General features: G+C 41.7%; 3 protein-coding genes and 2 pseudogenes across 8 annotated transcripts; 3 read left to right on the top strand and 2 right to left on the bottom strand.

Moving 5' to 3' along the window:
• The first annotated feature begins 234,756 nt into the window (after nt 1-234,756).
• On the top strand, nt 234,757-242,248 carry LOC148013159 (protein MEI2-like 2). 3 transcript variants are annotated; one of them, XM_087667561.1, is made up of 13 exons: nt 234,757-235,478; nt 237,188-237,396; nt 237,483-237,892; nt 237,985-238,143; nt 238,485-238,601; nt 238,687-238,838; nt 238,922-239,013; nt 239,599-240,000; nt 240,077-240,743; nt 240,836-240,920; nt 241,017-241,085; nt 241,229-241,399; nt 241,508-242,248. In XM_087667561.1, the coding sequence occupies exons 2-13, from the start codon at nt 237,234-237,236 to the stop codon at nt 241,667-241,669; spliced, it is 2,649 nt and encodes an 882-aa protein (XP_087523687.1). In that variant the 5' UTR covers nt 234,757-235,478; nt 237,188-237,233; the 3' UTR covers nt 241,670-242,248. The 3 variants fall into 3 exon arrangements, with proteins under 3 accessions (XP_087523687.1, XP_087523688.1, XP_087523689.1); XM_087667562.1 differs by having other exon boundaries at nt 234,796-234,914; XM_087667563.1 differs by lacking the exon at nt 234,757-235,478 and adding an exon at nt 235,593-236,530.
• Nucleotides 242,249-279,750: 37,502 nt separating this feature from the next.
• Nucleotides 279,751-529,191, top strand: FAAH (fatty acid amide hydrolase). Of its 4 annotated transcripts, XM_087667691.1 has the most exons (22): nt 279,959-280,146; nt 280,293-280,368; nt 313,582-313,659; nt 314,091-314,197; nt 348,832-348,892; nt 349,228-349,403; nt 349,490-349,619; nt 349,695-349,772; nt 351,549-351,696; nt 351,879-351,991; nt 352,103-352,178; nt 352,255-352,326; nt 355,154-355,205; nt 355,375-355,467; nt 449,159-449,242; nt 449,437-449,540; nt 492,677-492,769; nt 492,849-492,917; nt 493,010-493,074; nt 493,545-493,606; nt 528,438-528,533; nt 528,641-529,191. In XM_087667691.1, the coding sequence occupies exons 2-22, from the start codon at nt 280,359-280,361 to the stop codon at nt 528,716-528,718; spliced, it is 1,845 nt and encodes a 614-aa protein (XP_087523817.1). In that variant the 5' UTR covers nt 279,959-280,146; nt 280,293-280,358; the 3' UTR covers nt 528,719-529,191. The 4 variants fall into 4 exon arrangements, with proteins under 4 accessions (XP_087523818.1, XP_087523817.1, XP_087523819.1 ...); XM_087667692.1 differs by lacking the exons at nt 279,959-280,146; nt 280,293-280,368 and adding an exon at nt 279,751-279,947; XM_087667693.1 differs by lacking the exon at nt 280,293-280,368.
• LOC148013158 (uncharacterized) lies at nt 322,429-323,666 on the bottom strand (annotated as a pseudogene).
• LOC148013157 (uncharacterized) lies at nt 456,873-458,239 on the bottom strand (annotated as a pseudogene).
• On the top strand, nt 501,371-503,127 carry LOC148013156 (uncharacterized). The gene has a single exon (XM_087668434.1). It carries the CDS (start codon nt 501,850-501,852, stop codon nt 502,570-502,572), a length of 723 nt encoding a protein of 240 aa, XP_087524560.1. The 5' UTR covers nt 501,371-501,849; the 3' UTR covers nt 502,573-503,127.
• Nucleotides 529,192-576,716: the final 47,525 nt, after the last annotated feature.

Genomic DNA, 576,716 nt, shown 5'->3' with positions numbered 1-576,716 from the left:
AGTTAGTCTCTATGCCTCAAGTTATATGGCTGCTACAGAAGCAATATGCTCATGACATGTTACAGAAGTATGGTATGGCTGAATGCAAGCCTATGGAAATACCTCTTGATCAGAATGTCAAGCTGTAGATTGATGTTGGAAATGACATAGAGAATGTGACCATGTATCAACAGATGGTGGGCAGCCTGATATACTTGTTACCCATCCTGACTTATGTTATGCAGTGGGGCTGTTTAGTCAGTTCATGCAAAAGCCTCGCAAACCACATTTAGATGCAGTTAGGAGGATCATAAGATATGTAAAGGGTACTACAAATTATGGGTTGTTTTATGCATATGGAAAATCTATTGACTTGATAGGGTTTACTAATACTGATTGGGCTGGTTGTGCCTATGACAGGAGGTCAACCAGTGGGTTATGCATTTGGATTGGGCAATAGTATGATCAGTTGTTTGGCAGAGTAAGAAACAACCTACTGTTGCATTGTCTAGTACAAAAACTGAGTACAGAGGAGCTGCCTTAGCGGCTTGCGAAGTAGTTTGGTTAATGAAACTACTGAAAGACTTGGGAATACATCTGGAAAGCAGAGTGAGATTGCATTGTGATAACCTCAGCAGTGTTATGTTGACTAGCAATCCTATCTACCATGCTAGGTCCAAACATATTGAGGTTCACTACCATTTCATCAGAGAAATGGTTCTTATAGGGAAGATTCACTTGATTCATGTGAAGACTAAAGACCAGGTAGCAGACATATTTACCAAGTCTCTTGGTAAAGAAAAGTTAATATACTTCAAACAACAAACAGCTACTTGGAGTTTATTAGATGGTTTGAGCATGAGGGGGAGTGTTAGGATATCAAGCTCCCATTACTCTTCAGTCAGTCTATCTTTATGTGTATGACCGACATTAGTTGGATACATCTGTACACGTGTGTGACATTCAATAAGTCGGTGTAGTCAATGACTTAACCACAGTTAGTCTTGGTTAGTCATACCTATGTGTGTAAGTCTCTTTCAGTCAGTATGATGGAAGAATAATGGAAGAAGAACAACAATGAGTTAAGGCTCATCTTCCGCTCCACTCTGTCTCTCTCCCTCTCTTCCAACAAAATAGTTGGTTCAATTAAATATGCAAACCAAGGAATTCATGAGCATACGACTCAATCTACCAAGGATTCTTTGGAGAAATTTTCCTCTACTACTAAGGATTCTTTGGACAAGCTTAGCTCTTAGACTTCAATGCTTGTAGCAGTACAAATGGCAGACAAAGAGAGTAGAGATAAACAACCCTTTCTGATGCCAAGAGGCATATTTCACGGTGGATTCCGTGAGGTTTTGCGGTGGATTCCATAAAATTTTATTATTATCGAGGCTCATACACAAAGTGGATTCTTTGTGCGAAAAGTCGATGGGGACGCCTATTCTTTTCGGGCGCTTTTTTAATTTAATGTGTAAGTGGGTGATTCCATAGTGGGTGATTCCGTAAAATACATATTTAAATTAATAAATGTTTATGAGTTTAGAGTGCGCACTCGTAATAAATTAAGGTTAGGATTGATTTCTAACCAATTTATTGTTGTAGCTAAAGACTGCTAGGTATTCACTTTTGTTGGTTTAATTGTATTATTTTTCTAACAATTGTGAATGTTTCAGTTGATGTGTAGAGCGAGCAGCGGTGGCATTGGGAAGCATTGGAGGATAGCGTGTATTCAAATTATCATCAATTTTTTATACGTGCATATCTTAGGCATGGCGCCTATATTTTGTCGCGCTTATTTATCAAAGTGCTTGATATTTATTTATTATTTTTATATGTGCATGGACACAGGATTTAAATATTTGTATTGGACATTGTATTTGGGTACCGCTTGACTTCTTGGGCACCCAATAGCTTTACTTCTTTAGTGGCACAAAAGCAAACATAAAAGCTAAAGCATGCTATTTTGTAAATTGGGCTATTTCTTGAGCTTGAAGATGAATAATATATAAAATACATGCTTTGTGGAGCGCTCACACAAGGCATGGGGGGAGATTGCACCCAATTGGTCTCTTGTTCATGTCGTGCAAGCTTTCTTCATTGGTTTTTGTGTAAAAAATAGAGTTCTTTTGTTCTTGGGGACCTTCTGATGCTCATTACGCGCGCATACGGCAACCGATCTGTGCACCAGTTGTATCAGAGCGAAGCTGAGATCAAGAGCTTCCAATCGCTTACCATCTCGCGCAAAGGCGGAGCTCCTAGAACGATCGAGCTCTACAGTCAGTCTCGTGGCGAATGGTCGATACGAGCGTGTTCCTGGCAGTCAACAACCCCCTGCTGCACACTCAGATCGCGAGGGACCAGCCTTTGTAGGCGGAGGACCACGCAAATAGTTCCTTCATCAAGTTGTGGAAGAACAGATAAAAAATCCTCCATAGCTTCAAAGCTTTCAAAGCTTTAAGGAATTAGTTATTAAGCTTTATAAGAAGCTTATTAAAAAGCTTTATTAAACAAATTTCTGCGCCTGCGACGGCAATATGAACTAGCCGCCGTCGATGCTAGCGAAAAGGTTTTGAGGTCCATGAAAATCATGCTTAGTCAACAAAGCTTTAAGCTCTAAGTTCTCTAAGTTCCTCAAGTCTCCAAGGACATCAAAGTTATCTTCACCAACTACTAGAGAGGCAATTCATACTCAGCAATACACGATTCACTGTATTACTCTCAAGAAGTCCATGTTCACACTTGCAGTCTTGCTGAACCAGTTTCAGCAAAAGCAGAAGTTCACACACATACTATATGCAGTCTATACGCACAATTCTTTTCTTGGAAGACGGTTGTGACATCGAATTTCGCAATCGAGAAATACTACAAAAGCCAAACAAAATATATACAAGCCTTGTAAACCTGCCTTTGAGCTACGCTCATCCCGCTAACAAGATTTCGAGTGTGTGAGGTCTTTTGGAATTTTGCAGGATGACCGATCAAAACATGGACGATCTTATGGCTAAAGGTAATCTACCCGAACCAACAATGGAGCAAAAGTTGGATTTGATTATGATGCAACTACAAGAGAAACGAAGAGCATGACAAGCTTTGCAAGTTCAATTGGCCAATCTGCAACGATCTACCACCGACCAAGATGGATCGCAACCTGAAGATCTTATACGACATACCATCGATGCAACACTTGAAGCCCAATCCATTCGCAAAGAAACAAAGATAAGTAAAAGAAACTTCAAAATTTGTACTTTCAATGGATCACACGATGGAAAGACTGTTCTTGCTTTTATCAGTCAATTTGATGATTACTTCCATGAAGAAACATATGCTGAGGAAGACAAAATTAAATGTGTTAATAAAATCTTATCACAGAGTTCTCTCTCAATAAAGCTTTGTTTTCCATTAGTTACTTGAGACTAGAGGCGCATGTAACTACCATTAGGATTTGAAAGATTAGGGATACTCTCATGATAATTGGTTTGAAACCTACTTGGAGGAATAATTGACTAGTTTTTAGTGATATGAGGAGGATTGGACCCATGAATACTCAAGAGATAGGCTCGTCAACCCTAAAAGAAGTCTCCCCAATCTCACAAGTGCTATGTGGTATCCTTTTCTTTCCAATAATATCTGATTGAGGATTATTTTTTGATGACTGAAAGTGGTGCACAGATCGGTCACTGTATGCGTGGGTAGTGAGCGTCAGAAGGTCCCCAAGAACAAAAGAACTCTACTTTTTACACAAAAACCAATGAAGAAAGCTTGCACGACATGAACAAGAGACCAATTGGGCGCAATCTCCCCCCATGCCTTGTGTAAGCACTCCACAAAGCATGTATTTTATATATTATTCATCTTCAAGCTCAAGAAATAGCCCAATTTACAAAATAACACGCTTTAGCTTTTGTGTTTGCTATTGTGCCACTAAAGAAGTAAAGCTATTGGGCACCCAAGAAGTCAGGCGGTATCCAAATACAATGTCCAATACAAATATTTAAATCGTGTGCCCATGCGCATACAAAAATAATAAATAAATATCAAGCGATTTAATAAATAAGTGTGACAAAATATAGGTGCCATGCCTAAGATACGCGCCCATAAAAAATTGATGATAATTTGAATACACGCTATCCTCCAATGCTTCCCAATGCCACTGCTGCTCGCTCTACACATCAATTGAAGCATTCACAATTGTTAGAAAAATAATACAATTAAACCAACAAAAGTGAATACCTAGCAGTCTTCAGCTACAAAAATAAATTGGTTAGAAATCAATCCTAACCTTAATTTATTACGAGTGCGCACTCTAAACTCATAAACGTTTATTAATTTAAATATGTATTTTACGGAATCACCCACTATGGAATCACCACCTTACACATTAAATTAAAAAAACGCACGAAAAGGATAGGTGTCCCCATCGACTTTTCGCATAAAGAATCCACTTTGTGTATGAGCCCTGGTAATAATAAAATTTTACAGAATCCACTACAAAACCTCATGGAATCCACTGTGGAATATGCCTCAGCTCAATAGACCTCGAAATAATTTAGCAACTAATGCCAAGTTTACACCCATGGATCTTTTCAAGGAAAGAAAAGAAAAGGGTCTATGCTTCAAATCTAGATAAAAGTATACAACTAATCATGGATCAAAGTGCACTTTTAAGAATGACAAGGCTAAGAATTATAGCATGGTAGCCTTTAGGATTGATCGTGGGCTATACAATTTCCTAGTGATGCCATTTAGGCTTACTAAGGCTCCATCTACCTTCCAGACTCTAATGAATAAGATTTTTTAGCCTTTCCTCTTTCAGTTTATCCTAGTCTTCTTTGATGACATATTGATTTACAGCAAGACTCTGCAGGACCATTTATCACATATGAGAAAGGTTTTTGATGTGTTGACGCATCACAAACTCTTTGTTAAGGAGAAGCGCTCTTTCATGCAAACTTAAGTGGAGTACTTGGGCCATATTGCCAATGAACTAGGGATGTAGGCTGACCCTAAGAAGGTGTAATGTGTTAGAGATTGTCCAACACCTACCACCACTACTTTTCTTTAAGGATTTTTTGGTCTATCATCTATTTACTGCAAACTCATTAAGCATTGCATAGCTATTGCAGCTCCTTTGACTAACAGGTTGAAGAAGAAAGCTTTCTTTTGGGATGCACTTGCAGATAGTAGCTTCAAGAAATTAAAGGAATTACTTAATTTTTCTCTTATTCTAGTATGCCTAGATTTCTCTAGAGAGTTTACTATACAACGTGATGCCAGTGATTGTGGTATAGGGGTTGTTTTGCTATAGGATCATGGAGTTGTTTCCTTTGAAAGTCATAAGGTTACAAATAAAGAGATGGCTATGAATATCTATGACCAAGAGATATTAGCTATTCTATGTGCAATAAAGAAAAAACACCATTATTTGTATGGCAACCACTTTAGAGTTCAAAGTGATCACATGGTCCTAAAGTACTTCCTTACTCAATCAAACCTTACCCCGAAGTAGCATACATGGGTAGCTACCTTGCAAAACTATGATTTTGACATCACTCATACAAGAGAGGCAAAGAGAATGTGATAGTTGATTCTCTCTCTAGAATGTGGGCATGTCGTGTTTCAACTATGTTTGAGTTACATGGTGATTGAATTGATGAATTATAGGAAGCCTATCTTTTGGATGATGAGCTCATCCATGTACTTTAGAAATTACAACAAGATCTTATGGAGGAAAACTCCCATTACCAACTTACAAATGGCCTCGTTTGGCTTAATTACAAGATTCTTATTCCCTCCACTTCTACTTTCAGGCTACAAATCATTGAGGAGTTACATTCTTCACCCAAAGATGGACACTTTGGAGTATTTAAGACCTATGATAGAATCACCAAGAGCTTTCACTAGAAAGGATTGTGAAAATATGTTAAGAATTATGTTGTGAAATGTATGCCTTGTTAGTTTAATAAGGATAGTATTTATAAGCCAGGTGGTTTGTTGCAGCCGTTGCATATTCTAGAGGGCAAGTAGATACATATTACCATGGACTTCATTACTAGTCTACCTATTACCAAAAAGGGTTAGAATAACATTTATGTGGTAGTGGATAGACTCACTAAGATAGCCTATTTTATTCCTACTAAGACTCAGCTCACTGCTTCACAAGTGGCTGGTCAATTTATGGAGCTAATATTTGTTGGGGGTAAAGGTGCCTCCGCCTAGCCGCCCGTGTATTACTACACTGACAATACCCACCACTACACACTACAGGTGGTGGGCGCTCATCACCATCACATTCTTCTTTATTCTTTTAGTGATAGTTTGAATAAAGGAAGGCCCGGTCACACATTGCGACTGTTCCCATTTTGTGTCTCTCTCTTTCTTGCTCTTGCTCTCCCATCATAGGTCTTCCAAGCAAGCTTCGATCCTTCTCACCTTTCAACTGGTATTAGAGTGGGTCCTTTGTCAGCACTTCCTGGCATTGACACAAGGTATGGGAATTCTTCTCTCACTTAGCTTTCAACTCACAAGTTCACAACAAGGTTTGAGATTGTGGCAATCATTGGAGAGCTTGGTTGCTTACCTAGCTTGATTTGTGGCCTTCCTTGGCCCTTTGGGGACCCCGCCACCACTTGCAACCTTCATAGCAGCCCCCCAGCCCCATATCTATAGCTGGTGCAATCACACCATGTTGACAGATGTCTTTTCCAGCATGACAGATATCTATAGCAGCTCCTCGCCCACTTGGCACTTGTTTATGGTCTATTGAGACCCCCCAAAAGTTGGTATTGAGCTTGGTGGAGCCCCAAGAGGAACACCAAGGAAAAGGGAATTCGCTTGCAAGAAAATCTATCTTGTAACATCAACAAACTTATTTATTATGTTTCATATGATCACAACGAAGAAAAGAACACCAGGCACAATAAATCTTCATACAGCATCATGTAGATCTCCCACGGATTTGATAGAATCAACCATATTCTTCAATATCTTCATAAAATCCATCAAAATAACAAAGAAAGCAAAGGAATACACCATCTTTTAATGGAAATACATCACATAGTATTCATCTTCAATATCTTCATAGTCTTCTCTCTCAATCTCTCATATACAATCACTCTGTTTCAGTAGAATTGACTATCTCCGACTCTCTTTCTCTCTCTCTCTATCAATAATACATCATATCGTCACTAAAATCTCTCAAAAATAACTCTCAATAATCCCTCTTAGGTCGTGGATACCCCTCCCAAGAGGTATGTCTGATATGAAGAGTCACCAGAGCCACTTCAGTGTCTTTTCATAGCTCACTACTGTCACTTCACTTCAGTCTTCACTTGAGTTTTCAGCAGCTACTTCTTTCACTTCTTTCAGCTCTTTTGCACTTGTATTCACCTCTTTCCAAGGCTAGAAAACTTTCCCAAGCTACACTCTCATCCATCAGAACACATACAAAAGCATATAGAACAGTCACAGAACAGTACCAGAACATCTACAGTACAGAACAGAACAGAAACAAAAGCTCTACAGAAGACCTACAGAAGGTTATAGAAGGCCATCAAAACCTCATAACTCATACTCAAACCATTCCAAACTCTCACAAACCATTCAATAAACTTTCACAAGATCTCAATCTTCATCAATCAATACTCCATCCCTCCTTACAGAAGACAATCAGAACAAAACAGAACAAAATAGAAGGTATACAGAACCAATCAGAACCTATCAGAATATCACAGAACCACTAATAAACATCACAAACTTCCAAAACACAATCAATATCATCCAAAACACTCTCAAACCACTTCCAAACCAATCAATCATCTCATAAAATCAACCATTCAACTCTCAAAAACAACAAAAATCAGCCAAAAAACAAGTCATTTCAACACTCAACACTTGGGCACTTACACATGACTTGGGGCTTTGATCTTGAGCTCCACTTGGTTATATAAATAGCAATATGCCTGGTTTTAGCCTGTCCCAGACATTTACAGCAACCCCCAGCTCATTTACTTTATCTAGCACTTGGTTATGGCTTGTTGAAGCCTCCCGACACTTGGCTTTGGGTTTGGGCACTGATATTTATGGTTGGCATTGAGCTTGGAGCTGATTTAGCTCATCCATGGATTGTTTGAATAGTCATAAATAGTGCAGCACCCTATCATTGAAATTTATAGGTACATGTGATGGTCATTTGATGCTCTATTATCCCCAAATGATGCCTATACGTCAGGGAATATATGCCTATGGTTTGCTTATCGATTTGAGCTTGGTTTGAGCACTAATTTTCTCAGTTTATAGAGTTGATTTTCTATTGGAATATTCAAGACTGAAGCTCATTTTCTTATGTTTGGATATACCTATTGGATTCGGGCTATGTCTTGGATGTATACATTGATGTAGTGATTCTCGGGGATCGACATATAGCTTGGATTTTCTCTCAAATAATTGGTTGAGGTTGAGCTCACTTCACATAGCATTTGGATCTCCATCTTTGATGTACTTATGGCATGTACTTTGCTTATGTCTGATCGTTCTTGACATGATTGGCCTATGCCACTACTACATGCATGTTACATTGTCTTGAGTTGGATGCAACTGAGCCTTTCTTTGGCTTGTGTCTGGAGCTTAATTTTCCTATTTCTTAGTATGCCATAGTTACACTTTGGATGTACTTGATGTCTATGTATGCTATGTATGGATGCTACACAGCCTACATGCTCGAGATGTCTCATTGACACTTGAACTTGGACACATGTCACTAGTGCACTCTTACACGCTTTGTTCAGGATGTCTATGCGCCCATGCCCTGTCAGCCTATGGGTGGTGCAAAGTATTTTGTGATGTTTATTGATTATTTTTTGTGTAAAGTCTAGGCTTAAATTCTGGGTTTATCCCATTAAGCTCAAATGCTATGTCTTGGATGTGTTTCAGAGATGGCTTGCATTGGTTGAGAACCAAGCTGGGCATAGGATGAAATGCCTTAGAACTCACAATGGGAGAGAACATGTGTCACGTGCCTTTAAGAAGCTTTGTGACCAGAGGGGTATTAAGTGTCAGTTACCGCCCCTATACCCCACCCCAGAATGGTTTGGCTGAGCAGATGAATAGAACCAACTAGGAGCATGTACGCATTATGCTTAGCCATGCATGCCTATGAGAGCGGAATTTTGGTGCCGGAAAGTGCTTAAAAATAGCTAAAAATTATGAATATCAAGGGAAAAATATTCAACGTCAAAGGCGGCGGCTCGATCTAGGACGATTTTAAGCACCAAAGTGCTTTAAAGGTGCTTGAGCGACAATTGCTAATTTTTCATAATTTTTCAGACAGTCGTGCGGGTTGACACGAGCTACTGGCCAATGCGTGATGCCAAGCCGGATGCCCAGGATTTTTCAGAGTTCAATTCCGAGTCCGGACAGGAAAATGGCCAAGGAAACGGTCAAGATGCGAAGAGGTGGACATTAGAGTGGCCAAAGTGGGCATGACCCTTGGGAGCCCAAATTTAAAATGTAGCATGAAACTTTTGAGGAGAGAGATGAGATGAAATCGTGGAGAAGAAGGTGCCATCAGGCGGCCGAAAATTGCGCTTGATGCTTGATGATCATCATGGCTGCCTGTGAACAACCATACCAATCGACATTGGCCCTTGCTTCCCTCCTGAATGCTGACTCTATCGCCACCCTTCGCCCGTCAATTGATGGCCTGAATGCTGAGATAGAAATCTAGTCTTTCTCTCTCCTCTCCCTCTCTCTTCTAAATGCAAGTTCATGTGGGAAGAAGAAGGAAGAAGAAAGAATGGTGGAGGCTTGTCCGGCATGGATCGGATTGCTGAGCATGAAGTGCTACTGATTTTCAGATTTGCAGCCATGGACATGAAACCCGAAACACACAAATAAGCGGTAATTCAATTTTTTCAAAGGAAATTTGAGATTTCATGGCTTTTGATTGATAAAATGTTGTTCATGTGGGCTAAAAATTGTTTATGGTGTTGTTTTCCTTGAGTACTTGTTGATCATAATCAGAAAATCAAAAAAATATACATCTTGTGACTCAAAATAATACACTAAAACACGTAAAATATGGAAAATCAAGGGAAAATGATGGTTTTTGGGCATAAAAATGGAAGAATGAATAGGAACACCAACTAAATTTTCATTTTTGCTTCAAGAAGGAACTAAGGGCCACAGCCCATGCCAAGAAACCCTGAACATCCTAAAAGATGACTATAAATACGAAGGTGTGTAAAAAGGGGTTCTAACCCCTATCAAAGAACCGAAAAGAAATGACAATATATAAGTAGTTGATCATTGCCTTGCGAGGGCCTGGTAGGTTCCTGGGACGAGTCAGACCCGGGATCGATGCCTTGTCTTCCTAGGGGTGGCTTCTTGCTTTAAAAAAAAAAAAGATAAAACAAGGAAGGTTGGAGCGAAAATAAAAGTGAGCGTACATGTCTCATAAATGGAAGCCTTACTTGCTTTCCAAACTGACATGCATCACATACATGTCCAAAGTCATGATACTTGAACTTAGGCATTCCAAGCACAATCTCCTTCTGCTGCATAGATTTCAGTTTTTGTACATTCACATGGCCAATCTGCTTATGCCATATATCAACATCCCGTATAGCACCATCATCATGTGCAAACATGGCTACTTTCAATTTTGGAATTGACACATCAAGAGTAAACATTCTGCCATCTCTTCTGTCTCTAGCAATCAATTTGCAGCCATTTTAATATTCTTCAACAAAGCATCCATCTCTATTAAATCTCACCTGCAGATTTTATTCTACCATTCCTCCAACTGATAAAAGATTCTTGGTTATTGTAGGTACATGTAGTACATCATGCAGGCTCTTTTTCTTGCCATCAGGAATCAACAACGAAACAATTCTTGTGTGTTGAATGTCATGTTGGGTGTCATCCCCAGTACACACATAACCATGTGAACCTGCAACCATCTCATCAAACCATTCCCCATGGGGTGTCATATGATTTGAAGCCCCCTGAATCAATGTACCATCTCTCATCTTTATTCTGCCTAGATGCATTCTTAGACACATGCTGCATGGCAAATAATATGTCAACTTGCTTATCATGAGCACTGCTAAAAGATGCATAGTGCCCATGTTGTTTGCCCTTTGCCTTTATATCTCCCTGCTTCTTGTAACAATCCTTTGCAATGTGTCCATATCTACCGTAGTAATGATAGTCCTTATTTCTATTTGACTGATCATTTGACTGCCATGAACCAAATCCACCACCTCTACCATGGGGTAATCTCCCCCTGCCTCTAAAGCCACCAAATCCATGCTGGCCCTATGTATTTGTGCCATTCCAGGCATTCTGTTGATGTTGTCCATAAGTGTTTTGAGTGTCTCCTCGACCTCGAAAAGAGCTATGGCCTCTGCCACCTCTACCACACTGGCTAGAGTAAAGAACAGTGTCTCTGCTTTGAGACGTACTAGAACTTGTATTCAGCCCAAGCTTAACTTCCTCATGCATTAGCAAAGCAATTAGCTCATCCCAATCAGGGGATTTAGCTCTCACAAAAATAGACGCATCAAATGCTTTATACTCTTTGCCAAGTCCATTCAATGTCACTGCAATCATATCATCCTTAGACATTGAAGATCCAATGGTGGCAAGTTGATCTGCTATGTTCTTGATCTCTATAGTGTAGGCCTAAATGCTTCTGCCATTCCTAGACATGTTATTGAACTGTTGCTTTAGCTAAATCTTTCTTGCATGTGTTGCATTTCCATAATTCTTCATGAGTATGTCCCATGCATCCTTTGGAGAACTGCATCCAATAATCTGTATAACCATAGCATTTGATATACATAAGGAAAACTAATGTAACACCTTGCATGCTCTCTCAGTCCATAGCTTATGAGCCCTTTTCTAATCATTTGTCAAATTCCTTTCATGTATTTCAGGTTTAGCCTCATCACCTATACATAAGTCCCAATAACCTTTGCCAACCAAACAATTCTTCATACGAAGTTCCATAAAGCAAAATTTTTGTTGTCCAGCTTTTCTCCCACAATGTGAGTGATATTGTCAGTGCCTTGAGCATTTGCCATAGTTGCAGCTTAGGTATTTAGTGATGTATACAACTTGTAAGTATCTGGCTCCTTTTCCTACAATTCAGGACCAGTTTTCTGCTATTCAGGACAATTTTCATGACAACCTGCTTGCTATAAACTGTATTCCAACAATGAAAAAACAAAATCAACTAAGTATAAACCAAGCTCAAATTAGTTCAAAATATTCTATGGTAGTGACAAAACATCCCAGCAACAAACTATGTCCATACAAGTATCAATGTTTGTACTGTATGCAAGTAGCAATACCAAATACAGCCAAACCACTGCTACAACCAACAATATTTTCTTTGTTAAAACAAGAGTATTCAGACCTCAAAACATCCCCAAAACATCTCATTCAGTTGCCGCTCTATGTAAGAGTTGATACATGTTCAACCGGCCAGAATATATTGCATGTATGTCAAGTGAAGATGATAGGTATCATTCTTGGAGCCAATAACCAGTCAATACCTTGGTATAACCAGCAACAAACCACTCCAAAATTTGGACTTTCAGCACTCACAATATCCCAAAAAGTATCTACCACTCAAGTGGTATGATCCAAGCATTTTTTAGTAGCAAATAAGCATCACAGATACTTAAACCTTGTAGGTATATTTTTTCCAAATTTAGGACAGCAACCAGTTCACTATTTCCAACCTGCAAATAAGCTCCAAAACTGAGCATTTAACACTCCAATATCATGCTTAAATGCATGATAATAAGGGGATATACATTGTTAGGATGAAAGCCACCTGTGCCCTGGAATCACCTACTGTTTACTGCAGTAAACGAGTCTGCACATGTCTGTGTTGAATATCTCAAAATCTGTGAGGAATTTGAAAAAATTTTGTCTGTGCTGAATATCTCAAAATCTGTGAGGAATTTGAAAATATTTTCTTCTACAAAGTTGTAGACCACATTGAAAACGGTCAAGATGTAAAAGCCGTTTCTACAAAAACCATTTTTGTAGCAAGATATAGCTTCTACAAAAAAACGGGTTGCAGGCACAGTCTCCTTTGATGACATTTTCTTCAGATCTGATGTCTTGATATCAAATGGCCATTGCCAAGCCTTCAGGATTTAGGTGTTCAAGCTCTGATGCCATGTTGGAAGAGAGGGGGAGAGACAGAATGGAGCGGAAGATGAGCCTCAGATCATTGTTGTTCTTCTTCCATTATTCTTCCATCATACTAATTGAAAGAGACTTACACACATAGGTATGACTAACCAAGACTAACTGTGCTTAAGTCACTGACTACACCAACTTATTGAATGTCACACATGTGTACAATTGTATCTAGCTAATGTCGGTCACACACATAAAGATAGATTGACTGAAGAGTAACGGGAGCCTGATGTTCTAATATGTTCAACCAACTGATCCAATTTACAAACCAATTCCATGTGGCTGATGGAATACCTAGTCTCATGGTTACAAAGAAGTGGCATCAAGAGTATTATAAGCATCATATTCTTGTCAATCCTCCTCATCTTGATATGCGTCAGGTATTTCCTTGTATGCTTCTCTAATTTGTTGTTGAACATCATAATTAGGCTTGCTTTTTCCCTTGTTTCTAGCCATTTCTGTTCACTAGTACAATATAGTCCTAGACCCCCTCTTACAAAAATGGCTATAACTTTTGACCTTGATATCAAAATCAAGAAATTTTTTATGGAAATTGAAGCCCACAAATAGCTATTTAGGATGAGCTATAATAATCACTTTCAAAAGAGAAATAGAATATTTTAAAAATATTCTTTTACTACTATCTTGAACAGTCTTGCACCCTGTGAAAACACTATATTAGTATATGCACCTCTCCCAAGTCAAAGATAAGGTCTTCCAACCCTATGGTACCTTGTGTATAACCTACAGGAAGGTCTTGGAAATTCTTTGAATTGCTCTATAATACATGTAAACAAGTAAAAAGTCTTCCAAGAATGGTCCCAATTCACTGTTTGAGTGTAATATCTTATGTAAGACTTATAACCAATCTAGAATGCCTTGTAACACCTTAAATAATTGAAAATTTAGCTAAATGAAGGCCCAATTGTCCTATTTCCAGTGAATACACCTAACCATTAGTCAAGGGAGTATAATGACTGAGATTCATCTCGATAAGTCTATCTTGAGCATTCATGGGTCAAATCCTCCTTAAACCACTCGAAAACAGCCAATTATTCCTTCATGTAGATTTCAAACTAACTATTATAGGAGTATCTCTAATCTTTCAAACCCCAATGGTAGTTATATGGACATGTAGGCCCAAATAACTAATAGATAGCAAGGCTTTGTTGAGAGGAAGCCTTGTGTTAACCAAATGTAGTGGTCATTCATCATCACCGGTGGGCTGATTTGGAGGAGTGGAATTTGAAGTTGGAGTCCTACTTTGATATTTACCCTAGGTCAGATGACCAAAAGATTCATTTTTCTACTCTTTACCTTGAGGGATTTACTTATACATGGTGGTGGATGTATATAAAAAAGAAAAATCAACAAGTTGATAATTAGGAGGAATTAAAAGCTAAGATGGATTATGTGTATATCTCTCATTGAGAAAGAAAAGTTGGCAAGAAGATGGTATTAGTTAGACCAAATAAGCATATTAGTTAGAGAGTATACAAATCAAATTCTGAATCTTACCATGCATGTAGAGAATGTGAGTGATCATGCAAATTTGTATAAATATATCTATGGTTTGGAACCTAATTTATTAGTTGATATTATGGCCCAGAAACCCACCACACTATTCCATGCTATTGAGCTAGCTGAGAGGTATGCTTGTAAGTATGGGAGGGATATTCCTATGTAGGCTTCTTTTGGACTACAAAGGGTTGTTGCTAAATAGGGCAACATTGGTAGTAGTTATGGAGGTTCCAATACTACATTTACCAGTCCCAAAGTCCTTACATACCCTACTTCAATGCCTCAAGATAACAAAGTTCTTCAAAGTTAGCAATCAGCCATAAAGTGGATTCTAGGCAAGGTGAGAATAGACCCCAAAATAATTTAGCAACTAATGCCAAGTTTATACCCATGGATCTTTTCAACGCAAGAAAAGAAAAGGATCCATGCAAATGTGGTGAAAAGTATATGATTGATGATGCATCAAAGTGCACTTTCAAGAATGCCAAGGCTAAGAATTATAACATGATATCACTTGAGGATGGGGATGATGAGGGTGTTGATGAACTAACAGAGTGCATAAGCTGAAATTGAAGAGCATGATGGGGATCTTAATCCCGATCAGTCTTATGAGGTTGTGAATGGATTTCCATTTGACCCTGGTGAGTATATTCATTTTGACCCTAACGGATTTACCTCTTGCTACTACTACCCTTTGTTCTACTTCTATGTATGCTTGGAGAGGTTCAAAGAGCCCTAATACACTTCATATGAAGGGTACAATACACTTCATATGAAGGGTACCATTCAGAAAAGGATGTGTTTATCTTGACATACAATGGCAGTACACACAATTTTGTGAATAAGTGAGTTGTGGATAGGTTACAATGCTTTCCCGCAACCCATAATAATACAAGTAGAAGAGGAAATCAACACTCAAATGTGCCCACAAGTTCCCATACCTCTAGTTGAAAATTATGAAGTACATATGAACCTAATTGCTTTGGAAATGGGACCCATTGATATTGTACTTGGTTGTGATTGAGTCATGACTTTTGAGAGCTGGATTTTAGGAGCCAATTTTGAGTTGTGCTTAAGAAGTGCCCATGAAGCACTAAAGATCAAATTTTCATGAAAAATCAAATGGTGGCAAATAGCCAAGCTTGAGTTTTCTTAGATGCATTTCAATGTCAGGAATCCAATGCAAGTCTTGATTCGTCAATCGGAGTTTGTTTGACCTCCCATTCAATCCATGTAAGGTTTGGCATTGTTACCGAGCGGTGATTGAGAGCAAGCCTCACTCACAACCCGATAACGAGACGTTAAGGAGTGCCGGTTGGGGTAATTGAATTTGTCGGATACACAACACAATACAAAAATTTAAATGTTTTGACAGACACCACACGAACTGCACACGAAAAACAAAACAATAAACAATGACTCTTATAGCTCAAGACAATTCAAACCCAAATTCGGGTAGAGCATCACATAACCACAACACAACAAAAAAACCAACAATTTTAAAATAAACAAAGTGAAATATATTCTCATACCTTGAGCCGACACTTGGCGCCTTGACATCCAACAACTCTGACTTTCAGATTTGCATGACAAGAGCTCACTTTAGCATGCGACCCTCCTCTCTCCTCTCTCACAAAATACAATTGAACAAGAGGGGGAAGGCCCTTAACTCTCCAATCTCCTCTCCTTATATAGTTTTCTATCCACACTCACATACATTAGGCTTTTTGCTTTCAGCTTTTGGCTTTTGCTTTTCTACTACTTTTCACTATTTTCGTTTTTTCTGCCATATGTTTGTTTGCAACTTGTTTGGATTATAACTTCATCATTTGAACTTCGAATATAGTTGTTTGGTACTCAAAACGATCGGAACACATCTGGTCGACAAGCCATCGTAGGCAGAATTACAAAAATCCATAAAAAATGGGCAAAAATACTAATTTTTGTAAATCGCATCATTTTTCTCCATCTTTTATCTTGGACGACTTATTCCCTTCCTTGGTCTATTGTTCTTGTAATTGCACACACTTTCACCACACATGTCCTCTTTTCCTTCAAGAAATACTCGCTGACAATGTAAAACTTACGACCTTTTCCTTTGATCCTTGAGTCTTTAAAATAAATATTCTTTGTATATGAACCTGCTTTTTTATGCAGTGTGCCTAGCAGGAATATGATTTTTTAAATGAACTCCGTGCCCAATCATTCATGATTTGGAAAAATGTGCAATGTTGGATCCATGATATGCAACCAATCAATCGATGCTACACACAAAAATAATGTATGCATTGAAGAAATTGTGCCTACTCTATCTACATATGATCGTACATCATGCAAAATGCAAACACAATTCCTTCTTAATTTAAATCCTTATTCTTACCTCTCAACTCTCATCAATAAAATATCAATCTCCGCTCCACCCATCCAAATTCTCACAATCACTCAAGAAATGATGGTCCTCAAGATGTTGACCAGATATGATCCATCTCACAATTAGTGGCATCCTTCACGACCCTCTAAACTCACCCAAGCTCCTTACACACTCAACCAGAGGTTCCTAACTTTGTGATGAGCATCCCAAATATCGTGCGTGCAAGAAATGTGCGTGCTCAATGACAGGTGCTCTCTCATGTGCACGTGCATCTAAAAGTTACTGCATATAGCTGCAGTGGACCTCATGCCGTGCTAGTACTCAACGATGGTGCAAAACATGCATAATTCCAACCCATGGCATGGAAGTATTTGATAAGAACAAGAGACGACCCCCGAGTGTAGTGCATCAACAAGTGCAATGTGAAGTGCTCGTGAACCCATTATCCCCGTGATGTGCAAGAGTCTCGACAAGAAAACATACCTTGCTTCTCAATGTTCGGTAGCTAATAGCAAACTCCAACTTCAACCTGTGCAAAAAAATACCAAGCTCGACCAAGGTTATCAAGTTTCACACTCAACAAATCAAACAAAATGACAGAAGCAAATCCTAAGCGACAAACACAAGAAATCCAATTACGAAACAACAAAACAAACTGTCATGCAAACAACTAAGCTAGCAGAAATCAATCCTAACTACAATTTGACTAGGGGTTTTTAGTTTTCACAAAAATGATTGATAGCGTTATGAAATAGCTATGTGATTCGGGATTAAAAAAGTACACGACGTAGTCAAGATTTATAGATTTTAATGTCACGAAGCTAGTTGTCTAGTCAGATTGGAATTTCGAGTCCGTTTGCCCCTCTAAACAAGCTAAAAACCCTCACCAAGCAATGTGAAAGTGGTTTTTTTTCAAAGTGGACAATTAAAAAATTCTATGAAATGAAATGTAAATGAAAAAAACATGTAAATTCATGCTCAACAAGAGGAGGGGGTGTTTTTTGGTTTATGCCTCATTTTTGCATGGATTTGTGCCTCTTCAATATACCTTGATCAAGAGAGAGAGAGAGATGGAAGTCTGATCTACATACCAAGAGCAAGATCTTGACTATAAGCATGCTAATTTTCATGAAGGGAATCAAAATTCTGATTTTTAGTCTATCTCTCTCCTCTCTCCTCTCTCCTCTTGCTACTCATTCACATGTGTAACTCTACAGGAGAAGGGGGGGGGGTTTGATGGACATTTTTGATGGAATGATGGTGTTGCAGTGAAGAGGATCGTAGATTGGGTTGTGAGAGAGCGTCATCAGCCAAGAACGAGCATTAGCGGCCTCCCAACCATGGAATATATGTCTCCAAAACCAGGTTTCTATGCGTAAGTGAGCAATTCTTCTATTTTATGGAAAATGATTGGAGAAAGTGTTTGATTTTGATTGTTCTTGATTTCCCATATTGCATTCTCTTTGAAATATGAAAGAAAACTAGAAAATATGATGATGTAATAATTTCCCACAAAACACGCAAAACCCCTAAGTTGCAGTTTTGATAAAAAATAATGGAATATGAGGATTTTGTTGAGTGTTTTGGGATCATATGGGATGAAAATTGATATGAAAATAATGTTGCGTGTCCTTGATAAGTGAGAACTGATAATTCTGAAATATCACATTTTTATGAAGAAATAAATGAAGATAAATAACAGAAAAATGGGAAAAGAATTAGATTTTTACACTAGAAAATTAGAAAGAAATAAGGTTTATGGTAATGAATGCATGGCATGGCTGTAGCATGAGGGATAAGCCTCAGTTTAGATGTGTCTTTATGTTAAAGCCCATTTTTATTGTTTTTAATAAGAAAAACACACAAAAAACCACTCTTTACACCTATCAACGAGGCAAAACCTAAATGGTAGGGGGAAGAGGGGTTTTGATGCTGATTAGTTGCTAAAAATATAGGAAATTCTAGCCTATTTGTTTGTGTCTACCATATAGGACGTGTACTTGGGCCGCCGTGTTGTCAGTGAACTAGGGATACAAGCTAACCCTAAGAAGGTGTAGTGTGCTAGAGATTGGCCAATACCTACCACCAATGCTTCCCTTCGAGGATTTCTTGGTCTATCGTCATTCTACCACATATTTATTAACCATTACGTGGGTATCACACCTTCTTTGAGACTGACACGCTGAAGAAGGAAGCTTTCTTTTGGGATGCGCTTGTAGATAGTAGATTCAACTAGTTAAAAGAATTACTTACTTATGCTCCTATTCTAGTATGCCCAAATTTCTCTAGAGAGTTTACTATATGGTGTGATGCTAGTGGCCATGGCATATGGACTATTTTGCTATAGGAGCATGGAGTTATTGCCTATGAAAGCCATAAGCTTATAGATAAAGAGATGGCTATGAATGTTTATGACCAAGAGATGTTGGCTATTCTACATGCAATAAAGAAATGGCACCATTATTTGTATGGCAACTGGTTTAGGGTTCAAAGTAATCACAGGTTCCTAGAGTACTTCCTTACTCAATCAAAAATTACCCCTAGGCAGTGTAGGTGGGTAGCTACCTTAAAAAACTATGATTTTGATATCTTTCAAACAAGGGTAAAAGACAATGTGGTAGCTGATTCTTTCTCCGGAATGTGGGTATGTCATGTTTCAGCAATGACTAAGTTACATGGTGATTGGATTGATAAATTATAGGAAGATGATCTTTTGGATAATAAGCTCAGCCATGTACTTTAGAAATTACAACATGTCTTATGGAGGGAAAATCCCATTATCATCTTAAAATGGACTCATTTGGCTTAATGGTAAGATTCTTATTCCCTCTACTTCTTTTTTAAGGCTAAAATTTATTGAGAAGTTACATTTTTCACCCAACCATATCTAGACACTTTGGAGCGTTTAGACCTATGATATAATTAGCAAGAGCTTTCACTAGAAAGAATTGTGGAAAGGTGTTAAGGATTACATTATGAAATGTATGCCTTGTTCATAGAATAAGGATAGTACTTATAAGCCAAGTGGTTTATTCCAGTCATTGCCTATTCCAAAGGGCAAGTGGACATATATTACCATGGACTTCATTACTAGTCTACCTATTACCAAAAAGCATTAGAATAGCATTTACGTGGTAGTGGATAGACTTGCTAAGATAGCACATTTCATTTCTACCAAGACTCGGTTCATTGCTTCACAAGTGGCTAGTCAAATCATGTAACAGATCTTTAGATTACATGGATTATTGCATGTAATTGTGCATAATAGAGATACTAAGTTCATGAGTAATTTTTGACAGGAAGTATTCATCTCCACAGGGACTAAATTGGCTCCTTCTATAGTCTATTATTTTTAGAATGATAGTCAAATAGAAAGGGTTAATAGGTGGTTGGAGACTTACCTTTTCCATTTCTATCATGATGTATAACATGTGTGGGATTCATGGTTATATTTGGCTAAGTTTGCCTATAATAACTCCACTCATGCTAGTATTGAAGTTTCACCCTTTGAGGCAATGTACGGCTACAAGGTACCCTTACCTACAGTTATTTGTAGTAAAAAAATTAACCCTTATGGACAGGGGGATTTGGAAAGAATGTATGCCCTTCTTCAACAATGCCTTTCTTCAACAATCTAAGATAGAAAAGCTCAAGATCAGATGAAAGTGCATGATGTTGACAAGAAGAGGTGACCTTTGGAGTTCCAAGAAGGGGAGTTAGTTTTGTTGAAAGTACCCAACTCTTGATATTCTAGTCTAAAGGATGGCTTTAGTAACAAACTTACTCACAAGTTCTATGGGCCCTACAGGATCTTGAAGCATATTGGAAACTTGGCATATTGATTGGAACTTTTCTCTTCCACTAAGATTCATAATTTATTCCATGTTAGTCAACTCAAACCCTTTTATGGTACTTAGGTGGAAATAGTTGATGAGCTGCCTCCTATGGATGAAGAACTTATTCAGTATATTCATGAGGAGGTCATAGGTCAACATGAAAAGAAGCTTCACTCTTGATCCATCATCGAGTATTTGATTAAGTGAAGTGTTTATCACTTGATGAAGCTTGTTGGAGATCAAATTTCATATTGGATGAGTTTTCCTATCTACAGAATGTATTGGTGGTTGAGACATAGTCATATGGGAGCCAATTGCACTCTAAATAGGGTTTGGACTGCAAGCTATTTTAGAATAGATTTTACTCTACCTAATTTTTAGAATTCAGCCACCTATAGAGTGTCAAAGTACTATTTAATAGCTATGTTTTGATATATGGCACTACCTGTTTGGATACTTCCATAAGAAGTTATGGTAGTTTTCTTTTGCATATCTTGTTTTATACAACAAGTTATCTACTCTTTACAGAGGTTATTTCTTGAAGATTTGAAGGCTCCAATTATTTTTAAAGACATCTAGATTATGCATATGGTAGAGACTTTCCTTAATGTCTTAATTTCAATAATAACTCTTCACTATTTGATTCCCATCACATTTCTATATAGCTAAAATTAGAGTAGTACTCTATTTCATCCATCTTACTTATATGGAAGGAAATGTGTCCAACAAGAAAATCTTCATCTATTTTCTTGATCTTCACTCCTCACTATCAAAGCTTGCAATAGAGACCTTCTTGACCTTCGAAGCAACAAGTGAAGCACCATTGTCGATGGCTTTGATCGGGCCTTAAGGAGCAAATTTTTACTTCTTTTTCTTTAAGTCTTCTTTCCAACATCCATGGTGTTATCAACAGCCCTTCCTCACAAATTTCAGAAACAAATAGTCGATGTTTCTTCTTCTAGGTGCTAATCATCAACTAAGGCATCTGTTGTTTCAAAGAGAGCTCATATTTTGTTCTTCTTGAAACCCTAAAGGCAAGTAGGAAGAATAGTCTTAATGAGGTGCAGGCCAAAGGATCAGATAGGGCACTCAATAACCTAAACAAGAATAGGGTAGGAGTAGGCCAAATTGATCTGAGATTCATCTTCAATGCTTGATCAAAGAAGCACCTCATACTTGTTTTAGCTCTCCATTGTTTTCTTGCTTCCGGATAGTTTTGATATACTTGTACATGCAACCTAGCTTGAATGGAAACTTCACTCTCAAATCATTGGAAATAGAAGCCTTATTAGTCAAGCATGTTAGAGATGATGCAACGAGGGGGAGCTGAGGAGATTTGAAGTAATGTCCATCAATTTCTCAATGTATCCATGCACAAGAGGTATAATCATGACTTTGTTGCTGAAAAGATGGATACTCACAAGCATAACCATGTTGCCAATAATAACCATTCTATTGCCAAGTCTAATGGAATGATACTCTGCATTATGACATGGTACATAATATCTATAAGCATTACCATGTTGTTCAAATGTACTTGCATACTAGTCATGTTCATTTGCATATTGTTGTTGCCCATATTCATAAGATGCATGCATATCATAGTGTGTATGAGAGCTAGATTTTAGGAGCTAATTTTGAGCCGTGCTTGAAGCCTTTGAGGTCATTTTTGGAGCAAGAAGTGCCCGAGAAGTGTCAAAGACCAAATTTTCATGAAAAATCAAATGGTGGCGGATGGCCAAGCTAGAGTTTTCCTAGATGTATTTCGACATCAGGAATCCAATGCAAGTCTCGGTTCATTGATCGGAGGTCGTTTGACCCCCCATTTAATCCCCACAAAGTTTGGCATTATAAATCAACTACTAGATTCAAGAACCGAAAAGTGCATGATGGAGGCCAAGATGATGCATTATGATGCTGCGAAGCCATCTGTCTAGACAGATCTCGAATTCGATTATGTTTGCCCCCTCAAGACCAAAATATCCACTTGTCGAGAAGTGTGAACTCAAAGGATATGAACCAATTATTTTAATGATTCAAATTAAGGCTTTAATTGAAAGGGCTTAAAACCAAAAAATTGACGAGACAGGGGGAACTTTTTTTTTTGCGCCCTCTCCAAATTCGATTGATGTTGCTTCAATTCACGTCCTTCTATATATATATATATATATATATATATATATATATATATATAGAGAGAGAGAGAGAGAGAGAGAGAGAGAGAGAGAGAGAGATTACTGATCCACGCAGAGAGAGGAAGAAGCTGACTATAAGCTTGCCTAATTTCATGGAGGAATGAGAAATCTGATTTTTTAGTCTTTCTCTCTTCTCTCTCCTCTCTCCTCTCTGCTCTTTGATGTTCGTATATGCATCAATTCAAGAGAGAAGGGAAAGGGGTGTGATGAAGGATCTTGAGCAAATGATGATGCTGAAGCAGTAGAGATCATAGATCAGGCCAAGAGAGTGTGTCAACGGCAAAGAAGAAGTGTCATCGACCTCCCAACCACGACATACGAGCCTCAAACCCACGGGTTTCTATGCGTAAGTGAGCGATTCTTTCGTTTTATGGAAAATGGTTGAAGGAAGTGCTTGATAATTATTACTCTTGGTTTTCCATGTTACATTCTCTTTGAAATGTAAAGGAAAACCAAAAAATATAATGTTACAATAATTTCTCTCAAAACACAAAAAACCCACAAGTTGCGGTTTTGATAAAAATAATAAAATTTGGGGTTTTTGTTGAGTGTTTGGGGTCATATGGAATAGAAATGGATATGAAAATGATGCTGAGAATCCTTGATTATTAAGAACTCATAATTTTGAAATATCATATTTTTATGAACACATAAATGGAGAAAAATAGGAAAAATAAGAGAAAATTTAGTTTTTGCGCCAAAAAAGAAGGAAAAAATACACTTTATGTTCGTGAACATATAACAAGGCTGGAGCATGAGGATCAAAAAGCCTTAGTCAAGTGTCGTTCCTATGTTATAGTATGTTTTATTGATTTTTACATGAAAATTCACATAAAAATGAACGTTACACCTACCCACCAACAAATATAAATCTAAATGGTAGGGGGAAAGAGGGTTTGTGAAAGTGGTTAGTTGCTAGAAATGATTCAAATTCTGATCTATTTGTCTATACATAACATATAGGACAAACTATTATTTAAGTTAAGGAGACCAGTAGCACGAAGAAATTCGGTGCTAGTCTCTATCAATGCCGCATGTACAATTAGTTGGAAAATCATTGAAGGGTTGTATTTGCACTTCACCTAGCTTGTTTCTATTGATAAAATGATTGTGCACAATGGTCATCCACCCTCGCACTGAGCATAACGTGGTATTAAACTTGGATGTATTGCAATTGTTTTCCAAACATTGACCTACATGGAGTGTGTAAGGGAATCCAAGATGTAGGGTAGATGAATGGTTTCTTGGGGAAATCTTGGTAATATCAAATCTCTTGGATCGTTCAAAATATATAAGAGTGGAGATTGTTCATGTGTTCTTTATGTTAGATCAACACATTGAGGAGCCAATCCCTGAGGTGTAGGAGAGTTGGAGTGGAGCCATGACATTCAACCCCGCCGAAGGGGTGCCTCCTTTATGTTTGTATTACGTTGGTGTACTACACCAAGATGTGTGGGATCTCCCTCTAAGGAGTAAGGAAGGGGAATCGTTGGACTACACTCTACAAACGTGTTATCTATAGTAGTGATTAGGGCAGTGTGTCCCTTGAATGCTCCTGGCCGTGAGGCCATGTGGGGTTGTCTTATGAGTGTTATATAAGCCCAGCTAGTGTCTATAGCTAGTGCCGGGCCCGTTTTAGGTCCCAACAATGTACCATCAACATATACATGTTGGCCATACGCATAAGCATCAGGTGCATAATGCCAATGAGAATGCTCATCTCATGATCATAATACTCATCATGTTGCTGTTAATATTAAGGGTGATGAAAATCCTTACTTGATTCAAGACTTGCTCTATTTTCTCTATCTGCATTCAGAAGAGCGATATAGCAATCAATTAAAGCTCCAAGTTGATCAATATTAGCATGTATTTGAAGCCATCATTGTTCAATAGAGCTACAGATATTGATCTCAGTTGCCATTGTAAGTGCAAGCCTTGTTGATTTGTTGAATACAATGGCATTGATGAAAAAGTTGTATTATAACCTAGATCAACCAAATCAAACAAGTCCCTAGTTAGACAAAGCCACATGAGCAAATTTGCCTTTGAGACTATTTCAATGTCACATAAATTTGCCTGTGAATTGATCACCATAAGATCAACCTATTTAATTTTGCTGCATGAATAAGAGGCTTGAAGTTTTCCTCTTCCTCTATGATGGAAAGTGTTAAAGCTCTCTTTCAAGGTATCATGTAGAGTTAGATGTTGTTGAGGTTACTACCAAAGAGCCTTCTTTTCAAGAATCTAATGCTTGGGAGCAACATGAGAAGGACTCTATTTGATTTTCTCAGTGAGTGCCTAAAATATGCGGTAGCTAATTATGAGGTTTCTAGTATCAAAGATGCACTGGAAAGCAAATATGTGAAACCTAGACCTGGTGTTGAGCGAGCTATCTAGATAGCATTCGAAGCAAGAAGAAATTTCCTATAAAAGAAGGGGTTAAAGACTTCATCGTGGTTAATGAGGATGCTGTGGTGATTTTACTAGCATTTGGTGCAGCTATGCAAATGATTATCGATACCACCTGCCCATGGGTCACAAAGGTCTAGAATTTAGTAGAGAAAATCTTGTCTGCCCTGTTTCTCATCCCGTTCTTCCTATTTTTCTCTTGCTTTTTGCTCCACCACTAGCACATCAGATCCCCAAAAATAGAAGAGCCTCACAGAGCTATGGCTTTTGCACTTCAATGCTAATCCCTTGCCTTAATGCTTTCAGGTTCTTCTTGTGAGCCATCCAATAAGGTTATTAATGGATCTAGCCTCGATTTGCATGTCAAAGTCCATCTTCTTCCTTGGCTAAGCATAGAGGCAACAATCCACCAGCCTATAGGTTCCCTAGTCTAGAAGATGAACCCCCAACAACCCCAAGAGGCATGTCAAGAAAGACTAGGCTACATCCTCTAATAAGTTCACGGTTGAAAAGGCTATAGAAGAAAGTGAGAATTCGTGGCTTGGAGAATTAGGAACGGGATTGGCAAAGCTAAGCTCATGAGCAAGAACTAGGGAATAATAGTAATCTAATGATTTGCATCGAAGTTAAATGAACTAGAAACCACTAACCATCCTTTGTCAGATACCTCAGCTCTACAACTTGATGAGATACTAGAGGAAAGTTCAACAAATCAGTCTGTTAAGTGGCAGAAAAGCAATGTACTAGATTTCAATCAATTGTTGTTAGCTCTTCAATTTAGGGATCTCAAGTGCCAAATCCATCAATGACTAATCATGCACCTCCAATATCACATCCAAATGCTGGTCCTTATGTAAGCCAAAGAGTTCCTAATTTTGGCCCTTTGTCTCTTGTCACACATCTCTCGTTGTTTCATCAAGGACAGTAGCTTCAGAAGCCTTATTCACCTTCCCACCACTATAGAAAATGTCACCACTATAGCTAACCTCAGCATCATCATCAACAACATCTAACTCTACATGTTATCTTGAAAGAGAGCTTTCACACTTGCCATAGAGGAAGAGGAAGAGGAAACTGAAATTCATGCAACAGAATTAAATAAGTTGATCTTATGGTGATCAATTCATAGGGGGATTTCTATGATATTGAAATAGGTTTCAGATGCAGATTTGCTCTTGTGATTTTGTCCAACTAGGGACTTGTTTGATTTGGTTGCTCTGGGTTATGATATAGCTTTTGCATTAGTGCCATTGTATTCAACAAATCAATAAGGGCTACACTTAAACTTACATTCAATAGGGCCATTTGGAAAGAAGGACTAGCAACCTGATTACAATGGCAACTGAGATCAATAGCTTCAGCTCTATCAAACAATGTTGGCTTCAGCTAACAAAATAGGAAAAATAACAAAAGTCAATAGAATGTTATGCTCCCTTATGTGAAATATTCCTCTTTTTTTTTTGCAATGTCTCACTTTTTATGAAGCACAAAGAGGGAATTATAATATTGTTAGGATATGCAAACATTTTCTCCATGTTTAAGCTAAACATGGAGATGCACTTGCGCTAAATAATCACCTCTTGTATTGCTCAAGTACCATATATAAATGTTCATTGAGCTTACAAACCTACATAGCTTCCTCAAAATAGCCCTATATTTCATTTTCTCTCATTTTCCCCTCAGATAGAATGGATGAATGCATTTGACCAACTGGCTATCCACTATATCTTCCAAAAAACTTATGAAATGAGAAGGCATGAGTAGTGTATGAAGGTATAGTCATATCGTGGCCACTCTATCAATCCCAACATTCACATCAAAGAAGAGGGGTGGGAGTCCATCCTCATAGGGTGTGTGTGGCTATTACAATAGTGCAACTAGTAGCCAAAGGTAATTACAAGTAGTGATGAATGATGCATCGGAACAATGATTCAATCTCCTATAATAAATTCAATGAATGAGAAAATCAGGTCTGTGGGTTGGAAAATATATGTCTTATACTTACAATCCCCAATGTTAGGAACCCTAGGGAATTTGTATCTACCATGCTCTTTCTCATATACTTGTTGTGTAAGGGTATGAGTAGTATGTAGGATCGGCTCATTGTGCTTCATATGCATCGCAATAAGCAGCTACCTACTCTTTGTATACTTTTCGGTAACACTACTCAAATAAGTGCCCATGTGTTGTAGCATGTCCAAGCAAGCCTGTTTGGCTTCCTCTACCATTTTTTTGTTATCTTTGTGAGGATGGTTTCTAGGATGATTTGAAAGCTTGTAAAGGTGATTTGTAGTTGGGCATGGGCTTGGTGAACATTTGCAAGTTATTTGCTCACTCCTACCACCTTGTTCCTTTCTTAGTCATTCTGCACTCTAGTTTTTGCCAATTGTATTCTAACCTACTCGGCCTACTTCTTCACCTCTTCCATCTCTTGGACTTGTATCTCCTTCTTCAACTCATCACACAGTTCTTCTAGCATCAGTTGGTTTCCTCTTGTTATATACCAATTGTTTGCCTTGCTCATGAGAGCCCATTGTGGAGTCATCTGGTTGTTGCCAATTCTTTTTACGGGTAGCCTCCTCTATAAACACCCTTTCTTTAGTTCCAAGAATTCTATTTGAATTATTTAAAGGATACTTAGTATTACCTATATCTCTCATTTCCCCTCATTGATTTTCTCCTTTTCCCTACTAGTAGTTTCACCTCCCTCTACTAATTGCACAACATCAATCTTTCTTGTCAGTTCCTCCTCCCTCTTACATAGATATTTGTCCTTGCTATGTAGCTCTTCATCCCTCTTATATAAACCTTCTTGATAAGATAAATGTGTGCCTCTAAGGAAATCTTCATGTTCCCCTAGGCATGTTGCTTGCCACTATTGTAAATTTCTTAGAGCCTCTATTATAGTTGGAGTGAAATTGGATTTTCCTTTCCTTGACCATTATGCTTTTGTCCTTTTCTTATTCCTTATCTCTTTTGTTGTATCTTATTTCATCGTATTAGTCTCCTCCTTCACTTCCATTCTACTTTTACACCATTTTAATGTGTCTATCTCTATTGTGCCTTGTCCTCCTGCATCTTGTTCTCTATCATATGTGGTAGTGGTTGTCGTGGTTGTGATGGTTGTTCTTCCTTTAGAGGGGATTAAATTCTATGATAACTACCAAGCTTGCTATGAAGATCCTTGTAATAGGACCTCCCAAGTTGGTGCAAACTCGCAAGTGAGTGCATACCTGAGGTCATCATCTAGAGCTTATTCTCTAGTCTTTGCACTTGTCAGTGTTCTTGGGGTCTTTTGCAGTGCTATCCTAGCCCTTGTAAGTGATTCCACAATATTATCAATCCAAAAGTGATTCAGATTATTCTTGATGATACTCCTAGACAATATGTCTTCCATGAGTCCCTTTGGAATCTTATTGGTGGTGGGTAACACATCACGTTTGATGAAATTGAATACTTGGGTTGTGACTCTTAAGTATTTAGCTATCATGACTTGGTTGGTTGGGACAATTCCAGTAGTAGCAAAATAATATTTCATGGATTCGACCAAATTTCTACAACGACTTCCACATTCTTGCCTTTCTCGTCAAATTTTGGAGGTTTGACTTGCTTCAAAAGATTCCTTTTCTCTTGAGCTTCGTTGGGAATTATTGTGGGTGTGAAACTATGGGACATTTTCAAAAATTTCCAAGTTAAATTTTATGAAATTTATATAGGGTTAATTAGAGTTTGATACTCAAATTATTTCTTAAGCTTACGTCATATTTTATACTAACGTGCACTTTGATACCAACTGTGAGGTGTCCACCAGTCTCAATCCATGACACACCATTTAGTAGTCCATTAGTAGGTTTTCCAAAAATGATGCCGCCCCCGACACTCCCTTGGAACGCCATGGGGTTTGTCACTTAAGCCCTACTAAGTCTACTTCGCAATGGGAGAGTTCCAACCTATAATATTTCCATGTAATAAAAGTTAGTTGGTTAGTTCAAAAGTTAGTTAGTCAATTAATAAGCTAGTAAGGTTACTAACTAAAGTAAAAAAATTACTAATGTTATAAATAAATAAATAAATAAAACCAAGAGTCGTAATCCAATATTTTTTTCGGATTGACAAGGACTGTAGCCACCCTTCACGGAAGTTACAATGTGAACGAGAGTTATGAGCTATATTAATCACTAGTGTTAATGTGTATAGTATGGATGGTCTAAAAATATTAGATTTTTGGACAAGACTAGTATATTTTAGATATTTTAGAAATTATTTATTGTAAATATCCTAAAGAAATATAAAAATTTCTAGAACTGGATGTCATGGAAAAAAAGGTAAGTAATTTTTTAGCCAGTTTTGGGAATTTAATGAAAAAGAAAGAATTGGCGAAATCGCACGTGTCGTGGTCACAATCTACAGACAAAAAATAGCACTTCGAACATGAGGAAGAAGAAGGAGTGAATTGAAATATTTCTAATCAAGTGTCTTGGGGTTTTACCCCCCTTTCAAAGCCAACGAAACCATCAGATTTATGATTTCAGCATCATATCACTGATTTTTCCAAGGTCCCCTCCACAAAGAGCTCTTCTTCTTAGCCACAACCCTTCTTCTCTAATTCACTATAAATAAGAGGCATGGGGAACAGTTAGAGGGAGACAAGGAACCCCCCCCCCCCTCCCCCCGAGATGCTGCAAGAGAGAGAGGTAGAGAGAGGGAGGTAGAAGAATACCCCTCCAAGAGGCTGCAAGAAGGAGCTTGAGAGAGAGAGAGAGAGAGAGAGAGAGAGAGAGAGAGAGAGAGAGAGAGAGAGAGAGAGAGAGAGAGAGAGAGAGAGAGAGAGAGAGAGAGAGAGAGAGAGAGAGAGAGAGAGAGAGAGAGGTCACCTCGAGAGGCTGCAAAGGAGAGAGCAAGCTCAATTCCCCCTATCTCGGTCTTCGACTAAACCATATTCTCTTATGCTTTCTCATCTCGAATCTATTCGGCATTTCCTATCTCTCGAACCACTCGTGGATGATGGCTCCAAAGCGACGAAGTGGAAAGACCATGGGAACCACCACAACCAGTCAAGCAACGGGTATTGTCAGAGATACGGGAGTGCCCAAGGTTGCCGGAGTTGCTACTATCAATAGAACATCGGGTGTGGCTAATGCAAGTGCGAGTAAAGACGAAATTCCTAATGTCCTCATGCTGCAAAACCAAGTTATTCATTACTAGATTATTATTTTGCTACATAAAATAATTACATAAAATATTAGCTTCCATATTTTTCACTTACACGAATTGATAACTTCATCTAGAAAGCATACTAGTACAAGCATAAATGATTATTCGCTATGAATTGCAGCTAGATTAATTGAGATTCTAAATCGTAGAATCATGTTAGAAATAATTGCTAGAGGTTATTGTACATATGTCTTTATGTACATTTGATATAGTTATGATCGAACGTAACAAGGTTAAGTGTTGACTAACGCTTGTTATGAAAAGTGAATGTCTATTTAAGAGTCCTATAAGTCATCTCGTTAAGTCATTGGCACAATATATTTCTTTAAGGAATTTATCTTAGGTTGGGTAAGATAGCCCAAACGGAAAATTCATGCCTCGCCTAACATGTTGTAAGAGATGTACTCAACACTTCTTTATGGGGAGGAGAATCCTCACTAGAATGTAAGGTTACCTAGGAGAATAAGGTCTACCTTGGCTATGTAAAACTATGAGCTGCACGATGGTGTGATTGTCATTGAATCATTTGATATACATTTGAAAGGACTATTTGTGTTTGCTAGAATCTAGATTTCTGATTGAAATTATTGACAAATAGAATAAAAGAAAGGATCGCACTAGGCTACCCCAAGCTAGCAGTGAGACCCTACTCCAAGGAGGTCATGGATATCGCCTTGAGAGGCATAGACCGGATCTGTTAGCGAAAGGTCTATCAGTAGGGATAGTCTCGAGCAGTAGGAAATGTGTGTGCTAGGGGGGGATCTACATGTAAATCCTACATTGTTCCTAGAATCTGACAAGCCCCTTCGTGACCCAAGATGGGATCCTGGAACCCTAAATACTAGTTACAAGGGTGGAATCTTGGTGGGCAGAATACCCTAATGGAATTCTGTGTATCTTCCATAGGGCCGAAAAGACGGAAATTGTAATGAGCTTCCACTATAATAAAGAAGTTTGCTTTATTGGAATTGTATACGTGTCTTGAGATAAATTACGTGAAGGAACACGTGATTTAATGGACTAATTAAGGAAGCTGGTTGTATATGTTCCAATAAATGTGTTGTAGGTAATTAAAAAACTAAAGATGATCCCGTCATCAAAGGAAAGCAGGTGGGCGTAACCCCCGATAGGTCCACCCAATGGTAGGGTGGTTTCGGTTAGCTATAAGATTTTCTAGATCGGCAATAGAAATAGGAAGATGATAAATTGACTAACTAGTCGTTAGGTAGAATTGACTTGGGTTGTTTTAGGGGGACCGGAATGGGATTTTGCCTTATGGGAAGGAGGGTTGATGTACCTCCCTCCCCTCTATCTCCCATTCTCTTTGAACTAAATGCAATGGCAAGTCTGCTTCAGATCGAGTAATCTGGTAAAAGTGGGAACTCAAAATTACTAATGCTAGCTAGCTGCTAGGAGATCCATCTGATTTTTGGAACCCAATAAATTCAGGTCGATCCTAGTGGGTTCAGTAGAAAAACTCTCTCGTTGCGAAGTAGACGCAATAGGGCCTATGTGACAAACCCCATGATGTTCCAAGGGAGCACCAAGTGGCATCATTTTGGGAAAACCTACTGATGGACTCCTAAAAGGTGTGCCATGGATTGAGACTAGCAGTCACCTCACAGTTGGTATTAGAGCCAATGTTAATATAGAATACAATGTAAGCTTAAGAAAAATACATTTTTAAAAACATAGCCTAGGATATGTTTTCTTATCTTTATTAATGTATGTTTTTGAATTATGGCAGAGTAACGAATCCTGGAAACGATTCTTGATCTTCTGAGTAATGTTTATGTTAGCTATGCATTCATCCAATTTTGCCTAGAGAATTCAAATGATACACGTACTAGATCAGTTGTACAACCCCTTGCCTCTATATATTGAAAGACGGTGGATGATTAGCAGAGGATATTGCTATATTGATGCAAGCCGTCTAGCTTATCTTAAGAATAATCTGAAAAGGGTTTATCAATTAGAGAAATAATGCAACCTTATTTTTCCTTGAAACCTTTGAAATTGCAATGGGAAGAGAGTTTTATTTGAAAATTGTTTCAATAAACTAAGCCAAAAATAATTTGAGTATTGAACTCTAGTATTGACACCATATAAGTTTTGTAAAATTTAGCTTACAAATTATTGGAAATTTCCCAGAATCTCGTACCCACAATAATTCCCAACAAAGCTCAAGAGAAAAGGAATCTTTTGAAGCAAGTCAAACCTCCGAAATTTGATGGGAAAGGTGAGAATGTGGAAGCCAATGCACAAATTTGGATCAAATCCATGGAAGATTATTTTACTAATGTTGAAACTATCGCAGCCAACCAAGCCATGACAGCTAAGCTAAAATTAATTGGCAAAGCTTGACTTTAATGGAAGCAGTGGTGCCGAGATCAAGGTGTCCCTGAAAATACCATTACTTGGGATTTGCTTTGAAAGAAGCTGTAAAAAAGGAAGATGTTTACCTCCAGCTTATGGCACCCAGAATATGAATGAGTTCTTTAATTTGAAGCAAATGGGACTGACCTTGGAAGCATAACAATCCAAGTTTTTTTCTCTTCTTAAATATGCACTCCCCATGGATACTGTTCAACACGTGTCCAAGTTCTGCAATGGGCTAAATTATCCTTTGAACACTCATTTGAAATCAATGCGCCCAATAGACCTCTAGGATGCTTTGATTTGAGCTGCTCCTATTGTGCTGGAAGTACAAACAAAGTCTAACAATAATAAGTTTTGGATCTACAATAACCAGGACAAAGGAGGATTCAAAGGTCAAGCAAAAAGAGCCCAAGGCTAATTTTACCAAGGTCAAAAGAAAAATGAAAAATCCAAAGCAATTGGAGATTTTGTTCCTACCCAGGGAAATAGGGATGGTCTTAGGTGCTTTCACTGTAATGAGACAAAACATTTTAGGAGAGATTGTCAAAAGCTTGGTGGAAACCATTGCCAAGGCCAATTTCAAGGTCAAGGTAGAACTGCCCAAGCCCATAGTCAAGTAGGTATGGCAAGAGGAAGAACGTCAAATATTACCCTAAAAGAGACTAATAGGGAGGAAGACCCTACTATGGAAGAAGATGTTGAAAGAACAACTGTTCATGCTGCATTCCACAGGAAAGGTCCAAATTGTCAATATTCGATAATACAAACACAAGCTAGTCACAAAGTTAAATAATTTAAAGTTTTGATTGGCTATGGAAGTACACACTCATTTATTTCACCCAAGTGTGCTAAGAAGTTAGGAATAGATATAGTAAATGCATCAAAACTGCTTGTGGAATTAGAAAATGAAAATGAAGTACTTTCTATGCAGCAAACTACCAAGGTAGAGTTTAACCTAGGAGAAAATATTTCAAGTATGAGGTTCAGAGTAATGTACTTAGGAGCCTATGAATGTTTACTGGGAATGGATTGGCTAATTCTCAATGATGCTCATATCCATTGTGAAAAAGGTCAAGTCACATTTCAGAATTTGAATGGTGAAATAGCAACTACACAAGGTGAAACAGGGAAACCTAAAGGTCAATTAGCAAAAGCTTCTCGAATTGTGAAAGGCTTGAAGAAGGGATTACCTGTTACTTGATCAAGCTTAACAAGATAAATCAAGATGGTCCAAACAGAAGAATAACCATCCTGGTTAAAAGAGTAAAACGATATATTTCGTGAAGAGCTAACTGAGTTAACTCTAGAACGAGAAGTTGATCATGAAATCAAACTTGTCCCAGGAGCTGCTCCAGTAGCAAAGAGACCTTACAAAATGTCTGTTCTTGAAGCCATCGAGTAAAAGAGAAACTCAAGCAACTACTAGAACAAGGGTATATTCGGCCAAGTATTCTAAAACAAGAAAGATGGAACTCTCCGTCTTTGTATTGACTACCGAGGGCTAAATCAGGTAACAGTAAAGAATAAGTACCTAATCCTGAGGATAGATGAGCTTCTTGATCTTCTACAAGGAGCAAAGATCTTTTCTAACATTGATATTCGGTCAAGATATTATCAGATTAGAGTCAAGAATGAAGATATTCCAAAGACTGCCTTCAACACAAGATACGGTCATTTCGAATTCATTGTGATGTCATTTGGGTTGACAAATGCTCAAGCTATCTTCAACAGGTTAATGCATGACATTTTTAGACCTCATCTTGATGATTTTGTTCTTGTATTCTTTGATGATGTCCTAACTTATTCTAAGGAGGAAGAAAATCATGAATCACATCTTCACATTGTCCTAGAGACAATGAGAGCACACAAGTTGTATGCTAAGAAGAAGTGTGCCTTCTTCAAAAGGAAGATTGAGTACTTGGGATTCATAGTGTCTGGTGAGGGTATATCAGTAGATCTTGCCAAGGTCAAAGATGTTCAAGATTGGCCACCCCCAACCACTATCAAGGAAGTGAGAAGTTTTCTAGGTCTAACAGGATGGTATAGGGTATTCATGAGAAACTATGCCCAAATTGTAGCACTTCTTATAGACCTACTTAAAAAGCAAGTGGCCATTAACTAGATGCCAATTGAATAGTCTAGCTTTGAGCAACTAAAGCATAGTTTGGTAATCGCTCCTATTTTAAGGCTACTAGCAAGGAATTTGAAGTTGTCACAGATGCTAGCTCTCTTGCATTGGGATGCATACTAATGCAAGAAGGTCATCTTGTAGCTTACTCTTCAAGAAAATTGAAAACCCATGAAAATAGATATGCTACTCACGACCTGGAGTTGTTAGTTGTGATTCATGCTCTCAAATTATGGAGACATTACTTCTTTGGAAATAAGTTTTCCTTAGTCATAGATCATAAAAGTCTTAAGTGGATTTTTACTCAGCCTGATCTTAATATGAGGCAATGATGTTGGATTGAAATTCTACAAGAGTATGACTTTGAAATTAAGTTTAGACTTGGTAAAGAAAATGTAGTAGCAGATGCCTTAGTCATGAAGCCTTCCTTAATGCTCTTATCGCTGAAGAATCATCTAGGGCAAAAACTCTAGCTACAATGGTATCAATGCCAACTAATCCTATCATTGATTTGACCAAGGATGAAGCAAATAAGGACCCAAACTATCAATAATTGTTTTGAAAAGTTCAGAATAAGGAACAAGATCCCAAACTCAAGACTAAGTATCAAGACTTCTCTACAGATGAAGGCGAAGGACTGGTTTATTTCAGAATGAGACTATGCATTCCTTGAAGTCAAACTCTCAAGAGAAGGATATTTTCGGAAGCACATGATTCTTCTTTTTCAGGACACCTGGGGTATGCAAAAACCCTTAATGCTGTCAAGAATAGCTATTATTGGCAAAAAATCAAGGGTGATGTACTTAAGTATGTCACTGAATGTCTAAATTTCCAAAGGATAAAATCTAAATGTGTCAAGTTACCAAGAAAACACTCAGTCACTTGACATTCCCCAGATGAAATGGGAATTTATTAGCAAGGACTTTGCAGTTGGGTTACCTTCTATACAAGGAGGATATAACTCAATAATGGTAATAGTAGACATGCTAACAAAGGTCACTCATCTTATTCCAACAAAAACCAATTATAAAGCTTCAAATATTGCTAGATTTTTTGTAAAAGAGATTTTTAGGTTATATGGGTAACCTAAAAGGATCATCAGTGATCGTGATTCTCTTTTCACATCACACTTCTAGAAGAGTATATTTGAAGCCATTGGAACCCAACTTTGTTTCAGTACTACGTATCATCCACAAATTGATGGGTTTATAGAACGAGTTAATCAAGTAATTGAGGATATTCTGTGCGCATATTGTAGCATGGAACCTAAAAGGTGGATTCAATATCTATCCTTAGTGAAATTTACTTATAATACCTCCTATCTCATCAAAGTATTCAGATGAATCCATTTCAGGCACTATATGGTCAAGATTGCCATATGCCACTTAATTTTTTCAATCTACTCTAAGGTAGAACATTTGAGAAAAACTTTAGAAGAAATGGATGATCAAATCAAGATTATTAGACAAGATATTCAAGCTACCAAGGACCAACAAAAGGCGTACGCTGATCTAAAAAGGTAAGAAAAAATCTTCAAAGAGGGAGACATGGTCTTCATTCGTGTCCATCCAAAGAAGAGTTCTTTAACTTTAAGAGAATTTAAGAAGCTAAGTCCAAGATATTGTGGACCCTATAAGGTCCTCAAGTGATTAGGACCAAGCACTTACAAGATACAACTCCTTGAGAATATAAAAATCCACAATGTATTTCATTTTAGCTTATTGAAAGCATATGTAGCTAATCCTAACCATATCTTTGATGATCAACAAGATGTAATACCTAGCAAAGGAGTCCTTGAGCTAACACCTGACATAATAATTGATGTAAGGGAGAGAAAATTGAGGAGTAGAACCCTTAGAGAATACCTTGTCCAGTGGAAGGATTATCATGAAGAAGATGCTACATGGATAGATGAGAGTGCTCTTTACCAACAATACCCACAATTTCTGTCAACATGAGGGCATCTCAATTTCTCTAAGGGGAGGAGAATGTAATATTTCCATGCAATAAAAGTTAGTTGGTTAGTTCATTAGTTAGTTAGTCAATTAATAAGTTAGTAAGGTTACTAACTAAAGTAAAAAAATTAACTAACATTAAAAATAAATAAATAAATAAAATTGAGAGTTGTAATCCCACATTTTTTTTCGATTCGTAGCCACCCTTTACAGAAGTTACAACATGAACGAGAGTTATGAGCTATATTAATCACTAGTGTTAATAGGGAGAAGAAGAAGGAGTGAACTAAAAGTTTTCTAATCAAGCATCTTGGGGTTTTACCCCCCTTTTGGAGCCAACAGAACCATCAGATTTATGATTTGAGCATCAGATCAATGATTTTTCCAATATCCCCTTCACAAAGTGCTCTTCTTCTCAACCACAACCCTTCTTCTCTAATTCACTATAAATAAGAGGCATGGGGAACAGTTAGAGCGAAACAAGGAGACCCTGAGAGACTGAGAGAGAGAGAGAGGTAGAGAGAGGGAGGTAGAAGAATACCCCTCCAAGAGGCTGCAAGAAGGAGCTTGAGAGAGAGAGAGAGAGAGAAAGAGAGAGAGAGAGAGAGAGGAGTTACCCCAAGAGGCTGCGAAGGAGAGAGTAAGCTCAATTCCCCACTAAGCCATCTTCTCTTATGCTTTCTCATATCGAATCTATTTGGCATTTCCTATCTCTTAAACCACTCGTGGACGATGGTTCCAAAGCGACAAAGTGGAAAGACCATGGGAACCACCGCAATCGGTCAAGCAATGGGTATTGTCAGAGATATGGGAGTGCCTGAGGTTGCCAGAGTTGCCACTACCAAATGGAACATCGGATGTGGCTAATGCAAGTGTGGGTAAATATGAAATTCCTAATGTTGTCATGCTGCAAAACTAGGTTATTCATTACTAGATTATTATTTTTCTACATAAAATAATTGCATAAAATATTAACTTCCATATTTTTCACTTACACGAATTGATAACAACATCTAGAAAGCATACTAGTAGAAGCATAAATGATTATTCGCTATGAATTGTAGCTAGATTAATTGAGATTCTAAATCATAGAATCATGTTGGAAATAATTGCCAGAGGTTATTATATATATATCTTTATGTACATTCAATATGGTTATGATTGAATGGGACAAGGTCAAGTGTGGACCAACACTTGTCATGAAAAGTAAATGTCTATTTAAGAGTCGTATAAGTCATCTTGTTAAGTTATTGAAAAAATATATTTCGTTAAGGAATTTAGCTTAGGTTGGGTAAGATAGCCCAAACGGGAAATTAATGCCTCACCTAACATGTTGTAAGAGATATACTCAACACTTCTTTATGGGGAGGAGAATCCTCACTAGAATGTAAGGCTACCTTAGGAGGATAAGGTCTACCTTGGCTATGTGAAACTGTGAGCTGCACGATGGTGTGATTGTCATTGCATCATTTGATATACATTTGAAAGGACTATTTGTGTTTGCTAGAATCTAGATTTTTTATTGAAATTATTGAAAAATAGAATAAAAGGAAGGATTGCACTAGGGTACCTCCAAGCTAGCAGCGAGACCCTACTCCAAGGGGGTCATGGATATCGCTTTAAGAGGCTTAGACCGGGCTCCGTTAGCGAAAGGTCTGTCAATAGGGATAGTCTCGAGCAGTAGGAAATGTGGGTGCTAGGGGGGGCTCTGCCTGTAAATCCTATATTGTTTCTAGAATCTGATGAGCCCCTTCATAACCCAAGATGGGATCTTGGAACCCTAAATACTAGTTAAAGGGTGGAATCTTGGTGGGCAGAATACCCTCATGGAATTCTGTGTATCTTCCATATGTCAGAAAGATGAAAATTGTAATAAGCTTCCATTATAATAAAGAAGTTTGCTTTATTCAAGGATTGTTTGAATTGTATGGGTGTCTATGAGCTAAATTATGTAAAGGTGATTTAATGGACTAATTAAGGAAGCTCATTGTATATATTCCAATAAATGTGTTGTAGGTATTTAAAAAACTACAGATGATCCCATCATCAAAGTGGGTGGGTGTAACCCACAACGGGTCCTTCTAATGGTAGGGTGGTCATGGTTAGCTAGAAGCTTTTCTAAATCGAAAATAGAAATAGGAAGACCAACTAGTCGGTAGATAGAACTGACTTGCATTGTTTTAGGGGGACTGGAATGGGATTTTGCCTTATGGACAGGAGGGTTGACGTATTGCACTCCCCTTCATCTCCTATTCTCTTTGAACCATGTGCAATGGCAAGTTCGATGTTCAGATTGAGTAATCCAGTAAAAGTGGAAAATCAAAATTATTGTCGCTAGCTAGCTACTAGGAAACCCATCTGATTTTTGGAATGCAAAAATTTAGGTCGATCCTAGTGGGTTCGGTCGGAACTCTCTCGTTGTGAAGTAGACTCAATAGGGCCTAAGTGACAAACCCTGTGATGTTCCAAGGGAGTGCCCGGCGGCATCATTTTTGGAAAACCTACTGATGGACTACTAAAAGGTGTTCCATGGATTGAGACTGGCGAACACCTCAGACAATCGAACCCACTAGGATCAACCTGAATTTCTGGGTTCCTAAAATTAGATGAGTCTCCTAATAGCCAATTAGCATCAATAATTTGTCTTCCCACTTCTACAGGATTAGTCAATTTAAAGCGGACTTGCCATTGCACTTGGTTCAAAGAGAATGGGAGACAGAGGGGAGTGCGGTACATAAACCCTCCTACCCATAAGGTAAAATCCCATTCCGGCCTCCCAAAACAATGCAAGTCAGTTCTATCTATTGGATCATCTTCCTATGTCTATTATTGATTTAGAAACGCTCCCAGCTAACCGGGACCACCCTAATATTGGACGAGCCCGTGGAGGGTCACGTCCACTCACTTTCCTTTGATGACGGGATCATTTTCATCTTTTTAATTACCTATAGCACATTTATTGGAACATATACAACCAGCTTCCTTAATTAGTTCGTTAAATCACATGTTCCTTCGCGTAATTTATCTCATAGACACACATACAATTCAAACAATCCTTGAATAAAACAAACTTCTTTATTATATTGGAAGCTTATTACAATTTCCATCTTTTGCAACCCTATGGAAGATACACAGAATTCCACAAGGGTATTCTACTCACCAAGATTCTGTTGTAAACCAGAGTTGCAACATTGGAATGTGTGCACAAGAGGGAGAAGAGAGCTCAAAGTACAAGAACAAAATCTTGCTTACTAAGTTGGTTAGAGTATAACTTGGGTGCACTCTCCCACACTTGATAGTGACCCATAAGCTTTTTATATAGCCTTTGCCAAGCTAGGGTTAGGGTTTTTCCTGCCCCTATGGCTATTCACAATCATCTGCCCTTATACTCCCTTGCTTATAGTGGGTTCCTATGCATGCCTTCTAACACCCCCCCTCAATGCCAGGGTGGCATTTGATTACAAGGCATGTAAGATGTTCCCCCCCTTCTCGGGATGCCTTTGTAAATCAGGCTTACAAGAGTGTTTTAGGTAGATGATTTAAAGAGTCAAAACAATCGATCTTCAGATGGATTAGAGGCATAGTTGGCCACCAATTCTTTGGGTATATTAGGAGTGTTGGGGCATTTACTAGTGATATGCCATGTCTTCTTGCATTTGTTACATTTCATCTTCTCGGGATACTTCTTCCAACAGTTGTTTACAAGATGTTCTTTTTTCTTACAGAAAGAACATCTAGTGAGAGCTGTATGTACCAATACTTGATCACGGGAAGTTGAAGATGCCTGACTATTGCTGCTTTCTTTGTGGTTCCTCTTTTCTTCATCCAAACAAGATTGAATGGTACTTGCCAATGTAGAATCTGGAATGTTGGTGAGAGTGGTTACAAGAGTAGGAAACACCTGTTTTACAGCTTTTAGGAGTATAGCAATAGCATCTTCTTCATGTATTGGAGATTGTACAGAGGCAAGCTGTGCCATAAGTCCCTTCATATGAGAGATGAATTTTTCCAAATCTTCTCCTGATCGATATTCCAAGCTAAAGAATTCAATTTTAAGGAAAATTTTAGTATTTTTACCAGTGACTCCATAGAGCTTTTCAAGCTCATCCCATTTTTCTTTAGCAATGTTTAGTTGATCAACATGATGAATCAAGGATTCATCTAATTGTAACATTATGATTGCTTGAGCATGTTGGTCATCCTCTATATCAACCAGATTTGCAGAGTTTATAGCTCTACTACCTTGAATGAGAGGCCAATTCCCTCTCTCCATCATTTTGTATTTTATAAGTACCTGCCATGGGTGGAAATCTTTGCCATCAAACTTTCGAATTTGAGGACGGACATCAGCATATGTTGTGGTCATTGGGAAGGTCTTACCACTTGTTAGGACAAGGGAAATGTCTAGTCCCTTACAAATTTTCCACTGAATGCGGAAGCAAAACAGACAATTTGAAATTAAAGTTGCAATGAAGAGAAAGGCTGAAAATCATATAAATGTAATATTTCAAAAAATGACTGTGGTGGTCCTTTCTTATGTGCAAACTTCTTCCAATGTTTAATAGTCTTTTTAGGTTTTAATGAAGTAAACCTAGACTGGACTTCAGGCTCCTCCTTGTGGTATGGCTTAGTGGATGAAGCTTGTGTTGGACAAGTTTGGTCTATGATCTTAATGCTTGTTGCTGGTGCGCAGATCGGTCGCTGTATGCTCACATGGTGAATCCCGGAAGGTCCCCAAGAACAATGAACTCTACCTTTTTGCACAAAAAACAATGTAAAAGCATGAACGACAAGAAACAAGAGACCAATTGGGTTCAATCTCCCCCCATGCCTTGTGTGAGCGCTTCACAAAGCATGTATTTTATGTATATTTCCATCTTTATGCTCAATAATAGCCCAATTTACAAAAATATGACAACCTTTTAGCTTTTGAGTTTGCTTTCTACAAAAATAGGAAATAAAGCTAATGGACGGTGCCCATAGAGTCTGGCACGCCCAATCTCAATGTCCAAATAGAAATAACATATCCGTGCGCATAGGCGCGTACAAAATAATAATCAATAATCGATGCCTCAATAGACATAACAAAATATAGGCGTGGCGCCTATCAAAATATAATCCAAAGGTCGAATACTCGCTAGACTCCAATGCTTTCCTCTGCCACTGCTGCTATCTCCACATATCAACTAAAGCATTCACAATCGTTAGTAAAATAATACAATTAAACCGACAAAAGTGAATACCTAGCAGTCTTCAGCTACATAAATAAATCAACTGGTTAGAAATAAATCCTAACCTTAATTTATTACGAGTGCGCACTCTAAACTCATAAACGTTTATTAATTTAATATTCATTTTGCGGAATCACCCGCTATGGAATCACCCATGTACACACTAAATTAATGAAACGCCCGAAAAGGACAGGCGTCCCCATCAACTTCTCGCACAAAGAATCCTCTTTGTGTATGAGCCCCGGTCATCTAAGTTTACGGAATCCACCGTAAAACCTCATGGAATCCACCGTGGAATATGCCTCCTAGCATCATACCCCCGGGGTGGGATAGCAATTGACCTCAATTGCTATTAGCTCAATGTGGAGCTAACAGAGTGGGGAAAGCATTTAAGTCTCTAGCGTGCATCCATTGTGCTTCCTCTACAGGATGGTTTTTAAAATTTACTAGATATCTAGAATATCTTCGGCCAGTTCTAGTGGTCATAAAGTCAGTGTCTATGATAGCTTCTGGTTCAAGTATTTCAGTCTCTTCCTCTAATAGAGGTGGGTTTTCATAAACAGGGTGGATAGGTAATTGGCCTCTAAATGGTCTCAATAAACTAATGTGAAATGTATTGTGAATTTTCCAATGAGATGGTAATTCTAAATGGTCCATAAAATCTAGGAGCTAATTTGACAACCGGATGTCTATCTACACTTTGCAGTCTAAGTTTTTCTATTCTCAGCCAAACATAATCATCAACTTTGAAATTCATGGCTTGTCTTTTCTTGTTGGTTTGTTTGGTATATGATTGTTGGGCTTGCTGAGAAGAAGATCTCTTTGTGGAGGGGATCTTGGAAAAATTAGCAATTTGAAACTTCTTAGATGCAATTTGATGCTCAAATCACAATTCTGATAGTCTCGTTGACTCCAAAAGGGGGGTAAAACCCCAAGACACTTGCTTAGAAATCTTCCAGATCACTCCTTTCTCTTCTCCCTGTTCGAAGTGTTGTTTTGAGCTTGTAAACTGTGATCATCACAACGTGCGCGATTTCTCCAATCATTCTTTTTCTCATTAAATTTCCAAAACAAGCTGAAAAAACTACTTGCTTCTTTTACATGATATCCTGTTCTAGAAATTTCCATATCATTTTATGATATTTACAAAAAATAATATCCACAATATCAAAAATATGCTAATCTTGTCCAAAATCTAATATTTTTGGACCATCCATACTATACACATTAACATTAACAACTAATATGGCTCATAACTCTCGTTCACATTGTAACTTTCGTGATGGGTGACTAATGTCCTTGTCAATTTGGAAAAATTGTCGAGTTACAACTCTTATTTTTTTAATTATCAAAATAATCAAATAAAAATTGTTAGTTATTAACTTTAATTAGTTTTTACTTTAGTTAGTAACCTTACTAACTTATTAATCAACTAACTAACTTTCAAACTAACCAAGTGACTTTTAATTGCATGGAAGTATTAGATTAGAGATGGAGCTTAGTGGTCAAGCCACTGGGTGTCTCTTAAGGACCCCTAGGTCTAGTAGTGTGAGTGTGTCTATATTATAGTTGGAGCATTTGCTCTCTCTAGGTTTTTATTTTTCCAAATTTCCTTATTTCTTTTTGAAACTAACTCTCAAGTAAGGGATTCAATGTTTCAAACAAGAAACTTGCTCAATATCTACTCCTTGAGTGACTCCCTTAAGGGTATGGAAGTTTGGGATCTTCATGAAGGAATACTTTCTCTACTCTTTGGGTTTATATTTGAAACCATGCTATCTTGGATAAGGGAAAATTTTGACATTTCCATTGCTCTATAGAGGTGTAGGAAAATCCAAACTACACTTCCTCATCTACTTTTGGGAAAACATATTAGCACTTTGATTACATCTTCCATGCATCATACTGAGAGTAGACTTTTGGTCCTTGTAGTCCTTACACCTTCCTTCTCTTTTTGATCAACAAACTTCCTTTTGATGTGGGTAGCTCTTCTGATGAGGGAGTTGATGGAATTGATGGGTTTTGCCTTTTTGAGGTCTTGCAACTTGTTCACGAAAGGATCAAATCTAATATTGAGAAGAGTGCCATGGAATGATCTCTAATATCTCAAAGAAGAATCAAGAAGGGGCTTGTAGAAGTCATTTTTCATTTAATAATACTCTTCAAACGATGTTGCAAGAAGCATATGTATGGCCTAATTTATGAAGGGATGTTAACCACTATTCTAAATCATGCTTGCATTGTTAGAGTATGGATAAGAGGGTTTTGAAATATGAAATTTGAAGCTATATTTTAGATCATGATGTGTTATGAGAGCGGAATTTTGGTGCCGGGAAAGTGCTTAAAAATAGCTAAAAATTATTAATATCAAGGGAAAAATATTCAACGTCAAAGGCGGTGGCTCGACCTAGGACGATTTTAAGCACCAAAGTGCTTTAAAGGTGCCCGAGCGACACTTGTTGATTTTTCATAAATTTTCAGACAGTCGTGCGGGTTGACACAAGCTACTGGCCAATACGGGATGCTAAGCCGGACGCCTAGGATTTTTCAGAGCTCAATTCCGAGTCCGGACGGGAAAATGGCCAAGAAACGGTCAAGATGCGAAGAGGTGGACATTAGAGTGGCCAAAGTGGGCATGACTTTTGGGAGCCCCCAACATTTTATGCAACATGCAATCGTGGAGAGAGAAGATGGGGAAAAAACCGTGAGCATGAAGGCGCCAGGAACGTCCGAAAATTGCGCTTGATTCTTGGGAGATCAACCATGCTGCTTGTGAACAACCATGCCAACTGATCATTGGCCCTCATTCCCCTCTGTCTGCTGGTCATTTCGCCGCCCTTCACCCGTCAAATGAAAGTCTCTTTAAAGATCTCTGATTTCAGTCTTTCTCTCTCCTCCCTCTCTCTCCTCTAAGAGGGAGTTCATGTGAGAAGAGAAAGGAAGAAGAAAGAATGGTGGAGGCTTGTCCGGCATTGATCCGATTGTTCCACGGGTTGGAAATGGTGATTTGTGATGGTCATGAGCATGAAGTGCTGCTGATTTTCAGATTTGCAGCCATGGACATGAAACCCGAAACACGCAAATAAGCGGTAATTCAATTTTTTCAAAGGAAATTTGAGATTTCATGGCTTTTGATTGATAAAATGTTGTTCATGTGGGCTAAAAATTATTTATGTTGCTGTTTTCCATGAGTATTTGTTGATCATAATCAGAAAATCAGAAAAACATGCATCTTGTGGGTTAAAATAATACACTAAAACACGTAAAATATGGAAAATCAAGGAAAAATGATGTTTTTGGGCATAAAAATGGAGGAATAAATAGGAACACCAACTAAATTTTCATTTTTGTTGCAAGAAGGAACTAAGGGCCATAGCCCATAACCTATTTTGAATTTTTAGTAATAAAATAATGCAAAAAATAAGGAAAAATACAAGGAAAATAAAGAAAAACCATAAAAAATAGGAAAAAAATGCATTTTGGGTGCGGAAAATTAATGAAAATTAAGAACAATGTTCGTGAATGTTTGTGGGGACTGAAGCATGAGGATTTGTCTCAGTTCAACCTCACCTTCTTGTTCTAGTGTGTTTTTCCCGCTCTTTACACGTAAAATGATGGCAAAATGCCTTATAAGTCTATACAACAATGCAACATTTGATCAATGGGAGGGTAGAGTGGTTAAAATGTGTCTAAATTTGGAGTAAAATGATGAAAATATTGTTGGTTTTTGTTTGCATGCCATATAGGTCGGTGAATAATTATAGAATGAGAGCCTAGTAGCACGAGGGTTTCCTTGGTGCTAGGTTCGTGCAATGCCGCATAAGAACGGTAGTTGGAAATCATTGAAAGGATGTTTTCCGCATGTGCACAATATTGATTTTATAATTGTTTGAGCACTTGGCATCCACAATATGCATAAATCATGGAAATATTTAAAGGTATCTGAAATCCTGGATGCACAGCAATTACTTTCATTAGGATCTTGACCCACGTTGAGTGAGAGACAGGACACCCTAAGCCATAGGCTAGTCGTGGGGTCTAAGGGAAAGAGAAGTAAGGACAATGGTACATTTCTGTATACGATTAAATGGTACCTTGAGTGGATTTTGTGCGAAATGTTTATATGTTGAGCGACACATCGAGGGGCCAATCCCCAAGGTGTAGGAGAGTCGCAGAGGGGTGGCGACATTCAGCCGTTGGAGGACCCCCTATGTCTGTGCTTCATGCCATTAAGCAATGCGTAAGGGACTCCCTCTGAGGAGTAGTGCGTGAGAGAAGAGTGGACTACAAACGACGTAATACAAACGTAAGATGTCTAGGAAGGCAATGTATGTGTCATCAACGCTCCTAGCCGTGAGGCCGTGGGGTTGTTGAGCACGTGTGATAGAGGTCCGGCTAGTGCACGAGCCAGAGCTGGACCGTTCTAGGTTCCATCAGTGTGCATCTGCCGGGAGCCGCTTAAAAGTGGCGGTCCTCGAATCCTAGTTGTCTAGGGACCAACTAGCAGTTTATGCCAAAGGATACTGTGATTGATCCGTTATTTATTGATAAGCATCATCTAGCAGAAATCCAAAAGCAAGAAAGAGATGAAAGAGCTAGGCGACGTGCTAAAATTTTTAGGAGATATTCCCCTAAGCGTAGCGGTGCTGAACCCTTACGAGGGAGTGGATCTAGTGGTCTTGGGGCCACAAGCAGTAAGTTAGGAGAAGGTGGAAGCTTTAATGCTCGCCTTTCTTCCATAAGCCAGTCTACATCAAGTGCGGGAGGTGTAACCCCACCGTCCCTTATTCCTAGTGCAAATCCAATCCTCGTCATGGCGCAGCCTATTACAATTCCAGCAGGAATGATGGATTTTCCGGCGCTAGGTTATCCACTACCCATTTTTAATGGGTTAGTGGAGGAAGATGCGGAACTCCACATTAGGGAGTTTCAAAAGCTAATGTTCAACTGTCGCATTCAAGAAGAAGGACATTTAATGATGTTCTTCAATATGACTCTCAAAGGAAGAGCTGCCATATGGTATCATGGTTTAGAAGCCGAAACCATATTGAATATTGATTCATTTTATGGAGCTTTTCGAAGGGAGTTTGCCCCTAAAAGGGGTGGGCAATATTGGTTGCGTCTACTCAACGTGACCCGCCAAGAACCACACGAGGATATTCGTGCTTATGCGAAGAAGATAAAAGAGGTTTTTCGTAAGTTGGACACCTCTATTCCTATTCCCGCAGCTGCCCAATTGCAATATTTCCTACATGGTTTGGACTTTAACATCCAATTGCAGTTGAGTAGTGTCCCCTTGGGGGATATAGATACTGCCATTACACGAGCACAAGAGGTGGAATCCCGACTACAAGCAGCCTATGCTTCTCGAGGCAATTCGAATATGGGTTTAGTATTGGGAAACAATGTGGCGATGGCCAATGGCAGTAGTGGCCAAGGGATAGCGATGGCTAACCCTAATGGGAGAGGGAACATGATGCAGAATGTCCCTTTGTTACCAGCTCCCCCTAGCATGTCGATGCCTACGGGCAGTCAAATGGCTCAAAATGGTGGAGGCCAGGCGGTCAATTCTAATACCATGCCTGTGGCTCAACAATCAGTGCCTAATCGAATTGTTAGGACGATGGAACGACATGGTAATGACCAAGGCTATGAGTCGAGCGCTTCCAATGTTCTTGGCGAGGTTAAGGACATGATGAAGCATTATACCGACATGATTACGGAGCAGTATCGGAAAATAGCTGTTGATGTCAACTTCCTTAAAAAACAACAAAATTTGATAGGAAGTAGATACCCAGATGAGGGTGCACCTTCGAGGTTTAGTTGCAAATGGTGTGGTGGGTAGCACTATCCAAGGAATTGCCCAAATGTTAAGTGCGACATCTGTGGAAAATCCAGCCATTTAGCAGCTACTTGCTGGAGTAAGATCGGTTCCCTCCAGCGAGGTAGTCGGCAACCAGGGCCTGTTAATCATCATGCCCAAGGAAATGATTCCCAGCAAGAAGATGGGCCTAAACAAATACTTCAACGACCAAAGACTACAGTGGAGGAGCTACCCAGTGGTAGTGAGGTGAGTTTGATTGAGGCTGTACGCGTTAATGATGCTGAAACCTCTAATCTGCGAGCTGTTCTTACAAGAGGTCAAAAGGGTAGAGAAGCCGACAAGGATAAGCCTGTCGACGGAAACCCTAAACAAGGCGACAAAGGAACGCAAGTTTTGGATCCTGCCATGGAAGGGGGACCTTTGAAGCCCGTGGAGAGTAAAGCCAATAAGGAACCACCAAAGAAGAAGGTGAAAGTTAAGAAAGAGGCAATAAAGCCGGTTCAGCGACCTAAAGAGCGGATGGTTTGGCGTGAAAAGCGAGCTCTATTGAACTATCATGAATTCGATTTGGCGAGCTCTCTTTGTGAAGTCAAGCCGGATGTGAATCTTCTGCAGCTTATTAAGCTTTCCCCAGGAGTACACAAGGAATTTAGAAAGATCCTACGTACCGGGTATATCGTAGAACCTTTGGGTATTGCGCGAGTTGATGATGACTGGTTCGAGCATGCTAAGAAGCATTGCCCAAGGGTTGCAGCCTATGTCGATGGGATATTAGTAGATTATGCCATTGTCGACACGGGATCATCTGTTAACATTATGAGTTCTGAACTGATGGAAAGGTTGGGTCTTGCGATCCAGAAAGATACCTCCACAATTCTCAGAATGGTAGATGATAGTTTGAGACAGCCGGAAGGCTGCATTACTAAGGTCCATGTCACTGTTGCAAATGTAGAATGCCTGTTGGACTTTAGGGTGATTCGTTTTGCAGGCCGTCCAAGTTACCAAGTATTACTCGGATGACCTTGGATCTTGCAAGCGGACTGCCAAGTAGATATACCCGCCGGTCGACTAATATTCGGTAGAGGTGCCCAGCGTGTGGTGGTTGATGCTTATCCTAAGCCTCTGCAGAGTGAGAGAGCTCCTCTATCCTCTACAGAATTGGAGACATTAGAAGATTTATCTGCCAGTGAGACATCATCGAGTGATGAGTCCAAAGAGGGATCCATCATGGAAGACATCTATCAGATCACTTTGAACGAGCCGATAGAGGGCCAAGATCGTATAAGAGATGCAGATGTTATTGAGCTAGACCTTGGTACGCCTGATGATTCATGGCCAATCAAATTAGGTTCTATGCTCAGCACAGCAGAAAGGGAGGACTATGTGGCCTTGATTCAGGAATTCCGTGATATCTTTGCCTGGAGTTATGATGAGCTGAGAGGCATTCCTCCTAGTCTTGCTGTTCATACAATTCCGTTGAAAGAGGGCAGTCGTCTTGTACGACAGAAAGTAAGGCGTATGCCTTTCGAACTGAGGGATGGGCTGTTTGAAGAGTTACAGAAGCTTCGAAAAGCGGGTTTGATTTTTCCTGTGCAACACACGGAATGGTGTTCGTCAGTTGTGATAAGAAAGAAGAAGAATAATCAAATCCGATTATGTGTAGACTTTAGGAAGTTGAATAAGTAGACAGTTAAGGAGTACTACCCGTTGCCATTTATTGACCAGATTTTGGATCAATTAGCGGATAGGGAGATATATTCGTTTATGGATTGCTTTGCAGGATATAACCAGATGGCAATTGCAGAAGAGGTCAAGTTGAAGACAACTTTTATTACTGTATTTGGTACTTTTGCGTACCATGTGATGGCCTTTGGTTTATGCAATGTGCCTGGTTCGTGGCAACGAACAGCAGATAAGACATTCGGTGACATAGCCCCTGAAGAGTTGAAGGTGTTTATTGATGACTTAGGGGCCGCCACCGTGAGAGGAAGGTAGTTGATCATTTTAAGAAAATGCTTTGAACGTTGTAGACAATTTTGCATCGCCCTAAACCCACAGAAGTGTGTTTTTGGAGTACCTTATGGGCTATTGCTGGTTCACGTGGTCAGTTCGGTAGGAATTGCGACAGACCCCGAGAAGGTCAAAGTTATAGTTGCCATGGGTCCACCACGCACTCCGAAGGAAGTTCATAGCTTTCTGTCTTTGGTGGGTTATTATCGTAGATTTATAAACGCCTTGGCAGAAAGAACGTTGCCGCTTACGAATTTATTGTCTTTTAGCTGTTCGTTTGTATGGGGTGACCCTTGTAAGGTAGCATTCGAGGATGTGAAACAAGAGTTAGCAAGAGTGCCCGTTTTAAAATCACCTAAAAGAGGTGAGATGTTCTATATATTTTCAGCAGCCACCATGTATAGTATTAGCTGCTGCTGTTTAGCCCAAATTTGGGAAGAGAAGTGGTACCACCCGATTGCTTTTGCTAGCCGAAAGCTAGGGGTATCCGAAATCAATTATAAGTTGTCTAACAATGGTCTTTGGGACCAAGAAATTCAGGCATTATATTCTCTATGAGAAAGTTGTGCTTTATACGAAGGCGGAGGGACTTCGATTATTGATGAATAAGCTACAGCCGCCTGATCGTTTAGTGAAGTGGTTAATCACTTTGCAGGAATTTGATTATGAAATCAAGAGTAAGCCACCAAGGTTGCAAGGCATCATGGAATGTCTTGTGGACTTTGGGGAGCCGAAAGAATCTGTGGCTGAAGGTAGTGACATGGACTTGTTATTTAAAATAGATACGGCATCTATTCCCTCCTGGTACGCTGCAATAACGCATTATTTATCGACGGGAGAGGCGGGATCCGAATTATCTAAAGCTGAGAGAAGGAAAATTAAGCAGCAAGTGTTAAAGTTTGCCTTGATCGCAGGTACATTATATCGGCAAGGGGTTGATGACATCTATCGCCGATGTGTGATGCCTGACGAGGTGCCATTCATTTTGGAAGAGTGCCATGATTCCGCTTGCGGCGACCATTTTGCTGGACGGCTTACAGCACAAAATGCTTTAAGAGCAGGTTATTGGTGGCCTGCCATCTTCCAGGATGCGTTTGCATATGTTAAGAGATGTGATATTTGTCAACGACATGATAGTCGAGAGAATAGGAAACGACCACTCACCCCTATTATGGCGATACTACCATTCGAGAAGTGGGGAATAGACTTTGTGGGTCCTATTACTCCGTCGTCGACTTCGCAAAAGAGGTACATCATTGTAGCAACTGACTACTTCACAAAGTGGTCAGAAGCATGTGCAACAAGGAAAGGCGATGCTAAAGAAACTACTAGTTTCCTTTTAGAGCAGATAATATGCCGGGTCGGACCACGAAACCCATTTCCTGAATAAGGTGATCAAAAGCTTGACAGAGACTTGGCAAATCAAGCATAACAAGACAACCTCATATAACCCGCAAGCCAATGGGCAAGTTGAAAGCACCAACAAGCATCTTGTGGGCATTCTGTCCAAAATTGTGTCGAAAAAGAAACGGGATTGGGATAAAAAGTTATACGTGGCAGTGTGGGCCTATAATACGACTTTCAAACGAGCCACTGGCCATACCCCGTTCAAGTTAGTATATGGGGAGGAGTGTGTCTTGCCTTTAGAGATTGAGCTATCGACTATTCGGTTTGCCATCAATCATTCTTTGAGTGATGAAGACGCACTTTTTGAGCGCTTGACGACACTGGCACATTTAGATGAGCTTAAGCTGCAGAGCTTATTGCACCAAGAAGTGGCGAAGCACCGAATGAAGCAGTTACATGACCTCAAAGTCAAGAAATACACCTTCAAGAAAGGACAGCTTGTTCTGTATTATGACGCACGACATGAATTATTTCCAAGCAAGCTAGAGCCCAAATGGGATGGGCCCTATAGGATCGTGAGAATAGGAAAGAATAAATCCATAGTCTTGTTAGCTGACCTTGAGGGGGTAGAATTTAAAAATAAGGTTAATCTTAATAAGATTAAACCTTATTATTTCTGATTGCACTAATACTATGACTGCCTTGCAGGTCTAGGAGAGATCGATCAAACATCTGCAAGGAAATCGTGATAGAGGTTGATGGGTGGTCTGATCCCTTATTTAGAACACCCATATTTAGAACAGAGGTATCATCAGGGAAAGCTCATTTGGTGGAGCAAAGGATATAAGGTGATTGAGCAAGAAGGCGGGACATTTATTTGGGAGATCAAGGTCTTCTGCCATCGCTGCCTACAAATTTTGACGAGCATCCCTGTTGAATTCAATGAGGATGGAGGGATGGAGCCTACAGTCCACCCGTTGAATATGCTGAATTTCGATTACCATAATTACGAGTAGAGTTCAGGATGGTGGGATATGTAAACCCTTTAAATGGACGTACACCTTGTGCTTTGATGGGGCGTCCAGGGGTGCATGCAAAAAAGGAAGTGTAGGAGTTGTCATCCGAGACCCCCGACGACGCATTGTCATGAAGTTAGCTGCTTACCTTGGGGAGAATTTTACCAATAACATGGCAGAATACAAAGCCCTAATTATGGGTTTGAATATTGCAAAGAAGGGTGGTATCCGCCAGTTATTGGTAAAAGGGGACTCTCAGTTGGTTTTAAATCAACTTAATGGGACGTACATGGTACGAAACCCCATCCTTTGCATGTACCATCATACTGCCATAGCCCTGCTAGACGAATTTGATTGAGTGTCTTTTCAGCTGATTCCACGAAACTGGAATCAGTTTGCCGATTCATTGGCTAATCTTGCGTATGAAGAAGACCTCTTCTTTAATTGTGGCCCTTGTCCCGATATATTTATTGATGGTGAGACTGGACCTGGTCGTTTGTGGGGTATGCTTTCTGAACATGCCCTCTTTGGCAGACGATGGTTGATCTGGGTGATGCACAGGGTAGGTGAGACTCATCTGCCTTTATTATCTTGGACCCACAGATTGATTAAACGACATGTGATGCGAACACCTCTTGCGATATACGCAGGAGGGATGGGTCATAATTTAATGCATCTAGTTTAGGGCTACGAGCCTCCGTTCCCCTGGGAATGGTATGCTTTGATGTTTATCATAGTTGTTTCTAGGAGGATGCTATGCGTAGTTATGTTTGATTTCATTAGGCCAAGAGGGCCGATTCAGTTTTGTAGTGAAGTGTTTTATTTCATTAGGCCAAGAGGGCCATTTCCATGTCTAGTGCGGGTGCGTTTAATCAGGTTTTTGTTTTAAGTGTTGTGCTGGACAGGTTTTGTGATCCGTGGAATGTGGTGGAGCCTGGAGGAGCCTTTGCTGCGATGGAAGCTTCTTGTGGCCAATCCAGGTGATACCTCTCCTTTACGAGTACCTTTCTTTCCTGTTATATGTGTATTTGTACTTGTCGAGGGGATATATTTTGTTGGGGACCGGCAACCAAGACATGAAGTCCCAGGTTTCGGGCAAGTATGTTTGAGGGAGGTCGGAGTAGTCATTGCCTCTTGTAAAGACATTGCTAAGTGTCAAAAGACTTGTTTTAGAAGGAAGTCTTAGTGGCCCTGTTCTGCTAGCCTGCTAGGCAGCCGTTCTAGGAGTTCTTGTTAGCAGTGAGGCAGTTAGAGAAGCCTGCCAGACGATGATAATGATGATGCCAAGAAACCACTGTACATCCTACAAGATACATATAAATACGAAGGTGTGTAAAAAGGGGTTCTAACCCCTATCAAAAAAAAGAAAAGGAATGAAAATATATAAGCAGTTGATCATTGCCTTGCGAAAGCCTGGTAGGTTCCTGGGGACGAGTCAGACTCGGGGCCGATACCTTGTCTTCCTAGGGGTGGCTTCTTGCTGGAAAAAAAAAAATGATGACAAAACAAGGAAGGTTGGAGCGAAAATAAAAGTGAGCGTTAGAAAAGGATTAAGTGTCGCCTTGCGAGGGCTTGGTAGGTTCTTGGGTGCCAAGACAGGTCCTGAGACCGATGCCCTGTTCTCCTTGGGTCACTACTCTCATCTCCCTCCTTTTTACATGCCCAAGTATGTTAATACAATAAAAACCCTAAAAGAAGAAATGTACTGAAAGACAATACTCCTTGATCAGGCTATAGGAGTCCTCGCCTTGTAGGAGCTCCTAGTTGTGTTGTCTTTAGTTGGTAAGTAGTTCAGACTCCCACTTAGGGCAACCTCTTTGATAGGGTTTTTAGGTTGGCTGTGTTGGAGCAGTTGGTTAGCGACTCACTTCGGATCTTCTATTAGATGATGCTAGGCCTACTCCTTGTGGATGTCATGCCTTGGTTCTGTCCAGGGGTAGGGGGAGCATTGTGCCAAGTTTTATTATATATTTGTTTTGTATCAGTTTGATGCTTCTTTGGTTGTTTATGTGCAGATATGTTCGTGGATTCGACGGGCTGAGTCGCCCTATCCCGTGGTCGCCAATGAGAGCGGAATTTTGGTGCCGGGAAAGTGCTTAAAAATAGCTAAAAATTATGAATATCAAGGGAAAAATATTCAACGTCAAAGGTGGCGGCTCGACCTAGGACGATTTTAAGCGCCAAAGTGCTTTAAAGGTGTCCGAGCGACACTTGTTGATTTTTCATAAATTTTCAGACAGCCGTGTGGGTTGACACGAGCTACTGGCCAATGCGGGATGCTAAGCACGCCTAGGATTTTTCAGAGCTCAATTCTGAGTCCGGACGGAAAAATGGCCAAGAAACGGTCAAGATGCGAAGAGGTGGACATTAGAGTGGCCAAAGTGGGCATGATTTTTGGGAGCCCCCAACATTTTATGCAACATGCAATCGTGGAGAGAGAAGATGGGGAAAAAACCGTGAGCATGAAGGCGCCAGGAACGTCCGAAAATTGCGCTTGATTCTTGGGAGATCAACTATGCTGCTTGTGAACAACCATGCCAACTAATCATTGGCCCTCATTCCCCTCTCTCTGCTGGTCATTTCGCCGCCCTTCACCCGTCAAATGATGGTCTCTTTGAAGATCTCTGATTTCATTCTTTCTCTCTCCTCTCTCTCTCTCCTCTAAGAGGGAGTTCATGTGAGAAGAGAAAGGAAGAAGAAAGAATGGTGGAGGCTTGTCCGGCATTGATCGGATTGTTCCACGGGCTGGAAATGGTGATTTGTGATCATCATGAGCATGCAGTGCTGCTGATTTTCAGATTTGCAGCCATGGACATGAAACCCGAAACACGCAAATAAGCGGTAATTCAATTTTTTCAAAGGAAATTTGAGATTTCATGGCTTTTGATTGATAAAATGTTGTTCATGTGGGCTAAAAATTGTTTATGTTGTTGTTTTCCATGAGTATTTGTTGATCATAATCAGAAAATCAGAAAAACATGCATCTTGTGGGTTAAAATAATACACTAAAACACGTAAAATATGAAAAATCAAGGGAAAATGATGTTTTTGGGCATAAAAATGGAGGAATAAATAGGAAAACCAACTAAATTTTCATTTTTGTTGCAAGAAGGAACTAAGGGCCACAGCCCATAACCTATTTTGAATTTTTAGTAATAAAATAATGCAAAAAATAAGGAAAAATACAAGGAAAATAGAGAAAAACCATAAAAAATAGGGGAAAAATGCATTTTGGGTGCGGAGAATTAATGAAAATTAAGAACAATGTTCGTGAATGTTTGTGGGGACTGAAGCATGAGGATTTGCCTCAGTTCAACCTCCCCTTCTTGTTCTAGTGTGTTTTTTCCCGCTCTTTACACGTAAAATGATGGCAAAATGCCTTATAAATCTATACAACAATGCAACATTTGATCAATGGGAGGGTAGAGTGGTTAAAATGTGTCTAAATGCGGAGTAAAATGATGAAAAGATTGCTGGTTTTTGTTTGCATACCATATAGGTCGGTGAATAATTATAGAATGAGAGCCTAGTAGCATGAGGGTTTCCTTGGTGCTAGGTTCGTGCAACGCCGCATAAGAACGGTAGTTGGAAATCATTGAAAGGATGTTTTCCGCATGTGCACAATATTGATTTTATAATTGTTTGAGCACTTGGCATCCACAATATGCATGAATCATGGAAATATTTAAAGGTATCAGAAATCCTGGATGCACAGCAATTGCTTTCATTAGGATCTTGACCCACGTTGAGTGAGAGACAGGATACCCTAAGCCATAGGCTAGTCGTGGGGTCTAGGGGAAAGAGAAGTAAGGACAATGGTACATTTCTGTATACAATTAAATGGTACCTTGAGTGGATTTTGTGCGAAATGTTTATATGTTGAGCGATGCATCGAGGGGCCAATCCCCAAGGTGTAGGAGAGTCGCAGAGGGGTGGCGGCATTCAGTCATTGGAGGACCCCCTATGTCTGTGCTTCGTGCCATTAAGCAATGTGTAAGGGACTCCCTCTGAGGAGTAGCGGGTGAGAGAAGAGTGGACTAAAAACGACGTAATACAAACGCAAGATGTCTAGGAAGGCAATGTATGTGTCATCATCGCTCCTGGCCGCGAGGCCGTGGGGTTGTTGAGCGCGTGTGATAGAGGTCCGGCTAGTGCACGAGCCAGAGCCGGCCCGTTCTAGGTTCCATCCTGTTAACAGAGTAGGGAGTTGGTGCTATTGGACACTACCTTTTATGGCCACCAAGAAAAAGGTGTACATACTTCTTGTTAGAGTAGATTAACTTTCTAGAGGCCAAAGAAGAATGTAAACATACTTTTTGTAGCATATTAACTTTCTTGAGGCCAAAGAAGAAGGTATACATACTTATTGTAGAGGATTAACTTTTAGATACCAAATATTAAGGTATACATAATTCTCATAGTAGATTAACTTTCTAGATAGGTGGAGACTAAGGCCAAAGAAGGGTGTGGGAATTTAATCTATGAGGAAATATTTTGCAAGTTTGGAGTACCTCTAGAGATCATATCTAATATAGCGCATAGGTTTTGAGGAGACTTTGGTGGATCTTTTGTATAAAAACATGAAGATTATTCACAAGTACAATACTCCTTATTATTCTTTATGCAATGATATGAAGGAGAGATTCAATGGAGAGCTTATGTCCATCCTAGAAAAGATGACTATGGAGAATGGGGAGTCTTAGGATCTAGAGCTACCAAGTGCATTGTTGGCTTATAGGATAGTGGTTAATAGTGGTACAAAGCTCTCTCTTTTCCAATCAGTGTTTTAAGGAGTAGGTTGTTCATCCAACTAAAGTTCAAGTTTCTTCTTTGAGACTGTTGATGAATATGTATAGGAACTAGGGATGCATATCAAAAGAGACTTTGGTAGCTATAGGAGATGCAATTAGATAGGAATTTTGCCGTAGGACATTATGAGAGTGTAAGAAAGATGGAATTAAAGGATGGATTAGGGATACAGGGACAAGGGTATAAAGGAAGAAAATTTGGTGAAGAGATACAATAATAAGCTATATCATTCCTTCCAAAATAATTTTTAGGTAAGATGATAAGGACCATTCAAAGTTGTAAGGTAGCATGATAATGGCACTTATCGATTGGAAAATGTGAATGGGAAGTTGCATAAAGAAATGATAAATATATATAGATTGAAGAAGTATGAGCATCATTCCAATTGTCATAGCGATAGATTCTTACAGAGGTTGCATAGAATTGTATAAACTCTTCTTGTTAGTCATGTGATGAGAGGCGACACTATAGTTCTTGCATTGAGAAACACACTTCCTCAATGGTTGTTATGAATAACTTCTCCTTCCCTTTAGTCTTCAAGGTACCATTCTTGTCATCTGTCTTCTTTACACAACAATTTGTACTTGTATGTCCTTTCTTCTTGTAGTAGAAGCACTCTCCTTGGAGCTTTTTCTTATCACCCTTCTTTTCATCACCATTAGTAGAGGAACCACCTTTGCCTTTTGCATTGGTGGAGAATTCAACATCTCCATTGCTACTACCTTCTCATGCTTTAAGCTACAACTCCTCCATTTCTAATGCACAAAGTTTCTCAAATATTAAAGCTTGGAGTCTCACATGAGTGTTAGGCAATTATTAGTCCATCAAACTTTGGTGGACAAATCCGAAGACACCTCCAAGCTAGCTTCATCACTAGTCTTTTGTATCCCAATGCTAGCTATCTAGCCATGTAAGTTCTTGATCTGAATGATAAATGATTCAATGGTCTCTCCTTCAGGAAAACTTCTCTGTTGACTAGTTGATTCTCTAGGTTTTGAATCCTTGTTTGATTTCACATTTTATACTGACCCCTTAGTACATTCCAAGCCTCTAATACCTTGGTTGTATGCTGAATGAAGGTCAAAAAACTATTAGAATAGCTTATAACCAAGGTACAAAACACATCAATACTCCTTCATTTCCAAGCCCATAGAAAATCCCCATTTTGAGAAATCATAGCACTCAAATTTGATGGGTCAGGGATGGGTTATGGTTCTAGATTAGTCCCCAACACCGTCCCTAGAAGCTCATAAGAATCAAGGACTTGTAAATTTGAACTTCCACAAAGTATAGTTTGTACCATCCAACTTACCTTCACTAAAGGTTGGTGGATGAATCCTCACTCTTTGAATTGTTGGTACAACAGTGGCACTACCTAATGCGCTAGCACCGCTATTTGATGTACTAGATGACATTGCTCCTCTTCACTATTGAAGCCCTCGCGTCTCATGTACTCTTCACTCCTTAGAGCCCATTGGGAACTAATATAATGTAAAAATTACACAAGAAGCAAACAAAATCTAAAGGAGGAAAGAATACACAGTAGATTTGAGAAAAGCATAAACTTCTTTGTGAACTAATACAAAGATGGCTCTATCCACCCATGTGCTTCCGCTATGAAGCTTAAATGACAACCTAGATAGGTAATAAGTGAAGAGATTAAGGCTATTTGGAAGAACTCCAACTACATGAAAGATAGATTGACAATGGATTTAGAGGGGTCTTTCTTTTACAACTCAAGAAGGTAGTCTAGTTGGCTTATCTGACCATTTTATGAGCCTTCGCTAGGGCGGCCATTGCTCCCACAAAGACCCCCAAAACTAAGGGATACTTTTGTGGCCCCCGAATGCCAAAATAGGAGCTTCTAATAAATCCCACATCCCACAACTCGATGTATTGCCTGCCTTGAGCTGCTACCAATATAACTACTCTATCTAACCCAAAGGCTAGATCCATAAAGGTCTCATTTTTTTCATCCAGTCACATAGACCTCATTTGACATACAAGTTAGGACCCAATCAATATCCAAGATCTCACATGGATTCACCTCATAATGGGGGCCTTACAACTTAGAGTACCATGGATAATTGGTGATAACATAAACGAGGGTGGGACATTGAGCATATCTAATACTCAATGGGGCGATTTGGTCTAGAAATCATCATGGGCCTATAGTTCTTGCTAGGCACAATTGTTGTAAAGGTCTTGTGCATAATTTTGGTGGGATGTTTTCTAGGACTTGGGTGGCAAGGCTAGCTTGGCTTGGTTTTCCTATGGTTTTTTGCAAAATAAGACACTGTCATTTCATATTCCAATCAAGACCTAGATAAAGTAGTATCACGAGGATGTCGCTACTCTATTTCCCATTTTTTAATATTCTTGTTGGCCAATGTAGGACAAAGCCATGTCTTTGGGTGGCATAATTGCATGGTGGTGTGGTTCCCTTTGAGAGCCAAATATATATGTAGCCTTGATAGTACCCTTATACATGTACTAGGGCCTTGGGTATCCATCATACACAGCTTGTGCCAATTGTGTCTATGTCTAGAGGCTTGTAGTTGAGAATATGTAATGGTACAAGTAGATCTTGATCCATGTTTGGATTGGGATTTTGGCCTCCACTACATTTGAAGAGGTGCACAACTGACACTCACATGCTATTGTTAATGAGCCTAAAAAGTTAGAAGTTACTTAAGAAAAGAAATTTTGGTTTTGTAGTTGGATTTTTGAGGTGGTGGGTTGGGGATAATGATTTGGATGTGCCTAAGAGTTAGATCCTCGATGGTAAGGTTCAATACTTCCTACTGCTTGGTATAATGCCAAGATGGTAGAATCTACCTCATGCCACATAGATACATGAATAAAACATGAATTTGAAGCCTATGTGAATGATTAGACTTTATGTACATCAAATATTAGATCTATGCATGGATATTTTTTGAGTTGTTGACTTAGAGGGTTTGGGCAATTGTCCCATCATAAGGGTTTGTAATGTTATTTGCACTACATGCATCGATCTTGACCCATTGTGCAAGATACCAATCAAAACACTCCAATTTGGCTTCAATTGGTATATTTGGGCTTTGGTAATTCATAAATTTATATTTCTTTCTTGTAATACTTCCACGCAATTAAAAGTCAATTGGTTAGTTTGAAAGTTGGTTAGTCAGTAATAAGTTAGTAAGGTTACTAGCTAAAGTAAAAACTAACTAACGTTAATAACTAACAATTTTTATTTAATTAAAAATACTAAAAAATCGAGAGTTGTAACTTGATATTTTTCTAGATTGACAAGGACCGTAGCCACCCAACACAGAAGTTATCACGTGAACGAGAGTTATGAGCCATATTGGTCATTAGTGTTAATGCATATAGTATGGATGGTCCAAAAATATAAGATTTTGAACAAGATTAGCATATTTTTTATATTTTGGATATTATTTATTCTAAATATCCTGAAAAGATATGGAAATTTCTATAACAGAATGTCATGTAAGAAAAGCAAGTGGTTTTTTTAGTCAGTTTGGAAAATTTAATGAAAAAAAAGAATAATTGGCGAAATCACACGCGTCGCGATCGTAGTTTATAGGTAGCAAACAACACTTCGAATAGGGAGAAGAAGAAGTAATCTGAAAGATTTCTAAGCAAGTATCTTGGATTTTTACTCCCCTTTTAGAGCCAAACAAAATTATAAGATTTGTGATTTGAGATCAGACTGCATCTTAGAAGTTTCACATTGCCGATTTTTCCAAGATCCCCTCCACAAAGAGCTCTTCTTCTTGGTCACAACACTTATTTTCTTGTTTACTATAAATATGAGGCACGGGGAGCAATTAGAGAAGCACAAGGAGACCCCGAGAGGCTATGAGAGAGAGGTAGAGAGAGGGAGACAGAAGAATACCCCTCCAAGAGGCTACAAGAAGGAGCTTGAGAGAGAGAGAGAGGGAGAGAGAGAGAGAGAGAGAGAGAGAGAGGAGTTACCTTGAGAGATTGCAAGGGAAAGAGTTAGCTCAATTCCCCTTATCTCAGTGTTTGACTAAGCCATCTTCTCTTATACTCTCTTATCTCGAATTCATTTCTCCTTCTTTATCTCTCAAATCCACTTGCAAAGGATGGCTCCAAAGTGAGAGGTGGAATGACCACGGGAACCACCACAATCGGTCAAGGAACGAGTATTTCCAAAGATACGGGAGTGACCAAGGTTGCTGAAGTTTCCTCTACCAAAACGGAACATCAGGTATGGCGAATGCAAGCATGAGCAAAGATGAAATTCCTAATGTCGTTGTACCAAACTAGGTTATTCATTATTACGAGGTTATTATTTTGCCACATAAAATAATTACATAAAATATTAGCTTCTATATTTTACAGTTATACAAATTGACAGTTTCATCTAGAAAGCATACTAGTATATGCATAAACAATTAATCGCTATGATTTGTAATTAGATTTAGTGAGATTTCAAATCATGGAATCATGATGGAAAGAGTTACAAGATGTTATTGCACATATGACTTTATGCGCACTCAAGTTTAGTAAAATAACTCGATATGATTATTGTCAAATGCGACACGGTTAAGTGTTTCTTAAAAGGTGAAACTCTATTTAAAGAACCTGTAAGTCATCTCGTTAAGTTATTGGCACAATATATTTCTTTAAGGGAATTTACTTATGTTGGGTAAGATAGTCAAAACGGGAAATTCATGCTTGCTTAACATGTGGAAAGAGATGTACTCAACACTTCTTTATGGGAAGGAGAATCCTCATTAGAATGTAAGGTTACCTTAGGATAAGGTCTACCTTGGCTATGGAAGCTGTGAATTGCACGATGGTGTGATTGTCATTGCATCATTTGATATACATTTGAAAGGAATGTTTGTGTTTGCTAGAATCTAGATCTTTGATTGAAAATATTAACAAACAGGATAAAAGGAAGGATCGTACTAGGCTACCCACAAGCTAGTCGCGAGATCCTACTCCAAGGGGTCATGGTTATCGCCTCGTGAGGCTTAGAATGGCTCCATTAGTGAAAGGTTTATTAGTAGGGATAGTCTCGAGCAGTAGGAAATGTGGGTGCTAGGGAGGGCTCTAGCTGTAAATCCTACATTGTTCCTAGAATCTAACGAGCCCCTTCATGACCCAGGATGGGATCCTAGAACCCTAAATACTAGTTACACGGGTGGAATCTTGGTGGGCAAAATACCCTCATGGAATTCTATGTATCTTTCGCAGAGTCAGAAAGATAGAATTTGTAATAAGATTCCAAAATAATAAAGAAATTTGTTTTATTCAAGGATTGTTTTAATTGTATGTGTGTCTGTGAGATAAATTACATGAAGGAATATGTGATTTAATGGCTTAATTAAGGAAGATGGTTGTATATGTTCCAATAAATATGATATAGGTAATTAAAAAACTAAAGATGATTCCGTCATCAAAGGAAAGTGGGTGGGCATGACCCCCGATGTGTTTGTCAATGGTAGGGTGGTCATGGTTAGCTGGGAGCTTTTCTAAATCGGCAATAGAAATAGGAAGATGATAAATTGACCAACTAGTTCTTAGGTAGAATTGACTTGTATTGTTTTAGGGGGGCGGAATGGGATTTTGCCTTATGGGCAGGAGGGTTGACATACCACACTCTCCTCCATCTCCCATTCTCCTTGAACCAAGTGCAATGGCAAGTCCGCTTCAGATGTAGTAATCTTGTAGAAGTGGGAACTCGAATTTGGTGATGCTAGTTGGCTGTTAGGAGACTCTTTGTATGATTTTAGGAACCCAGAAATTTAGGTCGATCCTAGTGGGTTCGGCACCGGAAAACTCTCTTGTTGCAAAGTAGACTCAGTAGGGCTTAAGTGACAGACCCCATGACATTCCAAGCGAGCACCGGGTGGCATCATTTTTGGAAAAACCAACCTCAAATTTTTATTCTTTCTCTCCCTATTCTTTGCATCCCTTCTGTCCAAAACCCCTATGGTTACTCCTTCAACCCTACATGCTCTCGACACTATGCAAGTAGAATGTCTTGTATTGCTCTTTTATCATTTCTACTCTTCACTCATCTTTAAATAGATAATAACCTCATTATAACTTAATTTTCTACTATCCACAGAGATTAATCTATGCTTGTATCTAGTCGGGACTCAAATCATTCAAATCCATAAAGGCAAATTTTAAAAAAACCAACTTGATGCATAAATAAGTAGAGAGTATGATATATGAGAACCTCTTTTCTCCATTTTTTGATTTAAATACATGTAAAAAATGATTTAAAAACTCACCTACAACATTGTGTCCAGCTAAGTATGCTAAATGCAACCGATGTCTTGCTTGCTTACATGGCTTCATGACATACTTTTCTTGTAGAGTGTAAGAAAAAGCATTAAAAATTTGGGAGTTTTTTTTTGCTTATATTTATGCTTCTTTTCAACCTCCCATGTGGTAGAAATGTGGCTTCAAATCATTGGTGCATATAGAAGGGTTGAGATGGTCCATGCTTCGAATAACTTGGATTGCATCTTGGTATCACCTTAATGTTTATTATGAAGCCATAAACTTGAGCATATTCCAGCTTATGGGGTATAAACACATTTCATGATGCCTAGAGGATAGTTCTAACTAGAGTGCATCAATTGGGGTGTCAAACATTATTCTTATCTATTTTTGTAAAGAAGGAACCTAGCCTAGCCTAAATCTAACCAGAGAATTGGAAGTGAATTACTCTAACTACAAGAAAATGCCTAGGAGATGTAGCCTAAACTACATTAACCTAAGAAAAATGACAAAGAAACCCAAAAAATGGAACTAACTCACCAAGTTTGATTCATCAAAATGGCACAAGACCCCTACAATAGCACCTTATGCACTATTTATAGTCAAATTTTGGCATGTAATCCCATTTTAACATTTGTAAATCCTTAGCAAGGCACTTGGGAGTATTGTAAGCACCTATGGAAAAGAGGTAACTGCTTACAGATACCAATAATAGGACTAAAATTCCTTGCAATAGTACAACACACTTGTAAGGAATGAACCACTTGTAATACCCTATAGGTAATGTATGTACTAATGTCTGAAGGAAAAGAAAACAGCTGCTATGTTGTAGGATGCCATATACTAAGTCTAGTACTAAATCATCGAACTTAGAGACATCAAATCCAAATGCATTTGCAAGTCATTAACTGAACTATCAATAATCATGCTGATTATCCCACTGAATTTGTTCCTACTATCAAAGCTGAGTTTCTAATTGAACAATCATGAAGCAATAGTGAAGTGTATGTTTGGAGAGAATAGCAACATGATAGTTGTAGAGATGATTACTAAAAATGGGAACTAGAGTGCTAAAATTTCAGCCTGCACTGGTGTGTTCAAATTTGCATATACTTATGCTTTGACAACTAGAGGGGTACCTACAATGTTTCTTTATGGGAAGTCATTTCATCAACAACATCTGCAAGCATCATGTGGACTTCAAAGCTTTTTCCTGCATACATGAATCTGAAATACATTGGGTTACTCCCAAATGTCTATGTGTAGACATAGGTTGATGCAAATCAATAGCAAAATGTCAAACTATAGGTTATTCAACAAAGTACTTTATCATAAGGATAGTATCTTGTCTCCTATGCCAGATCCATCTAACCATGCCTTTGTTACTTTGCAAATGCTTTTGCAAGACATCAAATTAAGATTGCACTTCACAACTATCCCTTGAGTGCAGTGTATTCATTAACTATGGAAGTCTTCAACCTATTTACAATGGATGTCTTGATCAACATCCACTTGGAAGCATAGCACAAAAGGTCTCTATATAGCATCAAATTGTCCTTAGCCACAAACTGTCCTCTTTGATCCTCCTCTATAGTTTGATTGAACCAAATCATGAGAGAGGAAAGAGCATATGAAATGGGAGTGTTAATTTATGTTGGATGACCATCCAAACAATGTGAGTAAGTTTTCTACTAAAACATCATCATGGATATTCAAGCATAGGGCACCACAAAGGGTGCTAGGCAACTATGCTACTCATGTTGGAATTCAAATAGAGATTAGAGATTCCACAAGCTCTTATATCCACACTACCATTTGGATAAAGATTAGAGCTTCCACTACCCTCGAATTCACATAGAGATTACAGATTCCACAAACTCTTTGCATAAAACTTCTCATTAGTAGCCAATAGATGATCAAGGCATAACAACACATGTTGAAGAGGATCTCGCTTCCATTCTATTGTTGATTTTTGTAATGTCCCCACTACTTAGTTTATTCTAATGTGTGTATACATTCCAAAGAAAAATTGATTCATGTTGCACATTTATTTTTAAAAGAAAAAGAAAAATACTAGCTCTAATTATGAAATTGACTCTCATCATGAAGATAATTAATGAGGCATTATATGCCAGTTCATGGAAGAAAGACTTGGGAGACCCTCCCAAGACTAGCTTATTAAAACTATGTTTGTAGTATATGACAACAAAAAAAGAATTAGCCTAGTGGATAGTCACTTGGCAGTTAAGTACACTTGGGTGACGACACTACCGGGATGGGTGACCTCCCAGGAAGATTTTCCTACAAGCTAGTGGGAGCTTCTCGCCCGCAGCCAACAACACCAAGGAAGCCTTCGTAGCTCGTTGCGAAGTATGCCAAGGTCTATGCCTTGGTCATACACCTGGAGTGACACCCGGCCACACAATGCGCAGTGCGTCCTCGTCCATATATTTGCCAATTTTTATGTTCATTCTGCAAAAAAAATGGAGTCCCTCCCTGGCGTCATCAATGACATTGTCAAAAAAAGAAAGCGTTCTCTCTTTGTCATCAATGATGTCATCAAAAATGCAAAAAAAGGCAAGCATTCTCTCTTCTATTCCCCCCCCACGAAAATATATGACCAGAAGGACAACAACAAGCAATCTTGACAAGGACGAGACGCTAATTGAGAAGGAGGAGACTCTATTCCATGAGACGAAGAGACATCATTCCTCTTCTACTCTGATCCTCTTCTACTCTCATCCTCTTCTGCTCTGATCCGAGAAGAGAAGGCACTAAAGAGCTCTATCCTATTCTATCATAACTCTATTATCATCTCTATTCCGTCTACTAGAGAGAGTGAAGTATTACTCTCCACGAGGCAAGAAGAATCCCACAAGGCCTACATCATTAAATCCCGCAATATCCATCATTATCATTGAGAGTCTTACACCCTTGCTAACTGGTATTACTACCGTGTTCTTCTTCTTCTTCTTCTTCTTCTTCTTCTACGAATCATATTTTCGATATGGCCCCGAAGAAAAAGAATTCAAAAGTATAAATTGCAAATGACCCTACTAACATGGAAGGAACAATTGGAGTTGCAAGCATGGGAGTTACTAAACAGAGTCACGGACACAGATAACAACCCTTTACAAATCGCGATACCACAAGTTTTTGTTAAAAAAATCTATCCAAATAAGATAAGTCTCTTGAGAAATATTGACTTAAGGCCAAGAAACTTGGTTACAAGAACTGGGAAGTTAGAGACCCCAAAATCTAGATACCCCTAGTTAATTCCAAGGGGAAGATTTCATTATGAGAAACTTAAGTGTCGATTGCTACTAGAATTAAGCATCACTTGAAAGTTGCATGATTGATTGAAGTCATAACTGCTTGTAGACATCAATCTTATTTGTGATTTTCTAGACTAGATCTTGATTGATTTAAGAATTGGAACATATAAGAATTGAAGAGCCCTATACCTCCCCCAAGGATAGGTGCTGAGTCCTCATACCAAGAGGGGATGTTTTTACCGCCGCGAAAGCATGGACCAGCTTCGATGGTGAGAGGTCTCCCAACAGGGATCGTATTAAGTAGGAGGTGGAAAGGTGCCAAGGGGGCTCTAGCTAGTAAATCCTTTACACACTTGGGAGCTACTTGATCCCCTATATGACCTGAGTTCTACTTGGGACACCTATAAATGCTAGCTATAGGTGGATTTGATCTTGGTGACGTGCAGATGTTCCGGATGAGGCAGCACGTGAAATTGTAGTTTTTCTTGTGTATGGGCAGGAGAACACACATTATGGAATATAATCAATGAATTTTTTTTAAATTGTATGTCCATGAGTAAATTACGTAAAAGAACAACTGTGCATAAAAGGATTTTAATTAAAGAAGTTATTTTTATATGTTTCACGTAATGTGGTAGGTAATTAGATAACTAAGAACTTCCATAAAGGGAAGCTGGTGGATGGATTCCTGATGACAAATCTAGTCCTATGGCAGGGTGATCTTGGTTAGCCGAGAGGTTTTCCCAAAAACAAACGCTAGGAAGGAACTCTAGGAAGGGTCGATTCGCTGACTTACCTAGGGTTTGGTCTCAGAACCCAAACTGTAAATTATCTTGGGGGAAAGGTACGATGCCTGCACTAGAGCACTGGGAGGGATTTCATAAATCCTTAGTCTACTATTGGAAAAAGGCATTGTACTCCATGAACCAAGGGTAATGGCAGCCGCTCCTTCTGGACAAGAAGCCTCTCAAAGGACACTGTTAACACTCAAAAAAATAAGGTGAAAAAGCCAAAAAATCTAAAGTAGAAGACAAGGCCAAGGCAAAAGTGAAACAGAAGATGAAGGAATGCCAAGAAGAATCTGTAAACACAAGAAGTGCAGAAAAGTCCTAAATTTAAAAAAAAGGCACACGAGAAAAAGTGTGAGTCTGTACTTTTGTAAAAAAATGCAAGGTGCACCATGATTTATTTTAAGAGTGTCGGGCTCTCACCCGTGCAATTTGTAAAGGTAGATGGGCGGTAGGAAGGAAGCTAAGAAGATAGGAGGACAATGGAAAAAAGGGCCTAGGCCATGTATGGCTATATAAAAAAGGGGATAAGGGGATGATTGCCCAAAAGGGATTTAGGGTTTTGTATATAAAGTTGAAAAGTGAATGAGAAGCTCATTCTTTTGTGTGGCCAAAAGTGGCTCTCCTCATGTATTTCCCTTATGATTTTTTTTCTTGCATTGAGGAAGGATAGGAGCAAAATATTAGAGCATGCAGTAGGGTTTTCTGTTGCTGTATAACAAGCTAAAACAGGGAAAAAAAGGGCAAAAAATAAAATTTTGGGGTAAATATTGGTGAGGGGAGCAAGACTAAGGTGAGTACATGACTGGGCAAGGTGATAAGGGGTCAGGAGTGGCAAGGAAGGCCACATTTTGCATTGCAGGGTTCTAGGAGAGTTGAAGAGAGGGAGAGAGAGCTTCATTGCATGGACCTGCTTTGATCTTGCCATCGAGGAGTTCTTTGCCCACCAAAGGTAATTCCACACCTTCCCCTACATGAGTAGCTTGGATCTGGAGATGCTCAACTAGTAGGAAGGCCTTGATCACTTGGCGCGATGAATTCTTTGAAGTCCAAGGAAAAGACGTGTCGTGCTCGGCCCGTCCGAGTGACGAGGATTTTGGGCCGAGTCCCAGAATTGGTGGCATCCTATATTCGGCCCTCATGCCACTCAATCCACTCGGCCCTCGACCCACTCGGACACTAAGCTCTTGACCAACTCCACTTGGACAAGTTACCAATCGGCCTTCAGCCGAATCAACCATTCGGCCCATCATATTCAAATGCCCTTCACTCAACCCGTCTGAATCAAGCATTTAGACCAACTTGATATTCGGCCCTCAGCTCGCTGGTTGACTCGGCCCAACACCAACCGACTCGGACGCCTACTACTCGGTCTGTCCAAATTGGTCACTCAACTCCTGCAATTCAGACCTCCTTGGCCGAATTTGGATTTTTTCAGATATTTGATCCATAAACCCCGAAATCGACACAGAGACTATATAGACCCAAAAGCACATCATAGACCTATTGCTAGACTAAAATCTGGAGCAAGTAGTTTAAAACTTGGCTACGAACGGTCCTTCAAATCGTGCATGGTGTTTATTGTAAAGGTCCTGCAGGCCGAGGGGACTGCCCCCGCCCAGACCCCCACAGAGGGGAACTCTGCCCCCTTCATACCTCCCCCAAGTAGGTTGGAGAGAATACGCATGCCATGGCAGGTCCTCCAAATTAGATCCTAGTGTAGTCATGGCTCTACACAAGCATGGATTCTCACCTGCAAAAGAGCAACCAAAAGCCCATACCCGAACAAAGACAAACAGAGACCCTAGAACCTCAATGGGCCAATCTAGCCAACAAGGGCAAAAAGGCCACACCACAAAAACATGTATCAGATGCATTTAGACAGCATCTAGTCAAAGTGGAAGGCAATAACATCAAGCTACAACTACAAGGATGACTAGACATGAAGTCCTGACGATAGATGCTCCTTGAACAGCGCTGCACAGGTGATCCAAGACATCAGTGGAGAATCCACATTTGGTTGTGCAATTAGGGACTCAAGGGCATGCATTAGAAGGCTTAAATTTATAAGCAAAGACCTGGAAGATGAAGAAATAGTGCCACCTGCTTATCTTAGGGTCAAACTCACCACAAAAAGGGAGCACTATGTCGACGCTCTCATCGATGAAGGAGCTAATTTTAATATCTTGACCTATGAAGCATGGACTCTACTAGGCCAACTAGAGCTCACACCGACTAATGCAACTCTTAGTCCTTACGGGGGACACTCCCAAGCACTTATGGAAAAGTGCAAAATCCTTGTAACCATTGAAACAGAAAGCTTGCCTATCCTATTCCATGTTCCTCCAAATAATGCTAATTGTGGGAAGGAAACCCTCCTTGGACGACCTTTCAAAAGAGCTACCAAGTGTGAGGTCAATTATGTAGCATAGAAGATACACTTGACACTACCAGGTGTGAGGATAATTGCAACCTTTAGTAAGGGTGACTTCATCGAGCCTCAAGAGAAAGGCAAGGAATGTGCTAACATAATAATCAAGCCTACTAGTGAGAGCAAGGACTTGTTGAAAGAGTTGATATAAGCATAGGTTGAACAACAAGAACCAGTAAGTGAGGCCATGCTTCAAACAAGAAGGTCAAGAGACAATGCCAATGACGGACTTTGGACTTACAAATATCGTAGAAAACCCCAAAAGAATCCCAAGCCTTATAGACAAAGGTATTGATGGAGAGCCAACACAACGCCAAGATGGATATCCAAAGCACTGCTGCATGCTCAAGGGTATTACATAGGTAACCAATAGATTTGGATACCAAAACCCCCTGCTAAACCTCATCTATCAGCTGAAGGCCAGACCATATCAAGAGCAAAGAAGTGCAAGAGGAAATCTAAACGAAAAACCAAGTCTTGAGTCAAAAACATTTGAGTGACCGGGCCCCTCACGATCGAAATCAAGAAACCAAATGAGACTATTCAAAGGATAGATCCTCATCCTAGCGTGCTTGACGAGCAGATATTAGATGTAATCATTGAGGGTAAGAAAAAGCCACTAGTGCCTAAGGAGCCTTTGATTCCCCAAGAGGATAACAGGAAACATAAGCACAACATTGCTCATGGCAAGGTTAAATGCTCAACAAAGCAAATGGCAAAACAACCATGAGCAAATCTTCCAGCCAGTGTCAAAGCCACTTAGGAGTCCCAAGTCTCCTACACCCTCTTTTTTGAAATGAACACAGGAAGCACAACAACAGTCGTCGAGTGCAGTTGCTCAATCCCAATCCCTATCTCTATCTAAGCTTCCAAATGTCCAAGAAGTGGGACATGACACCACCCATATCTCTCGGCCCAAGGATATGCCTATGCAATCTAAAGTGACTAGATCAACTAAGGCTCGATCTGCACAAGTGAATGCTCAAAGGGCAACAAAAGACACACCCACTTCTGATCTACCTAAGGACCTGACACCGCAATCTACTGACATTAGTTAGTCCACTGAACTAGCTGTTACTACTTCCAATCAGGAATCACAGCAGTCATAGCCTTTGGTTGTGATGATGCCCTTTGCGGAACATGTCATTAGCCATTCACCGATGGAAGAGGTGTTGCAACCAACATCCTTGATATCTCTAGCACTGCCAAAGCACCTAAATCCTAGGCTTGAGGAGAAACCTCTTGAAGGTGTGGCCAAGGGGATGGCGCATGTGACCAATCAACCTAGCAAGGTTATTCAACACATTGCAACTAAGTCCCATGAGAGCACACCGGAGAAAGAGAGTGCTAAGGCCCAACCAAGCACATCAACTGGCTGACCTAGTTTGGGGTCCTGAGTCTTTGAGAAAGACACCTTCATTTTCCATGAACAAGAGGAGAACACAACGAACACAACGGCAGATACAAGTGGTTGTGGATGCCAAGAACATTGAGACCAAGTGCATGGAAGAACTTGGGAATAAGGCATCGAGTCCACCCACTAAGGAACCCATTGCCATCTCCCCTAACAACGGTGAAACCTCGAAAACATCCGTGTGTTCTACTAAGTCCAAAGCGACCATCACCATCAGTGGTTGCTCGCACCACTCAATCCACCGATAACAAAACTTGCATTGACCAATCAAGAGTGGATACAACACTGTCACAACAAGGTGACAAATCTATACCATTCACATCCAAGGAGAACCATGATGCAATAACAAAGCCTTAGGAGAAACATGGAAACCCCGAGGACGTAAGCAATCCTAGAATTGACCAATCTTGCTCATCTAGGCCTGAGCCCCTAGCCATGCTAAAGCCTAGGGAAACTCCTAGAACCTTGCATGAGATAGAAATTGAGCAAGCCCTCATTAAACATAGAAGTGTCGCAGAATGCTTAACTGAGTTGGATGCTAAGCTCAAAGTGTTCGCATGTGTCTATGTCCTAGCAAACATGGGCGCATTCCCTAGGGGGCAGCTGAAAGAATACCTACTATTTCCCCTATCTTGGGAAGAGCAAGAATATCTTGATGAGCAATATGACTGGCTCTTGCATGAACTCATGCGACTCATCTCTGATGAGGAAGCCGACGAACTACGCTTAATTGTGACATTCAATGAGGTGCTCTGCCAACCAAATCTCTTAGAGATAGAGCAACTAAAGTAACACTCAGAGAATCGAAGTCAATTTGAAGAATGTTGGTTTGAAAACCGCATTACAATGGCCAAATTAGGAGCCTAGATTATGACGATATCATAGGAGTGATTGGCTAAATGGCGGTCTCAAAGAGACCCAACCTATGTGGCGCCAACTTCCCTTCGAGTGTGCTGACTGCCATTCGGGGTACGGACTTAGCTAGAACTAGCCAAGAGAACACTCTGACTAATAAGGTTCTCACTAAGGAGGAGTTACATATTGCTAGTAGACTCGGACAAGGTACAATGCTACTCGATGTTGCAAAATAACTATTGTTATTAAGTAAGCTACCACGAGTATTGGATGCGTGTGCCACACTCTAGTACAATCCTGAGTTCTACAATTAGTTTTTATCCTCACAAAGTGACATGGATTCGTAAATATGTACATAAATAAACAATGAGTTTTGTGACCCTATATAGATAATATCAACACACACAAGCAATGATAGTCAAGCACAGGGAGAAGAGTTGGGTTTGACAGGCTGAGCTCCTCAGGTCCTCCTCTCACCACGCGTCTAGAAGTCGTGTGACCATTCCCGCCTCTAGGTGGAGGGCATGCAACCCTCATTACCGCCATAGGAAACCCTAACCAACATCTTTGACGGCGTAGACTGGGCGTCATCCCCTTCTATACACCTTTCCCCTTTTTGGTCTATCCTTCTGGGGACGAGCCCTTCTCCACTCCATGACAACCAATCCACGCAACTTAGCATAAGCCAAGATCTACTAATGGCTGGAATACGCCCTGCAGTCGAAGCAAGACGAATATCATCACAGGGGACGTCCCTCTACAACAAACATGGCATGCCTTACCTCACCCCTCCTCCTCATATACACTTGATAATCCACTATTTAATCCCTTTTATGCAAATAATTCTATCCTACCTCAAAGCCTAACCTTCGTTCACATTTTGCAGATTTCCCCACAGTAGCCATCATGCAGCACACAATGCAGCTGGCATGCAGGGAAGCTCTCCTCCGTAGAAGGGAGCATGAGGCACAAGCGCGTCCACCAGAGCGATATGTGCCTACCCTTAAGAGGTACACACCAAAAAGAGGCCCTAAGCAACATCGCCCCGAATGCATGCCAAAAACTTCCCAGGCCAGGAAAACAAAGGTTCAAGGGAATGCTCGGGGGGTGGCAATCCCGGCTGTGTAGGCCCTCACTAGATGCTCGGGCACTAGGTGCTCGAAAGAGGAGAAGGCAGCTAGAAAAAAGAGGGAATTTGATGAATTATTTAAAAGCATTCTTGAAACAGTTGTGGCTAGGGACTACACCATACGGGTCTTGGTTGATATCTTCCCTGCCCGGCCTGATGGGAGTCCTGCACCGGCACAGCCCCAGTCACCCGACCACCCAAATTCACCCCGTCTCATACAAATAGAATAGGCCCTATGATGTATAAGCTGCTTGCCAAATGCCATTTTGTCATAACTTTTTGTTCTTAAGTGGTTAAAGGGGCAGGCTCCCCAACTGTACAAACCTCCCTTACCGACTATTAATACATGTCACGTCTTTAACAAGCACCTATGATATGCATCGCAGTCAATACCATAGGATTTAGATAAAGTAATATCTTCTTGCGTTGCATTTGTTCATTATAATTGCACATGTGGCTTGCATATACTCTCACGAAGTGTCAAGTGGATGCAGGGCGACACAGGTCTTTGTACGAAAGTGTTCAATGCCCAAGTAACTGCAAGACCACCAACCTCACAAAGAGCCATGACGGAAGCCTCACTACCGAAAGCAAAAATCGCCCCTATTGATTGCCCACATCGCATGGCCCAAAGCATGATCAGTGGGCCCACTCTCTCTTTTTGGATACCTGGCACTCACGGCAGCTATTACCTCAATTGTGTTGAGATATCGAGCTCCACTCGTGATATGCCAGGGTGACTGTTGTGTATTTATGTCACCGACTTGTTAGCTATAGATGCGGTTGGTACACCGCCCATGAATAATAGCTAGATGACAGCTATCCTTATCTACTCTAGTTCATGGCTCAGTTAGTATGCCACCTTAGTTAGTTGAGTTTGGTTTGAGACCCATATATAGGGTTCTTCTATTTCTATGTACTAGAGTTCTTTTTGGCTTACACAACTAAGAAGAGGAAAACTGTTTTCAGCCTCCACCAGTGTGTGTATTCCCCCATTGTGCAAGCAAGAAAGCTACAAGTGAGACTCATTCCTTCTCTCCCACAATCTTGACATGGTATCAGAGCCTAGTTCGTGGTAAGGAGCTCAAGAAAGCAAACCAAGTTCGCGGTGTTCTGGTAAGAGGACCAGTGTTGCTTTCATTTTTCGAGTTTGGGAGCAAGTCTCTGCAGGTAGCACAGCCGAAAAGTGCAAGAGTGCATTGTCTCACATTGAGAGACCCTTCGCGGTGTAGCAAGAGGGTAGTATATGCTACGGGAGAAGGCTTTAGCCCTCAGTTGCCTTGTTTTTTTTATTCGAGGCCATTTCGGGGCCTGTTTTGGAGGCAGAAGTTTTGCGCATGCACTCAGGAAAAGGCCCTGTTTTTTGCTGTGCGACCACTGTTCTACAAGTTGGTGAAAAGTTACTGTAGAAATTGCATCGTATGCATGTGCACAAAGACATTGGGAGTTACAGAATCATCCCTATTGCTTGTTGATGCAAAATCGTCACTAGGAAGTGACTGTGTGGTAAAATACCACTTTCGTCAGTTTTGCACATTTGCCCTTGTGAGGCTGAAGCTGTGTTTTTTGCAGTGAAAGAATTCTTTGTAGTGTTTTGTAATGGCATCTGATTCTCTTTCACAGATTGTCACTGAAAAGCTTGACAAGAACAACTTCCAAGCATGGAAGTTTAGAATGACAAATTTCCTTATGGAAAAAGGATATTGGGAATTCGTTGCAGGAAATGAAGAAGAACCAGTTTTTCCTGATGTTCCCAATCAACAGCAAATGCAGGCATTTAAAGGATGGCATGAGAGAGCCAGAAAAGTTATGTACTGGCTATCTATCAGCATTTCAGACTCTATGATTGTGCATATTCAGGATGCAAGTACACCAAAGGAGGCATGGGATACTCTGTCAAAAATGTATAGCACAAATACGCAAGCCAAGAAAATGCAGCTCAAGCAAGAGTTGCACAATGTGCAAAGATAAAGTATGAGCATCAATGACTACCACATGAAGGTGAAGAAGATTGCAGATGCACTTGCTTCCATTGGGTCGCCAGTGGAAGATGATGATTTAGTTTCTGTGACCTTGAATGGTCTAGGAAAGGATTATGCACAGTTTCGAACATCCATTTCCGTCCGTGAAAGATTTTCTGATTTTGAGGAGTTGATTGCTCTTCTAATTTCTGAAGAGCAGAGAAATGGTGGTGCATCTTCTTCAGGAGGAACTTCAAAAGAAGCTGTCTTCTACTCAAATGCTGGAAGAGGTAGAGGCAGAGGTAGAGGAGGCCGATCTGGAGGCCGTGGTAGAAATCAGAATATGCAACAAACTCAAGAAAACCAGTCCTATGGAGGAGGACGTGGTAACTCTAGAGGCAGGGGGAGCCAAAGAGGTCGTGGTGGATGGCAAAGAGACCAAAATGCAAACAACAATGTTGAATGCTACTATTGTGGTAAAATGGGTCATATGGCTAAAGACTGCTATAAAAAGCAGAATGACATCATGAATGGAAAATTGCAACAAGGGAATTATGCATCTTCTAGTAGACAGGGTGATGACAGAAATGAGCATTTGTTTATGGTGCAGCACATGACCAATTCTGTGACAAGTGCAGAAGAAAGCAACGATGTGTGGTATGTTGACTCAGGTGCATCAAACCACATGACAGGTCATGCAGAATGGAAGCAGGATGCAAGGAAAATGGAAAAACCAGGATTTGTGGAGACTGGTGATGATATTACACATCCTATTGTGCAAATTGGAAAAATTCCTTTGTCTATCCAGGATGGGAAAAAGAAATACCTGTCAGATGTATTTCATGTCCCGAATATCACCAAAAACCTGGTTTCAGTTGGTCAAATGGTTGAGCAGGGCTTGCAGGTCAGATTTAATTCTCATAGATGCTTTGTTGAGGATATGAAAAATAAAGGTCACTTGATAGCAAAAGGAAAGAAGAAAGGCAGAATGTTTACGTTGAAAGCAGACATGCCTGAATTGAGTGCAGCATTGTTTGCATATGGGACCGGTGTAGTTGTAGATATTGATATCTGGCATAAACGCATTGGTCATGTTAATGTACAACGACTTAAATCAATGCAAGCCCAAAATATTGTTGCAGGATTGCCTAAATTCAAGGTTGCAGAAATGCATAAGGTATTGAAGCCTGTCAGTTTGGAAAATAGGCAAGGAACCATTTCCTAGACATGTTCAAGAGAGTAAGAAGCCACTGGAATTAATCCACTCTGATGTGTGGACTACTAAAGCTGCATCTCTTGGAGGCTATTATTATTTTGTCACTTTTATTGATGACTAGCAGAAAAGTTTGGGTGTATTTTATGAAAAAGAAAAGTGAAGTTTTTGGGCATTTCAAAACTCTTAAAGCTATGGTTGAAAAAGAAACATGCCTGCAAATAAAATGCCTAAGGTCAGATGGAGGGAGAGAGTACCTCTCAAATGAGTTTGCAAGGTTCCTGCAGGAGCATGGCATAAAGCAGCAATATTCATGCAGTCATACCCCACAACAAAATGGAATTGCAAAAAGAAAAAACATGCATATTGGAGAGGTATCTCGTACCATGCTCGACAAAAAGGACTTGCCAAATTTTTACTAGGCTGAAGCAATTGCTACAGCAATCTACATAATGAACAGGACTCCCATTGCAGCAATACATGGGATGACTCCAGAGGAGAGGTATAATGGTAAGAAACCATATATTTCTCATTTGAAGATTTTTGGTTGCATTGCCTATGTTCATGTGCCAGATGAGTTGAGATCCAAGTTGGATCCAAAAGCTGAGAAGTGCATCTTTATTGGTTACTCTCTGCAGAAAGGGTATAGATGCTATAACCCTTCTACTCATAGGTTTACAGTGAGCAGAGATGTTGTTTTTTATGAGATGAGTAGCTGGTATAAACTAGTAAATGTGATTGATGATGTAGATGCACAAAAAGGTAATGCTGCACAGAATTCACAGCAGCAGTCACAAAATATTAGTGGACCTGGAGTATCCTCTAGCAGTGGTTCACATTCTTCGCCATGGACAGGCAAATTGAGATCAGGAGAATCTCCTCAAAACAATGCAGATAGTGGTATGCAGGTTTCGCGAAAAGGAAAAGACAAGGTAGATCAGCCGATGTTTGATGTGAATGCAAGTCACTCTTATGTGGATGGTGAATCTAGTGGCTCAGAACAAAGCATTGATGATGAGTTGGGTATTCCTTCTATTGTCACACCTAGAGTAAGGAAGACCAGGGATGTTTTGAGAGCATCTGGGAGTGAACCTACTTTGCGCAGGTCTACCAGAGCTAGGTATCATGTGGATAGGCTGAAATATGATGGATTTACAGCCATTCACTATGCCTATATGGTCAAAGTGATACAAGAACCAGAACCCACTTCTTTTGAGCAAGCCATGGGAAAAGAAAAATGGGAGAAAGCCATGGATGAAGAAATGGATGCCTTGGAAGCAAATGCTACATGAGAATTGGTACCTTTGCCTAAAGATAAGAATGCAATTGGTTGTAAGTGGGTTTATAAGGTGAAGCACAATGCAGATGGTTCTGTGAACAGATACAAGGCAAGATTAGTAGTCAAGGGGTATGCACAAACATATGGCATTGATTATGAAGAAACATTCAGTCCAATTGCAAGGATGGCAACCGTAAGAGTAGTCATTGCTATGGCTGCATCAAAGGAATGGTCTTTACATCAGATGGATGTAAAGAATGCCTTCTTGCATGGTGATTTGCAAGAAGAGGTATATATGGAGCAGCCACCAGGTTATGTGCATGCTGTTTATCCTGAGTTTGGTTGCAGGTTGAAGAAAGCCTTGTATGGCTTGAAGCAAGCACCTAGAGCATGGTCTGACAAGATAGGATAGTATCTTGTCACTATTGGCTTTCAAATTTCCAAGGCATATTTCTCACTTTATGTGAGAAAAACAGAGAAAGGTATTATGATGCTTGTCATTTATGTTGATGATTTGATTATCACACGTGATAGTGATGAAGATATCCTTCATGTGAAAATGCTATTGAAGCAGAAGTTTGAGATGAAGGATTTGGGAGAGCTGCGTTATTTCTTGGGCATTGAGGTGATTAGATCACCAAGTGGGATATGGCTCCTGTAGAGGCAGTATGGATTGGACATGCTTTCCAAATATGGGATGATAGACTGTAAGCCTATTTCAATTCCTTTGGAGTAGAATGTGAAGCTGAGCGCAGATGCAGGTGAGCTTCTCGAAGACCCTACTATGTACAGACGCATTGTAGGAAGTTTGATTTATATGACTATTACCAGGCAAGATTTGAGCTATGCTATTGGATTGATAACTCAGTTTATGTAGGCTCCAAGGAAACCACATTTGGATGCGGCTAGACGCATACTCAGGTATGTGAAGTCCACATTGCAGTATGGACTATTTTATGAGACTGGGGTTCATATATAGTTGCATGGATACACTGATGCTGATTGGGCTGGTAGTATTTCTGATAGACGATCTACCAGTGGATATGTGTTCTCTTTTGGGAGTGCTGCAATCACTTGGAGCAGCAAGAAACAACCTACAGTTTCCTTGTCGAGCACAGAGGTTGAGTACAGGGGTGCAGCAATGGCTGCATGTGAGGTAGCTTGGTTGCATAAGCTACTTTATGATATGCATCAGCCTACAGATGGGCCAGTCATTTATTGTGACAACATGAGCAATATACACTTGGCAAATAACCTAGTCTATCATGCTAGAACAAAGCACATTGAGGTGCATTATCACTATGTGCGGGAGAGGATTTTACTAGGTCTTATTGATCTAGTTTATGTCAGCACAGAGGATCAGGTAGCTGACATATTCACGAAGGCATTGGGCGCAGAGAAGCTGTGCAAGTTCAAAGACCTGCTTGGTTTGCAGGAATTGGGATTGAGCTCGAGGGGGAGTGTTGAGATATCGAGCTCCACTCGTGATATGCCAGGGTGACCGTTGTGCATTTATGTCACCGACTTGTTAGCTGTAGATGCGGTTGGTACACCGTCCATGAATAATAGCTAGATGACAGCTATCCTTATCTACTCTAGTTCGTGGCTCAGTTAGTATGCCACCTTAGTTAATTGAGTTTGGTTTTAGACCCATATATAGGGTTCTTCTATTTCTATGTACTAGAGTTCTTTTTGGCTTACACAACTAAGAAGAGGAAAACTGTTTTCAACCTCCACCTGTGTGTGTATTCCCCCATTGTGCAAGCAAAAAAGCTACAAGTGAGACTCCTTCTTACCAACATCGCACGGTACAAAGAGGTTTTGCAAAATCTCCAGTGTATCTCCCCATCTCAACAACTGTTTCTTTAGCAACAAGGCTCGGACACAATCATCGATGTAATATCCATTTCCAGAGCCTTAGAATCTCGACATTTTCCAATCCATTGAAAGGCTGATAGCCTCAACATATTGCAATGGTTGTACTCAGGTTATTTTATTTTTATTTTTATTTTTAAAGAGAAAGAAAGAAAAGAAAGATAATATAATATAATAAATAAAGAAAAAAAGAAAAAAAACACTCACAATCACAGCACGAGGGGTCCTCAAATTCGGTACGCAAGTGACCTTGGTCAACTGGCTCCATCCCTAGTCCCCTAGCCCTCTACACATCCCCGACAACTATTCAGGGCACATCAAGGGCGAGACTTACCTAAGGAGCTTGTCTCACCTATGGTTAGGACCTATTACCCTGACCCAATTGCACGATTTCTTTTTGCATCCGGCTTAGTACCATTGCAATCAATCGTGGTAAGTACCGCACGAATGGCCATGAAGAGTACACTATACTCGTCGAGCAAGCCCAATAGCTACCAGCTACCAAAAGTTTGGTGTCCTTGTGTTCAATTATGCTACATCGTGATGTCACAATGCAAAGGATGTCTCATACACCTTCCTATTTACTTCTCCTCAACATGGACAACTTTGCTTCATCTACATGTTATGAGGAACCAGACCCACGATCTTCTAACTACGTAATATCTAGGTATGCACGAGCACTCACATAATATCTATACCAAAATATATACATAGTTTGGGTCCTCAAGTGCCGAACAATACTCTCAGCTTGCTTAGATTTCAACCTGTCTCCCAAACTAATCAAACTACATCTTGTGCATGATAAGAAGACTAGCACTACCCCCAAGGAAAGACCACATATGAGAGGTTTTCAATTGTAGGTATTGAAGACTCCAATGAAAGTACCGCCCACTCTTCATCAATACTCAACTCTGAATTCTTTCCCTTTATCATCCTGTAATCCCACCGAAGAGCTATCATGTCCAGAATCCCCAAAAACCAACACATGTGCCAGCCATCAGTACAATCCCCAACAAAGAACATCCCTACCACCAACTCCAACAACCCTACCACCAGCCAACCAAGCCAACAACATGCCCCCAATGACCTTCCTCCGCACCACCACCAACACTCCTCCACGGCAACCACCCACAGATGTCCTTTCCACCCACGTATTCAGTGCATGCCAAAGCCTGCTACCTATGACGGTGAGTGCCATGGGACTGGCACTCGTCTAGGAGGGGGGGTAATGTTAACCCTCAAACAAATAAGGTGGAAAAACCAGAAAATATAAAGCAAAAGACAAGGCCAAGGCAAAAGTGAAACACAAGAAGTGCAAAAAAGTCCTAAATTAAGGAAAAAGGCTCACGAGAAAAAGTGTGAGTCTATACTTTTGTAAAAAAGCTCAAGGCAAACCATTATTTATTTTAAGAGTACCGGGCTCTCACTTGTGCAATTTGTAAAGGTAGATGGGTGGTAGGAAGGAAGCTAGGAAGATAGCAGGACAATGGAAAAAAGGGCTTGGCCATGTAAAAAGGGGATAAGGGGATGATCACCCAAAAGGGATTTAGGGTTTTGTATATGAAGTTGAAAAGTGAATAAGAAGCTCATTCTTTTGTGTGGCCAAAAGTGGCTCTCCTCTTCTTCTTCTTCTTGCTAGCTTGAGCTTGTGCTTGAGAGAGGGAGTGTGAGAGTGTGAGGGAGTGAGTGTGTGAGGGTGAGGGACTAGGGAGGAGAAGCTCTCCATCTCCTCCTCTCTTCTTCTCTTCTCTTCTCTTCTCTTCTCTTCTCTTCTCTTCTCTTCTCTTGCTCGCGGCAATGGAGCTTGGAGCTTGGAGCGTGGAGATTGAGGATTGAGCTTGCTTGAAGATTGCACTTGGATCGTGGAGCTCTCGGAGTGCACAGGAGAGGAGGTAACTCGATTTGCATGGAGGTAAGCTCACTACACCCGTAGATATGGATGGTGCTTTGGCTATGTGAGAGGTAGCCATTAGTGCTCGGCTTGAAATGCTTGAAACAATAAGCGATCCGTGGGTCTTGGTGGTTGAGAGAGAACTCCCATAGACACCTCCGGATGTGAGCTAGTTATTAATAGGTGACTATGAGATCAATTAGGAACCTTTAGGTTGGTCCTCTGTAGGTAACGGCAGGACGCTTCCCTTGTAGGGTATACCAAGGGTTAACCATCTGGCCTATCATTCTGGTTAGAGTATGGATGGCAACGGATGGAAGGTAAACTCTGGATGACTATTAAAACGTTACTTGTCACGTAATCAAAGGTGGGTGTTACAATTTTCAAGCCTAAAGCCAATGAAATATGCATTGAGTTGCTATAGTGCATGCTTTCCTTTTTACACACAATATTGGTTGTTGCTAGACTCCATAGGAAGCAAGGGAGCCATATCAATGTATCAAAATCCAATTTTTCTTTATTCATAGCTACCCTGCTTTAGCTTGAGACATCTTGTAAAAGAAAATATGGTGTGCTTTATAGTTGATGGAGTTGCCTTACTTAAAATAGTGACAATATGTAAAAGAAAATATGGTGTGCTTTGCAATTGATAAATCCTAATAATACATGCGTACATACTTTTTCCCTTGGTGTGCTTCTAGCTTTCTTGATCTTTGAATAGCTACCTTGTGGAGTTGTGTTTGACCTTTCTTACAGCTTCATTAAGCTCTCTAGAGTAAGTCTATTCACATGATTTGCTGCAAGGAATGGATATGCACAGTTAGCACCAAGAGTAGATTTGAAATGAAGCTTAGAATGTCTACGAGTTGATTAGCAACTAATAATGATCATCATTTAACTTCTTATTCTTTGGCAATAATTAGATCAAATAGGGAAAAAGTCAACTCCACTGTTGACATGAATCAGATCTAGAAGACAAACACAACACAAATTTCACAAATTGTTGCTACCCAATTTAATTCATGAATCAAAGCTACTTTAGGTAGATTTTCAAAGGATAAAGACAGGCATCTGAAGATAGATATATCATAGCTCTAAAGATAGAGATCAAATGTTGATCTCCTAACTTCCAGGTCTATCCAAAATAGGTGCCATCAAAGCTAAATGGCTATTACTATATGTAGCTTCAAACCTCATTAATGTGGTGCTTAATGAACTCCATATGATGCATAGAATCAAGATTTGATGCCTCCAAGGCAAAAGAAATGATGGTGAGAATATTGCTGCAAAGTTATTCCATGGGAGTTGAAGAAAAGTTTGAGAAGAAATGAGAAAGAAGAAGATGAAACACTTCTTCCAAAAAGTAGTGAGGCTTTTAGTCAATCGCCAACCTTTGCATCACTCCTTTTATCAAATGTCCTCCAAAATAAGCTCAAATTTGATTATGATCTACCAAAATGGCAAGTAAACATTCATTTTTACCAAGATTTGCTTGACTAGATCACCTCCACTAAATTGGAAGGTGATCATTACATCTATTCCATCACCACATTGACCAAAAGGTGATTATCACCTCTACTCCATCACCTCCACTAGATAATTTCCATTCACTTAAAAGGTGATCATCACTTCCATTTCATCACCTCCATGACATCACCTCCACTCAAAGAAGTAATCATCACCTCTAGTGGATTGAAAGGTGATCCATCTCATCACCTCTACTAACTCCTATACCTCACAACTCAATTGATACTAGAATATAATCATCCATGGCATTGATACCATCGCCTATAATGCATAGAACTCAAAAAGGAAAGTGACTCAACAAAAATCAACTTCACCTCCACTAACTTAGAAGGTGATCCATCACTTCCACTCATCTAGAAGGTGGCCATTGCTTTGATTGTGACCACTTCCACTGCATCACCATGATTGGGATCACCTTGACTAGAAAAAAGTAGAAAAAGGTATCACCTCAATTAGAAAAATCATCAAGGCCTGTAACATGTAAATGTCAATTCAAGTGAAAATCTCCACAAAAATATAAAAAACCTCTAACAAATCCCAAATCATTTTTACACAAACTTGCAATCCAACACACCACAACTTCATTTGCATTAAAAGGGGTTTAAGGAAATCAAACATCAAGGCTTACAATCATTTTCTCATAGAATTACCAATTTAGAAAACACCATGAATTCATTTGGATTCAGAGGCTTTAAAGAAATCACCATCAAGGCTTGGCAAATAAGCTCACTTGTATCAAGACTAGAGAAGGGGCATAATCTTGCAATCCAAAAGCTATGGGAAACTTTTTATATACTAAGTATGCCTTTAATATTTCTTTTGAATTTGAGAAACTAAAAATAGAAAGAGAAATGGGTTGAAATTAGATTATATTGCCTTCTTGGAGTGAGTGCATGCATTGAATCAATGGCACCCTACCTCACTTGCATGTCCACTATCACCACCACTATCTCCAAATTTGTCAAACTCTTACTTAGATGACAGAGTACTCTAAAACCACTACAAATTTCTAATTCACACCAACTACTCTACATCTCTCACCTTGATCTTACCATCCGACACAATCCAACTTCACCCTTAATGGAATCCATCACCACGTTTGATTGCAAACACAATTGTAGACTATTCATGATATGCTATTTCATTAGGAAGGTTTATGCATGCTATAATGTTTCATTTGGGATGTTGATTTGTAGTAATTGAACATGTAGAGTGCATTTTGTGTGTTTTTATTGATTTAGGGACTCTTAGTATGATCCACAATATATAGACTACCCTTCACACTTTGATTCCACACTAGTCGGATCACCTTTATTGAATTATGGGCAACCATCATTTACCTCAATTGACTTACTAAGGCTTGTTTGATAGTCCAATGTCCCAATTATAGTGCATGACTAAACTCTAAAGACCCTTTTCCAATTGAATATAACAAGCTTTGGACTCTAGACAAGGACTCTAGACAAATGATATACCTACTCAATTAAATCATCGTTATTGACTCAGGAGATGGAAAAATCACCTCAATTGACCTAAAACCTAATCCAAATTACCTTTATTGACCATTACGTTAGCTCTATTTCTTGACAACACCATTGCATTGTGTGAGAATAAATAGAATGTGTTTACATACCAAATAGATTTTGCTTAACCTAAGATCCATCCTGTGTGTTAGATTTGTTGAGATAGCAAGCTCAGCACATGTGAACATTGATGATGGACCACCTGGTTAGATTGGTCTACACATCTACACTTAGCACACCAGTGGTCATCATGGTCCTCACATGGCCACTAACTTTCACTTATTATATTTGGTTTGTTGCACCTACCTACAACTAGCATACTTGTAGCACCAATCGATTAGTATAGTCAATTATGCATTGTTTGACTTAGTAGGCCTTTCCTTTATATTGTATCTTTACTTTGTGTACATTGTATTGTGTGAGAAAGAAAAAAGACAAACTAGTAAGACAATGTTTTAGCCTCCATCTCTCTTTTGTGTTCTTGTGAGTGAGGTTCCTCTTGTGTATATTATGTGTATTCGAGTAGCTCAAGCAAGTCCCTCCACCACACGATTCATGACATGATATCAAAGCAGTGCCATTGAGAGAGGTTGGTTTTGAAGGCTAAAGTGAAGGAGAAGGAGCAAGGATTCAAGTAAGCAAACAATCAGTAATAAGCTCTCCCATTCTCGCTCTCTCTTCCTTAGATAGTGCTTGTGGAGGCACTAGAAACAAGGTAGAGAAAAAATCTCAAATTATTGTGAGATTTGGTGTGTAAGCAAAACAATGTGTATTCTATAAATATCTTTCTAAGGGGTTTTCCATTGTGTTTTTGCCCATCTAAGCTCATTTTAGGCTCCATAAGATTGTAAATAGTAATTTTAGGACATATTGTAATTTTGATTGTGTCAGACATTTTTTAGAAGTACATAGGTTATATATTTCAAATATGTAAGTTCTAAGGTATTTATCAAAGAGCAAACACAACGTTTATCTATAAACAAGTTATAAATTGTATGTATTATTGAGCAATAAGTGAAAAAGATTGCCCATCATGGAAATTCTATGTAACGAAGCTAGACGAGAACAACTACCCATCATGGAAGTTTTATGTAACAAACTTCCCGATTGGAAAATGCATCTTTGAGTTTGTCTGTAAGGTCTCGACTCCTTCAAACCCTCCCTGTGCATGAAGGGGACTTAAGGGGGGGGATTAACAAAGGCTATAAAAGCCTTATTTTTTTTTTCAAATGAGAAAATGAAAGGAAATAAACTTTCAAGAAGTGAACTGGAGAGAGAGAAAGAGGCAGAAGAGAGAAGAAGTGCAGAAGAGAGATAAAGAGAGTGATGAGGAGAGAGAAATAATAGAATAGATTAGGGAAAGACAGAAAAGAGAAAGAAGCATTGAAGCTGAGAGCAAGGTGTAGAGGAGAAGGATAGTAATATATTAATGTGTCAAAAGATGAGAAAAATTACACGTCCCCTCCTTTTATACCAATGTCAGTGTGACAAGGCATCAATACTATTTACATAATAAATCCTTATTCTTCCCAACTTCTTACAATCCATCCCATCCCAAAAATGAACAAAGTAGGCCTCAGCTATATACATGATCACGAATACTTCAAAGGTACTTGGAGCCTTTAAAAAGTCTTCAACTAATGAGCTCAAAATGAAGTAGATAGCTTGATGTATAAACAGACCAAATCTGCCATAACTTTTGATAGAAGTGCCCAAATGAGGCATGCCACATGTCAAAACGTAGCTCTTGAAGAGTACTTTGACGCTATGTAGATGGCATAATTCTAAAAATTAGGCAAAATGAAAATTTTTCTAAAACAATCTATTGTTAGGTCCCTATCTGCACCATAACTGGCTCCATAACTGGGTCCATAGTCACCAATGTGTCCCTTAGGAAAGGAAACTCATCTAATATGGAATCATGCCTCCAAGAAGCTTCCTCACGTGTTAAACCTCTCCATTTGATCAAATATTCAACAATGGAATGAGATCGAAGCTTCTTCTCACACTGACTTTTGATAGCCTTGAGGATGTATTAAATAAGACATTCTTCATCACAATAGGTGACAGATCATCAACTGTATCAATAGGATCACCATAGAAAGGCTTGAGCTGAATAATATAAAATACATTATGAATCTTAGTAGAAGAGGGTAGCTTCAATCGATATGCTAAGTCTCCAATGTGCTTCAGGATCTGGTAGGGGCCATAAAATTTGTGAGCAAGCTTGTTACTGAATCCATCTTTCAAAGTAGAGTACCGAGACTTGGGCACCTTCAACAAAACCAATTCTCCTTCTTGGAACTCTAAAGGTTGCCTCTTCTCATTTTCACAAATCTTCATTTGATCTTGAGCTTTTTTAAGATTCATCTTGCATTGTTGAAGAAGGGTCTGCATTCTTTCCAATTCTTCTGAGGATTGATTCTTTAATTAAAGATGACTGTGGGTAAGGGCACCTTATAGCCATACATAGCCTCAAAGGGTGAAACTCCAATGCTAGCATGAGTGGAGTTATTATACGCAGACTCAACCAAGTGTAACCAAGAATCCCGTGAATTCTAGACATCATAACAGAAATGGCAAAGATAATTCTCCAACCACTTATTTACCCTTTCTGTCAGTCCACCATTAGTCTGTGGATGATAGGCCATAGAGGGATCCAATTTAGTGCCCATGGATGTGAATATCACCCACCAAAAGTTACTCATGAACTTTGAATCTATATCATGAACAATCACATGCGGTAATCTATGTAGTCTAAAAATCTGCTCCATGAATTGATTGGCCACTTGAGAAGCAGTAAACTGGGTCTGGTTGGAATGAAATGGGCTACCTTGGTGAGTCTATCCACCACTATATATATACTATTCCATCCCTTTTTGGTAATAGGCAAGCCAATAATGAAGTCCATGGTAATGTGCATCCATTTGCCTATAGGAATGGATAATGGTTGCAATAAACTACCTGGCTTATGGGTGTTGTCCTTATTCTGCTGACAAGGCATACACCTCATTAAGTCTTTGACAACTTTCCATAGCCCTTTCCAATAGAAGCTTTTGCTAATCCTATCATAGGCTTTGAAAACTCCAAGGTGTCCAGCTAAAGGCAAATAATGCAACTCCTCCATAAATTTCTGTGTAAAAGAAGTAGTAAAGGGAATGGCAATCTTGCCATTTAACCAGATGAGGCCATTTTGAAGGTGGTAATGTGAGCTATCTTCCATGAGACCTTGCTGTAGTTTCTAAAAAATATGGCTGAGCTCTTTATCCAAACGATAAGCCTCATGTAGTTCTTCAATCCAATCATTATGTAGCTCAGCCACCATTGGTGAAACTTTGCAAGCCCATATAGAGAAAGAGAATCAGTCATCACTACATTGTCTTTGCCCCTTAGGATCACTTTAAACTCTAAAGTGGCTGCCATACAAATAATGGTACCATTTCTTTCTTGCATGTAAGATAGCCAATATCTCTTGGTTATAAACATTCATAGCCATTTCATTATCTATAAGCTTACAGCTTTCAACATCACACTATATGGTAAACTCCTTTGAAAATCTAGGCATACTAGAATTAGAGTAGAAGTAAGGAGTTCCCTTAATTGGTTGAAGCTACCATCTGCAAGAATATCCCAAAAGAAAGTTTCCTTCTTCAACCTAGCAATCAAAGGAGCTACAATAGCCACATAATGCTTGATGAATTGGTGATAAAATGAAGATAGACCAAGAAATCCTCTAAGTGAAGTAGTGGTAGTAGGTGTTGACCAATCTTTAATGCACTGTACCTTCTTAGGGTCAGCTTGTATCTCTTTTTCATTGACAATATGTCCCAAGCATTCCACTTCAGTCTGCATGAAAGAGCATTTATTCTCCTTAGCAAAGAGTCTGTGATGTCTCAATACATAAAAAACATTTCTCATGTGTGATAGATGGTCCTAAAGAGTCTTACTATAAATCAGAATGTCATCAAAGAAGACCAAGATAAATTGAAAGAGGAAAGTTTGTAAAATTTTGTTCATCAGACTCTAAATGTAGCTGGAGCATTTGTAATCCCAAATAGTATCACTAGGAAATGATGGAGCCCTCAATCAGTCTTAAAAGTGGTCTTGATCTCATCACCCTCTCGCATGCGAATCTGAGGATACCCTGATCTCAAGTCAATCTTCATAAAGAATCTAGCCCCCTTGAGCTCATCAAGTAAATCATCAATCCTAGGTATTAGATACATGTTCTTCACTGTGATCTTCTTAAGATCTCTGTAGTCAATACACATCTTGAAAGATCCATCTTTCTTTTTGACTTACAAGACCGGAGATGCATAGGATGAAGAACTAGGCTCAATGAATCCCATCTCAAGAAGCTCCTTGATTTTCTTGACTACTTCCTGCTCACACTTGGACAATTGGTAGGGTGGCTTATTGATTGGCTTTGAGTTGGGCTCCAAATTAATAGGGTGATCTACTACTCTCTTGGAAGGCAATGAAGTAGGCACCTCAAACAAGTCCATGTACTTCTCAAGAAGAGATTTCAAGGATGGGTTACTTGCTGAATTTATGGATGATCTTCAATCTCTTTATTCAAGTGCAAAACAAATATCTGTGAGCACCTCTTGTACTCCTTTTTGAGTTGTTGAATAGTGATAAGCTGAAATTTCGATTTACTGGGAATACCCTGTAAATGGATGAGCCATCCATCAAATATAAACTCCATATATTGCTGTGAGAAATCCATAGTAAATTTTCCTAATGTCATCAACCAATCACAACCAAGTACAATATCTATGGGGCCCATTTCCAAGGTAATCTACTTTATAATTTTTAGCTAGCTGTAAAGAAACCTATGGTTATATTTGGGTGCTGATTTCTTCTTCACCATTGGCCATGTGAACTCTTATGGGCTGCTGTAAGTCAGTGGGAAGACAATTCAGCTTGTCCATAATGGACTAATTCACAAAAATGTGTGTATTGCCACTATCTATCAAGATGAACACGGTCTTCCCATGAATGTTACCCTTTATACAGAGTGTATTAGGGCTCTTAGAACCTGTCCCAACATCCATGGAAGTAGAACACTCCCACCTCGGTCAAAAGGAACACTCCCACCTCGGTCAAAAGGAACACTCCCACCTGGATCAAAAGGAAAAGAGTCACCCGGATCATAAAAGTACTCTTGCCCAACTTTCTCCTCAAGATCATCATTTTTAGCAGTAGGTACAATTGCATTAGCCTTATCAATATCTTCTTCAGAATCCTCAAATACTAACATATTATGAACCTTGGCTTTTACATTTTTGTATACACACTTTGTGGCATGATCAAGTGTATACTTTTCTCCATATTTGAAGCATATTCCTTTTTTCTTTCTTTCTTTGTAGAGATCCATAGGAATAGACTTAGGATTCATATTAGCTAAAATAGATTTAGGCCTTAGTATCAAGGATTCTTCATGCATGAGGGTTCCTTGTTGAGGCATTCCAAATTTGCTATCATCACACATGCTCAAGATGAGGGACTTGTGCTTTGAGAAGACTAACATGGAACACATCATGAACTTTGAGATATCGTGGGAGTTGGAGCTTGTACACATTCCTTCTTAGACATTTAATGGTCTTGTAAGGATTCCCAGGGAGTCCGCCTTATAGAACATCATGTAAGATACCATGTGAGTTCAAAAGAAAGGGTATATTTATTATGTTGACTTATAGCTTTCAAAAAATAGAAGGGGTTTGAAAATGTGCTCAATGTAAATTCTCATTATGGGTCTTTTTATTCAAAAATTTTCAAACACACAATTGGGTGGGGGAGGGGGGATGTGTCATGAGGGGAGGTCTCGAGTGGGGGAGGGGATGGGTGGGAGGGAAAAGGGGGGAGGGGAATCAATACTTAGACTTGGTTCTCTATGTGTGTGTGTGCATGTGCACATTGGATTGGTTAGAAAGAAATTGACATAGCCTTCTAGATTCCATATGAGAGGATAAAAGAGCTGGGCCCAAATATTCATGAGCTAATCATTCTCCCTATCTATTGTGTTGGCTATTGTGCCCATCTAGGAACAAGGAAAGTGATAGTAGCCACTAACATTGCTGAAGCCTCTTTGACAATTGATGGAATTTATAATGTAGTTGAACCAAGACTTGTAGAACAAAATGTCTATAATCCCAAGCTTGATTTGGACTCCTTGGTCATTACATCCATTTCTAAAGTATTTGCAAAACAATGTGCTAGAAGAGTTGGCCATTTTAGACTAGGCAAGTGCTACCAGTTCTACATATGCTACCAACATCTATCCTAGAGATTTAGAGAGTCAACCTTAGTATGACAACTTTACAGATGAAGACTATGGGCATTTATGATTTATTGCTTTATGGACCACTAGCTCCCTCTTGCAACTTCTACTCATGGACTGCCATCATCTCTCATTATATCAATGGTGGGAATCTGCAATGTGCATTCCACCTCTACCACCAAATGCAAGAGGACCAATTTCCAACCTAAGAACCATAGATTCATTGCCCTCCTCAACACCTATGCTAAGGCAAAGTTGCTTGTTGCCCTACCAAAGGGAAATTCACCATTTTTTGCTTCCTCCATTTCTTCCCTCTTGTTCTTTCCTCCTATATCCTTGCAATAGTCCCTCTTTGTTCTTATTCACACCACCCATTTCTATCTTCTGATTTATCCCTAGCTAACCACATGAAGATGTGCTTCTTGTGCTTGCCAAGAAGGCATTGCTATCTTATGCACCATTGCACAAGTTTATGTGGCTCTTGACTATTGAGATCATCTTAGGTATTGACTCACAGCTTTGGAGCTACTGGACCATTCTCATCGCAAGCATGGAAGTGAAATATATGAAAGCTTATAGTCTTCAAGATGATCACAACAAGTACAAAATGAAAACTCCTCTGAATGAAGCTTGAAACTCTTGCAAGGGTCTTTGCAAGTAGGGCTTGCATTTACAATGTTAAGAATGTGCTATTCAAGCATCGCCCTCTCTTTTTGTTTCCATTTTTCTTTAAGTACAAGAGAAGTACCCTTCAAAAGCCATCAAAGCACAGCTCCCTCAATAGGCAGGGCTTTCTAACATGCAGTTGAAGATGTGATTTTTAATCTCGTGACTAGCCTTTGATGTATATACACATATTGTATTTTGAGACTAGACTTAAAATTATAAAATATATATGATGCATTTAGAAATTCTTACTAATCAAAGACAATACTTATATCACTTGAAATCTTAACCTAAAGTAACAACTATGTTTTGAAATTTAAAATATAACATACTAATATGTGAAAATATAGCTAAAGGGGAACTAAAGGTGGCCAGAGTCTCATTGTTGAGAGAGAGAGAGAGAGAGAGAGAGAGAGAGAGAGAGAGAGAGAGAGAGAGAGAGAGAGAGAGAGAGAGAGAGAGAGAGAGAGAGAGAGAGAGAGAGAGGCAAAAAAAAGACATTGTTGCAATCTTATAATGATAATAAGTGGATAATTTCATGGAAATTTGGTAGAAAGGGACATAAACCATGTTTATGGGATAAGGATAACTCAAAGTTATGACATAATTTGGGTCTAATGATCATGTTATTTGTTTTGTTAAGATAAGAGCATATGAAAGCCCATAACTATACAAACCAAGGGTGTTTCTTTCTTCACTTGCCTCCTTATTAGGGGTTCACCACTACAATCATTTTCATAAAGATATTTTTTTTCATCAACCTAAATTTCTCTAGACTATTTCATGTCAAAGTTTTACTTTCACCTTGGTGCTTTGGGTATATCTTGGTTGAGCCAAAATAAGTCTACCATGGCAACTCTAGTTGTGAAGTTGAGTACAAGATAGCCTTCATAGCTATAGTTGTGTCTACCTCACATGTCTTGTTTTGTAATGCTATACTTCACTTAATGTTCTCCTCATTGCAATATCACTCATGGTTCCTTTTGGAAACGTGGTTATCCCATCATCTTGAACATTTGGCGAGTACAGTTGCATGATGTTGGTCTCAACAATATTGTTCCATGCACTAAGAGAGTTTCTAGTTCAACACAATGCTCCCATAGGAGACTCCGAAGGGCCCTAATAAATCCACAATAATTGGAATGGTACACTAATATTCTAATCCTTGAATATATGGAAAGGTACAACAAATATCACAATGGACAAAGATCTTGAGCGATCCTTTGTCGACCACCCTGCTGTGAACGGGGCCTTATTTCCAAATGCCTCCTCTCTCTCTCTCTCTCTCTCTCTCTCTCTCTCTCTCTCTCTCTCTCTCTCTCTCTCTCTCTCTCTCTCTCTCTCTCTCTCTCTCTCTCTCTCTCTCTCTCTCTCTCTCTCTCTCTCTCTCTCTCTCTCGCTCTCTCTGTCTCTCTCCCCCCTTGTAAGGGTATGGGCTTTGTAGCTATACCATGCATTGGAGCCAAAAACACCTATATAGGGAGTAGTAGTGGTTGCGAGTTCAACTTAGTTTCCTCTTTATGTGTGATTCCCTATACTTAGTTGGTGAATCCTCATATGTGCGGCGTCACGAGGGTGTAGTCTTGAGATGTGCCTCAATGTTGTATCTTTCGATATCATGAATTCAAAGATTCCTTATTGATATATCTTGTGTGCCATTCCGATGTGCCTTTTTGTGCCTTATGATAGTTTATGACTTGAAGACCTGTGAAGGTCCATAACACTTGGTAACAGAGCAACTCTAGCATGGAGCATACTAGCTCGAGAGGGGAGCACACTCATGGATGCATAGGAGATCCTACCATAACGCACTGTGTGAAGTGATGCAATGATCCCAACACAACGCGACATGGCACAGCATGATGCTCCACATCACGACGCCCCCTTGGGCGTGTTACCTATTGCTGAAAATTGGAAGAGAACCTAATGTGCCAAGAAAGTTGAGAGGAAGTCGTGGCATGATAGGGACACATGGCATACCATTCAAAAATTTCTTAGAGAGAGCTGAGGCTATGGGAGGACACTTTCTTTGAATAGGAAGACAAGCTATGTCACTAGCCCAAAATCACATACAAGAAGAAAGAGTTGCAGCTCAAACTGATTGAGAAGATAAAGATGAAGACCGGGGGGGGAGGACGAGCTCAACCTAGATCTTGGAACACCTCATGGCCCAACAGGGAGCCAACAACTACTACTACCTCGAATACTACCCTGAAGACTACTACCAACAATGAACACCTTCTTGAGGAAGATGGATACTACTACCGTGAAGATGGAGAATACCTCAACACCAGCTAGCCCTATCTTAGAGAGTGCCAACCCAAAGAAGTTCTAGAAAAGGAAGAAATAATGGAATATTATGTGAAGGGAGAAGGATGGAGAATGGATGTGCAATCAAAGGTAGAAAATATTATAATGGAGTTAGGATATAGAAAAGAAGATGAAGCTAGGTGGACATGTCAAAAGGATGAACCATTGCACCCACAAGTTGCAGTCTAGATGAAAGAAGAACCAATTCTAAAAGAAGAGAAGGGGGAGGATGAACTCGATCCTAATCTTAGAACAGCTCCACCCATTGAGATTGAGGATGAGGCCAAGTTGGCACCCTCTTGTGAGGCATCGAATGCCTTTGATGAAGAGGAAGATGACGAAGTGGATGAGGAGATAGAATTAGAGGATGGGAATGGAAGGGTGAAAGAACATGGGGTAGGGCATCTAATACATGGAACCAACACTTCTACCTTGGATAATAATATAGGTGAAGGAAAATAAACCAACCCAAAGAAGAAGCAAAGGGTGAGGAGGTGCTCAACTAGATCTTGAAATACCTCGACCTCGACAACCCCAACCCCAACCCCAACAACCAACCAAACCTTCAAAGTTCCATGATGATAGACTAGGAAAGGAGTTAAAAGAGACAATCATGCAAATATGGGATGAGATAGAAGATGGTAGGAAAGCAGAAGAAAAAGACTTACTAGATGGATCCATGGAGAAGATGAAGAGACAAGAAAAGAGATAGAAGAGAAAGTAGTGTTAGCTAGGAATAAGTTAGAAGAAGAAGAAGAAAAGATAGAGCAAGATGTGCCAAAACAAGTAGAAGAGAACAAGAAAAATAAAGTTAGGAAATGGAGTAAGCAAGTGGAAGGAGGTAGAGGAAGCCAATTAGAAGAATGAGTATGGAGAGCTAGGAAGCCAAAGGAAGAAGATAGGCTAGAACAAGGAGAGCAAGATATGATAGATCAAGGTTGGAAGGCCAAAGACGAAAAGGAAGAAGAAGAGCAAAAGATAGAGAAGGAAGAGAATGAGAATGAGATAAAGCAGAAGGCAAAACCAAATGCCAAGAAACAGAGGCAAGCTGCTAGAGCCAATGTGAGAGATGAGAATGAATATGCCTCCAAAAACCCCCAAGCTAAACTTGTGGCTAAGGACAAAGCAAACCAATTTTTTGATCCAGGGCCACATCCCATCCCAGCCAACTCGAATCAAAGTAGAAACCCACCGCACTTCAACAATGGAGTCATTGGCTACACCTTTTGGCGTGCGAAGAGGCAAACCCTTCTGAGCTTGGACAAAATGAGTTAGAGGACAAGGCCTCAAAGAAGGGAGAGCATGAGGGAGTGCTCGCAATATGGTCCAATCAAGGTAACTTAGTGCCATGGAAGGGAACCTTGCTAGTTGAGTCTTGGAGAACTCTCCAAGACCAACTCACTCTTAAGGTGAATGTCTTTGGACTATGGAACCCATTTGGACCATACTTAATATTGGTAAAGATTGAGATCTCAACATTTAGGGCACAAGTATTGCAAGGAGTTTTCATCTCGATCCTATGGATCCATGACACACCAAGCACCACACATATGGGTGTCACCCCAAGAACTTAAAAGATACATCTACTTTTGCAAACCGAAATCCAATCTAACTATGACCACTTAGTCCATTCCCCTCCAAGAACTTCCACTCCAAACGAGGCTAAGAAGAGCCAAAGAGGTGCCATTACCATACCTTCTATGTGAGAAGGCAAGCTGAACCAACTAGTTTTAAGGCAAATAAGCAAGATCTGATACGAAGGCCAAGGAAAATAGCCCAAGTTCTTGACTTGGCAACAATGAGGACAAAGCATCTTGGCTAACAAACCAAGAGACCCAAGTCCCCAAGGCCCAAGGCAATGGCACAAAGACAAGGAGGAATGACACAAGGAGCAACACAATGGACTACCTCCTTCAAGGCGGTGTGCCACAACATGGCTACAACTGCACCACCACACCTTGATCCCAACAGCACGACAACTTGGGATCACACCTACAAATCTTGGCATGCAAAGCCATAAGCACCAAGACACCTCAAGTTAGGACTATGAATCTTCCACTCCTCAAATGTAATTGAGTCAAAGGTGGATTAGAATGCAAAAGAATAAAGGAACTAAGTCTAGATGGATAGACCCTGGCCAACTTGATAGAATAAGTTGTGTCAAGACCCCCAAGTTGTAGTGTGGCAGACACTAACCAACTTGATAGAAAAGGCTACGTTAAGACCTGCTAAGGAGTCAAGTCCTAGACCGGTAGACACTGACCAGTTTGATAGCATAAGCTATGTTAAGACCCCAAAATGAGTCAAGAAACCACCCTTAGATTGTTGAGGACAACAATCCATTAAGTGGGGGTGAGTGTAAGGGTATGTGCTTTGTATCTATACTATGGCATTAGAGCTAGAAACACCTATATGGAGAGTAGTAGTGACTCTAAGCTTAGTCTGGTTTCCACTCTATGTGTGATTCCCTATACTCAGTGGTGGTGAACCCTCACATGTGCGGTGTCACGAGGGTGTAGTCCTGATATGTGCCTTAATGTTGTATCTTTTGATATCATAAATACAAAGATTCCTTATTGATGTATCTTGTTGACCATTCTGCTATGCCTTTTTATGCCTCATAACAGGTTATCACTTGAAATACTGTGAAGGTTTGTAACACCCTCCCCCCATCTTGTTTGTGCCTGTGAAAAAGCTTAGACTAAGAAAAGGGTGCAAGGCACCTTTGTGCACACCTTTCATTTCCTCTTCTGCATGCAAGAAGCCACCCTAGCGCACATCTCAACCAAAGGTAGCATTTCTAAGAGTCGTGCCCTTGCACCTTCTGATAAATATTATAACAAATAGGATCCTCTTGCTACCCCTGCACAAGCGCCTTAGCTTAAACCACATAGCACCGCTCAATCGAAACCTCAACCATAGTTTTGATTGTCCATCCAATAGATGATACTGCAGTATTAGTGTGTTGATTAGCAGAATGCTCAAGTTGACAAGGAAGACACAGATGCTGGCATGCTTGAGTTCCATCAAAGCATGGAGCTCACAAGCACAATGACTTTGGCTGGTGATCCATTCTGTGAAGATTCACTTGATAAATCATTGCTTGAACAAAAAAGTGGCATGGGGCCATTGACAGCAATGGGGCAATCATATATATTAAGTTCAGTTTAGTCTATTGTATATGAATTTAGGGGCGCATGTGAAGATGAGACCATGGCGATGGATGAAGAAATACCTTCAAAAAACCAAAGACCTGGCAACAATCCACAATTAAAGACCTTTCATGTGGGAAGTTCGGGAGAAAAGAAGACCCGATTAAGGCAGATGATGAAATAAAATTCAAAAAAGAATGCTAAGGATAAGACTATTGATAAACTAAGGGATAATGTTGGCTTTGAGAAAACTATTGGAAGTTCCAAAAAGGGGGTTCTTTTTGCACATATGTAACATGTCCGCTTGACCACTTGTGGGACACGTCTTAGCAGCCCATTGGGAGGGGAGTCTAGAAAGCCCCACCTGGCACTCGCGAGGAATGTCATAGGGTTTGCGATCTAGGTCTTCCCGAGTTTGCCCCAAAGGGGAAGTATCCGGCCGTTCCCACTTAGGACCAACTTGAAGTCACGGTTTCTTTCCTATCATCCAAGCCTCTAGGAAGTAGCTAGCGTCGAGCTCCAGATGACCCACTTTGAGTAGGAACAACAAAGTCGAAGCAAATTTATGCTGCACTTGGTTCATAGAGAATGGGAAACGAGAAGGATGCATCGCTCAACCTCTCTGCCCGTAGGGCATAGTCCCATTCCGGTCTCCTAAAATGGCATGAATTAGGTTCTAACTTAGCAATACCTAAAGTCATCCAACAGTAAATACTTGTGAGAAGACTCCCAATTCTCTGGGACCACCCAGCCGTAGGACAGACCCATCGGGGGATTCCGTCCACCCGCTTCCCTTGATAGCTTTAGTTGTCTAATTAGGTCCTACCACATTTATGTGTGACATTTAAAATCAACTTCATTACTTAAGCAGAGTTCATTCACAAAATTTACAACACATACACAAAAACAAAACAACAAGTCCTTTTATCAAACAAGTTCCTTAAATTTTTTTTAAGTTAATATTTGTCTCGTACCCATACAGGAGAATTATGTATCCCTTCTATCCAACAGAAATACCCGGTCCAAATCTCATGGCACCAAAATTTCCATCCTTTACCTAGAATAGGATCTTCCAACGTCCCAGACATTGGGCTCAAGGGAATCTCCAACTCCATTCTAGACAGGCAAGGGGTGTTCAGAGCTCCACCTGACCCACAAGCGGTCTAGAAGTGAGATGCCATTTCCGTGGTTGGCCTTTTCACCACTCGACCATCGGCCTGTGAATCGAGCTGTGCCCTCTTGGGATAATCCGCGATGTGATCTTGGAAATGATCCACACGTGAAAAATATCCTTCCTTAATTAATCCATTTAAAATTCAAGCACAATCAAAGCAATCAGTCCTAATATCATATTCTAGAAAAACATTCCTTTATTCCCATGGCAACTTGTCATTATAGACCCCTGCCATGCATTTGCCATCAACACAAGCCTTGGAATATTTATCCAAATCACAATGCAACAATCCCTTGATTGAAAGAAAAACATTTAGGGTGTTGTTCAATCAATCAACAAAACTAATTGCATTTTTTCCAAACAATACAATGATAGATGCGACAATAATTCCATCGCATATTCACTCTCCCCCTTGGGGCCAAAGAGTAGAATTTACTTAATATTCCCTCCTTTAGCCTAAGGCATATGCTAAAGGTTCCAATACTATACATGACATAAGTCCTATCATTCCAATGCAAATTAATCAATCTAGCAAGAGCATTTATGCCTCTTCTCTAAGTGACAATTATCTTTTAGCACTTTCCTACTATGCAACATTTTTTCTTGGCTTTATCTTCCTTTCTCCTAAGGCAAGGAGTCACATGTCATCGATGTAAAGTTTACATAATCTCTCCCATGTATGTACCATGTATATGCATTTGCAAACTTTAAAAAATATTATCCTCGGTAAAGATTAATCAAAGACTCATCGATGCTCAATACTTTAGTGTCTCATATGTTGCTTATGCTACACATGGATTCATCACATAGCAACTAGGTGCAATTTAACTCCCTTTGATACAAGCACTTCACAAACTTCATCTTTGAATATTTAAGATGCGATTTATCCTTTTCAATGACCTATTCTAGCATCACAAGGTACAGAGCCTAATGTTTCTCTTGTGAGCATTAAAACAAGCATCTATTAATTTGAAAATACATTACTTACGACCTGTACCGTAATTGGATTGATAGTGATGCCTTCACCCAAAGCTCTGTTGTTGGTTGTAGGATTGTCATCCACACGCGACATTCTTTGCTTGGAGGCCATTGTCTGCAAGTAGACTCAAGAGATTAAGAAGGTGGAATAGATTTGAGATGGGAGAGCAAAAGAGAAGATGGTTAAATCGAGGATCGAGATAGAGGGAAATTGTGCAGCCTCTCGAGGTAACTCTTCTCTCTCTCTCTCTCTCTCTCTCTCTCTCTCTCTCTCTCTCTCTCTCTCTCTCTCTCTCTCTCTCTCTCTCTCTCTCTCTCTCTCTCTCTCTCTCTCTCTCTCTCTCAAGCTCTCTCTCACAATCTCTTGGAGGGGTATACTCTCTCTCTCCCTCTCTCTTGCAGCCTTTCGGGGTCTCCTTATGCTCTCTTGTGCCTCCCCATGCCTCATATTTATAATGAATTAGAGAGGAGGGGATAAATTTGGGAACAAGAGTGGAGGGGCTCTTAGAAGACTCAGTGATCTGATGCTCAAATCATAAATATGATGGTTGCATTGGCTCCAAAAGGGGGGTAAAATCCCAAGACACTTGTGACACTTGGTTAGAAAGCTCTTAGTTCGCTCCTTCTTCTTTTCTCTGTTCGAAGTGTTGTCTATTGCCTGTAGACTACGATTGCGGTGCGCGCGATTTTGCTAGTCACTTTTCTTTATTTTTCTTTTTATGAAATCTCCAAAACTAACTAAAACATCACTTGTCTTTTCTTTTAAATGACTTTTAGTTCTATTTTTTAGGATAATATCTAAAATATAATAGTTTTTTTCCCCCCCAAGAATCTAATATTTTTAGACCATTCAAACTATGCACATTAATACTAGTGATTAATATGGCTCATAAGTCTCGTTCACATTGTACTTTTCGTGAAGCGTAGCTACGGTCCTTATCAATCCGAGAAAAATGTCAAATTTATGACTCTCGATTTTTTTAATATATTTTTAGTTGAGTGAAAATTATTAGTTATTAATGCTAGTCAGTTTTTACCTTAGTTAGTCTTTAGTTAGTAATCTTACTAACTTATTAATTGACTAACTAACTTTTGAACTAACCAACTAACTTTTATTGTGTGGAAATATTACATCTCCCCCCCTTAGAGAAATCGAGATGTCCTCATCTCGAGAGAAACTGGGAAGATAAGCACTAATGGAGCTTATGACCTGTGGGTTAAGGCCCACCATGCATTCGCTGCGCTACTCTTAATGTTTCAAGTAGTGCACTCATATTATTCGAATTAACCATAGGTACAAGAGTAGGATTTATTCTCAATTGTGTTAGATGTCGATTAAGCTTCTAGGAATTTTAGTCCTCTTAATAAGGTTTAGTGGACTCTAGATCTTCGTCTTCATCTGATTCGTCTATATATCCATAGACTGCACCTGTGTAGCTTCATTTTCTTGGAGGCTCAATCTCTTCTGAACTTAGATCAAGGCAGTCTGCTTGGATGTGTCCTAGCTTATTACAATGGAAGCATTGACTATAGGGACATCTCCTACACGAATGCGCCCTATCTCTCCACACATATGGTATCTCTTATCCTGATCTCCATAGTCATCTTTGCTACAATTGCCCAATTTAAGTTCTTGGACGATTGGATTTGCTCGGAGTAATGCATCTTGCAAGTCCATTGGACGCATTGCTTCAAGATAGTTTTTCAGAGGAGTGTTCAAGCCATGGCAAAACTTGGATATTTTCTATGCAATATCCATAGGTGGCGCATATTTTAGTAGGATTACAAACTTTGAGTAGTAAGCTTCCAGGGTTAATTCCAGCTGCTTGAGCTTGAAGAATTCATTCATCTTCAAGGTCTAGTAGGTTGGCGGAAGGTATTGTCCGTGTACAACATCTTTCAATTGGGTCCACGTAATAGCAGCTTCAGAAATACCTTGATCTTTGCACCATTACTTCCACCATAACTGAGCCTGGCCAACTAACTTCATTTTCCAATCATTGCTTGATTCATGGAGGCAGTTCCTGAAGCAGAGAAATAGTCATCCATCGTCTCAATCCATATCTCTGCTTTTGCTGTGATGTCTAACCCTTATCCATCAAAATCGGGTGCCTTAATTTGCTTAAGAAGAAATTTCTTCTCTTGCATGTTAGCATTCGTGGGTGTAGAAGGTGCCTGACAATCAAGCCATACCACTCAGGTTATTTCTGTTTAGGATATGTCTATGAACCGAACATTAATCAATCATGTATCATCATGAAGTTTTGCTCTGATACCAACTGTAATGTCTCCGCTTGACCACTTGTGGGACACATCTTAGCAGCCCATCGGGAGGGGAGTCTAGAAAGTGCCACCTGGCACTCGCAAGGAATGTCACAGGGTTTGCGATCTACCTCTTCCCGAGTCTACCCCGAAGCAGAAGTATCTGGCCGTTCCCACTTAGGACAGACCTGAAGTCAAGGTTTCTTTCCTTTCAGCCAAGTCTCTAGGAAGTAGCTAGCGTCGAGCTCCAGATGACCCACTTTGAGTAGGAACAATAGAGTCGAAGCAGATTTATGCTACACTTGGTTCATAGAGAATGGGAAATGAGAGGGATGCACCGCTCAACCTCTCTGCCCGTAGGGCATAGTCCCATTCCGGTCCCCTAAAATGTCATGAATTAGGTTCTAACTTAGCAATAACTAAAGTCATCCGACAGTAAATCCTTGTGAGAAGACTCCCAATTCTCTGGGACCACCCAGCCGTAGGACGGACCCATCAAGGGATTCCGTCCACCTGCTTCCCTTGACAGCTTTAGTTGTCTAATTAGGTCCTACCACATTTATGTATGACATTTAAAATCAGCTTTATTAATTAAGCCTTTTAGGGCACAGAGTTCATTCACATTATTTACAACACATACATAAAAACAAAACAAGCAGTCCTTTTATCAAACAAATTCCTTAATTTATCTTTAAGTTAATCTGTCTCATGCCCATACAGGAGAATTATGTATCCCTTCTGTCCAAGAGAAGTACCCAGTCTAAATCTCATGGCACCGAAATTTCCATCCTTTATCTAGAATAGGATCTTCCAACGTCCCAGACATTGGGCTCACGGGGATCTCCAACTCCATTCTAGATAGGCAAGGGGTGTCCAAAGCTCCACCTGACCCACAAGTGGTCTAGGAGTGAGATGCCATTTCCATGGTTGGCCTTTTCACCACTCGGCCATCGGCCTATGAATCAAGTAGTGCCCTCTCGGGATAATCCGCGATGTGATCTTGGAGATGATCCACGAGTGCAAAATATCCTTCCTTAATTAATTCATTTAAAATTCAAGCACAATCAAAGCAATCAGCCCTAATATCATATTCTAGAAAAACATCCATTTATTCCCATGGCGACTTGTCATTACAGACCCCTGCCATGCATTTGCCATCAACACAAGCCTTGGAATATTTATCCAAATCACAATGCAACAATCCCTTGATTGAAAGAAAAACATTTATGGTGTTGTTCAATCAACCAACAAAACTAATTGCATTTTTTCCAAACAATACAATGATAGATGCGACAATAATTCCATCGCATATTCACTCTCCCCCTTGGGGCCAAAGAGTAGAATTTACTTAATATTCTCTCCTTTAGCCTAAGGCATATGCTAAAGGTTCCAATACTATACATGGCGTAAGTCCTATCATTCCAATGCAAATTAATCAATCTAGCAAGAGCATTTATGCCTCTTCTCTAAGTGACAATTATCTTTTAGCATTTTTCTACTATGCAACATTTTTTCTTGGCTTTCTCTTCCTTTCTCCTAAGGCAAGGAGTCGCATGTCATCGATGTAAGGTTTACATAATCTCTCCCATGTATGTACCATGTATATGCATTTGCAAACTTTAAACAATATTATCCTCATTAAAGATTAATCAAAGACTCATCGATGCTCAATACTTTAGTGTATCATACGTTGCTTATGCTACACATGGATTCATCACATAGCAACTAGGTGCAATTTAACTCCCTTTGATACAAGCACTTCACAAAATTCATCTTTGAATATTTGAGATGCGATTTATCCTTTTCAATGACCGATTCTAGCACCACAAGATACGGAGCTTAATGTATCTCTTGTGAGCATTAAAATAAGCATCTATCAATTTGAAAATACATTACTTACAACCCATACCGCAATTGGATTGATAGTGATGCCTTCGCCCGAAGCTCTGTTGCTGGTTGTAGGATTGTTATCCGCACGCAACATTCTTTGCTTGGAGGCCATCGTCTGCAAGTAGACTAAAGAGATTAAGAAGGCGGAATAGATTCGAGATGGGAGAGCGAAAGAGAAGATGGTTAAATCGAGGATCGAGATAGAGGGAAATTGTGAAGCCTCTCAGGGTAACTCTTCTCTCTCTCTCTCTCTCTCTCTCTCTCTCTCTCTCTCTCTCTCTCTCTCTCTCTCTCTCTCTCTCTCTCTCTCTCTCTCAATCTCTTGGAGGGGTATACTCTCTCTCTTCCTCTCTCTTGCAGTCTTTCGGGGTCTCCTTATGCTCTCTTGTGCCTCCCCATGCCTCATATTTATAATGAATTAGAGAGGAGGGGATAAGTCTGAGAATAAGAGTGGAGGTGCTCATAGAAGACTCAGTGATCTGATGCTCAAATCATAAATCTGATGGTTGCATTGGCTCCAAAAGGGGGGTAAAACCCCAAGACACTTGATTAGAAAGCTCTTAGTTCACTTCTTCTTCTTTTCTCTGTTCGAAGTGCTATCTAGTTCCTGTAGACTGCGATCGCAGCGTGCGCGATTTTCCTAGTCACTTTTCTTTATTTCTTTTTTTATAAAATCTCCAAAACTAACTAAAACATCACTTGTCTTTTCTTTTAAATGACTTTTAGTTCTATCTTTTTAGGATAATATCTAAAATATAATAGTTTTTTCCCCAAGAATCTAATTTTTTTTACCATTCAAACTATACACATTAATACTAGTGATTAATATGGCTCATAAGTCCCATTCACATTGTACTTTTCGTGAAGGGTGGCTACGGTCCTTATTAATCAGAGAAAAATGTAAGATTTATGACTCTCAATTTTTTTAAATATATTTTTAATTGAGTGAAAATTATTAGCTATTAATGCTAGTCAATTTTTACCTTAGTTAGTCTTTAGTTAGTAACCTTACTAACTTATTAATTGACTAACTAACTTTCAAACTAACCAACTAACTTTTATTGCATGGAAATATTACAACATATATAACTTCTGAACAATTTTCAAATGGCAAAAAGACGTGATTCCAAAGAGCAAATGGAAAAGCTAAGGGAAGTATCAAAGAAGGCTATGCCTTTTGCAAGCAAGCTGCAAGAAACGACTTCATCTTATGATGTAGAAGTTGTGGAGGTCTCAGTTTGTATGACTAATGCAAAAGAAGGAAAAGAGTATTCACACAAGAAGAGAGAGATAGATGCCATGGAAATAAGAAGAAACTGAGGGTAGCCATGGGTATGATGTTGGTAAGGATGAAGAGGGAAAAAACAACAAAGATGATAGTGAGAGTGAGAATTATGATGTAGGTAATGATGTTGATGCTATCCATGCTATCGATGACATTGACAAAAGCAACAAAGGTAACAAAAATGATGGTGATGATTTTGATGTTGATAAGGATGGTGATGATTGTGATGCTAAAGAAGAGATGGTCAAGGCTTTCATCAAATGCATGGAGGTGCAATTACAATAGAGTTTTAAGAAAAAGTATATCAATTTGCTAGTTAGAGTCAATTACTTTGATAAAATTTATTGCATTTTAATGGGGGCTATTTTGACCAGCTCAATAGGGTAATTGTCAATTTCTTCTTCTTGAAATGCCATATTTCAAATGTAAAACATCAATTCTAGTCAACTGAACAATGGTTATAGAAGAATTTACCCATTATGTATTCTTTGTGGTGAACATAGTTACTTTTCTCCCCAATGTAGCCATAAGACAATCATTCACATATGGGGCTATGATCTATGCTTACTTTGCTGAGTTTGTAAATTTGGATATTGAACCACAAGAGATTGTTGTAAGGTGTCTGCCCACCGGCTGTCCAGGCACACTTTTAGTGGTCTATCGAGAAACGAATCTAAGTGTCATTGCCTAGCACTCCCATGAAATGTTCTGAGTTTTGTTGCCTAGGGTTTCCTGAATCCGCCTCACAACGAAACGCTCACGGCCGAACCCACTAAGATCGACTTGAAATTTGGGCTCCTAGTGGCCAAGGTCTCCTAACAGCATTCTAGCGTCAAATCCTGGACATCCTACTTTACGCAGAGATATCCAAGCCAAAGCAGACCCATGCCGCACTTGGTTCAAAGATAATGAGAAATGAGAGGAATGCGCCGCTCAACCTCTCTGCCCGTAGGGCATCTTCCCATTTCGGTCCCCTAAAATGGCATGAATCGGGTTCTAACCTAACAATACCTAAAGGTCGAACGACGGTAAAATCTTGTGAGAAGCCTCCCATTTCTCTGACCACCCTGTCGTAGGTGTGTGACACTTAAAGTCAGCTTCATTAATTAATCCTTTAAGGGAAAAGGGTTCGTTTGCATAACTTACAGCACAGACATGAAAATAGAGCAAATAAATCTACTGACAAACAATTTCAAACATGTTCCTTTACTTATCTTCAAGTTAATGTTTGTCTCCCACCCATACAGGAGAAATTATGTATCCCTTCTATCCAACAAAAGTATCACTGTTGCCTTGCAGAAGTAACTCGTCCAAATCACATGGCACTACAAATTCAATCATTTATCTAGAATAGGATCTCCCAACATGCCTAGACGTTGGGGGCCATGGAGGTCTTCAACTCCATTCTAGACCTAGCAAGGGGTGTCCAAAGCTCCACCTGACCTACAAGCTGTCTAGGAGCGAAACATCATTCCAATGGTTGGCCTTATCACCACACTCGATCTTCAGCCCATGAATCAAGCAGTGCCCTCTTGTGTTAATCCAGGGTGCAATCATGGAGGCGATCCACCCGGGCAATATATCCTTCCTTAATTAAATCCTTTAAGAATCTAGCACAACAAGGCATTCAACCCTAATATCAGTTGCTAGGAAAACATTCCTTTATTCCCATGGCAACTTGTCATCACAGACCCTTGCCATGCATTTAGCATAAATCACAAGCACTTGGAACAATCAGCCAAACAACAAACTAATAACCAGTTGAACGTAAAAGCATTTAGGATGTTGTTCGATCAACCAACAAAAAAACTAATTGTATTCTTCCCAAACAATGCAAGAATAGTAGCAATAATATTTCCATCGCATAAAGGCTTTTCCCCTTGGGATCAAAGAGCGATTCTACGTAAATTTTACTTAACTCTTGTATGCACAATTTTTAATGTCATGATTATGCCATTCATAACCCCTAACCAATTCTTCCCTCTAATTGCTCTATCAACGAATAAGCCATATGCAACTAGGTGCAATTAAATTTCCTTAATACATGCACTTTGCAAGCTCAATCTTTTGAATACGTGAGATAAAATTAATCCCTTCCGATAACCTATACTCGTGCATCATAGTATGGGGCCTAACATATCTCATACAAGAATCAAAACAAGCATCTATCAATTTGGAAATACATTACTTACGACTAGAACCATAGTTGGATTAACAGTGATGCCTTTTCCCGAAGCTTCGTTGCTGGTTGTGGGATTGTCATCCACACATGACATTCTTCACTTGTAAGCCATCGTTTGCAAGTAGACTCAAGAGATTAAAAAGGCGGAATAGATTCAAGATGGGAGAGCGTAAGAGAAGATGGGTAAGTCGAGGATCGACATAGAGGGAATTGAGCTAACTCTCTTCCTTGCAACCTCTCGAGGTCTCTCTCTCTCTCTCTCTCTCTCTCTCTCTCTCTCTCTCTCTCTCTCTCTCTCTCTCTCTCTCTCTCTCTCTCTCTCTCTCTCTCTCTCTCTCTCTCTCTCTCTCTCTCTCTCTCTCTCTATCTATCTTGGAGGGGTATTCTTCTCTCTACCTCTCTCTTTCGCAGCCTTTCAGGGTCTTCTTATGCCTCTTGTGCCTCCCCATGCCTCATATTTATAGTGAATTAGAGAAGAGGCTTGTGGCTGAGAAGAGGAGCTCTTTGTGGAGGGAGATCTTGGAAAGATCAGTGATCTGATGCTCAGATCATAAATTTGATGGTTCCATTGGCTCCGAAAGGGGGGTAAAACCCCAAGACACTTGCTTAGAAAGCTCTCAGTTTACTCCTTCTTTTCTCCATCCAAAGTGTTGTTTTCTATTTGTAGACTACAATTGCGGCGTGCATGATTTTGCAAATCCCTCTCTTTGTTTTTTATTTTGATAAAATCTCCAAAACTAACTAAAACATCACTTGTCTTTTCTTTTAAATGACATCCAGTTCTAGAAACCTCCATTTCTTTTTAGGATAATATCTAAAATATTCTAGTCTTGTCCAAAAATCTAATATTTTTAGACCATCCTTACTATACACATTAACATTAGTGATTAATATAGCTCATCTATCTTGTTCACGTTGTAACTTCCGTGAAGGGTGGCTACGATCCTTGTCAATCTGAGAAAAATCTCAGATTTATGTCTCTTGATTTTTTTAAAACATATATTTTAATTAAATAAAAATCCTTAACTTTATTAACGTTAGTTAGTTTTTTTACTTTAGTTAGTAATCTTACTAACTTATTAATTGACTAAGTAACTTTTGAACTAGCCAACTAACTTTTATTGTGTGGAAATATTACAATTGTGAATAGTACAAGGTTAATACTCTATAGATTTGAATGCTTGTCAACAATGGTATACTTGCAAGAATGTTAAACTAATTTTTGAATTTTTGAAGCTCACATAGAAACAATGACTTTGATTATGAGGGTAAATGACCTTTTTGGGTACCTTGCTTGCTATTTTCACAAAAATTTTAAAGCCCATGAGTATGAGAGGCTAATACTTGAGGATTTTCCATGAAAACACAAAATTACATAGTCAAAATAAGTTGTTAAGGTATTATATCTATATCTTTTGACACTTTGTTTGGAGTATCATAAATCTTTCTAGTATCAAGGGAATTGTGATACTGGGAATATATGAAGATGGTTTGTAGGACATATTTATTCTATCATATATCAACAAAATATTTTTAGGGCCTAAATTTGCTTTCATATATTGTTTTATTGTTGGTTGCATGCACTGAAAGAGATACCATGATTAGTGCAGTCATGTGTGTGACTTAATTCGTTTTTATAGCTTATAATTTTCATTTTGTATCAGTGTTCTAGGCTTGCTTGGCACACAAAGACAAGACTTTTCTTATGCATACATTAAGCATGGTCTCTAGGTCCCATGTCCTTGAGGTGTGGCATTGAAGGGACACCATGGATTAGTGTAGTCGTGTCTAACTTAAGTGATTTGTATCTTGTACTTTTCACTTTGTGTTGGTGTCCCAAGCTTTTTTGGCACATAAAGATACAAGGCTTTTGTTATGCCTACACTAAGCATGGTGTCTAGGTCCCATGTTCTCGTGGCTTGGCACTAAAGGGACACCATGATTAGCATCGTCATACGTTTGACTTAAGTGGTTTATAGCTTATATTTTTCACTTTGTGTCAATGTCCTAGGCTTACTTGGCACACAAAGATACAAGGCTTTCCTTATGCTTGCACTAAGCATGGTATGTAGGTCCCATGTTTTTGTGGCTTGACATTGAAGGAATACCATTAGTATAGTCATGTGTTTGATGTATGTGGTTTATAGCTTCTGCTATCTACTTTGTGCCAGTGTTCTAGGCTTGCTTGGCATATAAAGGCACAAGGTTTTCTTATTTGAACTAAGCATGGTGTCTGGATTCCATGTCCTCGTGGATTGTGGCACTGAAGGGACACCATGATCAATATAGTCATGTGTTTGCCTTTAGCAATTTGTAGCTTGTGCTTTCCACTTTATGTTAGTGTCCCAGGCTTGCTTGTCACACAAAGATACAAGTCTTTTCTTATGTCTATACTAAGATGGTGTCTTGGTTCAATATCCTTGTGGCTTAGCACTAAAGGGATACCATGATTAGTGTAGTCATGCATCTGATATAAGTTGTTTGCAGCTTGTACTTATTACTTTGTGAAAATAAAAATAATGCTAGACAGGTTGGGTTAATTATTTATATACATATATGCTAAATGGAATAAAAATTATTATGTCTAAAAAAATACAAAATTGTATATCTAAAAAAATGGATATGAAATAAAAGTTTTTTATATATCATATAAGTGTAAAAAGGGGAGTCATACAACTCTTGCACGAGCCATAGATAAGTGGTTTTCCAAGATTCTTTGCTTGAAGGTGATGTGTCTCCTATACAAAGAGTGAACTCCCCAGAATTTTCAATAGAGTAGGGAACTGCATCAAGGCTCTTCTCTCTAGGGTTGTTGAGTCTATTTTGCTACTGGCAATGAGCTATGACAACCAAGATGGGTTCTTAATGAGCAAGTTTTTGGTGAACAAGCTGATATTGTTGATGGTAGGTATGTTCAAGTTCTAAACTAGGGAGTACACTATGATTTGGTAGCACGGCATAGATAAGTTGGTGATCTGACTTGCATTGGTTAGTTAGAGACATGTGACTTGCATCTAATTGTTACAATCAACAATGCTAGATGCTAAAAAAATTCAGGTTATATGTTCAAATTTTGTAGCAATGTTTGTTGCCAAGAGAGTAGCTGAAGGGTTTGGTTGCAGATTAGGGGAGGAGGTAGGATATGCCATCAGGTTTGAGGATTCTACAGGACATGAGATAGTAATAAAGTACATGATAGATGGTATGCTCCTGGGAAAGGTACTTATTGATAAAAATCTTTCAGCTTATTTGGTGATCATACTTGATAAGGCACATGAAAGGACAATACATACCGATGTGTTGTTTGAGTTGTTAAAAGGGTTGGTTTTGGTTGGTGACCTATGACTTGCATCTAATTGTTACATCAGCAATACTAGATGTTGAAAAGTTGGATTGTACAAGTTCTGAGACAGCAATAATAAAGTACATGATAGATTATATGCTTTTGAAAGAGGTACTTATTGATGAAAATATCTTAGCTTATTCTATGGTCATGCTTAATGAGGCACATGAAAGGACAATACCTACTAATTTGCTGTTTCATTTGTTAAAAGGGTTGGTTTTTCAGTGACCTGCTAACTTGTGTCTAATTGTTACATTAGCAACACTAGATGTTAAAAAGTTTTTGGTAGTTCTAATCATGCTTGCATGCATTATCATAATAGAACTCATTTGTGATCAAATTTGTATGAACACCAAAATTTAATGTTTGTTATTTTCAAGAAACCTTGCTTTAGATATTGTGGTACTTAGTGTCTTTTTATTTCTACATATGAGCTCTTAGAATTTATTCTGATAAGAGCTCACATAAAATTGGTATGTTATAATGCTTAGATTTGATTTTGAGATGGACCATAAATTAGAATTGAGTATGCTATATGCAAGTCCAAGTATGCTATATTTGGTCTCTTTTATAGGCTCACTTATTAGTGCATTCCATTCCTAACTCCATCATTTGAGCCAAATATCACCAACCCTCTCCATGCCCATTGTTTTTTATACCTCTCTCTTGGTAGATACCAAAATTCATGGTGCTTCTTGGAGTACTAACTCTATTGTCCATGCAGTCCCCTAGGTAGGTGACATGATTTTGGGAGCTTCCTTCTCCTGTTTATCATCAAACGCTCTTTGCCCTGCAACCTACTATCTTTCCCCAATCAAGCATCCCGTTTCCATACCCTTCATACTACATTTCTTCATCACGCAAATCACCCATCATTCGTACACATGGAGTAGTCTATCACCCAACTTGAGAGGCGTTGGATGTTGTTCGAGACTGCCCAATTGACATTGAAACTAATTAGCTATTTCCTATTACTCCAGCCCTTGCATTTGTTGCTGATGAAGGTCACTTTTAGTCTGTTACTACCGGAGTGAATTTAAATAGATTCCAAATGCAATAGCAACAGTTTCAATATGTTTGATGATGTTTGAAAAAGACCAACAATATATGCAGCAAAAACACACATTTGGCTAAGTTTAGGATGACAGCAGTAGTTCCAATCAGTTTTGTTAAAGGGAATTTGTAGAGGGTTGCAATTTGTAGGACTACTTGCTAGGGCAATAAATGCAAGTATAGTAGTTGGGCGATAACCTCTAGAAGCAAAACCCAATTTCTGATTTGCTTTATTTTCATACTCTCTTTGGATAAGAACACAAGTACTTGTTTTGCATGCTTTTTTTTCAAGTTTCCTAAATGTGTGAAAACGTAATGTTTAAGGTTGGCCAATCTGTCATTTTAGGCCCTCACCACACTTAAAGTCAATTTTCTCTTGCCACATTGGCAAGCGAACCTTGTAGTGGTTGTCTTTTTCTTCATCATTTACATTTAGTCTGAACCTTCCTTAGAGCACCCATTGAAATAACCTTTGTTTTTAGCAATGATGACTTGGGTTGGGGGTAGGGACTAAAGAGTTTGAATAATCATGATTTGGGTTCCAAGTATGAAGTAAATGACATCCATGAATTAATCTTTTGATATTGCCTACACTCTCTCTCTACCTATGTATATTGTCATTGATGCTCATGCTATTCTGTGTGTGTGTGTGTGTGTGTATGTGTGTGTCTCAAGTTGGACAGGTCCAACAAGTCACTCTAGTATATTATGAGCTTTGGTTTCTGTGGTTCTTTGTCCCCTTCTATGTGGGTAGGTACATATAAAGGTCTAGTTGTTCATCTCTCTTAACTCTTAACAACATTCAAAATATTGATATGATGTCTGGATATTCAACTTGGAATATAGTGAAAACTCTAGGTATAAAGTATTGGAGCATTGTGTTTTAATTTGAATTGTATACAAGGAGTTATGAAAATTCACCTTCTCTCAAAATTTAGATTTATAAAAGGGATATAAATATTTTATTCAAAATTCACAAAAGAGGTATATAACATGGTGTAAAGTTTTGAAAAATGGGGTTTTGAAATGCCATTTGAACACACATTATACATCTTCTAAATATTCTTGCTCTTATAAGTTCACGCTGTCAAGCGTTTTTGTGAAAACTAGAAACCCCTAGTCGAATTGTAGTTAGGTTTGATTTTTGCTAGCTTAGTTGTTTGCATGACTGTTTGTTTTGTTATTTCGTAGTTGGATTTCTTGTGTATGTCTAGCTTAGGATTTGCTTCTGTCAATTTGTTGAGTGTGAAACTTGATAACCTTGGTCGAGTTTGGTATTTTTTTGAACAGGATGAAGCTTGTGTTTGTCAATAGCTACTAAACATTAAGGAGCTAGGTATGTTTTCTTGTCGAGACTTTTGCACATGACGAGGATAATGGGTTCACGAGCACTTCACATTACACTTGTTGATGCACTACACTCGGGGTTTGTCTCCTATTCTTATCAAATACTTCCATGCCATGGATTGGGATTATGCACATTTTGCACCATCATTGAGCACTAGCACGGCATGAGGTCCGCTGCAGCTATATGTAGTAAGTTTTAGATGCACGCACACATGAGAGAGCACCTGTCATTGAGCACGCACATTTCTTGCACGCACGATATTTGGGATGCTCATCACAAAGTTAGGAACCTCTGGTTGAGTGTGTAAGGAGGTTGGGTGAGTTTAGAGGGTCATGAAGGACGCCATCAATTGTGAGATGGGTTATTCATATCTGGTCAATATCTTGAGGACCATAATTTTCTAGAGTGATTATGAGATTTTGGATGGGTGGAGCGGAGATTGATATTTTATTGATGAGAGTTAAGAGGTGAGGATAAGGATTTAAATTAACAATATTTTTTTTTAACATTTTGCATGACGTACTAGCACATCTAGATAGGCTAGACACAATTCTTCCAATGCATCCATATTTTTTGTGTGAGCATTGTTTGAATGGTAGCATGTCATGGATTCGATCAATTGCATATTATTCTAAATCATGTATGGTTGTGCACGGAGTTCTCTTTCATAGCATATTCCTGTTAGGGCACACTGCATAAAAAAACAGGTTCATATCCAGAGAATATTTATTTTGAAGACTCAAGGATCAAAGGAAAAGATCGTATGTTTTACATCGTCAGCGAGTATTTCTTGAAGAAAAAGAGGATATGTGTGTTGAAAGTGTATGCAATTACAATAACAATAAGCCAAGGAAGGGAATAGGTCGTGCAAGATAAAAGATGGAGAAAAATGATACGATTTACGAATATCGATATTTTTACCCATTTTTTATGATTTTTTGTAATTCTTCCTGCGGTGGCTTGTCGACCAAATATGTTTCGATCGTTTTGAGTACCCAAATGACTATATTCAGAGTTCAAATGACGAAGTTATGATCCAAACAAGTTACAAACAAGCATAGGGCAGAAAAAACGAAAATAGTGAAAAACAGTAGAAAAGGAAAAGCCAAAAGCTGAAAGCAAAAACCCTAATGTGTGTGAGTGTGGATAGAAAACTATATAAGGAGATGAGAATGGAGAGTTAAGGGCCTTCCCCCTTGATTACAATTGTATTTTGTGAGAGAGAAGAGTGGAGGGTCGCATGCTAGAGTGAGCTCTTGTCATGCCAATTTGGAAGTTGAAGCTTTTGGGTGTCAAAGCACCAAGCATCAGCTCAAGGTTGTTAAGGTACGAAAATATATCTCACTTGGTTTGTTTTCGAATTGTTGGTATTTTCGTTGTGTTGTGGTTGTGTGATGCTCTACCCACATTCAGGTTTTTAGTTGTTTTGAGCTTCAAGAGGCATTATGTGTTGTCTTATTTTCGTGTGTAGTTCATAGTGTTTTGTCAAATATTTGAATTTTTCAAGTTATGTTGTGCATTAGACAAACTCAATTACCCCAACCGGCACTCCTTAACGTCTCGTTATCGGGTTGTGAGCAAGGCTTGCTCTCGATCACCGCTCACATAACAACGTCCTATCTTCCAAAACAAATGATACCCACCCTCAATAAGCCTATATATCCTTCAATATGTGCCACATATTTTAATCTTCAACATGATCAAATTCCTCATCTTTGTTGTCTTCTTCATACTCCAAGCTATTATGAATATTGTAACATGCTCGCCTATCGGCTGTCCAAGCACGTTTTAGCAATCCATCAAGAAATGAATCTAAGAATCGTCGCCTGGCACTCCTAAGGAATGTTCTGGGGTTTGTCGCCTAGGGTTTTCCGAGTCCGCCTTGCAATGGAACGCTCACGCTCGGACCCACTAGGATTGACCTGAAATTTGGGTTCCTAGGACCAAGGTCTCCTAACATCATTCTAGCGTCAGATTTTGGACATCTTACTTTACGCAAAGATACCTAATCCGAAGTAGATCCATACCACACTTAGTACAAAGAGAATGGGAAATGAGAGGGATGCACTGCTCAGCCTCTCTGCCCATAGGGCATAGTCCCATTCTAGTCCCCTAAAACGGCATGAATTAGGTTCTAACTTGACCTTATCTAAGGGTCAAATGATGGTAAAACCTTGTGAGAAGCCTCCTAGTTCTCTGAGACCACCCGGCCGTAGGATGGACCCGTCGAGGATTCCGCCCATTAGCTTCCCTTGATAGCTTTAGTTTTCTAATTAGGTCCTACCACAATTATGTATGACATTTAAAATTAGCTTCATTAATTAAGCCTTTTAGGGAATAGGATTTGTTTGTGTAACTTATAGCACAGATACAAAAATAGTGCAAGCGGTCCTTTTGGCTAACAAGTTCCTTAACTTATTTTCTAGTTAATCTTTGTCTCCTGCCCATACAGGAGAATTATGTATCCCTTCTGACCAAACAGAATTACTCAGTCCAAATCACATGGCACCATAATTTCTATCCAGCATCTAGAATAGGATCTTCCAATGCCTCCAGAAGTTGGGTTCACGGCAGTCTACAGCTCCGTTTCGGACTCGGTAAGGGATGTCCAGAGCTCCACTGACCCCAAGCAACCTAGGAGTGAGACACACTTTTCGTGGTTGGCCTTTTCACATGGCCCCCCTCCTTAGTCCTAGCTACGGCTGTTTCTATCGATGGCCCTGTGAGCGGTGATAGGGTTACGAGGTCCTTGCTGAAAGTCGTGACAATAGGCACGTTCCCGATCGTTAAGTGGATGCGTTGCGACTCATAATCACCATTGCAGCGGGTCTGCTTTTTAAAATTTCGCCCGAGCAATGACTCTGTGCTTGCATCCATGGTACTTGGCAATACGTAAAACAGCATGGGAATAGTTGCAGACTCGATAGAAACGGCGGCTCGACATGTGCCAAGGATCGGTTAGGATTGAGCCTCGTATGGACTTAATTTGGCCGTTGTGGGATGAAGTATTGGTGCGCCAAGCTGGGTCCAATGCTCGTGCATTAAAACGTTAAAATCTGCCCCCTCATCAATCAGGGCGTTGAAGGAGCACGTCTGCTTGGCCGTGACCGTGACACGGAGGTAGACAGGTTCTACAGGCTCCTCTTCATTCTCGCAGATTTTCGTAATTGTGGCTACTCGTATTTTGATGAGTGGTTTTACCATTGGTGGCTCATGCAAGGGATGAGTGGGCGAGTAGTACTTCTTGACCCGACTGCCATTGAAGAAGCCCATTCCCTCACCATCCAGTGTTTTCCAGCTCGACATTACCAGTTCGGCTGATTGCCCTGACCTTAAAGGGTCCGAGACCTCTGAATTTCATCTTTTTCTTATGTCCTTTAACTGAGTAGAGGAGCACTAGGTCACCTTGCTCAAACTCCCGTTGCTTGACATGTTTGTCAAACCAGCTTTTGCGTCGGGCTTTCTCGCAGATAAGTGTGTGGGTGGCTAGGAGACGAACTTCTAACAGGCGTTCCAGCTCAACCAAGCGTTGCATCCATGCCTCCTTCCCTTCCCATCGTTCTTGGAGTGCTATCCTCAGGCTAGGACAAAGAATTCTAATGGGATAATGGCTTCGGTCCCATAGGTTAGCCTAAAAGGTGTTTGACCGACGGTCGTTTTATAAGCTGTTCGGTAGGCCCACAGGGATGCCATCAACTTGTTATCCCAGTCACTTCGTGAGGCTGAGACTACTTTAGTCAGGACATTGATGAGAATTTTGTTGGTTGATTCAGCCTGGCTATTAGCCTGAGGGTAGTATGGTGAGGATTTGAGATGGATGATGAGAAAGGTGGATTACTTGCTCCCATAAGAACTTGGCAGTCGTCCTAGAGTCGTTTCTCCGCGTGGCTCTCGCCTCCGCCCATTTGGTGAGGTAATCCGTGGCCAACACGATGTACCTGGCTTGTGAGTATTATGCTGCGGGGCTGATGGATCCTATGAAGTCAAATCCTCCATTTTTCGAAGGGTTGGCGAGAAATAAACGGGGTTAACTCCATCTGATCTTTACGAACCGGGACTTTTGTCCATTGGCACTCGTCACAATGCTTGACGAATTGTGTGGCATCGCGGAAGAGTGTGGGCCACCATAGCTGGGACTGCAGCACCTTCCGTGTTGTAGTGTCCCCGCTAAAGTGTCCTCCTGCAATACCGTTGTGTGCCTCTGAGAGCACATCGTGCATCTCATGCTCACATACGCATCTACGTAACAATGCATCTTGCCCCAGCCTATAGAGCTGGCCTACAATCAGCTGGTAGGGCTGGATTTTCAGGATTAAGCGCCTAAGCCGTGCCCGTTCATTGGTCGTTCGGGCAGCCCATGCTCGAGCACTTGGATTATGTCGTCTGCCCAGTATGGTGTCAGATCGGCCCTGAATAGGTCTCCCTCTTTGGACATATGGAATAAGTGGCTGTCCGGTAACTCGTCCATGATGCCTTGTCCAGCGGCTTCTCCTGTGGGTATACGGGACAGATGATCAGCCATGTAATGTTGTTTTCCCTTCCGCACCACCACTGAGAAGTCGAACTCTAGGAGCAGGAGAAGCCATCGAGCTATACGTCCTGTAGCACAAGGTTTGTTCACTAAATAGAGCAGGGCTTGATGGTCCACGAAGAAGGTGAAGGGGGTGGCCAGTAGGTAATGCCGGAACTTCTTCACGGCGAACACCATGGCTAATCCCTCCCTTTCCATTGTCGAATAATTCATCTCCGTCTCAGTGAGTTGCCTGCTAGCAAAACTCACTGGGTAATCTAGGTTATGCTCACCCGGTTGGCACAACATTGCCCCCACGGCGAATTTAGAGGCGTCAATGTGTACGTGGAAAGTAATGGTCTAGTCTGGGGCTCATAGAATAGGTGCCGTTGTTAGGGCTTTTTTCAATTCTTCGTACGCCCGTTGGCATGCTTCAGTCCACTCGAAGACAATTAGCAGTTTTTACAATGGCCTAGCGATCAGCGGGTAGTTCAGTACAAACCGCCGATAGTATCCTGTGTGACCTAAGAAGCATTGAACTCCCCTGTAATTACCTGGGGGTGGAAGGTCCACGATAACTTTGACCTTCGAGAAGTCCGTGGCAATGCCATTCTTGGACACCATGTGTCCCAAGATGCATCCATGCTTCACCCAAAACTGACATTTCAGGGGGTTCAGGGAGAGACGGTACAAGCGACATCGTTCAAAGACCGCGCGGAGTTTGTCTAGATGTTCGATCCAGGTTGAATGGACACACAGGTCATCGACAAAGACCTCTAACTCCTTGCGAAGCATGTCCTTGAATATGGTGCACATGAGACGTTGAAAGGTGGCGGGGGCATTGGTTAGCCCGAAGGGCATGACTACCTATGCAAAGATGCCCCACTCAGTGGCGAAGGCGGTCTGCAGGATGCACTTGCACCTGATTGTACCCCGAGAAGCCATCCAGGAAACTGTAGGCTTCCTTACCTGCCACTCTCTCAAGCATGTGCTCGGTGTACGGTAAGGGGTAGTTGTCTCTCTTTGTAGCGGCATTCACCTTCTTGTAATTGACGCACACTCGAATCTTGTCGTTTTTCTTCATCACAATGAATATGGGTGACACCCAGTCTGTGTGCTTAATTTTGTAAATGAATCCAGCTCTCATCAGCTTGTCGATTTCCTCCTTGACAGCATGAGCGTGCTTTGGATTCATGGGGTATGGTCGTTGCTTGACCGGCATTGCATCCGTCGTCATGGGTATGTTGTGAGTCACAACACTCGGATCTACCCCTCGTAGCTCTTCTAAGGACCAAGCAAATACGTCCCGGTACTCCCGCAAAAGAGTGACAAGACTGGACTCTTCTTCCATGGTCAAGTCCCCGGAAATGAACACTGGTCGGGGTACTTCCCCTTCTAGGGCTAGGTTTACCTCCTTGACCTTGGCTGGCCCTTCGATTGGTTCGCTGGTTTGCCCTTGGCGCTTGGCACTTAGCAAAACCACTACCCTGTCCCCTCGTTTGAATTTAGAGAAACGTTTAGGGAGGTCTAGCGGCTTCCTTTGTTCCTCTGATCATGCATCCTTCGGACGCTCTGCCTCATCCTGCCGCAACCGTCTACGCCTCAGGTGGACAGGTAAGTCCCCCTTGGTGCATCTGGTCATGGGTGGTCTAGGGATTTTTGGGTCACTTTCCGAAGTAACTTCCGATTTAGAGTTAAACCCCCCATTTTCACTAGAGGAGGTGGTCTCCCCTGGTGGCCGCAGTTCAGATGGCGATTCGGTCTAAGTAGTGCTGCTGTTCCTGGTTGGGCTAGGCCGGCTTGCTCAAGGTCCACTGCTCCCATCCGTTCCAACCAAGCACGATCACATTTCGTACATATAACTCATTGGTCCACTCTAAGGGCATGTCTCTTCTGCGGCTTAGCATCTGCCCGGATTTGCTCAATTTCTCGCCCTTCAGTGTTGTATTCTATGGTATCTCCCTCACCCTCACTTTCATCATCGAAGGATTGGCAATCTTCGTATTCATCACAGGAATCTTTATCGCTCGACTGCTCATCATCTCCCAAGGCTTGTTCTGCCTCATCTTGTTCATCAGGAACCAAAGCCCAGTTATACCTGAGGTTTAGTTCATGTACCCTGGTCCACTTCCACTCAGACTCTTCCAAGAGGTCCTGGAGAGGCTTGAGATTAGCGGCTGGGTTGCCTACCAGTCGGTCCGTTAAGTGCTCCAGTATTCCCTAGAGTTCCCTCTTGTTGGTAGGCACTTGGAAGATGACAGGCTTAGGCCCTTCATGCAGGCTTGTTGCCATCATGTAGACAGGTGTAGGGAGTGTTTCTTTTGGCTTGCCAATTGTTTTGACGGCCTGCTCATACACCTCATGGTCTGAGAACGGCAGGTCAAGTGTAGCGAGAACGTGCATCCAATCCCGCTCGTCCTCTGGGCATGGGATATACTTAGTTAAGGACCCATAGGGTTCCTTGTCCTGAGTGTTTCCCTTGAGCAGAGTAGAGATGGCGTCTAGGTCGACTGGCGAGGTCTTCCAAGTGTCCATCTCTATTCTCAAGCGTTAGTTCGATTGCCAAGGAAGATCAGGTTGTTACCCCAGTCTTCGATAACTCTAGCATTGCGCATCCAGGGTCGACCCAATAAGATATCATAGTCCACTCCCTTCATGACTATAAAGTCGACAGAGAACTAGACTCCTGCAATCTTCACTGGCCAATTCTTCAAGACCCCGAATGGCTTCACTCGCATACCGTTTGCTAGCGTGACATTAAACCGAGCAGCTTCGACAGGCGGGTTTCCCCACGTCTGTAGCACTGTGTGGCTAAGCACACTAACCCCAGCTCCTGTGTCTACAATCCCCTTCCTCGTTGCGTCTCCCAGGGCCTGGACCGACAGGACTGCATGCATCTCCGAGCCCTCCCAGAAAGCGTTGACGTGCAAGGATTTAGGCCCGGAGTGTAGCGTCAAACTTGGCAAGTGTGTTTCCGCATCCTGGTCTTGAGGATTTGCCGGGGCCTGCTCTTGCGGTCTCTCGACCCACTGCTTGAAGTCCTGCCATAAGGCAGGGTGCTGCTTAAGCAGACCTCCCAGGCCAAACGTTACAGGGGTGGTTACTAGTGTGGTCAGGAGATTGCTAAACACTCGTCCTTCCCTTAGCCCAGACTGTCTGGGCCAATGGCCACGGCTAATCTACGGGTCTGTTGCGTCTAGGCTTGGCCCCGATGGCACTGCTTGTGGCATAGTAGCCTCGGCAGACTTAGGTTGGAGCGGTGATATTGGCGTGCTTATGCTGGAGAGATCATCAATCTCGTCCTCCGTAATGGGTTCAGCATCCTTGAGGTGCTGTTGAGCCTCCTTCACCCATTCCTTCACCTTTTCTATGGCTTCTAATTGCCGCTTGGGGTGTGGATATTCCCCTACCTTAGCGCTTCCCTTTTGGGCTGTTTTAGGGGCTGAAGTCTCTGCCTCTGCCTCCGCGTCTGAGACTTTCTTCCCTTGGGGTAAGGTCGTAACACTGTCGGTTTTTAGTGCGACCTTAGCCTCTGATCTCTTCTTTTTCCGCCTATGGCTTTTCTTTCCTATTGAGGTCGCGTCAAGATTGCTAGGTCCTGGCAGAGAGATGCCGGCCTGCTTCATTTGTGCTCGGGTCATAACTCGCAAGGGAATAGGTGTGGCCTCCCCATCGGGGTTTTCAACACCAAACAGCCCCAGCGGGACGGACGGCAAATTAGCTGAACCGAAAGGCGACTTCCGTTTTGGGCAGTCTATGAAAAGATGGGTGATTCCGCACTCTGCGCACCTTTGGTCAGCTTTGTCCCTGTTTTGCTGCTCTCTTTCGGGGCAGCGAGATGAGACGTGACCGGAATGTCCACAAGTCCAACAAGTGACCGGATCCTGTGGGCTGCCCTCCTAGGTCTCTACCCCGTCCTCGTCCTAATGGCATCACCGGCATGGGTCGATAATCCATGAGGACCGCATTGCCCTCGTCGTCATGCGAGACGTAAAAGTATATGTAGGTCTCTTCGTCACTGGGCTCCTCTACATAGTGTACAGGAGCATCGCTCGGTGGGTGGGTCACATAGGGACCAGGCGGTCTAGGAATGCCGGTAGGATTTATGTCCAGCCTAGGGACCACTGGTTTCATATCGTTAGGCGCCGGTAGGGCTAGCGGGGCTCCCCTTCCGAAGAATGGATGTGGCCTGTTAGCCGGATAAAGCTGGCCGTAGGGTTGCGCATATGGTAGTCTTTGTGGTAGTCTACAGTGTGCGGCATCGTGGCCGAACCTACCGCAGTTAGCGCAGGGTCTTGACCTAGGGTCCTGACACTCTGCTGGCAGGTGATTTCCTCCACAGTACACACACTGGACATGCAGACGCGTCGGTCGCCTCAACATGTCTTGTATTTTGGCCAATTCCGTATTGACCTCGGCCAAGCCGTGGTCCGTCTCGGTGGCCTTTCCCTTATCTTGGGATGATGGGTTTCATCACTTGCTAGAGGTTGACGTTCGCTCTAAACTCCGTGGGTTGGTTTCTTCTAGGTTTGAGCTCCTGGAGCTCCGCTCTTTCAGCTGGTCATCGACCCTAATGGCTTCCTCAAAAACCCTAGCCACCACGTCTCGTTGCAAGCTTGAGTTGCCTGCCAGTGCCTTGTACAATTCCTCATCTCGAATCCCACTGATGAATACGGTCGACACTGCCCTGTCAATCGGTCTCTCGCCTAAGGGGATTCTTTTAAGGAGGCTTCTCACGTGGGTCACATAGTCGCGGATGCCCTCCTTCTCCTTCTTCTTGACGTTCATCAGGCGTACTAGCAGGTTGTCAGAGTATCCGGGTTCGGCAAACCTCTTGACAAAAAGATCCTTGAGGTTATTGAAGTTGGCTCATTCTATGGCGTCTAGGCTTGTATACCACGTCCTACCCTTATCGCTTAAGCAAAGTCTGAATGCTTGCGAATGTTGAGCCTGGTCTTTGAGGCCATTGGCTTCGCAGACTTGCTCAAACTGCTCGACAAAGCTGTACGGGTCGTCCGATGGCTGGTACTTGTCGAGTTGCTTGGCGACAATAGGTATTTTGGCTTGGCTCTTTGAGCCTTGGTTTGCCCCCAGCCCTGCAAGTAGCGAGGTTGCTAGCGCAGTGGCATTCTGTTCTACCACGGTGTTATCGAGCAGCCGTTTCATGAGGAGCTTGCCCAGCGTCAGGTCTTCCTCTAGTGCTCTTTCCTGGTCTGTCCGGTTCCGGCCAGCCAAGTTCAACACTCGCTGCACCTCATGCAGCTCCATGCTTTGCCTTAGGCTCCTGGCTTGTTGGTCCCTATTATACTCGGCTATGCCCTGCAATGCCTTGCGGGCTAGCCTTCTCTCCTCCTCTAGGTCCGCAATGATTGCATCTGCCATCCTGCCACGATGCTCGTACCGGGCATGCACATTGTAACTGCTCACCATCTGTTGTATGGCATCTGGGAATGCGCTAACATCGAGCTCCCCTGTAAACCGATGGTCTGAGCCTCCCTCTATCATGGTTGAATTCTTGCGCCTGGTTCTGAGTCAGATCCTTGTCGTTGACGCTCCTTGCTTGATCCTACCCTGCGCTTCGCGTGTTTGCCTATACCTTGGGTCTTCTCCTATTGGTGGGTTTTTTTGGGCGATTTATCTGAGTGAGTTCCTTTAATTTTTGAGTGCAGTGCTCAACTTATGGTCACTCGTGAGTGTGTTGTTCCTCGTGCACTTGTGCTCAATCAGGCTTTCAGCTTTCCTAAGTGTACTTCAAGTGCGGAAATTCAACCTGAGTGCTGTGAGCAATTCCCCGACGTCTCACTCACTCTCGCTTGTTTCGGGCCTGATAGGCTTTGCTACTCTAGTTCTAGCTGTTCTACGAGTTCTAGGGTCATGTGTTGCTTCCTGTTGTTCATGCGGGGGTGGGTCGCTAGGGGATTGCCCCAGTGTGTCCCTGGATGGGTCAGGTTTTGTTTTGGTTTGACTCTAGGAATCGGACGTCCGATTTACCAGTGGTCCGATTTTGGGAATCGGACCAGGTGTATCAGGGCTGAGTGGCAGTCTTAAGGTCCGCTGTCCGATTCTCAAAAATCGGATGGGCGAGTGTTCGAAGAATCGGCCAAGGGGGTACGATTCTGGGCTAGTCCGATTTTGGGTGGTCCGATTCGTCCGAATGGTCCGATCGGACAGGGTAGTCCGATTTCTAGAATCGGGCAGACTGGTCCAAGTGTCCGATCCTAGTGGTCCGATTATGGGCGGGTCCGATTCTGGGAATCGGACCGGGCAAGTGGTCCGATTGGTGACGTGTATTAATTCGTCTGATCGGACAAGGTGGGTCCGAGTCGGACGGGTTGTTCCGAGTCCGAGTGTTCGAGTGGTCCGAGCGTCCGATTCTCAGAATCGGACGGGTTGGTCTGATCCTGGTAGTCGGACAGGTTGTTCCGATCGGACGGTTGTCCGAGTGTTTGATTCTGGGAATCGGACACTGGGTCGGACGTCCGAGTCCGCCGGTCCGATGAGCTTGCGCACGCGGATTTGCGCAACTATCTCCAGATGTTTATTCCTATTGACCACGAGATTCACCAGCGATGGAGTTGGAGTGGTGAGGGGGAGATCGGTTACCTGGGAATCATCAAATGCGATGTCCTCCGTGCCCTGGTCGATCGGACGGTTGCCAAGCTCGCTCTCTCTCTCATTCTCTCTCTCTCTCTCTCTCCGTTGGTTGGAAATGGGGGTTCTCTTGCCCTCCCAGAGTTTATACCCTACTGGTTCTTCCCTGAACACTACAGATCCCTTTCCTAGCGTTTCCTACGTAGTTACCTTCGCATTTACTCCATTTTTCCCCTTGTTTCCTGCGATTTTCCCCTTGTTTCACAGCAGCAGCCCTCTGCCTCTTCGTGTGTGACTTCCTACTGTTAATCTGCCCTAAACACAACATAAATCGAAAGCAAAACACTGAACTAGTTTCTCCATGTTTTCCAATCATCAACAACCAGAATATCCCAAAATACTTACATGTTCTAAAGATCGAAAACACCCAACTTCCTACCTATCTCAAGCTCCGGTTTGGGGATGAATACCCTACTTCGATGCTCGATATGAGGCATGCAAGTGCTCAAGCTTGAATCCGTTGGTCCCGGCAACGGAACCAAAATGTTGGGAGCTTTCGCTCAACCGCCAAGACCCACGGACCGCTTATTGATTCAAGCGTTCCAAGCGAGCTCTAATGGCTATCTCTCACCTAGCCGACGCGCCGTCGATCCTATGAATGCAGTGAGCTTACCTTGATGCTCGATCGAGTACCCTCCTCTCTCTTGCACTCCGGTAGCTCCACGATCCTAGATGCTAGCTCAAGCATCCTCAAGCCTCCTCCATCTCCAAGCTCCATCCTCCATAGCCGCGCGCGCAAGAGAAGAGAAGAGAAGAGGAAGAGAAGAAGAGGAGAGGAGAGGAGATGGTGAAGAGCTTCACCCTCTTGATCCCTCACTCTCACACACACTCACTCCCTCACACTCTCACACTCCCTCTCTCAAGAGCACACACAAGCAAGAAGGGGAGAAGAAGAGAGGAAAAAAAAGACTAGTTTTGCCACACACCAAAGAATGAGCTCCTCATTCACTTTTCAACTTTATATACAAAACCCTAAATCCCTTTTGGGCGGTCATCCCCTTTTCCCCTTTTTACATGGCCGGTCATAGCCTAGGCCCTGTTTTCCATTGTCCTTTTATCTTCCTAGCTTCCTTTTCACCGCCCCTCTACATTTACAAATTGCACGGGTGAGAGCCCGGCGCTCTTTTACAAGATTTTAGGGTGCGCCTTTTTATCTAAAAATGCGCCTTTCCCCTTTTGTATTTGCCTTGGACTTTTAAGGTTGCCCTTGCGCTTTTGGCCTTTTCTCCTTTTCTTTCTTCAGTCGGGCTACCTTTTTTCCGCCTTTGCCCTGCGTCTTTTCCACTTTCTTTTGCTTTCTTCGTGTTGGGGTTAACAAAAGCATTGGCCTTTCCTTTGTCTCGGGTTTCCCTTGAGCTCTCTACTTGCCTTTGAGGCCCAGAGTTGTCTGTATCTAACCCAATCCCGATATTTGGACTAATAAACATAGTGTTTATCGGGCAAATCCCAAGGCAATTCAGCCTCTAATCCTTATGATCATTGTTTGTACGAGTTAAGTGCAGCATCAAGATTCCCAATCTAACGGCATGAGCTACTAGTGAGAGTTTGGCCAAGGTCTAGAGCTTTGTAAATGAATCTCTTCTAGAATAAGTTGCTTGTTATGACATATACCTTTGTTGAAATGACAAAAATTGCACCTACTATTACGAGGACAAAAAAACTGGCAATGCTTGAGTCTTTTATGAATTCATCATGCAACATTTAAATACAATGGTCTTCTCCTAATATGCGCATTTGGGGAATTCAATTCATCGAATACTTGCAATGCAATTTATCCTTCTTAACGCCCTATCCTCGTAATGGATCTAATGCATCTCATGTGGGACTCAAAGCAAGCATTTATCAAACTAGAAATACGTTACTTACAACTGGTACCGCGGTTGGATGGGCAGTGATGTCCTCGCTCCAGGCTTTCGTTGTGGGATTGCTATCTGGGTGCGACAGCTTTCGCTTGGGTGTCATCCCTGATCTCTTCTCTTTTAGACATGCTTTACACAAGACTTTCGCATCTTGTATTCAATTAGTGAGGGCTAGTTGGGGAGCGAGATGAGCTATCGGTCGAAGGATAATCACACAAAAATGGGGTATGATTCCGTGACCAATGAGAGGGAAGGAATGTGTGTGTACACCCTCTTTGTCTTTCTCTCTTTCTCCCTCTTTCTCACCTTCTGTATCCTTCTCTCTCTCTCTCCTCCTTCTTCTTCTCTTCTTCTTCTCCTCTCTCTCTTTCCCTTCTCTTCTTCTTCTTCTTCTTCTTCTCCTCTCTCCTTCTTCTTCTTCTTCTTCTTCTTCTCCTCTCTCCTTCTTCTTCTTCTTCTTCTTCTTCTTCTTCTCCTCTCTCCTTCTTCTTCTTCTTCTTCTTCTTCTTCTTCTTCTTCTTCTCCTCCCTCCTTCTTCTTCTCCTCCTCCTCCTCCTCCTCCTCCTCCTCCTCCTCCTCCTCCTCCTCCTTCTCCTCCTCCTCCTCCTCCTCCTCCTCCTCCTCCTCCTCCTCCTCCTCCTCCTCCTCCTCCTCCTCCTCCTCCTCCTCCTCCTCCTCCTCCTCCTCCTCCTCCTCCTCCTCCTCTTCTTCTTCTTCTTCTTTTTCTCCCCTCTCCTTCTTCTTCTTCTCCTCTTCTTCTCCCCTCTCCTTCTCCTTCTTCTTCTTCTTCTTCTTCTTCTTCTTCTTCTTCTTCTTCTTCTTCTTCTCCAGCATGTCGTGACCTCCTCTAAGACTTGCTATCTCCCTCATTAGGATTGGGGGGGGGGGGGGAGAGGATGTGAAGTGGTGGTGTCTTTTCCCCCACCTCACCTGCCACTTGTCAGGTTGCATGGTGGTGGGAGTAAGCCCGTGGCCTCGCCCTCCTTGTATTCATCACCACTCTCCTTCCCTCACTGTCATCATCTCTCCTTGCCACGTTGTCACTTTCCTCAACCTCGTCGGCATCGTCAGTGGCTTCTTCTCCCATTGCCGTCAACTGATGTCCTCTTCCTCTTTCCCCCCTGCCGTCATCCTCTCATCCCTTTCCCTTCCCCCCCCTCACCGCTTGTCGTCTTGGCGATGACAGGAGGGGAAATTTTTTTAATTAATTTTTTAAAGGGGGGAGGGAAATCTCCTATGGAACGTTACATCCTCTCCCCCTTAGAGAACTCGGGATGTCCTCATCTCGAAAAAACTGTGGAAGACAAGCATCAATGGGGCTTAAAGCCTGTGGGTTAGGGCCCACTATGCGTCTGCTATGCTACTCTTAGTGATTCAAGTAGTGCAACTCATTTTATCCCAATTAACAGCAAGTACAAGAGTAAAGTTTATTCAATACAAGTTGTATTTCATGTTGACAAAATTTCTAGGGTTTCTAATCATCCTGAAGAGGTGTTGTAGGTTCTAGGTCTTCGTCTTCATCTGATTCCTCTATATATCTATAGAGTGCACCTGTGTAGCTTCCTTTTGTTGGAGGCTCAATGTCTTCCGGAGAACAATTAGCTTGGATGTGTCCTAGCTCATTGCAGTGGAAGCATTGACGGAAGGGACATCTCCTATAGATGTGCCCTACCTCTCCACATGTGTGGCATCTCTTGCCTTGATCTCGGGAAACATCTTTGTCACAATTTCCCGATCCAAGTTCTTGTACAATTGGCTTTACTCAAAGTAATGCATCTTGCAAGTCCATTGGATGCATTGCTTCCAAATGATGGTTCAGAGGAGTGTTTAGGCCATCGCAAAACTTGGATACTTGCTGTGCAATATCCATAGGCGGTGCATATTTTAGTAGTTACAAACTTTGAATAGTAGGCTTCCAAAGTTAATTCCAATTGCTTGAGCTTGAAAATTTCATTCATCTTCAAAGCCTTGTAGGTCGGCAGAAGGTATCGTCCACGTACCACATCTTTCAGCTGAGTCCAAGTAACAACGGCTTCAGAAATACCTTGATCTTTGCACCATTGCTTCCACCATAGCCAAGCCTAGCCAACTAACTTAAGCTTGGCTATCATTGCTTGATTTGTAGGAGCAGTTTATGAAGCAGACCATCGACTCAATCCATATCTCTACCTTTGCTACGACGTCCATTTCTTTTCCATCAAACTCGGGTGCCTTAATTTGCTTGAGAATGAATTTCTTCTCTTGCATATCAGCATTCATGGATGTAGAAGGTGCCTGATAATCAAGCCATACCACTTAGATTATTCTATCTACGATATGCCTACAAACCATACATTAATCAATCATGTATCATTACAAAGTTTCACTCTAATACCAACTGTAACGTTCCCGCCTATCATGTGTTCAAACACCTTTTAGCGGTCCATCGAGAAATGAATCTAAGCATCACTGCTTGGAACTCCTAGGGAATGTTCCCAGGTTTGTCGCCTAGGGTTTCCCAAGTCCGCCTTGCAATGGAATGCTCATGGCTAAACCCACTAGGATCGACCTGAAATCTGGGTTCCTATAGGGCCAAGGTCTCCTAATAGCATTCTAGCATCCGGTTTTGGACATCCTACTTTACACAAAGATACCCAATCCAAAGCAGATCCATACCGCACTTGGTTCAAAGAGAATGGGAAACGAGAGGGATGCCCCGCTCAACCTCTCTTCCCGTAGGGCATAGTCCCATTCCGGTCCCCTAAAACGGCATGAATCGGGTTCTAACTTGACCTTATCTAAGGGTCAAACGATTGTAAAACCTTGTGAGAAGCCTCCTAGTTCTTTGAGACCACCCGGCTCTAGGATGGACCCGTCGGGGATTCCGCCCACCTGCTTCCCTTTATAGCTTTAGTTTTCTAAGTAGGTCCTACCACAATTATGTGTGACATTTAAAATTAGCTTCATTAATTGAGCCTTTTAGGGAATAAGATTCGTTCATGTAACTTATATCACAGACACAAAAATAGTGCAAGCTGTCCTTTTAACAAACAAGTTTCTTAACTTATTTTCCAGTTAATATTTGTCTCCTGCCCATACATGAGAATTATGTATTCCTTCTATCCAATAGAAACACCCGGTCCAAATCACATGGCACCATAATTTCTATCCAATATCTAGAATAGGATCTTCCAACACCTCCAGATATTGGGCTCACGGTAGTCTACAACTCTATTCTGGACTCGGCAAGGGATGTCTAAAGCTCCACGACCCCAAGCAACCTAGGAGTGAGACACACTTTCCGTGGTTGGCCTTTTCACCACTCGACCTTCGGCCCATGAATTGAGCAATGCCCTCTCGGGTTGAAACACGGCATGAACTTGGAGATGATCCACCCACGCAAAATATCCTTCCTTAATTAATCCAATTAAGAACCAAGCACAATCAAGAAAGTCAGCCCAAGAAGGACATTCCTTTATTCCTATGGCAACTTGTCATTACAGGCCCCTGCCATGCATTTACCATCAAACACAAGCACTTGGAATAATCATCCAATTCACATTCCACAATCAGTTTAATGCAAAAGTATTTTTTAAGACGATGTTAGATCAATTCAACAAAAATAGTAATAACCTTTTCCAACGTTGCAGGAACAGTCGTGATGCAATAACCTTCCATCGCATACTCACTCTCCCCCTTGGGGTCTAAGCAATTTCATGCAAAATCTACTTAACACTTTGGCTAAGACACATGCCAAGGTCTTATACAACTATGTGAGAATGTAAATTCTATTCATCACCTATATTGATCAATAAGCTAACCCTCTTATTGGCGAGTTTGAAAGCATTGGCCTTTCCTTTGTCTCGGGTTTCCCTTGAGCTCTCTACTTGCCTTTGAGGCCCGAAGTTTTCTGTATCTAACCCAATCCCCATATTTGGACTGATAAACATAGTGTTTATCAGGAAAATCCCAAGGCAACTTAGCCTCTAGTCCTTAAGATCATTGTTTGTACGAGTTAAGTACAACATCGAGATTCCCAATCTAACGGCATGAGCTACTAGTGAGAGTTTGGCCAAGGTCTAGAGCTTTGTAAATGAATCTCTTCTAGAATAATTTGCTTGCCATGCAATCTATCAGACATGCGAGTCGCGACATATACCTTTGAAATGACAAAAATTGCACCTACTATTGTGAGGACGAAAAAATTGACAATGCTTGAGTCTTTTATGAATTCATCATACAACATTTAAATACAATGGTCTTCTCCTTATACGCATGTTTGGGGAATTCAGTCTGTCAAATACTTGCGATGCAATTTATCCTTCTTAACGCCCTATCCTTGTACAGATCTAATGCATCTCATGCGAGACTCAAAGAAAGCATTTATCAAACTGGAAATATATTACTTACAACTATACTACTGCGGTTGGATAGGTGGTGATGTCCTCGCTTGAGGCTTTTGTTGTGGGATTGCCATTTGGGTTGGACAGCTTTCGCTTGGGTGCCATCCCTGATCTCTTCTCTTTCAGACATGCATTACACAGGACTTCCACATCTTGTATTCAATTAGCGAGGGCCAGTTGGGGAGAGAGATGAGCTAGTGGTCGAAGGATAATCATGCAAAAATGGGGTATGATTTCGTGGCCAACGGGAGGGAAGGAATGCGTGTGTACACCCTCTTTCTCTTTCTCTCTTTCTCCCTCTTTCTCACCTTCTGTATCCTTCTCTCTTCTCCTTCTTCTCTTCTTCTTCTCCTCTCTCTCTTTTCCTTCTCTTCTTCTTCTTCTCCTCTTCTTCTCCCCTCTCCCTCTCCCTCTTCTTCTTCTTCTTCTTTCCTTCTTCTCGTCCTCCTTTTCTTCTCCTCTCTCTCTCTCCCTCTTCTTCTTCTTCTTCTTCTCTCTCTCTCTCCCTCTTCTTCCTCTTCTTCTTCTTCTTCTTCTTCTCCCCTCTCTCTCTTTCCCTCTCTATCACCCTCTCCCTTTCTTTCTCCAGCATGTCATGACCTCCTCTAAGGCTTCCTATCTCCCTCATTAGGATTTGGCCGGAGGGGGGGGGGGGGGGGGGTTTGGAGAAGACGTGAAGTGGTGGTGTCTTTTCCCCCACCCCGCCCGCCACTTGTCAGACTGCATGGTAGCAAGAGTAAGCCCGTGGCCTCCCCCTCCTCGTATTTGTCGCCACTCTCCTTCCCTTGCCATCATTGTCTCTCCCTAGCACATTGTCACCTTCCTCAGCCTTGTCGGAATCGTCAGCGGCTTCTTCTCCCACCACCGTCAACTGCTATCCTCTTCCCCCCCCCCCCCCCCCCCCCCCCCCCCCCCCCCCCCCCCCGGCATCATCCTCTCATCCTTTTCCCTTCATCCTTGTCGGCAATGACAGGAGGGGAATTTTTTTCTCAAAAGGGGGGAGGGAAATTCCTTGTGGAACGTTACAAATATGCTCAATGTCTTGCTCTTGTTCTTCATAGGATTTATTGAATTCCTTATTTTGAACAACTTAATTATCTTCCTAGCAACAATAGAAACCTTTAGCTTTGTACCATTTAGGTCACATAGAGAGTGTGTAGCACTATCATGTATATGCTTCATAGTATATGGGCCAAACCACCTTTTTGAAACCTTCTTGATTATGCTATAATGATTGTTAAGGCCTTCTATCATCAAGTAGCATCCAATCTCCTTCTTCCATTAGTCTAGGACAAAGCTTGTGCTTCGATCAAACCTACCCTCCTTTTTAGCCTAGCTTCTCTCAATCGCATCATGAAAAGTTTAATATCTTTAGGCCTTCTTCTAATTGCCAAATACATCATGCAAGAAGGTCTTCCTTGCTATCTTCCTCCCAAGGTAACACATTCCAAGAGGTAGCAATATACTCAATAAGCACGATAGGTTTCTAACCATTCATTAATTCAGCACGCATATATCTAGTAGTTGCACTATGTGTAGTATGATCATCCCATAAAGCATAAGGAAGTAGCATGGTTGCTTGTGAATCTTTCCCCTACATTCCTTAGCCAAATCTTTGACAATAGGTGGATATCCCCTCTCACTTTTCCTATTCCCTTCAAGGTTATAAGCTATCGTGAGAGCAAGATTTATTTTCAATCTTGAGAAGAAATCCCTAGCTTCTTTTGCATCCAATTCACCTCTATCTACAACCACTTTTCCAACACAACCATGTTGGCATATCATATGATCTAAAAGAAATTTGCATAATGCAATAGTAGGCTTCACTCCCAGTCATTCTACTTGATTTGTAATATCTTCTCATGTAAGTGCAATGTGTCAAATTTTCCAAGGATCCATAAGCATAGTCACCAAGTAAAACACCCACTTATAATGCATAGCCAATGGATATATATGATGTAGGCCATCATGATATCGCACCAATGAATACATTTGGCAAGTAGCACAACTTTCCACAAGCTACAATACATCTTTATACATATCTCTCCACCATTATCTTTCTTTTATTTTTGCAAATATAGCCCAAATACCCTAATGACTAGCGTTGTGCAGACTTTAATAAAATTATTTTTTATCTATTGTGCTGAATTTCATTGTTGCATGCTACCCTACTCATCTCTTTGGATGCTTCTATAAATCCCATTGTTCAAGAAATATCCACATGCATTCCTTCAAATACTTTTGAATTATTGATCAATCCACCCTTTTTCCCTAGACAATGTGCTTAAGTAAGGACCAATTAGCAGAGCCATTCACTATCATACACGTCTTTAGAAAAACACTCAATTAAAGATACAATGAACCTTTTACCTTTTCTTAGAAATTGGTAGAGTGCATCCACAATATGAGAAAAATATAGAATCCAAATAAGATAGAAGATACAAGCACCCAAGAATCTTCATACCTCAAAAATAGTAGTACAAACCTATTTCATCTTTCTAATTGCATCCATCTTTGTTGGACATGGCAACCTTCCATATGGCCCACACTTAAGACTTCCTTGACTCCAAAATTTTATTTTTCTCATGAAAGGATTAGATTTACTTCTTCCAACTTGTTTAAGATCTTTTCACAAAATTAGCTACATGACTTACAATAAACCTTCATCACCCTTTAGAATACATTGATTTAGCCCTAGCATCTTCTTTGCAACCTTTCATTGTTGGTGCATGTGATAGCATCAAGAAAATTCATAGTGACTTGTGGTATAAAATCATGTAAGACTATGTTCATGGCATTCATAATATGCACAATTGAATAGTTGCTCTATGTGGTGAGTTACACATGCTCACCAATCCTAAAACTATTTTCATGGTTATTTATTCCTAGAGTAAAGATCACCCAAGGATTATATTGCCCTTCCTATGCAGAGGCTTCTGCAAACTCATCCACAATCAGACTAGCTCCAACATTCCTAATAGCTACATTATCCACTAGTAGCTACATATCTTACATAAACCATATAGACCTACTCTTGTATGGTACAATGAACTATCTAAGTTGAATATAAAGTAGAAGATCACTCCAAAATACCCATCCTTATCTTTCCATTTAGCAACTGAACCAATTTTTGCAAATGAGCTTTTAGTTCTAAAATAGGTTGCAAATTCCAAAGCACATGTGGTAGAGAGTATAGATGAACATTGGAGCAACAACACTAGGATCCACACATTCAATCTCATGTGGTTGAAAAGATGATGCATTAGCATGCTTTGATAGCATCTCCATGAAACATTTCTTCTCCTCATGAGTTCAAAAATACCCGCAACAAATTCTCAATTCTTTTAAAGTTTCTGTGGTGAACTTATGCTAGTTTTCTTTGAGTCCCTAAGATTTTTCTAATGAGATATTTGCTCTATTTTTCCCTTTTTTCCAAAGCTAATGGTGAAGCAATAGGTTTAACCTTCTTAGCCACAATTTTATCCTTAGTTTTTTTGGATCCATGCTTCCAATCTTTCATCTATACATGTGCATTCCTACCTTTCAAAACCTTCAATCACGCTATACATGTCCATGGAGCATAATTTGACAATATCATTTCCCATTTTCATCCTAGAACAAATCATAGTTGTAAGTTCTTCCATAGTGTCAATATAAGATGCCTTACAAAAAAATTATGGAATGCATTCATTAGACTCAAGCAAACCATCATTCTTCAAATCTTCTTAAGCCTTGTAAGCGTACTACCTTTCATTTCTACGCATACCTTCAAGATTTTTTAAACAAATTGAACCATTTGCTAATAATGTTGTAAATCTTGCTGAAAATTTGTTTATACCTACTAGATGAGGTGAGAGCCTTTTCTTTTAAGTACCATCATAGTCCCACTTTATAATGGAACTTTCTAAAAACCCATCTTATCTTAAGAGTCTTTGAATTCTTTGATATTGAAAAGTAAAGGATATTCACAAAGACTATCATGGTTTCGTTCATGATTCGCACATATATAATGGGGAACTAAATAGCACACTTATCATCACATCTTCTCATCCTAGCATAAGGATATTCACGAAGACTATCATGGTTTCTTTTGTGATTCACATATATAATGAGGAACTAAATAGCACACTTACCATCATATCTTCTAATCGTGCATAAGGATAACCATCATCCAATACCTTAATTTTCATATGAAATGTGATAATATATGATTGTTTAAGAATCATAGACTAAGTAGGTACATCTTGTAGAAAGAAATTATGTTTATCCTGAACATTTCCTCTGGTGATTTTAACATAAAGTAGAATGGATAGGGAGCATAGAGGAGAGAGAAAAGTGGATTTAGATATGTAAAGGGCCAGAAGCACATCATATTCTAGCAACCACAATGTGTTTTTGACTATTTTGAGTCCCCCCTCAAGCATTGCTTTTTCTCGTGCTTTTTCATATATTCACTATTTTTTGACTATCTTCTTTCATAAAATTAATTTATCTTATCCTTTTTTTCTTTACCAAGGTTTAAAATAAAATTTTAATGTTTTCTTGTGTTCTAAATTAATATCTAATATTGAAAATGGCCATAATATTAATATTTCATGCCAAAAATTTATGGGTTTTTGAGCCAATCACTTATCAACACAATTAAGATCAATTGTTCTAATGAACTTATACATGTATTGTAATGATATTTTTAGGTCATTTTAAAATTTTGGGTTGGTTCAAAATAAATATCAAAATATTTTATTAAGCGAGTTTGGATAGTATGTGTACTCAACAAATTCATGTTAAATTGTTCAAGTATACTTTGGAGGACTGCAATAAAGTAGTGTGAAACTAATGTAACTTATGAAATCATTTTAGGTTGTCAAGTTAGGTCACTAGTAATTTGGGTTCATTAAGTAAAATAGACTTGGAAAAAATGGGTACATTATATATTTTCCATCTTAAAGCAATCAAGATATCCTAATCTTGAAAGAAACTAGGTGTGATCCTTATAGAGAGTGGTTTCATCTACCCAAGTGGCATCTTCTTCACGAAACTCTTTCCATTGTATAAGATGCTCATAGATAGTTCTATTTTTAAGGATTCTCTCCTTAGTATCAAGGATTCTCCCTGCACGAGGATCCCTTGTTTAGGCATTCCAAATTGGATCTCATCACACATGATGAAGATTAGGGACTTGTGATTTGAGGAGACTAACATGGAACACATCATGAACCTTGAGATATTGTGGGAGTTGGAGCTTTTACAAATGTCTTCTTAGGCATTTAATGATCTTGTAAGGATTGTGGACTCAACTTCATGCATTTTCTCAATTATAGGAAACTCTTTTGAGGTTGAACCCTTAAGAAGATGAAGAAATGCATTTACCTATTCCTGCATATCATCCAACATTCCCTTAGACATTTTCATTTTGATTTTGGGAATCAAGAAATTCAAAAGAGAGATAATCTTGTCCATAGGGAACTTCAAATGGAATCATTCCAGTGCTATGATGATAGAAGGCATTATAGGAGAACTCTGCCAAGGGTAGATACTCAATCCATCTCTTAGGTTGTCTACTACAATAGAACCTCGTTATGCCCTCAATCACCTGGTTCACCCCCTTAGTTTACCCATTGATTTGTGAATGATAAGCTATTATAAAACACAACTATGTTCTAATGGTTGGAATAAACTCATCCAAAATTTAGAAGTAAAGAGTGTGTTCTTGTCACTCGCTATCCTCTTAGGTGGTCTATGAAGTTGAAGGTATCCTTCACAAAGATTTTGGTGATGTCTAAATCCATAAAAGTGATCTTTATTGGGAATATATGGGCCATCTTAGTAAGCATATCCACTTTGACTAGAATAGAGTCATAGTCCCCCTTGAACTATTGAAAATTCTAGCACAAAGTCCATGTTGACAAACTCCCATTTCATATATGTGGAATGTCAAGAGGTTATAGCATTCCTGATAATTTAACCCTCTTACCTTTGACCCTTTGACAACTTAAGCATTGAGTGACATACTTAAGTATATCATCTTTTTCTTAGCCAATATAAACTTTTCCTTATTTCATTGAGAGTCTTGGTATAGCTAGGATGACTTGCTATGGGTGCATCATGGGAGTTCCACTTAAGGGATGGCCGATCACACATTATGACTATTGGAGTTTCCACATACAGTGTTTCTCTCTCTTGCTCTCTTGCTCCATCTGCCATATCTCTTGCTTTGCTCTTGCTTCCCCTTGTGTGCTTTCACTCATGCTCTACCTTTCAACTGGTATGAGAGCCAACCATATGAGGAGCTTCCTTATCCTTTGCTTCAGTCCAATTCAAAGCTTCAACTCAAGGTTTCATGGTAGCCATTGTTTCTTCCTCTTGAGGTTGCATTGAGTCTTTCCTGTTTTTGACTTGTTCTAGCTTGCTCCATGCTTATTGAGGATCTTCCCAAGGCTTAGCTGAGCCTTGTTGAGTACTTATTGAGCTGAGAAGCATCCATTTTATCCATTTTGAGTGGATACAAAGCATATTATAGAAGTTATGGTAGCTTGATAACACTATCATATTTTGGCAATAACTTTTGCATATGACATCAGATTTAGGTGTTCTATAGCTAGAAACAAAGAGCACGACAAGAGATACAGATCTTGCTACTCACAAAGTTGATTTTTGTGTAGTTTTCTATTCTTTGTTTCACACAAACTAGAAAATTCTAGTTTGGATAGCAAATAATAAATTCCATAATTCATGTTTCATGCTTTGGGGATGCTATTTTGGTACCTAGATAGTATGATTATGCTTTTGAGAGTGATTTGTGCTTGAAATAGCTTAGATTTTGCTATCATTTTAGTGTTGTAATAACAAGGTAGCAAGCATTTATTAGTGAAAATTTTATGCCTAATGCTCGTTTAGGCTTTATGAGATACTTAGTGGGGATATACCACTACTTCAATTGTTATGTATATTTTTTTATATGCTATGGTATGCTTTTGAGCTGAGATTTGGGCTCCAATTACATTGATCTTGGGTGTGGTTACATGCCTTGATTACTTCAATGTCTTATGCAGTTTTACAAGCTTGAAGAATCTATTGGATTTTACGCTCTTGGCTTATGCTTCATATATGTTGGATACTTGAAAGTCATGTGCTTGATGTGTTGAGCTTTGTATTTATGCTACTTGTGCTTCACATATGTTGGATACTCCAATGGAAGTTACTTTTTCTACTTTGGATGTTACATAGAGCTTTGTATTTATTCAATTGCTTGAGCTTACTTTCACTAAGACAGTGGGACACTTACTTCATGTACATACTCTCTTGATATATATTAGATGCAGTTACCCTACAATGGACTAATTTGATCACTTACCTTGGATTTGACACTTATGTCTATCAATGTGTTTTCAATTAAATTTATATACTTCTAGGTTATGTTGATAACCCCCAAATTTGTGCAAATTTAGGCACACAAGTATGATCTTCATCAACAAATCTTATGTAGTTTGATAATTTAACCTTGTAACTTCATTGCAAAATCTCAAGATATGCATTGTAAAAGGCATGACTGGCAATTATAAAGTCATGGCCTTGAGATGTGCATGTCACTTTTCCAATTTGAAAGGTTGAGAGGTTGTTTTATTTTAAATAGTCAAACCTTCTGGTTCTAAGGTTTCAAGAAAAAACCATGTAATACAAATATTCTAAAGAAATACAAAAAGGAAGTGGGGATGAGGAGTTGTGTGATTTTGGGGGAAAAGTGGTTGAGAGTGGTGGTTGCAACCTCCTTCTCTCTCTCCTTTATCTTCCTCTTACACGTATCTTCTCTTTTCTCTCTTGCATTGGCACAACTCTTACTCTCTCTTTCCTTTCTTGTGCTTTCTTGCTTTATCTCTTCCATGGAAGAAGGAGAGAGTGAGGATGAAGATGATGGTGATATTTCTTGTGTGCCAAATTCTTGTGTGTATTAGCATGGCTTCTTGGTGAGAGCAAGGGTGTTTCTTGTAGGTTTTTGAGGGCACGGGCATTGTAGATGCCACCATGAGGCATGCTCTCTTGGTAGATTTGGTGCTATCCATTGGGATGTTCATATGTATTAAGCTTTGCTCATTGGGTTATGTATTTGCTAGTTCTCCTCTCTTTAGCTAGAGATGTCCTATGTGTATGATGTCTGTGCCTACTGCATATATGGTTACTAATACACTGTAGGTTGTGACAACCTTTAGTGCTCATTGTTTTTGGTCTTTCTTTCCTGGTTGCTCACACCTTTTTGTTGGCATATTACTGCAATTTATTACAAAAGCATGTCATTTCAGTTTTATGCATTTTATTTGAGGGCAGTCACTCATATTTGATAGTAACTTGATTATAGTTAGTGGATAGCTCATCCTTCTAACAATTTCTCTTGGTTAGTATGATTTTGGGATTGTTTTGCTATCATTTATAGGAGCCTATGTATCTTGGATTGTGCTTTCATCTCTTGCATTATGGCTCGTGGGTCGAATGACAATGCTATCTTTAACATTGAGAAGTTAGATAACACAAATCACAGCTATTGGAATACTCAAATCTAGTAGGTTCTAGTGCAAAAATTGTAGATTAATCCATTAAGACATGAGCATCTAAAGCTCAAAGGCTTTGATGCAAAGGATTGGGTTGAATTGGATGAGTTATATAAAACTACTATCATTTTGTCACTCTTTCAGCAAATCTACTATAATGTTGTCTCTAAGGGACAAACCGCATGGAACTTACGAGATAAGATTTGCAATGTGTATGATAAGAAGAGTCATGTCTCTCAGATGTATTGACTGAAGCAACTTATGGACCTTCATATGAAAGAGGGAACCTCCATGTCCACCCACTTGAATGATTTTTGTTCTATTTTTAGCCACTTTTCTTCACAAGGAATTAAATTTAAGGAAAATCTTCCTCCCTTGTTCTTGTTGGTTACATTGTCTGAGTCATGTGACACATTCCATATTGCTATGTGTGAAATTATATCTATTAATGGATTAAAATTGCAAAATGTAGAGGGTGCGCTCTTGAATGAAGAGGCTAATAGAAAGAATATCAATGCTTCCCATATCTCTCATGCTTTGATAGTCAAAGGTAATAATGGTAGGAGCAGTAATGAATGCCATGGAAGAGACTCTCAAAAGTATCATTTTCAAACCCACATCGACAGTCTCACAATAAGTCCAGTCACTGTAGTAGTGTCAAGATTGAATAGATTAATATTGTGCAAACTAATTTTGATGATGAATACATACTTGCAGCTTCTTCTCTTTATGTTTTGCAATTGACTAATGCCTCGTCTACTTATGTTGAGTATTAGTCATTTCATGTCACTCTTCATCGAGAATAGTTCCACTCCTATCACAACATGACAGGATCTATCAGATTGGATAATGGTCTACCTTTGGATATCATTGGTATTGGAGATGTCCAGCTATAGTTTTCTTCAACTAGTATATTTACATCCATGTTTTGGCTTTGACCAAAAGCCTAATTTTGGCTAAGACTATTAGATTATGCAAGTTGTGTTATATCTTTTGGGTGATTCCCTATGGAAGCTTACTTGTGGGAATCTTGTCTTGGCATGAGGTACCAAGCCTGGCACTCTTTATCCCTTACTTGAATCTAGATCAATTGACCATGTTTTGGCAACAGATGTAGTACCACATGTATTGTTATGGCATTGTTGCCTTAAAACATGTCATTAAAGGTAATGAAAATGCTTAATCATTTGCAGTATATTTCATTTCTTGACTATAAGTGTTTTGATTCTTGTGATCATTGACTTTAACTCGCAGGTAGACTCATAATTCGCATGAGAAGTCTAGCATTACATGTATGGATGAGCCTCTGGATCTTGTTCATTCTGATGTTTGTGGACCTATGCCGTGCAAGACTTTAGATAGCTTGAAGTATTTCTTTACTTTCATTAATGATTATTTGCATAAGGTCCGGGCATATCCCATAAAGAAAAATTAAAAGTCTTAGCTACATTTTAGCATTGGCTTGCTTTTGTTGAGAACCAGTTTGGGTATGAGCTTAAAAACCTATGTTTTGACAATGGTGGAGAGTATATCTCTAAACCCTTTGAGCAATTTTGTGATGAGAGGGGCATTAAGCATTAGTTGATTGCCTCATATGCCCCACCCCAAAAATGGTATGACTAAGCACTTGAATAGGACAATTCATGAGCGAATTTGTAGTATGCTTAGCCAGTTAGGCTTACCGTAGCACTTTTGGATCGAGGTAGTTACTATGATCATATATTTGATTAATTGATCCCAATGCATTGTTTTGACCATCGAGCTGTAGAGGAGGTATGGTCTAGAAGACCTCCTTCATATGCTCATTTATGTATCTTTGATTGTGATGCTTTTTGCAATGTTTCCAAGGACAAGCACAATAAGATGGATCCTAAGTCTGTGAAATGCATCTTTCTTAGTTATAGGGATGCAAGTAAGATGAGCTATCATCTTTGAGATCTACAAGCTTGGAAGGCCATCCACAACCATGATGTTATTTTCCATGAGGAGAAAATGCATAAACAGCCTAAGCAGGTCATTGAGGTACATAGGAGATATTCCAAGAGGAGCCTCCTATTACTGTACAGTTAGCTAGACAGTAGCCGATGCTCCAGCAGTAGGCCAAGACCCTAATGTTAGATAGGATGTACAAGCCCCAAAGCCTATTTTGCAGTAATCTACTAGAGATAGATGTCAGCCTAATTGGTTTTCACAGCCTCTATGGATTATGTTATAATCGAGATGTTGGTGAGCCTCTTACCTATGATGAGGCCATGTGTAGAGGTGATAGTCACTTTTGGGAGAGAGCCATGTAGTCAGAGTATGACTCACTGCTAAAAAATCATGCTTGGGATTTGGTTTCTTTGCCTAGTGGAAAGTGTGCTTTGCCATGCAAGTGGGTGTCCAAGTTGAAAAGTATCCCTAGACGCCCCAAGCTAGCCTATAAGGCCAGATTGGGATTTTTAGCATGAGCATGGTGTTGACTTCAATGAAGTCTTCTCTCTTGTTATCAAAATGACAACCCTATGCTTGGTATTAGCTTTGGTTGTGCAACCAGATCTAGATCTCTATCATATGGATATCAAGATAACTTTCTTACACGGGGACTTACATGATAAGATTTATATGCACCAACCTAAGGACTTTGAGGAAAAAGGTAGGGAACACCTCATATGCAAGTTGAGAAAGAGTCTTTATGGCTTAAGCAGGCACCTAGGAAATGGTACCGCAAGTTCGATGCTTTCATGCACTCACAGGGATATACCCATGATGATATGGATCTATGTTTATATAAAAGATGGACTGTGATGGCTACCTTATGATTTTAATCCAGAAGCTTTGATAGAAAATTTTAAGACCAGAAATATCTCTAAGTTTAAGAAACTGACTTAAGGCCAAGAAACTTGGTTACAAGAATAAACCTTGAACTGGAAAGTTAGAGACCCCAAAATCTAGATACCCTTAGTTAAATTCCAAGGGGAAGAGTTCATTATGTGAAATTCAAGTATCGATTGCTACTAGATTAATCATCACTTGAAAGTTGCATGATTGATTGAAGTCATAACTACTTGAAGACATCAATCTTGTTTGTGATTTTCTAGATTAGATCCTGATTGAATTAAGTATTGGAATAGATATAAATTGAGGAGCCCTATACCTCCCCCAAGGATAGATGTTGAATCCCCATACCAAGAGGGGATGTTTTTACTACCACAGAAGCATGGACCGACTCTAATGGCGAGAGGTCTCCCAACAGGGATTGTATTAAGTAGGAGGTGGTTAAGGTTGCAAGGGGGATATGGCTAGTAAATCCTTTATGCACCTAGGAACTACTTGGTCCCTTGTATAGCTCAAGTTCTACTTGGGATACCTAAAACACTAGCTATAGGTGGATTTAATCTTGGTGATGTGCAAATGCGCCGAATGAGGCAGTATGTGAAATTGTAAATTTTCTCGTGTATGGACAAAAGACCACACATTATGGAACATAATCAATGAATTTGTTTTATTCTGATTGTATGTTCGTGAGTAAATTATGCAAATGAAAATTTGTGCATAAAAGGATTCTTTTTAATTGATGAAGATGTTTTTATATGTTTCACGTAATGTGGTAGGTAATTGGATAACTAAGAACTTCCATGGAGGGAAGCGGGTGGATGGATTTCTGGCGATTTTTGGCAAATCTAGTCCTATGGTAGGGTGGTCTCGGTTAGTCGAGAGGTTTCCCCAAAAACAAATGCTAGGAAGAAACTCTAGGAAGTTACCTATGGTTTTGTCCCAGATTCTAAACTGTAAATTATCTTAGGGGAAAGGTATAGCAGCTGTGCCAGAGTATTGCGAGGGATTTCATAAATCCTTAATATGCTACTGGAAAAAAGTGTTGAACTCCATGAACCAAGGGTAATGGCAATCACTCCTTCTGGACAAGAAGCCCTTTTGAAGGACACCTCCAGATGTGAGCTAGTTGTTGATAGGTGACTATTAGGTCAATTAGGAACCTTCAAGTTGGTCCTCTGTGGGTAACAATGGGATGCTTCCCCTGTAGAGTAGACCTAGGGTTATAGAGCCATGGACAAAATCCAATCATTCTGGTTAGAGTACGGATAGTGATGGCTGGAAGGTAAACTCTGGGCGACTACTAAAATATTACTCGTCACGTAATAAAGGCGGATACGTTACACCAAGGTTGATAGTATACTAGTCATTGAAGATTCCAAGGATGATAGTGATGAGGCAAACTCATTTATGATTACCATTGAAAATGAGGATGTTGAGAAGGAAGTTGGGCAAGAACGGTTTTATGATTCTACTGATACTTTTCCTTTTAATCTAGGTGGTAATATTCCTTATGATCTGGGAGGGATTCTTGATGAGATACATTCTACCACTATTTGTTCCATCTCTATGGATGCTTGGACAATTTCTAAGAGCCCTAATATACTCCATGTGAATGGTACCATTCATGGGAAGGATGTGTTTATCTTGATAAATAGTGGCAGTATGCATAGTTTTGTAAATAAGTTAGTTGTAGATAGGTTGAATTGTCTTCTCATTGATTTACAGCAACCCATAAGTAGCAAATGGTGAAGAAGAAATCAACACTCAAATATTCCCACAAGTTTTCTTACAGTTGACTAAAAATTATGAAGCAAAGGTAAGCCTGATTACCTTGGAAATGGACCCATAGATTACTATGGATTTTTCATAGTTGCATATGGAGTTTGTCTTAGGTATACTATGGATTGGGTGTGATTTGGGTGTAATGACCTTAGGGAATATTGCTATTGATTTCTCACAGTTTCATATGGAGTTTGCCATTGATGGATAGCCAATCCATTTATAAGGAATTTTTTATTTTTAGCTTATCACCATTAAACAATTTAAGAAGGAGTACATGGTGCTTACATATTTTTTTAAAAATACCTCAATAAAGAGGTTGAAGATCAGTCCAAGAATTCAAATCATCCAGCTTTGAAAGCTCTTCTTGAGGAGTACAGGGATTTTGTTTGAAGTGCCTACTTCATTACCTCCTAAGACAGCATTGGATCACCCTATAGATTTGCAACCAAATTCAAAGATAATCAATAAGCCACCCTACAAATTGTCTAAATGTGAGTGTGAAGTAGCCAAGAAAAGTAAGAAGCTTCTAGAGATGGGATTCATTATGCCTAGTTCTTCACCATATGCTTTTCCAATGTTTTTAGTGAAGAAGAAAGATGGATCCTTTAGGATGTGTATTGATTAGAGAGATCTAAACAATATCATAGTGAAGAACATGTATCCAATCCCTAGAGTAGATGATTAAGTTAAAATTGCTTTTAGGATCGATAATGGGTTATACCATTTCTTGGTGATGCCATTTGGGCTTACTAATGCCCTACCTACCTTCTAGAGTCTAATGAATAAGATTTTACAACCTTTCCTCTTTAAGTTTGTGCTTGTTTTCTTTAATGACATACTAATTTACAATGAGACACTACAAGATCATCTGCCACATATGAGGAAGGTATTCGATGTAGTGAAGCATCGTAGACTCCTTACTAAGGAGAAGAAGTGTTCTTTTATGCAAATTGAGGTGGGATACTTGGGCCATATTATTAGTGAGAAAGGGATATATGTTGATTCTAAGAAGGTACAATGTGTTAGAGATTAACTAACACCTACCACCACTACTTCACTTAGAGATTTTATTGGTCTATCATCATTTTATCATAGATTCACTAAGCATTATGTGGCTATAGCAGCTCCTTTAACTAACCTGTCAAAGAAGAAAGCTTTCTTTTGGGATGAACTTGTTGCAAATAATAGCTTTAACCAGTTTAAGGAACTTCTTACTTCTACTCCTATTCTAGCATGCTCAGATTTCTTAAAGGATTTTATCATACAATGTGATGCTAGTGGCTATGACACAGGGGCTATTTTGTTATAGAAGCATGGGGTTATTGCCTTTGAAATTCACAAGTTTATAGATAAGTAAATGGCTATAAAATGTCTATGACCAAGAGATGTTAGCTCTTTTACATGTGATAAGGAAGTGGCACAATTTTACTTGTATGGCAACCAGTTTAGAGTTCAAAGTGATCACAGGGTTCCAAAGTATTTCCTCACTCGGTCAAATCTCTCTCCTAAGTAGTAAAAGTGGGTAGCTACTTTGCAAAATTATGCTTTTGATATCATTCATACAATATGGTAGCTGATTCTCTTTCCAGAATGTGGGCGTGTAAAGTTTCAGCTATGATTGAGCTGCTACATAGTGATTAGATTGAAGAATTACAGGAGGCTTATCTTTTGGATTATGAGCTCATCCGTATTTTTCAAAAATTATAGCAAGGTCTCATGGAGGAAAACTCACAGTATCAGCTTAAAAATGGCCTAATCTGGTTTAATGGAAAGATTTTTATTCCCTCTACTTGTTTCAAGTAGAAAATTGTAGAGTAGTTACATTATTTGCCTTTAGCTAGACATTTGGAGTCTTTGAAATCTATGATAAGATCATCAAAATATTTTATTGGAAGAGACTATGGAAGGATGTTAAGGATTTTGTTATAAAGTGTATACCTTGTCGGCAGAATAATGATAACACCCATAAGCCAAGTGGTTTAGTGCAACCACTACCCATTCTTGAGGGCAAGTGTATGCATATTACCATGGACTTCATTACTAGCTTACCTACTATCAAAAGGGGATGGAATAGTATCTATGTGGTAGTGGATAGACTCACCAAGACAACCCATTTCATTCCTACCAAGACATAGTTCACTACTTCCAATGTTGCTAATCAGTTTATGGAGCAAATCTTTAGATTACATGGATTACCATGGGTGATTGTACATGACAATGATTCAAAGCTTATGAGAAATTTTTGGCAAGAAATATTCAACTCCATGGGCACTAAATTGGCTCCTTCTACAGCCTATCATCCACATACTGATGGGGCCAAACAGAAAGGGTCAATAAGTGGTTAGAAACTTAACTTTGCTATTTCTATCATGATGTGTAGCATGCATGGGATTATTGGTTACATTTAACTGATTTTTCTTATGATAACCCCACTCATGCTTGTATTGGAGTTTCATCCTTTTAGGCTATGTATGGTTATAAGGTGCCCCTCCGCAGCCATTTTCAATGAGAAAATCTTCCTCATGGGAAAGAACAATTGGAAAGAATGCAAACCCTTCTTCAGCAGTGTAAGATGAATCTTAGGAGGACTCATGATCAAATGAAGATGTATGCTAATGAGAAGAGGTTCCCTTTAAAGTTCTAAGAAGGATAATTAGTTTTATTGAAAGTACCCAAGTCTCGTTACTCTACTTTGAAGGATGGATCTAGTAACAAGCTTGCTCACAAGTTTTAAGGACCCTACAAGATCCTTAGGCGTATTGGAAACTTGGAAAATAGATTGAAACTACCCTCTTCTACTAAGATTCATAATGTGTTTCATGTTAATCAGCTCAAGTCCTTCTATGGTACTCATGTGGATACAATTGGTAAGCTACCACCTATAGATGAAGAAGGTCTTATTTAGTACACCCTTGAGGGGATCATAGGTTAGTGTGAGAAGAAGCTTTGCTCTCATTTTATCATTGAGTATTTGATTAGGTGGAGATATTTTCCACCCAAAGAAGCCTCTTAGAGGCCTAAAACTATAGTAGATAAGTTTTCTTACCTACGAGATGCATCAGTGGTGGTGGCTGATGCATAACTACATTGGAGCTAGTTATATAGACAAGGTTGAGACAATAGTCTATTTTAGAACAATTTTTATGATCTTGCTGAGGCTTACATTCATATCTTCATTCCAATAAATATATATTCAATATTTCATTCATTTTTCATACTTTGTATAGCTGAAATCAAAGTAGTACTATGTTTCATCTATCCTTATCAGCCATTATAAGTTTGTTTTTGTGGGCAAAAACCTTTGGACGATAGAGGGATGGATTGTAAGAAGACGAGAAGAAGATATATTTTAGTGTGGAATTACTAATAATACCTTGTCACACTAACATAGGTATAAAAGGTATAAGATATATAAATTTTGACATCTTTTGATAATAATACAATTACTATCTCTCATCTCACCTCCTTGTTCATAGTTTCTCTCTCTTCTTTCCTAACTTTCTAGTATTTCTCTCTCCTTGTCACTCTTTTCTCTCTCCTCTGCTCTTACTTCTCTCACCTCTCAACTCTCTGCTTGACAAACTAGCAATGCAAGAAAAGGCATAAACCACCAAGGTACCAAATGCTATCAAAGATCTAAAGATGTCAAATATATAGATGCAATCCCAAGCAAAAGAATAGCACATACATAAGCCAAATTTGTATAAGAGATCCCCCAAAAGCAATGGAGATCCACCTGTCTATAGCTAACTCATTGTATATGAATAGTGAAGCTCAAGCACATAACCAAAAATGCATCAAAGTTGACAAACTTGTTTGATAGGAGGAAATATCGCATGTACAAACCAAAGCTAAATTAGACCATAATTATCAATGTCTACGAGGATAGTGTATACTAAAATCAACTAAACATATATACATAGGCAAGAGACTTCCACTATCTCGAAGAAACCAAGCCCTGTAATGAAAAATACCAAAGTTCTCCCACTAGAACAAAATCTAGAATAACAAATAATAATGCAAGCTTAAGATATGAATGTCATAATATGCGAGACCCCAAGAGATATCAAATGTATATTTGGGAGCATATGCATAACATAAGTGACCAAGCCTATAAGCAATAAAGATCCAAAGTAAGTAGCAACTACAAGTACGTATCCAATGGAGCTCAAATCCAAAGCTTAGAGCTCAACATAATCATATTCAGGCATAATAATCAATGTTAAGCATCAAGACATCAATGTAGCATCCCCAAAGCACTTGTCGGCTTTTACAGAGTATGTTTACTATCCACAAGGCATAACAACAAAGAACTCTTCAATGACATAGCTATTTGAGCTCTAATGGGTCCAAATGCATGTCCCAAGCATCAAAGCATCATTTGGGAATTATAAACTTATCCCATAAGCATCAGTAGAGTAGTAAACAATCAAATGCTTGCTGTCTAAATAATGAATAAATTTTCTGGAACAGTGAAGCAATGGTTGACTTCAATCTTTCCAAAAGGTGCACAAAATCAAGCCATAATGTAATGTGCCTAGATCACGACATGTTTTAGTAGTCTATCGGGAGTTTGATCTAAAAGATGTCACCTGGCACTCCCACGAAATGTCACAGGGTTTGTCAGTTACCGACTCTCGAGTCTACTCCGCAACGAAATGTATCGGCCAAAACCCTATTAGGATCGACCTGAATCTTCCTGGGTTTCTAATGGTCAAGTCATTCTACAACCTTCTAGTGTCAGTCTTCAGACTATCTACTTTGTGCAGAGCATCTAAACCGAGGCAGACTCTTATCACACTTGGTTCAAAGAGAATGGGAAACGAGAGGGATGCATCGCTCCACCTCTCTACCCCTAGGATAAAGTCCCATTCTGGTCCCCTAAAACGATATGAGCCAGGGTTCTACCCTACATTATCTAAGGTCAATATGTCATCATGATTTCAATGTTGAGAAGTCTCCCATTTCTCTGGGACCACCCTACCATAGGATGGACCCATCGAGGATTCCTCTAACCCACTTCCCTTGATAGCTTTAGTTTTCTACTTACCTAAGGACACATTAGTGGTAACACATACAAGCAACTTCCTTAATTAACCCATTAGTCACATGTTCCTTTAGATAATTTTATACACTGACACGAAAACAAATTCCTTGAAAGTAAACTTTATATTAAAATTTCAAGTGAGATACAAATCCTATCCATGGGATGATTCATGCAATCCGTAAGGACGCCCCTTATTTTCCTCCAAATTTTCGCCCTTGCACTAGTAACAAGTCCTCGAGATTCCTTACTGAGTCATGTAAACCATATGACTAGGACCTGGAGGCAAGGGATTTATGGACAGAGTCCCCCTCGCACCCAAGCATCCTCCTACGAACAGACGGAGAGACCTCTCATGATGGGTTCGGTCCACATTCCCAACGTGGCTATCAAAAACCCCCTTGGATAGGGTTGGCCGCTAGTTGGGGATGCTCAACACATCGCTAGTTGGGGATACTCAACACACCTTTCCTAGGTGTTTCAAACTGAATCCAATTTGAAATATTTTCTTCTTATCAATTCCTTTGTTAGATGTCTCCTTTTCCAAATAGGTGCTCCTATGTACAAACACAAACAGAAGTGCACAATATGTACTAGTAAATTCTTTGTTCCCTCTACCGAAGGAAATTTCAATTTGATGCGATAGCATCTAGTCTCAGCTTTATCCTCGTTATCATTTGAGATTTCCAAAGATAACCTAATTTAATTTCCTAATTATTTTGAATGAAAGAGTATCCTTGCAATAATGATTGCAATTTGGGATATTGGTGTCCCTATAATGAAACCCTAAATATTCATTTGAACTAAGGTTTGTCACGCAACTTCCTAGGAACCCTACGTATTCTATCACAAGTTCAATCTATGTTTTGTGAGATGTAATAAGATTTCCTATTATTTCAATAAAACAAACGCATGCAGATGCATAAAATATATCTAGCTTAATTGCAGTTTAATGCATATTCTTGAAAATTTTCATATATATAAATATTAGGGTGAAATTTCCATGCAATTTATGTGTAATTTAACGGCTTCTAAGTGCAATTTTAATCGATCACCCAAGATGAATGCAATGAACAAAATTTTTCTAGTACGCTCATTATCTCGAAACATGCTCTATTAAGTTCCAATAATTAATGTAAAGGCTCTTTTCTCCCTATTTCTTTTCCCAAATACAACGGGGTGCACCTGATTCATAAGAGATGTGTTTCCCATAGTTGTGGTCCCTTGGTTTGCGATCCCATTGGTTGTGGTGGGACTAACATGAAATACATTGTGAACTTTTACATTTTCAGGGAGTTGAAGTTTGTAAGCATTAGGTCCTAGGCTTTTGAGGATCCTTTAAGGCCTGCAATACCTTGGGCTAAGCTTTATAAACTCTCCCAAGGATAAGGAACTCTTCTTGGGTCGTACACAAATGAAAACCATATCCCCCTCTTTGAAGAGCCACTCTTGCATGTTCCACATAAGCCTTCTACCTATCCTTGGCGACTTTGATGTCTTGCCTAATGGCCTTAACCTGTTCATCCATTTCTTCTAGCATCTTCTTGCAAGCCTCTACCCTTAAAGTAGGGTTCGAGAAATTTAATGGAGAATGGAAATCATGCCCATACAATGCTTGGAAAGGTGTCATTTGAATGCTTTGTTGGAAGGAAGCATTGTAGACAAACTCCACCAAGGGTAGATATTGGATCCACTTCTTGGGTTTGTGGTAGCAATATGCTCTAAGCATATCTTCAATCACTTGATTGACCCTTTCTATTTGTCCATCAGTTTGAGAATGATAGGCCGTACTAAAACAAAGCTGAGTCCCAATAGCTTCAAATAGCCCTCTCCATAAATGAGATGTGAAAAGGGAGTCTTGATCATTGATGATCCTTTTGGGTAGACCATGGAGTTTGAATATCTCCTTAATGAAAAATGGCAATATCTAAAGCCTTATAATTTGTATTTACTGGGATGAGATGTGCAACCTTGGTGAGCATATCTACTACAACAATAATTGAGTTGTACCCACCTCGAATTGGAGGTATCCCAACAACAAAGTCCATGCTGATAAATTCCCAATTCATCTGAGGGATGTCAAGGGGTTGTAGCTTTCTAGGCATCTTGGCATGCTATACCTTGATGCATTGGCAAGACAAACATTCCCATGACATATTTGAGTACATCTCCCTTAAGTCTTTCCTAATGATAGCTCTTCTTAACCATGTTGAGGGTCTTGGCATATCTTGGATGACCAAAGAAAGGGGAATCATGTGCTTCCCAGAGTATTCGTTGTTTAAGTCTTTGGCTCAAAGGAATACATAGTTGTCCTGAAGTAGACTAGGCCTTCATAGACAGAGTACTCTTGGTATTTAACTTTGAGTTTGGGACTTTAGTCCTTTTCTAGGATCTCCTTTATCATGTTCTAATATTTTGGATCATGTTTAGAGTCCTCCTCCCTAGCCAATTCAAGGATAGGGTTACCTAGCATTGACACCATGGTGGCTAGTGATTTGACCGTCGAAGGTTCCTCCATAATGAGAGAGTTGAGTAACAACATACGACTTAAGGCATCAATGACCACATTTTCCTTGCCAAGTCTATATCTGATTTCAAAGTCATACTCTTATAGCGCCTCGATCTAGCGGCATTGCCACATGTTGAGGTCAGCTTGGGAGAAGATCCATTTGAGGCTCTTGTAGTCCATGACCAAGGAGAATTTGTTGCCAAGCAAGTACTGCCGCTAGATTTTGAGGGCATGAATGATAGCCAATAGTTCCAAGTCATGGGTATCATAAATTTTCTCATGGTTTTTTAACTTCATTGAGAAATATGCCATGTGATGACCTTCTTGCATTAGTACACAGCCTAGTGCAAGTGAGCTAGCATATGTAACAACTTCAAACTCCTTGCTATGTTTGAGTTGGTCGAAGCTTGCTTGTTTGAGTCTGGGAGCTTCAAAATTAGCGCTGTCTCACTAAGCTATGTTTGAGTTGGTCAAAGCTTGCTTGTTTAGTGGTTGTCCACACTATGGCAACCTACTTCTTTAGTAGATCTATGAGGGGTGTCGCAACTAAGGCGTAATCTTTGATGAAAATTCTATATCATCCTGTTAGACCAAGAAATCTACGCACTTCCTTAATAGTGGTTGGTGGGGGCCATTCTTGTACATCTTTAACCTTCGTAGGATCCATTGAGATTCCCTTTTTAGATACAATGAAGCCTAGATACTCAATCTATCGTTTGAGGAAGACACACTTCTTCTTTTTGGCATAAAGCTTGTGCATCCTCATGATTTCAAGGACAATGCGAAGTTGAGGCTCAAGGTCTTCTTCTTCCTTGGAGTAGACCAGGGTGTCATCAAAGAAAACAAGTACAAACTCGTCAAGCTATGGTCTAAAGATGTTCTTCATTAGCCTATTGAATGTAGCAGGAGCATTGGTTAATCCAAAGGACATTACTATGAACTCAAAATGACCATATCTGGTGTTGAAAGCTGTCTTTGGAATATCCTCATCCTTGATGCGGATTTGGTAATACCTTGGCCTTAAGTCAATTTTTGAGAAGATTTTTTCCCCTTGTAGGTGATCAAGTAACTCATCTATCCTTGGGATAGGATATTTATTCTTGATGGTTACTTGATTCATCCCTCTGTAGTATATGCATAGCCGAAGCGTTCCATTCTTTTTCTTCTGAAAGCAACACAGGAGCTCCCCATGGTGAAGTACTAGACCGAATGAACCCCTAATCTAAAAGTTGTTTGAGCTACTCCTTTAATTCGATAGCTTTGGGAATACACATTTTGTAAGGTCTTTTTGCAACTAGAGCGGCACCTAGTCTGAGTTTGATCTCATGATCAATCTCCCTTGGGAGTAGTAGCTATGTCAAATCTTCAGGGAACACATCTGTGTACTCCTTCAACCACAAAGGTTCTTGTTCAAAATCCTTGCTTTGCTCTAGCTTATTCAGCTTAATCAAGTAGATGGGTAAACCCTTTTGGATTCCCTTAACTATATGTGATGCCTTTACTAATTTGATTTTGGGTTTACTAGCCTCCCCTTGAGTTGTGACTAGTTTCCCTTTACAACTTCGGAAGGAAATTTGGCTGCTTCCATAGTGAATGTAGGCATCATTGGGTATTAACCAATCCATGCCGAGTAAGCCTTCATGAGCCCCTAAGTTCATTACTCTGAATTTTACAATTGTTGGCTTTCCATTGAGTAGGAATCTCACTTAGCAGTTTGTCTAGTACAACTGATTTCACTCCCATTTGCTAATTCCACAAGTAAAGTGGGTGCAACTATTGTGGTTATTCCTAGCTTTCTTGCACAAGCAAGAGAAATAAAAGAATGTGTACTTCCATAGCCAATCAAGGTTTTGAAATTCTTACCTTGGTAGTGTGAAGGGGTTTAGATCACTGAGAATAGGCGATTCGATCTCTTTTTATGGAGAGCGGCATGGACTATCGCCTTTTCAATCTCTGCTTCCATAGTTGGTTCTTCCTCTTCACTTACTTTCTTGATGGTGATATTGGAAGTCCTTTCCCTCCCCATTGCTGCTTGATCCCGACCATGCGCAGCTCTGATTTGCCCACGGAATCATCCTTGGTGGTGGTCCTCACCAAGTTTGGGACACTCTCTTTTGAAGTGCCCGAGTTCCTTGTAGTAGAAGCATCACAGGTTTTGGTCATTTCTCTATGTAGGAACAAAGTCACTGACTATATTCACCATTGGTTTCTTCCACTGTCCTTGACCTTGTCCTTGTACTCTTTTCAATTGGGCTTTTGTCGTTCCCAAGTTCTGGTCTTTGTAAAACCAAGATCTATTATTCTTGGATTTGGGCTGAACTTCTTGGGCAATGGGGCCTGCTCTTATCAATGCATCTTGTAAATCTATAGGACGCATAGATTCCAATTGGATATTCATTGGTGGATCTAACCCATCGCAAAATTTGGAAACCTATTGGGATATGCTCAAAGTCGGGGCGTACTTTAGCAAGGAGACAAATTTTGAGTGGTATGCCTCTAGAGATAGACTAAACTACTTTATCTTAAAGAACTCATTCATCTTCTGAGTCCTGTATGCCAGTGGCATATATCTCCCTTGCACTACCTCTTTGAGTTTATCACAAGTTACTATTCTTTCAGCTACTGCTTGGTCCTTGCACCATTGCTTCCACTAGAGCCTAGCTTTGCCGGTCAGCTTGACCTTGGCAATCATAGCTTGGTTTGCAAGTGATGTTCCTGCTGCACTGAAGTAATCCTCTGTGGATTCAATCCATATTTCAGCATCGGCTTCAACAGTCTTCCCTTTCCCATCAAATTCTGGTGGTTTGATTTGTTTGAGAAGAAACTTATTCTCTTGTGCCTCTGTCGGGCTTAGTGCTGGAGCATGATCTTGATTCTGCATTTGGGATTATGTCTAATTTGATTAAAATTTCTACGTTAAGATTGCATTTATACATCTCTTCACAACTTGTCTCAATGCACCGATTTTGATTAAATCACACATACTTCAACACTGTGCAACGAGTTAGGTAATCATAAAATTCTCATTTATTCAAAATAAGTATAAGCCTCAAGTACAATCATTCTAGGGAGAGAGATAGGCTGGATATCTATTCAAAAGATACATCAATGCTAGGAGAATAATATGGTTTTGGAGAATAGGTTCTTAGGAAGCGATAAGTCATGGGAAGTTTAGGAAATCTTGGTTAGTCATGATGTTTGCATCACCCCATTATTTTTAAATCTATCTGCCGGCAAGACTTTGACCACCTCTTTATAGATGTAGCAAGTCTATTCTACCTACTAGCATCCAATGTGAAGGATCGAGTTCACACGTGCCTCATGGAAGATGAATCTTGATAACCTTTAAGTCCTCCAACTATTTTAGCCTCTTCAAATAATAACAGTGAAGGGTTGTAGAGGCGATACAAGATCCCCATCATGTTGGTTCTTTGACGATAGCTTGAGGAGCTCATAGTTGTCCTGAACATGATATGAAATATGAGGAATCTGCTCCACACCTTTTAGGTCTGGACGCAACAACAATCCTCACATGAGTAATAAAAAAATGTTTTCTAGTGAAAACATTACTTAACTCTACTTGATTTACTCTTATCTTGGTTATGCTATTTGTTGGTTTACTCTAATACCAACTGTAATGTGCCTAGGTTGCAACACGTTTTAGTAGTCTTGATCTAAAAGAAGCCACCTCGCACTCCCACAAAATGTCACAGGGTTTGTCGGTTAGCGACTTCCAAGTCTACTCTACAACAAGACATATCAGCCAACCCTGTTAGGATCGACCCAAATCTTCTTGGGTTTCTAATGGTCAAGTCATTCTACAACCTTCTAGCGTCCGCCGATCTTCTTTGTGTAGAGCATCTAAACCGAGGTGGACTCATATCGCACTTGGTTCAAAGAGAATGAGAAATCAGAGGGATGCATTGCTCGACCTCTCTACCCATAGGGTAAAGTCCCATTCCGATCCCCTAAAATGATATGAGCCAAGGTTCTACCCTACATTATCTAAGGTAAATACGTCATTGCAATTTGAATGTTGAGAAGCGTTCCAAATCTCTAGGACCACCCTGCCGTACGACAGGGGTTCTACCCACCCGCTTCCCTTGATAGCTTTAGTTTCCTACTTACCTAAGGGCACATTAGTGGTAACACATACAAGTAGCTTCCTTAATTAACGTGTTAGTCGCATGTTCCTTTACATAATGTTATGCACTGACACAAAAACAAATAAGGAAAATTCCTTGAAAGTAAACTTTATATTAAATTTTCAAGTGAGATACAAATCCTATCCATGGCATGATTCCCACAATCCGTAAGGATGCGTCTTATTTTCCTCCAAGTTTCTGCTCTTGCACCAGTAACATGGCCTTGAGATTCCTTCCTGAGTCACGTAGACCATCTAAATAGGACTTGGAGACAAAGGATTTATAGCTAGAGCCCCCTGGCACCCGAGAATCCTCCTACGAATAACCGTTTCTATGGAGAGACATTTCACGATGGGTTTGGTCCACATTCCCGATGTGGCTATTAAAAACCCCCTTGGATAGGGTTGGCAGCTAGCTAGGGGTGCTCAACACGCCTTTCTTAGGTGTTTCAACCTGAATCCAATTTGAAAGATTTTCTTCTCATCAATTCCTTTGTTAGATGACTCCTTTTCGAAACAAGTATTCCTAAGTACAAACACAAACAGAAATGCACAATATGTACTAGACAATTCTTTGTTCCCTCTACCGAAGGAAATTTCAATTTGATGCGATAGCATCTAGTCTCAACTTTATCCCCATTATCATTTGAGATTTCCAAAGATAACCTAATTTAATTTCCTCATTCTTTTGAATGAAGGAGTATCTTTACAATGTTGATTGCAATTTGGGACATTGGTGGCCCTATAATGAAACCCTACATATTCATTTGAACTAGGGTTTGTCGAGTAATTCATATAGTTACTTAAGAACTTTGAATTCCTTTCAGCGTCAAGCAAGATGGGCCTTGAGAAGAATCCTTCAACTCTTTAGGGTTTGAAATTCTTTCAACTTCCTAGGATTTTCATGTATATATTAGCATGAAATTTCCATGCAATTTATGTGTAATTTAACGACTTCTAAGTGCAATTTAATCGATCACCTAAGATGAATGCGATGAATAAAATTTTTCTAGTACTCTCATTATCTCGAAACATGCTCAATTAAGTTGTGATAATTAATGTAAACATTCTTTTCTCCCAATTTATTTTCCCTAATACAATGGGGTGCACTTGATTCATAAGAGATGTGTTTCCTGTAGTTGCGGTCCCTTGGTTCGTGATCCCATTGGTTGGGGTGGGAGTTTCAACGTTTGGAGAGATCTTTTGCTTGGGGACCATCGCCCGCAAGTGGTTTCAAGAGATAAAGAAGGAGGAATGGATTTGAGATGAGAGAGCATAAGAGAAGATGGCTTAGTTGAAGACTGAGATAGGGGGAATTGAGCTAACTCTCTCCCTAGCAGCCTCTTGGGGTAACTCCTCTCTCTCTCTCTCTCTCTCTCTCTCTCTCTCTCTCTCTCTCTCTCTCTCTCTCTCTCTCTCTCTCTCTCTCTCTCTCTCTCTCTCTCTCTCTCTCTCTCTCTCTCTCAATCTCTTGGAGGGGTATCCTTCTACCTCCCTCTCTCTACCTGTCTCCCGCAACCTCTTGGGGTCTCCTTGTGCTTTTGTAAGTGCTCCCCATGCCTCATATTTATAGCTAAACAAGAGAAGAAGGTTTGTGGCTAAGAAGATGAGCTCTTTATGCAAGGGATCTTGGAAAAATCAGCAACATGATGCTCAAATCACAATTCTGATAGTTCCATTGGCTTCGAAAGGGGGAGTAAAACCCCTAGACAATGACACTTGGTTAGAAATCTTCCATATCACTCCTTGTTCGAAGTGCTATTTACTGCCTATAAACTACAATCGCAACGCACGGAATTTCACCCATCGTTCTTTTTTTATTATTAAATCTCCAAAACAAGCTGAAAAAACCACTTACTTTTTTTTTCATGACATCTTGTTCTAGAAATCTGCCTAGCTTTTTAGGATATTTACAATAAGTAATATCTAAAATATGCTAAATTTGCCCAAAAATCTAATATTTTTGGACCATCCATACTTTACACATTAACACTGGTGATTAATATGCCTCATAATTCTCGTTCACATTGTAACTTCTGTGGAGAGTGGTTACAATCCTTGTCAATCCGAAAAAAATGTCGGATTACAACAATATATATTTTTAATTAAATAAAAATTGTTAGTTATTAATGTTAGTTAATTTTTACTTTAGTTAGTCTTTAGTTAGTAACCTTACTAACTTATTAATTGACTAACTAACTTTCAAACTAACTAACTAATTTTTAATTGCATGGAAGTATTACACATAAGTACTTGGAAGGAGGTGCTTAGGATTGCCAAAGCTTGAACAATTCCTAAAGAAATAGGTAGGGGCTGACCCCCTGCACCCTCCTACATGATTATGAGGACACCATTGCTATCGTACCCATGAACCAAAAGAATAAACAAAAGTATAAATAAATCCCCCCTCACCCCTAGACTAAGACATATGGTGCACAAGAGAGAGAGAGAGAGAGAGAGAGAGAGAGAGAGAGAGAGAGAGAGAGAGAGAGAGAGAGAGAGAGAGAATGTTGCTTACATTATTCAAAATTCGTTTTGCATGCGAATAAGGCTGACTTTCATGTTGAGCCTAGAAATACAGTTGTATCATTTGGTGACATGCCACTTTTGAGGAAATGCTTGAATACTACTTACATTTCGATCGAAAGATTTTCAATTGAAGAGTTCTTTTAATATACTAAAGAAGTCTCATATTTTTTCATTCTTATAAGCACATGCATTTGAGCTTTTAGCTTGAGTCAGCAAGGAATTATAAAATTAAAAAATTGAATTTTATTATTTGTGTTTCTTAGATTTTTTTAAATATTAACTAATTTAACATTTTGAAGTAATTAATATTATCTTTTAGAGTTTTTAATCAAATAGATAATTTAGATTTTTTATTACTTAAATGATTTAGAGTTTTTAATTTTAGTTAGATAGTGATTCGTTGATTGGTTAGATAATTTAGAGCTAGCTAGTTACTTAAAAGCAATTAGTTAAATTATTAAGTATTAATTATTTTAATAAATAAATAATTTACAATTAATAATTAATAATTAATAAAATTAAAATTAAATGCTCAAAATAATTACTTATTTAGTTAATGAAAATGATTTAATATTTAATAGTTAAATCATTAATAATATAATTTAAATAATCAAAATTATATAGAATTTTATATTTATATTTATATTTATATTTATATTTAATAAAATTAAAAGTAGATTTGATCATTCTATTCTGTTAGAAATACCTCCCAATTTGAAATAATCATAATATTTAAAGAAGTTATTTTGTTATGTTGGAGATTTTCTCACACTTCAAAATGAATTTGTAGAAAGTTTAGGGTTTTTGGTTGTTATATTACATTGGAGAGTATCTTGCACTTTAGAATAGTAAAGAAGAACAAAGAGGTGACTAAGGCAAAAAGTGTAGAGAGGACAGAGAAAGTAAAAAGAGAAATGAGAGGATAACCAGAACAAATAGTAAAGAGAGGAGAGAGAAAGTAGAGAGAGAGAGAGAGAGAGAGAGAGAGAAGAGAAGAGAGGGAGTGGGAGAGTAGAGGGAGAGAGTATGATTTAGTCCAGACCATAACAAAACATTGTGTCTAAATATTCTCATCAATTCGTCCATTCTCAATCATTGGAGAATGCATAATGTAATCTTAGTGAAATTTTGATTGTGTTTGATTAACATAAACAAGGAATTTAGAGAGGTCCATAAGCTTGGTGAATCATGCTTTCATACTCATATGCATCTTTGTAATGGGCACGAACTTCTACTTGATACCCCATACAAACTATCAATGAAGATCATCGTACAAGTTATAATTGATTCACGTAAAACATTGTATATGTAACATATTGCATATGTTGAACATAATAAAAAAGGCATAATCAAATAACTTAGAATACAAATTTATAGTAATTATGTTTACTCATCAATCGATAAAGTGCTTTTCAATTATTACATTGCATTGTTATGTACATGGCAGCATTGTATTATTATATAGTAATGTATTTACAAGTTTATGATATCTAATAGATTGAATGTGTCAAACAAGCCACTCAAGATTGGCTTTGATGGATAGTGCGCATTCTTATATCATTCATGAGATGTCGAAGTTGGGCATTTTCTTGCTCTAACACTTAGTTATGCACCAATATCTCTTTGAATGTGTGTCCTTATGATGCCAATGTGGCAATTTGTATTGTCATCTTCAAAAAATTTTCATGCTCTTCAAGAAGTAGGTGGTTGTGGAGCATGCCCTTTTTGTGATTGCACATTATTGGTGATGTGTCCTTGGCCCATTCCTGCATTTGATGGCCTATCAATCTAATCTACTCGCCTTCTCAAAATATAATGCATGTAGCATTGTTGGTCAAAGTAGATGGCTATCTAATTGTTGTTCAGGAATCCTTTTTCTTATTGAATGAACCTGGCTAGAAGGACTCTAGCTAGTTCCATCTATTGGAGATCCAAAACTTTTGGAGGGGCAATCTCTTTGCTTTATTTGATGTCTGAAATAATATGTTGTGCGCAAACTTGTTTGTGAAACTTTCGAACCTCCTTTAGGGGAAGTTCATCTCCTTCTATGTCATCTTCCTCCTCAACGTGCACTATGTTTCATAAATATTGATTTCCCCAAGCTTGGATAATACTATCAATAGTAAGTCTGCGTAAGTTTATTGTTTGTATTGTAAGTGTGAGTACAAGCCACTAACACCACACAAATACAAGTATCATAATCTAAATTCATTATTAAAGTGTGAAGCAAGCCTCTAACACACACAAAAACAAATGTTTTATTGCTTCAATGTACTATTTAATGCCAGTGTGTAGGCCTCAAATACTAGCAATAGCAAATCTAAGTCTTTTGCTTATATAGTGAGTGTGAGCATAAGCCTCTAACACAATACAATACAAATGATTATCCTAATACCTCAATTTTAGGGTGTGAAATAGGCGTAGCACACATAGGAAGAGAGACTAAATTAAAAATTAATTTTAAAGTATGAGATAATCCTTAAACATAACAAAAGTATGAGGTAATCCTCAAACATAATAAAAATATGAGGTAATCCTCAAACATAACAAAAGTATCAAAAATTAAGAAATAACTCAAAAATAAAAAATAGCTTTTGAAGTGTAAGGTAAACCTCTAGCATAATACAAGTATTATAAAATAATAAATAACATTAGTTCTATTAAAGTGTGAGATAAATATCTAACATATCCAAAGTATTATCAAATAGTAAATAAGATTAGACAATTAAAATCAATAATCAAATATTATCTATGGAAGCTACAACTACAAAAAAGAGCAAATTGGACAACTTTTATTTTAGTCCATGAACCAAAAATTTTGATAGAAAGGCTTTCAAATGTAGGAAAAAGATGGTAAAAAGTATTTGTATATGCAGGCTTTCAATTGAAAGACTTTGTGATCAAAAGGGCATTGATCAAAAGATTTGCTAATTCAACCATTATTTAGGAAGATGCTATGAATAATGAGGTAAAGTACATATAATAACCATTATTTGGACCAAATACTGCTACCTAGGAAGTGAGAAGTTTCAAAAGAGAATAAGACAACGAGAACTTCTATAACATGCCTGCCTAACGGCTATCCAAGCACGTCTTTAGCGATCCATCAAGAAACGAATCTAAGCATTGCTGCACGGCACTCCCATGGAATGTTTCGGGGTTTGTCGCCTAGGGTTTCTCGAGTTCACCTCACAACGGAACGTTCATGGCCAAACCCACTAGGATCGACCTAAAATCTAGGTTGCTAGTGGCCAAGGTCTCCTAACAGCATTCTAGCATTGGATACTGGACATCCTTCTTTACGCCAAGATACCCAAGCCAAAGTAGACCCATGCCGCACTTGGTTTAAAGAGAATGGGAAACGAGAGGGATGCACCGCTCAACCTCTTTGCCCATAGGGCATAGTCCCATTCTGGTCCCCTAAAACGACATGAATTGGGTTCTAACCTAACAATACCTAAAGGTCGTACAAATGTATAATCTTGTGAGAACCCTCCCGGTTCTTTGGGACCACCCTGCCATAGGACGGACCCGTTGGGGTTCTGCCTGCCCACCCGCTTCCCTCAATAGGCATTCTTTAATTATCTAGTTAGGTCCTATCACATTTATGTGTGACATTTAAAATCAGGTTCCTTAACCAAGCCTTTTAGGGAACAGGGTTCATTCCCGTAACTTATGGCACTGACACGAAAAACAATTCAGATAGGTTCCTTGAAAGTATACTTTGTATTAACATTTTAACTGAGATACAAGTTTTGTCTAAAAAGGACGATTCCCACAATCCATGAGGATGTGTCTTATTTCCTCCAAGTTTCCGCCCTTGCACTAGTAACAGGGCCTCGAGAAATCCATCTCGAGTCATGTAGATCATTTGAATAGGACCTCGAGGCAGAGAATTTACAGCTAGAGCCTCCTATGGCATCCAAGCATCCTCCTACGTACAAACTAGTCCATGGAGAGACCTCTCGTGGTGGGTTCAGTCCACGTTCCCATCACGGTTATTTGAAACCCCCTTGGCTAGGGATTGGCAGCCAGCTGGCGGTAGCTTGGCGCGCCCTCCATGAATTCAACCTGATTCATTAAATTTCTTTTGTGAGCTTGGGTCATACATTCCTTTCACAGAGAGTGATTCTAGATTTACAAGCATAAACAACAATGAAGGCGAGTGCTCAAGACATCTGCTAAGGTGGAGTTTTTGTCTTTGAACTCTTGGCATTGCCCTTCTTGGGTTTTCTTGCCTAGGCATCAATTTCCATTATCTTATGAGGGATAGAGAATACCCTCTTTCCAACCTCACTCCTCTGTAATAGTGGTGAGCAATTACGTTATAGTTTCGGATGGCAGCTTCCCTAAGTTACTAACCTTTGGTTCTTATCTTAAGATCCCAGTCTACGATTTTAATTGGTTAGTTGGTAACCATTTTTTCACCTTAGAATTTCTCGGGGTTCTAAGTTTACCCTAGGGTTTCCTTCCCTCAACATAGCGAGAGCTTGTGTTCATTCCTCTCTTCACAAGTCAAGAGTAAACTAATTCTATTTACCATCCTAAAATAGTTGCGAGCATCGAATGTAACGTGGCGAAGGTACAACATTCGAGTTTTCTTGTGCTAGCTTCGAGATGTATCATATCTTGAAAATGATATACCCAAGAGTGTTTTGGACCCATTGCAACTGATTATTGGAATAGATACCAAAGAGCATGTTGAGTCTAGATCAAAATATGGTCATAAGGACAACTTGACCTATTTGCTATTAGAATCCTAGTTGAGTAGAATTAAATCTTAGCCTCACTTATCATGTAGGATTTCATTTACCAACTAGCCCTTGCAAGTAAGCTTAGCATGTAATATCCCCCGTGCCCCCGTGCCTTCCCCCCATGCGAACCCCCCCTTAAAATTTTTTCTTAAATTTAGGACAATTTATTTTACTCTCTCTCTGTCGTCTGCATGGCGGGGAGAGAGAGTGTGTGTGTGAGTAAAGGTAGTGAGAGGGGGGCCATGCAGCTCCCTCAAGTGGCAGGGGTGGCGGCCGTTAACGGCCGTCTTCCCCCCCCCCCCCCCCATACCACCCTCCTCCCCCTCTTTAAAAGGGGAGCCTTCCCCTCCCTCTAGAAGCACAGCCCCCCTCCCTCGGCTTGATAGCAACATGCCCCCCCTCCATCTGGACAGCGCCCTCTCCCCCCCCCCCTGTGATCATCGAAGAGGGAGAGAGAGAGAAGAAGAGGAGGAGGAGGAGGAGGAGGAGGAGGAGGAGGAGGAGGAGGAGGAGGAGGAGGAGGAGGAGGAGGAGGAGGAGGAAGAAGAAGAAGAAGAAGAAGAAGAAGAAGAAGAAGAAGAAGAAGAGAGAAGAAGAAGAAGAAAAGAAAGAGAAGAGGGAGAGAGAGAAGGAGGAGGAGGAGAAGAAGAAGAAGAAGAAGAAGAAGAAGAAGAAGAAGAAGAGAGAGAGAGGAGAAGAAGAGAAGAAGAAGAAGAAGAAGAAGAGAGAGAGAGAGGAGAAGAAGAGAAGAAGAAGAAGAAGAGAGAAAAAGAAGAAGAAGAAGAAGAAGAAGAAGAGAGAAGAAGAAGAGAGAAGAAGAAGAAGAAGAAGAAAAGAAGGAGAAGAGGGAGAGAAGAAGAAGAAGAAGAAGAAGAAGAAGAAGAAGAGAGAGAGAGAGAGAGGAGAAGAAGAGAAGAAGAAGAAGAAGAAGAAGAAGAAGAGGAGAGAAGAAGAAGGAGAAGAAGAGGAAGAGGAAGAGAGAGAGAGAGAAGGAGAAGAAGAGAACAAGAAGAGGAGAAGGAGGAGGAGGAGAGAGAGAGAGAGAGAGAGAGAGAGAAGAAGAAGAGAAAAAAAAGAAGAAAAGACAAGAAGAAGAAGAAGAAGAAGAAGAAGAAGAAGAAGAAGAAGAAGAGGGAGAGAGAGAAGGAGAAGAAGAAGAAGAAGAGAGAGAGAGAGGAGAAGAAGAGAAGAAGAAGAAGAAGAATTTATGAAAATACGCCCTCCCCCTTCATTATTTTTTTCTCCACTCAAGGAGAGGCGGCAAGAATCTTGCATAGGAGAGTGTGAGATCTCTATCACTCGTTCATACGTCTTCGAGTATGGCCCCGAAGCGTAGCTTCACAAAGATGGCCGGAAACCTGCAAGCGTGGATGGAGGTTCGAATTAAGCTGGTACCGCAACCGCGAATAGTTCATCAAGCATCAATACCGTTGGAATCACGGCATCACTCCAAACCCAGGTTGCTCTATTATTAAATCATAGGTTATAATCATCATGGCGAAAAATCATATTCACATGCATCACATTAATTGTGTGTTGATAATTTCCTAGGTATGAACTTAGTTGTGATGTATGTAATGAGCAAGATAATTTCCGTTGTAAGATGACATCATAATAGGTGAAATTGGTTAGATAACTGCATCATGAATTACCAAAAAATGTCTTGCAAGAATTCCTATATAAAGTGCATTGCTCCTTGCACAAGTTCTTGCTTAAAATACATTTCAGAGAACATTCAAAGAAACAAAGTGCATCTACATATCGTGAGAAGGATTCTAAGGTACATGTAATAATCTGCAGAAAAGATTAAAGTGCAGCTAGACTCATACAACGATCACATAAAGTTAGATCATTCAAGAAGGTTATAGATCATGTAAATAATTACATAGAGGATAATGTTAAGATTGCATGCCTAGAAAGTACCTTCGCATGTGTGGCTTAAAATAATATATGGATGATATCAAAATTGTAAGCATTGAAATGAAGGCATGGCATTACGTTGTGTGCATTAAAGTTGTTGGGAAAATTCAACGTTGTTTGCAATTTACCAAATGGGACTAAGATCCACAAATCCCATGACAAAGTCCTTGGTGAGTTCAAGAGGGATATGTAAAAGCTTAGTGCTTGTGAGCATTATTAAAAAGGCTTAAGAAGATTATACTGAAGTCGGAGTAGAAACTGTTCTAAACAAAACCATCTTGACCAACCATGGTCAAAGGGATAGACAATCTTGATCAATTAAGACCAAAGATAAAGGTACATAGGTACTACAAGGGACCTAGGAGATAACCAACAAGTTGACCAACCAAGGACAACGAGGTTGTCCATGATCTATTTTACAAGGAGACCTAAGGTAAGGATAATTAGGGTCGGCAAGGTACAAACCCTAACCCGAAGATAAAGGGAAAACAAGCAACCTAGCTTGCCAAGCCCTTGGAATCTTGCCAAGTCTCGAACGATCCAGGATCAAATACTGGGAGCATTCGGGAAGAAGGAATCACACCTTAGCAGTTGGTCGTACAAATGACCTCTGAAATGATCATGATTATACACTTAGGTACATTGTTTGAACTTCTTTGCTCAAGGAATTAATTCAAGGCAAAACACTTAATGCTTCAGGTTAAAGGCCTGGAGGGAGTGGCAGGTTCAGTTACCTCTGACTACCTGCCTGGCCCTATCCAAGGGGGTTGTTAGCGGCACCGAGTATATGGACCAAGCCCGCCGCAAGAGGTCTCTTCGTGGTGCTGCTTGGAGCGAGAGGACGCTTGGGTGCCAGGGGAGGCTCTGGCCATAAATTCCTTGCCTTCGGATCCCGCACAAGTGGCCGACATGACTCGAGATGGGATCTCGAGGCCCATGTACTAGTCTACAAGTGGAACTTGGAGCAACAATCCTGTTGATTGCTGGGATAGCCTTTGAGCATGATACTTGATGTATTCCGGGACTATGATAAATGAAGATCAGATATTTGAAAAATGAACTTGCTTGACATTGTCTTTGTGTCAGTGCCTAAGTTACGTGAAGGAACCTGTGTTTGAATTGATTAATTAAGGAAGCTGCTTTTGCATATAATGTGGTAGGTAATTAGATAACTAAGCAACTCGAGGAAAGTGCGGTGGACGTGACTTGGGTCCATCCTACAGAAGGGTGGTCCCGATTAGCTGGAAACTTTTCTCAAAAGACATGGAAACGATATTGTGAAGACCCTAAAGTCAGTAGAGTTAGAATCCTGATTTATGCTATTTTAGGGGAGCAGAATGGGACTATGCCTTATGGGCAAAAGGTTGAGCTTCACATCCCTCTCGTTTCCCATTCTGCATGAACCAAGTGCAGTGTAAATCCGCTTCGACTCTGTTGTTCCTACGTAAAGTGGCTGATCAGGAGCTCGACGCTAGCTACTGCCTAGAGACTCGATTGATAGGAAAGAAACCCTGACTTTAGGTCGGTCCTAAGTGGGGACGGCCGAATACTTCCACTTGGGGCAGACTTGGGAAGACCTAGATCGCAAACCCTGTGACATTCCTTGGAGTGCTAGGCGGCGCTTTCTAGACTCTCTTCCCGATGGGTTGCTAAGACGTGTCCCACAAGTGGATGAGCGGACACATTACAATTGGTATTAGAGCAAACCAATGAGATCTAAGGATTACAAGGGAACTTAATGGAGGAAAATAAAGGGAATAAGGGGATAAACAGGGGAAGGTGAGTAGAATAGAGCTGTGTTTTCTGTTGAAAACATTTCTTTAGTCACTCATGGATGCTGGGTTGCAGAGTCACGAAGCATGGAGTAAGTTCTTGGTGTTGCAGGTCATATTCATAACTGCAATGCATGCTTCGAATTATCGTCAAAGGCTTGGCATGATGGATATTCAGGACCGCATCTATAATCCTTCGCCCCTGTATGCAGAGCGGAGATGGGCGGGAGACTCAGGAATATACTACATAGTAGCCCACCAACTCGCGTACCTTCAGACCAACTTGAAGAGAATCAAGTGGATGGAGGATTTAAAGATCGTGAAGCTGTTCATCTTTGTCGAAGCTCGCGTAAATGCAACTTTGCATGTTAGCGATCGGCAAGTCAAGCAGAACAAGTATGTCTATGAAGAAGTGACCCAAGTGATCTCTGCTGACAAAATCAAAGTGTTAGGGTGCTACGAGAAGAATGGGTATCAAAGGAAGGGATACCCCAAGCTTCCTATGACTTACCGTTTCCTGAAAACTACTTTAGGACAAGATTATGTATCCTTGCAAGCCAAACTCTCAAGCAGAAGATACTGTGGGAAGTCCATGACTCCCCTTTCTCAGGACATCATGGTTATGCCAAGACCCTTAATGCGGTCAGAAAAAACTATTATTGGGAAAGGCTCAATGGAGACATACTCAAATATGTCACGGAATGTTTGTCTTGTCAACGCATTAAGGCAGAACATGTTAAAATGCCTTGGAAATTGCAACCACTTGACATTCCACAAATGAAATGGGAGTTCATTAGTATGGACTTCATTGTTGGCCTACCCCAAGTTCAGGGAGGATATAACTCTATTATGGTTGTAGTAGATATGCTCACCAAGGTCACACATCTCATCCCTGTCAAGATGAACTATAAAGCCTCAGACATCACAACATTATTCATCAAGGAAATATTCAAGATTCATGGGTTACCTAGAAGAATCATTAGTGATCGTGACTCTCTTTTCACATCACACTTCTGGAGGGCTATCTTTGAGGCTATTGGAACTCAACTCTGTTTCAGTACAGCTTACCATCCCCAAACTGATGGTCAAAAAAAATGAGTTAATCAAGTCACTGAAGATATGCTTAGGGCATACTACTGTCGCGAACCCAAAAAGTGGATTCAATATTTACCATTGGCTAAGTTTTTGTCTACAATGCTTCTTACCAACAGAGTATTCAGATGACCACTTTCCAAGCATTGTATGGGCATGATTGTCGTACCCCTTTGAACTTCTCAGATCCAACTGCGAGGGTAGAAGCTTCAAGGCAGATGCTGGAAGACATGGATGATCAAATCAAATCAATAAGACAAGACATTCAAGTTGCCAAGGATAGACAGAAGGCCTACGCTGACTTGAAATGGAAAGACAGATCCTTCATTGAAGGTGATATGGTCTTCATCCGTGTACGCCCCAAAACGAGTTCACTGTCCTTGGGAGAGTACAAGAAGCTAAGTCCAAGGTATTATGGACCTTATAATATCACCAAGTTCCTAGGGCCTAATGCTTACAAACTACAGCTGCCCACAACCCTAAAGATTCATCATGTATTCCACGTTAGCCTATTGAAAAAGTATCTACCTAATCCGAATCATGCACTTGATGATCAGCAAATTGTAATGCCTAGCCAAGGAGTCCTTGAGCTATGGCCCAATAGAATCCTAGATGTTAGGGAGAGGCAATTGAGATCAAGGACCTTGAGGGAATACCTCATCCAGTGGAAAAATTATCCAGAAGACGATGCCACCTGGATGGATGAAAACACTCTCAACCAACAATACCCCTAGGTCTTCTCGAGATGAGGACATCTCGATTCCTCTGAGGGGGAGAGGATGTAATATCCCCCGTGTCCCCATGCCTTCCCCCATGCGAACCCCCCCTTAATTTTTTTTTTTTAATTTAGGATAATTTTTTACTCTCCCTCTCTCTCCCCCTGCCGTCTGCATGGCGGGGAGAGAGAGTGTGTGTGTGAGTAAAGGTAGTGAGAGGGGGGGCATGCAACCCCCCCAAGTGGGAGGGGTGGCAGCCCCCGTTAACGGCCGTCTCCTCCCCCCCCCCCCCCCCCCATACCACCCTCCTCCCCTCTTTAAAAGGGGATCCTTCCCCTCCCTCCAAAAGCGCAGCCCCCCTCCCTCGACTCAATAGCAGCACACCCCCCCTCCGTCTGGACAGTGCCCTCTCCCCCCCTCCGTCTAGACAGTACACTCTCCCCCCCTCATCGAAGGCAGCCCCCTCTCTGGCCTGCATCATCATGCCCTCTCCCCCCCATGTGACCATCAAAGAGGGAGAGAGAGAAGAAGAAGAAGAAGAAGAAGAAGAAGAAGAAGAAGAGAGAAGAAGAAAAGAAGAAGAAAAGAAGAAGAAGAAGAAGAGGGAGAGAGAGAAGGAGAAGAAGAGAAGAAGAAGAATAATAAGAAGAAGAGAGAGAGGAGAAGAAGAGAAGAAGAGAAGAAGAAGAAGAAGAGAGAAGAAGAAGGAGAAGAAGAAGAAGAAGAGGAAGAGAGAGAGAGAGAAGGATAAGAAGAGAAGAAGAAGAAGAAGAAGAAGAAAAAGAAGAGGAGAGAGAGAGAGAGAGAGAGAGGAGAAGAAGAAGAAGAAGAAGAAGAAGAAGAAGAAGAAGAAGAAGAGAGAAGAAGAAGAAGAAGGAGAAGAAGAAGAGGGAGAGAGAGAAGGAGAAGAAGAGAAGAAGAAGAAGAAGAAGAAGAAGAAGAAGAGAGAGAGAGAGGAGAAGAAGAGAAGAAGAAGAAGAAGAATTTCTCAAAATACGCCCTCCCCCTTCATTATTTTTTTCTCCACTCAAGGAGAGGTGGCAAGAATCTTGCATAGGAGAGTGCGAGAACTCTATCACTCGTTCACGCATCTTCGAGTATGGCCCCGAAGTGTAGTTCCACAAAGATGGCCGGAAACCCTGCAAGCGTGGATGGAGGTTCGAATCAAGGTGGTACCGCAACTGTGAATGATTCGTCAAGCATCAATACCACTGGAATCGCGGCATCACTCAAAACCCAGGTTGCTCTATTATTAAATCATAGGTTATAATCATCATGGCGAAAAATCATATTCACATGCATCACATTAATTGCGTGTTAATAATTTTCTAGGTATGAACTTGGTTGTGATGTATGTAATGAGCAAGATAATTTTCGTTGTAAGATGACATCATAATAGGTGAAATTGGTTAGATAATTCCATCGTGAACTACCAAAAAACATCTTGCAAGAATTCTTGCATAAAGTGCATTGCTCCTTGCACAAGTTCTTGCTTAAAATGCATTTCAGAGGACATTCAAAGAAACAAAGCACATCTACATATCACGAGAAGGATTCTAAGGTACATGTAATAATCTGCAGAAAAGATTAAAGTGCAGCTAGACTCATACAACGATCACATAAAGTTAGATCATTCAAGAAGGTTATAGATCGTGTAAATAATTACATAGAGGATAATGTTAAGATTGCATGCCTAGAAAGTATATTCGCACGTGTGGCTTAAAATAACGTATGGATGATATCAAAATTGTAAGCATTGAAATGAAGGCATGGCATTACGTTGCGTGCATTAAAGTTGTTGGAAAAATTCAATGTTGTTTGTAATTTACCAAATGAGACTAAGATCCACAAATCCCATGACAAAGTCCTTGGTGACTTCAAGAGGGATAGGTAAAAGCTTAGTGCTTGTGAGCATTATTAAGAAGGCTTAAGAAGATTATACTAAAGTCGGAGTAGGAACTGTTCTAAACAGAACCATCTTGACAGCCATGGTCAAAGAGATAGACAATCTTGATCAATTAAGACCAAAGATAAAGGTACATAGGTACTTCAAGGGACCTAGGAGATAACCAACAAGTTGACCAACCAAGGACAATGGGGTTGTCCATGATCTATTTTACAAGGAGACCTAAGGTAAGGATAATTAGGGTTGACAAGATACAAACCCTAACCCAAAGATAAAGGGAAAACAAGCAACCTAGCTTGCCAAGCCCTTAGAATCTTGCCAAGTCGCGAATGATCTAGGATCAAATGCTGGGAGCATTTGGGAAGAAGGAATCACACCTTAGCAGTTGGTCGTACAAACGACCTCTGAAATGATCATGATTGTACACTTAGGTGCATTGTTTGAACTTCTTTGCTCAAGGAACTAATTCAAGGAAAAACACTTAATGCTTCAGGTTAAAGGCCTGGAGGGAGTGGCAGGTTTAGTTACCTCCGACTGCTTGCCTGGCCCTATCCAAGGGGGTTGTTAGCCACATCGGGTATATGGACCAAACGCGCCGCGAGAGGTCTCTCCGTGGGTGTTACTTGGAGCGAGAGGGCGCCTGGGTGCCAGGGGAGGCTTTGGCTATAAATTCCTTGCCTCCGGATCCCGCACAAGAGGCCAACATGACTCAGATGGGATCTCAAGGCCCATGTACTAGTCTACGGGAAAAACTTGGAGTAACAATCCTATTGATTGCTGGGATAGCCTTCGGGCATGATACTTGATGTATTCCGGGACTATGATAAATAAAGATCAGATATTTGAAAAAGGAACTTGCTTGACATTGTCTTTGTGTTAGTGCCTAAGTTACGTGAAGGAACCTATGTTTAAATTGTTTAATTAAGGAAGCTTCTTTTGCATGTCAAACATAATGTGGTAGGTAATTAGATAACTAAGCAACCCGAGGAAAGTGCAGTGGACGTGACTTGGCGTCCTACGAAAGGGTGGTCCCAATTAGCTGGGAACTTTTCTCAAAAGACATGGAAACAATACTGTGAAGACCCTAAAGTCAGTAGGGGAGCGAAATGGGACTATGCCTTATGGGCGGAGAGGCTGAGCTTCACATCCCTCTCATTTCCCATTCTCCATGAACCAAGTGCAGTGTAAATCTGCTTCGACTTTGTTGTTCCTACGTAAAGTGGCTCATCAAGAGCTTGACGCTAGCTACTGCCTAGAGACTCGGTTGATAGGAAAGAAACCCTGACTTCAGGTCGGTCCTAAGTATACTTCCGCTCGGGGCAGACTCGGGAAGACCTATATCGCAAACCCTGTGACATTCCTTGCGAGTGCCAGGCGGCGCTTTCTAGACTCTCTTCTCGATGGACTGCTAAGACGTGTCCCACAAGTGGAAAAGTGGACACGTTACATAGCATTTCACATGCGCATCTGAAATCTACCTTTTAGATGCATCTCTATTATGTGGTGCAATTGAGGCTATCCATGATGCCATGCAAATCCAGATGCAAGTATTTATTGAGTTGATGATACGATGCGGGATTCCTATTCATGAAAATTCCTTCTAATGCATTTATGCAATTCATAAGGCGTGACCTAAGTATTTAAATGTGAGTGTACATGAGTTAATTGTGAATGCGAGTTAATTCACTCCAGTGGTCTACAAGGTGCAATTGACCTATACAGAATATTTATGTACACCGAAAATCTATGAAGCATTTGTGAAAGTTCAAACCTAACACTTGGCTTAATTTCTGTAACAACCCATAGGTGCTTAATCTATTTGCAAAAATTCATGGCTATTAAGCATTTTCAACTACCTTTCAAGTTATGCAAGTTATGCGATGCGAAGTATGGCTTCTTCCTAAAGATGTCCTTGCTTAAATATTCGCGGTTTCAAGTACTAGACACGGTAGCGGTACCTGGTTTTGGAGTGTCGAATTGGTGTTTACGCTTGATAACCCATTCCTGTTGATGATGGCATCTTTGACCGATACTCCTTCCATAGTTGTGGCTTTTCCAGTTTCTTGGGAGAGTTTATGCTTTGGGGCCATTTTGGAGCTTGGAATGCATCCTTCACTCCTCTTGGAGGACTCCTTGGTGTCAAAGTTCCCTATGCCTTGTCTTGACTTTCACAATCTCCTTATCGACTAAATGCAATCGATGGAGAGATCTCACAAAGTGTCAATGGGGAGAGAGGGTGCTCGAGGCTTCGTCCAGGCAAGGAATTGTCCTTGGGCCTCTTCTCTCTCTCTCTCTCTTCCTCTCCTACTGTAGTTTCCCCTTCCCTCTCCTCTCTCTCTCTCTCTCTCTCTCTCTCTCTCTCTCTCTCTCTCTCTCTCTCTCTCTCTCTCTCTCTCTCTCTCTCTCTCTCTCTCTCTCTCTCTCTCTCTCTCTCTCTCTCTCTCTCTCTCTCTCTCTCTCTCCTTCACTACCTCTTGTTCTCCTTCACAAGTTGGCAGCAAGGGGGGAGGAAGAAGAATAGCGTGTCTGTGGTAAGGAAGGGGGAGATTTACAAGGGAAGAAGGGTAATAGTTAGGGAAAAAGGAAGAGAAAATTATCATCCCTCTTAAGGAGGGGAAAGGGGTTTATAGGGGAGGAAAGAATGGTATTATTGGGAGGAAGGGGAAGGGGGGGAGGGGGAGGGGGAGGGGGGGGTAGGGTATTAACATGGGGCCCCCTCCCTCTACCTTCACCCCAGTGGCCAGATTGGCCCTCTTTCCATGCAAAATATGACTCCTAGAAGGAGAAGGAGAGATAGTGGGGGTTGGAGGTACCTTATACCAATATAAAATCTTGAAGAAAGGGACTCTTGTGCTAGAATGACTAGAGTTGTTGTAGCAAACTTGGCCAAATGGAGCCCTGAATCCCAAATATATTGCACATCATGTGGCTGAAGTATCTTAAATAGGTCTCAAGCCACTTATTTACTCTTTCCTTTTTACCATCAATTTGGGGATGATATGCTATAGATGGAACTAACTTTGTCCCATTGAGCTAGAGACTACCTTGCCAAAAGTCACTCATAAACTTGGTATCCCTATCATGAACTATAACTGATTGGCTACATGAGACGTTGTAAATTGAGTCTTTGTCGGAATAAAATGGCATGATTTGATGAATGTATCCACCATTAAATAAATGCTATTCCACCCCTTCTTGGTTGTAGATAAGTTAATGTGATAAAGTCCATAGTTGTATGCATCAATTTGCCCAAGGATAGGTAATGGTTGTGATAAACCTCCTAGATTAAGAGTGATGTCTATATTTTATTGACATGCTATACATATGGATAAAAAATCTTTGACATCCTTCCATATGCCTTTACAGTGAAAACTCTTGGAGATTATATCATAAGTTTTAAAAAGAAAGCTTCTTTCTTGAGCCTATCTATTAAAGGTGATATAACAATTGCATAGTTCCTGATAAACCTTTGATAGAAAGAAGATATATCAACAAAACCATGAGAGAAGTGCTATTTGTAGGGGTTGGCCATTCTTTCACACACTTTCTTAGGATCAACCTTAATTCCTTTTTCACTATAATAATGTATCTCAAGTACTCCACCTTAGTTTGGATAAATGAGCACTTAATATCCTTTGCAAATAACATATGATGCTTCAAAACATCAAACACCTTTCTCATATGTGACAAATGATTTACAATAGATTTGGACGTCATCAAAGAATACCAATACAAGCTTGAAAAGGAAGGGTAATTTGTTCATAAAGCTCTAAAGGTTAGCTAGAGTGTTGAATATTGTATTAATTACTATGAATTTGACGGTCACTTGATCTCAAATCTATCTTCAAGTACTTTTCTCCCTTAAGCTCATCAAATAATTCATCAACTCTAGGGATAGGATACTTATACTTAATAGTGATCTTGTTGAGGTCCCTATAATCAATATAGATTCTAAAGGAACCATTATTTTTCTTGACTAACAAGATTGAAGATGCATAGAGTGAAGAACTAAGATGTAACAAGTGGGATACACACCGACTACGGTTTAGACACCCACTCACACTGACTGGGGTATATAAGGTGTAAGAGCCCCAGATTAGGGAAACTAGTTATTATCAAGAACATACTCTTCACCTTCATCCCAAAAACCCTAATTACTCAGCTTACAGGTACAAGTACAGCAAGAAGGTCTGCAGTTAACTTCAGCTTTTTGGAGCGGCAAGAGCTATGGCTAGAGACTCAGACATTCAAATTTTAAGAGTTCCAGGCCAAGTTTACAGTCCCAAGAGTTGGAAGAGGGAAAAACCTGAGCTACTTTTTGCTTCAGCCCCTTTCTCTCTCCTCCCAGGCAAGCGACCATAGCCACACAACAAAGAGAATTCCTCTTTTCCTCCGGAGCAGCCATGGGAGTGAAAACCTAAAGTCCCAGGAGCCTTCCTCACTTGCCACTGACCAAGGGCAATACCCTTGTGAGAAGGGTCACAAGCCAGGAGAGATCCCAGGGAATAGCCTGCAATTTGTGGTGTATTTTGTGCTAATGTTCCCTGCTTGCGTGCTTCCCCCCTCTACTCCAACCCTTCTCCTCTGCTATCCTTTGCCACTTCAAGACTTGATCAACACTATTACCTCCTCCTTCTTGATAATCATGACCCCAAGAATCAACCTCCATGATGGACAGCAACTAGACAGTTTGGGACAGTATGGGAAGCCATGGATTCTTTAACTGAAGCCATCTCTGACCTTGAGAGCTCAACCTCCACAAGCCTTTCAGCAGTGAATGATTTCTCTTGCCCGAATGAAGACATGGATTTTAGCATGCATATGAGCTTTGTGGCAGCCATGAAAACTTCACTTGAAGTTTTTTCTCTTTGAAGCTCAAGCTCGGAGAGAAGCACGGGAGCCATCCTCATCAGTAGGAGCATTCGAATGCTAAAGCCTTTCTCCATGGATGCCCCAACCAATCGAACTTGATCGATGGAGCAATCAGGCATCATGATGAGTTATGTTTCAACAGTCTCCCCAAGCATTAAAGAGGTATGTCAATCTGATCTTAATCTCACTAATTTAGCCACTTGTTGAGCTTAAACCCTTGTTGGAGAGATTCAAGATTGCATAGGTTTAGTAACTCAATTATCTTTGTGTGCATGCATCATATCTCTTCCTGAAATTCTTTGTATTGGCTGACATTAACCCCATTTTGTCTTGTGATTTTGGATCATCCCCAAAATGAATGATAGCCATTGTAAATTGGGTAAGTAGCAGCCAATGAGTGGACTGCCATGGTAACCCCTACCCCAACCTTTGTTCATTCCTTGCATCTCATGAAAAGGCCCAATGTCTCCTTTCCAATGCATCTCATGCTGATTGCTTGATTAAAATATCTGCCATGTATACTGTGGCTGAGGAAAAAGGCTGATGCCAAGAGAGGTGGTAAGACAAAAGAGAGGTGACCCTCCCTTACCAAGAGAGGTGGTAAGACAAAAGAGAGGTGACCCTCCCTTACCACTTAAGACCTTGAAGGGATGCACAGCTTGGCACGGGGGGAACTTTGCCCATCTCCTGGTGATCCAGAGCCCGATACTTGTATGCAGGTGCAGGTACCTTCCATAAGCTCCACCCTCCTTGATGCAATGATCCCCCTTGGAGACACCCACAAGGCTCATGGCACCCATGTATGGCACTTGAAGTGCATATAGTCAAAAAGAGATATATGACAATGAATTCACTTATGCATTGATGGGAGAGAAGATGGGTACGCAATGATGCTTGGGATAATGCTCAGTATGCTATTGATATTTCTTATCAGGCCTCTCGGAATATGCTCTATCCATGTAAGGCTTTTGCGATAAGGGACATGCAATTTTTTTTGTCACAGTCTTGCAGGACAATCACAAAGACCCTATTGCACAAATTTCTATTTTGAATTTGGAAGTGAACCCTATAGCTCACCTCAAAGAGGGCTTCTTCTCCTCTATTTTGAATCAAAAATATCCTCAATCGAAGCTACAGTTTGAAAGTTATGCCCATTTTTGTGCACTAGGGTCATTGTGGACAGGGTGCAGACCACACTCTAGGACAAGCACAGTAATTCCATTACAAAAAATTCTGATCATTTTTTGTCAAAAAGGTTAATAGCTCATCTCAAAGAGGATTTTTTCCCCTTCGACTTGAGCCAAAAATCTCATCAAATGGAGTTTCTTACAAAAAGTTACACCCCTTTTACTAACAGTGCAGCAGGTCCTGTGGACTGCATCCACATGGCTGGCCAGAAAGGCAAAAAAAAAAGGCCCAAGAGGAACTCCATAGGGAGATTAGAGACTTTCTAACCTCCATGAATGAGGAACCAAGCTCAACACAAGATTACCATGGTGACATACAAGAGGAAATGCCCAAAACGGACACGTACACCCTTCTCAATCACAGCCTCTATCAGCATGAGCTTCATCATATGGAATGGCATAATGACATGGTTTCCAACCACCACCAAATGATGTCCAAGTTTGATGAAGTGATTGAGCACATGGCTCTCTCAAACTCGACGACTCAATAGACCTTGGAGCAGATCACTACTCTTGTTGCTCAATTAGCAACCGCTTCATCCCAAGAGAAGGCCAATGACTCTAGGCATGAGTCTAGACGTCCTCCACATCAGAAACCGTTGCATGGTCCACAGGGTATACTTGGTGCTAAGGGAATCTCCCCTTCCACCTACAAGATTGGTGAACCCTCTCATGAGCATGATAAGTCCTTGTTGAATTTCCCCGTCCACCATGCAGCCAACATCCCATTGAGGCCTTCTCCCACCCTTGGTCGAATTTCCCCTACTGTCCCTAGGAGCCCCCATGCACCCCATATGAATCAGCCCCATCAAGGAAAATATGGTACAAATGGCCAGCATGGCAATCATGGACAGCATGGTTATGATGGACAACATGGGATTAATGCACCACATGGAATGTATGGACAGCAAGGCATGTATGGCCACCATGGGATGTATGGACAGCAAGGGTTTCATGGGCAGCATGGCCCTAATGAATTGTGTGACAAGATCATCCTCACAAAGTACAATGGGAAATCCCCCTCACCATCTGACTTAGAGGAATGGACATACAAGTTGAAGTCCTACTTCAATATCTACCCTTGCACTGATGATCAAAAAATCCTTTTTGCTTCTCTCCACTTGGAAGGATTTGCCCACACATGGTGGCACTATATCAATCGAGAGAATTAGCAGTTCATTGTCTGGGAAGATTTTAAAATGCATATGGTCCAAGTTTTTGTGTCTCTGATGGAAAAAGAGCGGTTGACAAGATGATGGTACACTCTTGACCAATGTAACCTCACTGTACGTGAATACACAAATCAATTCATGAACTTAACCATATATGTGGAGAGCATTAGCGATGATGCTAAATTGCATAAGTATATCTATGGATTGGAATCGAGCCTATCGGTAGATGTCATGGCCCAAAAACCTACCACACTGTTTGATGCAATTGAATTAGTTGAGAGATATGCAAGAAAGTACCGTAAGAATGAACACTTTCAGTAAGGTGTCTGACAGCCCCACATTCCTTCACGATCAGCCCCATATGAAGGTGGTTTTTGAGGTACTTCTATGCCCAATAACAACCCCAACTTACCCATTTACCTCGCCTTCCATGCTAAAAGAAAAATGGGCACTTTTTGGACAACATTTGGCTCTAGTGCTGAGAATAAGTATGCTAAGAATAAACAATCCACTACATCACCTTCCCATGGATCCAACAGCCAACGATTCATTTCCCTGAATGCTGTGAAGGAACGGAAGGAAAAGGGCCTAAGCTTTAAGTGTGAGATAAGTACATTGTTGATCATGCCTCCAAATTCCCATACAAGACACCTAAGGTCAAAGTTCATAGCATGTATGTCATGGAAGATTGGCACAATGATGAGGATGACCTACCCACTAACGAGGCTATTGATCACGAGTAGTTTTATGCCTCGGAGGATGGATTTCCCTTCGACTTGGTCGATGATCCATCACGGCTATTTGATTTAACATCCCACCCACCTACCACTTCCATTTGCTCGATCTCTTTGGATGCTTGGACAGGTTCTCGAAGCCCCAACACCCTTCGCATTCAAGGTAGTATCAATGGAAAGCATGTCTTCATCCTTGTGGATAGTGGTAACACTCACAGTTTTGTCAATAAATCAGCCACATTGATCAATTGAAATGCACCCCTATGGCACTTCACCACCCCTCGAAGATCCAAGTAGCAAATGGAGAACAAGAAATCAACACACATGTATGTCCCACAGTTCCCTTATGCTTGGCTGAAAATTATGTGGCACTAGTTGATCTGATTGCCCTAGATATGGGCCCCATTGATGTTGTCTTAGGTTGTGATTGGTTGAAAAAATTGGGAAAATTTTCTATGGACTTCTCTTAACTCTACATGGAGTTTATGATGCATGGACAGCCTATCCACCTAGAGGGAGTTCAAGATCATGCTGATTTTCAGCTCATTACGACAAAGAAACTCAAAAGGGAGTTTAAGAAATACTCACAAATCTTTGTTTTGCAATTGAATAAGGACACTTTTGATAAGCTCTCTGCAGTATCTAATGATTCAGCCTTGCAAGCCTTACTCGAGGAATACAATGACCTATTTCAAATGCCTACAACCCTTCCTCCTAAGAGACAAGTGGACCACCCACTTGACTTAGAGCCCCATTCCAAGCCAGTAAACAAGTCCCCTTACAGACTCTCCAAGTGTGAGCGTGAAGAGGTTGCAAAGCAAGTCAAGGGGTTGTTAGAGATGGGTTTCATTGAACCAATTTCTTCCCCCTATGCATCCCATGTCCTGTTAGTCAAGAAGAAAAATGGCTCCTTTCGCATGTGTATTGACTACAGAGACTTGAACAAAATCACAGTGAAGAACCGCTACCCCATCCCAAGGATTCACAACTTGCTAGATGAGTTGAAAGGGGCATGATTTTTCACTAAGATTGACTTGCACTCTGGCTACTATCAGATTCGTATGCGGGAGGGAGAGGGAGGGAGATGAGGTCAAAATGGCCTTCAGGACTGATTGTGGACTTTATCATTTTCTAATAATGCCTTTTGGGTTGACTAACACCCCTGCCACATTTCAAAGCCTCATGAACAAAATCCTACAACCATTTCTATTCAAGTCTGTGCTTGTTTTCTTTGATGACATCCTCATTTAGAGAGCATCGTCTCTTTGCTAAGGAGAGAAAATGCACCTTCATGTAAACATCTATGGAGTACTTGGGACACATTGTGAGCAAAAATGGCATATAGGCTGACCCGAAGAAGGTGCAATGTGTTAGAGACTGGCCCACTCCTTCCACCACCACTTCTTTGCATAGCTTCCTTGGTCTCTCTTCATTCTATAAATGCTTCATTAAGCATTATGCCACCATTGTAACACCTTTGAGACTGATTGCTTAAAAAATGAGTCATTCTTTTGGGATGGCACTGCTAATCATAGCTTCAAACAGTTAAAAGACGTGCTTACTCCACCCCCCATCCTTGTCTGCTGCCTTGACTTCTCTAAGTTGTTTACCATTCATTGTGATGCCAGTGGCCGACGTATTGGTGCAGTATTGTTGGAAGATCATGGTGTGATTGCATTTGGGAGCCACAAACTTGATGAGAAGGAGATGCAAATGAATGTATATGACCATGAGATGTTGGCCATCCTCCATGCCATCAAGAAATGGCACCACTATTTGTATGGCAGCTGCTTCCAAGTGAAAAGTGACCATCGAGTCCTCCAGTACTTCTTGACTCGGTCCACTTTGACTCCTAAGAAAAGGCAATGGGTGGCAACCTTACAAAACTATGACTTTGACATTTCACACACTCTGGGCAAGGATAACATTGTGGCTGATTCACTCTCTTGAATGTGGGCTTGTAGAGTATCCTCTATCTCTGAATTGAACAATGATTGGGTTGAAGAGCTTCAAGAGGCTTACTTGTTAGATGATCACTTCAGCCACATATTCCAAAAATTAGATCATGGGTTCATGGCTAAAAACTCCCAATATCAGTCAAGCATGGCCTTATTTGGTCCCATGGCAAGATTGTCGTCCCCCACACTTCCCCCTTCACGCAGAAGATCATGGAAGAGATGCATTCTTGTCCCACTACTGGTCACCTGGGTGTTTTCAAAACATGTGATAGGATTGCCAAGAGATTTTATCGGAAAGGATTATGGAGGGATGTCAAGGACTTTGTGACCAAATGTGTTCCATGTGAACAGAACAAGGATAGTACACTCAGGCCCGCTGGCCTCTTGCAGCCTCTCCCTATCCCTGACAAGAAATGGACTCACATCACAATGGACTTTATCATTGGCCTTCCCATGACCAGGAAAGGGTGGAACAATATCTATGTGGTAGTTGATTGCCTTACCAAAGTGTCCCACTTTATCCCCACTAAGACCCAATACACTACCTCTCAGATGGCCACTCAATTTATGGAAAATGTCTTCAAGTTGCATGGCTTGCCACAAGTCATAGTACATGATCAGGATGCAAATTTTATGAGCAACTTTTGGCAGATAGTTTTCACCTCCATGGGGACCAAGATTGGTCCATCCACTGCATACCACCCTCAGAGTGATGGCAAGACTGAACGAGTGAACAAATGGCTTGAGACATATTCGAGGCACTTTTGCCAGTTGGGATACGTGGCTCCACTTGGTTGAGTTTGCATATAATAACTCCACACACTCTAGCATTGGAGTTTCCCCTTTTGAGGCCTTATGTGGGTACAACGTTCCCCTTCCCATAGTCTTATTTAATGATAAGATCAATCCTCAGATTCATGCTGAGTTGGATCACATGCAAGCCTTACTTCAACAATGTAAAATGAACCTTCAAAAGGCCCAAACACACATGAAACTCTATGCTAATGAGAAAAGAAGGCATTTGGAATTCTAGGAAGGGGAATTGGTCCTTTTGAAAGTGCCTAAGCCCCACTACTTGACTCTCAAAGAGGGCAACAATAACAAGCTAGCCCACTGCTTCTATGGCCCATACCGGATTTTGAAGAGAGCTGGTGACTTGGCCTACTACTTAGAACTCCCCCCACCACCAAAATCCACAATGTGTTTCATGTCAACCACGTAAAACCCTTCATGGGCTCCTTAGTGGACTCTGTGGAAGAACTCCCCCCCATAGATGAAGAAGGCATCACTCAGTATATCCATGAAGCAATCATTGGGCAGCGAGATAAGCACTTACGGTCTCAATCCATTAAAGAATACCTCATCAAATGGAAAGGCCTGCCCCTGAAAGAAGCCTCTTGGTTCCCAACAACCATTGTCAATGAATTCCCCTACCTCCAACAAGAGGGCCCACGATTGGAAGACTAGCCATTCGTGCTCCATTCGACCACCCTCTACCTGCAGGCTACACACTGTTTTAGAATAGTTTTGTACTTATTCAAATCTCATGCATGTGCATCCTACATAGGCTGAAAGTACTCATCATAAGCTCCATTTTGACATGTGGTATGCCCTATTTGGAGCAACCTATCAAAAGTTATGACCCATTTAATTTAGCAGGCCGGTCTTGGACAACATGTTTTCCCTAGTCTTTGTCCCTAGTCTTTACCCACCCAATTTTCATTGTCAAAGGGATCAGAGTAGTACTTTGCAACCCACCCATCACTCCCCTCTACTTCTCCTTGTTTTTGAGGGCAAAAACCTTTAGGTGGGGATGGATTGTGACAAGCGGGATACACACCGACTAGGGTTTAGACACCCAGCCACACTGATCGGGGTATATAAGGTGTAAGAGCCCCAGATTAGGGCAACCAGCTATTATCAAGAACATACTCTTCACCTTCATCTCCAACTTCCATGGCTTCCTCCCTCCTTATCTCCTCTTTTTTCTCTTTCTCTCTCCTCTTCTAGTCTTCTTTCTTCTTCTTCTTATTGCTCTCTTTCTCTATCTTCAGCTCTTCTCCTCTCTCCTCTCAACTTCATTCATTACATAAGATCAGTAAATCAGATCCCTAATAAGTCTTTAATTTACTCAGCAACTTTTTCATGTTCACATTTGGATACTCTATAGTAAGGTAGCTTATTTACTAGCTTTAAGTAAGGTTCCAAATCTATGGGGTGATCCACTACTCTCCTCTCTTGCAAGGTAGGGTTGTTGACACATGAAAATATTCTTAACTAATTTATTAAGATCTAAAACAAATATCTAGAGTGACTTTTAAACTTCTTTTTGAGGTCTTTTGCTATAATGAGTTAGAAATCTACTTTACTTATGAATTCCCTCTAACTAAATGAGCTATCCCTCACTTGCAATGTCTATGTATAGGTGAGAGAAATCCATAGTGATTCTTTGTAATTGCATCAGACAATCAAGCTTAGAACCACAATAATAGGGTCCATCTCTAAAGCAATCAAGTCCACTCATCCTTCATAATTTTCAACCAAGTGTAGGGGAACTTTAGAGCACACTTGGGTATTGATCTGCCCATCACCATTGGCAACTTGAACCTTTATGGGCAGTTGTAATTTAGTGGGAAGATAATGAAATCTATACATTACTTGCATATTCACAAAACTATGGGCATTACCATTGTTCATCAAAATATACACAATGTTACCATGCACGATTCCTTGAGTTCTTAATGTGCATGGGCTCCTAGAACCTATCCATTCATTCATAGATATCGAATAGGCTAAAGTGGAAATATACAATGGTTCAGTATCCTCTTGTCCACCTAGATCAAAAGGCATGTGGCCACACAGATCAACAGAAAAGTCTTATTGAAAATCATGAAATTGATATTTCCCACTATCGTCATTATGATTCTCATTTTCAACATTAAGTGGAACATCATATTCATCTCTTGATTGAATGATAAATGTACTATTCACCTTAGCCTTTTTGTATACACACTTATTGGCATGATCAATCGTATACTTTTCTCTACACTTGAAACGTAGGCCCTTCTCCTTGTGCTCTTTGAAAAGATCTATAGAAATACACTTTTGTACACCTTGGGTTGAAGTATTTCTTGGCATATTTTCAACTTGTTTACTCTCTAGTTTGGGACTAATCATAGTCTTAAAATTTCCTTACTCCCTTGTTGTGTTAAAAGGTGGATAAGTTAGAACTTTAGGGATGTTATAACACACATTGTTGCTTTCAACACTTTCTCCAAATTGTACCTATTTTATGATAGCTTTGGTCTACCTAAAATTTTCCTCAATATTTACATCCTTCTTGTATTTACAAACATACATCTGAGCTGGCTCAATTGCTTGAAAGAGAGTGGAGGGCTTTTATGCAATTACATCGGCTTATAGACTAGGTTCTAGCCCATAAATTTACTTAAATAATTTTTCATCCTCACTGACATGCTCTACATATATCATCATATTTAAGAATTGGTTGGTGCATTCTCTCATTGATAGGTTCCTTTCATCAAGTTGATACCATCTCCAAGCTTTTATTTTTCTATTGGTGAGACAAATACTTGGGCCATTTGAGCTCTAAAATCTTCCCATCCATTGAATTGCCTGTTTTCTCTATTTAGGTACCTTCACCATGTATGCACAAACCCTTCTAAATGGAGGTAGGAAAGTGGATTTTATGATCATTTAATCACATATAGATGTCAAAATGAGACTCTAATTTTGATGGCCACTCTTCTAAGTCTTGGGAGGAAGAAGAATAACCATTGTACTTGGTCTAGATAATCTTGTCTCAAAGTTCTCTCTTATTAAATTCTTGTTGTCCATGAGAAGCTCGCTATGCATTATCATGTTGGTCCAAATAGTTAATTAGATAAAAATAGGAAAGGAAAGATATATTATTAATTTATTATTTTGTTTTTAATTTAGGGTCAGGTTTGTATTAAATATTCAAACCTCTATCTTTCTCTTATTTCCTTTCATAATAGTCTCGTTCTCAAAACATTTGTCTAGGATCTTTTAAAAGACAACTCATTTTCCAGAGAATTTGATTATAATCTCTAGATGGTAGCTTTTTTATCCTCTCTCTCTCTCTCTCTCTCTCTCTCTCTCTCTCTCTCTCTCTCTCTCTCTCTCTCTCTCTCTCTCTCTCTCTCTCTCTCTCTCTCTCTCTCTCTCTCGCTCTTGTATGCTCTATTTCTCTCTCTTTTCACTATTTCTCTTTATCTTGTATTTGTACGGGTCATTGGAAGAATCTTGGTGTATCATTTGGATTGCAAGAACCAAGAAACTCATTAAGATATTGTTTGGAATACCAAGTGTATACTTTTCCTTTGTGTTTGAATATGCAATAGTTTTAGAAGTCCTAATAAACAAATATTTGAATATTACAAGCATTTTCCTTCATCTTCTTTCATCTATTACTTTTTCTCTTTCTCTTTCTTTATATGTGTACATGCCATTGGGAGAAACTTGAGATATCATTTGGAGTGCAAGAATCATAAAACTTGCTAAGGTATTGTTTGGAATATCAAGAGTAGTTTTTTAAATTGTTTTACATTTCAATGGTGTTAGAGGTTCTAATAAGAGTATATTTGATTGTTACAGACATTGCCTAAATTTGATAATGGACAAAAGTATTGGATCTTGTCACAAATTTTAAAATCCCCACCATTTCCTTAAATCTCCAAAACTCCTCATGGAAAAATAGCATGTTTGACAAGATGATATGTTACGTATTGAATCTTGCATTGCAAGCTTTCTAGGCATTGTCAAAGTAGCGAGTTTCTCAACTTTATAAAGAAATAAGAACAGCTTAGCTATGGTTTCCTCTCCACTATTCTTCTCTAATATGATAGACCCCTATGGGAGGGTCTTCTAATAAGGCTCCTTCATCTACCTCCTATCTCTTCTTCAATATCTAGATCTTCTAAGGGCTCTATGTGACAAATGGTGCGGTTACTATCTTCTTCTCCTTTAGGATCTCCATTTGTACTTAAATGTGAAAAAACGTCCATGAATGGGGTAAATTGGCAAAATCTAGATCTCCAATTGACCCAAACCCTTTGATGCACTAGAATGTCGAATTGCCTCCTAGCACACCATGAGGTCTAGGTATAAAATAATACAATTTCTTTAGATTTGGGATGTTTAAAGACTTAGCACTACATCCTAATGTAATTGTGAACGCTAGAAAATGTATTCATTGGGTCAAATACAATATGTTGCAAATGTCACATATTGGTCCTAGATGCAATATGCTCAAGGACCTAATTGTTTTGTGTAGACTAGCTTCCAATTTGAGCAATCCAATGAACTCAATTGACTCTTCTTGGTAGGTTTGACATGCTCAATTGAAGAGCCTTTAGTGCCACAAATTCCAATCCATCAATAGATATTTCTTACAGCAATTCTATTTGGAAATCTTTGGAATATTATGGAGTTTGTCACCTAGGTTTGCTTGAGTCCACGTCACATAGGAAGGTTTTGGCCATTTCCACAAGGATCAACCTTAATCTTGGCCCCTATGTAAGCTAAGGTTACCTAATGGTCTTCTAGAGCCAGCAGTTCGAGCATCTACTTTGCACAAATCCACTTGAATTGAATTGGACCCATGTCACACTTGGTTTAAAGAGAGTAAGAAACAAGGGGGAGTGCAACACCTCTACCCATAGGGCATAATCTCACCTTGGTTCCTTAAAATGACATGAAACTAGGGTCCTACTTGATTTCTTAATTGAGTCAACATGTGACTTCCTAACTATTGTATCTTTGAAGAAAGCTTTTAGCTAACTAAGTCCACCCAACCTTAGGATGAACCCATCAAGGGTTTCACCCTCCCACTTTTCTTTTAAAATAAGCATTCTTTAGTTATCTAATTACGTACTACATTTATGTGAACATATAAAAGTAGCTTCCTTCAGCATGAGATTTATTCAGATAAATTTAATTACAATACTCAAACAAAGTAAAGCAGTCCTTTATTCATCTTAAAGGTTTATCTTATTACAATATCCTTTTTTCATCCATAAGGATGAATTAGAAGATACAATCCACCAAGTTCGTGTCCCTAACTAGTAACAGGGCCCTCTAAGAAGACTATCTTGCCAATCACTGCAATAATTTTTGGGTTCACTCTTCCCCTTGGGTTCCTAGGCTTTGAGTTCCATAGCCTTTCTCTTAGAGAACTAAGGTTCACCTATGTTTTGACTTGGATAATTAAGGGGTAAATAATCAATCTTATCATGGGTTTTCCTTGTGTCAACCCTAGTTTAGAACAAGAAGGAATCCTTGCTTTGACTAAGCAAATTTTTGTTCTCTAATTTATCTAAGGCCTTTGAAGATCTTTCCTTGACACAAGGCTCATTCGAAAACTTGTTAGGTGATTTCTCTAATGTTTATTTAAGGAATTTTCCCTAAAGAATATGTATCTAAAGTCCCTTTTGTTTCTAAGGGGAGGTCAATTCTCTAATTTTTACTTAAGGAACTTTCCTTAAAGAATATGTATCTAGAGTCCCTTTTGTTTCGAAGGGGAGGTCAAACACGTCTTTCACTAAATTCTTTCAGTGATAATGATCATGTGATCATGCTTGTTGTTAAGTTTGACCTATCTAAATCAGATATTTATAGAGTCTGAATCCCAATCTAGTATAGACAAACTTGATATAAAAAACATTCAAACTCAGAACCTAATGGTAGATCTTGTGAAACAGTAACAAGAGCTATTGAAGATAAATGAATCATTCGAGAAAAACATGTTTTATTTGACAAACTTATATGATGGTGTCTAAATGCAAGGTAGGAATCATAAAAGTATTGCCAAGGTCTGCTAAATAGCCTAATCATAGGGCCTCCTTACAAGCCTATACTTAGCCTTAGTAGTAGACAAGGCAGTGCATTTCTTTACTCTAGCCACCTAAGAAACAACACCTATGTCTTGCATACTCTAAATTAGAGTAGCCCATGGCTCTTGTTTCCTAGCTACCATAAGAAAGGAACAATTCTATAGTGCCTTAAGGTATCTCATGATACCACTTACAATATCCCAATGTTGCTAGCCAAGTGTCACCATATAGCAAGCCACAACTCCCATTGCAAATGATATGTTAGGTATAGTGGCTAACATGGTATACATCAAGTTTCCCACTGCAAATGCATATACAAAATCTTGGACCTCTCATCATCTAACTAGGGATAATTATGTAATTGGTCTTCATATACAAATGTAAAGGGGTGCCAATGGGCTTACCACCTAGTATATGGAACTACTCAAGTACCTTGTGGATGCACTCCTTATGTGACAAGTAGAGGGTTCTCTTATACCAGTTGTGTATAATAAGCATACCAGTATATGTGAAGCATACCACATGTCCTTCATCTCAAAGCTCCTCTTGGATGACTCTTCAAAGCATCCAACTCATCATGAGTACTCTGAGCAATCAACACATCATCAAACATAGAGTACCAAAAATGATAATGTTACCATCATAAGCCTTCTTCTATAAAGATACGGATCCATAGCACTATGCGTATAGGACTATGAATGCATCAAGGCATCAAACTTGTGATTCCATTCCCTAGATGCATGCTTAATTCCATAAACGCTCTTCCTCAACTTATATACTAGGTGTTCCCTGCCCTTTTCCACAAAGCCCTTAGGCTATTGCATATAAATGTCCTTATGCAAGTGCCCATGTAGAAAAGATGCATTAACATCCATCTAGTACAAGTTCATATCTAGCTATGCAACCAAGTCCAAAACCAAGCACGCAGTTTCCCTACCTTCGTCACCTACCTGGTGCCAACTCCTTGCTAGCCACCAATGCCATTAGTAGTGCTACCCCGTGGTCCTCTAGCACCACCCGTGCTACCTGGCAGCAATGCCACCATTGCCCTATCCAATCTCCGCCTTGTTCACTAGCACCGCCTATGCTTCCATCCACCAACACCTATCCACCTAGACTTTGCTAGGTCCACTGACATTGCCACGTAGCTCCACTAGGTTGCCACCACCTTCTGGTCAGTTTAGGCATCCTCCTAGCTTGCCGTCTCCTCGGCTCGCATTTCGAAGGTTACAAGTACATCTAATCATTTTTATTCAAAAGTCTAAGCTACAGCAAGGGGCTTTTGCCAAAGGAGTGCATTTTTGCTCCAGGAAGTTCCTTTGGCCACACGTCACAGAAATTTCTTAGAATTCACATTAGAAAATTTGGGGATTTTGGATGTTTGGCAAACATTGGCACATGTACTACAAGTTCAATCCGAAATACCAACTTATTTAAAGGAAGAACCCAGGATTGGTTTGGTAGAGTTGTTGTGTTGCCAATGCTTGTTGCTACATTTCCCATTTCCACACTTGTAGTTCATGTGCTTCTTCTCTTGGGTATTGTTGCCTTGTGAAGCTACTTGGCTTCATGCAATGCTTCTTTAGCTTTGGTGGTCTTGAAAGATCACTCATGGAAAGTCGAGATAGTAGAGTGCAATATGGTCCTTCGAAATTGTGGGAAATCAAACAAGGATGTAGAATGGAGTAGAGTCTTAGGTGGATGGAGAGAGAAGCACTTGAAGGCTAGAGCTTGCACGGGGATGAGGAGGACACCTTGGTAATATATCCTCCTCCTTTTCCTTCATCTTCACTTTTATACTTCCTTAGATTCTTTCATTTTCTCTCTTTTACTACTCTATTACACCCCCTTTTTATCTCCCTAGCCTCACCTTCTCTCTCTCTCTCTCTCTCTCTCTCTCTCTCTCTCTCTCTCTCTCTCTCTCTCTCTCTCTCTCTCTCTCTCTCTCTCTCTCTCTCTCTCTCTCTCTCTCTCTCTCTCTCTCTCTCTCTCTCTCTCTCTCTCTTTGTGTGATAGAGCTACAGAGAGAGGCAGAGCTCACTACCCACACCCAACATGCCCACGTCCCCACAGGAGGCACCACCTAGAGATACATCGGATACTACAACGCCACCCAGGAACCATACCCCGCCGCTTCAGCCTCTCCATGCTAGATAGGCCCATGCGGGACATCTTAAGATGACCCACTCCATGAGCAATTCCACATTGCACTTGAAGTGCATCTACATTGTATCAAGTCTGTATACCATTTTGTACCTACTCACCTAATTCACCATAACACCAGATAGTAGCTTTACTGGGACTTGGAAAACTTCCCAAACATTTTGTATGTAATCTTTTGGTCTCATAGGCCAACTTGGACTTTTGTAGATGTTTATATATATATATATATATATATATATCTCTCTCTCTCTCTCTCTCTCTCTGGCGTGACAAGACGGGATGCTGGCGTGACGAGACGGAATGCTAACGTGACGAGACGTGTCTGGCGTGACGGACGTGAGCGATGGGATGCTGGCGTGTCTGGTGTGAGTGACGGGATGCGAATGTGAGCGACGGGATGCTGGCGTGACGAGACGTGTCTGGAGTGACGTACATGTCTGGCATGATGCTAGCGTGATGAGACGTACCTAGTGTGATGGACGTGTCTGGCATGAGCAACGGAATGCTGGCGTGACGGACGTGTCTAGCGCGAGTGATAAGAGCTGACATGACTGTCACGTCCCCCTCCTACAAGAGGCGACAGTCTAGTGGGAGCAATGGTAGTGACAATAGTCTGGTGGGACTGTCGTGAGTGCTGACCTGAAGGAGTTGCTCTGCAAGGTCACATCTCTGCATAGGGAGACAACCACTGTCTTGCAGGGACACGAATGTACTTAGAATGACATGAATGCTGGCATGTCTGCTGTGTCCTGGGTGAATGTACTGTGGCAGCAGTGACGAATGCAGACACGCTCAGATTACACTTGCTCTCTCAAACTGACATAAATGCAGGCACTATGAATGTATTATGGCAGCAGTGACGAATGCAGACACTCTCTCAGACTGACATAAATGCAAACTGACATGAATGCAGACACTGTGAATACACTGAGATTACAGATGTACTCAGACTTATGTGAACCTTGCATGCTGTGTGGACTGGAAACCTGCGTGATCTCAGACTGACGCACATTAACATTTCATGCTACAGTCATCTCTTATGATACAGTCACATTGACAGTCTATGATATACTGTCTCTAGTTCATGTTAGAGTGATAGTTTATGTCACTGGTTTACTACTCTACTCAGACTGTAAACAGTTTTATGCTATAGCGCATACTATAATTACGATGGAAGAAACTGATAATGAAGGAATCACAAAACCAACCATGGAGACAATGTTTCATGCACTGCCAAAGAACACGAGATAAAAAACCTATGGGTGTAAAACTCGAGATTGGAATGTCTCTCCAGGGTCGAATAGATATGGAAAGACATCCCGCAAAATTAATGAAACACTATATGAGGAGATGTTGACCATACTCCATGCTGAAATACATACCATGAGGAAGGAAATGGAAAAGGACATACAAGAGCGGGTTCGAGCTGAAATGATGGAAGAACTAAAAAAGGAGATGCAACAAACATTGGATGCACGCATGGCAAAGAAAGACTCATTGATCTCTAATCTACAAGAAGAACTAGAGGAATGCAAAAAGAAACTGGACGCACAAAAGGAACCACAAACCACACCGAAACTACAAAAAGAAATGGATGTTTTTAAAAAAAACATGCACACCTATGCAAGTGTGGTGGAAGGCACCCAAAAGAAAATGGAGAATGTTGAGAATACCGTCAAAGAAAATGCGGAATGGATAGATGTGGCAAAAAAGAACAAAGGAATGCATGGCAACAAAGTGGAAGTCATGAATGCCACCTTGGAAGAAGAGGCAAAAAGACAGGCATGCGCACTCCACGTAAGAGTGGTTGGACTATACGAGAAAAGCTCCCCAATTGAAGATGCTACAGCTCTTGCCACCAAAATTGGAGCTACAAATGTACCCATCATTGGGGCTTGGCGAGTCGGAAAGGCTGACACAAAAACAAAAGTCCTCATCTTGAAGTTTGGAGACCTAGAAAAGAAGAGAGCCTTCCTCTCTAAGAGGATCGCTCTCAAAGGAGAAAAGATCTACCTAGATGAAGACCTCACCCTAGTCCAGTTAGCCCACAGGAGGGAAAATATGCCACGTGTTCTAGAGGCACGGAAAGCAGGTAAATGGGCTATATATAGAGATGGAAGAGTCATCATGGAATTGCAATGGCTCCCTTAAGACAGATGTAGGTTATTTTCAGGATACTTTCAAAGGTATAGACATTGCTAGTATACTGAGACACATCAATGTAAAGATAGTCGTTTACCTTATGTATATGGATATAGATGGGAAAGTGTATATCACCCTCAGCCTAGACGGTCTCGAGGGACGAGGTGATCAGGAGGTGTGGCAATTCTATTTAGAGAAGAGCTCTGAGATACAGCCCAAGTGGTACATAGAGATGTAGAGGCAAGATACATGTGGATCAGGTTATGTACAAGCAGAACTCGAAACATGTATATTTCCATATGCTATTTTCCCCTTGCATACTCTAAGTTTGCCCCTAAAGAGGCATCCCCGTATACACCACTATATGAGGACATAATGGGATACAGGAGAATTGGGGATGTTTTACTAGCAGGAGACTTTAATGCATGCACATGAAACAACCAATCTCCATTCTTTGACACTAGTGATGAGATGTTCAGAGATATTGCATTAGATGGAGTGGGATTAGTTAGATCAGCCCAAGATAGAGATATAACAGAATATGGAACACACCTACTGGCACTAGGAAGTGCACATGGTTTGGCCATCCTTAGCGGGCTACCACAGTGGCCAAGATCTAATGGCTTCACATGTTGGAATAACAAGAAAGGGTCAAGCAGAGTGGACTATTTGATTGGATCACCCAACTTGCTACCTGACATAAAAAGTTTTGAAATCTCAGACAGACCAATTGGATTAGTAGCAGACCATGCAATTCTAGCTTTCACAATGCAATATGGGCATATACACAAAGCACAGTCCCACATACCAAAATCACCACGCTATGATTTTGTGGAAGCGACCTCACACATATACAACATTACTGTGCGAGATGCATTGCGGGAGCTAGACACACAGGCCTCTTTGGATGAGTTTAAAAGACAGTTGGCCGAGATAATACACACTTCAGCAGCATACGCTTTCCCACACACTACACCGTCAGATAAACCTCCACGAGGTAATGCTCCACAGAGTGGTTGGTATGATGATGAGTGCAGAGAGACACGAGGACGTTTTCAGCGAGAGCTGGCACTTGGCATATGTACACATAAGCATGCTCGAACACTCTTCAGAAGGTTGGTACGCAAAAAGAAGCGGGAATACATGAGCAGACTAGAAACAGAAATGTATTCCATGTTCTTGGGGCAGGACAGCAAGAGAGCATGGAAAAAGATGCACGAGAACCAGCCACCCCTACAAATTACTAGACCGGATGATTTCCATGGATATGCTTGCACACTCTATGATATTCCTGGCCAAGAGCCTATGCCACTCCCCTCAACCTCAAGACCAGCAAATTGCAGATTTTTCACAGAAAAAAAAGTGAGGAATGCCATATGGAAACTAAAAAATGGAAGAGCCCAAGACCATGAGGGTTTAGTGTGGCTGAACACTTCACGCATACCTGTGATATTCTGGCACCAATGCCGGCTCACATCTTTAATAGGGCAGTTTGTGAGGGATTTCCAACCTGTTGGTCAGACCATATTATTGTGCCGCTCTTTAAGAGTGGAGACCCCGCGCTACCTAGTAGCTACCGAACTATCATGATTGGACACCTGCTGGCCAAGATATATGGCTCTATCGTGGAACAAGCGTTGAGTGAATGGGCCGAGATGCATGGCCTGAGGTCAAAAGGCCAGGCTGGCTTCAGGAGGGGATATACAACTCTAGACCATATATTTACGTTGAGGGCAATCATTGAAGAAGGCAAGGCATTCAAGAAAAAGATCTATTGCTGTTATGTGGACTTTCGCAAGGCCTTTGACACAATGCCACGTGCTAGACTCATGAAAAGAATGCAAAACATTGATGTGCCCGTAGAGATACAGTGGAGTATCTATGCCCTCTATGAGACAATGACAGGCAGATTACGAACACCTGAGGGCATCTCAGATACAGTCAATAGCACCATTGGGGTGAAACAAGGCTGTCCACTTTCACCAACACTTTTTGGGCTGTATATAGATGAAATTTCAGAATATGTGGATAGGACGGGTGGGGCCGGAGCCAGCCTAGCTGGAGTGCTGATACCATTATTGCTTTATGCCAATGATATTGTACTTATATCTGACTCACCTGAGGGACTAAATAGACACTTGGATGCATTATCAGCTTTTTGCAGAGATAGAGATCTTAAGGTGAACCTTGGGAAAACTAAAGTTATGGTATTTAACACTTCAGCTGCTTGGGTGACAAGAGCTGAGCACCAGTTTACTTTTGACGGAGAGCCAGTGGAGATGGTTAGGCAGTATGTTTATTTGGGGGTCACATTGAAGGGACCACAGTTCTCTTGGATAGAGACATCATAGGCTCATTTGGCAAAAGCATATGCAGCCTTAGGTGCATTGGAGAGGCAATGTGCTCACATACAATTTCATGAGCCGCGCACCAAACTGTGGCTTTTTCACACCCTGGTTACACCCACACTCCTATATGGGGCAGCTATTTGGGGTCCGAGTCTCTTTCACACGAGGAGACAGCCTTTGGGAGACCAGGATGGACCAGAGAAGGAATACTATGACGGATGGGAGCATATGGAAAGACCACTGCTCATGATGATCTCATGCATGATACAAGCGAAGAGCTCGACCCCACGTGAGATTATCAGAGCTAAGTTGGGAGCATCACCCATGGTGGCTGAGGCCTTGGTTCAAGCAATGACTTTCATATATAGACTATGGGAGCTCCCCCAAGATAGATACCCACGGCTAGCCTTGGCCTCTTCTAGACAACTAGTAGCTGACGGTGACAGACACTGTTGGTATGCTCAAATGAGTACATGGATGAGTCTACATGGGCTGCAAATTGACAGACTACCCCCATTTGACTATAGCCTGGATTGCCCTACACTTGACCTAAGCCGATCAGAGCTAAACCATGTGATCAGAGCAGACATACTGAAGTTAGATACGGAGAAGACCTGGATCCGCCGACCCCCCTCCCCCCATGGCATGAGGATGGCACACTACCAGACCCACTTCCTTCAGGTATCTGAGGATGGTTTCATCACCCGACCCAATTACATGGACACACAGCTGCCTCATGGACTACGCACAGTTATTGGTCAGATCCGCACCTCAACCCACCACCTGAGGATTGAGACAGGCAGATGGGAGGGTATACAGATAGAAGAACGCATATGCCCACTATGCGACAGAGAGCCAGAGACAGAGGAACACTACATCTGCCGATGCACTATATATAATGACATACGAGGTAGATACCACTGTCTGTTTCAAGAGGGTTTTGGACCCCTGAGACGGATCATGCAGTTTGAGGATCAGAGATGCTTGGGATTTTTCCTCTTGGAGCTCCAGAGGTGAAGAGCAACAATTCTACGGAGTAGGAGGCCCCCACAGCTCGGCTCACATAGACAGAGAGCAATCACTGACTTTTTCACTAATACACGACAGAGTATGGCAAATACCACTACTACTGCCACACAACCTACAGGAGTACATCATCATTGGACCTCATCTTCTGTAGATGTCCCTTTGGATAGAGCAGTGGCACTTAGCTGGTCTAGGCACCCACATCCACCCGGACGAAGGCCTAGACGTCCACACCACATACAAATTAAAGCCATCATTGAGCGCCAAAGAAGACAGGCGGGACGCCTCAGCCATGCAGAGATACACCTCCCTAGAGAACAAACATATCATTGATGGAGAGTTTTCCTTTCTCTACTCTCACTTTCAGATCACTGACATGTTTCCCTTTTATAGGACACTATTTCATTTCCTTTTCAGTCTTATAGGCATGTTTTTCATCTTTTCTCTCGTTCCAGATGAGAAACACACCATCATTGTATGTACTGCTTTGGTCTCATAGGCCACATTGGCCTTTTAGAGACGTTAATATACTCTCTCTCTCTCTCTCTCTCTCTCTCTCTCTCTCTCTCTCTCTCTCTCTCTCTCTCTCTCTCTCTCTCTCTCTCTCTCTCTCTCTCTCTCTCTCTCTCTCTCTCTCTCTCTCTCTCTCTCTCTCTCTCTCTCTCTCATTATCAACGAGACTATTGAGTGTTGAATCACATGGGCATGGGAGTTTCCAAGTTTGGTGCTAGGGGCAATGCCTATGATGGTGGTGGAGGTGCTAGTCGACATCACATTGCATGGCAGCATGGTGACATGATGGGACATGGCGGTGGTAGTAGTTTGACAAGACATTTAAGTTTTTAAAAGGTAAGGTTTTAAATTGAAGTTTTTAAATTTTCTTTTTATTAATCCCCCCAAGCCCCATTTCACAAATGGGAGGGGTGGGGAACCATGAAATTTTACAATAGGCCAAGAAGAATACAAATCTAAAATAGAGTTTACATAACTGTGGCCTTTTATTTACAACCATCCTTTGGTTATTGATCCTCCCCTCCTCCAAAACCAACAAATGGAAAAAAGTCTTGGACTCTATAATAACCATTTCAAGTTCATCCATTTTTTTAAAGCTCTAGAATTCCTCTTAGAAGTGTGACATGTTTGACAATATAGCATACTTTGTGTTGAATGATGCATTGAAGATTTTCCTAGCATTATCAAATTTACTAGTTTGTCTAACTTTATAAAGAAAGAAAAAGAACTTCACAACTTGAAATTTCTCTTCAAGGACAATTCGTTCTCCCCAATACAATTGTATGCTATGCTAGGATCTTCTCAAGCTTTTGCATCAAATCCTACTTCCTTTATACACAAATGACATCTATTGCTGGTAGAAAATTAATTACACCAAAGCTTAAGATGCAATGCAAATGTTAGTAGAAATATGAAAAAACTTGATTTGAAAAATTTTTGTAGTCAGGATTTGAATCATTCTAAGGCCATATATGATTTTAGAAGGTCCATTCTAATCATTTTGAGTAAAAAGGTAACCCCATTCTAAGCTTTGGAGTAAAAGTTATGTTGGAACACAGAGATTAATTACAACAATGCTAACTGAGCTATTGTGGAAAGTAATGGAACATTGCCATGACAAAATGCACATGAGGCTTGACAATAGTTAGAATAGACTAAATGAGAATCACATTAAGTACAAGTTAATACAAATGTTGTAGGCTCACTGTCAAGGAAATAGTGAGGAGATACCAAACAAAACCTAGCCTCATACCAATGATGTAGATCAAAATGCATAGTCAAGATAGGTTTCAACATATGCTATAGTCTCTTCTTCTTTGTCTTCCATCATGTTTGCTATCGTAGACTTCTTTGGTTCTTTGTAGTACTTTACTCCATGGCCCAATCTTCCACAATTCTTGCAATACTACTTTGGTATTTACAATGGTCCAACTTCCTCATTTTGATAGCATAGGCTAGCTCTCCTACATAAGATGTCAATCCTATTCTCTTCTCTTCGTCAAGGAGAGAGTTTATCACAATTTCTAGGCTTGGAACTTGTTCATTTTCTTTTAGGATTTTGACACTTTGGTGACAAGTTTGATGGCATAGTATTTAGTATCATTGCTACAACATTTTTGTCTTTGACTGGTTCTCCAACATTGGAAAGTTGGGTCTTTAGGCTTTTCCTTATGTAGATTATAAAGGCAACAATTTCTTCTCTTCCATTTTTAGAACATAAAGATCAATCTTAAGACTAGTAATGGAATTTTTACCTTTGGTTCCAAATGTAGTCTATAGTGTATGCCATGCTTCAAGTGCAATCTTTGCCCCATCTACATTGTGCACAAGCTCATCTACAAGGCTAAACACAATGATTCTTATCTTTCTCCCTTTGCTCAAAGGTTAGTTGAGTTGCTTGAGATTGAGATGTAGATTTTGTAATGACTCCAAAAGAATTTGATGCGCATACCAAGAATGTGAGAGGCCTGTCCCAAATCCTTCATCTCAAAGCTCTTCTTCAGCTAAGATTTAAGAGCATCCATAGGGGGGGTCAATTGACGCTTAATACCCCTCTTGTTACATAGATGCTCAAAGGCACGTGACACATATTCTCCCCCACCATTGTCGATCCTAAGGCATTTCAGCCTATGCCCAGTCTAGCTCTCAACCAATGCAAGCCATCTCTAAAACATAGCCAAGACATTTGACTTAAGATTAATGGGGTAAGCCCAGACTTTACGCAAAAAATCGTCAATGAATGTCACAAAATAATTTGCACCACCCATAGACTAACAGAGCATGGGCCCACAGACATCCGAATGTACCAATGCCAGGGGCTCACTCATGCATGTCCTACCAGACTTCTTATGTGTATTCCTAATCTGTGAGGCTGCCATAAAGACAATGCTCACATGAATCAAAACATGCATAGTCAAGGGGCAATAAAGTACTGCAAAAACCAAAAGTCATTTTCATTCCCTTCAAAGACATATGGCCCAAACGGGCATGCCAAAGAGATACATGTGGGATAGAAACCACTGACAAAACATGGTCAATAGAGGACCCATCAACTACAAGAGGATAGAGGTTGCTAGCCTTGGCACCTCTAGCAAGCACAAGTCTCCCACGTATGATCTTCCAGGTAGATTCCCCAAATGAAACATGAAATCCAGCATCATCAAGCTGCCCTGCAGACAGAAGATTGCGTGTAAGTGCAGGTATATGACATACATCCTATAACAGAAAAGTACTGCCAATAGAGGACTGCAACCGTACATCCCCAATGCCAACAATAGCAAGTGACCTGTCATCACCCAAGTGAACTAAACCAGAGATAGTGTGGTAGGAATGGAACCACTAACAGCATGGTGTAACATGAAATGAAGCACCAGAATCCAAAATCTAGCATTGTAAATACATAGAGTGAACCTTGGTCAATGGCATAGCATCATAAGAACTAGCTGCAAGTATGTACTCCCCATCGGAGTCATCAGTCTCTGCAAGACATTTATCTCCTCAATTTTCACACTGGATTTCACAGGCATAATGCTACGATCATAGGAATTTTCATGTACTTTGTCTTTCTCCTTCTCTTTGTGCTTCTCATTGTGCAACTCATGACACTGTGGGTGTATGTGACCCTTCTTGCCGCAATGATGACATGTCACATTCGCATTTCTTCCAGGAGACTTGATGCGCAACTTACCATGCAACTTAGACCTCAACTTCTCTGTGTCTTTGCCACATCCATACCCATGGTCATTCTTTCCATTACCATCTCTGCCTCTAACAGTCAAAGCATGCGACACACGAGAGGCATCCAAGTTCTTACGATTGATCTCTTCCTGTAGAAGAGCACTCTCTACATCAAGCAAGTTCATAATAGTGGTAGGCACACATAAGGCAGTGCAGAATATATCCCATGACTCACTTAGAGTCCCAAGCAAAAACAATGGAGTAACCTCATCATTAAAGGTAATGCCCTACGAAGTCAAGTTCTCGAGAATAGCATGGAACTGGCTCAAATGAGCAGACATTGTCATATTCTCCTTCGTGTGCAAGTCCATGAGCTGCTTCATTCAATACATCTCACTTTGCTAGACTTTTCTTGTCATAGAGGTTCTTAATTTTATCCCAAAGCTGCCAAGCACTCTATGCTTCCTTAACCACATTGTAATGCACCTATTCAATGAGAGACAAGATGAGGGTGGACTTGCATAACTCATCAAGCTCATCCCATTCGTCATCAATCATAGTTTCAGGTTGCTCACCATGCATCCTTAGTGGCTTGATCTGAGATTTCTGTACCAATACCTGCCAAACTTGGCTCTTCCAATAGGCATAATTCATACCATCAAGCTTAGTGATGTTGAAGATAGCACTGTCAGTGGAAAAAAATGCCATATTGCAGTCCAAAATGGTGTAGACAGTTCAAAACTACTTGTTGTTTTCTGTTGTAAACAACCAAAATACCACCAAAACCAAGGCAAAATGACCACAAACTGATAGCTAATGATACTTCCCACCAAGTACCATCAAAAGTACATAAAATCAAGATGATTCAGCATGAAAATTCCACGTCAATCCATGCATAACTGCTTGCTATCATAAATTAAAGCCAGATACAATGAGAGCAAACTGTAGGCAAAATGAATGCACCAAGTCAACCACTGCCTGTCAAAGCATAACCAGCACAAGCGAGCATAAATCATCATGTGACAGTCATACAGGCGTCAAGCAAACACCCAATATGTCAAATGAATCCTTTAGTAAGGCCGCACACCCCTTGTGTAATAGGGCAAAGTGTATACAACACTGGCAAGACCTGACACAAAGAGGTGTGCAAAGCCCAAATCAGCCCAAGTACATCTGTGAGGACCACCGCATATCAACCATGCAACATCCAAGTGAAGATCCTAGTCTCAAGTATCTGAATGCTCAAGTAGCATAAACCGCCCTATCAAGTGTATCAAGACACTCTCACTAGTAGAAAATCCGTAAATATCAAGCAAAGAAGCTCAACAAGGGCATATGATAGCACCAATGCCAGAAGATCCAAGATCAAGTATCAATAAGACCTCATGAGCATATAGGCCCTGTAGCATCTATACATAGCATCCATAGACATCAAGTACATCTAAACTATAACTTTGGCAAGCCGAGAAATAGCCAAAATAAGCTTCGAGAAATCAAATGTCAAGCCAAAGCAAGGCTCAGTAGCATCCAACTCCAAATAATGTAACAGGCATGTAGTAGTGGCATAGGCCAAGCATGTCAAGACCGGTCAAACATAAGCAAAGTACATGCCATAAGTACATCAAAGATGAAGATCCAAATGCTGTGCGAAGTGAGCTCAAGCTCAACCAATGATTCGAGAGTGAATCCAAGTGCTATGTCGATCCCCGAGAGTCACTACATCAATGTATACATCCAAGACATAGCCCGAATCCAACAGGCATATCCAAACATAAGCAAATAATATTCAACCCTGAATATTCCAACCACAAATAAACATCCAAAACTAAGCAAATAGTGGCTCAATCCAAGCTCCAAACCATAGACAAACCATAGGCATACTTTCCCATATGTATAGGCACCAACCACCGAGCATAATCGGGCATCAAATGACTATGTAGCATGAGCATGAAGTGTAATGACAGAGGGCTACCCTATTTTGGGCTACCTATGGATTGTGTAAAACAGTCAATGACTGAGCAAATTTAGTCCCAAAAGCATCTCATATTATAGGCATACATTCCCCCTAGCATTCAGGACCAACCAAGCAACCAATGTCAATGCCAACCAAGCATAAACATAAAGTGCTGATGTAACACAGTTTATGGTTGCTTGTGGACTGTGGAAAATAGTCCTAAACTGAGTAAATTAGTCCACAAATCAATGCCAATGATAACCACCAATGTCGCATCAAGGGGGGGTGTTCTCAAGTGTCAAATGAAGTGTTTTCAAGCTACCAATAAGTGCCAAGGGAGGGCTAAAGTAAAAAATGAATTTTTTGCAGGTCTTCAAGCTAGCCCAAACTGATCTACGGCCTATGGAAGGGCTAGGCAAGGTCAAGGCAAGGTTGGGGGAACAATCAAGGACCCCTAGGAGTCCCCTCTTGAAGGGCAAAGTCACCGATAAAGAGTAGGCATCACAAGAAGCAAGAGGGCCGAGTAGGTGCTCAAGAAGTCGGGGAGTGACGAGAGCTCGAGAGAGTCGGCTATGGCTATCGAGAAGGAGCCCCAATGAGTGTAGGTAAACGAAGCTGAAGGAGTCATGAACCAAGTCAGAATACTCAAGCAACCATGCTCTGATACCAGTTGTTGAAAGGTGAGAAGGATTGAAGCTTTTTTGGAAGAGCTATGGCAGGAGAGCAAGAGCAAGAAAGAGAGAGAGAGACCAAATGGGAACTCCAACAGCCACAATGTGTGTCTGGGCCTTCCTTTATTCAAACTGTCACTGAAATAATAAAGAATAAAGTGATGGTGATGGGCACCCGCCACCTACAATGTGCAGTGGCGGGTACTATCTCTGTGTAGTAATACATGGGCGGCTAGGTAGAGGCGCCTTTACCCCCAACACCCATCAATGTCATAGTTGATTGTTTTGAGTCCCATGGTTGAGGCTTTTTCCCCTAATTCACAATCAATGTAACCACTTTTCGTGTGTTCTACATCATAAGACTTATCATCTATCATTGCCTCTTTTGCAAACTCGACACTCTGGCCTAGTTGTAGAGAAGGTTTAGGCCATGCATCTTAGTCTACTTCCATTGTCAAGCTTCCACAAGCTCTTCAAGTGGCCTCAGGTTAGCATTAGGGTTTTTGTACAATCACTTTTTCAAGAAATCTAGGATCTTAATCAACTCTAGCTTTGTTTGTAGATACTTGATAAGTCATGCTAGGAGCTATTTTGGCACTTCTTGCCATCATGCATATCAGAATTGATGGCACATGCTAGACTATGGCATTGTTGTTTTTCCTACCTCTTTGATATGAGTGATTGTGGCAGCCACTTACTTACAACCATCCTTGTCATATCTGAAAAGGGAAAGTCAATGGTAGCAAGGATATGTATCCAATCCTACTCACATCATCAAGACAAGTGATGTATTATATAAGCAAACCATAGTTTAATATGGACTTGGAGTTCTCCTTTAGCAAGGCAAACATGGCATCTAAGTCAACTGGCGAGGTCTTTCAAGTGTCCATCTCAATCCTAATAGCTTCTACGTGGTTTACCCCAATCCTCAATTGCTCATGCACTTCTCATCCAGGGTTGACCAAGTAGGATGTTGTAGTCAACTCCCTTCATAGCAATAAAGTTCACTGAAAATCTGACACGTGCAATTCTAATAGACCAATCCTTCAACATGACAAAAGGTGTAACCTTTGTTCCATTGGCCAACATTACATTAAACCATACACCGTTTATAGGTGGGTTGCCCCAAGCTTGCAATACTATGTGGCTAATGACGTTAGCCACTACTCCTCTGTCCACAATTTCCTTTCTTGTGAAATTTCCCAATGCGATGATAAGAACTACTACATGAATTTTTGTTCCTTCCCATAAAGCTTTTACTTGCAGGATCCTAGTCATGGTATTTAAAGTCAGACTAGGTATTTGAGTGTCAATAGTGTGGTCTTGTGGGATTGGTGTTCTTGACTGCATTGGTCCTTCGATCCACTTTTTCAATGCATTCCATAGTGAAGGGCTTTGCTTCAATAACAACCCTAAAGATAGGAATACTAGCAATGAGGTCAAAGTAGCTAGCGAGCTAGAAATGTGTATATCCATCGATGTCTTATTTCCGATGGTTGTGTTTTGCCTGATGATGCTGAGTTGCAGCTCTACTTGCCCCTAAAGGAGATATCAGGCATGAATTTTTACTCTAGTTCCATGTAGATAGCAAAAGCAGGCGGACTCCTTTTATCAACAAGTCATGCAACCTCTTTTCCACTATGGCTTTAGCATCCCGGAGGTGTGTGTGAGCCTCTCTTTTACCCAACTTCTCACTTTATCGATAATGTCCAATTTTCACTTAGGATCAAGATATTCCCCAACTATGCCCCCCCCCCCCCCCAAATATTTTGGGATCTTTAGTCTTAGCTTCCACATTACGAACTTGTTTCCCATTCACATAACATTGTTGCACTATTTCTCTTAAGTGTTAGTTTCTCTTTGGTTCTCTTCTTCCTTTTCTTTTGATTATTTTTGCCTAGGGATGGCATCCAAATTATTGGGTCCATGCATCATAGTGCCAACATGTTTGGCTTGATCCCTAGTTATGATATTTAAAGGGATTGGTGTGACATCCTCGTCAGAAGTTTCAACACTAAAGAGTTTGAGTGGCATTGATGGTACGATCATCGAGCTAATGGAGGGTTTTCACCCAAAGCAATCAGTGTATAGGTGTGTGACATCACATTTGAGACATCTCAAATATGCCTTGTCTTCATTTGTTTGTTCCATTTTTGGATAGCTAGATGATATATGTCCTAGTGGGTGGTGGCTGCACGTCCAACAGGCCAAAGGTTCTTGCTATGGTTTTCCTCCCATGCTTTGACCTCTTCTCCCTACCTAAAGCCATGACTAGAACTAGTCAAAATTCCATCAAGATAGGATATCTCTCTTCATTATAAGTCACATAAGGATTTATGTATGGTTCCTTTTGGAGTTTTTCTTTCATGAAGTGTACTAGAGCATCAATCGATGGATGTGTGACTATGGCTCCAGGTGGTTTGGTGATAGATTGATGTCACCCCTAGGAGCTATGGGTCATTGATCATTAGGTGCAAGAAAAGAGAGTGGAGCTCCTCTTCCATGTTAAACTACCTATTCATCACATAGTATGGTTGTGGGTAAAGCTAAGGATATGGTAGCCTTCATGGTAGTTGACTAAGGATATGGTAGTTGACTATGCATAAGCTGATGGCCTATTCTCCCACAATTTGTATAAGTGCATGGTAACAGATTTGGACATTCTAGTACATGGCTATGTCTCCTTATGATGACTTGACTATTCCTTGTGTCAGCAAAGAGTCAATAGGGCCAAGTTTTTCAAGCCCATTTAAGACAAGGCCTAAATACCCATTTGCGCAAGGTGGATTCTAACATGGCTATTATGATTAGACCAAGTTTGATAGTGTCAGGTCCAACCCAATGGTGAATGACAAGGATCGAAGCCATCTTGGCCAAATTGAGGGAGTCAAAGCCCTATGAGGCCAACTCATAATAATTAGCAGCTTTAGGACCAAAATGCCACGATTAAAGGCCTAATCAGGTCGTAGGGTGAATGTATTGTGCCTCAATAACCTACAGGAAATGCTCACTATCCCAATTTGGGAGGAGAAAAATGGCCAATTCAAAATAATTGCCACCTCAATTGGGTCTTGTACTCATCTTGTATGGCCAAATGCTAAAATCCTATAAGTTTATTGAGAAAAATGGATCATTTTATTGCATTGTGCATGTAAGTAAAGGGGTTTTCTTAATATTCTTTTAATGTGTGTGATGTGGATGGTCTTTTATAAGCGCACAAGACTTTGTGGGGAATTCCTAAGACTGCACTAAGCAAGCACCCACCCTTCTTAAACGAAATCAAGTCCTAGCTATTTGATTTACACTTGTGAATAGGTGGAGTTGGTTCTATTTTGACAAAAACTACAATCTAAAGGAAATATACTTAACCTTGAAGACCTTTGAAACAATGTGTTGATCCAATTGGATATCAAGTGGTGGGCTTAAAACACAAGCAAATTCACATTAAGAATGCTAGCTACTACTCTTTATGATAGAAGGAATTACCTAGGATTATTGACTTGAAATCTAGATTATGTGGAATTGAGAGGACCAAGCATCAATAATTGCTAAGTGAGGAGTTGAATTAGATTTGAGAGGAGAAAATGAGAAACCAAGAACTAGGACCACAAGATCTAAAACACAAACTTGAAATGGAAAGACAAAAACAAAACAATAAAGGGCTTAGTATTACCACTACTCTCAAAAACAAAATAGCTAAAACACAATTGCGAGAATACTTGAGTGATACCAAACCTTCACTCACAAAATTAGAACTAAAAAGACCAATCAAGCTAATAAAGGTCTAGAAGGAAAACTTACATTATTGAACCAAAAGTGTCATCTATGTAGAGAACAAATATATGAGAAAAAACTCCATCCCTGTTATATACTTGGGTGGGAGGTCCGGGGGAGGGGGGGGGGGGGGTGGAGGGTGGGTCACTCATATACATGTGAGCATATCATGTGGGTTCAAAAGAAGGGATTTTTAAAACAACATTTTTACACAGTTTTTACATATATAAGGTGACATATAAAGGGGTCAATTAACATTTGAATAGAATTTGGGTATGTTTTATTTTTAGAAAAAATCACAGATAAGGGTGCTTTAAAATGGGCCTTGAATGAATGTGATATAGAGGGTTTACATATGGTGAACCTCCTAAGTTGGAGGGGAGATTATCTAATCAACAAACTCATTGGTCAAGTCTATCAAGAGCAAGTTAAGTTGGTATATCAAAGAGTGAACCACATTCTTGAAGCTTTTCTACCTCAGTGTAATGAGTATCAAAGAGCTCTAAATGTAGATCTAGGAGTAAGAAATGAAGTTGTCGACTCCACAGACATTGTTGAGCTATTCAAAATCTAATAGGGGGAGTAGTATAATTCATTAGATAACACAAGGCTAAGACAAGGCAAGATGCAGAGATGGATGGTGCAAGTAAGATGATCAAACTATTAGGATTTCCAGTAACTCTAAAGGACATCCAACATGGATTTACTACTTAAGAAACTTTTGACAATTGCATGTTTACCCAAATTGGTGTGTTCATATTGACTATATTACTCAATGTTGGAGTATAACATTAGCAATTTGAGATAACTCCAAGATTCCAATGACGACTAAGAAGTATAGAGTAGGGAATAAGCTTTGTGGAATAGTTTGAGGAAGTCTATTAGACTAACAACCTTCAAGCACTTGACAATAAGGCAAAGATTTTGGGTTGTGCTTATGTAAGAAGGATATAATATGGTTTACATGCTTAGACACAAAAAAACATAACTTTAACATACTTAAGTACCTATTCATAAAAAGATTCTAAAAAACTAGCTAAGTAGGCACTACATTAGTCAAGCTCATGAACCCGAACCAAAGGGAAAACAATGCCAATAGGGACTACATAACTAGCATTCAAAGTCTCTACACGATAATACATTACGTAGAAAAGACCCAATCTCAAAATTTTTACAACAATGTGCATCAGTGGGATCAAGGAAAGAAGACAAGGCTCAACAAGCAACTCAAGCCTAGATAGGAATTATCTACATGGAGTGTTTAAAGATGCCCAAAGAGTGGATGACCTGTTGAGAGAAGGAATAAAGAAACACACACATAACATTTATCATTAATTTAAAGGATAATAAGGGAAATGATATGGAGTCAAGATCGATGCATGATGTGCCAGATGTTAACAGGCAAGTGATAAACAACAGAAATGCTATTTACAACACAACATCTTGATGAGAAGGAGTGCAAGTAAGGATGATTAGTCTTGACTAGACAATGAACTCAATGAAAATTTCAACAAGCCTCAAGTAACTTAGATGGTAGAGTGACAACATACACAAATCAAAACAAAAAGGTCTTGAGCTCTTAGTTTCCACATCACAAGCAAGAACAAGAGAGCATTTGACGATGAAAGTACTCAAAATCCGCTCACTTTTATAGTTCTTGCATAAAAAACCACGACATGATGTGTAATTTCAAGCCTCTAATGCTTTTAGCCTCAATTCCAAAACATGAAGGAATACAAATAAAGCATTCTCTTATAGTTAGGATAAAGTAGCAACACAATTTAATATGAATGCCAAAGGCTCAAGATAGCTATATCTCTATAGCTCAAGAACACAAACAACAATAAAACAATTCAATATTATTATAGCTCATGTGACAAAGCATCAATAATAAGCACTTTATTCCTTCTATCAAAAAGCTTACAAGATAAAATTTGAGATAGTCACCTTCTATTCATTATTTCATTATCTCTACTCTTCATCACTAAGAATAGTGCTACGAAGGTGCTATGTTTTCTATTACTCTCTGCTAGATTACAACTCCCACCATTCGTTGTTTCCACAATCAGCCAAATGGACCTAACTTGGATACAATCTCTAGCCCATAAAAATAGTCATCATCAATGAAAAGTTGTCATCTTAATCACACTTGTCTTCTTTGCTATATTACTCACATTAGTCGCCCTTAAACACATAGGAAAGTTCTGAGTTTTTAGATTATTGTAGCATGCTTAATTACTTCCTCGTAGAAAATCCCTCTAATTACGCTCGAAAACATGAGTTATAGAAACCCTCCCTCTCTCCATAGTGGGTACAAGCTCCACTAGCAAAATTAGACAACCTATTGTAAATAGCCTACAACAATATCTTGTGCTGCTATTAACCCACCACTATGGTTGATGGTGGTCATCACTAATGTGGGCTTATTACTTCATGGGCATCACCATCTTCTTGGCTCCCCCTTACTCTCATTGGTATGTGTCCTCTTCATGTTTATTAAGGCTATTTAAAACTACAATACTGCCTTCTTTGAATGTGCTCATTCGTGATCTCAATAATAGCCCTCCTAGCAAAATTTTTTTGCTTCACTAACCTCCCCTCCAATTAGCTCACTTTTCAATGATTTGCTACTCTCCCCTTCAATAATGACGGCTAGCTTTTTCCATTAAGGCTATATTAGCCTTAGTTTATAGAAAACTTTGCTTCTTCTTTTTTGTCACACTTTGTAACCTTGTTTCTAATTCTTTAATTAATGTTCTTTTTCTATGATAATTTATACTAGCACTTCATGCATGCGGAATGCTATGTTGCTACCATAAAGTGGCACAATGAAGGAAGCAAAGTTTTTGTACGCTCACTTCCTTCTCACACACTATATTTCAATTTTCTCATTATCTCCCCTTACTTCATCGCCCATACATCATATTTCACTTTTCTTAACTTCGCACAGTAATTTTGCCTCCTTATCTTATCTCTCTCTCTCTCTCTCTCTCTCTCTCTCTCTCTGTGTGTGTGTGTGTGTGTGTGTGTGTGTGTGTGTGTGTGTGTGTGTGTGTGTGTGTGTGTGTGTGTGTGTGTGTGTGTGTGTGTGTGTGTGTGTGTGTGTGTGTGTGTGTGTGTGTGTGTGTGTGTGTGTGTGTGTGTGTGTGTGTGTGTGTGTGTGTGTGTGTGTGTGTGTGTGTGTGTGTGTGTGTGTGTGTGTGTGTGTGTGTGTGTGTGTGTGTGTGTGTGTGTGTGTGTGTGTGTGTGTGTGTGTGTGTGTGTGTGTGTGTGTGTGTGTGTGTGTGTGTGTGTGTGTGTGTGTGTGTGAGAGAGAGAAAGAAGAAAGCTCTCAAGATTGCACATCACAAGAATGAGCTTATCTGTTCACTTTCCAATTTTCATACATGGCCTCAATTTTTTGGGCATCCTCTTATTACATTTTCCTAGATCGACCTTCTCTCAACTTGGACACACCATTTAAATTTTTTCAATCATTTTTTGACTGGCTTGGTTGAGATGCATTATTATAAATTTCATGGGAGCGAGCCCACACTCTTTTTTTATAGAAATAATTTCGAGTTATTCTCTAGTTTCAAAAAAATATTACATGTGCTAAGTTGTTGCTCCATTTCCAATTTTCTCATGCTTCTATAAATTGTTTATATTTTGTTTTGCCTTCTTCTGCATGCTCCTTGGCTGCGCATTCCTAGAAAGGTGCATGCTCCTTAGTTGCACCTTCCTAGAAGGGGTTAACAAAAATGTTGTTAACTTAAATGTGTGTGCTAACTTAAATGAGTAAAATGTTTGTGCAATTGTGCAAAGTGAGAGTGTCCTCTAAGTGTGCTCATGGATTGCATGTAGGGTACTGTGAACAATATATTTGTGTGGATGGTTAGTATGCATGCACATACGTGCATTGGGTGTATGTGCACTGTGCACATGTGCATGTGCTAGATGGATTGAACTCATTGTGTGTAATACTCTACATATGATTATATTCTAAGGCTTTTGTAGGTTGGTCTAGGGTAGCCTATAATAGGTGGTGTGAATCTAGATGTGATGTGTTGTGTGCGTGCATCGTGCGTGATGGACTATGCACTGTGAAATGTGCAATGTGCACTTTGCACTATGCACTAAGGTGATGGGTTAGTGCAATAGGTGAGTCACATGCACCATGCACTGTGCATTGTGCATTGTGCATTGTGAATGTGTAGGTGTAGGGTATCCTAAGGTTGGTGTATATTAACCTACATGCAATGCAATTTAATTAATACAATTAACATATGGATGAGTGCTTGTGGAGTATATACCAAGCATAGTGTGCCATATATTGTGTAGCATGCACCATGCATGTGTGCATTGGGCAATGGGGGTATTGTGGAAGCTTACAATGCTAGTGAGGTGCACAATGTGCACACATACACCGTACTTTGCACACACCATGCACATAGCACCTTGAACTTTGTGCTTTTTCTCTCTTCTACTTGATGCCATTCTATTCAAAAGGGGGGAACAAAGGGAAGACGAGGAAGGAAGGAGGTGCCTCACAGTGTGCACACATTAATGCATGGTGCACAAATGCACACACACATGTGCATAGTGCATGCATACATGGCACCCCGCACTTAAACATAGTATTACATGTGTGCACACACATATATGCATAGCACAACACACATACAAGGGGAGCTAGTATGCTCATCATCATGTCTTCTCTTCTCTTTGTCTCTTGTGCAGCGCTTGCCCTATTCACAAGGCGGGTGTTTGATGGGTAGGAGAGAAAGAGAACATGTACAAGGATGGTCAGTATGCTCATCATGTCTTCTCTTCTCTTTAGCACACATGTGCATAGTGCATGCATACATGGCACGTCACACTTGGACATAGTATCAAATTCACTAAGGCACATTAAGTTTTGTCTTGTATTACATGCATGCACACACATATATGCATATCACAACACACGTACAAGGGTGGCCAGTATGCTTGTCATGTCTTCTCTTCTCTTTGTTTGTTTGTGCAGTGTGCCTGCCCTATTCACAAAGGGAGGTTGGATGGGTAGGAGAAAAAGAGAAAAAGGCATCTTGTAGTGCCTTGTGTACTACCCTTGTGCTCACCTTATTCATGAGGGGGAACCAAGGGGAATGGGGAAGAGGGAACACAAACCTTGTAGTGCATTGGTGTATGCCCTCACAACATGAAAGAAGAGAATCCACTATAGTAGCTTCTTGCATATAGCATAGAGCACTATCATTGATCAACCTACATTTCATTTTTGTGCCACCTTAGTCTCCCAACACTGGCACTACATAATGCATTAGTACATGGATCTATGCACAATGCTAGTTCATGGTGCACACCACTATGCACTATGCAAGGATATGCAAGGATGTGGTGCATAGGGTTGAAAACTTCTAGATGCAACTTCCTTTTACCTTCTTCCCCTTGTTCCCCCTTGAAACAAGGTGGTGTCAGGTAGTGAAAGAAAAGAGAAAAGATGATCTCATGTGCACTTATGTGTGCAATAGGTGGTATGTATTGTGCATATGTGTGTCTGTTCGAGTATACATGTGTAGTATGCACATGGAGTAAACTCATAGACAACCAACCTCTATCAATTTAGCAAGGGATTTAAAACAAATGTGATAACCACACTCAAATATGAATTGGTTTCCTACTTTCCATTAGATCCTCTCTCTCCATCCCCCAATAGTTGTCTGTAGCTTCTCTTCTAGCTCTACTCATGGTATCTCGACTCCTTCTATTGGCTTCCTCCCTTTGTGGTAGTGCTTTCCCTCTCTCAATCATTTGTCCCCACATCAAAGTATGGTTGATGTGGTAAGAAGATGTTAGAGAGGAGGGATAAGAGAAGAGTACATGTGGCTTCAATAGGAGATGAAGAAGTTAAAGCTTTAATAAGAGATGCAAGGATTGAAGATGAGGTTATGAGTGTTGTTGCAATCTCCCAATCACTGAGGACTTGAGTTCTTAATGATGATGATGACTCTTCTAATAACTCATGTTAATTCTCCTACCATTGCTAATAAAGATGATATTTACTATGATGAAGAAGATTATGCTTGTGATTCAAATTTGTAGGCAACCTATTGGTGCAATCTATAAGCACAATCTAGAAGTATGACAATTCAAATCATAGTCTATAGCAAGCTCTAGATCTTGATGTAGATGATGAAGATCAAGAAGATGATTATGTTGATGAGAACATTGTCTTGTTGAGTTTCAAAGCCCCTAGACTCAAATTATGTACTATAAGTGCCTATTTGGCAACATGAATAGGTGTGGATGGCACTTGAAGGTCATGCACCTTCAGATAGGTCATTGATGATGATTATGATGAAGATTTTGATGCTAAATAGGGATTTTGGTTACGACTTTTAATCTAGAGATAGATGGAGATAGCTCCCATGTTGAATCATGAGTAGGGCAGGCTGATTATGCTAGCATGGGAAGCCAAGATAGTATGTGTATAGTAGACACCTTCTCTTTGGTTGTTGCTAATGATTCATGTGTTGATCTAGGATTGGTTTGGTGAAGATGATGATGATGATGATGATACTTGTTATGTAGTAGAGGATGGATATGTTCAAGGCTATTTCTATGGACAAAAGGTGCCTTTTGGATGAATGATCAAGGTTCCCTGGACAACAATCATGAATAGATGGCTTGTTGTGGACAGTGTGGGTCATCCAAAGATCAATGTGGACATATTAGGATAGCTTCAAGAGATGATACCACCATTGCAACCCTAAAAGGCATACAAATTCTATTTCCATCCCTCCTAATTTCTTTTCTTTCATTCTTTGCAAAAAAAACAATCTTTTATTTTGTTCTTTGAAATTTTCTCTTACTTCAAAGTAGGTCAAATAACTCTCAATCTCCCCCTTATCTTATTAGATCTAAAACTCAGTTCTCGATGAAAGTGGCAAGCACCATGTAGCTCTTACAAAATTGAATGTCCTTTATTACAATTATTCTCGATAATTATTTTGTCAAGCTTGTCACAAGTAATGATGCTTACCACTAGCCTAGCTCATTCATTATGTGTCTAATACCATGGATAATAGATGTTTAGAAACACAAAACCCTAGATACAACCTCCTATCTATTACCCACACTTCAAACTATGCACATGAGTATGCCATCCTATTCCATGGTTTTGACACACATGAGCGGCTTCATCACGTGTCCATGTCTCAATCATGGAACCAAAATGTCACACTTTATGACCTTAACATTGGGACCATTGGCCATGCTCTTATTATTTTAAGAGTTTGATGTATGCAACATACAACTAGTCCTCACCTAGCTTACTCACACAATGGATCCATACAATATGGGAGAACACACTTACCTATACTTACCTCCTTTTTTATAGTTTGTGTATATCCAAGTGCATGTTCCTTTGCCTTCAATGTTGCCTCCTTATTGTTGCATGGAGAGATGGAGTTAGCCACAATGAACTCAAGGAGAAAAAGAGAGAAAGATAGTTTTTCACTTCACATCCCTCACCCTCTTACACTCTTGACTCATGCACTCTTATGCACAAAGTCACTCACTATGATGGGAAAGAGAAGAGAAGATAACATGCAAAGGGCTTCATACTCCATGTCCCTCATTCTCTCGCAAGCTCTCAATCCACTCTCCTTCACTATCACTCTTAAGGCAACACTTTGCAAGAATCATGAAGATAAAGTTTGCACACACATAAATAGCATTTTCCATTAGTTCCCATCCTTTTTATACAAGAAATTTAGGGTTAGGGTGTACCCATATCCCTTGGGCTTCCTACATCTTTTTTGGCCCATTTGACCTTTCAAGGATTTTATTAATGCTTCTAAACCTTTGTCTTTAATTGAAAATTGACCACTACTTGTCAACTAGTCGTTACAATTTGCATGGTGTGGGAGCCTTCACTCCACCGCCGAGACCCTCGAACCGCTTATTGTTTCAAGCGTTCCAAGCCGAGCACTAATGGCTACCTTTCACATAGCCGACGCGCAATGCCTACCTTACGAGTGTAGTGAGCTTACCTTGATGCCGTTCGAGTTACCTCTTCTCTCGCGCACTCCAGTAGCTCCACGATCCAAGTCCAAGCTTCAAGCAAGCTCCATCCTCAGCTCCACACTCCAAGCTCCATGTTCGCGAGCAAGACAAGAGAAGAGAAGAGAAGAGAAGAAGAGAGGAGAAGATGGAGAGCTTCTCCTCCTTGGTCCCTCACCCTCACTCCCTCACTCCCTCACACTCTCACACTCCCTCTCTCAAGCACAAGGTCAAGCAAGCAAGAACAAGAAGAAGAAGAAGAGGAGGAGAGCTACTTTTGGCCACACACAAGAATGAGCTTCTCATTCACTTTTCAACTTTATATACAAAACCCTAAATCCCTTTTGGGCGGTCATCCCCTTTTTACATGGCCGGCCATAGCCTAGGCCCTTTTTTACATTGTCCTTCTATCTTCCTAGCTTCCTTTCCACCGCCCATCTACATTTACAAATTGCACGAGTGAGAGCCCGGCGCTCCTTGAATTAAGCCATGATGCGCTTACGCTCTTTTACAAAAGTTTTGACTTGCGCTTTTCCTTGTGCGCCTTTCTCCCTTATTTAGGACTATTTTCCTTGTGTGTCTTTGTCTTCCGTTTCTATTTGCCTTGGCCTTTGTCTTTGTCTTCTGCTTTAGCTTTTCCAAATTTTCCACCTTCGTTCGTTTGAGGGTTAACATTACCCCCCTCCTAGATGAGTGCCAGTCCCATGGAACTCACCGTCGTAGGTAGCAGGCTGGAGCATGCACCGAAGACGTGGGTGACAAGGACACATGTGGTTTCCATGGAGGAGTGTTGGTGGTGGTGTGATAGAAGTCCTGGGGGCCTGTTGGTGGCCAAGGTGGCTGGTGGAAGGTTGTTGGAGTTGGCGGTAGGGCTATTTTGTGTTGGGGATTGCATTGATGGCCAACACAAGTGTTGGTTTGTTGGGGATTCTGCACATAATGATTCTTTGCGGGCTTGTCGGATGGTAAGGGATAAACATTCAGAGTTGGGTGCTGATGAAGATCGAATGACACTTTTGTTGGAGTGTTCAACACCTGCAATTTGAAAACCTCTCGTGTGGTCTCTCCCTAAGGGGTAGTGCTAGTCTTCTTATCGTGCACAAGACACATTTGATTAGTTTGGGAGACAGGTTGAACTCTAAGCAAGCTGAGAGTATTGTCCTGCAGTTGAGGACCCAAACTGTGTATATACTTCGGTGCATATATTATATAAGTGCCCGTGCATACTTAGATATTACGTAGTTAGAAGACTGTGGCCTAGTTCTCGTAACAATGTGTGGATGAAGCAAAGTTATCCATGTTGAGAAGAAGTACACATGAAGGTATATGAGACATCCTTTGCATTGTGACTGCACAACGTAGCATAATTGAATACAAGGACACTGCACTTTTGGTAGTAATTGGAAGCTATTGGACTTGCTTGATGAGGACGGTGTACATTTCATGGCCAATCGTGCAGTGCTTACCACAATTGATTGCAATGGTACTAAGGCAGAGTGCAAGAGAGAATTGTGCAAGTGGGTCAGGGTGACAGGTCTAACCATAGGCGAGACAAGCTCCCTAGGTATGTCATGCCCTTGATGTGCCCTGAACAATTGTGGGTGATGCTAAAGGGCTAGGGGACTAGGGACGGAGCCAGTCGATCAAGGTCACTGGACGTACCTAATTTGAGGACCCCTAGGTGCTGTGCTGTGATTGTGGGTGGTCCTTTTCGTTCATTTCTTTTCTTTTTTTTTCTCTCTCCTTTTTTTTCTTTTTTTTGTTTGTTTTCATTTTTATTGCTTTTTCTTGTGCTTTTTTCTTTCTTTCTTTCTTTCTTTCTTTTTTTGACTTGCCTGAGTACAACCATTGCAATAGGTTGAGGCTATCAGCCTTTCAGTGAGTTGGAAAATGTCAAGCTCGAAGGCTCAAGAAATGGATATTACAGTGATGATTGTGCCCTAGCCTCGTTGTTAGAGAAGCAGTTGTTGAGATGGGGAGATGCACTTGAGATATTGCAAACCTCCTTGCAACACACGCGATGCTGGCACATTTGAGGTAACGACTGCCGTGAGCCAACTATAGAGCTTGACCCAGAAAGGGGGCGTGACCCAGGAGTGTGTTTTGGGCCATGCAATGTGGGTGGTTGGCAAGGGTGATTCGTGATTTTGGCAGCATGGCTTTGCCGCGGCTCCTTGAAGGGTCGATGGTCTTGCGGTGATCGGGCATTGAACACTTTCACCCAAAGATCTGTCTCATACTATATCCACTTGTCGCATCATGAGAGTACATGCATGGCATATGCCGCAACTATAATAAACCGGTGCAATGCAAGGAGACATCACTGACGTGAATTCTATGGTGTTGACTTAGACAGTTATCACCTGTGCTTGATTAGCTTTTTCTTTTGCTAAAGGCGTGAAATATATTAAACGCAGATATGAAAAGTTCATACAAGTCGGGAACATGTCAACACTTAACAAGTCGGGAACACTTAACCATTTAAAAACAAAAGGTTATGGCCAGTTATCATTTGATAAGCCCTGTATGCATCATGGGCTACTCGAGTTGTACGAGGCGGGGCAAATCTGGGTGGCGGGTGATTGGGGCTTTGCTGGTGTGGGGCTCCCGTGGGGTTGAGCAGGGAACATGTCGGTCGGGACATGAATGGTGTAGTCCCGGGCCGCTACCGTTTCCGGAATGTCTTTAAACAATTCATTGAATTCTTCCCTTTCCCGAGCTGCCCTTTCTACCCTTGAGCATCTAGGGCCCGAGCGTGAGCTGGGGGTTCGTGCCACTAGTGCTGCCACCTGTTGCATGTTTTGAGTCTTGGATTTCTTGACTCGAGGATTCTTTAGCCTTCGCCTTGGACAGTGGCGCTTAGGGCCTCGCTTCTTGGCGTACCTCTTGCGGGTGGGCACATAGCGCTCCGGTGGAGGGGCGCGTGCCACGTGCTCCCGTCGTCTGTGAAGAGCGTCTTTGCATGCCAGATGTCCATGGTTCTCCATGTGTTCCGTCTGGAAGCCTGCAAGATGCAATCCAAGGGTTAGACCTTGATACAGGATACAACTGTTTGCATGGAAGGGATTTTAGCGTGGTTTATCAAGCGCATATGACAAGAAGGGGAGGGGTGAGGCATGCAGTGTTTGTCGTAAAGGGATGGCCCCCATGATGATGTTTGTTTTGCCTCCAGCCATTAGCCGATATTGGCTTATGCTAAGTTGTGTGGACTGGTTGTCATGGAGTGGGATAGGGCACATCCTCAGAAGGATAGACCAAAAAGGGAAAAAGGTGTATAGAAAGGGGATGTACCCTGTCTACACCATCAGTGTTGTTGGTCAAGGCTTCCTATGGCGGTAATGTGGGTTGCATGCCCTTCACTTGGAGGTGGGAATGGTCACACGGCTTTTAAATGTGTGATGAGAGGAGGACTTGAGGAGCTTAGCCTGTCAGACCCAACTCTTCTCTCTGCGCTTGACTATCATTACTTGTGTGTGTTGATATTGTTTATACAAGGTGACACAAGAATCAATGTTTATTTATATACAGAACGTCACTTCACGAAGATAAGAACCAATTGTAGAACTCGGGGTTGTACTGGAGTGTGGCACATGCATCCAGCACTCGTGGCAGCTTACTTAGTACCAATAGATATTTTGCCACATCGAGCAACATGGAACCTTGTTCGAGTCTACTGGCAACGTGTAACTCCTCCTCAGTGAGAAGCTTATCAATCAAAGGGCTCTCTAGGCTAGTTCTAGCTAAGTCCGTATCCCGAATGGCAGTCAGCACTCGAAGGGAAGTTGGTCCCACATATGTTGGGTCCCTTTGGGATCGCCATTTGGCCAATCGCTCCTCAGAGACTGTCATGATCTAAGCCCCTAGCTCGGCCATTGCAACGCGGTGTTCACACCAACGCTATTCAAATTGACTTCGGCCCTCTGTTAGTCGCTTTAGTTGCTCTATGTCTATGAGATTCGGTCGGCAGAGCACTTCATTGAACGTGACGATTAAGCGCAGTTTGTTGGCCTCCTCGTCAGAGACGAGTTGCATGCGTTCATGTAAGAGCTTGTTATAGTGCTCGTCAAGATGTTCTTGCTCTTCCCAAGATAAGGGGAATGGCAAGTATTCTTCAAGCTGCTCCTTACGGCATGCGCCCATGTCCGCAAGGACGTAGATGTGTGCAAACACTTTGAGCTTAGCATCCAACTCAGTTAAGCATTCTACGACGCTTCTATGTTTAGCAAGGGCTTGCTTGGTTGCCATCTCATACAAGGTTCTAGGAATTTGCCTGGGCTTTAGCATAGCTGGGGGCTTAGGCCTGGATGAGCAAGATTGGTCAACGTTGGGATTGCTCATGCCCTTGGGATTTCCATGTTTCTCTAGGGGCTTCGTTGTTGCGTTATGGTGCTTCTTGGATGTGACTAGTGTGAGTTCGTCCTTGTTGTGACCGTGTTGCATCCACTCTTGATTGGTCGATGTGGGTTCTATTGTCAGTGGATTGAGCGTTGAAAGCAACTGTTGATGGCAACCGCTGCTTTAATTTTTCAGAGCACACGGATGTGTCTGAGGTTTCACCACTATTAGGGGAGACATTTATGGGTTCATTGGTGGACGGACTCGATGCTTCATTCATGAGCTTTCTAGCATTCTTCGTCCCAATGTTCTTGGGGTCCGCAACTACCTGCAACAGTTGTTGTTTTTGCTGTTTTCTTCTCTTTTTCTTGGTCAGCGCAGGTGCATCCAATGGCCCAGGACCCTGGGCTAGGTCGACCGCTGATGTGCTTGGTTGGGCCTCAGCATTCTCTTCTCTAGAGTATCCTTACGGGACATAGTTGCGGCCCGCGGAACAGCCTCACTAGGTTGTGAGAGCACAATTGCCTCCCTTTTCAGAGAGTCTAGCTCTTCAGCCAACTCCCTTGAGTTTAACTCCTCCAACCTAGGCTTTAGGCACTTTGAAAGTGCTGAAGTTGTCAAGGGGGTTGGTTGCGACACCTCCTCCATAGGTAGACTACTAAGGACACGTTCTACAAGGGGCATTGTTACGACCAAGGGCTGTGACTGCTGTGATCCCTGATTAGAAGTAGGAGCGGCTAGTCCAGTGGGCTGGCTACTCTTGGTGGATTGCGGTGTCAAGTCCTTAGGTCGATTGGAAGTGGGCATGCCTTTTGTTGCCCTTAGAGCATTCACTTGAGTATCAGTTGAGCTAGCCACGGTGGGTTGCACAGGCATGTCCTTGGGCTAAGAGCTACAGATGGCATCATGTCTCACCTCTTGGACATTTGGAAGCTTAGATGGAGATGGAGATTGGGATTGAGCAGCCGCCCTTGATGACTGCTGTTGTGCTTCCTATGTCCGTTTGGCAACAAAGGGTGTAGGAGATCTAGGACTCTTAGGTGGACTTGGCACTGGCTAAATGATTTGCTCGAGGCTATTAGACGATTGTGCCATTTGCTTTGTTGAGCGATTAGCCTTGCCTTGAGCAATGTTGTGCCTATGATGCTTGCTCTCTCCTTGGAAAATCAAAGGCTCCTTGGGCACTAATGATTTTTGTGCATGCTCAATGGCTACATCTGATGTCCGCTTGTCAAGCACACTAGGCTGAGGATCCACTTTTTGATAGGCCATGTTTGGTTTCTTGATTTTAGTAGTGAGGGGCTCGATCACTCCAATATTTTTGGTTCGAAACTTGGCCTTTCATTTAGTTTTCCTCCTACGCCTCTTTGCTTTGGACATAATTTGGGCTTCTGCTAGAGGTGGCTTAGTAGGGAGTTTGGGTACCCAAATCCAATGATTGCCTGCATAATACCCTTGAGCACGAAGCAACGCCTTGGATATCCATCGCGGTGTTGTATTGGCCTTCCATCGATGCCTGCGTCTATAAGGCTTGGGCTTCTTTTGGGGTCTTCTACGATATTTGTAAGTCCAGAGCCCGTCTTTGGCATTGTCTCTTGACCTCTTTTCAGGTCTGGCCTCACTCACTGGTTCTTGTTGTTCGACCTGTGCTTGTATCGGTTTTTCCAACAAGTCCCTGCTCTCATTCGTAGGCTTGACTATTACATCAGCACCTTGCTTGCCTTTCCCTCGAGGTTTGATGAGGTCACCCTTGCTAAAGGTTGTGACTATCCTCACACCCGGTAGTGTCAGGTGTATCCTCTGTGCCACATAGTCAGCCTCACACTTGGTTGTCCTTTTGAAGGGTCGTCCTAGGAGGGTTTCTTTCCCGTAGCTAGCACTATCTGGAGGAACATGAAATAGGATAGGCAAGCTTTTCATTTCAATTGTCACAAGGATTTTGCACTTCCCTGTGAGTGCTTGTGGGTGTCCCCCATAAGGGCTAAGAGTTGCACTAGTCGGAGTGAGCTCTGGTTGGCCTAGTAGGGTCCATGATTCATAGGTCAAGATGTTAAAATCTGCTCCTTCATCAATCAGAGCATCAATAGTATGCTCTCTTTTCACGGTGAGTTTGACCCTAAGATAAGCAGGTGGTACTATGTCTTCATCTTCCGGGTCTTGGCTTGTAAATTTAAGCCTTCTGAGAAATGTCCTTGAGTCCCCACTCGCATGACCACACGTGGATTCTCCACCAATGTCTTGGGTTGTCTATGCAGTGTTGCTCAAGGTACGTCTCTCGTCAAGAGTGTCATGTCTAGTCATCTTGGCATTTGTAGCTTGCTGAGGTTGCATTTCGCTCTGACTAGACATGGTATGAACACAATGCCTTTGTGTTCTCATGGTGTGGCCTTTTTGCCCTTGATGGCTAGTTTGGCCCATTGACGTTCTAGGGTCTCTGTTTCTCTCTGTTCAGTTATGGGCTTTTGGTTGCTCTTTTGCAAGTGAGAATCCATGCTCGTATAGAGCCCTTACTACACTAGGGTCCAATTTGGAGGACTTGTCACGATGCACGTTTTCTCTCCAACCTACTTGGGGGAGGTGCAGAGGGGGGCAGAGCCCCCTCTACGGGGGTCCGGGGGGGGCAGTCCCCCCCGGCCCACAGGGCCGTTACGGTAGACGCCATATGCAATTTGGAGGACCGTTTATAGCCAAATTTTAAACTACGTGCTCTAAATTTTAGCCCAGTGAAGGTCTGTGATGTGCCTTTAGCTCTATGCGGTCTTTGGGGTCAATCTTGGGGTCAGAATTCGTGTTCTAGATCCTTGTCCGATTTTGACAGTTTTCTGTCCGATCCTCAGATGTCCGATTTTCAGAAGTCCGATTATAAGAATCGGACGTCCGATTTTGGCTTGGTCCGATCGGCCTAGTAGTCCGATTTTGGTCAGGTCCGATTCTGGGAATCGGATCGGACAAGGTGGTCCGATTCTAGCCGACTGGTCCGAGTGTCCAAGTGTCCGAGTCGGACGGGTTGGTCCGAATCTGAGTGGTCTGAGTGCCACATGGCACGTCCAATCGGGCTGGTCCGATTCTGCGAATCGGACCAGACTGGTCCACTCACTCTTAGTCGGACGGTCCGATTCTGGAAGTCAAACGGTCCGACTCCAGAACTCGGGTGGTCCGATTCTGGGAATGGGACCACTGCGAGTTGGTGCGACTGCGTCGACGGCGGGCGCGATTCCTGCGTGTTTGAGCCGCGATTCCGGCGCGTTTGACCCCTCCTTACTGTCTGCTGTACACAATCACCACAGACTTCCTAGATCTGATTAGAGCACTTATTGGAAAACACCAGACTCACCTGGAGCAGCACGAATCACTTGCGCCTAGAAATCGGGGTAGCGCTTCCTCGTCCTATGAACTAGAAGCTCTCTCTCTCTCTCTCTCTCTCTCTTTCTCTCTCTCTCTCTCTCTCTCTCTCTCTCTCTCTCTCTCTCTCAAGGCCAACCGAGGAAATGTGGTCTGTCCTTGCCTCCCAGGCCTCTTAAGGTCCTTTCCCAGTGCTGCAGAACCTTACAGCTAGTTCCCTGTCCCTGTCTCACCCAGAAACTTAAATCTGGTCCTCTGTTTCCCTATTTTAGCCTGTTATACAGCAACAAAAAACCCTACTGTTTGCTTGTTTTTTTCTTTGTTTTTTCCTATCCTAAATGCATCCAAATCACAAAATAAATACCTACACTACTCCATTCCACAACATAAATCTCAAGAAAGCAAAAAACCTACTTGCCAAGGAGATTGAATACCCTCTTCAACCCCCTTGCTTCCTACCTATCTCAAGCATCGGTTCGGGGAAAACCTTACTTCAATGCTAGATTCGAAGCGTGCAAGCGCTCAAGGCTTGAATCCGTTGGTCCCGGCAACAGAACCAAAATGTGGGAGCCTTCCCTCCACTGCCGAGACCCTCGGACCGCTTATTGTTTCAAGCGTTCCAAGCCGAGCACTAATGGCTACCTCTCACATAGCCAACGCGCAATGCCTACCTTACGAGTGTAGTGAGCTTACCTGATGCCGTTCGAGTTACCTCCTCTCTCGCGCACTCCGGTAGCTCCACGATCCAAGTGCAAGCTTCAAGAAAGCTCCATCCTCAAGCTCCACACTCCAAGCTCCATGTCCGCGAGCAAGACAAGAGAAGAGAAGAGAAGAGAAGAAGAGAGGAGAAGATGGAGAGCTTCTCCTCCTCGGTCCCTCACCCTCACTCCCTCACACTCTCACACTCCCTCTCTCAAGCACAAGCTCAAGCAAGCAAGAACAAGAAGAAGAAGAAGAAGAAGAGGAGAGCTACTTTTGGCCACACACAAGAATGAGCTTCTCATTCACTTTTCAACTTTATATACAAAACCCTAAATCCCTTTTGGGCGGTCATCCCCTTTTCCCCTTTTTACATGGCTGGCCATAGCCTAGGCCCTTTTTTACATTATCCTTCTATCTTCCTAGCTTCTTTTCCACCGCCCATCTACATTTACAAATTGCACGGGTGAGAGCCCGACGCTCCTTGAATTAAGCCATGATGCGCTTACGCTCTTTTACAAAAGTTTTGACTTGCGCTTTTCCTTGTGTGCCTTTCTCCCTTATTTAGGACTCTTTTCCTTGTGCGTCTTTGTCTTCCGTTTCTATTTGCCTTGGCCTTTGTCTTTGTCTTCTTCTTTAGCTTTTCCGGATTTTCCACCTTCGTTCGTTTGAGGGTTAACACATGGGTAGGAGCCCAACTCCCAACAATAATGGAGTAAGCTATCACAAAACCCTTTCTTTTTCAAAAATTTGTAGGCCACTTTTCTCTTTGTAGTTAAAAGTTGCTACTTACCTAGACATTGCCCTTGAAGTTAACAATTGCTACCCACCCAAACACTACCCTTGTAGTGGGAATGGTTAGCAAGTATATTACAAAACCTAGAAAAAAGCATTGGGAGGCAGTAAAGAGTATCATGCGATACTTGAATGGCATTAGATCTATGGGCATATTCTTCAAAAGGAAGGATACTTGAATGGCACTAGATTTACGGACATACGTTTTAGAAGGAAGGATGTATTTATTTTTAGATTTATAGATGTTGATTTGGTAGAGAGGAGTATAGACTTTATGACGTCTAATGCATTTTTTATCTTCATGTTCATGAGTGGTACAATCTCTTAGGTCTCTCGATTAGAGCCATGTATAGCTTTATCTATCATTGATGCTAAGCATGTTGTTGCAACCACTAAGGCCTATAATGAAGCTATATGTCTTACTTGTCTAGTGGGAAACTTGGGCATTGCAGAGAGGCGTCTACATTGCAACTATGATAGTCAAAGTGCTAATTAGTTAGTATGAAACCTTGTCTTTCATGTAAAAACAAAGCACATTGAGGCAAAGTATCACTTCATCAAGGAGGTGAAGTATCACTTCATTAGGGAGGTACTTGAGAACAAGCACATTGAGGCTGTCAAGGTCCATATGAATGATAACATTGTAACTTTTCTCATGAAGAGTTTTTCTAATTTCTTTGCCTAGTACAAAGTACTAATGGGCATTAAATAGTACATGCAATACTAGCTATGTATGCTTTAGAAGGAATCATGTTTATGTTCTTATGTATGTGGATGCTAATTCTTTAGGGAGTGTAGAATTTAGGAGGTCTACAACATGTTTTGACTATACTTTCATAGGTGGTGCAGTCTTTCATAGGTCTACTATAGGTTTTGTCTTGACTTTCACAGATGGTGTAGTCTCTTAGGTCTATTGATTACAACCATGGGATCTATCTACCATTGAGGCAGTTGAATACGTTGTAGCCACTAAGGCTTGCAAGGAAGCTATCATTCACCTAGTGGGAGACTTGGTGTTGTAGAAGAGGTGTCTCTGTTGTATTCGGATAGTCAAAGTGCCATTCAATTGGCATGAAACACGATCTTTTAATGCAAAGATAAAGAAAATTGAAGTGAAGTATGGCTTCATTAAGGAGGTGCTTGAGGAAAAATACATTAACTTTATCAAGGTCTATATGGACAATAATCTTGCAAATCTTCTCACAAAGAGTTTATCTTTTAAATACTTTATACGCTATACAGTGCTTATGGGCATTGGATGTCTTCACTTTCTTCTTATACACCATAAAGCCATAGTGGCCTTTAAGTGGGAGGTTGTTGGGGTAAAGGCCAATAGTCCATATTCTTGAGGGCACTCCTTGTATAAGCACACCTTGTGCAATCATATAAGTGAAGATAACAAAGAATAAGGGTACCGCTCATTGTACCTATTAAACTCTCTCATGTGCTATTCTCTCTCATGTGCTATTCTCTCTCTCGACCCTCTTGTACTTCATAGCTTCTTCTACCTTGCATTCCACCATTTCTTCCTTCTCAAGGAGGAAGATATTGAGAACTAAAGAATTTTTTTACCATAGGTTGCTTTAAAATGCAAATTTGGCATTATATTTCCAAGAGCAAAATATGGCCATGCCAAAGGAGCTAATATCTACCTACAAAGAAGCTTACTATAGCAGTTGGAAGATTAGATTTGCAGCACTTGTCACATTACGAGATCCATTTTCTTCTAATGTCGACCCTAATATATGAGACAAGGAAGAATAGATTACATTGGAACCCATGAGAGTAGACAAGGAAGAATAAGTTACATCACACCTTGAAGTACCAATCAATGGAGAACTCATCCCCTCATAGGATCAACCAACTTGACCAGAGTAACACAATGATCAAGATGGTCAAATCTTCAACCTAGCATGTGCCTCATAGAGGTTGACCAACCTATTAAGGAGTTTCATAGAACACAAGTCAAGGTTGATGTGCCTTTTGCACTTCACTTTGTCATTCCTAGAGCTTCAAGAGTATGCTACCTACCATCTCAATTGGTTGATGCATTGCTACATGTATCTTTATGCTTGAGATATGGTTCAATAATAATCAATCGATCACTATAGGTATCTTTACAATTGAGGAATGGCTCAATGGCAATCAAGTGACTCATAGGTATTTTTACAGCTAAGAGGCGGTTCAAGAAAATAGATAAGAAAAGATTTTGTCTAGCCTTGTAAAGGTAGCAAGGCTTGGAGAGCTGAAAATTATTGGGAGTAAAGGCACCTGTGCCCAACCACTAGTGTATTCATTACATCGACAGTACCCACACACTTGTATACTACAGGTGTGGCAGGTGCCCATCACTATCACTTTATTCATTATTCTTTTAGTGACATTTGAATAAGGGAAGGTCGGTAACACATTGTGACTATTGGAATTCCCACATACAGTATCTCTCTCTTGCGCTCTTGCTCCATCCACCATAGATCTTACTTTGCTCTTGATTTTGCTTGTGTACTTCCACTCGGGCTCTACCTTTCAACTAGTATCAAAGCAAACCATTTGAGGAGCTTCTTTATCCTTTTCTTCAACATGGATTCAAAGCTTTAACTCAAGGTTTTATGGCAACCATTCTTTCTTCCTCTCAGGGTATGCATTGAGTCTTTCCTTCTTCCGGGTTGTTCCACCTTGCACTATGCTTGTTGAGAAGCTTTCCAAGGCTTAGATGAGCCTTGTTGAGTGATTATTGCGCTGAGGAGCATCCGTTTTATCCATTTTGAGTGAATACAGAGCAAACTGTAGAAGTCAAGGACAGTTATGGCAGCTTAATATCACTGTCACATTTTGACCATAACTTTTGCATATGTTATTGGATTTAGGCATTGCATAGCTAGAAATAAAGAGTGCAATAAGAGCTATAGATTCAGGGACTTATAGAGTTGATTCTGTGCAATTTTCTATTCTTTGTTGTACATAGAATAGAACAATTTTGGTTTAGACAACAAACAATAAATATCATAATGCATGTTTGATGCTTCAAGGATGTTACTTTGGTTAGGATGGTACAATTATGCTTTTGGGACCGATTTGAGCTTGAAATAGCTTAGATTTCACCATCACTTCAATATTGTAATAATAGGGCAACGAGCATTTATTATTGAAAAGCTTATGTGCCTAATGCTTATTTATGCTTTACGAGATACACAATGGATGTACCACTACTTTGGTTGTTATTTATACTTTGTGATATTCTATGTCACTCTTTTAAGCTAAGATTTGGGCTCGGTTACATTGATCTTGGATGTGGTTGCATGCCTTGGTTAGTTCAGTGGCTTGCACAATTACATTCTTTAAGAATCTATTGATTTTTATGCTCATAGCTTATACTTCAATATGTTGGATACTTGAATGTTATGTACTTGATGTTTTAAGCTTGTACTACTTAGTTGGCATTCAATTTTGTTCTTGTGGGAGTTACTTACACTATTTTTTGGATGTTATATAGAGCTTTGGATTTATAGGTCTATTATAAAGTTGTCTCTGACAAGCAGATTGCATGGGAGTTATGGGATAACATGTATAATATCTATGACAAGTAGAACCTTGCCTCTGTATTAGTTGAAGCAACTCATGGACTTTTGTATGAAGGAGAGGACCTCCATGTCTACCCACTTGAATGAGTTTCATTCTATTTTTAGCCACTTGTCTTCGCATGGAATTAAATTTGAGGATATTTTTCCTACCTTTTTCTTGTTGGTTACATTGCTTAAGTCATAGGACACATTTTATACTGATATATGTGTAAATATGCCTACTAATGGGCTGAAATTGCAAGATATAAAGGGTGTGCTCTTGAATGAAGAGGTTAATAGAAAGAATGTCGATGCTTCTCGCACCTCTCATGCTTTGATAGTGAGAGGCAATAATAGTAGGAGTGGTAATGACTATTGTGGGAGAGACTCTCAGAAGTCTCATGTTCTCAGTCATGTGGACAATCTCATAGTAAGTTGTGTGGTCATAAGTCCGCATTGACTTGTCAATAATATAGCAAGCAGGGTCATATTCGGCCATAGTGCCATAAAATGCGTTATGACAAGTGAAAGAAAAAGAAAATGATAAAGTGTAGGAAAAGAATGATGATCGCAACATTGTCCCTAGCAACTCTGATGTCAAGATTGAAGAGATTAATATCATGCAAACCGATTCTGATGATGATTACATACTTATAGCTTCTTCTCTTGATGCTTGGCAACCGGCTGATACCTCATCTACCTATGCTTATTGTTGATTGCTTGATTTAGGGGCTTCATTTAATGTCACTCCTCATTGAGAGTGGTTCCACTCCTATCAGAGCTTAATATTATTCATCGGATTGGGTAATGACATGGCCTTGGATATTGTTGGTATTGGAGATATCTAGCTACGATTTCCTTCAAGTAGTATGTTTAGTTTACATGATGTATGCCATGTTTCAACTTTGAAAAGCCTACTTTTGCCTAGACAATTGGATGGTGTAAGTTATGTTGTATCTTTTAGTGATTCCTTATGGAAGCTTATCAATGGGAATCTTATCCTGGCACGAGGTGCCAAGTCTGGCACTCTTTATCCCTTACTTGTATCTAGGTCTATTGACCATATTTTGGCAGTGTCGCTGCCATACCACATGTATCATTATGGCATCATCTTCTTGGGCACATATCATTAAAGGAAATGAAAATGCTTACCAATTTGCAATATCCTTCGCTCCTTGACTATAAGTGTTTTGATTATTGTGATCATTGTCTTTATGGTAGGTAGACTTGTAACTCACATAAGAAATCTAGCACTACGCTCATGGGTGAGCCTTTAGCTCTTGTTCATTTTGATGTTTGTGGACCTATGACTTACAAGTGGTTAGATGGTGCAAAGTATTTCATTACTGATTATTACTTGCACAAGTTTTGGGCAACCCAATAAAGTAGAAATCAAAAGTCTTGGCTACCTTTCAACATCATTGGCTTGCTTTTATTTGAGAACCAATCTAGATATACATTGAAATGCCTATGATGTAGCAATGGGGGAAAATATGTATCTAAAGCCTTTGAGTAGTTTTGTGATGAGAGGGGCATTAAGTGTCAATTGATCGCCCCGTACACCCCATCCCAAAATGGTATGATTGAATGCATGAATAGGACTATTCATGAGTGAATTCATAGTATGCTTAGCTAGACATGCTTATGCAACACTTTTGGGCTTTGGTAGTTACTATTGGCATACATTTGATTAAGGGATCCCCATGCATTGCTCTTGACTCCAGGTTGCAGAGGAGGTATCATCTAGAAAACCTCCATCATATGCTCATTTGCATGCCTTTGGTTGTGAGGTTTTTTGCCATATTCCCAAGGATAAGTGAAATAAGCTAGATCCTAAGTTCGTGAAATACATCTTTCTTAGTTATGGAGATGCATGTGAGATGGGCTATCACCTATGGGATCCACAGGCTTAGAAGGTCATCCACAGCCATGATGTTGTTTTCCATGAGAAGAAAATGCATAAGCAACATGAGCAAGTCATTGAGATACAAAGAGTGATATTTCGGGAGGAGCCTCTTGTTATTGTCAACCAGCTAAACAGCCTACATCAGAGATGATGCTTCAGTGACCCAGGACCCTAATGTTAGATTTAGAGAATGAATTAGGTATTAGAATCTTTATCTAACACATCATAGTCAAATCCCTACACCCTACTAATACATCTTTGTAAAATCGAGAGCCTGCAAGTATATGGAACCATGGACAAGTCAATTATTTTTTGTAGAAGGCCAAAGTAAACACTCATCTACTATGGTTAACCGCAAAAATTGAAGGGCATTGTGATAGACCAGATTATCTAACTCGATAGAGTAAAGAGGTTGAGATCACCTACCATGATAACCCTATGCATATAATGTGTAAAATTAATGGAAATCTCTCATTTTCATGTGTGCAAACTTGAGAGCTTTTGCTTCCTTCTTCATCCCTTCTTTCTTCCACCATAGCCAAAGCGTGAGAGAGTGAGTTAGAAATGGAGCAAGTGAGAGAGTGAAAGAGGTAGTAAGGGACAATGGGAGAAGCTATCTACTTCATATTCTTGCTTTTTCCTTCTTCTTCTTCTTCCTCTCATCTCATCACCACATAGAGAGCTTGAGGTTGCCATAGCCATGCCATGAGATAAATAGAGTGTGAGTGAGAGTGAGTGAGTGAGGGAGTCGGGGACCAAAAAAGAAGCTTCCCTTTTCCATTGTTATTTACATTCTTCTTTTTCTTTGCCCCTTTCTTTTCAACATGGCAGCCATGGAGGTGAATGTGAATAAGATGGAAGTGGTGCATGAGGGCTATCAAAGAGAGCATCACTTAGATTCAGTGGCCCCAAAACTCCTCTCATAGGATTAGACTACAATGAGAGGTTATTTTAGGTAAGAGTACTACACTTTTGAGATTTCTATAGTTCTTTCACATTCATGAGATTGAATGAAGAGAGTATATTTGGTGTGGAGCAATAATAGGAGCCAACTATGTGAGAAGTAGATAGAGCCATTGAGAGAGTAGAAGCTCTTGAAATAAGAGTTTCACCAATATCTCACCATGAAACTCCTAAAGCATCAATATTTTCATAATGATTTGAGCTTCTAAGGGACTTCTAGCATATACTATGGTATGTGTGAACACATTAGGGACTACTCAAACTTTTTTCCTTTGAGCTTGTAGGCATCCCAATTTTCAAGGATCATTGAACATATAGATACTCTTTGTGATTTTTTAGGGAGTGTTTAAAAAGGTTGAGAGTGGACTTAAGAGGTGGTGTAGAAGGAGGGAACTCTCAAACCTAGCTAGCATTGTGTTCCTTGAGATAAGGCATCTATTTATTGGGGATGCACCTATACGAAACCCTATATAACATGTGAATTCAAGGGATTTTTAGAAAACCTCTTTAATTACATGTTATACGGTAATAAAAAGGACCCTCTTTCCAAAAAATGTAAGAAAATTCCTTTTTGTAAGCATATCTTTTAAATTTACCCAAAGTTTCCCAAATAAAATACCCCTCATATTTTCAGAGGTGCACCCTTTGAGTCCATTTATCATTTAGTTATGCCATTGAATTGTGTTTTCTCTTGCCATCTATCTATTGTGAGCTTCATCTTTGTCTCTTATAAGGTGTTGTAAACTCTTGTTCTCTCTAGCTCTTACTACCTAGGGCGTGCACCTCTAAAAATGCAAGAGTATCATGTGCAATCAACATACAAGTTATTTTATTTGATAACTTTGGATAAATTTGCAAAATCATATTTGCAAAATGGCATTTTTTATTGAAATTAAAAAAAAAGCAAGTTTCTAAAGGAAAATGGGTCACTTTATTACCGTATAACATGTTAGTAAAGGGCTTTGCACACATGTGATATGGATGGTTTTTTAGAGGTGCACCCCTAAAAGATCTTATCACTTCCATGTAGCATTGTTGTCATCATGCTAATCATTACATATTGCCACTTTCAAATTATCATGTAGAAATTACAATATAAATATATAATTAATTTCTCTTGCATTATATCCCTCTTCTTATATTGCTTTGTACTCCTAATATGGGTGAGGGATTCTAAGAATACATTACCTTTCTTATGTCTAAAGCTTGCCATTTGTAGTGTGATATTCTACTCCTCCTCCTCCTTTAAACTTATTTTAGACTATTATAAAAAAGAATGGCCATCTTAGATATATATATATATAGAGAGAGGGAGAGAGAGGGAGAGAGAGGGAGAGAGAGGGAGAGAGAGGGAGAGAGAGGGAGAGAGAGAGAGAGAGAGAGAGAGAGAGAGAGAGAGAGAGAGAGAGAGAGAGAGAGAGAGAGAGAGAGAGAGAGAGAGAGAGAGAGAGAGAGAGAGAGAGAGAGAGAGAGAGAGAGGGCTATAGCCTGTGAGGCTTCCAAGTTTCCAGATAAGTCATCTATAACATGAAGCAAGCAATAAAGTTATTGCGAAATGTGACAATATCCTATTCTTGTTGGAATTACAACTACCTTAAATTGTAACCCTTAAGAAGAGGACCCAAACTAAAAGATACAGGTACTCATTGTTTGCTAGTCTAAGGTACTACAACTTTTAACATTTAACTCTTATTCCATGTACAAAAGCCCTTAACAATTTCTCAAGTGAATTAGTAGTTTCTAAAGCCTTCAAGTTGGGGCATACCCTTTGGCTTTCATTTAAACTTTCTTACATTCTAAATTGACCTATTACTATTTTGAGTTTTGAAGTCATTGGCATATGTTGTAGTTGAATTTTTTGGAAGCTTATGTGTGTTTGGGGGGGATGGGGGGGAGGACGTGCTTTTGAGTGGCACCTATACAGAATTTCATATCACATAAATCAAATGGAAGAACAAAGTTTTATTGATGATGCAACTTGGGGCACATGGTTTTGTGTATATAGCTTTTAATATCATTTTAATGTTGAATGTTTTCCCTCACAAGATTTTGTACAATTATGCCCCCAACATGGACATACTTGATTCATTATCTTGTTTGGTTGATTTAATAATAGCATTTGATGTCTAGGGAATCCATGTTAATTAAAGCTATTGACCTCGATATACAATTAATTACTATAAAAGCCATATACGAGGAAACATCTTGTGTCATATAACATGTTTCCTCTTAGGAGGTAGCCATTCTATACCTTGTTGTTTTTTCATAATGTAATTAAGTTAGTGAAGTAGAATAGAAGCATGCTTTTTGTGATTTCTAGTCTAGTATTGAAAAACAACATTTTTGATCCACAACATCAAAATGAGGAGAAGAAACCTCTCCTTGACAATACTTGAGAGTTATTATAACTAGAGTGGAATTCTCACTATACACCTATCATGTGTGAACTTTGATACACACCATGGTATAAAGTTTGATTAGAAACCAAAATCTAAGATGCATTGCATCATGAAACTTTGGAATTTGTATATACAAAGACAACATATCACATAAAGAGTACAAGTGATTGTAAACCTAATTAAGTACATGAATGAATGCATCAAATAGTTTTGGGACACTTTATGTCATAGAAATCCAAGTGAAAAGCATTTAGTAGGGACAAGTACATGTTCTAGGGGAAAAAATCTAAGTAATGAATGGAAGAGATTGGAGGGGAAACTTATGAATTGTATTCTTTTTACAAAGGAACTATACTTGGTGTTGATTTGTTTCCATTATTCACTAGAGGAAGGACACATGGTACATTAAATGCTTGAAGTTGGTGCCACTAAACTTAAACTTAATTTGATTAGGTTGATGATTAAGCCCTTGTTGATCTATGTGCTTTTGAAAAGCCTGGTTGGTTTTTTGGGGGTTATCGAAAAACAATCACTTTCCATAGTAAGTGCACAAAGTTTCAGCTTTTATGGGCCTAGAAACAGTTGGAGAGTCACATGTCACAAAAGTAGAGGTGTAGTGTGTAAAGTGTATCACCATTAAAGGTGATTAGAAACATTGTCAAAGAAAATAGTTTGATAAGATTAAGAAATTGAAAAAGGTTATGAACCAAATTACAAACATTGCTACGGTGCTAGGAAACAATCAACAATGATAGGTATGATTATAAAACATGAGTAGTTGCAACATCATAAGGAGAGCGAGGAGTGATATGAAGAATCTAGAGTGTAAATTATCAAAAGCATCGAAAAGAAGGAACCATTAGTGAGTTGGGAAAGTGGCATTAAATGAAAGTGATCATGTAAGGTTTCGACACTTATGGTGAAAATCATATTGCTTCCATCATTTTACTCAAGTTTGATATTATGAAAACCATATAAGCAACCCGTTTCAAATTAAAATGTTGATGTTTTTATGTAGCTATGATGCATCTAATTATGGTGTCTACTTTTGTGCCTTAGTACTTACATTCTTGCAGGAATCTTGACATCTTTTGAGATGGTTAACTCTGCTTTCCTATGTGAGATGCACATGCATAATGCTAGTTCTTCCTTTCCAATTCTACAAGAAAAACATAGTGACGGTACCAACAAAAAGTTTAGGAGCATCATTTGGAAACTGCAAACGAGAAGAAAGTACATAATGGCAGGATTCAAATTCTTGGAGGTGAAATAGGAAGACCGCCATGGTAAGGTCACTCATGTGGGATTTGGAGAATAGATAGTCTTTTGCAAACTATATGTGTAAAGCTCTCTTGTCTCCTCCTTTCACCTTGCACCACGTTGGGATCAATACTACGGATGATGATGAGGTAAGCTTTAATAAAATGGATGAAAAATACTCAAGTCTTGTCCTTTCATTCCCTTTTTTTGGGAATCACAAATGTACATTTGAGTAAAAGGGATCTTTATTATCATGAGTGGGCCAAGTGTAGCAGGTGGAGGGATTGTTCTCATAAGGTTGTCATCACATGGGTATGTGACACAAGCTTGGGTAAGAGTGGAAGGAATAGAGGTGCACTTTCATTAAAAGAGTCTACAATACTCAACTCTCCTAGGGGAGAGAGAGAGAGAGAGAGAGAGAGAGAGAGAGAGAGAGAGAGAGAGAGAGAGAGAGAGAGAGAGAGAGAGAGAGAGAGTGTGTGTGTGTGTGTGTTAGGTTGATGCCATGAAGTTGTTTGGGGTTAGGTGCGGCGATGATGTATTACCATTCTAGTAAACTATTCCACAACGTTGAAAAGTTGATAGAAGTGAGGTTTGGTTTATAAAAATGCTACAAACCACAATATCTCAAGAGCATGATAAACAAGGTGGAGAGAGAAAGTGCCTCAAGTTTTCCTTAAGCTTTGCTTTTGCCCTTCCTTTGCGATTCTCGTGTGTGACTATGTGAAGAAGATGGTTTGTCTTTACCCTTCTAAATATGTTTATTATTTATACCAAAAGATATGGAGGCTTTCTTGTAAGGATATCCAAACTCCGAGAAGGTGGAATAAGCAAGGTTGCCTTTAACAAGGGATTGAGTGGGTTGACAAAAACAGGATCACCTATTAAACAAAAGATCCCGTGCATTGCCTAAGAGTCAAGAAAACAACTCAGCAATCCTTGGATGAACTTATACTTAAGCTTATAGTACAAGCTTTTGCTTTAACAATGTGGTGAAGAAGGCAATGAATTACAAAGGAATGGATAGAAGATATCTTATCCAAGAAAACATGCATAAAATATGCAGGTACAAAAATGAATATAGAAGTAGTTTTCAATCAATCATTACAAACTATGGGCTACATAAAAGAAATACACTTGCATAAAGTTTTCAATGTTGACAAAAAGAATGGATAAGGGGCATGGATCCCTTCTAGAGAAGAACCCTCCTATGCTAAACTTGGATTTTCCTGATATTGGTGAAACATGCCAACCGCGTATTGATTACAATAATGCCAAGTAACACAAAGACATCCTAAACTTGAGAAATAACCTTAACTTGTATCTTTTCTACAAAAGTGAGATTCATTTGGTTTAACTTTGCACATTAGAGTTCCTTTAGACTAAGCTATCCAATCATTGAACTAATCTTGTTCAAAATAATTGATAAGACTAGGCACATTAGTCACACGCTTTTTTTGTAATGTCTTTTAATGCCTTTTGAGAAAATTTATCGCCCAAAGGCCTACCACCATGGAGCCACACCCAATTGTGGGGCTTGAGTCTTTAACCTCCCATAACTCTCTAGCACTCCCAACCAAGTATGGCCTTGCTTATTCATACATTAAAATAAAAAATGCACCCATCACATTTGGTAAGCCAATGTAGCCACTCAAATCCTGCCTAGGAATGAAGAGACAATTCATTTGTTGGTGGAGCTTATGTGTGGCATGCAGCATCTCATATTAGCTAAGCCAAAGCTAGTAATGATGATGGCATAAAGCCCTTGCATAGGGTAACAATCACAAGGATGCCATTTTATCAAGGATGGTTATGCACATTTTCCTCTCAATCTATGACACTTATTATATTCTTTTTACGTTTGCATGCTATATGGCATGCCATTTTGCTATTGTCACTCAAGAGTTGGAAATTAACCTTGTGATTTTCATGCAAGGTGAATCCTATCCCATTTGAGTGACCACATAATAAACCCTTGCTTCTTGCTAAGTTAGCCAAACTACAACCTATTAGGTCATTGAGAGTTGCCTCTAACATTTGGAGTTAACATGATGTAGTGCATGACAAAGTTGGTCATAACAAGCAACTATCTTCTCCCATGCCCTCTTCTTTTTCTTGTTCCTCTCTCTCTCTCTCTCTCTCTCATAGTCCTCTAAAACTAAAGTTGTGTTTTTGTAAGTCATGTTGATGTTTGTTTTTACTATTTACCCTAGAACATTTCCACACCCATAGGATGACCATACTACTTGAGAAGCATTACTATTATGGACTATCTTTGTATATATTTGAGTGAACTATGAAAGTTGTATCTCTTTCTTAGTGAGCCACACATGTTGTACTTTTCTCTTCAAGGACAAAGGAGCTTAAAGTGATAGATATTGCAAACTCCTCAGCTTGTTTCAATTTAGTTTCTGATCCTTAAGGGCCATGAAACACATCCATGTGAAGCTGAAGGGCGAGTGAAAAGTTTTGGGATACCTTAAATGCGTGCGATGGATGTTGAAAATCAAGCAAGGTGCTGAAATCTTATCGTAGTCTAACAATTCCCCCCTCCAAAACACACACACACAATGACTAATACCTTTGTGTGTTGTTAGATGTCCATTAGATGACACATCCATGTAATTTTGCAAGGTACCTAGGAACTTTGGGCCCATCCTAAACACCCAAAATGTACATGATGATTGGCAAAAGGGAGGCAAGGTGAAGTTATGGTCTTGCTTCCAACCACAAAAGAAGGGCTTTTCTATCGACAAGGCCTAACTAGCTTACTAGCTTACCTTCTCTCTCTCTCTCATTGAGGCTTTTCAATTTAACAAGCCTAACTTCAAGGTAAGTAGCTTCCCTTCTCTCTCTCTCTCTCTCTCTCTCTCTCTCTCTCTCTCTCATTGTTTTCTTAGTTTCTTTGATTGGTGGCTTTGTTTGCTCATTTGGGCTTCCTTTGCTTGTGCTCTTTTGGTTTGTGCAAATTTTAGTAGTGGTTTGTAAGTAGTGCATAGCCGCACGCATTCCCAAACTTTTTCCTCTCTCAAATAATCCCAAATTCCTTTCGTCCTATGCTTGCCTTTCACTCCCTTCTTCCCGGGCCTGCCTTTCTAACAGGCGGGTCTCCGACTCCCCCCCCCCCCCCGCCCCCTTCCCCTTTCTCTTTTCCTGCAGTTTTCAAATGAACAGCACAATCAAGCTTCCCCTCTTTGATAAAGATCTCTCTCTCTCTCTCTCTCTCTCTCTCTCTCTCTCTCAAAATTGCCATCCTGTCAGTCAGATGATGGGATATGCAAAGAAGAGCTTCTTCTGTTAACCACAATGACAGCAAGGTAGTTGGCTCCCTGTTCCTCTTCTTCTTCTTCTTCCATTCCATACCACATTAAGAATCTCTCTCTCTCTCTCTCTCTCTCTCTCTCTCTCTCTCTCTCTCTCTCTCTCTCTCTCTCTCTCTCTCTCTCTCTGTTTTCTGTTTTCTATTTGAGCTTTGCATCTATGCCCCTGCCCCTCCCTCGATCACCCTCGTCCTCCCCAAATTTCCGTTCCCGGTAAGCGAATTACCGCTCAACCCCTCCATTCGCGCGCATCAGGCCCTCAATTCTGTCGGATCAGGCTGTAATTCGCTCCCAATTGGGAAAGCCCTCGTTCGAGGATCGCCACAGGGAAAGCCGTTGCGAGAATACATCATGGATTGATAAGCCTGCTTCATCTTAAAAATTTTGCTCCCCATCTCGTGGTGCTAATTTTGTCGCAGCGCCAGCGGGCGACTGCTATTCTAGCCCCCCCTACTCCCCCCCCCCCCTCTCTCTCTCTCTCGCGGGAAAGTGATCGAAGAGGAGCCAATTATGCCATCGCTACCTGCCGATTGGACTTCCTTCACATGAGCTTCAATTCTGGTTAGTCCGCTTTTCCCTTCAAAAATCATTTCACTCGAAAGGGCTAGCTAGTAAATATCCCCCTTTTTTCCTGAAATTTTGACCCGTGCCCTTGTGATGGAGATAAAGCCTGTGCAACGTCATCCCCTTCTGTGCTACCAGAGGGGCAAAGGGACGTTCTTGCAGTTACTATCCGACTCAGTTCTTTTCCCCAAACACTATCTGACAGGGTCTCGCATGATTGTACAAATTCTTCTGAATTTCTAGCGTACTAGCAGTCTGTCGATGCCCTTGCTTTGTTAGCATTGCTCATTCTGCAAAAGCACCTTCAATTCATGCAAATTTCCAGGGAATACATCTGGCATGTACTCAGTAACAGGGGAACTTAAACTGTCAATGCCATAATGACAGCAAGCAGCTTAAGCTTCAGATATCGTTGTGTGAATCTTGGCTTATATCCCTAAGGGTCTCGCAGAAGTACAATTCAATTTGACAAATTCTGTCTGCTGACGGCAGATCAACTCCCCTTTCCGAAGTTCGCAAGCTAATTTCTGCAACAACCACCATTTCTACTATTTTGAGAAGTGCAGAGCTTGTCGGATCAGGAAGACACTGGATGTGATTCCGGTGACTGTTGGTTGTCGGACACTGATTATGAGTGCAATCTGGAAGTATAATTGTCAGCTGTCTAAGCAAACAGATGGTGGCTCTTATTCTCTGCAAGGATGGCATTCAACTTTCTGCAAAACAGCCTAGGACTTACACATTGGTGAAAGGCAGATTTGAAACATGAAAATCATTTTCTTACCGAAATGCATATAGGCACTGAAGGATATAGGTCATTTTGTTACAGTTTGGGCATATCGTGCCAGAATGTGGGACAATTCACTGCCATCAATGCGGAACTGAGTTTCCTTCTCGGATTCTAGGTAGCAATGTGCACCTTGTTCTGGCAAGAAGTCAGCCGAACGCAAAGTATTGTGTGTATCTAATGAATTCCTCTACAAATAACCCAGCTGTTTAGCAGCAACCTTTTTCCTTTGAAAGCCCAATTTGAGGAGAAAACTTGAAAGGTAATTTTGGTCTTCACAACATGGTCTGAGTTCATGTGTGCTAGTCAGATAGACATAGGAATGTTGTTAAAAGTGGTAGGGGGAGGACTTGCATAGGTTGAAGAGGAACCTGTTGTCTGCTTTTGACTCTTGAACCATCCTCAAATGATGTCCCAGATTGAGATCAGAATTAAATTGATTCCCCACGAAGCAGTCAAAGGGTGATGGTTTTAAAAATATTCATGGATGTCTAACCTTCATCATGAAGTTTTTGCCTTTGACATCCCTTTTTGTCCCGTCAGAGAGAAGACTGTGTTGTACAACTCTTCCAGTAATCAAGTGGCTCACCCCTTTTAATTTCCTTGCACTTGTGAATTGTACGTTCCTTATATGCCTGCTCAATGTGGAGTATGATATGCTCTCATGGAGGTCTTGTTTGAAAATATTCATGGGTACTGCTCTCTTCCTTCGTAAAGTTACTGTAAGTCATGCTAGATGCTGCATTTACTATGTTGTGCTCACAGATCCTCTCTTTCAAGGGTTACTTGTAGCATTGTTTGCAGTTTGAAACTGTTTATGCGGTTACCCACAAGAAGTCGCAATTTTGCCGTTTTCAATTTAGGAATATTGTCCAGTGAAAGTAAGAAATACTTAATGCTTTTCTACCATTCAATTCAGGTGCTGCAGGTAAATTGGCTGCTGTGAGAAGCTGTGATCTGTAATCATGCAAGGTTCTGGAATGGACAAGCCCGGCACAGTGCCTGTGAATTGGAGTGTGAATGGGGATACTCAAACTGGAGAGACTTTCAAAAAGGGCGAGATGCTGTTCAAAGAGGATGATATCAAAGGCTTCTCAAGCTCACTACCTGTTCTTTTCCACGAGAAATGTGAGCGGTTCTAGTAGGTCTGATTGAAAGCATTATGGGTTTGGCTGTAATGCTTCACTTTTGTGACAACCAGATTGAATGTGCAGTGAATTTCACAGAGGCTTCAGATGATGCACTTGGTGCTCTTGATGAGGATATGGTATCAATGGCCATTGGAAATCTTCTTCCTGATGATGAAGATGAACTCTTAGCTGGAATTGAGGGATTTGACCTCCTAAACGCGAATAATAACATGGAAGAAACTGAGTTTGATTTGTTTAGCAGCGGAGGTGGGCTCGAAATGGATGGTGAAACTCAGGAAAGCTTTGGTATGTTTATGAGGGACTCACGGGGAGCAGATGGCTTTCTGGGGACTGGTGCTGCTTATCATGGCTCATCAAATGGGCCTGGGTCAGTGATTGGTGAACATCCTTATGGAGAGCATCCTTCCAGAACACTTTTTGTCAGGAATATCAACAGCAATGTAGAGGATTCTGAACTCCGAACTCTTTTTGAGGTAGCCTCAAGCGTGAAGCTGTATTTGAATAGATGCATTGAGTGACTTACGTTCATTTTCCATCACTTATTTATCTGGGATTCTTTCAACAGCACTATGGCGACATACGGACTCTATATACTGCCTGTAAGCATCGAGGTTTTGTTATGATTTCGTACTATGACATACGTGCAGCTCGGAGTGCAATGCGTGCGCTGCAGAATAAGCCACTACGGCGCAGGAAGCTTGATATCCACTTCTCTATTCCCAAGGTGTGTATGACTGATATGGTGCCTGTATCCGAGGTCAATGGGTACGAGGTGGTTTATGTAGGTGTATGAACAGGGCTGCAGATGCATTTCTAAGCATACATACACCATATTTTATGTTAGCAAGCTCTGTATTAAATTATGAACTTTTGCCACCTCTTTTCAAATTCTCTCCATCTCTTGCATCCTATTATTACTTCCATCTAGCATCATGAATTTTCCCATCTTTCTCTTGTTTCTCCTCTCGATTGTGCCACAGCTTTTCCTCTGTTATAGGGCTCCCTAGTTTTCCAGTTCCTGCAATTTTGATTGGGAATGTAAGAAAACCTTGTGCTGCTTTTCAGGACAATCCATCTGATAAAGATATCAACCAGGGAACACTAGTTGTTTTCAATTTGGATGCATCAGTCTCCAATGATGACCTTCGCCAAATATTTGGACAATATGGAGAAGTCAAGGAGGTACGTGTCTTTAAAGAAGTGTGGTGTTTACGTAGTAGTAGTAGTTGCATTAAATGATCTCATGTCATAGATATGGTGTTTGCAGATTCGAGAGACTCCACACAAACGGCACCACAAATTCATTGAATTTTATGATGTTAGAGCTGCTGAAGCAGCCTTGAAAGCATTGAACAGGAGTGACATTGCAGGAAAACGCATAAAGCTAGAGCCGAGTCGACCTGGTGGTACACGACGGAAGTATGGGGTTCTGGTGTCAGTGTTGCAACTCTTTCCATAGCAATATGGCTGTGACATGTGATTCACTTTTGGTTTTCCTCCAGCTTGATGCAGCAGCTTACGTATGAGCTAGAACAGGAAGAGGCCCGTTCATATTGGCAGCAATCTAGTCCACCTGTCACCAACTCTCCTCCAGGTTGAAATCAGCTCAGAATCAGTTGCTGTATATTGGACTTTGTATGGTAAAGAATGTTGCTTGTTATGTTTAAGATCCCAGACACCCACATATTGAATTTCTGTATGCCCCTACTGCCAGTTGCACCTTCCAAACTTCCACTCCTAGAGATATCCACTGTAACTCAAGTCTTAACTAGTCTTAGTCTTATCATATGTTCTTTGAGGTTAGGTTTTACTTCTTCCCAGGGCCCCTCTCTTTTGTCTCTACATATCTTAATCTTGCACCTACAGACTCCCTTGACCTGGTGGCACACCCATTGAAGTTTTATATGTGGAATTTCCTGATGTCAGCTTACCGTTCCTCCAATGCCTGTACATACCTGTCACTTAGTCAAGTTGTCCCTGTTGTAGGTGCGTTGGAAGTTCTTGCTCTTAGGACTCTTGAGACCTGAGTAGCATGTGCTTGAGATAGTAGTACAGTTTCTCTGTTCAATCTTCAGAGCTTTATGTTTTGTAAAGTTGCTGTGTTGATTTTTGAACTTAGACTTTAAAGGTTTCAGGTCTAGAATAATACTTGGGACTGATCCAGTTGTAGTTGTTACAGGTCATACGTCTGGTTGGGGACAATTTGGCAGTCCTGTAGAAAATGGTCCTCGTTCTCTTCATCAGTCCCTTGGTATGATTAAAGCATCACCAGGGTTGCCCATTCCTCCACATTCAGGCTCTTTGCGAGTAGGAACAATAGGCAGTCGCCGTGGTCAGAATGATGCAACTTTGACTTCAATTGGTGGTTTTGGACCTAAAGGAGTGCAACCACAGCAGCATCCACACTCTTTACCTGAGGTTGGCAATCGTGTAATGCCTTTTTATAATCCACCAGCACCAGCGCCAATCAGAGGTCCTGTGTCATCTCATGGATCACAAGATGGGATCGATGGGCCACGGTTTCCAAGAACTACTACTGGGTTCAGAAATGATTCTTCCTTGTTTGAACATGGGCCTGCAGGTAAGTTTGATGGTTAACTGCTTGATTTAAGGCTTATGAGGGCATGCTTTATAGCGGATGATTCTCTTGTTGACAGGTAATGCAGCAGTTGGAACTCTTGGTCGTACAGGTTCAGGATCTGGTGGAAATTCATTGACCGGAGCCCAATTTCTTTGGGGGAACTCAAGCCCATATCAGCAGAGCTCACCTATGGTATGGTCAAACCCACCAATGGGACACAGCCTCAACCATATGATACACCCACAATCTCAGCCTTCTGCTTATATGGGAAATAATATTCATCTTGTGAATACTGTCATGCCTTCTCAAAGACATTATGTCGGATCGGATCCCTCAGGAGATCCCACATTCTTAGAGAGACAGTTTGGATATCTCCATGAGTCACCTGACACACCTTTTTTTGGACCTGGATCACCTGGAACTGTTAGAGTTCCTCGTTCCACTGGAGTTTCTATGATGAGTATGAATGGAGCACACGGTGCCATCACGTCAGGAAGTTTTGGGACTAATGTTGGATTTGAGAGTGGTGCAGCCCTTAGCTTGGGAATGATGCCTTCTCATCGCCGAAGTCATATGTTTCTGGCACCTGGATCTGACATGCTCACAGATCGTGGGAGAATTCGAAGAACAGAAAGCAATGGAGCTCAAGCTGATAACAAAAAGCAGTACCAGCTAGATATTGATAAGATTCTGCGTGGTGAAGACAGCCGAACAACTCTTATGATCAAGAACATACCAAACAAGTAAGGAGAGCCACCTTTTACAATCTAAATCTTAGATAGATGTCATTTTTGGCAGCCTATTATAACATTTATGACATTTTGGATTTCATCAGGTACAGTGCTAAAATGCTATGTGCAGCCATTGATGAGAATCATCGTGGAAAGTATGATTTTTTTTACCTTCCCATTGATTTTAAGGTAAAAATCTGTCTGCGTGTTCTAGTGATGATTTTGTTCTAGATGGAATTCTATTTTGTTCAAACCTTATTTTTTTCTCTTTTTCCAATGATTCAGAATAAGTGTAATGTGGGCTATGCCTTCATCAACATGACTTCGCCAGAGCACATTATATCAATCTATGAGGTATGTTAAGATCAAGAGAGGATTTTGTTGTGCTGTTACTGTTTTAATAAGGCTGCCAAGCATCAACTGATTAGATAACTGATTATTAGATGTGTGAAGGATGAATGCTGTCATCTAATCATGCTTACACTGCTATTTTGCAGCTTTTTAATGGAAAGAGGTGGGAGAAGTTCAACAGTGAGAAGGTGGCATCTTTAGCATACGCACGGATTCAAGGCAAAGCTGCTCTTGTGGCTCATTTCCAGAATTCAAGCTTGATGAATGAGGATAAGAGATGCCGTCCCATACTTTTTCACTCTGAAAATGGTGAATTGGTAATACTATTCTGTCAAAAAGAAAATTTCAGCACTACTTTCTTTTTCCTGTTTTTTTTGTTGTTTTTACTTCATCTCAGAATAAAACTAAAGCACCTTTTTTGTCAGGAACAAGCACCTTTGGGAGTGAGTATTCAGGTGAGACTGAATAGGGACGAACAGGATTTGGACTCAAACAGTACCAAAGATGGCTCTGTATCAGGCAGTGGTGGTTCAAGCTCTGGAGGAACACCTCCTGAAAAAGAACAGATTTTGGTAGCTAACAATTGAAGGGAGAGGACAACTTGTTTATGTTCTCTCCACTTGATCTGTCCGTCTATAGTCCTGGATTTTGGTCTGCTTTTGGATATGAGAGATGAGTAAGCCTTGTGGTGTGGTCTCCTTATGTAAAGAGCTTCTAAGTAAAGGAGCAAAGGCTTCCTTTTTTGACCACTTTTTCTTAACTTTTCGACTGACTGGTTTTTGAGCTGCGGTTGTTCGATCACTGCTGGTTGAATAGAAGATCAGCTGTGCCTGTAAAAAGAGGCATGTACAAGAGTTTTCTCACATGACTTGACGGCTATGGACTTGGGCTCATTGGGTGTCAGAAAGTTTGACAGGCCAGCCTTTTTGCTTAACAGAGCCTGAGAATTGGCTTTCAATTGTACAGTTGAATTGAGTTGGTCATAATGGTGCATTACCATAAGATGCAGGCGTCCCTCATATGTTTTCACCATTGTATCTGGGTGGATCAGTGGGCAACTTGCATTAAGTTGTATTCACTTTTGGTCATTTTGATCATTGTATCACAAATAAATTTTCAAATAACATCCCTGTACCATTCCTTGTGCTGTTTGTAACCAGTTCATCTTAATCCTGCATACTCTCTCCCCCCCTTGAAAGCTTTTGCAATTGGTGTGCTAAAGAAAGTGTTGTACATATGCTGAACAACTCTCAATCAATCAGTGTGCATGTGTTAGGAAATGTTGTGTTCTTTCACTAACAATATTGCCTTGCAAACGTCTAGGCCACTAGGGCAACAGACACGTGCTGGTATTACAGACCTTGTTAGTATTGCTTGCAAGGGCATGTTATTGTAATGGTTGAGGTGCACTCTTGAGGTGCATAGGGTAGATCTGCCAGTAAAGTAACCCCCCAAGAGCTATGTTTTGTAATAATCAATCAATCAGGAGATGATGTGCTCTTTCACTATGTGCTGGCATGCTAACTTTTTAGTATGTTAGCATTGCTTGCAAGGGTGTGTTATTGTTATGGTTGAAGTGCACTCTTGTTAGAGCATTGCATTGCTTATTGAGGGGACAGTTGAGGTGCATAACCCAGTTAAAAAGCACCATCCAAACTGAAAAACCATAGCCCCTATTTCAGATTTGAAAATGTTGTTCAAGTATTACTGTGTAATGATATTTGTTGAAGTTGATCCTTTAGGCATCTGTCTTATGTGTGGATGATCATGTGTGCTTTTTTCATACTCAGGTAGTTGAGAATCACACCGCCCATATTTTCTATCCATGTATGACTTAGATTTGAAAATGATTGAAATTGTGAATTCCCCCAAAAATTTTGTTCTTTTCCATTGCCGATTTGCATATTCTCTAATGGTTGGAGCAATCAAATTCCTCCAATTTAACTAAACCCCACAAGGATGTGGCAAATTCTTCTTTTTTTAAAAATGAGGGTAATTGTATTTGTTATCACAACATAATCTCAAAAGTACAACATGACCAAGAGTACAAAGATACAACATGTCTAAAAGTATAAAGAAACTAGATAGGTTGTAGAGCAAGAAATTACTATGTGCCAAGTAAGCAAATTCTATTGAGGAAGAATATTTGCTAGCTCAATCACGTCCAGTTGCCAATGAAGAAGGCCTCTCAAGCGGGCTATATAGCTTGCACTCCCAAAGAAGTACAAAATTTGTATGCATTTATCATAGTCGATATGTTCCAACAATCCCAAAAACATAAAAGGTGAGAGCACGTTATCAAGCTTCATAGGGCTTGCAAACTTGGGATGTCCAAAGACACACTTCTTATTGATAGCGCCCTTCTCCAAATGGTTGATAGGAGTAACCAAACTTTCCTTGCCACTAGACAAGAAAGGAATTGATGGCAAGGGTTTTCACATATGTCTCACAAAATAAACAACCATCATTGAACGTTTGACATTTGGAGAGTGCAAAGGCAAGAGGAAGAACATTGATTAACATTGGCCAAATAAAGACCTTGTATTTGAAAGGTGTTTTGTTGAGTTAATTTGTCATTATCATAGATTTCCACCAAGATTCACTGTTATAGAGATCCCAAGTGTGCCCTTTTGGGCAAGCCAATTCTTATCACATATAGGCAAGTGGTATATTTGATTCACTAAAACACGACCTAAATGCAATTGGCCATTGATCATCTAGTCTTGCCAAGGGGAATCTTGGTCCAAAGGGGGAAAGGGTTGCATGGCATGTAAGGAGGTTGAAATGGAGTCCCATAAATGATATAACCTCTAGGAACCTAGAAGTATCATTGTATTGACGAGAAAGACATGATAGATGCGCTTGTGGGTGGAAGAGCATCACCAATAGTGACTAGTCCTAGTCATGCCATTCGGTCTAACATTGGCCTCTGTTCATGTTTGTGTTCCCACAAGAGGATTTTTGAAATGGGGATGTGCCAAATTCTCTCTCTCTCTAGTTTTCACATCTTAGAAACTAAATGTCATTTAATGTCTTCTAACTGAAGTTATATAGCCTCTCCAAGTGGCAATCAAGGTGCAATAAATTAGCTTTTCAACTTGAAGGTTAGGAATTAGATAACATTGCTTACTATTGAGCATCTAGCCACCATGTTGAATGGCCAATGGGCATTACCTTGAGTGTATTGCTTCTGTACCTTGAGTGCCCTCACCATGAGTGTCACATCATCACCATGATTGGGTGGGAAAGGTATCACCATAATCACTCCCAAAAAACATGTGTGACAAGTGTTTAAAATCACTACAAATGCAAGAAACATCTCCATCATAGGTGTTACAACCTTCACCAAGAGTTCTTGTAGCACATTTGTAGACCTAAACCTTAGTTATTGTCAAAATGACTTACTTTTCACCCACAAACCCTAAAAGTGACCTTCTCTTTGTGGCCCTTGCAACTTGACCATGGCCTACATCTATAGGAGGAGACATCTTCAAAGCAATTGCTTAGCATCAAGGAGGCAACCATCTTTGCATTTGAAGCATCATGGACCTTGATATCTAATTCTTCTCTTTTGAGGCAATACTTTTGATTATGTTTTTTATTTTTCATGATTTCTTTGATGAAGAAGTTGGACAAATTGTGTTGTGAAGAATTGCATGCAAGCTAGGGTTTCAAGGGTGATATAGTATTTGTATTTTTCTTGCTCATCACAATTGCACATGTTGAGTTTGTGTCATCACAACTATTGTGCGTGCAATCCTTAGTGGCTCCAAAATATTGGATAAAAATCTTGACCTTGAGGACTAACAAGGACGAACACTAATAAGCTTTGAAAAGAGTTCCAATTTTGCATTGTCAAATTCAAGCAAAGTCTATAATAAACAAATAATTGAAGTAACCAAAGCGGATGACTTAAACCGATGAATTTGAGAAGCAAAGACCCCAAACTTACCTCTTACTCCTAAGAAGCAAGACTTGCATGCAAGTGACCTAGGAGAGAATGCGCCATAAGGAACTAGACCTTGTAAAGAAGAACATGAATGGTCTATCTAGCTGATTAGGGCTATAGGGCAACCTATGATGACCTAATTTGACATCTATATATAAAGAAAAACATGCAAGTACTTTTAGTTGGATGTAACTTCCTTCAAAGAGCTCCCATCCCTTGATCTTTAACTTCAAAGAAGAATTTATAAACTAGGAAGAGCATCTTGAGATGGTGGAAGAACATATCAACTAAGGTGAGCGGATGAAATAATGTATTTGCATATCTCACATGCATGTGACCCTAGAATGCTCTGTACCAAACCCCTTCCCTTTAGTGTAAAACAAGAAAATTACTAAATTGACTACAATGTAGGAAAGCGTTCGTTAGTAGACAAGCCATATAAAAGTCATAGCGAGCAAATTTTTGTAGAGTATCTAAAGAGGATTTGTAATATAGCTACGAATAGAGAAGAGCCTCACATACATCTAGGTATCGATGTATTTCTTGACCATATAGCAATAAATATTGGCATGTTTCCACATCATGAATATAGTGGTCTACACTACTTGGGCAATGATTTATAATACAATTTCACTAACATAAATGGGGTCTCAACTTTCAATCTATAATTGCTTATGAGCAAGTATTATATTTCTCTTGTGCATTTGCAAAAGTTCTTATTAATGTGATATGAAATTCAAAATTTATTATTGTATTATCTTTTCTAACATATGATTATTATGCTTTGATAGATGCATGGCTAACATTTTGGATGACTGCATCAACCTCAAGGAATCATCTAGAATTATGTTAGCCAATTTCAAAACACTATGTAATGCTAGTGCATTTGATCTTATAGCCATCTTTCCTCACGACCACCCATTTGATGATCTACATCCATGCTCTTTGAAGGAAATTAGAGAGTTGTGCCAAAACTAGTTTGTAAGAGAAGAGTTTTTTCAAAAATCAAGGAATTGCAAATATATGTCATCACTGAAGTTTCTAGATCATATGCATAGATTGGCACATGTTCTTCTCAAAGAGCTTATTGAAGTTGAGAAGGTGATGCCAATCAAGTAACTCTTCTAACAAGACATCTCATCAATGTGTCTGCATCATGAGGTCACTGATGTTGTTTGTTGTGCTCATCGATGCACCAAAGGTTCGTGTGGAAGTCTACCACCATTTCTTGCTTATTTTGATACTCTTCTAACACACATTTGCATCCCTAAGCCATGCATGTAATGGCAACAAATCATCCCCTAAGTCTTCTATGTTATTTTTGGCAAATTGAAGTACAAGTCCTATCGAAGGAACATAGATATGTTCCACACAAGCACATGTTGGCAAATCAACAACTATGTCATCAAAACAAACATTCACATATCAATTAACTTAAAGCTATTGAAAATCATGCTTGAAAATAACCAAGCATCATCCACACATTCAATTGTTTCAGCATCACAAAAAGCTTCCCTTAGTCCCAAGATCACTACTCAAAGACACAAGGTCCTCAAAGGTAGAAGAATCATCAACATATGAAGTTTGTGCAAGTTGAGTTATCACACTTTCTTCAAGCTCTTCATTAGCTAGATGCAGTTGGTCCTCCATCACTACCATTCATAAAGTAGTTTTCCTGTCATCATGTCCTACTAGCTCCTTCGAGGCATCTTCAACTTGTGTATCCATTGTTCCCTTTAAAGCATACAATCCACATCTTGTCGATACATCTTTTGGAGCAATGGGCTTAGTATAGCCCCACTGTTTGCAATTAATACAAAATACAGATGCAAAATTTGCATTACATATTGCACATAATACCTTACTCTCAATTTCTTGTTTAGACTCCTCTTTAACACATTCTAGAACAAGTTTCTAGATAGAAAAAAGGGAGGGTATTGGTAGTGTTTTTGCATTGGAAGTTTGATACATTGGGTGCACTAAAACAGTGCAATAGGGTTAGTGTATTCAAATACACCACATTTAGAAAAAAGATTTTGCTACTTCCACTCTTTGGTCCTTTTACAAGTGCATCAACTTCATCAAAAGTTTGGTGCATTCCACTTTTAGCTTCAAATACAACTTCAATCCTTCTAAAAAATGGTCTTTCTTGATAAGAACGAGGGTGCTCCTCTCATAAATCATCACATTATCTCATCCAACACATCAAATTGATGTAAATAGGCATCCATTAATTCATCGCCTACTTGGCACAAACCCACGGCATCATGCCACATTGAAGATGGATTGTTTTGCACCCTAAAATCATCTAAGAAAGCATCTTTAACCACATCATAAGTCACAATAGCCTACTAATATGCCTAGTAACCTATGGTCTTGCTTCATCCCAATGAGAAAGAATTTACATGTGACTATTTAGAGACTTGCTTAGAGCATAAGATATACTGATAATAACCTAGAAATCCCCCAGTTTGCTAAGCCTAAAAACAAAGACAGACCTACCATTTTCCTTTTGACAAAGAAAGATAAATTAATATAGTAAGGAAAAAGTTCATGAAATGGAAGCACAAAAGAAAACATAAGATTCCTCAAAATAATTAGTGAATATCAAGAAAGGAGATTAAATAGTAATGATGCTAGGGCTGAAGTGAGAATTTGACAATGGAAAATTGATAGAAGAATTTATTAAGATGAAGGAGATAAAAAAAGAGCTGGAAAATATGAAAAGCCATGGACTATATTTTGTTGGATCTACTTAGACTAATACTTTGATATGTTCTCTTGGTGAAGAGCTAAAAGAGATGCCCCCAAAAATCCTTATACAACACTAACTTACTCTTGACATTAAACTTGTGAAATAATGTCTATAGTCGAAGAACCCCAAGTATGCATGTGTAGTTAGGGAGGAGTTAGAAAAGCCTCTTAAAGGAAGGTTCATTTCTGAAATCGAGCACATGGATTGGGTGTCAATGATGATCTTGGTATAAAAGAAGAGAGAAAGATCTAATTGTATCAACTATAAGAAAGTCAATTATAACAAAGAGAGATAATTACCTACCCTTATACACAAAAATATACTTGAATGTGTAGCAAGCAAGGAGTCCTATAGCTTTGTTGATGAATTTTCATACTACAATCAATTAAAGACTTCCTCAATGAGACACAAGACAAAATTCATCATTGGGTGGGAAGTCTTTGCAAATAGTCATGTCCTTTGGCTTGACTAATGCATCAAAGGTTGATGTACACAATATTCAAGGACATGCTAAGAAGTTCCTCGAAGTGTTCATGGATAACCTCTTTAAACTCGAATTGGAGATAACACTTAGACCAACTAAGTCAAGTCTTTAAGAGAAGCAAGTAATAATTGAACCCTTTGAAATACCAATTTTGGATAAAACATATATGTCCACTAGGGACTGTAGTGTCAACAAGCTCTTTAGAGAATCACTTTCATTTTGGAAGGCCTCATGTTTACCTTGTGTTATTGTGATTGATACATTGTGCTATAATGCTCGATTTTCCCTTTGTGCAATAGCCCTCATACTAGCTCTTCCTAAGCTAGTGTGCCTACATTGAAGGGCTTGTCTACCCAATTTACTCTTCTCTGTAATATGTCATGCATCTACATTCGTTGTGTGAGATATATGGATGAGAACTACTCAATGAGGCTTGGATAACTGACTCTTAATGAATCGCACATATGTAGTCCATGTAGAGATGGGAAAACTTGGAAGTCCTCAAAAGTTGACCTTGATGCCATCTCCTCAATGATCAAAGATGATAGCAATTCTCCACAAGCTCCAGGACCTTAAACAAGTATATCCCTTAATCTTAAGATGAGAGAGATGAGATGCATGTACTTGCAATTATCAAGCCGATGTTTTGAAAATTGGACGAGTATTGGTAGGTGAGCAAGAGGGTGAGTGCCAAAGAGGAAACCATGGCTACAAATCAAGCAGAGCTTGACTCTATACCCTTTTTCCAGTCTATAGGATGCTTAGTTTGTCACAAAAAATAGACTACATGAATACCTTATAAGATACTACACAACTGATATGAGCTAATTAATTAGAGCACTTGAGTTCTTGAGATAAAGAATCAACTACAACCCTTTATTGAATTTCAAACTAATAGAACATCTTTTAGGAGCTACATTATGGATCCAAACTAGAATGCATGACTTAAATTTTATTTTATGTATAGTTATGCATTGGTACCATCTCAAGACCTTGAAAGGGTAGGACTATTGAATGATGAAGCTTTAGAAGAGGACTCTAAAGAGAAGAGGATTCTGACAATGATTCTAAGAATGTAGCCCTTGAAGAAGAGCTAGAAATGATAGATTACAACATTGATGGGTGACTCATAGAGTAGATCATACGACATTATGCTACAAAGGAAGCAACAAGTGTTTAGTCCACGGTGGAGTGATTGAACTTACATAGACATGAATGCTTAGAACTCCTTGCTTCATTCATCACCACAAAGTTAACAAATAATTACACTCCTATAATCTTGAGTGGCTAATCCTTAAGGATTTGGATAGGTTTTACTTTTGAGCCATCAACCATATTCAGATTGGAGTATGTGCCCTTTATCCGATAGACTCCCTCATGCTTGGAGCACCGAAGCATTAATAATGCTTACCTCGGCACCCATATCTATGATTTCTCTATTGTGGTACCACCAATTAAGGCTTTTATTAGTAGTATAACATGCCTCTCAACTCCTTGAAAGGTGCTCACTTCTAATGCTCCTAAGATTTTGTTGGTTACTAAGGCTAGAATATGCATACATGAACTTGACTCTTAAATGCAAGATTTAGTTATGAAATCAAGCACATAGGCTGGGTTTCACCTATCATCATCATGCTAAAAAACATTGGAGAATTAGAGTGTGAGTGAACTAAAAAAGGTCAATGCAATAATGAAGAGAGACAATTATTTGCTACCCTATATGGAACACATATTGGAAAGGGTTGCAAGAAAGGAGGCTTATCATTTCCTTGATCATGGATTTTTAGGCTATAACCATGTGCCTATTGTCATTTGCGATTGAATGGGAAGTGTTTGTGTACATAGTAATGCCCTCTTGCCTATAGCCAATGCTCTTGCCACTTTCCAATAGGTCATGTGCAACATTTTCGAGGACATGCTCCATAAATGGTTGGAAGTGTTTATGAACGATCCTTGTATGCACAAAAATTGGGTTCAACCTTTGGAAAAATTTTATGTTGTCTTTGAATGTTCTAGGCAATATGGTCTCTCCCTAGACCGTGAAGTTCCAATTCTGGGTTAAACATGGTTGTATCCTAGGGAATGTGATTTCCAAGAATGGAATTGCAACTGATTTCTCAAAGGTCATATAATTATTATCAATCTCCCATCTCCAATGAAGTATAGGGGATCTCATTGTTTTCTTTGCCACATGAGCTATTATCAAAGGTTTGTGCTGAACTATACAATGACCACTCAAAATTTGTACTATAAACGAACGAGAGAGAGAGAGAGAGAGAGAGAGAGAGAGAGAGAGAGAGAGAGAGAGAGAGAGAGAGAGAGAGAGAGAGAGAGAGAGAGAGAGAGAGAGAGAGAGAGAGAGAGAGAGAGAGAGAGAGAGAGAGAGAGAGAGAGGTGAAGCAAACCAAAAGTATACAGACACACACATGATGGAGACTTGAACACACAAAGAAGTAGAGATAAAATATTATTCTTCTTTTTTCTTCTTCCACACCAAAAGAACTTAGTCAATAGCATGATAAAAGACTAATATGAAAGTACTCGAACATGTGTACATGTGGTTATTAAGTGCAAACCCACATAATCAACTCATATGTGAGAGGTGAAAAGTGGATAATTGCATAATTGACCCTAGACACAAAGTACATGTTTGTGTGTTTAACATGTACATGATTGAGATGCAAATTACATGATGAAGTAGTTGTCTTGTATGCGGTTAATATGTAAAGTATACACCTTAGGGTTTTTATAGTACATGATTGAGATGCAAATATTAATCAATGAACATGCACTCTACAATGTATTCAAGCTCATACTTTTAGATGCATAAATATGAAGGAATCGAGGAAACTTTGTGTGCGCATGTGTGTGTACATGTGTGTGGGTGCATGTGTGTGTATGTTACTAGCTTAAAGATAACAAAATTTTTTCGTTACATAAAATCTATTGTACCAACAAGGCTTACTCATTGGTATTTGAAGGTCCAACCTTATTGGTGCTTGAAGAGACTATCTCAATGTGGAACTTCTCTTCATCAAATCCTTGGGTGCGCTTGCCAAAGAACTCCTCAATAGACTCCCACTTATCATTTCTTTGCTTTTTTGTCAATTGAACTTGAGTAGCCTTGAGCTCTTATAGCAAATAAGCAACATTTTTCCATGACTTGTCTCTTTCCCCTCGAAGCTAAGCAACTTTCCCTTGGGGTATTCCATAGAATTGCCATAGACCTTTTTAAGGTGAAGGCTAACATGAACCTTCCTCTCCGCCAACCAATACCAAGGGAGTTCAATGCTTTCTTAATCATACATGGTAGTATATACAATTATTTTTGAATATGCCATTCATAGTCGACTTTGAATGAGCTACTTGTGATCTTTGAGTGGACTGAGGAATATCAATGCACACTTGAGATGCTAAAAAAAAAACTCATATCTACATCAACTTTGAGTGGATTGAGAAATATCAATGCACACATGAGATGTTGAAAAAAAATTTCATATCTACATCAACTTTACAAGCCCTAGAATGGCAACTTACATTCCTTAGTCACATTGGTGCTTCCAATATTATTGTAGAAGTGATAGTATGTTCACTTGGTGACCAGGATATGCACTTTTTGGTGAGGTTTGAAAGTAGGTAGCTCATGGATATTGAAATGAGACTCCTGATCTTAGAATGAGAAGGATTGGAAATGGTGTATGCTATCATCAAGTTTAGGTCTCACCTTTTAGCTATCCTTTTAAATTATCTGTAGATTATTATGCTTTCTTGTATCTCATTAACAAGACATGTGTAGCCAAATGCATAGCTTTATGGCTACTTCTATTTCTCAAATTTGATTTCTTTGTGATTGTGCAAAAATGGAAAAGTACTTGCATGTTTAAATGGTGCAATAGCTACCTCTTTTTGAGGTGGTGGACAAGGGGGTTAGTTTCATAGTAGGTTACATCTATTGCTTAAAGTAGCTAATCATTTCAATGGTTATGAAACTACATGAAAAGTACTTTAAGCTTATTTATTATGGCCAACCTTGTTCAAAGATGTGGCTAGATTTGTGAAGCATAATAACGAGGTCAATGCCCCAAGGGGCCAATTGGAAAGGACAAAACAAAATTGACATTTGGAATCGACCACCATCAATCCTTGAGAAATAGGGAATTGACTTCTGATGAACCATTAGCTCCACAACTTGGGACACATAAGCAAGATATATGATAGTCCATTAACTATCTTATGAAACGGCTTGAGGCTAGAGCAACAAAAAAGAACAATGCCAAAACCATGAGAAAGTTCTTATGGGAGCAAGAAATCTCATGATTTGTATACCCCATGGAAATTGTGAGTGACCAAGGGACACATTTTCTTACTCCTATCCGCCTTCATGGTCATTTGCAAGATAATTTCCAAGTAGAGTCCACATATAAGATATTGGTCAATGTTCTCACAAAGATCATTTCAACATCTCAAAAGTGATTGGGACAACAAACTCATGGGAGCACTATGGGCCTATAAAATAGATAATGATGTTAGAATATACTAAAATCCACTTTGAATGACTAATGATATTAATGCCAATATCTTTGTTGAGTTTTGAATCCCTAGGTTATAAATAGCAATGCAAGAATGGTGGGGGCACAATGAATATGTCAAGGAATGGTCTTCAAGAAAGGAAATCTAACATTTCTTTTATAAAATATGAAGTTTTGAATACTAGGAACCTTTTGCATTCACTCAATTAGCTGAATAAGAAATTTTGAGTTGGAAAATCTAGAAGATGAGGGGATTGACTACTTCGAAGGTAGCAACATCAATATACATTATCTACCTAAATATTCATAGAACAAGCCACTAGTGTGACTACTAGACATTGTTGTTTGAGTAGTAAATGAAAAGGTAGATTCCAAAGACAAGGGGCTACTACCACTTGCCTATCATAGGGTCCAATTCATCACAAAAGAGAGATCACACAATTGGTGCTCTCATTGACAAAGGCTCTAATTTAAATATACTGACATATGATGCATGGAAAGAAATTGGATAGCTAAAATTTGTGCTTACCATTGCTATAATCAATCCATATGGGAAGAATCCCATTCCTTGCTAAGATCTCATGAATGTTGTGATTGTAAGCATACCATTGTTGTTTTGGATGCTCTCAAAGACAACATTGGGAAAGAAATACTAGCTGGAAGAACTTAAAGTAATTGGCTTAGTGTGATATTGAATTTGATGCACAAAAAATTCATATTAGTCTCCCCAATATCAAAATCAGACTTCTTCTTTAGAAACGATAATTTCAAAAAGAAGAAGAGACCAACCAAAGATACAAGAACCAACACATGTTAAGCCACACAAGGAGATAGACCATGATAAAAAAGAAAAGAAACCATGGCTAATAAACCCATATTTGCTTACAAGAAGAGTATACCATTGCCAAACAATGAACTCTCACAACAACCCTCAATTACTACGAATCTAAGGCAACCCACCACCATTGAAACTTGTATCATAACACAACATCCTTATGCCATTATTCAAACCATAACACCAAATCCAAAGGGAAAACCTAGTCAATAATTGGAAACTTGACAATAATAGCCACTAGTTATTGTCAACTTACATCATAGACTCCACAATAAGCAACTCCTTCCAATCTAGCAAGCATCCAAGCTTATAGTCCTTGTTGATTGCCACTACCCAACCTTCCATAAGAAATAAAGCTAATATTTTGTATGCTTGATGTGGAATCCAAACGATTGTAGCTCATAGCCACATTGTGACTCCTACATTAGCCAAAGAAGAAGCTTCCAACAAGAAGAACGTAGGCAAGATTGCATAGAAAAAGAGAAAACCATAGCTAAGGAATGTATATCTCAATTAGATATGCTTTAGAAGATCCAAACCTCCTATTGAATTAAAACCAAGTTGACAAGAAGAACTATTGTGGAATGCTAGAAGAAAGGGAGTAACAAAATGTGGGCAAGTAGAGAGTACCAATAAGTAGCTTATGGGGATTCTATCCAATAAGGAATCAAAGGGTAAGTTGACCCCATATCTAGCTAAGCAACCAATGCTAGAACCAAGCATAGGGTCATCAATTTGACCACAAGAGAAACCACAAGAGAAAATACTTCATTGAAGTTAACACCATAGTCATGCTTGAAACCCTTAGCTACCAATCTGGCCCTTGGGATATCTAGGGATATTTTTTAGCTTGTATACCCACTTGCATGGCAGTGCCTTCTTACCCACCACTAGGCAAAGAAACCAAATCCTACATTTGGCTAGTTTATAAGGAGTCAAACTTTGAGTGCATAGCCCTGTCCCATGCGTGACCATCATCTCTATGCATGGCCTCATCATAACAGAGAGGCTCATCTACATCTATCACCATAACATAATGCATGGAGGATGTAAAGCCCTCATGAGGACATTTAGCTCTAGAAGAGCATCTCAAAGTAGGCTGGTTTTGCACAACAAGTGGGGCTTGGACCACTGGAGCATCAGCTCTACTATTGCAAGTTGTCTAGCTCATTGTAGAGGAGCATGAGGCTCCTCTTGAAACATTACCTTGCATACCTCAACCACTTTCTTAGGTTGCTTATGCATATTTTTCTCATGGAAAATGGCATCATGGTTGTGGATAACCTTGCGAGCTTATGGATCCCATAGTAGGCGATAGTCCATCTCACACCTACATCCCCATAACCAAGAAAGATGCATTTCATGGACTTAGGATCCAACTTATTGTGCTTGTCCTTGGGAACATGTCAGAATGCCTCATAACCAAAGGCATGCAAATGAGAATACGATGGAGGTTTTCTAGTCCATACCTCCTTTGCAACCTCACAATCAAGAATAGTATAACGGGACTGGTTAATCAAGTGTATGAAAATAGTAATTGCCTCAGCTCAAAAGTGCTATGGTAAGCCTACCTGGCTAAGCATACTGCAAACTCTCTCTTGAATCATCATGTTCATGCATTTGGCAATACCATTCTGGGGAGGGGTGTAGGGAGTGGTCAACTAATGCTTAATACCTCGCTCATTGCAAAATTTCTCAAAATCTTTTGAGACATACTCACCCCCGTCATGTGACCTTAGGCATTTTAGCCTACACCCAGACTGGTTCTCAACAAGAGTATGCCAATGCTAAAAGGTTGACAAGACATCCGATTTCTACTTAATAGGGAAAACCTAGACCTTATGTGAGTAATTATCAATGAATGTAACAAAGTACTTTGCGCCACCTCGTGTGACTGATAGGGCATGGGACCACATACATCTGGAAAAACAAAAGCCAAATGCTCACTCATGTGGCTCATGTCAGACTTCTTATGTGTAATACATGTCTATCATCTATATAAACAATTATCATAAGACATAAAATACTTATAGTCTAGGGGCAGAAGATACTAAAAATTGATAAGTATTTTCATTTCTTTCAAAGATATATGCCCAAGGCAATGATGCCAAAGAGATACATGTGGAACTGCAAGCCACATCCAAAAGATAGTCAATTGACTTAGATACAAGGAAAGGATAGAGGATAGTAGACTTAGCACCACGTGCAGCAATAAGATTCCCATGGAAAATCTTCCATGAGGAATCACCAAAAGAGACAACATAATATACATCATCCAAGGCACCAGCAAAGATAAGAATCTTTGTGAGAGTTGATACATTACATATATCATGAAGAGTGAACATGCTACCTGAACCAAAATGCAATTGGACGTCACCAATACCAACGATCTCCAATGCCAGGTCATTACCTAAATGGCTAGATCTAGTCATATTGCAATAGGAATGAAACCACTCTTTATGAGGGGTCACATGAAGGGAAGCCCCCAAGTCTATCAACCAACACTAAGTATAGCTTGACAAAGCATCAATCACTTATGAAGTATCCAAAGAAGAATCTAGCAAGATAAGATCATCATATATATTAGTTTGCACCACATTAATCTCCTCAATCTTGACACTCAACCTGTTAGGAACAATGCTATGATAATCATTTTCTTTTCTTGCACTTTACGCTTTCCCTTTTCCTTGCTTGTTCCAACAATTGTAATTGGTCCAATCTAGTTTCCCAATATTGAAGATAGAATTGTCACAAGAACCACTAGCCATAATGAGACCAAGCAAGAACACAAAAGGGCTGCTGTAATATCCTACAAATCAGTCCCAAAACTATTGCTAAATCAAGTGGTAAATAGGAGATACTGCCAAAGTAATAAGTTATCCACAAATTGTAAGAAAAAGACTATCAAGTCCAGGTGAATGCCCTCAAATATAATGCATAGAGCTGAAATGATAGGTTGCTGTAATAAATTGTAGCAATATGTCAACAACCAATTGTGAGCAACCAAGAAGAAAGAAGCCAGGAACAACCACTAAAGATTATTCCAACTTCAGTGTGTTACAAACTATGCATGCAATAGGCATAAATATCATGCATAGGATAGGTCTCAAAGGTAAATGAAGAGAATTGCTAGATGCACAACCCACTGAGCAATGCTCGATACATAACCTAGAAGCACATAAATACCACTAACAATACCGTGAGAGACATAAGTACCAAGCCCAAGCCAAGAGATCAAATCGGCCCATTATAGGGTATCTGCATCCAATAAATATCAAGAGAGTATGCACATATCACAATATTTCCCATTATCTCACTATAATAAGCTCAAGCTTAACTACATAAACAAAATGCTCTGTAGTAGTACATCCAAGTGCCAATTCCAAGTGCCAATGTGGCTCAGTATATAAAGACAAGTAGCTCCCACTGAAGCAAAATTTGAATGCCAAAGGAGCAAGCAAAGCTCCAAATATCATGTGAATGACATCCAGATATTGAAGTTCCATAGAGCATACATTCAAAAGTATAAAACCTAATATATTCTTCAAGCTCGTAACTATATAAGCCATTGAAGTAACCAAGGCATGTAACTATAGCTAATATAAATATCACATAGCTCAAATCTTAGCTCAAAAGCATGCCATAGTATATCGAGAAGTATACATAACAATCGAAGTAGTGGTATATCCACTAAGTATCATGTAAAAGCATTAATGAGCATTAGGCATAAGATTTTCACTGATAAATTCTTGTTGTTGTTTTATTATAGCACTAAAGTGACAACAAAATTTGAGTTATTTCAGGCTCAAATTAGTCCCAAAAGCATAATTGTACCATCCGAGCACCAAAATAGCATCTCCAAAGCATCAAACATGCATTATGGAATTTACTATTTGCTGTCCAAACTAGAGCTTCTATTCTATGTGAAATAAAGAAAAGAAAAATGTATCAAATTAACTCTATGAGTGCCCATATTTGTAGATCTCGTCATGCTCTTTATTTCTACCTATAGAACGCCTAAATTCAATATCATATTCAAAAGTTATGGCCAAAATACGATAGTGTTGTCAAGCTACGTTAGGGCAAAAAATGAACATTGTAATCACGGGATTAAGAAAAGACACAAAGAGAGTCTGCCACATGTACAAGAATATGGTATTCGTGTCTCCTCTTTTTTGGAAATATTAGAGTTCATTTCATGATTCTCTCCTTCTTTTTAGCCAAAATCTCCAAAGTTTGACATGTTTTGGTAGTCCCAAAAAATCTAACAAAGGACATGATAAAGATGTTGTGAACTTAATAATGGATTTTTAAAAAGTTAAGAGCTTTCATTATTCTTTTTTATGCTAATATATTTTTATTAGCATAAAAATATATTAGCATAAAAAAGAATAATGAAAGCTCTAGCAGGCAGGAATCGAACTGACCATGAGGGGGCGCTAGAAGGAGACTTGACACTAAGTGAGCTTCTCATGAGGCGATTGCTAGACAACACAGCAGCAGAGCAGAGTGCTGCAGCATTAGCCACGTCACTACTAGCAAAGTTAGGGGTGAACCAAGGCTCCAAGAGCCAGCCTAAGATACTAGTTGTTGCTAAGCAACTCGATAAGTACCAGCCCCAAGACGATCCATACAGCTTTATAGAGCAGTTCGAGCAGGTCTGCGAGGCCAACGGTCTCACCGATGAGACTCAATACTCTCAAGCATTCGAGCTTTGCTTAGGCAACAAGGGTCGAACTTGGTACACAAGTCTCGATACCACAGAACGAACAAACTTCAATGGACTCAAAAACCTCTTCATTAAGAAGTTTTTCGAGCCGAGATACTTGGACAACATGCTAGTATGACTTATGAACATCATGCAGAAGGAAAAAGAGGACATCCGCGACTATGTGACCCATGTAAGGAGTCTCTTCAAGCGAATCTCGATGGGCGAACGACCAACCGAAAGAGTAGTGTCGATGGTATTCATTAGTGGAATACAAAATGAGGAGCTTTATAAAGCCTTGGCATGCAACTCAAGCTTGCAGCGAGATGCGCTAGCAAGGGTGTTCGAAGAGGCCATTCGGGTAGATGACCAATTGAAGGAGAGGAGCTTTAGGAATTCAAACCAAGAAGAGACCAACTCTAGAAGTTTGGAGAGAGATTCAACATCCAGGGAACTCTCAAGCACAAGTACCCAAGATAAGGGAAAGGCTACAGACACCAACCAAGAATTGGCTGACATGAAAATGGAAATAGCTAAGATGCAGGAAATGCTGAGACAACCAACACAACCGCATGTCCAATGCGTGTACTATGGTGGGAACCACTTGCCAGCTGAGTGTCAAGACCCCAAGTCATGACCTTGTGCTAATTGTGGTAGGTTTGGTCATGATAGTACACATTGTAGATTGCCCAGAAGACTTCTGTACTCACAACCATACAGTCAACCTTACATAGCAAATAGGCCACAACAATTCTTTAGAAGGGGAGCGCCATTGGCCCTTCCCGCACCAAACGATGTTAAGCTGGTTGTTCCTACAATGGATATAAATCCTACTAGAATATCCAGACCACCTGGCCCCTATGTGACACATCCACCGAGTGACGCTCCAATCCACTATGTGGAAGAGCAAAATGAGGAAGAGCCTTACGTATACCCTTACATCTTGCACGACGATGAGGGAAACACAATCCTTATGGACTATTGACTAGTACTGGTGATGGCGTTAGGTAGGGGATGAGGTAGAGGCCTAGGAGGGCAGACCCAAGATCTGATCATGTGTTGGACTTGTGGTCACCCCGGACACATCTCATCACGTTGTCCTGAAAGGGAGCAACAAAATAGAGAGAAGGCTAACCTAACGTGTCCTGAGTGTGGAATCACTCATCTCTTCATTTATTGTCCAAAAGCGAAAGCCATCCTCAAATTCAGTTAATGTGCCATCCATCCCATTGGGCTTGTTCGGTGTCGAGAATCTTGACGGGGAGCCTACACCTATCCCATTGCATGTCATGACCCGTGCACAAACGAAGGCGGTTGGCATGTCACTGCTAGGTCCTAGCAATCTTGGCGCGGCCTCAATAGGGAAGAAAAGCCATAGGCGAAGGAAGAAGAGACCTGAAGCTAAAGTCACCCTAAAAACTGAGAGTGCCACAACGCTACCTACATGAAAGAAAGTCATGAGGCAAGGACATGAGCCCCAAAGACTGTTGAAAAGGGAAGTGCTAAGGTGGGTGAGTACCCCAACCCAAAGCGCCATCTAGAGGCCATCAAGAAGGTGAAGGAGTGGGTAAAGGAGGCTCAAGAGCACCTCAAAAATGCTGAGCCCATCTTGGAGGACGAGATCGAGGATCTATCCAGCATTGGCATGCTACTCTCACCCCCTCCACTGAAACCGAGAGATGCGACTGTGCCACAAGCAGTACCACTTAGGCAAAGCCTTAACTCTATGGCCCAGCAACCTAGTCATGGCCATTAGCTAGGACAATCCAAAACAAGAGAAAGACAAGCAACCAATGACCTCCTTACTACTCTAGTGACCATCCTGATGACGTTAAGCCTGGGAGATATGCTTATGTAGCATCCAATCCTATGGTAGGACTTCAAGCAATGGGTTGAAGGGTCACAAGAGCAAGCTGCTGCAGGCCTACAAGAACATGATGCAGAGATGCAAATACTGAGTTTGATGTTGCACTCCATGCCTAAATCCTTGCACCTTAATGCTTTTGGGGAAGGCACCGAGATACACACAATCTTACCGATCTTAGACCTAGGCGACACAACAAGGAAAGGGATTGTAGACACATGGGCGGGAGTTAGTGTATTGAGCCATGCAGTGCTTCCAGACTTGGGGCAACCCACATGTCGAGACTACTAGGTTCAATGTCACATTAGCTAACGGAATGAAAGTGAAGCCATTTGGGGTGCCCAAAAACTATCTGGTGAAAATCTCCAGAGTTCAATTCTCAATTGACTTCATAGTCATGAAGGGAGTGAACTACGATATCCTATTGGGCTGACCCTGGATGCGCAATGCCAGAGTGAACTACAATATCCTATTGGGCCGACCCTGGATGCGCAATGCCAAAGTGAACTATAATATCCTATTGGGCCGACCCTGGATGCGCAATGCCAGAGTGATGGAAGATTGGGGGAATTGTCTCGTCTTTCTAGGCAATAAAATAAAAGCGGTAAGGGTAGAAATGGACTCCTGGAAAACTGCACCAATTGACCTCGACGCCATCTTTGCTATGCTCAAGGGGGATACCTAGATCAAGGAATCCTATGGGCCCCTAACTAAGTACATCCCATGTCCTGAAAGACGAGCAAGACTGGATGCATGTCCTTGCTACCATCGACCTACCATTCTCGGATGACGAGGAATACAAACAAGCCATTAAAATGATCGGCGAGCCCAAGGGTACACCCTCAATACCAATCTTCATGATTGCAAGAAATCTTTGCAGAAGACCCAACCCTGTCACTTTCCAAGTGCCAACCAATAGAAAGGAGAGCCAAAACGTTTTAGAGTATTTGACTGGCAAGCTAGCGTGCAATCCAGCATCAAACTTCAAGCCACTCCAAGATCTCTTAAATGAACCAAGGTGGCAATGGGCCAGGGTGCATGACCTAAACCTCAGGTACAATCGAGCCCTAGTCCTTGATCAAACACACAAGACATACCAAGACCTAGGAGACGACGAGCGGTCGAATGAAGATGCTTCCGATTACGAATACAAGGACTGTCGCTTCTTCAGTGAGACGAGAGTGAGGATGAGATATATACCATAGAATATGACACCAAAGGACAAGTGATAGAACATATACGGGTGGACTCTAGGCCACAGAGAAAGAATACCTTCAAGATAGAGCAAAGGGTCATGTGCGTGGATTGTGACCGCCCATGGTTGAAACATATAAGAGCCATAGATCTGGAGCAAGTAGGCCTAACCCAACTAGGTAACACGCCAGTGCTTAGAACAGAGTCACCCTCTGAGCTACGACCACCGCGGGGGAGACTACCTCGTCTAGCGAAGACACGGAGTTCAGAAAGTGAGTTCAAAGAGCAACCCAAAAATACCGAGGCATCCCAAGACTAGACATACCAAGAGGGACGTGCCTGTCCACCTGAGACATAGATGCTTGAAAGAAGAAAGGGCAGAACAGTCTAAGGACGCAAGAGCGGACAAACAATGGAAACCACATGACCTCCCTAAGAGATTTACAAAGTTTAAAAAGGGCGACAGGATAGTGATCCTGCTGGGTGCCAAATGTCAAGGCAAACAAGTGAACCCATCGAGGGACCTGCCAAGGTCAAGGAGGTGAACCTAGCCCAGGAAGGAGAGACACCTCGACCTGTCTTTATTGCTGAGGACCTGACGGAGAGGAAGAGGAGACACGTCTCATTGTCCACTAACGAGAGTATATAGACGTGTTCGCTTGGTCTTTAGAAGAACTCAAGGGAGAAGATCCAAGTGTAGTAGCTCATAACATACCCATGATGCCAGATGCAACGTCTACCAAGCAGCAACCATACCCTATGAATCCAAAACATGCTCATGCCATCAAGGAAGAGATCAACAAGTTGATGAGAGCGGGATTCATCTACGAAATTGAGCACAGAGACTAGGTATCACCCATAGTCATTGTAATGAAGAAAAACGAAAAGATTAGGGTGTGCGTCAATTACAATAAGGCGAATGTTGCCACTAAAAGGGACAACTACCCATTGATGTACACCAAGCACATGCTCGAGAGAGTGGTGGACAAAGAGGCCTATAGTTTTCTGGACGGCTTCTCTGGGTACAATCAGGTGCAGGTGCATCCTGACGATAGGCATAAGACTGCATTCGCCACTGAGTGAGGTGTCTTTGCCTACATAGTCATGCCCTTCGAGTTGACTAATGCTCCAGCCACCTTTCAATGTCTTGTGTGCACTATATTTAAAGACATGCTCAGGAAAGAGTTAGAGTTCTTCATAGATGACTTGTGTGTTCACTCGACCTGGAAAGAACACTTAGACAGACTCTGAGCGGTCTTTGAACGGTGTTGCGTATATTGCCTCTCTCTAAATCCCTTAAAGTGCCAATTTTGGGTAAAGCACGGATGTATCCTAGGGCACGTGGTGTTGAAAAATGGCATTGCCACAGACTTTTTGAAAGTCAGGGTCATTGTTGATCTTCCACCCCCAACCAACTATAAGGGAGTGCAATGCTTCTTAGGCCATACGGGGTATTATCGGCGGTTTGTGCTGAATTATGTATTGATTGCTAGACCTTTGTACAAGCTATTGATTGGATTGAAAAATTCCAACATGCATATGAGGAACTAAAAACAGCTCTGACCACATCATCGATTCTACAAGCCCTATATTGGACCATTACCTTCCATGTGCATATTGATGCTTCAAAATTCGTTGTGAGGAAGTGTTGTGCCAGCTTGGTGAGCACAATCTTAGCTACCCAATGAGCTTTGCTAGTAAACAACTCACTGAGACTGAGATGAACTACTTGATGACAGAAAGAGAAGGTTTGGCCATGGTATTTGCCGTGAAAAATTTTCAGCATTATTTGTTAGCCACTCCTTTCACCTCCTTTGTGGATCATCAAGCCTTGCTTTATTTAATAAACAAACCTTGTGCTACAATCCACATAGCTCAATGGCTCCTTCTGCTTTTGGAATTTGACTTCTCTGTGGTTGTACGAAAAGGGAAACAACACTACATGGCCGACCACATGTCACGCATCTCCATGGGAGAGGCCGCTGGACGAGGCATCGTAGATGATTTGCCAGATGCGCACTTGTTTAGCTTGTCTAGCAAGAGAGATTTATTTCAAGCCAAATTGATGCCATATTGGGCAGACGACATAGTCCAAGTGCTTGAGCATGGACTACTTGAACGACCAATAGAGAAAGCTCGACTTAGATGGCTCATCCTCAAGATCCAATCCTATTAGTTGATAGCAGGTCAGCTGTATAGGCTAGGGCAAGACGGATTGTTGCGCAGATGCGTATGCGAGTATGAGATGCACAGGGTGCTCTTAGAAGCACATAGTGGAATCGCTGGAGGACACTTTAGCGAAGAAACAACAGCCCACAAGGTGCTGCAGTCTCAACTGTGGCGGCCCACACTTTTTCACAATGCGGCACAATTCGTAAGCACTATGACGAGAGCCAATAGACAAAGGTCCCGATTTGCAAGGATCAAATGGAGCTAGCCCCGATAATTGCACAACAACCCTTCAAGAACTTGGGAATTGACTTTGTAGGACCTATTAGTCCTGCAACACAATACTCTCAAGCCAAGTATATCATTGTAGCCCACTGACTAGTTGACGAAATGGGCAGAAGCAAGGGATATGAGAAAGAATGATGCGAGAACGACTACCAAGTTCCCATGGAAGTAGGTGATCTCATGATTCGACTACCCCATTGAACTGGTTAGCGACCAGGAGACACACTTCATCAATGAAGTGATCGTGCATCTTCCATCCACCTTTCTAATTATCCATCGAAAATCCTCGTCATACTACCCTCAGGCAAACGGTTAGGCAGAATCCACCAATAGAATTCTAGTAAATGTCCTGACCAAGGTAGTCTCTTCTTTGCACAGTGACTCGGATAACAAGCTGATGGCAACCTTGTGGGCTTACCGCACAACCTACAAAATGGCTGTAGGCCAAATGCCTTTTAAGTTGACCTATGAAACTGAAGCAATTCTACCTGTAAAGTTCTTCGTTCCTAGCTTGAGGATGGCGCTTCACAAATGATGGGGAGGGAAGGAAGCATGGACGAAACATCTAATTGAACTCAAATGCCTCTCGAAACTCGGCTTCTAGCTACCCATGCACTCATATAGAAGAAAGCATGATGCAAAAGCTGGTTTGACAAGCATGTCAAGCAGCGCAACTTTGAACAAGGCGATTTAGTGCTCTTGTACTCCATTAAGGGGCATAAACAGAAAATGAAGCTTAAAGGTCTGGGGCCCTTCAAGGTTCTTGCCATCAGTTGAACCGGTAATGTCAAACTTGAGACTTTGGAGGGTGAGGACGTAGGCTTCTTCAATGACAGTTGCATCAAGAAGTATTATCCCCCCACGCATCCCTTGCATGAATCACCAATGTTAGAACTGTCGGTACGAGTAGCCACAATCAAGGAGATCGACGATGAAGATGAGGAAACCGTAGGGCCTGCCTATCTCCACATCACGATCACTGCCAAGCAAACATGTATTGTCAACGCCTTGATCAATGAGGGAGTAGACTTTAATGTCTTAACCCACGATCATTGGACCCATATTGACAAACCTCAACTACAGCCCACTACCGCCAAACTGAGCCCATATGGGGGTTGATCATATGCACTCCTAGGGAAATGCATGGCCACGGTTTCTATCGAGTCTGAGAGCATACCAATGACATTTTATGTGTTGCCAAACGTTGAAAATGCAAGCATCAAATCGCTACTGGGTCGAACCTTTAAAAAGCAAGCTCACTGCAATGTGGATTATGAGTTGCAACATATCCACTTAGCCATTGGCAATGTCTGCATAATAGTGGTGGCTTTGAGTAAGGGCTGTGACTCCCGCCAAACCCGCAATGTCACCAATAGACACGCATTCAGCCAAGTCCAAGGAGAAGGGTTGTGATTTGTTACACCCTCCCAAGCCTCTATGCCAGCAACCTGCTGAAACCAAGGTTAATGCCCATGAACCCCAGTTAAGGTGGGTACCTAAATGTCAAAGCCTACCACCAAAAAGCAATCATCCATGCCTTCACAAGGCTAACAACACAACCTCAAAACCTAGGAGGCCAAAACAAAGCTAAAACAACAACATGGGGTCAAGCCACAATGGGCTCCTAAGACCCTATTGCAGGCGCAAGGTTATTATGAGGGTAATGCCTGGATATGGATCCCTAAGTCTAAAACAGCAAGAGCACTGATCAAATCTCACCCTCATGTGTAACCATACCCAACCATACAATGTGTCAAGGCCTAACACCGCAAAAGCCTCGAGACACCAAGCCCATTGACTCACAACCGATTATGCCCATGAAGTCCAACCAGGTCTACCGACCCAAATCTCATCCTATTGCTCCCGAACCAGTCCCGTGCAACTCAACCAAGACTTAGGAGACTGCATTTGCAAGTAGTGGTGCCCCATTTGCAGTCTAATTGTCCTAGTCCACGAGGCAAGCGACCCAGCCGCAATCTCAGGAACAACTAAGCCCACAACTATCTGCTACCAAACTCTCTAGTTCTGTCAAACCTCGACCACCCATAGGCCTTAGACCCTCCTATGAGCAGAAATCATTCTTGTCACTGGCCGTAGATCTAGCCGAAGATATAGGAAATGATATCATTGCTTGCCTCAGACACTTAGATGCCACATTCATGTCGCTGGCTTTGAGCTATGACCACTAGGACTTCAACCTATTGCAAGAGCCATTTGCAACAGAAGTTCATACAATGCCTTGTTCATGGGACACACTCGAATTTTCATTCGTCAAAGCACCCCACTCTTTGAGTTCATGACGCACCATCAAGATATTAGAATACGACCCAACTTATGTCGCCCCAACTTCGTATAGGGTGTTAACAACTGTTCATGATCGACCTCTAGAAGAGCACATCAAAGGACACCCTTACCTTAATTGCCTCTCCTGAGAGAGGAAGAGTTACATATTGCTAGCTGTATCACTTTCGGCAACGTCCTGACAAATGTCCTTACTTACATCACACATGTAGGTAGCCAACCCTTCGATCAGGACCGCGACGCTCAGTTGGAGTACAATCCAGTCTTCTATGCTTGGCTCATGCGAAAGTAGATGCTCGACCCATATGCTGAATGCCTTGGGCCCGCTAGCCTTCAATCCTAGAAAGGATTCTTCCCAAATCCAGAAGGGGAGGGGATAAGGTGAGTGAGATAAAGTGAGTGAGTCAAATCGGAACCAATTAAAATCAAGCAAACACATAAACACATAAGGAAAAACACACCGCTGTGAAAACCTCAATCGACATTTAAACGCAGGAAGGAAAGAAACATGTTAATTTTCCATTGAGGAAAAATGTCACAAAAATGTTGAAATAAAGGGTGAAAAGTCTTAAAGGAAAGTTTATGTTAGAGCTTAAATGTTTTCATTCAACAAGCACAAAGCCTTTCTTTTCAGCAAATAACTCTTTCGAAAGCACTGGGAATGATGGTTCATGTTAGGAATGAAAGATGTCACAGCAAGATCGCGCTCACCGACTCCCTTTCACAGAGGAGGAGAGGACATATTATGGCATCAGCTTAGAAAACCGTGCTTATAATCAGCTGAAATTCCACAGCATTCACAACCTTAAGAAGGTGGTAGCCAAGGAGGAGGCCGCAAGGAGAGTAGTGGAATAGTGTAACCTCTCGAAATACCTAGAGAAGTTTGTGCAAGAGCTCGACCACACGAACTGTGCGGAGTTTCTGAGAATGTACAACCCTGATCAAGAATGTGGAACGTTGACTGTGGGAAGAGGGGAGAATGCTTGACAGGTGCAGGTGCCATTGAACCATGTCTTGGTGGAGAAGGCACTAGGGCTAGAGCCTAATGTGGAGAAGAAACATAAGAGAGATGTGTATGCTATGCTAAAGATGAAGAGGGAGGATGTTTTGACAAATGACAGCATCAGCATATAGAATACCCCCGATACTGAGATCCGCATGCATGCAAAATTATTGCACTCACTTTTCTCCAACCAGTGCTATAACTCTCTCATACACTGAATCAGTGTGCTTGTGCTGGAGAATGTGGCAGCCCACACCTTGGATGAGGTGGACTGGAATGGTGCACAAGACTATAGACCAAGCAGCCAAAGCACTAGCCCTAGGTAGTAGATAGGCAGGCGAAAATTCCCTAGCCTCTAAAAATACTGAGAGGAAGAAACCTTTCTCGAAAGCCTCCTTCATCGAGTATGGTAGTGTGCTGACGGCCACCATCCAAGAGGTTGTAAAAGAAGCCCAACAAGCAAATGAAGGAGCATATGAGACTCCACATGGGTCATCGACCCACCAGGGGAAAGAGCCATCGAGTGACATGATAGAAACTGAGACGGAGAAGGAGGATCAGGAGGCTCAATCCCAAAGGAAAAAAACAAAAAAGCCCACTAAAAAGACAGCTCAGAAGAAGAGACAAAATGAGGGTAGGAAGAAGGGAAAAGAAGATGTAGAGAGAGCCAAAAGGGAATCCCTAAGAGAGGCTGCAAAGAGGAAGAAGAAGGAGAAGGAAGAAGCTAAAAATTTGGCAAAAGAATCAAGGAAATTAGAGGAAGAGAGAGAAAGAAGAGCTGTGGAAAAGGAGGCGGAGTTGAGGAGAAAGGAGGAGGAAGACATGGTCGAAGCAACTCGCCGGTCCATAGAACAACAAAGCCGACTCGATGACCTAGGGGCTTTAATTCCACCCAGGGATGACATACCCGACTCAAGTGCTCACACACCCGAAGTCATGCCGCCCGTGGTCATGGAAGGCAGGGGTAAGGCTCCCATCCATCCCATCTCATCCCTCTTGGTGCCTGCTAGCAAAGCAACCACTATCACTCCAAGCATCCCGGCCAGCGCTGATGTGAATAGTTTTGTGGTCTAGATACAATACTTCATCAATAAGGAACTAGCATAAGGAAAGAGTGTGGAGACTATGGCCACTGGGGGTAGAAAAGGCCAGCCACAGATGTCGAGTCTTGGCAATATTCGAAATGCCAAAAGATGGAAGGTTCGACCACCCCAATCCCTACTACTATGACGCCACCAGCAAACCATGATGAATATGTTGCTGAATTGCTCTCTCAATTAGAGAAGGTAAAGGGAGGAAAGAAAGATAGTGTGGCCGAGTTGGAAGTGGAAAAGGAGTTGGTGGTAGCCTTCTAGCTTGAAAAGACGAGGCAAATGGCTATGCAACAAAAGGAAATCCTTGAACTGAATTGGGAACTAAATGCCAAGGATGAAAAGGAGCAAAGCTGGCGGCAACAACTCATAGATGAAAATCAAGAGCTAGTGAAAATTCAGAGAGAGTATAAGCTTTTAATAATGCAACATGAGGATCTGGTAGCAAAAATAGGTGGATCGAAACGGGCATGAAAGAGTTTGCCACAAGGGAAGAAGAAAGGAAGCAAGAAGAGGAACAACACCACAAAGAAATGGAAACCGTAACCAAAAATTGACCAAAAAGTAGAGTCTTGCAAGAGAGGATCAGGAGAGAATGAGCAGGTAATCGGAAGACCAGGATCAGAGACTCATGGCCCTAGTACAAAGACAAGGAGAAGGTATGGAGGAAATGAAAAAGAGAGTCAAAGTGTGGGTAGGCCAAAATGAACAAAGAGTGAAGACCTTGGCACATCGCCTAGCTCTTGTGGAAAAAGAGAAAATCCTAGCAGAAAGTAGAGTAGAGGCAGCCCAAGTAGGTTTCAATACTCAACAATGAGTCTTCCTGAATACCCTGATGGATGCCACTCATGCAGAGGAAGGGGAGTCCTTGGAGGTGGTAAAGAAGAAGCTAAGCATAGCACGCAGAGATCTGCGAGTAGGGCTACACATGCCCTCCCAACCCGTTTAAATTTGGGATGAGCCTTGAGAAACACCCCCCAAGAGATTGACGCTTTGGGGTTTGTAGAGGAGGTACAACAGGAAAAGTGCCCATGAAGTGAAGATGAACTACAATTTAACAAGGGCAGATTTGAAGAAGAAGTGATCCCACAATCCCCTTCACCCCATTCTGAAGAGCAGCGGTAGCCAACAGACACATCCGTGGAAAGAAAAACCACCCTAAGGGAGAAGAGATGGAAATTGGTAGAAGAAGCCAGACAAAGATTGAGGGCTAATCCTATGGCACATCCATCTATACCCCTTCCACCATGCCCAAATGACCTGCCAACCAATTTCCATGCGGAGGTCATAGTTTGGGAGAGACAAGAAAAAGAGAAACAGCCTTTCAACTTCAGCTTCCTCATCCCCAATTCCCTGCGCAGATTCCTTCCTCCTAAAATAGTGGATGACGTGATTGGTGTTAGAAGCCGGCTAAGCCAACAATGGCTGGAAGAAAGAGACGAGAATCCCACCCTCTGGGACACTGAGGATGCAAAATACTAGCAAAATAAGGTTTTTGAAGTCCCTCAGTCTGTGCCCGGATACAAGTGCTAGCCACTGTGGCAGAGATGCATCTGTGATGACAATGTGTTCTCATGGATGGCTTTTTGTAATACCCTCCCTTTGAGAGAAACAGCCCCACCTTCATGGCATATCCTCGTAGGGTAGGAGTAGACTTTGATGCAAACATCCATGGCCGTTATGACTTCCCTGTCATATATAACCCTTGTACTATCACCTTTGCTCAAGCCCTCACCTTCACCTCCGACAGCCTAGATGCCACCATGACCCGCTTTATTGGCTGATTTCTCCTCCCGTCCCGATCCTGCCTTCATTACCACATGCAACTATCTTAGGCTATTAAAAATCTTACTTAGGCAAGACCCCACCCCGGCAAAATGTGGTCTCCCCCCACTCTTTTTTTACCCTAATGCCATTGATCGCTGCACAATGACCCACCTAATGATGCGAGCCAGCCTTCTACCTTCCTTCTGCCTCGCTATTCTTGAGGATATGAGTGACAGCCAATTCACCCGCTGCAACCACCCATTCCTCTCCACCACCCCTCTCCAGGTCTGATTGAACCTTAAGGGTTTCATGCAAAGCTGGAATTTTTTTAGTCACCCCATTAAGCCCCCCTCACCATCACCTTCTGATGATGAGAACTAGCAATTAGCTCTGCCCAAATCCTGTACCTTAGCAAAAAAAAATTTAAAAGCAAACAACTAACAATGCAAGGAGCCCGCAACATGTCTAGATGCAAGTTGCGGCACATAGCTCACAGTCACTGCACTTAGGGGTCCTCAAGTTAGGCATACCTGGAGAGGGGTATCTATGCACCCGCTCAAAAAATAGTTGCATCTCATGTGATGCATATGGGGTAGAAATATATTATCCATGAACATCCATGTCATCTCTCTAAATTCACAATTAGAGGAATAGTAAGTAGTCCAATGCATGACTATAATTACTAAAAACTTCTAGTACTTAATAACTAGATCTTGTAGGTAATGAAAACATTAAATATTCAAATAGATTTCATTCTTATGATTTCTAGTCACCTTTTCATTTTCCCATTGTTTAATTGATATGAACCACTTATACCTATAAAGAACCACTTTTTCAAACCCTAGAGAGGTTCTCTCTCTAGTAATCAAGCAAAATATAAGGGTTCCATGAGCAACATCATCCGATCCCCCTCCCATGAACAATAGATTTAGTTGAATGTAGGAGTTCAATCCTACCTATTAGGACACAACGGATGGTGACCCTAACAGTAATCTAACACCCATCTAGCAAAGGTCACTTCATGACCAAGGTGAGAATGGCTAACACTACACTTGGTTCATTGTGAGTAGGGTAGTCTTTAAATTGCCATGGCCTCAAGAACTAGTACTCTAGTATGCCCTATTCTCTGCTTGAATTCTATCCAATAGGAGGTGACCATGATTGCTTGGCTTTGATCCTAGCAATCATATAAGAAGCAACCCCACTAATCAGGTACACCTATCCATAGTATGATCATTGAGATCTCTCCCCTTCCTCTTTCCACCCACTAACATGGTAATCTTTAGTTGTTTAGTTACTACCACATTTGTTTAGTATTTGTGTTTTTTCATTTCATCACAAGTTTGTCTAATTAAAAGTCAAAGAAATAATTCTTTCATAAAAATTAAATAAACCTTAATCAATATAGAAATATTTACAAAAAACATTGCCAACCATTCTAGCTATACAAAACATGTTGATAACTTAGGATCCAACTACAAATCCACCATTGGGTATATCCATAAGGGACTGTACCACCTCATCCTAGGTAGTCGATAAGGTGACAAGCTAACTAGTAACCCTCCCTAGATCTATTACTCAACCCTTCCACTCCTCAGGGAATGTCACACTAAGGTTGGACTTTTTGCCATCTACCTCACACCCACATTGGTAGCCCATTGGTAGGTGACATAACAAATATACAACTCACTTGTCGTGATTGCATGGTCCAAACCACTAGTGACCATCCTACTCCAACTCTAGATGGACACCTCAAATTCACATTGTTAGAGCGTCGAGCATCTATATATTTTTGCTCCTTGACCCCTTTTAATTATTAATTTTTTGGTTTTAACCAATATACTTTTTCTTTGAGTTGGTATTGGGCTTGGATTGTGCTTTCAAGCTCTCTTCAAGTTTCTTTAGTCTTTTTCCCTCTTGCTCTACAAGCCTTTCTTCAAGTTTCTTTAGTCTTTTTTCCTCTTGCTCTACAAGATCCTTTTCCTTCTTTAGTTGCTCCAACTTGTGCAAGCCTTTGACTTCATAACAACAATATACTTCTCTTCTAACTATATCTTGTTATCCTTCTCAACATTGTACTACTCTTGAGCCTCCTCGTACTTCTTGTTGATTGACTCTTGCAAGGTGGCAAACTCTTGCTGAAAACTATATGTTTTCCTAATGGTCTTACTTTGGTAAGTCTCAAAGGCTTCCTTATTCTTTTCCAAGGTTGCCACTATTGGTTTCCTCCCCTCATCTCTTTGGTCTCTTAGCTCCTCCAACTCTTTTAAAATGTCATCAAATTCATATGTTGTTTCTAGAGTTAGAAGGATGTTGTCAAATCCCTACGATGGTTCTAGAGTTAGAGTAGTAGAGAGATGGAGGAACCTTTAATCCATGGAGCTTTGAATGGTTTTTGTTCACATTTAGCATTTGTAGTAGCTATTTGTTTTACTCCTATCATTGTTGACTCAGCTAGTCTTCCTTGTATTAGTGCCCTTTGAATGGTGTGACTCCAACTCTAGTGCTTAAGGTACAAGGGCCTCACATGATGCCTTTTACAATAGTCAAGGTACATGTGCATGATCTTGCACTCAAGGCATTATTGATTTCACTTATTGCCTTATCTGCTTCTTGCTTTTTGGGAGAATTTGAAGAGATATAACCAAGTTAACCATAATTTCAACAAGCCCTCCTTGTAAGGTTGTCCCATACCTCTTCATCTTCTTCTTCCTAGCATCACAATCGAGGTAAGCCTACAAGCCAAAAGGATTGCATTGCTCTCCACATCATAGGTCATATGAAGATTTGTATATATATTTTTCTATTGACCCTTTTATGTAATATTATGGGATTAATAACGATCAAATCTAGAACCACAAGTCAAGCCCAAGGATCCCATTTAATATCTTTAGCTAAAGTGGCTTGGCAAACAACATACTACAAGTCTCTCCTATCGTAGTTGCTTGCCAAATATAAGACTTATTTACATTACGAGTCAGTGCTTAACATAACATTTATTTAGTTAGCTATCTCAAATTTAGAAAGTTTGTTACTCAAGGCTTTGTATTATCCTAAATAGATTTAGGGTTTTAACTCTCTTCTATATTTTAGCTAAAAGCAAATAGATGAGTCTCTTCAACAATGGTCAATCGCATCAACTTTAGCAAGACCACATGGTAACCATCCATGACCCCAAATATCCAAATCCCTTTTTCCTCTATGAACCCATGGGATATGTACTCCACAATAATACTTGAGACATATTGGATCTAATGGTTGGGATACTAAGACAGCTAGTGACGTTCCCTTTACACTCGCTAAATACCAAACTCTGCCATCACGGTTGTTCCTTTTTCACCCTTTAAATACCAAACTATGCAATCAAGTTTGAGTTATCCTTAAATGATCAACATCCCCATCTTTTCTTAGAGTTTGTGGCCAAGGCAAGGGAAGGAAAATTTATTATTCATGTAAACAATTATGATCTCAATTGGATGAGAGGTAAAGGAATCAACAAAAATTATTTGATAGACCAAAGCACACCATCCATAGTCATTTAATTCCCAAGTACCTTGATGTTGTCTAGTTGCTAAGGCATCATAGAAATATTACTCTATTCAATCATATCATTTATGAAACCATAATTAGCTTATTGGTTTGATCAATCATTCTCAAGCATTACATACTATGCGGAAAATTTGATTTTATCACCAAACTTAATCCAATTAGATATACTAAGAGATTTGTCTTACACATGACAACCTTCAAGTAAACCTAAAGAAGAATCCTTTCATTCAACTTTAGCTTTGTTTAAAAATAGATAACATACATTACTCTAAGTTCTCACCTTTGAGAAATGTCAAATTAAAGGAAAAAGTTGAAGTGATTTTGTCACGTGCCAAAAATTTTAAAGATTCCAACATATAAAACATATCTAGACCGACCAAAATCACTACATGCATTTCCTTAAGATTTGGAAGAGGAAAATCTAACTAAGTCCACAGATCATCCTACTATCAAGTTAATCAGGAATGGTCTTCTTGGAACTTGTCACTAGAAGATAGGGAAGATACAATTTGATGTAACTCCGATAAGAACTCTAATCTTACGTTCCACAAGAAGAATGACTAAATATGCAACAATTGTATTCAAAGCAAATGATACGAACGACTACCTTACATTCCACAAGAAGGATGACTAAATACACAACAATTGTATTCAAAGTAGATGACACAAACCAAGATATCATTTACAAGCAACATACAAACAAGCAAAACAAAGTAATTAGCTACACACCATCCCTAAAATCTGCAACTTATATTCCTTGAGATCAACAACTTAAAGGACTTTGATATGCTTAGAATCATGATCGAAACTTTGCACATGGAGCATACATTGTGTCTCATGGAGCATACATTGTGTCTATATACTTGTGGAGCTTAGAACAAGACTATATAAATGAGGCTTATATCATGCAAAATTAGTATTTCAAGGAAGTAACAAAACTCTTGCAATGTTTAGTCTTCAGTTTAAGATTTGGAGAATGTAATTAGCCTATTCATTTCAATTTACTTTAATTGCCTACTTAGTTCAATTTACTTTGATTGGTTTCTAATGAGGAAATATAAACACATTTCTTTAATAACGTTGTAAGATTGTTATGGCAAGAATGAAGCCCTAGTGCATTGGTTGTGGTTGTGGTCTTTGCAATTATTTCATTGGTCATCATGGCACACATCATAGGATTTCGTATTCATCACCCCCTTTGTAGCACAGAAGGACAAAATGGCATTGGGCAATTGGCCATGACCCCTCCCCATGCTCCTATTGCAAGCCACACATTATTCACTCCTCTTGCATCTAGAAAATGGGAATTTTATAATTCCTATATATATATATATATATATATATATATATATATATATATATATATATATATATATATATATATATATATATATATATATGGCAATCCCATATCCATACACGTCTCCATCAATGATATTTTAGAATACACCTTTTAATTAAATAGAGTTTTTAAACTAAATCTTAAGTCATGAAATTTAAGTGATTAGATGGTTAAGTGATGAAGTGAATTATATCTAGAAAGATCTTAATTAAGTGATAACACTTCCTTTAAAGGCATTGTTCATATAGTAAAATGTTGGAAGTATTAAAATCCTATTTAAAGCATACCACTCATTTTGTGTAACCCGAGAGCAATAAAAAGAACTTTAGAACACCATAAATTCTGTCATTATCACAACATATATATGCAAAAAATTCCCATGTTGGCACAACAATTTCTAATAACTCTCTTCTTCCACCTGTAGGATTTCAAGTTTTCAATGTATGGAGCCTCCCTCTTTCACTTTAGTGCATCATTTTGTTGTTTTTAGGTCAACACCTTCCTCCTCTTTGCACATAGTGTATCTTGCAACCATGGATGAAAGTGTAGGAATCTCCATTCCTAAATTATTTTATTTTGAAAATATTTGTTGCTATGCTTAGGTGCATAAATACAAATCTTGCTTAGAGGGCTTTTTCTAGACTACATCGAATGTGACAACAATTGTAAATGTTAAATTCAAACCACCTCCTTCTTGTTTTTGAGAGAGAGAGAGAGAGAGAGAGAGAGAGAGAGAGAGAGAGAGAGAGAGAGAGAGAGAGAGAGAGAGAGAGAGAGAGAGAGAGAGAGAGAGAGAGAGAGAGAGAGAGAGAGAGAGAGAGAGATTGGGCATAATTAGACTCAAATATTGAATTAAGAGATGGAAGACAAGAGGGAAGGAAAGGAGGATGGACATCAAGAGAGGAAAGAGTAGGGGACAATGCAATTAGTTGAAGATTGGTCAAATTGATGTATACTTAGTATATTAATAATAAAAATTTTACATATTTTGTTTGATTTAGAGAGTTTTAGGTGGCTTTATTGAGTATTAGTAGATATTATATGATTTTTATTTGATTGGTAAATCTTATTTGTGATTAGTATCAATAAGTGATTAATTGTAAATTGGTGATCATAATAGGTTGGTAATTTAATTGGCAATTTTGGTGGTAGATTAGTAATGGTGATTGATCAATAGCATCATATTAGTAAGCTAGTTAGTATGTTAGATATAAGAGTAGATTAGTAGGTTAGTTAGCTAGTTAGTAGATTAATACATAAGTAAGTATACTAATAGGTTAGTAAATGGGTTAGAGTCTAGTAGATTACTAGGCTAAAAAATTAGTTAATAGATTAATACATTAATATTAATTTAATAATCGACTTACGTGACTAGCTAGCTAGTTAGTTAATTAGTATGCTAGCTTCAAATAAGTGACTTGCCTTGACTAGCTAGTTATTAGTATGCTTATTTGGTCCTAGAGGTAGGGGAATGCCAAGGATATTATCAATAGAAGCCAAAAGACATGAGGATAGCAAGTTACATAGCTAGGTCATTGCATCAAAGCTTTCAAGGTTTAAGTTATCACTATCATACAACTACCTAGCTTTTAGTGTCAGAGCTTAGAAGGTTTACCCCATTTTCCTGTCTTAGCTTAGAAAAATCAAATGAATAGGTTTACCTATTGCTAGCCTGAGCCTATATGGAAAGTCCTATAACCATAGTAGATTTTTAATCCAAATTTGGCAAACTCTGAGCAAAGTCACAACCTAGTAGGATTCATTCACTAGATAAACTTTTAGTTATGATTTGGTAGACTCTCTTATAAAATGTTAAAGCGTATGGACTCAACAACAAGAACATGTAAATGGGGTGATTGGACTTTCAAGGCTACACTTGGACATATAATGGGGATCCTCCAAGCCTCTTACTAGAATAAGAATTACATATGATGACATCCATTCACCAGATCAACTTTTAGTTATGATTTGGTAGACTCTCTTATAAAATGTCAAAGCATATGGACTCAGCAACAAGAACATGTAAATGGGGTGAATGGACTTTCAAGGCTACACTTGGACATATAATGGGGATCCTCCAAGCCTCTTACTAGAATAAGAATTACATCTGATGACATACACAAATATATGAATTAACTGTGATTACCTATAGAAGCTATGGTGGAAAGGAATCACTTCAAGGGGATTGGCCCATCAAGTATTTCCAATTTGCCTTCACATTACAAACCAAAACAAAGGTACATGATGATGATAATAAATGCATCCAATTATGAATTTTAATTTCCATTGATTCTTCGAGGTGAACATGCCACCCCAATTTACTTAGACAAAGGGTTTCAAAGCCTAAGAAGTAAGTTATCACCCACACATTTATTCAATGAGAAATAAAAACCATTTTGGGATTGGAGATAATAATTAGCCCCCTTTAGACTTTGTTTTGTTATTTGAAGGGATGAAGCTTTGGGTTACTAATTTACTCAAGTGATTTTTCTTGAGAGTGTTTTGATCGTAGGGTGGCCAATCATATCTTAGTCTTGTAATCATCAATATATTATGATGTATTGATGGGATCAATGAATAATGCCTATGTTTAGGTGTAGCTTGGGGGTCCATTGGCCCCATTTATGTATTCTCATTATGTCAAGAGTCCCCATTCAATCTTAAGCAAATGGTTTGTCAACTTCATCAAAGACACACTTGACAATGGGTTTAAGGTTAGGTAACTATGGATATTCCAAGGATGAAGAATGGATCTCCAATGATGAACTTGAACATCTAGTGGTTTCCTTAAGATTTGTCATTAGGCTTTGAGCTAATTGACAGTATGTATACTAAGGTATGAATTAACTATGATTAAATACCAAATCCATGATTGTTTGCTCTCTCAAAGACAAGGCAAGAGATGGTTGACAATAGTAGTAATTGCACCCCATCATGAATCTTGTTTCCCATTAGTTCAAGGTGAGTATGTGGGCATCCAAGAAGTATATATTTACTTAGAATGTTCAACAAGAAACAAGGGTTGTGATGAGGATGCAAATGATCCTTAGTCTCCTTTTGACTTTGGTTCATCGTTGAGGCAAGGCTCTAGAATGTGCTAGGTAGTTAATTCATATCGTAGTGTTGTAATCGTTAGCTTATTCATGTTGTAGTGAAAGGCTTGATGAGTACCACCACATGATCAAGTATTGCCTTGGGGGTTCATTACCTCTATTTGAACTTTGTATGCAAGTGTAATGAGAAGTAATTGCCATTTTAACCTTCTCACTCAAAAAATTAAATGTCTATCAAAATCAACATGCATTCTCACAAGTGCAAATCCATTCTATTCCCTTACTAGGTTTGTGAATGAGTATTGAAACTTCGAAACCTATGTAGTAGGATGGCCTTGCACATTTGATGGCTTAGGGAGGACATCATTCCTATATTTGTACATTTTGAAGATAATTTTGATGCTTTTCCTTGCCATACATTTTAGGACACTAATGTAGTTCATAGAATCACCCATGAACAACTCATGATATACTTTGTAATTGTGTTTTTGTACCTTCTAACCATTTTTCATTTCTCTTCTTAGGGACATTAATACTAGAATTTTGCTATCACAAGTATTATTCAAGTAGTGCAAGCACAGTAAGTAGTAGAGCTTGCAAATATTTATCTATAGTTATTATTAGTCTCTTTATTTATTTCTATTGAACTAGATTTGTGTTATTTTCTTTTGTTAGCTTGCCCATAAGGGCATGCTATTGTACTAGTTAGGAGGAACTTGCTTGCTCTTTAGGGAAATTACCCTTGTTATAACTAGAACTTTGTAGGTTTTGTGATTTCCTTTTCTTAGTTTAAGGATTGATATTTTTGCTTATAAATCATCAAAAATATTGTAAGAGGAAAAGAAAAACTAGCACAAGAGAATGCTCTCATGCATGATGTGCACTCTTGTTTAGACAAAATATTTAAGCAATCACATTTACACCTATATATTATCACACGAAATTTTCGCCCCTTCATTTTTATAAGACTGCATAGGATAGTCATGCCAATTTAAGGGCATTTGAAAAAAGTGATAAGCTTTGGAAACAATCTTTTCTAGGCCTTTTTGAAAATTGGAAATACATACTTTTCTTCACCCCATTATGCTACTTATTCTAGTATAATTCATTCTTTCATCACCATCTTAGGACAAGCTCTAAGAGATGTACTAAAAGAAGATACAAAATGTGCGAGAACAATAGTAATGTGATTCCAGATTAAGACATAGCTTCTAGCCAATTGTCTTTGGCCATACTAGTGATTATGTGAGAATTTTGATTTCTAATTGGTCTTAGCATGCCTCTATGTTGGGGCTATTAGATATGCTCAATGCCCCACCCTCGTAAGGTGCCACCAATGATGCATGATGCTCAAAGTTATACAGCTCCTATTATGAGAAGAAGCCATGTGTGAGACTGGACATTGATTGGGTTCTAACTTATATGTCAAGTGAGGTCTACATGACCATACGACAAAAAGGTGATCTTTGTGGGTTTAGTCGTTACATTAGATAAAGTAGTTAATTTGGTAAGAACTTATATGTCTAAGTTATACAGCTCCTATTATACGAGAAGAAGCCATGTGTGAGACTGGACATTGATTGGGATCTAACTTATATGTCAAATGAAGTCTATATGACCATGAGGCAAAAAGGTAACCTTTGTGGGTTCTAACTTACATGACAACTCAACTTGGGTCATGTAGGCGAGGGACTTGTACATCAAAGTCTAGCTTCGCAACCTTTTCCTTCATGAGCTAGACGCCTTGATCATGACATGACGCCTTGACCATGACTCATGAGTTAAGTGGGTCGCCAATTTTGCGAGTTGGGTGACTTTAAATGCTGAAGCCCAGCAATCCCTCAGCGGGTCCCGAGTGCCTATTCAACTGTCTCAGAGAGATAGACACATATTTTTATCGATATTTCTGCGTCTTTTCTACCTCCAGTGCTCCCCTGTTCCGAAGCTCATTCCTTAGATTCTATCGCCCACAACTTTCTACACGCAGGTAGTCGCTCAATTCAGTCATTGTCTTCTAGAATTTTCCCTGTGAAATTCACCAAGCATTCAGTCATTGTCTTCTAGTATTGGAAATGTTTGTCTGCTCATACCTTAAAGCTCGCGCATCTGTTTTGCCGAGTCATTTTACCCTCCTCCTGTAGAAGTAATCTGCTCTTCATCCGAGCCAACTAAGTTCTATCCTTGAGGTAATGCTTTTGAATATCGTCAAATCCATCAGAAAATCCTGTTCTTCTAGCTGTTTTAGAAAACTGTACTCTTCCATGAAGAATTGTAGGAGACATTCATCAATTGGATCAACAGGATTTTGACTGTTTAATGATAAATTGTGTAGGAACAAAGACATGGCTGTTTTAAAGCGTCATTAGATCAAATCTATCTGGGGTTGACAAAGCAATCAATGCATACCAGTAATAATACAAACGCTTCATTCACTTATTGCGATCTCGCCCATGCATAGTTTGATCAATTGATTGTGCTAATATGTGATGTGAAGGTGACATAATGTTGCTGAGCATGAATCTGGTGAGAATAAGAGAGCATCCACAAGTTCCAGACAAAGAATGCACGGACAGCTGCGGCAGGAGACTTGAATGCCTAGAGGAGTTGGAAGGATGAAAAAAAGAGCTGTGTTTGAGGGCAGCAGCGTGTAGGGTTGTCTGGGCAGCAACAGCAGCATTCCACCTCTATAAGGATCATGTCTAGGTCATGGCACTAGGATAGTTGCTGAAGCCTGTGAAGGATGGCAAGGAAATTAATGATGAGAGTTGGAAATGCAGGATGAACAGTGGCCTATCCCTTGGTCCATAGAACTGTTTGAGACAATGTCTTGCTAAGCCTTCTTGAGTTTTGGCAGTCAAATGTCCTTTTTAGGGCTATAGAGAGCCAAATAAACTGGCTAGTAATTGAGGAATTTATTAGCCATAACGTTGAAAGTTGCTGCTACTGTGCCTATGGCCTGTACCGAGGTTCTAATGTAGGATTGTATGGATGGAACCCGGGCCAGAAAGCATAATCCACAACAGCATGTACTTCTCAAAAATGATTGGTCAAGAACAATGATGGCTAATACATTACTACCATGTCATGGTTACTTGGAGTTTTCATATGTTACATGTGTACAAGTTTTTGATGGTTGTAGGCACTAGTCTAAGCATACCTCACTGGGATGTGGAGTTATGTACTAGTAGGTGTTGGGTTTGTGCCTTTCCTGTTGGTGTTTTTAAACGTGTTCTTAGCAACATGTCTCACCATAGTGACTTGAAACCAGCATCCCTTCTTGACAAGGGTGGTAGATGACCTGAATTAACTCAATTTACAGCAATCGTAAAATACACAAAACTGAAAAAACAAACATTACCAGTTAACCTTGGACAGCCAATGCCCAACTGCTCCCAACAATTGGTGCCTGCAATATTTCTTTAATTTCTATTAATGAAAGTAAACTGAGATATGGGCTGATCTCCTTCAATCTTCAATACAATGGGCTGTCAGAAATGACCAGCACCTCTTGGAAGCAATTCATCCCTTGATTGTCCAACAATCTAGGCACAATCAGGTCTTGAATGTCTTGCATGTGGTCCATAGAAAATGGGGGGTGGGCTCACCCCTTCGATTAATCACAAATCCTTTGCCTCTAGCTGCTACATTGAGTATGGCATGTTCCATAATTGGGCATGGATTGGAGAAAGCCCTAAGTGTTGTTGCAAATTAGAGTTTCACTAGCAATTCTTCAATTGCCCTTCAGCCAATGCTGGAAATGGCTGAGAATTGTTGAGTTATTAGTCGACGAGAGAGGAAGTTGAGGAGAGAGAAGTTTCTGATTTTGTTGTGAGAAAGTGCTCAAATATGCTGCTCTCGTAGAAATGGCCGATTCGCGGCAGCATCAATAGGAGCTCCACATGCGGTCTCCTACCCCTGTGGGCTCCAAATTTGTTGTCGGCTGCTTGCAGACAGCCTACTAGGGCTATCGCCTATCTCCTATGGCCTCTTGATCAGTTGGTGGCAGGTTTTTGGCAGTCTCCAATGGCTAGGGTGATCACCAATGTGTGGAAAATGCAAAGCTCCTCTCTCTCTTCCTCTCCTAGCCTCCACAATGGCTGGAACCACCCTCAAAGAGTCTCAACAGCCCTCATTCAGCCTTGCATGGGAAAGTTTGCCCCTTGGCAAGCTTGTAAATTTAATTTTCAGCTTTAGTTAATTAATTTTCAGAATTTCTTTTTCGAAAATTAATTAATTATTCCATCCTTTCCCAAGAATTGGCTGGTTCCATCCTTGCCCCTAGGTGGCGTTAGTGTGGGGACTCCATAACTAGTTTGAGCGAGGTGTCTTCTCCAAATAGAGTGGGGTATCTAGCGCAGACTATGCTATAGGCTCTGCATCTATAGATGTGCTCCTCGCTCTCTACCTCCTCTTGGCATAATTTGTAGATCTGCTCACCTCTTGGGATGTGGCTGCTCTCCCAATCTCGATCTTGAGCTAGTGAGAGGATACCCTAAGCTAGCCAATGGCTACCCGCTTCTCATGTGGCATGCATACATCTAGGTATCTTGTTTTCTCAATGAAGCCATCCATGAAGTGGTTTGTGCAGCAGTAAGATATCTTTAGGGGGAGGGGCTACTTGGGTGATAGCCATGTATGTTGTATGTACAATTGGTAGAGATCTTGTTGCATGAGAACGTTTCTCTCTCTGTGGGAGAGGTGTATGAAGGGGAAGTCAAGATCATAGTGAAAGGGGAGGAGATGATCCATATCGATCCCATATCCGGTAAGCCATTGCTCGACTTGTGCATACCATGAAGTCTCTTCCCTTGCTCGAGCTAGTTGCCTAGAGGCCTCGAAGGCCCTCCTAGGTAGTCTATCTGGATGCATGTCATGTACTTTGCGTATGAAGTTGATGGTTTGAAAAAGGACCCCCATCATCATGGGGGGTGCAACGAACTTGGCTCTTATAATCTCATGTGGTACTAATGGTTTGTTGTGGATCATTTGTGAGAACATAATGATATGTGGTCTCTTGATCTGTGTCCTGTATATAGATAGGCCAAGGGTCCAAATAGGTGCACCATACATCATGGATGGTGTGAGGAGTGTGTCAAATAGCCATCTCCGTGTGTGAGGCTTCTGAAAGTGTGCTTGGTGACACTGTCTCTCCATCATGGCTAATGTTGCGCATCCTTGTGCGAGTTAGTCTCTAGCTGCTTGTGCCATGGTGAATCTCCTAGCGGATGTAGTGAAAGTGACCCCTAGGTAGTCTTATGAGTCCACAACCTCCACCTATCTAGCTCCTAGGGTGAAGATTGATCTCCCTCACTAGGACTAATGTGTGGAAGATCAGGATCTTTGTTTTCCCTAGATTAGCCGTCAGTCCATGTTGTGTACAAAAGTCATGAAGGGCATGGAGGTGTTTTTGTAAAACCTTATATGATCCATAGATCAAGACAATTTCATCAGCATAAAGCATAATAGAGACCAATATACCTGCTAACTCCACCCCATTGCTACCAAAGGACATCCCTGCTTCACTCCAATGGTGCTAGAGATTGTCTAAAAGTCCTCATGGGCATCTTGCTCGACCCACAACTCTCTCATATAGTGCATAGATACCCCAAATTTGTTAGAGTGAAGCAATGTGGAAGAGAATGACAAAGATAGAGTGAACACACACACACACACACACACACACACACACACACAGAAAGCAAGTGAAACGCAGAAAATCTGCAGTGAGTGAGGAATGCTGTATAAGGATGCAGAAATATACACAAGTGCAGCGAGAATATCTGAATATGTCTCCACCTTGAAGATCTCAATCTCCATCAGCCCCGAGAGTAGTTTCCATGGTCTCCAGCCTGAAATCTATGAAAACCAACTGAGGAAGACTGCTGAAATCAGGGCCTATAAATAGCCTAGAAAAAAGCGAAAAATAATGCAGGTTGGCTGCATTGAATGTAGCCGACTGTTGTTTGACTGCTACAAATTGGCCAAGAGCTGCAACTGGCCGACTGTGCCACGTCAGCTGCCATGTGGCACTCCTCCTGCACCTGTCGCTTGCTAATGAGCTGCTCCTATTGCTCTTACGTGTCTAGGGAATGTCCAGCTCTAACACCCCCTCTCAAATCCTGGACATGGTAGAAGGCTAAGGGATTCGGAGTGCTATCGAAGTAAGGCTTGGGGAAGTGCCTTGGTAAACAAGTCTGCAAGATTGTCCTTTGCCTTGCAATAGACCAGGGAAATGGTCTCATCCAGGATCTTCTCCTAAATGAAATGGTACTTGATCTCAATATGCTTTGGTCCGAGCATGAAACACACGATTCCTAGCCAAGGTAACATTATTGGTAGTAGGACAATAGACAAGGCTGATATCACCTGCATGTAGCCTTTCTCTGACAAAGTGATAATGGATCTCAATGTGTTTCGTGCGGGCATGAAACACTAGGTTCCGTGCCACTGCAATGGCACTCTGACTGTTAGTGAACAAAGGAGTAGGCTCCGTAACAAATACATCCAAATCAGCTAGCAAACGTCTAAGCCATACGCATTCAACTGTGGTAATGAAAGCTCCCTTGTATTCAGCTTCACATGACGATGTGGCAACAGTGGATTGTTTCTTGCTAAGCCAAGAAATGCAAGAAGAGCCAAGAAAGAAACAATTGCCACTAGTGGAGTGACGTGTATCATAATCACCAGCCCAATCAGAATCACTGTAAGCATGTAATTGCAGTGGTCCCCCCTTGGCATAAAGCAACCCAAGAGATCGAGTACCCTGCAAGTAACGAAAAACACGCTTGACAGCTTGCCAATGTGACATATGTGGCTGATGCATATACCTGCTCAAAGCTGAAACTGCAAATTGTATGTCCGGCCTAGTGTTGCATAGGTAGATAAGACATCCAACTGCAGGAGCATATGTATGTATATCAAACAAATCACTGTCATCATGTAATGACAGTTTCAGTCCAGGTTCCATGGGGGTACAAACTGGCTTGCAATCCTGTAAGCCAAACTTCTCAAGAAGCTGCCCAATATACCTTGATTGTGATAGCCCCAATACCTTGAGCACCATGTATGAACTGGATGCCCAAGTAATAATGCAAAACTCCCAAGTTAGACATGTCAAAAGTTTGCTGCAAATTTTGTTTGAATGCTGAAATCTGATCAGCATGTGTTCTAGTGAGCAAAAGGTCATCAACATAAAGACATATAATCAGCATAGATCCCCCTTCTTTACATATGTAAAGGGTAGACTCAGATGAGCTGTTTAGAAACCCTTGACCAAGCAAGAAAGCATCTATTTTTGCATACCAAGCTCTAGGAGGTTGTTTCAAACCATATAGTGCCTTTTTGAGCTTGCATACCAAATGTTCTGAGCCTTCAACCGCAAAACCAATGGGCTGCTGTACATAAACTTCCTCCTGAAGTTCCCCATGTAAAAATGCACTCTTGATATCCAGCTGATGCACTGTCCAACCATAATGTGCAGCCAAAGCAATCATAGACCTGATGGTCATCATACGGGAAGTAGGAGCAAATGTCTCCTCATAGTCAATGCCCTTTTTCTGTGCGTAGCCTTTAGCTACAAGCCGTGCCTTGTATTTATCAATGGATCCATTTGCTTTCCTTTTCAGTTTGTAGACCCATTTCGTTCCAATGGCTTTCTTTCCAAATGGCAAAGACACCAAATCCCAAGTTTGATTCTTAGTAATAGAATCTAATTCAGCTTGCATTGCTGCTATCCAATATACACTGTGTTGTGCATCCTCAAAACATTCAGGCTCTTCATCATCAAAAGTACTTGCTGCCATGACAAACTCCATGGTATGTGCTGAATCATGCAAACGAGTTTGCCTTCTAGTCCGACCAGCCATGGGTGCATCCAAAGGACTATCTTGCATAGTCTGCAAATACCATCTAGGTAACTGTCTAGCTTCCTGACTGTGTGCAAGCTCTTGCTGAATTTCAGTTTCAGCATTATGCTGAATATTTCGATCAGCCAATGGCTGAATTTCTGCACTTTCCATAGGAGCAGCTGGTTGAACATTAGGTTCATTTTCTGAAGCTCCAGCTGAATCACCAAAAGTAATGGGTAGCAGTCCTTCAAAAACATCACAGGCAGCCTGATATGTGTCCAAACCAGCCAAGGATAATTCTGATTTTTCATCAAAAACAATATCCCTACTGACAAAAACCTTCTTTGTAACGCGATCATAAAGTCTGTAGCCTTTGCTCTCATTGCTATATCTCATAAAAATGCACTTAACAGCCTTGTTGTCCAACTTTTTTCTAAGTACCTGTGAAATATGGGCATAGGCAAGACACCCAAAGGTACGAAAGTGACCAACAGAAGGCTTACAACTGTTCCAAGCCTCAAAAGGTGTGATGGTCTTCAAGGCTTTGGTAGGGCATCTATTCAAAATATGGCAAGCACACATGACTGCTTCCATCCAAAAACTATGAGGCAAGCTCTTTGTCTTCAGCATACATCTGGCCATCTCCATGAGTGACCGATTCTTCCTCTCTGCTACCCCATTCTGCTGTGGAGTATAGGCAGTAGTGTACTGATGGACTATGCCTTTCTGCTTCAAAAAAGAATTCATCATAGAGGACATGTATTTCCCCCCTCGGTCCGAACGGAGAGTCTTAATTTTGCATTGAGATTGATTTTCAACAAGTGCACTGAAAGCCAAAAATGCATCATACACTTCTAACTTCTTTTTCAAACAGTAGACCCAGCAAAAATGTGTAAAGTCATCAATGAATGTCACAAAATAGTAACAACCGCCCAATGACATTGTTTGTATAGGTCCACAAACATGTGAATGCACCAACTGCAATCTGGTTGTTGCTCTGAAAGCAACATCACGGGGAAATGAGAGACGATACATTTTTCCCAAAATGCATCCCTCGCATAAGTGCTCAGGAGGTCTCTCCAAGAGAGGTAAGCCATCCAGTATCTGAGTACGCTGTAAAAGCATCAAGCTGCCAAAGTTTACATGCCCCAAACGAGCATGCCATAACTCCGCCTGTATCATAGCAGGAGTAAGAGTGGATGTCAAGTATGCCGACTGACCTACTGAAAGAGCATCCAGCTCATATAAACCATGACACAAAGATCCTGTCAAGACCAAAGTCATGCGTTTTTTATCTCTAACCATGCAACGGTCATCATCAAATGTGACCTGCAAACCATAACGTGCCAAAGAAGAAATAGAAAGCAAATTCTTCTTGATTCCAGGCACAAACAAAGCATCCTGCAGGCGGAGTATAGAGCCATCAATGGCTGTGAGCTGAATCTCCCCAATACCACGAACAGGGGATGATGCATTATTGGCACACTGTACAGATTTCCCAACGAGAGGTGCACTAACTGAAGCAAACAGATCTCTGTGAGATGTAATATGCCTAGAAGCACCACTGTCAAAGAACCAAGTGTCAGCATCCTCTGTAGAGCTAAGTGCTCTATCGGTCCAAGAGATGTCATAACTGCAAGTGTAAAAACAATAGTCCCTGTCCACAACAAAGGATGCGGACTTACTAGCAGTGGAAGGAGTAGTAGAAACAGACATTCCTGACTCCTTCTTCTCTTTGGCAATGCGCTTCGTGCACTCAGTGATATAGTGGCCTGGCTTCTTACAATAATGACATTTCCCTTTTTTAGCTTGCGTTCCCCCTTTTGTTTGATTCTGCGATGTGCTTGAAGTGCCAGAACTCTGTGGAGCATTTTTCACCTTGCTGTTTTTGCGTTTCTGTCTTGCCACAAAAGCCTGCTCAGAGACTATAGCATCCACACCACTATTTTTCCTTGTTTGCTCCTCCTCTAGAAGCAAACTAACTAGCTGAATAAAAGTGAGTGGGTGCTCGGCAATCCTCATGGTGAGGTTCAATGTAGTATGAAAAGACAAGTATAAAAGAGGTAAGGAATTCAAGGTGGTGGATATCAACTGTGCATCGAAAAGTACTCATCTACATTCATGAGCTGCTCCCTCAAGTCCTGAATCTTATTCAAGTGATCCTGCATAGAATCACCCTCATTCATCTTCAAAGTCTCTAACTCTTTCTTCAAGAAAGAGATCCGAGTCTCATTCTTTCCTGTAAACATATGCTCCAAAGTCAACCATGCATCTCGTGAAGAAGATGCTGAACGAATGTGAGGGATGATGGACCGTTGAATTGCCAAAGCAATCAGCGACAAGGCCTGTGTATCATGTGTATCCCAAGCTTTTTGAGTTGCAGTTCTTGGAGGAAGTGGCTGAGGTGGAGTGGGCTGAGGTCCCCGTTGTCCACGTGTTCCTTGAGGAGGAGGAGTAACGGGAGCTACAACTCCTTGTTGAGTTTCCTCTCCACTGACATAATCCCATAAATTCTTGGCCACTAATACATTCTTCATCATGAATGACCATAGCGAGTAATTGTTTCCGTCCAATCTGTCTTCCTTGGATACATACGTAAATACATCACCTCCCTGATTTGCCATGATGACAAATTTCCAAAGACAAATGAGCAATGTCAAAGCAGTAAGGATTGGAAATCTGCAAATTTCCAGGAATTGCAGCAAGCACACTTCTGCAATTAATGTGCAAGGGCGTACTCTGTCAAAAACTGTCTTTAATGCACGCTTCCCAAGGTGCAAACAGTGCTCAGCAATACTGTAATATCAAAATCCCCAAAATTTTTGCCTTAAATGTGTTGAAAACAGTCTTTTTGTGATTGTAACTGCAGTTCATATGCAACTGTCCTCAAAATACATAAAAAGCCCCATAATTTTTGATGAATGTGCCTAGAAATTTGCATCTAATTTGTCCCACACTTGTATCCTGTATGTTGTGCCTGCTGCGTATGAACCTCCTCTGCCAGAAATTTATTATGGAATAAAGGGATAAATTTTTTTGTTAAAAAAAATACCTGACGTGGTCAGGGCGGACGCTAAGTTGCTGGCAGACAGAGCAGTCGGGTGGGTAGCTGACGTGGACTGGGCAGACGCTGGTCAGGTCGCAGTCGACGGGGCAGTCGGGCAGGTGTTTTACGTGGACAAGGCGGATAGTCAACTCGTAGGCAGACGACGTGGTGCTGCAACGTCGACGATGCGACCTGATAGGTGGCGTTGGCCACAGGCAGACGAGCTGGAGGCAGGTGGCACCCAGGCCTGCTAGCGACTGCACAGGCAAGTGAGGGCGGACGAACCGGCTGGTGGAGCTGACGAGCAGTATGGGTGATGAGCTGCAGGTCGTGCCTGACGAGGATGAGGCGCTGCTGGGACAAGTGGCGTACACAGGTACTGATGGTGCCTTCAGCTACTGGCGAGAGCTGCAGAACTCACAGGGGGGCCACAGATAGTGGAGGCTACAGTTTGCAGACTGCAGACAGCTCTGATACCAAATGTAAAGATGGTGATAGGATTGAAATGTAGCTGAGAGTGCAGTAGACAGTGTGAGAGTAACAGAGTGAAGCACGACACCCAATTCAATAGACTGAAAGAGTGTAACATGAAAGTATAAAGTACAACCCTTAAACCTTAGGGTTGTAAGGGGTGTTCACACCCGACACACGGTAAGTGCCCATAAGTGTGTAACATAAGCACATACGAAAATAAGACTATAAGTCTGGGGGAAAAAACCTCTTCTACCGAGAGTAAAAAGTGCCCCAGTGTCCTACTGATCACCGACACTCCCATATGAGCATAGGCGTAAGTGAGGCGTGAGTCAAATACCCAATATACATTGCTATATCTATGTTTTGGAATCTATCTTCAAAGTAACTAGCATCCAAGCGTAGGGCTCCATTACAATTCCATATTGACATCCGAAGTGTCTCATAGGCCTCATACCGTCATGAAGTCCTTTTATTAGTGATGATGACTCATCCATCTCTATAAATAGCCCACTTTCCCTTGTTGTGAGCCTCCAATACCTTGGGCATGTGTTCTCTGCGATGTGCTATTTGTGTTGGGGTAAGGTCCTCATCCAAATAAATCTTCTCACCCTTGAGGGCTCTCCTCTTGGAGAGGAAGGCCTTTTTTTTCTGTGTCTCCAAAGAGAAGAATTAGAGCCTCGGACTCAGAGTCCTCTTTCCCCACTCTCCAAGCACTGAAGATAGGTACGTCAGAAGTCCCAATTTTATCAGCAAGTGTCTTAGCATCTTCCTGTGGGCTGCTCTTCTCCTCCCATCCTACTACGTGTACATGTAAAACCCTAGCTCGTCTCCTAGCCTCTTCTTAGCATTCATTACTTCAGTTTTGTTCATTGATGTTCCCTTATTCTTTTTTACTACCTCAATCCATGGGCTGGCTTCTTCTATTTGCTTCTATGTTGTCTTTGCCACTTCTGCCCATGAGTGAACCTCCCTTTCACATGCCTTCAAAGCCTCTTTCTCTTTTTGTAATTCTTCTTGCACGTTCATTTCTTTTTTCTTAAATGTATTCAGTTCTTCCCTCAATTCTAAGATTTCAGATTTGTAGGCATCTACAACATTCAGGATTTCAGTTTTCAGTGTGTGCATCCCGGACAGCATTTGTGCCTGTAAGTCATTCTTAATCTTTATGTGCATGTCTTGCATTTTTGCCCTCTGATTTATTACCATCAGTTCGGCTTTGATTTGCTCTCGTATTTCTTTCTCCAATTCTTGTCTCATAGTTTGTAGTTCGGAGCGAATCATGAGATGAATTTCTTCGTATTTCTTTTCATTCATAGTGCGTGACGTCTTTCCATGCCTGTTAGATGCTGGGGAGACGGTCCAATCACGGACCCTATGGCCATATGTCTTGTACCGTGTGTTCTTAGAAGGGGTGTTGAACATTGCTTCCATGGATGGTTGTGTTAGTTCTTGATCATATTCGTCTCCCAGATATTCATTTTCCACGGTTTGATGCTTGCATTTGTCTATATTATCCATCTCTCATACACTATGTGCAAAGCCACTCAACTTGTACTTTGTACTGTCAAATCAGATCAATTTCTGTGATTCGTGCAAATTTCCAGGGTTTCCCGAACCCCTCACTAAATTTTTTATAAGCCCAGTAATCTCTTACGAGCCCAAATGCTTTCACACTGTTTACAGTCATTGGTCCACAAGCCAGTGCATTAGTACATTCACCTAGGTCTGCATTCATGTCATTTTGAGTACATTCGTGTCATATCAATCTGATTACGTCTGCAACCTCAATACATTGGCATTTGGGTCTGCGTCAGTACCTTGCTGTCAGTACATTTCTGCATACACTATGCCTGTGTCAATGCATTCAGTACATCTCTGCAACACTATATTACTAACGACAGGTCTGCCTCACGCCGGGTACATTCTTGCGCATGACAAGTCTGCCTCACGCCAGAGAGGTGTCTACCTCATGACAGGTTCGACGTCACGCTAGGTACATCGCATCAGGTCCTTACGACACGTCTGTCAATAGTTAGTACAAGCGTCAAGTCCATCCGTTAGGTGTCAGAGAGGCGTCCTCCGTCAGGCATCATTTGTTAGGCGTCAAGCATCATTCGTCAGAGAGAGGGAGTCGTCATTCGTCAGGCGTTAGAGATGTGTCCTCCGTCAGGTGTTAGAGAGCTCTCGTCACGTCATAGCATCGCGTTAGGCGTCACGTCATAGCATCCTGTGAGAGAGCTCCTGTCACGTCACATCACAGCATCCCGTCAGGTGTCACAGCATCCCAGCATGTTCTTCCGTCAGAGAGCTCCCGTCATGTCACGTCATGTCACAGCATCCCGTCACACACACACACACACACACACACACACACACACACAGAGTTATAATACCAATACCAATGTCCAGAAAAGGCCAAATCAATCTATGAGACAAAATTTTTATCCAATGCTATGACTAACTAAGTGGGAAATAAATAATAAACAATACATGACTGATAAGTGCAAAGTGATGTCTAAGCGAGATACAATGTGAAATTGCTCAAGAGGCACTCTCATCCCAAGATATCTCTCATGGGTCTATCTAGTATAGAGATTGAAGTGGTGAGGTATGGTCCCCTGACGATGGTGCAGTATCCTCCTTATTTGTAGATGATGCCTTGTGTGGGGGTGTGGACTACTTGGATGATGGGCTCTACACCTCTTTACGGCTATGTCTAGGGTGGTTTTCCATGTTATATCCCTAAACATTCGGATGGGCACTCGTAGCATTGGCCACAATGGTCATGAGGTGACTTGGTGCAAATGCACTAAGGACACTTCAGGGTTAGGGCAGTCGAGTCCTATAAATAGGACTCAAGGTCCTATTGTGCACACTCATTGTGTGATCACCACTCTTGGACTCTTGGCCCGTTGGCCAATGCATCTGTACATTGGGATTGTGTGGGCTGGTGGTATGGGCCTTGGGATGTGGTGGTGGCCTAGAGTGTTGCTAGCTCCTAGGCTGGTGGTATGGGCCTTGGGATTGTGTGGGCTGGTGGTATGGGCCTTGGGATGTGGTGGTGGCCTAGAGTGTTGCTAGCTCCTAGGCTTGGGGGTGAACTCGCTTGGCTCTATGGTTGGGAGATGAGTCTAATGTCTAGTCCCTTTTGTGTTGAGTTTAGCTTGTGTTGAGTTTGGCTTGTGTTGTGTCTTGTGTGTAGATTGGATCCGAGGGGGGTGTTTCATTGGTATTAGAGTGTCAACCTACAATTGGATGTGAGATCTAATGACATCTACAAGGCCACTTTTGCCCATGGAACAATGATGGTTCATGCTTGATAGGTATGCCTTTATCTTGTTAAGGGTGTTATGGGATCTTGTTGGCATTAGAGACATGCACAGGGGCATGTGTTGCGGGTGGTGGGTACGAGAGCAAAGTATGTTTTTTGTTTCATACCTGTGCTCGAGTTTTGTGTTGAGGTGATGGTTGTGCACAAGAATTTTCGGCTGTTTTGATGACTAGAGTTTCAGGAGTTGCCACTCCATGGCTATGGCAGACCATTGTCCGAGGTTGTGTAGCTCGGATAGGCATTAGAGTTTTGATTGAATGTAATTTGTGTCAATTTACCATTCAATGTTAATGCGAATAGTGACTATTAATTTTAATGTTAATACCACATTAATTGTTAGCATTGATTTGACATTTACTGTTAGCATCGCTTTTAATATTAACATTACGATTAAATTTTCTGTTGGTATTATGGTCAATGTTGGCATCAGGGAGAGAGAAAGATTGTGATTATTATTATTTTTTTCTTTTGTTAATCGTAGAGAGAGATGGAGGCTGTCAAGTTGTGGACAGAGAAATGACAGTCATCTTCAAGTGGCTGGCTGTTGGAGAGGGAATGGGCAATCGGAGAGGGAATGGGCAATTGTCTTCAACTGACAGATTGTCAAAATGAGAAAGATTGAGAGAGATACACAGCGCTCAGGCTGGGAGGGCTGAAATGTTTGATTGTGGGGTAGGGGCACACTGTTGCAGATTGCAATTGCTCAAAGGCGCCGAGTGCAAGCATGAAGGGATGCCGTCTCATTGAGGCAATTGACCCAGGGGGGCGGTTGACCTTTGACAAGTGGCTTGGGGGGATTGATTTTCCCCCTGGTGGAGTTACGTGGGAGGTAGGTCAATTTAATGATAAATCTGGTCATGAAAAAATTTGGCCACGTATTAAATTTCTAAAAAAAAAGAAGAATAATAAAGGCTACACCGTGAAGTCTTAAGCCTTCTCTTAAACTTCTTGCCTGAAGGCACACCCCTCTGTTTGTCCCCTTTGCTTGTCCATCCCACCTCAAAAAAAAGAAAAAAGAAAAAAGATTTCGATCCTATATTTAAAGCACACTGCTTTTGCTTCTCCTGCTCTTCTCTCTTGCATTCCTTAAGCTCCAAAAAAATCATCTCTTCTCTCTATCTCTCCTCTTGTTAATACCATGTCTTCTCATGGTGTATCTCCCTTTGATGCGCTCTCTTCTACTGAACTTCAGCACATGGAGGATGCCTGCCTAGCTTCTCTCGAGAACCCGAACACATGCATGGGCAGCATTTCAAAGCCTCTTTTTCTTTCAAATCCAAAGGAGATTCATCCATTGTGGCAATTCTCTAAGCTCAAGTTAAAGAAATGCAGCGGTAATTGGCCGAGCTATGCACTCCCCATTTTCTGTTTGACCTTGCAGCCATGTGGGCGTTGCCTATTCAATTCCAACCTAATCCCTTTAAAGGGGAGAAGAAGGAACGTGATGAGATGAACATCAATTCATGGCTGGACAAGTGGATGGCGTATTTTGATTTGTTCAACACTCAGTGCATCGGGTAGGTACAAATCATGTTATAGGGAAGGGTGTACGCTTGGTGGGTGGGCTTACGCCTTAAGCTAGTAACTTGGGCTGATTTTCAATCTGTTTTTTAAGATGATCGGGTTGAAAATTATTTGAGTTGGATTTGGGAAAGAAGAGCTTGGATGCATACTCTCAAGAATTCAAAGATTTATTGCATAAAATGAAGGCCTTGGACGATCTTCAAACATTGCTCTACATGCAATATGTTTTTGGATTGCCAGTGGATTTCCAGAATGAAGTGCTCTGCAATCCTCTTTACTCACTTGAGGACGTCTACAGGTATGCAAGAAAATTTTGACAACACTTTGGTTGCAAGTAGGGGGTAGCTAGTCAATTGGGGGCTCCCATCGAGTTGCTCAATCTTTAAGTCAAAAGTTGTTTAGTCTGGCAACAACTCATTAGCCGACCTCAAATCTATGAGAGTGCACAATGGAATAGAAACATGAAAGCAGAGAGAAAGAGAAAGAGGAAACAGAGGATGAAGGAAGAATACTGCACTGAGTGAAGAAGAATGTTGATATTGTGAGAGTGCGCTGCGGAAGAAGGAATACGAACACGGAGGGAGAGAGAGAGAGAGAGCAAAAAATAAGGAAGAGAAATCTGCACTGACTGAAATGAATGCTGAATACAAATGGGAAGGCGGAGGGAGACTGATCAGTCCTTGCATGCAGCCCACAGCATCAATGAGGGCACCAGATCAAGCTGATGATGATGGCAGCAACACCACGGGGGAGAAGGAGTGTCGGAATCTGCAAGAAGACAAGTGATCAAGTGGGGAGGGGGGCTGCCTATAAATAGGCAAAAGAACAAACCCTAAAAATGCCCTAAAATGGGCGCCCCACATCAGTGACCAAAAAAGTGTCCGGGCAGCCAGTGGCTGCCCACTAAAAGAGGCCAAAAAGAAATGCACATCCTAAGACAGCCAGTCGAGAGTGACTAGCCTCCTCCATCATAACACATGACAGACATGTCAGAGCTCCTAATGTCCTCGTCTGATTAAGACTGAGGCTCACAGGCAGGAGATGACAAGGCATGACAAACATGACTGCTAACACCCCCTCTCAGATCCTGGATGTGGGTGAAGGCTGAAGAAGAAATAGATCCTGGGGTGGCAAGAGGAATGCCAATGTCGATGAAGTCCGTCGATGTAGATTGCCGTTGAAGGAGCTTCTCACGATCTTGGGAATCCCCCTCTAAAACACTAGGGGCCAGGGAATCCACAGCCGCATCACCGAGATCGTCCCCCGCTAAAAAGGATGGGCGGTACGAGAGAACCACCGGAGGAGAAGGTGGGGGATGGGAAGGAACCTGTGGAATAGAGGGTGCACAAGCGGAAACGGGTGTAGCAATAGACTGCCTTGGAGGACCTTGCATCAAAGAAGGGGAATGGAGCCTGTAAAGGCCGCTCTCCTGGCAACCTGTAGATAAGACAGCTCCTATAAAAGAATCCTCAATAATAACGGCATGCTCGGTGAAGATCACCTGTGTGCCAAGCCTCGTAAGGCCATAAACTGAGAGGAGGGGAAGGCCCAAATCCGGAACATGTAGGGCCTGTGAAAAGGAGCTCGAAGGTTGGTCGGTAAACAAAGGCAATGTGCCAACACCACTAATAGGCACCGATAAAATGTCACCAATTGTGACTGAACCCTCTGATGGATGGAGATCCTGTAACAAATCACCTTGGGGAGTCATATGACTCGAAGCACCACTGTCCACTAACCAAGGCTGCGCAGAAGACACGGTAGCAAGGGAAGAAGGATCCTCCTCCAAAGCATGGATATGAAGGAACACTGACTCATGGGTAACAGCTGGTGTAGAGGTAGAAGAAGGCTCCGATGTAGATCCACCCTTTGCTCCCTGACGAAGGTGAGGGTACTTTTTCCAGCATTTCTCCTCGGGATGTGCCCCTTTCCCACAGTGTGGGCACTTCGGTCTCTCTGAATCTGAGTCAGAGCTTGAAGAACTGTCCTTCTTCTTAGCCTTTGACTTCTTCTTCTTCTTCTGTCCTCCCGAACCTGCAACAAAGGCTCTAGTGGAGTCGGATCCACTGGCACTGACCTCTCTAAGTCGCTCGTCATACTCCAAGACAAGCGGGGATAGCTCCTCCCATAGAAGCTTGGCACGGGTCCTCGAAGTAAGAAGGCTGGTGTAGAAGACATCAAACCGAGGCGATGGCAACTGAGTCAAGAGAATCATAGCCATGTCTTCAGAAGATATCGTCCGACCAAGGGATGCAAGCTCATCCCTCATATCTTGTAATTTGTTGATGTGGTTCTTCATGGAAGGACTATCATCAATAGCGAGCATCTACAACTTCTTTTCGAGAGATATCCGGTGGGCAAACGTCTTTTGTTGATAGAGAGATGCGAGCTTTCTCCACACGTCTGCTGCAGTCTTCAACTTGTGAACACGAACAAGATCAGAATCCTGCAAACTCAGAAAGAGGAAAGATCTGGCTCTAGAATTTAGCCGATCCCGTAAGGCTACATGAACCATAGATGTCCCATCTGCGGGATCCACCTTAGGCCGGGGAATAGCAACAGAAACAAGCTCCCAAAGGTCGAAGGAGTCCAAGATACACTCCACCTTGCAGGACCATAGAGAAAAGTTGGAGCCATCCAACCGGTCCTCTTTCGGCAGCTGAGGAAGTACGGGTACCTGTACAGGGGTTACCAAAGGCCGCATCTTCGGCCCACTGGAAGGGGCTCGCCGAGATACATAAATAGAAGGGGGACCGGAAAGAGGAATAGACTCCGGACGATGGTCGTTATGATAGAAATCACGCCTCCGTTCAGATGAGTGTCGAGACAAAAGCTCGTCATCTAAGTCATCAAAGCTCGTAAGTTGATGATAAGACATCTTCGATATTTGCAAACACCAAAATACAACAAGGGAAGGTTGCCGGTGCCGAAACACAAACACCAGAAGGGTCACCAACCACCGAGCGGACCACCAAACACCAGTAAATGAGGTTGCCTATCACCAAAAGGGGAAAACGCAGTTGAGGATGGAGCAAACTCTGAAGTGGTAGTGGCCAAACACCAAAAACGCAAGCTCCAAAGGAGTCGTCAGCTGAATATCAGCCGCTAGTAGCCGTAGACACCGCCTGATGAGCAAAACGCCAGTAAGGAAGATGTCGCCCAGCTGTTGGGGAGGCCGCCTGGCTGAAAACGCAAGCAAGAAGAGTTTGTTGATGATGTGGCAGCCACTGGAGAAGGCGCCAGCAGCAAACGCAAAGATTTGAGACCTCCTGGAAGGGCCGCCTTGGCTGTTGGGGATGACGCCAGCAGCAAACGCAAGTAGGTTGACACCAAAACAGGCCGCCTTGATCAAGAAGATGGTGCAGAAGGTGACGCCTCAACTGTTGGAAACGTCTTGACCAGGAAACACAAGGTTGTGGGTGATCTCCTGCGTAAATTTCAGCTCCGTGTACTCTCCTTCGGCTCTGATACTATGTGAGAGTGCGTTGCGGAAGAAGGAATATGAACACGGAGGGGGAGAGAGAGAGAAAGCAGAAAATAAGGAAGAGAAATCTTCACTGACTGAAATGAATGCTGAATACAAACGGGAAGGCGGAAGGAGACTGATTAGTCCTTGCACGCAGCCCACAGCGTCAGTGAGGGCACCAGATCAAGCTGATGATGATGGCAGCAACACTATGGGGGAGAAGGAGTGTCAAAATCTGCAAGAAGAAAAGTGATCAAGTGGGGAGGGGGGCTGCCTATAAATAGGCAAAAGAACAAACCCTAAAAATGCCCTAAAATGGGCGCCCCACATCAGTGACCAAAAAAGTGTCAGGGCAGCCAGTGGCTGCCCACTAAAAGAGGCCAAATAGAAATGCACATCCTAAGACAGCCAGTCGAGAGTGACTAGCCTTCCCCATCATAACACATGACAGACACGTCAGAGCTCCTAATGTCCTCGTCTGACTCAGACTGAGGCTCACAGGCAGGAGATGACAAGGCATGACAAACATGACTGCTAATAGATACAATAATGATGAACTGATCAGTCCCTGCACATTGTCCAAAGCATCAGTGAGGGCACCAAATCAGGCTGAGGATGATTGCAGCACTAAGCATGGAGAGTTGGAGTGTCGGAGTGTGCACCTGCAAAGGGAAGATTGAAGATTGAAGGTTGAAGGGTGTGTATGTTTGCCAAGGGGGGGGGACTGGCTATAAATAGCCAAATCACCAGAAAATTGGCCGACTTGCTTTTGTAGGCGCCATAAATATTGACTGACCAGCATTTAATGCTGGTCATTGAAGTGAAAAATGCTAGAAAAATAATTTGAAAAATCCCTAATGATAATGACAATGTCCGATAGGAATAGGTAGAGATGACAAATTGACATAACTAACATAGGCAGGTTAACAAGAGATGCATTAAAAAAGGGATGGCAAGTATAAGGCCACTCATAGCGAGGATCACTCGAAGGGCCATTGTTTTGCCTCGGGTCATTTTCGCGGTAATCATGAATGTTCCTAGAACAAAAAGTTGAAGTCTACTTTCAAGATTTCAATAAATACTCTTGAGACTTCAGGCATTTCTTCTGAAATTTTATTCAAAGAATGTTTTGTTAATGCTAGCAATAGCAATAGTATTCTCGTTGATAAAATTGTTTTTGATCTGCATGATTTTTCAAATGTCATTGGGCGTATAAATGACCAAGACATTAAAATTTTATTTGATAATGGCTCTACTCATAATTTTATTTCTTCTCGCTTGATCTAGAGTGTGCGACTCCACATGGTACCTACTGACCAAATTTATCGTGTTCGATGTGTGGTGGGCCCTATGATGGATCGTTGGGATTAGGTGGTACTGGTCTTGGATCTTTTGATTCAACAGAGTACTATTAGATCATGGATTTTTGACTTATGAGTTTGTACCGTATCTATCTGTCTCGATACGTAGTTGGTGTGAGGATGTATGAAGCTGTCCAATGGCGCATTGTACACCATGAGACAAGCATGCATCCATGTATCTTACAAAGCCATTGGGGGATATGTATAGAAGATAATTCTGGTAGAAAGCCATCTTGGTCCCGAGATCCTCAGTAAGGAATCACCCATGTCTTGGTTGTGTGTATTAGAATGTCAATTTTGATGATGCAGTTCAGCTCCTCTTGGTTGAGCCAGGTGAGGGCAATCTAGACGGCTCTAGTGTGAGCCGGCGGTCTCAGGAAGTCCCAGAGGCGATGTAGGAAGGTGAGTGTCTAGAAAAGGGCCTCTACTACCATGGGTAGTGCTCTCATCTCTACTTTGATAATCCCATGTGGTATAGAGGGCCTACTCCATATCATTTGTGAAATCATCATACTAGGGGTCTCTCCATGTACTCCGGGCTCCCATCGCTCAAATAGCTCCTCTCCCCTTGGTAGTGGTTGATCTTGCATGGCTCTCCTCATGTGGTAGGGGCTTGATCTCCATATGGGGACCCCATATAGAAAGGTGTTAAAGAGCTAGAGCTTTGTCCTAGGCTCCTAAAACTATATGCTTGCGCACAAGCTCTCCATCGACCCTAGAGCTGCATAGCCTTGTGTCAGTCTATCCTCTGTTGCCCTCCTCAAAGTGAATCTTTGCCTTGAAAATGCAATCCCCAAATAAACATATCATTGGACCACCTTCACTGTCTCCTCTCTATATGTGAAAGGGGTTACTGATCCCCAAATCCATTGGGAGGAATTACCTTGGTTTTCCCAAGGTTTACTGTGAGATCTTTATCCTAACAAAAGGCTTGTAGTGCATCTAGATTCTAGGTGGTGTTGCAATACCTTCGGTATGTTGGAGATGAGGACTATGTCATCTGAATGCAATAATATGGGTACTAATGCCCTCCCAAGCGAGCTCCCTCCCCTCCAAGTCTATCAATGTAATTTGATATCTCATCAGCATAGAGGCCGAATAGAGTAGGTGAGATCGGGTATCCTTGTTTTCACTCTAATGGTACATGTGATCTCCTATGACAGCCCTCTTGGTGCTCAGACGTGTCTTGTGACAGACTCATATAATGCTAGTATCCCCCATCTCATCTTCGTCAGGACTGCCAAATTCTATAGTCTCTACTTGAGCCTAGCACGTGGTATTGTGTGAAAGGCCTTATGGAAATCCACAAAGTAGCAGTATATCGACTTCCCTTATGCCTTGCTCTCCTTGATGATGGCTTGGAGTGTGAGGAATGATTAAGGGAGGAGTATCCCCTCCTAAACCTTGACTGTCCACATGCCTGATGTTGGTGCTTCGCTACCCATTTACTCAACTCGTGCTCTAGTATCGATCCATAAAGCTTGGCTAGCATGTGGCCAACCATGATAGTTCTATAGCTCATAGGAACCATGGGGTCTCCAGCTTTAGAATTAGTACTATAGTATTAGGTGATCAACTAGTAGGGAAGCCTTCACATAGGACCCTATTGAATAGGTGGTCGAGAAGGGGTGCAAGTATATCTTTGACATGTGATAGGTGCTCTGCTACTAGTCCATCATGGTCTTGAGCTCACCCATTTTGGAGCCTATCGATGGCATTCTAAACTCTCTTTGTGTTGAAGAAGGTGGATGACATGGGTCTATCCTTTGGTGGTTGGGGTAACTGGGGCTGCTCGGGTACCTGATATAGTGAGGTAGCATATGCATGCTGCGTATTTGGGGAGGTATTGGGTATATGGGCTCAAGGTGCTTGGAATGGCTTCCATACTTGTTGTCGTGTCCCAAGAATAGTTGGTAGAACTGGCGCTTCAATTTGGATAAATAAGCCCTCTTCTTTCGTTGCACTAGGTGACGAAAGATGGAGCGTGTCTGTTTGTGATGTCCCTTGTACTTCGCCTTGTTGGAGACGAAGACGGGTTTCCCTACACCCCTTGTCCATACCGGCTATTTTGTGGAACATTCTTGCTTGGAGGGGTGGAATGGGGACGTGTGTGGGGAAAATACATAGCAGTTGAGATGTGAAGTGCTCCAGCAAGCTATGCTGTAAACTACTCTAGGGGTGTGTGGGGATCGGTCTCTTGTAGGCTTCAGTAGAGATGATTTGAGTAGGCACTCGTTGTCAATGTGGTGAAGTGGTATCTAGGGAATCTTGGATAGTTCCTCATTGGGGGGATCACCTCATGGCTGCAAATGATGGTAAATTGTAGGTAGGCATGGTCAGTTGCCATTGCTAGTGGACGAGGAAACACTCTGAGGGACTGCATGTCGGGTACAAGAGATAAGGGCCCTAATAGATAGTCCACCGTGCTCGCTCCTAGTCTTTGTATAGATCCTCTAGACGGGCCTCCTCCTATGTGTTTGGGTGCATGCTTATGTAGAGAGAGAAAGAAAGAAAGAGATATTAACGTCTGCAAAAAGGCCAATGTTGCCTATGAGACAAAAACTAATATATCTATATCCAATGTTATCTCATCATAATAAAGCTAAAGTGAAGTAACATGAAATAGATAAACGTATCCTAATGTGAGACTAAGGTCTATTAAAATCAAAATGAATCTAAAAACTAAAGACTATATATATATATATATATATATAGCCGCTTTGCTAATGTGTCTAGGGGAGAGTCTCCTATGTCTCGCAATAATGGCTTTGATCTGATTATGGTATAGGCCTCTTAGACGTTGTCTAGGTGGTCGGGGTTGTCGTGCTCTGCAAAGTGCAATGGCCCAGTCTAATGTGACTATGTGGCATGATGTAGATATGGTTTGAATAGATGGGGTTGGATTTGCTAAGCTAGTTGTACTTGTGGAATCTGATTTGTGAAAGAAGTCTGTCATTGGCCTCTGCGTGGGTCCTTTTGGGTGGGGTGGTCTCCTATCTCGTAACAATGTTGTGCAGCGCCTTTGGAGCTCTAGAAGGAAAAGCCATAAGCATCTTTGGTCCTCGTGCTCCATGACACGCCGAAGAGGACCGAAGCCATCACGGAAGAGACAGTGGTATCTCCCTCGTATATTATAGTAGACTGTGCATCTACATATGTAGTGCTCCTCCATCTATGGCTCTTGACTGCAGAGCTGAGATATCCTCTCCTCTGCTGTAATATCCATCCATGTGCTTGTCTCTAACTGCAGCTGGTGGGAGGAGGTACATATCTGTCCAATAGCAGCTTGTATACCATGGGAGAGGTGTGTGTCCATGTACTGTGTTGAACAATGGATCCATCCTCTGAGAGGTGTAGAAAATGATCCTGGTAATGCTCCATCCTGGATCCTAGGGGGACAGGTGGCTGGATCCAAGTTCTCCTTGTTTCTACTCTCAAAAGTCAGCTCTAATGACTGTATTCAGCTCAAGTCAGGTAAGAGGGAATTTGGGGCAATCCAAACTATAGTCAAATGGGGGTAGCCGATTGATGTCTAGCCCATGTAGGCTCATCCATGTTGTCATTTGTGACTACCAAGAGTCTTTTTCCCCTTCCTATGCTAACTTTTCGGAAGAGGCCAATGCCAATCTAGAGTATCTATGAGGTGGTAGCTCCCATATCCTATATATAAATGCCATTGCTTTGAAGCGTGCCTCTACAACCATGGGTGTTGCTGTTAGAGATCATTGCCTGGTCGGACTGCACAGTCCACAGTCCAGTCGGACTGCCACGTGGCAGTCCGACCTACTGCAGTGTAAACCAACTATAATTACATGGATCGCAATAATACTACTTATGAGATCGGGACACACAAACAACCTTTTAGGCCCCTTGGATTGCCTACCCAAGGTAGACCTCCAATGCAAGGAAGCAATTACAATATTGATGGAAACCAAGGAGGAAATTCTCCTTTTAGGAGAAACAATGGTAATCTTTGTAATCCAATGGAGTGGACAACAAAGGCCTAGAGGACCGGTAATTTGTTATCAATGCCAATAGGAAGGTCATATAGCTACATGCTATCCACACACATAAAAATCAAGACTATACTCCTCTTTGTAGAAGGTGTAGTGCCGAAGGGCATTATGAAGAAAATTGTCCTCAGTGGGAGGATAACAAAACTAATGACATAGTCGGCTGCATCCGACCTGCATATTCTGGCGCCCAGATTTTTGGCTATTATAGCCGAGTTTTCAGTCTTCTGCCAACATTCTTCTGCTCGCAGATTACAGATTACAGGCTTTGTTTGCAGATTTTTGACAAGAGACAGTGCAGATTGCAGCGGACTTCGAGGTGAATAGCAGGTTGCATTGTCGAGGTGGAGACACGCAGTCCAGCGCACTGCGCCCGTGTATATATTTGCATATCTTTGTATACAGCACACTTTATACATCAGATCTTCATCTTCCACTGTCTCTTTCTCTCTCTTCTCTCTCTGCGTTCTCTCTCTCTCAGTCCTACGCTTCCGGACCGCTGCACTCTGACATGGTATCAGAGCAGTGTAGAAGGGCTGACTGAGTGCAGAACCAACCTGAAGGGGAGTTTCTATCACGACACAAGGCTGCGTTTTCAGCGTTTGAGGGCAGGCAGGAGGGCTGCGCCTTGGAACAAGGCTGAAGCGAGCGTGGGCGCGCCGGAAAGGAGTTTAGGTGGTGGATTTGCTGCTGTTTTCTGCTGTTTAACGAGGAGAAAGTTTGAGTTTTCAGCTTTCAAGTGCAGGTTTTGCTTTTTCATCGCCTCCGGCAGGTGAAGAAGTTCCGGGATGCGGAAGAGCCCTAGCAGGCTACGTTTTCATAGTCAGAGGGGGCTGCTTTTGCGTTTGTGAAGGCATTACAGGTGACGATGTCTACAGAGATTGACTTGGAGTTCCAGACGATTATGGACCGGAAGGTGCCTGTCTTACCGGCTCTTCCCGCAGATCAGAAGCTCAATGGCAACAACTACCACATCTAGCGCGTGATGATGTTGGCCATCCTTGAGTCCTATGATTTGGCGGAGCTTGTACAGGAGGAGATCGATCGGCCCTCGGTGAGAGATGAGTCCAAACTCTCTTCTGATGCTCGTGCGGAGTTGGCCAAGGCACAGTCTCACTAGGACAAATTGAATGCCAGGATTCGTTTCTTTCTTTTTCTGTCTTGTACTACAGCCGTGATAGCTCACATCGAGCACTTAACGGTGGCTCGGGAGATATGGTTGGAGCTTGATCAGATGTATAACCGGATGACCCTTATGAAGCGGGTTTCTTTGGAGGTACAGATGCGGACCTTGTCCGTAAACAAGTCTTCTTCGTTGCGGGAGCACATCAACAAGCTTAGATAGCTTTAGATGCAGGTTCAGAATGCGGGGAAGCCGATTTCCTCCGAAGACATGGCGATCACACTCTTGTCCCAGTTGCCACCACGATTTAGTGCTTTCTACTCCGCTCTTATTGCTTCGGGGCGAGAGTCCACTCTTCGGTGGGAAGAGTTGGTTCCTATGGTCTTGGACCAAGAGGAACAACCAAAGGGACAGAATGCTTCCAAGTCGGAGGCACTCACAGGTCAAGCCTCTCAGAAGAAGGGGAAGGACCAAAATAAGAAGAAGGGGGATAACAAGTCAAAGAAGGACAAGGACAAGGACAAAGAATCCACATGCCATATTTGTGGAAAGACTGGCCATTGAAAGAAGGATTGCCCTGACAAAGACAAGAAGGACACCAACAAGAAGGACATGAAGGATTCTGGAGCGGTGGCTGCACCCTCATCAGCTGCATTTCTTCATCTAGCTGTCATTGAGGACTCTACACCGAATGCTTCTGACGCTGCGATGATGGCTCCCCAGGCTCGAGAGTGGATCGTTGACAGTGGTGCCTCCCGGCACATGACTCCTTCATCAGATGGTGTTGCCCAATTACGACCTTCGCGTGGGCAGATTCTCATTGGAGATAGCTCTTCGATGTCTATTGCAGGACGGGGTGAGATGCAACTTATTCCAGATGGATGCCGTGGTATCCATACCTCAGAGGTCTTGCATGTACCAGGTTTAGGGTATCATCTTCTGTCAGTTCATAAGATTTGCTCCCTTGAACTTTTGGTGGAGTTTGACAGTGATTCAGTGCGAGTCCTTGATCGTGCATCTTGGAAGGTTCTCTCATCTAGATATGAGGAGAACGACATCTACAAATTGAAGTCTTCCACTGCCCTCTCTACTCTTCTTCTTACCTCTCAGACACAGTTAGAGCTATGGCATGCTCGGTTTGGTCACCTCAACTATGATTATCTTCAGAGGGTGTCACGTGGACAGCTTGTTCGAGGGTTGCCGGACATAGGGGTGAGCTAGCACCCATGTGTCTCATGCATTCGTGGGAAGGAGCATAGGGATGCCATTCTCCACAAAGCTTCGCGGCGGTCTACTTTACCGATGGAGCTTGTATCTACGGATCTTTGTGGCCCTATGAGGAACGAGTCCTTGCGAGGGAGCTCGTACTTCATGTTGATCGTAGATGACTACAGCAGGATGACATGGGCCTATTTTTTGGCATTGAAGTTAAAAGCTTTCTCCCACTTCAAGGATTGGCTTTTCTTTGAGGAGAACCGCTCCGGCCGGAGATCGAAGACCTTGCGATCCGACAAGGGTGGTGAATTTGTTTCTAATGAGTTTGCTCGTTTTTGTGCAGATAAAGGTATTCACCTGGAGTTTGCTAATACCAATACTCCTCAAGAAAATGGCATTCTTGAACGGAAGAACCGAAGTGTGATCAAGATGACGCGCACCATGATGGAGCACCGACAGACACCTCAGTTTCTGTGGGCCGAGGCTGTGGCTACTGTAGTCCACATCCTTAACCGATCCCCCACTTCGGCCGTTGATGGGATGACACCTTTTGAGGCTTTCTTCGGGACTAAGCCCGATGTTTCTTATTTTAGGGTCTTTGGGTGTGATGCCTATGTTCACATTCCCGAGGCTCATCGTGATAAATTTGAAGCAGCTTCTCGAAGACAGGTATTTGTTGGCTACAGCTCCTAGTCCCAAGGCTATCGTTTGTATGATCCCGTCAAGCGGGATGTGTACACCAGTCGAGCTGTGCGGTTTGTGGAGGTTCCGGTCATACCAGCAGGTGAGGAGCATCCCGTTCTTGGAGATCCAGGGGAGAGTTAGCCCGCGCCTTTTGATTCTGATTGTGTTTCTGACACAGAGTCTACTGTTCCACCGGTCACCCCCGAGGAGTTACCACCGGTGGATATCCCAGAGTCTTCAGCTACTGGAGAGAGACGAGGAGAGGTTCGGCCTCCTCCTCGTTGGGCCCGTGACACACTCCGTGATTCAGGGATCGAGGGGGTTCCTGAGGAGTGGGGACCGCAGGATGGTCCGCAACGGTCACAGAGGCACCATGCACATTCTACGGAGGTTGTTTGCTCTAACTATTGTTTGATGACCCATGTTATGCAGGATCGAGAGCCCACCTCCGTGAAGGAGGCTTTACAATCCGCACCATGGAAGAAAGCTATGGAAGCCAAGTTGGAGGCTATTGATAGGAATGGCACTTGGTTACTCGTGCCACGCCCCCCGCATAAGAAGGTGATTAGCGTCAAAGGGTCTTCAAGACCAAGTACCTTAGCGATGGTTCTTTGGAAAAGCACAAGGTTCGCCTTGTTGCTAAAGGTTTTGCACAGCGCCGAGGGATTGATTGTCATGATACTTTTGCCCCCATTGCTCGTATGGCGACTATTCGAGCTGTTCTTGCCTTGGCTGGCCATAGGAGATGGCCTGTCTACCAGTTGGATGTGAAGTCAGCCTTCCTCAATGGCGATTTGAAGGAGGAGATCTACGTAGAGCAGCCTCCTGGCTTTGGATCTTCAGATGGGAAAGTCTACAGGTTGAAGAAGGCCTTGTATGGCCTCAAGCAGGCTCCGCGTGCATGGAACGAGAAGATTGATTCGTTCCTTCAGTCACAGTTGGGATATCGGCGTTCTAAGGCCGATCCGTAGCTTTATATCTACACTTCCAAGGCTGGTTGTGTGCTTTTTGTGCTGTATGTTGATGATTTAATTGTCATAGGTGCTCATGCACAGAAGGTCCAAGAGATGAAGGCAACTTTACATCAGACGTTCGAGATGACGGACTTGGGTCTACTCCATTTCTTTTTGGGCCATGAGATTTATCAGTCTCAGAGGGGGATCTTCATCTCTCAGCAGAGATATGTACAGGAGCTCTTGGTTTCTTTTGCGATGGCGGATTGTAGGACCCTCTTTACTCCTATGGATCCGAACTGGAAGGCCACTTCCCATTTAGCTTCTCCCCTGGCGGATGCGTCCTGCTATCGTCAGTTGATTGGATCATTGATTTGGCTCCTCAACACTCGTGTTGATCTTTGTTTTGCTGTTGGGCTCTTGGTAGGGTTCATGAGTGAACCTCAGACGGTGCATTGGCAGGCTGCTCAGAGGATACTTCGGTATTCGAGGGGGACGTCTAATTTAGGGATTCATTATCCCACAAGCACAGGTGGTTCAGATCTTGTTCTTGCAGGTTGGAGCGACTCGGATTGGGCCGGTGATGTGGACCACAACCGGTCTAATATAGGTTACTGTTTTACCTTGGGTGCAGGTGTTATCTCATGGAGTAGCAAGAAGCAGCCCACGGCAGCCCTTTCGTCTACTGAGGCGGAGTATCGGGCCGCGTCTTCCACCACATGTGAGGCTGTGTGGCTTCGGAGATTGTTGGAGGAGCTTGGCTGCCCCTAGACTTGTCCTACTTTGCTGCAATGCGACAATGAGAGTTGCATTGCCTTGGCATGGAACCCTGTTTTTCATGCCCGGACGAAGCACATAGAGATCCAGTACCACTTCATCTGAGAGAAGCTTCTGGATGAGACCATCACCGTGGAGAATTGCAAGACAAAGGACAATCTTGCAGATTTGTTTACGAAGGCACTTTCCCAGGCTCTACTTCGGAGACATTCCAGATCCCTTAGGCTTCTGCCCCGCCCAGGCTCTGAGAGGGGGTGTTAGAGATCATTGCCTGGTCGAACCGCAGAGTCCACAGTCCAGTCGGACTGCCATGTGGCAGTCCGACCTAGTGCAGTACAGTTGGCTGCATTTAATGCAGCCGACCTGCATATTCTGGCGCCCAGATTTTTGGCTATTTATAGCTGAATTTTCAGTCTTCTGTCCACATTCTTCTGCTCGCAGATTATAGGCTGGTGGCTCGTGCAGATTCCGTCTCTGTTCGCAGATTTCTGACAGGAGATAGTGCAGACTGCAACAGACTTCGAGGTGAACAGCAGGTTGCATTGTGGAGGTGGAGACACGCAGTCCAGCGCACTGCGCCCGTGTATATATCTGCATATCTTTGTATACAGCACACTTTATACAGCAGATCTTCATCTTCCACTCTCTTTCTCTCTCTTCTCTCTCTCTGCGTTCTCTCTCTCTCAGTCCTATGCTTCTGCACCGCTGCACTCTGACAGTTGCCCCTAGCTCCGCTCTAATGATAGGGTGTGGTATAGAGGTCTTACTCCTGATCATACATGATATCATCATTATCAATGCTCTCTCTATGTGATCCCAACTATCATAGTGTTCTATCTCTGGGCCTGTGTGATCTGTGAGCAAGGTCAGTCGTCTATGGTATAAGCTGCATCCCCATATTTCAGCTCCATACAAGAGGGTAGGAGTGAGTAAGATATCAAACAACCATAATTTAGTGCGGGGCTCTTGAAATTCTACATGAGCACACTGGCTCTCAAGGCCCCCAAGTGCTGCATAACCTCTTGCTAGTTGGGCTTTAGTTGCCCCTTAGTGAAAATCTCGGGCTAGAGAAGGTGACTCCCAAGTATACATATTCCCTTACATGCTCCACTGCATCCCCTCTGAATGTGAACTAATACATAGATCGGGTCACCCATGTTGCCAAGGTATTGAAAACCATCACTTTGCTAGGTTTGCCTCTATTATGCAGTGCATTGGAATACTTGCTGGCTGCATTATTCTGTCTATTCAACACTTCCATAAGCAAAGAGCTCTCCATATCGGAGTACATCAGCATGGCATTGGAGTTTCTCATGGTTGTCCTGAATGTATCCCAACTTTCAGGCAAAGTGCATAGTAGAAAAGTGGCTTTGAACTCATCATCAATGTTAAACTTCAAAGCAACTAGCTGGCTGAAAATCAAGTTAAACTCATTGAGATGTACAGACATGGCTGTATCTTCCTTCATGCAAAGGTTCAATTTCTTCAGCCAATAAACCTTTCTAGCAGCATTCTTCTGAGCATACAACTCCTCAAGTCTAGTCCACATAGCATATGCAAAATCTAACTTCTCTACGTTAAACAACAAAGAGTCTGAAACTGAAAGCTCTATTGTAGAGTGTGCAAGCTCATCCAGATCTTTCCAATCCTCTTTCTCAATGTTTGCTGGTCATACCCCCTTTGTCTTAATGGGCTTCATGCGTTTCTTTTGCACCAAGACATTGTAGCATTGCTTCTGCCATATGGCAAAGTTATGCGCACCCTCAAGCTTCTTGATGTGCAAAATGTTGCTGTTATCACTGCTGCTAGCCATGATTATAGCCCAAAGATGACTCAAGTGTCACCAAATAAGATGAAAGACAAGTCCCAAAACCAGCAATATTTCTGAAATGTTCGGCTTAGTACCACCTACCAATCACTTTCCAAGCATATGCCAATGATTCAGTACCAAATCAGTACTTGAAGTCATCAATAGGAAGCATAAATTTGTACCAAATGCTCTCCCAGATATTGTATCTACAACCCGCAAATTTACTACAGCCAATGACAATAATGTTGGCAAGCCTAAATCCAAGCTCAAAACATCCCCATAATCATCTTTGAGTGCATAACATCCATGGTAGACATCAGTGCATCGTAGAAAACACCCAAAATGGTAGCCATAAACATTAGGCATAACATAATCCCTGTGAAGTGCATTCAGCCCTGTGTATTCCAGCAGCTATATCACTGTCAAAACTGAGCCAATAAATGCTCAAGGTAGTGCCAAAATGATGGCCAAGCAATAGGCAAACATCCCCAAAGTGTCCAGCATCAATTGGGCATAAATAAGCATCATGTAGGCATCCCCTCTTAGCATGGAACCTTCAGCACAGGGGGCTGCCCTGTTTTACACAGCCTGTCTACCTGTAATTTCCAGCCACTGACTGAGAGTGTGGAGCTCAAAGATCAATGCCAAGAAGCAATGCTCAACATCCAATCATTCAAAATAAGATGCCAACTTCTCAATGAGATGCCCAATGAAGAAGACAAGCTATATGATCTTAAAATGAGCTGCTGTGTGTTGGAGTAGGAGCCTGAAATCATGTGCAACTTGGTATGAATCAGCTTGGGGGGTGAGTGACAGAGCTGAGCACTCTTTAGTGCCTAGGTAGCTTGAATGGCTCCCAAAGAACCTCCACACAAAGCCTCAATAGGCATACATCAACATAGATGGGAGAGCACTGACATTCAAAGGCTGGTCACATTGAAATTTCCAGGCTCAAACAGGCTGAAACCACATTGATTCACAGCTTCCAATGCTGAGGCCAATGCCCACTTGAATGGGCTCAATGCAATGCTTGACAATGCCGTGGTGAGGTCTCAGCAAGTCCTGATGAATCCTTGGATCAAGAAGAGATCAACTCATACCTCATAGATGAGCTGCCATGACTGTCAATCCTGTAGGTATTGAACTATCTGCCGAAGCAATGCCGGGGAGCTCCTCCAAATGTCCAGCTCTAATACCAATTTGAAGAGAAGGATTCAAGAACAGAGCTTCCTCTATGCTTCAATGGAGATGCACTAGGTTGAGAGAGAAGAGAGTAGACACAACATGTGTGGGTACAATGACTTGTACCTCTTTAGGTTTTTCAAATAGTATATCAAACAGAGTACAATATCTGTAAAGGGTATGTTCACACTTGTGTAGGGGGCATAGTGACCCTTTATTGCCAACACAAAGGCAGAGTACCGCACCCTTTGTTTGATTATTATGGAGGCAATATGGTTCTGTAGTCTATTTGGTGGAGCTTGGCTTTCCCCAGACAAGACCCTCTCAGCTACACGTGGACAGCCAAAGTGCTCTAGCTCTAGCTAAGAGCCTTGTGTTTCATGCTCGCACGAAGCACATTGAGGTTTAGTACCATTACGTTCGAGAGTAGATTGTGGTTTCCAAGTTATTGGTGGCCTATTGTTCCATGGAGGACAATGCAACGGATCTCCTCATCATGAAGACCAAAGTGCTCTAGCTCTAGCTAAGAGCCTTGTGTTTCATGCTCGCACGAAGCACATTGAGGTTTAGTACCATTACGATTGAGAGCAAATTGTGGTTTCCAAGTTATTGGTGGCCTATTGTTCCATGGAGGTCAATGCAACGGATCTCCTCATCATGAAGCCTTTGCCCAAGGCTTCCATGGTTCATCACATGAGATTGTTGGGTCTTCAGACACTTCCAAGTTCTGAGAGGGGGTGTTAGCCTACCTATTTTAGGGTTGGTTAGTCTGTCATCTCTTGGTTGTGAGCTACTGGTAGAGTTTGGCGGAGACATAGGAGCTCTAAGAGTTGTGTGCTTTTCCCATGCTTTTCTTAGGTTTTCTAGTCATTTTGTTGCTCCGTGGCACATGGCGACTACTGCAGACCGCCACACCAGCATCCGTACAGCCACATCAGCATTTGTGCAGTATTTCTGTGCAGTTGGACTACATTTGTTGCAGTTGGTTGGCATTTATTGGCAGGACGACTTTTGGCTCCAAATGCAGGCTGGCCAGATTTGGGGTTTTTCAGCTATTTATAGCTGCCTCTCTCCGCTTGGCTGATCATTCTGTTCTGCAGGTTTCAGGAGCACACTTCGTCTCTGGCATTCTCCTTTGTCTCCGGTGTTGCTTCCATCATCATTCTTAGCCTGATCTGGTGCCCTCATTGATGCCTTCGGTTTCGTGCGGACTGATCAGTCCACACTGTTGTATTCAGCATTCATCTTCAGTTAGTGCAGATTTCTTTCTTCATTCTCCTATTGTCTCTCTCTTCCTTTCTCTTTGTGTCCGTGTTCTTATTCTGTTGCAGACTCTCACAATTTCATTCCTAAAACTAGCTTGTAATGTGTGTCATTGTGTCAATTGGGAAATGACACCCATTCTTAGCTCCTCTCTTCCATGGTCCTTTAGCTATGGAGGCTTGAGGCCTCTTTGTATCGAAGAGTTTGCTGACACCTTGCTTGATAGGTGTGGCTTTCTTGGTACTTGTGGGGCCTATCAAGCATCCTAAGCTGGAGGGCTGTATGGTCCGGGTGGTCATCTGGATGCATGGGAAAAAATCACTCTTGGGTTGGGTATTCCCACCAACAAAGAAGTGGAAATAGAGCATTTTTGAAGTTGAGAAACTAGTACGATCACTGTGGAAGGACAAAGAAGGGGGAAGAGACAGAATATGTAAGTCTGGGTTAAGTGTGTTGTATGATGAACATTAGAGGGAGCAAGGGAGACGGCAAAGAAAGTGTGAGAAGGATGATGAAGATGAGAAAACAAAAGGCTAGAAGATAGGCATTGGTAGGAGTGGGTGATTGCATTAGCTGGGATGGCAGGGATTGTGTCAGGGGCAGAAAATTGTGCATAGGTGAGGAAAGGCTCGCCAAGGCTCATAGGGGTAGTGGCCTAGTGAGAGTGGTTGGCGATTTGCCCGCTCAGCTGAGTCAGAGGAATAGTGGGACAGTGGTGGGCATTTTGCGGCTCAGTTATGTGTGGCCAACCGAGTTTCTGCTATTGTACCCTGTTCTATCAAGAAGTGACATTCATACCAACACTAGGCCCACACCACTTGGGTCAGCCGGCAAAAGTGAACATGACAGCAAACAAACACAAACTCAAGAGTTTAGAATTATTGCCATGTAATTTTCCTGGAGGCCAAAACATCTCATCTGCAAGCTTTGTAAAGAGCTTCTAAGCATCAAGAGTCAGCATCCCATACCATCCGCTCATAGTTTTAGTAGCATGCGAACTAAGCTGTCTTAAGGCCTAAGTTGATCATGAGGATTCCTCCTCGTGAGGTTATCCGAAGGGTCCTTTTTATTGTCTTCCTTACTTCCTCATCTTAACCTCCTCAAGTGTATTCTTCTATTGTATTGATTGGTAACACACTCTTGTTTCTGCAGTAGGTATCCTAATGCAAGCTTGAACAGCAATCCCTAATGCATTTAGACCAAAACATGCATCTTTGACATCATCTATGAGCATAATAATCAATTATCTGGATAAGGTCTTGCTGCTCGCTCAAGACGTATGAAACTCTTATCTCTAATTTTGGAAGAAACTTTATTATAGTATATATGTTTGTGTTTTGCACAAAAACATCTCTTGAAAGATATTTTCCCCTTTTTTAATTAAAAGAATAGAGATTGGAAGCATTGGAATGAATGTGTATCTGATTTCCTCAAAGACGTGTTTTTGGAAAGTTCTTTTTCCCTTTAAAACAAGAGAGAGATAAAAGCAATTTTTAAAATTTGCATAGGTAATCCATTCTCAAACTCAATGCTTTGTTTTTGAATTTTATAGAAATGGGTAAAAAATGCATGCCTTCCGTTGAGGAGGTGATTGCTAGCGAAGTATCTTATCAGCCTCAAAGAATCGAAGGTACATTTTCATATTTATAATTGTCTAATCATGCAAATTATTGATGTTTGAAATGATTGTAATGCAATTAGAAGAATATTTGTCAGCCAGTCTTATTCGAAAAGAAATTTTATTGTGAGAAAGCCTAAAGATTTTACTTATGTGCCATGATCTCTTGAAATATGCCACACAACCTCTAACACAAGGGTTTTGTACATGCTACATATGCTTAATAAGCAAATTCCATGAAGTTACATCCCTCAGTGTTCATGGGTTTTACAACCATAAGGTTTAAGAGACTGCTGCTTTTGAAATGCACTCTTTTTGACTTTTTCCTCCTTTTGGTATGTGCTAAAATGTTAGTGATATCTGTTTATCCATGAGTTTTTTCTTCCTCATGATTCGGCATTGCATTTATGTAATGATTGATATTTTGGTTTTGAACTTTCTAGCTCCTCACATCACTGGTTATGCATTGAAGTTGTCAACTTGGATCTTGGAGAGCTACTTTGGTTCTTGGATTATCTCAAGCATGCTTCACAAAAACAAGTACACAGAGGTACAATACATTTTGTCTCGCTTGTTGGTGTCAAGTTTATCTATAGAGTTCTTTTAGGCACATCTATGTTTGAATTCCAAAAGGTTTAGGAGGTATGCAAGTTTTACATGTGCAATAGCATTTCAGGTAAAGGTTGAAGGAAACTTGTTAGTTGAAACAAGCAATGTGAAATCTATGTATGTTATAGTGGACTACGACTGATCCTTGCATGGTCTGATGGCTTGATGGTAAAATATTTGGCATTTGCAACCACCAATGGGGATAGTTCAGATTTGTAGCTGTGTTAGTGTTGGGCTTGTAGGATCTTGTGTACATGAATTTCCATCCAGGACAGCCTATCCAGATGGATGCTTCCTCAGCCTCTTCCTCAACTGTAGCAGCCTTTTTCTGATTCCTTGCCCAGGCTGCTTCTAGCTCCTCCATTCCCCCAATCAGCTTGAGCTTTTGTTTGGGTTTTTGAAGTGTTCCCAAGCAGAAAGTGAATAAATGAATGGGGTCAGAGGTCATGGAGTTGAAGAACCTTGAGAGTTGAAAAAAGGAGGAGGGCCATCCACATGCATGCTGTCCACATGGTGCATTTCTTTTCTTGAAGGAAGGAAAAGTGAGAGCCTCATAGGGAATTGAAAGAATAATTGTCAGTTAGCAAAAGGAGGACCGTGAGATGGAATCCTGTGGACTTGCAAGAGAGTGAATAGAAGATGTAAGAGCTTGGGCCTTTGTGCTGCCATGAAGTAGATGGACAGTGTTACAGGCTTTTAGAGACTTGATTCACTGTTGAGAAATGGACTTTTTCTGCTGCAAGCAAGTTTTGGGACTTGTTGCTGCAGGTCTTGAAGTTGAAAATGGATGCCTCTTCTTCTTTTCTATTCTTGTTGGAGTACTGATGGTTAGTGGTGAAGGCTGTTGGTTTAGTGTTAGCAGTATGGATTGTTGTAAGCATCAGTTTGTGTCACTGTATGGAGTTAATGACGGTTTGCATGTGATTCATAGTAGTTAGGAGTTTTGGAAACGGTAAGGTAGGACACAGGTTTCAAACAAGTTTCCTACAGTATTAATTTTTAGGAAACGTCTGAAAAACGTTTCTTACCTATATAGTAAAAAATATGGGTTATAGAATACATGAAACGCTCAAAAAAATAGAGTTATAGAATCCATATACATGAAACACCCAAATAAATAATCCTACCTATCCATTATCTACGTGACCAATGATCAAATTATACAATGTAAACATACAAACAATGCCAAATCTTCAAGAAAATAGGCGTTATTGACCATTTCTAAACCACATTTCAGTTTATAACTATTAACATCACGATTCATTATCAATGAACTCATCACTCTCGTTGCTCGAGTTGGAGTTCTCAAGTAGATCCTCATGAGTGGCTATAGCGGTACTTGTATTAGCTGCATAATGGGTATGAGCTGTTGCATCTTGTAGCTGGAACCAGCATCATAAGATCCTCATAAGTCTGTAGAGTGCAAACTATCACAGGGATTGACTGGAAGGGCTATAGCCTATCATGATTCATGAATCCCAAGGTTTCAAGTATAAGGCATGATTGCAAGGGAAAAAATGCCACTTTTAGGTGCTTTCACAAGGGAAAAGATGCTTTCATGATAGGGCACACTTTTTTGGGCCAAAAAGCCACTTTCGAGCCACTCACCATTTTTGATGTATAAGAAACGCCTCAAAAAAGTAAGAAACGTTTCTTACCCATTTCGTATGTTTCCTACCTTAGGAAACACGTTTCCATGCAACTATGATGTGATTTCAGTTATCAGTCTAGAAGGAAGAAGATTGGGACTTTTGAGTGTTGCGGGTCTATGGTCTGATTTGATTGTTAGCCTGTAGGGTTTTTCATGAAAAATGATTGTCATGATTGAAACAGGATATGTTTTATTGCAGAGCAGCAACAAAAGTCAATATGCAACAGTGAATTGCAGACATTTGAGGGTAGATCAGGGATTTTTCTAGATTCGATGTCATGCTTTTAGTAGGATTTAATCTTTCTGGTGAGCAGCAATAGCATTGGGAACTGCAGGAGTAAATGACAGAAGAAAATGAGGGCTAAATTTGGAGAACATTGCTTAATTTTTGCTAAATTCAGACTTAAAGTCTTGTTTGCAGCTTTGTTGAGAGGTTTGAATGTTCTGGTTTGGTGGTCTATCAGCAGAGGAGATCTCATGGAAGTCCATGTCTTTCTATGAGCAGAGGCAGGACTCTGAATCAAGAGCCGCAGTAATATTAATTGCAAAATTGGATTGCAGAAGGTTTCTGGAAATAAAAGAGAGCAGTAGTGGGGAGGATCAGACCATCATTGAAAGCTGCAAAGCCCGTCATCCCTAAAATGGAGATCAACCTGACAGGCATACCCCGGCCACCAGGACCCTACGTGACCCGTCCACTAAGTGATGCTCTAGTCCATTACGTGGAGGAGCCTAACAAAGACAAAGCCTATATAAGCCCTTACGTCTCGTATGACGAAGAGGGCAACCCAATCCTGATGGGCTATCGACCGGTATCGGTGATGACCCAAGATCCAATCTCGTGTTGGACTTGTGGTCACCCGGGCCATATATCATCACGTTGTCCAGAGAGAAAACAAGCGAATAGGGAAAAATCCGACCTTAGATGTGTCAAGTGCAGCATCACTCACCTTTTTGCTGACTGCCCTAGATGGAAGCCATTCCTTGGCTTGGCAAACGTTCCCTCAATGCCGTTGGGGCTGTTCGGAGTAGAGACATTCGAGGGTGAGGACACACCTATCCCGTTGCATGCCATGACCAGAGCACAGACGAAGCAGACAGATATATTAGTGCTAGGGCCCAACAATTTAGATGTAGCCTCAGTAAGGAAAAAAGAGTTGATAGAGGAGGAGAAAGATTGACGCAAGGGTCACTCTTAAGACTGAGGGTGCGACAACGCTAGTAACCGGTGAGAAGGTCACGGATGCAGAGGCAGAAACTACCACTCCAAAGACGGTAGAGAAAGGGAGTGCAAAGGTAGGGGAGTATCCCCACCCTAGGCGCCAACTTAAGGCAATAGCCAAGGTCAAGGAGTGGGTAAAAGAAGCCCAAGAGCACTTGAAGGATGCTGAGCCCATCGTAGAGGACGAGGTTGAGGATATCTCTAGTGTAGGCACTCCAGTCTCACCTACATGACCAAGGTCGAGAGACGCACCCATGCCACAGGTGGTGCCACCTAGGCCAAGTCTAGATGCCACGGGCCAGTTGGTCAGTCAAAACCAATGGCCAAGGAGCACAAACCTAGGAGAGAGACAAACAATTAGCAACCTCCTCGCGACCTTAGTGACCACCCTAGTGGCACTGAGTTTAGGAGACATGCTCAGACAATGCCCCACACTATGGCAGGAATTGAAACACTAGATAGAAGAACCGATGGAGCATGCTACTGGCTGACTTGCAGGATCATGATGCAGTCACGCAAATACCCAGCTTGACACTCCACTTAGTGTCGAAGTCACTACACATTAATACCTTTTGGGAAGGCACTGAGACGCATGCAGTTTTGCCTATTCTAGTCTTGGGAGACGCCACACGGAAAGGAATCGTAGATACCAGGGTGGGAGTGAGTGTGTTGAGCCATATTGTGCTCCAGGCTTGGGGAAACCCGCCCGTTGAAACCGCTAGGTTCAACGTCACTCTAGCTAATGGAATGAAAGTAAGGCCATTTGGAGTCTTAAAAAATTGGCCAGTGAAGATCGCGGGTGTCCAGTTTTATGTGAACTTCATTGTCATGAAGGGAGTGGACTACAACATTCAGTTAGGACGACCTTGGATGAGGAATGCTCGAGTCATTGAAGATTGGGGCAATAGTCTAATGTTCCTAGGGAATCGAACAGAAGCGGTAAAGGTTGAGATGGACACTTGGAAGACAACCCCTATGGACCTGGATGTCGTCTCTGCCATGCTTAGGGGTGACACACCCATAAGGAAGTCTCGCGGATCCCTGACCAAATACATCCTTGCCCTGACAATGAGTGAGATTGGATGCACGTGCTAGCAACCATCGATCTCCCATTCTTAGACAAGGAGGAGACATACAAACAGGCTGCAAAAACCGCAAGTGTCTCAAGGAGGGAGCTCGTAGTGACCCTCTGTACAATGGCCAGAAGCTCAAGCAGCCGACCTAGACCTATCCCTTTCCATGTTTCTAGCAACAAGCTAGAACTGTATGAGGCCCTCGAGTATTTGGTGGGCAAGTTGACTGGCAATCCGCTGCTAATCTCAAACCCCTCAGAGACCTCCTAAGTGGAGATGGACTAAGGTGCATGACTTGAACTTAATGTACAATTAGGCCTTAGTTACCGACGAAGGATATACCAGAGATGAGAGTCCGGGGGATCCACTGCTAATCTCAAGCCCCTCAGAGACCTCTTGAATGCTCCTAAGTGGAGATGGACTAAGATGCATGACCTGAACTTAATGTACAATTAGGCCTTAATTACCGATGAATGACATACCAGAGACAAGAGTCCGGGGGATAACGAGCAAACATGAGAAGCCAATTTTGATGATGAGTACGAGGACTGCCACTCCAGTAGTGAGGAGACCAGAGAGAAGGTAGACACCATAGAATACGACACTGAAGGTGAGGGCATAGGCTTATTTAATGGCAGTCGCATAAAGAAGTACTATCCTCCCACACACCCGCTACATGAACCCCCTATGTTGGAAGCCCCTGTCAATGTCCGTGTATCCACCATCACTGAACTAGAGGACGAGGATGAAGAGGTAGTAGCACCAACATACCTATGCATCACGGCCACCGCTCGGCACACGCATGCTTTTGATGTCTTGATTGATGAGGGAGCTGACTTCAATGTCTTGACCTACGCTCATTGGACCCTCATTGGTCAACCACAGTCACAGCCCACCAACACTAAACTCAGCCCATTCGGGGGCAAGTTATATGTACCCCTAGGGAAGTGCAAGATTGCAGTCTCTATCGAGTCTGAGAGCCTACCAGTGTTCTTCTATGTATTACCAAATATGAAGGATGCAGGTCAAGAAACGCTATCAGGACGTACTTTCAAGAAGCAAGCACACTGCAACGTGGACTATGATCTGCAATGGATTTATCTTTTCATTGGCAACGTTTAAATTGTGACAGCTTCTAGCAAGGGCAGCAAGGCTCCACCAAAGCCTGGTATACCACTGATAGAGCCACCTAGGATTAAGCCAAAGGAGGGGGGGTCGTGAGCTATCACAACCCACCTTGACCACAAAACCATTGCCAACTAAGGCCATCCCTAAGGCTCCAGAGCCCACACTTAAAATGGGTGCCAAGGCACCAAAAACGGCCTACGCATAGCAAGCAAACACAGTCCCGTAGGGCCAACAACTATCATTTGAAACCTAAGTGACCGATCCAACGCTATCGACATAGATGCACAATCAAGCCGTGATGGATTCCCAAAGATCTGTTGCGAGCCCAAGGATACTACCAAGGCAACACTGGTATATGGGTGCCCAAGACGAGAGATCCTAGAAGCATAGCCCAACCACGACCATCAACTGCCACCCCATCTCCAAGAAGCCCCACTCCTGCTAAGGCAAGGAACACCCAGGAAACCCGAGTTGCAAAGCCCATAGAACCCGTGACAATTGCGGTAAAAAAAACCCCAACCAATATATCGACCGAAACAGTAGCTTGATATCTCGGAATCATCTAAGTCCAGAGAACTTGGCACCCTAGTGGCTACGTAAGAGTGAAGCGATGCATCGTCCATGCCACTGGAGCCACCCTCAGTACCCCCCAAAGCAGCGCTGGACACACGGATCGGACTAGGGAGTTATCGTTAGATCCAGCACTACCTAGTTTGCCACCCCTTGAACCATTACTGTCTAGCTCAATTCCACCCCAACCACCAATTGGTCTTAGGCCTTCCTACGAGCGACGTTCATTTCTATCGGTGGCCAAGGACCTTGCTGAGAATACGGGAGATGACTTGGTGACTTGCATCAAGCTCTTGGATAACACCTTTACCACGTTCGCTAGGAGCTACAAAAGACTTGACCTCGGCTTTCTTGATGAACCCCTTGCCTCTGAGGTTCGTTCCTTATCCTGCACTTGGGAAGAATATGAGTTTATAACCACCCCCAAAGTCTCAAAGGATTTGATCGATAATGGTGAAATCTCAAAAGAGCACGCATTCATTAGACGATTAATAACATCCTACCACAAGCCCCAAAGGCTTGTGTCAACCGTTGAGATTGAGAAATTTACTCGCCTCGTTGACTCTAACTCCTTGTTTCTATAAAAATGGGTTAACCTACGTCTCCAATGGGAGAAGCGAGGTTGCCAAATAATGACTAATGCTGAGCAACGACGTGCCGTCAAGACAACTGAGTATGACCTTGGCTTACGTAGCACCAACCTTGTAGGGTCTTGGCCACCACTCACTCCAAACACCTAGACGACCAGGTCTTGGCCCATCCTTACATTGATCGTATCTTTACGGAAGAAGGATACCACTCGCTCCAAACACCTAGACGACCAGGTCTTGGCCCATCCTTACATTGATCGTATCCTTACGGAAGAAGAGCTACATGTGGCTAGCCGCATAAACTCGGGTGACTTTTTAACCGATGTCGTGACTTACATTACCCAAGTATGCATTAGCCCTCGTAATCTCGATTGTCATGCCCAATTGGAATACAACCCTGATTTCTATAATTGGCTGATGCCCAAGTAAATAGCACCCTACGGTGCTTAAATGTCTTGCCTCTTCCATGTCCAATCCTAGAAAGGATTTTTCTCATTTCCAAGGGGGGAGGAGGTAAAGTTGAAGAAAGGTGAAATCAAGGAAAAGTGTCATAAGGTCTTGGAAATGAATAGAAGAGCTCAAGGGGAAATTCTTTTTGTTGCTTAAAGCATGTTCTTCTTGCCATAAAAGCATGATCTATTCCTGTTTATTTTCCAGCAAGAAAATGTCTTAGGAATACTAATGGTGAACCATGATATATGACAGGAACCTAAAATGGCAGGGCAAGATAAAGGCAACAAGCTTCCGTTCACAGAGGAAGAGCAAGCTAAGTATGGCTTGACGGTAGAAATGAAGAGCTACAGCGAGTTCACATTCAAGCATGCCGTGAACCTAGAGGACATCATCATGGAAGAGCCACCCATAAAATGACTCGTGGACGAGTGCAACGTGTAGAAGTATGTAGAAAAGGTTAGGCAGGCAGTCAACTACGAAAAATGCACAGAATTTTTGAGGGGCTTCAATGCTGAAAGGAACTGTGGCATGGTGACAATTAGGAAAGGGGAAGAAGCCCACCAAGTAGAGGTGGAATTGAGCCCTGAGGTGGTGATGAAGGCCCTAAGCTTAACTAGTAGGACCAAGTGATGCCCAAAAAGGGACGTGTATAGCATGCTAGGGATGAACAAGGCTGTGGTACACACAGTGGATGGGGTAAGTTTAGCGGATATTCCAAATCCTGAGATCAAGCTGCAGGCAAAGATGGTCCATACTCTCTTTTCTAGTCAAAGGTACAATGCCCTTATGAACAGAATCGGGGTGCTGTTGTTGGAGAGCATCACAGTGGGATTCCCAGACGAAATAGATTGGAACGCGTTCGTGGGCAAAACTATTGAAAGCTCAACAAAAGCTTTGACCACTGGTAGAATGGTAGCAGGAGGAGAATCCCCGACCTCCACAACAAGATCAGTTCGAAAGAAGTCCTCCTCCAAAGCATCCACCATCAGGTTCAGTGGGATCCTAACGACCATCATCTAGGAGGCCTTGAAGGACACAGAGAAAGGTGGAGAGGGAGTAGGGGAAACCCCTAACCGATTGCCTCACCATGAACAAGTGCAGTCAAGCAAAAGGACTATAAGTGATAAGGAAGAGCAGGAGATGCGGTCTGGCCAAGGAGAGCCAAAGGCAGAGACGAAGGGAACCCCATCAAAGTTGAAGAAGGAGACAAAAGAAACGATGACAAGGGAGGAATGGGCCGAGTTGAGAAAGGCCCAAAAAGAGTTCAAGAGGGCTGAAGATGAAATGAAATGAAGTGATAAATTAACGTCTACAAAAGGTTAAAATGACCTATGAGACCATGAGTTACAATCATGTGTATGATGGCACAACTGTCTGGGAAAAATATGTATGTAGCACAAAGAAAAATAAGAAAGGAAACTAACTATAGCTGTGTGTAAAACATAGAGCTCTATCTAGTAACAATGAGCTCCAAATGGTACAGTCTCATGTGGGTATGGAGGACCTAGCTCTAGCCCGAGCAATAATCCCCTGTATCCGCCTATGGAGGTGTCATCGGTGTTTGTGCCGAGGCCTAGGACGTTTGGATTGGCTAAGCTGAACGGCTCGATCAATTAGTACTCCTTGTCTGTGTGTGGACTGTGGCGGTGAGAGAGGCTCTCGTGTGGACTGTGGCTGTAGCTGTATTGAAGTCTTTTGAGTCTCCTTTGCAAAGAAGTTTGTGAGCTGCCTCTGTGAAGGGCCTCGATGACCTAGGGTAGCTGTACTCTTGAGGCGCATGTCACGAAGCCGTCGTATCTCAAGAAGAAAGAGGCCAAGGCATCGCTGATCGGTAAAATCCATGACTCTGGATAGTGGTCCAACTCCGTCTCTAAAGAGACAGTGGAAACGACCACGGACCTCATAATACGTTGGGCAGTGGCAAATATAATACTTCTCTGTCTCTTGCTCTAATTGACATATCTGGCATATGCGCTCCTCTGGTGGGATGGATCTATATCTGCCAGTCTCAATCTCTAGTTGATGTGAGGAGGTGTGCAACTGGCCAATAGTACATCTGATCCCATGGGAAAGGTGGGTGTCCATGTATCTCGGGTGAACAATAAATCCATCATCTGTAGTATGAAGGAAATGCACACGGTAGAAAGCCATCTTTGTCCCTAGTTCCTACCATGGCATCAACCATGTTTGCCTGATATCTAACTGGGTAAGATCCATCCTGATGATCTTGCAGATCTCTAACCTGCTCAGATCAAGAGATGTTGCATCAAGGGAGTACTGGAAGGGGGTAACTTGTCCATGCTAAAGCCATGCAGCTCAAAGCAGGCCGACATCTGTGCATACCAACATGGAGTATCACTCTCTCTGGCAAGCTGCTTGGAGGACTCAAGGGCCAACCGTGCATATTTGTGTCTGGGTAAGTCCCATAGGCTATGTATGTATGCAACCGACTGAGTAAGGGCCTCTACCACAATCGGTTTAGTTGTTAGCTCGGCTTTGATAATCTCATGTGGCACTGAGGCCTTACATCTGATCATCTTGGATATCATGGACACTAGGGGTTTCTCCATCGACCTCCATCCGTCATAAGTGCGCCCTGATCTGCTATGGTGGTCAAGACTAGGCCCCCATATCTGTACTCCATAAAGTAGTGTGGATTTGACCAGTGTATCGAAGAGCCATAGCTTGGTACCGGGTTCTTGGGATTGCACCTGTGAGCACATCCTCTCCAAACCACCTAGTGCTATGTATCCCCGAGTCAGTCTAGAGAAGAGCCAAGAGAGAGGTAGAAGAGCTAAAAAGAAAGGAAGATGCAGACATGGTGGAGGTCATGCACAAGTTTGTAGTAGAGGAGGCCTACGGTTCCAGAGGAATGGCCACCTTGAGCCCACAGCACGAAGGCGAACTAGGCGGCAACGCTGTAGTAGCCCCAGTCGTTGCGGAAAAGGGCAAGGCCTCGTTGCACCCCCTCCCTTCAACTCTCACACCTCAAACCGCTGTCACCACCTCCACCATAGAGGAGCCAGCGTCTGCCATGGACACCACTCGACTCATGTCCATGATGCAGTTCCTAGTCACAAAAGTACGAGAGATGGCGCCAGGGACAGGAGCCAAAAGGTTGTCTGTGGCGGACACCGAGTCTAGGCAGGACCCAGAGCGGCCAAAGTTGGAAGTGTCCACCATAGCATTGTCAACGATGCCCCCGGCCACGGACTATGACGCCTATGTGGCTAAACTCCTAGCCCAACTAGAGAGGGCCAAGGAAGAGAAGAAGGCCGTTGCTGTGGAGTAGAGACCGAAAGAGAGGTTGCGGCAACTCTATGACTAGAGATGACACGGCAAGCCTCTGAGCATTAGAAAGAAATTCGGAGCTTGAAAGAGCAACTTAGTGCCCAAGAAAAGAAGGCTAAAAAAAATGAAGATCGCCTAAGGCAAAGACTAGACGATGAAGCCCAAGACTTGGTGGCGGAGCAGCGGGGCCACAAGTGGCTCATCCAACAATATGTTGAGCTCCAGCAGCAAATGGTACAGGTGGAAGCTATGCATGCAGAACTACAGGGAATCCCGCAAGAAGGAGATCGGGCACCAAAAGAACAACGCCAAGAATAGGAGGATGCCCTGGTATTCCAGTTGTGGACGGCAATGGAAGAGCAAGGAAGGCTGGAGAGAGAAATAGAAGCTGTGTCAGAAATGAGGGACAAGACCAGTGACAAAGCTACAGGAAGCCTACAAGACGACTTGAAGAACGCCCGGGAGGAGGTGGAGGCACTAATGGCTGTGGCCATGACTGAAAGAAAGCTGCATCAGGCAGAGCTTGAAAGTTGTACGCAAACTACTGAAGATCTATCAGAATGGATCGCAGAAGCCTATCAATAGTACTCTATGGGTGAGCAAGGTAGGAGGATGGTCGAGGAGCAGTTGAACTGTCGGGATAAGGAGAAGACCCAGATGATGGAAATCTGGAGCGAGTAGCAACAAGTGGTAATGATGCTGTATTAGGAGATGGAGAGGGGTAAGGAAGGCATGGAAGAAAAGGCACAACAGTGGGAGGAACGTAACCTCGAAAGAGTGCAGGGACTGACAGAGCACCTGGCAGTATTGGAATGTGAGAGGGTGCTCACAGAGTCCAGAGCTGAGGCCGCTGAAGCGTGCTCCAACACGCAGAGGCAAGCGTTTTTGAGCACTATGCTTCATGTCACACAAGTTGAAGGCGAGGACTCGGTGGAGAGAATGAGGAAGCTGGAACAACTAGAGCTTTAAGATATGCCTGCAAGAGCGTACACTTTTAACTGGCACGGGCATAACCAAGGAGCAGCAACATAACTACTTGTGACAAGCGGACCTCTCCACCGATGAGCTTTGGGAACTTGGATTCGAGGAACAAGAGCAGCCCCACCCACCCCCAATCCAACTCCCTGTGGAACAAGACATCGAGGAAGAGCTTGACCTCAAGTAAGCATTCGAAGAAGAACCGCAGATCCGGGAGGCTAGTCTGCCCTTACCTAATCTACCCCCAGAAGAGTGGGAGGGTACCCAAGTTTCCGAGCGTGTTATTGCTGCAAGAAGAAGAAGACGTGAACTTGTGGAGCAAGCCCAACAAAGGGCGCAAGCACGGCCACAACAGCTTCTTGACGAGCCCATGCTACCACGTGAGGATCACTACCCTGTTAATTGGCTATAGGAGTTGACTATTTGGCAATAACAAGAGCTCCAATCCCTACCCTTAAAGTTCTCCTCCTCTTTCCACGGACCTTAAATTGAGTCTTACCCTTGGAAGTAGTGAAAGGAATCATTCATTTGGGCAGTACCCTAGCGAACCGATGGGTCGAGGAGCAGAGCATCATCATCACCCAATGGAGGCAGGAGCCCACGGACTATCGGCATGACAAGGTCTATCAGGTTCCCAAAACTGTCCAAGGCTACGAGGTGCAACCAAAGTGGCGGAGGAGGTTTTGGGACACCAATTTCGATGCATGGATGGCTTTCTGCGGCACGCTATAGGAAGAATGGAATGATCCTGCCTACATGCCCTACCCTCACGGACACGGAGTGGATTACGATAGGGGGGTGCATGGCAGGTATGACTTTTTGAAGATCTACAATGTCAATGCAACAACTCTGAGGGAATGTATGACCTTTAGAGTAGGGGACTTGCGCCCTTCTATTAACTTCTTCCTCGAGGATTTCTCTTCCTGCCCGGACCCAGCCTTCATAACCACTTGTAATTACCTGAGGATCATTAGGTTTCTGCTTAAACAAAAGCCAATAGTTGAGGAAGCCCACCTCCCCCCTCTTTTTTGACATTAACCTAGGAATAGATAGCTGTGCTATGGATACGATGAGGGCAACCTTATTTCTCTCGTTTTACATGAGAATCCTTGAAGACATGAATGATAGCCACTTTACAAGGTGTAGCCACCCTTTTTTGTCAACAACACCTCTCAATGTGAGGGCTAACATCAAGGAATACTTGCAGAGCCTCGTCTTCTTGACTAAATCCCTAAGACCACATTGCAACTCGTTTGAGGAAGATCAGGGTAGAGTCTGAGAGTACCCCCCGTGGGGAAAAAAAAAAAAAACACTTTGCACGCCACAAGTTACTGCACCTAGTGTTTTCATACCCAGCCCCACCCCCCACGACACATGCTCAGGGCACAACAAGGGCAGGACACACCTAGGGAGGTACCACTTGCCTATGGTTAGACTTGTCACTCTAAGCTCCACGCACTGCACCCTCCGTCTACACCAAGTGGGTCCTCAAGTGTCAGACACCATCAAGGGCTTGCCCAAGGTAGACCCATCTCCCAATTCCACCACATCGGCACCATGCACCCCACGGTCAGGCAGACACACCCCGGGTAGTGCACTTCTTTTCTTTTCAAGTACCTCTGAATGCCCTGCCACCAGCTTTAGAGACTCCATCATCCATGCAATGCCCTCCCCATTCTATGCCATGTGCCATCAGACAAAGCACAACCAACCAAGGGGCGAATGCAACAGCCATTATTAGAAAGTAAATAAACAAGCTCATTGGGAACAACGCAAGTGAACTCAGCCATGGAGAGTTAAATGATGGATCCATCTAGCATCATTTTTAATCTCAAAGATGGACCCGTCCCTCAACATTCCTCCAATACCAAAGATTATATCCAACGCCAGGGCCTCTGAGTTCCATAAATCCCTTCAACACTAGGGATCATATCCAACGCCAGGGCCTCTCAGTTCCAAAATCCCTCCAATACCAGGGCCCCTACCCAGCCCAAGGGCCTTCCAGTTTCATAAATCCCTCTAACAGGTCTAGAAATTCCTCCAACACGCCTCCACCACGGTATGTCCACAACCCGAGCAGTATGTGAACATTTCCCTATGAGTTGGTCAGACAATACTATAATCCCGCTATTTAAAAATGGTAATCCCCTGATTCCTAGCAACTACAGAACTATTATAATCGGTCATACTTTGGCCAAGATATATGGATCTATCTTGGAGCATGAACTCAGTGAGTGGGCTGAAATGCAAGGCAAGAGAGCACAAGGACAGGCAGGTTTCAGACGAGGATATACCACGCTGGACCATATTCTCACACTTAGAGCCACTATGGAGGAGGGTCAAACTCGAGACAAGAGGATTTATTGTTGCTTTGTAGACTTTTGCAAAGCTTTTGATAAAGTGCCTTGTACACATATCATGCAACGATTGCAGGACATTGGAGTATCAAAGGGTAGACGATGGGGTGTCTATGCATTATATGAGATAGTGACAGGTCATGTACGAGCACCTGGGGGGCTTTCAGAGAGGATTGACAATATCATAGGAGTGAAAGAAGGATGTCCACTTTCACCCACATTGTTTGGTCTATACATAGATGAAGTGTTTGATTACATAGAGCGAGGAGGAGGAGCTAGAGCCAGCCTGGCAGGGGTGCTGATACCGATATTTGTAGAGATAAAGACATCACAGTGAACCTTGGGAAGACCAAAACCATGGTTTTCAATATTCAGCAGCATGGGTGACTAGATCTATGTACCAGTTCACATTTGGGGGAGACATACTGGAGCATGTGAGGGAATATGTCTATTTGGGAGTCACCTTCTCTGGCCCACGTTTTTCTTTGAGAGGGGCATCAGAGGCACGTCTAGCACGTGGATATGCAGCACTAGGGGCACTCGAGAGTCAATGTGCCCACATACAGATCCAGGAGGCTTGCACCAAACTCTGGTTGTTTGACACCCTAGTCACACCTACATTACTATATGGAGCAGAGGTTTGGGGTTGCAGCTTGTACCACAGGTGTCTTAGCCCACTCACTAACCAGATTGGAATAGAGAGGGATTATTATGATGGTTGGGATAGCGTAGAAAGGCCATTGATCATGATTATAGCACGCATGATTAGGAGTAAGGCCTCCACTCCACATCCCATTGTCAGAGCAGAGCTAGGGGCAACACCTATAGTTATGAAGGCACTCTTCAGGGCAGTGACCTTTTGGCACAGACTATGGGAACGTCCATGCCATAGATACTCTAGATTGGCACTAACCTCATCTAGACAACTAGCAGTTGGAGGCGAGAAGAACTGTTGGCTTTCACAGATGACTATTTGGATGAGCCTACATTGTTTGGATATTGACTGTCTTCCACCTTTGGATTATAGCCTTGACTGCTCTACACTTTCTCTCAGCCGATCAGAGTTGAACCACGTGATCAGAGCTGATATCTTGAGGATTGAGACAGCAAGGACATGGATCCATCCACCACTGCTTCTAGGATCAAGGATGGAGTTCTACACGAGTCATTTCTTATGTCTCTCTGATGATGGTTTCACTATTCGGCCAGCATATATGGACACTCATCTCTCCCATAGCCTACGGGTTGCTATCGGACAGATTCGCACCTCCTCACATAGACTTCAAATGGAGACAGGCAGATGGACAAATACCCTAGCAGAGGATAGAACTTGCCAGCTCTATGGTCGAGAGCCTGAGACGAAGGAGCACTACATATACAGATACACAGTATACTATGACATACAAGGATGGTACCACTAGGCCACACAGTGGTGTCACATTGGATAGAGCCACTTCCCTTCGTCGAGCACGATGACCCCGTCTACTAGGACCACGTCTGAGGAGGCTACACCACAGTCAGATTAGAGCCATTATCACGAGAGACCGTAGACTCACCACTAGGCATATCAGTGAAGTAGCTAAGGACCGCATCATAGCTGAGATCATGTGCAAATCTTGAGATCACCTACAACCCATAGTCCCCACTACACTTTTGTACATGGTTCTATCAGATCTGGTTCTCCTTTCCTTTCCTTTTCTTTTCTATTGATGGAATAACACTACACATGTTTCAACCCTAGTATAGTCCCATCATATAGTTATTTTCAGTATTGTTTCATAGGCCACCCACTTATTTGTAATATTATCTTTACCTTACTGATGCGATGACATTAGACATGGATGTACTCTGGATTTTGTCTCATTGGCCTTATGTCGACGTTAATATACCAAACCCACTTCCTTCAGGTATCTGAGGATGGTTTCATCACCTAACCCAATTACATGGACACACAGCTGCCTCATGGACTACGCACAGTTATTGGTCACATCCACATCTCATCCCACCACCTAAGGATTGAGACAGGCAGATGGGAGGGTATATAGACAGAGGAACGCATATGCCCACTATGCAACAGAGAGCCAAAGACAAAGGAACACTATATCTGCCGATGCACTGTATTTTATGATATACAAGGTAGATACCACTGTCTGTTTCGAGAGGGTTTTAGACCCCTGAGACGGAGATGCTTGGGATTCTTCCTCTTGGAGCTCCAGAGGCGCAGAGCAACAATTCTATGGAGTAGGAGGCCCCCACAGCTTGGCTCACATAGACAGAGAGAAATCCACTGACTTTTTCACTGATACACGACAGAGTATGGAAGATACCACTACTACTGCCACACAGCCTACAGGAGTACATCATCATTGGACCTCAGCTTCTGTAGGTGTCCCTTTGGATAGAGCAGCGGCACTTAGCCGGTCTAGGTGCCCACGTCCACCTGGACGAAGGCCTAGACATCCATACCACATACAAATTAAAGCCATCATTGAGTGCCACAGGAGACAGATGCCGAGACGCCTCAGCCATGCAAAGATACACCTCCTTAGAGGACAAACATCTCATTGATGGAGAGTTTTCCTTTTTCTACTTTCACTTTTAGATCATTGACATGTTTCCCTTTTTTAGGACACTATTTCATTTTTTCAATCTTGTACGCATGTTTTTCATATTTTCTCGTTTCAGATGAGAAACACACCTTCATTGTATGTATTGCTTTGGTCTCATAGGCCACATTGGCCTTTTAGAGACGTTAATATACTCTCTCTCTCTCTCTCTTTCTCTCTCACACTCTCTCAGTTACTCTCACTTGCCTACTCACTCCTCGAGCTGCTACTCACTCCTGCAGTTGAGTTCCAACAACTGGTATGAGAGCATTAGGTTCTGCACACTTCTCGAGACCAAATGGTAGCTAACAACACAATTAGCTCGCGAATAGGTGGAGCAGGAGTCGTGGCGTTTAGTAGGCAACTGATTGGTAGGTGCTCGTGATTGGGCAGTTGGTGTGGACCAGGTTTTGAGGTAGGTGTTGAGCGTGTGGCAACTAGTAGGCAATTAGTTGACGTGTAGGCGACTGGGTTGCGTGGTGAGAGGCTGCAGTGGCGGGCATGTAGTAGGTGCAATGACTAGGTGATGGCACAACGACATGATGGCAGTGGTCGCATGACAGGCGACGCCAGTGGCCAAGTGACGTAATGGGGTAGGGTCAATGGACAAGCGACGTGATGGGGCAGGGTCAATGGACCCCGACACACACCCCCCCCAAGTTAGGTTTTAAAAGAAATTTTAATTTTCTTTTAACCTTTTCAATTACCCCTTGCCTTAACGGGGTTCGCACATTGGAAGCACAGTCTTCAAATCTATGCAAAACTGGCCCAAAAATTTGGGGCTTTTCCTAGATTTGATCCCACTTGTGCTTGGCAGTGACATTCGTGTCAGAAATTGTAGACATTTGCTTGTTGACCTCAATCAAATTGGGGATTTTGTCAAATTTGTCGGAATTTTACTCATTTGAGTAAAATTTCCTGACATCGGACCCAGAAAAATTGGGGCTTTTTATGCATTGGTGAAATTTTGCTTAGCTGGGTTAGATTGGCTGACATTTATGCATTGTTGGACCTGGAATTTTAGGGTTTTGTACAGAATTCGGTAAATTTCTGCACTATTTGCTCGTGTGGTGACTGGTTTATGTATAAACAGGTGAGATTTATTACTGTTTGAGGAAGAACAGTAGTGTATTTGCTGGTTCAGCTTGTGCTTCTGCAGTTCAATGCATTTACTCTTGTGTTCGTGATAAAAATGGCTGCAACTTCTTCCAGTTCAGACATTAAGAGTTTGATGGAAATCAAACCGTTCGATGGTCATGGCTTTGACCTTTGGAAAGACAATATGCAATGCATATTGTTCTTAAAGGATTGTGAGGATGCTTTGCAGGAAGATAAACCTACACAAATGTTTGATGCAGATTGGGCCAGAGTTAACAAAAAGGCTGTGGCTTATAGAAAGATGGGTGTCACTGATGACATTTTGACAGACATTAAGGGTTTAGATACAGGTTATGCAATATGGGAGAATTTGAAAATTACCTACAAGATTACCACACCTATTAATCAGGTGCATTTTACGCTTCAGTTGGTGAATATGTGACCGATGAGTCCAAGCTTGCAACTGAGCACTTGAGTGCATTTACTGGCATTTTAAATTAGCTCAAGGATGCAAATTTGGATTTTGATGATAAGTTGAGGGCGATTTTTCTAATCATGACACTGCCTGATTCTTGGGAGACCTTGGTGGTTTCTCTCAGCAATAATCCCAATCTCTCATATGATGGTGTGAGGGGTTCAATCTTGAATGAAGAAATTAGACGTATGTCTAGTGGAGAAGGTAGCGACTGAGCTGATAATGTAAGAGGCAGGGCTGAAAAGAAAAATTCAAATGTTAGATAGAGAAATCGAAGCAAGAGAAAAGGAAAGGAAAAGAGTGACATTACTTGCTATTAGTGTGGTCAAAAGGGCCACAAGAAGCCGGATTGCAGGTACTACAAGAAGGAACAAGAGAGAAAGAAGAACTGCAGGAGAAAAAAAAAGAAAGAGGATAAGACAGATGCATCTGAGGCAGCCAAAGGCAAGGAAAAGGCCAATGTGGCCTCCAGTGTAGTCATAGAGGAGCTTTCAGATACAAAGGCTGATGTATTATGTACAATTGATTATGATGCCCTTGTATGTTACATGCATGATATGTAGATTACCAAGGCTGATGTGATTGATGTACTTTTGTCAGTTGATTCAGGAATTCCGTGATATCTTTGCCTGGAGTTATGATGAGTTGAGAGGCATTCCTCCTAGTCTTGCTGTTCATACAATCCCGTTGGAGGAGGGCAGTCGTCCTGTATGGCAGAAAGTAAGGCGTATGCCTTTCGAATTGAGGGACGGCCTGTTTGAAGAGTTACAGAAGCTTCGAGAAGCGGGTTTGATTTTTCCTGTGCAACACACGGAATGGTGTTCGCCAGTTGTGATTAGAAAAAAGAAGAATAATCAAATCCGATTATGTGTAGATTTTAGGGAGCTGAATAAGCAGATAGTTAAGGACTACTACCCGTTGCCATTTATTGACCAGATTTTGGATCAATTAGCGGGTAGGGAGATATATTCGTTTATGGATTGCTTTGCAGGATACAACCAAATGGCAATTGCAGAAGAGGACAAGTTGAAAACAACTTTCATTACTGTATTTGGTACTTTTGCGTACCATGTGATGGCCTTTGGTTTATGCAATGTGCCTGGTTCGTGGAAACGAACAGCAGATAAGACATTCGGTGACATATCCCCTGAAGAGTTGAAGGTGTTTATTGATGACTTAGGGGCTGCCACCTTGAGAGAAAGGCAGTTGATCATTCTAAGAAAATGCTTTGAGCGCTGTAGACAATTTTGCATCGCCCTAAACCCATGGGATATAGCAATGAGAGCAAAGGCTACAGACTCTATGATCCCGTTACTAAGAAGGTTTTTGTCTGCAGGGATGTTGTTTTTGATGAAAAATCAGAATTATCCTTGGCTGGTTTGGACACATATCAGGCTGCCTGTGATGTTTTTGAAGGGCTGCTGCCCATTACTTTTGGTGATTCAGCTGGAGGTTCACAAAATGAACCTAATGTTCAGCCAGCTGCTCCTATTGAAAGTGCAGAAATTCAGCCATTGGCTGATCAGAATATTCAGCATCATGCTGAAACAGAAATTCAGCAAGAGCTTGCACACATCCAGGATGCTAGATGGTATTTGCAGACTATGCAAGATAGTCCTTTGGATGCACCCATGGCTGGTCGTACTAGAAGGCAAGCTCGTTTGCATGATTCAGCACATACTATGGAGTTTATTATGGCAGCAAGTACTTTTGATAATGAAGAGCCTGAATGTTATGAGGATGCACAACACAGTGTGCATTGGAAGGCAGCCATGCAAGCTGAATTAGATTCTATTACTAAGAATCAAACTTGGGATTTGGTGTCCTTGCCATTTGGGAAGAAAGCCATTGGAACAAAATGGGTCTACAAATTGAAAAGAAAAGCAGATGGATCCATTGATAAATACAAGGCACGGCTGGTAGCTAAAGGCTACGCACAGAAAAAGGGCATTGATTATGAGGAGACATTTGCTCCTACTTCCCGTATGACGACCATTAGGTCTATGATTGCTTTGGCTGCACATTATGGTTGGACAGTCCATCAGCTGGATATCAAGACTGCATTTTTACATGGGGAACTTCAGGAGAAAGTTTATGTACAGCAGCCCATTGGTTTTGCAGTTGAAGGCTCAGAACATTTGGTATGCAAGCTCCAAAAGGCACTATATGGTTTAAAACAAGCTCCTAGAGCTTGGTATGAAAAGATAGATGCTTTCTTGCTTGGTCAGGGGTTTCTAAACAATTCATCTGAGTCTACTCGTTACGTATGTAAAGAAGGGGGATCTATGCTGATTTTATGTCTTTATGTTGATGACCTTTTGCTCACTGGAATACATGCTGATCAGATTTCAGCATTCAAACAAAATTTGCAGCAAACTTTTGACATGTCTGACTTGGGAGTTTTGCATTACTACTTGGGCATCCAGTTCATACATAATGCTCGAGGTATTGGGTTATCACAGTCACGGTATATTGGGCAGCTTCTTGAGAAATTTGGCTTACAGGATTGCAAGCCAGTTACTACTCCCATGGAACCTGGACTGAAATTGTCATTACATGATGACAGTGATTTGTTTGATATACATACATATGCTCCTGCAGTTGGATGTCTTATCTATCTATGCAATACTAGGCCGGACATACAGTTTGCAGTTTCAGCCTTAAGCAGGTATATGCATCAGCCACGTATGTCACATTGGCAAGCTGTCAAGCGTGTTTTCCGCTACTTGTGCAGGGTACTCGTTCTCTTGTGTTGCTTTATGCCAAGGGGGGACCACTGCATTTACATGCTTACAGTGATTCTGATTGGGCTGGTGATTATGATACACGTCACTCTACTAGTGGCAATTGTTTCTTTCTTGGCACTTCTTGCATTTCTTGGCTTAGCAAGAAACAATCCACTGTTGCCACATCGTCATGTGAAGCTGAATACAAGGCAGCTTTCACCACCACAGTTGAATGCGTATGGCTTAGACGCTTGCTAGCTGATTTGGATGTATCTGTTACTGAGCCTACTCCTTTGTTCACTGACAGTCAGAGTGCCATTGCAGTGGCAGGGAACCCAGTGTTTCATGCTCGCACGAAACCCATTGAGATTCACTATCACTTTGTCAGAGAGAGGCTACATGTAGGTGATATCAGCCTTGTCTATTGTCCTACCACCAGTAATGTGGCAGACATCTTCACCAAAGCTCTTCCTCGTGACAAATTTGAAGCATTTCGCGATGCTTTAATTTTGATATCCTTTGGTGGCAGATGATCCTTGTACTCTTGATCACTCTTCACTCCAGGGGGGTTTGTTGGGTATTTTACTCATGCCTTACTTACGCCTACGCTCATATGGGAGTGTCGGTGATCAGTAGGACACTGGGGCACTTTTTACTCTCGGTAGGAGAGGTTTTTTCCCCCAGACTTATGGTCTTATTATCGTATGTACTTATGTGCTTATGTTACACACATTTAGGCAGTTAGTGTGTGTCGGGTGTGAACACCCCCCTACAACCCTAAGGTTTAAGGGTTGTACTTTGTACTTTCAGATTACACTCATTCAGTCAATTCTCTTGGGTGTCGTGCTTCAACTCTGTCTCTCTCACTCTCACACTGTCTACTGAATCTGGCTGTACCTCGATCCTCTGCTCTCACACAAATGGGTTTACAAAGTAAAGACAGTTGATGGGAAACCTAAGTACAAGGCAAGATTGGTTGCCAAAGGGTATGCATAGAAGGAAGGGATTGACTTCCAAGAGGTCTTCTCATTTGTTGTGAAGATGACTACTCTACGTGTTCTTTTTGCTCTCACTGTTGTGTTGGACTTAGAGTTGTACCAAATGGACGTAAAAACAACTTTTTTGCATGGTGATATTGATGAGGAAATCTACATGAAACAACCCGAGGGTTTTATAGTTCCTAGAAAAGAGTAGATGGTGTGTAAAATGAAACACAACTTATATGGGCTGAAGCAAGCACCACAGCAGTGGTACAAAAAGTTTGACACCTTTATGCTCTCTCATGGGTTTACGCGCAGCCATCCAGATCATTGTTGGTATATGAAAAGGATACAGATGGCAGCCCCATCATACTTGTTTTGTATGTGGATGATATATTGCTAGTTGGGAAAAGAAAGACTAGCTTGGATGCTCTCAAAGATTAGCTGAAATCAGCCTTCTCCATGAAAGATTTGGGGAATGTAGAGCATATTTTTGGCATGAGGATTCATAGGGAAATAATGCATAAATTGCTGTTTTTATCTCAAGAAAAGTACATTGAAAAGGTATTGGACAGATTTAGCATGGTTGAAGCTAGGTCTTTTGGGGTGCCCTTACCTCCATACCTTAAGCTTAGTAAAGCCAACAGCCCAAAAGATGACGTGGAAGCCAATGCTATGAAGGGAGTCCCTTATGCACAAGCTTGTGGCTCTCTTATATGTGCTATGGTTACTACTTGTCCAGACATTGATCATGCAACGGGAGTTGTTAGCAGGTTTATGTCAAATCCTGGCAAAACACATTGGGAGGTTGTTAAGTGTATTCTTCGATACCTAAAGGGTACACAAAGAAAGTGTATTTGCTATGGGCAGGGTGCACTTAGTTTGCAGGGTTATTGTGATACAGACATGGTAGGTGACTTGGACACTCGTAGGTCCACTAGCGGGTATGTCTTTACAGTTGGTGGTGGGGTCGTTTCTTGGTGTTCTAGGTTGCAGAACATCGCAGCAATGAGTACTTACTGAAGCTGATTACATATCAACTACTGAAGCTTCTAAGAAAGCTATATGGTTGAGCAGACTTGCAGAGGATCTCGGCATGTCTGTGGGTACTGCAGTGTTGGGATGTGATAGCCAGAGTGTTGTGTATCTGGCTAAGAATGCCATGTATCATGCACGTTCAAAGCATATAGATGTGCGATATCACTTTATTAGACAAATTTTGGAAGATGGTCTAATTACATTGACCAAGATCAAAACAACTACCTTGCAGATGTTCTCAGCATAAGTCTAAGCAAGGCTCGGCATGAGCATTACATACGACTAGTGGGAGTTGGTTAGAGGTTCACTTCAAACCTTTAAGTGGGAGGTTGTTGGGATAAAGGCCCTTTATTCACCTCCGTGTATAGTACACATATATTATTTAGTTGTACACGTGAATGCACCTTTACGTGCCCTAAGTATAAATATATCTTATTCTTTATGTATCAACACATTGTTGATACACCCAAATCAAATCGTACTCTCTCTCTCTCTCTCTCTCTCTCTCTCTGAGTCATTCTCACTTGCCTGCTCACTCCTCAAGCTACTACTCACTCTTGCAGTTAAGCTCCAACATATGTCACAAGCGGAGTTATGGCATGCTCGCATGGGGCATGTAAACTATGGTAGCTTGATGCTTATGTAGCATACATAGATGCTTGATGGTTTATCTCCCTTGGAGAGACCTCTTAAATATATATGCGAGGGATGCATTTTGGGGAAAATGCATCGTTTTTTCGTTTTCCCGTGATGTTGCTTTTAGAGCAATTGCCAGATTATGAATTGTGCACTCAGATGTATGTGGCCCTATGTAGACAAAGTCATTGGGTGGTTGTTCAAAGGCAAGAGTTATAAGAAGTTACACTTGTTAGAGTCTAGGTGGATTTTGGTGTTAGTTTGCTCCTAGGACCATTAATTGGCCATTAAGTGTCAGTGGTGACACTAGGGACTAGGCATTAATTAATGGATTAATGCTTGTCCAAGGGTCAATTAATAAATGGGACCACTTTGGGTTGCAAATGGCTTAGCCAATTAATTTTTGGATGGGTAAGGTCAATTTTCTGGGCATGGATTAAGGGCTGAATTAATTTTCAGAAATAATTAATTCTGAATTAATTAAATGATTGGAAATTGCTGAAAATGGATTAAGAAAGCTGCCACTTGACAAAACTTTCCTATGCAATTGGGGGAAAGGTTAAATAGGGTTGAAGGGAGAGGGAAATGTCGTTTTTTCATTTTGGAGCTGTTGGACTGTTGCTGCCAGCTTTTGGGGCCATTTCTCAGCCATTGGAGACCATTTTGGTGATGGAGATTGCATATTCTTGACCTTGGGAAGCTGGCAATTGCTGTTGATGCACTTTCTCCTAAAGATCACAGTCTTTGATGCTCCTATTGTTGTAGGTGCATCCGTTTGGGGTTGGTACAATAGGGCAGCAGCTGATTTGATCAGTTCTTTGCGACAAATCTCAGAATTTTCTCTCTCTACAGCATTCTCTCATCTCCTTCAGCCTATGCTTAGCCATTCTCAGCAATTCTTAGCCACTCGGAGGAGATCTCAGCCATCTTTGGTGGGCTGATCTGTAATTTCTGCAGTAAACCCTAATTTACAGCAGAAGTTAGGGTTTAGCACCCACCTTGGGATTCGTGCCAGAGATTGAAGGCTCAAGGGACTGAAATCAGCAGTTGATAATTGAAGATTATCAAGGGATTTTAGGAGCCAGCCCATCCCGAACTGATTTGGGGCAGCATTTGGCCAGCCAAGGGTCAAATTGGAGAAGAAGTCTTGGGTGAATCAAGGGGCAAATGACGCAAAAGGCTTGCTGGTCATTTATGACATCAAGAGCAATTGGTTAGCAGGAGGAGATTGAAGAATCTTGAGTTGTACTCTTTCCAATTGAATGAAAGCTAAAGAAATACTGCAAGGGGGCCAATTTTGGGGCCAACGGGTTGTCTACTGTCCAAGAATGTTATGGTAAAGTGTGTATTTCATTTTATGTGCATTTATTTATTGCTGTAATTAACTCTTAAATCAGGTTATCACCACCCATTCCAAGAATGAAGGCTAGTTTCACAGTTACTATTTTTTCACTTTCATTAATGACTTTACTCACTTTTGTTGGGTCTACTCTTTAGTGAAAAAGTTAGAAGTGTATGATGCATTTTTGGCTTTTGCAGCACTTGTTGAAAATCACTCTAGCTGCAAGGTTAAGACTCTTTGTTCGGAATGAGGGGGGAATACATGTCTTTTATACTGAATTCTTTTTTGAAGCAAAAAGGCTTTGTTCATCAGTACACTACTGCTGATACTCCAAAGCAGGATGGGGTTGCTGAGAGGAAGAGTCGGTCACTCATGGAGATGGCGAGATGTATACTGAAAGCAAAGAGTTTACCACACAGTTTTTGGATGGAAGCAGTTATGTGTGCTTGCTATGTTTTGAATAGGTGCGCCATCAAGGCATTAAATAATTTAATGCCTTTTGAGGCTTGGAACAGTGGAAACCTTGTATTGGATATTTTCGTACTTTTGGGTGTCTTGCATATGCACACATTCCCAAGGTACTCAGAAAGAAGTTGGATAACAACGTTGTTAAATGGATTTTTGTGGGGTACAACATTGAGAGCAAAGGATATAGATTATATGATCTTGTCTTTAAGAAGGTATTTGTTAGTAGGGATGTGGTTTTTGATGAAAAATCAGAGTTATCCCTTGCTGGTTTTGATACATGTTAGGCTGCCAATGATGTGTTTGAAGGGCTGTGGTTCATTTCTTTCGGTGATATAACTAGAGTTTCAACACGTGTACTTATGTTCATCCAACTGCTCCATTTGGTAATGAAGAAAATCAGCCCATGGCTGATTTGAATATTCAGCAAGGTGCTGAATTTGAAATTCGGTAAGAGCTTGTACACAGTTAGGAGGCTAGGCAAATGCCTAGATGGTATTTGCAGATCATAAAAGATAGTCGTTTGGATGCTCCTATTGCTGGTCGTACTAGAAGGAAAGCTTGTATGCATGATAGTGCACATACCATGGAGTTCATTATGGTGGCACATACACTTGATGATAAGGAGCGTGAATCTTTTGAGGATGCACAACGTAGTGTGTATTGGATAGCATCAATGCAAGCTGAGTTTGATTCCATCATAAAGAATTAAACATGGGATTTAGTGTCCTTGCGTGTTGGGAAGAAAGCCATTGGTACAAAGTGTTAAGCTAAAATATGCATTACTTGCTGATTAGCCTCTTAAACAGCCCCAAAACACATTAAAAATGCACTTTTAGAGTAAAACCCGAAAACAGGGAGTGGTTCGAGAGAGTTTAGTGGAAACCCTAATTTTTGGGGTGCCCTTCCACATCTATAAATAGATAGGCTGCCCTCATTCAGCTATCATCCTTGTTTGTAGGTTACACCAGCCCACGCACCCTTTGCTGCTGTTGGCGGCCAGTTTCCAGCCTGCAGTCCACCCATCTGTTGTCCAGCCATCATTGACTGCAGCCACATTATTTCAGCTTGCCCATTGCTGTAGGCGACAGCTCTTAGCTGCTGGCAACTGCTCCAGACTGTCCCAGACTGCTGTTCAGCCTGCTGTCCATCATCTCTAGGGTCAGCCAGCCTGCGTTTTCAGCATTGCATGCCCTGACACTCTTAAACACTGTTGCAGCGTGCTGTTTACAGCAGACTATGCACAGTTTCCAACTTACGATCGGTGGTACGCTCTTGCGTTTACCAGTTTCCAGCCTCCAGACTGCTGCATTTTGGTGACTAGCTTGCTGCCATTCACTATTTAGCACTCCTACACTCTGACTAGTGGTCACAGACTTGGGATCTGTCTTCGGAGGACGTCACACTCCGACATTGCTTTGCCCTTGAGCACATTGTACACTCTTACATTCATTTACAGCATTCATTCACTTCAGAATTGTGTTCTCTCTCTCCCTTCTTCTGTTTGTGTTTGTCTTTTGAGTTTTGCGTTTAGGGTTTGAGTTTTTGAGTTTTGCGTTTAGGATTTGAGTTTTGCTCTTTGTGTCTGTGTTTGTCTCTTTGTGTTTCTGTCGTGGTCGTACACTCTGTGTGTCCTCAGTGTAAATCCTAGCAGTTTCCTTTACATGGTATCAGAGCCGGTGCTCTTATAAAGAGTATCCTGTGGATATATTGTGGGGAGCTAGTATTTGTGCGAGGCACACAATACGACTTGTAAGCGAATTACAATGTCCTAGACACCTTATTCTCCAGTTCCTATGATGTTTTATCAGGCTTCTTCATCATTGGAGGCCCTGAGATGGCATTATGGACTCCGTGAGGAGGACGACACTCCACCTTCACTAGATTTCACTAACATGATAGAGGAGGGCTTTGAGGAGTACTATCGCAACAAGTATGGTGATGTTTACACCCCTCCTACTAGTTTTGCTACCACATCCGGACCGGTTGGTGAGGCTGCTCACCTCTCTGATCATGGAGGATATATGGCATTCGGAATGTCTGGCGATCCATCTTCATCATCAGCCAGGTCTAATGTCAGGTTTGTACAATTCTTTTGTGTTGTATGAATCAAAATCCTCGCTTGTTTCTTCTTTTGAGGTACAGGATCCGGATGGGTTTGCGTATGTGAGCTTTAATAGAGGGGGCTCACGAAGCAGACGAAATTCAGGTACATCTACAACTTCTGTTTCATTTGAGCATATTACACACACTTCTCACTTCCCTCCCATCCCACCCTCTTCTATATTACACCTCTCATTATCTTTCCAAACCTTGGATTACACTCCACATCTGCATCACACACCCTAGGGGTTGGATCTTCCATCTCCGCTCCTAGCACCTTTTCCTTCTCCACCCCATTCTCTACCTCTTTGACCCATGGTACTTCGTTAGGGGGAATGCCACCCTTTGACACAATGCCTCTCACCTTTCAGCACATGAGCATACCCATAACTCCTGGGACGACTGTGATGGGCATCCCCCTCACTATCCCCAGCTTTACATCTCCCATGACCACTCATACACAGGGGTTTCCATCCTCAGCTTATGGTGTGTCTTCACACTCTCCTTGGGTTACACCTACGCAGGGATTTCCATCTTTTGCTCACCGTATTTACGTCTCATCTCCTTGGGTTCCTCATGTGGCTACCATGCCCATGCCTAGTCAACCCATCCCTGCCTATGGATCCACCTTGCACACTACATGCATGCCTAGTGGGCACTCTGGGGTCCATTCCCAAGTGTACTCCACTCCCCCATCCTACCCACACTACACGTTTCCACACTATCCATCTCCGAGCACTACCACTCTTGCTGCAACGGCCAAGAATGCCTTCATAGATAAGACACGTTATAACGGGTCAAATTTTACCAATTGATCTAATTTCATGCAACAAGTTGAGTCTCAGGGTCTTTGGGACCTCGTTATTGATCTAAAGTCTCTGCCAGATCCTCGACTAGCTCACCGTGATTACATTCGTCAATGGAGAGTCCGCAATGCCACAACCAATGTTGAGCTGATGCAGGGATTTCTTCCTGAGTTTCACTCTCAGTTGCAGCACTTCCCGCTTGCGTCAAAGCGTTGGAGTCACCTTCTCGACCGCTATGTGGCTCGTGATTGTACTCGGCGCATTAATCTCGACTTTGAGCTTCAAGAGTTCTCTATTAAGAAAGGGGATGATTTGAAAGTCAAGCTGGTTGAATATAGGTGGTTACTTACCGAGTTCGCTACGACTGGCTCTCCAAAGTTAGATGACGATCAGGTTACATTCTTTTTGAATAAGTTTCTCGACAAGTACTTCAATTTCATTCAACACATCATCTCCCAACCTAGATTGCCAACCTTCTACGAGTTTGAGTGCCAAGTCTTGCATTATGCGAGGTTGCATGATCAAGTCCACAAAAAATCCTCATCACAGTCTTATTCAAAACAGAGGGGGTTGGTTGCCTTTTCTTCGGGAGAGACAACCACTAGTGGCAAGAACTCACTAGATACGAAGGCAAGCCAATCAAAGGGTGACTCCTCTTCCTCAGATGGAACCAAAGAATCTAGACCTATCTGGCAGCAACTCCCTAAGAAAAACCAGTTTTGCACACATTGCCAGAGAGCAGGCCATGTGGACGAGGAGTGTCGCTTCAAGGCCCAAGGTCTTCCACCTAAAAAACCTCAGCAGACCGTTGTGACTGCACAGTCGAGTGGAACTACACCCTCCGCTCCTGCTTTATTTGCTCCTTCAGCACCTGTTGTTGCTGCTATTGGACATGTGGCACGAGTATAGCCTCAGCGGCCCATCTCTTTCACTACCCTTGAGGGATTGGTTGATTGGTCTGTAGGTTCTGATCCTGTTGCACTTCATGCATCCATCTCACCTTCCTCTCCACCTTGTTAGGCGTTCCCTTGGTAGAGTCCTACTACTGGATATATGCGATGGTAGCCACCTTCTTCGACTCGCATGCCTCTAGGTCCTTTCGGATACCCTAGGTCAGTCTAGCATTCATTTTTCGCACTCTTAGAGTCGGGCCCATAGGATTCATTATTCTTAGTTTTTTTATTTTTTTTGTCTTCCGTTACATTTATTCACACACATACACATTCATTGCATTTATTTTGAGTTAGATTTTCTTTCTGTTCTGTTTTGCTTTGGAGCATCTCACCACTAACCTCTGTGTTTGTAGGTTCTCATCTCTTTTGTAGGGTTTTATCTTTTAGTGTAGGGCTAACTTGTAGATTGCTTTGGTCCTCCTTGGGCTAGAGACATGGGGATGCGCATCATTCCTTTCATGGTTTCATCATCCTAGGAGTGCTTGCTCTTCTTCTAGCATGGTGATTTCCCCTCCCGAGGTGGATCGTGCAACATCTCTCTCGATGCGATCATGGCGGTGACTTCTACCATGCTCTTCTAGAGGGGTGCTTCATCCACTTCATCTTCTTTCATTCCTTATGGTTCTCGGCACCATATGAAGATCGACATCAGGCTCCTTTACCTTCTTTGGCATCTATATCCAGGTTGAGAGGGGGTTCCTACCCTTCTCGGTATTCTACAGGCTTCAGCACTTTGTCTTCGATATCAGCTTTTTCCCCCTGTTGTACCTTACCGTTTGCATTGCATGATTACATCATCCTTGTACTAGGACATTGGGGCAAGTGAACAATTTTCCCACGAGGGACACTATCCAAGTGGCACCTGCTGCATGAGCATTCTTCAGCATGTAGCATACTTTGCATCTCATTGTGCAGAGCATTACTTGCACGGATCCTAAGCTGTTTCCACTGGCGGCTGTTGTTTTCACACTACCATTTTTCTTCATTACATGGAGACCTCATGACCTATTTTTCCTCGTCATCGACACCTTGAGTGGATGGGTTAGCTTGTACCATTTTGTGATGTGTTGGGTGTACTCTCTTTACTTTCATCTTCTGGGTCACTTTTACTCAATCGGCTGGATCCCATCAAATTTACTTCACTTATTTTAAAAAAAAATGAAATCCATGTAGTTCCATCTGCCTTTGTAGGGCTTGGTAGGCCACTAGGCAGCCGACGTGCACCCTTTGTCCGATGCCCTGTCCTCTCTAGGGTGACTACTTGGATTCCCGTGGTAAGATAACCATCGCCTTTGTAGTCTTGGTAGGCCATTGGGCAGCCGATGTGCACCCTTTGTCCGATGCCTTGGGTGCTTTGGGGTGGGACGCCTTGGGGTATATTAACATTACAATGGCTGGCCTAACCTTTTAGCTCAGTTTTGGGCTTGAGAGGGAGTGTTGAGCTAAAATATGCATTACTTGCTGATTAGCCTCTTAAACAGCCCCAAAACACACTATAACTGCTCTTTTAGAGTAAAACCCTAAAATAGGGAGCGGTTCGAGAGAGTTAGTGGAAACCTTAAATTTCGGGGCGCCCTTCCACATCTATAAATTGACAAGCTGTCCCCATTCAACTATCATCCTTGTTTGTATGTTACACCAGCCCACACACCCTCTGCTGCTGTTGGTGCCCAGTTTTCAACTTGCAGCCTGCCTCCATTTGCTGTCCAGCCATAATGAACCGCAGCCACATTATCTTCAGCCTGTCCATTGCTGTAGGCGACAGCTCTCAGCTACTGGCGACTGCTCCAGATTGTCCCAGACTGCTGTTCAGCCTGCTGTCCATGATCTCCAGGGTCAGCCAGCCTGCGTTTTCAGCATTGCAGGCCCTGACACTCTCAAAAACTCAAACCCTAAACGCAAAACTCAAAACTCAAACATAGAAACTCAAACAAAAACAGAAGAAGGGAGAGAGAGAACACAACTCTGAAGTGAATGAATGCTGTAAATGAATGTAAGAGTACACAGTGTGCTCAAGGGCAGAGCAATGTCGGAGTGTGACATCCACCAAAGATGGATCCCAAGTCTGTGACCACCAGTCGGAGTGTTGAATAGTGAATGGGAGCAGACTGGTCACCAAAATGGAGCAGTCTAGAGGCTGGAAACTGGGTTTAGGGTTTGAGTTTTTTCTGTGTCTGTGTCTCTCTCTTTGTGTTTCTGTCGTGGTCATATACTCTGTGTGTCCTGAGTGCAAACCCTAGCAGTTTATTTCACACAAAGTGGGTCTATAAGCTGAAAATAAATGCAGATGGATCCATTGATAAATATAAGGCCAGGCTTGTGGCTAAAGGCTATACACAAAAGAAAGGGATTGACTATGAGGAGACATTTGCTCCTACATCCGGCATGACTACCATTAGGTCTATGGTTGCTTTGCCTGCCCATTATGGATGGATTGTGCATCAGCTTGATAATGCATTTTTACATGAGGAACTTCAAGAAGAAGTGTATGTACAGTAGCCCATTGGTTTTGTAGTTGTGGGATTGGAACACTTGGTGTGCAAGCTAAAAAAGGTTTTATATGGTTTGAAGTAAGCTCCTTGAGCTTGGTATGCAAAGATTGATGCCTTTTTACTAAGCCAAGGGTTCATAAACAGCTCATCAGAGTCTATCCTTTATGAATGTAAAGAGGGGGGATACTTACTGATCATATGTCTATATGTTGATGACCTTTTGCTTACAGGGACACATGTTGATCAGATTCCAGCATTCAAACAAAATTTTCAGCAAACTTTTGAGATGTTTGATTTGGGGCCTTTGTATTATTACTTGGATATTGAGTTCATTATTGATGCTAGAGGCATTGGATTGTCACAGTCTAGATACATTGGTAAACTTCTTGAGAGGTTTGGCTTATAGGATTGCAAGCTAGTTTGTACACCAATGGAACCTCGAGTAAAGCTGTCATTGCATAATTATAGTGACTTGTTTGATATCGATACATATGCTCCAGTAGTTGGATGTCTTATTTACTTATGGAACATAAAACGAGACATATAGTTTGCAGTTTCAGCCTTGATTTGTACACCAATGGAACCTCGAGTAAAGCTGTCATTGCATAATTATAGTGACTTGTTTGATATCCATACATATGCTCCAGTAGTTGGATGCCTTATTTACTTATGGAACATAAAACGAGACATATAGTTTGCAGTTTCAGCCTTGAGCAGATATATGCATTAGCCACGTATGTCACATTAGCAAGCTATCAAGTGTGTTTTCCGTTACTTGCAAGGTACTAGGACTCTTGGATTGCTTTATGCCAAGGGGGGACTACTGCATTTATATGCTTACAATGATTCTGATTGGGCTGGTGATTATGATTCTCGTCACTCCACTAGTGGTAATTGTTTCTTTCTTGGCTCATCTTGCATCTCTTGGCTTAGCAAGAAACAATCCACTGTTGTCACATCGTCATGTGAAGCTGAATACAAGGCAGCTTTAACTACGACAATTGAATGCGTATGGATTAGCCACTATCACTTTGTTAGAGAGAGGTTACATGCAAGTAATATCAACTTTGTCTACTGTCCTACCACCAGTAATGTGGTAGACATCTTCACCGAAGCTCTTTCTTGTGACAAATTTGAAGCATTTTGCAATGCTTTAAATTTGATCTCCTTTGGTGGATGGCCCTTGTATCTTGATCACTCTTTACTCTAGGGGGTTTTGTTGGGTTTGACTCATGCTTACGCTCATAGAGGAGTGTTGGTGATCCTCAGTAGGACATTGGGGCACTTTTTACTCTCCTTATGAGAGGTTTTTTGCCCTAGATTTATTTCCCTTTATTTTCATATGCCTATGTTACACAGTTTGGGCAGTTATTGTATTTTACACTCTTCAGGTTTGAACACCCTCTTTGAACCCTAAGGTTTAAGGGTTCTACTTTGTACTTGCACTTTACAGTCTGGAGATCATTGCATTGGATGTGGTGCTATTACACTCTCTTCACTCTCAATTGTACTTGTAGCTGAGCTTGAGCTTCGATCCTTATGCATTTTCTCACCTCTCACAGGAACTGAAGAACTATTGCTAATTAGAGTATGCCTATGTATCGGATGCATATGGACAATGCCGTTTGGAAAAGGAGTCCTTTGGCACGAAGCACCATTGTTCACAATCCACTCTTGAGTTTGTGGGGGCCATCAACATTGGATTACTAGGATCTTGTGAAGAAGACACAATAGTCTCCAAGTGTAAAAATGTTGTTGAAGAAGGAGCAGCTACTACTCCTAAGTCCTTTGTAGTCTTCTTTCTTTCTTGGTGTCCTTATCTTTATCAAGGTAATCTTTCTTCCAGTGACTTGTCTTACCATTGATGTGGTAAGTAGACTCCTTGTCTTTCTTGTTCTTGTCTTCTTTCTTTTGCTTTTGCTTCTCCTTCTTTTGGGAAGCCTCACCTATAAGAACCTCATATTTTTGGGAATTTGTACCATTGAGTTGTTTCTCTTGGTCCAAGACCATAGGAATCAACTCTTCCCATTTAAGGGTCTCCATCATTTTTTAAGGCATCAAGGCAGAGTAGAAGGTGCTAGAGTAAGGGGGCAACTGTGATAACAAAGCAATTGCCATATCCTCGGAGGAGATCAGTTTGCCAACATTGTGAACTTGCATTTGTAGTATTCAAAGCTTATTCACATGCTCTTGCATGGAAACAAACTTCCTTGGATTCAAACTCTACATTTGCACCTCCAAAGAGACCCTCTTGAAATATGGACTATCACAATTGGAGTACATGGAAGAAATAAGAAAGAACAGATGTAGCTTCAACTTGTCCTAGTGGGCTTGTACCTTCGACAACTTCGCCTTCTCTAAAGAGGAAAGTTTGGAAAGATCCTAGGTCAATGGATGTCAATAGTCTTTGTCACAAGTACTGTCAAATTACAAGACTCCAAGATTGTAAGCATCATCACTCGCCAAATGTGGTGATTCTCCCCATCCAGCTTTTGATACTATGGAAGAGCTGGTAAGATGGGGACCTTTCGGTCCATAGTTGCTTGGAACTCCACATTGATTTTGGATGACATGGCTCTTGAATGACCTGTACAAAAAAGGGGTAGACCGATTCCAAATAGGCAGTCTGCACTACTTCTTCACATGCCTTAACCGCCGAAGGTGATTAAAAAACAAAACCTGCTGTAAAAGGCTGAAAACACAGCCATTTCTCCTTCTTTGACAGCAAAACCTGCAAAAACAGCAAACTTCCTTCCTTTCCATGCGTCTTCGCTTGCTAGGCTGTTAGAGCATGCTGTAGAGAGAAATTTTAGAGTTTCATGGCAAGGAAGGCTAAAAAACTTCCTATCATGAGATGGAGTTTTGGGCACCCTTCTGGCTACCACGATAGCTGTCTTTCCTCATAGATCTTCCAGCTAAGGTGCTTTATCTTCTTATACTTCTACCACATCAGGCTCTTGGCAACTTGGTTGATTTCAGCTCCTCCTATCAGATTTAGGAAAGCTTCCTTTTCTTCTCTGTCTTCTACAAGGCTAAGGTGCTTTATCTTCTTATACCTCTACCACATCAGGCTCTTGGCAACTTGGTTGATTTCAGCTCCTCCTATCAGATTTAGGCAAGCTTCCCTTTCTTCTCTTTCTTCTACAAGGTTAGGGCTTTCAGATTTCTGCATGATCCATGAAAAATTGTGACAGTAGTACTTCTATGCAGTGTTTTCTTGATATTAAATGCTTTAGACTTGATGGTTTTGTAAATATGCCAGGTTATTAACTTTTTGTGGCGAAACTTCTGGAGTACTTGGATAAATCAGCAGCTTTTTAATTTCTATATTATCACTTCCTTGGAGTTCTAGGTGAATGACAGGATATTTTCTTTTGATTGTTCACATGCTTTTCCTTAAGCTAAGTAAATGGGTTTCAAACTAGACTCTAACAAAATAATAACATGAGGAAAGAATAGGTAGACTGACTGCAAGCTACCTTAAGTTTCTATCAATGGACACATAGCAAAATTTCAAAGTGATGTTGCAAATTTTAATGCAGAAGCTCACCCAAACAGTTATTCCGGATGCACCAATGTTTGCTCCTCAATTTCCACCACAAGGTAATCAGCATATCCACTAGTTTGTCCATTGAGAGAGAGAGTGCCATTTAGTTTTGAGAGTGAAAAATGTCGCACCAACCCTGGTCATCAGGATATCCTCCCCAGATGGGTTCAATCAGCAAGATATAACTGGAAGTCTTCAATAAGGAAGGCACTTAAAAGAGTTCATCCTTGCTTTTCACCCTTTATATGCATGCACTAAGTTTAATACCAATGGAATGTGTCACTTTGTTGGTTCATTATTTTCCCTTCTCTAACAATCTCAGTTTGAATCTACTTCTCTTTATCCTGTCAAAGCATCACTTATTCTATAATCTGTACTATGTTCCTTACAGCTATTGAACCTTTTGTACAAGTTGCTGAGGAGAGTGAATCACCTGCTTCTCACTTGGACGTAGCTTTGAAATGTCTTCCCCCTATTGTAGTTGAGAGATCTGGCATGCCTTTTCAGTATTGGCGCATTCGAGACTATGCAGATGCTTATCGCAAAGGATCAATTACTCCTTCAGAGGTGCGTAGTTGTTAAACCACTGAAAAAGCTTAAATAAATTGTTTAAGTCTTCACAAATGAAGATATAAACTAAGAGAGGTTTTCAGGTAGCAAAACACCTAATTGCAGCTGTTGAAGACTCCCAGAGTAGAGAACTTCCTTTGTCTCTTTTTATCTCGTTTGATGCAAAGGTTGTTAAACAGCAAGCTGATGCATCGACTAATCGCTTTGCTGAAGGTTTGTAGTCTGGGCTTCTAGGACACTTCAGTTATCAAGAAGATTTTCTGATGAGTGTTGTGGATGGAACTGCAGGAAGACCTCTGTCTATTTTGGATGGAATTTTTATGGCTGTCAAAGATGAAATTGACTGCCTGCCTTATGGTTCTCGAGGTATGTTTCTAAGATGGGTATATGGCAGACAGATATCTCAGAGAAAAATATGTCAGTCTCTGAGTACTGAATTTTCAAAGCTGCAATCTGCATTCTTATAACACAAGCTCTACGGTCTATGGAATAATGAAATTTAAGTAGCTCTCTTCCTTGAGGATTCTTCAAGTTTTTTCAGGCTGATGTCATATGTTTGAGTAGCAAAACAATTGGTTGCATCTTTAATCTTTTCAAAAGTTGACCTGTGACAAAGTTGTATTCAAGCATAAACAAACATGGAAAATCTACACATATAAACAATAATTACTTCGAATTCTTGGCGACTATGATCCCAGGTGTGAAATAATAGTTCAGTTTAACTTCTATTCAGAACCTGAGGAAGAGCTTGTGCATATGATTTCCAAAATATGAGGTCTCTATCCATGACTTTTAGCATGCCCATTTCTTTTCACCTGGATTTTTGACGTCTCTGAGATTTCCGTGACTTTGACCATTTTATAAAATGTTGCTCTTGTCATGGACTCTTTCAGTGCTAGTTTTGTGCTTTGGTTTGATTGGTGTAGATTGTGTGGCTCACATACATTCTACCTCTATGTGGGATGCTGAGGGTAATATCTTACTCCTTTTGTACTTCATATCCTTGTAGCTTGACAACTTTTAGACATGTGATGGTACACATTGAGTCCAATAGTAACCAAAAAACACGTTTTGTCTTGGTGAAATGCAAAACCTTGAAACATGTGAAACGTTTTGTTTTGTTGCATGAAAAGGGTTGTGAAACGAAAAAAATTTTGTGAAATGAAAATTAAAAAAATAAGTTTTCCTTTATTAAAAAGAACATGGGGGACTGTTTTTCTTTTACAATGAGCATTTTTAAAACCCTCCTTGTGTGCCCAATCACCTCCTCCAACTTTTCATACTTCGTTTTGTTTTGTGAAACAAGGCCACAAAACGAAAAAGGTTTTTGAAGAGTTTCTTTTATTAAAAGAACATGCTGGCTATTTTTCTATTACAACCCACCTTTTTTAATGTCCTCCTTGCACACCCCGTCACATCTTCCTCCTCCATCTCTTCCTGATCTTCATCCTCCACCTCTTCCACACACTTCTCCACCTTCCCCTCTACCTTGGGCCTCTTATTGCAAGCGAAAATGCCACCTCACAATGTTTTCACTCATGAAGATCAGTTTCTACTTTCGCTTTACATTAGGTATTATATGGATGTTGTAGCCTATACATTTGAATTGTAAGTCATTAATGCTAATTTCTAAATCAGTAGGTGAAATGGATGTTTTGGTTTTAGGCTTTTAACTTCTGACTCTAAGATCTAGTTGGATTATACATTTTTATTTTATGGATATGTTTTCTTCCTCTAAAAATGCTATTTATGGATCTATTTTTATTCATCTATTTTAATGATTATAAATAATATTTTTCGAAACCTCAAAACCTCAAGGTACTAACAAAATGAATTGCAAAACGAAACCTTGAAACCTTGAAGCACAAAATAGGACGAAATGTTTCTGGTGAATATGATTGACATACCCAAAAATACATACTCAAATAGCATTTGAATAGAAGTAAGGCATGTATGCTTATGAATACTCTTGGCTGTATGTCTAAAAATATGAAAAAACTCTTAACATTGACATGATGATCTTGTTCTGTTTCTGGAGATCCTTATTTGGAACATCGTCTTTAAAAAGTGAAAAATAGCTGACCAGTTACTGCAGTGACCCAGGCTTACAGGAAGGAAAAACAAGTTTATGATTTATTCCAGGTGGCACTACCTGGTTTCATAAAGTTCGAGAGGTGAAAAATGATGCGATATGTGTTGCAAGGTTGCGAGAGTGTGGAGTTGTATTTGTTGGTAAGACAAACCAGCATGAACTTGGCTCTGGGACAACTGGCAATAATCCACACTATGGGTATGGCCCATTTTGCTGCAGCTTATGCCTGAGAAACTCTTTAATATTTTCACTTTGCCTACCTAATGTGAGAAAACCCATGATCTCTAGTATAATATTTGCAAGAAATAGGCATGTAAATGTTTTAGTCATGGCTTACTTCTATGATGTACTGATTGTGTTCCTGTTTTGGCTTGCATCAGAACAACCAGAAATCCTCATGATCCAAAGCGGTACACTGGAGGTTCTTCGGCAGGATCGGCTGCATTAGTTGCATGTGGACTCTGTCCTGCTGCTTTAGGGACAGATGGTGGTGGTATGAGCAGGAATCTTATCTTTATTTGGCATTAAGATTTATTGTTCTTATTGCATATTTTGGAGTATGAGAGGTCTGTCTGACACTCATGAATACACACTGAGCTTTCAGGATCTGTTCGTATACCATCTGCCCTTTGTGGTGTTGTTGGTTTGAAAACAACTCATGGTCGAACTTCCACTGAAGGGTGAGCTTGAGAGAGAGGCATTTTTAGATATTTAATATGTTTTCCTGAGAGCTGCTTTCAAAATGTTGTGTCACAGAGTGCTGGAGCTTGGTTGGACAGTGGAGGTTGTTACACCTATGGCAGGGACAGTAGAAGATGCAACGCTTGTGTAAGGTCCTATGGGCATAAATAGGCTTATTGTTCTCCTTCATTTCTGTGTTAATTGTCTCTGATATTCAAAATTCACCTTATTCTGACAATATTTTGTGCCAAGAAAGGACTTAATCTGATTATATCAAAACTCAAAGTTTTAACAGCAAATATACTGGCTTAATTTCTCAAAACCCTTCAAGGGGGAATAGATACAAACAGCCATTGTGGCTTGGCCTAATTCCATGTGGGGGACTTCCTCTCTTGGCTGGACTAAGGGTTGGTGGCTGCATTGGAGCAACTTTGCCTGGAAATCCAATCATTTTGGGAATGCTTTTACACTTTTATTTGAGAATGTGAAGTTTGGGTCTAGCCATTAGAAGCCAAATGGAGCCATCACCTTCTAGGACACTTTGTCACCTAGCACACCAACTACGTACTGGCAAGTTTTACCCACACCTCCTTGCAGTCGGAGTTTAACAAGGTTCCTTGTGCAATAGCCTTTGGGAGTCCCAATTACCAGGACGAGCTTGAAACCTGACCCTTGATAATTTGGTACCCTTGGGAGAATCTGCCAACACCTCAGTTACTGAAGGCCTAGGCCTAGAAGAAATCCGAATGGTGACCCTTAGGTGAACTTTCTTGGCAAATCACCTGATTCGCAAGCAATGCTGGCTGAAGTTTATTAATATCTCAGGACAGGGGGAAGTATATAGAAAGAGCTAAGCTTCTCGTTCAAATAAAACTACAAGCAAAGTTGGTTTGTGTCATAAAATAAAGCAATGAAGTTTATGCACCTTGAGAGAGCGGTTTATAGTGCACGCTCAAGTTGCTGTTGCACAGGGAAGAGCATTTTCTTTTAAAAAAGCGGGTGGGATGGACTATTTAAGGAGAAGTGAAACAGGCAAAGTGGGTAGTTCTATCACAAGAGGTTGTGGGTTATTACATGCTACGTGGGGGTGGGGTTGGAGACGGGGCAAGGGAGGTTACATCATTAATGAGGTAGAGACGAGTATTGGTACAAGGAGTGTGCCCACATGGAAGATGCAAAGGAATATGTTCTGTTTAACCTCCAGCAATTATCACATTGCTCTTGGTTCTCTTTTATAAGGATATCACATCACTGGAAAATGATAGTGCCTTTCAGAATTTGTCACTGATTCCGTTGCTCATTAGCTTACATCTGCCAAAATGCTTTCACTTCTAATTTCAAAATCAGTTACTGCATTATGGTTGCTCACTAACACCCTATCTTATCTTTGCAAAGGCTATGGGTGATGTTTTGAAAGCTAGAGTGAATATGCTGGAGTCTGAGCTTCCTTTTCAACTAGCTCAAGTGCTGCTGATGCTGAGAATGCTGTGATATGATGTTATAAATGTAGAGGGTGACTGGATAATTGGAGAGGTTCAATTTGTAGTTGTGATATTTTCTTCAACCACTAAATCTAGCATTGATTAGCATAAATCATTGGTTTCATTATAGATCTAGATTCATCATGCCTATTCTAACTGAAAGAGAACATGTTTGATTCATCAATCCTTGCCTGAACTGAAGCAACCCCCCTCCTCTCTCCTCCCTTCCTTGGGTTTCTCCATTCAAGCAAAATCTTCCATTTTGAAAATTTTAGAACAAATCAACAAAATTGCTAAATAGAAAGGGGCCAAGTTTACCTTGCCACAATATTGGCCCCCCTGTAGCCTAGGATACAAGATTGGGCCAACCAAAGGATTGCAGAACTTTCTACACATACCTTTTTTCTGGGGCTGATTGGGTGGTTGTGGCTTTTGTTTGCCGTACCCAATTGGGTAGTCCAAATTGCTATCGTTTGTTGTGTGGGTGCTTGTCATGGGGGACTTGGTGGCAGTGGGTTGGTACAAAGGCAACAGGAGATTTTTCTCCTCTGAAAAAAAAAAAGCAACAGAAGGGTACTTGCCATAGGTACCCTACACAAAGCCTAGGCCCAAAGACACCAAAGCATTGTGTTTGGTATTGTGTCAAAGGCGTTGTGTGAGAGGTGCTTGTAGGGTCCGTTGCTGAGCTGTGCTGCATATAGATATTAGAATCCATCTCTTGGGAAATTTTTGTAGGGCTTGTGTTAGTTTAGGTTGGGACCTTCTCTATGAGGGTGCTATGCAATGTGATTCTTGTGCTTTGATTGGGCAAAGAGTATCTGCCAACTAGACAATGTTTGGAGCCCTTAACATATGCTTTGAGGTTTGGGAGATCATTGTGGAGCTTAAGGAGGTGACATACCTTGAAGGCCTAGTGTCAGCTTGATTTAAGATAGTGAGACAAAGACCTCAGTGGCAACTATTTTAGCTAAGCTTTGGAGCTTTATCATTGACTCCTGTAGAAGCATTGGGAATAGTGTATAGGGGGGTTTGGGCTATTGCTAATGGCTAGTTTTTTTATTCTTAGGGGAGGGAAATCTTGTTCTTATCACATGCACAATGGTAGCCCCCATTGGATCTAGATCCTCCTACTTTGGCTTCTTTTCCAATTTGTCTTGAGAGGCGTCGTGTATGATAGTATTTTCCTCTAGCATACTATTGAGCTCACTCTATGCAGCTCTAGTCATTCTGCGGAGCCCTTTTGCTATCTTCTTCTCTGCATAGGCCTAGAATCATGCCATTTTTCCTTTGTTTCTAATCTAAAATTTTTGACTTCTTCTAGTACATATTTGTCAAATGAAATTTCCAAGGACCTTGAAAAGTATTTTTCTGTATTTAAGCATAAACTTGCTTTGCATGTGTGATGTAGCTGGTGCAATCTTTCAGTTGCAATAGTCATATGGGTCGTTAACTGCTATTCGTTTGATATTTTATGTTTCTCTTTTCCAATTTAGGTACGCAGCAATGCTAGGCTCTCGTCCAAATGATGTTACGGTTTCTAAACCGGTGAGAATGGGATAACACTGAACAGCTTCAAGTGTGTTAAACTGAGCAAATAATTACCTGTATTCCCTATGTCTATTGTCATGTGAAAATGTAAGATGCGGATGAACAAGTTAGCACTAACAATGATGTTAAGATTTCTCTTTGGTAATATTGGGTGCTCTTCTTGCAGAACCCACCAAGCTTCCCTATTATGGAAGGCTGTTTGGATGAAGTAGAAGCTGCAAAAGCCATAGGATCCATAACCCTAGGTATATATAACGAGGTAAGAAAATTATTGCATGTGAGAAGCACATTTGAAGTTGAATTAAACACAAGATTGCTGCATTCAATGTACAATTTTGTTCTGGGAAGATTTTTTTTGCTTCAACAAACATTGAAATTAAGCATGTTATGCAAATCATTTTATGCTATGGTAGAGACCTAGTCCCTTGCAGTAGATGTGGGGAGCATGAGGAGACAGAGGCATTGCATATGGGATTGCCCAAGAGCTTAGGAGATTCGAGGAGCCCTTAGGATGGTATTTCATGGCACTGTAGACTCTGTGATTTTTACATGGGGAATGGTTGCTTGGGTCACAGACAGAGGCCTAGCTTGTGGATATGAGGATGTACAGGTGTGTCATACCTATCTTGTCTCAGGGAAGCTTGTGAGCAGGATTATCATGCTAGAGTTCTCCTAGACAATGTGGACTTAGGGGTATTGTCATAGATGGGAGCTCATAGCTAGCATGATTGCTTGGTAAATATGGACAGCTAGATGTAGCTAGGCTAGTGTGGGTGTATCTATTGCAAAGATTCTCTTGAGGATTTGGATAGGGATTGTGCATACTTTTCATGGGAGATGGGAGAGGATGTAGGGCAGTTCGGAGACTATGAGGAGGAGAGATACTTTTCTCAGGACATGGGAAACTAACACTTCCTTCCTTTTCCAGACCCACACAGATTGGCATTACAAATCTCTTGATTGGTTATTCTTTCAAGCCATGTACTAGACTTCCCCTTGTTACATTTTTCAATATGGAAGTCTAATCATGCTTTGTAGTTTGCACTTTGCCTTGGGATATTTCGTTAAGACTACTACGATCAATGTACACCAAAAATTGAAAAAACAATATATGGACCTTTAACTCTAAGGTATCAGCATTTCTCAAGGAAATGAAAAATGTGTACTGTCTGTTTTCTCTAAGCCCTAGAGAGCAACTTAGATGTGGTATTGACCAATGTAAGGGTGAAGTAAGAGTGTCCTTTATCTCCCACTCTTTTTTGCATGTATGTTAATGAGGCATTCAATTATTGATAAGCATGGAGGCCTAGGTGCTAGACTAGAAGCTTCATTATCAACCTTTCTATAGCTGAATGATATTGTTCTACTCATTTAGTAATCAAATGGTTTGCTATGCAACCTAGATATGCTGGGGAGATTTTGTGAGGGAAATCTGAGATTATGGTGCTCAATGCCTTCTTGCATGGGTTGCATGATCAACACCTCATTTTTGTGTACATGTAGAGCTCATGGAGCATGTCAATTTGTATGTTTACCTAGGGATCATGCTTATGGAGCCTTGTTTTCTTTGTGCAGAATAGTTGAGGCCATATTTTTTTAAATACTCGTAAGAATACAACGAATACAAATGCTACAATAGTCTAGATGGAGCTGAAGGCAAATCAAGCCACATATGTACAAGGCCTTTCAAGGTGGCTTGGGGGGATGGGAGAAAGAAGCCATGGTGGTGTGTAACATCATTAGGGTTTGCCATCGAGTAGATAGTCTATGGAAACCTCAATGGTGAGGAATTGCTACCAAAGCTCCAATCCATGCCAATAGTCCCTTTTAACCCGTATGAGTCTGCCCCATGGATGCATCTACACCAGCCAAAAAAGTAGAGATCCTAAAGGGTATACCTATATCTGAAGAACCCCCTCGGCGTGATGTGACATGCCATTGGTGGTGAGTGGAAGGAAAGGTGTGAAGGGAAATGGAGATGCAGCAGAAGAAGTGGGTGGGTTGGGTCGGATTTGAACGTTACGTGATGATGAAGTGGATGTGAATTCATTAATTTGATTTCCTGAACTTAATCTTTGAAATTGTAATGTCGATGATGATGAAAAAGAAGAATGAGGTGTCTCACCAACTTCAAATTGGCCTTGGGAATCAAAACTTGAAGGAAAAAGAGAAAGGAAACTTACAAGCACCTCTTGAATCTTCTTGTGTTTACGTAAATACATTGGTCCTTTTTAGGACTTAAGCTGTTGTAAATAGATTGAACAATATCTTCTTCATCTTGATTATCACCAAAATCTTACAAAGAAGTAGGAATAAATGGAGCTGATACCGAAGGAAAAGCAGGCATACCTAACACGAGTAAATGGAGGAGAAGAGAAAATGGGCTTATACTCTGTGCTGGTTTCTCCAATAAGATGGCCACTCCCAAGTGGAGCGTCTATCCTTCTTGAAAAGTTAGTAGGTTTGTACACTGAATTAAAGGGTATAAAACAAGTTTACTTTCCAGTAGTTGTTGAGCCCGATGCATAAGGATGAGGTTGTACTTGGCTTTTGTGATCTCATATGGTTTGTGGACTCCATGGTAGTCCAATGTCTCTCCACTAGTATCAGATCATTGTAGAGCAAGCTGTGAGGCCCACTCATGCTTGGGTCTCTACACGAAGGGTATAGGAGATTGAACTGGTGTGGAAGTGCTCAAAGTCATCTTTCCTCTATGAACATGCTTCTCATTTCTGACGAGCTGTGTGATCAAAAGCTTAGGTTTCTTTAGTGAGTACCTAGCTCTAATACTATGTAAAGAAATACTTGTCTACAGATAACAACATAATTGTACAACAAAGCACATACTCATAATGAACATGGTTAGGGTTAGGCTAACTCAGATAGATGAACATAGAAGATGAATAAGAAACAAATGAATATATACAATGCTCAATGTAGCAAATATGCTATGCAAAGTGAATACTAACCTTCGAACTCTTGTCTCTAGGACCGGGGCGGAGAGTATGAGTTGGAGAGTGTATCATACTTCTAATGGACCTTCAATCACAGCCGATAGCCCTTGGAGAGGTGTGACTATGTAGGCGAGAGCAGAAAACAGCGAATGTAAGTCTGGCTGATGACGTAGTAGGCTAGCATACACAAGTGGAAATAGGTCGCCACAACTGATGGAGAAGGTTGGCCAGCAATAGGTGCCAAGTGATGGAAAACAGTAAGCAAGAGCTCGAACTAAGGTATCCTCTGCGAATAGGGTGTGGATACCAAAGATGTGTGCCATCAATCTACAAAACAGGATTATGGTTGAGTGGTGGGCAGCTTGTCTATTTATAGAAGTGTGGATCCTCCCAAATTAAGGTTTGGCTTATGGGACACATACATTCTCTAGGAACACATTTCTTTTTTAATGAAAGTTTCAATAGATAGTCATAGCTTAATGACTTGTTCTAGATAACAATCACACTCATGGCCCCCATACAGAGAGTGTTGAGAAATTGAAAAGCTCAGGAGGTCAGCGCTGTATGCTGACAGAGGGTGCTAGGATATCAATATAGAGATCTATATGTTGATGGAGGTGTTAGGAGATTTGCTTGTGGCACAACTAGCACTTCACATACTTGAGGAACCAACCTAGATGCTATCTACATGCCATCTCATTAGGGATGTATGTTATTATAAACCCATAGATCTTGAGTGGGTGGAGTGAGATAAGATTGCCCCACATGGTTGTATCCTTGACACATACATTAGCCCATCAATTAGTCACATAGCTAGTCATTTAGTGCTCCTTTTATCAATCCCCTTTATGTGTACATTGACATTACATTTTGTGAGAAATGGCACCAGCTATGGAGGAGAGAGAATCGAGAGACAAACTGTGTGTAAGCTAAAGCAAGAGAGCAGAGTGTACTTGCTGAACTAAAAGATAGAGTGAAAGTACCACCAATGTTTAGGTCAAGGGTTGACCTAACCAGCCTTCCACCAACTAACTAGAGTTAGATTTATTTACTCTAGAGCCTAGTGCCACTGCTTTAATGTTCTAGGACACTAGGTGTACACACACTATATTGATACTTTAATAAGTGTCCACACCACACAAATTACATTGGGAACCACCCAGAATTGGCAAATTCTAACACTCCCCTGCAGTGCCAATGTGACGAATTATAAGGTTAATTAATCACCTAAGGGTAATAAGTTCAAGGACTTTTGAAAAGTCTCATAAACTTCTTACATGCTATTGCTTTGGTCAAAATGTTTGCAACATTTTCCTGTGTGGGTATATACATCAAGCTAATATCTCCTGCTTAGCATCTCTCTCTAACATAATGGTAATGCACTTCAATGTGTTTCGTGCGAGCAACATAGGATTTCATGTCATTGCAATATCACTCTAACTGTCAAAAAGAATGGTTAGAGGACCCTCCAATGATATATGTAGATCGACCAACAATCTACGTAGCCATACACATTCCATTGTTGCCATGAAGATTGCCTTGTACTCAGTGTCACAAGATGAGGTAGCCATTGTAGGTTGAGTTAGAAACTGGGTGGGGGCCCTTGTACCTCCCCTTCTCATGAGGTCACCCTTCCAAGTATTGTTCATGTGAATGCACGCTTAACCAGAAATTTCCCATAATTGGTCTAGCCATCTAGCCCCCAAAACCTTAAGATGATGGATGACCTCCGATCTATCCAATCATGGAAATCTCTCTCCAGTTGGCCTAGGATTCAAACCTAGTCTTAACACATTGTCGCTACCTCGATAGTGAGCTAGTTTCCTCTAGCAAGTGTGGATTGCATTTCCAACACCCCCCCTCAGGCCACACCTCGGTTGAGGTCCTAGTGCCACCCAAGCTCAACAACCTGAGTTTTGATACCAAGTTAGAAATTGGGTGGGGCCCTCGTACCTCCCCTTCTCGGGAGGTCACTGTTGAGCTAAAAATGCATTAACTTTACTTAAACAACCCTAACTTGCTTAATTAATGAAGAAACCTAGTTTATTTAAAAGAAACACGATCCTAGAGAATTTCTTTGTCCCATAAGCACAAACCCACTTGAGAGGGCCCTAACTTTCTATAAATAGGTATGTTGCTCTCCATTCAAGACACAATCTCGTTTTTGTAGATTTCAGGTATTTCAACTTGCTGCCCACACCCTGTTTGCGGAGGACATCTCAGCCAAAGCTGTCCATTGCTGTCTCCATCAGTTGGCCCTTGATTTCGAGTTCTCTACACGCAGTTTGGAGCTGATCCCAGCCAGGAGACTGCTATTCTTGCACAGACTTTCTACTGTACAGCCTGCGTTTTTAGTCTTTCTCTCCCCTCATTGCTGTTTGAATTAGATCCAACTTCTCACTGTTGTGTTTGTTGATGTTCGACATCGGGAGGCTACCTTGCTGTGATTCGGGATCCGTTCAAAGTACAACATACTCTCTAGCTCATTACCCTTGCCTTGATCCTTGAGATACAAGAGTTCGAGGTTCAGTATTCATTTGCTGCATAGTGTGTTTACTGCATGAGCATTGCATATTCAGCAGTTATATCACTTTAGTTATTTTTTGTGTTCATTGTCTTTGAGTTACCCTAACCCTAACTGTGTTCTTTTCTCAGCTTGTGCTTTGTCGTATGATTGTCATAGTTACTTGGAACGGGGAATGGGATCGTCTTATTCTAATATTATTTTGGAATATCTTTTTAGAGAGAGGTGTAATGTCGTTCTTGGACACGACGTGCCCTAGGATGCATCCATCCTTTACCTAGAACTGGCACTTACGGGGGTTGACCAAGAGACAATACAGCCTACATCATTCAAAGACTACGTGGAGTTCATCTAGGTGTTCTTTCCAACTCGAGTGAACACATAGGTCATCTGTTGAGTTAGTTGCAATGGAGCTTCTATGTAGAGATGTTGGTTGAGAGAGAGAAGAGATAGAGACACACGATTTGTGGTGCTGAAGAGTGTACCTCAATATTGATTTTAGATAGGTATATGTACTATGTACAACCTAGCCCTTATAGACGAGGGAATGGGACCCCTTGGAACGGGGGGAATGTCCAAGGTTAGGGAACGGAAACGGGGGGAAAGGCACATGTCTTAAGTGCCCCAACTATGCCCTGCATGACCCAAATTGCCCCAAAGAATGTCCCTCTACTTGCCCCAATACCCTTCAATGCTCCAAATTGTCCCAAATGTCCCAAAATTGACTTGATTACCCCCATAGCTCCAAATTGCCCTGAATTGCCCTCATTATCCCAAATTTCCTTGAAATTAGACAATGTAAATGGATGATTACCTTGGAATTGAGGATAGGCTGAAATTTGATTGTGATTTGTAAGAGTTGATAATGCATTAAATTTGAACTTTGCATGTGGATGATTACCTTGGAATTGAGGATAGGCTGAAATTTGATTGTGATTTGTAAGCGTTGATAATGCATCAGATTTGAACTTTGCATGGACTCCTGATTGGCTTGTGGGTTGTATACATACTTTGAATCTTCAACCACAGAGAGAGAGAGAGAGAGAGAGAGAGAGAGAGAGAGAGAGAGAGAGAGAGAGAGAGAGAGAGAGAGAGAGAGAGAGAGAGAGAGAGAGAGAGAGAGAGAGAGAGAGAGAGAGAGAGAGAGAGATGGCGCGATGGAGATACGCTCGTCGCCTGCGCGTCGTGCTGCCGCTGTCCTGACCTAACGCGCCGCCGTTTTGCCCTCTCGACAGGAGCCCTGACGAAGCCCCGTTTGTGTGTGATCCGTTGTCGCTGCCTGCGCGACCTGCGACCCGCGCCCCCAGCTGTTGCCTGCGCGACCTGCGACCCGCGCCCCCAGCCGTCGCCCTTACCTGCGCCCCCTCGCTCCGTCTCGCCTGCGCCCTCTCGCCCCGACCTGACCCGTTGCGGCACCGCCCGTCTGACCTGTCTGACCCGCCGCGGGACCTGCACGTTGTCCTGTTCGCTACCAGATCAGCCCTCGCCTGTCAGACGCCATAGCCCGCCAGACCTATCCGCCCTCGCCTGTTAAAAGCCGTCATCGCCTGTCAGACGCTGTGCGCTCCGGCCAGTCAGCGCCCTGTCTACTGCCTGTCCCGCTGAAACGTCTGCAGCCGCCCCGTTTACCTCGCCTGTGCTGCCGTTCGAGGCTCCGCCTGCGTGCGTTCCTCCTTTTGTGCAGAGGCGCCCAGCTCCTGTAAAAACCTGAACCTGATCATCGTCAGAGAGGCAGCGTCCGGGATAGCGTGCCCCCGGCTCTGTACACAGAGAGAGAGAGAGAGGCAGAAGGGAGAGAGAGTGAGCGGTCCTGCTCTGCACTGTCGGTCAGTCCTTCTTCGAGATCAGCTCGTCATACACGATGGCTGGTTTGGATCTGGATTTCATAGACCAAACGGTGGCAGCACTTGGCCCGGACTCTGACGCTGAGGAACCGGAGGATATGGTTCCGTGCACTGAAGAATTGCCCCCGGGTCCTGACATCCCGCCTGTGGGTAAACGTACCAAGCATGCACCGGAAGAGATAGGTGTTACTCTGGATCGTTCCTATGCACAGGTTACTTCGGATTCTGTGGACTCTCAGGAGATGGACTGGGAGCATCTGTTGGAATTTGCCAACACTCTGCTTGGCGAATATGTTCAACATAATCAGGAAGCATTCTCTGACTCTGCTCCAGACGATGTTCTGGAAGCAACCGTCGACCCAAAAACTGTCCTACGCTCCTTTTCGGTATTTTATGATCGCGCGGTGATACTCTTCTTCACTGGTCGAATTCCGCTGCTTTCCCGTATTCGCCAATGGCTGCAGAGTCTGCTACAAGGGGAATGTGTTGAGGAGATTTTTGTTGGATCCCGAGGTTTTTTTGAGGTCCTCTTGAAAACCGAGGCGCACCGTGCTGCTCTCCTGTCTAAACTGCCGTTGTTTTTTGATCGTCGGTTGGTTCATGTGGTTCCATGGCGCCCGATGGCAGATTTCCAGCGCCTCCTGCAACGTGAATGCCCTGTGTGGGTAGAAGTGGAAAATTGTCCGGCTGTTTATTGGCCGCTATTGAAGGATGCTATGGCCGCTGTGGGCACGGTTCTGGTCCCTCCCAGTCTCAGGGCTGTGAATCGCAACCGCTTGTGCATGTTATGGGATACTGCAAGGAAACGGCCTGCTTGGTTACGCCTCAATTGCTCTGGCATGCATCCGCTACACTTTCGTTTGAAATGGGGCAATTTTGCCGGCCATTGCTTTTCCTGTGGACAGTTGGGACACTTTATGGCTGAATGCCCTAAGCAACAACACGTTTCAGATACGGGTCATGTTGCTCCCCCCATGGAAGATATGGTGTGCGATGCTCCGTCGCAGGATACTATCCATCCGCCCCAAGTTCTGGCCAAAGGTAAACAACAGGTTTTGGGTCTGGATTCCCGTGCCACTGATTGGGTTGAAGTACGTGCCAAAAAAGGCACCAGGATTGGTTCTGGCATGGAGAGTACTGTGCCTATTACCTCACAAGATTCCATGCGAACATACATGCGCAGGAAGGAGATGATGCCTTCTGAGCGCTCTGCCCCTGCTATGGTTTCTTCAGCTCCCCGTCATCAACCAGCCAGGAAAATGTATTCGGATCGTCTAAAGGGCCCACCTGCACAGCTGGCTTTTGATACCAGGGGCAACGTCATTACTCCGTGGGATCGTCGTTACCCACGTTCCAACCCCAAGCAAGTAGATATGCCGTCTTCTTCCAAATCCGGCCCTCAGAACTCTTTTGCGGTGTTGGCGGATTTCTTGGATGAGGGAGTCCTGGACATTCTCGCCGACAAAGTCAAATCGAGGCAAGTTGTGCCTCGTACCTGATTGTGTTTTGTATACACATGAAAGTGGCCACGTGGAATGTGCGAGGGATTTGTTCTCGTCACAAGCAACATGCCATGTGGACGGCATTGTATGAGAATCAGTGGGATGTCCTGTGCGCTGTTGAGCACAAGAGTCACGGTGACGCCGGTAAAGTTGTGGATTGCCATGGCTTTCGTTTGTTCTATGCAGGAACACAGGCGATGCATTATTCGGGTGTGCTCATGATTGTACATGCCAAATATCAGCCTGTTCTTATTAAAAATGATCTTCATGACCGCTTCTTGGTGATTGAAATCCTATTCGAAGGGGAAATCCTATGGTTACTTGGTCTCTATGCTCCGAATGATTCGTTCTCTCGCCGGGAGCTTTGGCAGACTTTGAAGACTTCATTATCACTTGGCAGACGGGGCTTCTTCATGGGGGATTTCAATATGTGTGTTGATTCTTCTCAGTCTACATCGGAGCACTCAGTCATGGATGCACCGGAAAGTCGTATGTGGCAAGAGTTGGCTCTTGCTGTTCTTAAGCAAGATCTTTGGTCCTGGCTACACCCGTCTTCTCCAGGCTTTACTTTCCATTCGGCCCAGTATGCCACAACATGGTCGCGGCTGGACCGTATATATATCATGCAGAATGATGATTTTCTGCCTGAGATGCTCGAAATAAAAGTGTTGCAGCAATATGTCTTGTCCGACCACTTCCCTCTGCAGTTCGAGTTGCTTGCACAACCCATTGCCCCTTTCAAGCAATTTCTGGAGAGACTCCCTTTGCGTTTCAACTCGTCCTACTTAAAGCATACAATTTTTCAGGGCTATATGCAACAATTGCTTGACAGATTCTCCTTGGACTTTTCCTCTCAGGGCACTGCATCATTTGAAAGATTGCTCTCTAATGTGCAGCGGGTTGCTCGGCAATATGGGATCTATCATGCCTCTCTTTGTCGGCGCTGTCGACGGGCAGCGGAGGACCTGCTGGTTTTGGTTCGCTCCCTGCTGGTGGACACTCCGGATGATGCATTTCTGCTTGCACTGGCCATGCGGGTGGCCGATCTTATTAAAGAATTCCAGCTAAAATCGTATCAGCAGGCCAAATTGCAACATCTGACAGAGACTTTGCAAGATAGTGCATGTCAGACACATAAGTTCTTTCGAGCTCTCCATGCCTCTCCTGCTCGAGAGAATATGACCCTCTAAAAGGCCAATGCGGCCTATGAGACCAAAGCAATACATACAATGATGGTGTGTTTCTCATCTGGAACGAGAAAAGATGAAAAACATACGTATAAGACTGAAAAAATGAAAGTGTCCTATAAAAGGGAAACATATCAATGATCTAAAAGTGAAAGTAGAAAAAGGAAAACTCTCCATCAATGAGATGTTTGTCCTCTAAGGAGGTGTATCTCTGCATGGCTGAGGCGTCTCGGCATCTGTCTCCTGTGGCGCTCAACGATGGCTTTAATTTGTATGTGGCGTGGATGTCTAGGCCTTCGTCCAGGTGGACGTGGTCACCTAGACCGGCTAAGTGCCACTGCTCTATCCAAAGGGACACCTGGACGTGGGCACCTAGACCGGCTAAGTGCCACTGCTCTATCCAAAGGGACACCTACAGAAGATGAGGTCCAATGATGATGTACTCCTGTAGGCTGTGTGGCAGTAGTAGTGGTATCTGCCATACTCTGTCGTGTATCAGTGAAAAAGTCAGTGACTGCTCTCTGTCTATGTGAGCCGAGCTGTGGGGGCCTCCTACTCCGTAGAATTGTTGCTCTGCGCCTTCTGGAGCCCTAAGAGGAAGAATCCCAAGCATCTCTGATCCTCAAACTGCATGATCCGTCTCAGGGGTCCAAAATCCTCTCGAAACAAACAGTGGTATCTACCTCGTATATCATAATATACAGTGCATCGGCAGATGTAGTGTTCCTCTGTCTTTGGCTCTCTGTCGCATAGTGGGCATATGCGTTCCTCTGTCTCTATACCCTCCCATCTACCTGTCTCAATCCTCAGGTGGTGGGATGAGGTGTGGATGTGACCAATAACTGTGCGTAGTCCATGAGGCAGCTGTGTGTCCATGTAATTGGGTCGGGTGATGAAACCGTCCTCAGATACCTGAAGGAAGTGGGTCTGGTAGTGTGTCATCCTCGTGCTATGGGGGGAGGGGGGTCAGATCCATGTCTTCTCCGTATCTAACTTTAGTATGTCTGCTCTGATCACATGGTTTAGCTCTGATTGGCTTAGGTCAAGTGTAGGGCAATCCAGGCTATAGTCAAAGGGGGGTAGTCTGTCAATCTGCAGCCCATGTAGACTCATCCATGTACTCATCTGAGCATACCAACAATGTTTGTCACCATCTGCTGCTAGTTGTCTAGAAGAGGCGAGGGCTAGCCGTGGGTATCTATCTTGGGGGAGCTCCCATAGTCTATGTATGAAAGTCACTGCCTGGACCAAGGCCTCAGCCACCATGGGTGATGCTCCCAACTCAGCTCTTATAATCTCATGTGGGGTCGAGCTCTTCGCTCGTATCATACGTGAGATCATCATGAGCAGTGGTCTTTCCATATGCTCCCACCCGTCATAGTATTCCTTCCCTGGTCCATCCTGTCTCCCAAAGGCTGTCTCCTCGTGTGAAAGAGACTCCGACCCCAAATAGCTGCCCCATATAGGAGTGTGGGTGTAACGAGGGTGTCAAAAAGCCACAATTTGGTGCGTGGCTCATGAAATTGTATGTGAGCACATTGCCTCTCCAATGCACCTAAGGCTGCATATGCTTTTGTCAAACGAGCCTCTGATGTCTGTCTCCAAGAGAAATGTGGTCCCTTCAATGTGACCCCCAAATAGACATACTGCCTAACCATCTCCACTAGCTCTCCATCAAAAGTAAACTGGTGCTCAGCTCTTGTCACCCAAGCAGCTGAAGTGTTAAATACCATAACTTTAGTTTTCCCAAGGTTCACCTTAACATCTCTAACTCTGCAAAAAGCTGATAATGCATCCAAGTGTCTATTTAGTCCCTCAGGTGAGTCAGATATAAGTACAATATCGTCGGCATAAAGCAGTAATGGTATCAGCACTCCAGCTAGGCTGGCTCCGGCTCCACCAGTTCTGTCCACATATTCTGAAATTTCATCTATGTATAACCCAAATAGTGTTGGTGAAAGTGGACAGCCTTGTTTCACCCCAATGGTGCTATTGACTGTATCTGAGATGCCCTTAGGTGTTCGTACTCTGCCCGTCACTGTCTCATACAAGGCATAGATACTCCACTGTATCTCTACAGGCACATCAATGTTTTGCATTCTTCTCATGAGTCTAGCACGTGGCACTGTGTCAAAGGCCTTGTGAAAGTCCAGAAAACTGCAGTAGAACTTTTTCTTGAATGCCTTGCCTTCTTCGATGATTGCCCTCAATGTAAAGATATGGTCTAGAGTTGTATATCCCCTCCTGAAGCCAGCCTGGCCTTTTGATCTCAGGCCATGCATCTTGGCCCATTCACTCAATGCTTGTTCCACGATAGAGCCATATATTTTGGCCAGCATGTGTCCAATCATGATAGTTCAATAGTTACTAGGTAGCGCGGGGTCTCCACTCTTAAAGAGCGGCACAATAATATGGTCACAGGTTGGAAATCCCTCACAAACTACCCTATTAAAGATGTGAGCCAGCGTTGGTGCCAAGATATCACAAGCATGCACGAAATGTTCAGCTACTAAACCATCATGATCTTGGGCTTTTCCATTTTTCAGTTTCCATATGGCATTCCTCACTTTTTTTTCCGTGAAAAATCTGCAATTTGCTGGTCTTGAGGTTGAGAGGAGTGGCATAGGCTCTTGGCCAGGAACATCATAGAGTGTGCAAGCATATCCATGCCAATCATCCGGTCTAGTAATCTGTAAGGGTGGCTGGTTCTCATGCATTTTTTTCCATGCTCTCTTGCTGTCATGTCCCAAAAACATGGAATACATTTCTGTTTCTAGTCTGCTCAGGTATTCCCACTTCTTTTTGCGTACCAATCGTCTGAAGAGTGTTCGAGCATGCTTATGTGTACATATGCCAAGTGCCACCTCTCACTGAAAACGTACTCGTATCTCTCTGCACTCATCATCATACCAGCCATTCTGTGGGGCATTACCTCGTGGAGGTTTATCTGATGGTGTAGTGTGTGGGAAAGTGTAGGCTGCTGAAGTGTGTATTATCTCAGCCAACTGTCCTGTAAACTCATCCAGAGAGGCCTGTGTGTCTAGCTCCCTCAATGCACCTTGCATAGTAGTGATGTATATGTGTAAGGTTGCTTCCACAAAATCATAGCATGGTAATTTTGGTATGTGTGGCTGTGCTTCATGTATATGCCTATATTGCATTGTGAAAGCTAGAATAGCATGGTCTGTTGCTAATCCAATTGGTCTGTTTGAGATTTCAAAGCTTTTTATGTTAGGTAGCAAGTTGGGTGATCCAATCAAATAGTCCACTGTGCTTGACCCTTTCTTGTTATTCCAACATGTGAAACCATTAGATCTTGGTTAGTGTGGCAGCCCGTTAAGGATGGCCAATCCATGTGCACTTCCCAATGCCAGTAGGTGTGTTCCATATTCTGTTATCTCTCTATCTTGGGCTGATCTAACTAATCCCACTTCATCTAATGCAATATCTCTGAACATCTCATCACTAGTGTCAAAGAAAGCAGATTGGTTGCTTCTTGTGCGTGCATTAAAGTCTCCTGCTAGTAGAACATCCCCAATTCTCATAAATCTCATTATGTCCTCATATAGTGGTGTATACGGGGATGCCTCTTGAGGGGCAAACTTAGAGTATGCAGGGGGAAAGTAGCATATGGCAATATACATGTCTCGAGTTCTACTTGTACGTAACCTGATCCACATGTATCTTGCCTCTACATCTCTATGTACCACTTGGACTGTATCTCAGAGCTCTTCTCTAAATAGAATTGCCATACCTCCTGATCCCCTCGTCCCTCCAAGCCGCCTAGGCTGAGGGCGATATACACTTTCCCATCTATATCTATATACATCAGGTAGACGGCTGTCTTTACATTGATGTGTCTTAGTATACATAGCAATTTCTATCCCTTTGAAAGTATCCTCAAAATAACTTGCATCTATCTTAAGGGAGCCATTGCAATTCCATAGTGTGAACTTCAGGGTCTCATAGGCCGCGCACCGTCATGCTGTCCTTTTCTCTGTGATGATGACTCTTCCATATCTGTAGACAGCCGATTTACCTGCTTTCCGTGCCTCTAGAACACGTGGCATATTTTCCCTCCTGTGGGCTATCTGGGCTGGGGTGAGGTCTTCATCTAAGTAGATCTTTTCTCCTTTGAGAGCGATCCTCTTGGAGAGGAAGGCTCTCTTCTTTTCCAAGTCTCCAAACTTCAAGATGAGGACTTTTGTTTTTGTGTCAGCTTTCCCGACTCGCCAAGCCCCAATGATGGGTACATCTGTAGCCCCAATTTTGGTGGCAAGAGCTGTATCATCTTCAATTGGGGAGCTTTTCTCATCTAGTCCAACCACTCTTATGGTGGAGTGCACGTGCCCGTCTTTTTGCCTCTTTTTTCAAGGTGGCATTGATAACTTCCACTTTGTTGCCATGCATTCCTTTGTTCTTTTTTGCCACATCTATCCATTCTGCATTTTCTTTGACAGTATTCTCAACATTCTCCATTTTCTTTCAGGTGCCTTCCACCACACTTGCATAGGTGTGCATATCCTTTTTTAAAACATCCATTTCTTTTTGTAGTTTTGGTGTGATTTGTGGTTCCTTTTGTGCGTCCAGTTTCTTTTTGCATTCCTCTAGTTTTTCTTGTAGATTAGATATCATTGAGTCTTTCTCTGCCATGTGTGTATCCAATGTTTGTTGCATCTCCTTTTTTAGTTCTTCCATCATTTCAGCTCGAACCTGCTCTTTCTATCATTTCCCATTTCCTTCCTCATGACACGCATTTCAACACGGAGTATGGTCAACATCTCCTCATATAGTGTTTCATTAATTTTGCGAGATGTCTTCCCATATCTACTTGACCCTAGAGAGACATTTCAATCTTCGGTTTTACGCCCATAGGTTTTGTATCTCGTGTTCTTTGGCAGTGTATGGAACATTGTTTCCATGGTTGGTTTTGTGATTCCTTCATTGTCAGTTTCTTCCATTATGATTATAGTATGTGCTATAGCATAAAACTGTTTACAGTCTGACTAGAGTAGTAAACCAGTAACATAAACTATCACTATAGCATGAACTGTCAGTATATCATAAACTGTCAATGTGACTACATCATAAAATATGATTGTAGCATAAACTGTCAATGTAGCATAGAACTGTCAATCTCACCTAAACTGTCACTGTAGCATGAAATGTTAATGTGCGTCAGTTTGAATTCAAGCAGGTCTCCAGTCTACATAGCACGGCAAGGTTCACATCAGTCTGAGTACATCTGCAATCTTAGTACATTCACACATGTCTACATTCACGTCAGTTTGAGAGGGTCAAGAGATTTCTTATACAGTCACAGTCACGACACAAAACTGTCGCATCAGTCACTGCGCATCCTTGTAGATACTGTTCACAAGGCCCACCATTATTTACTGCAGGTACATCCGGTCACTATTCACTTACTACTTCTGCGTGAGTACAATTACAGCATTCTTAGTGCTCCTGCGTCAGTACCTTCGTCACAGCATTCTCACTACAGTATTCTCCTTTGTCACAGTACATTCGTCTCACAACATGTATTTTTGTCACAGGACATTCGTCAGTACAGCATTACTGTCTTGCATTACGCTTGCATTACTGATGACCTGTCCTGCTTCAGACTTGACAACCTATCCCGTCACGTAGAGAGAGAGAGAGCGGATAGACACATCCGTCAGGCATGATACACATCACGTCACGTCAGCGTCACATGTCACGCCAGGCACACGTCCGTCATGTTAGTGTCACACGTCATGCCAGCGTCACACAGCATTCGCTCGTCACGCCCGTCAGCATTCGCCCGCTAGACACACGTCCATCGTGTTAGTGTCACACGTCACGCCAGCGTCACACAGTAGCCGTCACGCTCGTTAGCATTCGCCCGTCACGCCACACACAGAGAGAGAGAGAGAGAGAGAGAGAGAGAGAGAGAGAGAGAGAGAGAGAGAGAGAGAGAGAGAGAGAGAGAGAGAGAGAGAGAGAGAGAGAGAGAATCAGTGTGTGAGAGGAGAGAGGGATGAGACGCGATGTCGCCTGAACGCTCTGCCCTGCCATTGGCCGCCTAACCTCCAGGTCCTGGTCGCCTTCCTGGCCGCTGTCACTGCCATCGGACCTGTCCGCCATCGCCTGTTGTCACCCGTCGACTTCGGACCTGCCCGCCATCGCCCCAGGTATCATCGCCTGTTCACGCTTTCATTCACGCCTTCGCTCGCCCCTCGCGCCTGCTTGCTGGCCGCCTGCTGTCACTCGTCGACTTTGTCTGTCCGCCTGCATCGACGTCTGGCGTCTGCCCCTCCTGTCGAACGCTGCTCCGCCTGACGTCTGCCCTGCCTGGCGACCGCCCTGCCTGGCGACCGCCCTGCCTGACGACTGCCCCGCCTGACGTCCGCCCTGACTGACGTCTACCCCACCTGTCGTCCGCCCTGCCTGACATCTGTTCCGCCTGTGGTAGACTCCTTTGTGACCGCGTGCGGGGCTGACGCAGCCACATTTACGCCTCCCCCGTGTTTCTCCTGTTACCCGGCACCCCGGGTCATCTGCCCCTCGCCAGTCAGCCACCGTGCTGCTCGCCCCAGACTTTTAACGCCTGCACCCTGTTCGTGTGACGCCCTGCGGGTCGTCATCCGCCGTGTGCAAAACCAGCCTACAGGGGTGCAGATTTCTAACTCAGCCGACAGTGATCTGCACTGTGCGTCAGTCCTCCTTCGAGATCAGTTTTTTTCGTCATACAAGATGGCTGGTTTGGATCTGGATTTCATTGACCAAACGGTGGCAGCACTTGGCCCAGATTCTGATGCTGAGGAACCAGAGGATATGGTTCCGTGCACTGAAGAGATGCCCCCAGGCCCTGACATCCAGCCTGCGGGTAAACGTACCAAGCATACCTCGGAAGAGATAGGTGTTATTCAAGATCGTTCCTATGCGCAGGTTGCTTCGGATTCTGTGGACTCTCAGGAGGTGGACTGGGAGCATCTGCTGCAATTTGCCAACACTCTGCTTGGCGAATATGTTCAACATAATCAGGAAGCCTTCTCTGACTCTGCACCTGAAGATGTTCTAGAAGCTTCCGTCGATCCAAAAACTGTCCTACGCTCCTTCTCGGTGTTTTATGATCGCGCTGTGATACTCTTCTTCACTGGTCGAATCCCGCTGCTTTCCCGTATTCACCAATGGCTGCAGAATGTGCTACAAGGGGACTGTGTTGAAGAGATTTTTGTTGGGTCCCGAGGTTTTTTTGAGGTCCTCTTGAAAACTGAGACGCACCGTGCTGCTCTCCTGTCTAAACTGCCTTTGTTTTTTGATCGTCGGTTGGTTCATGTGGTTCCATGGCGCCCGATGGTAGATTTTCAGCGCCTCCTACAACGTGAATGCCCTGTGTGGGTAGAAATGGAAAATTGTCCGGCTGTTTGTTGGCCGCTATTGAAGGATGCCATGGCCGCTGTGGGCACGGTTCTGGTCCCACCCAGTCTCAGGGCTGTGAATTGCAACCGCTTGTGCATGTTATGGGATACTGCAAGGAAAATGCCTGCTTGGTTACGCCTCAATTGCTCTGGCATGCATCCGTTACACTTTCGTTTGAAATGGGGCAATTTTGCAGGCCATTGCTTTTCTTGTGGACAGTTGGGGCACTTTATGGCTGAATGCCCAGAGCAGCAACACATTTCAGATGCGGGCCATGTTGCTCCGCCCATGGATGATATGGTGTGATATGCTCCGTCGCGGGATACTATCCACCCGCCCCAAGTTCTGGCCAAAGATAAACAACAGGTTTCGGGTCTGGATTCCCATGCCACTGATTGGGTTGAAGTACGTGCAAAAAAAGGCAACAGGATTGTTGCTGGCATGGAGAGTACTGTGCCTACTACCTCACAAGATTCCATGCGTACATATATGCGCAGGAAGGAAATGTTGCCTTCCCAGCGCTCTGCTCCTGCTATGGTTTCCTCCGTCCCCCATCCTCAGCCCGCCAGGAAAATGTATTCGGATCGTCTAAAGGCTCCACCTGCAAAGCTGGCTTTTGATACCAGAGGCAACGTCATTACCCCGTGGGACCGTCGTTATCCACGTTCCACCCCCAAGCAAGCAGATATGCCGTCTACTTCCAAGTCTGGTCCTCAGAACTCTTTTGTGGTGTTGGCGGATTTCTTGGATGAGGGAGTCCTGGACATTCTCGCCGACAAAGTCAAATCGAGGCAAGCTGTGCCTCGTACCTGATTGTGTTTTGCATACACATGAAAATAGCCACGTGGAATGTGCAAGGAATTTGTTCTCGACACAAGCAACATGCCATGTGGTCTGCATTGTATGAGAATCAGTGGGATGCCCTGTGCGCTGTTGAGCACAAGAGTCACGGTGACGCCGGAAAAGTTGTGGATTGCCATGGCTTTCGTTTGTTCTATGCAGGAACACAGGCCATGCATTATTCGGGTGTGCTCATGATTGTACATGCCAAATATCAGCCTGTTCTTATTAAAAATGATGTTCATGGCCGCTTTTTGGTGGTTGAAATTTTATTCGAAGGAGAAATCCTATGGTTACTTGGCCTCTATGCTCCGAATGATTCGTTATCTCGTCGGGAGCTTTGGCAGACTTTGCAGACTTCCTTGGCACTTGGCAGACGGGGCTTCTTCATGGGGGATTTCAATATGTGTGTTGATTCTTCCCAGTCCACATCGGAGCACTCGGTAATGGATGCGCCGGAAAGTCGTATGTGGCAGGAGTTGGCTCTTGCTGTTCTTAAGCAAGATCTCTGGTCCTGGTTACACCCATCTTCTACAGGATTTACTTTCCATTCGGCCCAGTATGCAACAACATATATATCATGCACAATGATGATTTTCTGCCTGAGATGCTCGAAATAAAAGTGTTGCAGCAATATGTCTTGTCGGACCACTTCCCTCTGCAGTTCGAGTTGCTTGCACAACCCATTGCCCCTTTCAAGCAATTTCTGGAGAGACTCCCTTTGCGTTTCAACTCGTCCTACTTAAAGCATGCAATTTTCCAGGGCTATATGCAGCAATTGCTTGACAGATTCTTCTTGGAATTTTCCTCTCAGGGCACTGCGTCCTTTGAAAGATTGCTCTCTAATGTGCAGCGGGTTGCTCGCCAGTATGGGATCTATCATGCCTCTCTTTGTCGGCGTCGTCGACAGGCAGCGGAGGACCTGCTGGTTTTGGTTCGCTCCCTGGTGATGGACACTCTGGATGATGCATTTCTGCTTGCACTGGCCATACGGGTGGCCGATCTTATTAAAGAATTCCAGTTAAAATCGTATCAGCAGGCCAAATTGCAACATCTCACAGAGACTTTGCAAGATAGTGCATGTCAGACCCACAAGTTCTTTCGAGCTCTCCATGCCTCTCTTGCTCGAGAGAATATGACCAGACTCGAGGATGCAGAAGGCCACCTTATCCTGGATCCACAGACTATTGTGCATATGTGCAGGAATTATTTCCGTGACCTTCTCGGTTCCGCTTCTCCACCTTCAGCCCAAATTACTCAGGCCCGTTCGGTTTTTTATGACCTGGTCCGCAATCAGCTTCCGCAGGACATGTAAACTACTATGGAGTCAGATATTGGTGAGGCAGAGGTTATGGACGTCTTGTTACACTTGCCTAAAGATAAAAGTCCGGGTTGGGATGGTCTCACCAATGAGTTCTTTGAAGCTTTCGCTTCCCAACTGGCGAAACCATTGCAGGCTTTGTTTCAGCAGGTGTGGGACACAGGGATCATGCCTCCCTCATGGAAACAAGGACTTATTAAACTGCTTCCAAAAGTTCCTTTGCCATCTAAGTTGACACAGTGGCGCCCAATTTCTTTGATAGGTTCAATGTACAAAATCTTTTCCAAAGTAATGGCGAATCGGTTCCATAAGCATCTCCCTGCCCTTGTGCACCCTCTCCAGTATGGTTTCATTAAGGGCCGCAATATTCTACACAATGTTTTGAATGCCCAACTGGCCATTGATTATGCCAGGCATTCTAATCAGGAGGTAGTACTGATCCAACTGGACCTGGAAAAGGCGTTTGACTATCTGGACTGGTCTTTCGTTGCTGAACTTACGTCTGCTATGGGCTTTGGTACTCCGATGTCTCATCTAATCTACACCATTAGTGCGGCGGCGTCTTCGCGAGTCATGCTGAACGGAGGTGTTACTGAGCCATTTGTCCTTGTCCGTTCTGTCAGACAGGGGTGCCCTTTGAGCCCTTTATTCTTTGCCCTTGCGACACATCCAGTTCTTTCCATGTTATCACATATGGCCGCCTCTTCTCAGTTGGCCGGACTGTCGCTTCCTACAGGACAGCACTTCATTAGCCAATCCCTGGCGGATGATACCTTTATGATTTTGCGTGCGGACAAGGATAACCTTCGAAAAGCATTGGATGTTTGGGGTCTCTTTGGTCAGGCATCAGGCCTTCGTATCAATGCGCTCAAATCAGCCATTCTGAGCTGCACGGAGTCGGATTTGCAGTCCTTGGACTGGCAAGGTCTGGTTGTTCCTCGTGGCTCCATTGTCAGGCATCTTGGATACCCTTTGGGTGTTGATGTTCCCCCAAAGCAGCTTCTGCAGTGGATTTCTCAGAAAATGGTGGCTAAGTTTATGTATTGGAAGTCTCAGGCCTGGCCCTTCCATGTTCGCCTCAAAGTAGCCCAGACAATTATGTTGCCGATGCTCACATATTTCTTGCCGCTGTTGCCCTGGACTACTACGACTCTGAATGCTCTTACCCAGTCTATTCGCTTCATGCTATGGAAGAAGGACTCATTGCATGCAGGTATTTCCTGGATCTCGTGGTCGCATGCGTGCACCCCCAAACGCATGGGTAGCGGAGCTATTTTAGATGCCCAAACTCACATGCAGGCACTTCGTTGGTCTCTTTTCCGCGCCATGTGCTCGGATCATCATCCGTGGGTCGCTATAGCCCGTTATTTCCTTGAGGGCCATGGGCTTCTGCATGGCAATACCCAAATCCGGAGTTCTTGGTGGCATGTGCTTAATGCTGATTCGCGGTTCTCCAGTTCTTCTTCATCGTTGCTTACTCATTTGGTGTGTTCCTAGAAACACGTCCTTCAAAAGGCTCAGTGGCATCCAACGGAGGATCGCTTGGCAACTAACTCTTTTCAATTGGAATTACTAGCAGTCTCACGTTTACTTTCGTGGGAAGGTAAACATGAGCTTAGACCACAATTCAACCAGATGGCACGTTTGGGCTTGTCTTCGGTTGCGGATGCCACCCTTGCCAGTCGCAATGTGCTTATATCGTTTCGTACAGCTAGGAGGCTTTTCAGGATCCCTCGTGGATATAGGCCTTTATGGGAACAGTTTTTGATGGTACTCCAGAGCAGACAACCCTTTCCTGCTCTTGCTTCGGATCATCCCTGGCAAGATTGGGACCTACAAGGCCGGCTGAATTTGAGCAAAGCTTCTGGAAACCAAGTGTATCATCTCCTGATTAAAGATCATCAATGGCTAGTTACTAAAGCAAATGCTTTATGGGGATTGCGTAAATCCCGGTCTTGGTGGAGGGCAACTGTGATGCAGGGCTGGTTGAACAAGACACCCTTTAAATATAAAGTCTTTCTTTGGAGAGTGATGATTGGGAGTCTTCCGCTTGCTTTGGCTCTTTCCAAGCGACGAATCTCCAATGGCACCTGTTTCTTTTGCACCACTACTATGGAATCCGCCCGCCACCAATTTATTTCTTGCCCCGTCGCAAAGAAAGTCTGGTTACTTTTGTCGGCTGTTTGGCGAGGGGTGGTTGGTATCACCCTGCGCCCCTTTGATTGGGTTTTTGGCCAGCCCAAATACCCCACTCCCGCACAGCCACATATGAAGCTCATGTTTCACTTTCTTCGATATTGGGGCTGTTGGCATAATTGGACCATTCGGAATGCTTTTTTGTTTGACTCCGCCTATAATGTTCAGCGGCATATTGTAAGGCTTAAGGGCCTCTTGTATTGGCAGTTAGCTCTTCTCCATCGTTCTGATTTGCTCTCTATGGAGGATTTCCGTCCCTGGCATATGGCAATTTCCTCCGCATCCTTGCCATGACATTGTAACTTGTAGTACTTAGAACCTCTTCACATGATGGCTTGGATTGTCGTCATGTATCTTGTAATCAAGTAATCTTGTATTTTTTTCGTAATTAATACAATTACCTTTTACGAAAAGAGAGAGAGAGAGAGAGAGAGAGAGAAGAGAGAGAGAGAGAGAGAGAGAGAGTTGAAATCTTATCAGTAGGCCAAGTTGCATAACTTGACTGACACATTGCAAGACAGTGCCTGCCAGTCTCATAAGTTCTTTCGTGCCTTGCATGCTTCTCCGGCTCGCAAAAATATGACTAGACTCCAGGATTCGGAAGGTCGCATGGTCACTGATTCGCCGACCATTGTCACTATGTGCAGAAATTATTTTATGGAACTTCTTGGTTCTTCCCCCTCGCCTTCTAGCCAGTTTACGCATGCCCGCTCGGTCTTCTATCATCTGGTCCGCCAGCAGGTTCCTCTTGATATGCAAGCCACTTTGGAGGTGGATATTTACGAGGAGGAGGTTATGGATGTTTTGTTGCACCTACCTAAGGATAAAAGTCCTGGTTGGGATGGTCTCACTAATGAATTCTTTGAGAACTCGGCCACGCAGTTGGTGAAGCCATTGGCAGTCATGTTTCAGCAAGTTTAGGAAACAGGGGTCATGCCTTCCTCATGGAAAGAAGGCCTTATCAAACTGATTCCCAAGGTCCCTTCGCCGTCAAAGCTGCAACACTGGAGACCAATTTCTTTGATGGGCTTGATGTATAAAATCTTCTCCAAAGTGTTGGCGAATCGGCTTCACAAGCACCTTCCAGCTATTGTGCATCCTCTCCAATATGGTTTCATTAAGGGCCGCAACATTCTGCATAATATCTTAAATGTGCAAATGGCTATTGACTATGCGCGGCACTCCAGTCAGGAAGTGGTATTGATTCAATTAGACTTGGAAAAGGCGTTTGACTATGTGGACTGGTCTTTCATTGTAGATCTCATGTCTGCTATGGGCTTTGGTACCCGGATGTCCCGATTGATCTACACCATTAGTGCTGCGGCTTCTTCAAGAGTTATGCTCAATGGTGGGGTTACAGAGCCATTTGTCCTTGCCCGCTCGGTCAGACAGGGTTGCCCTTTGAGTCCTCTCTTCTTTGCTCTGGCGACTCACCCGGTCCTTTCAATGTTATCCTCAATGGCGGCTTCTGCTTAGCTGGCAGGATTGTCTCTTCCTTTGGGGCAGCACTTCATTAGCCAATCTTTGGCTGATGACACCTTTATGATTTTGCGGGCGGACAGGGACAACATTCGAAAGGCATTAGATGTTTGGACGCTCTTTGGTCAGGCCTCTGGTCTTCGCATCAATGCCTTTAAGTCAGCCATTCTCAGTTGCACGGAGCCTGATTTACAGTCATTAGGCTGGTAGGGCCAGGTGGTTTCCCGTGGCTCCATTGTCAGGCATCTTGGATACCCGTTGGGGGTGGATGTACGGCCAAAGGACCTACTGGAGTGGATTTCACAAAAACTGGCGGCAAAGTTTATGTATTGGAAGTCGCAAGCGTGGCCATTCCATGTCCGCCTCAAAGTGGCTCAGACAATTATGCCACCAATGCTAACGTATTTCCTGCCATTGCTGCCGTGGACGCCTACTACTTTAAAGGCTCTCACTCATCCCATTCGTTTCATGCTATGGAAGAAGGATTCACTGCAGACAGGCATTTCGTGGATTTCATGGTCACATACATGTACCCCTAAACACATGGGTGGTGGCGCTATTTTGGATGCAGAAACTCATATGCTGGCTCTTCGTTGGTCTCTTTTTCGTGCCATGTGTATGGATCATCACCCGTGGACCATCATAGCCCGTTATTTTCTTGAGGAGAGCGGGCTACGCCATGGTAACACATGGCTTCGGGCCTCGTGGTGGCATATCCTTAATGCTAACTCTCGATTTTCTAGTCCCTCTTCCTCTTTGTTACTGCACTTGGTCGGCTCTTGGAAAGTGGTGCTCCAAAAGGCCCGTTGGCATCCAGTAAGGGACCGCTTGGAGTCTAACTCCTTTTAGCTGGAATTGTTGGCAGTATCAAGATTACTTTCATGGGAAGACAAACATCAGCTCAGACCGAGATTTAACCGCATGGCCCGTTTAGGTGTGACTTCGATTGCGGATGCTACCCTTGCCACTCGCAATGTCCTCGCATTGTTTCAGACTGCTAGGAGACTTTTCAGGATCCCGCGCGGATACCGTGGTTTATGGGGAAAGCTTTTGTTGGAGCTTCAGGGTAGGCAACCCTTTCCTGCCTTGGATGTGGATCGTCCTTTGCAGGACTGGGACCTTGCAGGTCGGTTGAGTCTGGAAAAGGCCTCTACTAATCAAGTTTATCATCTTCTCATTCAAGATTACCAATGGCTGGGTGTGAAAGCTAATACTGTTTGGGGATTGCGGAAATCGCTATCATGGTGGCAGGCAACGCTGATGGAGGGCTGGCTGAATAAGGCACCTTTCAAATGCAAGGTCTTTCTTTGGCGGGTAATGATTGGTGGTCTTCCTCTGGCCTCGGCCCTTTCCAAGCGTCGAATCTCGAATGACAATTGTTTCTTCTGTACCACTACTGCGGAATCGGCCTGACATCGTTTTCTTTCTTGCCCGCTCGCCAAGAATATCTGGTTACTCTTGTCGCAAATCTGGCGCGCAATGGTGGGGTCCTCACTAACTCCTTTCGATTGGGTTTTTGTGCGCCCAAAGTACCCCACACCGCCACAGTTACATATGAAGATCTTATTTCACTTTTTCAGATACTGGGGATACTGGCACATTTGGACCATGCGCAATGCTTTTCTCTTTGATTCGGCCTCTAATGTACCGAGATATATTGCCAGGTTTAAAGGGCTCTTGCATTGGCAGCTAGATCTCATTCGGCACTCCGACTTGCTCCCTCGGGAGGATTTGCATCCCTGGCATATGGCAATTGCCTCTGGGTCGTTGTCATGATTGGTGTAACCTTTTTAGTGCATTAGTACAGGGATTTCCCACACGTTGGCCTAGGGCCCTCGTGTCTCTTGTAATCATGTAATCATGTAATCTTGTATCTTTTTTCGTAATTAATACAATTACCTTTTACGAAAAAGAAAGAGAGAGAGAGAGAGAGAGAGAGAGAGAGAGAGAGAGAGAGAGAGAGAGAGAGAGAGAGAGAGAGAGAGAGAGAAGAGAGTTATATTAACGTCTTCTAAAGACCAAAACTGGCCTATGAGACAAACTGTGATACAACTGATGAGGTCCACCTATCCAAAATAAAAGTGCTGAATGAAAAGCTAAAAACTGGAAACTGAAAATACGGTGCTGTGAGTGTGATAATTGTTGTGTATGTGTATGTGCGTATGTAGCTCTGGTACTCTAGATAATGGCTACAAAAGGGGAACAAATGTCGGCTGTGATAGGGGAACAACTGTCGGCTGTGATAAAGTGGTGCGATGTGTATATGTAATAGATGCAGGGAGATATACTATCTTGGGATGTAGTAGCAGTCGTCGAAGTCGCTAATAGCAAGTGATCCCTCCTGGATGCAGGAGAGAGAGAGAGAGAGAGAGAGAGAGAGAGAGAGAGAGAGAGAGAGAGAGAGAGAGAGAGAGAGAGAGAGAGAGAGGCTTGTGACTTGTCGGCCTTGCCTGTCAGTCTTGGTCGTTTCGCACTCTGACTCTTCCTGCGCCCATCTGGGAGGGAGGGAGAGAGAGAGAGAGAGAGAGAGAGAGAGAGAGAGGCTTGTGACTTGTTGGCCTTGCCCGTCAGTCTTGGTCATTTCGCACTCCGACTCTTCCTGCGCCCATCTGGCCCGGAGAGAGAGAGAGAGAGAGAGAGAGAGAGAGAGAGAGAGAGAGAGAGAGAGAGAGAGAGAGAGAGAGAGGGAGGGAGGGAGGGAGGGAGGGAGGGAGGGAGGGAGAGAGAGGCTTGTGACTTGTCGGCCTTGCCCGTTAGTCTTGGTCGTTTCGCACTCCGACTCTTCCTGTGCCCATCTGGCCCGTCGCGTGACCTGTTGTCGGTCGTCTGGCCCGTCGCCTTTGTCGCCTGACCCGTCCCGTTGTTGCCCGCTTGAATTGCGGGCTCTGCGCCTGGTTCGCGCCCGTCCGCCCTACGCGTCAGGGCTTCTGCCGACGCTTGATTTCTGCCCTGTGCCGCCGCCAACTCTCCAGTCCTGTCGTCGGACTTGAGCCCTGTTGAACGTCGCCTGGTCCCTGCCCTGCTCCGTCGACTGTCCAGCCCTGCTGTCGTTTGCCCGTCTTGTGGTTCGCGCTCTTGCATCTGCACTGTCAGGGTTGTGCCCTGTCACTCCTGTTATTGGGACAGGCCACGACTGAAGCCGCTAGTCCAATGCACGGCCTGTTTTTCCTGAGAGAGAGAGAGAGAGAGAGGCTTGTGTGTTTCTGCCTCCCGTGAGCTCTTCACTCGGCCTCTGACCGGCATACGCAGTGGTACAATATGGCTAGTTTGGATCTGGCTTTAATAGACCAAATGGTGGCCGCTCTTCGTCCGGATTCTGACACGGAGGAACCAGAGGATATGGTTCCGTGCACAGAAAAGATGCCCCCTGGTCCTAACTTCTAGCCTGCGGGCAAACGCATCAAGCATACTTTGGAAGAGACAATGGATCGTCAAGATCGTTCCTATGCTTAGGTTGCTTCTGATTCTGTGGACTCTCAGGATGTTGACTGGGAGCATTTGCTGGAGTTTGCCAACACTCTGCTTGGCGATTATGTTCAACATAATTAGGAAGTCTTTTCTGACTCTGCTCAACTGAAGATGTTCTGGAAGCCACTGTGGACCCGAAAATTGTCTTGTGCTCCTTTTCAGTGTTCTATGAACGCGTTGTGATACTCTTTTTCACTAGCAGGATCCCACAGCTTTCTGGTATTCGCTAGTGGCTCCACAGTTTGCTTCAAGGGGAATGTGTTGAAGAGGTTTTTGTTGGGCCCCGAGGCTTTTTTGAGGTGCTGCTGAAATCTGAGGCGCAACGTGCTGCTCTCTTGTCCAAACTGCCTTTGTTCTTTGATCGCCGTTTGGTCCATGTTGTGCCATGGCACCCAATGGCAGATTTTCAGCGCCTGCTGCAATGTAAATGCCCTGTGTGGGTTGAAGTGGAAAACTGTTCTATTGGCCACTGTTAAAGGACGCCATGGCCGCTGTGGGCACTGTTTTGGTCCCCCTAAGCCTAAGGGCCGTGAATCGCAACCGTTTGTGTATGTTATGAGACACTGCTAGGAAAAGGCTTGCTTGGTTATGTCTTAATTGCTTTGGCATGCATCCTTTACACTTTCGTTTGAAATTGTAAACGCCCCAAACAACGTACTATGCTTAACAATTATGAAATTTGCTTGTTTTTGAGACTTGATTTAAGAGAGAATGAACACTTAAAGCTAAAAATGAAAATTACTTACAAAACTTCAGCCATGAAAATGTAAAAGTAATGGAGACAAGATTGAGGGTTGAAGATGGGCAACCCCTCCCCCGAAGGAATGTATTTCTGCTCAACCCAAGTCCCTTAGGGAAGAGCTCAGTTACAATCAACTTGAGAGTGAGGAGAAGTAATTCTCACTCTCACAAGTAATTCTCACTCTCACAAGATCATGCAAAGATGTACAAACACATATGCATAATCTATTATGCAATGATAAGAACTGATTTCTTTACAGTATGAGAGAAGAAAGAGGGGAAATCAGCCTTTCTCCATCGTTGATCAGCAGTACATGGATAGGGCTTGCTTCTTGTTGCTAAAATGGAAGAAAGAGCTTGAGAAGGAGGTGCTGTAATGAATTTACAGGCTTGGTGTTCTGTAAAACAGCAGTGATAGAAGAGGGAATATGGAGGAATTTGATAATGGAGAAGTGGGGGATGATAATGGGGATGGATGGGGCCAGTTTTTGGCTATCTGTGGGTGCTGTACATGAGTTTACAGCAAAGAAAAATGATGTTGAATGAAGAAAAACGAGCTTTTATTTATAGGAGAGGGAAGAGCTAGTACAAAAGGGGAAAGTGGAGTAGCACAAGACAAGTGTCCAGCCACATGTCATGAGATGTGACAAGTGGTGGGACACTTGGAAACTTGTGTGACAAGTGTCTTTACACTTGTCTCTTCTCTATGGCCTTTCTTTTTGGGCTGAATACTGTCAATAATAGAAACAACCAAATTTAGTAAGCATAGTCAGATTACAGAATTTACTATTTTTAGAATGACATCCCTATTTTTTAGGACTAGCATTTTTAGGCTAATTCGAGGCTCCTAAAATTTAGGGATCCCCCAATATGGGTGTCATATAAAAGCTTTTTCCATATACATCGCAAAAACGGTATGAGAATCTTCATGTGACTTTCCTATGCAAAGAAATGTGCATTTCAAGCTTTTAGGCCACACATGCACTTTGTACAAGCATTTCATGATCATGCCATCTTGTTGATTGTAACTGTTTGTTTTGGCGGATCTAGCCCACACTTCAAATCATCAATCCTTGCTGTGTGTGAGTCTAACCTTGATATGCGGGAGTTCTGGTCACAGGCGCCCAATCGGGCCATATAGGTGGAAGTGTGATCTATCTTTTCTCTAACCCACCGTGTGGGTCCACCATAACCTGTGACCACTCATCAGTGGCAAGCTCCAATGCACTTTTCTTTATATCTAATTAGTGCAAAGGAAACAAATTTAATAAATCATTATATAGACAAATTAATGAAAAAGGATACAAATTCTGCTTCTATAGAGTTGTGACAGCCCTCTGGCTTTTATTCAACTGTCCTCAGCTGAAAAGCTTCTTGATATGGCTGAAGAATGTCTGGGTAATCCTTCACCGCAAGCATCTGCTTCCACCACAAATGGTTTTACCAAATCTGGAATGATAAGAACAGGTCTAGAAGTAAGAGTTGTTTTCAGCCTTGTGAAGGTTGCATTCTCTTTTTCCTTCCATGGGAAAGAGGTATTTTTCTTTGTAAGGTCATGAAGTGGAGAAGCCATATGTGCAAAATGCTTGATGAAGCAACGGTAATAAGAGCATAAGCCAAGAAACGATCGCACCTCATGTACATCATGAAGATGAAGCCATTCTTGGATTATCCTGATCTTTTCAGGATCCATTTGAATCCCTTCAGAAGAGATGACATGTCCAAGGTAATTTATTTTGTGCATGAAAAATTCACTCTTTTTACCATTTACCAAGAGTTTGATTTTGTTGAAGTAATTGTAGAACAATCTCGAAGTGCTGATGATGCTCCTCTTCATTCTTGCTAAAGACAAGAATATCATCAAAGAAAGTACCGACATATTGTCAATGCTCTCTAAAGATGCGTTGCATCATTCGATTAAAGGTGGCTGGTGCATTGGTTAATCCGAAAGGAACCACCAAGAATTCATAAAGACTGTAAGACGTGTGGAAAGCAGTTTTGTGTACATCTTGTGGTATTACCCTAATTTGATGATAACCACTCTTTAGATCAATGCGGCTGAAAACCTTTGAGCCTCCTAGACGATCCAAAATGTCGTCAATTCTGGGAATAGGAAACCGATTCTTCACAGTGATTTTATTGAGGGCTCGATAATCAATGCACATCCTGAATGTGCCATCTTTCTTTTGAACAAGAAGAATTGGTGAACAAAATGGTGAGCTACTTGGCCTAATTAGCCCATGGTTGAGTAGGTCTTCGACTTGCTTTCTGATTTCTTCTTGTTGAGGACGGCTCACACGGTATGGTGCTATATTAGGAGGAGAACTGCCTGTAATAATATCAATATGATGGTCTTCTGGTCTTTCTGGGGGAAGCATAGGTATGGTGTCTCCAGAAACTCCAGCTTGGATCTCGTACTTCTTGCCTTTGTTGGTGAGTTCTACCTTCTTTTTCTGAGAGAAGATGGTTGAATCTACTCTATGATTCCAGGGCATGCCAAGAATCACATCGCAACCATCAAGGTCTTCGATATAGAAGGTATTTTCGTCACTGTAGCCTTGAATTTGAAACTTGAGCTTGCCAATGTAGGGTGTCACAGTCTTCACTGTGTCACCTTCATTGGCATTTAAAGCTTGGCGAACTTTTGCCGGAGTGTCCATCTCTTCATTCTTTAATCCAAGCTCTTTAGATAATTGCAAGGAAATGACATTTTCATTCGCCCCAAGATCTATCAAGAATAGTGCTTGCTTACCTTGCAACTATCCCCAAGCTTTAAATAATTAGCGCATCTCTGGAGTGTGAGTTGTGTTTACAACTATATCACTGATAGCATTGATTTTCACTGGCGATTTAGGCTTGTTGTCAGAAACCTTGCTTTGTCCTTTGTTTGGATATTGCTTCACTATGTGGCCTGTTTGTCCACATGTAAAGCACTTCTCTTCTTTCATGAAGCGCTGCTTTTCTTCTTCGGAAAGTTGCTTTGCTTGTGGGTATAGATTGGAGCGAAATTGAGGAGCATTAGGAGGCGCATAGGGCTTCATCTTCTTTTGATTTGATGGCTGCTTTTGCTGCTGTTTTTGTCCTTCATTTGGGGCTGAATACTCCTCATCATTAGCTACTCTCTTCTTATCATTCTTTTGGAATGATTTGTTGCCATTGTGCTCCATTTCCCATGTCTCAGCATGATCAATGAGTTCCCTGAGACTAGAATAATGATAATGATTAAGAGCAGTACGAAGTTTAAAATGCAAACCTCCTTGAAACTTCCTAAGCTTTTCCGAACTGCTGATCTTCTTGAAATGTTGGACCTTCAAAAGTAGCTCCCAAAATCTCTTGGTATAGTCACCAAGTGACTTATTTTTCCTTTGCCAAAGCCGATCCCATTCCTTTTTTACATCTCTTATGAAATGAATAGGAAAAAATTGACTTTGTATCATGTGAACAAAGGACCGCCATGATTTTGGGGCAGCATGATCATATTCCAATCCTATCCACCAAGTATGGGCTAAGTCGATCAAATGTAAAGCTGCAAACTTAATCTTTTCTTTTTCTTTATACTTGTCACGACCATACAAAATTTGAAATTGATGAATAAACTTCAGAAGAAGATCAAGATTTCGAGAACCATCATATATACTAAACTTGATCTTCTTTTCAAGTTGAGATAGTGACTTAGGCTTCTTCTTCTTCTTCTTATGCCTTTGTCCATGGCAGGATCTTGAGGTTGAAGATGGTGAAGTACTTGATGCGGATGAAGATGGGGACGAGGGTGAAAAATGTTGACGCCTTTGACGATGATGAGGTCTTCCACGAGAAGGGTGTGACTCTTTGTCACTAGAAGAGGGTCCATCAGAGTAGGCGCCAGATGACTTTGAAGAAGAGGATGAGCTTCGACACGATCTCTTTCTTTGTCTTGAAGTAGAATGGGACTGCCTTTTAGAAATAGTTGGACTTCTTGATCGGCTCCTTTCATTGGTATGGCTTTGTTTCCTTGAAGCAGATGGGCTTATTTTCTTGAATTCTTTGGGATTCTCAACTTTTTCTAGTTTGAGAAGTTGCTCACGAATTTGCTGATTTTCCTCTCTAAGACTTTGAATGGCTTAGGATAGCACTCGACTGATCCATTGAGACTCTAAGAAAAATATGCTCAAGCACTCAATGCAAGGGATGAAAACAAACAAACTTATAATTGTAAGCACTACCAGTGTTGGGGTGAGGACCGAGCCAAAGCTCTAATACCATTGTAAACGCCCCGAACAACGTAGTATGCTTAACAATTATGAAATTTACTTGTTTTCGAGACTTAATATAAAAGAGAATGAACACTTAAAGCTGAAAATGAAAATTACTCACAAAACTTCAGCCATGAAAATGTAAAAGTAATGGAGACAAGATTGAGGGTTGAAGATGGGCAACAACCCCCCCCCGAAGGAATGTATTTCTGCTCAACCCAAGTTCCTTAGAGAAGAGCTTAGTTACAATCAACCTGAGATTGAGGAGAAGTAATTCTCACTCTCACAAGATCATGCAAAGATATACAAACACACATGCATCATCTATTATGCAATGATAAAAACTGATTTCTTTACAGTATGAGAGAAGAAAGAGGGGAAATCAGCCTTTCTCCATCGTTGTTTAGCAGTACATGGATAGGGCTTGCTTCTTGTTGCTAAAATGGAAGAAAGAGCTTGCGAAGGAGGTGCTGTAATGAATTTACAGGCTTGCTGTCTTGTAAAAAAATAGTGATAGAAGAGGGAATATGGAGGAATTTGATAATGGAGAAGTGGGAGATGATAATGGGGATGGATGGGGCCAGTTTTTGGCTATCTGTGGGTGCTGTGCATGAGTTTACAGCAAAGAAAAATGATGCTGAATGAAGAAAAACGAGCTCTTATTTATAGGAGAGGGAAGAGCTAGTACAAAAGGGGAAAGTGGAGTAGCACAAGACAAGTGTCCAGCCACATGTCATGAGATGTGACAAGCAGTGGGACAGTTGGAAACTTGTGTGACAAGTGTCTTGACACTTGTCTCTTCTCTATGGCTTTCCTTTTTGGGCTGAATACTGTCAATAATAGAAACAACCAAATTTAGTAAGCACAGTCAGAGTACAGAGTTTACTATTTTTAGAATGACATCCCTATTTTTTAGGACTAGCATTTTTAGGCTAATTAGAGGCTCCTAAAATTTAGGGACCTCCCAATATGGATGTCATATGAAAGCTTTTTCCGTGTACATCGCAAAAACGGTATAAGAATCTTCATGTGACTTTCCTATGCAAAGAAATGTGCATTTCAAGCTTTCAGCCCACACATGCACTTTGTACAAGCATTTCATGATCATGCCATCTTGTTGATTGTAATTGTTTGTTCTGGCGGATCTAGCCCACACTTCAAGGTATCAATCCTTTCTGTGTGCGAGTCTAACCTTGATATGCGTGAGTTCTGGTCATAGGTGCCCGATCGGGCCATATAGGTGGAAGTATGATCTATCTTTTCTCTAACCCACCTCGTGGGTCCACCATAACCTGTGACCACTCATCAGTGGCAAGCTCCAATGCACTTTTCTTTATATCTAATTAGTGCAAAGGAAACAAATTTAATAAATCATTATATAGACAAATTAATGAAAAAGGATACAAATTCTGTTTCTATAGAGTTGTGACAGAAATGCGGCAACTTTGTAGGACATTACTTTTCCTGTGGAAAATTGGGGCATTTTATGGCCGAATGCCCAAAGAAGCACTACACTTCAGAAGCTGAGCATGTTCCGCTGCCCATGGAAGGCATGGTGTGTGATGCGTCGTCGCAGGATGCCACCCAGCCACCTTAAGGTTTGGATAAAGGTAAACAACAGGTTTCAGGTTTGGATTCTCGTGGCAATGACTGGGTCGATGTACTCGCAAAAAAAGGCAACAGACTTGTTGCTGGCATGGTGGATACTGTGCCTACTGCCCCACAAGATTCCATGCGTACTTATATGCGCAAGAAAGAAATGTTGGCTACAGAGCAGTCTGCTCCTGCTATGGTTTCCTCTGTTTCCCGTCAACAGCCCACTAGGAGAGTGTATTTGGATGGTGCAAAGGGTCCATCTGCTAAGCTGGCTTTTGATACTAGAGGTAATGTCATCACCCCATGGGATCATCGTTATCCCCATTCCATCCCCAAGACAACGGATATGCCATCTATCTCCAAATCTGGCCGTTAGAACTCTTTTGCCGTGTTGGCTGATTTTTTGGATGAGGGAGTCCTGGACATTCTTGCAGAAAAGGACAAATCGAGGCAAGCTGTGCCTTGTACCTGATTTTCTTTTAAATACACATGAAAATAGCCGCGTGGAATGTGTGGCGAATTTGTTCTCGCCACAAGCAACATGCCATGTGGAGTGTATTGCATGAGAATCAGTTGGATGTCTTGTTTGTTGTTGAGCACAAGAGTCACGGTGAAGCATGAAAAGTTGTGGATTGCCATGGCTTTCGTTTGTTCTATGCCGGGACACATGCCATGCATTATTCTGGTGTGCTCATTATTGTACATGAAAAATATTAGCCTGTTCTTATTAAAGATGATGTACATGGCCGCTTTGTGGTGATTGAAATTTTATTTGAAGGAGAGATCTTATGGTTACTTGGCCTCTATGCTCCGAATGATCCTCTATCTCACCGGGAGCTTTGGCATACTTTGCAGACTTCCTTGTCACTTGGCAGACGGAGTTTTTTGATGGGGGATTTCAATATGTGTGTCAATTCTTTGTAGTCCACATCGGAGCATTCGGTAATGGACGCGCCGGAAAGTCGTAGGTGGCATGAGTTGGCTCTTGCCATTCTTAAGCAAGATCTCTGGTCTTGGCTACACCCTTCTTCTACAGGGTCTACTTTCCATTCTGCCCAGTATGCAACAACATGGTCGTGGTTGGACCGCATATACGTCATGCAGAATGATGATTTCCTTCCTGAGATGCTCGAAATGAAAGTGTTGCAGTAATATGCCTTGTTGGACCATTTCCCTCTATAGCTTGAGCTCCTTACACAACCCATTGCACCTTTTAAGTAATTTCTGGAGAGACTCCCCTTGCGTTTCAACTCGTCTTATTTGAAGCATGCAATCTTTCTGGGCTATATGCAGCAATTGATTGATAGATTCTTATTGGACTTCTCCTCTTAGGCACTGCTTCGTTTGAACGATTGCTCTCTAATGTGCAATGGGTTGCTCGGCAGTATGGGATCCATCATGTCTCTCTTTGTCGGCGGCGTCGACAAGCAGCAGAGGACCTGCTGGCTTTGGTTCGTTCTCTACTGGTGGACACTTCAGATGATGAATTTCTGCTGTCCCTGGCAATGTGTGAGGCTGATCTTATTAAAGAGTTTCACTTGAAATCTTATCAGCAGGCCAAATTGCAACATCTGACGGAGACTTTGTAGGATAGTGCTTGTTAGACTCATAAGTTCTTTCAAGCTCTCCATGCTTCTCCTACTCGGGAGAATATGACTAGACTCAAGGATGCAGAAGGTCAAATGGTCCATGATCCGCAGACTATTGTGAATATGTGTAGGAATTATTTCCTCCACCTTGTTGGTTTCACTTCTCCACCTTCAGGCCAAATTACTCATGCCCATTCAGTTTTTTATGATATGGTCTGCAATCAGGTTCCGCAGGACATGTAAGCTTCTATGGAGTCAGATATTTGTGAGGCGGAGATTATGGATGTTTTGTTACACTTGCCCAAGGATAAAAGTCCTGGTTGGGATGGTCTCACCAATGAGTTCTTTGAGGTTTTTGCTACCCAACTGGCAAAACCATTGACGGCTTTGTTTTAGTAGGTGTGGGAAACGGGGATCATGCCTGCCTCATGGAAAGGACTTATTAAAATGCTTCCAAAAGTTCCTTCGCCGTCTATGTTGACACATTGGCCCCCAACCCCTTTGATGGGTTCTATGTATAAAATCTTTTCCAAAGTTATGGCGAATCGGCTCCATAAGCATTTTTTTGCCATTGTGCATCCTCTCCAATATGGTTTCATTAAGGGCCGAAACATTCTGCACAATGTATTAAATGCGCAACTGGCGATTGATTATGCAAGGCATTCTAATCAGGAGGTCGTACTGATTCAATTGGACTTGGAAAAGGCTTTTGATTTTTTGGACTGGTCTTTCATTGTAGAACTTATGTTTGCTATGGGCTTTGGTGCTCGGATGTCTCATCTGATTCACACCATCAGTGCTGCGGCGTCTTCGCGAGTCATGCTGAATGGAGGCATTACCGAGCCATTTGTCCTTGCTCGCTCTGTCAAACAGGGGTGCCCTTTGAGTTCTCTCGTCTTTGCCCTTGAGACTCATCCAGTTCTTTCGATGTTATCTCATATGGCAGCTTCTACTTAGTTGGCTAGATTGTCGCTTCCTTCTGGACAACACTTCATTAGTCAATCCTTGGCTGATGACAGCTTTATAATTTTGCGTGCGGACAAGGGTAACCTTTGCAAAGCACTAGATGTTTGGGCTCTCTTTGGTCAAGCTTCCGGTCTTCGCATCAATACTTTGAAATCAGCCATTCTCAGCTGCACGGAGTCGGACTTGCAGTCATTGGACTGGCAGGGTATGATTGTTTCCCATGGCTCCATTGTCAGGTATCTTGGGTACCCTTTGGGTGTTGATGTTCCCCCAAAGCAGCTACTACAGTGGATTTCACACAAGCTGGCGGCTCAGTTTCTGTATCGGAAGTCTCAGGCCCGGCCCTTCCATGTTCACCTCAAAGTTGCCCAGACAACTATGTTGCCAATGCTCACATATTTCTTGCCATTGCTGCCCTGGACTGCTACTATACTGAATGCTCTTACTCAGTCTATTTGTTTTATGTTGTGGAAGAAGGATTCCTTGCATGCAGGCATTTCGTGGATTTCTTGGTCGCATGCGTGCACCCCCAAATACATGGGTGGAGGGGCTATTTTAGATGCCCGAACTCATACGCTGGTGCTCCGTTGGTCTCTTTTCCGCGCCATGTGCTCGGATCATCACCCATGGGTCGTTATAGCCCGTTATTTTCTTGAGGACCATGGGCTTCTGCATGGAAATACCCAAATCCGGAGTTCTTGGTCGCATGTTCTTAATGTAGATTCTTGGTTCTCCAGTCCTTCTTCATCTTTGCTTGCCCATTTGGTATGTTCCTGGAGACTGGTCCTCCAGAAGGCTCAATGGCATCCAGCGGAGGATCGCTTGGCTACTAATTCTTTTCAATTGGAATTGTTGGCAGTCTCGCGGTTACTTTCATGGGAAGGTAAATATGAGCTTCGACCAAAATTCAACCGCATGGCACGTTTGGGCTTAACTTCAGTCACGGATGCCACCCTTACCAGTCGCAATGTGTTGATATCCTTTCATACAGCCAGAGGCTTTTCAGGATCCCTCATGGTTACAGGCATTTATGGAAACAACTTTTGATGGTGCTCCAGAGCAGACAACCCTTTCTTGCCCTTGCTATGGATCGTCCCTGGCAGGATTGGGACTTTGCAGGCAGGCTGCATTTAGAAAAGGCTTCAGCTAACCAGGTGTATCATCTTCTGATTAAAGATCATCAATGGCTGGTTACTAAAGCTAATACCCTATGGGGATTGCATAAATCCCAGTCATGGTGGAGGGCAACTGTGATGGAGGGCTGGTTGAACAAGACACCCTTCAAATATAAGGTCTTTCTTTGGAGGGTGATGATTGGTGGTCTTCCGCTTGCTTCAGCTCTTTCCAAGCGTCGAATCTCCAATGGCAACTGTTTCTTTTGCACCACCAGTGTGGAATCTGCCCGTCACCGATTTATTTCTTGCCCCATCGCTAAGAAAATATAGTCATTCTTGTCAGCCATTTGGCGAGTGGTGGTTGGTTTCTCATTACGCCTGTTTGATTGGGTTTTTGTGCAGCCCAAATACTCCACACCGACATAGCCACATATGAAGATCGTGTTTCACTTTCTTCGATATTGGGGCTGTTGGCATAACTGGACCATTCGGAATGCTTTTCTTTTTGATTCCGCCTACAATGTTCAACGGCATATTGCTAGGCTTAAGGGTCTCTTATATTGGCAGATGGATTTTCTCCGGCACTCTGACATGCTCTCTCGGGAGGACTTACGTCCTTGGCATATGGCAATTTCCTCTGCGTCTTTGCCATGACTTTGTATCTCTTAGGTCGCCTGGTTATTGTAGAGAGACAGTGTGTTCTTTACACACGATGGGGTCGAGCCATCGTGTATCTTGTAATCATGTAAACTTGTACTTTTTCGTAATTAATACAATTACCTTTTACGAAAGAGAGAGAGAGAGAGAGAGAGAGAGAGAGAGAGAGAGAGAGGCCGAATCAAAGAGAAAAGCATTGCGCGTGGTCCAAATGTGCTAGCATCCCCAGTATCTAATGTACCGAGACACATTGCCAGGCTTAAAGGGCTCTTGCATTGGCAGATAGATCTCATCCGTCACTCGGACTTGCTCCCTCGGGAGGATTTGCTTCCCTAGCATATGGCAATTGCCTCTGGGTCGTTGCCATGATTGGTGTAACCTTTTTCGTGGATTAGTACGGGGATTTTCCACACGTTGGCCTAGGGCCCTCTTGTCTTTTGTAATCATGTAATCATGTAATCTTGTACCTTTTTTTCATAATTAATACAATTACCTTTTATGAAAAATAAAAAGAGAGAGAGAGAAGCGTGTCGACCCAGATTCGGATCCTGCCCCTCCACTCTGTGTATTTCGTGTGTTTCTGCAGGCGGTTGTGTGGTGGCAGACCTGCGATAGTCTGGATCTGCAGTTGCACAGAATGTGCATACAGAGAGAGAGAGAGAGAGAGAGAGAGAGAGAGAGAGAGAGAGAGAGGCCTGCACAGATCTCCTGCTCGTCTTCGGCACCTCCTCCACTCCGTTTCTGATCCTCGCAGAGAGGAGTTGCGGTCTGTCCTATCGCAAGCTCTGGAAGGAGAGGGCACAGAGCTGAGAATACTGTTCGCTGCGTCTGCTGTCCGTGGGTGTCTGCCCTGTGCATTTTGCTGTGCCGAGTCAGAGAAAGAGAGACATCACCTGGCAGCACGCGACTGCAACCCTGCACAGATCAGAGAGCTGATCTGCTCCTGTACACAGAGAGAGAGAGAGAGAGAGAGAGAGAGAGAGAGAGAGAGAGAGAGAGAGAGAGCGTTACAGAGGTGCAGATTTCTATCACAGCAGTGACCAGTCAGAGATCTGTGACACAGCAGACATACAGTGCGAGAAACAGAGAGCGAGAGAGGCCTGTGCTAATTCTGGCCTCTGTGAGCTTTTGGTGCCGCATCCATCCTGCACAAGTGGTGATACAATATGGCTGGTTTGGATATGGCCTTTCTTTACCAAACAGTGGCAGCCCTTGGTCCGGATTTTGATACAGAGGAACCAGAAGATATGGTTCCGTGTACGGAGGAGATGCCCCCTGGTCCTGACTTCTAGCCTGCGGGCAAATGCACCAAGCATACTTCGGAAGAGACAATGGATCATTAGGAACGTTCTTATGCACAGGTTGCTTCTAATTCTGTGGACTCTCGGGATGTTGATTGGGAGCATTTGTTGGAGTTTGCTAACACCTTGCTTGGTGATTATGTTCAACATAATCATGAAGCATTTTCTGACTCTGGGATTGAAGATGTTCTGGAAGCTACTGTGGACCCGAAAAATGTCCTGCGCTCCTTTTCTGTGTTTTATGAATGAGGTGTTATACTCTTCTTCACTGGCAGGATTCCAGTGCTTGCTCATATTTGCCACTGGCTGCACAATCTACTATAAGGAGAGTGTGTTGAAGAGATTTTTGCAGGGCCCCGAGGCTTTTATGATGTGCTGTTGAAATCCGAGAAGCACCGTGTTGATCTGCTGTCTAAATTGCCATTGTTCTTTGATTGCCGTTTGGTCCATGTTGTGCCATGGCACCCAATGGCATATTTTCAGCGCTTGCTTCAACATGAATGCCCGATGTGGGTTGAGGTGAAAAACTGCCCGGCTATCTATTGGCCACTGCTAAAGGATGCCATGGCCGTTGTGGGCACTGTTTTGGTCCCCCCGAGCCTAAGGGCTACGAATCGCAACCGTTTGTGTATGTTATGGGACACGGCTCGGAAAAGGCCTACTTGGTTACGTCTTAAGTGCTCTGGCATGCATCCTTTGCACTTTCAACTGAAATGGGGTAACTTTGCAGGCCACGGTTTTTCGTGTGGTAAATTGGGGCATTTTATGGCTGAATGTCCAGAAAAGCAATAGACTTCAGATACGGAGCATGTTTTGCCTCCCAGGGAAGATATGGTGCTTGATGCTCCGTCGCAGGATGTGACCCAGGCCCCTAAAGTTTTGGATAAAGGCAAACAACATGTTTCGGCTTGGATTCCTGTGGTAATGATTGGGTGGACGTACGTGCTAAAAAAGATAAAAGGTTTGATATTGGCATGGCAGATACTGTGCCTAATGCTTCCCAAGATTCCTTGGGTACTTATACGCGCAGGAAAGACATGTTGTCGTCAAAGCCCCCTTCTCATGCTAAGGTTTCTTTTGTTCCTAACAATCCGTCCACGAGGAAAGTATATTTGGATGGTCCGAAGGGCCCACTTGCTAAGTTGGCTTTCGATGCTAGAGGTAATGTGATTACCCCATGGGATCGGCGTTATCCCCGTTCCATCCCCAAGTCAGTGGATATACCGTCTACCTCTAAATCTGACCGTCGGAACTCTTTTGTTGTGTTGGCTGATTTCTTGGATGAGGGAGTCCTTGACATGCTTGCAGAGAAGGTTAAATCGAGGCAAGTGTTGCCTCGTTCGTGATCTTTTTTTTGAATATACATGAAGATAGCCATGTGGAATGTGAGAGGCATTTGTTCTTGCAATAAGCAGTATGCCATGTGGAGTTTATTGCACGAGAATCAGTGGGATGTCTTGTGTGCTGTTGAGCATAAGAGTCACGACGAAGCAAGAAAAGTTGTGAATTGCCATGGCTTTCACTTGTTTTATGCAGGGACTCATGCCATGCAACATTCTAGTGTGCTTATGATTGTCCATGAGAAATATCAACCAGTTCTTATAAAAAATGATGTACATGGTCGCTTTGTGGTGATTGAAGTTTTATTTGAAGGAGAGATCTTATGGTTACTTGGGCTCTATGCTCCAAATGACCCTTTATCCCGTCAGGATCTTTGGAATACTTTGAAGACCTCCTTGTCCCTTGGCGGACGGGGTTTCTTGATGGGGGATTTTAATATGTGTGTTGATCCTTTGCAGTCCACATCAAAGCATTCGGTGATGGATACTCCAGAAAGCCGTGTGTGGAATGCATTTGCTCTTGCCGCACTTCAGCAAGGTCTCTGGTCATGGCTACACCCTTCTTCGACAGGATTTACTTTTCATTCGGCGCAGTATACATCTACATGGTCGCGGTTGGACCGCATGTACATCATGAAGGATGATGCTTTTCTCCCTGAGTTCCTAGAAATGAAAGTGTTGCAGCAATACGCCCTGTCGGACCATTTTCCTCTACAGCTTGAAATGCTTGCACAACCCATTGCACCTTTTAAGTAATTTCTGGATAGACTCCCTCTACGTTTCAACTCGTCTTATTTGAAGCATTCAATCTTTCAGGATTATATGCAGCAATTGATTGATAGATTTTTATTGGACTTCTCGTCTGAGGGAAATGCTTCTTTTCAACGATTGCTCTCTAATGTGCAGTGGGTTGCACGGCAGTATGGGATCCATCATGCCTCTCTTTGTCGGCGGCGTCGACATGCTACGGAGGAATTACTGGTTTTGTTTCGTTCTCTACTGGTGGAGACTCCAGATGATGTATTTCTGCTGCCATTGGCTAGGTGTTTGGCTGATCTTCTTAAAGAGTTTCAGTTGAAATCTTACCAACAGGCGAAATTGCAAAATTTGACAGAGAATTTGCAAGATAGTGCTTGTCAAAGTCATAAGTTCTTTCGTGCTCTTCATGCATCTCCCGCTCGAGAGAATATGACTAAGACTCCAGGATGCAGAAGGTCATATGGTCACTGATCCTCAGACTATCGTGAATATGTGTAGGAATTATTTTCTAGACCTTCTTGGTTCTACTCCGTCACCTTTGGACCAAACTGCTCATGCTCGCTCAGTCTTCTATGATTTGGTCCGCAATCAGGTTCCACATGACATGTAAACTACTTTGGAGACAGATATTTCTGAGGCAGAGGTTATGGATATTTTGTTACATTTGCCCAAGTGTAAAAGTCCTGGCTGGGATGGTCTCACCAATGAATTCTTTGAGGTCTTTGCTACCAGTCTGGTGAAACCATTGACGGCTATGTTTCAGTAGGTTTGGGAAACGGGGTTCATGCCTTCCTCATGGAAAGGACTTATCAAACTGCTTTCAGAACTTCCTTCACCGTCGATGCTGACACATTGGCGACCAATTTCCTTGATGGGTTCTTTGTATAAAATCTTTTCCAAAGTAATGGCAAATCAACTCCATAAGCATCTTCCTGCCATTGTGCATCCTCTTCAATATGGTTTTATTAAGGGCCAAAACATTTTGCATAATGTCTTGAATGTGCAACTGGCTATTGACTATGTGAGGCACTCTAATTAGGAGGTGGTATTGATTCAACTGGACTTGGAAAAGGCGTTTGATTATTTAGACTGGTCCTTCATTGCAGACCTTATGTCTACTATGGGCTTTGGTACTCGGATGGCTCGCTTGCTTTACACCATTAGTGTTGCGGCATCTTCGCGAGTTATGCTCAATGGTGGTGTTACCGAGCCTTTTGTCCTTGCACGCTTTGTGAGACAGGGTTGCCCTTTGAGTCCGCTCTTTTTTTCCCTTGCCACTCATCTGGTGTTTTCAATATTATCTCATATGGTAGCTTCTACTCATTTGGCTGGATTGTCTCTTTCTTTTGGACAGCACTTCATTAGTCAATCCCTGGCTGATGACAGCTTTATGATTTTGCGTGCGGATAAGGATAATCTTCGCAAAGCATTAGATGTTTGGACTCTCTTTGGGCATGCTTCTGGTCTTCGTATCAATTTTTGAAATCGGCCATTCTCAGTTGCACGGAGTCAGATTTACAGTCATTGGACTCTGGCAGGGAATGGTTGTTCCCCGTGGTTCCATTGTCAGGCATCTTGGGTATCCTTTGGGTGTTGATGTTCGGCCGAAGCAACTACTAGAGTGGATTTCGCAAAAACTGACAACTAAGTTTCTGTATTGGAAGTCACAGGCTTGGCCTTTCCATGTTAGCCTCAAAGTGGCTCAGACAATTCTGTTGCCAATACTCACATATTTCTTGCCATTGCTGCCCTGGACTACTACTACATTGAATGCTCTTACTGAGTGCATTCGATTCATGTTATGGAAGAAGGACTCCTTACATGCAGGTATTTCATGGATCTCTTGGTCGCATGCATGTACCCCCAAACGCATGGGTGGTGGGGCTATTTTGGATGCCGAAACTCATATGTTGGCACTCCGTTGGTCTCTTTTTCGTGCCATATGTTTGGATCATCACCCGTGGGTCTTGATAGCCCGTTATTTTCTTGAGAATCACGGGCTTGTGCATGGTAATACTGAAATTCGGAGCTCCTGGTGGCATGTGCTTAATGCAAACTCTCGGTTTTCTAGTCCTTCATCATCTCTGCTTGCTCACTTGGTATGTTCCTGGAAAGTGGTTCTCCAGAAGGCTCAATGGCATCCAACTGAGGATCGGTTAGCTACTAACTCTTTTTAACAGGAACTGTTGGCAGCCTCGCGATTACTTTCTTGGGAAGGCAAACATGAGCGCAGACCAAAATTTAATCATATGGCACGTTTGGGCTTGACTTCAGTTGCAGATGCCACCCTTGCTAGTTGCAATGTCTTGATATCATTTCGTACAGCCAAAAGGCGTTTCAGGATCCCTCGTGGATACCGTGATTTATGGGGACATCTCCTGATGGTGCTCCAAAGCAGACAGCCCTTTCCTGCCCTCGAGTCCGATTGTCCCTGATAGGACTAGAACCTTGCAGGTCGCCTGAATTTGGAAAAGGCCTCAGCTAACCAGGTGTATCATTTGCTGATTACAGATCGTCAATGGCTGGTTACTAAAGCCAATACTATATGGGGATTGCGTAAATCTAGGTCTTGGTGGAAGGCAACTGTGATGGAGTGCTGGATGAACAAGACACCTTTCAAATGCAAGGTCTTTCTTTGGAGGGTGATGATCGGTGGTCTTCCTCTTGCTTCAGCCCTTTCCAAGCGTCGAATCTCCAATGACAATTGTTTCTTTTGCACCACTAGTGTGGAATCGGCCCGTCATCGATTTATTTCTTGCCCTCTTGCTAAGAAAATCTGGTCACTCTTGTAAGCAGTTTGGAGAGCAGTGGTTGGTTTCTCGCTAAGCCCTTTTGCCCGGGCTTTTGCGCGGCCCAAATACCCCACATCGGCTCCGTCACATATGATCTTGCTTCATTTTCTTAGATATTGGGGTTGTTGGCACAATTGGACCATTCAGAATGCTTTTCTTTTTGATTCAGCCTGCAATATTCAGGGACATATTGCTAGGCTTAAAGGCCTTTTGCATTGGCATATAGATCTCATTTGGCACTCTGACTTACTTTCGCGGGAGGACTTGCTTCCCTGGCATATGGCAATTTTCTCTCCGTCGTTGCCATGACTTTTTTAACTTTTTTGGAGTTTAGGACTTTAGAGAGCCAGACAGATTGCACATGATGGCTTAGAGCCATCGTGTATCTTGTAATCATGTAAACTTGTACCTTTTTTTCGTAATTAATACAATTACCTTTTACGAGAGAGAGAGAGAGAGAGAGAGAGAGAGAGAGAGAGAGAGAGAGAGAGAGAGAGAGAGAGAGAGAGAGAGAGAGAGAGAGAGAGAGAGAGAGAGAGAGAGAGAGAGAGAGAGAGAGAGAGAGAGAGAGAGAGAGAGAGAGAGAGAGAGAACCGAGGGGGGCGATGGCGGGGAGCTCGTTCGCGCTGGCGCCACCTGTGTCTGTCGACCTGCAGAAGGTCGTCTGACCTGTCCCGTTCCGCCCTCCGCTTCCTCTTGGGCCCTGCGAGTCCGTCTGACCCTGCGCCTGCGAGTCCGTCTGGCCCTCCTGCGCCCGTCTGCCCTCCTGCGCCCGTCTGCCCTTCCTGCCGCCGCCCCTCTGACCTGCGGGCTTGGCGCCGCCCTGCGCGCCGCCCTGCCCTCTCGCCTGTCGCTACCCCCTGCGCCCCTTCGTCGCCCCCCTGCGCGCCTTTCGTCTTTGACCCGCCTGCGTGCTACGCCGCCCTGCCCTGTGATTTCTTCGCCAGCTTGCCCTGCGTGCCGCCTGGCCCCTTCCTCCAGGGCAGCGCAGGCTTGACTGGATCCTGCGCGAAGCTGGGGACCAGCAATCCGTCCCTGCGCAGGATCGACCTCACCTAACCTAGCTCGCCCTCTGCCAGGACGCGTGTGACGACAGCAGTATGGCTGGCCTGGATTTGGATTTTCTTGACCGGACGGTGGCAGCCCTTGGCCCTGATTCCGATGCAGAGGAGCCGGAAGATATAGTGCCATGCACGGAGGAGTTGCCGCCGAGTTCTGAACAGCCGTCTGCCGGCAAACGCTCCAAGCATACGCCTGATGAGCCAATGAGTCCTCCGGAACGCTCCTATGCGCAAGTGGCCTCTGATCCTGTGGATTCGCAGGAAATTGACTGGGAGCATTTGCTGGACTTCGCCAGTACTCTGCTCGGCGATTATGTCCAGCATAATACCGAATCTTTTTCTATTGCGGGAACGGATGATGTGCTGGAAGCCACGGTGGACCCCAAATCAGTCTTGCGATCCTTCTCGGTGTTCTATGACCGTGCAGTTATACTTTTCTTCACTGGCAGGATCCCAGTCCTTTCGCATATTCGCCAGTGGTTGCACCATCTATTGCAAGGGGAATCTGTTGAGGAGATCTTCCTTGGACCTCGCGGGTTTTATGAGGTCCTGCTGAAATCGGAAACGCATCGCGCTGAGCTCCTGTCCAAGTTGCCGCTATTCTTTGATCGCCGCTTGGTCCATGTTGTGCCATGGCGCCCCATGGCCGACTTCCAGCGTCTGCTTCAACGCGAATGCCCGGTGTGGGTGGAGGTGGAAAACTGTCCGGCGGTCTATTGGCCCATGTTGAAGGATGCGATGGCAGTTGTGGGAACAGTGCTGGTTCCCCCAAGCCTCAGGGCGATGAACCGCAACCGTTTATGCATGCTATGGGACACGGCCAGGAAAAGGCCCGCGTGGCTTCGCCTCAATTGTTCGGGCATGCATCCTTTGTATTTTCGCCTAAAATGGGGCAACTTTGCGGGCCACTGCTTTTCATGTGGTAAATTGGGGCATTTCATGGCTGAATGCCCTGAAAAGCAATCGTCTTCGGAGGATGCGCAGGTTGTGCTGCCCAAGGACGACATGGTGCTTGATGCCACGCCCCAGGAAGCCCTTCCGTCTCCTCATGTCATGATAAAGGCAAACAACAGGTCCTGAGTGTGGATTCCCGTCGCACTGACTGGATTGACACACGTCCTAAAAAAGGTAAAAAGTTGGATGCAGGCCTGGCGGATCCTGGGCCTCCCGCTTCCCAGGATTCTGTGCGCACGTATACGTGCCGGAAAGAAATGGCCACTTCACAGCAGGCTGCGCGTCCTACGGCCCCGTCGGGCCCCCGCAATCAGTCTCCAAGGAGAGCCTATACCGACGGCCCCAGAGGCCCACCTGCCAAGCTGGCGTTCGATGCCAAAGGCAATGTTATTACACCCTGGGATCGGCATTATCCCCGCCCCTCTCCCAAGGCAGTGGATTTCCCTTCTACCTCCAAAGCTGGTCGCCAGAATTCTTTTGCAGTATTGGCTGATTTTCTGGATGAGGGTGTCCTGGATGCTCTCGCGGAAAAGGTGAAATCGAGGCAGCAGGCGCCTCGTTCCTGACTTCCTTCTTTGAGGATATATGAAGATAGCCACGTGGAATGTGCGAGGCATTTGCTCTCGCCATAAGCAACATGCCATGTGGACCGTCTTGCACGAGAACCAGTGGGATGTATTGTGTGCAGTTGAGCACAAAAGTCACGGTGAAGCAGGAAAAGTGATGGATTGTCATGGATTCCGTCTGTTTTATGCAGGGACCCATGCTACGCACTATTCGGGCGTGCTGATGATTGTCCATGAGAAATATCAGCCTGTCCTTGTTAAAAATGATGTGCAGGGCCGCTTTCTGGTGATCGAAGTCTTATTTGAAGGAGAGATTTTATGGCTGTTGGGCCTCTATGCTCCGAATGATCCCGCATCCCGACGGGATCTTTGGTCCACTTTGCAGGGCTCCATGTCACTCGGCGGAAGGGGGTTCTTGATGGGAGATTTCAATATGTGTGTTGACTCTTCTCAGTCCACTTCAGGGCATTCGGTAATGGATACGCGGGAAAGCCGGGTGTGGAGTTCCTTTGCTTTGCACGTGCTCAAGCAAGATCTTTGGTCGTGGCTTCACCCTTCTTTTTCAGGGTTTACTTTTCATTCCGCACAATATGCAACTACCTGGTCGCGACTGGACAGAATGTATATCATGCAGGGCGATGATTTTCTTCCCGAGATGCTGGAAATGAAGGTCTTGCGGCAATATGCGTTGTCGGACCATTTCCCCCTCCAGCTTGAGATGCGGGCACACTCTATTGCACCTTTTGTGCAATTCCTGGATAGGCTCCGTTTACGTTTCAACTCCTCTTATTTGAAGCATTCAATTTTCCAGGGCTATATGCAGCAGCTAATTGAGAGGTTCTTATTGGACTTCGCCTCTGAGGGCTTGCCTTCATTTGCACGGCTGCTCTCTAATGTGCAGCGGGTTGCTCGCCAGTATGGGATCCATCATGCCTCGCTTTGCCGCCGACGTCGACATGCAGCAGAAGACTTACTGGCTTTGGTCCGTTCCTTGCTCCTGGATTCCCTTGATGATGATTTTCTGCTGTCTCTGGAGAGGCGGTTGGCCCATCTTATTCAAGTGTTTCAGTTGAAATCTTATCAACAGGCCAAGCTGCACAACTTGAAGGACACAATGCAAGATAGCGCCTGCCAGTCTCATAAGTTCTTTCGCGCCTTGCATGCGTCTCCGGCTCACGAAAATATGACCAGACTCCAGGATTCGGAAGGTCGCATGGTCACGGATCCATAGACCATTGTCACTATATGCAGAAACTATTTTATGGAACTTCTTGGTTCCTCTTCCCCGCCTTCTAGCCAGGTTACGCATGCCAGCTCGGTCTTCTGTCATCTGGTCCGCCAGCAGGTTCCAGTTGATATGCAAGCCGCTTTGGAGACGGATATTTGCGAGGAAGAGGTTATGGACGTTTTGTTGCACCTGCCGAATGATAAAAGTCCTGGCTGGGATGGTCTTACTAATGAATTCTTTCAGACCTCGGCCACGCAGTTGGTGAAGCCATTGGTGGCCATGTTTCAGCAGGTGTGGGAAACGGGGGTCATGCCCTCCTCATGGAAAGAAGGCCTTATCAAACTAATTCCAAAGGTCCCTTCGCCGTCAAAGTTGCAACACTGGAGACCAATCTCTTTGATGGGCTCCATGTATAAAATCTACTCCAAAGTGCTGGCGAATCGGCTTCACAAGCACCTTCCAGCTATTGTGCATCCTCTCCAATATGGTTTCATTAAGGGCCGCAACATTCTGCATAATATCTTAAATGTGCAAATGGCTATTGACTATGCGCGGCACTCCGGTCAGGAAGTGGTATTGATCCAATTGGACTTGGAAAAGGCGTTTGATTATGTGGACTGGTCTTTCATTGCAGACCTCATGTCGGCTATGGGCTTTGGTACCCGAATGTCCCGATTGATCTACACCATTAGTGCTGAGGCTTCCTCCAGAGTTATGCTTAATGGTGGAGTTACAGAGCCATTTGTCCTTGCACGCGCGGTCAGACAGGGTTGTCCTTTGAGCCCTCTCTTCTTTGCCCTGGCGACTCACCCGGTCCTTTCAATGTTATCCTCCATGGCAGCCTCTGCTCAGCTGGCCGGGCTGTCTCTTCCGTTGGGTCAGCACTTTGTTAGCCAATCTTTGGCTGATGACACCTTTATGATTTTGCAGGCGGACAGGGACAACATTCGAAGGGCATTAGATGTTTCGACACTCTTTGGTCAGGCCTCTGGGCTTCGCATCAATGCCCTTAAGTCAGCCATTCTCAGTTGTACGGAGCCTGATTTACAGTCCTTAGGCTGGCAAGGCCAGGTGGTTTCCCATGGCTCCATTGTCAGGCATCTTGGATACCCATTGGGGGTGGATGTACGGCCAAAAGACCTGCTGGAGTGGATTTCACAAAAACTGGCGGCGAAGTTTATGTATTGGAAGTCGCAAGCGTGGCCATTCCATGTCCGCCTCAAAGTGGCCCAGACAATCATGCTTCCAATGCTAACGTATTTCCTGCCTTTGTTGCCATGGACGCCCACTACTTTGAGGGCCCTCACTCATCCCATCCGTTTCATGCTGTGGAAGAAGGATTCACTGCAGGCCGGCATTTTCTGGATTTCATGGTCACACGCATGTACCCCTAAGCGCATGGGTGGAGGAGCTATTTTGGATGCACACACTCATATGTTAGCTCTCCGTTGGTCCCTTTTTCGTGCCATGTGTGTGGACCATCACCCATGGACCATCATAGCCCATTATTTTCTTGAGGACAGCGGGCTCCGCCATGGCAACACACGGCTTCGGGCCTCCTGGTGGCATGTCCTTAATGCTAACTCTCGTGTTTCCAGTCCCTCTTCCTCTTTGTTACTGCACTTGGTCGGCTCGTGGAAAGTGGTGCTCCAAAAGGCCCGTTGGCACCCAGTAGGGGACCGCTTGCAGACTAACTCCTTTCAGCTGGAATTGTTGGCAGTATCGAGACTCCTTTCATGGGAAGATAAACATCAACTCAGACCAAGATTTAATCGCATGGCCCGTTTAGGTGTGACGTCGGTTGCGGATGCTACCCTTGCCACTCGCAATGTCCTCGTATCATTTCGGACTGCTCGGCGACTCTTCAAGATCCCGCATGGATACCGTGATTTATGGGAGCAGCTTTCGTCGGAGCTTCAGGGTCGGCAACCCTTTCCTGCCTTGACTGTGGATCGCCCTTGGCAGGACTGGGACCTTGCAGGCCGCCTGAGTCTGGAAAAGGCCTCTACTAATCAGGTGTATCATCTTCTTGTTCAAGATCACCAGTGGCTGGGAGAGAAAGCTAATACTGTTTGGGGACTGCGGAAATCGCTGTCCTGGTGGCAGAAATCGCTGATGGAGGGCTGGCTAAATAAGACACCTTTCAAATGCAAGTTTTTTCTTTGGCGGGTGATGATTGGTGGTCTTCCTCTGGCCTTGGCCCTTGCCAAGCGTTGCATCTCGAATGGCAATTGTTTCTTCTGTACCACACCGGCGGAATCGGCCCGACATCGTTTTCTCTCTTGCCCGCTCGCCAAGAATATCTGGTCACTCTTGTCACACATTTGGCGCGCGGTGGTGGGGTCTTCGCTAACTCCTTTCGACTGGGTTTTTGTGCGCCCGAAGTATCCCGCGCCGCCACAGTTGCATGAGAAGATCTTATTTCACTTTTTCAGATATTGGGGATGCTGGCACATTTGGACCACGCGCAATGCTTTTCTCTTTGATTCGGCCTCTAATGTACCCCGACATATTGCCAGGCTTAAAGGGCTCTTGCATTGGCAGCTAGATATCATCCGACACTCCGACTTGCTCCCTCGGGAGGATTTGCATCCGTGAATTGCCTCTGGGTCGTTGCCATGATTGGTGTAACCTTTTCAGTGCATTACTACGGGGCTTCCCCACACGTTGGCCTAGGGCCCTCGTGTATCTTGTAATCAGAAAAGAGAGAGAGAGAGAAAGAGAAAACCTCTTCACATGACGGCTTTGTGTCATCATGTATCTTGTAATCCAGTAATCTTGTATTTTTTTCGTAATTAATATAATTACCTTTTACGAAAAGAGTGAGAGAGAGAGAGAGAGAGAGAGAGAGAGAGAGAGAGAGAGAGAGAGAGAGAGAGAGAGAGAGAGAGAGAGAGAGAGAGAGAGAGAGTTTTTACGAAAAAAGACAGAGAGTTATATTAACGTATTCTAAAGACCAGAACTGGCCTATGAGACAAACTGTGATACAACTGATGAGGTCCAACTATCCAAAATAAAAGTGCTGAATGAAAAGCTAAAAACTGGAAACTGAAATACGGTGCTGTGAGTGTGATAAGTGTCGTGTATGTGTATGTGCGTATGTAGCTCTGGTACTCCAGATAATGGCTACAAAAGGGGAACAAATGTCAGCTGTGATAGGGGAACAACTGTCGACTGTGAAGAAAACATAATTTTTTGGTCAATAAGCGTGGAACAGATGTTTCAAACAGGGAACAACAGGGAATGGCCTTGGGAACATTTCTTGGCCATTTCATCTCCTTGGAGGGTTTGGAATGTGTTAGGCCGTTTCTACAGGCGAGAACGGCGGTTCTGTGTTTCTATAACGATTGTTATTTGTGTTTCTGTGTCAGAGTATTTCTTTACATGGTATTAGAACCTGGTACTCTCCGAGAAACCTAGGCCTTTGATTTGAAAGCTCTCCGAAAGAAGTAAAAACAACAGTAGGTTCAAATGACTTCAAACACATGAACACCAATTTAGTCTCCAGAACAACCTATGCCGAGATCGAGCGAGAGTGGGCAGAACAGCTTGCTCCACAAAGTTCCGACATAGTGAAAGACACTTTTGACAACATGAAGAAAAGATATACAAGCTTTTCATTGAAGAATATCATGTGATCATGAACTTCAGACGAAAGAAGATTGAGGAGCTCGATTGAAGGATGGCCCTTCAAGAGAAGCTACTCAATGAAGGTATGCATGAATTTCTCTCTTCAGATGATGTGCATAAATCTGATGATATTGCAGGGCCATTGAGACCTCCCTCAAGGATAGGCTCCCCTGTTGGAGAAAGAGATCCGGAGTATGTTCCATTCTTTCATCCTCTTCCGTCCTCTCTAGTGCAAGATACTTTAGAATCATCTTTTGTTCCTTCGTCTTTTACCTCTTCTGTTTTGCAATGTACTGGTAGAAATCATGAGAAAGATAGTGTACAATCAGTTGACTACGGAAAAGGTTTTTTGAGGACCAATTCTTGTATGTTAACACACGTCGTGGGGATTATAAGAAAAACAGGGGGTTATGGAAACATTTTTTTGCAAATAAAGTGTGGCTAATTATATTACTTCAGAAAAAACTTGAATACAACGAAGTGCTTATGCTCAAAAGACTAGCTAGAGCTGATGCAGAGTCACGGATCTATCAAGTATACAAGCTTCTCAAGGCGGTTTGGGGGGGATTGGAGCAAGAAGCCATGGAGAGGGGATGTATCACCATCTGTGGCTGCCTACCTGCATCATGAAGAAAAGGTCTTGGCCACCACAGGTGCCCAAAAAATGAGAACGGAGCTCTTGACCAGCTCAGACTCACCCTGCACTTGGTCCCACCGGCCGCGCAGGGAGTGGATGATGGAGGTCTAGAGCTCAGCCAAAGTTGCCTGTACTGAAAGGATCTCCTCGCCAAAAACCACCGGTCAACGTGCCTTCCAGATAAGCCATCCAGTAAGACACCCTACGATCTCTCCTACCTCATAGCAGTTTGTTGTGGGCTCTAGTACTTGGCGGCTAGGTAAAGCTTCCTTGCCGACCACTGTGCAAGACCGAGCCTCAATGATGAAAATCATGCCGCCTTGCATGACCAAAGGTAGTGTTTTGGAATTTTCAAAAGCTGCTGCGGGTAGCGTTTACACCCTCCATCCTGCTGTATCTAGACTAGCCAACTCTCCACTACCAGTCCTCCATGTACCAAAAGCCATAGGAGATACGATACCCTGCTGAGCCTCCAACTATCCCATAGGCGGCGCCCGAAATTTCGACGGAAGGCATCTGTGATACTGTGCTCTGCCTAGTATCTGCTACGCAAAGACGCCCAGTCCATGTCCTCCTTTATCAGTACATGTCTGCGAATCCTAGCTGTGTACTCCAAGAACCTCAGTGGCTTCTTGGCAACCGCAGTGGTTGGCCATAGCCACTCTTCAGGGTCCCACTCCAGCTCATCAAGTGGCATGCTCTTCCATATCCAGAGGTGCCACTCCTAGAACTCCTCCCAGAATACATAAGGGTCCAGACGCCAGGTCTTCCCTTGAAGGTCGACTACACGAATTCTCCTCCAAGGAAGGACAATGATCTAATCATTCTGCTCCCCTTTGTCCAGGACCAAACACCCCTCCTTTTGCATGGTGAAGAAAAGCTTGTAGGGGGTGCCACCTACTCTGTGTGTCACCTGTAGGGGGATACCTGCCGGTGAAAATCTAGTGCCCCATATCTTGCCAGGCTCTATTGGCTCACTTGAAACCTTAGGTATCGGACGGTCTGCCCTTTGCACACCCATTTGAATCCCAAGTGGACGCCCCACTCCGTGCTCGAGTCAAGGTCCATAAGAAAACCAACCGATTTTCGCCAGTTGATTTTCGCTCCCGCTGCAGTGCAAAACACCTCCAAAGCTAGTCTTACTCTCTCCAGCATTAGCTCATTGTCCTCTATATATAGTGCGGTATCATTTGCATACTATGAATCTAACAGCTTTGTCTCCTCCCTTACTAGAAGTCGAAGGCCACGTAGCCCACTCACACGTGACTGGAGGAAGTAGGACATTGCTCTGCAAAGAGTAGGAACAAGTATGGGGCCAAAGGATAGCCCTGATGGACCGATCTCTCCAGCCGAAACTCCTCCCTCCTTCTGCCACCTATGAGAACCCTCTAGATAGCCGAACTATAAAGTGCAGAGACCCCGCGGATCCATGCTTGGGGGAGGCCCAACTTCACCATGGTGCCCTCTAAGAAGTCCCAATCAACCCTATGGTAGGCTTTCTCGAAGTCCAGGAGAAGTACAGTCAATCCCTGACCACTGTGCTGGGCCCATCGAAGAAGGTGAAGACATTGTCAAGGATGCTCCTATCTCAAAAAAAATTTGTCTGTGTCAGGAATGATGGGGCGGAGTCGCCTACTGATCATCTTAGCCAGAGCCTTATAGGCTACTAACAACAGGGTGATCAGTCTCCACCGGGATAGCTCCAACCAGTCTCCCCCTTTGGAAAGGAGATTGATAAGATTTGCCGATAGACTCCCTGGCATTTGTCCTGAGCTGAAGATCTCATGAAAGGCTAGTAGTAGGGGGTCCTTCACCACCTCCCAATAGGTAGCAAAGAAGGCCTTAGAAAGACCAACCGGGCATTTTTACCCGTCCTGTGCATGGAAAGCCTCCTCTAATTCATTCTTTGAGAAGGGGTCTAGGAGGGAGCAACCAATCTCCTCTGTGACGAGGGATAGGATGTGGTTCCATACTTGTTGTCTACAGTCCTGTCCTTTGGTTGAGACTGCTTCCTGCTGGAAGAGGCATTTGTAGTAGTCAGTGGCAATCTCCATCACCTCATTTGGGCTGGAGCAAATCCTCCCATCCTGATCTTGGAGGCTATGAATCTGATCTCTTGAAGTGCGAGGTTGATGCACCTGGAAAAACTCCCTGCACATTGTGTCCCCCTTGTCCAAAAAGCTGCTGAGTTATGGAAGGAAAACTTCGAGTAGCTGTCCTCGAGATTGGCGAGGGCTGCCCGTGCGCGCACCTCCTGTGCGTGGAGAATGGGGTGTTCTTGTGCCTCTTGGAAAGTCTGTGTGTGGCTGCTAGGTCTCATCGGAGTGCTCTCTCCTTCTCTCAACTTTGCTGCCTGGCCTGTAGGGCTGCCTCCTAGCAGATCCTGCTCGACTCGGCTAGGATCTCTGCAACCTCCTTTGCGATCCTGTCCCTCCTGTCCCACTCCCTAGTCCAGAGCTGCTCAATGTGCCTCCTCACCTCCTCCCTACTGTAGATTGAATCGGGGATTTTACAGGATTGAGTGTCTAGGGCTGAATCTGGGGGATCAAGTGTCAGGAGGACCGGAGAGTAGTGTCGGCCAACTGCCCTATCTGGCCTCCGAGCACACCCACTCTCTCACATAGAACTTGTCCAACTTCTCCGACAAAACTCCACCCAGCCGCCTATATCCCCAAGAGAAGTCCAATGACCTCTCCCTCTTGTCGAAAGCTGGCTCCCTCCAGGCATTGTGTGCTCCTATTGCGAGGAGGAAGATCTACCATGCCTCTTGCTCCTCCCCTGCCATACCTTGGTAGTTTCTACCTCTTCCTTGCTGGTCCTCTAGGGTCTCCAGGTTGTTGAAGTCTCCTCCAACAATCTAGGAGTCCATCTCTGGGAGTCTTGCTGCGATCTCCACCCAAAACTTGGTGCCTGCCCTAACCTCCGTAGGGGCATAGACATTGAGGACTTTGAGGCACGACTCCCCAATATCCAATCTGATTCATAGAACCCTCCGTGCCACAATCGCCCTGTGATCATGTACACAAGCGGTAAGGCTCGGGCCAATAGAGGTGCATATGCCTCCACTCCTGTCGTGGGCGTCGATGGCATACTCCCTGTAAGTGTATGAACTGTTGGGAGTACCTTCCCCACCCGATGGGCCTGGGCAGAGGTGAGCTTGTGCTCCTACAAAAGTAGGATGTCGATCCATCTAGCAAGGGCCAGCTGCAACTCTTGCTGAACAATCAACTTCTTGGAACCACGTGCCCCAGTGTAGTGGAGACTATTCACATTCCAGGATGCAAGATGTAAGCTCACAGGGAAATGTGTGACTGATCGAATAGGCATCTGTTCGGTGTGGAAGCTGTTGATGAAGAGGAAGAGCTATGGGGCATGCGAATACGCTTTGCCATAGGCGTGGATGGTGAACTCCATTCCCCCATGGTGGCCCTCAGGCAGATCATGGGGGTGATAGATACTCCAGGTGGTACCACCAAGGCATCTATCGGCCAGGTTGAGAGTCGTGACTCTATACATTGGTAGAAATGGGTAGTCTGTGCCAGGGACCACTCGATCACATCCATCGGTGCTCTCCAATATTGAGGGGCTCGAAAGATAATACTCAAGTGTGGGACCTTGGCACCAGCCCACCAGTTAATGTCCATCATGCAACTTGGCCATTGTTGTGAAAATAGTGCTAGTCCTCCTTCTCCCATCCATTGGGAGATGTGATCTGCCACTTGACTCTTCACCTCCTTCTCTATTTGTGTCATCGTCCAGTCCCTTGAGTGAGAGGTCTGAAGGAAGAAGGCATAGTTTGGTCCATCCGGTGGTGCTAGTAGATGGAACTTGCCACTCCTTGACTTGCGTACCACGAAGATCCCCACCTCCAGCTCTCAAGTAGGACCACGGACCATTGTGAAAAAATTCTTGTGGTAACAGCTACGCCTGTCTCGGAAAAGTGTGACGGGCGGGAGGGATAGATGAGTTGGTAGCTGTGTAGGGAGGGGGGGGCAAGGCTGTTGGTGAGTGGAGGATGTAGGCGTATGTGGTCATCACCTCCTGTGGGAAGAGGGGGGATGAGCCAAGGGGGGGGATCACCTGTACCGGGTGTGGATCAAGGGGGCTGATCGATGGGGGAGATGGTGGAGGGGAGAAAGAACGAGGGATGGTGGGGTGGTTGCAAGTACGGAGCAGGTGTTGGGGGGGGGGGCTGGTGGCCCTAGAAGGGGGGGGGGGGGGGCCTGTGGGCTAGGGTCGGCGGGGGATTCATCAGAAGGGGTGTGGGTGGGTATGGGGGACTGTGGAATCTCGGGTGAGGTAGCTTGTGGCGTGGGTGGTAGATGTGGGAAACTGTGGTCCTGCCAGGTGGGTCGGGTAGGGTGGGGGGATTGCGGGGTGCTTTGTCTGTGGGCTGTTGCTCTCGCCCTCCTTCCCTCTATTGCCGTGGCTATGTTTGAGAGACTAACTGCGCCCCCCCCTATCTTCTCCCTCTCTGTTGTCTTTGGACCTGTGTAAAACCGTCAGCGTCTACCTTCGGGCCCGTCGATGGAACCGCCTTGGCTCCAAAGCGCATGCAATTTGTTGCCTCATTCCCAAAGTTTTGGCAGCGCAGACATTGCCTAGGTTGCCCGATCACAATGACCTGTTGCCTAAAGGAGTGTCCTATCTCAATCTCCAAGAACTTTGGTATACTCTTTGTCTCTTTCACGGTCACCTGTACCTTTGGGACTCTTGCACAGTTGTCATTGCATCCGCGAAGGAGGCAGGAAGAACTGTGCCAAAGAGCTGTCCAAAGTCCTCCACTTGCTGGGTTCGGGGAGAACTAAAGTGAGTGGATGTCTAAGAAACCTGTAAAGGAGCGCAAATGTCTCCATTGTGAAGCCACTGTACCAGGAAATCATGTAAATGACCCCCTTCATGGAGGCATAGGGTGATCTATCCACTAGCTCACGAGTTGTGTCCGCAGAGGTGAGTCGAACCATGAAGATCTTTTGACCCATGAGGATTGCCTCGGTGATTTGCGCTGTGTCAATGCGCAGCGTAGAGTGAAGTCAATCTCGAAGCTGGGTCCTCAATGGGGAGCATTCTACGATGTGACCAAAGATCGTTGTTTCTTTCAACTCCAGCTCTATGGCATGGACGGCTAAGAGCTGTTCCTCAGAGAGGACGATGCGCAAGGTATTTGATTGGGGGGACCTCGTAGAATGCACTGGCGTCTGACGAGAGGTTTCCATTGTGTGTCCCTGTTGAGAACCTACCAGTCATGCTGCTTTGCTATTGGTGGGGGGGGGGGATTTGCTGCAGAGGGAGGGAGCAACTAGAGGGGGGAGCGCGGGTGGTGGGTTTGCCAAATGGGGCCGGGGGGACTGCAGGGTGGGGGAGGTAGGGGCAGCGCAGGGAGTGGTCTGGCACAAGGCCACAGGCGGGGGAGTGGGGGCCGTAGGCGATGGCGATGGGGCCACAAGCGAGGGCACAGGTGGGGGCGATGGGCTGTAGGTGGGGGCCATAGGCGGGGGGCGATGGGCCACAGGTGGCGGGTAAGGACTGGCGAGGCTGGCATGAGAGATCAATGAGGGACGGGATAGCAGACGCATGTGACGGGCAGGGAGTTTTTTGTGAGTTGTATTGAGTTCTCCATGTTTGTTGTTTCATTTGGGGTTATGGAAACATAGGCGCCGCCTTTAGGACCTTATCCTTTCCTCCATTGGGTGGTGTTCCATCTACTTCTAATACACTTTTAGGATCATTGCAGCCTGGGTATCCCCCCCACTCTCTCCGAGTGTGGATCAGTTGGTATCATAGCTTTCCTCTATAGCATTACCTAGTGGATCTCTTGGTCATGCATCTATGCCCTAGCCAAGCTTTGGACAAGGCTTTCGTGTCCCAATGCCTCCACCTCCATCAATATCTTATGGAAACATTCATGTTCCAGTGCCTCCGCGTCAATCGGCACTCACTGGACACTCCCAACCCATTTCTGCCTACCCATCTTTCCCCCTTCATTCTTCCTATCAGACACACCCACCACCACCATCTTACGCTCCACCTCTATCTTATCCCACTTTCTTGACACCTCATGGTTCCACCTCATCTTCTGCCAAGCATGCTTTCAATGATAAGACTCATTTTAACGGGTCAAAATTTACCACTTGGTCGAACTTGATGAGACATGTCCTTGACTCCTAGAACCTATGGGATCTTGTGCATGGGTTGAAACCCCAACCCGATCTCGCACTTGTTCCATACGAGGTTGTCTGCTCATGGCTGGCTGAGTATTAGCGACTTCTTGCTGAATTCTTCACTACGGGGACTCCCAAATGCTCTGACGATCAAGTCACATTGTTTCCGAACAAACTCCCCAAGAAATACTTCAATTTTGTGGAAGGTATAGTTTCAAAGCCTACCATGCCTACTTTCTATGAATTTGAGTGTGAGCTGTTGTGTTACGTACGGTTGTTTGATTGGTTTCATATGAACTCTTCCTCAGCGGGGGCTCTTGTTGTTCGTTCTCAGAAGGGGCAACACGGGAAGGACAAACAAAATCAAACCTCCACTCAAAATCAAAAACAAAATCAATTCGGGGAATCACAACGAAACTCCCAGTCACAACTCAAACAAGGGTGGCAGAATGTACCTAAAAAGAATAGGTATTGTCAACATTGTCAAAAGGCTGGTCATTTTGACAATGAGTGTCACTCAAAGGCCAGTGTCATCAGAAAACCTGTTCAGCCTTGTGTTTTGCAGCTCTTAAGGCTGCCGTGCATCAGATTGTCCTCTTCTAGCTGTCACCCAACTCCATATTGCTGCAGGTGATCAGTTGCCATTATCTTTAGGTGTTTACATTGCTGCATTTACTAGTTCCAGTCCCAAAGGCTGCTGCAGGTGATCAGCTGCCATTATCTTTAGGTGTTTACATTGCTGCATCTACTAGTTCCAGCCCCAGAGACTGCTGCAATTTGGTTTCCAGCCGGTTGCCCTTCCATTGCCAGCATCATTCCAGCTCTGCTGACTGGTGGTTACAACACTTCGGATCCATCTTGTGTGGACATCACTCTCCAACTACTCCCTCAGCTTGCTCCACTAGAGACATTGGCTGTTGGAAAGCTATGCCATTGAGAACTTTGTACACTTTCATTCATTATTCATTCATTAAATTATCTTCTTTCTTGTGTTTTGTGTTTCTGCCTTTCTGTTTGAGTTCCTTGTGTTTCAATCGTCGCTATACCCTCCAGTGTTTTCCTTTTCAAACCCTATCATATCTCCAGATGGTATCCGAGCTGATGCTCTTATAAAAAGTTACTTCTGGCTATTGTGGATTGCTTGGTTTGTTCTTGATTACATTATACGTCACGGGCTTGGTCGCGATGGCTCAGATCACTTTACCTTTAGATCCACTAATGTTTTCTTAGGCTACTCCTGCATTCAAGGCTCTATGGAGGCATTATGGTCTTGATTTGGAGGACAATGCTCCATCTAACCATCTTTCTTCTTGTGATTGTTCATACGGGTCTAGCTCTTCTTTGTCCCGCATTCCTTCACAAGTTGCATCTTAGCTAGAGTACTATGTTGACAAGATTGATCACCTCTTAGTTGAGAAAAGACTATCCACTTGGGACACAGCTGAAAGTTCACATACTTCAACATCAAGTGCGGTTTTGATAATCCATTTTTGTACAAGTTTGATTACGACCATACTACTTCAATAATGCAGGAACCGAGTGTAAGTCACCTAGGAGAGCTAGCTTGGTACCAATATGGACTTGAAGAGCACTCAATGACCAAAGATGTGCCCCCAAGGTAATCCTTTATCCTCTGTTCATTTGAGCATAAGTTTGGTGCTTCATATTTACCTTCACATTTTTCGTCCTTCCCTCCCACTTTCATTTCACATTTAGATTAATCTACATTTCATTTTCTCCCTAAAAATAATAGGTTTTGTACCTTTTGTGAGATTCTTGGCCATGTTGATGACAATGTTGCTCAAAGGCCAAGGATATTCGATCCATACCCAAAATCACACTGTTCATGTCTAAGTATAATTTTTTCTTTTCCCAAGAAAAGATAATTCTATTAATAACACCTCGAAGAAAAATCCTTAAGGTAAATATAATGTACAAGGAACTCTACGAAGAGTAACTAGGTATATCAAAGATAAAATGGTTGTGTGAACAACCAATTTGGTGGGCTAAAGTGTTAGACCATTCGAGGGGTAGTATGAAAAACCCACACCAAAGCTAAATTGAATCTCCATTCCCAAATCAACCTCAACCCCTTTCGGCAGGGGTAGTGCCACTCCAAGGGGGTTGAGAGGGAGTCTTCCCTAGGGAGGTAGTGAAACCGGCCTGTTCACTGGGAAGGGCGGTAGTGTACAACCAAAATATATAAATGCTTTCACCCAATTCACAGCTGCCTACTTTACCTGAACTTAAAGACACAGAATCAAGAAGAAAAACAGGAAGCTAGAGTGCTCCTGTTGCCACACAGACACCCTGTTGGCCCCTAAGTCAGGCGCCCCTTGTGATATTTCTTTATTTTTAAAAGAAGAGAAAGTACAATGGGCTGTCTTTCACCTATTCTGGGTGAAATTTTGGAAGCATAATAGTACAATTACTGACCCAAAACAAGTTGACCAGGAGGGGAAACTCTGCCCAAGTCTGAAACTTCTGGTTGGAGTGCAGAATTGACCATTTCAGTCTGCTGTAATCACTGGTTCAGACCTGTTCTGAAACCTGTTTTCAACTCATACTGTTCCCTGTACTGTTCAGCCCACTGTAATTACTGGTTCAGACCTGTTTTGAAACCTATTTTCAGCTCATATTGTTCCCTGCACTGTCTGCATCATCTGAGCCAAGTGCCCCTTGATTCTGATATCAATTGGGCTCTGAAATACCCTCTGAATAGTCCAGAATCAATTCTGGTTTAGTGCTGTTTCAGGCACTTTCTGGGTGAGATTACCACCCTCACTTGTCCCTGCTGGGAACTGCAAACAACTGCTCCTGTTTTTGGAGAAAGGAGGCTCTTGCCTCATGTAAAAACAACATATTCCACACTGCTGTACCTGAATCAGAAGAAAAGCCCTTGATTCTGTAGCATAACTGTACTGTCAGGGAGAGAGAGAGAGAGAGTAGGAAGCAAGCCCAGCCCTCTGTGCACCATAGACAAGGTAGACCAGCTCTCAAGAGCTCTCCATCTGCAGCTGCCTTTCACAAATGAGCCCCTTTCAGCCCAAAAAGTGCACACCAGCCCTCTTTAAAGAGTTAAGTGCACACATTTGTGCCAAGTGGCAGCAAATGTGGTAGCAAATGCCAAATGGCAGCACTAGAAGATATTTCCCGTTTCAGCCTTCCGGTCTAAAATTCTCCATGCTCGGTGTAGAATTTGACCTCGGCACAACCAGAGGATTGATCCTTGTGCAAAATCGAAGATAATGACGCGAACAGATTCTGAGGTCCAAAAATAGTAAGTCCCTAAATTTTAGGAGTTACTTCCATTGCATCCCACTAGTCTTCTGACCATCTTTGCAGACTATGGCTACATTCAAATTTGCAATGTAGCTCAACTGAAAGTGAATTTCCACTGATGATCCCACATGGACTAATCTCTTGAAGTTGAAGATTTGTCCATCTTCACTTTGAACTAGTCTCTTCCAGGCTAGTTCTTCAACACACTTGTCCATATATACTTTCACAAGTCTCTTCCAGGCTTGTCAATCTACAGTGCCATCAGTCTCTTCCAGACTTGTACTGGACCTTAATTGTCTAGTCTTGACTCACTGAACATTCTTGTCCGTTTCACATACTGGCCACGCAACTCAGGCGTTTAGATTTCAAGAGGGATCCTTCCAAAAAGAAAAACCAAATAAAATATGTAATAAAGAAATCAACAAAAAGGTAATAGTTGTCACAGTCTTGTGACATACCTCCCTCTCGAAATCGCAAACGTTCTCGTTTGCATGAATGTCATACATGCTTCCAGCTAACCCAGTGAACTTACACTTGGCAGCACATGTACAACACATACATGCTATCAGTCATCATTGTGAACTGAATACACTGTTAACACATGTATGTTCTAATTGTGAAACATGGTAGACTATCATCATGTGACTCCACATCACTGTTTCCAGATATAGTGGCCGGTATACCACAATGATATCCCCATAGTGGTAGATTCTCATTTGATGACTGCACATCACCCTGACTAGATATCTAGTGGCCGGTACATCAAAATGATATCCCCACTGAGTCAATTCACAAAATACATGCCCGATCGAGTAACCATTGTTACAACATGTATACAATTCAATAGAAGTAAAAACTGTATTCTTGCAAGCAATACTTACTTCTTTAGGACTGAGAAAACCATATGGACACAATAAGTGTTAACCTGTACAAAATCTGTTTATGTACATAATTTCTTTCTTAAGCAATTGTCACTTTGACAATCTATTTCAACTTAGAGATACAAGGGGTCAAGGTAGGTTGCAAGCGAAATGCTTCAAGGTAAATTTCCAACACATTAGGTGACTCTGCAAGTTCTCCTTCGTCCATCCACTTAGCATCTATAGCTGGATAGTTCTTGAACTTAACCAAATACCTTCTAGGAACCTTGCCTTTCACTTTCCTTTCCTTGTGTGCCAATACCTATTCTGGAAAAAGAATTTCATCAAGTTCCTCAACTTCGGGCTGTTCCTCAGCTGGCATATCTTTTGGCACATCACCCACATAAGGTCTAAGAAGACTTACATGGAAAGCATTATGAATCTTCCAATTGTTAGGCAATTTCAGCCTATGGCTGACATCTCTAATCTTCTTTGTTACTTGAAAAGGCCCATAGTATCGCATACTAAGCTTAGTGAAAAGACTTTCCTTGCCTTTTCACTTCTTTAAGCGTGTCTTTTCAAACCGCAACAATACCCAATCACCAAGTGAAAATATCAATTCATGACGGTGATGATCAGCAGCTTTCTTTTGCTTTGCCTGAGTCCTTTCAAGGGCATGCTTAACTTTCTGATACATTTCCCCCATACTCAACACATACTGATCTGCCTGAAAGATCTTATCCTTTGTATGCAAAATGGGAGGAACCTTTTTACCACCTTCAACAATTTCAAAAGGGGCTTTGCCTGTTGACGAATGCACAGTATTATTGTATGCATACTTGACCAAAGGCAAAGGGAGCCACCTTGACTTGTGCTCTGACACATAGCAGTTAAGCAAATCCAAGACAATAGAATTTGCCTCTTCTAACTGTCCATCAGTTTGTGGATGAAATGACGATGAGAACTTAAGCGTTGTGCCCATGTTCTCAAATATGCCTCTCCAGAATAGACTTGTCATCCGTGGATCACGGTCACTGACAATAGACTGTGGCATACCATGATACTTGAAGACATTGCACATAAACAAACGTGCCATCTGATCTGGTTTTATCTTCTTCCTGACAGGAATGAAATGAGCCTGTTTGCTAAACCTGCAAATAATAGTCCATATCCCATCATTTCTTGTCAGTGTCCTTGGAAGATCAAAGATAAAATCCATAGCTATGCTTTCCCATGGTTTATCTGGAATAGGCAATGGTTGTAAAAGCCCTGGTGCTTTTTGCCTGTCAAGCTTGACCTTTTGGCAAATCAAACACTGCCGCACAAAAGCATCCACGTCTCTTCTCAAAGTAGGCCAATAAAAGAATGTCTCTACTGATTTGACAAAAAGTTTGCCCAACGCATATGCTTTTCTGACAGCTTAGTTTGTGTTAAGAAATAACGCAATGTTTGATGATCTGTCTGGACAACAAAATCTGCCCCAAGTAGGTAGTGTTTCCAATAAGAAAGCGCATGAATCACAGCCAGCAATTCTTTCTCATAGACCTGCATAGTCTTTTCTGGCCCTCGCAAGATTCTACTTTCATAAGCCACTACCCGGCCGTCTTGCATTAACACTGCACCAATGCTATTGCCACAGGCATCACACTGGACAACAAATGACTTCCTAAGATCTGGCAGGATGATCATTGGACTAGACGTTATCTTTTTTTTAAGAAGATTAAAAGCTGAAATCTCTTTCTGTGTCCACTGGAAAGAGACTCCTTTCTTCTGTAAAGCATGTAAAGGTGAAGCAATCTCTGCAAAGTTGCGGATGAACCTCCTGTAGTAAGAACACAAACCCAAGAAGCTTCTAACATCATGGACAGTCTTCAAATCTGGCCATGTTCTAATTGCTTCAACCTTAGCAGGATCCATTCGGACACCATCCTTTGACACTATGTGCCCCAGACACTGGATTTCTTCCAAGAAGAACTCACTCTTCTTGCCATTGATAAGCAACCTATTACTGCAAAGCTCATCAAAGACTGTTTTCAAGTGTTCTCTATGCTCTTGTTCATTCTTTGAAAAGACAATCATGTCCTCAAAGAATGTATCAACAAACTGTCTGTATGGACGAAAAATCCTGTCCATCATTCGATTAAACGTAGCAGGAGCATTAGCGAGTCCAAATGGCATTACCAAGAACTCATAGAGACCAAACATGGTCCTAAATGCAGTCTTATGTACATCCTCTTGCTTAATCCTGATCTGATGGTATCCACTTTTCAAATCTATCCTGCTGAAAATTGACGTTCCTTCCAAACGGTCAAGGATGTCATCAATTCTTGGAATGGGGAACTTATTCTTGATGGTACTCTTGTTCAACGCTCAATAATCTATGCACATGCGCCAAGAGCCATCCTTCTTCTGCACTAAGAGCAGTGGTGAGCAAAAGGGAGATGAACTTGGCTGAATCAACCCTTTTTCTAAGAGGTCATTCACCTGGCTCAATATCTCTTTCTGTTGGGCTGCACTAACCCTATACGGAGGTCTATTTTGTGGGCTGCTGCCTGGCACCAAATCTATTGCATGATCCTTAGATCTCTTTGGTGGCAACTGTGATGGTAATGAGTCAGAAAAACAATCACTGAACTGAGACAAGAAAGCAAACCTGTCTCTATCTAACATAGAGAAATTTGACTCATCATTATCCTTGACATCACGTGCAAAAATCAAGTATGCAGAAAGATGATTCTTTATTACAGATGTAATGGCAAAAGCCGATACAACAGGTACAGACTTTCCTTTAAGCTTCACATCAAGCACATGAGTCTTTTCCCTATGTTCCAAAGTCAGTGTCTTATTAAAGGCATCCAACACACCATGCTTTCTGAACATCCATGGCATTCCCAACAAGACATCACAGCCTTCAAGTGGCATGATATAAAATTCTTCTGCATCAAGATAAGACTGTATATGAAGACGCAGCTTTCCAAGAATGGGTGTCACAGACTCTGAGTGACCAGGATATGCCAACCCTGCCTCTGCTGTGTAGCCCATCTCATCTGCTCTGATGCCCAAAGTAGAAGCCAACTTTGGTGAGATAAAGTTTGCCTTAGCTCCAGGATCAAAGAAAATAAGTACATGTTGATCCCTAACTTTACCCCAAGCTCTGTAGAGCTCATTAGCATCCGAGTGTGGCTTGTCTCCCAACATATCTGGCACTAAACCTGCTGAAGGTTTGGGCTTCTTTCCTTTCTTGTCCTCTTTATCATCATAAGCTGATCTCTTATTCTTGTTTGGACAGTTAGACGCAATATGACCAGTCTGCTCACAGATAAAGCACTTCCTCTCAGCCATTAAAGCCTTTCTGTCTTCAAGAGACTTGCGCACAAAAGGTTTCTTCTGGTCCTTTGCCTGTTGTCTAAAGAACTTTGCTAGCTTCTTCTTGAACTGCCAAGATTTACCTGTGCTTTGAGAAATCTGAGAAACCTGTTTACCAAATGGCTTCTTTGCTGAAAAATTTTCAGATTTTTCATGTTTAATGCTGCCCCCAAAACCACTTGACTGTTCCAACAATAATGCATTTTCTGCGGTGGCATTCTCAATTAACTGAGTCAAAGTGGTGACCTTTGTCTTTGTACAATAATTCTGGAGTTCCTTGGGCAGCCAGCAGCAATATTTCTCTATCTGCTCAGTCAATGGCACAAACCTGTAAGAAGTGACTGGAAGTAAAGCCTCCCAAAACTTCTTGTTATAGTCTTCCAGATCCTTGCATTTAGATGCATCCAAATTGTGCCAAGCTGACATAACATCGATCTCAAATTCATTGGTTAACCAAGCAGAAGCAAATACTTGCTTGAAGTAAGTCCAAGTGGCAGGAGCCTGTCCTTGCATCAACAGTGTACTCCACCACTGACTAGCATTGTCCTTAAGAAAAGTGGCAGCTTTCTAGACCTTAGAAGGCTCTGTAAAGTTCCCTCCTGCAAATGCAGCATCAAACTGCTATAAGAAAGAGAGAGCCTTAGTCCTATCTTCAAATCCTCGAAAGATGTCAAACTGTACCGCTGCACCACCTTCCTTGTATGGCTTTGGCTTCTCATGAGCCATCAAAGGGTCCATAGGATATGCCTGCAACATAGGAACACTAACAGGTGGCATGGGAATTGCCGGACCATTGACTACAGGGCTTGTAGACACAATACTTGCTTGCTGATTTTGATAACCAGCCATACCAAAAGTGCCCTGTGGCATGCCAAAACTGCCATGAACACCTTGAAATCCAGGCTGCATGCCTATATTACCATACATGGGGTTTGGCATAAAACCCTGTGTACCCCAAACACTGTTTCTGGTACATAAATCTGGTTTCCAGCCGCATAACCAGCCATACTCTGAAATACAGATCCACCTCCAAAGTACCCAAGATGTACAGAGGTCGGTGGGAAAACCTGTGGTAAAGCCTGAAAATTGTTTCCTTGTCCATTTAGGCCAACATTTGGCTGCTGTAAAGTGGCAGGCTGAACTGGCAATGCCTGTGTAACTAGCGTTTCCGCCACCTATACCTGGACAGTCGGAATCAATCTTGGAGTCTTCATTGACTCCGCAAGCTGCCTTGGTGTTTCCACTGAATCTGCAGCATGCTTACTCTTATCTGGGACTTCTACTGGATCCAAAATCTTTGCAGATGGCTGCAAAAATGCCAAAAGCCTTGGATTCTGCATCACTTGAGTAAACATACTCACAGCAGCAACTAATTGAGTCTTGAAAGTGTCTTCATCCATAGAAGAAGCCGTAAGAACTTGTGGCTCAACCATAACAGGAGGAGTAACAAACTGTGGAGGTCTAGAAGACTCTCCCACCTCATGAACAACAGGGATCTCCTATGATGCAGATGCTTCCTCTCTGGTGTCTTCCTTTCTATCAGCCATGATGCACAATTCTGTGTCTACACCCAAACAAACCTTGGCTCACTCTTTAGGGAAAAAGTGATTCGGTCCCGGCAACGGAACCATGAAACCGGCCTGTTCACTGGGAAGGGCGGTAGTGTACAACCAAAATATATAAATGCTTTCACCCAATTCACAGTCGCCCACTTTACTTGAACTTAAAGACACAAAATCAAGAAGAAAAACAGGACGCTAGAATGCTCCTGTTGCCACACAGACACCCTGTTGGCCCCTAAGTTAGGCGCCCCTTGTGGTATTTCTTTATTTTTAAAAGAAAAGAAAGTACAATGGGCTGTCTTTCACCTATTCTGGGTGAAATTTGGCAGCATAACAGTACAATACTATTCTGGGTGAAATTTGGCAGCATAATAGTACAATTACTGACCCAAAACAAGTTGACCAGGAGGGGAAACTCTGCCCAAGTCTGAAACTTCTGGTTGGAGTGCAGAATTGACTATTTCAGTCTGCTGTAATCACTGGTTCAGACTTGTTCTGAAACCTGTTTTCAACTCATACTGTTCCCTGTACTGTTCAGCCCACTGTAATTACTGGTTCAGACCTGTTCTGAAACCTGTTTTCAGCTCATATTGTTCCCTGCATTGTCCTGCATCATCTGTGCCAAGTGCCCCTTGATTCTGACATCAATTGGGCTCTGAAATACCCTCTAAACAGTCCAGAATCAGTCCTGGTTTAGTGTTGTTTCAGGCACTTGCTTGGTGAGGTTACCACCCTCACCTATCCCTGCTGGGAACTGCAAACAACTGCTCCTGTTTTTGGAGAAAGGAGGCTCTTGCCTCATGCAAAAATAGCATATTCCACACAGTTGTACCTGAATCAGAAGAAAAGCCCTTGATTCTGCAGCATAACTGTACTGTCAGGGGGAGAGAGAGAGAGAGTAGAAAGCAAGCCAGCCCTCTGTGCACCATAGACAAGGTAGACTAGCTCTCAAGAGCTCTCCATCTGCAGCTGCCTTTCACAAACGAGCCCCTTTCAGCCCAAAAACTGCACGCCAGTCCTCTTTAAAGAGGTAAGTGCACACATTTGTGCCAAGTGGCAGCACTAGAAGATATTTCCCGTTTCAGACTTCCGGTCTAAAATTCTCCATGCTCGGTGCAGAATTTGACCTCGGCATAGACGAGAGGATTGATCCTCGTGCAAAAACGAAGATAATGATGCAAACAAATTGTGAGGTCCAAAAATAGTAACTCCCTAAATTTTAGGAGTTACTTCCATTGCATCCCACTAGTCTTCTGACCATCTCTGTAGACTATGGCTACATTCCAATTTGCAATGTAGCTCAGCTGAAAGTGAATTTCCACTAATGACCCCACATGGACTAATCTCTTGAAGATTTGTCCATCTTCACTTTGAACTAGTCTCTTCCAAGCTAGTTCTTCAACACACTTGTCCATATACACTTTCACAAGTCTCTTCCAGGCTTGTCAATCTACAGTGCCATTAGTGTCTTCCAGACTTGTACTGGACCTTAACTGTCTAGTCTTAACTCATTGAACATTCCTGTCCGTTTCACATACTGGCCACGCAACTCAGGCGTTTAGATTTCAAGAGGGATCCTTTCAAAAAGAAAAACCAATAAAATATGTAATAAAGAAATCAACAAAAAGGTAATAGGGTCTTCTATCTCATCCCCAACATGAGCACTCAACTTTACATTCTGCTCCAACGAGACTGAAAGTGGTTCACATGCTGTCATACCATACTTGGACAACATATCCAAGCCATACTGTCTTTGGGACAGCCGTATACCATCATCACATCTGATCACCTCAATGCCAAGGAAGTACCTTAGCTCACCTAAATCCTTCATCTCAAACTTCTTCTTCAAAAAGTCCTGGACTTCACCAATCCCACTATCACTATCACCTGTAATAATCAAGTCATCCACATAGATGACTATGATGACCAAACCTGCATCTCCCTTTCTCACATAAAGTGAGTGGTCAGCATCAAAAACATAAAAACCAATATTGACAAGATACTCTCTGATCTTGTTAGACGATGCTCCAGGTGCTTGCTTGAGCCCATAGAGCGCCTTCTTCAACCTGCATACATACGTGGGATGCTCTAAATCTTCATAACCTGCTGGCTGATCCATATACACTTCTTCCTACAAATCACCATGCAAGAAGGCATTCTTCGCATCCATTTGCTGCAACCTCCAACCTTTGGCTGTTGCCAAAGCAATCACACATTTGACAGTTGCCATCCTAGCAACTAGAGTGAAGGTTTCTTCATAATCTATGCCATATGTCTGGGCATAGCCTTTTTCAACCAGCCTAGCTTTGTACCTACTAATAGAATTTGCTGTTTTCTTTGTTTTGGTAATCAAGAGAATGAAATAAAAGCTTGTTGATGTTACAAGATAGATTTTCTTGCAGTAGAATCCCTTTTTCCTTGGTGTTTCTCTTGGGGCTCCAGCTTCACTCCTATTGCGCCGTATCGGTCATCTGCAAATATGGCACAAGTAGCTTAATTTTGAACCCACGCTTCACTCCTATCGCGCTGTATTGGTCATCTGTACATACAATGAGGTAGCCTAGTTTCTCCACCCCCTAGTATTTGTGCTCATTAGTGGCTAGCCATTGACCCCTCCCCCTCCCCCCCCTGCCCCCTTCCCCCCCTGCCCCCCCCCACCCCTGCCCCCCCAAATAAAAAGTCAGTGCTTTGGTGCATCTCTGCATTGTTTCAGTCATTGTCTCCTACTAGGCTATTTTTTTGGGCATTCTTAGGAAGCTTAGGCTCGTTAGACTATCTTTCCTTTAGGCCTAGTTATATTTTTACATTTTCAAGTCTTTTGCTTGACATTTACTTTTTTCATTTAATTATGCTGCATTCTAAACTCACTTAGCTTACTTTAAGACTTAGCACAATATACTAACATCTCAATATGAACCATCTAGTATACGAGTTTCTTTTTTGATACTTTCATGGTGGGTTTTCTATTTCAGTCTGGGACTTATATTGCAAGTATTTACTGATTCTATTTGGGCCGAAGGTTTGTCATTCTTCTTCTTTTATCTTGGCATCCATCTTTCTTTCCTTTCAATCGAGTTGTTTTAATAATATTTACATCATTTATTACTCCGCTAGTTTATTTTTTTTTCATATTAGTTGGACTGCTTCTTTGGTGGTTGTGTCTACGACACTTCGTAGGCATTGGAGCTATCTCTTGAGATTGAGTATGGACACATCCCCATTGCCTTGGTTGTTGACTCTTCCCTTCTTCTAGGTGGGGAGTATCGGGTATTCCTTCTTCATTCACTAGGTTCTTTTGCATGGTGGATTGATAACTTGGTACTTCTCAACTAGCATGGAGCCCTCTTTCGAGGTTGAGATTTGGACTTGCCTATGCCACTTAGTTAGCATGGGAACCCTCTCTTGAGATCAAGTACATGCATGTTTTGCATACCAAATGGTTGATTCTCCATAGGCTCTTCTAGCTAAGGGGTGTTAGGTACCTTGATCATTAGACTACATTTTGGTTCTCAGCACCACACAAAGTCCGACTTTAGATCTCCTTGGCCTTTAGCATTGATATCCGTGGTTGAGAGGGGAGTTCTACCCTTTGGTTAGTATTTGCAAGCTTCGGCATTGTGTTCAATATCGGCCTCCCTTCCTTACTGTACCTACCCTTTGCATTGCATGATCATCATCTTTGTAAAAGGATACTTGGATAAGTAAATAATTTCCCTCATGAGAGATACATGTGCATTCCCATCACATAGTATTCATCTATGCCATAGTTGTCAGGTACGAAAAGTACGGTATGGTACTATAAAATACGGTACTAAATGGTACCTTAAGATTTTATAAGATTTTATACTTGAGGATAACATGCCAAAATCTCAATGGCATATGTCGCATGTGCAACATGCGCTACAACTTACAAGCATATACATAGGAGTAGATACATCATACATGAATGATCATACAAATAAAAGGCATGTATGCTTGAGAGAGAGAAGGTTGAGAGAGAGAGAGAGAGAGAGAGAGAGAGAGAGAGAGAGAGAGAGAGAGAGAGAGAGAGAGAGTAGGCGTCGAGGAGCAGCGATGGCGGACCCGTGACCTAGAGACCAGGTCGTCGCATCTGCGCAACCCCTGAACTCGTCGGTCGTTGCTGCGGCCGTCTATCCCTACGCTCGTTTGGACCTGTCTTTGCTACGCCTGTCGCAGCAGCCGCCGCCTGTCAGTACTTGTGTCTGTACCTGCGCCTGTCGAGCGTGGTATGTTGTCTGTCCTCGCACTCGCCTTCGTCCACGACCAGCGGCTCCCCGCCTTCGTCCAACGTGGACGTCTGCCCGCCTTCGTCCACGCCCAACGGCAGCTCGCCTTCGTCCAGCCCTGACGTCTGCCCTGCCTGACACATGTGCCCCGTCGCCTGTACCTGCAGTGCCTGACATCTGGCGTCTGACGCGCTTCACGCCTGATGTCTGCCTTGCCTCCCGCCTGACATCTGTCATGCTTGTCAATCGCTGCCCGTCGCAGGTACCAGCAGCGCCCTGCTACTCTGCACCGCCTGTGCCTGATCCCTTGGCGCCTACCCCGTTGACTGCTATGCATCAGCGTGCAGGCCTGCCGCAGCCGCATGTAAGCCTCACCTGTGGTTGACCCGTTGCCCGGTACCCCGGTTCATCTGCACGTGTCGGTCCTCTTCTCCGTTGCAGTTCGGTTGCTGCATCCGGGTGGTGCACTAATTTTGCAGTCCCGTCTCTGATCAGAGAGAAGTATGGCTGGCCTGGATATGGCTTTTATTGAACAAATGGTAGCCGCTCTTGGTCCGGATTCTGATGCAGAGGAACCGGAGGATATGGTGCCGTGTACAAAGGAGATGCCGCCTGCTCCTGACTTTCAGCCTGCGGGTAAACGCTCCAAGCATACGCCCGAAGAGACAATCGGTCATCAGGATCGTTCGTATGCTTAGGTGGCCTCTGATTCTTTGGATTCCTAGGATATTGATTGGGAGCATTTGCTGGAGTTTGCCAATATGTTGCTTGGCGACTATGTCCAGCATAATCATGAAGCTTTTTTTGACGCGGGAACTGAAGAGGTTCTGAAGGCAACGGTGGATCCGAAAACAGTCCTGCGCTCTTTTTCAGTGTTTTATGACCGTGCAATTATACTCTTCTTCATTGGTAGGATCCCAGTGCTTTCCCATATTCGCCAGTGGTTGCACCATTTACTGCAAGGGGAGTGTGTTGAGGAGATTTTTGTTGGACCTCGAGGCTTCTATGAGGTATTGCTGAACTCGGACAAGCATCGGATTGAGCTCCTGTCCAAACTACCATTATTCTTTGATTGCCACTTGGTCCATGTCGTGCCATGGCGCCCTATGGCAGACTTTCAGCGCCTGCTTCAATGTGAATGCCCGCTGTGGGTTGAGGTGGAAAATTGCACGGTTGTTTATTGGCCATTGTTAAAGGATGCCATGGCCGTAGTGGGAACGGTCCTGGTCCCCCCAAGCCTAAGGGCAATGAATAGAAACCGTTTGTGTATGTTATTGGACACTACCAGGAAGAGGCCTGCGTGGCTGCGCCTTAATTGCTCTGGCATGCATCCTTTACATTTTCGCTTCAAATGGGGTAACGTTGCGGGACACTGCTTTTCGTGTGGTAAATTGGGACACTTTATGGCCGAATGCCCAGAGAGGCAACCGTCTTCAGATAATGTGCATGTTGTGCTGCCCAGGGATGACATGGTGCTTGATGCTCCCTCACAGGAGGAAACCCAGCCATCCAGTGTTTTGGATAAAGGTAAACAACAGGTTTTGGGTTTGGATTCTCGTAACAATGAATGGATAGAGGCACGTCCCAAAAAATGTAAGAAGTTGGATGCTACTTTGCCGGATTCTGGGCCTGCTGTGTCACAGGATTCAATGCGCACGTATATGCGCATGAAAGAAATGTTCTGTTCATAGCATGTTGCGCGTACTATGGCTCCTTCTGCTCCTCGTAATCAGTCTACGAGAAAAGTATATACAGACGGGCCGAAGGGCCCGCCTGCTAAGTTGGCATTTGATTCTAAAGGCAATGTGATTACACCCTGGGATCGTCGTTATCCCCACGCCACCCCTAAGACAGTGGATATCCCATCTACTTCTAAAGCTGGCTGGCCGAATTCTTTTACAGTCTTAGCTGATTTTCTGGATGATGGTGTCCTTGACATTCTAGCAGACAAGGTGAAATCGAGGCAAGTGGTGCCTCCTTTCTGATTTTTCTTTTTTCAGATATATGAAGATAGCCACGTGGAATGTGCGAGGCATTTGTTCTTGCCATAAGCAACATGCCATGTGGATTGTCTTGCATGAGAATCAGTGGGATGCCTTGTGTGCGGTGGAGCACAAGAGTCACGGTGATGCAGGAAAAGTGGTGGATTGCCATGGTTTTCGCTTATTTTATGCAGGGACACAAGCTGTGAATTATTCTGGAGTGCTTATGATCGTCCATGAGAAATATCGGCCTATTCTTATTAAAAATGATGTGCAGGGCCGCTTTGTGGTAATTGAAATTTTATTTGAAGGAGAGATCTTATGGTTGCTGGGCCTCTATGCTCCGAATGACCCTTTATCTCGCTGGGATCTTTGGAAGATTTCGCAGAGCTCCATGTCACTTGGCAGAAGGGGTTTCTTGATGGGAGATTTCAATATGTGTGTTGACTCTTCCCAATCCACTTCAGGGCATTCGGTGATGGATGCTCCGGAAAGTCGAGCGTGGAATGCCTTTGCTCTTGCGGCTCTTAAGCAAGATCTATGGTCTTGGTTACATCCGTCCTCTCCAGGGTTTACTTTTCATTCAATGCAATATGCATCTACATGGTCGCGGTTGGACCGAATGTACATCATGCAAGATGATGACTTTCATCTTGAGATGCTGGAAATGAAAGTATTGCAGCAATATGCCTTGTCCGACCATTTCCCTCTCCACCTTGAGATATTGGCACAACCCATTGCACCTTTTATGCAGTTGTTGGATAGACTCCCTTTATGTTTCAACTCTTCTTATTTGAAGCATTCAATCTTTCAGGGCTATATGCAGCAATTGATTGAGAGATTTTTATTGGACTTTGCCTCTGAGGGCACAGTTTCTTTTGAACGACTGGTCTCTAATGTGCAACGGGTCGCTTGCTAGTATGGGATACATCATGCCTCTCTTTGTCCGCGGCGTCGCCATGCAGCGGAAGGCTTACTGGCTTTGGTTCGTTCGCTTCTGGTGGATATCCCAGATGATGATTTTCTATTATCACTGGCACAACGTTTGGCCGATCTTATTAAAGAATTTCAGTTGAAATCCTATCAGCAAGCCAAATTACACAATTCGATTGACAATTTGCAAGATAATGCTTACTAGACTCATAAGTTCTTTCGCGCCTTGCATGCTTCTCCTGCTCGAGAAAATATGACCAGACTTCAGGATTCAGAAGGTCGCATGGTTACTGATCCGCACACCATTGTCGATATGTGCAGGAATTATTTTCGGGATCTTCTTGGCTCTTCTTCGTCGCCTTCTGACCAGGTTACGTATGCACGTTCAGTTTTCTATGATCTGGTCCGCCATCAGGTTCCACTTGATATGCGAGCCACTTTGGAGGAAGATATTTGTGAGGAGGAGGTTATGGATGTTTTGTTACATCTGCCCAAGGATAAAAGCCCTGGCTGGGATGGCCTCACCAATGAATTCTTTGAGTGCTCGGCTACCCAACTGGTGAAGCCATTGGTGGCTATGTTTCAGCAGGTTTGGGAAACAGGGGTCATGCCTTCCTCATGGAAAGAAGGCCTTATCAAATTACTTCCAAAGGTTCCTTCGCCGTCAATGTTGCAATAGTGGAGACCAATTTCATTGATGGGCTCGATGCATAAAATCTTTTCCAAAGTCCTGGCGAATAGGCTCCACAAGCACCTTCCAGCTATTGTGCATCCTCTTCAATATGGTTTTATTAAGGGACAAAACATTCTGGATAATATCTTAAATGTGCAAATGGGCATTGACTATGCAAGGCACTCTAGCCAGGAAGTGGTATTGATTCAGTTGGATCTGGAAAAGGCCTTTGACTATTTAGATTGGTCTTTCATTGCTGAACTTATGTCCGCTATGGGTTTTGGTGCGCGGATGCCTTGATTGATCTACACCATTAGTGCTGAGGCTTCTTCGCGTGTTATGCTCAATGGTGGGGTTACAGAGCCATTTGTCTTTGCACGCTTGGTGAGACAGGGTTGCCCTTTGAGTCCTCTCTTCTTTGCCCTGGCGACTCACCCGGCTCTTTCAATGTTATCTTCAATGGCAACTTCTGATCAGCTGGCCGGATTGTCTCTTCCTTTGGGGCAGCACTTCATTAGCCAATCTTTGGCTGATGATAGCTTTATGATTTTGCGTGCAGACAAGGACAACATTCGCAAGGCATTAGATGTTTGGACACTCTTTGGTCATGCTTCGGGTCTTCGCATCAATGCCTTCAAATCAGCCATTCTCAGCTGCACGGAGTGGGATTTACAGTCATTGGGTTGGCAGGGTCAGGTTGTTCCCCGTGGCTCCATTGTCAGGCATCTTGGGTACCCGTTGGATGTTGATGTTCGGCCAAAGCAGCTACTGGAGTGGATTTCACAGAAACTGGCAGCTAAGTTTATGTATTGGAAGTCGCAAGCGTGGCCCTTTCATGTCCGCCTCAAAGTGGCGCAAACAATTATGCTGCCAATGCTCACATATTTCTTGCCATTGCTGCCCTGGACTCCTACTACTTTGAAGGCTCTCACTCGCCCTATTCGTTTCATGTTATGGAAGAAGGATTCATTGCACGCAGGTATTTCATGGATTTCGTGGTCACATACATGTACCCCCAAATGCTTGGGTGGTGGGACTATTTTGGATGCTGAAACTCATATGCTGGCCCTTCGTTAGTCACTTTTTCGCGCTATGTGCATGGATCATCACCCGTGGACCATTATAGCCCGTTATTTTCTAGAGGACAGCGGGCTTCGACATGGCAATACACAAATTCGGGGCTCTTGGTGGCATGTCCTTAATGCAGACTCTCGTTTTTCCAGCCCCGCCTCCTCTCTATTATTGCATTTGGTCGGCTCCTGGAAAGCGGTGCTCCAAAAGGCGAGTTGGCATCCAGCGGAGGACCGCTTGCGTGCTAACTCCTTTCAACTGGAATTGTTGGAAGTCTCAAGATTACTTTCGTGGGAAGACAAACATGAGCTTCGGCCAAAATTTAACCACATGGCCCGTCTGGGGGTGACTTCAGTTGCGGACGCCACCCTTGCCAGTCATAATGTCTTCGCATCGTTTCGTACGGCCAGGAGACTTTTCAGAATCCCGCGTGGCTACCATGACTTATGAGAGCAGCTTTTGCTGGTACTTCAGGCCAGGGAACCTTTTCCTGCCCTTGTGGTGGATCGTCCTTGGCAAGATTGGGACCTTGCAGGCCGGTTGAGTCTGGAAAAGGCCTCTGCTAATTAGGTGTATCATCTTCTGATGAAAGATCATCAATGACTGGCTGTTAAAGCTAATTCTATATGGGGTTTGTGGAAATCTCAGTCATGGTGGAAGGCAACGGTGATGGAGGGCTGGTTGAATAAGACACCATTCAAATGCAAGGTCTTTCTTTGGCGGGTGATGATTGATGGTCTTCCTCTTGCCTCGGCCCTTTCCAAGCGTCGAATCTCGAATGGCAATTGTTTCTTCTGTACCACTACTGTGGAATCGGCTCGTCATCGATTTATTTCTTGCCCGTTGGCCAAGAGGATCTGGTCGCTCTTGTCACAGGTTTGGCGTACAGTGATGGGGTCCTCGCTCACCCCTTTCGATTGGGTTTTTGTGCGATCAAATACCCCACACCGCCACAGTTGCATATGAAGATTTTGTTTCACTTCTTTAGATTCTGGGGATGCTGGCACAATTGGACCACTCGGAATGCCTTTCTTTTTGATTCCGCCTCTAATGTACCGAAACACATAGCCCGGCTTAAAGGTCTCTTGCATTGGCAGATAGATCTCATTCGGCACCCGGACTTGCTCCCTCGGGAGGACTTGCTTACCTGGCATATGGCAATTTCCTCTGGGTCTTTGCCATCACTTGTGTAACTTTTGTGTGGCTTAGTACTGGGATCTTACACGTTGGCTTAGAGCCATTGTGTATCTTGTAATCATGAAAACTTGTACTCTTTTTTCGTAGTTAATACAATTATCTTTTACGAAAAAAAAGAGAGAGAGATGAAATGACATGAGATGCTTTATTAACGTCTACAGAGGCCAAAATGACCTGTGAGACCAAGAGTTACCAAACAAACCACCAAAGGTTTTGGTAAAAGATTTATGAATTTTGGTATGGTTTTGTTTGGCATTACTAAGGCTAAAGTAGCTACCAATGGTACATTCACTAATTCGTGTACTCTTAGAAGGTACATTAGGCCAAGCTATCCTCTGGCCTAGTTTTATTAGCAATGTGTACTAATGCTTTGGGTTGGGTGGTGCAAAATGAGCTATGAACAAAGGTAAAATCAATAGGATTAAGCTACTTGATGATTCTCAAATGGTGCTGAATTTATTTATTGATGACACTAACATATTGTGAACAATGATGGGACATCAATTAGAAACGTTTGGAATTGCTTGAATACCTTATGTATGGCCTTTGGCTCTAGGATAAATCATAACAAAACATGTATGAGGAGTCTAATCAAGCTTCCACCCCCTTTCTTGGTTGATCGATCAAGGCTACAAAATCACCACCACCACAACAACAACAATTAACAACCCAAACCACCACCACCAACAACAACCACGCCAAATAAAAACCCCCAAAAAATGTGATTGTTTTTTGGTACGAATTTGTACGGTACGGTACGGTACGAACCGTATAGTACGAACCAGTTCGTACTACGTACGAGTGCAACTATGATCTATGCATCTCAATGTGCAGAGTATCCTTGAGCGGATTGTGAGTTGTATCCACCAATGTTTTTGTTACTTCCATACCTCTATATCCTTCATCATTTCTCCATCACAAAAACCCTAGATCGGTGGCTAGGATAGTCTTATGTTTTGTGATGTTGGATTTGACCATCCACCTTATCTTTCCCCATGGGCATAGTTACTCCATTATCATCAATAGAAGGAAAAGAAAACAAAGAGAAGAAGTTCAAAGTTGTTTAACATTGCCTTTGCAGGTCTTGGTAGGCCATTAGGCAACTAATACACAACCGTTGTTCAATGCCCTAGCCTCTTTGAGGTCGCTCTTTGGACTCAGATCAAGCAACCTTGCCTCTATAGGCTTGGTGTGTTCTTGGGCAGTCAATGTGCACCCATTGGCCAAATACATTGGCTACTTTGTGGTGGGATCTCTCGGGGTAAAGCCACAAAAGGGTGAACTCTGCTTGCAATCCGATTCTGGTTCTAGCTTCGAGCTTGAGAGGGTTTGTTAAGCTAAAAAGATACATCGCGCATTAAATCTTCATTAGCTCTGTAAAATAGCCCCAAAACTCACAGGCTATAGAGTTTTGAGTCCCATAAGCCAAAACCCTAAGTTTGGAGATCCACATCTATAAATAGGAGGTGTAATTTGTTCATCCCTTTGTTTTGCAAATTACATTAGTGTGAAGAAAAGCTCTAAACGTAGAAAATGCAAAACCAATCGTACGACAAAGCACAAACTGATAAACTCAGAACATAGTTAGGGTAACTCAGAGATAGTGAACACAATGAATAATAAAGTGTATGAAATATGAATATACAGTGCTTATGCAGCAAACACACTATGTAGTGAATAGTGAATCTCGAACTCTTGTATCTGTGGGATCAATGCAGAGGTTATGTGTTGTAGAGTGTGTCGTGCTCAAACGGATCATGAATCGCAACAAAGGCAGTTTACATGTTTCGAACACCAGCAAACGTAGCCAAGGAAGGCTGGATTTGATGCAGACAGTAGCGCAGGAGAGAGAAAGACTAAAAAGATCAAGGCGACAACTACAAAGTGCTGGTAACAATACCAGATGATGACGTCAGTATCAAATACAACAAACAAATTGCAGGCGACAGCTCCGGGGTACTAGGCGATAGCCACGGTCAGGTTGCGAAGGCTAGAATCGGGCGCTAGATGGTATAGCAGATAGCTAGGGGAAGCTCTTACCACGACATCCTCTGTGAACAGGGTGTGTGTAGTAGAGATACGGCTCTTAAATCTTGCAAAAATGAGATTAAGGGAGAGTGGTGGGTTGTATGCCTATTTATAGAAAGTTTAGGGCACCCAAATTAGAATTTTGCATGTGGGATATAGTAACTCTCTAGGATCACATTTCTTTTTAAAATAAGAAGATTTTTTCATTAATTAAGCATGTTTTGGGGTTGTTTAGGTCAAGCTAATGCATTTTTAGCTCAACACCCCCTCTTGAGCCGAAAACTGATCTTGAGAAATAAGCTCTTGATGTAGCCCAAGTGATCATCCCAGAGAGGCTAGGGTATCAGACCAAGGGTTCACATCGGCTGCCCAGGGGCCTAGCTTAACTTGCTCTTTGGTGAAATGGAAATGAACCACTATATGTTGTGTCCAAGGGATGACAATAGGATTATCCGCAAGGGCAGTGACACTTTGGTTGTCATGGTAGACAATTGTAGATGACTTGCCAGGAAACTGTAGTGCAGCTAGCAAGGTCTGTAGATAGATGGCCTTCGTAGTACCATTGAAGAGAGCCTGCTACCTTGCCTTGGCTATGGAAGCCACCACTGTCTCCTGCTTATGGCTAGTCCAAGAGATGGGTGCCATGTCCAAGGTGTAGAGGTAGCCTCCAAGGGAATGTCGGGTGTCAAGATCTCTTATCTAGCTTGAATTAGTATACCCTTGCAAACATAAACCATGACAAAAAGGTAGTCCATAATTAGACATACACCTTAAATATCTTAGCACACGTTGACAAGCATCCAATGAGACATTCTAGGTGTATTAAAATATTAACTAAGCAAACTAACTGAGAATGCAAGATTTGGCCTAGTATGAATCAACAAGAGTAATTTTTCTACAACAGAACGATAGGTGTGAGCATCAAAAGGCTAACCCAAGCTATCCTCGTGCAGATGGTCAATAGGATCTAGAGGTGTCGCCATTGGTCGTGTCTGATTAGTGCAATATTGTTCCACTAGTTGTAGGCCGTACTTCTACTATGACAGAAAGATACTTCCCTCGGATCCAACAAATTCCATTTTCAAGAAATAGGGCAACAATCCTAAGTTTGTCATCTCGAATGTAGAGCAAAGCCGTGCCTTAATTTTTGCGATAGCCATAGAATCTGAGCGAGCGAGTAATATATCATCAACATACAACAGGATATAGCTAACACCTGCGCTAGTGGTACGCACATATAGATTTGGATCATAGGGGGTAGAATGCTATCCATAAGTCCGCAAGAACTCATCTATCCTGTGGTACCAAGACTTCGACACTTGCTTCAGCCCATAAAGAGCTTTTTGCAAGCGAACCACGTCAATCTGGTTAGTCAAAGAAAGGATGGGAGGTTGCTCCACATAGACTTTCTCCTCCAAATAACCGTTCAGAAAGGTACTTTTGACGTCCATCTGATAGATCAGCCAACCGTGGTGAGCGCCGAGTACAAGCAATAGACAAAATGATGTCAACCAAGCGGTAGGTGTGAAGATTTCCTACTTCTTGCACTACAAGGCAAGCCTTGTATTTATCTAGAGTATTATCAGTCTTTAGCTTGGTCCTAAAAATCCACTTTGTCTCGATGACCAAGTTGATCCAACAATGTCGAGTCTCATTTTGATCATAACTATTCAGTTTCTTCTCCATGGCCTCACGCCACAGAGGGTCCTAGAGAGCCTCCGGCCAATTGTCTAGCTCAAAATGTGCAATGTAATCAGCTGTAAACGATGACGCATATGAAGCTTGAGGGGCAAGCCGAGCAGACCTTCTAGGGCCCTCTGGAGTGGAATTCGGTGGAAGGATCTTTGAATCCCATATGGCATGCTGGTACCAATGAGGTAACGCGTCTTGCGGAGGAGGCTTGGGAGCTGAAGGATCTACAAGAAGGTCAGGAGTTGGCAGTAGACTTGGCTCAGTAGGCACGATCTCAAATGATTTGAGTGGAGGTTAGGATGAACAGTCCTATGTAGAAAACTGCATAATATTTCTCTCATCAAAGATGACATTCCTTCTAACAATTACCTTGTTCATGCGAGGATTGAACAAATGATAGGCTTTTGTTTTGAAAGAATAGCCCAGAAAGATCAAGAGATCAACTCGAAGAGTGAGCTTTCCTATTTTGTCATCAAGAGTGTGCATATAAGCGTGACTATCGAAAGCTCTAAAGTGAGAAATAACAATCCGAGAGCCAAAAAAGGCCTTGTACATAGTCTTTTTAGGGATTGTTGCAGTCCGGCATCGGTTGAGCATGTACAATGAAGTGTTAATAGCCTCAATCCCAAGGCGCTTGGTATAGTTGCCTTTGTACAATGCATAGACGGGTTGGTACTGTATATTTTATACCGTATGGGTACGTATGGTATAGTAGGAATTCATACAATAGTTTTGATGCATTTTTGCTACCCATCCTATGGAAAAAAACTGGTTATGCAGCACGATTTCAATGCATTTTCGTGGGGGCTGGGTAGCATTTGGCAAAAAGAGACGGGTTGTGGACTTGGGGCTCATTTGTACACTCTAGTTTCTCTCAAGTCTCACTCTCTCCTCAAGGCTCATCCCCACCCTTTTGTCTTCGAGCACCAACTGCCCATCCCCTCCCTCTTCAAGCATCATCGTCTCTTCCCCCCATCCCCTCCCTCTTGAAGCATCGTCTCCCCACCCCATCCCTTTTGTGTCTTCAAGCCTCTAAAGCTCTCACTCTCTCCTCTTTTTCCCATCCCCTCCCTCTTCAAGCATCATTGTGATCGCCAATCAGAATGAGAAGTCTCGACTCTCTTCTCTCCATCGGGCCTTGCCTGACACCTTGGAAGTTGGTATCATGACACGTGAGAAGCATGAGGCCTTCAACTTGCACGGCATCCATATGGAGAAGGACACAAAGAAGTCCAACTCCCACCATTGGACATGCAAGAATTGTGGGAAGTGCTCACAAGTGGTGCAACCTGGCTTCTTCAATATCTTTCCAAGATGGGGGACCAAGTTGTCGCATGCAAGGTGATCCCTCAATACATTGCGGGGGAGATTCTCACCAAGATGAGAGGGGGATCCACTAAAGGAGGAGGAAGTGGCACATTGGTGACAACACCCACATCTATGTCTACTCATGTGAAGAAGTCTCAAATGTAGGTGTATCTTCAACTGATGCAGGTGAGGCCTCCACCATTGGTGGTGTTGACTCCACATCCACTTTTGGCTTTGGCATTGGCAAAAGGAAAAGATTTGAGGCTCATATAGCACCGGAGAGGCAATCCTCTCTCTCAAGCTCTCAGTCATATGCTGGGATCGATTGCCTTTCTTAGAGATAGACAATGAGAACCGGACATTGAGATTGCACATATGGTGATTAAGTGCAATCTTGCATTCAATGTCCTAAAGCATCAGCAATGGAGAAAGATGGTGAGAACCATCGTCAATGTGGGCCCATGTGAAGGATGGAGCCGTGTTATATACAAGGACATAAATACGAATAAGATTGATGAAGAGAAGGAGAGGATTGATAAAGCCCCTAATTCTATTTCGGCCGTATGGACAAAATATGGTTGCTCCATTCTCACCGATGGATGGAGAGACTAAAACAAACGGGGCATCATCAATATACTCGTTTTCTACGCACTCGGCACATATTTTTTGTGGGCCGTAGACACCGACAAGAGGGGAAGCAAAACGACTGGCACATTCATCTACTGCCACATTCGACAAGCTACCATTGAGGTATACATTGTCTTTTTAAATTTTAAAGTTGTCATTTTCATTATTATAATTTTTAATTCATGTTTCCGAAAGCTTTCCTTATCATGATTTTGAATTTGTGCCATGTATAATGTGGTTGTAGATGGATCCTGTCAAATGTGGTGCAAGTTGGTACTGACAATGCATCCGATTGTCGATACATGGGCCATTTGCTTGAGGCTGAGTTTCCTTCAATAGTGTGGACTTCGTGTGCAAGTCATTGTTTGGACTTGCTCATGGAGGACATTGGGAAGCTCAAATGGGTGAAGAGGGTGGTGCATAAGGCTACATCAATTGTCATCTTCTTCATGATGAAGGTGATGGTGCTTGCGATACATCATGAGCATAGCATGCTTGAGTTGAAGAAGCCTTCTTCAACTCGCTTTGCTTATATGTGGTTGCTATTAGAGTGCCTTTATGAGGTGCAATTGGCCCTACACCAAACACTGGTGTCCACTCTATGGAATGAGTGGGATGAGGATGAGACGATAGAGAAGGCGAAAGCCATGCAACGCTTGTGTCTCAATGAGCACTTCTGGTAGAGAGTCTGTGGGATTGTGATTGCTGTGACTCCCTTTTATAGGGTGTTACGTATGAGTGATTGTGAGAAGTCCATCATGAGTCTTCTTGTTTACTTTTTTAGAGTAGCATTGGTGGAGGCACGGGCTTGCATGGTGATCACGGAGTCACAACGTTGGAGAAGGCACGTGGGAGAACTCGTTGGAGGTAAACTTGCCACCAAAATCGCTCCTCATGGTACCCACATGACGACCAGTTTGGTTATGAACAAGCAATACCCAAGTACTAAAATAAGTGAAGGTATTAGACTTGTGCTTTGGGAAGTACATCTACATGTATCTAGAGAAATCATTGACTATCAAAAAGAAATACAATGCGCCATGCAAGGCAGCAATGGATGTGGAACCACAAAGATCTATATGAATGAGCCTAAGGGATTCAACAACACGAGTAATAGACTGCGTAGGAAAGGGTGTACGATGCTGCTTACCTACTTGACAAGTTTTACAAACCTCTCAAGATAGTTTTAGGTGTGGAAGGCCCTCAACCATCTCTTGACGCAACAGCTCATAAAGAGAGTCGTAGCCAAGATGCCTGAAGCGAAAATGCCAAAGATGCTCAGAGTCAGTGGGCTTCCGTATAGTGGCCAAAGACTGGAAGTGATGGAACTCCGAATCATCAGTAGTTGGCTTGGTAAGAAAATGTGTTATGTGATAAAGACCATTAGGTTGTGCCTTGGCATGAGCAATTACTAAATCAATCTAAGAGTCTAGGACCTCGAATGTGGATGCGTTGAAAAAAACTGCTCGCTCCAATTGGCAAAGTTGCTAAACAGACAACAAGTTCACCCCAAGCTGGGGAACATGATAGACATCATCCATTGAAGTGAGATCTGGACCCAGGTCAATGGGAAAACTGACATGACCCTAGGCCTGAATCTTGAATGAGGAGTTTTTTCCTATACAAACACTTCGGTTGCAGGGGCTTGGAAAATGAAAATGTCCGCTCTAGGAGTCATGTGTTGGGTAGCTCCTCTGTCCACAAGCCAAATAGGTACTGAAGTGGTTGGTTGTGACGAGTGGGCCTTTGAAATAATAGGATTTGTACTTGGCATTGGAGAAAAGAAATAGTGTGGAAGTGATGTATAATCTGAGTAAGCTTCCACTTGCGGATGGCCAGTCCATAGTAGAGATTCAGAAGATCATTAGTTCTGTGCACCGAATCTAAAGGAGAAAACTCAGGCTTACCTTCAACCTCATGCTGAGCCCTATGCATAAGGATGAGATCATACTCAATGGGAAATTTGATATGGTCTAAAACCGGCCTTCCTTTTGTGGATAGGTGGTAATTCCGTGATTACAACTTAGTTACTGCAGCAACATTTATTACAAAACTGAGAAATGCAAATTAACTTATAATCTTGGACAATGGACACCTTGTTGGCCCCAAACTGGTGCCCCTTTCGTTATTTATTTAACTCAATTGAAGAAGAAGTTGATGTACAATGGGATTTTCACAATCCCTTTCGGTATTTCAACTCCCCTTGCTATCCAAAATAACCAGCTAGTCTTCAATTTGATTTGCCCCTCGATTTGGGCAGTCAATTGGTCTTCACCCGCTTTGATGTAGATGGAAAATGCTCCAAATTCATTCGTTTTTTGGTCCCTTCACTTGAATTTGGCTGAAAATAGCTTCAGCCCTATTGAAACCAAGTTGAAGAATTGAAGAAATCGAGTCATTTACTACTGTTGCCCTATCAAACAGCCATGGAAGTTGTCACCTACAGCTTAAAACCACCAAACAGATTGCTGTCACATTCTATATGCTATCATCTGCACCAAAAGGACCTTGGACTGCTATCACTTGCTCTTATAGGGTGTTATGTATGAAAGATTGTGAGGGATCCACCATGGGTCTTCTCGTTTACTTCTTTAGAGCGGCATTGGTAGAGGCACGTGCTTGTGCAGTGATCACAGAGATATAGCATGCACATGTTTTAGAGATAGCAGAGAGGAGATGGGCATGGATGCATAAGCCCATCCATGGTTTGCCGCATTGGTACATCCGGCCTTCAATTTGCCGGCGGTCATGGATGATAGAGCGTTCCGTTCGGACCAACTTGCTTATTTGACTTCTGTGGTCCTTGTGGATGACCACAATGCAGTGGTGGAGGAGCTAGGATACTATGCAGATCAGAGAGGACATGTGGCTTTTGCTTCTTCTACTTGTTGGAGAAGAGAGTTACTTGTGAAGCCTTTATTTTGGTGGCAAAACTTTGAATACGCATTGGAGACCCTTCAGCCCTTAGCCATGAGGGTCCTTGCCCAAGATTACTCTTCAGGTGCATGTGAGAGAAATTGGAGTGCCTATTCTTTCATTTACCTAAAGATTCACAATCGGCTTAGTATATGACAGTTAGAGCGGCTAGTCTATTTCTCCACTAACTTACGCATGATGAGGGCTATGATGAGCATGGGTAGTCCGAAGTAGGTAAAGTTTGAACATTTAATCATAAAATGTAAAATTTGTTGTTTTAAACTTTGAACTTTGAAGTTTATACTTTATAATTTAGACTTTAGCATTTATAATCTTACGTGCATTGTGTAGGTGAATGCTGATACATTCAAGTTGATGGGTGACACTCCTCTGAGTGTACATCAGGAGGTGGACGAGGAGAATATGATTTTTGCAGAGCTCTATAGAGAGCTTATAGCAGCAGTTACTCATGACACTCGCAGTTAGTATGCTCGTGGGCGAGGAGTTCGAGTAGGTGGTAGCAGGGGCATTTTCATTGAGGAGGGGTGGTTCGAGTGGCTTGCAGACATATGTAAGGCAGGGCTCTAGTAGTTTACATCCTGTTCCTCAAGATGACATTTCCCCCTTGCCTACATAGCTGCCACCTAGGGAGCCATAATTTGATGATGATGGTAACCTCATCAGTGAGGATGAGTATGAGTGTGTCTCATCATCCGACGCCGAGGAGTCATCTTTAGACTCTTGATGAATACTCAGATGGTTCTGATGATGATAATCATAGTGATGCCTCATCGTAAATTCATACGTCTCTCTCTTTTTTGTATCTACTATCCTTGTATCCATATGCATGATGCCACTATGACACACTAGAGTCTAGACTATAGTTGTATTGCATGTTTTGCGTAGCTCATGTGTCTGTACTGGTTACCCTCATGTATTTATCTTATTCTGTAATGAAATGGCTATTTTCACTTTAAACATATATTCTATCACTGAATGATTTATGGTTTTAAAAAAATCATGTTAAGTTTTTTTTTGTATTAATATCGTACCATACCTTATTAAATCATAAGGTACCATTTAGTATCGTATTTTATCATATGGTACTGTATCATACCTTTTGTATGTGACAACTGTGCGTATGACAAAGCACAAGCTAATAAACTTAGAACACAGTTAGGGTTAGGGTAACTCAGAGATAGTGAATACAATGAATAATAAAGTGTATGAGTAATGAATATCCAGACTTAAGTGATTTAAGAGATGAAGTTGTCCATGTGTTATAGCCTACACATAGGCTTACAAAAGAAAGATGATGCTTTAGTCAAGCACTTAGTGAATGTGCTTAAGGGCTTAGACACCTTCAGATTTATGAATGACCAACAAGAAAATGATGCTTTGGATTACTCTATGCTTATACTTTTGCATAGCTTTTACAATGGTATAGAGAAAATGATTAGATGTAGGTTGAGATGTTGACCATACATTTGAAAAAAAAAGCTTGTTCACTATCTCTGGGATCAGTGCAGAGGTTATGAGTTGTAGTGTGTGTCTGACTTCGAATAGATCCCGTATCACAGCAAAGGTAGCCTTTGTGTGTTGAACACCAACAAATGTGAATAAGGTCTCTATATATCTAGGTTGTGGAATGGAAGGAGTAGTCCTCTCCTAAAGATGCCGCAAACTTATGTGAGAAGATGGGGACTGACACACCTTTTCGTAGTGCATAGCCCGTTTGCAAGCACACAACCAAAGAGAGCCTTAAGTTTGAGGATATACGGAGGACAAATCTTTGCTCACCAAAAGGAAAACATTAAAGCAAGAAAAGGTGTACTTTGAGGATGATCTAACAGCTACCAATGAGGATTTAAGGAGCTGCCATTTTATGCAATTTGTTAATTCCTAATTTCACTCGATTAAAATCTGTCTAAGAAGAGTTAATGCATTACCTTGGAGTATAGGCGGGGTCATGGTGCTCAGCAAGTGCAATGGCTCCATCTATTATGAGCCTAGGGCATGTGGTGGAGGATGTTTGATGCGGTGGCTTTATCTCTATTGGGCTAATAGTATTTGTAGGATATGATATGTGGAAAAAGGTCATTGTTCTTTGTGTAGGTCTCTCTACTTGAGTAGGCCTCCAATCTCGCATTAGTGTTGTGCGGCACCTTTGGAGCTTCAAGAGGAAGAGACCTAGGCATCTTTGGTCCTTGTATTCCATGATAGAGCAATGAGTTCCAAAGCCATTGCGAAAGAGGTTGTGGTACTATCCCCATATGTCATAGTATACTGTACATTTGCATATGTGGTGCTCCTTTGTGTTAGACTCTCAATCATACAAAGCTGGAAAATCTCATCTTCCATGGGGTATTTCTCAATCTGCCTTTCTCCACTTGTAGCGTGTGGGAGGAGCTGTGAATCTGCCTGATAGCAGCCCGTATGCCTTGAAACTTCATTTTCTTTTGAACAATTGCTGACTATTGTATACTAAAAATGATAATCAACTGAATACAAAAGCTAACTATGTGGAAACTATATACTCTAAATTCCATTGTAGTAAACTCTTTCATCATATTTTTTGTATCACACAATTTTTGGATGATAGGAAATGCTTTTAATTTGTAACAAACTTTTCTTACAAGTTTTGTAATTTTCATATTTTTAGAAATGAGTTTGCATGTGACCTCATCTACTGTCTCTTTCAAGGCCCTAACAAATTAGAGACAAAGGTGTAAACCAAACCTGTGAAAGAGATGTTACAAGCTTGCCATCCGCCCCTAAAGAAGCACAAGCCACTTGCATGCCAAGGACTTGTCCATGCCATACTTAGTAGAGTTTATGTGGCCTTCTCCTCAATCTTAGTACAACTACATTAATGTATGCTCTCTTTTTCTATACTTCTATATACATTTTACTAGAGAATATATAAGTGTTTTCTTGTCTCTTAGAACAATTTGGTCTTTAAGAGATGTTGCTATTGTTGGGTTTGACTCACGCCTATGCTCATAGAGGAGTGTCAGTGATCTTCAGTAGGACAGTGGGGCACCCTTTACTCTCCGTATGAGAGGTTTTCCTCTCTAGATTTATTTCGTTTATTATATGTGCCTATGTACATAGTTTGGGCACTTGTCATGTTTTACACTCTTCAGGTGTGAACACCCTCTTTCAACCCTAAGGTTGAAGGGTGTAGTTTGTACTTGCACCTTGCATTTTAGATTATAGCATTGGGTGTCCTGCTATCACACTCTTCATTGTCAACTGTACTCTCAGCGCTGAGCTTCGATCTGTTCTTCATCTCACGTTTTGTATCAGAGCTGTGAGCTGAGCTAGTGGCCACCACCAGTTGAGCTGCCACTTGCAGTGACAGCAGCTCCAGTCCCACCAGCCGAGCCAGGCTCGTCACCAGTAGCAGGTCAGTTCAAAGGTAGCGCTAGCCTCTGGTTCAACCGCTACCACCAGGCAGACCTAATCTGCAGCGCCAGGCTAGGCATCAGCAACTGCCAGCTACTGGTGGTACCACCAGGCAGCAGGCCTACTGCCTGTGGCACCTGTGCCTTTGATTTCTGCGTTGCCTGAGGCGCTGCTGGTTGCCAATACTTTGTGGCTGCTTGCTTGCACTGCCATTGAGCAGCGCTTTGTTTGTCCTAGCCCTCGTCGATTTGCTGCAGTGCCCTCCTCCTGGCATGCAATGCTGCCCTGTCTCAGCTCCTTGTGCCCTTGCACTTGCGCCTGTACCCCCCAGCTACTTGTGCGATTGCCATCAATGCCACTTGGCTCAGTCGCTGCCCCCAGCTACCAGTTTGACCTACGCCTCCAGCTCAACTACTTCCGCTCTTCCGCCAGGTCTGACAAGTCTCTGCATCAACCATATAGGAGGTAAAAAGGAAAAAATTTTCAATTTTTTATTCAAATTTTATCTTGGAGAAGGGGCTTGTGCCCGCGTAGCATCTCTCTGCTTCATCAAGTGTTTGGGGACACATTTTACGTAGGGATTTTGTGAAATTTGGGTCGGAAATTTGGGGCTTTTGTTGTCATCTCAGAGATTAGCAAATGTACGAGTGATAATCTGAAATAGACTGATTTTGTGCATTTTGGGACAAGAAATTTTGGAGCTTTTGCATTTTCAGTGCTGTTGAGCATTTATTGCACTTTGGACAGCATTTTAGACAGTTTTTTGAGAGAGAGTGATTAAATTTGCTAATTACAGCAAAGTACTTGCTGTGTTTTCTGGAAATTCTGAGATTTTCAGGTTGATTCAGCTTGGTATATCGCCCTTTTGCTCTTTGATCAGTGACATTTATCATGGCAAATCAGGAAGGTGATGTATTTACATATGCGTCAAAGGAGGATAGGTTGGATGGCAACAACCATTTCCTATGGTCCTTTATGATGAAAAATATGTTGATTGTAAAGAATCTTTGGGATTATGTTAGCGGTGAAGAAGTTAGGTCTGGAGTTGTGGCTCTTGCTACTCCTCTAGGAGGACGTGGACAATGGGCAACTCAGCCAATTCAGCCAGCTCCAGCTCAACCACTTCCCCAAAGATCAGTAGCACAAAAGGCATGGGACACACGGGATGCACAGGCTTTGTCATTGATTGCATTGGAAGTTCAGTAGTCTATCATCACCCACATTCGGTTTGCAGCTTCTTCACGAGGAGCATGGCTGATCTTACAGTAGATGTTTGCTAGAAAGAATGAGACACACATCTCTTTCTTGAAGAAGGAGCTTGAAATTGTGAAGATGGACGAGGGTGATTCTATGCAGGATCATCTAAATAAAATTCAGGACTTGCATGAGTAGCTTATGAATGTAGATGAGTAATACTCAGATGGGCAGTTGATATTTACTACCTTGAATTCATTGCCGCCCTCGTACTTGGCCTTTCATATGGCATTGAACTTCACCATGAGAATTTCTCCACAGCCACTTACTTTCCTTCAATTGGTTAGTTTACTCTTAGAGGAATAGCAAACAAGAAAGAATACTGGTGTGGATGTCATAGCCTCTGAGCAAGCTTTTATGGGACGGTAGAAGGGCAAGGGCAGCTGAGCTAAAAATTCTCCGCAAAGCTTTGTAATATTAGGTGCTTCACAGAGTAGCAAGAAATGAGGGGACACACAAGCCAAGAAGGGCAAGTGCCACTATTGCAAGAAGCTAGCATACTACATCACTGAATGTAGAAAGAGTATAGCTAAGGAGGAGTTAGGAATGTTTGTCTCCTGATACACCTTCTGCTACTACTGAGTCCACGTCCTTTGTTGCGCACAAGGCCTATTGTTTTTACATGTGTACTTATGACTCTTCTTGGGTTCATAGAGCATTGAGCTCTATTGAGGTAGCAAGCATATGGTTTTTTGACAGTGGTGCTTCCAAGCACATCACGTCTTGTAGAGTTTTTTTGTTCTATTACTGGAGCCCTGGTTGGCAAGTCTATACAGTGTGCCAACAATGCACCATATCCTATTAGAGGCATTGGGAAGATTGTGTTGAGGGCCATTGATGGCTCTATTCTCCGCTTGGGGGATGCCTTATTTGTGCCATACATAAAGAAAAAATTGTTATTTATTTCTTCTTTAGCAAGGTGTGGTTTGGAGGTCACCTTTGATGATGATAAATGTATGGTCAGCAGAGATAAGGAACACATGACTTTGGTTTTGACTAGCACTCTATGTCATGGGTTATATGAGTAGGATGCTTTTTGAGTTGATCACTTGGTCTATCTAGCATCTACTATCATTCCTGCTATACCACATATAGAGCTATGGCATGCTCACATGGGGCATGTAAACTATGATGGCTTGATGCTTATGCAACATACACAAATGCTTGATAGTTTACCTCTCTTGGAGAGGCCTCTTGAGCATGTATGCGAGGGACGTATTTTCGGGAAAATGCGTTGTTTTTCATTTTCACATGATATTGCTTTTAGAGCAACTGCCAGATTACAAATTGTGCACTTAGATGTATGTGGCTTTATACAGATAAAATCATTGGGTGATTGTTACTATTTTGTCACTTTCATTGATGACTTTAGTTGTTTTTGCTAGGTCTACCATTTTGTGAAAAAGTCAAAAGTATATGATGCATTTTTGGCTTTTATAGCACTTGCTGAAAATCAATCTGGTTGTAGGATAAAGACTCTCCCTTTGGATCGAGGGGGGACTAAAAAGGAATGCAGATGGATCCATTGAGAATTATAAGGCCAAGCTTGTGGCGAAGGACTATGCACAGAAGAAAGGCATTGACTATGAGGAGACATTTGCTACTATATCCTGCATGACTACCATTAGGTCTATGGTTGCTTTGGCTGTACATTATTGCTGGACTGTGCATCAGCTTGATATAAAGATTGCATTTTTACATGGGAAACTTCAAGAAGAAGTGTATGTATAGTAGCCCATTGGTTTTGCACTTGTGGGATTTGAACACTTGGTTTGCAAGCTGAGAAAGGCTTTATATGTTTTGAAGCAATCTCCTCAAGCTTGGTATGCAAAGATTGATGCCTTTTTACTTAGCCAAGGTTTTATAAACAACTCATCAGAGTCTACCCTTTACGTATGTAAAGAGGGGGGATCCTTGTTGGTGATATGTCTATATGATGATGGTCTTCTGCTTATAGGGGCACATGCTAATCAGATTTCAGCATTCAAAAAAATTTTGCATGAAACTTTTAAGATGTTAGATTATTTGGGGACTTTGCACTATTACTTGGGCATTTAGTTCATTCATGATGCTAGAGACGTTGGGTTGTTACAATCTAGATAATTGGTAAATTTCTTGCGAGGTTTGGCTTACAGGATTGCAAGCCAATTTGTACATAAATGGAACCTGGACTAAAGCTGTCATTGGATGATGACAATGACTTGTTTGATATTTATATATATGCTCCAGCAGCAGTTGGATGTCTTATTTACTTATGCAACATAAGGCCAGACATATAGTTTGTAGTTTCAGCCCTGAGTAGATATATGCATCAGCCACACATGTCACATTGGCAAGGTGTAAATCGTGTTTTCCGTTACTTGCAGGGACTAGGACTCTTGGATTGCTTTATTTCAAGGGGAGATCACTGCACTTACATGCTTACAATGATTTTGATTGGGTTGGCGATTTTAATTCTCATCACTCCACTAGTGGTAATTGTTTCTTTCTTGGTTCATCTTGCATCTCTTGGCTTAGCAAGAAACAATCCACTGTTGCCACATTGTCATGTGAAGGTGAATACAAGGCAGCTTTCACTACCATAGTTGAATCCATATGGCTTCGATGCTTGTTAGCTGATTTGAATGTATCTGTCATGGAGCCTAGTCCTTTGTTCAGTAATAGTCAGAGTGCCATTGCAATGGCATGGGACCCAATGTTTCATGCATGCACAAAACACATTGAGATCCACTATCACTTTGTCAAAGAGAGGCTACATGCAAGTGATATCAACCTTGTCTACTGTCCTACCACTCTTCATTAGAGTCCTTTCTCATGAAAAATTTGAAGTATTTCGCAATGCTTTAAATTTGATCTCCTTTGGTGGATGACATTTGTATCTTGATTACTCTTCACTCCAGGGGGGTTTGTTGGGTTTGACTCATGCCTACGCTCACAGAGGAGTGTTGATCATCTTTAGTAGGACACTAGAGCACTTTTTACTCTCTGTACGAGAGGTTTTTTCTCCTAGATTTATTTCTTTTATTTTATGTGCCTATGTTACATAGTTTAGGCACTTATTGTGTTTTACACTCTTCGGATGTAAACACCCTCTTACAACCCTAGGGTTTAAGGGTTGCACTTTGTACTTGCACCTTATATTTCAGATTATTGAATTGGGTGTTGTGCTATCACACTTTTCAGTGTCAACCGTACTCTCAATTGAGCTTCAATTTTTCCTTCATCTCACAGCTATAGATTTGTATTTCTTTCTTCTTTTGTTTGTCTATCTTTTAACCTCTCCTTATGGGTTTGTTGGCTAAAGTCTTGCATGTTAGCTAGAGTAAATTGGCTTTTGGTTAAGAATTTGTCATCAATTTACTAGTATTCTGGCTATAGTCCATGATGCTTTACTTTAGTAGCATGATACTCAGTGGATAAATTTTCTTGATTCATGTAGATTTTGTTGCTACTCTCTTCCTCACTCCCATGTCTACTATCATGTCCGAATGCTTTTGCAGTGGTTTAATGATGTTGGAAGCTCTGATGTAGCAGAGGCTTGTAAAAAAGCTGTTGAACAGCTCTCTGAAAAGTATGGAACAAAGGTATTTCTTTGATTGATGTGTTTTTTTAATGCTCTCCATTGTTATGATACAAAAAAATTGCTCTATCCATGATTTTAAATGTGGATGTGTTCTATAGCATGCCATGATTTGTGTTTTAGTAGTTCTACGACAAAACTTTCATGTACTGATGGTGCTCTGTCCTTTTTCCCAATATGTTCTGTTGTGGCTCTTAGGTGAAGGAGATCATCTTGCCAGAGTTGGAAGAGATGCGCATAGGTCACCTTGTAACTATCGGATCAGAAATTGCTTCTGCCACAAATACTCACTATATAGATGGGTGAATGCCTGCTGTCTTCCTTGGAAAAATTTCAGCTTAAACAATAGGCTCAAAGGATGTGTGAGAAAGCTCTCAATGTCAGGGATGCTTTGAATTCTCTTGTTTGTAGCTGCTGTAACAAGATTGAGTAGATGCTGATTGCTTTTTTACCACTTGATCTGTATGTTGGGGTAACTCACCACAATGAATAAGGGGAAGCATATTGGTGACAGGGGTCTGCTTTAAATCAAACTATTTTTTAGAAGACCGGAGTAAGTCTAGTAATAAGAATTGGTAGATGATCCATTGTGCAAGTAAATGGATATAAATGGATAAAGCAACTGATGTTTGATTTGATTATTGGCATTCTTGATCTTTAGCATGTGTTATCATTCACTGTTTGAGACCAGGCTGACCAATGAGGATGGCTAACTTCTACATACTTTGTTTACCTCTAGACTTGGTTTGTTCCATATTTGGATGTTCTAAATATGCTTCATGCTTGTGTCGTGGGCTTACCAAAGAATCATGAAGTTTGTTTCGTTTTCTATGCGGGTTCCTCATTCATTAACAATCCAGAATGGCTTTGGCATTCATCTAATTTCCATGCCTTGGCTGAGGATATTTTTAGATAGCTTAAATGATCCTATCAGATGTGGTCAGAGGCCCTTTTGGGGAAAATGGTGTGGCTAATAATATTGCTAAGAAGAAAAATACATTGAAGTGCAAATGCTCAATTGTCTAGCTGGAGCTATCTACAACTCAAAATCCCCTCATATATACAAGCCTCTCAAGGTGGTTTGGGGAGGATGGGGGGTTGTATAGTATCACCAAGGATAGCCATCTTGAAAAGTGAAGAACAGGCCATGGCCAACTGAAGTGTGAAGAAGCTGGTCCTAAAGCTCCCATTGGTGTTGAGAGTTTGTATAGCTACTCTTAGCGGCCATAGAGAGAGTAGATGATGGAGGGCTGGAGCTCTATCAAGATGGCATACATTGGAGGCTCTTGCTGCTGAAAATGATCTAGCAGCATGCATTCCACACACATCACCCTATAAGGCTTTCAATGATTCCCCATACCTCTAGTTGTGACACAATAGGCTCTATTGCATGGTGGCTGGGCAAAGTCTCCAGGTCCACCATGGCACATGAACCAACATCAATGTTGAGGAGCATATCTTGCACATGTGTCTCATACATTAAGAGCATAACCAACATCATTGTTGAAGAGTATATCCTGCAGCTTTGTCTCATATGTTAAGTTGTGGTCCTAGTTGACTAATTGCTAGTGATAGGATGTAAAGAAATGCTCGTCTATGGAATACAAACACAATCGTACAACAAATATAAAGACTAATAAAGAAACATAGTTATGGTTAGGGTTAACACATAGACAATGAATGTGGAAGATAGAAAAATGTAAATGATGAATAAATAGGTACAATGCTCAATGCAGCAAATACACTATGCAAGGTGAAATTGACCCCGGAACTCCTGTGTGCATAGTTACTTGGAGTTTCGGAAACGGCGAAACAAAAACGGTGGGGAAACAGTAGAAATGGAGTTTCGTCTCTAGGAAGAAACGGGGAAACGGGGAAACAAGGATACAAGGAAATATGTAACCCCGATTTAATGTATAATATAGATAATAGATGACAATAAGCCACACTTGTCACTTGATCGAGAAATACTTGACATACATGATTAACATACAATTGATTATTGAGATTGAAATTTGATACTATCATACTAGGTTGGCGGTCCTAAATCCTAACTTCTATAACCTGTTACCTATAGCCTATCAAGATTGTGGGAGAGAAGGAAGGAGTCTCACTCGTAGCTTTCTCACTTACACAATGGGGGAATACACACAAAGGTGGAGGCTGAAAATAGTTTTCCTCTTCTTAGTTGTGTAAGCCAAAAGAACTCTCATACAAAGAAATAGAAGAACCCTATATATGGGTCTCAAACCAAACTCAACTAACTAAGGTGGCATACTAACTGAACCACGAACTAGAGTAGATAAGGATAGCTGTCATCTAGCTATTATTCATGGGCGGTGTACCAACCGCATCTGTAACTAACAAGTCGGTGACATAAATGCACAATGGTCACCCTGGCATATCACGAGTGAAGCTCGATATTTCAACACTCCCCCTCGAGCTCGATCCCAATTCGTGCACACCAAGCAGGTCTCTGAACTTGCGCAGCTTCTCTGCGCCCAATGCCTTCGTGAATATGTCAGCTACCTGATCCTCTGTGCTGACATAAACTAGATCAATAAGACTTAGTAAAACCCTCTTCCGCACATAGTGATAATGCACCTCAATGTGCTTTGTTTTAGCATGATATATTGGGTTATTTGCCAAGTGTATACTACTCATGTTATCTAAATAAATGACAACTAGCCCATCTGTAGGTTGATGCATATCATAAAGTAGCTTATGCAACCAAGCTACCTCACATGCAGCCATTGCATAACCTGGTGGCTGCTCCATATAGACCTCTTCTTGCAAATCACCATGCAATAAGGCATTCTTTACATCCATCTGATGTAAAGACCATCCCTTTGATGTAGCCATAGCAATGAATGCTCTTACGGTTGCCATCCTTGCAACCGGACTGAATGTTTCTTCATAATCAATGCTATATGTTTGTGCACACCCCTTGACTACTAATCTTGCCTTGTATCTGTTCACAGAACCATCTGCATTATGCTTCACCTTATAAACCCACTTACAACCAATTGCATTCTTATCTCCCATTTTTCTTTTCCCATGGCTTGCTCAAAAGAAGTGGGTTCTGGTTCTTGTATCACTTTGACTATATAGGTATAGTGAATGTTTGTAAATCCATTATATTTCAGCCTATCCACAGGATATCTAGCTCTAGTAGACCTACGCAAAGTAGACTCACTTCCAGGTGCTCTCAAAACATCCCTGGTCTTCCTTACTTCAGGTGTAACAATAGAAGGAATATCCAACTCATCATCAATGCTCTGTTCTGAGCCATTGGATTCATCCTCCACATAAGAGTGACCTGCATTCACACCAAACATGGGCTGATCTACCTTTTCTTTTCCTTTTCGTGATACCTCCATACCACTATCTGCATTGCTTTGAGAATATTCTCGTGATCTCAATCTACCTATCCATGGCGAAGAATGTGAACCACTGCTAGAGGACACTCCAGGTCCACTAATATCTTGTGACTGCTGCTGTGAATTCACATTTACTAGTTTATACCAGCTACTCATCTTATCAAAAACATCTCTGCTCACTGTAAACTTACGAGTAGAAGGGTTATAGCATCTATATCCTTTCTGCTGCAGAGAATAACCAATAAAGATGCAGTTCTCAGCTTTTGGATCCAACTTGGATCTCAACTCATCTGGCACATGAACATAGGTAATGCAACCAAAAATATTTAAATGAGAAATATCTGGTTTCCTACCAGTATACCTCTCCTCTGGAGTCATGCCATGTATTGCTGCAGTGGGAGTCCTGTTCATTATGTAGACTGATGTAACAATTGTCTCAGCCCAATAAAAATCTGGTAAGTCTTTTTCATTGAGCATGGCACGAGATACCTCTCCAATATGCCTGTTTTTTCTTTCTGCAATTCCATTTTGTTATGGGGTATGACTACATGAATATTGCTGCTTTATGCCATGCTCCTGCAAGAACCTTGCAAACTCATTTGAGTGATACTTTCCCACTCCATCTGACCTTAGGCATTTTATTTGCAAGCCTGTTTCTTTTTCAACCGTAGCTTTAAGAGTTTTGAAATGCCCAAAAACTTCACTTTTCTTTTTCATAAAATACACCCAAACTTTTTTGCTATAGTCATCAATAAAAGTGACAAAATAATGACAGCTTCCAATAGATGTAGCTTTAGTAGTCCACACATCAGAGTGGATTAATTCCAATGGCTTCTTACTCTCTTAAATATGTTTAGGAAATGGTTTCCTTGCCTGTTTTCCAAATTAACAGGCTTCACATACCTTATGCATTTCTGCAACCTTGAATTTAGGCAATCCTGCAACAATATTTTGGGCCTGCATTTGATTTAAGTCGCTGTACATTAACATAACCAATGCGTTTATGCCAGATATCAATATCTGCAGCTACATTGGTCCCATGTGCAAACGTTGCTGCACTCAATTCAGGCATGTCTGCATCCAACGTAAACATTCTGTCCTTATTTCCTTTTGCTATCAACCGACCTTTATTTTTCATATCCTCAACAAAGCATCCATGAGGATTAAATCTGACCTGCAAGCCTTGCTCAACCATTTGATCAACAGAAACTAGATTCTTGGTGATATTCAATACATGAAATACATCTGACAGGTATTTCTTTTTCCTATCTTACATAGACAAAGGAATTTTTTCAATCTGCAAAATAGGATGTGCAGTATCATCACCAGTCTCCACAAATCCTAGTTTTTCCATTTTCCTTGCATCTTGCATTCATTCTACATGACCTGTCATGTGGTTTGACGCACCTGAGTCAACATACCACACTTCGTTGCTTTCTTCTGCACTTGTCACAGAATTGTTCATGTGTTGCACCATAAACAAATGCTCATTTCTGTCATTACCCTGTCTACTAGAAGATCCATAATTCCCTTGTTGCAATTTTCCATTCATGATGTCATTTTGCTTTTTATAGCAGTCTTTAGCCATATGACCCATTTTACTATAGTAGTAGCATTCAACATTGCTGTTTGCATTTTGGCCTCTTTGCCATCCACCATGACCTCTTTGACTCCCCCTGCCTCTAGAGTTACCACGTTCTCCTCTGTAGGACGGGTTTTCTTGAGTTTGCTGCATATTCTGATTTCTACCACGGCCTCCAGATCGGCCTCCTCTACCTCTGTCTCTACCTCTTCCAACATTTGAGTAGAAGACAGTTTCTTTTGAAGTTCCTCCTGAAGAAGATGCACCACCATTTCTCTACTCCTCAGAAATTAGAAGAGCAATCAACTCCTCAAAATCAGGAAATCTTTCACGGACGGAAATGGATGTTCGGAACTGTGCATAATCCTTTCCTAGACCATTGAAGGTCACGAAACTAAATCATCATCTTCCACTGGCGACCCAATGGAAGCAAGTGCATCTGCAATCTTATTCACCTTCATGTGGTAGTCATTGATGCTTATACTTTCTCTTTGCACATTGTGCAACTCTTGCTTGAGCTGCATTTTCCTAGCTTGCGTATTTGTGCTATACATTTTTGACAGTATCCCATGCCTCCTTTGGCGTACTTGCATCCTGAATATGCACAATCATAGAGTCTGAAACACTGATAGATAGCCAGTGCATAACTTTTCTGACTCTCTCATGACATCCTTTAAATGCCTACATTTGCTGTTGATTGGGAACCTCGTAAGGAAATTCGTCATTTTAAACTTCCATGCTTGGAAGTTGTTCTTGTCAAGCTTTTCAGTGACAATCTGTGAAAGAGAATCAGACACCATTACAAAACACTGCAAAAAATTATGTCACTATAAAAAACACAGCTTCAGCCTCACAAGGGCAAATCTGCAAAACTGACGAAAGTGGTATTTGACCATACAGTCACTTTCTAGTGACGATTTTGCATCAATAGGCAACAAGGATGATTCTGTAACTCCCAATGTCTCTGCGCACAGGCATACGATGCAATTTCTACGGTAACTTTTCACCGACCTGTAGAACAATGGTCGCACAGCATAAAACAAGGCCTTTTCCTGAGTGCGTGCCAAAAACTTCCGCCTCCAAAACAGGCCCCGAAATGGCCTCAAATAAAAAAAACAAAGCTACACCACGAAGGGCGTCTCAATCTGAGACAATGCACTCTTGCACTTTTCGGCTGCGCTACCTACAGAGACTTGCTCCCAAAACAAAAAAATGAAAGCAACACTGGTCCTCTTACCAGAACACCATGAACTTGGTTTGCTTTCTTGAGCTCCTTACCAGGAACAAGGCTCTGATACCATGTCAAGATTGTGGGAAAGAAGGAAGGAGTCTCACTTGTAGCTTTCTCACTTACACAATGGGGGAATACACACAAAGGTGGAGGCTGAAAACAGTTTTCCTCTTCTTAGTTGTGTAAGCCAAAAGAACTCTCATACAAAGAAATAGAAGAACCCTATATATGGGTCTCAAACCAAACTCAACTAACTAAGGTGGCATACTAACTGAACCACGAACTAGAGTAGATAAGGATAGCTGTCATCTAGCTATTATTCATGGGCGGTATACCAACCGCATCTGCAACTAACAAGTCGGTGATATAAATACACAACGGTCACCCTGGTATATCACGAGTGAAGCTCGATATCTCAATATAGCCTGCACCAATTTCCAAAATCAAAAGATACATCAGGATTCATACAGTATACTTAAACTTTGAATTGGCAAGTGCCAAGCACACTCTAAAGATATTCATAGATCACACTTTAAAGATTAGATCATTACAATTTACATGTAATATGATAATAGATATACATGAATCACAAAAACACCTAGAGGCTGGATCATATTCATGAATCATGAAAAAAAGATACAAGAGCATAAAAGATAAGTTGATAACTAATGATCCATAAAACACCATGGTCTATTGAGTCCTCAATCAATGACCATAAACATAAATGATAAGACATAGTCACACAAGAGAGCATTTGTCTGAACTTTGAAGAGTCAAGACTCAAGTCTCATCAATGATCACCCTTCTCAGCATCTGCATCACTACCACTAGCACTGCCAGATGCACTGACAAAAGCAATATCTGACTCAGAGTGGTCATCGGCACTACGAAATGAGGGCGAGGGTACATTTTTTGAAGTGATGGCACCCTTGCTTGTTGACCTTGACCTCCGTGAAGCTTGTGTGTGGTGCGCTGGAGATGACATCTCCTCATATAGCATGGTATAAATGTCTAGCTCCTCTCTGGGAATGTTTGGAATGTCCTTCATTTTCTCAATGTCAATCTTGTCAACATTCACCTGGCAAGGCTCAGGAGATGAAGATGTGTGCTCGAGGAGGTGAAGATTACAATGACAGTACACAAGTCTCTCAAGCTATGCTACAGTTGAATGGTTCCTCTTCTTTGTGTGGAAGAGGGTCCAAGTGCTCCAGTCTCTTTCACAAGGACCTGAGCTGCAATCTTGTGAAAGAACTCGAATGGCAAGATGTTTCTGCCAATCACATGACAAAAACAAGAAAAAAATATTATAATTGATTCTTGTATCATGATTCATGTTTGTCCTGAAGCTTGAAAGTTGAGTCTAGACTATGGTTTATGGGTTAGCCTACTTACCAAGGTAGGTGCGGATGTCCCATATTTCTCCCACCAAGACAGGCTGCAACTATGTCTCTCGAAGCTCTGTTGTAGGGCGACCAAAAGAGAGACTCCTATTTCGAAAGAGGAGAAGATCATCCTCTAGCCTTCTCAGCATCTGCACATCTCCTCCTGCCCTCTTTGAGAAATACTCCCCTCAATGCCATGCTCTAGCTCCTCATTCTCATATTGCATCTCATCACGCCATAGAGGATGCAATACGTGTGCAACAACATGGATTGGTCTATGAAACCAATCCCATCGCGTGTTCCACACACATTGAAGCTCCTCAATCCTACATTGACACATATATAAGTTTATAACAAATTACAATCATAAATACACACACAATTAGTGTCTTCTAGACTCTAAAAATAAGTTAATACCACAATGGAAAAAGTTAAAACTTTAAAAGGAACTTACTTTGAGCGAGAAAGATAGGCATTGCTCCCAAAAGCCTCTCCAATCTTATCCATGTACTCATACAACAATCCCATGGTACTCCCCTCCATGTCAGTGAGGCTTGATGGACTTCACAAAAGCTTCAGCCTCCAAGAACCATGTCTCATCCATAGCGTATCGTGCAAAAGCCCTATAGTGTATATCTTGATGCTTAGGCATGGCTGACCACTCTCTGGACACAACTGTGCCCATTAAGCCCTGGCGCACTCGCACAATCCGCTCAACAACTATAAATATATATGCAAAGCGTGTGCTGGATGGCTTTAGCAACTCAAGGTCACTGTGTGCACGATAGATGCTCAACACTTTAGGCCTCTTGGTGACAAAGTTCACCATGGACTTTGCAGTAGTAAGAATAGTGTCTACCCAATTCAATTTTTGCAAGTCCTCCATCAATAAATCAAGAGTGTGATACACACATAGAGTCCATCTAATCTTGGGATAGGCAGCCTCAAGCATTTGCCCCATGGAAACACAATTGGAACCATTATCTGTAATCACCTGCACCACATTTTTTGGCCCTATCTCCTCAATGGCTGTGCGTATATGTCCATAGATGTACGAGCCTCTGATTACTGTACTAGGAGCTGAAGCATCAATGGCTCTCAAGAACATTGTCCCCTTGCATGAGGACACTAGAATGTTATAGACATTGCGTTTACGTACATCTGTCCACCCATCACATAACACAGTACATCTATACTTTACCCAAGTGGCCTTAAATGGTTCTAACTGAGCCTGTATACGCATCTTCTCATTTTTCGGTTCTCCTGTGCGCATACCATCATAGGATGGACCTTCCCACTCGCATCCAATATGGCTAACGGCCCTCATGGCTGATCTCCATCATGGCGTTCGCAATACATAAAAAGGTATAGCACACTGTATAAAGCAGCGAGTGAGCTCCCTAGTAGCCTCTTGAATAGCTTGCTTTTGCAAGCTTGCCTGAATGCTTGCCTTTTGAAGTGACCCTTTACCGGCCTTGCCACTGTACTTGTACCAACTCCACTTCCACTACTAGTGGACCTTGCCAATGGAGTCTTGTGCGCCCCAGCCCCTCCCACTGAAGCTGCATCTGACTCCAATGTAGCTCTACTCCTCTTTGATGGCCCTGTTGCTGCAGAAGCTACATCATCTACTCCTCTCTCCCCTATAACTGATGCACTTTGATTGCCTAAACGACTTAGCTTCCACGCTTGAAGAGAAGCCTTCACGTCTGCGAGTACATTTGGGCATAGGCCTATGTCTTTATTTGCCACATGTACAAGATGATCTTTGATCCTTGTGGCTGCCCCTCCTCTTTCAATGCCACAATAATTACATCTCCATTGCTTGGAGCCACCACTACCTCTATACTCGGTGAGAATCGTCACATGATCCCATGCAGCATCCTTCACCATGATGAGTGCAGGGCCCAGGCTGCAGCGTGAGATGGTCACAGCTTCATGAATCAGAATCACGATTCACAAGCTACAACCTACAACCACATAGAAATTTGAGATAGAAGATTTGAGATGAGAGAGAGAGAGAGAGAGAGAGAGAGAGAGAGAGAGAATGCGAGTGCATGTGTGTGTGTGGCTTTGGAGTCCTCTGTTGACAAAGGAGCAGGCCTGACAGAGTGGAGAGAAGAAACATAGGCAGGTGAAAGGCGATTGGAATGTGGGAGTCGGGGTGCGCTCACGTTCGGGCCAAAGTTTTGCCCCAAATCGCAGTCTGCAGAAACGCTGTAACGTTTCTAAAACGCCAAAAACGGCATTTCGTGTAACTATGCGTGCGTGTTGAGGACAGGGGCAAAAGAGTATGAGTAGAAGAGTGTGTTGTACTTTGTGGAATCCCGAAATGCAGCAAGCAGCCTCCGAAAGTGTCTAGCAGTAGCAAATGTAGCATGTGTTGGCTGGATTAGTGTCAAACAAGAAGTGAACAATGTGGAATCTGCAAATACAGGTGTGTTTGGGCAGCAGCATCTAGATCAAAATGCATCAGCTTGGGGCTGTATTTTCAGCAGTATGGCAGCAGTGAGGTGTGAACACAGCTTAAAGTGCTGATGTCAGCACATGCCAACAGTAGGGACAACAGTATGATAGCTCCAGGAATTGAGAGACAGCAAAATGCAGGCTGATGCAGCAGTCGCCAGGCTGAGAATAGTCACCAATAGTAGTGGAAGGCTTGATAGTAGGTGCCAGATTGTAGACATCAATGATGGACAGCTCCAATTGAGATATCCTCCGCGACTAGGATATGGACAACAAGGAGAAGGCATGGATGCTCATTGGCTGCCTAGTGGCCTCCAAGGGCCTGCAAAGGTGGATGAAACCACAGTGGACTATGCTTTTTGTTTTGTTTTGTTTTGTTTTGTGGAATGAATTTTAATCTTGGATTGGATTTAACATTAAGTGTGGATTTTCGATTAGTTTTTGTCCTATTGAGTAATTTATGTTCCTAGAGGAGAATAAAGGGATGGTGAAATCTAGAACCATCACAAAAAAGACAAGCTGTCCTAACCACAATTGGGTATTGGTGATGAAGAATTCTATGGAGGTATGTGGTGAAGCAAAAACAATAGGTGGTAGCAAAGGGAGACTGCCTTGTGAGTTGCCATGAATACGGTGGATCCAAACTCGACCACTCCAAAAGACCAAAAAAGGATATATGTGTATAGATGCATATTTATAAGAACATAATGCTAGTAAATGAGGTTATGCAAGAGACAATGCAAATCATCATGGTCATGTAAAATGATATGTAATAGTGCCACTTGGATAGTACCATTGCAGGGAATTGTTTACATGTCCAAACACCCTTTTACAATCATAGTCATCTAGAGGATATGGATAATGATACAATATACAAATAATAAAGGTTTGTGAAGCAATGATGAATCAAGGTCCTATTACCCTCAAGAGAATAAGGCCATTCCTCTCAATGTGGAAGGCAAAGTGAGAGGGAATCACCCTCTCGCCTTTAGTCTAAAGTAGTAGGGGAGATTGCACCCATGCCAATCTTGGTAACAAGTACCAAAGAATTGGCGATTGAATGTTTTGGTCAATATGTCTATTAAATTGTTTGATGTAGACATAAACTCTTGGCAGATGGTGCCTAAAATGGTAGTGTGGATCAACATGTTGCATGTGTGGACTGATAATTGGGTTACCAACTAGTGCATTGACACTTTGGTTATTGCAGTAGAGGACGGTTAGTGAAGCAAATGCAAAGTGTAAAATTGCTAGTAATCCCCTTAAGTAGATAGCCTTTACAAGGCCACATAAAATAGATCCATTATAGTTACGGTTCCGGCTTCCAAGCCATGATATCATACCGCAACTCTTCCTTTCAAAGTCATATTAAAGAATGTCATAAGACATCCTTCATCCTGAATGTGGCAATTAAAAATTAACTTTTGGAACTCACTAATATGAAGCTCTTTATCCTCTTCTACTAACCCGTTGAAAATACGCAGAGAAAAACCAAGGGTTGGCTGTCGGTATCGCAAACGATTGCACCTTAGTAATGACTGGGTTTGCTCTAAGGGTTTGTATTGGTGGGACTACATTGTTAGAACTTGAAATAGGTTGACTTTTTAGGGAAAAAGGAACACTAGAGCTTCCTCCTCCCCCTAACAGATTGACTAGGGTAGTAGGGTCAATAAGACCTCTACCTCTTAGGGATATTGGATTGTTACGCCTAGGAGAATACCTCCGAAGGATCTCTGCTCTCTATCTAATCCTTTCAGCTCTTTCTTAATGTTGAATCTCAACTTGATGTTTTCTATCAAGATATATTGGATCTATCTCAACAGTCTTTGGCATACACTAATCGACTAGGTCCCTATTAGCCAAGGTTCAAAAACTGCATGCCCAAAGAAAAGATGTAGCCTCCATGAGAATGCGGAGTATCGAGATCTCTAGCTTATCCGAAAGAAAGTATCCTTGCAAAAACCAAACTATGACCATATGTCAAACTATAATAAAAAAGTACACCGAACATATCTCAACATATACATGCAAGCAATCCAATGTGACATTTTTGGTGCATTAAAATATTGACTAAGTATAGAGATATAATATACAAGATTTGACTTAGTGTGAATCAACCAAAAAAGTTTTCCTACTACAGATTGGTAGATGTGCTGACCTAGGGTATTTGTAGAAAGCTTCATAGTGGGATCAAGAGGTATGGCCACAGGTTGTGTCTGATTAGTGCAACATTGCTCAACTAATTGAAGAGTGTACTTTTGTTGTGAGACAAAAATACTATCCCCAAATCGAACTGCCTCCATCCCCAAGAAATAGGAAAATTGACTAAGATTAGTCATCTTGAAAGTTAGACATTTATATTTGCTATGATAGCAGAATCTGAGGCTGTGATAAGTAAATCATCAATATATAAAAAAATATGGTTGATCCCCTCTGAAGTGATTTTTACATATAAGTTCGGATCATAAGGGGTAGAATGATATCCATGAGTGTGAAGGAACTCGTCTATCCTATGGAACGGAGATCGCAATGCTTGCTTCAGTTCATAAAGAGCTTTCCACAAATAACCTCATATTTACAGTCAATAGAAGGAAATTGGAGAGAGATTGCTCCACATAGAGTTTCTTCTGTAAATAATCATTCAAGGCACTTTTGGCATCTATCTGGTAGATTGGCCAATTGTGATGAGCAGCTAGTGCAATCAACAAACAGAATGATGCCAATTGCATAGTGGGTGCAAAGGTCTCCTCATAATCTATACCATACTTTTGTTGAATACCTTGACTACAAGGTGAACCTTGTATTTATCCAAAGTTCCATCAACTTTCAATTTGGTCCTATAGATCCACTTGGTCATGATGACTTTCTTGTGGCTTGGACGATCCACCAATGTCAAAGTATCATTTTGGTCAATGCTCGCAAGCCCCTTTTCCATGGTCTCATGCCATTGGGAAAGGTTAAGAGCCTCGTATCAAAGAATGAGTTTATCTCATATCATTCGAGATAGAAAATAGAAAGAGAGATGGATAGAGCTAAGAATGAATTTGCCTCATATCATATGACCAACTAACTCATCATCCTAGCACGATTTAGTTATAAAGGGTGACTTTCTACGCAACCATCGACTATTGTATCGTTAAAAGGAAACTCAAAAGCTTCATTGTGTGTTACGTAATGAAGGGACTTTTTATTGATAATTGGTTGTTTTTGAGTGACTTGCTCAGAGCAAGCGCTTTTTAATGCTTCTTCTTTGCTCTTCTTAGACTTAAACTTTGCAATTCCATCATCACGGGGTCAAAGAAGAAGCACAACAAAGCCACGACTTTGAGCATGATAGTGAAAAATCAACTAAGCTGCAAGCCAAAAAGTATCCATTCATCACGCAACATAGAGACATTATCTTTTGAGCAATCAAATTTTAAGAATACTTGAACTTCTCTCCGGGTTAGAATGCGTTATACAATTGTTAACTTTTATTTATCATTGCATGTGAATACACATTATTGTGTGTAAAAGTGCATGTTTAGGTGTGAACACCTGTTATACCAATTAGCATTAAATAAGGGTCAAAGGATTAGCTAAATGCTAAGGGTCAAAATACTAGCTACAAGTCTTAGCCTATATATTCAAACGCTATCACTTGTACTATCATCCCACATATCACATCTATCATTATGAATCTATTTCTTTCAGTTGTGTACCTGCAAGAGTACTCTCTCTCTCTCTCTCTCTCTCTCTCTCTCTCTCTCTCTCATGAAGTTACATCCACCATAGCTTGCTAGTAACACGAGAGCTCCATACCCAATAGTGATATCAAAGCCACATCTCACCACCGTTGTGTTCACCTCACCTCTGTTGCTGTTCGTGCACCGCTTCAATTGCCCATCATTAGCAATACCCCTGTAGAGGAATAGGAAGAAGAAGAGCATTGCTACGGATAGCTTGAGCGCTGTCCTGGAAGGTTCGATATCCAGACCATCAGCTTTTGCTGCTCTGTGAATCTGACATGGCTTCACCTGCAGACCCATCACCAACATGACGTACTATGTACCACACAATCCTACTATCTCCTGTCATCACTTTGTCTGTTGCATCATTTGTCCTGTAGATCGTCAAGTAGCCCTGCTTCATTCGCTTGCCTGTCTCCAATACATCACCGTGACACACAATTGACGACTTGAGTCGACACTTGCTAGCATGTCGACATGTGCCGTACATTAGATCACGTGCTACGTCACACACCTCGAGCCCATCCATGTCGTGAGTTGGGCGACTTTTCACCATCCACGACAGCCTGGCGCTCGCAGCGAGTAACTTTAAAAGCTAATCTTTGATCCTTTCAAAGATTAAGGTTTCAAATCTTATTCACACATTTTGTTTAGGGGCATTCCATATGAAATTGGGGATTTAAAATATTTGGTCGAAATTTCACGAATTTTGTCATTAAAATCCAGGCCTTTTTACACTAGCTATCAAATCTCACTTCAATTCACTTGTGTTTACCCAAACTTATTCCTATTTTTCTTTTCCCCTTAAAAATTTTGTCACAAAATCTGGGGCTTTTCAATTTCATCCCTCCCCATGGTATCTATCATCGAGATGTTAAGATATTGCATCACAATTGAAAAATTTTCGGGCATCTGATTCTCCATTTGGAAGACAAAGATTCAACTTATACGTATGTAGGGGAGTGCATGAAGAGTTGTGTCCAGTAATGAGCCAAAGCATGTTTTGCAGGGGAACCCCCAACTTTATTAAGAATGGCTTGAGAAGAACGAGAGTGCATTCGTCATCATCGGGCTAGGTCTCTTTGATAAACTTCTTCATCACCTTGATCTCACAAAAACAACAAAAGAGGTGTGGGACAGCCTTCAAGTCACATTTGGGAGAGAGATTAATAATTCCAAATTATTTGTAAAGTGGCAATTGTCTAGCATCTCCTACAATCCTTCAGAGACTCTTAAGCAATATCTATATCATTTAAGTCTTGTTTATCAACAATTGATCACTCTCAATAGTCGTCTGGATGATGATGATTAAAAGATTGTACTTCTTAATAGCTTGATGAGAGAAGCACAATTCCATGAAACTGTGACAGCTCTTAAGGTAGCTGGAGGAATGAAATACGAAAGGTACAACAAAGATGTTGACATAGCCCTTGCAACCTTCTACACTAAGAAACAACCACCCAAGTGTTGATATTGCAACCATATTGTTCACATTGTTGATCGATTCTACAAAAAAGACAAATAGCAAGACAAGCAACACGCCCAACATGCCGCTCGTAATACCTTATTTGATAGTGACTCTAATGAGAAGAGAAAGTATGCTTGTACTCTATGCTGGTTTCTCCAATAGGATGGCCAATCCCAATTGGAGGTTCTATCCTTGCAAAATTAGTAGGTTTGTGCACCAAACCTAAAGGGAATAATCCTAAAGGGAATAGTCAACATTACCTTCTAGTTGTTGTTGGATCTATCAACATGGATCAAATACTCAACTTGTGAAATCTCATATTGTCGGTAGACTCCATGGTAGTTTGATGTCTCTACAATGTTGAAACCTTGTGGTACAAGCTATGAGGCCCACTCCTACTCAGTTCTTGGCCTAGGTTACTCTAAAGACTGAAGTGGCAATGATGTGCTTAAATCCATCTTCCCTTTGATATCTTGTTTGTGATGACAAGCTTTCCAATCAAAAGCGTAAGTTTCCATAGGGAGTACCTAGCGTTGATATGATGTAAAGAAATACTCATCTACAGATAACAAACACAATCATACAACAGAGCACTAAGTGATAAAAGAACTCTATAGGGTTGGGGTAACTCAAAGACATGAACACTACAGATGAATGAACAAGTAATGAATAAATACAATGCTCAATGCAGCAAACACAATATGCAAGGTGAATACTAAGCCTCGAACTCGCGTCTCTAGGACTAGGGCAAAGAGTATGAGCTAGGGTGTGTGTTCTACTCTAACGGATCCCAAAATGTAGTAGATAGCCTCCAAATTTGTCTGGTAGCAGTAAACACAAATTTGGAGTTTGGATGCTAGATGTCATTGGGACAGCTGGCTGGAATCAGCCGGAAAGAAGCATGTGACAACTCCTGCACCAAAACACAGTAGATTTGATGATGTGGCAGGCTGTATGGCAGGTCAGATCAGCAAATGCAAGTGCCAAGCTTATGTCAGCTGTAGGATGACTGCTGCTGAGTGAAAGTGCAGGCTGATTCTTCTCCCACAGATGCAAATGTAGGCAAGGAAGAGTGCTGAATAAGAGTGTGAACCAGCTGGACAATGGTGGACAGCAGGGAGCAGCCTGTCTAGTGGTGGACACAGTGCAGCCTCAAACTGAGATATCTACTGGAGAGGGGTGTGGACAATAGAGAACATGCACCAACAATTTGCAAAACAAGATGGGGCTGAATGGTGGGCAGCTTGTCTATTTATAGATGAGTGAATCCTCCCAAATTAGGGTTTGGCAAGGGTTGTCTCCGTACGTAGTAAGGACTAATCCGTACGGTACGGTACGGTACATATCCGTACGATTTAGTACGAAAACATGGGCACTTTTTGGCCACTCTACTTTAAGTCTACAACTTTCTTTTTTTCTTTCTCCTTTCTTTTTTTTTTTCTTCTTTCTTTCTTATTTCTCCCCCAAGCCTCTCTCTCTCTCTCTCAACCTTCTCTCTCTCTCTCTCTCTCTAGCCTCTTCCTCTCTCTAGTTGCACTAGTACCATGTACGAAAGGTTTGATACTATACCATACTTTAGGTACTGTACCTTACGTATTAGTACCATAAGGTACCAACTTAATGGATGCATCTTTCCCATTCAAATTGCACTTTGGGACGAGCTAAATGCTCCTTATATTAATATGATTCTCCCATGAGATTAGGTTATTTGAGATTCAAACAATTTCTGTCAAGCCCACACTTCTCTTATTGGTATGATCATGCATGTATGATGTATCCACTCCCATCTATGTAGTTATAAGTTGTAGGTAGCAGTAGCGCATGTTGCGTATTCGGCATTAGGTTTTGGACCTTGGCATGTTACCCTCAAGTACTCATCTTATATACTCTAATAGCATTGCTATTTAGACTTGAAATATCTATTCTATTATCTTTTGTCCAAAATAATCAAGTTATTTTTTTGTCGTACTAATATCGTACTGTACCTTGTAAAATCTTAAGGTACCATTTAGTACCATATTTTATCGTACCGTACCGTATCGTACCTTTTGTACTTGACAACTATGGGTTTGGCTTATGGGACACAGACGCTCTCTAGGAACACATTTATTTTTAATAAAAGTTCGGTAATTTGAGTTTTAGGGCTGTAGTAAAGAGCTAATCAGTTTATAATGCATTTTTTAGCTCAACAAGAAGCTCGCTGTTGTGTCAAGTTGTTGCAAACAAATTGCAGCAAGAATTCCCAACATATAACTATCTTTGTCAAGGGGGTAAGCTTATGGTTGTCTTGAGTGCAAGTGAAACTTCCTGTAAACTACCAAGTACTTTATTATGTTCATGGTTAACCAATATGTAGTTTGATACATCAAGTGCTTTATTATGTTCATGGTTAACCACTAGTTGTGGGTCCTATGGGATAGCCATACACAAAGTGGATCAAATGTTACATGATGTATGTAGAAACCATAGCATTGGTGTGTGTTTGAATTCATTGAGTGCATGTTTGGATGCACTGGTTATATGCTTGTTTAAATTGCATGCTTTCTTATGCTCATGATGTACAACTGGTCATAGCATGGATGGGATAGCCATGGGCATAAGGCTTGTGAGCAGTCCTAAGACTCTAGATTGGATAAAGCATCTGGAGAAGCATAGTACTTGTGAAAGCATATGCATGTGGTGTATGGATTCATACCTAGTTTTACTATTAGTGAACACACTCATGTTCATCCACATGGTTTTCCTTTACCATGCTTTCTAATGCACCTTGGGTATCATTGGCAAAGGCCTATTTGCATAGGATATGGCTTTGGAAGGGCCACATTGACAAAGCAATGGCAATATCACGAGGACTGCTGTTGATAGTTGCTACAATTTACCGGTTTAGTCATGAACTTGAGTTGGAGGTTTGCATATCCTGGTGGATTGGTTCTCATGCCTGATGCACTGGTTGTGGGTGTGAGGAGGATTGCAAAGCTAATGTGGGAGTGGGTGAATCTCTCATTGTGATGGCTTGGCATGCTTGAGGTATCTTTTGTCATGTTCAGCATATGTAGATTTTCTTGAGGTAGGCAGCTAGATTTTGATACCATTTTTGATTGGGTGTCATATCTGCATTTAGAATTAAGATATGGGTTTTATATTTGGTTTAAATCAAAGTTTGAATGAACAAACAAATCTCTTGATCAATGCAGTCTATGTTTTGTGTGGATACATGCTTTTGATTTCTCCAATAGATAGGTCACATGCGATGGTTTCAAGAATGAACATATGCTTGGTACCGACTTGTAATTTTTCTTTGTTGTTTTCTGGCATAGTTCTTAAGAACTCCATGATAGAGATGGATTGTTTTGGTTGAAGGCAAAGATAGTTCATACAGATATGCCAAGTTTTGGGCATGTTTTGTTGTGCTAGTTCTCTAAGAAGCGTTAGAGGTAAAGTCTCCCATTGTTACATGTTATGGGTGAAGTGGATGGAGGAGGCTTAGGAGGGTGACTTAGTAGGTTCACCTTAGTTTTTACAACTATACTTCAAAGGCTTTTTAGTAAGAGACAATTTTGTTTGTGGTTTAGTCAATATAAGTAGACAGTAGGTCTAGAGCATTACCTAAGCTCAAGAGTGGGGAAGCACTTGCACTCGCTTGGTACAGACAGACTCAATTATTTGAAGGTTGCTTGGTGGTACAATTTGTTCATTTTAGGTACTGCTTCTGTCTGCTTCACCTCGCCTAGACCTGTTCACCCGCCAGCTGCCTGAGTGCAGCCTTTAGCACCTGCCTGGCCCCTGGTCTTTCCACCCCTTGCACCACACGTTGCAGCTCCACCTGACAAGCACGCCACCGGTGTCCACCACCTGAACTGCCCCTCACCTGGTCCTACGTGTAGCCCGCCCATCTAGCTCGACCTCCAACTGCGCCCACCACTCTAGCTCGACCTCCAGCTGCCTGATTGGAGGTAAAGGAAATTTTTTTCTCATTTTTAAATTCGGGTTTCATTTACTGGAAAGGGCCTGTGCCTGGGCAGCATCTCTCTACTCTTGTGAGTGTCTAGGATACATTTCTCGCAGAGATTTTGTGAAATTCTGGGTCAAATTTTGGGGCTTTTATTGTCATCTTAGACATTGGCGAATGTACATTAGTGACAGTCTGGAATAGACTGAATTTGTGCGTTTTGGGACAAGAAATTTTGGGCCTTTTGTATTTTTAGTGCTACTGAGCACTACTTGCACCTTGGACAGCATGTACTTCAAACAGTTCTTTGACAGAGTGTGATTAGATTTGCTAAATACAGCAAAGTACTTGCTGTAATTTCTAGAAATTCGGAGATTTCAAGGTTGATCTAGCTTGAAGTATTGCTCTTTTGCTCCTTGATCAATGACATTTATCATGGCAAATCAAGGAGGTGATGTATCTTTGGGATTATGTCAGCGGTGAAGAAGTTAGGCTTGGAGTTGTGGCTCTTGCTACACCTTCTCCAGGAGGATGTGGACTATGGACAGCTCAGCCTGTTCAGCCCACTCCAACTTAGCCACTTCCCCAAAGATTAGCAACACAAAATGCATGGGACACATGAGATGCTCAAGCTTTGTCGTTGATTGTTTTGGCAGTTCAGCGGTCCGTCATCCCGCACATTTGGTCTGCAGCTTCTTCATGAGAAGCATGGTTGACCTTAGAGCAGTTGTTTGCTAGACAGAATGAGACATGCATCTCTTTCTTAAAGAAAGAGCTTGAGACTGTGAAGATGGATGAGGGTGATTCTATGCAAAATTATCTAAATAAAATTCAGGACTTGCATGAGTAGCTTATGAATGTAGATGAGTATTAATCAGATGCGCAATTGATATCTACTACTTTGTAGTCATTTCCACCCTTGTAATTGGCCTTTCATACGGCCTTGAACATCACCATGAGGATTTTCCCACAGCTACTTACTTTCCTTTAGTTGATCAGTTTGCTCTTAAAAAGAGGAGCAAACAAGAAAAAATAGTGAGATGGATGCTATAGCCTCTAAGTAGGCTTTTATGGCAAGGCAGAAGGGTAAGGGCAGCCAAGCTAAAATATGCTCCATAGAGCTCTGGAACTTCAGGTACTTCACAGAGTAGCAAGAAACAGGAGCACGCAAGCCAAGAAGTGTAAGTGCCACTATCGTAAGAATCCAGGACACTACATCACAGAATGTAGAAAGCGCATAGCCAAGGAGGAGTCAGGGATGTCTGTTTTTCTGATGCACCTTCCATTGCTACTGAGTTTGCAGCTTTTGTTGCAGACAGTGACTATTGTTTTTACACATGTAGCTATGACTCTTCTGTTGGGTATTTCACTTACGCCTCACTTATGCCTACGCTCACATAGGAATGTCTGTGATCAATAGGACACTGGGGCACTTTTTACTCTCGGTAGGAGAGGTTTTTTCCCCCATACTTATTATATTATTTCGTATGTGCTTATATACGACACATACTTACAGACACTTACCGTGTTCGGGTGTGAACACCTCCTACAACCCTAAGGTTTAAGGGTTGTACCTCGTACTTTCAGATTACACTGTTTTAGTCTATCATATTGGGTGTGGTGCTTCACTCTTACACTGTCTATTGGTTTTCTATACTGAGCTTCAATCCTGTCCAATCTCACATTTGGTATCAGAGCATTGACTTTGTTCAGCTCAGCTTGCCACACCAATCTGCTGTTTGGGCCACTGTGGCCACGTCCTGACAACACAACCCGTTAGTCTCACAGCACCTTGCTCGCTAGCTCGCCAGTGCTACCTGCCTTCGCAGCAGCTCATCTATGGCAAATGTCCCTAGTGCTGCTCGTCAGACACAACCTCTGCGCCACCCACCAGATGTCACACCCCTAATTAACCAGCAGTTGCCACGCCCACCTGTGTTCGCCTGGACCAACGCTCGCCCTTGTGTGCTACGCCGTTCTTGTTCGAAAATGTCTAGCTTGCCTAACAGTCCCCACGTCACCTGCCTGACATGGCCGCTTGTTAAATTGCCTCGCTACGTCAGTGCGCAGACGGCCCATCAGAACCACAAGTCAACCTGCGAGACAACACGTGATTTCTATGGTAAACATTTTTTTAAAAAAAATTTAATTCCAGCTGCAATTTCTCGAAGCAAGGGTTCCTATGCCACAGGCATAACATTTAGAAACGTGTCTGGGACACATTGAATGCAATTTTTGGACACATTCATAATTTTTTTTGGAGCTTTTATATTTTTTGGGAACATTGGCATACACACTGCAATTACAGTCACTGAAAGACTGTTTTGACAAATTCGAGGCAAGAAATTTTGCGGATTTTGTTGGTACAGTGTTGTTGAACACTAATTGCACGTTGGACTACGTGCATAGCAAACAATTTTAACAGACTGCACCTCTGTACACTAATTGCAGAAGGTTTTTCCTGTAATTTTTGGAAATTTTCAGATTTCCAGTGGTCGTACTTTGACATTGCTCTTTTGCATCTTTTTTTTGGTGATTGAAAATCATGGCAAATCAAGGAGAAGAAGCTAGACTTGGAGTTGTGGCTCCAGCTACTCCTCCAAGAGGATGTGCACAATGGGAACCTCAGCCTGCTCCACTTCAGCCACTTCCCCAAAGAACAGCAGCTTAAAAAGCATGGGATACACGGGATGCACAGGCTTTGTCGCTGATTGCATTGGCAGTTCAGTGGTCAATCATCCCCCACATTCGTTCAGCAGCTCCTTCACGAGAAGCTTGGCTAACTTTGGAGCAGATGTTTGCAGGCAAGAATGAGACTCGCATCTCTTTCTTAAAGAAAGAGCTAGAGACATTGAAAATGGATGAAGGTGATTCTATTCAGGATCACTTGAACAAAATTCAGGACTTGCGAGAGCAACTCATGAATGTTGATGAGTACTATTCGGATGCATAGATGATATCTACCACTTTGAACTCATTACCTCCTTCGTACTTGGCTTTTCATACGGCCTTAAACCTCACCATGAGGATTGCCGCGCAACCAATCACTTTTCTTCAGTTAGTCAATTTGCTTCTAGAGGAGAAGCAAACAAAAAGAAATAGTGGTATGGATGCTATAGCCTTTAAGCAGGCTTTTATGGCTAGACAGAAGGGCAAAGGGAGTCAAGTGAAGAATGCTCCGCAGAGTTCTGGAACTTCTGGCACATCACAGGCAAACAAAAAACAAGGGGGCACGCAAGCCAAAAAGGGCAAATGCCATTATTGCAAGAAGCCAGGCCACTACATTACTGAGTATAGAAAGCGCATTACCAAGGAGAAGAAAAAGGAATTAGGAATGTCTGTTTCTAATGCTCCTTCCACTGCTAGTGAGTCTACGTCCTTTGTTTCAAATAGGGACTATTGTTTTTACATATGCAGTTATGGCATCTCTTGGGATGATCGAGCATTTAGCTCTATTGAGAATGCAGGCACTTGGTTTTTTGACAGTGGTATTTCTAGGCATATTACATCTCGTAGAGATTTGTTTGCTTTTGTTAGTGCTGCTCTAGTTGGCAAATCTATACAGTGTGCCAACAATGTATCATACCCTGTTAGAGGTATTGGGGAGATTGTGCTCAGAGCCATTGATGGCTCTATTCTCTGCCTACATGATGCTTTGTTCGTGCCAGGCATAAAGAAAATTTTGCTTTCTATTTCTTCTTTGGTACGTTGTGGATTGCAGGTCACATTTAATGATGACAGATGCATGGTGAGAGACAAAGAACACATGACTTTGGTTTTGACAGGCACTTTATGTCATGGGTTATACGAGTTGGATGCTCTTTCAGTTGGTCAGTCAGCGTACTTGGATCCACTCTTACTCTTGCTATGATACAGGCAGAGTTATGGTATGCTAGATGGATTGCCTCTACTGGAGAGACCTCCTGAGCACTTGTGCGAAGGATGTATTTTGGGAAAAATGCATCATTTGTCATTTCCCCATGATGTTGCTTTTAGAGCAACAGCCACATTGCAGTTAGTGCATTCAGATGTATGTGGGGCTATGCAAACAAAGTCATTGGAAGGATGTTACTATTTTGTGACTTTTATTAATGACTTTACTCGATTTTGTTGGGTCTACTCTTTGGTCAAAAAGTTAGAAGTGTACGATGATTCTTGGCTTTCATTGCACTTGTTGAAAACTAGTCTAGTTGTAAAATTAAGACTCTCCATTCGGACCGAGGGGGGAAATACATGTCCTCTATGCTGAATTATTTTTTAAAGCAGAAGGGCATTGTCCATCAGTACACTACTGCTTATACTCCATAACAGAATGGGGTTGCAAAGAGGAAGAATCAGTCACTCATGGAGATGGCGAGATGTATGCTGAAGGCAAAGAGCTTGCCTCACAATTTTTGGATGGAAGCAGTCATGCATGCTTGCCATGTTTTGAACAGATGCCCCATCAAAGCTTTGAAGAAAATTACACCTTTTGAGGCTTGGAACAGCCGGAAAGCTTTTGTTGGACACTTTCGTACCTTTGGGTGCCTTGCATATGCACATATTCCAAAGGTACTCAGAAAAAAGTTGAATAACAAGGCTGTTAAATGCATTTTTGTGGGATATAGCAGTGAGAGCAAAGGCTACAGACTCTATGATCCTGTTTCTAAGAAGGCGTTTGTCAGTAGGGATGTATTGTTTGATGAAAAATCAGAATTGCCCTTGGCTGGTTTAGACATATATCAGGCTGCCCGTGATGTATTTGAAGGGCTGCTGCCTTTTACATTTGGTGATTCAGCTGGAATTTCAGCTAGTGAACTCAATGTTCAACCAGCTGCTCCTTTGGAAAATGCAGAAAATCAGCCATTGGCTGATCTGAATATCCAGCGAAGTGCTGAAACTAAAATTCAGCAAGAGCTTATGCATAGTTAAGAGGCAAGACAAATGCTTAGATGGTATTCACAAACTATGAAAGATAGTCATCTGGATGCACCCATGACTGGTCGTACTAGAAGGCAAGCTTGATGCATGATACTGCACATAGCATGGAGTTTGATCATGAGGAGCCTGAATGTTTTGAGGATGCACAACAGAGTGTGCATTGGATGGTAGCAATGAAAGTTGAATTGGATTCTATCACTAAGAATCAAACATGGGATTTGGTATCTTTGCCATTTGGGAAGAAAGCCATTGGAACAAAATGGGTCTACAAGCTAAAATGGAATACAGATGGATCCATTGACAAATACAAGGCAAGGCTTGTAGCTAAAGGCTATGCACAGAAGAAAGGCATTGACTATGAGGAGACATTTGCTCCTACTTCCCGCATGACGACCATCAGGTCTATGGTTGCTTTGGTTGCTCATTATGGATGGACTGTGCATCAGTTGGATATTCAAACTGCATTTTTACATGGGGAACTTCACGAGGAAGTATATGTACAACAGCCCATTGGTTTTGCAGTTCAGGGCTTGGAACACTTGGTTTGCAAGTTGAAAAAAGCTTTATATGGTTTAAAACAAGCTCCTAGAGCTTGGTATGCAACAATAGATGCTTCCTTGCTTAGCCAAGGGTTCATAAACAGCTCATCTGAGTCTACCCTTTACATATGTAAAGAGGGGGGATCCATGCTGATCATTTGTCTTTATGTTGAATCTCTTGCTTACAGGGATACATGCTGATCAGATTTCAGCATTTAAACAAAATTTGCAGCAAACTTTTGACATGTCAGACTTGGGGTCTTTGCATTATTACTTGGGCATTCAGTTCATACATGATGCTAGAGGTCTTGGGTTATCACAGTCAATATACATTAGTAAACTTCTTGAGAAGTTTGGCTTACAGGATTGTAAGCCAATCTCTACACCAATGGAACCTGGACTTAAGCTGTCATTACATGATGACCATGATTTTCTTGATATACACACATATGCTCCAGCAGTTGGATGTCTTATTTACTTATGCAACACTAGGCCAGACATACAGTTTGCAGTTTCAGCCCTGAGTAGATGTATGCATTAGCCATGCATGTCACATTGGCAAGCTGTTAAGCGTGTCTTCCATTACTTGCAGGGTACTAGATCTCTTGGATTGCTTTATGCCAACGAGAGACCACTGCAATTACATGCTTACAGTGATTCTGATTGGGTTGGTGATTATGATTCCTGTCACTCCACTAGTGGCAATTGTTTCTTTCTTGGCTTGTCTTGCGTATCTTGGCTTAGCAAGAAACAGTCCATTGTTGCCACATCATCGTGTGAAGTTGAATACAAGGCAGCTTTCACTACCACAGTTGAATGCGTATGGATTAGATGCTTGCTAGCTGATCTGGATGTATCTGTTACGGAGCCTACTCCTTTATTCAGTGACAGTCAGAGTTGCATCGCAGTGGCACGGAAGCCGATGTTTCATGCACGCACGAAACACATTGAGATACATTATCACTTTGTCAGAGAGAGGCTACATGTAAGTAATATCAGCCTTGTCTATTATCCTACCACCAGTAATGTGGCAGACATCTTCACCAAAACTCTTCCTCGTGAAAAATTTGAAATATTTCGCCATGCTTTAAATTTGATCTCCTTTGGTAGCGGATGATCCTTGTATTCTTGATCACTCTTCACTCCAAGGGGGTTTGTTGGGTATTTCACTCATGCCTTAGTTACGCCTACGCTCACATAGGATTGTCGGTGATCAGTAGGACATTGGGGCACTTTTTACTCTCGGTAGGAGAGGTTTTTTTCCCTAGACTTATGATATTATTTCGTGTGTGCTTATGACACACACTTACGGGCACTTACCGTGTTGGGGTGTGAACATCCCCTACAACCCTATGGTTTAAGAGTTGTACCTTGTACTTTCAGCTTACACTCTTTCAGTCTATCGTATTGGGTGTCATGCTTCACTCTCACACTGTCTACCGGTTTTCTGTGTTGAGCTTCGATCCTGTCCAATCTCACATCTTCTTGGGTTGATAGAGCATTTAGCTTTCTTGAGGATGTGAGCACGTGGTTTTTTAACAATGGTGCTTTTAGGCATATCACATCCCATAGGGATTTGTTTTCCTCGGTTATTGTAGATCTTGTTAGCAAGTCTATGCAGTGTGCCAGTAATGCATCATACCGTGTTAGAGGTATTGGGGAGATTGTGTTGACAGCCATTGACGGCTCTATTCTCCATTCACAGGATGCATTATTTGTGCGGAGAGCATAAAGAAGAACTTTTTATCTATTTCTTCTTTGGCAAACTATGGTTTGCAAGTCACCTTTAATGATAAGAGATATATGGTTAGAGATATATGTGGCCCTATGCAAACAAAGTCATTGGGTGGTTGTTACTATTTTGTCACTTTCATTGATGACTTTACTCATTTTGTTGGGTCTACTCTTTGGTGAAAAAGTTAGAAGTGTATGATGCATTTTTTGGCTTTTGTAGCACTTGTTGAAAATCAATCTGGTTGTAGGACTACGACTTTCCGTTTGGATCGAGAGGGGGAATACATGACTTCTATGCTGAATTCTTTTTTAAAGCAGAAAGGCATTGTCCATTAGTGTACTAGTGCTTATACTCCACAATAGAATGGGGTTGCAGAGAGGAAGAATCCATCACTCATGGAGATGGCCAGATATATGCTTAAAGCAAAGCATTTGCCACATAGTTTTTGGATGGAAGCAGTTATATGTGCTTGCCATGTTTTGAGCAGGTGCCCCATCAAGGCATTAAAGAATGTCACGCCTCTTGAGGCTTGGAATAGATCCGAGGAGGAACATTGGTTTCAGGCAAGCCCATATCTTTTTCTTTTGCCCAAGGCATCCCATCCCAAAATAGATAGGGCTTTGGGAAAAGAGTATATATTGATCCTCCTAGTGACCTACCAAGATTATAGAGTTGATGGTTATCTTACCAAGGGGGCCCAAGTGATCACCCTAGCAAGGACAAGGCCAAGTAATCTTACCAAGGAGGCCCAAGTGCTCTTGATTGCTTAATGGCCTACTAGGACTTGCAAAGGTGGATGGAACCACAATGGAACTTGTTTTGTTTTGTGTTTTTTTAGGAAGGGCTTTTTCATAAACAGCTCATTAGAGTCTACACTTTACGAATGTAAAGAGGGGGGAATACTTACCGGTCATATGTCTCTATGTTGATGATCTTCTGCTTACAGGGATACATGTTGATCAGATTTCAGCATTCAAACAAAGTTTGTAGCAAAATTTTGAGATATTAGAGTTATGGCCTTTGCACTACTATTTGGGCATTTACTTTATTCATGATGCTAGAGGCATTGGATTGTCACAGTCCAAGTATATTGGTAGACTTCTTGAGAGGTTTGGCTTACAAAACTGCAAACCAGTTTGCACACCAATGGAGACTGGACTCAAGCTGTCCTTACATGATGACAGTGATTTATTTGACATCCATACGTATGCTCCAAGAGTTGGATGTCTCATTTACTTATATAACACAAGGCCAGACATATAGTTTGGAGTTTCAGCCTCGAGTAGATATATGCACCAGCCACGCATGTCACATTGGCAAGTTGCCAAGCATGTTTTTCAGTACTTGCAAGGTACTAGGACTCCTTGGATTGCTTTATGCCCAGGGGGGACCACTGCAACTATATGCTTACAGTGTTTTAGATTGGATTGATGACTTTGATTCTCGTCACTCCACTAGTGGTAATTGTTTCTTTCTTGGCTCATCTTGCATCTCTTGGATTAGCAAGAAGCAATCCACTATTACCACATCGTCATGTAAAGCTAAAAACAAGGCAGCTTTCACTACCACAGTTCAATGCATATGGCTTAGATGCTTGCTGGCCGATTTGGATGTATCCTTTGTTCACTGACAGTGAGAGTGTCATTGCAGTTGCACGCACGAAACACATAGAGATTCAGTATCACTTTGTCAAAGAGAGGCTACATGCAGGTAATATCAGCCTTGTCTTTTTTTTGCAAGTAAAATGTGGCTGATTATATTACTCAAAAAAAGAACAAACTACAACGGAGTACTCATGCTCAATAGACTAGCTGGAGCTGATGAGAAAAGTCACAAATACATCATGTATACAAGCCTCTCAAGTCAGTCTAGGGGGGGTGGGGGCAAGAAGCCATTGAGGGGGGGTGTATCGCCATCTAAGGCTACATGGCTGCATCACGAAAAATAGGTCTTGGTTGCCTCAAGTGCGTATGAAATGACCTCGGAGCTCTTGATGAGCCTTGGACTCGCCCTGCACCTGATCCCATCAGCCATGGAGGGAGTGGATGATGGAGGTCCAGAGCTCTGCTAAGGTCGCTTGTATTGAAAGTCTCTCTTTGCTGAAAGCCTCCTGAAACCATACCTTCCAGATAAACCAACTAGTAAGGCTCCCTATGATCTCCCATACCTCAAAGTGGTTTGCTATAAACACCCTGAACAACATAGTATGCTTAACAATTATGATATTCGCTTGTTTTCAAGATTTAATATAAAAGAGAATGAACACTTAAAGCTGAAAATGAAAATTACTCACAAAACTACAGCCATGAAAATGTAAAAGTAATTGAGACAAGATTGAGGGTTGAAGATGGGCAAAACCTCCCCCCCCCCCCTCCCCCGAAGGAATGTATTTCTGCTCAACCCAAGTCCCTTAGGGAAGAGCTCAGTTACAATCAACCTGAGAGTGAGGAGAAGTAATTCACTCTCACAAGATCATGCAAAGATGTACAAACACACATGCATTATCTATTATGCAATGATAAGAACTGATTTCTTTACAGTATTAGAGAAGAAAGAGGGAAAATCAGCATTTCTTCATTGTTGATCAGCAGTACATGGATAGGGCTTGCTTCTTGTTGCTAAAATGAAAGAAAGAGCTTGAGAAAGGGGTGTTGTAATGAATTTACAGGCTTGTTGTCCTGTAAAACAGCAGTGATAGAAGAGGGGATATGGAGGAATTTGATAATGGAGAAGTGGGGGATAATGATGGGGATGCATGGGGCCAGTTTCTGGCTATCTGTGAGTGTTGTACATGAGTTTACAGCAAAGAAAAATTATGTTGAATGAAGAAAAACGAGCTCTTATTTATAAGAGAGGGAAGAGCTAGTACAAAAGGGGAAAGTGGAGTAGCACAAGACAAGTGTCCAGCCACATGTCATGAGATGTGACAAGTGATGGGACACTTGAAAACTTGTGTGACAAGTGTCTTGACACTTGTCTCTTCTCTATGGCCTTCCTTTTTGGGCTGAATACTGTCAAGAATAGAAACAACCAAATTTAGTAAGCACAATCACAGTACAGAATTTACTATTTTTAGAATGGCATCCCTATTTTTTAGGACTAGCATTTTTAGGCTAATTCGAGGCTCCTAAAATTTAGGGACCCTCTCCCAATATGAGTGTCATATGAAAGCTTTGTCCGTGTACATCGCAAAAACGATATCTAAATCTTCATGTGACTTTCCTATGCAAAGAAAGGTGCATTTCTTCCACACATGCACTTTGTACAAGCATTTTATGATCATGCCATCTTGTTGATTGTAACTGTTTGTTCTGGCGGATCTAGCCCGCAGTTCAAGGCATCAATCTTTTCTGTGTGCGAGTCTAACCCTGATATGCGTGAGTTCTGGTCACAGGCACCCAATCGGGTCATATAGATGGAAGTGTGAACTATCTTTTCTCTAATCCACCGCGTGGGTCCACCATAACCTGTGACCACTTATCAGTGGCAAGCTCCAATGCACTTTTCTTTATATCTAATTAGTGCAAAGGAAACAAATTTAATAAATCATTATATAGACAAATTAATGAAAAAGGATACAAATTCTGTTTCTATAGAGTTGTAACAGCCCTTTGGCTTTTATTCAGCTGTCCTCAGCTGAAAAGCTTCTTGATATGGCTGAAGAATGTCTGGGTAATCCTTCATGAATTTTTCATCTACCCACTGTGCATTTGTTGTCGGTAGATTCTTGAATTTTAGTAAGAATTTTCGTGTCACAAGGCTACTTCTCGTGGTTCGATCCTTGTGAAACAAAATCTGTTTAGGTTCCAAGAGTTGCTCTGTTTCTTCAACTTCTGGGGGATCTTCAGTAATGGGTTCCTTTGGTTCTGGTCCTATGTAAGGTTTTAGCAAACTTACATGAAAAGCATTGTGTATTTTCCAATGAGTAGGAAGCTCAAGTCGATAAGAAACTTCATTCATTTTCTCAATCACTTTGAAGGGTCCAAAGTATCTACTGGAGAGCTTTGGAAAAGATGAATTTTGACCGGAACCTTGTTTAAGCCTACTTTTATCAAACTTTAGCAAGACATATTGACCTTTTTCAAAAGCCAAAGGTCTTCTTCGATTATCCGCTTGCTTCTTTTGTCGCTCTTGGGCAACTTTGATAGTGGCTCGAACTTGATCCATTGCTGTTTTTAAATCTGAAGCAAACTCATCAGCAGCAAAAATCTTATCGTTAGTGCGAATAATTGGAGGAGGAATCACTTTACCTTGTACTATTTCATTTGGAGCTTTCCCTGTGAATGAGTGCGCTATATTGTTGTAAGCAAACTCCAATAATGGAATATATTTCTCTCATTGTGACTTATATTCACTAACATAAGCTTTCAACATATCCAAAAGAGTGAGATTCATAACCTCTGTTTGGTCGTCAGTTTGAGGATGAAAAGCTGAGGAGAACTTTAAAGTGGTTCCCAAATTCTCAAATAAAGCACACCAAAAGTTACTTGTGAATTTAGAGTCTCTATCTAAAATGATCTCAGAAGGCATACCATGTAATCTGAAGATATGTTGAATGAAAAGTCTTGCAGCTTGTGCGGATTTCAATGTTTTATGACATGGAATAAAATGTGATTGCTTGCTGAATCTATCAATTATGACCCAAATCATATCGTGACCTTGAGGTGTTCTTTGGTTGGACTTCTTGATCGGCTCCTTTTATTGGTATGGCTTTGTCTCCTTGAAGCAGATGGGCTTCTTTTCTTGAATTCTTTGGGATTCTCAACTTTTTCTAGTTTGAGAAGTTGCTCACGAATTTGCTGATTCTTCTCTCTAAGACTTTGAATGGCTTGAAGGATAGCACTCGACTGATCCATTGAGACTCTAAGAAAAATATGCTCAAGCACTCAATGCAAGGGCTGAAAACAAACAAAATTATAATTGTAAGCACTACCAGTGTTGGGGTGAGGACCAATCCAAAGCTCTAATACCACTGTAAACGCCCCGAACAACGTAGTATGCTTAACAATTATGATATTCACTTGTTTTCGAGATTTAATATAAAAGAGAATGAACACTTAAAGGTGAAAATGAAAATTACTCACAAAATTACAGCCATGAAAATGTAAAAGTAATTGAGACAAGATTGAGAGTTAAAGATGGGCAAAATCCCCCCCCCCCCCCTCCCCCCCCGAAGGAATGTATTTCTGCTCAACCCAAGTCCCTTAGGGAAGAGCTCAGTTACAATCAACCTGAGAGTGAGGGGAAGTAATTCACTCTCACAAGATCATGCAAAGATGTACAAACACACATGCATTATCTATTATGCAATGATAAGAACTGATTTCTTTACAGTATGAGAGAAGAAAGAGGGGAAATCAGCATTTTTTCATCGTTGATCAGCAGTACATGGATAGGGCTTGCTTCTTGTTGCTAAAATGGAAGAAAGAGCTCAAGAAGGAGGTGCTGTAATGAATTTACAGGCTTGCTGTCCTATAAAACAGCAGTGATAGAAGAGGGAATATGGAGGAATTTGATAATGGAGAAGTGGGGGATAATGATGGGGATGCATGGGGCCAGTTTCTGGCTATCTATGGGTGCTGTACATGAGTTTACAGCAAAGAGAAATGATGTTGAATGAAGAAAAACGAGCTCTTATTTATAAGAGAGGGAAGAGCTAGTACAAAAGGGGAAAGTGGAGTAGCACAAGACAAGTGTCCAGCCACATGTCATGAGATGTGACAAGTGGTGGGACACTTGAAAACTTGTGTGACAAGTGTCTTGCCACTTGTCTCTTCTCTATGGCCTAGAGACTCTAAACCAACCATTGCACACGACCCTGCCTCGATAGTGAATATCATGCCATGTATTCTAGCCTCATACAGGAGGTGACGGCCCTCGCTGATCGCCTGCCAGGAGAAAGCTCCCCATGAGATACATCCAAGGCTGGACGCTATACAGCGAAGGATGCGGCATGCTCCTCTCCACAACGAGGTGCGCCACCTCAGTCGACCAGGGCAGTGCTTTGGGGTTTCCAAAGGCTGCTATATGCAACGCTTACAACTTCCCTTCTTCTGCACCTGGGCAAGCCAGCTTCCCACCGCTAAGCCTCCATGTGCCACCGACCATAAAAAATACGATACTCTCCTCCGCCTCCAACTATCCCATAGGTAGCGCCGGAAGGTCCGTCAGAAAGGCTCCGTGATGCTCTCCTCCGCCCAGTGGCTACTATGTGACGACGCCGAATCCATATCCTCTTGCATCATTATGTGTCTGCCAATCCTGGCGGTATACTCCAAGAACCTCGATAGCTTCTTGGCGACCGCAGTGGAGTGGCTGGCCATAGCCACTCTCTAGGATTTGGGTTGACGTGAAGATCCATCTCAGGGATGGCCTCCACTCCCCGCCAGGCCTCGGTCTATAATCCTGAAGACTCTCCTGCAATAGGACCTTCCAGGTTTGCCCTCTTGGTGTGAGGCTACAGACAACTAGCTTGCCCAAGAGGGCCATACTCTAATACTTTGGGTCTATGATCCCAAGCCCTCCCTCTGACTGATGCCGTATGATGGTCGCCTATGCCACCTTGGCTCTAGAATCCCTGGAGCTGTCTAACCCGGACCAAAGGAAGTCCTACACTAGGCGGCGAAGCTACACTACGAAGGATGAGGAGAAGCACTAACACGAGGCGATGTACCAGACCGTCACTAGGAGGATCTGGTTAACCAACAGGGCTCAGCCGGCTAGTGAGAGGTGAGCCATGCTCCAGTAGCTCAGCTTCCTCCGAACAGAATGAAGGGCTGGAAGAAACTGCTGGGCGGGAGTGATGTCGAGTCCCACCTGGAACCCTAGGTACCGGACGGTTTGCCCTCTATTCACCCATCTAAATCGAAGGTGGACGCCCCACTCCGTGCTAGAGTCCAGGTCTGTGAGAAAACCAACCGACTTTCGCCAGTTGATTTTCGCTCCCGCTGCAAAGCAAAACACCGCAAGAGTCAACCTCACTCTCTTCAACATCAGCTCATCGTCCTCTATGTAGAGTGTTGTGTCATCTGGACACTTTGAGTCTAACAACTCAGTCTCCTCTCACTGGAAGTCGGAGACCGCGTAGTCCGCTCACACATGACCTGAGGAAGTGGGACATCGTCTCTGCAAAGAGTAGGAACAAGTATGGGGCCAGGGGGAAACCTTACCGAACCGATCTCTCCAATCGGAACTCCTCCCCAAGCCTAGTATGAGAACCCTGCTAGTAGCCGATCTATAAAGTGGGGAGACCCCGCAAATCCAAGCCTAGGGGAAACCCAACCTCACCATGGTGCCCTCTAGGAAATCCCAGTCCACCCTATCATAAGCTTTCTCAAAATCCAAGAGTAGTACGGCTAGTCTCTGCCCACTGTGCTGAGCCCACTCTGTCGCCTCAAAGAAGGTGAATACATTGTCTAGGATGCTCCTATCTTGGACAAAGCCTGTCTGTGTGTCATGGATGATGTCTGGAAGCATAGAGCCTAGTCGCCTACCAATCATCTTTGCCAGTGCCTTATAGGCAACTAACAATAAGGTGATTCGTCTCCATTGGGAAAGCTCCAACCGGTCTCCCCCTTTGGAAAGAAGACTAATAAGGCCTGCCGAAAGACTCCTTGGCATCTGTCCTAAAGTGAATATCTCTTGGAAGGCCATCACTAGGAGGTCCTTCACCACTTCCCAGTAGGTAGTGAAGAAGGCCTTAGAAAGGCCATCCTCTTTGGGGCATTTCTGCATGTCCTATATATGGAAAGCCTCCTCTAGTTCCTTCTCTGTGAAGGGGGTTGGGAGGAAGCGTCTCATCTCCCCTGTGACGAGGACGGGACGTGATCCCAGACCTGTTGTCTATAACGCTATCCTCTAGCTAAGGCTATCTGCTGTTGGAAGAGGCATCTATGTTAGTCGGTGACAATCTCCATCACCTCTTGTCTAGGCTAGAATGAGTCCTCTCATACTAGTCCCGAAGGCTACGTATCTGCTCTCCTGCGGTGCGAGGCTAGCATACTTGGAAGAAATCCCTGCACATCATGTCCCCCTTCCATGCCCAAAAGGATACTGAGGTGCGGAAAGAGAACTCCCAGTGCCTATCCTCAAGGCTAGCAATGGTTGCTCGCGCTCGCACCTCTTGTGCGTGGAGGGTGGGATCCCCTGGTGCCTCCTGTAGTAATCTCTGCGTGGTTGCAAGGTCCCACCGAAGTGCTCTCTCCTCCTCCGAGCTCTGTGGCTTGGCCTGTATAGTTGCCTCTTGGCAGATTTTGCTCCACGCGGCTAGGACCTCTGCAACCTCCTCTGTGATCCAGTCCCTCCTACCCCACTCCTTGGTCCAAATTTTCTCTATCTATCTTGTCACCTCCTCCCTCCTATAGATCGAGTTAGAGATCCGCCAGGATCGTGTGTCTAGAGCAAATGCTGGGGGATCAAGGGTCAGGATAGCCGGGCAATGATCGGACAACGTGGTGCCTGCCAACTGCTCAATCTGGCCTCCATGAGAGCCTCCCCACTCTTCCACATAAAACCTGTCCAGCCACTCTAGCAGGACTCCATCTAGCCGCCTGTATCCCCAAGAGAAGTCCAGCGACCTTTCCCTCTTGTGGAAGGTAGGGTCTCTCCTGGCATCACTTGCTCCTACCACCAGTAGAAAGACCTCCCATGCCTCCTCCTCCCCAACCATGCCCTGGTAGTTTCTGCCTCTACCTTGCTAGTCCTCCAAAGCCTCCAGGTTGTTGAAGTCTCATCCAACGATCTAAGAGTCCACCTCTGGGAGTCCATCCGCGATCTCCATCCAGAACCTATTGCGTGCCCTAACCTCCGTAGAAGCATAGACATTAAGGACTTCAAGGCATGAGTCCCCAATATCCAATCTGATCCATAGAACCCTCCCTGCCACTATTGTCTCATGGTCTTGTACACAGGCGGTGAGACTCAAGCCAATAGAGGTGCATACGCCTCCACTCCTGTCGTGGGCACCTATGGCGTGCTCCCAGTAAGTGTGCGAGCTGCTCGGGAGTACCTTCCCTACCCACTGGGCTTGGATGGGGGTGAGCTTGTGCTCTTGTAGAAGTAAAATGTCGATCTGTCCGGCAAGGGCAGGCTGTAGCTCTTGCTGCACAATCAACTTGTTGGAACCACATGCCCCACTATAGTGGAGACTATTGACATTCCAAGATGCAAGGTGTAAGCTCATGGGGAAACCTGTGACTAACCGAACATGCATCTATTCAGTATGGAGGCTACTGATGAGGAGGAAAAACTATGGGGCATACAAGATCACTTGAACCGGGTGCGGATCAGGGGGGGTGCTCGGCAGGGGAGGTGGTGGGGGGGAAGAGGGGGGTCGAGGGATGGTGAGAGATATGTGGCGGGTGTTTGGGGGGGGGGGGGGGGGGGGGGGGGCGCTGGTGGCCCTCAAGGGGGGGATTGTGGGCCAGGATCAGTGGGGGAGGGGTGTCGGGACTGTGGGATCTCAGGCGAGGTAGTCTCTGGGCAGGTGATGGATGTGGGGGACTACGGTCTTGCCGGGTGGGGCGGGCAGGGGAGACTGCAAAGTGCTCTACCAAGGGTGCGTCGCTCACCCTCCTTCTTCCTGTTGTTGAGGCTAGGTCTGAGGAGCTGGCTGTGGCGCCCCTTGCCGTCTCCCTTTTTGTCATCTCTAGACGCATGTGAAGCCGTCAATGCCCAACTAGGGGCCTGTCGATGGAGCCTCCTTGGCCCCAAAACAACATACAATCTGTTGCCTGATGCCCAAAGTCCTGGCAGTGCAGGCACTGCCTTGGTTGCCCAGTCACAATAACCTATTGCCTAAAGGAGTGATCTCCAACCCCAATCTCCAGGAACTTTGGTATGCTTTTTGTGTCTTTCACAGCCACTCGTACCTTTGGGACTCCTGTAGCTCTCATTGCATCCGCGAAGGAAGCAGGAAGAACTGTGCCAAAGAGCCGTCCAAAATCCTCCACTAACTGGCGGTACTCTACTGCCAATCCAGGGAAAAGTAGGTGACTGGGTGTCTGAGAAAACTGTTGTGGAGTGCAAATATCTCTATTGTGAAGCTGCTATATTAGCGAACCATGTGGACGACCCCCTTCGTGGAGGCATAGGGCGAGCTCTCCACTAACTCATGAGCTGCATCCGCAAAGGTGAGTCAAACCATGAAGATCCCTTGGCCCATGAGGATTGCCTCCATGATCTGCTCTGTTGAGAAACCCTTCACCCGCAATTTGTGTTTTTGCGTTTTTGCGTTTTGTGTTTAGGGTTAGCGGCCCCAAAAAGGGGCACCATCCTAGACTAACTGTGCCTATTTATAGGCCACTCTCTCATTCATTCCTCACGGTTGATTCATTCAATCCGTCACCTCTTCTCTCCAGCCTCTCCACTACCCTCACACCCCTTCAGGAGGACATTGCGGTTCATGGTTCGTGGCTGTCTTCATCATCTTCCTTGTGCTATGGCACCCTTGTTCCCTTGTATCACATTCACTCCATGATTTGGAACTTCATCATTCCATTCATCAGAGTTTCTTCTCTCTTCTCTTCTCCTCTCCATGTTTGCTGAGTTCACTCCATGTTCCTCCCCGCAAACCCTATTGTCTCGCTGGTACGTCATCTTTTGACATGGTATTAGAGATGGATCTGCTCAAACAGCAGCAAAGATCCTCCACTCCAGTGAAGGCAAAGACTGGTGGCGGGTTCGGCATCCACTTCTCTTCTTCTTCTGCTGCATCAAAATCTCGTTTTTGCAAATTTCAAGTATCTCAGCTTGCTGCCCACACTCCAAACGCGGAGGACATCGTGGTCCAAGCTGGCCATTGCTGTCTAGAATAGTCTGGCGTCTGTTTCCAGCCTATCACACACTGTTCGGAGCTGATTTCAGCATATTGACTGTTGCTGCTGTTTTTTTCCTGCGTTTTTAGACTTTCTCTCTCCTCACCTGCGTTTTTCTACTATTGGAGTCTCTTATTGGTGGTCACATCCTCCCACTGGCAGCTCACTTCCAGCCCTTCCACTACCCTCCCACCCCTTGAGGCGGACATTGCGGTTTGTGCTTCACATTGCCCTGACACCCCTTGAGGCGGACATTGCGATTCGTAGTTCATGGTGGATGACCTCTTCCTTCTTCAGCAAGGCACATTGGTATCCATGGCTTCTTTAGCAATAGATGACCAGACTACTAGGTGCTTCTACTGTGGCATCATCAGACACACCACCAATGCTTGTCGACTTCGACCTTTGCTCCCCATCCCTCTGGAGTATATATGTCTTCCACCAGGCACTCCTTGTACCACCTCTCCTTTTTGGGCCACAGAGATCGTTCTGCATTGGCTATCAGAGTACTATGCTCAAGGCAATAAGACGCATCCGATGCGTACTAAGTCCTTTCAAGCACATGGAGGATCGACTGGCGCTACGACCTCTTGGAGATCGTCGCAATGCCAGCGGTAGTCTTCTCTCACTTATTTTCTGTTACAGTGGCTTCCACGACCTACGGATCTGCAGTCCACTTCATCGAGAGACAGTGATTGTTTGATACCGTCTCCTCATCAGTTTGCTCCTTGAGACAATGGCTGCTTGACTCCTTCCTCTTCTTGGGCTACCCAGTCCGCTCCTTTGAGAGACAACGACTATTGCCCATCTCTTGCTCATTCTAAGCCCCACCCTCGACTACTCAGGTTTGAGAGGCTACCTCTGGGAGCCCTTTGGCACCCCAAATACCTTCTTCGACACAACCCGCGATACTTCCTTCATCATCAGACATTTCAGAGTCCGTGATCCATGAGCTTTTGGATTCCCTATCTACTTCAAAGGGGGATTCAGAGGGGAATGTTATTTCTTTGCCCTTAGAGGGGGCATCTACTTCTTCTTCGACTTCAATGGGGGACCCTCCACCTCCCACCTCAGAGGGGAAACCTACTCCACATGTTCCTCACCCATCCTCTACTTTTTTGGGGTGGCTGTCTTCGACCAGTCATCTCTTCTACTGATACCCAGGATCTTTAAGTACCTAGATCGGGACCTCAGAGGTTCAACCGTGACTTGGTGATGAGGCCTTCATATTCCTTCCAGCATGGATGCACGGAGCTAGTGCCTTCTCTCCCGAGGTTGTGTTTCGGGTTCTCCAATTCACTCTGTCTACTGGTCTTTACTGCAAGTTCCCATATCTTCTTCCTCCTCTTCTCTTCTTGCCTTGGTCACTTGGTTAGCATGGAGCCACCTTCCAAGATCAAGTACGGGCATATCCTTATGGTTCTTGGCACCACACAAAGTCTGACATTCCTCCTATGCATTGCATGTTTTCATCATCTTTGTACTTGGGCAAGTAAACAATTTTCCCACAAGGGACCCTGTCCAAGTGGCACCTGCTACATGCGCATTCTTCAGCATGTAGCATTGCATCTCCACCTCACTCTTCTCTTGTTTCCCTTTTTGGGCCTGAGAGAGGGTGTTGAGAAACCCTTCACCCGCAGTTTGCGTTTATGTGTTTTGCGTTTAGGGTTTGCAGCCCCAAAAAGGGGGTGCCATCCTAGACTGACTGTGCCTATTTATAGGCCACTAAAAATTTCATTTCTCATGGTTGATTCATTCAATCCGTCACCTCTTCTCTCCAGCCTCTCCACTACCCTCACACCCCTTCAAGAGGACATTGCAGTTCGTGATTCGTGGCTATCTTCATCATCTTCCTTGTGCTACGACACCCTTGTTTCCTTGTATCATAGTCACTCCATGATTCGGAACTTCATCATTCCATTCATCAGAGTTTCTTCTCTCTTCTGTTCTTCTCTCCATGTTTACCAAGTTCACTCTGTGTTCCTCCCTACAAACCCTACTGTCTCATTGGTACGCCATCTTTTGACACTGCCCTGTACCAATGCACAGCGTGGAGTGGAGCCAATCTCGTAGCTGGTGGGCCTCGATAGGGAGTATCCAACGACCTGACCAAAGATCGTTGTTTCTTTCAGCTTACTTTGTGGCCCGGACGGCCAAGTGTTGTTCCTTAGAGAGGAGGATGTGCAAGGTGTTTGACTAGGGGGCACTCACAGAATGCACTGGCATCTGACCAGAGGTTTCCATTGCACGTCTCTGCTGAGGACTTGCCACTCACGCTGCACTATCAGAGGGGGTGAGGGCCGATGGCAAGAGGGGGGGGGAGGAGAGAGAGAGAGCTTGTTTACATGGTGGGGGAGGTGTTGGATACCACTATAGTCGAGCTCGTAATAAGGCGAATGAGTGTGTTAGGCCTATTGGACAGAGCCGCGGGCCACAGTTATGATGATCATTGTTATGTGTACTATGATATTAGCCTTGTCTACTGTCCTACTAGTAGTAATGTGACAGACATCTTAACCAAAGCTCTTCCTCTTGACAAATTTGAAGCATTCCAATGCTTTAAATTTGATCTCCTTTGTTGGATGTCCCTTGTATCTTGATCACTCTTCAGTCTATGGGGTTTTGTGGGGTTTGACTCACGCCTTCACTTATAGAGGAGTGTCGGTGACCCTTGGTAGGACATTGGGGCATTTTTTACTCTTCTTACGAGAGGTTTTTCCCCCAGATTTATTCTCTTTTATTTTATGTGTGTGTGTTACACAATTTGGGCACTTATCGTGTTTTACACCTTTCAGGTGTGAACACACTCTAGCAATACTAAGGTTTAAGGATTGTACTTTGTACTTGCATTATACACTCTTCAAATTATTGCGTTGGGTGTCATGCTATCATTCTCACACAGTCTCTTCACCATCAAGTGTACTCTAAGGTGAGCTTGAGCTTCGATCTCTATGCATTCTCTTACCTCTCACATCTCTCATATTCCCCATAATTTCCTCATGTAGTATCAAAGCCACGTCCTTTGAGGCTTGTGAGGATGGGAGCTATCCATAGCGGCTCATGAAGTCCAAGAAGCTCGAGTTCAACATTCAAGTACTCTGTCAAGGTATATCATTTCGGTTCATTCATCTTTTTATGTAGTTTTTGCTTCAAGGGGTTATGGTTTTGGAAATAAGGGAGACTGCTTGCAACAAGTATAGGCCTTGCTGAAGGGGGTAGCTTGAAGAGTACCAAAGGGGCTGCTTAGTCTAGAAGCTAGGGATCTTTTCGTCGGAGATAGGAAGAGAAAAGAGAGAAATGGTTGACTATTGAGGAGTAAGCTCCCTAACCCATCGCATGTTGTCCGAAGATGTACCATACTAAATTGACTCTCTCCATAGCATCTTGAAGGCCCATGTTGACTACTGCCATTCACGGCCCGACTTGCTCACAATAAGCTTTGTAATTTGAAAGCTAATCCTTTTAATATAAAAAGCTTAATACTAAGGTTAAAAATCTTTCTTAAGATTTTTAATATAAAAACCTTAATACTTAGGTTAAAAAGTTAGCTCCTTAAAACATGTGTTCACACTTGTCTCTCTGAACTAGCTTTTTTAACATCCCTATTCACACTTGGATAAATGAATTGGTTTCTCTCAAGCTCGGATTCACATTGTATATCTTGAAATTGGTTCAGACTTAAAAGCTTGTTCAAATTGAAGAAGTTTGAACCAGTTTTTCCAAAAGTTATTTGTATTGTTGCTTATCTAAACCATTTCACACCCTTGTAAAAGGCCATTGTGTGTGGGATTCTTTATTACTCAAAAGTCTTTGTAAATCTCAAAAATATTCCTTCTTGGAAATTGGAGTTAGACACTACCGTGAAAGATAATCCGGTAAGTCCTCTCCATTAAGTAAAATGTCAACTCAAGATGTAATTGATAAGTTTGCAAGTTTCGGACTCCACACTTGGTAATCCAAAATGATGTATTTGCATATGTAGAAGAGCCTATGGGGCATTATCATTGGGAGAGGCACAACAAGCTTGGGAGAGGAATATGAAGAAAGCAATGAGAAAGCATTGGGATACATAGCAGCAAGCTTAGGTGATGAATGCATACACCACATTGATGGTATTCTAAGTGTAAAGTTAGCATGGGAGAAACTCAACAAAGTTTTTGGCACCAAATCAAAGCACTCCAAGATGAAAGTTTTAATGCAACTTTATAATTTGAAGCTCAACCCAAAAGAAAATCTCACAAGTCACTTGAACAAGTCTAAGGGTATTGAAAAGAATTCGATGTTCTAAAAAGAACACTTGGTGAAGATGAGGTCAAAGCTATTTTATTAGCAAGTTGTGATGTTGATGGCTATTTGAGTTTAGTTAAAACATTATCTAATATGGATGATTTAAAGCTACACAAATTGACGTATCCTTACTAGAGAGAGAGAGAGAGAGAGAGAGAGAGAGAGAGAGAGAGAGAGAGAGAAATTAAAGCATTACAAAATGTCTTTCTTACTACAAGAAACTCAAGGCTTAAATGCAATCATTGTGGATTAACTAATCATGAAGAAAAGAATTGCAGAAACAAAGGCAAACATCAGTGCACAATTTATAGACACTTCGGTTATTTTGAGAAAGAGTGATATCCCAACTAGGCAAACTATGCAAACAAGTTCTTCAAAATCATGATGTATCTAAATCAAATGAATCCAATGATGTATCTCCATTCAATGGACACCTATTCTAAATCCCATAGTTGTAAAGTCCACCATTGGCACCAATGATGTAATCAAGGGGAAAAATCTCCTATTCAATTCAGTGTTATTTGCTTACATTTTGTTTTAGTCACACCACATATTTATGAGTATGATATGGGACTCGGGCGGGTAATTTTATTTTGCAATCACATCGGTGATGACAGTCGCAATTGGTAACGATCAACCACGTATTAAGGGGGGTTTGCTAGCATATTTCATGTGTTTGTATGGGAATTCGGTCTAAGCAAATGGATAGATATATGGATGGATAAGGATGGATGAGTTGGCACCAAGAAGAGGCTACCTACAATGTATGAAATGTATCCCATAGGCAAAGAGAAGTAAGTGTCTCAAGATGGAAAAGCTATAAATTCATGTACTTGCTCAACCGTGAATCAATTATCTTTCTTGCATACATTCTTACTATGAATGTCTCTCTCATATCCTCCATAATTTCCTCAGTTGAATGTTGCTTGGGTCAGTTTGCCATATGTATTTGGTTTCTAGTATGGCTTTTGGATCCTACCTTGATGGAATGAAGGTCGGGTGACATTCTTTAAGAGAGTTTATACCACAGGCATGCGAATTCACTCCTAGCTCTTTGGGCATGATGGACTTTTGCATTAGTAGTGCTGTACAGGGGTAGGACCTTGGAAATTGTGAATTTCCTAAGATCAAACCTGGAACTTTCATGGTTAAAGTTTAAAAAGTGGTTTTTGACATTCAAATGAAAGTCTGGGTCAGATGTTGGGTGAGGCCGTTTTACAAAATTAAAATTTGGCCAGAATTTGAGTGCGGCTACTGAAGTTTTAAATATATATGCCTTTACACATTGTACTGAAATAACCAAACATAAAGCTGTAAATATGTAGGTGCATATGTAAGACTCTATATAGTCACATGTAAAGGATGTTGAAACTGTAATACACATGATCGTTGGGCCACAATATATGAAAAAGGTGGTGATATGGACAAACATGCTCAGATAATGTACAAAGTGCCCAGAAATTCAATGCCCTTTATGGTCTGTGCATTAGATAGGGCATTATGGCAGCAGCCGCTGAGGACAAGATATGCCACCTCTGCCACCATGATTCTGAGACAAAGGAGCACTACATATGTGGTTGTCATTCTACTTCCAGTCTGTCATGAGATCCTGGGATGACAGCCATGGAGCAGTTCTGTTGTCTTATGTACCATCATGTGATCACTTAGTCCATAAGACCTCATGTACTGAATAGCTGTTTAGTCTTACTTCACACTTTTCTTTTCATGGGAGAAAAGAAAACTCTATTAATAATACCTCAGAGATAAACCTGAGGCAAAATACAAAGTACAAGGAACTCTATAAAGAGTAACTCAGTACATCAAAGTGTCTGAGTCCCATGTCCGCCTTACTTTACACATCTTTTTATTTTCATTTGGCATTGTCAATAAAGAATTTTTACCTTTGCTTTGTTGAATCTTCTCTCTCACATGTTTTCAGTATGTGAAATTGGTGCAGGAGAAGAAAAGACATCTCTTATGAAATTCGAAGCACGTTAGCCTTGATGCGAGCTTTTAGCTCGCGGGACTATGTGACAGCACAACGTCTACGGTACTTGGAGCTTGAACTTTGTTTCTACTGATTTTCTGAGAAAGTTCGGTGACACAAATGGGGCTTCACCTCTTTGCAGGAGGAGAGCAATGTTCTTTCATATGGAGGCCTTCAAGAAAGTTGATGTAATTGTGACACCAACTACCCCGTATGTTTCCAAGCCCCAACACCCAGACATGCCAGATCAGGGCTTTAATTTGTATTTAATCTAGAGTTATTAATAGTGTCTTCTGAATGCAGCATTACTGCACCGTTGATACCAAATAGTGCCCTAAAATATGGTGAAAGTGATCTTGTTCTAGGGGGTGAGTATCTTTCTTATTTTGCAAGTACAGGCTCTCAAAACACTACCTCATTGCAATGTTGATTTGTAATTGCTAAGAATACATGACATTTAAGCGATTGCTTATTGACTTGCTAAATCTTTAATGGTGTCATCTGAAGAAAACTTTTTACTGTCCTGGTACTGATTATTTCCCAGTGCATTTGAAGAGCTAAGATTTACTGCTGATAGATTTCCTACTATACTATGAATGATTATTGAGAAGTATAATTTTAGATTCTATTCACAGATTGTGAAGTGTATTATCCTTAATCCAGAATTTCTTGCCATCTTTCAAGCTCCTTACACTGGAACATTTATTGTCCAGAATCTTTATCATAGGTTTTATCAAGTAGAAAGGTTGACAGCATACTAAAGTCTCCTGCTGAGTTAGTCTGAAATGCAGTTCTGGCTCTCAGAGCTTATGAGGCTATTCTCTTTTTGCTGCTGCAGGGAGTTTGATGCGGTTTGTTGTTGCTGCAAACTTTTTAGGTTTTCCAGCTATTTCAGTTCCAGTAAGCACCTCTATCTTGTCATAGCATCTTGCTAACATGATTTCAAAAGCATCTAGGATCATCAAGGCAGAGAACAACTGTGAACTTCCTGGTAGATTAAGATTTAATGAATCATCTAATTATCAATACAGGATCTGAAGAAAAACAGGTTTTTCAATCCATGATATTTTGCTAGTGTAAAACTTGGAGTGGGCATAAAAGTTCAAAGGATGTCCAGTGAGCTTACATAATTTGAGTGATTGCCATTGACTGGTTAACCTGTTTTCCAAGTCTAATAGTAACAATAGCCCTCTCAAGCATTGTCCTTCTACATTTGCATTTGTGCATTTTTGCATTTACAGCACTGCCATTTCTTGAGGGTGATCTTTTCTGTTTTCTGTGGAAATCGGAGTGGCACTCCAGTAAGTGATGTGTATTGCATCACATTTGGGATCAATCTACAAGATAGAAGTCACTAGCCTTGTTGGACCTTGTCGGCTCCCGCACAACAACTCCTTTGGCATGGTTTCACACATAGAGCCAATATTTTCTCATGAACAGGACTATTGACTGAGGACAGGAGTCCTTGAACTACTTCACCAAGTGTTACTCTTGAGTTTCCAGTTTGTAAGTTTGTCAGTCTTACTGAGAGGAGTTTATAAGAAATAATATCCAAAATATCAAAAATAGGCTAAACTTGTCCAAAAATCCCGTATTTTGGAACAAGATAAGATACATTACAGCTCGGAGACTAGGAGTAGAGAGATGATTTTCTCAGGATTCCGATTCTGGCACCTTCTTTCACTGTTAGCCACATATAGTTCCGCACTACAGGCCTCCTGATTGATTATTTATTCAGGCCTTGTAATCGGCTTCCCTCTTTGTTGTAGAGCTTTTGTTTTCAAAGTCTTTTACAGGGCTGTTTGAATACTGTGCATTGCCTTGGGTTACATTGTCGTGAGGAGATTTATTAATAGAAGTTTCTTTTCTAGGATAAAAGGATGGTTGCAAGATAGCTACTCTTATAAAATGCTTGATGTAATCAATAAGAGCCAGTATGATAAAAAGGCTGAAAGGGTAAGGAGGTGGATTTATCCAAGAAAGCATCCACCACTTTTAGGAAAGGTTATCCACGACCTAGAGCTGTCCTTTGGTGCAATGTAATGTGTTGTAAACATATTGTACTTTGGTTATTTAAAGAGTCATTGTCCAACCAGCTGTTCCTTCTGTGTGATTTATTAGTACTGTTCATGTAATAGGTTGTTCTGAGAGCCAGCAGGCCTCGTAAATATTTCCTGTGAGAGAGAGTTAGGTCTGTTAGCTCTATGCTGACCTGATGGTCTATTGTAAATATTTACTTCTTAATACAATTATCTTCACGAAAAAAAGAAAGAAAGATCTATTAACGTCTCTAGAAGGCCAGAATGGCCTATGAGACCATAACTAATACAACTGGTATCATCATCTCTCATCAGAGAAGACCACAATTAAAGCACCAACTATATAATTCCGATCCTCCATTAATCCACGCACACAAGCCACATGCCCATGGATACCCAATGCTGAATCAAAAGTAAAGGCATTGCGAGTACGCCATATATGCAATAGGGCTGTCCATCCAAGGAAATGGAATAGGCAGGAACAATCTGAATGCAAATAGGGGATGGAGGACATATTTCCCATAATCCACGAACAAACTGGTATGCAGTGCTAAGTTACCGAGGACCACACTCGGGAAATGAAATTCTAGATCTGTCGCGCAACAGGGCAAGAGACAAAGAGGTTAATAGATCTCTCTCTCTCTCTCTCTCTCTCTCTCTCTCTCTCTCTCTCTCTCGTAAAAGGTAATTGTATTAATTACGAAAAAAAGGTGCAAGATTACATGATTACATGATTACAAGAGACACGAGGACCCTAGGCCAACGTGTGGGAAATCCCCGTACTAATCCACGAAAAAGGGAGGATTTGCTTCCCTGGCATCTCTCTCTCTCTCTCTCTCTCTCTCTCTCTCTCTCTCTCTCTCTCTCTCTCTTTTTTTCGTAAAAGGTAATTGTATTAATTACGAAAAAAAGTACAAGATAACTTGATTACAAGAAACATGATGCCAATTCCAGGCCATCATGTGAAAAGGGGCTAATTGCTACGAGTTACAAAGTTATGGCAAGGGGGTAGATGAAATTGCCATAAGCCAGGTACGGAAGTCCTCCCTAGAGAGCAAATCAGAATGTCGGAGAAGATCGAACTGCCAATACAAAAGGCCCTTAAGCCTTGCAATATGTCGCTGAACATTATAGGCGGAGTCAAAGAGAAAAGCATTCCTAATGGTCCAGTTATGCCAACAGCCCCAATATCGGAGAAAATGATACATGAGTTTCATATGTGGCTGTGCAGGAGTGGGGTATTTGGGCTGTCCGAAAACCCAATCAAATGGGCGCAGGGTGAATCCAACCGCTCCTTGCCAAATAGCCGACAAAAAGGACCAGACTTTTTTTGCGACGGGGCAAGAAATAAATCTGTGGCGGGCTGATTCCACAGCAGTGGTGCAAAAGAAGCAGTTGCCATTGGAGATTCGTCGCTTGGAAAGAGCTGACGCAAGCGGAAGACCACCAATCATCACTCTCCAAAGAAAGACTTTACATTTGAAGGGGGTCTTGTTCAACCAGCCTTCCATCACAGTTGCCCTCCACCAAGACCGGGGCTTTCGCAAACCCCATAAAGCATTGGTTTTGTTAACTAACCATTGTTGATCTTTGATCAGAATATGATAAACTTGATTAGCAGAAGCTTTGCTTAAAGTCAGCCGGCCTTGTAGGTCCCAATCCTGCCAGGGATGATCTGAAGCAAGGTCAGGAAAGGGTTGTCTGCTCTGGAGCATCCGCAAAAGCTGTTCCCATAACGACCTATATCCCCGCGGGATCCTGTAAAGCCTCCTAGCTGTACGAAAAGATATAAGTACATTGCGACTAGCAAGGGTGGCATCCGCAACCGAAGACAAGCCCAAACGAGCCATCCGGTTGAATTGTGGTCTAAGCTCATTTTTGCCTTCCCATACAAGTAAACGCGAGACTGCCAATAATTCCAATTGAAAAGAATTCATAGCCACGCGATCCTCCGCTGGATGCCATTGAGCCTTTATAAGGACCCGTTTCCAGGAACATACCAAATGATTAAGCAGCGACGAAGAAGAACTGGAGAACCTCGAATCAGCATTAAGAACATGCCACCAAGAAGTCTGGATTTGGGTATTGCCATGTAGAAGCCCATGGCTCTCAAGAAAATAACGGGCTATATCGACCCATGGATGATGATCCAAACACATGGCGCGGAAGAGAGACCAGCGGAGTGCCTGCATGTGAGTTTGGGCGTCTAAGATAGCTCCGCCACCCATGCGTTTGGGGGTGCAGGCATGCGACCAAGAAATCCAGGAAATACCTGCATGCAATGAGTCCTTCTTCCATAGCATGAAGCGAATAGACTGAGTAAGCGCATTGAGAGTCATAGTAGTCCAGGGCAATAGTGGCAGAAAATATGTCAACATTGGCAACATAATTGTCTGGGCCACTTTGAGACGAATATGGAAGGGCCAGGCTTAAGATTTCCAATACATAAACTTAGCCTCCATTTTCTGAGAGATCCACTGCAGAAGCTGCTTTGGTGGAACGTCAACACCCAAAGGGTACCCAAGGTGCCTGACAATGGAGCCACGAGGAATAACCCGACCCTGCCAGTCCAAGGACTGCAAATCCGACTCCGTGCAGCTAAGAATGGCTGATTTGAGCGCATTGATGCGAAGGCCGGAGGCTTGACCAAAGATGCCCCAAACATCCAATGCGCGCTTGAGGTTGTCCTTGTCCGCACGCAAAATCATAAAAGTATCATCCGCCAGGGATTGGCTAATGAAGTGCTGTCCTGAAGGAAGCGACAGACCGGCCAACTGAGAAGAGGCTACCATATGGGATAACATGGAAAGAACTGGATGTGTCACGAGGGCAAAGAATAGCGGGCTCAAAGGGCATCCTTGTCTGACAGAACGGGCAAGTACAAATGGCTCGGTAACACCTCCGTTCAGCATGACTCGCGAAGACGCTGCCGCGCTAATGGTGTAGATAAGACGAGACATCCGGGGAGCAAAGCCCATAGCCGACATAAGTTCAGCAACGAAAGACCAATCCAGATAGTCAAAAGCCTTTTCCAGGTCCAGTTGAATCAGTACTACCTCCTGGTTCGAATGCCGTGCATAATCAATAGCTAGTTGAGCATTCAATACATTGTGCAGAATATTTCGGCCCTTAATGAAACCATACTGTAAAGGATGCACAATGGCCGGGAGATGCTTGTGAAGTCGATTCGCCATTATTTTGGAAAAGATTTTGTACATTGAGCCCATCAAGGAAATGGGCCGCCACTGTGTCAACCTAGATGGCGAGGGGACTTTTGGAAGTAGTTTAATAAGGCCTTCTTTCCATGAGGCAGGCATGATCCCGGTTTGCCACACCTGCTGAAACAAAGCCTGCAATAGTTTCGCCAGTTGGGTAGCAAAAGCTTCAAAGAACTCATTGGTGAGGCCATCCCAACCCGGGCTTTTATCCTTGGGCAAATGTAACAAGACATCCATAACCTCTGCCGCACAAATATCGGACTCCATAATAGCTTGCACGTCCTGCGGTAGCTGATTGCGGACCAGGTCATAAAAACCCGAACGGGCCTGGGCGATTTGATCTGAAGGTGGCGAAGTGGTGCCGAGAAGGTCACGGAAATAATTCCTGCACATATGCACAATAGTCTGCGGGTCCATGATAAGGTGACCTTCTGCATCCTCGAGTCTGGTCATATTCTCCCTAGCAGGAGAGGCGTGAAGAGCTCGGAAGAACTTATGGGTTTGACATGCATTATCGTGCAACGTATCTGTCAGATGTCGCAGTTTGGCCTGCTGATATGATTGCAATTGAAATTCTTTAAGAAGATCCGCCACCCGCATGGCCAGCGCTAGCAGAAACGCATCATCCGGAGAGTCCACCAGCAGGGAACGAACCAAAGCCGGTATGTCCTCGGCTGCCTTGCGACGCTGCCGAGAAAGCGACGCATGGTGGATCCCATACTGCCGAGCAACCCGCTGCACATTAGAAAGCAATCGTTTAAATGCCGCAGTGCCCTGAGAAGCGAAGTCGAAGAGAAATCTGTCAATCAATTGCTGCATATAGCCCTGAAAGATTGCATGCTTCAGGTAAGACGAATTGAAACGCAAAGGGGGTCTCCCCAGAAATTGCTTGAACGGGGCAATGGGTTGTGCAAGCAGCTCCAGCTGCAGCGGGAAATGGTCGGACAAGGCATATTGCTGCAACACCTTGATTTCGAGCATCTCAGGAAGAAAATCATCATTCTGCATGATATATATACGATCCAATCTCGACCATGTTGTTGCATACTGGGCAGAATGGAAAGTAAACCCTGTAGCAGACGGGTGTAGCCAGGACCAAAGGTCTTGCTTAAGAACGTGAAGAGCCAACGCCTGCCACATACGACTTTCCGGCGTATCCATCACCGAATGTTGCGACGTGGACTGGGAAGAATCCACACACATATTGAAATCCCCCATGAAGAAGCCCCGTCTGCCAAGTGACAAGGAGGTCTGCAAAGTCTGCCAAAGCGCCCGACGAGAGACGGAATCATTCGGAGCATAGAGGCCAAGTAGCCATAAGATTTCCCCTTCGAATATAATTTCAATCACCAAAAAACGGCCATGAACATCATTTTTAATTAGAACAGGCTGATATTTGTCATGGACAATCATGAGCACGCCCGAATAATGCATGGGCTGTGACCCAGCATAAAACAATCTAAAACCATGGCAATCTACCACTTTTCCGGCTTCATCGTGACTCTTGTGCTCAACAGCGCACAGGACATCCCACTGATTTTCATGCAATACAGTCCACATAGCATGTTGCTTGTGCCGAGAACAAATTCCCCGCACATTCCATGTGGCGATTTTCATGTATACTCAAAACAAAATCAGGTACGAGGCACTGCTTGCCTCGCTTTGACCTTGTCAGCGAGAATGTCCAGAACTCCCTCGTCCAAGAAGTCCGCCAACACTGCAAAAGAGTTCTGCGGACCAGATTTGAAAGTAGACGGCATATCTGCTGGCTTTGAGATGGAACGGGGATAGCGACGGTCCCAGGGGGTAATGACATTACCTCTGGTATCAAATGCCAGCTTAGCAGAGGGCCCCTTTGAACGATCCGAATACATTTTCCTGGCGGGCTGATGAAGGGGGGCAGAGGAAATCATAGCAGGGGCCGAGCGCTCAGAAGACTGCATTTCCTTCCTGCGCATGTATGTACGCATGGAATCTTGTGATGTAGTAGACGCATTGTTCTCCATGGCCGCAGCAACCCTGTTGCCTTTTTTTGCACGTACTTCCACCCAATTAGTGGCGCTGGAATCCAGACCCGCAACTTGTTGTTTACCTTTGGCCAAAGCGTGGGGCTGATGGGTAGCATTCAGCGATGGGGCATCACACACCATATCTTCCATGGGCGGCACAGCATGGCCATCCTGGGAAGTGTGTTGCTGTTCTGGGCATTCGGCCATAAAGTGCCCCAACTGTCCACAGGAGAAGCAGTGCCCTGCAAAATTGCCCCATTTCAAGCGAAAGTGTAATGGGTGCATGCCAGAGCAATTGAGGCGTAACCAGGCAGGCCTTTTTCGTGCAGTGTCCCAGAGCATACACAAGCGGTTGTGATTGACAGCCCGGAGACTGGGAGGGACCAGAACAGTGCCCACAGCGGCCATAGCATCCTTCAATAATGGCCAATAAACAGCCGGACAGTTTTCCACCTCGACCCAGACCGGGCATTCACGTTGCAGCAGACGCTGGAAATCTGCCATTGGACGCCATGGAACCACATGAACCAACCGGCGATCAAAAAACAAAGGCAGTTTAGACAGAAGAGCAGCACGGTGCGTTTCTGATTTCAGCAGGACCTCAAAAAAACCCCGGGAGCCAACAAAAATCTCTTCAACACATTCCCCTTGTAACAGATGTTGCAACCACTGGCGGATACGGGAAATCAACGGGATTCGCCCAGTGAAGAAGAGTATGACAGCGCGATCATAGAATACCGAAAAGGAGCGTAAGACAGTTTTTGGGTCCACTGTGGCATCCAGCACATCATCAGGTGCAGAGTCAGCGAAGGCTTCCTGATTATGTTGAACATAATCGCCAAGCAAGGTGTTTGCAAATTCCAGCAAATGTTCCCAGTCCACTTCCTTCTCTCTCTCTCTCTCTCTCTCTCTCTCTCTCTCTCTCTCTCTCTCTCTCTCTCTCTCTCTCTCTCTCTCTCTCTCTCTCTCTCTCTCTCTCTCTCTCTCTCTCTCTCTCTCTCTCTCGCGTGCGTGGCACTGGCGTGCATGACAGGACGGGCCGGCGTGACTCTAGCGTGACACTGTGATCGCTGACGGGGATGCTGTGACGAGATCGCCTGAGCTATCATGATCACTGACGGGGATACTATGATGGGATTGCTTGAGCTATCGTGATCGTGATCACTGACGAACTACTAACGGGGATGCTGGCATGACAGGCGTGTTTGGCGCGAGTGACAAGAGCTGACGTGACTGTCATGTCCGTCCTACAAGAGGCAACAGTGTGGTGGGAGCAACAATAGTGACAGTAGTCTAGCGGGACTGGCGTGAGTGCTGACCCAAAGGAGCTGCTCTGCAAGTGACTGTAAACAATGTGAAGGCATTTGGGCTTGTAAAAGATTACTGGGCTTGCAAAAATTTAGTGAGGGGTTAGGGAAACCCTGGAAATTTGCAGGAATCACAAAATTTGCTCTGATTTTGACAGTACAAAGTACAAGCTGAGTGGCTTTGCACACAGTGTGTGAGAGATGGATAATGTAGACAAATGCAAGCATCAAATCGTGGAAAATGAATATCTAGGAGACGAATCTGATCAAGAACTAACACAACCGTCCATGGAAGCAATGTTCAACACCCCTTCTAAGAACACAAGGTACAAGACGTATGGCCATAGGGTCCCCATCTCCCCAGCATCTAACAGGCATAGAAAGAACTCACGCACCATGAATGAAAAGAAATAGGAAGAAATTCATCTCATGATTCGCTCTGAACTATGAATTATGAGACAAGAATTGGAGAAAGAAATACGAGAGCGGGTCAAAGCCAAAATAATAGTAAATCAGAGGGCAGAAATGCAAGACATGCAGATAAAGATTAAGAATGACTTATAGGCACAAATGTTGTGTGAAATGCATATGCTGATAACTGAAATGTTGAAAGTGGTAGATGCCTACAAATCTGAAATATTAGAACTGGGGAAAGAATTGAATACATTCAAGAAAAAAGAAATAAATGTGCAAGAAGAACTACAAAAAGAGAAAGAAGCTTTGAAGGCATGTGAAAGGGAGGTTCACTCATGGGCAGACGTGGCAAAGACAACACAGAAGCAAATAGAAGAAGCTAGCCCATGGATTGAGGTAGTAAAAAAGAATAAGGGAACATCCGTAAACAAGACTGAGGTACTAAATGCTACCTTGGAAGAAGAGGCTAGGAGACAGGCTAGGGTTTTACACGTACGGGTAGTAGGATGGGAGGAGAAGAGCAGCCCACAAGAAGATACTAAGACACTTGCTAACAAAATTGGGGCTTCAGACGTACCTATCGTCAGTGCTTGGAGAGTGGGGAAAGAGGACTCTAAGTCCAAGGCTCCAATTCTTCGCTTTGGGAACATAGAGAAAAAAAAGGCCTTCCTCTCCAAGAGGAGAGCCCTCAAGGGTGAGAAGATCTATTTGGATGCGAAGCTTATCCCGGCACAAATAGCGCATCACAGAGAACACATGCCCAAGGTATTGGAGGCTCGCAAAGAGGGAAAGTGGGCTGTTTATAGGGATGGACGAGTCATCATCACTGACAAAAGGACTTCATGGCAGTACGAGGCCTATGGGATACTTCGGATGTGAATATGGAATTGTAATGGAACCCTACGCTTGGATGCTGGTTATGTTGAAGATAGCTTCCGAAACATAGATATAGCAATGTACACAGAAACACACCAATGTAAAGGTAGCCGACTACCATACGTGCAGGGATACAGGTGGGAAATTGCATTTCGTCCAGCAACTAGAAAACGAGGAAGCTCTAGGGGTTCTAGAGGTGTGGCCGTACTATACCAGGAAGACCTCAAAGGGATAGTGCAAGTAATGAAAAGAGATGATGATGTATGATATTTATGGATTAGGATACATGCAGGAAGACCACGGGATATATTCATCGCAATATGCTACTTCCCTCCTGTAAATTCTACCTATGCCACATGAGATGGATCTCCATTTGATGTACTTTATGAGGATATCATGAGATATGCTAGCATTGGGGACATATTATTAGTAGGAGATTTCAATGCACGCATTGGAGATAGACAGAGTGACTTTTATATACATGATAATGCCATGTTCAAAGAGATCGACATAGATGAAATAGGCCTACACAGGAGAGCCCAGGATAAAGTGAGTATCTATGGGACACACCTATTGACTTTGGGAAGTGCACATACACTAGCCATCTTTAATGGTCTGCCACAATGGCCAAGATCTGACAATTTGACATGCTGGAATCACAAAGGAGGGGCAAGTACTATGGACTACTTGATGGGCTTAACCAGCATTGATACTAGACATCCAAAACTTTAAGATATCTAAGAGACCAATTGGCATAGCAGTAGATCATGCTATGTTGACATTCATGCTCTCTTGTGTACATATGAAACATGAAACACCATGCCTCCCTAGACATCCCAAATACTACTTTTACAAAAGACACCTCACATATCTATAGTGGTTCTCTGCAGACCAGTTTACCTACATTGGACTTGAGTAGATCATTGGAAGAATGTAGAAGGAATTTAGCAAAGGCCATACATGGATCAACCATGTATGCATTCCCACACACCTTGCCCCGATGTAGACTCACATGATCTACTGCTCCCCAAAATAGTTGGTATGATGATGAGTGTAGAGTCACCCGAGCTCACTTACAGAGAGAAGTGGAGCTAGGCACTTAGACACATCGCCAAGCAAAGGCGTTCTTCAAACACCTTGTGTGGAAGAAGAAACGAGACTACTTAGCGAAAGCAGAAGCAGAGATATCTTAAAGTTCTGGATGTCTGGTATCAATGCTGATGAGCCTATCAAGTAGTCCACATTACTTGCCCCTCATTTGTGATTCCAACATGTCAAATTGTCAAATCCTAGCCATTGTGGCAGACCATTAAAGATGGCTAGTCTATGTGCACTTCCCAAAGTCAATAGGTGTCCCATAGGTACTCACTTCTTTATCCTGGGCTCTCCTGCGTAGGCCTATTTCATCTATGTTGATCTCTTTGAACATGGCATTATCATGCATATAAAAGTCACTCTGTTTATCTCCAATGCGTGCATTGAAATCTACTACTAATAATATGTCCCCAATGCTAGCATATCTCATGATATCCTCATAAAGTACATCAAAGGGAGATCCATCTCGTGTGGCATAGGTAGAATTTGCAAGAGGAAAGTAGCATATTGCAATGAATATATCCCATCGTCTTCCTACATGTATCCTAATCCATAAATATCGTGCATCATCATCTCTTTTCATTACTTGCACTATCCCTTTGAGGTCTTCCCGGTATAGTATGGCCATAGAGAGAGGGGGGGGCGAGGGTGGCGATTTTTGGGGGGGACACAAAGAGTATATTAACATTTCTAAAAGGCCAATGTGGCCTATGAGATCAAAGCAATACATATAATGATGGTGTGTTTCTCATCTGGACGAGAAAAGATGAAAAACATGTTTATAAGAGTGAAAAGTCAAGTAGTGTCCTATAAAAAGAAAACATGTCGATGATCTAAAAGTAAAAGTAGAAAAAGGAAACTCTCTATCAATCTCCTCACTCTCGAAAAGCACTTACTGTACCCATAACAGATTGGCAAGACTCTCCTACCACGATCTTGTTTAGTCATGATGGATTCTGTGATGGAAGGTATTGTTGCTTCTTTACAAAGCATCCAATAGCAAATCCAAGAGCTTCAAGAGAGTAATGCAAGGCTACAAGCAAAGCAACCACAAGCTTTGAGCTTAGTTCTACAAGACCTACAACGACAACTTCAGGAAATTCAAGAGACAAGCCTACATCAAGTCAGAAGTCCATCAGCTACTATTGGTAACCTTCATGATCAACATAAGAAAGAACCAAAGGTCAGCAGTCTTCCAGAGATATTTGATGGCATAAGGTCAAAATTGAGAGGTTTCCTCTAGCAAGTACAATCGTTTGTATATATGCAATGAGATTGTTATCCAAATGATGCTTCTCGGGTCAGTCTCATAGGAACTCTTCTCTCAGGTACATCTCTCTCTTGGTTTGCTACCTTGCTTGAAAGGGAATGCCTGTTGCTATATAATTTTGATGTCTTTATACAAGAATTATTTGCCACATTTGGAGAAGAAGACAAAGTAGGGGTAGCTGAAATAAAGATAAGAAATCTATGCCAAGGGTCGAGTCCTACCTCGGTATCTACATCAAAATTTTTGCAACTCATATGCGATTTAACATGGCATGAGGATTATTTTATTAGTCGATTTCATTGGGAATTAAAAGATGATGTTAAAGATCTTTTAGCTACTATGCCAAAGGTGCATACACTTAGTGAATTTCTCTCTCAAGCAATTGAATGTGACAACTTCTTGTTTGAGAGAAGGCAAGAAAGATGTTGAAGAGTCCCTTTAAGTTCAAGCATGATGAAAACTTTTGAAGACCCAACCACCCAAGAAGACCAAGTATTTGAGGTAGAGCCAATGCAAATTAATATGGCACAGTTCAAGCCATTAACAGCTCAAGAAAAACAAAGGTGGCACGTTAATGGATTATGCATGTATTGCGGCCAATAGGGACACATAGCTAAATATTTTCCTAACAAAAGAAAGATCAAGAAACTCAAAAGGTCTCTTTCCATTTGTAAATCCAACGTTTAGCTTTGTGTTAGTAGATTCACCTGGAGGAAAGACAGAAGTTTTGTTAGACTTTGGAGCCACAATATGCTTCATGGACAAGAATCTTGCTAAGAAACATGGTATACAACATCTAAGGAAAGCAAAGCCAATATGTGCAGAATCAATTGATGGTTGACCTCTTGCTTTCAAGTATGAGACTCAACACCTAAAAGTAACCCTAGGGAGTCTTGTATTAGATATAGCCTTCAACATCATTCATTGCCCAAATAGTCTTGTTCTTGGGCTGCCCTATGAGAGAGAGAGAGAGAGAGAGAGAGAGAGAGAGAGAGAGAAAGAGAGAGAGGACAAACCGAAGCTCACCTGAGAGTACACAGTCGATAGTGAAGAGAGTGTGAGAGTGAAGACATGACTCCCAATGCAATAATCAAAAGAGTGTAGTGTGCAAGTACAAAGTACAGGACTTAAACCTTAGGGTTGTTAATGTGTGTTCACACTCGAAAGGTGTAAAACATGATAAGTGCCCGAATTGTCTAACATAAGCGCATAAAATAAAGGAGAATAAAACTCAAGGAATAAACCTCTCATAAGGAGAGTAAAAAGTGTCCCAATGTCCTATTGAGGATCATCAAAACTCCTCTATGAGCATAGGCGTGAGTCAAACCCAAGAAACCCACGTGGAGTGAAGAGTGATCAACATATAATGATCATCCACCAAAGGAGATCAAATTTAAAGTATTGCGGAATGCTTTAAATTTGTCATGAGGAAGAGCTTTGGTGAAGATGTCTGCCACATTACTGGTGGTAGGATAGTAGACAAGGCTAATATCTCCTGCATGTAGCCTCTCTCTAACAAAGTGATAGTGGATCTCTGTGTTCAGTGCATGCATGAAACACTGGGTTCCGTGCCACTACAATGGCACATTCTGATTGTCAATAAACAAAGAAGTAGGCTCTGTGAGACTGATGCATCGAGATCAACCAACAAACATCTCAGCCATACACATTCAACTGTGGTAGTGAAAGCTACCTTGTAATCAGCTTCACAAGACAATGTGGTAACATTGGATTGTTTCTTGCTAAGCCAAGAGACAAAAGATGAGCCAAGAAAGAAACAATTTCCACTCGTAGAGTGACATGAAACAAAATCACCAGCCCAAATTGAATCATCGTAAGCATGTAGTTGCAATGGTCCCCCCTTGGCATAAAGCAATCCAAGAGTCCTAGTCCCCCTACATGTAACGAAAAACACACTTCATAGCTTACCAATGTGACATGCATGGACTATGCATATATCTACTTGGGGCTGAAACTGCAAACTGAATACTTGGCCTTGTGTTGCATAAATAAATGAGACATCCAACTGCTGGAGCATACATATGGATGTCAAACAAATCACTGTCATCATGCAAGGACAACGTGAGTCAAGTCTCCATTGGTGTGCCAATTGGCTTGCAGTCATGTAAACCAAACCACTCAAGAAGTCTATCAATATATGTGGACTCTAACAATTCAATGCCTCTAGCATCATGAATGAACTAAATGCTCAAATAGTAGTGCAAAGGCCCTAAGTCTGACATCTCAAAAGTTTGTTGCAAACTTCGTTTGAATGCTGAAATCTGATCAGCATGTGTCCTTGTAAGCAAAAGATCATCAACATAAAGACATATGACCAACAAGGATCCCCCGTCTTTACATACGTAAAGTATAGACTTTGATGAGCTATTTATGAACCCCTGGCTGAGTAAAAAGGCATCAATCTTTGCATACCAAGCTCGGGGAGCTTGCTTCAAACCATACAAAGTCTTTTTCAATTTACATACCAAGTATTCAGATCCCTCAACTGCAAAACCAATGGGTTGTTGTACATACACTTCTTTTTGAAGTTCCCCATGTAAAAATGCAGCCTTAATATCAAACTAGTGCACAATCCAACCATGATGGGCAGCCAAAGCAACCATAGACAGAATGGTAGTCATACGGGATGTAGGAGCAAATGTTTCCTCATAGTCCATGCCTTTCTTTTGTGCGTAGCCTTTGCCACAAGCCTAGCTTTATACTTGTCAATGGATCCATCTGCATTTCTTTTCAACTTATAGACCCACTTTGTACAAATGGCTTTCTTTCCAACAGGCAATGTCACTAAATCCCATGTTTTATCCTTTATGATAGAATCAAATTCAGCTTGCATTGCTGCCATCCAATGCACACTATGTTATGCATCCTCAAAACATTCAAGCTCCTCATCATCAAGTGTATGTAGTGCCATAGCAAACTCCATTGTATTGGCATGATCTTAGTATGACCAGCAATAGGAGCATCCAAATGACTATCTTTCATAGTCTGCAAGTACCATCTAGGCATCTACCTAGCTTCTTGATTGTGTGCAAGCTCCTATTGAATCTCAAATTCAGCATCTTGTTGAATATTCAGATCAGCCATAGGCTGAATTTCTTCATTGCTCAATGGAGCAGCTAGCTGAACATTATGTTCATTTGTTGAAGCTCCAATTGTATTACCAAAAGAAATGGGCAATGGCCCTTCAAAGACATTATTGGCAGTCTGATATGTATCAAAACCACCAAGGGATAATTTTGCAATGGGGCCCATGTCTAATGCAATTAGACAACTGATGCCACATAGTTTTCAGGCAAGCATAGGGGAACCTTGGAGCATACATGTGTTGATTTCTTCATCACTGTTGGCTACTTGAACTTTGAGGGGATACTCCAATTCTAGAGGAATACATTTCAGTTAAGCTATTCTATTGACAAAACTGTGTGCACTACCACTATCCACTAGGATAAATACATGCTTTTGATTAATTTATTCTTAAATGTGTAGTGTGGTGGGGCTCCTAAATCCTATCCATGCATCCATAGAGATGGAGCAAAGGGAAGTAGCAACTTTAGGGGGTGTAGTAGAAATGAAGTGGGCACTTGCCTGGAAACCCATCCTCTGAATCATAAAACTGTTCTTGGTCCAAGTCCTGTACATGTTTCTCATTTTCAGCATATACAAAGTTACTTGCAGTACTCCAAGCATGTGATACCTCATCTTCATTTTGTCAATCCTCCATAACATATATGCTGTGAACTTTGACCTTGCAATGTTTTGTAGATGTATTTGGAAGCATGATCCGTCGTTCTTGGTCCAAGTCCTCTACATGTTTCTTATTTTCAGCATATACAAAGTTACTTGCAATACTCCAAGCATCTGATACCTCATCTTCATTTTGGCAATGCTCATCTTCATTTTCAGCATATACAAAGTTACTTGCAATACTCCAAGCATGTGATACCTTATCTTCATTTTGGCAATCCTCCATAATATATATGTTGTGAACTTTGACCTTGCCATGTTTTGTAGGTGTATTTGAAAGCATGATCCGTCCTATAATGCATTTAACCACCTTGTTGTCCAACTTCTTTCTTAGTACCTTGGAAATATGAGCGTACGCAAGACACCCAAAAGTACAAAAATGGCCAACAGAAGGTTTCTAGCTGTCCAAGTCTCAAAAAGCATAACATTATTTAATGCCTTGGTAGGGCACATGTTCAAAACATGGCAAGCACACATAACTGCTTCCATCCAAAAACCATGTGGCAAACTCTTTGCTTTCAGCATACATCTAGCCATCTCCATGAGTGACCGATTCTTCCTCTATGCAACCCCATTCTACTGTGGAGTATATGCAGTAGTATATTGATGGACAATGCCTTTTTGCTTCAAAAAATTATTCAGCATGGAAAACATGTATTCCCCCCCTCAATTCGAATGGATAGTCTTAATCCTGCAGCCAAATTGATTTTTAGCATGTGCTACAAAAGCCAAAAATACATCATACACCTCTAACTTTTTTACCAATGATTAGACCCAACAAAAATGAGTAAAGTTATCAATGAAGGTGACAAAATAATAACAGCCACCCAATGACTTTGTCTACATAGGTCCATATATATCCGAATGCACAAACTGTAATCTCGCAGTTGCCTTAAAAGAAACATCACAAGGAAACGAGAATCGATGCATTTTTCCCAAAATGCATCCCTCACAAATATGCTCAGGAGGTCTCTCCAAGAGAGGTAAGCCATCTAGCATCTGTATACGCTGCATAAGCATCAAACCACCATAGTTGACATGCCCCATGCAAGCATGCCATAACTCTGCCTATGACATAGGAGAAGTAAGAGTAGATGCTAAATAGACCGTCTGATCAACTGAACAAGCATCTAACTCAAAGAGTCCATGACATAATGTACTAGTCAAAACCAAAGTCATGAATTATTTATCCCTGACCATACATTTGTCATCATCAAATGTAATTTGGATACCACACTTTGCCAAAGAAGAAATGTTTGACAAATTCTTCTCTATGCTTGGCACAAATAATGCATCCTGTAAACGAATAGTAGAGCTATCAATGGTTGTCAACACAATCTCCCCAATACCTCTAACAGGGTAAGATGCATCTTGGCACACTGCACAAACTTGCCAACAGGAGCTGCAATAATAGAGGAAAACAAATCCCTATAGGATGTAATGTGCCTAGAAGCACTACTATCAAAGAACCAAGTGCTAGCATCCTTAGTAGAGCTAAATGCTCTCTCAGCCCAAGAAGAGTCATAACTGCAAGTGTAGAAACATTAGTCACGTTCTACAACAAAAGGCGCAGACTCGGTAGTAGTAGAAGGTGCATCAAAAACAGACATCCCTGACTCCTCCTTAGCCATGGGCTTCTTACATTTTGTGATGTAATAACTTGGTTTCTTGCAATAGTGGCACTTGCCCTTCTTGGCTTGTGCGCCCCCTTATTTCTTGCTACTCTATGAAATACCTGAACTCCCAAAACTCTAGGGAGCATTTTTAGACTAGTTGCCCTTGCTCTTTTTCTTTGCCATAAAAGCATACTCAAAGGCTATTACGTCCACCCCATTGTTCTTTCTTGTTTGCTCAAAGGCTATTACTTCCACCCCATTGTTCTTTTTTGTTTACTCTTCTTCTAGGAGCAAACTAACCAACTGAAGGAAAATAAGCAGGTGCGGAGAAATTCTTGTGGTGAGATTTAAGGCCATATGAAAGATCAAATAAGAGGGCAATAATGAATTCAAAGTAGTAGAAATCAACTGTACATCCGAATAATACTCATCTACGTTCGTTAGCTGCTCACGCAAGTCCTGAATTTTGTTAAGATGATCTTGCATGGAACCACCTTCGTCCATCTTCACATTCTCAGGCTCTTTCTTCAAGAAAGAGATGCGTGTCTTGTTTTTTCCAGCAAACATCTGCTCAATTGTCAGCCATGCTTCTCATGAAGAAGCTATAGATCGTATGTGCGAGATGATAGACCGTTGAACTGCCAATGCAATCAATGATAGTGCTTGAGCATCCCGTGTGTCCCAAGCCTTTTGTGTTGCTAATCTCTTGGAAAGTGGCTAAGTTGGTGCGGGCTGAGCTGACTGTTGACCACGTCCTTCTGGAGGAGGTGTTGCAGGAGCCACAACTCCAAGCCGAACTTCTTCACCGCTGATACAATCCCAAAGATTCTTTGCAATCAGCACATTTTTCATCATAAAAGACCATAGGGTTATTAATGTGTGTTCATACTCGAAAGGTGTAAAACACGATGAGTGCCTGAACTGTGTAACATAACCACGTAAAATAAAGGAAAATAAAACTAGGGGAAAAGACCTCTCATAAGGAGAGTAAAAAGTGTCTTAATGTCCCATTGAGGATCACCGACACTCCTCTGTGAGCATAGGCATGAATCAAACCCAACATACCCTAACTAGAACCACATAACCTCGACATCAATTGGAGATTTAGAAAGGTTAAGCTAGTGCAAAATAATAAGATGAACAATTCTCGACCAATATACATTGGAGTAAAGGCATTCACACATCAAGCAAAGAAGAATCCATCCCTTTTTATTTATGCAATTCGAATAGAAAAGCCAAAGGACGAGAGCTTGGACACACTCCCAGCTCATTATACATAGTTCAATAATGTAAAAATGTCCCAGTGTCCTATTGAGGATCACTAACACTCCTCTGTGAGCGTAGGCATGAATCAAACCCAACATACCCTAACTAGAACCACATAACCTCGACATCAATTGGAGGTTTAGAAAGGTTAGGCTAGTGCAAAATAATAAGATGAAAGGACGAGAGCTTGGACACACTCCCAGCTCATTATGCATAGTTCAATAATGTAAAAGTGTCCCAGGGTCCTATTGAGGATTACCAACACTCCTTTGTGAGCGTAGGCATGAATCAAACTCAGCATACCCTAACTAGAACCACATAACCTTGACATCAATTGGAGGTTTAGAAAGGTTAGGCTAGTGCAAAATAATAAGATGAACAATTCTCAACCAATATACATTGGAGTAAAGGTGTTCACACATCAAGCAAAGAAGAATCCATCCTTTTTTATTTATGCAATTCGAATGGAAAAGCCAAAGGACGAGAGCTTGGACACACTCCCAGCTCATTATGCATAGTTCAATAATGTATTTGAAAAGAAGAATGCAAATATGCTACCTAAACACTGACCTTATGATTGTGAAATAGATTGACGAGGAGCTCAACCTCCTTTCAACCCCATCTATGAGCTATTCTAAGATAAATTAGTAGAGCTCGGGAAATATATTGATGAGAATCTTGCCAAAGGATTCATGTGTTATTCAAAACATCCAATAGGTGCTCCAATTCTATTCATCAAGAAAAAAGATGGATCCCTCCATATGTGTGTGGATCATAGAGGCCTCAATAAGATTACTATCAAGAATGCTATCCTCTTCCCTTGACTCTAGAACTCCTTGAACGACTAGAGAAACCCAAAGTCTTCACCAAGATAGATTTTATCAGGATAAAGGAAGGTAATGAATGGAGACTGCTCTTTATAGGAGGTATGGGCATTTTGAATATGTTATCATGCCATTTGACCTCATGAATGCTCGAGTAACTTTCTAACATATGATAAATTATATCTTTTGAGAATACTTGGATGACTTTATTGTGATCTATTATGGATGACATCTTGATCTTTTCCAATAACCAAGAGGAGCATGAGCATTATATCAAAACAGTCAAGTGGGCTTGTGTGCAAGGTTGGAAATTTGTTCTTTCCATCAAATTGAAGTTAAGTTTTTGGGGTATGTCATTTTTTAGAAGGGAATTTCTATGGACCCTAAGAAGGTACAAACTATTCTAAAATGGGAGACTCCTACATTTATGCAAGATGTTCAATGCTTTTTGGGATTTGTAAATTTTTATTGGATCTTTATTAAGGATTACTCTAATATTGCTGCCCCTCTAACCAACCTAATTGGAAAGGATAAGTTTCTATGGAATCAAAAGCCTAAACAAGCTTTTCAAAGACTAAAGCAAGCCTTCACCTCAGTACCCATTCTTATGTAGATCCATTGAAGCCCTTTATCATGGAGACAGATGCCTCAAATTTTGCACTTCGAGTTGTTTTATCCCAGATCAAGGATGACAATCGAGTTCATTCAGTAGCTTTCCACTCAAAAAATTTCTCTACTGCAGAAATCAACTATGAAATTCATGATAAAGAACTTCTAGCCATTATGGACTCCTTGGAGACTTGGTGACACTTGCTTGAAAATCACGATATATATATATCACAAGAATCTTGAATATTTTATGACTTCTTATATCTTGAATTGTCACCAAGCAAGATGGATTGGTTTCCTATCCAGATTTGACTTCTTCATAACCTCTAGGCTGGCCACCAACAAGGAAATCCAGATGGTTTATTTCAAAAGTCCTACAGCCAACCTGGCACCAAAAGAAAGCAATTGAAGCCCATGACCAACAAAATTCAATAGTCTCGAAACCTGAGCAATCAAAGTTAAGGGCAATTATCAACAAAGTCCCAAAAGACTTTAGATTCTTATCAAAGGTCAAGAAGGAAATTACCAAAGACTCATTTGCCAAGGATATGAGGCAATTACATCAAGGCCAAGAACAAACTCACTGGGATTTCTAGGACATCAATGGGCTGCTCTACTATAAAGAACTCCTCTATATTTCTCTTGGTCCTTTGCAAGTAGATATATTCAAGAGACATGATCTCCTCCAGCAAGGCATTTTGGGGTCAACAAGACAATCAAGCTGATTTCAAGGGATTTTTTGTGGCCGCAAATGTGGAAACTAGTTAAGGGCTTTGTGCATTCTTGTGACATGTGCAATCGAGCTAAAGTCTCTCGTCGTCAACCTTGTGGCCTTCTTCAACCATCACCTATTCCAATTAAGCCATGGGTATCTTTATCTATGGATTTCTTCTAAAGGATATGATTCTATCTTGCTGGTGGTTGATCAATTCAAAAAAATGGCACACTTTATCCCAACAACCAAGAGTATTAATGGAGAAGGAACAGCAAGGCTTTTCTTGGAATAGGTATATGGGCACCACCGGTTACCTAATTATCTTCTTCCAAAGGATATGATTCTATCTTGGTTGTGGTTGATCGATTCACAAAAATGGCATACTTTATCCCAACAACGAAGAGTATCAATGAAGAAGGGACAACAAGGCTTTTCTTGGAACAGGTATATCGACAACACGAGTTACCTAATGATATTGTCTATGATCACAGCCCTCAACTTATATATAGGTTTCAAAGAAGCCTATATAAACTTCTGGCAGTACAAGTGAATGTTTCTTCAACCAAACACCTAGAGAGTGATGGACAAATAGAAAGAGTGAATCAAGTCTTGGAGCAATAGCTTAGTTGCACAATTAACTATCATCAAGACAATTGGGTGGATCTCTTACCCCTTGCTGAGTTTGCATACAATAATTCCTCCCATGCTCCACTCAATTCACATAATTATTTGCTAATTATGGTCAACACCCAAAGATAGACAATCATATAATATCATAGGAGAAGAATCGAATTGCCACTAACTTAGCTCAATACCTCTTTGGAGTTGCAAGCACAAATCAAACAAGCTCAAGAGAAATATAAGAGAAACACAAATAAGCTTCACATGAAAGATCCATCATACAAAAGTATAGATCAAGTTTGGCTTCTTTGATGTGATCTATGTTCTTCTTTACCCTCCTAGAAACTAGATTATCAATGACTTGGGCCTTCAAGATTCTTGGCCAAGTAAATCGAGTCACCTATCGTCTCCAGCTTCCCTAGTCCATGAAAATCCATCCTGTATTCCATGTTCTGTCTTGGAGCCATGTCATACATCCAATATCCCTAGAAGCCATTGTCTAATCATAATTGAAGATCACCAAGAATATGAAGTAGACAAAATCCTAGATTCGAGAATTTCAAGAGACACAGTATCTTGTCCATTGCAAGGGGTATGATGCAAGTGAACGAACATGGGAACCAGCTTCACATCTTCAAAGGGCTCCTATTAAGGTTCCTGAATTTCATCTCCAACACCCAACCAAGCCAAGGCTTGTTTAAAAGCACACCACTGCTCCTCGTGGAACTCGCTACTAGAAGAAGGGGAAGGGAGGGGATGTAATGGACGCTCAAGCAAGGACAGCCCTTGGTTCGTATGCAAGTTGGTACGATCCCTAGTTCCACGAAGTTTCTAGAACATTCTAGAACATTTTAGAAGATGTCTGTATCATCACTTATTCTCCTTAGGCTATAGGATAAAGAGGGGTCATGGGCTATGAGCCCTTCAGTCTTGCCAACACCAATTGTGAGGCTAAGTCCTCTTCCAATTCTTGTCTTGTTCGAGTCTTGTCATGTAATCAAGCCATGCTCTTGTGAGCATTCTCTTGTAATTGTGTTCTCTTGTAATCAAGTTATCTCACATTCAAGTTCTAGTTCAATTTCTCTTTCAAGTTCTTCTATTGTATGTTGTGACAACAATCTCCTCGCTCTCGAAGAGCACTTACCGTGCCCATAACACAATCTACCTTCATCCATCAATTCTTGGCACCCACACCCCACTGCTTTCCACACACCTATTGGTGGATATCTCAGTTCATGGGGTGTTATCGAGCCTTCTCTTACTGAGGTGCCCAGTTGACAACTATTGCCCCACCTTCTTGGCATTGTTTTGGAGCTGCTGATCATCACCACCTCTGCATTTTCATTGTGCAGATACCACCCAGCCTGTTCAGAGCAAACAGCTGCCTGTTCGCCTATCCATCTCCAGGAGCTGTCGCCCACTCATCCAGGTCAGCATTTTGACTGCTTCCTGTATTTTTGGAGCTGCTTCCATGCATCTGGACTGCCCAGCAGGCCGCCTTGCTGCTGCCTTCAGTATTCAAGCTGTTCCAGACAGATTTGACAACTTGATCTGCGTTCACAGCAGGTGCTCACATTAAGAGACTGCCTGCTGCGTTGCACAATCTTCTTATGGTTTACAATGCACTCTTGGAGCTGTTTAGTTAATCTCTTCCCTGGTCCACCCAAGACATGGAGGTTTGAGGTTCATTGTATTCATATCAGCATAGTTTGTCTAGTCATTCACTCTCGTTTATCTGAGTTCTCTTCATCTTTGAGTTCTATTGTGTTCATGGTGTTCTTGTCATACACTTTGAGCTTATCTTCTTTGTTTGAGTATTTCTTTACATGGTATGAGAGCTAGTTACAATGACATATCTAAGCCTTGATATGAAAGCTTGGTATTGAAGAGAAGTTCGAATGTAGAAGTGAAGATATCTTCATCCACTTCATCACCAAAGTGGTCTCCATCACAACCTATGTCAAAGGCCGAATAGGAGTGGTACTCTCAATTCTCAATTGTCTCCTACAAAGCCCATGATATCATAAGGAGATTTGACAAATTGGTATGCTCAATCCAAAGTGTATAGGATCACTTGTGTTGAATTAGAGATGATTCTAATGCATAGGATTAGATAAACCCTCGGAGAAAGCTTGGACACATCCTAATCCACCTCACATAACACCTTCTCATACAAGCTCACAGACAGCCTACAAATTGGAAGATCTTGTAGGACACTTGAAGATTCATGTTGGTGTGGATCCCCCAAAAGGAGACACACAGACGTGGTATACGTACCATTCTTCAATCTAACTCCATCCCAATCAGACCTTTTGGTGTGGATCCCCAAACAAGAGGACACACCTACATGGGATATGTACCATTGCCCAATCCAACCCCATCCCAATCAGTAAAGGGTAAAGAAGTTTCATTTTCTAGTCCTTCTATTGCTCCTTCTATAACGCAAGATATATGTGTAAGTTATCACGAAGATCCATACTAGTATGTATACCCAAGAAAAGCTTACTGTAAGAAAAAGGTAGGTAAATCTTCTCTGTCTCATGCTTTTTCTAATGAATCTACTTTTTGTGTTTCATTATCACAACCGTAAAGGCTAACATCACAATTTTAATTTCCACCAACACCATCAGTTTCAAAAATCTTTCCACTACATATATATCACTCACATCTACATATCACATTCAAATCCCACCCTTTCCTTCTACTGCATTTTCATTTCATGCATCCACCCTTAGCACCATTCACCACATTGAGGGACACCATCTCTAGACACTTATCACGTCAGGCCCTCTACTTATGTGCAACTAGGTGGTGGAGGTGCACTACTAGTGGGGGTTTATCTTCCAAACAAGGAACCTTCAGGGATCTATTCACAAGGATTCTCTACCCAAGCACACCTAATGTTGAGCTAAAAATGCATTACAAACTGATCAGCTCTTTCAAATAGCCCCAAAATATGTAATTACTGAAACTTTCATTAAAAAAGCACATTTCTAGAGAGTTTCTATGTCCTATAAGCAAAAACTTAATTTGGAAGGATCCATTCGTCTATAAATAGATAGGCTGCCCACCATTCAGCCTATCCTTGTTTTGCATGTCACATCAATCTTCACTCTCTCTCCAATATTAGTGCCCATTTTTGCAGACAGCCTGTTGCTATCAGTTGCTACCACCCTGTTGCCTGATCAGCAGCCTGCGTTTACTTCCTGTGCAGGCCGTCTTGCATTGGCACACCCTCCCAAGTGTCACTTGATTGTTTCTAGCATCGAGTGACAAGCCTCCAAATTGTTGTGTTTTGGTTTCTAGGTTGGTGCCCTTTCATTCTCAGCATTATTTCAGCTCTGATTGGTGGTTACCACACTCTGGATCCATCTCCAGTGAAGCTCACATTCTGACTACTTTCATTGCCTTACCTTTGAGCATTCTGTACATTCTGTTCATCATTTACAACATTGATTCATTCACTTCAGAGTTCTCTTTCTTCTTTGTTTGTGTTTGTGTTTTTGTGTTATTCTTGGAGTTATTGTATTTTAGTCATGTTCGTACATTCTGTGTTTTCTCAATGCAAACCCTAGCATATCTCACAGTGACCCCTAATGTTGCCTAGGTGATATCATAGTTTGCGAATGTCTTTACCTAGTGGACCATCTACTTATTTTCCAATATCTCGGCCTACAATTGGGAAAGGGCCAAGAGCTCTAGTGCCTCCTCCTTCGGCACCTCTTGTTATACTAGGTTCTATTCCTTTCTACCCAAATACCTCTTTTATGTGCACCTCAGAGTTCACACACCACTTTAGTCTTTGCCAAGAATGTAGTTACTTATAAGACCCATTAAAAACGGGTTTAACCACACAACTTGGTCTAATATAACGAGGCATGTATTAGATTCACAAAACTTATGAGACCTTGTTTAAGGGTTGGAACCCCAACAAGACCCCTCTTGGGTTTTTCTAGAGGTTGTCTACTCTTGGAAAGTAAGGAATGGTTTCCCCGTTGTTGAGTTGATGCAAGGTGTTGTAAGTGAATTTCTCTCAATTACAATACTTTGACCTAGCATTTGTGTCATGGGAACAATTGATTGATTGCTATATGGCTCGGGATAGGACCCATTGTGTCAACCTTGACCATGGGTTCCGAGAGCTCAAAATCACAGATTCGGATAATCTTAAGGTGAAGTTACTTCACTACCAGTATAGGTCATACTTAGATCCAAAGGTCATGTGCATCTAAGGTTCTTCAAACTACATGCAATGATATTGTTCCGCTGCTGCAAACAAGCATGACAATTATTAATAGCGCCTTCATTCCAAGGTGCTATTCATTTTCCCTCAATGGAATCACTTTTATTGATTTGTATCATCCATTTTAAATTGAGCTTATTTCTTGACTTTCCCTTGCCCTTTTCTTTAGCTCTTGATGTGCTAATTGATGGGACAACAAATGTTTGCTGCTTTGGGAGCCTCATCATTGGGTTTTATCAACTTGCATCTTAATTGGCAAACCTTGGGATGGGAAGTCGTTTGAACATCACTTTTTTATGGTATGCAAGATGTGCTCTCACAAAGACATCAATTTTGGCTCAAAATATTTCTCACCCAATTGCATGTCCATACTTATAAAGAGGTAGGTGTGTTTGTCCATCCAAACTCTATTTTGTTTCTAGATGTAATCAAGAAACTTGACAATTTTAGTGAGGATGAAAAAATAGCTTTTTTGGGGGATTCAATCTGGCCATTGGCTTGAGCATACTGAGGAGAGGATCAGCGGTAGATGAGGATGGAGGTGTTGATTGGATGCTTGATCACTTTTTTCATGAATGGAGAGCCTTTGTTCTTCAACAATTGTAAGGGATTGATATCTATTATACTCCCAAAGGAACTTGGTATTTGTTTTAGTGTTGCTTTTTTCTAGAGTAGTACTTGGCCTCTTTATTATTGAGCACACATAAGCTTCTTTATAGGAGGACAACTAAACTCTCTTTCTTATAGAGAGGGTAGTACTGGCTAATTAGGTTGTCTTGGCTATATGGCACATCACAATTTGTTGGGATTTCTCCAACACACGTATTGGCCAACATAAAAATGCTTTCATTAATAGACTGCATCACCACGTATAGGAACAGCTGGAATGCGTTCCTAGAACCCTTGAACCCCAACTTGGTCATTCTTATTCCCTAGCCATTTCATACCATTCCCTCCCCGTTCCTTGCTGTTCCATGGCCATTCCCGGCCATCATGATTTTGCCACATCAAGATTTTCACTATTTCTTTCTAAGAAAAAAGAATATAATTACCCTTTTCTTTGCGCTTTTATTCTCCATTTCCTTGCCCTTCCGCATCTTCTCACTTTCTTCTATTTAGCTAGTATAGGTATCTGTTTAATATATACATACAAGTTTTTTGTGGAATGTTGTTTCATTTACCTCATCAATCAAAAATCTTTCTTACATGCACTTGTATACACATACTTTGTGGTTGTGTGCATGCGTGTGTGTGTGTGTGTGTGTTTCACCCATTCTTGCTCCCTAACCTTAGCCATTCCTTGAGTTTCAAGGGTTCCATTCCCATTCCAAGTATCTATACAAGTGAATCTTTGGAAGGAAAAAGATATGTTAGCCAAGTGAAGCTGTCATATTAGGAAATTCATTTTGTCAAGAGGACTTAGCAAGCCATCACCCAAATAGAGCAAAGGTGGTCTTGGATTTTTTCATTCAACTCAAATTTAGAGGTACGCTTTGGGATTATCTAGTTTGCCAGAGCAGATCCTTTGTTTGTCAAAAACCGTCATTAGAGGGCTTCTTAACTAGAAAGCCTTGGAAAAAGCTTTTTATTTGGTAATTAGAAGAGATTAGACCAGAGTTGGGTGGCCCTTGATAGGTGAGATCAAGTTGATCTTTCACTAGATTAGAGGCAAAGCCTTGGAGACAAGTGTTGAGGTAAGGTTTATGGTAGCTACTATCAAATATATTTCTTCACGCTTGTTCCCAATAGCCCATGTATTTGCTGAAGAGAGAATGAGACAGCCTCTTCTCTTCAACAACGAAGTTAAAGCATAGACAGTGCATTAAGTCATAAAACTCACCTATCATGAAGTCCACCTTCATAGACCTAGCTCTTGACATCTAGGACAGAGCATAGTTGTCAAGTACGAAAGGTATGATATGGTAGGGTACGATAAAATACGGTACTAAATGGTACCTTGAGATTTTATAAGGTACGGTACGATATTAGTACCCAAAAAAAGAACTTGATTATTTTGGACTAAAGATAATAGAATAGATGTTTCAAGTCTAAATAGCAATGCTATTAGAGTATATAAGATGAATACTTGAGGGTAACATGCCAAAACTTGATGTTGCATGCGCAACATGTGCTAGTGCTACCTACAACTTACAACTACATAGATGGGAGTGGATATATCATACATGAATGATAGTATAAATAAGAGAAGTCTGGGCTTCAGAGAGATGAGAGGCTTGAGAGAAAAAGAGGGTGTGAGAACCGAGAGAGAGAGAGAGAGAGAGAGAGAGAGAGAGAGATTGATGGCAAGGTCTAGCGATGGCTGACGGCCACCCTTCGTGACCACCCTACACTGCGAGCAGGCCCCAGCTCCTTGTCTGTGCTTTCGCGTGCAGCCAGCCTGCGCTCGTGGTTTCTACTACCTGGTTTCACGCATGGCACCCACCAACGTGTCCTACGATCCGCCTTCTTGTGATCGTGCTGCTCAGCAGAGCGGAGGCCCAAGCCCTAACCAGTGTGCCACCCAATTGTCAGGATCTGGGGGCGCGCAACTCTGATCCTACAGACGTTAGGTAACGGCAGCATGACTTTGCCCTTGCAGATATCAGGTAACGGCGGCAACAGAATTACACAGAAAGGACAGTTCTGCGCTCCTAGGAGAACTGACGATTACTGTAGATCAGAGGTTGCAGACAGGACATTCTCTTATTGCACGTGCAATCTACCCCTACACACTGAGACAGAGCAGACCTACCTCTGTATACACACACACACACACATAGAATATATATACATTGTACCTATTTGTAAATCATATAGCTTCAGATCTCTTGTTAAAGTGGTGATACAACATGGCTGGTCTGGACATGGCCTTTATTGACCAAACGGTGGCAACCCTTGGTGCAGATTCTGAAACAGAGAAACCAGAGGATATGGTTCCTTGCACAGAGGAGATGCTACTTGGTTCTGACTTCCAGCCTGTGGGTAAACGCACCAAGCATACGTCGAAAGATAAAATGGATCATCAGTAACGTTCTTATGCTCAGGTTGCTTCTGATTCTGTGGATTCTCAGGATGCTGACTAGGAGCATTTGTTGGAGTTTGCCAACACTCTGCTTGGTGATTATGTTCAACATAATCATGAAGTGTTTTCCGAATCTGAAACTGAAGATGTTCTGGAAGCCACTGTGGATCCGAAAAATGTTTTGCGCTCATTCTCAGTGTTTTATGAACGTGCTGTTATACTCTTCTTCACTGGTAGGATCCGAGTGCTTTCTTATATTCGCCAATAGCTGCAAAGTCTACTACAAGGGAAGTGTGTTGAAGAGATTTTTGTTGGGCCCTGAGGCTTTTATGAGGTGTTGTTGAAATTCGAGAAGCATCGTGCCGATCTGCTGACTAAACTGCCATTGTTCTTTGATCGCCGTTTGGTCCATGTTGTACCATGGCGCCCAATGGCAGATTTTCAGCGCTTGCTTCAATGCAAATGCCCGGTGTGGGTTGAAGTGGAAAACTGTCTGGCTGTCTACTGGCCACTGTTAAAGGATACCATGGCCTTTATGAGCACTGTTTTGGTTCCCTCAAGCCTAAGGGCCACAAATCGTAACCGTTTATGTATGTTATGGGACACTACTCGAAAAAGGCCTGCTTGGTTACGTCTTAATTGCTCTGGCATGCAGCCTTTGCACTTTCATTTGAAATGGGGTAACTTTGCAAGGCATTATTTTTCGTGTGGAAAATTGGGGCATTTTATGGCCGAATGTCCAACAAAGCAACCGACTTCAGATGCTGAGCATGTTTTGCCTCCCATGGAAAATATGGTGCTTGATACTCCGTCGCAGGATGTGACCCAGCCACCGAAAGTTTTGGATGAAGGCAAACAACATGTTTCGGATTTAGATTCCCGTGACAATGACTAGGTAGATTCCTTGCGTACTTATATGCGCAGGAAAGACATGTTGTCTTCAGAGCACACTACTCATGCTATGGTTTCTTCTGCTCCTCACAATCAGCCCACTAGGAAAGTATATACGGATGGTCCGAAGGGCCCACCTGCTAAGTTGACTTTTGATGCTAGAGGTAACGTGATTACCCCATGGGATCGTCGTTATCCCCGTTCCATCCCCAAGACAGTGGATACACCGTCTACCTCTAAATCTGGCCGTCGGAACTCTTTTGCCGTGTTAGCTGATTTTTTGGATGAGGGAGTCCTTGACATTCTAGCAGAAAAGGTTAAATCAAGGCAAGCTTTGCCTCGTTCTTGATTTTCTTTTTTTGAATATACATGAAGATAGCCACGTGGAATGTGCGATGCATTTGTTCTCGCAATAAGCAACATGCCATGTGGAGTTTATTGCATGAGAATCAGTGGGATGTCTTGTGTGCTGTTGAGCACAAGAGTCATGGTGAAGCAAAAAAAGTTGTGGATTGCCATGGGTTTCGTTTGTTTTATGCAGGGACACATGCCATGCATTATTCTGGTGTGCTTATGATTGTACATGAGAAATATCAGCCTGTTCTTATTAAAAATGATGTACATGGTCGTTTTGTGGTGATTAAAGTTATATTTGAAGGAGAGATCTTATGGTTACTTGGGCTCTATGCTCCAAATGACTCTTTATCCCACCGGAATCTTTGGAATTCTTTGCAGACCTCCTTGTCACTTGGCAGACGGGGTTTTTTTATGGAGGGATTTTAATATATGTGTTGATCCTTCACAATCCACATCAAAGCATTCGGTGATGGACGCTCCGGAAAGCCGTGTGTGGATTGCGTTTGCTCTTTCCGTACTTAACCAAGATCTCTTGTCATGGCTACACTCTTCTTCTACAGGGTTTACTTTTCATTCTGCGCATTATACAACTACGTGGTCGCGGTTGGACCGCGTGTACATCATGCAGGATTATGCTTTTCTTCCTAAGATGCTGGAAATGAAAGTGTTGCAACAACATGCCTTGTCAGACCATTTTCCTCTACAGCTTGAGATGCTTGTACAACACATTGCACCTTTTAAGCAGTTTCTGGACAGACTCCCTTTGCGTTTCAACTCGTCTTATTTGAAGCATTCAATCTTTCAGGGTTATGCAGCAATTGATTGATAGATTTTTATTGGACTTCTCCTCTAAGACTAATGCTTCTTTTGCACGATTGCTTTCTAATGTGCAGCGGGTTGTTCGGCAGTATGGGATCCATCATGCCTCTCTTTGTCGGCGTTGTCGACAAGCAGCGGAGGAATTACTGTCTTTAGTTCGTTCTCTACTGGTGGAGACTCCAGATGATGTATTTTTGCTGCCATTGGCTATGTGTTTGGCTGATCTTATTAAAGAGTTTCAATTGAAATTTTATCAGCAAGCCAAATTGCAAAATTTGACTGAGAATTTGCAAGATAGTGCTTATCAGACTCGTAAGTTCTTTCGAGCTCTCCATGCATCTCCTGCTCGAGAGAATATGACTAGACTCCAGGATACAGAAGGTCAAATGGTCATTGATCCTCAGACTATTGTGAATATGTGTAGGAATTATTTTCTAGACCTTCTTGGTTCTACTCCTTCACCTTCTAACCAAATTACTCATGCCCGCTCAGTTTTCTATGATTTGATCTGCAATCAGGTTCCACATGACATGCAAACTACTTTGGAGATAGATATTCGTGAGGCGGAGGTTATGGATGTTTTGTTATACTTGCCCAAGGATAAAAGTCCCGGTTGGGATGATCTCACCAATGAATTCTTTGAGGTTTTTGCTCCCCAACTGGTGAAACCATTGACAACTATGTTTCAGCAGGTATGGGAAATGGGGTTCATGCCTTTCTCATGGAAAGAAGGTCTTATCAAACTGCTTCCAAAAGTTCCTTCGCCGTCTATGTTGAAACATTGGCGACCAATTTCTTTGATGGGTTCTATGTATAAAATATTTTCCAAAGTGATGGTGAATCGGCTTCATAAGCATCTTCCTGCCATTGTGCATCCTCTTCAATATGGTTTCATTAAGGGCCAAAACATTCTGCATAATGTCTTAAATGTGCAAATGACTATTGACTATGCAAGGCACTCTAATCAAGAGGTGGTATTGATTCAATTGGACCTGGAAAAGACTTTTGATTATTTAGACTGGTCTTTCATTGCAGAACTTATGTCTACTATGGGCTTTGGTACTCGGATGTCTCGTTTGATCTACACCATTAGTGCTACGGCTTCTTCACGAGTTTTGTTGAATGGTGGTGTTACTGAGCCATTTGTCATTGCACACTCTGTGAGACAGGGTTGCCCTTTGAGTCCTCTCTTTTTGGCCATTGCCACTCATCCGGTTCTTTCGATGTTATCTCATATGGCAGCTTCTACTCAATTGGCTGAATTGTCTCTTCCTTTTGGACAGCACTTCATTAGTCAATCCTTGGCTGATGACAGCTTTATGATTTTGCATGCGGACAAGGATAATCTTCACAAAGCATTAGATGTTTGGACTCTCTTTGGTCATGCTTCTGGTCTTCGTATCAATGCTTCAAAATCAACCATTCTTAGTTGCACAGAGTCAGATTTGCAGTCATTGGACTGGCAGGGAATGGTTGTTTCCTGTGGTTCCATTGTCAGGCATCTTGGGTACCCTTTGGGGGTTGATGTTCGGCCAAAGCAACTACTACAATGGATTTCACAGAAACTGGCAGCTAAGTTTCTGTATTGGAAGTCATAGGCTTGGCCCTTCCAGGTTCGCCTCAAAGTGGCTCAGACAATTATGTTGCTAATACTCACATATTTCTTGCCATTGCTGCCTTGGACTACTACTACATTGAATGCTCTTACTCAGTACATTTGTTTCATGCTATGGAAGGACTCCTTGCATGCAGGCATTTCATGGATTACTTGGTCGCATGCATGTACCCCCAAACGCATGGGTGGTGGGGCTATTTTGGATGCCAAAACTCATATGTTGGCACTCCGTTGATCTCTTTTTCGTGCCATGTGCTTGAATCATCACCCGTGGATCTTTATAGCCCATTATTTTCTTGAGAATCACGGGCTTGTGCATGGTAATACCCAAATTCGGAGCTCTTGGTGGCATGTTCTTAATGCAGACTCTCGATTTTCTAGTCCTTCATCATCCCTGCTTGCTCATTTGGTATGTTCTTGGAAATTGGTTCTCCAGAAGGCTCAGTGGCATCTAGCAAAGAACCGCTTAGCTACTAACTCTTTTCAACTGGAATTGTTGGCAGCCTCGTGATTACTTTCTTGGGAAGGCAAACATGAGCTCCGACCAAAATTTAACCGCATGGCACGCTTGGGCTTGACTTCAGTTGGGGCAGATGCCACCCTTGCCAGTCACAATGTGTTGACATCATTTCGTACAGCCAGGCGGCTTTTCAAGATCCCTCGTGGATACCATGATTTATGGGGACAGCTTTTGATGGTGCTCCAAAGCAAACAACCCTTTCCTGCCCTTGCTTTGGATCGTCCCTGGAAGGACTGGGACCTTGCAGGCCAGCTGAATTTGGAAAAGGCCTCAGCTAGCCAGGTGTATCATCTTCTGATTAAAGATCATCAATGGCTGGTTACTAAAGCTAATACTGTATGGGGATTGCGTAAATCTCAGTCATGGTGGAAGGTAACTGTGATGGAGGCCTGGTTGAACAAGACATCTTTCAAATGCAAGGCTTTCTTTGGAGGGTGATGATTGGTGGTCTTCCTCTTGCTTCAGCCCTTTCCAAGCATCGAATCTCCAAGGGCAATTGTTTCTTTTGCACCACCAGTGTGGAATCGGCCCGCCATTGATTTATTTCTTGCTCTCTCGCTAAGAAAATCTGGTCACTCTCGTCAGCGGTTTGGCGAGCAGTGGTTGGTTTCTCGCTAAGCCCTTTTGATTGGGTTTTTGGGCAGCCCAAATACCCCACACCGGCACAGTCACATATGAAGATCTTGTTTCACTTTCTTAGATACTAGGGCTGTTGGCACAATTGGACAATTCGGAATGCTTTTCTTTTTGATTCAGCCTCTAATGTTCAGGGACATATTGCTAGGCTTAAAGGTCTCTTGCATTGGCAGATAGATCTCATTCGGCACTCTGACTTACTCCCTCGGGAGAACTTACTTCCCTAGCATATGGCAATTTCCTTTGCGTCTTTGCCATGACTTTTGTATCTCTTTTGTCGTTTAGTACTTTATAAATATAGCATCCATTACGAAAAGAGAGAGAGAGAGAGAGAGAAAGAGAGGCTTGAGGGAGAGAGAAATAAGAAAGAAAGAAGAAAAAAAAAGCAAAGGAGAAAGAAAAAAAGAAAGTTGTAAGCTTGAAGGAGAGTGTCCAAAAAGTGCCTATTTTTTGTACTAAATCGTACGAATATGTACCCTACCGTACAGATCAGTCTGTACTACATACATAGATAACTCTAGGATAGAGATTGTAGGGATTGAGAAGAGAGCAGGTGGTGATGCAGTCTATTCATGAGAGCCTACTAGTAGACAGTTAGCAGGGTTCTGGAAGAGCTTCGATGGCCTGTTCCAGAAGCAGAGCAACAGAAGACTTGAAGGCACATAATATGGGATTGTCCTAGGGTCCAAGAGATTAAGAGGAGAGTGCTCACATTGCTGTATATGAAGATACTTGAAGGCACATAATATGGGACTGTCCTAGTGTCCAAGAGATTAAGAGGAGAGTGCTCACATCGCTGTATATGAAGAGATGGCAATGACCAAGGAGCATGGACCAAAGAAAAAGGATCAGCTTGTGGATATAAAATCTTTCGGAGAAGCATTGCCTTCAATATATCAAGACATCAGCTGAGAGCCATCCCTACCCCTGACGAGTTTGAGGCAGGGTGGACCACAGAACACTTGTAGATGGGAGATCATTTGCAGCACGACTGCTTGGAATGTATGGACAATGAGTTGTAGTGAGTCTATAGAGTACCAGCACATATTTACTTCTAAGACTCTCTTTAGGATATGGAGAGAGATTATTCACACCCTCTGAGGCTGATGGTGTTGCAGTGAACAGAGCGCACGAGCAGGGAGCGAGAGGCCTTTGCACATACTTTGGAACATGGCCCTTTTTTCTGCCTAGTTAAGGGCACCTCATATGGACTGGCAATGACACTAATGGGTGCCAGATTGGTTATTTTATCAGCCTTGTGTTGTGCAGCTTCCCTTGAGTAGATAGCTAAGGATCTCTTCAACCATGTTTCTTTTTCTCATTTCTTGTTTTTCTGTACTTTGTATGGTGTATTTATCTTAGTGATGATTACCGCTAAAATGTCTTTAAAATAATTGCCTTTTTTGCAATAAAAGCAAGCAAGCATGTTTGCTTTCAAAGAGTTTCATAGAGATGAGTAGGATACTTGGGACTCATCCTTGGTCACATGCCATGTGGTAGAGAATTTGCATGACCAAGTTTTTTTTCAAGGCCAGCCGTCATAAGATGAAGGGTGAGAACATGTTGGAGATTGGCAGAGGAGGCTCATCCCACACTCTGTTACTGACCATATTCTGGGGTTTTTAAGGTCACTAGACAAGTTTTATGTTGCGGATTGAGACTTCTTGCATTGCTTTGGATGTGTATTAAGATGTCATGCAGCTAAGGATAGCCAGATTTCCAAGGGGGTTTGAGTGGTATCCAACTAGATTTGCAAGTGCTGTGAAAGTGTTTACACTAAATTGAAACAGAAGACGTGTCACATGTAGGGATCCATATGATGGGCAGCAAGGAGTTACAAAGTCACATATGTCAAATTGTTTACTTACTGATGTTTGTAGCTGATCCAAGGTGTCAAATATAGGGAAACTCCATCTATCTATTTGAGATGCAGATCAATATAATAAAAATGTAACATGAATGAGTTTTCATGCAACTGTGATAGGTGGGATATGACAAAAATGGGCTCCCAATTGGGCTGCAATTCATAGGGCGCCCCTGGGCAGAAGCAACTCTACTACGACTAGCTGCATCTGTTGAGGTTTTTTTCATCCATGCTACATCAACGAGCTCATTCTAAAATTGAAGTTTTTAGCAGACTAGGTTCAAAAATTTTTAATCTAAAGCAAATTTTCTGTTGTTTGGCAGAACTTGTGCTCATCCTTGCGTCATAAGCCAGCTGTCTTTTATGATCTGCTTGACTGCTCAAGCATTCATGAAAAGTAGAGTCCAGGTGGTTGCAAAGGTCACATTTGTGTTGCAGTTGTTAAATAAGAGAGATTATGGTCCCAGGTGGATTGAAGCTTGACAAAAGCTTAGACAAATTTGTAAGTTGATTTCCATTTGAGCATTCAACACTTACTCTGGAGAATATGGAATGAAAATTATCACTATCATACTGCAATTTATCAATAGTATATCAGTTTGGCTATATCCTAAGCTCTTTGACACATCTTGTCAAGGGCCTTGTAGCCACCAGGATGAAACCTCCGACCTTTCGCAGCCATTCAGCCTACTAACGGGCTCAATACTCATGGGATAATTCCTCTGACAAGGACAAAATAGAGCAAAGCTACCAAGTAAGACATTGCTAATCGGATGAAATCTTGATTTTTAAGTCGAATCACTCAATGCTAATTGTCCCGACTGATATAAACAGTATCACATAAATAATGAAACAAAACTGCCATGTTCTAATATCTCAATTTGTGGGTTTAGCCTTGGCTGTGTATCAAAATGATTTGGACCATTGACATGCATGCTGCATTTCCTACAGATAACTTCTTGCAATACCCATGGTCCATGTGACAGTCCAAAAGTTGAATATGCAATTCTAGAGCCTTTCAAAACAATGAATACGATGAGTTCCATAATAGTTTTGGGTTGGAGATTCTATTTATTGGCTTAAACCAAAGCGCACCTTGTCAGATTAAACATGCTTTACTGCCAATAGTTGTAGCTTAAATAAGAATTGTCTTTGACAGAGCTTTATCTGTTTTGTGATGCTACTTTGGAAGCTACTAGGTCCAAAGCATCTGACAGACAAGTAGATCTAGACTTGCTTTCTTCCAAAAGACCTCTGTAAAGTAAAGACTTCCACAGCAGCACAGTGGTATGCAGTTCTCAACAAAATAGGGGTGGCATGGTTCTAAAATATGTCAAGGATTTGTCTAGGCTGAGTGTATACATTCCTCCACGCCAGGGATTTCTGAAACAAGAGATATGAAACGAGTTTAATAGGTGTGATTCAAGTTCCCTAAAATGTTTGAAATGGGTTTTATTCAAGATGCAAAATAACCATGTAACTTCATATACATATAGAATATGAGTCGTGTGATGTAGCTACTACAGATTCATGATTCTATACTATACAAATGAACATTTAAGGTAACATCCATATTTATGTGTATCAAGGTTCGTTATCCAACCATGACCAACATTAGCTTTAAATTTACAAGAATCATAGATGGACAAGCAAGTCCAAAAAGCTCCTTGCAATCAATACCAATTATAATAATAGTTTATGTCTGCATATAAAGTAAGTCCGTGATAACACTAAATTACACAAGTTTAAAGAATTCTTTAGGGTAGGGCTTGTAAAGAAGCTACTTCCCACAGGAAACAGTTAAACTGGAAATACAAAGAAATATAATAATTTGCCAAGAAACGATAGCCAAGGCGGTTAACTTGAAATGATATTGCCATTAATAGTTGAGAATTAATTGATGAGAGATTGTAACATGGTATACACCACGAGCTATGGTGGCCAAGAGTATGTACCCTCTTCGATGGTGGGAGATGGAGATCTTAAATATGAAATGTTAGAAATGGCAAAAAAATCCTCAGTTAGTTACAACTTGGTCTTTTATACTTAACCCTAGTAGGCTAAATATTGATGAAGGCATTAATGCATTTTTACTCTATTACAAGCTATCTCGGCTTAGAAGAGCTTTGTCCTCAAAGCTAAATTTGGGACACGATACAAGGATGAGTACAAGAATAGCTTGAAATAGATGAAATCATGTTGAAACAAAACTCCATGTTGAAGAAGACCAAATAAGTCAATGAAGAAGAACCATGTAAGTGAAACAAACTATTGTAGGCTATCGAAAACAGAATGTAGTATAAATTTGGTCATATCTTGAAGTAGAAGTATCTAATTTTCATATGCAAGCTATAAAATGTAGATTACAATATGTAGTATCTAGCCATGCTATCAAAATCAAATTTTGATAAGGATAAAGCAATTAATTTCAATACATAAATTTATTACAGCAAGCTAAGTATTGCTCAATGAGTGAATTATCCTCTTGAAAAAGCCATGAAAATTGTTTCAAACACAAAGCATGCTGTCAAGAAGACTTCCATAGGCAAATCCTTTCACTTTATAAAATACTCCATAAAAACTCGGTTCCTTATTTCATGTTCATAAATGATCAAACCGTCTTTATCAAGGAGAGGTAGTTCTTCAAAAACTCGAATTTCAAGGTCTACTATACTTATTGAGTTGAGATATATGAAAAACATTTGAAGGTAAATCAAGTTGATAGGCAAGATCCTCAACTCGCTTAAATATTTGGTGTGGACCATAATACCTATGAGCCAGTTTATTATGTCCTTTATGAGAAGGATAATGGGATTTTGAAGCCTTCAAGAAAACCGTCAAGTGGTCTACCACTACGTAAATGCTATTCCACCCATGTTTTGTTGTAGGCAATCCCATTATGAAATCCATGCTAATATTAATCCACTTCCCATAAGGAATAGGTAGTGCTTAAAGTAAACCACCAGGTAGAAATGTGGAATCCTTATTTTCTTGACATGGAAGACAACTCATGACATAGTCTTTAACATCTCTCCGAATATCCTTCTAATAAAAGCTCTTATTGATATTATCAAATGTTTTGAACAAACCATGATGTCTCACTAAAGATAAAGAGTGCATATCTCGCAAAATTTTATTTTTGAAAGATGATTAAGGAGTCAAGAAGACCCGTCCTTGATACCATAAAAGACCATCGTGTCATTTATAATTTGGTTACTCTTCTCCTTTGCCTTAATGTAATTCATTCATCATTTTGGATGCTTGCTCATCAAGCAAATACTCTTCTTGAATATCATGAATCCAATCCTTATACACGGTTGAAATGGTAAAAATGGAATATGCCTCTTCCATGAATAAACATTGTCATCTTGGCAAAGAGTGTGTATCTTCGTAATGTGTCAAAGACCTCTCGTACATGCTTCAAATGCTCATCCTTGGATTTGCTATAAATAAGGATATCATCAAAGAAAACAAGGTTTGTTTTGAATAAGGGTTGTAATATTTTATTCATGAGAGCTTGAAAAGTAGCAGACGGATTGAAAAGACTAAATGGCATAACCAAGAAGTGGTATAACCCCCTTTTAGTCCTAAAAGCTATTTTGAACTCATCTCCTTCCTTCATTTGAATTTGCTGATAACTCAAATGAAGATCTATTTTGGTAAAGACCTTTGCATCTTTAAGTTCATCCAAAAGATCATCAGTTTAGGGAATAGAATACCTATTATTGACTGTTGACTTGTTCAAATCCCTATAATCAATGCGCATACGAAATGATCCATCCTTCTCCTTGACTAAGAGCATGGGAGAGGCAAACATTGATTGACTTGGCTGAATTAAATCCATTTACAACAATTGTTTTGGCTTATCACTCCACCTCTTCCCTCTCAAACTTGGACAAACAATAGGGAGGTTTTTTTATAGGCTTTGTGTTGGGCAACAATCAATAGGATGGTCAACCTCTCGCTTTGGAGGCAAAGATAATGGTGGTTGAAATAAATCCTTATATTCCTCCAATAGCTCTTCCAATCTTGGATTCCTTTTCTTTATAGAAGAATATGGTTGATTTGATGACTACTCTTCATCTACTTTTGCAAGCAAAAGAGTGAAAATGCATGACTTGGCATTGATTTCCTTCTGCAATTTCTTCATGAAGATGAGACCTATATATTTGTGGTCTATGCCTTTCAATTCAATGTATTGTCCTTGCCAGTCAAATTCAATTTACATTTATTCCAAATCCAAAATAAATTTGCCAAGGGTTTCCAACCAATTACAACCAATAACAATGTCAATATGCCCCATATCTAAAGTAATCAAATCCACTTGTATTGTACAAGAGGGCAATAGTTCAATTGGAGTATATGGATATACTTCTTTCAAAGACTTGTGCATCATTGGCAACTTGTATCTGCAAGGATGATTCCATATCAATGGGTATCAACCGTTCAAAGATTCAGCATTGACGAAGCTATGAGTGATGTCTGTATCTACTAAAATATGTGCAACCTTGCCATTAATGATATCTTTACATCTAAGTGTACTTTTCCCTTTGTATCCATCCATGCATCATGTGAAATAGCACACAAGGAAGAACAAGAATCATTGGTGTCACCCAGATCAAATGGAAACCCATCCATGGAATCATAGAATCCTTCATTAGTGGCATCCTCTTCTTCATGAATTTCTTGGACCATTGGATAAGCGTCAATATGCAGTAAATTGCCCTCTTGTTTCTCTTCTTATTCAACTTCCACAGCTTGAGTGATTACCATATTGATTTTAGAATTCTTAGCTTTGTACTTCAGCTTTTGGTCTTGGGGCTACTTCTCCCCACATTTGAAACATAATCCTTTGGCATGCATTTCCCTAAGCTTGTGGTGAGAAAGAAAGCTGCTATTTAAACTGTTTTGGGATAGTTTAGGAGCACTTTCAGCTCTTGAAAATTTGCCTCTTATTTAAGCCACATTTCTAGAAATTTTCCCCTTGTTTCGATGCATAATTTCCACCTTGTTTAGAGGCATAAATAGTAGGGAAAGTTAACACTTTGTTGTTATAACTATTATGACTGTTATATCCCTTGTTTTCTTGCTTAAAAGTTTCTATTGATTGGCTAAGAACTTGCCCATATTTTGTAGATTGGTTGAAATAATTATTGCCCAAACTCCTTTACTAGAAATTTCGTGTATCTCTCTTGTACTTAAAATAATATCTTTCAGCCAATTGTATGGTCTCATGTAAGGTTTTTGGTTGTTGAGCTCCCACCTCTAATAATAGGGTAGGGTCAAGACCAAAAATATATTTATTCAACTTAGCAAAGTTTGAAATGCCTTCAAGTACATGGAGAGATTCAAATAGGTGTTAGAGTAGCCTCTAATGACATCCCTCTTTGAGCACATGCATACCATCTTTTCTGAAACCTTTATTTTTCCAAAGGAAAAACAAAACCATCAATCATTGCTTGCTTGAATTTCTCCCAAGTGAAAATCTTGCCCAATCTTACACATATAATGCCACCAAGTATGGGTGTAACCTGTAAGATGAAGAGCCATAAAATAAATATTGGCTTCTTCACTTCAAGGATATAGGGTGAAGTACAATTCAAGCTTGTTAATCCATTCCTCCCATTCCAAAAGTGAGGCGTTATCCCCTTTGAAATTAGTGATTTTGGAATTTTCCTTATACTCCTTTTCATTGTAAGATGGTTGTCTCTAAGAATGTTGATTCCATGAATCTTTGTTCCAAGAGTGTTGCCTAAAAGTAGGTTACTCAAAACCATGAGATGAGGGTTGACCGTTTGAAACATGCTCTTTATTTGAGAGATCATATTCTTCAATGATATGCAAGTGGGTATTAGGAAATGACTGAATTGAAAGGGCTAGGGATAGGGCATTACCCTTTTGCAATGACTCACTGCTTTTACAAATATCCCACTTACCATTTTCATCATTATTTCAATCATATAGCATCAATGTTCAATCATCCAATCAAATTCCAAGTTAGGTAGTAGTGAATAGCACTTATACAATCAATTTGGCATCAATTTATGAATGGGCAAAAAAGGGAATTCATAAAGCAATCACAATCAGTCCTAGGTTGAATTCTACATACTCTTCAATGTGATTTAATAGGATCTATTACACTCGATCTCCCTTTATCAACAATAGGGTTGGTTCAATAATTGGATGAAAAGAGAGATTCAGCTGAAAGCAATAGAATTACCTCTTAATGTTAATGAAGAGTAGCAAATAAACCACAACCAATCAACACTCAATACAACAATGGATCAAGATTAAAGAGCATAAGGCTAGCTTCAAGAAGAATTTGTCCCATGATGATTGCTTCCATGTAACTTTAGCTCCCAATCATAAAGATTGCTCCAATGCATCAAGAGAATCCAATACTTGAGTAGAAGTCCATAATGATTTGTTGGAGAAGATCCTTTAAGCCTTAAAAGAATCCAAATTCTTAATAGAATCAAAAATTTTCAAACATTGTCATGTTAAAGAGGATAAAAATGCCTTTAAACTTAATGGAATGCTTCAAAATGTAAGTCAATCCTTTGATAGAATAGCTTCAATTTAACTTTCCCTAGATTATAGACAACAAAAGCCCCATGGATTGAAGCCTCAAGAAAGAAAAATTTGATGAAGATTGATGGTTGTCTTGTTTTGCCCCAATTTGAGATGAAGCAAATGCTTCTAATCTTGCTTTAATACTTTAATCTATGCCCAATATTGGTTGTGATGCCAGGAGATATATTCCACGGTGTATTCCATGAGACCACGGTGGATTCCGTGAGGTTTTGCAGTGGATTCCGTAAAACTATATTTATTTGTCGGGGCTCGTACACAAGGTGGATTCCTTGTGCGAGAAGTTGATGGGGATGCTTATCCTTTTCGGGTGTCATGTTAATTTAATGTGCATGTGGGTGATCCATAGCGGGTGATTCCACAAAATACATATTTAAATTAATGGACGTTTATGAGTTTAGAGTACACTCGTATTAAATTAAGGTTAGGACAGAGTTTCGATCTATTTATTTATTTTGTAGTTGAAGACTGCTAGGTATTCACTTTTGTCGATTTAATTTTATTATTTTCTAACAATTGTGAATGCTTCAATTGATGTGTAGAGCAGGCAGTGGTGGCATTGGGAAGCATTAGACGATAGCGTGTATTCAAATTACCTAGAAAAAATTATTATTTTTTGTGGACGTGCGTCTTATCATTAAAGGCGTGGCACTGATATTTATTTAGACATGCTTATTTATTGAAGCACTTGATAAATATTTATTATTTTGTATGCGCATGGACACATGGTTTAAATATTTCATTATTGGACATTGTATTTGGGCACAACTCAACTTTTGGACTACCCAAGTGCTTTATCATTTATTTGAACAAAAGCAAACACAAAAGCATACTTATTGTAAAATTGGGCTTTTTTTAGCTTTGAGATGAATAAAATTTATAAATACATGCCTTGTGAAGTGCTCACACAAGGCATGGAGGGAGATTGTATCCAATTGGTCTCTTTTCATCATGTCGTGCAAATCTATCTTCTTGCTTTTTGAGCTTAAGTAAAGTTATTTTGTTCTTGGGGACCTTCCGGCGCTCGTTACGTACACATCCAACATCCGATTTACGCGAAGGTGAAGCTCTTGGAACGAACAAGCTTACTGACGAATCCATCAATACCAGTGTGTTCCTGGCAGTGAAGAACCCCCTGTTATGCTGTTGGATCACAAAAGACCATTCTCTGTCGTCGACGAAGGACTTTCATTAGTGAACTGAAGATTATAAAGCTTAATAAGCTTTAAAAAAGAAGCTTAAGCTCCCGAATTTCAACGATGATGGCAGCAGTATGTATTCGTGGTCATCGAATCTGCCCAGTATGTACCATCATCCTGTCGATTTCAAAAAAGGGATATTAAGCTTTTTATAAAGCTTAAAACTTTTAAGCTTAGTAAGGTTCAAAATGTCAATTTTCAATCTTTCCCATAATTTCCAGCAAAGTAGATTGTTATACACAGTAATTTGTTGAAAGAATACATTCATCAATTTCCATACCCGTAAAAAGAAGAAAGATCGCAAAAAGCCATTATTTTAAAAAAAGAAGCAAGCCTTGTAAACCCAACCTTGAGCTATGCTCATCCCGCTAACAAGATTTCGAGTATGTGAGATTGTTTAAAATTTTACAAAATGTCTAATCAAAATATGGAATATTTTATGGTCGAAGGTGATTTACCAGAACCAACGGTGAAGCAAAAATTGGATCTAATTATGATGCAACTTCAAGAGGAATAAAGAGCATGTTAAACTTTGCAAGCTCAATTGGCTAATCTTCAATGTTCTACTGTCGATCAAGATGGACCGCAACCCGAACATGTTATACAACGTACAATCAATGCGACACTTGAAGCACAATCTATCAGGAAAGAAGCCAAGATAAGTAAAATAAATTTCAAATTCCATACTTTTAATGGGCTACATAACGAAAAAACTATTCTCGCTTTTATTAGTCAATTTGATAATTATTTCCATGAAGAGCTGTATGCCAAAAAAGATAAACTCAAGTGTGTCACTAACCATTTAGTGGACAGAGCACCGTTATGGCGGACTGTTGTCCGCAAGAGTATTGATTGTCCTACTACTTTGGAGGCTTTTCAAAAGAAATTTTTGCAGAATTTTCTTCCACCTCAATTCCATGAAAAAGCAATCAAACAGTGGGATCTTCTACAACAAAGAGATCGTGAGCCTATTTCGTAATACACTGAGCGTTTCTAGAACGCTTTATTGCAACTTTGAATGCTTGAAGACGTACTTAAGGTGATTCACAATGGCAAGTTTATATCTGGTCTACTTGGTCACTTCTATGCGGAGGTGAACATGTTCAAGCCAATGACTCTCGAGAATGAGATTTCTTTAGTCCATGATGCTGAAGACAAAATTCAAGGACGAGAGAAGCGACCACAATAATTTTCAACTAATGGTAACTTCGGTACAAAGCAATTCAATTCTAACTTTCAAAGATTCAATCAAGATCGCTTTGTTCCATCTTCTTTCCATAAATCCTAGATATGACCCCCTACTTTACCATCAAATACAAATTCAAATCCTAAGTCATCTTTCCAACCAAATCCGAACATACCTAAACTCCCAGCCATTACCAATAATGTTTTCAAACCCAAACCTATAGTCTACTACAAGTGCCACCAACCTGGACACCTAGTGGTGAATTGTCAATCTAAAAAGCCAATTATTCACATCAACTACTTGGGAGCGATTGAAGATGAAGACCATGAAGAAATGCTAGATTTCACGAAAGATGATGACGATATCAACACTACTTCAAATACTTTATCAGGTATGCCAAATTCTCATTCTTTATTAACGATAAAATATTTTGTGCATGGTCACAAAAAGATTATTTTTTATAATGATAGGAGCACAGATGATTTTATTTTTGCAAAATTGGTCAAAGAATTGAATTTATATACTCTTCCAACTCATTATTGCATAAAATCTGCATTCTTAGATACTAGATACAATGGTACACAAGAAGTTCATGATTTAGAAATTAAAATTGGTGATTATGTTGAGCACAGAAATTTCTTGTTTGTGCCTTTGCAATCTAATGACATTATTTTAGGAATGCTTTGGCGTTATAAATATAATCCTGATATAGATTATTCCACACATTCAATGAAAATTCATTCTAACAAAAAACAAATCACATTATATGGTACGCACACTTTAGATAATTTTTCATTGCTTAGTCACACACATGCTAAATGTACCTTAAGAAAATGTAGCAAATCATATTTAGTATGGATGAATGAAATTGAAGCCAAGGAAAATCAGATGCATCCTAGGCACACACAATTTCTTTCATAATTTAAAGATTGCTTTGGTGTTGACTTTCCACCTAGTTTACCACCTATACGTCCTGAAGATCGTGAAATAGATTTAATTCTTAGTTCTCAACCACCATGTAAAGCACCTTATAGACATAAACAAATTGAACAGAAAGAAATCCAAGTCCAAGTTGAAGAATTATTAACCTGAGGACTCATGAGGCCTAGTAGTTCTCCTTTTGGTGCACCTCTTCTATTAGTTAAGAAGAAAAATAATATCTATAGGATGTGCATTGACTATTGTGCCCTAAATAAAATCACTATCAATAATAGATATCCGATCCCTAGGGTAGACGACCTCATGGATAAACTACAAGAAGCCACAATATTTAGGAAGATAGATCTCAAATCTAGATATCATCAAGTACGATTAGATACACCTGATATTTTCAAACCTGCATTTAGAACTCAATTTGGTCATTATAAATTCATTGTTATGCCTTTTGGTTTAACTAATGTACCTACCACATTCAGTCATATGATGAATCGCATATTTTTGAAGCATCAGCATTGTGTAATTGTTTTCTTTGATGATATATTGGTTCTCAGTAATAATGAGAACGAGCATTATGAACATTTATCTTTGGTTTTTAAATTATTGAAAGAGAATCAATTATATGCTAACCCTAAAAAGAAAGAATTTTAAACCACATTGAATATTTATGACATATTGTTTCTTCTTATAGTATTAAAGTTGATTTTAAAAAGATAGAAGCAATTTTGAATTGGCTGATCCCTAAAAATACGCATGAGTTGCGTTTTTTCTTATGTCTTGCTAGTTTTTATAGAAACTTTGTGATAAATTTTTCATTGCTTGCATTGCCTTTGAAAAATTATTAAGAAAAGTATTGTATATCATTGGTCTAATAATCAGCAAAGGTCTTTTGATTTATTGAAACTTGCTTTAACCCATACCCATGTATTACAATTACTTAACTTTAATAGACCATTCTTCCTAGTAGTCACTGATGCCAGTGGATCTGGAATAGGAGCTGTTCTTATACAAGATTCACATCCCATAGCCTATTCTAGCTGTGCAAACTTAAACCCTCTGAGCTGAAGTATTCTACTTATGATAAGGAATTGCTAGCTGTAGTACAAGCTTTACGTCAATGGAAACACTATTTAATGGGATCTAAATTCATGATCAAAAGTGACAAACAAAGTATCAAACATATCCTTAGTCAACCACAAATCTATGGCCGTCATATTAAATGGCCTGCTTTTATTCAAAGTTTTTATCCACTTATCCAATATCAACCTGAAAAAGAGAATGTTGTTGTTGCCTTAAGTAGAAGAACAAGTATCCATAATATCTCCGTTATATCTTTTGATTCCCTTATTCCTATGAAAGATACATATAACCAAGACTCTAGTTTTCAAGCTTATTGGACTAAATTAGTTGCTAATAATTGAATTCCAAGATTCATTGTCTTATTCTGATGGATTTATGTTTTATGAGAAAAGGTTGTGTGTAATTGTTCCATTTAGATCATTTGTGTTGCACGAAATTCATTATCCCCCATATCAAGGCCATAGATATATTATTTCTACTTTGCGTACATTGGTTGAAGATTTTTATTGGTCACAAATGGAATCTGATGTTTCTAACTTTATATCTGAATGTTTAATTTGTCAAAGAGTTAAGTGATACCATGATAAGAAGTATGGTTTATTAATGCCTTTACCAATTCCTAAACGACCAGGGGAACATATTTCAATGGATTTTATAACTGGTTTGCCTAATACCCAAGCTAATCATGATATGATTTTGGACTATTGTAAATTGATTTAGTAAATAAGTGTATTTCATTCCATGCAAGAAAACATTAATTGCATCTCAAGCTGCTCAATTATTTTTAAGAATTGTTTTCACTAACCATGGTTTACCAAAAGTTATTATTTCAGATTGTGATTCTAGATTTTGCAATAATTTTTGGACTATTTTGTTTGCTAATTTAGATACAAAGATTGATTTCTCATCTGCATTTCATCTTGAAACTAATGGACAAACAAAAGCTACTAACAGTACAATTTTAGATCTTTTGCGTGCATACACAATTTCAAAACCACAAACATGGGATACACACTTGCATTTACTTCAGTTTACATACAATAATACACCACATATAGCTACGCAAAAAGCATCTTTTGAAATCATTTATGGACATAGATTGCCTACGCCTGTTACATCATTGTCAAACAAAGTTAAAGCTGCTGATGATATAGATCTTTGGTTAAGTTTAAAAATCATTCTGTTGCAGAGGCCCAATGGATACACGCCCGCGACCTAAGTACTTATGCCTCAGTACTCGCTCCACATTGAGCTAATAGCAATTGAGGACAATTGTTATCCCACCCGAGGGGTATGATGCCAGGAGGTATATTCCATGGTGAATTCCGTGAGGTTTTGCGGTGGATTCCGTAAAACTATATTTATTTGCCGGGGCTTGTACACAAGGTTTTCTTGTGCGAGAAGTTGACGGGAACGTCTGTCCTTTTTGGATATCATGTTAATTTAATGTGCATGTGGGTGATTACGTAAAATACATATTTAAATTAATGGACGTTTATGAGTTTAGAGTACACTCGTATTAAAAAAGGTTAGGATAGAGTTTCAATCTATTTATTTATTTTGTAGTTGAAGACTGCTAGGTATTCACTTTTATCGATTTAATTTTATTATTTTCTAACAATTGTGAATACTTCAGTTGATATGTAGAGCAGGCAGTAGTGGCATTGGAAAGCACCGGGTGATAGCGTGTATTCAAATTACCTAGAAGAAATTATCATTTTTTATGGGTACGTGTCTTATCATTAAAGACATGGCACTAATATTTATTTAAGCGCGCTTATTTACTAAAGCACTTGATAAATATTTATTATTTTGTATGTGCATGGGTGCACGTTTTTAAATATTTTATTATTGGACATTGTATTTTTTGGCACATCCCGACTTTTGGACTATCCAAGAGCTTTATTCTTTATTTGGACAAAAGCAAACACAAAAGCTAAAGCATACTTATTGTAAAATTGGGCTATTTTTTAGCTTTGAGATGAATAAAATTTATAAATACATGCCTTGTGAAGCGCTCACACAAGGTATGGGGGGAGATTGTACCCAATCGGTCTCTTTTCTTCATGTCGTGCAAATCTATCTTCTTGCTTTTTGAGCTTAAGTAGAGTTCTTTTGTTCTTGGGGACCTTCTTGCGCTCGCTACATACGCATCCAGCATCCGATTCGTGTACTAAGTTGTAGATGCTTGCCTTTCACTTCTTGAAGCTAAAAGGCACCAAGATTGACTCAAAACTTCAAATATCTCTAAAATATTCATGTTGTCTAGGTTCAGCCATAGCTAGGGTTATTATGAAAACTCCAAGGTTGAAGAATAATGAAAGATCACGTAAGAGATAGCTTTCTCATGACCACATTTGCTAATTCAAAGGAGAAGAGGTTGCTGTAAAAAAGGGCACAAACTATCCATTCGCCTCCTCTTGCATCATGTGTTGACAAATGGCTCAAGATAAGGCATATAAGTAGTCTACCAATTGCTTAAGACCTCAGCAATCATCCTCTATAGGTAGCGTGAGAAGTGATGGCCATAGGAAAGAGATATGAGAAGAAAACTCCATGAAAGCTCTCACAATGAAGTTTGGAAAGAGGAAAGAGAAGCCTGCTTCAAAAAGTAACTACAATTTAACTCTTCCAAATCCTTTTTAGACTCCAGTTAAGTCCAAGAGCCTTCAAAATGGCCCAATTTGACCAGAGCCACTAAAATCACCTTGAATCCACCATTATTCCTTTAGGCCTTCAAGATTCTCAAATTTAGTCCAAACCTACTGCAGAGAACCTTAACTAGTCATGGTTTTAAATGTGTCAAGGGTTGTGACTAATTCTTGACCTCCAGTTGCCATGTGCCTAGTCTTGTAACTATGAAAAGCATGGATCTAGAGCATGGTAGAAGCTATGGAGGATGGAAGATGAATACACAACTCATCATGGCATAGACATAGATGGACTAACTGTTATACAAGGGAATTAGGTTCCAAGATGGAAGCTTGGACTCATAAATATATTCTTGTGTAAGATGGACAATAATACTAACAATGACTCAAACTGATAGTTCTATTACTTTGAATGAGTGTCAAGTACATGCCTTTATAGCTTCTAGATAGTACCACTCTCCCTCACTGTGCTTATGGGATTTTGAACATCTCTTCCTGGAGCATACATCGTTTTTCATCTCTTCCATACAAAGCCACTTATGGACAAGCCTCTTTTGGGCCCACATATCAAGCATCATTTGCTATTCTCAACACCCCCCCTCAAATGATGAGTTCCTACACTTGCTAGCTTTTTTCCCCCTACATGATGGCATGGCCTAGGAGAGTAGCTCATAGGTAGCCTAGTCAAGTTAAAGCTCAAAAATTTACATCTTTGGCAAGGGTTTTGTTTTACAAGGAAAATCTACTAAGAGAAACCAAAATCCACTATGGGAAAGATAATTTCTTCAAAACAATTTGTTAGAGTTGTTGTTGATAGCGAAAGCATCTTCTTCATTCATGAATTGATTTTGATGATGGTTACCATTCTGCACCTGTTGTGCTCTTTTACAGTGGAAACATTCACTAGCTATATGGCCAATCTTACCACAATAATGGCATGTCATCCGATCTTTGTTGTCGAAGTTGAATCCTCAATCTCTTCCTTTAGGTCCAACATCTCCTTTGGTGTATAAGAGGTTTTTCCTAGATGATGGGACACCATCTTTTGCATTCTTGTTTTTCAGTTTATTCTCTTCATCCAAGAAGAGAGTGCTCAATATCTTTCTATGACAAATTAGGTATATTGCTGAGAATAGAGACAAGATTTTCATCAGGATCCTGGTCTACACTAGCAAGGAGTACAACAATGGCATCATCTTCATCTATTGTTTTCTTCAGAGTGGCAAGTTAAGTTTTTAGACTTTTGAATTTTTTAATATGCATAGTCATTGAAGTGTTGTCTTTTATGTCAAGATTATAGAACTACATTAACAACTTGACCTTACAGTTTTTGGCTTGACTTCCAAATATCCTATCAAGCTCATCCCAAGCCTTTTTAGCATATCTAATGCTAGAGATATGATGCAATACATTGTCAAATCCCCATGCAATAATTCCTAGAGCTTTATTTCTTATCTTTTTCCACTCTTTGGACTTTGGTTCTTTAGGGCTTTGGTTGGACCCTTCCATGTATTTTTCCATCTTCACTTTCTTCTTCTTCCTCTTCCTCAAACGGGTTTACAAGTCCTTCTGCATAAGGTGGTACATGGTCTTCTTCTTCCACGCATGAAAGTCTTCTCCATTGAACTTGACTATTTGCTCAAGCTTTGCCATGTTGATCAACTTCAAATAACTAGCAAAAGATCTGTATTTCAATGTGTCAAAGACAGAAGAATATCAGTGTCAAATTGACACTAGTTGAGTATCAATGGATACTATTCTTTGAGCTTAGTGTTGAATCTCGATGCTTTATATGCTTCTTGTTTGTCGATTTCTCACGAACTCTGTGGATGACTTCTGAACTTCCTTAGGCACTTCCAGATTTGCAGTGAACTTTAGAGAGTGTAGGTTAGTGTATCACTATTGATAGCTTCAGTGAGAAGAAACAGTGAAAATGTCAAGCTTTAAAGCTTTGGCTATGGCTGCCCATAGAGATGATAGTTAGGGTTTCACAAATTATGAGAGATAGAGAGAGAATTTTGGGGAGCCCTTTCAACTTGAGATTTCCCACTTGGGGTCTTCAAATGCCCCAAAAAAATCTGGAGAAACGCGCCTTATGCTCGATGCTAGATCAAGTCAAATCCCTACCTGCGAAATCTATGCCAGATTCACATATTTCTACAATGTTGGGTTCTGTAGGGCACAATGTTGACATCTGATGTAACAAGAAGGAGTGTCTCAAGCTAGGAAACAATTCTCTTGAAGAGAACAAGAGCTAAGATGCCTTAGTTTGCTCACACTACCTCCTCCAAGGTCAATAGGTATGACAGTCTGCAAGCGCAGTTAGGACAGCGAGTGACAATTTTCACAATGCCGGGGCCAAGAGAGGCTAATGTTAAGCTTTGATGTGACAAGAAGTTACCCAAGGAGTCAAGAAAGAGATCTCCAAAAGAGAGCTTGAAGAGATATGCTCTGGTTTGAAAGATCTAAGTGCTCAAACAGAGGTGGGTGCAAGCTAGCTATGGCAGACACAAGGTCAAGATGAAGGTGAAGTTGAAAATGGAGACATGAGCTGGATATGAGAGATAGAGATGACTAGAGGTGAAAAAAGACTAGAGAAGCAGTGTATGGAGCTATGCTATGCTCGGCTAAGCTCTAATACCATGTCAAAAGCATGGATCTAGAGCATGGCAAGAGCTATGGAGGATGGAAGATGAATACACAACTCATGATGGCATAAACTTAGATAGACTAATTGTTACACAAGTGAATTAGATTCCAAGATGGAAGCTTGGACTCGTAAACATATTTTTGTGTACGAAGGAAAATGACTCAAACTGATAGTTCCATTACTTTGAAATGAGTGTCAAGTACATGCATTTATAACTTCTGGATAGTACCACTCTCTCTCACTATGCTTATGGGATTCTGAACATCTCTTCTTGAAGCATACATCATTTGTCATCTCTTTCATACAAAGCCACTTATGGGCAAGCCTCTTTTGGGCACACATATCAAGCATCATTTGCTATTCTCAACGATAACCAAATTCACTATGAAAAGGATCTTCCCATTGAATCAAATATTTGCTCTGATACCAATGTAAAGAAGCTAATTCCCATAGAAAACAATTAAACTAGAAATATAAATAAGTAGACTAATTTTCCAAGAAACCATACCCAAGGTAGATAGGCTGAAATGATATTACCATTAATGGTTGAGAATCAATTGATGAGAGGCTGCAGCATGGTATGCAGCCCAAGCTATGGTGGCCAATAGTATGCGTCCTCTTAGATGGTGGGAGGTTGAGACCTCAAAATGAAATGTTAGAAATGGCAAAAAGATCCTCAACTAGTTACAACTTAGCCTTTTATACTTAACCCTAGTAGGCTAAATATTGGCTAAGGCATTAAAGCATTTTTACTCTATTACAGGGCTTCTTAATTTTTTTGAAAGTTTCAAGGATGATCTATTACTGTGTGTACATTTTGGGCAAGCAAAAGTTCTATAGCTTTGAAAGAAGTAACCCTAGGTTTGGCTTAGTCTTCTAATGATGTGTAAAGAATTCTATTTTTGCAATGTCGTCCACATAGGTGAGTGTAAAGAGGGATGTTTAGCTTAATAAGCATATTTGGCTTCAAACTTGTTTGGATGATTATGCAAGTTGGTAAAGATCACCTATTTGGTACATTACGTGTTAAGGTATCTTAGCTATGTGAAACATTCTATGTCTGAGTGTGGTTTAATATTTTGAACCAAAAATCTATTTCCTTAAAAGTGAGTATCAAAACGTGGTCTTAGAATATCAAGTCAACAATGTAATGCTAGGGGAGCATGCAAGGCATAGAATTGGGAGATTTGAGCTGCAAAGCAATTGTCCCATTGGGTATTATGTCTATCTACATAGGACGCAAGGTCAAGATAACCATTCGGCAACAATGACATGGAGTAACCCTATGAAGTGTTCTCTATCTAGTTGAGGTTAGGTTTTGCAAAGTAAAATATTATCCAATAGATAAGGAAATGATGTAATCAATCTCACAAAAGTTAGATGAGTGATCTATGTAGATATATTTGATTCCATGCACTAAGACATGCGAATAAGTATAGTCCGACTTTTGAGAAACGTTAGTCGCCCTTAGTTGGAAGTTAGAGCAACTAGTTATTGGTCCCTAAATTTTCAACATTGTGTTGAGTATTAAAGAAGAACAACTCTAGTCTATGAGAGCTAGTGCCTTGAGATTGTAGTCTTTCAGCAAAGTTTGACAATCCCTTCCCATGCCCAACTTTATGATTTGTAGCCTCCCGTGCTTAATTGTGTTAGTTGATTAGTCATTGCTCATTTGTGTATTTTTCTTAGCTTTATGATTGATCTTAGTCTTGCTTACTTGTGTCTCATTTATTGTAGTGACTCTACTAGTTAGACCAAGCACCTTCATAATGAGAGTCACTACATTAGGCATAGAAATGTGAGTTGGTCTTTGGAAATGATGCCATCCAGCTATTCCCATAGTATAATGGCTTAGCGTGGAATAGTGTAGTTATCAACACAACACTCTAGGTTCTTGATCACTCTATTCTTGGCTTAATGATATGGAGGACTTTTAGTGCCTCTTTTGTGCTATTTACTTATCCCCTCTACCACCAAGATTGTTGCATCAATAGTTTGGTGTATTGGTTATTGTTCCCAATTCGGCTAGAGGGCTTAGCAAGCAAGAAAAGAAAAAACTTATCATTGCAAAAGCCTTTCATAAGCCTTCTTAATTTATGTTTGCTAGACATTGGCATTTGAGTATTAGAAAATATATCTTATTATACTTCATCAACACTTTCCAAATACAAGCTAGGTGTTTTTTCTTGAACAAAATGTACATCTAGCTTATTAAAGTTCACTTTTAAGATGTGTGTGAGGTGATTCTTTTAAAGTTGGAAAGGCATTGGTTAAACCAAAATACACCTATTGTGAATATTATATATCTCACTCTATCATAAACGTTGTTCTACTCCAATTTGTAGAGTTTGTCATGATTTTGTAATAAGTTAATAATTTTCTTGATAAGCTAAAAACCATTTATCTTCAATCTCTTGACCCATAATTAGGAAAAATAAGTTGGTTACCTTGAAAGTTTGTACCCATACTTGGAAAAAGGAGCATTGGTTTGAAATGATGGGTGCATTCAACACCTCCTAAGGTTTTGCACATGTAAATGTCCTATTATTGTTCATTGATCCTACAATTGTGAGGAAGGGTGAAAAGAGGGGAGAAAGAGGATTGATTGAGGCTTGTGATACTATCTCTTCTATTCTACTCCTCAAGCTTCATCAAAGCTTGAAGAGAGCATAGAGAACTCATTATTAGAGCAACAATTGGGGCAACTAATTGAAAATGCATATCTCACTTTGCTCATGTAGTCTATGGAAGCTCAAACACCCATCTCAAGGCCCCATGCCTTCACCATTGAGCCGCATCTCTCATTGCACACACCAAGTTGACAAATTTTTCAAGTCCCATAGAGCTAATGGTAATCTTAGTACTTACACACCCTCTATTAGAGCACAAGAAGTTTTAGACAAATTCCCATTAAAATTTCCAAATTTATAATTATGACATATTGAGCTTCTGCCAAAGAGGGACCACATACCTAGCTAAGTGCAATTGGGCACAAGTAGCTGCCAACCCCCACCTTGAGGACCACATACCTAGTTAGGTGGTGTTGGGGCGCCAAGGGGTTGACGGCTCAGTGTTGGGACCACAAACCCTTGTCCCCAACCATCCCTAGCTAGATATGAGGTGCCTCTCGAGCAAAAGCTCATGATGTTGAACATTGAAGAAAAAAATAAGGAAAGATAACCCCTTTTTCCATATGGGAAAGAGTCAAAGACTTCTTATGAATGAAGGGGTGTGGATATCTCTCCATGTTAGTTCTTGTTGAGACAAAGAATTAGCTCCTCTTGAGACAAAGATGATTTTGTGAAGTGCCATTGAGGAAGACTGAACTAGCAACAGGTAGACTTTGCTTGGGAAGAGATTTGGCTTTTCTTTAACTATTATTCAGTATAAAATAGGTTTTTGAGAGGAGAGAATCTTTTGGTTTTTTGTCCATTTACATGATTTCTTTAACTATTATTCAGTATAGAATAGGTTCTTGAGAGGAGAGAAGCTTGTGGTTTTTTGTCCATTTACATGATTTCCTTCAATTATAGGAAATGGAATCCATGAGATAGGTTAGTTATAGAAAGCATTTCTAAGGAAGGAAGTTGAGAAATTATTTAGGTTGCCTTGTATCACGTTCAATATATAATTATTCCTCTTTTTTGTGGTCTGAATGTTACAACTTTACTTGATTTGTTCTTTATTTTGAGATCATATTTGTCCTTTGTGGAATCTATGGTTGAATCTATGTGTGAGTAATGGGATAATGAGATATGGGAAGGCACATGGATCATGCTAAAACCACTTGATTAAACTTCATTTCTGCATTTATTTTCAAAAAAAAGTAAAATTTCTATTAACACACCTCAGAACAAAGTGTTCCAAGGCCAAAAAAACAAGAATACAGCAGCCCTGTAAGGGACTTCCATATCAAGAATTATATAACAAGGGGAAGTCTATTATAAAGCTTGAGTGAATAGTGAGTCAGGATGTGATAATGACAAATCATGTGGGTCTCGAAGTGGAAAAAGGTGTCAAAATCCCATGTCTTGAGAAAAGCATCTCTTCTCCTCCTCATAGTCTCTAAGCTGTCGTATTCTCTCCCATCTCCCATGAAGAGTATGCCCAATCTCTGTCTAGATATTGGAGAGAGTCTCTACAATAGATATGTCCAAAAATCCAATAGCCTGTCTACATATAGTTATCCATATGTACCAAGCAATAATGCTAGCTATGAGCTCCCCTTTGTGACAATGCCCCTGAGTTCGTACTATCTATGAGAAATCTGGCATGAAAGTCCTACTCACTTCATTTCCACATTTAAATTTGTCTCCAAACTATGAGTGATAAATATGGCTTTGTAAACTAGTTTTCTTTTCTTTTAAAAAACCCCTTCAAAATTTTATCATACCTTGTTGACCAATTCCTTATGGAGACATAACTATTAACATGCTTTAACATTTTTCTCTACAATCTTCTATATATGTGCATACTTATCTTCTTTGAAAAACACATTTTAGCCAAAAAAGACCTCATTCTTTTTGAAAATTATAAACCTTGGGTGCACCATGATATCGAGGGCTTAAAATTTACCCTATTTGGGCACATCATAGTCAGGCCCAAGTGCCACTTCTTCAAACCTCCTTTCGTTTTTCTTAGGGATCCTTATGTTTAGCTTAAAAGAGAAAATTGCTTCAAAGAAAAACATTGTTTGCCATTGCCATATTGGACTTGTGATTCACAATAAACTATGTTATGATCAAGATGAAAGTGCAATTGCATAGTAGCTAAATCATAATTATGCTTAATTGTCCTATTATCAACACCAAAGTGTTCAAATATGTTATGTTAACTATGTCCATAGCACCCGCTTACAGACTTTTAAGAGGCCAACTGAGAGGCTCAAACAGTGATTTACGTATTTTAGAATAAATTGAACATTTATTCCCATAGCACAATTGCCTAAAAATTTAATGGTGTATGATGTGAATAAAGGTAAATTTGATAATCCCTAAAATAAATTCAACATTTTATAACTCGGGTGTCTACCAAGCCACCAAATCTTTAATGCACCAATTAAAAAACAATCTATTTACATGCATTTACTTTTTTATAAAGGAGATGAATAAATTCAATAGCACTAGTGATGTGTATGGAGTTAATGGATATGTTCAAGGCCCTTGGTGGAGACCTCTCTTAGCACTTAAGATGAACAAGGCTCTTGTTGAAGAATAGTTGATGGGCATTCCAAGGAAGTATTTCAATAACTTGGAACACAAAAATCTCTCAATTCTCCCATGGATCCTTCTAATCTAAAGCCATTAACAATCATAGCTAAACTTGAATATTCACCATCTTCCTCTATGGAAATTGTGTTGGGACCTAAAACGGGCCCGACATTGGCTATAAGCACTAGCTGGGCCTCTCTATACTCAAAGAACACACCTCCTCGGCCTTGTGGCTAGGAGCCTATAAGTGGCACACTGCCCTAAATTGCTATCATGAATCTTGCGTTTGTTTTAAGTTGTAGTCCAACAATTAAACCCCACACTCCTCAAAGGGAGTCCCTACACATAGATGGGTATAAAATACCTTGTAATCACAAATAGAAGGAGGCATCTCGATGGTTAAATGCCGTGGCTCCATTGCAGCTCTCCTACATTGGGGGAATCGGCCCCTCGATGCATCGCTAACATGAATAACACAGGTGTTACAAGCTCCACTCTTATTTAAAAGGATCTAGAATATAAGATATTTTCTCACTTGACAATTTTCCAAAGAACCCAATCACCTAAACCTACAGCTTAGGTGCCTCACAACTCAGTGTGGGTCATAAGTATAGGCAACTAACTGGAATGCATCTAGGAATTACCATGTGATATGCACAATGCAACTGTGAATGCCATTGTGCTCAAACATTTTATGATTCATAAATCAACATTGTGAAGTGCAACAAACATTTCTTTTAATGATTTCAGTCTACACATCATGCTTCATTGCTAAGGGTTAGCCCCTCGAGCATTCTCGTGCTGCTTAACCCCTTCTAACTTAATTTATAAATGGCTTATATGCTATGCACAAACAAATAGATCAGAATTTCTAATGTTCTCAGTAACTAATCAGCATCAAAACCCCTCTTCTCTCCTATTGTTTAGGTTGTGCATCGTTGATAGGTGTAGAAAGCGGTTTTTCATGTGTTTTTCTTGTAAAAAGTAATAAAAATAGACTTTAACACGGAGACACAGCTAAACTGAGGCATATCCCTCATGCTACAGTCATGCCATATATTCACTGACATAAAATATATTTTTCTTTAATTTTCTAGTACAAAAACCCTAAAATTTTTATTTTTTTCACTATTTTTTTATTTATTTAAATGTATAGGCTGAAATGTTTAAGGTCAAATAATGAGGGTGAGTAAGTCTCTAAAGACTTTGAGAAATTTTGTGACAAGAGGGATATTAAGCCTTAGTTGACTGCCCCATACACCTCACCCCAGAATGGTATGGCTAAGTGCATGAATAGGACAATTCAGGAGCGAGTTCGTAGTATGCTTAGCCAAGCAAGCTTACCACAACATTTTTGGACTAAGGCAGTTACTACTGCTATATACTTGATAAATTGGTACCCATACACTACTCTTGACTATCAAGTTATCGAGGAGGTAGGTTCTGGAAAACCTCTCTCTCATATACTCATTTTTGTGTCTTTGTTTGTGAGGCTTTCTACCATGTACCCAAGGATAAGTGCAATAAGTTGGATCCTAAGTCTAGGACATGCATCTTTCTTAGTTATGGGGATACATGTGAGATGGGCTATCACCTATGGGATCCACAAGCTTGAAAGGTGATCCACAGCCATGATATTGTCTTCCATGAAGAGAAAATGCATAAGAGACCTAAGTATGTAGTTGAGGTACACAGGGTGATATTTCAATAGAAGCCTCTTGCTACTGTATAGCCAACTAAACAGCCTACATCAGTACTGCTGATGTCCCAATGGCCCAAGTCCCTAATTCTCCATACGATGTACAAGTCCCACAACTAGCTTTGAGGTGGTCTACTAGAGATAGATGGTAGCTTGCACAATTTGAGCCCTCTATAGATTATGTTATAGTGGCATATGTTAGTGATCCTCTTACCTATGAGGAGGCTAGGCGCAGAGGTGATACTCACTCTTAGGAGAGGATCATGCAGTTAGAGAATGACTCATTGCAGAAAAATCATACGTGGGATTTGGTTCCTTTGCTTAGTAGTAAGCATGCTTTGCCATGCAAGTGGGCGTACAAGTTGAAAAGTATCGATGGATGTTCGAAGCTAGGATACAAATCTTGATTGGTTGCTAAGGGCTTTAAGCAGGAACATGGTGTTAACTTTGATGAAGTCTTTTCTCCTGTTGTAAAGATGAATACCTTACACTTGGTACGATGGGCTTTGGTTGCTCAGCTTGACATAGATCTTTATCATATGGATATCAAGACGACTTTTCTTCATGGGGACTTGCATGATGAGATTTACATGGAGCAGCCTGAGGGATTGGCAGACCCTGACAGGGAACACCTAGTGTGCAAATTGTGAAAGAGTCTTTATAACCTTAAGCAGACACTTAGGAAATGGTATCACAAGTTTGATGTCTTTATGCATTCACATGGATATTCCCGTAGTGATATGGATCCATGTTTATACAGAAGAAGGCTCGTGATGGCAGCCTTATGATTTTGATCCTCTATGCTGGGAGTGCTCATGAGAAGAGCTTTGAGATAAAGGACATGGGACATGCCTCATATATTCTTGGGATACATATTACGCTCGATCGTTCTAAGGGGCTCCTCTAATTGTCACAAGAGTACATCCAAAAAGTCCTTGGGCAGTTTCATCTATAGGATGTTAAGCCTACTAGTTGTCCTTTACCTTCTCACGTGAAGGTTAGTCAAGGCCGATTATCTGCAATCTGATGAGAAGAAGGCTGAGATGGCCAAGATCCCTTATGCATCCACACTAGGCAGTTTGATGTATGCCATGATAGCTACTCATCCTAACATGGCATTTGTAGAGTGGGAGTTGTGGCAGGCTATATGGCAACATGTAGTAGACGGCATTGGGATGTTGTCAAGGGTATCATGAGGAACCTAAAGAGCATAGCAACTATGTGTATATGTTATGGTGGCCAGGATATAGGAGTCATGGGATACACTAACTCTAAATATACACGACATGGGCACATCAACTGTGTGCATATGTTATGGTGGCCAGGATACAAAAATCATGGGATACGCTAACTCTAAATATGCAGGACATGCAGATAATAGGAAGTCCATGTCTGGCTATATCTTCACTTCGTCAGAGGTGTTTTTTCTTGGATGTCGAGGACGCAAAAATGCACGGTCCTATCTACTCAGAGGCAAAGTGTGTTGCAGCCACCATTGAGGCTTACGAGGTTGCATTCATGATATGGTTTCTACATTGCATTCAAATTATATGAGTGCTATTTAGTTGACCGAGAAGTCTTCCATGCAAAGGCGAAGCACATTGAGGTGCATTACCACTTTATTTGAGATGTCATTAAGCACAAGTACATTGAGCTTGTCAAGATCTCAACTGACCAAAATCCTGTAGATCTACTCACTAAAAGCCTCTCAGCAAACCGTTTTGCCTTCCTTGGGAAGTTGACGGGTGTTGGATGAGATGATGTCTTTCCTCATCCTGTTGTACTTATGTACATTTGTACTTTGTCACTTTTTTATTGTTCTCTCATCACTAGGGATACATTCACCATTAAGTGAGAGGTTGTTGGGGATAAATGCACCTATGCCTAGCCACCCATGTATTAGTTACATTGATAATACCCGCATACCCACACACCTGTACACTACAAGTGGCCGCACCCATCACTATCACTTCATTCTTTATTCTTTTAGTGATATTTAAATAAAGGGAAGGCCAATCACATATTGTGACTATTGGAATTCCCACATTGTGTGACTCTCACTCACTCACTCACTCTCTCTCTCTCTCTCTCTCTCTCTCTCTCTCTCTCTCTCTCTCTCTCTCTCACCTCCACCATAGCTCTTGCTTCTGCTCCATGCTTCCACTTCAGGGCTCACTCCCTTCAAGGATGAAGAGGGAAAACATATCTTGTATGATGGAGACTAGTGGAGGTTTATGCCTTCAACCCAAGAGTGGAAGAGGATTCAAATCACATCTCAACAATGCACATTTGGTTATTTCTTTAGGAGTGGATGGAGAACTTGACACACCATTCTCAAATAACAAATAATTTAAAGTAGCTAGCTACTTATAGCTAGTTTCCCTTGAGGATAGGAACCAAAGGATGTTAGTAAATCAATTCATAATGATAGATGAAGACTCTAACACGTAGATTGAAGTGGAGAGTGTTCTCATGCTAATATTAAACTCAATGCATGATTTAGATAAGAAAATGCATTATCATATCCCCAAGAAGAGCTATGAGATTAGTAGAGTGCTAGAAATTCTTAGGAGAAAGTTGAAGGGTAATCTTTAGCCTACTTAAAAAATTGGTCATGGCTAGGATCCATAATGTCAATTTTCATGTATGACTACAATCCCATGGTAGGGATGCATAGAGAGACTGAGAACTTACATAGAAAATGCAATCACATCTTGTGAAATGTTCAATTACAATATAAATGGAAAATTCATGGAGAAAATGCAAGATGACCCTCAAACTAGGAACACTCCAAACCTACCACGGCATATAAGGGATGATTATACTACATTAAAATATTGATTTCTTGGAACTTATGGAGACATTAGATCACAAGGAGGTAGGAACCACCATTGTACATATAATACCTCCCTTTGATGTGGGATATCAAGATGAATGAGTTACCCTTAGTAGATGGCTCCTCCACAAGCTCAATAAAGTTTGCAATAGACAATAGCAACACTAAAATACTATGACCTATTGGAACTAAGAACTTGAAAAGAGACTTATGTGTCCATTAGAGACAAGCTAAGTAATGAAAGGAAAAGATATGAAAAGGGACTCATAACATCAAAGTACAAGACAAACCTTAGAATCTACCAAAGTGCTTCATGAAATACAAAAATTGATATCAAGTGGGAGTCATACTAAGATCAAAATGAGAATCAAACCAATTGAGGAACCTTTCAAAGTGAAAGAAGTAAACTTGTCAAAGGAGGATGAGCCATCTAGATCTATCTATGTTTTCTAAGGACTCATTGGCAAATGATGAGGATGCATACATAGTGGCTCTCCTCATAGAATCCTATGACATATTCACATGTAACCATTTTGGTTTTATAAAGGAATACCTCCAAGCATGATTACTCGCACCATCCCTATGGTTCCAATTCTAAAAAAAGTAAAATAAATGTCATGACCCATGATCCCTAACTTGTAAGGGATAACTTATACAAATTTCTCCAAGGTAGGGTTTATCTATGTAATCAAGAACATGGTTTGGGTATTATCCATCTCTTAGTGGTGCTAAAAAATAATGGAAAAATCAAAAAGTGTATCAACTATAAGAAGGTCAATGCATCAATAAAAAGGGATAGGCATCCTTTGTCATACAGTGAAGACATGTTAAATTATGTAGCAAAACAATCGAAGAAGATTAAAAGAAGTCTTATCAATTAATAATAAAATTTTCTTATAAATTTGGGTATATTGAAAAGAGAGAGAGAGAGAGAGAGAGAGAGAGAGAGAGAGAGTGTGTGTGTGTGTGTGTGTGTAACAAAATAATAATGAGAGATCACTTCAATGTATAAATCATAATTTGAAAAGTACTTTCATCCTAGCTTTGTGCCTGATCCTCTTCAAAGATTTATGGCAAATGTTAGTGAGAAAAAGTGTCAATAAAAAAATATAGAATGGAACTAACACCCACATAGCCTACTAACCATTTGAGACATGGAGAATTGACTTCATAGCCTTACACAACCTAGTTGTGCAATCATCACAATCACAATATAATATTATTACTATATCCCATCAAAGGACATGTGTTTGGAAATGTAAAAATGATAGTTGAACTATAGCAAAGTTCTTATTAGAGTACACAATCTCACCATTTGGCTACCCCATGAAATTAGTAAGTGACCAACAGAAGCATTTCTTGATTGAATAAGGTGTATTGGCCACCCTCTTGGTTATTGACCGAAGTCATCTTCTTACCACCCTCAAGTAAATGGTTAGATTGAGTCTACAAATGAAATCATAATAAGTGTAATTACAAAGATGGTCTTCAAAAGTAGGGGTTTGAATAATAAGTTGGCTGCATTATGGCCTTATTGAAGTACTGACAAGATAACCATCAGGGCACTAATTTAGATCTTCATCTTTAGTAATTCCTTCATGCACAACTCATTGGCCTAGATTTATATGGCCATTTCTTTTGGTTTTCATCATTAGAGTCTCAACTCTTTTGAGCATGCTTTCTCTTTCACCATGTCAAGTGTATAAGTACATTTCTCTTAGATTACTTATATTTCTTAAGGTGTGGTACCTTAAGATTAGTGCTTATGCTATCATTTGACTCTAAGCTTGTTACATCTAACTCTTGTGCAGAGTTTTCATCGATATCCTTGGCTCCCTCTCTCGTAAGGACTTCAAGAGCATGGATGAAGGATTCTGCAAGTTTGTTCATGGTCTAAGACCTCCAAATTCTCTAAGCTTGTGCTATCATTTGACTCTAAGCTTGTTACATCTAACTCTTGTGCAGAGTTTTCATCGATATCCTTGGGTCCCTCTCTCGTAAGGACTTCAAGAGCATGGATGAAGGATTCTGCAAGTTTGTTCATGGTCTAAGACCTCCAAATTCTCTAAGCTTGTGCTATCATTTGACTCTAAGCTTGTTACATCTAACTCTTGTGCAGAGAGCATGGATGAAGGATTCTGCAAGTTTGTTCATGGTCTAAGACCTCCAAATTCTCTAGCCATTCCAACTCCAATTTCAATCTTACTGCTTTGGCATTCACTAGCAACCCTTTGACATTTCAAGGCTTGGGATCTATGAGAATCTATTATATTATCTTACAATTGGAGTCATAGTCTTAAGATTCATTATCGTCTTCATCCTCAAATTCTTCCTCAAAAAATCCTCTCCAACATTGTTGCATTCCTCATTCTTGGGATCTTCTAGTTCCATGAATGATACCACTAGGATGTTATGGTAGTCAAATGGTACATGGTGCACCTTGGTTCATTTCCATTGTTGCTATTAAAGTAGTCCTTGAAAATGAGTAGATTGGACTTGAAGTTGTCCTTGAGACACCATCACCATTGAGTGAGGATCTTTCTTAACTCTAGGTCATTGGCGGAAACATTAAAACCCCCAACACAAGATCAAGATGGCTTTGGGTTCATCATAAGGATAGGTATTATCAATCCAATCATGTTAGGCTCAACCGTGCATGCAATTAGCTCTTCTCCACTCCACTAACTCATTCTATCATAGGCTTCTTCATATTCATAATCTTCCATAAATGGAAAGTCCACATTGAGAATGTGCATCTCAGGTTGACATGTGTGGTCTTTCAGCTTTCCAGTTCCACCCCAGTTACCTTACATCTATTGCCCAAGGAGATTAGCATGTTGCCCTAATCCTCAATGAATCAAGCATTTCATATCTTCATAATCCATGACTTTCATAACCACAAATTTCACTACAAAGTTAATCCCCATAATCTTGATATGCTAGTCCTTCAATAGTCCTAGCGATTTAATCTTGTAACTTGCTCTTACTGATGGCTTTTCACTTGGGACAATCAGGATACGTATGTATCATGTCATATGCAAGAATTACTAGTTTGCTCAATTGTCCTTAGGCCCTTTAAACTTATATGGCCATTTTGTAGAGATGTGCCCAAGTTTCTTGCAATTTAGAATTGAATGGTCCTCATGGTTGGGCCATTCCTCTTTCCTATCCTTGTCCTAGCATTAGGATAAGGATAGGCTGATAGTCCACGAGTATAGCATTTTGTTCCTTGTCAAATGTGACACAATGACTCATATACTCCTACTCTATATAATTTGTAGGTGCATTGCTTGTTATTATGGGAGGTTGGGATATGCCTAACAAGTTCCCCTCTCAATATAGGTCATCTATGCACATAGCATTGCCTAGTACATTGTTAGATAAGACCTTGTCAAGATTGCGGGAGAGAAGGAAGGAGTCTCACTTGTAGCTTTCTTGCTTGCACAATGGGGGAATACACACAAAGGTGGAGGCTGAAAACTGTTTTCCTCTTCTTAGTTGTGTAAGCCAAAAGAACTCTAGTACATAGAAATAGAAGAACCCTATATATGGGTCTCAAACCAAACTCAACTAACTAAGGTGGCATACTAACTGAGCCACGAACTAGAGTAGATAAGGATAGATGTCATGTAGCTATTATTCATGGGCAGTGTACCAACCGCATCTGCAACTGACAAGTCGATGACATAAATGCACAACGGTCACCCTGGCATATCACAAGTGGAGCTCAATATCTCAACACTCCCCCTTGAGCTCAATCCCAATTCCTGCACACCAAGCAAGTCTTTGAACTTGCGCAGCTTCTCTACGCCCAATGCCTTCGTGAATATGTCAGCTACCTGATCCTCTGTGCTGACATAAACTAGATCAATAAGACCTAGTAAAACCCTCTCCCGCACATAGTGATAATGCACCTCAATGTGCTTTGTTCTAGCATGATAGAGTGGATTATTTTCCAAGTGTATACTACTCATGTTGTCACAATAAATGACAACTGGCCCATCTGTAGAGACTAATGCATATCATAAAGTAGCTTATGAAACCAAGCTACCTCACATGCAACCATTGCTGCACCCCTGTACTCAGCCTCTGTGCTCGACAAGGAAATTGTAGGTTGTTTCTTGCTGCTCCAAGTGACTGCAGCACTCCCAAAAGAGAACACATATCCACTGGTAGATCGTCTATCAGAAATACTACCAGCCCAATCAGCATCAGTGTATCCATGCAACTGTATTTGAACCCCAGTCTCATAAAATAGTCCATACTGCAATGTGGACTTCACATACCTGAGTATGCGTCTAGTCGTATCCAAATGTGGTTTCCTTGGAGCCTGCATAAACTGACTTACCAATCCAACAACATAGCTCAAATCTGGCCTGGTAATAGTCATATAAATCAAACTTCCTACTATGCGTCTGTATATAGTAGGGTATTCGAGAAGCTCACCTAGATCTGCGCTCAGCTTCACATTCTGCTCCAAAGGAACTGAAATAGACTTACAGCCTATCATCCCATATTTGGACAGCATGTCCAATCCATACTGCCTCTGCAAGGGCCATATCCCACTTGGTGATCTAATCACCTCAATGCCCAAGAAATAACGTAGCTCTCCCAAATCCTTTATCTCAAACTTCTGTTTCAATAGCATTTTCACATGAAGGATATCTTCATCACTATCACCTGTGATAATCAAATCATCAACATAAATGACAAGCAGCATAATACCTTTCTCTGTTTTTCTCACATAAAGTGAGAAATTTGCCTTGAAAATCTGAAAGCCAATAGTGACAAGATACTGTCCTATCTTGTTAGACCATGCTCTAGGTGCTTGCTTCAAGCCATACAAGGCTTTCTTCAACCTGCAAACAAACTAAAGATGAATAATATGCACATAACATGGTGGCTGCTCCATATAGACCTCTTCTTGCAAATCACCATGCAAGAAGGCATTCTTTACATCCATCTGATGTAAAGACCATTCTTTTGATGCAGCCATAGCAATGAATGCTCTTACGGTTTCCATCCTTGCAACCGGACTGAATGTTTCTTCATAATCAATGCCATATGTTTGTGCATACCCCTTGACTACTAATCTTGCCTTGTATCTATTCACAGAACCATCTGCATTGTGCTTCACCTTATAAACCCACTTACAACCAATTGCATTCTTATCTTTAGGCAAAGGTACCAATTCCTATGTAGCATTTTCTTCCAAGGCATCCATTTCTTCATCCATGGCTTTCTCCCATTTTTCTTTTCCCATGGCTTGCTCAAAAGAAGTGGGTTCTGGTTCCTATATCACTTTGACCATATATGCATAGTAAATGGCTGTAAATCCGTCATATTTTAGCCTATCCACAAGATACCTAGTTCTGGTAGACCTATGCAAAGTAGGTTCACTCCCAGGTGCTCTCAAAACATCCCTGGTCTTCCTTACTCCAGGTGTAACGATAGAAGGATTACCCAACTCATCATCAATGCTCTGTTCTGAGCCACTGGATTCACCATCCACATAAGAGTGACCTGCATTCACATCAAACATGGGCTGACCTACCTTCTCTTTTCCTTTTTGTGAAACCTGCATACCACTATCTGCATTGTTTTGAGGAGATTCTCATAATCTCAATCTGCCTGTCCATGGCGAAGAATGTGAACCACTGCTAGAGGAGACTCCAGGTCCACTAATATTTTGTGACTGCTGCTGTGAATTCTGTGCAGCATTACCATTGTGTGCATCTACATCATCAATCACATTTACTGGTTTATACTAGCTACTCATCTCATCAAAAACAACATCTCTGCTCACTATAAACTTACGAGTAGAAGGGTTATAGTATCTATACCCTTTTTGCTGCAGAGAGTAACCAATAAAGATGCACTTCTCAGCTTTTGGATCCAACTTGGATCGCAACTCATCTGGCACATGAACATAGGCGATACAAGCAAAAATCTTCAAATGAGAAATATCTAGTTTCCTACCAGTATACCTCTGCTCTGGAGTCATGCCATGTATTGCTATAGTGGGAGTCATGTTCATTATGTAGACTGCTGTAGCAACTGTCTCAGCCCAGTAAAAATCTGGCAGGTCTTTTTCATTGAGCATGGCATGAGATACCTCTCTAATATGCCTATTTTTTCTTTCTGCAATTCCATTTTGTTGTGGGGTATGACTACATGAATATTGCTGCTTTATGTCATGCTTCTGCAAGAACCTTGCAAACTCATTTGAGAGGTACTCTCCCCCTCCATCTAACCTTAGGCATTTTATTTGTAGGCGTGTTTCTTTTTCAACCATAGCTTTAAGAGTTTTGAAATGCCCAAAAACTTCACTTTTCTTTTTCATAAAATACACCCAAACTTTTCTGCTATAGTCATCAATAAAAGTGACAAAATAATGATAGCCTCCAAGAGATGCAGCTTTAGTAGTCCACACATCAGAGTGGATTAATTCCAATGGCTTTTTACTCTCTTGAATATGTCTAGGAAATGGTTTCCTTGCCTGTTTTCCAAATTGACAGGCTTCACATACCTTATGCATTTCTGCAACCTTGAATTTAGGCAATCCTGCAACAATATTTTGGGCTTGCATTGATTTAAGTCACTGTACATTAACACGACCAATGCGTTTATGCCAGATATCAATATCCGCAACTACACCGGTCCCATGTGCAAACATTGCTGCACTCAATTCAGGCATGTCTACATCCAACGTAAACATTCTACCCTTCTTCTTTCCTTTTGCTATCAAGCGACCTTTATTTTTTATATCCTCAACAAAGCATCCATGAGAATTAAATCTGACATGCAAGCCCTGATCAACCATTTGACCAACAGAAACTAGGTTCTTGGTGATATTCGGGACATGAAACACATCCGATTGGTATTTCTTTTTCCCATCCTGCATAGACAAAGGAATTTTTTCAATCTGCGCAATAGGATGTGCAATATCATCACCAGTCTCCACAAATCCTGGTTTTTTCATTTTCCTTGCATTCTGCATCCATTCTGCATGACCTGTCATGTGGTTTGATGCACCTGAGTCAACATACCACACATCGTTGCTTTCTTCTGCACTTGTCACAGAATTGGTCATGTGCTGCACCATAAACAAATGCTCATTTCTGTCATCACCCTGTCTACTAGAAGATGCATAATTTTCTTGTTGCAATTTTCCATTCATGATGTCATTTTGCTTTTTATAGCAATCTTTAGCCATATGACCCATTTTACCACAATAGTAGCATTCAACATTGTTGTTTGCATTTTGGCCTCTTTGCCATCCACCACGACCTCTTTGGCTCCCCCTGCCTCTAGAGTTACCACGTCCTCCTCCATAGGACTGGTTTTCTTGAGTTTACTGCATATTCTGATTTCTATCACGGCCTCTAGATTGGCCTCCTCTACCTCTGCCTCTACCTCTTCCAGCATTTGAGTAGAAGACAGCTTCTTTTGAAGTTTCTCCTGAAGAAGATGCACCACCATTTCTCTGCTCCTCAGAAATTAGAAGAGCAATCAACTCCTCAAAATCAGAAAATCTTTCACAGACAGAAATGGATGTTCGGAACTATGCATAATCCTTTCCTAGACCATTCAAGGTCACAAAAACTAAATCATCATCTTCCACTAATGACCCAATGGAAGCAAGTGCATCTGCAATCTTCTTCACCTTTATGTGGTAGTCATTGATGCTCATATTTTCTCTTTGCACATTGTGCAACTCTTGTTTGAGCTCCATTTTCCTGGCTTGCGTATTTGTGCTATACATTTTTGACAAAGTATCCCATGCCTCCTTTGGCATACTTACATCTTGAATATGCACAATCATAGAGTCTGAAATGATGATAGACAGCCAGTACATAACTTTCCTGGCTCTCTCATGCCATGCTTTAAATGCCTGCATTTGCTATTGATTGGGAACATAAGGAAGAACTGGTTCTTCATTTCTTGCAACAAATTCCCAATATCCTTTTTCCATAAGGAAATTCGTCATTCTAAACTTCCATGCTTGGAAGTTGTTCTTGTCAAGCTTTTCAGTGAGAATCTGTGAAAGAGAATCAGACGCCATACAGAACACTGCAAAAAATTATGTCACTGCAAAGAACACAGCTTCAGCCTCACAAGGGCAAATCTGCAAAACTGACGAAAGTGGTATTTGACCACACAGTCACTTCCTAGTGACGGTTTTGTATCAACAAGCAAGAGGGATGATTCTGTAACTCCCAATGTCTCTGCGCACAGGCATACGATGCAATTTCTACAGTAACTTTTCACCGACCTGTAGAACAGGTCGCACAACATAAAACTGGGCCTTTTCCTGAGTGCGTGCAAAAAACTTCTGCCTCCAAAACAGGCCCCGAAATGGCCTCAAATTTTAAAAAAAAGAGCAACCAAGGGCTAAAGCTTACCCACGGCATATACTGCCCTCTTGCTACACCGCAGAGGGTGTCTCAATCTGAGACAATGCACTCTTGCACTTTCCGGCTATGCTACCTACAGAGACTTGCTCCCAAAATAGAAAAATGAAAGCAACACTGGTCCTCTTTACCAGAACACCGCCAACTTGGTTTGCTTTCTTGAGCTCCTTACCACGAACAAGGCTCTGATACCATGTGAAGATTGTGGGAGAGAAGGAAGGAGTCTCGCTTGTAGCTTTCTTGCTTGCACAATGGGGAAATACACACAAAGGTGGAGGCTGAAAACAGTTTTCCTCTTCTTAGTTGTGTAAGCCAAAAGAACTCTAGTACATAGAAATAGAAGAACCTTATATATGGGTCTCAAACCAAACTCAACTAACCAAGGTGGCATACTAACTGAGCCACGAACTAGAGTAGATAAGGATAGCTGTCATCTAGCTATTATTCATGGGCGGTGTACCAACTGCATCTACAACTAACAAGTCGGTGATAAACACACAACAGTCACCCTGGCATATCACGAGTGGAGCTCGATATCTCAACAGACCTATCCAAGGTTAAGTTGATGGCCATGGCTTCAAAAAAAATTTTGTCTCAACTGCCCTTGACAAAGGCCTTGGCAAGCATCTTGGCGTTGGGCCTTTCTGTTAGCAAGGATTCATTTGTATAGGCCTTGGACCTTGGAGACAAAGTCTCATATGTTCTCTCCCTCCTACTGTTCTAAGTTTCATGAGTCATACGATGAGATTGCATCAAAACCCCACAAAACACATATATGCAAGAAGGAAACCATTTTCTCCCCTTATAGCCTAACCATAAGCCAAAAACTTGCACTACCTTCTTTAAGTCTAAGGTGAGACCATTAGCCTCATATACTTATTCAAACTTCTTTATGAATTTGTAGGGGTTCGTCACAAATCGTATGGTGGGGAGACTTGCTTGAGCTATAGCATCGAACACACACAAGAAGAAGCCCACTCAAGAATACAAGAAGAGATATGGAGTACAAAATGTTTACTTGCTAGTTTTTCTTCTTCCTTTCTCTCACAATAAAATGTACACAAAATATAGATAAGATAAAATATTTAAAAAGTAGCTTACTAAGTCAAACAATGCATAACTAAATATACCAATCGATTGGCACTATAACTATGCCAGTTACACATAGCTGTAACAAACCAAATATAATAGGTGATAAGTTAATGGCCATGTGAGGATCCTAATAACCACCAACATGCTAAGTGTAGATGTACAAACCCATCTAACGATTTGGCCCATTATCAATGTCCACACATGTTGAGCTTGCCATCTCAATACCCCCCCTCAAGCTCAACTGTAGTTTTGAAATTTTTGAAGCTTCTCTCCACCCATTGCCTTTATGAAAAGGTAAACTATGTGATCCTATGTGCTGATATATACCATGTTGATCTCTCCTGCAATACCTTCTCTCTCACAGCATGGTAATGCACCTCATATGTTTTGTCCTAGCATGGAGGATTGGGTTTCTAACTAATTGTATACTGCTCATGTTGTCACAATGAATGACAACTGGACCATCTCCCTACACATCCAAATTACTCAATAACTTTTGCAACCATATCACCTCACATGCTACCATAGCAACACTCTATACTCAGCATCTATACTCAATAAAGCAACCGTTGGTTGCTTTTGTTGCTCCAAGTAACTACTTCACTACTAAGAAAAAATATGAATCCGTTGGTAGATCTTCTATCAAACTTGCTACTATACCAATTTGCATTTGTATACCCAAACACTTGTACATTCTTATCTACCTCATTAAAAAGTCCATAATGCAAGCTTGACTTCACATACCTCAATATGCATCTAATTGCATCCAAATTAGGCTTCTTAGGTACGTGCATAAACTGACTCATAAGTCCAATAGCATAGCTCAAGTCTAGCCTTGTGAGAGTCATATAGATCAAACTCCCTCAATACCAAGGAAGTATCTTAGCTCACTCAGATCCTCCAACTCAAACTTTTGTTTTGAAAGGCTCTTGACATTAGCAACCCCATTGTCACTGTCACCTGTGAATAATCAAGTCATCCACATAGATAACTATGATGACTAAACCTATAACACACTTCCTCACATGGTCCATCTTGCCCTTGTTTATATTTCCTTGGTCTCATTATGGCTAGTGGTTCTCACAATAGTTCTATCTTTGATATTGAGGAACTCGATGGGACCAGTTATAGCTATTGAAAGACCCATATATGGCAGGTTTTACTTCAAAAATTGCAAGTTAGACCACTCAAAAATGGGGATGCCAAACCCAAAAACATTGTGGCTAAGGATTGGAATAAACTAGATGAGCTATGCAAGTGCACAAAGAATGGTTTCACTTATATCGCAGTATGATTGGATCTATCCATTTGGGTAATGACCTGGCATTGGAGAACTTGGTATTGGTGATGTTTAGTTGTGTTTTGGTTTAGGTAGCATGTTCACTCTTCATGATATATGCCATGTATCGGTCTTATCTCTATTGGCACCTTGGATGATACAGGTTATGTTGCCTCTTTTGGTTATTCCTCATGGAAGATTACCAATGGGAATCTTGTTATTGCACATGGTGCTAAGTCTAATACCTACTATCATTTGCTTGTATCTAGGTCAATTGACCATGTTTTGGATGTGCCTATAGTTCTACATGTATCTCTTTGGCATTGTCGCCTTGGGTATATGTCTTTGAAAGGAATGAAAATGCTTACTAGTTTGTAATATCTTCTACCCCTAAACTATAATCATAAGAAGTCTAACATGAAGAGCATGGGTGAGCCTTTGGCTCTTGTTCACTCAAAAGTATGTGGTCCCATGCCCTATTAGTCACACTAGGTGGTGTGAAGTACTTTGACACATTCATTGATAGTTACTCACATAAGGTCTAGGCTTATTCTATTAAGTAGAAATTTGATGTCTTGTCTACCTTTCAGTGTTGGCTTTCTCTTATTGATAACCAATCTGGGTATAGGCTAAAATACCTAAGATTTGATAATGAGAGTGAGTATGTCTCAAAAGCTTTTGAACACATTTGCAATGAGCGGGATATTAAGTGTCAATTGATCGCCCCTTACACTCCCTCCCCAGAATGGTATTACCAAACATATGAATAGGATGATTTAGGAGAGAGTCTACAATATGCTTAGCCAAACAAGCTTACCATAGCACTTTTGGGCTAAGGCAATTACTATTGTCATACACTTGATTAGCAGGTCCCCTTGCACTCCTATTGATTGCCAGGTTGTAGAGGAGGTATGGATTGGAAAACCTTCATCCTATGCTCATTTACACATCTTTCATTGTGAGGCATTCTACCATGTTCCCAAAGACAAATACAATAAGCTGGACTCTAAGTCCATAGCATTTCATAAATACTATTTGCAATCTTGTAGCGCTCAACACACTTCTTTTATAACTTTAGACTTTTCACCTTACCTTTTGCATGAAAGAACTTGCGTAGTTTGCAAAAATACATTTTGTTTTCATCTCTAGCAACTTTCCACTCAAGTATATGAGTGACTATATTTCATTTTAGATGCTAGGATTGTATAAGGAAAATTTTCTTGTTGGAACTCTCAAACACTATCCTTGTCTAAATACATAAGGCATTTGAACATAATACAAAGACAAATTTTTGCAAATTTTTGACTATAATGCCATTGCTATCTACTTCTATATTATGGATGAAACCATGAAGATTTGATAGGTTTCCCTTCTCATAATGTTGTATTACTTTAATTGAATTCTTAAGTATATTTTGTGGACATATCATCATATGTAAATCATTGTTTCAAAAGGTTTCTCCAAATGCCAATGAACCAATATCAAAAACAAAGATGTAATGAGATTTGTTCTTCACAACAATGCTTGTTAGTGTTGTACAAATGATATTCTAAATAATATGTTCTTAATGCTAGACTCTATGTTGGATGGCAAAACTAGGAGATGGAATCTAGGACTAAATTCTAGAACCAATGCACTACTTTGAGTCCTAAAATCAACCTTTAGTATAGGAATAAGTCATAGTCTCAATGTAGTCAATTGACTTTAGGCCTATGTCTTTGACTCAACACTAAGTCATGGACTCAAATTAGTGCATAATGCAATGAGTCTACTAGTGCATTGAGTTTAGAACTAAGTCCTAGACCCAATGTATTACATCATGTCATGAGTAAGTCCTATACTAAATATTAAGCCCAAGAGCAAATCTTAAACCCAATACAATATCTTGGTGTCTAAGATAAGTCCTAGAGTTGACATTACTATCTAGGACAAAGTCCTAGGCCCAATGCATGAACTCAAAATTAAGTCCTAAACTCAATGTAGTGTGTTGAGTCTAGGACTATATCCTAGACTCATAGATTTAGTGTAAGAAATTGGGTCTTAGAATTTGTCCTAGATACAATGTTTGCATTGTGTATGGGACTAAGTCTTTGATCTAATGCATTAGATTGAGCCTAGAATCAAAATTAAGTATATGACTAAGTCCTAGACTCAATGCATGGCATTAGGTCCAAAAGTAAGTCTTAGGCTCAATGTAGTGCTAAACCAAATGGAGGACCTAGTTGTAGACCCAAGGCCCTACATTGAATGTAGGACTAAGTCCTAAACTCAACCTCTTACATATAGTCTAGGACCAAGCCTAGTCTCAATGGCATGCATTGAGTCTAGCTCTAGGTTCAGTTTAGTCTAGGCAATGTTGATTCTAATAGCAAGTCCCAAAATGTGGTGCTTTGACTCCACCTTGAGTGGAGAACTAAATCCTAGACTTAACAAAATGCATTGGATTCAATCTAGGACTGAGTTCTAGACAAAATGTAGTATATTGAGTGTGGTACTAAGTCATACATTGGGTCTATGATTTCATTGAGTCTAGGACAAAGTCCTACACCCAATTTCCATGCACTAAGTCTAGGACTAAATCATAAACTCAATGTCTTCTCAATTTAGGACATGAAATGTATGAATAAGTTCTAGACTTTTAGTGCAATGACATTTAGTCCTTGTTGGGGGCTGAGACCTTGTGAGAATTAATGCACAATGTATGATGCAAAGCATCTAAGCAATCTTGAACTAAAGGATTCAAGTACAATGAGGTTGATAATGCCACTCTTATTTCAAGTATCCCTCTTCTTATGGTGTCATCTAGGTTGAGCACTAGAAATACAAGTCTATTGGCCCTTTCCCAAAAGTTTGTGAATTCTATTGCTTCGAGGGTGCTTCTAGTTGCTAGATTTGGAATTTCAATGCTTTTTTGGTATATTTTCCTTGTTCCTTAATCATTGTTTCTTTTTGTCCATCTTTCTATTCCAAAACATGGTTGAGCAAGAAGAGAAGAATAGATTATGGGAGAAAGTAGAAGAACAAGAATGAAACCATGATTACATGAAATAGAATTAATTAATTTGATGGTTGCAAGTACACTTATTTATAGCTTTCTTGCTTGGACACACTTTCCTCACTTTGCTTATGGGATACAATACTTTGTCATGTACTAGTATAGGATAACCTCTAGCACCATATATTTTAACACTCCCTCCCCCACTTGTGCTAGATTACCCTCTAGACAAGCACACCTAAGGATGTAGGTTCCCCTCCCTAAATGCCTGCAAGGCCTCTAGCTCATGTAGTGTCATTTAGATTGTAGGGAATTTTTAGAAAATTTCTTCATAACATTCATAAGATGGTGAAGAATCTTATTCAATTTTTGTTTTTTTATTCCAATAATCTTTGTCCATGTGTCCAAACTTGTTGCAATTGTTGCACCTTGATTTTCCTTTGTTCCAACAATCTTGATCTTTGTGTTCATTTTGTCTACATACCCTGCAAATAACCTTTGATGAAGAACCTTTGTTGTAGAGTGCAGTTGCTACAGGGCTTGGTATAGACTCTTGGGTCTTTGCCTTGATCTTGCTCTCTCGCTCGTACAAAGCAACTTCCACTACATTTAGCTTTTTATCATGTAAATTCCTTAGTGTAACCACAACTTGTTTAGAGCCTTTACATGGTTTATCAACAATGATTAAGAGTGGAAGAGTTGCCTCAACTTCTTCAATATCTTTTCCAATGAATCAAAGTTGCACCTTTAGGCTTTTAAATTTTTTTATAATAAGTGATATTAGGGAATCAAAGTTATTTAGTTCCAATCTAAAAAAGTCCTTCAAAAGATTAGTTTTTGAAGTTTTTTCTTCTGAACCAAAAAATGTATCAAGTTCTTCCCATTCTTCTTTTGCCTATTTATGCTTGAGATGTGGTCGACATCATTTGAAAGATGCCATGCAATAATTCCCAATGCCTTTTTTTTTTCTTCTCCATTGTAGATCATTAGGATCTTCAACTTCTTCAAAAAACTCCCATAGGTCCTTACACATGAGGTAGTACATAGTTTTCACCCTCCATGTATGAAAACTATCACGATTAAAATTGGTAACGACTTCTATTTCTGATATTTTGGGAACACAAGGGTCTTACAATGGCTCACATGTTAGTGTCTAACTCTAGTTTACAAAAAAGGAGGATATTTTTATAGATTACACGAGATTTGATCAATGAGAAAAGATGCATACAAACAACCCCTTTATCCTTTAGCAATATCTAGGTTTAGCCATTTAAAAGTATGAACAACCCTTTGACAAGTATTTTGTATAGGTAGTGTGAGCAGGACTTGTGCTAATTTATCTTTTAAAAGATAGCAATGTGAAATCACCTTTGAAGAAACCAATTTTATATCCAAAGTTTGAATAAGGCCTTAATATTGCTTGCTACTAGACCATGTTTGATTGGGGACCCTTGTTGAATTGTCTACTACCAATAGTCCAAGATTGAGTAGCCTCCATATCATGACTCCTTACGATTAGCACATAATTGAGAAGACCTAGCTCACAACTAGAAGCTCACTTACTTATTTGGTGAATGAAATTAATGATCAAAATAAGGCATCCTCTTGACCAAGACTATACCACAACCCTTGAAGGAGACTTTAAGAGCAACAAACATACTATTCAACCAGAGGAGAGGCAAAAATCAATAGGAAGAGAGAATTGAAGAGAGAAGGATTGAGACAAATAGGTGGTTAAAGGAGGGAAGAGCACACAGAGAGAGAGAGAGAGAGAGAGAGAGAGAGAGAGAGAGAGAGAGAGAGAGAGAGAGAGAGAGAGAGAGAGAGAGAGAGAGAGAGAGAGAGAGAGAGAGAGAGAGAGAGAGAGAGAGAGAGAGAGAGAGAGAGGTTTCTCTCTATGTAGAAGGAAAAGAGAGGAGAAAGATCAAATCCATGTTTGAACAACCATAGCCAATAGATATGAGAAGAGGAAGAGTTCCATCATCACTTGTACCAAAAGGAAACACAAAATATAAGGCAATAATACTATTATATGCTCATTTTTATAGGATGGTCTCCACATAACACATTGAAATGAGATGTCCTACCCACAACTACAATTACCCATCACTTGGTAGTGCAATTTCCACAAAGGTATGATATGAGTAAAGACAATAAGGTGGAACATATATGCCTTTAATGTGGTATTACTCATCTTTTTGTGGATTTCCCTAAGTAGAAGGCATTATATAGTAAGGTAATCACACCCTCCATCCCCTTGAGTCTTTTGCAATTGAGCACCAAATGGACAAATACATCCCAATTATGCCATGACTATAGCTCAAAGATAGAAAGCAATGATTAGCCTTTCAAGTCCATCTACAATGGATGGATTCTAGATATAAAATAGAAATTATAAGAGGAATACTCAAAAGAGATTAGTAAAAGTGATCCTCGAAAGTGAAAGTTTAACCAATTTTACATCTGGATGAGTAGTTATAGGTGCACAGGTGCCAATCTCAACCCCTAAATCTAACATTCTTGAGTTTGCAAAGGTAGGTGAGTATCCTAATTCCAAGGACAACTAAAGTTAATCAGCCCCTAAATGTAACAAATGTGAGTGTGTAAAGGTGAGTATCTTAATTGCAAGGAACAACTAACATTAATCAAGAAAGTAAAAGTATGGGTGGAGGATGCTCAAAGGGAGTTTGAGGACAATGTAATGAAGCTAGATCCATGTTCGCAACAACTATTGAGGACAATGCCACAACTAAACACAACATATCAAAATGCATTTGGGAGACTTGAGTATAATCCATAAGTAGTTGAGGAAGAGGAAATCCAACCTGTTTCATCTCAAGGTAGGGTTATAGACCACAAATAGTGAGAGTGAACAAGTAAAAAATATGCAGATTTGAGCATGATAGCAAAAATGGCCTCCACTAGTGTTACCATTCCCTTTAGTTTTTGCTTAAAATACTCACTTTTGTGGAGAGCCTTTAAAGATTGGATAGTGTTGAAATATATGGTGCTAGAGGACATGCCACAAGTACATGATAGAGTATTGTATCCCATAAGTAAAGTGAGGGAAGTGTGTCCAGGGAAGAAAGCTATAAATGAACATACTTGCAACCATCAAATGAATTAAGTCTCTTTCATGCCACTATGGTTTCATTCTTGTTCTTCTACTTTCCCCCATAATCTATTTCTCAACCATGTTTTGCAACATGGTATCTGAGCCTCTTTCTTAGAGGTATTGAGGTTGTGGGAGCTTCCATAATTGCTACTCAAAGTTTTGGAGCTCAGGCATTGAAGGTGTTGCTATCCATCCAAGAAGCCCAAAGCTTGGGAGTGGACTTGCAAAGTAGGTCAAGGCTCTTGAAGCTCTTGAGGAGGCTACAAGTTAAGTAAGGTATCAAAGTGCATCTTCTCCATTTGTGTATTGTTACATTTTGGTTATTGGTTGTTGATGTTGCCCAAAATCAAGGGGTCTATTTATCAAATAAGCAAGGGGACTTACTTAAGGTAAGGGCTAGCTTGAGCAAGGGGCTTGCTTAAGGGGGTTGGTTGTAGAAGAAATTGGGGGGACTAATTATTAGAGAAACATATGGCTTGCTTCTTCCTTATCAAACCACATAGAAGGAGAAAGATGAGTCTATTGGAGCCTATTTTCTATCTAGTTCTAGTTTTTTGATTATTTGGCATGCCTCCATTGATAATGGTGACAACATCATTGAGACGTGTGTAGATTCAACACTGTTCGTTTAGTTTGAGGCAATTTTCAATGAGATAAGGCTTTCTCCAATCATTGGCTACTCAATCATGGACTAGTGGTAGGTAGTCATGGATCGAATCTGTAGTTTTTTACTACTCAATCCTAGGCTAGTCAATGTTAGGCTATGCAATTAGAGGTTGAGCAAGAATACTTGTGGGTAGCAAAGTAGTGGTTAGGCAAGTACTACACAAAGGTTCCATAAGATCTTTTGTTAGCCAATGTATTTCATTATTCTACCTATATAATATTTCTCAAGACATTGTTCTAATTGATTTGAGTACCTTGATGACCCTATTCAAAGTCTGGATGCAAAGGCTAGAGCAATTTTAAGCTATAGGAATTTTCAATTGAAGAGTTGTAGGTTGGATCCCTGTTTCCAATTATAGTTAGATTTTCCATAGTTGTGGCTCCTCCAAAGTCCAATAAAGAGCACTCACAAAACACCTCCATACCTTCTCGTAAATCTCTCAAATAGATCAAACTTGCAGCAAACCCAATCCTATCCAAGTATCAAATGGATCAAAATGCAAAACATGGCTTAGAAAAGATCGATAATATTTTTTCCTAATTTTAAATATTTAAGACATTGAATAATATAATCTACTCTAAAATCTATTCATTCTCATTCATTGATTATTTCAAGGATTAGGATAGAACAACAGCTGTGATCCTACTATGATAGATTGGTTGATGCTTAGCTTTCAATATCAATATGTAGCACTTGTAAGCTAACAATATTTTAGAGGGCCAGTTGTTTGACTACAAGTGAAACTGAAATGTTTAGCATGCTGATATGCACTGTTTAATATCCCCGACACTAAGTAGGAAAATCCCATGCATGTATCTCAATATCCCCTAGGCAAGATGCAAATGTCTAGTTTAAAGGCCAAGCATTGCAAGTGGATTAGAGAGGAGCAAAAGTGTTTGGAGTGCTCACCCAAAAGGAAACCTATGTGTATAAGGTATAAACATAAATAGATACCTCATTCATGTGTGTGAAATCCTTGGGCCTTTGCTTTCATGTTCTCCCTTTTTGCTTCCACCATAGCTAAAGCTTGAGAGAGAGAGAGAGAGAGAGAGAGAGAGAGAGAGAGAGAGAGAGAGAGAGAGAGAGAGAGAGAGAGAGAGAGAGAGAGAGAGAGTGTGTGTGTGTGTGTGTGTGTGTGTGTGTGTGTGTGGAGAGGGGGGAAGAAGCCTCTACTCATTACTTACTCTTCTAATCTGTCATCACAAGTTGGAATCTTGATTCATCTAGCCTCACATTGAGAGAAAGAGAGTGAGAATGTTAGGCAAAAAGTGAAGGACTAGAAAGGAGAAACTTCTCCATTGCATCCATTTCTTTTTTGACTATTCTTGGTGGAAATTTTTGTAGTTCTTCACCATACAATAGCACAAACTAGCAACAAACTCATAGAGCTCACAAATTGCAAGCAAGAGGAGAATAGAGAAAGAGTGCATGACTAAATATTGGATACAATCCCCCCCATGCATGGGTGAGCGTCTCCCCCACATGCATGTATTTATGGATTTTCTATAAGCTTTTATGCTCAAAATGCATTGAAAGATGATCATGTAGAATAGTAGATTATAGATGGCACATTCTTTTATTGGATGTTTTGTAGAAAATTTTGTACTTGTACTTGGTTGACAAAACCTTCAATGCAAAAATGACTTTGTGAGTTGTAGTTTTGCAAATGGAGTAGCCTAGAAATGACTTTGTGAGTTGTAGTTTCGCAAATGGAATAGCCTCAATGTACATTAACAGATCAATGAACTACATAATTACATAGATTGCAATGCCCAACACATGCATGAAGAATACATATTCAATAAACTTTCTAAAATGTTGCATGCATCAAAATTTTCCCAATACTCAAGTGCATATGCATATCATCTTGCACACATCCCAAAGTAAAAGGGGAAAAGCAGATCACATTGAACACATTTGGCAAACATTTGAAACTCACTCAAGGGAATCAATCAAAAAATCATAAGCAATCTAGCCTTTGGGTACATGAAAAGAATAATGCATTTTGGGATAGAGACGATTGCAATGGACAAAAGAAAAAACTATCACAAAAAGGAAGAGTAGCTTGATTCATGCATTGGATTCTACATATTTCATATTTTGACAGGAAAAATCATGTTGCATGTAGGTTGTTTAGATGGATATATCTAAACAAAATAGACCAATAAGAATGGGCTCTCCAACATAGGACTTGCAAAAAAAAGGGTAGGATATAGAATATTTGGAGATGTAAGTTTCATGCAGCCAAGAGGAAGAAAATATAAAAACATTTATAGTTATAGGAGAATGAAATGAATAATTGTCTCTTGAATACATGGGGATTAGATCTATGGATAGAATAATGAAAAGAGTTTTGAGGAAGGGGATTTATGTTGCATGATAGCTCTATCAAAACACATAAAAAGAAGATTATGTGGATATACTAGTCACATATATGGGTTGATCAAACAAGAATGGGAAATAAACAATGGATTCACAATTAAAATGCCAAGATAAAAAAGACTACAAATCACAGAGACAAGGGGAAGGCATCCCAATCATAGGCACATCTATATTGGAGATAAACTTCAATAGAAGACAGAAACAATGGTTAATCCTCCTAAAATCCACTTAGTATGGGCCTTTTCCCCTCCCTTGTTAGGAGAGTTCAGGGCTACATTGACCCCACTATCCCTTATGCAGCCATGTGGTGGGTGGGGGGGAGGGGAAAGGTAGGGTCCCCATACCCCTAGTAATACATTGGGTAGCCCAATCCTAAACTCATAAAACATAAAGGGAATTACATAAGTTAACAAACTAAAAAATAATAGAGAGAAAACACACTAGTAGGGCCCAACCTCTCCCATGACAAAAGACATGGTTTGCCATCTATCATTATGAAAATATTTAGTTATATAGATAAATATACAATCATAACTCATGCATACATGTGAAGGGGGTATGAATACCACAATTAAAAAAGGTGTCATAACAGTCTCCTAGCTTTCTATGTGCTGAATCCTAACATTTTGGAATATCATTGCATCATCTAATATATTGCCCAAACTCCCAAATGACTCTTAAAGCTTTGAAATGTGATTTTTAGATTAGTGAGACATAAAATTTCTATCTTTTTACCCTATTCTACAATTTTACATGATATACTATTGCTTTTGTGCTCAAAATAGTACTATGCATCCTTTTTGAACTTTTGCTTTTCATGGTTTGATTGCTTGCTTTCTTTAAATATTGCTAAGGCCTAAACTATGCTTGTAATCGTTGACGGGATGCCTGTCCTTTTCGGGTGTCACGTTAATTTAATGTACAAGTAGGTGATTCCGCAAAATACATATTTAAATTAATGGACATTTATGAGTTTAGAGTGCGCACTCGTATTAAATTAAGGTTAGGACAAAGTTCCAACCTATTTATTTATTGTGTAGCTGAAGACTGCTAGGTATTCACTTTTGTTGGTTTAATTTTATTATTTTCTAACAATTGCAAATGCTTCAGTTGATGTGTAGAGCAGGCGGTGTTGGCATTGGGAAGCACTGGGCAATAGCGTGTATTCAAGTTACCTAGAAGAAATTATCATTTTTGATGGGCATGCATCTTATCATTAAAGGCGTAGTGCTAATATTTATTTAGGTGCGCTTATTTATTGAAGCACTTGACATATATTTATTATTTTGTATGCATATGGGCGCATGGTTTAAATATTCATTATTGGACATTGTATTTGGGCACAGCCCGACTCTTGGGCCGCCCAACCGCTTTACTCTTTATTTGGACAAAAGCAAGCACAAAAGCTAAAGCATGCTAATTGTAAATTTGGGCTATTTTTGAGCTTTGAGATGAATAAAATTTAGAAATACATGCCTCACACAATGCATGGGGGAAGATTGAGCCCAATTGGTTTTTTGCCTCATGTCGTACAAGTCTATTCTCTTGATTTTTGAGCTTAAAGTAGAGTTCTTTGTTCTTAGGGACCTTCCGGTGCTCGCTACATACGCATACAATATTCGATTTGTGCACCAGTGCTATTAGAGCGAAGCTGAGATCAAGGGCTTCCAATCACTTACCATCTCACGTGAAGGCGAAGATCCTAGAACGAACGGGCTCTACAGTTAGTCTCGCAACAATCCGTCAATACTAGCGTGTTCCTGGTAGTGAAGAACCCCCTGCTATGATGTTGGATCATGAAGGACCAATCCTTGCTAATGAAGGACCACCCGGGAAGCTTCTTCATCAACACGTTTTTTTTTTCTCAGAGTAGGGAAGAGAGATAAGTGAATTTAAGCTTAAAAGATTAATAAGCTTTAAAAAGAAGCCTAATCTCATCAATCTAAGCAATCCTGGCGGTAGCATGTACTCCCTGGCGGCGATGTCGATGTCAACATCCTCTCATCCTGTCGCAGTAATTCAAGTTGGTCAAAGTTTTTTTTTCTTCAAAGCTAAAGCTTTCTAAATCTTTAAAATTTCAATCTTTAACCTTCCCATAATGGGTATTCACACGGAGTACTTCTACAAATCAAACCCAAACCGGTTCTATAACTCCTTGCAAGCCTCTGTTCACACCCGTGCTGTGATAGAGATAATTTCAGCAAGCTGATTGCCATACGCAGCCTACACGGGCAAAGTATTCATTGAAGAAGGATTTTATCAATTTTCGTACCCACAAAAGAAGAAAGATTGCAAAAAGCCATTTAAAAAAAAGAGAGAAACAAGCTTTGTAAACCCGACTTTGAGCTACGCTCATCCCACTAACAAGATTTCGAGTGTGTGAGGTTGTTTGAAAATTTGCAAGATGACCGATCAAA

This window comes from Lygodium microphyllum, chromosome 26 (genome assembly GCF_053477565.2).
Source record: "Lygodium microphyllum isolate KBCC chromosome 26, Lygodium_microphyllum_v1.1.10, whole genome shotgun sequence".
NCBI classification, from domain to species: Eukaryota; Viridiplantae; Streptophyta; class Polypodiopsida; order Schizaeales; family Lygodiaceae; genus Lygodium; species Lygodium microphyllum.
Note: the sequence above shows the minus strand (reverse complement) of the source record. Positions and strands in the feature narration are given on the sequence as shown.

Coding starts and splice junctions, on each gene's coding strand:
- LOC148013156 (XM_087668434.1), top strand. CDS start 501,850: ATGTTGTGTGAAATGCATATGCTGATAACTGAAATGTTGAAAGTGGTA.
- LOC148013159 (XM_087667561.1), top strand. CDS start 237,234: ATGCAAGGTTCTGGAATGGACAAGCCCGGCACAGTGCCTGTGAATTGG. Junction 240,744..240,835: donor ATCAAGAACATACCAAACAA/GTAAGGAGAGCC, acceptor GGATTTCATCAG/GTACAGTGCTAAAATGCTAT. Junction 241,400..241,507: donor ACTCTGAAAATGGTGAATTG/GTAATACTATTC, acceptor CTTTTTTGTCAG/GAACAAGCACCTTTGGGAGT.
- FAAH (XM_087667691.1), top strand. Junction 351,992..352,102: donor TTTAGGGACAGATGGTGGTG/GTATGAGCAGGA, acceptor CTGAGCTTTCAG/GATCTGTTCGTATACCATCT. Junction 449,243..449,436: donor CTGAAAAGTATGGAACAAAG/GTATTTCTTTGA, acceptor TGTGGCTCTTAG/GTGAAGGAGATCATCTTGCC.